The following is a 417251-nucleotide window of genomic DNA, read 5'->3' as shown; positions in this document are numbered from 1 at the left end:
ATTGTATTTGGCTATATGTAAAGAATTGGAAGCTTGACCTTCATCCTAAGATTTTGGGAAAGGGTGGATGCTAAATCTCCCCTACTCTATACTCTGGGCAATTCATGGTAGGTGGGGGCTCGCCTATGCTTTACTTGCATGTATCTGGTGACCGAGTCCTCCCCAGGCACACACACCCCCCCCAGTGCTGCTCCTGTTCTTGCTCTGACCATCCCACCTACTCACTCTTTCCTTGCCTCAGCCCTCAAGCCCTTTCCATAATATTGCAGATTACCCTGTCCCACCACTTGTCTTATATTGCACAATTAGCTTCAAATCAGGGCTGCCGCACACACAAACAATTCTGCTCACTTTCTCTTCTCTGTAAGTAGTCACCCTCTCCAAAATTAAAAAGTTATTAGAGAAACAATCTGGTCAATAATTCAGCTTAAAATCTATGAAAAATCCCCTCCCTGTCAGCTTTCTAAGTTGCCAGCTGGAAGGTGCCCAACAAGAAAATTACTGAAACAAAACCGTCTGTCATTCCCAAGGGACCAGAAAATATTTTTTCCCTTCTCCCTTTCCCCTTCTTGTTTGCTACATTTTAAAAATAAATATGAAGCATCAGGCAGATTGTTCTAAAGAGTCCTTCAAGTATTGGTTTCTCACACTGCGTTATGAAAGACTTTTGCCTTCAGGCACAGACTAATAAACAGATAATAACACAGGGGGCAAAGTCCCATGCTGCAGCTTATTTTCATAACTTTCATTTACTTTTCCTATAAATGTTTCATTTTTCAACCAGGAGGAAGAGAGGAGGACTGGCAGAGGTCTCACAACAGTGGTGCCAGTGGTGCAGACTTGCTCCTAATTAGAAATAGCAAGGGATTGGGCAGGCAGAGCAGTGTAGGAAATGCACAGCAAGCCCCTTCCTTAGAAACTTAGCTCCCTTCGAGTGGGGAAAGTGTTGGAATCAATGTATATAGGCATACTCCCCACCCCACCCCCACTTTCCTATTCTCTTTGAAATGAGAGTGAGAGTGGCTCATGCATTCACACATATTCCCATGGAAATCTTCAAAAACTGAAAGAAACTGCATTGTGTTGGACATACACAGAGAGGCCTTTGTGGGTTATAAGTGGAGGGTCATGCCTAGCCCCTACCTGGTATGCGGCGTGGGGTCCTCAGAGAATGAACAAGGTGCCCAACAGGTTGAGGACCTTTGAGAAGCAGGTGTGGTCCTCTGTAACTAGTACTGCGGATCCCCTAGAGCAGGCTTCCTCAACCTCGGCCCTCCAGATGTTTTTGGCCTACAACTCCCATGATCCCTAGCTAGCAGGACCAGTGGTCAGGGATGATGGGAATTGTAGTCTCAAAACATCTGGAGGGCCGAGGTTGAGGAAGCCTGCCCTAGAGGAGCGCTCCAGAGAAAGTTCCTTGGAGCTGTCAGGGGAAGACGTAGAGCCACCCCACAGTCCTTGGGCTTGCTAGTACCAAAAGGTTGTAGGTCCAGGCCAAAGAGCGACAACATAGCATGTGACAGTGGGCCCAGAGTTGTTGCACAGATAGTAAGTGATCTACTCATGAGTAAGAAATCACTAAATCTCTCTTCTAAGTACCAGCAGCTGCTGTTAGGGTGTGATCTAGGAAGCCAGGTCACACTCTTGAGCCTTCCATGTACTGGAAGCAACACAGGTCTTTGGTGCCTTTTTCTAATTTGAGTCCCCACTCCTTGCTGTAGAGTATGGTATCTTACTTGAAGTCCCTGTGAGGTTGACCTTGCACTGTTGCTTGACCTTGCCTGTGGATTACTGCGCTGCAGCTACAACCCTGTCCTTGTTGGTGAGTGTTTTGCTTAATAGGCTTATACCTTGTGAAATTTGGCCCCCAGCTCCCGAGGGCACCCACCTGAGTGTGGCAGCAAGGATAGGAAAAGAAAGACTATTGGAAAGACACTGATGTTTCTGGTTGAGAGTGACCCTACCATGCCACAGGTTTATTGGTTTCATTTTAAATGTGCTTAAATATCCCTCCTTACAAGGCAACTGTGAAGCACACAGATAACCACACCTAGCTTCAAAACACACACACTGCTTTGCTCCTGGGTTTAGACTTCTGCTGTATTTGTGTACTTTGGCTAGACCATACACTGATTACCCAAACCCAGTCAGTTTGCACCTTTTTGTATTCTGTGCTTTTTAGTTGTGATGATACTTGGTTCCTTTATAGTGTTTTTTTAATGTATGTATTATTTTTATTGTTTTGCTGTTTGCCTCCCTAGCCTTACTGGAGTAGGGGGAAGGGCTGGATAAAAATCCAGGTACTGTAATAATAATTATATACTGGTATTTATGTTTTCTGACCTAAGCATATACTTCGTTTCATGGCACTCTTTACAGTTGTCACTATGATCTGTGTATACTAAGTCTTAAGATACCACTAGTGTTACTCTAGAAATACACTCTGGTCTTCCTCTCAGGAACTCTCTGTAACAGGAGCCCAGGCACCATCTATGCGGGACTATGGAGCCCAGGCACCCACAGATTTTCAATGAAGGGGCTGGGCATCCCTAAAGTTCTACATGGTGGCACTCACACACTGTGGGACATACGCACACCATGCTCGCATACACGCCATGGGGCATCCGCACGACATGTCAGCACGCCCCTGCGACATGCGCAAGTAATGTCACCATGCCGTGGAGTGTGCTGATGTCCCGTGCACACGCTGCAGTGATGTCGGCATGCCCCAGCCCCCCTCTGTCACGGGGACAAGGTGGTGCGCCTGAACAGTAGCTTGCATTCATGTGGTTCTCAGGCCTTTCCCTCCAGAGCAGTCAATAGGCCCAGGTGGAGGCAAGGAAAACAGTGGGGTACCTTAAGTGGAACTGCCTTGCTCCATACTAAGCATCTAGGAAATTCAATGGCATCCTAAACCACTCTATGGCTGGTGTTATTGTTTGGAAGGGAAGTAACTTGCAGAGTTTATTTGGCCTTCTTATGTAGTAGATTTCATATTTCTTTTTCTTTTTCTTGTGGAATTTTGGACACTCTGTTCCTGGTTCAAGCTTTCCTTTCAAGCATTAGCCAAACGCCCAGGAGTGAAGCAGCTACATGCCACAAGCGTTAATTCTCAGCTGTGCTGTGTGATGGGAGCTTTACTGATTGCATGTGGCAGGTTTCAGGAGCCTTTTCAGGCTTCTGTCACTCTTGGTTTCCAAAAGGGAGCACCAGGTTGCGGCAGTAGCTCCCTGAGCCTGGGAAAGCAGAGGCATATTTACCAGTTAGGTAATTTGGACGGCTAGCATAGTCCTTAGCTGTGGGCCTCTTTCCATCACTCCTTTGATAACTCTGCAATACTGCTAATATCACATTATTTCAGTCTGAAGACCCTTGTGCAGGACAGATAAAGGTTGATGCCCCTAGAGCACATGTAGAAGGTACAAATGTATGGAACCAAATCCTGATGATTGTCTTGGGCTCCTTCCAAATAGCCCTGGGCTTGTTTGAAAGTGCAGACCAGCCATTAAGAGATGCCCTCTTTGCAGGACTTCCCAAAATATTTTGCAGCATTCATATGATGCCATTGTCTTCAAAATACCAGTCTGTATATTTCTAAATTTAATCTGGATTTACCTTTTCAGGGGAAATACAATTGTTCTCTCTCTCTTTCAATGTTTCCAATTGCCCATTTGTGATACCTCACTGTCCCTATTTACAATATTAAACCCCCACCTGGAAGCACCTAAGGTGAGCAGTGAGGACAAACTGGAGGCCTTTGCTTGAGTTGACCAAAAACCAGAAGTAGGAGCTGTACCAGGAGAAGGCCTTGGGTTGCATCAAAGATTCAGACATGAACTTTTGAAACACTGACATCGCTTACTTTCTAAAATTAAACATCCCAGGGCACAAGCTGGTCTTTAAATGCACACACTGGAAGACCTTTTTACCCTAATCTGTGGTGTGTGGGAGTTGGTTGTGGGTTTGGAGTAGGACTCTGCACATGTTTGGAGTCACTCTTCTCTTTCAGATAAAATTGCTTGTGTGTAAACATCCATAGTTGCAATCTCTGTTACTTGTCATAGAGGTACCACTCCTCTAGCTGAGGGAGGCGTAAGATCGGAGTGTGAAAGCAAGAGAGGTGGTTGTGAGTTGACTGAAAGCACCTTGGTGTGCCAGGCCTTTGGGCATCTGATGTGCAACAGCCGATTTCCTGCCTTGTAATATTGCTGTTTTACATTCGCTTATGCTCAGCTTTGTAAGAAAAACCAATGTTACAAAGACACCTTAAGTCCTCCAGTACGTGCATCCAAAGGAAGCTAAATTCAATCTTGCTGCCCCGAAACATTTCACTGTTCAGGAGAGTGGGCAGCATGCAACAGGGGCTTCGGCCACTTTCAGCAGGAGCAAAGGGAAAAGGAGACCACATGGGCAAACCACTTACCCTGCACGAGGCAACCATGATGACAAAGCATGCCTAGGGCTAATGCACATTTGTTTTCACACACATCTCTGTATTGTAATTAGCAGGGGCAATTGCCCCTTTTCAAAAGCTTGAGTCACATGATCGCAGCTTCCACCAGCGGAGAAAAGACTTGAGCCCTTTCCAGTTCCAGAGTTCATTCTGTCCCCCCTCTTCCTTTGCCTTTTGCTCCAATTAAGGGTTTGTTTGCCTTTGGAGCATGGCAGGGTACACTGAACCAGGAGCAGCTATTACATAAGGAGGCTGGGTCTGAAACACATTCAAAGCAAGGCATCACTCCCAATCTGTTCCTGGAGCTCTGCTGTTTTTTCTGTTTACTGCTGTTTGCCTTTGTAGCTTTCCTCTGATGTTCCAGTACAAAGCAATGTTCTAAATGCCCGCCAGCTCCACTGGGAGAGCAGGAGATGTGACCAATATTATCCTCCTCCAGCTGACCTCCCCACCACTTGGAATCCACCGCCTCCACTGCATTTTGGACACTGGCTCGCCTAATTTAGGAATGTGCAGCAGTTCCCCCACATCCCACAGAAAGTGGCCACTCTTCCTTCACCACCATCACTTTTTGTTTTTCTTGTCTTGCGCTTGTCAATAGTTGCATAGGGAGAAAAAAAATCTGGGGTGACCAGTTGAGTATTTCTTTGGAGTCCCAGCTGCTGAAATTGTAAGAATTACAGTCTGTTCTCATCTTTTTTCTGCTGATCCTGTAGCACTTGTCTAGTGGTTCCTTATGTAGGAAGCTGCCTTAAAACTGAGTCTGACCATTGGTCTGTCTAGTTCAGGGGTTGCCAACATGTTTAGGCCTGTGGGCACATTTTCAAATTGGTGAGACTGTCATGGGCACTCCACATTCACATAGACTACAACCTAGTCTATTAACTACATTATAATACTTAAAACCTGAATTTCAGTAGGTGGGGAGGGTACTCTTTTAGCCTCAGTGAAGGCCTCTGCTGGTACACATGTCTCCACAGGAGTGGCATTGGCAAACCCTGATCTAACTCATTACGACTGCCAGCTGTATCTGAAGATGCCAAGACTGCCAGCTGGATCTTTTGAGTGCAAACCATGTGCTCTACCACTGAGCCATGACCTTTCTTGTTCTTGAGTGTTGTAGCATAAAGTTCTAAAATATTTTCCATTTCACTTTTAACTGCTTTGGATGGCTGCTTGTCACTCCATGAAGCTGATAAAACAGGTTGTTTGCCATGAGGGTTCATGACACAGGAAAGCACTTGCGGTACATTTTCTCCTGTGGCAGCTCCACATGGCAGACACTATTGTGAGAGTGCCGTTTTTCTCTTGTACAGTTCCATTTCATTTCCACACTGTTGGTGCAGGAAAACTTCTCAGTGGATCATACCCTTAGTTTCAAAAGGTGTGATCCTATGCTTTAAGCTCCGTTGAAAGCAACAGAACTTACTTTTGAGTAGACATACCTTAAGAGTTCGTGTTCTGCTTCTGCTTCAGCTTGACAGAATTTTCTGAAAACTGCAATATAGTGCTATTTCTCAAAACTTAAAAATTACAAGATTTAGAGAGAGAGAACCTTTAGGCTCCCAGCTTTACTCCGAAAATAAAACAGTTCAGCTCCACTGTCTTTTACTAAGAAACTGAATAAAGTTGTCTTATAAGAACATAAAAAGAGCCCGGCTGGATCAGGCCACTTGTTCTCACAGTGACCAATCAGATGCCTATGGGAAGCTCACAGGCAGAAGCTGAGTGGAAAAGCATTCTCCCACACCAGCAACAATAATTCAGAATCTGTTCTGTTTAGGTTAGAGCGAATAACCATGTCTACTGGAGGCCTCTCTTTCTGAAATGCATCTCTGCCATTTGCTCTGAAAAAAAGCAGCTATTAAAGGACAACAGGCTCCTGAGTTTCAACAAAGCTTGCCATTAGCATACTGGAAGCAGTCTTCCCTCCCATACAGAGGCTCATGTGCCAATGGATTTGTCCTTTGGAATCCCCCTTCAATAGTTGCTGACCACTGTCAACAGTCACAACCGGAGCCTATTTCAGAATCTAGGCTATGGTTATTTATTATTATTATTATTAAAGATTTTCTTGTTTTACAGTAGTAAGTGTAATGTCTCTCATATTTTTTCCATGTAACATTTTTACAAATCCGTTTCATTTGTTGAGACATTACAAGAAAAGAGAGAGAGAGAGAGAGAGAGAGAGAGAGAGAGAGAGAGAGAGAGAAGGGGTGGAGGGAGGGAAGGTGGGTGGGGGTGGGGTAGCGTACACAGCCCAACAAGACAATGACAATAACCCACCAACAGCATACAAATCAATATGGCTAACCTGATCCAAAACACCCACCCACCCCACTCACACACAAAAACAAAGATCACCACAGCCAATCACAAACAAACAACCACACCCTAGGCCAACCCCAACCTCTCTCACCACCAAAGGAACACAAGTGAACAGCACAAGAAACGCTGACACTAGGCTATGGTTAATAAACCTAATGGCAGAAACGCTGCTTTGTTGAATCTCCTAGCTTCCCCTTAAGAAATAATGCTTTGTGAGCTTTTGTCCACCAAGGGATTGCATCCATATTTCTAAAATAATGTGGTTTTCCTTAAGCAATAAAATCCTTATAATGTGGGGCGGGGGAAATGCTAATAGTCCCAAATGTGTATGTTTCTCACCATCTTGGCATAAGGAAGTCCTAAGCAGAAGTACACTAGGTGGCACCCTCCTCCATGTCTTGAGGCATGACACCACCAAGAACAGAGATCTGAAGGTTTGACTGAAAATCTTCAGACCCCAGCATCTAACTAGGAGAGCAGTTGCATATAACAGGTAACAATGAGACAAACATACAGAGAATTGTTAATTTGTATAGAGTAGAATGGCTACAATAATGTCAATATTGAAACCATGCTGCCCCCCACCCCAATTTGATTTAATACTGTGACCTTATCTTTGCCTGAGAGGTTTGAAAAGTTTTAGGGCCTTGCCTAGACATATAGTTTGATACAATTATGTAAAATAATTGGATATTTACATGATTGAGATGTCTCCTTCATGTTGCAGTGTTTGATAAAACTATAATTATTTTAGAAAATAATAATTTTCAGGTTGTGCATTTTTAATAATGACATTATGGGAAGAATCTGACATTGTTACCTGGATGGGGGCAGAAGCAAAGAGCCTTGGTGTCAGTACCTAGGCTGGTATGGGCATGCCAGGGCCCACCAGAGGTGACACTGCTTGCCGTACTCCCTCCTCCTCCTCCTCCTCCTTCTACTATAGTCATGGATCTGGCAGCTGGATATGTACACATTTTCACTTAAAAGATATATTATCCTTTTGTGTAACACAATAGTGCTTATTCCTAAGTAAATGTGTTTTTAGTATCAGTCCAACTGGCAGATACAAACTCCATTTTATTCCTATAGTAATGATAGCGCTATGAATTAAGTTAGTTTAAACTTATGCTCAGAGTGTTTACTTTCAATTGGGTCTGGCAAAGTGTAACTCTTAAGAGTGTAGTAGCATTGGCTGGGTTGCCTCAGCCGCTATGGGCAGCTTCCAATAGAATATAAAGAATACATGCTATATCAGACAATAAAAGCTTCCCAATACAGGACGGCCTTCAGATGTCTATGGAAGGTTGTATAATTGTTTATCTCTGACATCTGACTGGAGAGCGTTTCACTGGATGGGTGCCACTGCCAAGAAGACCCTCTCCCTGGTTCCCTGCAACTTCACTTCTCACAATGAGGGAACTGGAGCTGGACCTAAACGATGGCAGTGGAGATGCTCCAGGTATACAGGGCTGAAGCCGTTTAGGGCTTTAAATGTCAGGCAATAGAGAAGAGGAATGTTAATTGTGTGCTTCACAACTGAAGTAATACAGTGTTCATTTCTCCACCCCTAAACAAGAGTACTGGCCCACCACATGCTGGCTAGTTTGACTAGTGGATGGGACTGCACAGCTACCAATTAGCTTGCTTTTGGCAGTCTCAGGAGGACCCCCATGCTTACTGAAGTACAATAGCATTTCAGAAGAAAATTTACAGAGGGACACACCCCCTCCCAAAAAAAACCCACTACATAGTTCTGAGCATACTCAGTAGGTAAGGACTTCTGGCTAACTATTGAAGGCAAGGTAGAATGGAAAATTGAGAAAAGAATTGGAATGGAGTATCCTGCAAAGAGGAATGGCTGCCTCCCTGGAACCCTGAACAAAAACGCTCCACATTTCATAGCACAGGTCTCTCTTGTACTGCCTGCTAGTCATTCTCAAAGGTTACTAGCTAACTGTGAGTAGAGAAAATAGCCCCTGCTGGTGTTAAACTTCATATAAAGGTTTCTGTTTCCTTTTGTAAGCACAGCCAAAGGTGCTCTGCAGCTGGCAAATATCCTTGCCTGCTAACCTGGACGATCAAAGGTCCAGGCTTTTGGGGCCCTGTGCCTGACACCAAAAACTCTCTTCTAGACCCAAACTATGCTTCTGTTCTTTGCTAATCCAAGCACTAGGATGTGGAGCTAAGCAAAACACCAAAGCGTTCCAAAATACAGATGTTGAAAAGCAAGAGCATTTGGTCTGGTTGCTGCTGCTGCTTTCCTCCAGGAGCACTCAAAATACTGGACTTCTGTTCCTTGATGTTTGAGCAGTTTAAATTAGACCCCAAGGAGGAGTGGGTGGGAGAGGATAACGCTATTCCTGCAAAGATGATGACTGCATTAAACATCAATTTCCTTGTATTTTTCTTTCACTTGGATCCAAGTGGATCTGGCATGCTTAAAAAAAAGTTCAGACATCCTTCAGTAATTTCAGCTCTTTGAAACTGGCCAAAGTTTCAAAAAGCTTGTCACTGGGCCTCTGCCTGCTTCCTGGAGGGCCTCCACCTCTCCTCAACTCTCGCTGCCAAGCCCTTGCATTTTTCACAGCAGGACCAAAAACCTCAAGATATTCACAAGTGGGCTCCTCCCCCATCCCTGGCATATTGATATTCATTTGGAAGCTGTAATTAATTAGGCTCTGTTACCCTTTCACCCCTCTAAGCCCCTGGTGCTGCTTTGGCCCTGCTGTTTGAAACTCTGCAATGTCAGCACATTCCAGCAAAAGCTGTTTTGAGTGAGGGCCTCTGGAAAAAGGGAAACCCCATTAAATTCCAGCACTTGTATATTCCTTGAGGGCCTTGGTCTGAAACACCTTTCAAAAGTTGCCCAGTGTATTAATTTAGGAAAAGAGAGGGATGTTAAATCCTTTCATTCTCCCACTTCTGCCTACTGCTGGCTGCACACTTTAACTCCAAAGTTTGTTTTTCATGTAAGTTACCAGTTTTAGAGGAAGTGTGCAGTGATGGAAATGACTTCTGTTTTAGGATTTAGACATTTTTCTTTTAGATACAGATATAACTATTAAAAACTATAAAACTTCAAAATAAAAAGAGTAATGATGTCAGAAACCAAATACAGTATGCAAAATTGCCTCCAACCAAATAAAACATATCTCTAAGATTCATACATGGACTGTGACACCAATTTCTGCAATGACTAATACTGGTGCAATTTTTCCTCTCCCAGTGCCTTGTATAAAGCTAGTGAGGGGAAATTTGTGCCAGACAGTTTAGAGGATTGGACTACCCATATATGTTAAAATTAAAAAGAGTTAGAACTTTCTGCTTGGAAAAAGCCTCAATTATTAACAACTCCATTAGCACCTGACTGAATATGAGGCAGTTTATGAAGACTATGTACACCAGAAGCAAAGGCACATATACAGTTGAAGCATATGTATTTAACTGGGTATACATAAAAAAGTTGACTGGATCTTCCAGACCTTTCAGCAATTTTGATTTAGGCTTTGAGTGGATATGAAATAGCAAAATTTACTGTGTTTGTCAAAGCGAAACAAATGCTATTAGACTGCTCAGGAAATACTTTGGGGTTGCTTTGGTTTGGCAATGCAAATAGGTGTAAGATTTCAATCTAGGATGGGCTGGGTTTATATTTCTTTTTCCACAGCTCTGTGTCAGCTCTCTGGCTCTGCCAGAACCCAGAGTAACCATACAAATACTTGCATATCCTGCTCTCAGTTTACAGGTACATTTAGTTGGAACTGAACTGCTAAGGAGGTACTTTCTTCTGGGAGGGCCATTTGGCAGAAGGATCAGATGTTCTGTCTAGGAACTATGGCTATATGCATATGACCCATGCACACCTTCGCACAAGTGGATTCTTGTTCTCTCTCTCTCTCTCTCTCTCTCTCTCTCTCTCTCTCTCACACACACACACACACACACAAACAACAAACACACATGCACACAAAAACAAACAAACACGGCACTTTCACAAATGTCATTTAAAGCACGCACACCAAAAATCCTGGTAACTAGTTTATTAAGGGTGCTGTGATTTGTAGGTATGTCAAGTGTGTGTTGCAATTTTTACTGGGGTTCAATATGCATCTGGAAAGGGTTAAATGCTCTGTTTCTCCTCTGTGCTTTTGTAATGTTAGTCCCCCTCCCCACTGGTTTTTGTTTTTTTAAACACATAAAGGCGATGTTATTTAGTAGGGAAGATTTGAAGCAATAGAGCTGAATCCTAGAGAAGCAGATCTCTAGTGGTGGTAACTGGCCAGAATAAACCACCTACACCTGGGGGAAATTGCTCATCAATTTCATTTGGTTTAAGAAGCTGGATTGTTTCAGCTCTAGAAAGAAAGCTGAAGAAGGAAAACGCAAGAGGGGGTACTTTGTGGATGATGTTGTGGATCTGCCCTCTAAAAAGTAAGTAAGCAGAGTGTGACTCTTCTGGTGTGGAAGCAGCCACAGACAATGGCTGAGAAATTGATTTAATCTTGATAGAGCCCTAAAACACTAGCTCTGTTGAGGACAGTGTGGTAGCTCTGGAGGAAAAGGGAAATACAGCAAGCTACCTCAATGCTATCCCGTTACTTTTGCCTGATTTTTCCCTGCTGCAGAGAAGCTGACCCCCGACCCTACCACAAAGGTCCTAAGCAGTGTCTCCCCCCCCCAATGTTTAGGGGTACTCTCATTTTGACAAAAGAAAATCACCATTTTACAGTTGAAATTGGGGAAAAATAAAGACAACTTTGGGCACTCCTCCCCCTCAAAAGCTGAAAAACTCTGGGCCATCACCCATTTTACTAAATTTGAGCCCCCCAAAATAGGGGGTGTCTAATACACAGGGGCGTGTTATACACAGAAAAATATGGTAAGTTTAATAATAATAAACAATAATAATAAACAATAATACATGGCTTCCCCCAAAGACTCCTGGGAACTGTAGTTTACTCACAGAGCAGCAATTTCCCACACCCCCTTCCTCCTCTATTATCCAGTGATAGTAAAAACCAGGAAAAACCTGGACTTTCTTGTGCGCGTACTTAATATTCTTTATAGCTCCTCTCAAAAATATTTTGAAGTTGGAGAAAACCTTGATGATATCATGCACAAACAAGCTATTGAAATGCTTTTACCCAATTGTATTTGTAAAGATTATCAAAGGACAAAATAGTAGTGTTAGGACTGATGCTTGCACTCAGTGACAACAGGAATATTACAGCCCTTAAAAACTGGCCCCCCGTTTCCTTGATTCTGTTTGAGGCCTGTATTTGGCCTAGTGTTTGCTTGTGTTGGAGGTAGGCTGTTAGTCTTCAGCCTGGAAGTAATATCAGCTGCTTTATCTGAGCTTGATGAGCCCCACCTGTGTTTTTAACCCTATGTTAGTTTGTTGTAGGGTCATCATGTCTGCCCAGTCTTCTCTGCCATACATATGATTCAGGCTCCCAGTAAAAGTGACTGAGTGTTATACTGGCCAAGTTAAGAGTATAACCATATAAGTGAAGACAAAATCAGACTATGCTTGATTCCCTGTCTGTGAGAGCGAAGGTGGTTATTATTTTTTTATGCTGACAGAAGAATGTGGAGAGGTTCAGCCAATCTTTTGGATTTTTTGCTGGCTTGTTGGTATGATGAGTTACTGACTTAGCTTGGAAGATGGACCCCATTATTTTTGGAGATATATCTCATAATCAGTGTTAATTCAGAGGCGGCAGCATTTATTCAGTATTTAGTTTTGTTTTAAAAATCATGTCCTGCCCTTCAAAAGAACCCCCAGTAATTTATAGTTTATAATGTTCAATTAAAATATTGTTGCACACCATCCGAACCTCAGAGCAGTATGAGATTCCAGGGAATTGGCATGGGAGACAGTGGAGACTATGGTATCTCTATGGTATATGATTTATTTACACGTATATACAACTGGAGCCTACAATGGAGGGCCTCACAGCATTAACACCCCAAGAAGGTCTTGCTTCTCCCATAGCCACAGCCTTGGATCCCAGCAGAAATCAGGCAGGGCTCTGTCTCTCAGCTGTCCAGTCTGCTGCTTTCCTTCTAGCTCACACACCTCAACTCTGATCTTTTGTCTTTCTAACTGACAGCAAGTTGAAGTGGGGGCTCACTCATTTGTCCTCAGGCCCAGAGCCATTTCATCTGTTACCTTAACTACCCATACTTCGGCCATTACTTCACCAGGAAGATGGCCTGACCGTTCCTGATATTTAATCCTTGTTGGATCAAGGAATTAGAATATACAGCCTAACTCGCCTAAACTCACAACAATTACATTAAAGTACTAAAAACACAACAGTAAAAAATGAAACAGTGCAGTTTCAGAGCCGAAAGATTTTTAAGAAGCCTGGAGGAAGGGGGGAAGTATTCACCTGGTGCAGAAAAGATAACCAAGTAGGCGCCAGGCAAGCTTCCCTAGGGAGAGAACTTTCCATCTGCAGGCACCATTGGGTAGATGATGTGCCAAAATAGGGAGGTTAGGATCAGATAGCTAAGAGCTTTTTCTTCTTCTAGGCTGTCTCCCAACCTTCTGCTCCTGTTGAATGCCAAGTCTAGTTCTTACCAAAACAAAAACAAAAAATCCAACCCCCAAAACTACAAACACCTGTGATTTAATTATGGATTAAAAGACTGATTTCTTGTTTTACGCACACCCATTGCTGTGGGAAGCATAGGACATGTTTGTAATATTTAATCTTTCTAGGTGGCTATGAGGTTTTGTGATTGATTTTTATTGCATGTTAATGTTTTGTTGCTCTGTTCCGTTGTATGTCGTGAGCTGCTTGGGGGGGGGGGGCGTAAAAAAACCCTGGATGTGAAATGTCAAGGAACAGTGAGTATGGCTACCTGGCAGAGGGAAGGCACTCTGCTTCCAGACATACCTTCCTCATGGTTGCATGTTTAGGAGCTGAACCCTGACATTTTGAATATGTTCTGCTGGAGCTGAGACTGGCTGATATTAACATCTGGAAATATAAATTAAAATGAGGTAGCCATCTCTACAGAATAAGTTAAATGCCTTTTATTAGGACCAACCAATGTTTGCAAAGCACTATATAAGCTTCTAGGTAATGCAGAACTCTTCCTCGGACTGGATGACCATGCAGGATTTTTAAAGAGCAAAATTGCATATTTTAAATGTTGGCTGGCTTAGTAGAATAAAATTCCCAGACACAATAACATAACATGTAAAAACCAATCAATTTTCACAAGCCAGCATGTAATACAGTAACTACTAGGTAATATTACCAAGTTTTCTTCATTCCAGCGTTCTCAGAGATAATAAGTAACTAAGTTCTAATTTAATGCAACACCAAAATCTTATGTATGTCTGTCTGCCTAAGGCTGCAATCCTGTATGCAATGTACACACTTAAACTTGAAGTAAGATCTAGTGAACATGTATAGACATGAATAGGATTGCACTCTAGCTTTGCAAGGACATCCATCCTGAGACTGGAATAATCCATAGACAAATATAAGCAAGTCCTACACTGACCAATTATCCTTAGAAGAGTTCTGTGTCACTTAAAAGCTTACGTACTGCGTTATGAAGACTGGTAGAGATTACTAAAAACATAAAATGTCTGTTATAAATGACTGCACAGTTAAGTGTGTTATGGCTCTTAAAAAAAAGGGCATCTAAGTTCCTAGAACATTCAGAAGTTGTGATATGAAAATGGGTTTATGGTTGTTGTGTACAAATAGAATGAAGCAAAATAAATGAATTAATAAAATAATAACAGTGGTTGCTGAAAACTGCAGATTCGTTTCTCCTTTCCTTCCCCCTCTCCTGCTCTTGCTTGGAAACAGGTTCTAATTAAGGCACCATTTGTTAGATGAGTTTATTTTCCAATTCCCGAGCCAAAAGACGAGAGAGAGAGAGAGAGAGAGAGAGAGAGAGAGAGAGAGAGAGAGAGATATGTTACTTCATGGAAAGTGAGGAGTAGAATAAATAAAATAAATAAATTTAAAAAAAGAAAGTGAGGAATAGCAAAAACTTTTCTGACTAGAATCCAATATCCCTCTCCTCCCTCCTCCTCTTCCAGTTTCTATAACCTCTTTGGCACTGGTTTTGGGGGCTGTTAATTTAACATGATGGAACAGATACACAAAGGAAACAGAAAGCCATCAGAAAGCCATAAATGTTCGAAGCAACTATGTAGTGTGCATAAAGGTTTGTGTTCCCTGACAGTGGTTCTGCCTCCATGTGGTAAGCAAACCTCAGATTGGAACCTAATCCCAGCTATGTAAAGCAAAGTGATTTGCTGAAGTGAGTTTATGACCTCAGTTCCTCCTTCAGCTAATTTCCTGAATTTTCCAAATGATCAGATTGGAAGCGGCACTCCTTAAACCACTTGTTTCTGGTTAGCCTGACACCCAGCATCTCTACATCAGCATCTCCACGACGTGGGGATCCAGGGCACAGTCCTCCAATGGCTGCGCTCGTTTCTCTCTGGTCGGGGACAGAGGGTGGCGCTTGGGGGGGAATTGTCATCGCGCCACTCCTTGGTGTGTGGAGTGCCTCAGGGTGCGATTCTCTCCCCGATGCTTTTTAACATCTTCATGCGCCCCCTCGCCCAGCTTGTTCGGAGTTTTGGGCTGGGTTGCCATCAGTATGCCGATGACACCCAACTCTATCTGTTGATGGATGGCCATCCTGACTCGGCCCCAGACACACTGACCAGATGCCTGGAGGCCGTGGCTGGATGGTTACGTGGGAGCCGGTTGAAGTTAAATCCTTCGAAGACAGAGGTCCTCTGGCTGGGACGGGACGATATGGGATTGAGGGGGCAACTCCCATCTCTTGCGGGGGTGCAGTTAGTGCCAGCACCGTCCGTTAAGAGTTTGGGTGTAATCTTCGATATCTCCCTCTCTATGGAGGCGCAGATTACAGCTATAACAAAGGTGGCATTTTTTCATCTCCGCCAAGCTAAGCAGTTGGCCCCTTATCTCTCTCGCCCTGACCTAGCCACTGTGATCCATGCGACGGTCACCTCCAGACTGGATTATTGTAACTCGCTCTACGTGGGGCTGCCCTTGAGACTGACCCAGAAACTCCAGCGGGTGCAGAATGCCGCAGCGAGACTCCTTATGGGGTCTTCGCTGCGAGACCACATTCATCCGGTGCTATATCAGCTGCACTGGCTCCCGGTGGAGTACAGGATCAGGTTTAAGGTGCTGGTTTTAACCTTTAAAGCCCTATACGGCCTAGGACCCTCGTACCTACGGGACCGCCTCTCCTGGTATGCCCCACAAAGAAACCTACGGTCTGCAAATAAAAACATCCTGAAGGTCCCAGGCCTCAGAGAGGTTAGGCTGGCCTCAACTAGAGCCAGGGCCTTCTCGGCTGCGGCTCCAATCTGGTGGAACGCTCTGTCACAAGAGACTAGGGCCCTGCGGGACCTGACATCTTTCCGCAGGGCCTGCAAGACAGAGTTGTTCCACCAGGCCTTTGGTCAGGGCGCAGCCTGACTCCCTCCTCTGGCAACCTGCACAGAGTTTTGCTTAATGGTTGCCATCAACTTGATTTTAATTAATTTTTATAATGAAATATTTTTAGAATGTTGGTTTATTTGATTGTTTGATTATTTGATTGTTGTTAGCCGCCCTGAGCCCGGCTTCGGCTGGGGAGGGCGGGATATAAATAAAATTTATTATTATTATTATTATTATTATTATTATTATTATTCACACCCTTGGGTGCTACCTCAAAACTGGGGCTTCACTCGTTTCAATAGCAACTAGCCTCCACCAGAGGGCACTATGTCGACTCAAGAAAATATCCTGTTTTGTTTCCACTCAAATTCTCCCTGCCAATGGTACCTTAAAGGCGATCCTTTGTCTGGCCTATCATATGAATGGGAAAGTGTGTACTGAAACAGCACAATGTGTTGCTGGTAGAAGGGTGAATTTTAGTGGAGTGTATTACAGTGGGAGCAGGGACAGAGTTGACATGGTCAGGCTGGACTTAGAGATGCCCAGGGCTGAACTGGTTTTGTCACTAACAAAATAAAGCCTTTGCCCTTCCATCCACCCAAAATACAGACTGGCATAGCTTTGACACAGCAGGCTACACCTGAACCATGGCAACTTTTCAGGCCTGCCTTGGCACAGAAGATGGGGAACTGGGCAATGCTTGACAGCCAACTGGAACGCAAACTGCTTATATTGCGATTTTTGCCTGGGGGAAAGGCCTGTGTTTTAACTAAATAGCAAATGGGGAGTTTGGTGGGAGGCAGTGCTGCAGATTAGTTCCAGATGTCCCCAGTGACGTATGGATATGTGTGTGCATCTCTTCTCTCGTTGCATTTGCTTAGCAGCTGTGGCTTGACATTGCTTTCAGTCCAAAGCCAACATCCGTCTGGAGGGGCTTTGGGTATCTCATTCCTTTGCCTGGTTACTTGCAGCACAGAAGTCCCATAGTAGTTCCTCTCCATCTTTCTCCTTTCTCTCTCCTCTCCTCCTGCTCTCTCTCTCACTCTCTCTCCCACCCCCACCTCTTGCTGCTGGCATCACTACAAGTCTCATTTCCTGCTTGCCAGAATGAAAGTCAAAACTATTCAGGATGCGAATGGAGGGTGTGTGTGTAGCTTTTACTGGCCCACCCTGAGGAGGCTCCCTGTCCACACCCACTGCGTGCCGGGCAGCTTTATATATACAGGTGCAAAGTCTTCCTAGAATGCCGAGTGGCTGCCAAGAGTGCTGTGGAAAATAGTACCAACAATTCTCCTTCTGTAAAGGAGGGAAGACAGAGAGGCTGGGAGCCCAAAGACCAGAAGATGGTGGGCCAGGTCTGGCTTGAAGCCCATAAGTCTCCATGGCTTTCTCTGGCCTCTAGTGCTTGGGGGCAAAGGGGAGAATCTTCATGTTTTATTATAGACTTGAAGGATCAACCTTCCATTATTTTGTGGGCTTCCACCCCACTGCCATCCCAAAGCATTATATTGTCACAGACCACGGTATAACCACAATAAACTGAGAATACCAGTGACTGAAATCTTACGAGGATACAGCAGTGTTGCTGTTTGTATGATACTGTATTGCCCTAGATTGAGGTGGCTGAATGAGCTGTTTGTAAATTATGCTTAATGCTGCCAGAGATTTTTTGTAGGCTGGATGTTTGCTTTGCAACAAATGGATAGCTGGGGATTAGTTGTGTTATCTGTATGGGTGGCGGGAATGTTTGAGAGTAAGGTTTGTGTGTGGAAGATGGCTAAGAATGCATTTGTAGCAGGGTATGGTGTGTGTGTGCGTGCGCGCGCTCAACTTCTATTTCATTTATTTTGTTTCTAATTATACTGTTTCTGTGAAGTTTTTTTAATTATTATTATCTATTTTTTATGTTTAAAATAACATTTTGTTATCCCATTAATCATTCTGCTTTAATAGAGTATTTCTATTTGACCTTAATTTTTTATGTTTTGATATCTTTAAATATTCTATTTGATGTTTTAAGATAGATTGGAAACTGCTTTGAGCTGTTTTTTGAATATAAAGTGAAATAGAAATGAATTAAATAAATAAAAATAATTTTGTTGAACAGGGACGGGGAGGGAGGAGACAGAGATTCCATATTTGTTGAAAGGATTCTATGCTAATGATTTATTCTCTCTGTAATAGAAAGACAGTCTTGCAGTCTGGGTGGACAGTGTTAGGTGCCAGTGGGCTTCCTCCTAAGGAAAATGGCCCCATCATTTCAAAATGGGGGAGGAGGGCATTGACAGGTATTTTTAAAACTTCAGGCACTGGTCTGTGACTTGCCTTAGTACAGCCTTCCCCAATCTGATGCCTTCTAGACATGCATCTGGGTGGGAGAAGGCTGAGGAAGTGCTGATTGAGGCTGATGGGAGCTGTAGTCCAAAATGTCTGGAATGCACCAGAAGACTGTCTTAGTACAGGCAGCATACATAGAAAAGCCAGGATCTGTGAATGCCTGGATCTGACACCTATGCAGCCCACCCACACTCCTCATTTGGCAGAGGATTCTTGGCTGCTGCAAGCAATGATTCTGGCTGGCTTGATGGTATGTTTCCACCATCTTCACTGAGCCAAGAAAGATTTATCTTTTCTAGGAATATGGGGCGGTGGGAGGCATGGAAGCTGTGGATGAATCACAGAAGGAATGAAAGGAGCTCAATTCCCCAGACACCATGGATTCAAAGGAAAGCAGAAGTAGAAAATTCTACATGGGAAGGAACAGGACATGTGGAATATTCTTCTCTTTGCCTGCCCCCCCCCCTGCAACAGTGTAGGACACTTGAGGAATATAGGAATATGGGGTTGGTTGGTTGGTGGCTTTCTAGACATTTTGCTTTCCTTCTTTTCCCTTCTTTTCCCTGCCATTGGAATCAACATTTGTTGCTCTTTGCTCAACTCCACAACCCAGAGGCAGCAGGGCTTTTCTTTTCTTTATTTTCTGGCTCTTTTAATAACTTTTGGATCAGAAAAATTGAGAGGGGAGAGAGGGTTTTTTTTTTAATTTTAAAAAAACCCTCATCCCACAGCACCATAAACAGATCCAAATTGAATCTCCAGTAAACCACCTGGCCTCTTAGTTGGCATAGCAGCTGTACTAGAGTGAGCCCTTATTTATCAATGGGTTTATAGTACATGCATAAATTCTATCCTGTGTAGTTACTTCCATCAGAATTCACAGTACAATGCTCATCTCAGATAAGTTAAAGCATCAGAGGCATTCTCCTGGTCTTGCTCATTGAGAATGCATTGTCATCCTTGTGTATATCAAAACAACCTTCAGTTTTGAACCTGTTGTGCAGAAACAGGGATGTTTTGAGATTGGGAGGATAAGTGTGTGTGTGTGTGTGTGTGTGTGTGTGTGTGTGTGTATCCCGCCCTTTTCCCAATCATTAAAACAACAAATCCAGCTCAAAGTTGGGAGTAGATTAAACAATAAAGCAATAAAGATTCGTAAAACATAAGTGACAGTGATTACAAAATTATATTGTGAGATTAGAATGACTAAAAGCTTGAGTAAATAACCAGGTTTTAACCTGATGGCTGCATGCCAATGAAGGTGATGCCAGGCGGATCTCAGAGGGGAGGGTGTGCCACAAGTGGGAGCTTTTCTTAGTTTTGCTGCTGTTTTATTGTGCCCTCTCAACAGGAGAAAAAACTATGTGAGTTTGGGACTGTGTTTACCTCAGTGCCCCTTCATTGCATTGTCTTTAATTTTTTGTAGAATGTCCATTTTACAGTTGGGAAAAAGAGGAAAGAAGCAGAGAGCTGTTGATTTGCCCTTGTCAGCATTGTTGCTTTGAGTATAGATAACCAGTGATGGCAAATATAAAGAAAAGTATTGATGTAGCTTTGGTAGTGAGTGAAGAAGCACATACATAACATCAGTTTCTTGTACTGAAAATATTACTGTACAGATTTCCTTGAGAAAGTGGTGTATGGGACCTGCTAACTTGGATGCTTTGTCTGACACCAGCCCCCAGATGAATCTCTCTTTCTGCAGAATTATTTCCAGCATTTCCTTGCACACTGTTTCTCCATAAGGAAGAAGACTGCCTGTGAAATGCTACCGCTGAACTTTGAGCTACAATACAAGTGAGTCTGGTTAATAATTGCAGCCCAAAATAGGCAAAGCACTTAAAATACTCAGAATACCCCTTAAGTGCCAATGGAGAGCTCAGTCACAATATCAGAAAAATATTGGAATGGCAATTCTTTTCTCGCCCCATATTTTACTTCCAAGGTGGAAACTGTTGGAGTATATTGCAACAGAGTGAAGAAATAGCCTGAGACTGCTGGTTAAAATAATAAAAAGTAAGGTTTATTTTTATATGCCTGTTGTATTTGTCCATGGAGTTTTTTTAGTCATGTTTAGTCAAAACTCTCCACTATAACCCACCCATCTTGGGTGGCATAGCTCATAGCTTCTCTGAGTTGTTCAAGCCCCTTCGCCACAACAAGGCCGAAGAATTGATGCTTTGGAATTATGGTGCTGGAGGAGACTCTTGACTGCAAGAAGATCAAATTTCTGAAGGAAATCAGCCCTGAATGTTCACTGGAAGGACAGATCCTGAAGCTGAGGCTCCAATACTTTGGCCACATCACGAGAAGAGAAGCCTCCCTGGAAAAGACCCTGATGCTGGGAAAGATTGAGGGCACAAGAAGAAGGGGATGACAGAGGACGAGATGGTTGGACAGTGTTCTCGAAGCTACCAACATGAGTTTGACCAAACTGCGGGAGGCAGTGGAAGACAGGAGTGCCTGGTGTGCTCTGGTCCATGGGGTCACAAAGAGTTGGACACAACTAAACGACTAAACAACAACAACAACAACAAGGTTTATTACTCTTGACAAATAAAGCTATTCTGAATTTAGGCTTACATGTAGTCATTGGGGAGTCATTGGGTTCAGAGAACCAGCACTAACACTGAAGGAGGAGAAGGAGGCAACTAAAGTTTGAGAAACAACCTACATATCAGCAAGTAATTACTGAACAAGAAATCAGCAAGGGAAGAATAGATTGCCTTTCTATCACGTACCCCACCCACCCACCCACTGGTACAGGTAACTTATTAGACACATTGTTGCTTTACTCCCAACAGAAACAACCTTGGTACTGTCCAAACTCCTGCAGTTAATTAATGGCAAGAACAAGCATCAGTTCTTGCTTGTTTGGGAATATGAGCATTGGGTGGAATTTGGCATCACACCAATACAATAGTTGTGTCAGTGCAAGCATTTCTACTTGCCAGATGAAATGATGGGCATTTCCATTTGCTGTTCTGGGAGTACTCAGAGTGGATTTGCTGGAGGTGCAGGGAGGAAAGCCCTGTTGCACTAGCAGCAGTCTTGCATTGGCTTCCAGTAGCGCACCAGGGTGGTTGAATGTGGACCACTGTGTGATGGGTGGGCAGTATAAGGGCGAGTGAGAAAGTTTTATTTGTATATAAAATGATGAGAAAGAATCTCTAAGGCTGCAATCCTGTACCCACTTACCTGGGAGTAAGTCCTTTTGAATTCAGTGGAGTTTATTTATGAGTAGTTGTATATTGGATTGGATTGTTAGTCAGGTGCTGGTAGGCTTCAGGCTTGTGGGATCTGCTGGAACACCAAGTTCTACCAAACAGAAACATGAAACACAAGCAAACTGGTGGCTTGGGTTGGAGCCACTTGCCTCACAAAATGTAGACTGGAATGACCCATTTATACAGGTACATATCTACATATCAGTTTATTTCTAATTTAGGGAGGAAAAGCCTTCTGTTAAACAACGGAGTCGGAAGTCCATGCTAATCTAACTACAGATCGACCAGCCTCCTGCCCGTTCCTGACGGTGCCACCTTTTGGCAGCCTTTGAGTTATGATAATGCATATTTTCCTCACCAGCTTCAGAAAAGGGAAGTTGTGTGAGAGCGCTTTACTGTGAGGTCAAAGCAATTTGCCTGTCTTTTCTTTTTTCACATTCAAGCTCAAAATCACAGAAAATGATGGGATTTTTGTTGTTGTCTTTAATAAATAAAAGCGAGTTATTCTCTCTGATGACGGATGAAAAGGTGACAGGCTGTCTCCCTGGATGCTATTGCAGCTTCCCAAAATAACTCCAATCCTCAGCTAAATGAATGCTGCTAGACAACTCATGGAAAGTGTGTTGGCATTGGCTGAACCTGCCACTCGCAAGAAGTGGCTGCTTCATCTCCCAAGTGTTGCTGCCCAGTTGTGCTATTTTTAAAACAGGGAAAGCTCCTATCTGCGAATGGGACAATAGATGCAGCTGAAGGAGATGAGGGTGAGGGCCTCTGTGTGGGTTTCACTTTCTTTTAATAACCTGTGAAACAAACCCCCCCCCCAATTGGTTACAAAGCCTGGATACCAGGCAGCCCTGCTGCATTATCCAGAATCAGAATGCTAACAGCAGCAACCCACAGCATCCTCCCTGGTTTCTTTGGAATCATGCCCATGTCAGTGCACAGAGGCTGCCCTGGGTGCCTTGCTTAATCAGAGCAAAAGATATTGATGGCAAAATGGAACAGAAATTTTAGGTAACAAATTCCAATAGCCCCGATAGGAGGGAGCAGGAAGTGTGTGTAGAGGAGATGAGTTGTAGAAAAGTTTGAAAATTAAAATAAATGAAATCAGCAAAATTGTGTATTAAGTGTGTGTGTGTGTGTGTGTGTGTGTGCTGAACTTGCAACTGAGCTGTACTATCACACAATCAAATTTGGACTTGTGGCTGAATGGAGAGCCTGCCTAAATGTGCGTTTATTAAACCTGCTATCCTGCTATATCTCACAGGCTGTGGGGATCATGAGAAACATATTTTTTCAATGAACAAGATACAAGTGTGTTATTGCTTAATGGGAAAGTTTAGGGATTACTTAAACTGAAAACATGTGACCTCCCCATGGCGGACAAGCTCTTCTTACTTCTTGCCAACTTCCCCTTGGCTCTTTGCTTCCTCCACCTCTGATGCTATTGGGTAACTTGCTCTGATGGCATGGATAGCGCTTGGCACATTGAGGTGTAATGGCTCAACAAGGAGCCAATACCAGCTGTGGCCTCTTAGGTCAACAATGAAGGCATGAGTTTAAATCCCAGGCCATAGGGAAAGACTAATTTTTGTTGGTGGGATTTAAACTCATGCCTCCATTTTTGGCCTAAGAAGTCACATCTGGCATTGGTTCCTTGATGACTCTCTTCTTAGAAAGGCTGATGGCCAGATCCTCGTCCCACTTTGAACAGCAGGTAGGGAGCAGCACTTTTGAATCTACGTATGTCCCTTCCTGCACTTATAGTGATAGCTGTGATGCTTTTGGGCTTCATGTACGGAAGAGCTGAGAGGAACTGTCAGGACAATTTGTGAAATTCTTTTCCTTCCTTGGAAGTTGCATGTAGGAGGGTTAAAGCACAATAAGATTTCCATGTGCCCTTAAGTGTATTTCTTAACCAATTATTTATTGATGAGCAGAAACATCTTTTGAAGCCGCATCTAGGGGTTACATAACACCATCAGCAGATCACTTGCTAAAGAATTGCTATCACGCAACAGACTTTGGCTCTGTCATCTCTAGAGTCTTTGTTTCTCTTATTTACCAGTTAGGCAGATTGGATAAAGGAGGTGCTATGTGTTAGAACGGGACACGGGTGGCGCTGTGGGTTAAACCACAGAGCCTAGGACTTGCCGATCAGAAGATCGGCGGTTCGAATCCCCGCAATGGGGTGAGCTCCCGTTGCTCGGTCCCAGCTCCTGCCAACCTAGCAGTTTGAAAGCATGTCAGAGTGCAAGTAGATAAATAGGTACCGCTCTGGTGGGAAGGTAAACGGTGTTTCCGTGTGCTGCTCTGGTTTGCCAGCGAGATGAGCGCCAGAACCCCAGAGTCGGCCACGGCTAAACCTAATGGTCAGGGGTTCCTTTACCTTTTACCTATGTGTTAGAAAAGCCACATCAGGCTTCATGGGCACTTCTAAGGAAGTGAAGGAGCTGTGTCCCTAATTCTTATAGAATCATTGATAAAGGTATTTCTAACACAAATATGTAAGAATGGTCAGAGGACCCACAACTCTCACAAGATTTTTTTTACTGTTGTGTTTTTGCAAATGAAGAAATGAATCTAAGAGAAAGTGACTTCTAAATTTTTCACAGTTGATTCAAGTTTCCATTTTAGAACAAGGACAGACAGTTCCACTCACAGTATACATACCCTATATGCTTATGGTATAAATAGCCCTTGAAATTGTGAATGAACTCAGTAAAACCAAGAGGAGCAAGAGCAACCTTTCATGTGCTGCTAACACTTGCCTGAAACAATAACAATGGGCTGTTTACAGTACTTGAAATAATCACATCTAACATGGGACAAAATAGTTGATAAAGGACCACAGGATGCCAGCTCTTTATCACAAGTCCAGTGAATTTTGCTTATCCTGGGTAATTGGGCAACATTTCCCCTGCAAGTATTGGGTTGCTAGTAGTGAACTGAGTAGAGGCATAGATGTATTTGTTTTGTAGTTATGGAGGTGGCTACAAGATGAGGCACTGGCCTGGCTTGTACATATTGCTAAGCCATGGTTTGTTTACCCCAACTATGGTTCATTTGACTGCACAAATGCAGCCCAGCAGACTAATCATGTTCCCCCCCTCCCGCTGCCAACAATCCACAATATTAAGACATGGCTAGCTGTTGACTTATAAACCATGGTTTGTTTGGTATTTTGGCTAAGCCCAACAACCTTGCTTAACTAAGTTGTTTTGGCATCCCACCCAGATACTTGCTAAGGTACAAAGGTACAAGGTACAAGGCAAGAGCAGATGGAAAGCAAACCAAGCTTTAAGGAAACAAGTCATTGCTAGTTTGCTTGTCTGTCAAACAACCTGTGATTTGTTGAACAAGCCATGTTTGCAACAAACCGTGGCTTAGCATTTTGTGTGAATGGAGCTCTCTGAACTAGTAGAGGCTGCTAGACCTGATGGATTAAGAGTCTTATTTACTGGCAAGATACCTCAGGAATTCTGCCAGTGATGTTTGACCACTGCAGGGACAGGATTAGGTTTCAGATGGGAATGGAAGTACAAGTGAGCAAACCCCAGGGTTTCATGCTCCTGCGTTATGTCCAAATAGGAATGGCCTGAATATAAACTCAATCAGAACTGGTTAGTTTTTCTTCCTTTAGAGGATTCTCTCGTGGTTCAGGTTCAAGGTAGCAGAGAGATTTTAATTTGGAGTTTTGGGGATGGGGTCAGGTTCAATTTAGTTTGACTTTTTGCATTTGTCGTCATAACATGTTAAAACTCCTTCAATTTTGCTTCTATCTGCCATAGTTAGTTTTTTAGAGATTTCAAGAAGCCAAAGTGGAAAAAGCGCCAGGTCTTTGCCCTTTCTGTGAGAAGACATCTGAAGCATGCGTCATTTTGGAGTGTGGCAGTATGCATGGAAATTTCCAAACACCACCCTCTCTTTGCCCCCCCTCCCCATTTCCCCTGCAGTGCTTTCATAACTCAGCTGTCAAAGCCCTGAATATTATTAGTCAATTAGTGACTGACACATTTCCTGTAATGCTACCTCATTAGTCAGTCCAGGGAACCAGTGCAAAGGACCCAGCTAAAAGTATACCAAAATGCCTATGTTTTTCTGAGGAAGTGGCATGAAGGCTCAAAGAGCATGGTGGACTCAATATTTTTTTTATCCATCCTAGTCAAGTGTGAAAACCTGTGTTCTAAACCTTAAGTTTAACTTGCTAGTGCTAAGGAGAATGTACTGTGGGGGACACTGACAATATTTTCTTGCCTAGCTTCCAGCAAGGTTAAAGCAGAAGGATATTTGTCAAGGGCCACCACAAAGGATACCTGATTTTGATCAGTGGAAGGCTATAAATTTAATGCAACCAAGCACCCATGTGAACACAAGTACCCCTATCCATTTTATGAAATGGATCCAAATAAATAAGGGGGAAGAGGGAAAAGCTTTGTGATGTGTGGAACATCCAAAAAATCCCCTCAGACAAGGGGAACAAGTGAACAAGTAATGGTAAATTGCATAAAATCAGTTTCCGAGACTGATCAATTTTTTGCACAGTTAAAAGTCGCATGTTGGTACCTCTTTAATATTCCCACAAAAATGAACTGGAAGTGTGAGCACTAAACTGGGACAATCCGTGACAGACCATGGAATTAGGGATGGATTGCACAAGCTCAGCCATTAGTCACCGTCTCTGTCATGGCAGGATTGGGTGACACAGTTTCAGGTGTGAAAAGAGTTTTGGAAAGGGCAGGGGTGGTGCTAAATGCAGTGATTTACTTGCTTCCATAGGAATTGGTGACAAGCATTCTCTTGCATGGGAGAAATTAAAGGGGTACACTCGGACCTAATGCTGGGTAAAGACCAAGCCTATCTCTGTTTTGTCCTCCCTCAAATTATAGATTCTGGACTTTATCACAGGGAACTCTCTGGGAGCCACTGAGGGAACTTCCAGATTGGCACTAGTTTTGATTTGGATTCAATCACTTAGCGGTAAATGCATTTTGCACAATTGTAGTGGATTTGGACATATTGTGGAACAAACTGCTTCCTCCAAAGATTGGAGTTTTTGCATTAAGGAAAGTGACAGGGACATGCGCTGAAAAGTGTGGAATAGCACTCACTTTGACACAACTTCATGTAACCTGCCTGCAAACAAATCAGGATGAACAGATTGTCTGGGTGTGTCTGGAGATGCTGATTCTGCCTTTGTTGTACAGATAGCCCATTCTATGTTCTACTTCTTGGTTATGCTAGGCTGTAATGTGATGAAACCCAAGGCCTGGAATATGGGGCATCAGCGAAGGGAGATGAAGAGAGGGACACCTAGCTTGAAGCAGCAGTGGGCTGAAGGTTGGAACTGAAAGACACTGCTGAAACGGACTCTTACTGCACTAGGACCACAATATAAACACCTCACTTAGGTTTGAGTGGGTCTTCAGAATGAGATCCTTTACTGCATCTCTCCCACTCACAGCATCTTGGCATGCAGAGGACAATGTCAACAGTGGTGGCAGCGCTCCTTCGCTGAGTGCCAACTTCCAAGCAGCTGCTATTGCAATTGTGCACAATGCTCCAAAGCAGTGAAGCGTCACTGTGGGACATTGTGGGCAATTATAATGGCAGCCACCCAGCATCCATCAGAACGCCAGGAAAGGTTCCCTGGGGTAGCAGTGTTGGCAATGATGAGCCTTTGGTACTTGTCCAAGGAAAGAATGTCACCTCCTGTTGCCAGGCATAACCAAACTTTTTTGTGTACAGAGACGCAGAAATGGAGGGACCTGGTCCTTCAAGGACTGTTACTGGCCCCATCCCGAGCATGCAGCTTCCACTTTTCTTTCCTTTTTTAAAAAGTCAAATATAAGGTAAAGTGTGCAAGCAGTGTTCTTCATGATTGCAGAAGGATAGCTGCTCTCCTGCCTGCCTGTGTTCTGGCCAATGAGTACAAATTTGCTGGGATAATAAGAAAACGACTAAGCATTGTTTTGAAAGTATAGCTTTACATTATCTACCATTCAACATACAACGTAACTTAATAATTTTAAACATATTGGGCTTTGTATGCAGGCTTTGGCTCTTTTGTATTGATAAAATCGCCAACATCATGTACTCATGGGACCCCTCTGTAGTGGAGCAGGAATGTAGACACTCACAGCTCTGGTCCTTTTTTGCAGCAGGAGCAGTAGTGTTGTCTGCAGCAGCTGCATTTGCCAGTGTTGCAAGTCTGAAGTGGGGTAGGTTGATTGTAATACAGTATAGGACATCCTGTATTCATTAATTTATCTGGCAACTGCCTTTCCTGTGCTAACACAATTATCCTGATATTGATTATAAACAGTCCATAAAGAGCCTTACTAGCATGTGTATTACACGGAACGTTAATTGTACTACTGCTACTACTCCTCCTCCTCATAATAATGTGGTTTACATTTATATTCCACCCTACTTCCATTCATGGCATACCTGGTTGTGGATTCCTCCATTTTATCACCACCATCATCATCATCATAACCCTGTGAGCAAGGTTGGGCCTAGGGCCGGCTGTGACTGACCAGTGAACTGACTGATCAGGGCTATAAACCAAAGTCTCCCCAGCCAAAGTCCAACAAGTGAACCACTACACTACTGTTTCCCAGCTCATAGCTGATACTAATAAACTGGGTACCGTATTTTTCGCTCTATAAGATGCACCAGACCGTAAGACGCACCTAGTTTTTGGAAGAGGAAAACAATAAAAAAAATATTCTAAATCTCAGAAGCCAGAACAACAAGAGGGATCGCTGCGTAGCAAAAGCAGCAATCCCTCTTGCTGTTCTGGCTTCTGGGATAGCTGTGCAGCCTGCATTCGCTCCATAAGACGCACACACATTTCCCCTTACTTTTTAGGAGGGAAAAAGTGAGTCTTATAGAGCAAAAAATACGGTATTTTCCTATGTTCTGCTGCTCTTTGGATTTATGTATTTGGATCATCACAGTTGCCTGCATATTTGGACTCTCATGATGACCTCACACACATCAAAATTTACCACTGCAAAATTGTCCTTCAGCACAACATTTCTGGTTATGGGCTTATTTTTGCCTATAAGTCACAGCTCCCCATTTCATTTATCTTTTCTTCTTATTGCCTCAATTAACGTTTTGCTTTGTCTATGCTATTTCCTTTATTAACAAATATATAGGTCCCTATGATACCCCTCCTATGTTTTCCATATGAAATACCTGCTCTGCATGGAAGTGACAACGGAAGTTGCTTGCTTATGGGAGGTGTCAGCAGTAAGGTACTCAAACCAAGACAGCTTTTGCACAAAGTTGAGTTCATTGAGTGTTGGATCAGCAAACAAGACTATGCTCTTAAGAGGATTATGGGTTGGCCTCATACATTTATTATTAAGCTCTGAGGTTGGTCAGCATAAGTTCAACCCCTTAGCATTACTACCATAGGAACACAGTCTCACACTGGAATGGAGAAATGGGCTTGTGAACAAATCTCTGTTGTGCCCATTTATGTCCACCTACTCCTCTCTGTTAAAAACACAGAGAGCAGATCCGGCACTCACACCCATCACAGCTTGAAAATTATCTGAGTCAATAGAAGCCATTGCCTCTCTCTTCGTTCCTTGTTACTACACAATTTGTGAGCAGCGTTAAACCACCTACTACAGCCTTGGGATATCCTCCTTGCCCTCTGAACTTTTCACCCCTGCTGTTCCCTCCATCTCTGTCTCCTCTGCCTTTCTTGCTGTGCAGGCAAAGCTATCACAGCCCCTCTGCTACCATGAGCTATAGGTCTCAACAAAAAAGCATTCAAGCAAGCAGTTTGCATGTACAGGGGACCAGTCTGGGCTGGGGACCCAGGCATATGTGGGTGGCGTGGGGTGCAGGGGTGGCTTTAGCTCTTTAACTGCGGTCCTGATGCCAAGTGGGGACCTCCACACTTTCATTTGTCCTGTTATTTCAAGTCATAGGTTCACTTAGGTAATTAGGATGCAGTAAAATTGGTGAGAGAAAGAGTGGAGTGTGGCAGGGGCAAAGGAAGGAGAACCGGCACCTGGTGCAGGGTGTCGGGGGTGGGACAAACTGCCTGGTGGCGCATGCGTGGCACTGCTACGTAGGGTGTATGCGTGTGTGCCGCTACGTATGATGCAGGCATGCACACCGCATGTAGCATGCATGCGCAGCACTGTATGTAGCACCGCCATGCATGTGCCGCCTGGTGGTTTGCCAACAGTGCCGCTCGAGCGCCATATGGATGGCGGCGAAAGGTGCAGCCACGAGCGGAGGATCCTCTGCACACAGCTGCAGGGCGATGGTGGCAGCTCACGCCGCCGTGCCTGGGGGAAGCGGGGCAAGCCCCCCGCGGGATGCCTTCTTGTCACCCCCCTCAGAGATGGCACCTGGGGCGAATCCCCCCCGCCCCTTCCTCCACCACTGGAGTGGGGGAAGGATGTTGACTGCAACTAAATGGTGGGTTGGGGAAAGATTTTGACTGAATGAGTGAAGGGAAATGGATCCTTGCAGGGAGGAAAGAGTTAGGTGGGATTAGTATCTGTCCTTATTTCTGTGATGTGCTGGAGGTATGGGTATGTCTTCAGCAACATCCACACCTAGCTTTTACCCTTCTTTCCAGGCACAGGTCCACACTTAAAAGGTCTGTTTGTTTCCTTATTTTTGTCATGGAGCTTTCCCCACGAAAACCTGTTCTTTATCACTCAGAGCAAACATCAATTTGGGTTTCCTCAGATTACCGTTTGCTCCGATTCAGCTTAAAAGGGCAAGTTTTCATGGAGGAAGCTCCAGAACAATGACAGAAAAGGGCGCTCAGACACAGAGCTTTTAAGTGCAGACCATGCCAGGAAAGAGCAGAGGGAAAGTAAGTGTGAATAAACCCTGGAGGAGGAGTTCACAGGACAGTTCCTGTGCAGGGAAAGGAGGTCTCTGGGTTGCATGTTCAGAAAGCAAGCATTTTTAAATGCCTGAAACAGGGCTTTAATGATTTAAATGATAGCAAAGGATAAAAACTCCATTTTCCTGTCTTAGTATATCTGTATAACTAGATTAAGAGGAGATGATTTAGCAAAAGACCCTTCCTGGTCCAATGATAGGAAGGTAGAAATTAGCAGTAACTGCTCCGTGTCTGTCAGTCACTTCTAAGTGGTGTGAGTTCATTTCTCAGTTTCATAAGTAATCCAAGGAGGGGAACAAGAGGCTGGGAATTAAGTTAGGGAACAATGGGCATGTGACAGGGATAGTGACTATGGAACATGTAGGCAACATTTCAGGGTACGTGCTTCATCTGCCTTTTGTTTACAGCACACTGCTTCTATGACTGGAAGCTCAGCCATCTGTTCTGTTCACAGACTATTTTGTATCTAAAGCAAATTGATCCAGTAAGAGGCCTGATATGATGCATATTCCTAAGAGAAATAACAGCACTTAATTTGCAGAACACCATATATCAGATCACCATTGCTGAGTGAAATCTTCTATCATGCCGTAGCCTTAGTATAAAAAACAACAACTTTAAGACCATGTTCCAGTGTACTTGTCAGCTACTAAACTCTGTAGCACTTCCCTTGGAACTTTTCACCGTGCTGAAAAGTGGGGTGAGCAAGTAACAATACATTTTGCAGCTGGTGCCTTTAAAATGTCAAGCTTGGAAGCATTGCTGAAGTTTTTTCTCAGAATCTCCTCTCCATGTGGGAAAGTTTGCTTTGTGTCTTTCTGGATGAGTGGGGCTTTTCCCCTCAGTTCTGCCACAGGGCTTCGCATATTTCTGAAATGGTGTCCTAGCCCTTTATTCTGGTTATCTGAAGGCATTCCTCATTGCTTTGCCCCCCCACCCCCAATGTACGTTCTGAATTTGCTCCAACATTTCCCGTCTCTGTGTGCCATAAAGCCTGTGTGCCCAGACTGGATGTGTATCATTTCAGCCATTGTTGGCACACAGAGGGAAAAATTATTCCCCTCATTCTGTTCTTGCCTCATGTCCTGAGTGAGTAAATTTTCAAAGCTGTCACACTTAATAACGTGGTCCTTGTAGGCTGTTGTCTTCCTCCCCCCCCCCCTTGCCGTTCTCTCCCTAGCACTTGCCTGAGCTGGGTTTCGCTCTGCTGTTGCCATGGCTTTCTGAGTGGTCACAGCAACAGCCACGCGGTGCTTTCGGATTTGTTACCATCTCCTCAGTCACCTATAGTTTTCCTTTCCTTTCAGCGTATAGAGAGGGAGAGGGGAGGTGGGGAGAGAGGCAATCCTGCCTTGTTCACACGGAAACTGTTCCAGTGCTGTCATTCAAAAGCCTCCTGCTTTCCAAGAAGGGGGATTAATTTGGCTAGATACAGGCGTGTCTGGCACGTAGGCTGAAACTAGTGTGGGGGGAGAAGGGGTTTCAGCGTGCTGAACAGTCACTGGCTAGGCTGGTTGCTAGGTGCTGGAGGCTATGGGCGTCAGGGATTCCTCTGTTCAGTGACTGGGGCCATGTGCAGCCAACAGGCCAGGTTGCTAAGCAGTTTTCACAGGATCTGATGAAAAAGCAGTTCTTTGTGCTGTGTCAGCTATTCCCCCCCACCCATGCTTCCCTCCCAGTTGCATTGTGTGGGGGTTGTGTATATGGAGGGGGGGTAAGTATGGTGAGGGGAAGGCTTCTTTTTTCCTTTCAGTTTAGTATCCAGATTCTTGGGCAAATGGCCAACAAATGCTCCTTGCTGGGGGACTATAAATATAACCTGTTGTTAGGCTTGCCAGATTAACCATTCAAAAACACATGGCTGCTTTTAGTCTCTTCTGCAGAGCTGTTTGGAATCTGGGTAAAGGGCAGACATTGTACTCTCTGTGGCTGATCTGTTTTTGAAATAAGGGACACTTTCTCAAAATAAGAGACATTTGGTAGGGTGCCCACCTTTGCAAACTGGAAATTCGGGCACCCTAATTTGTGTATTTAGTCTTATGCAAATTTATTCCTATTTTAAATAGCACACTGCCCCTTTGAGACTAGACATTTTAGAATGAAGTGTTTTCCTTCCAACTTGCCCAGTCTCTTGCACCATCTTTTGACTTAATAAAATTGGCAAATGCAACAGCAGAACAGGCAGGTATAGTGACAGCTTGCTAGGAGAAATTGCAGAATGAAATTGGCTGGTTGTTTAGCATTAGCAGATACTGAGTGGCTGCCTTGGGCTGTGTACTCCTATTTACTCTGCACCCTGGGCACTCCCACCACTGGCTTGGGAAGTGGTGTACGTACAACGGTAGCCACAATCCATATTTAATCTGTATCTGCTGTTTTGTTTCATACGGAATATATGTGCAAAGCCAGCTTCAATCAGAATTGAGGAAAAGAATGATCTAGCTGTGTTTTTAAGTTGGTAATATGTACACAACGGTGGTGTCTGTTGAAAGAGGGAGAGAGAAGGATGCAATAGATGCAGGCAAGGTTGGATTTTGGTTACAAAAGTGGTGTAGTGGAGCAGCATCAGGCAGGGACCATGCGTCACCATTCATTTCACAGTGGGGACAATGCTGTCATCTCTTGTAGGCACTGTTTGCCAGTTCTCGGCATACCAAATAAAGAAACATTTCTCAGAGAGAAACCCACCAAATCACCTAAGCAGAGGGATAGGTAGTTGGCATCAGCATGCACAGCTATGGATTAAACTGGATTTTTTATTTTGAAGAATTCCAGACTTTATAATGACCAACCAGAATGTCAGAATATAATGAACAAACTTTTGAGTCTATCAACACTCTTCATCAGTCTAGATGTTAATTAAAGCAGGATAGAAGGGGAAGCTGACATACTATTATTGAGGCCATAGTGTCTTCATTGGTCAAAAGTTCATTTTTGTTGTATAGGCTTAGCAGGGATATGGCTATGGGGGCGATCATCATGATCATCATGCAGAACTGACTACTACACTACTAGTTGCATCTGCACTCTGCATGCACTGCAGCATGACGATTCCAGATTCACTGCCCCCCTTACTGCCCTGATCTTGTAGACAACCACCATGTTGTGGATCTTTAGTCTCTTCCTCTTATGCTTGTCTTGGTGTACTTGGTCCTCAGGCCCCAAGAGGTCATGGTTGTTGCTTAGCATTTAGATCTTGCAGATGAGACTTTGTTCCGATAATCAGCCAGCTGCTCTCGTACACACCCACACACCGTTTCCATAAGCAGCCTACTTTTGTGAGCAGTATAACGAGAGCAGCAAACTCATTCAAGATCACCTGCTCCCTTCTGTAAGCTGGAAGATTGTCATGCGCTGATTTCTTGCCCAGTTCATGGAAAAGGAACTGCAGTCTCAGGGTTCAATGAACTTTGTTCTTCCGTCAGCTGCACTGTCATCCGGCTGTTATCCTAGGTGGTTCTGGTAGAATAAAAGCAAATACTGAAGCTTTGTGAAGCACCTTAAAGACTAATAAATTTATGAGGGCATGAACTTTTATGGAGTAGAGTCCACTTCATCAGATTCTTATGTCCTAGTAAAGAATCTGTTAGTCTACAAGACAGTGGTTTCTGTTGTAACAGTCCAACCCCTCTGGTAGACTACAGATTTACTAGATGAACTGTTAACTTGGGATGTGTAGACTGTGCAAGTCTGTCCAGTGGAAAGCTTTGCACAGTGATATTTTCCAAACCACACATCTGCAACTGTTTAAATTACAGTTTAATTATCTCCTTTGTGTACTGTTCACCTGTGTGAATGGCTTTATTGTGGCTTTCCCCATATTCTACTGAAAATCAGGATTCTGTGGAGTTCAAATAAGGGCAGGAGCAAAAGAAGCATCTGCCTAATAAAGAAGGTCATATTCTCTTGCAAAGGCAGGCACAGACCATTGCTCTTAATTATGTTATTATCTGATCTTCCCAAACTAACATACTTTGCTTGCCTTTGATGTACCATCCAGTTCTGCTCAGACCGCCTTTCCCTTTTTTGGTTTGTGCTCCAGTCATTTTAGTCAGAAGAAGCGATTAATGAAACTCAAAAGGTCAGTTTAGGTTTTTTTCTATTTCTGCAAAGTGACCCAATTGGATACATTGCTGCTTCCTCCTTTATTGATATTTTAAGTGATGCTAAAAATGCCTTTTAATGTCTAGTGTGCCCCTATAGTAAAGAGCTATTTTAAAACCAATTATTTGATTTGATCAATGTGCCTTTTTCATTTGATTTACAAATGTAAGAAGGTGAAACACCATTATTAATAGGTGCCATTTATGAAAAATGCTTTGTCTAACTTTTTGAGGTTCTGTGAATTCTAGCCCCTTTGCTAGAAGGAATAATTCTGTGTGATCCAGTATGACAGTTTTACTTTTCTTAATTTCACTATACATTTTTAAAAATTAATATCTAAGACCCATTGAGAGTAATTGACTTAAGTTAGTCATGCCCATTAAATTTCAGTGGGTTTACTCTTAGAAGGACTAGCATTGGCTACAGTCCCGAATGTTCTGTTGAAATGCGTCCCATCTTTTCAGGAAATTGCTAGGTGCTTGCCCTTCTTTTTCTTTTAGGTGAATTTAGTTTTTTTAAGCTGCTTCTCACTTTCTGTTATACCACTGGACTGTATCCAGTATTGTAGAAGATATTAGAAGGAACAGCTGTTTTTAATGTTTGTCTTTTTCACTGTCGTATTATATTTAGCACACCAGAACCAAAATAACTTGATGTATCCAACAAGTGTCCCCTCAGCTCTTAGTGGCACTGTTTTAAATTTGTATTCATCTATTAAAATTGTCCTCCGCCCATCACTGAGCAAAATGTTAAATCTCTTAATTAAAACCTGCAGTCATAATTTGTAACAGTGCATCTATGGATGGACCTTGGCGCCAGGGCCTACAGTCCAGGGACTCAGCTATTACAGCCGCAAATAAAATGTTTAAGTGTGTTGTAAGTGCAACACAGAATGTGACACTAGATGGCGATGGTGAGCCTTATGGAAAATTCAATGTTGTATTTTAAAAAAATTTTTTAAGTGTTTTCAGAACAATTTTTATATGTGTTTAGATTCTACCCAGGCCCACCTCCCTCGCTCCAGATGACTACTCAGAGAGCAGCAGATGAGGCAGGCAGTGGCAAAAAGTCCCCTGCCCCCCAATCAGCACAAGCAAATCAACCCTACTAGGGCTGCCACAGGTCACCCTAGCAGTCTTTCTTATTTTATGGCAGATGGCCAGGCATGTACATGATTACAGCTATTACCATTTCAAAAACTTACTATCCTTTTTTTTTTTTTGGTAACTAAATGATGCTTATTCAGTTTGCAGTAGGGTAGCAGAAGCAATGCTTGTTTTACTCCTGTAGTCACAATGGTGCTGTGATTTAAGTGAGTTTAAAATGCAAAACTGCACGAACTGTACATATTAGGAATGCAGAAGCAATTGAAAGGCTCAGAACGGCAGTGGGGGAGGGAAGAACAGAAATGTTTATTGTGTGCTTCTAATTTAATACGCGTGGCTGTCTAAAGTGCCTGCTCACCCCTGCAAGTTCAAGTCCAGGATCTAACATTACTTGGCTGCGCTGCTGAGTCTTGTGAGACACTGTGCACACAGGGTTGGCTCCAGGATTGAGGGAGTCCTGGGTGGGCAAAGTGCTCTCTGGTGGGTCCCTTCCTCTGTCACCGGGTCCTGAAAATCTTACGTGGCTGCCATGGTGATGGTATTCACTGGTACTCCTGTCAACTCTTCTTCTTCTTTTGCTGCCCACAGGAGCCATTTTGTGTCAGCACCCACAGCACATTTATTAAGATAGGAGTATTGGTATCTCATTCATTTATTTTACCAAAAGAAGCTCTGGCGGCAGCAGTGCTCAGAGCAGGGCCAGGTTGCTAGGAATAGCTACCATTTTAACTTCCCACAATACCCTGCTGTAGGCTCACTTGGGAACATTGTGGGAAATTTAAATGACAGGCAGCCGCAGCTGCCTGGGACTGTTTCGAGTGCCATTCTGGACGCTGGTGGCGCTGTGGGTTAAACCACAGAGCCTAGGGCTTGCCAACCAGAAGGTCAGCAGTTCAAATCCCCGTGACTGGGTGAGCTCCCGTTGCTCTGTCCCTGCTCCTGCCAACCTAGCAGTTTGAAAGCATGTCAAAGTGCAAGTAGATAAATAGGTACCGCTCCGGCGGGAAGGTAAACGGTGTTTCCGTGCACTGCTCTGGTTCGCCAGAAGCGGCTTAGTCATGCTGGCCACATGACCCGGAAGCTGTATGCCGGCTCCCTCAGCTATTCAAGTGAGATGAGCGCCGCAATCCCAGAGTCGGTCACGACTGGACCTAATGGTCAGGGGTCCCCATTACCTTTTTAGCAGCTGCCCAAGCATGCCAGGTGCCAACACTGGTCCTATGCACCCATCCTCCTGTTGCTAGGCTTGTGTGAAATGTTTCCTAGTCAACCTGATTTGCCACTTTCCTCAAATAAGGTGTAACCTTCTAAGGTAATAATTTTTATTACCCCCCCCCGGTAATTAAACTGTTCTTAAATATGGTATCCGAGTAGGCTAGCTAATATCAAATGGTATCATAAAGCAGCAGGTCATTACAAACCACAAATAAAGCAGCAACAGTGGGACCAGACCACCTTGTAAGTAGCGGCTTTCCTAATGGATATTCCTCTATATAACAGTGCACATAGAAATTACCATATTCATGAGAAGGATTTGGCCTGGAATTCTTCCTGACAACCATGTTTTCTATATGTAATTTTTTTTTGTCTGTAGGAAGATTAAATCATGTGAGCTGCACCTGTTATAAACTGTTCGTTAATCCAAACACAAGTTTACCACCTCATCTTCCATCATTTACGAATGGACTGTAGCTCAGTGGCAAAGCAATGGCTTTGCATGCAAAAGGTCCCAGTTTCAGTACTTGGCATCTCCAGGTAGGGCTGGGAGGGACCCCATCTGAAATATTTGAGAGCCGTCGCTGGTCATTGTAAAACAATACTGAGCTGTGGATTGACTTGGTGTAGGGGAAACCTACTGTGGGCGAATTTTGCATTTTGAGGAGATAGATATTGGTTTGCATGATACTTCCTCCCTTCTTATTGTGACCTTTGGAACTGGCACATAGGAGCCAACTCCTAGGGGCCAAGGCCACTTTGCCCCCCCTAAAATATTTGAGGGGGCTGGGCCCCCCAAAGTTGAAGGGAAATCTCATTCAAATTGTGTGTGCGCGCTTCATCATGTGACTGATTATGCAGCACAGGGCTTATCTTCCCTCCCTATTTTATTCAAGTTGGCACCCCTGGACTGCCAATGATTTTGGGTTTAATTAACGCTTTGGACTCCAGGGATCAGTAGCAGCAGGATGTGGGAAGACCCACTTGTGGGCCAACTGTAGGCTGAGTGCCTTAAGGCAGATAAATTATGCTGGCCCCAGTAAACTGGCCTACCTTACCAGGTGGGAGGAATTGAGATATAAGGCTGGCCAGCTTGTGGTCACCAAGGAGCTGGAATATCTAAATCTCTCAGATGGGTTCTGACTCCTGAACTTCAGCATAGGCCTGGACTGAGAGGCTGCTGTGTAATGGCCAGCTGGAGTCTGTTCTTTACTGTTTGCTGGAGCTCCCTATAACAGAATGGGGAAGTAGTTTATCTTGTTCTTGCTGTGCTATTTTGCTTAAATATTGTTTTTTGTGCAATCTATTTAATGAAAGCATCGAACTTCCCTCCACTTGTGGTATTATTGCCATTGAATCCAAAAGAACAAGGCAACTTCCATGGTTCTTATCTAGTGTTTCTGAGAACTTGGCTTCTGATGCTTGTTGGTTAGAAAAGATGCTGTCCCAACTTTTAACGTGTAGGTTAAGGAGTGCTTATAATGCCATTGAAAAGAGATAATAGTATCTATTATATAAATAATAGGGTTGACAGTAGTCCCTTTTATGCACTCTCTGGCCTGTGGCCATGACAGAAGCAAATCTCTCCCTCAACAAGTCACCCTATTGTGTGTTGCTTCTATTTGGGGACTGCGGGATGGGATGGCAGGAGCAGTGAGATTGGACTTGGGCCTTGGGTTGCCCAGTAGATGTATCTTTCTATTCAACCCATTCCTAGTCCTGTTGGCTCACAGGCCATAAAGGAAATTTTGACTAAATAATAGCTCTGTATAGCTTGTCTATCCCTATCAGTTTTCAAGAGGGAGGATGCAACCACTTCCCAGTAGCTGTGACCTCAGAAGTTATCTGCTTGTCATCTACAGAAGCCCCCACAGGGAAGGCGTCAGTGTGGAAAAGCTCATTTTGTGTATGCTAGGCCACTCTCTCTCATGCACTGTTTACCCAACAGACTTCAAGTTTGACAATTTCTCATTAAGCTGATTTCGATTCAGTATCACTAGAGCAAGCTCTTAATTACTTGCACTTTCATCTGTGCCCACTGACGGAATGGAGACGCCAGGAGGGGTCTTCATTTGCATATATTGATTAGAGCTAACCCAAACTCTATTGTGTCTGCCCATCATGTTTAGGAAATGTTAATTCACAGTCTGCTGTGGTTGCTGCCCAGCTTCTAATAAAAGAAGGATGGCAGCTTCTTCGGCACCAGCAGCTTCAACTTCTCACTAGCTAACATGTCTGCAGACTTCCTTTTCTGTGAGGGTGAAGAATGGCATTTTAAATCTGTGTTAGCTATGCACTCATAGGGCTTTGCAACATGCTCTTTTGTGTCTAATGCCAAAAGCTCAAAATAGTGTTCCTTTCCCATTTTAGACAGAGAAGCTATTTTTCCTCAGTCCAGATATATAGGAGCAGATTCAGCTGAGTCCCGGTAGCAGAAACCCAAGCAAGGACTTCTACTAGCGCATATGCCCTGCATTGGCTCAGTGTTTGTGTGTGTGTCAGGTGAATCCCCAGAAGAGTGCACGGGGGAGGAGTGGGGAGATCCCATCTGGCAAACTGAAATATTTGCATTGACAGAATGACTACCATAATGCTATGTTGAATTCCTCCCATTCTGTGTCTTGCAGTGTCCTGTCCTGAAGGATGCTGGGTTTTGCCACTAAGCATTTGCTCATGTAGAGTGCCTGCCAACCCATGAGTGAGGGGTGGTTAAGTGGGAAGGAGGAATAAGTGTACTCTGGTTGCAAGTGCATGACCAGCTTAAAGATTGTCACATTCCACAGTGGTTGTCTATGAGATTAAGGCATGTGGGATCACCAGGCACTCAACAGTACTCCAGTTAGATTGAGCTGGTATCTCACATTCCTGCACAGCCTATCTGAAGAGCCTCAGAAATTTACGCAATGGAAAGCATCAAAATTGAGAGATTGCATTTCTGCACTTTAGCTGAAAGGACTGCTGAACTATCTATTAATATCCTTAAACTTTATATGATTTTTGAATCCTTGCTTAGATTTTAACACTTGCTGGTTCCAGGAAATAGAAGGGTCTTGGCATGCAGCCCACCCCCTTCAAAGTCATAACACTATTATGCCCATACACAATGGCAAAATTTCAATGTAATTGTAAACTTTGGTTTAGCATTGCGCACATGAGACTTCTGCACTTTGCACTTTTCTTCTCCAGTGTGGTTGTGAGATCAGAAGCTTTCACTTTTATTTTCAAGTAACTGCAGTACAATGCTGCTGTAGTTAATCTAAACTACTGTATTATTTGAAACAAACCAAATCCATAAAACATGGCTTGAAGTTGGCTTGTTTCCCTGAGTAGGTGAACTGTGGCCCAAGGGCAACATGTAGCTCTCTGCCTAATTTTGTATGGCTGGAGGGAGATAAGGAGGGCAAGAGGGAAAATCCTGGGGGGACAGGGACGTATCAAACAATGGAATAGGAGGGGAAATTATTCTGTAACTGATCAATACAGACTTCTGGCAAGAGAGATCTGTCTCTCTTCCAACAGCCAGGTGGGCAGAAAGGAAAAAGGAGGTAGCAGAAAAGAGAGTAAGAAAAAGGGGCAGGCTTCACCCCCCTCTGGCACTGAGTCACTCAACAGCATGTGGCCCCTGTCAAAATAATGCAGACCTCAACAGAAAAAAAGGTTTAACAAGAGGCCTAAACCATAGTAAAGACAAACCACATTTTATCTGGGTTTGTGTTTACCACTGAACTGTAGTTGATAAAAAACAGGAAATGGAAGTTTCCAGTGCCCTTGCAGCTGCATTGGAGGCCAGCAGCATTTATGCAGAGTTGTCTCTCTAAAGATCACTTCTGGCAGTAGTTGGGCTTTTGGACAAGGAAGATAGAGCTGTTTAGGATACTGTCTGCTTTATATGTTATTCTTAGTGTTTTGCATATTGTTTGTCTTGTTAGTCCAGATCTTACAGCATGGTCGTCTCAGGAGGGACTTGTTCCCCACAGAAGTGCAGCACTGGAGCCCAAGGCATCTCTCCCAGCCTCCCTTCAGCCTGCCTGCTAAGATGGTTCTCCCTTTGTTCTCCCCATTCTTCCCAGCACACCTTGATAAAAATCACTCTCTTTCTGTCACCTCTCTCTCTCTTACCCCACCATCTTGGCAATTTCTGTCTGCCCAGGCCCAAGGATTCCTCCTACATAGGCCATCAACACATGTTGTCATGCTAACGACATGGCTTATCCCTAGCTAGCTATGTGAAGCTGCCTGGGTTTGTGTTCCTAAACTGTATTTAACAGTGCTTGACTTAGTTTTAACTAGCCAAATTGCTTACTTGGTGCATTGCTTACTTAATGAATTTAAGGGTTTGCTCAAATTCTAGCTCTTTACTGAATCCACAGATTATGGCGAGTCTGCCCCTCCCCCAAACTCATAACACTGCATAGCCACACCTCCCAGAATCTGCAGCAGAACCGTCATTGGGGATCTAAGGGCCTGGGTTCTTGGAACTAGACAGACCATAGCTTAGTGGCAGAGCACATGCTTTGCATTCAAAAAGTCCAAGATACAATCATTGGTAGTTCCACTTAAAAGGATAGCTAATAAGGAAGAACCTTTGCCCAAGAGCCCAGAGAGAGTTTCTGCTTGTCAGAGTAAAGTATGCTAGGCTTGATGGATGTATAATCACTACTGGGATAAGGAAGCTTCCTGTGAGCTTATATGGGAGAAGACTATTCCATACGTATATTGAGTACACTCCTACAATCTCATGTTTCTGTAAAGCAGGGAGAGTCAACATGGTGCCCTCTGCGTGTTGTGAATTCCCAACTCCTACCATCTCTTGTGTATTAGCTGTGTTGGCATGGCCAGATGGGAGTTGTAGTCCAAAGCATCTGGAGGGCTGCACATTGATTTCTCCTCCTATGAAAGTGTAATGCTACATACACTAACATATTCCCCCTTCTCCCTCCCATACCAGTGACCCAGAAATATACTGCAGTTCCTCAACACTTTGTGGCTGTAAGGGAAACTGGGAGAACTAGCCTAAAACAACAAGAGGAGTGGGGCCATAGAGGTGTTTGTGGCTCAGACCAGATCAAGGTTCAGGATGAGGTTTTTGTATATTTGGGAGCACGAAGGCCAAGTGTTATATGATGATAAAGCAAACGTGTCAGGTATTCATAAATGTGTTATAGGTTGGAATATTAAAGCAGATCTTTATGTGCTACCCACAGTTCAAATGTTGTAGAGGTTTTTGCAGCTGCTTTAATGCCAGAGGCTAAATCTTTGGCAGCTGCATAGTATTTTTGAATGTTTTTTCTTAGGGGGAGAGTTTAAAGAAAACTAATAAAGCATCGTTTGAACAAGACAGTCAGATTAGATGGTCATCCAAAATCTTAGGCATACAGAAGTATACTGCTTCAAATTTTGGACACTTCAGAAGCAAACAAGTCAGAGACTGCTATTGCAGAGATGGAAAACTAAGTTAAGGGTAATTTGAAGAAAAACTATTGAGTTTTCACTTGAGAAATTTTTGTGCCATTATGTCCTTTAGAAAGCATGGTCAGTGCGGACTGTGTTGCAGTTAAAGGAAAGGAAAGGAAAGAAGAAATTTTGATGATTTCCTTTGAATTGTTGCCTGAAAACCACTCATCCAGTGGTCTCCCAAAACAGGAACTAATGGTGAGGGCCTAGATCTGGAACTTTACTAATGCAGTCACAACACCTCCTGACAAGTTCTACTTGCCATTGGAGAAGAAGAAAAATGTGCAGGCTCAGAAATGAACTGAGTGTAAGTTCCACAGAGGAGTATTAAGGCAATAGGGTATTAAAAAGGGTAAAGGGACCCCTGACCATTAGGTCCAGTCGTGACCGACTCTGGGGTTGCGGCACTCATCTCACTTTATTAGCCGAGGGAGCCAGCATACAGCTTCCGGGTCATGTGGCCAGCATGACTAAGCCGCTTCTGGCGAACCAGAGCAGCGCACGGAAACACTGTTTACCTTCCCGCTGGAGCGGTACCTATTTATCTACTTGCACTTTGACGTGCTTTCGAACTGCTAGGTTGGCAGGAGCAGGGACTGAGCAATGGGAGCTCATCCCGTCGCAGGGATTCGAACTGCCAACCTTCTGATCGGCAAATCCTAGGCTCTGTGGTTTAACCCACAGTGCCACCCGCATCCCAATAGGGTATTAAGCATGCACAAATGACTTACAGGCATACCTTGCTTTATTACCACATGACTTCAGCCAAAACCAGAATGTGGAAACCTGTTTAAGTTTGGAAGGCAACCTCGGTTGTGTCTAAACTAGGACATGAATGTGTAGATATGCATGTCCATGTATGTTTTGCTGTTTCCTTGTGTTTGTGTCCCTTCATCCACACAAGCACTTTCAGTTTTATGCTTCTAAAATGTACCTGGATGTTTCCTGCCCACACTCCTGGCCAGTGCTTGATTTTTTGTGTTGTTGTCACATCCTTTCATGTGGATATTTGTTCAGCTTTCAACATTTTTGTTTTGAAATACAAGTTTTCCAAAAAAAAGAGCACAAAAGAGCAGTAAAAACATTTTTTTTAAATGTGTATTGCTTCACATCAGGCAAGATTGAGAGGTGCTGGAATGAAAGGCTGACACTTCCATTCCTCCCCTTTTCCTTTCCTGCATCCAGCAAAACATCATCACACATGTGTATAAACCTGCTCATATAATGTGCTTTAGTTCATTCACAGTCAAGTAACACGTGATTTTATACTGGATTATCCAGAGAACAGGAAAATCAGACTTTAGCAGGAGACGGTGTGGGTTGCCACTTGGATGAGGACATTGTGTGGAAGCTGCAAAAAGATAGAGAGGCACAAGCAGCTTCAAATCCACATTAGACTTTGGTCTGGATGAGACCCTAGTTTGTAAACATAAATAATTCTTCACCCTAAAAAGTCAAATCAGTGACACACTAAGGTTCTTAGGGAAGCTCTAATTGATGCTGGCTCTTCTTTCTCCAGCTATAAAAATGGGCAGACTCACATCGAGACCGTAAATAATACATTATGTTCCCTAAGATGACAGTTGTCTTGTTAAACGGGATCTTTTTAAAAGTAAAGAAGAAAATAAAAATGTCAGCAGTACCTTGTAGCAATAGTTTATTTAGCTCAGTACCGCCAAGCTGCAGCAGATACCTCTGGCCCATTCCTATGCCCCTGCCACGTTTTCTATTTTGGTAGTTACTATCTGCAAAAATAGGGATAGATACACTATTGAATACAAGTAGCATGAACTCAGGATTTGCCCCATTATAAATTGCATCAAAAATTAGTACTTAGTTGTACTGAACAGAAAAATCAGTTTAAGGATGTGCACCTTTTAAGGGTAGTCTTATTTCCCCAGGGATGGTAGAATGTTGCAATCTCCCTCTCTGCAGGTCTGCCCTCAGAAGCTTTCACTCTATATCACGTGTGTCAAACACAAGGCCCGCGGGCCGAATCCGGCCCGCCAGACCTCGTCATGTGGCCTGTGTAGCCGGCGGCGGCCGCCAGCCTTCACCTTTTATTCTCACTTTTTTTTTTACACAAAAAAGCTGCCTCTTCAGCGCATGCGCGGCAGCCTACAAGCCAGAGAACGCCTGCCCCCTAGCGGCGCCAGCCGTTCTACACAGGAAACCTCCACTTTACATGCATTCAGGAAACCTCCACTTGTTTTTATATTGAGCGCATGCCATCCTGTGATGTGACAGATCCAATGGCTGCCTGAACCCTTCTCTCCTGTACTGTAAGTACATATGATAATAAAGAGTGGACGCATAGTCCTACAGATACAACTGGCCCTTTGAGGGTGACCAAACTGCTGATGCGGCCCCCGATGAATTTGAGTTTGACACCCCTGCTCTATATGCTTCAATGGGAGGACAAAAAGTGTGTTTTCAGGGTGTGTGTGTGAATCGGGATGTGTTGGGATTCACAGGATCTAAAGCACTGCCAGAATTTTTTTTTTGGGGGGGGGAGTGCAGTGGCCCTGGGAAGTGGTGTACTTATTTATTTTAATTTTTTTTAGGCCTTAGAAAATGAGGAAAGAGATTATGCCCACCCTCCTTTGCCCTAAAGGCACAAGCCAGGTCAGATTCTGGATCTGGCAGTTCTCCCATCTCAAATTCTCCCTCCCCCAATGCTGTAGGTGCAATTCACACCCATTAAAATCAACAATAGTACAGGCATCCCTCAGAGATATTGTAGGTTTGGTTCCAGAATACCACAATAAAGCAAATATTGCAATAAAGCGAGTCACACATTTTTTTCTTGGTTTTCTAGTGCATGTAGTTATGTTTCTACTATACTGTGGTCTGTTTATACTATACTGTTAAGCCATGTCCCCTCTGGCTGCAGGGTTGGGAGGAGAAAAACTTGGTTCTTAGCCAGCTCCACTCCTGTGGCAGGAAGAGGGGCTGTAGGCATCTGCTTCTCCTGGAAGCAACTAGGCAGCCTGCAACTACACCCACAGGAGCAATATCTGTGAAGTGCAATAAAGTGAGGTATGCATGTAGATCATTTTGTTCATGCTTAATACCCTAACCCTATTGAATGGATGGGCTTGTGCCCCTTGGCATAATTTGAAAAGCAAGAGCAGTGAGTCCCTTTCTTACCAGCTTGATTGGCCGCGAAAGAAAGAGAGAGAGAATAGGTTGGCCATAGCTACTTTTGGCTCTGGCCCAGTCTACTGCTGGCTTAGAATCTGCTCTCAGTCAGCATATTGTCTGTCCCTTCTTCAGAATGTAAGCTGCAAAGCAATCAGTTATGAATGACATTTAAAAGATGGGTTCTTCTGACCAAAGTCTGAATGGAACACACTAGGTCCAGTGACTGTAACTGAAAATGAGATCATTGAGTGATGTAAATCAGTGTTCACTAACAGTTTATGATGAACTGAAGTAATTTTCCACCTGGGATTTTAAAGTAATAGTTGGGGATTTCAGCAATATTTTGACAAGCGAGGCTCCAATATTTATTTGATCTGGTATTTAAAATTTCAAAACAGAGTAAACACATTTTTATCACCACATCATACCAGCTAGGCTGTATTTCTCAATTTATTAGAAACAGCGGTCAGTACATCCTTCTAAAACATTACATGTAAATGTGCTTTATTGCAATCTTTTATTGCATTTTTATTCTAAAGCAAAGTAGGCCAGAATGCTTAGTGTCTGGGATTCCAAAGCTCAACCACTTATTTTAAAAAATAGAAACATACAGTAAGATCATAGCACATTTGGTGACAAGTACAATGTTGCATTACTTATCTAGAAACTACAATATGACTAACATACAATTGTTTTCCTCATGAAGCAGTTTCTTTTTTAAAGTTAAACTACATGAATTTGACTACACCATAAAATGACAGAAGAACAGGTTTTACATACCAACAAGACTACTCAAGTTACATGCTGGAATTTATATTTAAAAAATAACAAAACAAAAACAATCCCCTTTGCTCCATGAGAAGCAACCTTTGACAAATAGCATCCCTTAAAAGAAAAACCAAAATGGATTTCAAGAATGTAGTGTTCATGTGCGGGATGTACAGAAGGAGTGCACAGTCCTGGCATACCTCAATACAAAATGAAGCTACCTACTCATTGTTACACGTACTTGTAAAATGAGTCCATACACAGTGATTAATGCTATTATTCTCCTTTGCACATTAGTTCTAGATGGGGTTTTCCCATATTTAAGAACTGCAACTGTTACTGTCTCTCAAAAGGAAATGGGGTTTATATAAAATGCAACCACTTTGCTTTGAATAAACTACAATGCTTTATCTTGAAGCAAATAAGGAAAACACTTTTTAAAAATTGGAAATTTAAAAGCACATCGAGAATATTAGTGAGGAACCCCACTTTTTTTTGGGGGGGAGAGAACAAAATGATCCAAACTTTCAGATTGTGAGGTGGGTAAAGCAAGTGAAAATTGTGAATTTGGAGTTTCAGAGGGCCAGGGCTAGTTATGGCCAATGCATATTAGATATATGTATGTGAATTTATTTTCCATATATCTATATACATACAGTACACACATGCACACACACGTTGCAGACCAGTACAATCCCATGGTGCTGTAAACTGGCAAAAATTAACAGGTTGAGTTAAATTTCTTTGTAGTCAGTCACTGCAAATACCGAACACTCTACACTCCAAAAAAGACAACACACAGCTGGCTGGCATACAAGGGTGCAACACCACTGAACATACTAGGCCTATGATGGGGGAGGAGAAAGCATGTTGACCCTTGAAAATGTCTTTAAATAGCTTTTCTTTACACACTGCAAATGCCTGTCTGAAAATAAAAAAGTGTCCCAAGGGGCTGACTGGAGAAAAGTGCAAGGCTCTCGTGTGAAACAGAATAAACTTTTAACTATGAGCCATTGCTATATGCAATACTCAACCTCCATGAGCGATAAGACAGGAGTAAGGGATGTTGCTGAAGAATAGTGTATAGTATAAAGGTCTGCATTAAAATTATGGAGCCAGCCAAAAATGCTAGTGCTTGAAACCTAGAAAAGTTAGACTGATTTGCTAAACTTCCACTATTTGTTATTCAGTGTTCAGTCAAAACATACTCCAGCCAAGCAAAGCTCTTAGCTCAGGGCTGAGAGTAGATAGGATGTTGAGAGATCCTGTGTATTATTTATAGCGCAATCATACCAGAAGAATAGTGCTTGAGGGACAGTGGGTTTTTAACTCTTCTCCCTGCTGAAAATAAATCATCCCTCATATTTAATATCTGCCCCAAGGGGCTGGGGAGAAAACACAGGCAGCCCCCAGTTGTATGTGTTTCCCATAACACACCAAATAGCTTCAGAATGGTGATTTAGCTCATGAAGATGGCACAGGGAAAAAAGCTTCAACCACCACACCCAGAGCTATCTTGGCGTGTAGAAACATTGCAACTGTTTGTACAATTTGGCTTAAAAACAGCATTTAGCTTTTAGGCAACTGCCATCTTATGATGGCAAGCAGCAGAAGCAAAATGCCTCTTCCCACATCTCTTTACTGGGGGGTGGGGTGAGGTGTAAGAGCAGGTTGTAGGCTTCAGGGGAAAGAATGTGGGGTGCAGTGTCTCATGGACAGGAAGGAGAGGCCAGGGTTGGTCAATACATCTACAGCTAGCAAGGAGAAAGAACTACTAGGGCAGGTTAGGATGGAAAGCACTGCCTTGGTTAGTGCAAGTGTGTGGAGTCAATGACAGGTATTGCCTCCATTGCCTGTGTGACTTTCCCTGTCAACTTGGATGAAGCAAGGGTGCTGTGGTGACAGGGAATAGCTCTCCTGACTTAAGGGGAGTCATGAGACTGTGGTGCAGTGAACATCCTCACATCCCTGAGTCTCCTAAGCAGGCAGGGAAGAGTCGAGTGGTGAGGTGTCACTGAGAAAGAGAAGTGCAGCAGTTGGAGACTGGTTATGCGTCAGCTGCCTGGGTATGGGTCCCAAGACGTACCTGACCATGTCCACTGCTGATGCCAGCCCTCAGACACATCCTTATTCCATTTCTTTTAAGATTTTCTATCTCAAAATGCCTTAAAACACCTCAATTCTGGAAAATTATCATTTTCAGGAAATAAAGTAATTCTTATTATGGGGGGGGGGGGACAGAATTCATGTCTAAAAGTACAATTGCTGCATGTCAGAAAATGGAGTTTCAATAAGTTAAAACTCCAGGTCTGGCTGCTTTTAAGTGCAAGTATTTTAAAGGGTGAAACAAACTGGATGTAAATCTTTACTTCATGAGCATATTGAAACTTTTCAAGTCATGAAGTATATATTTATGAATTCACATTAAAAAGATAAAAATGGGTAGAAGAGAAACCTTGAGCATACATTATGCCCAGATCTGCATTTATACTCTGTCATCTCACAAAAATTGTCTTACATCTGCATACACACAATACATGTTACCACTTCAGATTTTTATTCCCTGTTAATGTGAATTAAACCAAAACCAAAAAACTACATATTCAAACAAATATTGTTCAAGTACCAAAGAGGGGGCTTTTGTAGACTTGGAAATATGATAGCCAAACAGGAAAATTGCTATGTGAAGAGAACCCATTAAGTCACTGTACATGTTGTCGTGGCTTTCCAAGTGACAACATAATTACAGAACCAAACCACCTCAAGCCCTTAATATGTGTCCTACATGTGTCCAGGTTGGCTTCTACAATCTATTGTGTGCCTGATCTTAAGAAAGACTGAAGAATTGCTGCTATCCCTGTTCCTGAGCTTGTGCAGACCGGGGGTTTGGATGAAAAATATATATATATGAGAACTGTGCTTATGTATGGGAAAACCAAAAACCTACAGTTATTGCGGGGGGGGGGAAGTACTGGAATAAGAGAGATTATGCATACTAATTTATAAGTGAATTCAGTGGCTGGAGGTAGATATAAACTTAAATTTGGGTTGTATGACTGCTTTATGTTGCTTGTGTTGGCTGATCCCCTGCTCCTTTTCTTTTAGGCCATGTATCCGGCTAACAACACCACACACCGCATCAGGTATAATTTCTGAACTCTCCCAAGTTTTAAAAGTGACTTGTTGAGCAAAGAACTGTTGTTTAGTGAAAGGTAATCAAGCAGCTCCAATGTGCACATAAAATCAATCTAGCTCACAGACTAGAAAAGTAACCCAGTGAGGCTGGATTTATTCCTACATTCATAAGTAGGATATTCAAGATACTGCTTAGTACAACATAGGTACAGAGGAAAAACTATGTTGTAACCTCCTTATGAATTCTTCCCAAAATTTCTCCTTAACAGTGCTGTATTTGTTCTTATGATATGTGACTGGCAAAGAAATTAGCCTCAGAAGTACTAGCAGTTCAATTACTTTTCAATCTTGGCTGATCTATTGTGCATTGCAGCTACTGCAACAGCTACAGAAAAATATGCAGTTTTCTACTTGTGAGAAAGGAAAATATTGAATCTTCCCCACTAAAGCACTTCAGATAAGCTGCATATTAAGAGCCTTTCTACCCAACCAGTTTACTGCTTAACAAAAAACATTTACATAGTTGGGTCATTGAAATCAGTATAACATCTAGCAGATAAAAAAAATGTTCTACTAAAACAAGCCTAGCTCATTGGCTTAAAAAAACCCACACATTCAGCTCTTCTCATCTTCCATTTTGCTATTCTCTAGTGCATTTGTAGAAAGACAGCAAGTTATGCTAGGGGGCTGATCTTAACAAAGGTGAAGTATGAGAATTTGGAATGCTGCCACTTGGGGTCAGCTACCTGTTTGAAAAATTAGGCATGAGAACATTAAATCAAGAAATGTTGATGGAAGCTGAATGGTGGTAGAAGAACATTTCTTCTACAAACTTTCATTTGTAAACTGCAAAATGATTTTTCACTTGCAAAGTCCATCCAAAAATGTTCAATGTGAGAGGCATTGCAAGCATGTGAACACCAGCTGGCTGTTATTTATTAAGCCAAAAGGAAGCCATGTATATATGTTTACTTTCCTCAAAATTCTAATCTAAATGTGTCAGAATGTGCCAATTTAAAGGGAAGTAAATCAAGGCACCTTGTGAGATGAAGTACACATAAAGTTAATTGTAAATTTTTAAAAAATGAACCTAAAGGAAGCATACGAATTTACTGATACTCTGAATGCAGTAACAGAAGCCAAAGGATTGTATCCCCAGGGCCATGTTAGTCCTGCTTAGGAGTAGACCCACTGAAGTCAATGGACATGACAAACTTGGGTTCATTTAATTTCAGTGGGTCTTTCTGAGACAGACTAGCACTGGACTCAGTGACTTCATAGGGGCAAACCCAAATGAAGTAAATGCAAAACAGTGGAAGCTGTGTGGTATGGCCTAAATTGCCAATTAGCTCATTGTTTGGTTATAACATTAAAATGTGAAGATTTATAATGGGAAAACATTCAACTGATTCTGAGTAAGTCAGAACAAGCCTCTGTGGTCTAGGCTAGATTTAATGACAGAGTAGTATTAAGCAATGTGTAGGTACCAAATTAGGATGTGCAAGCTGGTTAGGCTTCCAGAGGAGGTATAAAGTCTCAACCTGATGACTCTGAAAAGTGGCAGAATCCAGTGCCACACTTAATAAAAGTAGCATATTGCTGCTGGCTAAAGAGGATGTGGGAGTGGACAGGCCTGGGAAGAGAGGGACTGAAGAGATGGTGGCACATTAAGTTATTAACTATTGTCTCACAAATTTAAAGACTACAGGATGGGTTTGTTTGTTTTTTACAACCATGGTTCCATTTTTAGAAGATCATGTTCCAGCTGGTTAGCCAGCACTTAGCTTAAGTGGCAGTAGATTAGTGCAAAACAGAAGTGCTTTTGGGACATGTCAAGCAATCTAGTTTAGCCCCTCCAGTTGCTGATTAGTGCTCAAATTTTATCATTTTCCTGTTCAGCAATTTCATATTCTGCATAATACTTCTAAGCTCCCTTATAGTGCATTCTGCTTTGTGTAAACATTAGAATCTAACAGTCTGGGGGTTCAAGGTGGCACTGAAGGTAGGTTGGAGCCAGAAAAGATCCAAATGTCCCAACTCCCTGGCATGCACTTCAAATACTACACAGAAAAAGGAAAGACTTCATGCTGAATCTACCGATTTGTCCTTGTTGTGTAAGCAAGTGTTCTAGCTCAAATATAATCTTTAGAAATTACAATAAATCAACAAGGGCATACATGTAGTGACAAAAAAAGGTAAATACAGCATTGTCAGAGCACAAATTCTCACAGTCTAGTGGATCCAGTTCTCACTATTTGCTATAATTTCATTATTTGATGTTGCATATAATCCAGATGAATCTGATGGCAGAGGACCAAGCAAAGCTGTTTACATACTGATAGATTCTACCACTTTATATCTTTACTAGTCCCATTGAATTCAGCTACCCAAATATTTGTCTTATGGTAAGCCAGCAATGAATTCTAAGGTTATACAACCTGTACAATGGATTTCATGATTTAGGGTGCAATCCAAATGCATTATAAACACAGTTTTGTAGCCAGTTTCAACAGTATATAGACTGCACCCATAGGGGTTTTTTGTTTTGTTTTGTTTTTTGGTTTAGCAAGCCATTGAGAAGCAATCCATTGCACTTCTAAAGTTTTTTTAAAAACAACAACAACAACAAATGTTTTTAAAACAGAAAATTCATTGTTTAGCATCTTATAAACATGCCAGGTGCCAGCTTCATTCTGCTTAACATTCCAAAGCTTAGTATCTTTTAAAAACAAAATCTGACATCCTTGGAAGAAAGGAACCACATTTTGAAAATAATAAAGGGGGAAGTGGTGCAGTTACATCAGGTCAGGTTAGTTTTCAAAACAACAGAAGACTTTTTAGCTTTTATATTTCTCTCTTCAAGTTTTGGCAAGTGTGATTGCAAATGCAATCTACCCACCCCCCCAAATCCAGCAATGAAAGTAGTTTTGGTGGGTTCAATTTGGTTTCTTTTATTTGAAGACCGGTAAGTACTATTGAAACCAAAGTTTTGCTATGTTGGTAAAATATAAAGCAATATTTCCTTGAGGATATTCTTTTAAATAAGAACCTGAAACTCTCCCCATAATTCCTTTGGTCTCCTCTCACCAAATACCATGCTACATCAAGATGAGCCCTCATGTGTAAGTTTGTCTGACTTGCAGCCAAGCTGCTAAAATTAACAGGGAAGTTTCTGGAGTAGAGACTTTCCCTACATTTTCCTGGAGCTTAAGACTGAAAGACATTACTAATACCTCAGAAAAACAAAATCCAAGTAGAAGTTCCGCTGATGGTGCCTGGCAAAAGTTTTGCTTTTAGTTCTTTCTGTATGCATCTTTAAAGAGATAACTTGTTCCTTATAGGGAAAATGAGAGAGTCTCCTTATATAAAAACACAGCTGATCTTCAGGTAGCACCAGGGCACCAACCCCAAAGCTATTATTTTGTTGCTGTTAGGTCTCCAATTCACATTCATCAAATCATTTCTTGTGCAAAACAAGCAGTCTTAAGGAGAAAGAATGCCCTCTGGGTTTTAGTAAAAACTGTAGAAAAGAAATCCGAGAACCAACACTTCACCTATACTCCACCCTCCTAGAATTTATCTACAGAGGGAGGGCATCTGTGCGTTGACAGGATAAGCGAGCCGGACATTGAGGGAGTCATTGTGTTGGACAAGGGAGGTATGCTGGTAATGAAGGACTAATTCTTTTAGGGTAGTATAAAGGTTATATGGCTCTGCAAACCCATAACCTCTTGGAGTGCTGTAAATCACACAGTGTTTAACTTCACCATCAGCTCTGTTAAAAAAATAGAAAATTAAAAATTAACATGATAGTAATTTAGAAGGATTACAACAAGTGAGATACTGAAAAGTCATGATAAACATCAAGGAACCTTGGATACAACAGTATTCCTGTAATGATTTTCATGTTTAGAATGGCTTGCTGTCTCATGAATGCTTGTCACGATGCAGTGAAGGCTTTTTTAAAAAGCCTTTCAGGTTGTGACAGAGGTTCCTATTCTACCTGAATATCATCTTCCAAACCCTCTAGAGCTTAACTTTATACAATATATAACATATTTACAATAAATAGTTTTTTTGCCAGAGAACCTGCTTTTGGACTTAACTTTCAGTAAATCCATTTAAAAAAAATTAAAGCAGTTCAGGTAAGTGGCATTTAAGGTTCCAGTACTGTTCCTGGGCAGATCCTTATATATACTAAGGGGCTCATTGGACCAGAATACATAGGGCAAACATTCATTCAGTACTAAAGCACATATAATTCTATCACACATGTAAGCAGAATAAATGCCCAACCTACGAAGCATTTCAAGAACTACAAATTACCCATAATCTAGGGAAATGTACATCCTCTAGCTCTTGTAGAAACTTGTTTTGCTTATGTCACAAGAGCAGGAAGATACTAAACAATTTAACTTACTGACTGCACTAACATTATTGACAAAAGATATGATTGTGGACAATTCCCAACACATTATTTCCACAACATGGTGCCCTCTAGATGTAACTCCAATCATCCCTGACCATTGGCCATGTTGGGTGGAGCTGAATGGAGGTGGGGAAAGGCAATTAGCTCAGTGGTAGAGCGTCTGTTGGAAGATTAGAACAGTCAAAAGAAAGTTATTCACATAGTGCATAGTTAAACTATGGAATTTGCTCCACAACTAGTAGTGATAACCACTAACCTGGAGGGCTTTAAAAAAGAATTAGACACTAACCACAATGGCTGTGTTCTACCACCAAGGTTGGAGACACAGTATCCCCATAAATGCCAGGGAGAGTTCTGTTGCTGCTTTGTCCTGCTTTGGTATCTGTAAGAATAGGGTGATGAACTAGATGGGCCATTGGCCAATCCAGCAGGCTGCTCTTGTGTTTGTATGTGGAAGGTCCCAGGTTTGATCCCTGGCACTTTCAGGTAGGGCTGGGAGAGAACCCTGTCTGAAATCTTGGAAAGCTACTGCCAGCAGACAATACTGAGATAGATGGAGTATAAGACAGCTTCCTAAGTTCCTATACTGATCCAAACAACCAGAGGGCACCAGGTTGGGGAGGACTGGTTAAACTAATATGCCATGTTATAATCTAAATGCTAAGAAGAGACCACTGACCCATCTAAATGACTAATGATGAACAGAGACTGAATTAAATTTCTCTCACTCCTGCTACCAAAGCTATTTTAATTGCAGATGTTAAGACACCAGTCCTTTGCACTATTGTATCTATGAAGAGATCCCCTTTTTTTTTTTTTACTAAAATAGTGCATTTCTGAGCAAGATCTGGCTGCATGATTTGGAAGCAATAGCAAACCAGAAGAGTAGGCTCTAAGTAGCTGTTCACATGGGCAAATCAAGGCACTCAGTATTTTGACACTGAAAGCTTAAAAACACTTTAGAATACTTTTGTCAAGAGGACTAGGCAAAGAATGCAAATACAAAAGAGTCACAAACAGTATATAGATTATGGAACTGAGGTCTGGTTCTCTTAGTACTGGTTGTGCTGTGCCATTTAATTTACCATGTTTACTTGAATCTAATGCTCACCTTTTGGGGGCAAATTACACTGCGAAAATTGAGGTGCGCATTAGATTCAATGGCATGTTAGACTCAAATAAATACGGTAGAAAGCTAACCAAGTAAGCATTTAGTTATCTTTATGTTGCATTCTCCACAGTTTGTGTTAAACCCATTTTTAATTAAGAAAATATAAGGCAAAAAGCTATCCAAGTTATGCAGCCAAATTCTATACAGGGTTATTTTGATGCAAGTCCCACCAAATTTATTAGTCTAATGTGGCTGACTCCCCTGTAAATGCACAGAGGACTTGGCCTAAAATAAATCCAGGGAATCACTACTTACACCACAGAACAAGCATAACAGCCTTTCTTGCTACTTTCTCGAATTAAAAATGCTCCATCAGGTTTCCCACAAAGCAAATCTTCTGCTTGGATGCGATTGATATCTCCCACAAACCAAGATGTTTCATCATAATGTGGCAGATTTTCATCCTCCTCATTTGTAAAGTATGTACTAGGAAGAGACAACAAATCTTATTTCCTTAATGCAGGAATAATTTCTGTATTAGGATTACTTGTTCTTGCATGAAGCAATTCATGCAAACAACAACAGAGGCCTAACTCACATTATTTTTATACCACTGTTAATTCCTGTGTATATGGGACCAAGCCCTGGAAAAATCAGCAGTAGTTTTATGGTGCACAAGAAAACACTTTCATTGTCTCAGATGCTTACATTTCATCCATGCAAGATAACAGATACTAAGATTTTAAAAAATTAATTTGTACTAGTTATATATCACTAGTAGTAAATATGTTAGAGGGATGGATAGAGTTATTTTTTCTCTGAATGATTCTTCTGGAACTGTACACCACTAAGAGAAAAAATCCCTTGGTGTTATCTAAAAATCTATATGCATGACCAGATATTGTCACATGATTAAGAAAAAGTGTACATGGTCGTATGACAGCCACATGCATGTACACCAACACAGAGCTACACACTCCTGTCATGCACTATTTCTATGCACTTTAATCATCCATATTGCAAAATTCAGAGTGGTTGTACAAAAACACTTACTCAATATTTTCGTTTTTTATTCCAAGCCAGTCGTTTATTCGTTTCTGCCTCACTCCTTTATGATTAAGCCAGCTGCCAATGAGAGACAATATACTGTAATACGGTCTAATAGTTAATATAATCTACAAAAAGGACACTTAACAATTCATAACATTCTGAGGCCATAATTGGTCTTCCTATAGCAGTGTCGTTACTGAAGGAATATATCAAAACCTGAATTAGAAAAGGCATATACAGTTAGTTGTACTTACTGCATATGGCTGCACATTGTACAACATTTTGAGCCTTTTGGAAAATTGACCTCCTCTATGTAAGATTTTCACTCACATCCCTTCCTTCCCCCTCCTAGCAAGATATGGGATTTGCTCACTGGATATCCCAATTCCATTTAGTGGGTAAGCAGTTAATGCTCAGAAAAGCAGCTTATCTACGAGGGCGCTGGTTAGTTATCTGCTGACTTGGTACACCCAGTGTGGATTCAGTATAGGCTCTATTTCACTTCAAAGCTAACAAGAAAATTCAGCTGGAACCAGAAATGTTCCATACAAGACATGCTGTGGATTAGTTATTATTAAGCCAAGCACTTATTACATGAGTGCTGAAAAGGCTAACCAACTGTTAACATCCTTTCATGTTAAGTGCTCAGCTTCCTTTCCATTAATATATTTGGGCCAAATTAGATGAGACACCATTCACACAATTAATAGGAATTGTGTGAATGTTTTTTGTAAGTAAATTGAAAGAACATATCCCCCATCTGTGCTTTAAAGCCTGCTTGTAGCTCCAACAGTAGCTGAAGTCAGTTTTAAGAAGCAGGACCTTCTTTGTTTGGGCACCCTGAGTATGGAACTCGCTCCCGTTGGAGATGCTGTTGTCCCCCATGTTATCTATTCTCAAATGGCAAGTTAAGACATACATGTCATATCAAACATGAAGGACTTTTATTTTTAGCCATTGACTGTTTTATGATGCTTATGCATTTTAATGATTTTATGGTTGTTGAGTATATTTATTGACTAGTTTTTGTACTGTCCTAGAAAACCTTTGGGATGAAAGGCAGGTTTTAAATAAAACAAGTAAGTGAATAAGTACAGCAGACCTGATCTGCATCTGTACCAGAGTAGGGGTCTTTAATCATTAGGTGACATGAAGAGCCCAATCTGGATTGGGACACAAGTGGAGGGTTAAAGCTTCCACCCCCCCCCCACCAGGGTCTTAATCTAGCTCAGGGCCACTCTATTTACTTCTAAAATGACACCAACACAATTGCTAATTCTGTAAATGACCCTAACCAGAATACTGGAGACTCACAGACCGGCTATTACTTACACAAGGTACTGGTCTCTGATTTTGCGCAGCTGCATAAGATCAGGTTTGATACTGTTCATTTTCTTGTCAGTTTCCCGGTTGTCTAGAGCTTGCTTCTTCAAATCCTGTTCCAGTTGCAGCTTACTATCATGGATTTCACCCAGACGTGATTTTAATTTTTCATAATTCATCGCAATGCTGTAAAGAAGTGACTAGTTTTTAAAGGGTAAAAGTTACACACAAAAATAACCACTCTCATCTACAACTAAATAGTACATAGTGACTGTATTAGGCACTGTGGAAGACATTGGCTTCATTCATTCATTTCAGACTAAAAGTGTATCTACACAAGAGCTTCCTGATCCTTTTACAACTTAAGCACTAAACCACAGGTGCAGAAAGTCTACCTTGGAATAGCAGTTGTAAGCTGTAGAACAGAACATTCTAGCAAAAGCACCTGGACAATACTTCTTCCTCTCTATTATCTAAATATTATTTGGACGAAGACTTTCATGACTAAAATTATGCTAACAGAACATGATTCTTGATCTGAGCTTAACTGAAGAAAAAATGGAAAAGTTTGAGCAGTCTCAAAAGTAAGACCACATGCATCAGATATGATCCTAGCTGCATCTTATGCATCTTATGATCTTCCACTGATACTCTGCTGCATCTGTCTCCTTCTTCAGAGATAAAGTAGGTGGCCACAGCAGACAGGACCTTTTACATATTGGCAGAGAGGTTGCTGAATAAAACAGGGAGGGTGCTGCAGAGTCTGCTTTATTTGGGCATGACGGTTTTTAATTTGCCTTTCCTGTGTAGATTCTGCTGGTTTAATATAATATTGCTAGGTTGTTTTTTTATTCCATTTGTTGTTTTTATTATGAAAACACTTCTGAAAATTGCACTGTAAGCTGTATTAGAGGCTTTGTTAAGGAGAATAAAGATTTAAATTAATTTTAAAAATGAAGATAAGTTACCCTATTGTTTATTACAAGCTGCCCAACTACTACCATTTGAACTTCAGAAGTCATTTTGCCTGGATAAGATACCTCACACAGTTATTAGAAAAAGCATCCACACTATTGTTCATGTTGTTTCATTATCTAACAAATTATTTAATTGAGAATCTATGCTGTTAAGAACACTCTTAAGAATAGCCACCTAAGTCTAGCAAACTGTCTCCAACAGTGATCAACCAGATTTCCTTTTAGGTAGCTGCCCTTTCCTAAACCTTTTCCAGCTCTATTAAAATTCTGTCATTCCTTTTTCAGAAGAAGTTGATCTGGAGCTCTTTATCCTGCTTGGGATTGTGCTTCTTGAGTAATTTCAACTCAATCCATGATTTACTAAATTTTAAACATGGAAAAAGTTGCTATCTAAATTCAACAGAACATCAGGTAACATGCAGTCAGTTTCCTTGTAAATTTCATACAGTGCAGAAATTGCTTACAACAAAGGTGTCTGATCTATAGCACAGTAGTTATGTAACTAAATATGATGATATAGTGTACAGTGGAGGTCAATGGGAGAAATTATAATTATGGAGAACACAAATGCAGTTACTACCTGAGGCCAGGACTGGCAGCAGAAGTGGCATTTGGGCAGACCTACCGTTCAATTTCCTTCTCATTTCCTTCTCTTCTGAATTGTTCAATGTATTCTTTGCTATATCGCTCTTGGGTGTGACACTGCTCTTCAAATATTTTAATTGTTTCATTAAAAGCTTCTATTGCTGTTCTCTTCATTTGAATTTCCTGCACAGAAAAACCAATTTCAAAAATCACCATTACTCACCAGAAGCACAAAGCTGTAGAACTATTTTATTATTATTTTTACATAAATCAAAGCAGATAATTTATAGGTCTATATGATTTGATTCAGTATTGAAAAGTATATAATCCAAACACTGAGTGAATTACCAATTTAAAGTATCTAATCTACAAGACCCTCTTGGTTAGTCAGATACTCCTGCTTTGCCTTCTTTCACCTTGAGAAAAAAGTGACCATGTTGTCGTACAACTTTACTGAGCATTTCACAAAATAAAGCTATTAAAGCAGTTTACAAAACAAAACAAAACAAAACAACCCAAGTTCTAAGAACAATATCATTTCAACAAACTCTAAAGATATGCAATTGTTTCATAAATGACTGGTTACACACCTCAGGGAACGCCTTAAACAAAAATGTCTTCAATACATGCCTACACGGTGTGACACAAGGCACCTGTCTAATTTTGGCAGGTTACTTGAGAGACTGTCTTATGCCAAACACACCCAGCAGATTGCAGTTGTCTGGGGGAGGGTTCTGCAAGTTTCAGCATCTCAGAAGCCCACTATGCAGTAACTCGGAGAAGAGCTTTTAGTGTGGCTGCCCCTGTTCTGTGGAATAGCATTTCTACTGAGATATGACAGGTGCCCACAATCTGCAAACAGTTGAAGACATTTTTGTTCCAACAAGCTTTCCCAGTTGTATACACAAGTCTTTATCATGAGTCTCTACATGTTAGGGTTTTAATCTTGTTTTAAATGTATTTTTTTCTTTGTGTTTTTAACTGTTTTTAATTATGATATGTGTAAATCACCCTGAGATGGTGGTTTAAAAGGCTAAATTAAGTGCAATATTAATAACAGATTCTAAAGAGCTAGAGCTGCAACACTAAAAGTGCAGTTTCTAATACAAACTAAGTGCACCTCTAGGGCATATACACACATCATTTTTTTCTTATGCCACCTTTCCATAGATAAAACCATGCTTAAGGTAGCTTACAACTTGAAAAAAATTGTGTAATTGCAAATATAACAAAAATAGCCATTAACAATATCTAAAACTCATCAAAAAGTACACAACCTAATTAACAATTTCCACATTGAATCATAGTAAGATCCACAGTAAGCCCAAGGGAAGCCCCATAGAGTGTGTGTTGCAGGAATGCAGCCTTGAGGTTAGTAGAGTGGCCAAGCTATCTTGGTCCAGGAAAAGTCATAGGTGTCTTACTAACTGAAGCTGGTAGAAGACACTTCTAGCCTCCAAGGCCACCTATACCTTAAGTGACAAAGATGGATACAGGAGCACTTCCAGATAATATACCTGCTCTTTCAGAGGAGGTGCAACCCCATTCAGAACATGTAACTGACCTATATCCAAGACATAGGGACCACTCACCCACAAGACCTATGCCTTGTCAGAGTTTAAACTCAGTTTATCTGCTGCTATCCAACCCACCACTGCAGACGGATACTGGTCCAGCTTGCACAGCCACTCCATCAGATGTTACATAAAAACAGTGGTGTGTGTTATCAGCATACTAATAGCACTTTGCTCCAAATTCCTTAATGCCCACTCCGAAAGGCTTCATACAGATGTTAAAAAGAATTGGGGACATAGATAGGGACCCTGTGGCTATCCAGTTCCCATCACTCCTGTGGATTGGCTATGATAGCTAGGGGCTGATGGGAACCGGGAGTGCAACAACATGATTACAACTCTGAGTATACAGAATTGGGAGAAACTAGCTCCAATCCTGGTGATCAGCTACAGTGTCAGGATTGAAGCCAGGGCCTCATTTATACAAACCATCTACTCTATCTAATACAGTACCTGAGAGCACTCATGGATGGATTTCAAGTGCAAAGTTACACACATGCAAGTATATTTATAGGTATGAAGGGGAGACTTGTGGTGATTTTGCGAGTGACCTCTATTCACATGTCCTTTTTTGTTGCTCTGAATCTGCATAACCATGGCTTCAGACATAATTCCTAGCTAGCCAAAGCAGTTTGTACAAGTCACAGACTTGGATCCTGAGACCCATTAAATGCAACAAGACCTTGAGGTTACAGTGTTTCAGTAATGACTGCACAAGCAGAGACTCGGGAAGAAATATTCTGTGGTAGCATAAGCCTTACACAGTGTATTTACATCATCTTAGAATAATTTCATACAAACACCAAGGTCCATATTTTATATAACTCTTTGTGCTGACGTTAGAAAAAACCAACACAGAGACCCAGTACATTCAAAATATATTCCAAAGAGATGAATCAAATATTCTTACACACCATGCCAACTCTTGTCAATGGTGATGGGATACATGCCTCAAAGACTTTCTAGGGTGCATTTCAGTTTTTTCCTGTTAGTTTGCAGACTCATTTGTTTGCAATACTATTTGATTTAATATTTTAGTTTAATTAAAAATATATATATTAGCCAATGCACAGTGTGCAGTTCATTTGATGAAATAATCATTTGTGAGCACAGCTTTAGAAGCAGTAACTATGAGACAGACTGGCTCCTCAAAGTGTCAGCATAAAGAATCAAGCCAGTCTTGCACAAATTATTGTGCAATGCACACCAGCATAATGGCTTACACAAACAGTTCTTTACTCAGAATATTACCCAGTTTCTCAGTGCAAACACTTTCCATCAAGTTTCAACTTTGTTTCTATCAGTGCAAAATGCTTTGCTTTCATGGAAAATTTTGTTAGGAGGTAAGCTGTACTGTTTAAAGACCGGAGGTCCCCCCCCCCATTTCTCTGCTAGACTACCACTTAGCACATTCATGATGCTGTGCTGAAATGTTCCACAGCAGAGCATGATCTTCCTGATAGCTTGGCATCCAAGACTATACACTCAAGAATGCCATTCATTCAAAATCTGTAACAGTTCCCTTCTGCTGGACATTGCTCTAGCTATATGTTAGGTGGGAGCAGATTCCTTTTCCTATGCTGGCCTCTTAACATACAATGCAGGGGATAAAAAGTAGGTGGGAAGTGTGTATGTGTCTTTAGCTTTCCTCCCAGCTACTTTATCTGTGAAACCTCTCCTCCTAGCTGCTTTTGCTCCAGGCTGGCTCCAACACCAGGTTTCTCAGTACTGTGAGCAAAAGAGCACAGATCAAACACTGTTCACCCCAATTTGGATTGCTGTTAAACCCAAGTAACCATGAGAACACAATGCAGCAACACACCTGTGATGTTCTGGTGTATTCTTCATATAGTCTGTCATATTCCTTACTTTTCTCTTGATACTGGGTGTGGTACTCCTGAAGCTTTTTGCCCACGGCATCAATATTATCTTCTTTTACCAACTGATCCTGCATACATAAAAAAGAAAATAAGTATACTTCTCTCTGAAAGACATTCCAGTGCTGACCTATCTGCAGAACTACCCTTATGGAAACACAAGACAGTCTTAGCCTGAACAACAATGCCTCTCTATACATCTACCAAGACATTATCCTTAACTTCTGAACAATGACTATTCCTGTTACTCAGGAAATACGTATAAATGTTTGAGATTGTAGAATTAACAAATTAGTTTTGGGACCTTTTATTTGAGCAAGCACTTGCTTAATCAGCAATATTTCTTTTAGAGAGCATGGTAGGCTTTCAATACTCTAATGTTTCTTCTACAAAAAAAATATTTATACTATTTTGCCTTCGTAAACTTTATAGTTTGGAAGAGATACCAATAATGACAGGAAAAAATAGCGGGGAAAGTTCCAGATTTACTAAAAAGCAGAGAATCAGTTCATTTCTCTTGCAAGATCAAAGGTTTTATGCACATATAGCTATAGAGCCAATGAGAGACTACGGCAAGCATGAATTTAAAGGAGTGTATGCCAAATTAGGGACCAGCTACTTCCTAATATAGTGATGAATGCTAGTGTTCTCATACAAAACCCTGTCTTTAGAATTTATTTTTTTTATTAAAACTCAATAAAAACACACATTTAATGGTAATACAAATGGTAATACAGGGTTCTTTGAAAATCTCACCTGCTGGTATCTGGATACAGGATACATAAGCTTCACATCTAGTTTAGGGTTATATTGGGCAAGAGACTCATGGTGATAGTGGTTAATCAGTTCCACCACAGAAGTGAATGTCAGTGGATCAGAAAAACCGTATTTCCCATCCCGGTGATAAATTTTTATCAATTTATTGTTGCCACCCTTCCTGCAATAGACAGAATTAAAGAAAACAAGCATATCATTATGTCCATTCATGTTGCATACTATAAGCATGCTAAATCAAAAAGTCAAACAAACTCCTGCATAGTTACTTTGCACTACATGTTGTTGACTTGGTATGCAGCATCCCATGCAATACTGTAATTTGAGAGTAATATTCAGTCAAAAACATCTTAACTGTAGTTGTCACAGGCTTCACTAATTTGTAAAAAGGATTAACTAGAAGTTCAAGAATTACCGTTTTTCTAGTATTGAGGAATTGTATAAAGGAATAGTTGACCTTTTAGCACATCATATGGTCCAGTTACTTTGACAGTACTTGTTTCCTACAAAACTTCATGCCTAACAAGCTAGGTGGCCACTAATATACCTCACCAGTCTGTTTGCCATAGCTAGTCTTCTGGATTCAGTCTTGCATACATAAGTCTTGCCTACATGTACAAAGGGGCTACTCAGGGTTAGCGAATGAACTACAACCCCCATCCATCCCTCAGCACTGACCATGATGTTTGCACTGATGGGAGTCCAACAATATCTGAAAGGCAGCATGTTGACTATCTGTGGTTACTCAGGTAACAACAATGTTGGTACTTAACACTAAATCATGGTTAGTACTATGTGAATGAGCTGGAGTGAAATGCTGGGCCCCATATCTCCCCTATGAAGTTGAGGGAAGACTTCAGCAGTGTTTACATTCACTTTCAGGGAGTCCTGGCTTGTTATGTTTAAACCCAGAATCCTGATATAAAACAAACTCTGGTAAATTCCATAATCAGCCACCTTTAAGTAAAAACATGTGTTACAAAGCTAACTTGTACTAAGCAGAATTTCTTTTAAGCCAGGTTACCCAATTCAAATGTTATAACCAGCGAAGATTCCCTGTAAGTGAAATAAAACTCATAGTCTCCAGACTATGCATAAGTATGTGAGCCGAATGCATTACTTGGGCTCATTTACACATCACTAAACCAAACTTTTGCATTTGTGCAATGTGGTCACCATTTACCCTAAGTTTCTATGCAGAATGAGTCCAGGAACAAGCCTTGGGCTTGTGCACTCCCTCCATAGGCACTTTCACAGCAGAAATATGTATTAATAAAATGAGGCAGCCTACATTTACTTAATGATAAATGCCATTAATTTCTGCTGAGAAAAATAAAGCACTACGTTTGGGGACAACATTATAGGGAAGCTAAAACCTACCTATCACTCCCAATACCAAACGTATACAGCCATTAAGAATTCCATCAGAAAGCAAGACTAGGCTTGTTGGGGAGAGGAAAAGTTTATGATATCCCATCTCCCATCTGATTAGGAGGCAGGTACAAGTAGGACAACATTTTTAATCCTTCCAGTTTGGGATAAATGGAAAGTGTTCCTTACTTCTTTCTACCTATAATAACTTTGGGAAGAGGATTAAGATTTGACATGACAGAAGCAACAGTCTTAAGTGATGGGTAGCTTTGTGAGAGAAGTAAAGGGAGAAGAACTGGGGAAAGGGTTGAGATTCTTCATCCCTCCCTTTCCCATCTTTTAGCCATTGGTGAAATTACAGCATATGGGGAAGGCTATACAGTGGTGCCTCGCAAGACGAAATTAATCCGTTCCGCGAGTCTCTTCGTCTTGCGGTTTTTTCGTCTTGCGAAGCACGGCTATTAGCGGCTTAGCGGCTATTAACGGCTTAGCGGCTTTAAGAAAAAGGAAACAAACTCGCAAGAGTTTGCAAGCCCATAGGGAAATTCGTCTTGCAGAACGACTCAAAAAACGGAAAACTCTTTCATCTTGCGCGTTTTTCGTCTTGTGAGGCATTCGTCTTGCGAGGTACCACTGTATACACTTTGTACTAAGACATTCCAAATGTCCTGCAAAGGAAAGACAAATTCCTCAAAAAGAGGGGTTGAGATCCTTAGTTTGCTTATTTTATGCTGCCTTCAGAATTGAAATACTCAAGTTTTCTTTTAGCAAGAACTGGGGACAGGAGAGGAGAGAACAAGAAAAGAATGCGAAGAGCTACAGAGAAGTTGTAGGGTTCAACAAAGAGCTGTGCAAGGTCCTGAAGCCACATTACCCTTGCCCACTCTATTCTACCTTCACAGACGGAAGCCTCTGTAGTGTCAAAAAAGCTAGAACAAGAGTAGCCAACATGGTGCCTCCATATTTTGTGAACTACAAATTCCCAGCAGCCCCAACCAGCATAGCCAATGGTCGGGGAGATGGGAATTGTAGTCCCAAATATATGGAGAGCTACCCCTAAACACAAAATTGGTTTTAAACAGAAAAAGCTAATAATTCTCATGATGCCAAAGTCCACTACATTGAAAATTATTTGATGCAGCATAAAGCTGTTCATTCTGCGCTCTCTTTGTATAGCCTAGCAGAAAATGTAAACAAAGTTCCAAGATAATGAAAACATGTTGCTTGTATTTACACTAGCTACAAACACCTAGACAAATTTATCAGCAGGTACTACCTACAATTTGTGCAGGACAATAGAGAGGGCAAAGTCAAAATTATTTACCGCAATGTCAGTGTATAGTCTCCTTGTTTCTTTGTTGATGCATCCCGCACCAGGAATGTTCCATCCGGCATGTCTCGTAATTTGTCATTTACCTCTTCCCTGGAATAACAAAATGTAGATCAAAGTATTACTCATTCATAACAGCACCACTCATTGTTACAAGTGTGTGTGTGTGTGGGGGGGGTTCCTTTACTTTGGTTCTGAAATTATTTTTCTTTAAAACTGTCTCATTCCAGTTTTATATTGACCAATACATAATATCTGTAATCTGTTTTAAGAACTTTCAAAGGTAATTTGAACTTTTAGATTCTGGAAGCAGCTGCACCTGAAGCCTCATTCCTAAATGGAGGCCAATAGTTGAGCACCAACACTTAACTGTATCTGATTAAACAAACAAAGGGCTGTTTCATACTGCCCTAATGTCCTATAGAGAAGTTGTATTTCATTTATTTTATAACAAGATAGTAATTGTTTATTATAAACAATTAAAATTTATTGGTTTACAAGTAAATAGAAACTTTATACTGCCTAGGATGATATTCAAAATAAGACTAGAGGTTTATTATCTATCTAGAGACAGGAGAGCAACTGTGAAATTAAGGATTTCTGTTTGGCTCTCTGTACATATCCAAAGGCACCATGAAAGATCACTTATTCAAAGACTGATAACTTTCTAAAAGCAATGCTTGGCAGTTACTGGGCAGAAGAATTTCTTTCATGAGATAAAAAGAAGTTGCTGCTTGGCTAGCAGAGTCAAAATATTTGTAATTTGCACAATACATGCCCTGAGTATCATATTTATAATGTTTGTTCTCAAAAGTGCCATTTTTATCCCTGGTTTCTCCTTTTACATAGAAAAGAGGTTGTTAAACTGAAATGTGTTAGACAGATGGTCATGGATTCAATATGAAAAGATAATTTCATGGATTCAATATGAAAAGATAATTAAACTCAGGTTTCCTTTTATTTGTGACACTTAATATAAATGGTTTTATTTTAAAATTGCCAAATTGTTCAGGGTGGTTAAAACAAAAAGGGACAGTGAAGAGCTCCAAAAGGATCTCTCTGCAGTGAGTAAACAGGCAGTGAAATAGCAAATGCAGTTCATTATGAGCAAGTTTAAAATGGTGCACATTGGGACCATATTTTACATATATGCCAATGGGATATGAGCTACCAGTGACTGACGAGGAATGAGACCTTGGCATCATAGTGGACAATACTGACCCCAGTGTGAGGCAGCCGTGCTAGGGATCATTAGGAAAAGTAGTGAAAATAAAATTGCCAATATTGTAAAGCCATTATACAAATCTTTGGTGTGATCACAGTTGGAATGATGTGTACCAGTTCTGGTCACCTCATCTCAAAAAGGCTGTAGTAGAGCTGGAAAAGTTTGTGAAAAGGGCTACCAAATTGATGAAGCAGATGGAGCAGCTCTAGTATGAGGAAAGGTTACAACACTTGGGGCTTTTGGTTCAGATAAAAGACAAGTATGAGCAGACATGATAGAGGAGTGAAGAAAGTAGACGGGGGGGGGGATTTCTGTCTCTCATAAGACTAGAACTTGGGCACATCCAACAATTCTTAATGTTGGAAGATTCAGGACAGACAACAAAGTACATAGAAAAAAATCATATAGAAATCATTCTCATAAGTGGTGGTCAATTTAGATGGCTTAGAGGATGATTAGACAAATTCATGGAATATAACTCTATCAATGGCTACTAGTTATGATGGTTAGGGTCTGCCTCTACTGTTGTAGGCAGTATGCCTCTGAATAGCAGCTGGTGGTTGTCAGAGGTGAGCAGAGTGCTATTGTGCTCACATTCTGCTTGCAGGCTCCTCATGAGCATCTGGTTGGCCACCATGAGAACTGGATGTTGGCTATTATTTTGTCTGATCCAGCAGGCTCTTCCTATGTTCTTAACCCGGCCCCATAGTGAAAATTATTACAGATTTCTTAACTGTAATAAGATTTAACTGTTTTAAAATGGTGACAACACAGTCTAGAAAATGATATATGTGCACTAAATTTAAGATTAATCTGTTCATAATGTTACCCAAATAATAATAATACATTTTAATAAGTACAATCAAAGCAGGGGTATAGAAACATTGGCCCAGATGTGACTCCTAGGGCCTCTGGATCCTGCCTGCATTGCCCCCACCTCACTCTGTCCCTTTCCCGCTGCAATTATGTGTAAAATGGCTTTATTCAGGGACTTTTCCCTCCATGTGTGATGCAGCCCTCCACACATCACAATCAAGCTTCAAAAATGCCTTCTATTGGAGCAATTAAAAGTCTATTTTTGTCGAAAAGTGGTATGTAGAGGGCGTATGTGGGACATTCTTCCCAGAGAGTGCAGCTGAAGAAGAACCTTCCCTCTCTCTCCAATACCCCCCGCAAAAAAAAGGCTTCAATAAAGTTAAAATGATGCACATATAAGATTGTGGGTGGGGTATGCATGTGATTTGCATGTGGGGAAGGCATGCAGCCTCCAGAAGGCTGGCCAAGAGGATACACAGCCCTTGGGCTGAGAAATGTACCCAACCTATGATATAAAGGAAAGCTGCAAATAAGCCACATTCTCCTCCAGGGAAAAAAAAATCTTACCTTGAAATGTCTCCCCAGTACCATTCGGCATCCTGCAGTGATGAACTGCAATTCTCTTTTATCCCACTTGTATTTACTGGAGTTATTGGTTTGGAGGGCTTTGGAGGAAGAGCTGGAAGAGAGATTTCATTGGTTTACTTTTTTGGCTTTATAATGATATCTCAAAATATTAAATAAGGGATTCAATCAGGAAATAATACATTTTAGGTAAAGCATTGTATGGTACTAAAGACCTGAGAGAACTGAAGAGAAAGAAAAGGAAAGTGACAGAAATCCCTTTTCATCTGAGATTGTGGTACTAAATCAGAAATGTCTGGTTTTAATGATGTCTGGTTTAAATGAAAGATGATTTGGCAAGGAATAATCAATTACTCAAAATATTTTTCTATTTACTTCTACAATGCCTACCACACTAAAGTAGTTAAGATGATTCACTGACTTCTGTTTCAAAGGCTACTTTTAAGTGCCCTAAGTACAGTAGTTCACTGTTCTTGCACATGCTGAATCAAGCCAATTTAAATTATACTGAACTTTAACCTAGTCATTCAAACTCTGAGTTGCTGATCAAGCATCAGATTCAGTTGACAGCATACAAAACAGCCAGATTCCAGGATAGAGGTTTGGCTTTTTACTATATCCTCCTCAAATTGCGCACGTTCACATTTCTCACATCGATAGCCCACCTTTCTTCTGTAAGTTTGGGCACCAGTCACAGTTCTGCCTTCAGTGACAATACAATACTTGAGCCCAGCACCATGAGAGAGTGGGGCTGATGAAGAGTAACACATTTTGTTGCCTGGCAACAATTCTGAAGTTGACTGTGAAGTGCTTAGGGGACACATCCTACTTTTTTCAAACTACAGCAACATACTTCCATGTTCTGCATCCAGAGAAGACTGGCCCTCCAAATATATAAGGAGAATAGTACATAATCCAAATTCCAGCCCTTGACCCTAGGACTGGCCATCCTCTAATCTATTTTACTGAAAATTAGCCTAAGGCTATGCTTGCAAAGACCAGGGCATTTTTGGATTGGCTTTATATGTCTGTGTAGCCACCCTGGCAATTTATGTTGCACTGCAGTTTCATGCCATAAAAGCCGCTGGACTACTGACAAAGTGTCAGGACTTCATTTTGTGTCAAAGTACTATGATGCTAAATAACCAAATATTGTTTCTTCATTTGTAAAAAAGTATCAATCCACATTTTTTGTAACATACTGTTCAGTTTTCTAAAGGTCTATTCTTTCTCAACACTGTGGAAAAAAGTGTGCAGGAAGAATATTTTAATGAATTATCTACTGGACTTAGCAACATCCTCAAATTAAAACATTGCCTGTTAGTACACTACAGACTTGAGTGTGCAAGTGAAAAAAGTATCAAGATTAAGAATTATTCTTCAAGTTTACTTGAGATTTTTTAAGAACTTCAGAGATATCAGATTGCATCAACAAAAGGATAACAGGCTGCTTCACACATATAAAGAACATATACCACATTCATATAATTATGAATGAAGGTGCTATATATGCACATCTTGCTTGAAGAGGTTACACTCCTGAGAGGCTAGAGCAAATCTACAAATCCCTGTGTCTGAAACTGCTGCTATTACCCTGGTGGAGAACCTATGCTGGGAGCTACATGTAGAGACTAAAACCTTTTAATTCTCTTGGACCTATATAGTGTTTCTGATAATCAAGAAAGATGGTATGGATGATATCGTCTACCAAGGATGCATGATAGGAGTATTGCATCTTGGTTCCACTCTTGGTTGGGTAGACCTCAGAAGGTAGTGCTTGGGTCAGGACCCCTGCCCTTTAGTTGCGCTAGGCCAGGGCTAGCCAATATGGTGTCCTCCAGATGCAGTTGCACAGCAGATTGCATCATCCCTGATCCTGGACCTGTTGGCTGGGGCTGATTGTGGAGGTAGTCTAATAACATCTAGAGGACACCACATTGGCTAGACCTATGCTAGGGAGTGCTGTATGGTTTAGCCTTGTTCCCCATACCCTTTAAATATATATTCAGAACTACTGGAGATTTTATCAAAGGATTTGGAGTTGAGCTTATTAGTATGCCAATGTCACTCAGCTCTATTCCTCATTTTCCAGAAAAACAAGGTGAGGTGGTTGAGTGGATTCCTGGCATCTGTAATGGATTGAATAATGATTAATAAACTGAAGCCAAATCTAGACAAGACAGATGTTGAGAATGGGAGGTGTGACTGATCTAGAAGCTGGTGACTTTCCGGTGCTGGACAGTGGTCCTATGTGGGTGGGTGTGTCTCCCCAGTCACCAGTCAGGGCTTAGAAGGCACCCTAAGCCAGCACAAGATTGTTAAACACCAGGGGCCAAAGCTTACTCTCTCAGTGCTACTCTTTGGGCAAAACCCTGCAGATAGTAAGGAAGCCACCTTAACAAGAGTTCTAGCAAAAGCCAGAACATTCAACATATAGCAATCAACCAACCAGTACACAAAGAAAGAAAACTACATAGGGGAAGGCAGAAGAAAGGAGGGGAGAGAGAAAAGATCATGAGAGAAGGTAAATCTCAGGCAGCCTACTCTGCCTCTCACCTGGGGTACTATAACCCCAATACTACCTCTCATTTAGGGGTGATGATACCCACTAGATTGACTTATTCTGACAATACATGGGGGGGAACCATTCATATAGTGAGCGGGGGGGAGACAGAGAGAGTCATCCAACAGTCAGCACCAAATACAATCAACACCCTAACAGAGCACCCCTGAATCATGCAGTTCCACCCTGAGAGTCTTACACCCATTTTATCATCTGAGGGGCCAGTTCAGTTTTAGAGTAGTTAAATTTGTCAGTGAGATTTAGTCTTTGTTACATATAGGTCAGCTTGCAAATATTTATTTATTCACTATTAAAATAATTTATATATTGCTTTTCAGACTGTCTCGCCAGAGTGGTGCATGCTTTGGTTATCTCCCACTTGGACTATTGCAATGTGCTCTATGTGGGGCTACCTTTGAAGGTGACCCGGAAACTACAACTAATCCAGAATGCAGCAGCTAGACAGGTGACTGGGGGCGGCCGCCAAGACCACATAACACCAGTCTTGAAAGACCTACATTGGCTCCCAGTACGTTTCCAAGCTCAATTCGAAGTGTTGGTGTTGACCTTTAAAGCCCTAAATGGCCTGGGCACAGTATACGTGAAGGAGCGTCTCCACCCCCATCGTTCTGCCTGGAGGCTGAGGTCCAGCGCCAAGGGCCTTCTGGCAGTTCCCTACTGCGAGAAGCAAAGCTACAGGGAACCAGGCAGAGGGCCTTCTCGGTAGTGGTGCCCGCCCTGTGGAACGCCCTCCCATCAGATGTCAAAGAGATAAACAACTACCTGACATTTAGAAGACATCTGAAGGCAGCCCTGTTCAGGGAAGTTTTTAATGTGTGACATTTTAATGTATTTTTAATCTTTGTTGGAAGCCGCCCAGAGTGGCTGGGGAGGCCCAGCCAGATGGGCGGGGTACAAATAAATTATTAATTGTTATTATTATTATTCATTTCAAGAATAACAAAAGTGGACCCTCCATTGCACCTCAGGACAGAATGCCAGCATAGGAGCTGTGTGGCACCCAGCTCTGTCTTCCAGCACTTTGCTGCCATTTCCTGCCCCTGCCCCTGGGGGTAAGTATTTCATTCTCCCTGAGGATGAGACTGGCTGTGTATGGCCCATCCCCTTCACATGTTTGAGAGTCCTTCCCGAGTTCTCGGCAGTTTGTGAATAACTCAGGAATGGACCTGTGTGCAGCTGGGCATTTTCAGAAGGCCAGGTACACCTGCCAAACAGTTAATCTGTGGGTGCCTGAACACACACATATGGAGAGGAGAGTGCTAGACCTTTTGGAGGATCAATCCATGTTGCTCTTGCAATGCTGCATTTCCGTTAGATGCACAAGCTAAACAGAAGGCAACCTAAGGCTTTCTGCTCCACTTCACAGAGCACCTAGCAACTCAGGCTTATTTGTGCAGTTTATGCACACCCAGAAACTCGAATAAGATATTTGAGTACAAGCCTGATGTGCCAAGTACTCTATGTGGAAGAATGGAAAGATGGCCTAAATGACAAGGAGCACACAAATAAGGGTGTTAGTTCAGTCAATCTCCCTTACTCCACACTGTCTGACTTGGACATTACAGATATCTGGACTGTGACGCAAGTTATTTCTTAATTTAAAATATTTATATCTTACCTTTCTACAATTGCTTAAGGCCACTGACAACTTCAATTTAAAACCATTTCATTCAAAGTAAACATCAAAACCAAATCAAATTCCTCACCCCATCTAATATTCCCAAACAAATGGGACTTTCATCTAAAGGCAAGGAAGGAAGAAAAATGATATGTGGTGGTGGTGTGTTCATTCATTCCACAAAGCTGGTGCAGCCCAAATAACACTCTGCTTACCATTAACAAATAACCTCCCTGGTAGGAGAGCAACAGGGAAGTTCTCAATGAAGATCTTAAAAAGTTAGTGGGCTCTAATGGGGAGTGGTCTTTTTCAAGTCCAATTGCTGGAGGGTGAGCTTGAGGAGTTTGCAGCTGGGGAAGACAGAGTTAATCCTTCCCTTTCCAGGTGCACCTTTTAGGAAAATCACCCATGCAACAATTAGGCAGTTAACCCTTCTTTCTCCAGCTGCAACCAATAATGACAAATACATTTATAAATACATAAATTCAAAAATCAGCATATGAAATTGGGCCAAGAACTTCAACAGCAGCAGTGCAACTGGCAAAGTACAGTCAATTATGTTTCCATCTGCCATCCCCCACAAACAGGCAGGCATATGACATTCCACACTAACTGCAGTACAGTATTTGAATAGTCTTCAGCAACCCCACTTATGGCACACAGCAGTAGTGAATCCTGGAAATTATAAAAGTATAGATAACTTGGTGCAAGTTCTCTACTTCTACTAAAAAAGGATAACAACAGCATATCAGATGCAACTGGGGGTGGTTGGAAAAGACACTGCTTTTCCATGGGAAGAAATAGATTCAAGATGCATACTTGCTCCGATAAAGCAACAAATATACTACTGATAATAGGTACACTTCACACTCTCAGAGCCTCAAGCCTCCCAGTCAACATAATCTCCACCTTGTCTTGATTCAACTTCTGCTTGTTAATTGTCATCTACCTTAAGAGAGCTTCCACCAACCAATTCAGAGAAGTTGCTTAAAGAAAAATAAAGCTTGATGTAGTGACAGCAGTATATTGATTACACCTAACCACAAAGCTCTGCATTATCTCTCCTGGTGGCTTTATAGATATATTAAGTAATATAGGTGATAAAACTGATGTCAATGGAACCAACTATTACATCTCCCAGAGGATGGGCTGGCTTCTATACTAACCACCATCTGGGATTGTTCTAACAAAATGACACAGAGTGAAATCAGTGAGATGCCAACGTCTACTAGATGTTCCAGATGATGCAGTAAGATACTATGGTCCACAATAACAAATGCTGCTGACAATCAGAAGGGAAGCATCCCCTATATCTCCAAATTAAAATGTTCCACCAGGGCACCTAAAAGTACATCCCTATTTTGTTGAACAGAATACAAGCATATTGAACCAAAGTGTAAACTACACATCATGGGACTCTGAAATATTTCCTTATACTTAAAATAAAAATAAAAATCCCAAACAGACTGGGTAGTCTACATGGACAGTTGGTCACAAGGTCACTGCTTCACCCTCCTGCCCAAGACCTTTTCTAGCTCAGAATTACTTCCCCAAATTGCCATTTTACTGGAAGTAGGAAATACCACACATTTTTGCTTTGTCGTATTCCTATTTTTCTCTAAGCTCTACAGGATATTCTAGGATTATTTTAATTTAATGGTTTTAAATCCCCTCCCCACTGGCCATTGTTGCCATGCAGCAGTAGCACATTTCCCCAAGAAGCAAATTGAGATGAAGCTTCCTACCCAAACATTCTTCTATATTGCCAGACTGGTGCCTGTGGTTCCTGCCTTTGGATGCAGTGGAGGCTGAGGAATCCAGCTAGTCTCTATGGCACAAAAAGAGTGCCGGAGAGCAGCTTCCTGCAGTCCTCCTTGGTTTTTCTTACTGAACTGGCACAGAGGGAGTAAACCGCAGGGAGTGATAAAAGGCTCCAACAGTTCTGAGGCTAGAAGCCCTCTTTGCTCTTGCCTCTCTCTCTTTTCAGGACTCCATAAAAGCCTGCCCACTGTCCCAGGCTGGAAACAGCGGGGACTGGCAGGAAGTTTCTGCCTCTCAGAAAAAGCCTTTTACCCCTGGTGGTGGACCCAAACCAGTGCTGAATGCCTTCCTACCTACAAGGGCAGAAAGAAGACCAATCCTAAATATCAAGAACTTAAAGAGACATTAGACAAAATAAGGCAAAGTAAGACTTATTTTGTATATTGGGGGTGGGAGGAACCTCAAAACCTCCTCCTTGCGCACCACAAAGCAAGGAGGTGGGGAATACCACAGGGAAAGAATGAAAAATGATTCTGCACTTGAAAAATACTTGTTTATAAAGGAATGTATCTTGTTGAAAATGAGTGGGAAACTGCTCTAGGAACTGGTTGCAAAAGGCTTATATTTTCTTAACATTAAAATATCTTAATTTATTTGCTACATTGAAAGCTCTCTTAAAATCACTGGTACTATTCATGGAAAGATGGAACAGTCCCATGAAGGTACCTCAAGACTGGCAATAGGTCCTCACATTTATAAGGCATTTGTACCTTTTGATATTATTTGTACAGCGAATATAACACAATAGCTTCTATGGTCAATCAGCATCTGCTTGGTAAATTAGTATCCATTTGGAACGAAGCTGCAATATAAAAATACAAATCCTTCATTCTATAAAGCACAATTGGTGAAGTATTTAATTTTCTGATTTAACAAGTCACTTTGGTCACTTGCAGGAACTATCCACACCTGTTCCAGCAGTACTAGCGTAATAGTAAATTACAGAATTAAGTGACAGTATTAAAACAGTGCTAGAGATGCAGGAGCATAACGGTTGATTTTTTATTTAGTATTGGTTTTATAGGCTGCCTTTTGGGATATAATGCACACAAGGTGGTTTATAGTATAAATAAAATACAAAAAGGAAATTCAAACAATTCCAAAATAACATTATGTAAGGATGTACATAGGCACATGGACTTTAGAATAAGCTCCCAAATTTAATTTTACAGCCACCAAGCATAACATAATTTAATGTGTTACTGTGGAGAGGGGAATAAAATGATAAAGACTTAAAACAGTCCACTATGAAAATGAGGATTTTCCCATGTTTCACTGAAGCAATACAACAGCTACCAAATCACCTAGAAAACTTAGTGTTGAATTGCACTAACAAATTAAAGGGCACCTTTTACTCCTCTAAGTTATTTTCTGCCTCTTGTGTGCTCTTGATAGAATCCTAGAAAACCCAGCTTTCATTTTTCAAAATATTGCTTTTAGCCTTTTCCTCCATAAAATTATGTTTGATATTCAATATTTCATTGTCAAGCAAGTTGCACTTTCCCTGAATTACGCCAAACCATATTTATGCAAAAAGAAAAGAAAATCCTGATTTCGCAGAAGGCTCAGATTTTATTTGTTCACTGAAGCAGAAACAGCTACTAATGGCAGTTCAAAAAACTATGTTTAGCCATTTCCTCAAGATTAAAAAGTGAGTGAATCAACAAAACCTTTCTTCTGTATTTGTACATAAGCATGATCAGATCTAGACTTCAATAGCTAGCTGGTATGCACTGCTAAGTTACACAATTTCTCACAAAGGCAAAGATAAACACCATTTCTCACAGTGGAATGGTTTCTCGAAAGCCTGCTTATTAGTAACCCTACTCCCACTCTAAGCCAGCACCACCGACCAACCTGCATTCAGAATTCAGCTAACTCTGATTGGGATTTGAGAAACTGGACTCTGAAAGGAAATAGCACTTCAGCCAATGAAAGCACAGTACTGAGATCATACGTTGGTGACGTCAGTACATAGACTGTATCTGTGGAGTTTCTAGCAGGTACTTTCAGTATAGCTGCTCAGCTTTTGCAAATGATTTTCCTTTTCTGCTTTACAAAATTCCAAACCTCTCTGTGTGAAGACATTTTATGTCTCAAAATACACTACAAATTGAAGCTTCAGAGTCATGTGTAAGGCAATGAAAAGAAAAAGACACGACTCATCCATAACAAGACAGTGGAAGCAATTCAGTTACATTCTTTCTAATGCAATTTACATTATTTTCAACAGTTAAGACTCCAAAATCCACTGTTGGGCAATACTTTTTATTAGGACCAACAAAAATCTCACAGAATAATTTTCTAGAAGTTCTCTTATCTGTCAGGTTAGCTATTACATAAGGCAGGGGATGAGAAAGACCGGGGCAGGGGAATTTAAAAATAAATATGAAACTTAAGGTGGATATTTTAGCTCCAATATAACTCTACAATTCTATGATCCTATGATTTCGTAAAATGGCGATTACTTGCAGCTAGGTACCGCAGGTATCAGGTTGCACCTAGAATCCCGAGATACACAGGCAATGGCTGATCCCCATTTCTGGAAACATAAAGCCTGGCTGTTATTCAGATCTTTTTCATAGCATAAGCAAAACACACGGGAACTGAAAGCATTTGTGCAGTATTACATCAAATGACTATTTCTTGTTTAGCCAGCATGTCTGATTGTAGTATTTGATTACAATATAAAAAAAGGGTCCAGTTAATTTAACTTAATATATGCATTTTTATTGGAGCAGATTCTTAAAGCACTGGCACAGCAAGCCTCCTTAACTCAATAAATATCTATTTGGGCTTCTAACTGTACCAGGCATGGCTATGCTACATCTAAGAGCTTATCTCACTTAATGTGGTGTTATTGGTTGTGGATCTCTGGAAAACATTGTGCAACAATTCACAGTGGTGTTTTGTTACGTCCATTTCTGCCTCCTCCCACTTGTTTCCAAACTAACAGTATTAGTTTCAGATTTGAATTCATGCCCTGAGACCTTCGGGTATAGGGCGGTATAGAAATTAAATAAATAAATAAAAATTTTGAGGACTGCCCTAATACATTAGAATGGTACAAGAAGGCTCCCAAGGTGGTGAAAACTTTACTATCTCCCATATTACTTGTCAGTTTTGTGCCTAGATGGTTCTTTAAATGCAACGACAAGAGGTTCTGTAGTATCTGAAGTAGTAATTTATTACAGTACATTTCATAAGCTAGGGTCTGTATCACTAAATGCAATTATCTGCAGAAAAGAAATATGCTTGCAGCCTTGCTTTAGAACATCTGCAAGATGAAAAAACATTAGACCGTTTATTATGAAAACTATCAGCTTGGTTTCTCTTCTGATCATATCTGAGTACGGTAAGTACACAGGATTCAGTAGTACTAAAGCACTGACCAGCAACTGTTCACATGCCTTCTCAACCTTTATCAAGCAGCATAGTCTAAAAGCACCGTGACATCATGAAGCAGTCGTCACAGCAAGACCCAAGGATGATTTCCTGGGGTGCTGAATAGCTGAGGCTCCTTTAGAAGAAGATTTTGCATAATATAAAGGTTAGATGGACTGAGCAGATCAGATCAAATTTTTTTTTGAAGCAGGATGTAGCTTTAAGATGAATATGTGTGAACAGAAATATAATTTGCCCCTTGGAACAAGCGTATTCAAATCCCAGTTTAATTTTGTACATGCATCCAAACATGGCAACTTCAATGGTTTTATGTACAATGGTACCTCCAGTTGCGGACGGGATTACGGTAATTCTGGAGGTTCGGTCGGATCCCAAGGTTTCTGCAACCTGAGGACCGCTTCTGTGCATGCGTGTGGGGCGAAACCCGGTCAAATACTTCCGGGTTTGCCGTTTTCGCATCCTGAAGAACCCAACCAGAGGGTTACGTAACAGGAGGTACTACTGTAATTCCTTTTCTTGCACCCTAAATCCTGCACTCCAAAACCAAGACTCATGCCAGGTAGTAATGCTAAGTTGACGAAGACATCTCACCCTAAATGTCTACAGCTGTTTCAATAGGAAGTATTATCTAATAATAATTCTGTGTTAAAGATCCAAAAAATGGGGACTCAGACCACCACCCACATGTTCTTCCCATTCTAAGAGGGAGCAGTTCTTCTCTAGAAGAATCTAAAATGTAATGTTTAATTTGGGCTAACAATATGTGCTGTAGCTTTGTTAATCTCTAGTAATAAAACTCAACAAAACTGAATTGAAGGAATTATAGCTTTTTTTAAAAGGTGACAGGTCTTCTGTACTTCATCCCAGTAATTTAGCATTGGCTGTACCGGAAAAGCAATTCAAATCCTAAAGCTGATCAACAAGTGGCAGGCATTCTTTTACTAGTTCAAACACCAAGGCACAAAACTTGACAGATATCACCAACCACACAAAAGATGCCACTTTCATGGAAATTCCAGTTTGATGAGCCAAATAAGCATTAGGCAGAGTAAAAGCAGCACTAAGCTGTATCAGTGCTTTTACAAAGGAAATTTAAATATGGCTGTTTTTTAATTTCTCCATCTCTGTGTGAAGATATCAACTCATTAGTACCATACATGCTCAAGTGTTAATATTGTTACAGGCCACCCCAATCCCTGCAAGCCATGCACAGGATTCTAGGGGTCTTGGCCCTCAACCAGAGTCTTGTGTTCCTTTGGAGAACTGAAGATGTGGCAGAGGCTGTTATAGCTTTAATAAATATGATTTATTTACATATTTACACCTGAATTTAGATGGGGGGAATCCAGATCTATCTTACCACATGGTCATCTTAAGAGGGGCTTGCTTCCCACAGCAGTGCAGCCCTAGAGTCCAAGGAATCACTCCTTACCTGCCTTCAGCCAGCCAACCAAGATTGTTCTGTGCTTTTTTCAGCTATTCCAAAGCTTCATGCCAAAGACCCCACTCTTCCTATGACATCACGCCCACTTACCCTGGCAACTTTCCAAATCCCCTATGTCTGTTACACCTCAGGGCAGGAGGGAAGGACAGTTCTCTTGCATTGGCAATGGCCTTAACTTGGCCACATCATTTTGCACAGGCTTGCCAAGGAATTCCTATGCAGCTTGTATTTCCCCATCATATCCCAAATAGTCAAAATCTTACCATTTATTATTTTCTAGGGTTTAGGGGGGCTCCCCCCAACCTACAACAATATCTACAACATAAGTAGCCATGTTTCCAAGAGGGCCAAAGTGCTGTGTGCTTTATATGCTTTTAAAATGTGGGGGGGGGGGTATTGGGTTGTTGTTTTTATTCTGATTATGTATTTTGTGATTTTATATTTTGATTTTATTCTGTGAACTGACCTGAGACCTCTGGGTCTAGGGTGGTATATAAATTCTAATAATAATAATAAAATCAGCAGCAGCAGCAGCCCAAACCACTCAGGAAGTAAGACTCACAGGTACATTCTAGCTGTAATAATGTGCAACTAGCTTTGGTGTATCTCCCATCAAAAGACACAACCAACCAGTTCAATAAGAACAACACAAATCAGGCAAATCCCCTTGCTAGATCTGTTTTGAATGCATTAGGGGATGGGAACATTCTTACAGAGCAATTCTATACATGTCCGTCCCCTCACCCCAGCAAGAAGTTACAGTACGTTCACTTGAGCTTATTCCCAGCTCAATCCTATAAATATATAGGATTGCAGCAAAGGTCTGTCAGTTGTTTTCAATTTGTAGAATGCCATACAGTCTCATAGTTTTTCTCCCCTAAAGAAAAAATGTTAGAACACCAAGACCTGGCTCTCTTGATGCTCTTTGCATAATTTTGAAAGTCTTTGATGCTTTCTGGACTTTTGAGAATGAGAATGTGTCTGAGGAGAAAAGTTAACGCCCAGGATACAAGAAATTTAATAATAATAAAATAATAATAATAATAATAATAATAATAATAATAATAATAATAATAAACAATTTTATTATTTATACCCCACCTATCTGACTGGGTTTCCCCGGCTACTCTGGGCGGCTACCAACAGAACACTAAAAACAGAATAAAACTTAAAACATTAAAAACTTCCCTAAACAGGGCTGCCTTCAGAACAACATGAAGCCGGAGACAAAGTCCTCATATTAGTATTAAGCTGAAATAAAGAGATCAGATGGTTACAGGCAGACTAGCTGGATGGAATCCAGTTATCAGGTTGAACACTCATCTTAAAGTTAATTTTCCAGCAGGGAAGCACATTTTCTCCATTACATAAACAAAACCATTCCCTTTTATTTCTGTGTCCTTCTAAGATAGATCAAGCTGGGTTCTTTCCATTGCTTTGATTTTTTTATATTTTTTGCAACTGAAAGGAGCATTTGGTGGGGATGATTCAGTTCTGTTCTTACTGGTAGACTGTTACCCCATTCTTCTACAAGTGTCTGACCAGAACGGCAGCAAAGGTGATGAAGAATTTGATAATACTACATGTAGACTATGAACCCAAGACCTATAAAACTAACCAATTTTTACAGCAGCCGTAAGAAATAGCATCTTCTTTACATGTCAGTTAGAATCTACACTCTCTATCTCTATTGAACGATGCTGTAATTTGTTTTCATGTAAAGCGGAAAGTCCTTGGAGAATGAGGAAGAGGAGATACCGGAGTATCTAGAATAATACTAATTAGTCTCTACTGCCTTTTTTCCCCCTGAGGAAAGAAATAATCTGGATGCTAGATAGAGGCCTATATCTTTAGAATACCTATAAGGGCAAAACTGCATGTTACTTCATTTTCCTCTCTACCTCAGCAGGGGTGCTTGGGGAGGAGCAATCTAAATTGGGACATTCATTTTGGAAGGCTTAGTGGCATGCAGAATTGTTAAATGCACACACTACTATAATCAAATGGACAACCCATTATGGCATTTCATTTGTAAAGAAAACATTGGGAGAGCCAATGGTAGACCTCCTGAGTAATTTATAATTTGGTGCTTAGCTTGAATGGTAAGACTGCTGTAGATTCCACTCAGCCTCTTCCTCCAGATCTGCACCCTTATATGCATCCCATAGGCACCCTTAGTTTCCCAAAGATAAAGTATGGTAGCTATTTGAAGAGCTGTGCAGAAGACGTGTTTATTTAAAAATACAGTAATGCACCTTATGTCAAGAACAGTGGCGTAGCGTGGGTTGTCAGCACCCGGGGCAAGGCAAGTAATTTGCGCCCCCTAACCCGTGGATTTTAGCACTCGAGTACGAGCGCGCCCCCCCAGATGTTGCGGCTGGTGCGGCCGGCCCCCCTGCACCCCCCACGCTACGCCACTGGGGCTGGGGGCGAGCGAAGGAGCCAAGGACCCCCCCAAAGGCTCAGCAGGAATTTATTAAATTTATTATTTGCGGAGCCCCCGCGGGCCGAGGCAGCCGAAGCCCCCTCCCCTCGGGCGCCTCCCCGCCCCTCCTCTCCTTGGGCTGTAGGTGGAGCCCACGCTCCGAGGCGCTCCAGATCCGGGCTTAGCGAGCGCCTCTCCTCCTCCCGGCCGGGTCCGGGGGCTTCCAGCTGCGCTCCGTCCTCGCCCCCCCCCCGCAGCTGAGACTTGCGCTGAGAGCCGGAGCCAGTGGCGCCCCCTTCCGCCGGGAGACCCTCGGCCCTTCCGCCGGCTTCATCTCGGAGGGTTTTGGGGAGGGCAGGGCGCGTCGAGGCCCCTCGGAGCTCTCCTCCCTTCCAGTCGGCAGAAGCAGCCGCCGCCTGTGGCTGGGCCGAGGGGATGATGGCGGCGGCGGCGGGGTGCGGAGGCTGCCCGTGCCCGGCCAGGCGTCGGTGGCGGCGTCGGCGCTGCTGCAGCGGCTGCTCCTCCTGCGAGCAGTGAGTGGAGCGCAGCCGCAGCAGCGGCGGGGGGCGCGCGCGCTAGGGCGCAAGGCTGGCGGTGGGGAGCCCGGCGGAGGAAGGAACTTGTCCCTTCCCTCTGGACTCGTGCCCCCCCCCAGATGTTGCGGCCGGCACCCCTGGCACCCCCCACGCTACGCCACTGGTCAAGGAGATTCACCACCAACCATCATATACACAATCAATAATCCCATCAGATAAGTGTGCATGGAAGTGAAGCCTACAGCATTTAGTCACATGCATATAAATGAAAGTCTGCTATTTGCTGCACTGCTACACTTTTTAAAAAAGCAATTATTACAAGTTACAAAATAATATGTCATACGTACAAGCCATATTCCAGTTCTCTTAAGTGATAGCTCTATAAACATTTTCAGAATAAGAAGCAAAATGTTGCTACAGAAAGGCATAATAATGAGGCCAAAGAACTACAGTTGTTGTACCTCAAGAGAACAGTTTCAATGGTCTCATTAATTTGCAGTTACCCAGAATCCTTCTTTATTTCAGTTGACTCTGAAAATCTTTAATAAAACCACAATTTCTTCCTTTCTATATTGTGCATTTTATTTTGTTTTTCACATTATTCTATAATAACCTTACAAATAGTTTAGGAAAAATACACTTTCCTCCTATCTCCACAACACTTTTTGCAGCGATGGAATACTGGGGCATCAGTGCTGCAGTTTCATCTCTCAGTCTTTTGCCGCCAACATATGCTCCAATAGTACTTCATCACTCCTTCCAGCCAGGCCTCCTTTCCTTCTGCAGTACCTGGCCATCAGGAGTCAAGTTAGTATCATAGCAGAGTGCTGCGATATTAACTGCTACTGTACATACTGGCTCTTCCCTCTGCTCTGCTACCCCCCTCCCGTGACATAGGCAAAAATAACAGCACTGCAGCATTATTTTTCCCAGTGTGCAGGAAGAATGCTGCAGCACTATTGTAGCTACCTCTCCCTGCTTTACAGGGTTAAGGGGTGCAGGGAAGCTGACACTCACTAATCTACTTGCACCAACCAAGTAGGTGGCTGGCTAACCACACAGCTACCGTCTCCTCTGTTGTACCAAACATTTCAATAAGTAGCGTACTTTTCTATTGCACTCATGCACCAAAACTAACTACCTTAACGTAAGACTGCTACAGAAATCACAACCAGAATACACCTTATAGCAGGAAGTTCCCTGATATTTCTCAATCAGAAGGGCTTGCTATTATCAGAGAGGGTTGAAGGAGCTCTATGATGTCCATGTCACACTTGAGTAAGAATTTGTGCTCTCTGCCTGAGAAGCTGAAGCTTCAGGCCCAGCACTAGCAGCTGCCCAAACTCAGCTTAAGGAGTTCTAAACAGGATTTACATTCTTTTTAGCCAGAGAGAAAAACTCTCAATAACTTGATTTTTATTTAAGTTGTTTATATCCTGCTTTTCAAACTAGTTTGCCAACAATTTATGTCATTTAGACGTGTAGATAAGGGGTTGCATGTATTCAACAGCATTGCTCAACTGACAATAAAGCTTCCGTTGTAAGGAAAGGGATAGAAGCAATTTTTCACTATTTGTCCACCGCCCGCCCCCCCAATCTGTGCAACACACACAGATACAACCCATGATTTCCAGAATGTAATTATTTATTCTACATTTACAGCCCTTGTTAGTTTCTCTTATTTTCCCTCTAACAAAATGTAACTCTTCCTCCTGTAAGTTTGCATATACCAGGCAAGCTGTGCTACCACCCAAAAATGAAACCTCAAAGTAATGGTTTGGCCAACATCAGTTATAAAATATGTATACAAACATCACAGTAATGCAATAATAGCTAGGAAATCTTTATGATAGAATGGGCCAAGGACATGGGAAACCATATTGTTCTCAAAACTTGTCACTTTTCTGAAAAAAATGTAAGCCTATTTAAACAAGTTTAACCTTCTGAAGTCTTCACATATGAATGGGACCTGCTATACACTGTCACTGCTGGTTTGAGGTGCGTATGTAAAGGTATGGGGGCACGTATTTAGCAAATACTTGGAAAGGTACCTCCACATTTTGCTTCATAGCTTTCTTTCTAGAGGGCTAGAGACTTACGGTACTTTTTTTATGAAAGCTCAAAGTCTGGGGCCGTGCCAATGGAGGCCTTAGTGGTGGGCACTACATTGGCAACCCCTTACCTCATATATTTATATGTCCCCAAATAAAACTCCACAACTACTGTAGGTAGCTCAGTTTAACATTTTATGCAGATGAAGTCAGAAATCTGTTTCCAACATAAGACTTAACTCACCACAGACCTTTGCTATAACCTGCTACTTCTCATTTTATTTTAAAGCTTTACCACATGTAAAGTACCAAAGATGACTAGCTGCCTTAATGCAGGTATACCTGTTAGTGGTTTTGAATGTGTCACAAATGGTTAATTTCACTCAGTTAAGAAACTTATATTAAAGATTAGGAGTGTCACTAAAATAGCTAAACATACGGTACCTATCTCACCACACACACACACACAATTCTCTGCTGCCCAGGAGGATTCTTCTGAGTGAGTGCCTGAGGGCCCTGCTGCTTCCTGCCACTTACCACCTGGCCCAGGGCGGGGCCTGAAGCCTCACAAGGACTGCTGTGCTCTGCTGCCCGGGAGGATTCTCCTGAGTGTCTGAGGGCCCTGCTGCTTCCTGCCACTCACCATCTGGTCCAGGGCGGGGCCTAAGAGGCCTCACAAGGACTGCTCCTGCCACTTACTATCTGGCCCAGGGTGGGGCCTCACAAGGACGGTTGATGCCACTGATGCTGCTACTACCCAGGAGGACCCGAAGGGGTGCAGAGTTCTTTTTAACATGTTTTAATATGTTTTAAAATTTCCCTTTCCCTTTAGATTTTTATATATGGGGTGGGATGGATGTGTGGGGTGGGCTTGGGAATTTGTTAGATTTTGATGAATTTGTAATTTTTGTAGTTTTTATTTGTATTGTTTTATTGTTTTTCTGGGTTGTTTTTGTTTTTATTGTTTTAGGCTGTGAAAGAGTAACATTAATTGCCATCAATGGAGGCTACTATGAGGCTTGGGATTGCTACCGTGGAGGGGCGAGGGAGGTATGGCGGTAGGGGCAGATGTAACAGGCGAAGGGGATCGAGATATGGATATGCTCGTACCCCTTCCAATCTGCGCCCCATCCCGAGGGACGAGGGTAGGGTGAGCAAGGATTACTCACCTCCGTCACTGGTGCTGTGCAATGCCAGGTCTATAGGCAACAAAACCGCCACCCTGCGAGATTTCTTTACCTCGCAGGGGGTCGACCTGGCTTGTGTGACGGAGACCTGGGTGCGCGAAGGGGCAACAGTTACCTTACGAGAGATGGCGCCCCCGGGTTTCTCCGTCCTCCACCAGTCGCAGACTGTGGGCCGGGGTGGCATTATTAATCTGGGAAGATTGTCCTTTCAGGGCTCTACCATCGCCATCGATCCCCGGCATTGAATGTGTTGGCCTAGTGTGGGGCTTCGAGGAGAGCTTGGCTGTTTGGCTGGTGTACCGGCCACCTAGCGCACCAGCAGCCACCCTGTCAGGCCTATTGGAGGCGGTGGCTGGCTGGGCCTTGGAGTTCCCTAACCTATTGGTATTGGGGGACTTCAACATCCATGCTGATGCCACTCCCTCCTCACAGGCTCTGGACCTGGTGTCTTCCATGGCGACACTAGGGTTCTCCCAGTTTGTTTCGGGCCCCACACATCAAGCAGGCCACACGCTGGATTTGATCTTTGGCGTAGGTATAGATGTGATCATGTCTCCTCCGATGAAAGTGCCATGGTCTGATCACTACGCTCTGAAAGCCAGGATTGACTTTCCACCCCCACCCTGCTTAGGTGGCGAGCCGATTTGGGCTCGCCCGCAGAGGCTGATGGACCCTGATAGATTCCGTCAAGCCTTGCGGGACCTTGCTCCCCCTGGCGACTCATTGACTGAGCTAGTTGAGGGCTGGAATATCCAGCTCCTGGCAGCCATCGATGAGATCGCACCTAAGAGCCCTCTGTGACCCCGCAGAAACCGGGCTCCCTGGTTTACCGAGGAGCTCCGGAAAATGAAGCGGGACCTCAGACGGCTAGAACGAGTATGGCGGGGTGCCCGTGACGGAGCCTCAAGAACATCTTATAGGGCTTTTATGAAAACCTATGAGATGGCGGTGAAGGCTGCTAAGAAGTCTTACTTCTCGGCCTCCATTGCATCCGCGAGCTCTCGCCCGGCGCAATTATTTAGTATAATCAGGTCTTTAACGTCCCTTGAGGGACAGCCAAATTTAAATAACAATTTGGCACACAGCTGTGAGGCATTTACGAGCTTTTTTGCGGAGAAGGTCCTGTTGCTCCGCCATGACCTCCCTGCCAATTTGGATACAATAAAGGAACTGGAGGCCCCTCGACTGTCCTCGGGTCCAGTATTGGACCACTTCGACCGGATATCCCCAGCCGATGTGGACAGACTCCTCCGAGCTGAAAAGCCCACCACCTGTCCTCTCGACCCGTGCCCGTCTTGGCTGATTAGAGCGTGTCCAGACGAGGTGCGGGCCCTCCTGGGGGATATCATCAATTTGTCCCTGGCACGGGGACATTCCCTGCGGAACTGAAGGAGGCAGTGGTGCGCCCGCTCTTAAAGAAAACATCATTAGATCCTTTAGATCTATCCAATTACCGCCCGGTTTCGAATCTTCCGTTCCAGGGTAAGGTGATTGAGAGAGCGGTTGCTGAACAGCTTGGTAGGTTTCTGGATGAAACATCGGCTCTGGATCCATTCCAGTCTGGCTTCCGCGTGGGTCATGGGACCGAGACTGCTCTGGTTGCCCTAACAGATGATCTTCGTAGACAGCTGGATCGAGGCGGGTCGGGGCTGCTGATTCTTCTAGATCTGTCAGCAGCTTTCGACATGGTCGATCACGAACTCCTGGACCACCGCCTTGCCGACGTGGGGATCCAGGGCACAGTCCTTCAATGGCTGCGCTCGTTTCTCTCTGGTCGGGGACAGAGGGTGGCGCTTGGGGGGGAATTGTCATCGCGCCACTCCTTGGTGTGTGGAGTACCTCAGGGTGCGATACTCTCCCCAATGCTTTTCAACATCTTTATGCGCCCCCTCGCCCAGCTTGTCCGGAGTTTTGGGCTGGGTTGCCATCAGTATGCTGATGACACCCAACTCTATCTGTTGATGGATGGCCATCCTGACTCGGCCCCAGACACACTGACCAGATGTTGGGAAGCTGTGGCTGGATGGTTACGTGGGAGCCGGTTGAAGCTAAATCCTTCGAAGACAGAGGTCCTGTGGCTGTGACGGGACGATATGGGATTGGGGGGGGCAACTCCCATCTCTTGCGGGAGTGCAATTAGTGCCAGCACCGTCCGTTAAGAGTTTGGGTGTAATCTTCGACACCTCCCTTTCCATGGAGGCGCAGATTGCAGCTATAACAAAGGCGGCATTTTTCCATCTCCGCCAAGCTAAGCAGTTGGCTCCTTACCTCTCTCGCCCTGACCTAGCCACTGTGATCCACGCGACGGTCACCTCCAGACTGGATTATTGTAACTGGCTCTACGTGGGGCTGCCCTTGAGACTGACCCAGAAACTCCAGCAGGTGCAGAATGCTGCAGCGAGACTCCTTATGGGGTCTTCGCTGCGAGACCACATTCACCCGGTGCTATACCAGCTGCACTGGCTCCCAGTGGAGTACAGGATCAGGTTTAAGGTGCTGGTTTTAACCTTTAAAGCCCTATACGGCCTAGGACCCTCGTACCTACGGGACCGCCTCTCCTGGTATGCCCCACAGAGAAACTTACGGTCTTCAAATAAAAACATCTTGAAGGTCCCAGGCCACAGAGAAGTTAGGCTGGCCTCAACTAGAGCCAGGGCTTTTTCGGCTGTGGCTCCGATCTGGTGGAACGCTCTGTCACTAGAGACTAGGGCCCTGCGGGACTTGACATCTTTCCGCAGGGCCTGCAAGACAGAGCTGTTCCACCAGGCCTTTGGCCAGGGCACAGCCTGACTCCCTCCCTCGGCAATCTTCATGGAGCTCTGGCACAATGGTTGCCAGTGGCTTGATTTGAATCAATTTTATAATGAATGATTTTAGAGTGTTTTTTGTGCTGTACTTTTGTACTGTTCTATTGTTGTAGGCCGCCCTGAGCCCAGCTTCGGCTGGGGAGGGCGGGATATAAATAAAATTTATTATTATTATTATTATTATTATTATTATTACATGCAGATGACTGAAGAGATACTACAAACATAAGTGTACATATATTCATTTTGTGTCCCTAGTTGTAACCTAAATCTGTAACCACTGGCTATGGAATGCACTCTCTATCAATATGTATAGTCACTTCTTTATTAGTCTTCAGAAAAGGGATTTTCAGCGACTTAGCAATGCAAGGTATTTTTGTAGATATTTTCTACTCATTTTCATGTTCTGTTTACATTGTTTCGCTACTTCTAGAAAATATATTTTTAATCTTAATCTGGCCAACCAGGCCTGTCTGAGAAAGCCCCACCCACCTGCCAATCATCCCATGTCATTAGTCACCTTACCATGACTAATGGCTCAAATGGCACATCTATTATATCATGGGTCACCAATATGGATGCTCATAGATACACAAGTGCCCATGGAGGCTTTCTTTGATGCTCACAGGGCCCCATCCCCCAACTGAAATTAGGCTTCAAATAAAACAATGGAATGCTTTACTCCCAGGCTTAACTGTGGTACAGGACAAATTTTAGGGTTGCTACACCAGGGGAGGGGAGAGTTGTGACACATAATAATAATAATAATAATAATAATAATAATAATAATAATAATATTTTTTTATTTATACGTCACCCTCCCTGGCCAAGGCCGGGCTAAGGGCAGCTAACACCAAATATAAAATACAATAAAAACATTAAAACAAACAAACAAAGTAGATTAAAATACAGTTTAAAATATAGCTTAAAATGCAGCCTGGTTTTAGTGGTAGCCCATAAATCAAGATTGTAAGGGGAGAAAACATCAAATATTCGCCAGGGCCAAACTATCCATGCTGGTCCTATATGGGCCAGCAAAAAGAGTCGAGGGAAAATTTATATACAAAATCCCACATAAGGGATTCCATAAAAAAAGGGGGAAAGGGTGGAGAAAGGGGGGTCAGACTGAGTCCAGCTCAAAGGCCAGGCGCAACAGCTCCGTCTTGCAGGCCCTGCGGAAAGATGTCAAATCCCACATAGCCCTTATCTCCTACAGCAGGGCATTCCACCAGGCCGGGGCCAGAGCTGAAAAGGCCCTGGCCCTGGTTGAGGCCAATCTAACCTCCTTGGGGCTTGGGACTTCCAAAGTGTTGTTATTTATGGACCTTAAGGTCCTCCACGGGGCATACCAGGAGAGGTGGTCCCATAGGTACTAGAGTCCTAGGCCGCATAGGGCTTTAAAGGTCAAAACCAGCACATTGAACCTGACCCTGTACTCCACCAGGAGCCAGTGCAGCTGGTAAAGCACTGGATGAATGTGATCCTGTGACAAGGACCCCATAAGGAGTCTCACTGTGGCATTCTGCACCCACTGGAGTTTCTGAGTCAGCTTCAAGGGCAGCCCCGCATAGAGCGAATTATAGTAATGTGGAGGTGACCTGGAGGTGACCATCGCATGGATCACTGTGGCCAGATCAGGGTGAGAAAGGTAAGGGACCAACTGCTTAATACGGCAGAGATGGAAAAATGCCGCCTTTGCTGTAGCTGCAACCTGCGCCTCCATAGAGAGGGAGGCATTGAAGGTTACACCCAAACTCTTGACAGAAGGCACTGGCACTAATTGAGCCCCCGCAAGAGATGGGAGTTGGCCCCCCAACCCCATGTCCTCCCGACCCAGCCAGAGGACATCTGTTGTCGAAGGATTTAACTTCAACCAGCTCCCATGCAGCCATCCAGCCACAGCTTCCAAGCATCTAGTCAGTGTGTCCGGGGCTGAGTTAGGACGGCCATCCATAAACAGATAACGCTGGGTGTCATCAGCATATTGATGACAACCCAGCCCAAAGTTCTGGACAATCTGGGCAAGGGGGTGCATAAAGATATTAAAAGACATTGGGGAAAGGATTGCGCCCTGAGGCACTCCACACACCAACGAATGCCGCAATGACAACTCCTTCCCTAGCGCCACCCTCTGTCCCTGACCTGAGATAAAGGAGCGCAGTCATTGTCTGACTGTGCCCTGAATGCCCATGTCGGCAAGGGGGTGGTCCAAAAGTTCATGATTGACCACGCCAAAGGCTGCTGACAAATCTAGAAGAATCAGCAGTCCCAACCTGCCTTGATCCAGCTGTCTACGGAGATCGTCTGTTAGGGCAACCAGAGCCATCTCGGTCCCATAACCAGGGCGAAAGCCAGACTGAAATGGATCCAAAGCCGATGTTTCCTCCAGAAACCTACCAAGCTGTTCAACAATCGCTCTCTCAATTACCTTACCCAGGTACGAAAGATTCGAAACCGGGCGGTAACTGGATAGATCTAAAGGATCTAATGATGTTTTCTTTAACAGCGGACGCACCACTTCAACTTCCTTCACATGTGGTGCCAACAACAATTTATCTGATTTACAAATCTGCTCATGGGCCCAAAAAGGTTGGCGACCCCTGTACTATATTCTGATTATTAGAATCTATTAATTAGATCAGATATTGTAGGGCTTAACTTAAAAAACCCTTAACCCTTAAAAAGGAGTTATAGGGATGATCTTGGCATTAAACACAATAGCACTAAGATCAGAAATAAGCTTTCTGTCTCCTCCTTATAAATAAAAGGCAGTATTTCCCATTGCCCAACCCAACTTAGCACTGTGCTATTTAATGCTATAATTGGGAGATAAGATGCCTGTGCTTTAAAGATCCTCTTTAAAGGAAAGAAAGAGGGAGAGCTTTCCAGTCACCTTCACCCTAGCAATGGAGAGTAAGGGTTGGAAATGCTGAGTATGTGTGTGCACACACCCTGCCTGTGTGTCTATATGTCCAGTCTGCAAGACTAAGTGACTCTCTCTGTGTGTGGCTGACTGTTTGTTTGGTACGTACGGAATACTGTGTGTTGCATGCCTTGCGCAGTGTGTTTGGCAATGGAGGGAGGGAAAAGAGGTAGATACTTTTCTTTTTTTTCTTTCAGAGGTTGGAATGCAGACCCATGAAAGTTGGGCAGGGTCAAATCTGGCCCTCAGGCTGAAACAAGTTCTCCATCCCCGCTGTAAGCTTTGTAAGCTTAATTGATAGCAAGGTACAGTGAGGCAACACAAAACATTTTAAGTCAGACTCCACTAACCAGGTGCTCTCCGGATGTTTTGGACTATAAGTCCCATTAGCTCCAGTCAGCACTGCCATGGAGGGCACCAGGCTTGAGAAGACTGTTTTAAGTAAACATGTGAAGAGGTTCTTACTGCAACATTATTTTTTTCCGGAAACACATACACTTATGAGTGTTCTATTTAACAAACAGAATACACATAGCTATTACATTACTATGAGCTTAAGCCTGAAAAGTACAATGTACCAGCTTGGATTCTGCCATGTGAAACCTCAAAGATAAGGAAGTGGAACTATCAAACACATTAGTTTATCACATATCAAATGGAATATACCATTGCTAACATTTAAAGAACAAGCAGTTGAGAACTTAGTAAAAAAATAAATATTCACTTAGGCCAAGTTATACAAGTGCAGAAATACATATCCATTTTAAGAGCAACGGCACATTGATGTGCAACTGATCCATATGATCTTTTTTGCTGATGTGCAACTGAGCCAGGAGGCCCGCAATGCAGCACAGAGCTGTTACTGCAATTTCTACCCCAGCATGTGCATAATTTCAAAGCAGCATCAGAGATAGGGTGTCCCATCCTATAGCATCCCTGATTTGAGAGGTACAAAGTACTTAGTGACCCTTCCATTCATTTCTGCCGTATCAGAGGGGTTCTGGTGAAATGTGCAGACACTCCCCACTATACCCTCTTAAACCCCAACAGAAAGGAAAGATGAAGTACCAGAACTGATAGGCCTTCATGACCCGAATTAAGTTTCGTTAAGGAGCCCATGGCATTTAAAGTTCTGAAGTCTGTTGTTTTCTTCAGCATTCGATAGTTCCTTCCACAATATAAATATACTCTAGCACTCTTATTTTAAGTATTAAAGAGATAAAACAGCTAAGACTCAACTATTCCTCCTACAACTCATAGCATCAAGTACAAACAGAATATGAAAGTTGTCGCGTCTAACCCAAGGGGTTCCAGAGCAGAACCCTCTAAGTACTAATCGACACATCACATATTTCCTCTGCTTCCAGCTTTAATCAGATGGCTTCTAGATGATCAATTAGTAGTCCATGCACCAGATGTGGCACAAAGAACTGTTACTATGGCATTTGAAAATACTGAAAGGCAACCCCCCCCACAACATTTGCACTCCCCGGTCACTAGGATGCTCAATGGAAAAGCCCTACATTCAGACTTTTCACTTACATATGGGCAATGGCTCCAGGAGGGACTAGAGATGCGCTTGCAAGTCTCAACAGTAGCTGCCTCATCTAAGGAAATCTTCTTATACTACGGCCTGAAAGTAGCAAATAAAAAAAAAAATCTAACAAAATGACCCATGTGAGAAGCACTTGTTGACAAGAGAAAAATAATGAGCAAAATAATTCAGACACCTTATGCTAGACATGTGGGGGAGACGGGTGCAACAAGAAGGCAACAAGCCTTACAGGATCACAGCCCGTCTGAGAAAATAGTTCCTTTTTCCTTACCAATATGATATGACTCATAAGAATGAAGAAAATCCTACCTATGGCACCTCTAAGATTTTTCTTTTGACCTTGTACTACAAGTTGCCCATTCCTGCACTCTTGTGTCACTTCCTAAGTCTCCGATGCACCAGAGTAGATGCCCTTCTGTTGCGAGCATCTTAAGAAGGGGGGGGGGGGCTTTTTATGTTATGCCTTCAGGGACACGAGATAATCTAAATTAGTGCACGAAAGCTGCATATGTGCCTGCACTTTGTTTTGCTTCTTTTTCTCCTTGTGGTAATTATTTGTGTCACTTGCTTACTTACAAATCCATGTAAACTGCTCCACATTTAGTCCTTGGATAAACACTTTGCTATTAAGAGGGAAAATGACCCATGGAAGGGGAAAAGGAGAGGTCCTCGGCAGTAGAGATGCCTGGATTGCTCTGTAATAACATTGGTGCACATGCACATGCATAAGCACACATATATACAAATGGTTATGAAACAATTCAACATGTATCTTTTATACTGAGTGCACTCAGAAGCTGTGACCAAATGTGGTTTAGTGTGTGACCATTTAATCTTTATACATTAGAACACAGGTAGCTGAGTTACGACGAGTGAGACCAATGGTCTATCAAGCTCAGTACTGTATTCTCTACACTGACTCGCAGTGGCTCTTCAGGGTTTCACATAGCGGTATCTTCCAGCCCTACGCAGAGATACTAGAGATTAAACCTGGAACCTTTTGCATGCAAAGCAGATGCTCTATCACTGAGCTACAGCCCTTCCTCTTTGCGTAAGATTTCCAACAACAAACATTATCATTTGCATGTTGGAAATACTTTAAGCAGGCAACACCCTACAGAAATGAAGACAAGGAAAGCACATATTCTTTCAAATCCTTGCTAGTCAAGAAAAAGTGCAAGTCGTATAATTCAATGGACAGTCAAAAAGGAACTGATGTTAATGTACTTTAGAAGGACCCATTCCAAAATCAGATTCAACATAATATAATCCATTAATGCATAGTTTGTTACTGCAGCACTTCATGTTAAAAGCAATAGCTCACTGGGAATGTTTACAAAGTCTCAGATGTTGCAGGATCATATTTTAAAAAGCTAAACATTAACAATATTTTCAAGAATTTATAAACCTGCTCCTCTCCACTTTGGAATAACACTGTCAAGTGAGCTTACTTGACAACTAACTGCAAAGTAAGGGGGGGCGTGTTTGAGAATACAGACTATTGCTTCACAACTTATACCTTTGAAGCACAGTAAATTCAAAGGAGAAAAAAAACAACTTCAACAATGTCAATCTAATTGACTAACATCCAATTAATAAGTATTCAATAATTATGATGGATTTCATGACAATCCAACCTACATGACTATTTTTTTTCACCCTGGGAAGATACACTTTTGCATTCCTTCAATAATTGATTGAAGAGGTAATATAAAGTTTCATATTCATAAAGTTCTGTCACTAATGTATTTCTGAATTTATGTAGTCTATTTCTACTGCATCTTTAAAGAACTTACTTCAACAACTTGATATGAGCACAAGACACACGTATGAAATCTTACACTTTGGCTAGAAGTTAATTTTCTGCTAAGGCTGAACAGCTGGGGCAATGTAATCCATAAAATAATGTTCTAGCACTCCTAAGCAACACAAAAGTGCTGAAAATTGTTGCCATTAACAATTGAAAATGGTTTTTAAATTGTTATTAATGTGTTCTTGGCAAGTGTTTTAAACTTAGTTAAGAAAAAACATGATCTAAAAATTTGCAGGCCAACTTGCCTATTTATACATTCTCACATATAATAGGTAATAGGTTTCTAAGCTATTGAACATTCCACAACTGTGCTTCACTGCCACTGGAGATGATGTAATCTACTCACTCAACTAATGTGCACTGCCACAGACAACATTAACAATGCTGATACATTATGCCAGTGATCTCTTATTAAATGCTAGCAGAGCAAGAGGAGATATTCTTGACAATTTAGATAGCTTCCCTTTATCATACATGAAGACTGTACCTCAAAACACACACTTTGCATTCAAAAGGTCCTGGGTTTAAACCTAGCATCTCCAGACAAAGCTGGGAAAGCCTCCGGACTGAAACCCTGGAGAGCTGTTGCCAGTCACTGGTAGACCATTCTGAGCAAGACTGACCAGTGGCCTTACTTGATATAAAGCAGCTTCCTATGCTCCTACAAATATATACATACAGAGAGAGAGAGAGAAAGGGCCCTCAGTATGTACATGAGCTTTCCAGAGAAACCATGGTATGTACCTCTATTTAAATATACTCTGATAAGTGTAAGAGCTCATTGGTAAAGTACCCATATACAATTTTCAATTATGTCTAAATGAGTCATAATGGGGTAAAAATTATCTTCCCATTCTATTTTTTTATTTTCATTGTAAGATTTAGCTATATATATTTAATAATTTAAAAAGCATATTGTAGAAGTCTGGCTTTTGACCATCATAAGAAAAACAAACCTATTCCACTAAATATCCAACGCTTGCCCGTTGCTTAATATCGTTACTTCCAGATCCAAGTTCCTCATGAGGAAGACATGCAGATTTCACCCACCTGCCAAGCCAACTATGCCTTTAATCTATCAATATGAAATATTTAGACAACTGAAGACTAAGACTGACACCCATAAATTGCACTACAAAACTATGATTTAGTAAACTAGCAGCAATCTAGACTATTATTCTTAAATCATTTATGCTAGTAGCGGGCTACTGAAGTGAATGGAGATACTTGATCAACACTAGATGTAGTAGGTTACTCATACACCCCAAAAGTTATTCAAACAAAATCCTGGAAACAGCTATTAGGAGGCCTGCATCAATTCAGTGCTATACTGCATTAACATGGTTGTTCTGTAAAGGAACTCAATAATGACAATTATTATAATAAACATTTTGGTGAAAATAAAACAATGATCATCTAGTTTAGATATTAAAATTACAAGATTTATTGCATTGGCATTCTTTACATATGAAAATTCAATTTTTAGCAATAGCCAGACTTATCACTTCTGAACCGTTTTTCTTTCCTTACATTTGCTTCTGATATCTCTCTCACATCTAAGCACTCTGAAAGTTTGTGGTGAGGTAAGAGTCATGAAGGTCTTCCTTCCATATTCGTGAATTTGCCTGCACTATACTACCTAGGAAAGTCTCTTTAAAAATTGAGTGAACTCCAATGGTTTTCAAATACAGGGTGTAGAGTTCCTGGTTGGGTCAAGAGACATACTTGAAGTCTTGGAGAAAGCATTCCAACATAACCTATAAGCACTTTTCCTGGAAATACTGTGGAACATAATGAACAAGAATGGAAAATTCTGGGGTCCCACATCCCACAAATTTTCTTTGATAAATGTATCTAATGTAATTCAATCTATTGGAATAGGATGGCCAGTATCTACTGTAGCATTCTCCTGAATACAATCCAAAAACAACTCAAAATTTAAAAGGCTACATGGAACAGATATACCTAAACAGATACTGAAAACAGAAATGTGTAAGAAAAATAGAATTTAAAATATATTCTACAAGTTAAAAAGCTTAAAATGAGATAGATATGCACACGTGATCATATACATTTATTTATTTATTTATTATTTCAGCTAGCTAACCAAATAATAAAAGTACAAATAACTATGTATTAAGGACTGCATGCTATTTTATACATACATCAGATCCGCAGAGAAGGTCAGTTTTAATTTTTTTTTACACTGGATCAAGTTCCCAGCTTTCATGGTGGTTGATAAAAAGTTTAACTGTCTGATGAAGCATCAGAAATCTGAATGGATATGAGGAGAGGTCTAACGCTTTGCATATGCTCCCCCCCTTATAACTACTGTATAACTACTGTATTATTAACCTTATCATGTTCCTACTATCGTCTTATTACTAATTTTAATGTCACCCTCCACCTCCAGCTTCTATGTTCTCTCTCTTTAGCAAACATTATAAATCCTTGAAAGCCTTAGTGTTGGGTTCACAACTATGCAAAGTAGACCTATACCAGTTTGCTTCATTTGCATAGTTTATTCAAAGTACAGAATTTTCTTTTTTCTCTGTTGTGCACATAGCATATAGCCCTGATCAGATTTCAGTCTTCCTCACAGGAAATGTTCACAGTTTTCATTACCAATTTTTAATTTAACTTATGCTTCAGCAATTCAGAAAACAAATATGATAGCCATTAGAAGGTCATGACAACATAGGAGGTACTAAAAAAAACTGGACATGTTTTGCTTAGAGATTAGACAGCTCAATCCTTTCCCTACTTGGGAGTAAGTGCTATTGAGTTCAATGTGATTTACTTGCAGATAAGTGAGTAGAAGATTGCAGCCTAAGAGGAAATAAGATAGTTCTCTGGATTATTGAAAACTGCTATCATAAAGGAAACAGAGAATGCTTGCTACATGCACCAAGAGATAGGACTGAACTTTTTAAAAAAGTATTTAAACTGCAGTTTCACAGACTTCTGGTTGATGTTTGAAGCTGTTAATATCAATACGCATTCAGCAATAAGTTTTCTGAAGAATTTCCAGAGGAGTAGCCATATTAGTCTCTTGAAAAATAATCTTGTGGCACCTTACTAACAGATTTATTATGGCATAAGCTTTTGTGAACTCAAGCTGACAAAGTATGCCTGAGTCCATGAAAGCTTATGCCATAATAAATTTGTTAGTATTTCAAATGCGACAAGACTCTTGGATAATTTTTCTTAAGAAGTTATGGAACACTCTGGAGATTTAAGAGAAGCATGAATGAGCATCATTGGTGTGGATAAAGACCAAGAAACCATGCTATTGTATCTGGCTGAGCTGGATTATCTCTGAGGTTACTTTTACTTCTATTATTCAGCTGGCACAGCCTAAACACCTTAGGTCACAAAGAATCACATATCTGCATGACAACCAGAACTCTGAAATAATGGATGGTAGTGTATTTTCTGAACTTCTTAAAATAAAAAAACTCAACAATCTTAAATTAAATTTAACCAAAATGTAACGTAGCTTTTTTCCTTATTAAAACCATCACCAGCATAGTTTTAGGAATCACAAGCCTGCAGCAATTTCAAACACCAACCACTATAATTTCACTAGGAGTGATGTCAAATGGATCCAGCTTCCTTCTCTGATTCACCTAACTTCTGGCTCTTCTCACATCTCATTCCTCTCCAGAAACAAAAGAAGTCCTACGCCAGAACAAAGTAGGGACAATACCTCTCAGCACTGGAAATAATGCATAGTACTTAAGCTACAATCCTATGCATGCTTATTATGATAGGAAGCTGAAATGAAATCTGTGCAATTTTATTCCTGAGCACACAAGCAAAGGACTGGGCTGCAAGTTTTCTTACAGAAGCCAACATAGAATCAAAAGCTAAAAGAATCAGTTCAAAAACATCAGGACCAAAAACATTAACCAAACATTTTGTGTCAGAAAGTGATAGAGAAGATAACATTTTTAAATAGATGAGTTTAGGTGAGATTATGAATACAGATACACGGTACAAAGAACTTACAATAGGAGGAAAGGGAAAGGAAAACGTGTGTTCTGGATTCTGCAGCCTAATAGCAGGTAGCTCTCGATTCTTAACAAAAACGAGCCTTATAAAAACGACTCGCTTAATGGGCACAGCGGAACACAGTAAGAGCAAAAGTTTACACCCCTCCAAGTACAGTTCTTTGCTTCTCCAGGAGAGAAAACGAGAGAAGAACCAAAGCCTGTCCCATTGGAGGGAAGAACAATAAACTTTTAATACAGATGCCCGACACTTAAGAACCACTACGATTGTAAACCTAAACACAATTAAACTTTTTTTTTTAACCAAGTAGGTGTTGCTTCTTACCTGGTGGGTCCATTTCGATATAAAATATCAGCTCAGTTGAATATGGCATCATCACCTCCCTCCAGTCCGTGTCATCGCGATCCATATCCCACACTGTATTGTACATTGTGACAAACAGGCAGATGGGCGATCTCTGGGATCCCTCTTTGTGAGCTTCGTTTCTTTTAAATAAATAGAACAGCACACCACAAAATAAAGCTTAACCGCCCATAGCACGTACAAAAAAAGGGGGTGAGTGGGAGAGAAACTTTATTTAAGAATAACTCGATGGCTTCCTCTTCAGGAAAACCACTCCCCTCTCAGGAAGCGAGAGGAACCAAAAGAAATGTTCTCTCTCTCTCTTTTTTTTTTTTTTGAATTCCCTCCTTGCTTCGAGGATACTGAGGGTGGAAAGAAGCCACTTAGTCGAAATATGCAAAAAAAAGCGTGTGCGTGGAGGCAGAAGGAGAATTTTTGTTTTGTTTTGTGTTGGTTAAAAAGAAAAGTTTGAGGAAACTGAATGTCGCTCTCTCTAAAAAAAATATATTAAAATATTAACAATCCTTCTGCTCTTCCCCCAAAGCGAGTGTGCGCCAGTGAAGGGGAACGTCTCCCTTCTCTCTGTCGCCTCAGGGCAAAGCCCAGCGCCGCCAGTCCAAGAGCACCGCTGCCCCCTTCGAAGCCCAGCGCTCACTGCTGCAGGCAGCAGCAGCAGCAGCTCCCGACCCGCTTCCCGCCGCGCACAAGCCCAGCGTCGGCCCCCGCGCGCTTTCTGGTGCTCGGCTATTACCAACCCCACTCGGATTCATTTTAAAGAGGCTCTGAGGAGGCCCCAACCGCCGCCAACCGCCTCTATGCCGGGGATGAAGCTCCGCCTACCCGAGGGGGGGGAGAGAAGTGGGTGAGGGGCAGAGCGCGCGGGGGGGAGGAGAACCCCGCCCCCACTTCGGTTAACCCTTTCATGCTTGCGCTGAAAGAGTATTTCACCTACGTAGTCTGGACGTGCGTAGAAACCGAAGCCGGGAGCCGGGGAGTTTCTGCTTCCAACTTTACCTCCACCTCTCTTCTGAGAGTCCACACACATACTGAAAGTAGCAGAGGGTAGGGTGGGCAGTGTAGCGATATGAGGGAGATTGCCTCCCGCTGGAGCAGCAAAAGATGGATAGGTGCCCCCCCGGCCGCCCAATCGCTCGCCTGCACCCTGTGAATGTAGACCCCGGTGCACAGAGGTAAATCGCCAGCATCAGAGACCATTCAGAGATAGGATCGACTCCCCCCGCCCCGTCTATATCCCCCTTTCCCTCCCAAACGGCATACAGGAGACGATGCACAAGAAAGTATGTGCTTACTTGCTGACTGACATGGGTTAACGCACAGGAGAGTAAGCGGTATGTTACCGTTGACCACATACTTCCTACATTTTTTGTTGGTATGGTCCATCTTTGGATTTGCTTGCACTGGGACGGTGAACGTTTGTGGATAATGCGGTTGTGTTGTGCGAAAGGACTATATATTTTAATGTGTGATGCGTGTGAAACTGACACTGTCTGACTTAATGTGTGCATGGTGTTTCACTGTGCAGCCATATAATATGCTAAGTGTGTATGAACATAACTGAAGCCATAATCAGCAGCCCATCAACTACAGAGCAGTTCCAGTGTCTCCAATGGGATTACTCCAAATTTGGTGGGATGTGGAGACTCCAGTCATGTGTACATGATCTGGTTTATGGAGAGTTGTGAATGGGCACATATACAATGGTTGAACTTGTGGGGATGTGAAATGGCCAGCTTGGATATAAGAGTCATAACTGTTTTAGTATCTAATACATTATAAAAACTAAATTTGAATGGAAGCAAGGAATCAGTGCATGCATTCTTGGTCCTGCACAGCAAATTTTTCTACATGTGCATGAATTGGGTTGGCTACTGAAAGCAAAGGGAACAAAAATGTAGGGTGCTGCATGTACGGGGGGGAGGGAACCCTGAAAATAGGAGTGTGTGTGTGTGTGTGTGTGTGTGTGAGAGAGAGAGAGAGAGAGAGAGAGAGAGAACTGTACCAAGCCCAGTTTATCTGTGCCTTCTATATAGCAGTGGCTAAGCACATCTAATTCTGGTTGGTTGTGTACATTTGTTACATGCATAAGAAGCAATATGCTCCAGTCACTCTATTAAACTCAGTGAAATTTCTATTGGTGAATATTCCAACATCTGTGACAGAGTGTATGGGAAGTGTTTAATCATATTGGCATGGTGCATATAATGTGGTGTGGCTAATTATGTGCAACTGACTGAAAGTTTGTGACCATGCAATCCAATTGTGGCCATGTTTACTTAGGAGTCACAGGGGCTTACTTCTCCAAGTATGAAGTCATAGGACTGCAGCCAGATTTGTGTATGTGGCAGATTGTGGGTGATGCGGTGTTTGTGCCTCGGTGTGATGTAATATTTGGAAGAGTGCTTAATCAATGTTATTTTATATGCATTTCATGATGGAGGAACTGTTATTGTAAAATTCATGTTGTGTAGTTTGTTGGCAGGACACGTGAGACAATGACTCCCGTAGAATTAGCTGCTCATCTAATACTTTTAACATGTATGTTTTAACCTGTCTAGTTAGGATCAGTCTTACGTGTGAAGTCTGAAACAACCTGGGTCTGTTGCCCATCCTTGCCAAATACTGATTGTAAAATGCTAGGCTGCAGTACTATTTCTGCTCCCACCTCCCTAACTACGGTATTCAAAATCTAACATGTTCATGTGTGATAGTTATTCACAGAAACTGGTGTTCACACAGTCCTTAACATTTTGAAGGAGTTATCCCATAATATTCAGGATAGTCTAGATAATCTGGTTCCAAATGTTTGTAATCTACTATGCACATGTGGAATCAATGAATACTCTCAGAGAAAACTTGGTTTTAAGCAGCATCTACCTATGTGAATGGTAATTTTTGTGATTAAATATCCTAGCCATACAACATTGTTTGTTGTCCTTAGGGATAACATATTGGAAAAAACTGTACACTACCATATCTGATGACTGCACACATTCCTTATTGCTGCATGTTCATGTTGTGTACGTATATTGGGGAAGCTATAGCGAACCATTCCCTGATTTCACATCTGTGGAGAAGCCACTGCCTCCATCTAGCAACCATTGTTTTTAATTACAAACTGAGGTTTAATGTATAGACAAGACCATTACATTCACTTTCCTAGTTAAAACATGCTTTGTGCTTGGAGCTACCCATGTTATCTTGATGAGTCAGCTTAAGTTTTGCACATGTGAAAATGGTGAAGTAATTTTAGGATATTCTTCAATGTCTCTGTCTTCAAAGACAGAACTACCGTAACTGGTTTAGAGTTTTGGGAACAGGAGTTTGCGTATTTTGTTCAAAGGCTGAGCTTTACCCCGCCACAAATGAAGGCAAGTTATTGAAGCAGGTGACAAAGTGACAAGACAAATAAATGGTCTAGGTATGTTTCTGAACTTTGTGGCACGAGAGGTCCTGAGTGCTTTGATTAGGATAGCTGCAGAAACAGTGTTATTTGTTGCCAGTGTAAAATATAGGCATACAATTCTACCTTTCCTCTCCTTATTTAAGGCAAGAAGTCGCATATTACGTCTCTGGCTTGCTGCCAGGATACACGCCAGCTCGGCAGGCGGGTAGAAAGTGGCGGGGGTGGGGAGGAGAACGCGGATTAGTTAGCCCAGTTTGCGAGAGCCGCTTTGCTTGTCTTTTGTCTGAGAGGAAGCATCGAGCTTGAGGATTGGCTGAACGGCCCTCGGCAGAACTACCCAATAGGAAGGAAAGAAATCCAGCCGGCCGGATGGCGATTGGCTGGAAGCCCCAGTTACTAAGCGGGACAAAGAAAAGAGGGTAAAGGGAGGGGGGAGCTGGAGTGGAGAATGAAAGAGCTTGCAGTGCCCACCTCCGTTCTTCCCCATCAGACTCCACCCCCCCCCCCCGCTTCTTCCTTTCGCTAAATGGTGTTTTACTACTCACATGAACAATAGACACAAGTGATGCATTACGAATGCCACCGATGAAATCTGGGCACCTCCTGGGTCGGCTGAAGATGTCTCAAGATCTAGCCGTCCCATACAGAATATTCGAAAATAATTGAGAGGCAACACGCAGCATTAAGGAGAGCTATGGTTTCAAACGCACCATGGATAAAACTGCACACAACGTTCGCTGCTCTGCTCCCTCACCCGCTTTGCTTCCTTGTTTTGGCGTTCAGCCCAGTAACCCCGGTGCCCTTTCCAGCTGTTTGGAGAGATGGAAGCGAGCTGGAACTTAACACTTCAACGTACAACTCAAAAGATTTCGAGTGACTTTACAAATAATAGTAATAATGAGTTCAGTTCTAGTCAGATACTCTTAAGGCACTTTATAACTACATGCTCCTATTTAATCACTCCTTTTGAATGAACGTCAGGTCTAAAGAGATGCCTGGCCACAGCTGAGAAATAGTGTCTCTCAATTGTACAGATAGCGAGGTAATAAGAGCAACCTTCAGAAACTGAGAAACAAATATTAAAAGGGGACAGAGATTGTACTTTTCGCTGCATCTAAATCAGGAATAGCTAACCTTTGGCCTTGCAGATGCTTGACTACAACAACTCCCATTATACCTGACCATTGGCTACAGAGTTGGGGGGGGGGCAACATCTTGAGGGCCACAAGTTAGCTGTCTCTGTCTTAAATATATATTATACAGGTCCAGGTGATATGAACTGATATTTACTCCAATGACTGTCAGCATGATCCTAGTCATGTTCACTCAGAAGTAAAGCTTACTGCATTCTGTGGGATGGATGATTTCTTAGAAAGTCAAGAATTGCACACACACCTTTAAATTACATTGTTGTGCTTCCTCATAACCAGATGCTGAGTCTTTTTACACCAAAGTAAGTCCCCCTGAGTTCAATATAGCTTGCTTCTGAGGAAGTAGGCTCAGGACAATTTGCAGCTTATGCAGCACTACTGTATTTGTTGCAGCTGACCCAAAACGAGAGGTAATGTGATGCTGTAGTCAGGCTGCAAGCCAAGAAAACTAGAAACAGCACTTTGCAATCATTTTTCAATGAGATGTTTGAAACTACCTTTAGTCAGTGTAATAGATAGGCCTCAACAAAGTTCAGCTTTTGAGAGAAAAGGAGTATCTCTTTAAGGAAAGAAAGCAAGAGTCTTCTAGAAAATTTAAAACAATGGCAGGGTCACAGGAGCACGGCTTGGAAGGACACATTTACTTGAATGGTGATGGGTGGAATTAATTTGATGTCAAATGGTGATGTGGGGGAGCTCATAGATGCTTGAAGTTACACACAAAGTTGACATCAGAATTGTTATATACCTATCTATTTCACGGAAAAAGACATTTCTGCCTGTAAAATGTCACTGATTCTCTTCACAACTTTCACAGTTTTGATGAATGTTCATGATGTAACCCTTCCTCCGTGAACTCACCACACATTTTGAGACACAGAGCTTAATTAAACCACAGCTTCAAATGTAACATTGGAAGCAGTATTGAAAGAGACTGCTTTTCTTCTTTTAAAGGTGTTTTTCATTGCTCTGAAAACCAAGCAACTGATAATTTCTCAATCCATAGCAATACATATTATACATTCAGATGATACAATATCTGTGCCAGTTAACCAATCCCCCTGCTGATGGGGGTTTTGGTGAATACTAAAAATGAATAAAATGGTGTCGAATAATTAGAAGCCTACATTCACTTTACAGAAGTATGGCAATAGAGATTTTTAAGTTTACTGCTGCTGCTTGAATAATCTCTGTAGGAAGTAATTGAAAGAAAGCTGCTGCTACAGTAACCAGATTCCTTGAGGGAGAGAGCGTGCTGCATAAAAGCGTAGCTTTCATTCAAGTAATTCACTCTAGATAAATTAATTTTATATCCATATTCACTCTCTGATTAATCTATGATAGGAATATATGCCCCCTTTCTTTTAACATTTAAATAAAAAATATGAGAAATTATTTCAGTATGTTTCTGTTCAACACCCTCTAACAGAAACAGTGAATCCCAGAAGAATATTATGAGACACTGCGTGCGGGGGGGGGGGTGTTCCCTCCAGATCTTGCCAACTCCAACTTCCATCCAGTCCCGCTGCAAACATGACCAATGGTCAGGAATGATGGCCAGTCCAGCAATTCCAGTTGGGTGATAGGTTCCCCACCCCTGATTTAATGCAATGACATTGACATTCAGTGTAAATGTGTGTAGGAATAATGTGTCATCCTAACCATGTCTACTCAGAAATAGTTTTCAGAAGTACAAAAAAAACACCATTTAAAAACAAAACTTAAGGGAGGGTGGCAAAAAAGCCCACAGACTGAGCATGCTCTATTGGCAAATAATCTTGACTAATGGAGTGTGGGAGGAGGATGGAATAGAGCATCTGGAATTCTGAAAAGGGGCACTTCACACTACAAGATTTTGTTGCAGGTCCCACTTGTATGTATTAATTGCAACTAAATGCAGAAAGGTATACCCAAGTTTATTTTATTGTAATTAAACCCCCTCCATCAATTCCATTATATATAGATACTGTACAGAGATAGCTAGATAGCTAGGCCAGATAACTTTGCACAATGTTCAGATTAATAGAGGGTTTTCTCCATGTGTCCTACACACAGCCCAAACATGCCACATTCCCTCTTAGCCCAAGCAGTATTTCATGGGTCCCATGATCTTTGGTCCCATATAATAAAGGTGATAATATGATGACAATCTAAAAACACTAGAAAGTTTAGAAACCAACACTCTGCCCGCTCTCCAATGCAACAAAGGTTCACATTGTCAACTGCTATAAACTCTCTTTCATTTCCTTGCGTTTGACAATTTGTACTTTGAGGCAGGATTAAATATTAAAGACCCGAGTGTTTTCATGTGTTTTGGAAAAAGCCAGAAGAGCTTCCAGCTGAATATGCTGAACACAGAAAAGCCATTTGAGCCAATCTGCTGGGTTTCTTTTGGGCAATGCTATGAAAACGTGATAACCAGCGACCTGATTTAGGCTCCAACATGCTTCTACAGCTAAATAGGGAGAGAGTATATGGTGAATCACCACTTCCATGGAATCACCACTTCCATGCACCTAGCACTGGTGGAAGAATATCAAGACAGAGCCCATAGCAGAAGTACACATTTGATAGGAGAAGATATGGGTTGTGTAGCCCCTCTTGAGCACAAAAGAGAGCAAAAGTCCTTTCATTTCCAGATTGGGTTCCTTGGCATAAATGGCACAGCTTGCAGAACATGGGCTGTACCCTTTGCAACTTTGCAAAGGTGTAAGGTCGATCAAGCTTCATTCAACACTGCAACTCTGAATAGCCCTGAGTCCTACCCTGCTGAAACCCATTTAAAACCTCAGAGCTAGAATTGGGATAGCTGATCTCAGTGGGCAGCTCATTTAACCTCTTGGGGAGGTGGTGAGTAATGAAACATTATCTTTATATTGAATGCTGCTTTCTCCTTCCTCATTTGTGTCCATTTCCCCCCAAAGTGACATTTCCCACCATGGAAACAGTAGGATCCCTTTGGAGACTGAATGATAATAATAATATTTATACCCCACCCATCTGACCACTGTGGGTAGCTTCCAGAAAAATATAAAAAATAATAAAATGCCAGACATTAAAAATTTCTTTGAACAGGGCTGCCTTCAGATGTTTTCTAAAAGTTGTTTCATTCTTGATCTCCCTGATATCTCATGGGAGGGTGTTCCACAGAGGGGGCGTCACTGCTAAGAAGGCCCTATGCCTGGTTCCCTGTAACTTCACTTCTCACAGTGGGGGAACTGCCAGAAGACCCTTGGAAGTGGACCTCAGTGTCTAGGCTGAATGATGGAGGTGAATGATGGCTGAGGCCTTTTAGGGCTTTAAAGATCAGTACCAACACTTTGAATTGTGCTCAGAAATGTACTGGGAGCTAGTGAAGATCCTTTAGGATTGGTGTTATATGGTCTTGGTGGCCACTCCCAGCCACCAGTTATTTTGGATTAGTTGTAGTTTCCGAGTCACCTTCAAAGGTAGCCCCAAGTAGAGCGCACTGCAGTAAACCAAGTGGGAAATAACCACAGCATGTACCACTCTGATGAGAAAAATTGGAGAGAGATGTTAAAATTAATCTCCTTATGCAATTAATCAAAATGTGGTCAGCCTACATGTTTGCAGATATTATGCATTATTATGAGTGTGTGAATATGTATACATATATGCAATGTATTCACCATCTCTTTGATAGACATACACACACAGTCCAGTCATGATCTCCTCAACTCTCTCCCCTTCCTGTTCTCTGAAAAACTCCAGCACAATCTGCCTTACATTCACAGTGGTGCTGCAGTAAAAATACTCTAACTTTGACCCACCAAGTAGACAAACCATTTTACACGCCACAGAGGAAAGCAAGATTCCCTCAGGACCAGACCAAACTGATCTGATCTCAGATAAATTTCCTTCCTGTGTACAAATATGGCTATCAGACTCTGAATGTGAAAGTAAGCCTGGACTGTTAAGCATCCCCAGTGGAAATTTTCAAAGCAGTACAGCAACAATTGTCCAGATCTTCCAATACTGTATTATATTTCTGTTTGCAGTGGTGGCACTGCAAAGGAACACTGGGGAGAGAGGACGAAGCAGATTCTGTGGGAACAAGCTCTGTGTTGCATTTCTGAGCTGTTAAGGATATGTGGAAAAAGCTTTCTTTTTTATTCTCATTCAGCAACCGCAGTTCTGGCTACAGTCCCGAACAGTACCATCCATGGTCGTCTTGTCAGTGGTAGTGGTGAGGAGCACAAGCAAGTAATTTTTCTGAAGAGATAGCTGCCTGCCTTTGCCATGGCTTATCAACAGAATGGCAATAGCTAAGTTCTGGAGTGACTCTATTACTTCCCCTTTTTTTCCCTTTTGGCAGATTTAAATAAAGATGGCAGTCTTACTTATTCACTCTGCTCCAAGCTTCAAATGAAATGTTACCATGCCCTGTTAGCCACCCAGCACAGAGAGAACTGTATTTACATAGTGAAGTACCCATATATTTTGTGGCTGCAGATTGTATAATAAAATGAGAAACAGCCACACATTGTTCATAAAGGCAAATGAAATGGGAAAACAAACCCTTAGTCAAAACAGGTGCTAATAGTGCAAATCCTATACATGTCCACTTAGAAGTAACCCCTACTGAGTTCAATGGGACATATTCCTATCAAGTGATTTCAAGCCTGTTCGCTTAATTTGATTTGTGGCCCTCCTTGACATAGTTTCACTGGAATTTATCAGACTCCCAAATTGCCGCTGGCTGGTGTGCAGCAAAGTGGTAGAGTGTTCTTTTTCCAACAGTGAGTGTTGCCATCCCCTTTCCCAACAGATAGCAAACTCTCTCCATAATACATCAAGATGACTGGCCACCTTTAAAAGGAACAATATCACTTGCACAAGACTGTCACAACAGCAAAGTCAGCTATCTTGTATCAACCAATGTTGCAGTGAAACAGAGCCACCCAAGGTCAGGTGATGGTTCCTGCATCCTTGAGGGGACATCTTAGGTTTGCAGAAAAACTCCATTTAAAAAGAAACAAACTAAAAAAATGAGAAGATTGAGGATTGTTCACAGAACCCTGACAGCATGAGAGCAGAGTGCAGGAACAACCAGTTTCTGTGCTGGGTGACCATCAGACCTAGAGCTAATGCATCACTGAACCCTGATTCTCTTTATGTTCCTTTAATTTATTATGGAGCACACCCCATTTGCAGCTTAAAGGGTCTATTGGAAGTGATTAATTTGATTCGGAGGGAAATATTTCCTCTGATCCAAATTAACTCTTCCCCATATACACTCATACAAAGGACTATTTAAACTATAAAAGCTACATGCCTCCTAACAGTTTGAAGGGTTTGGGAGAGGGGAGATACTGAGGAAGCTACAGCATTATGCATCCCCTGAAGCCAATTTCCTCCTGAACTCTCCTATACAGTCAGGGCAAGCTAACTATTCCACCCCTCAAGTGCTGGATTGGAGAGTTCAGAGATAGTTGCCCAGCTCTGAACTTGGCTAATATTCTACTGTGTGAGGAGTTTCCTCATTATTTCTTCCCTCACCCCAGTTTCTTGAGGAGCCTGATCTTGTGTCTCATGAAAGCAGTCATGGTAATTTGTTTGGCTAAACTTCAAGAATCTAGCAGGATTTGGGCCATGCTACATGCATTATTTTATCTCCTCTATCTTCCATGGGGAAAATGTATTTATGTATATCTATTAAGTGGGCCTGATGAATAATGTAGCCAGATATCCCTTATTTCAAAAACCAAAAACACCAAGCATGTCTTCTTTTAGTATAGGATAAGTTTCTGAGCCACCACTTATTCTATGAGCTCAATTATACTATCAGTAAAATATGGAATTACAATCTATTTTGGAACAGGGTGGACTTTCATGGACCTTTCTTTAAAATCTGTGTTAATACTTGCAGTCCTTGGAAGAGTATGTCCATAGAGCTAGAGGGTATTAAGTATAGCTCTTGTCCTGTCCACAATTGCTCTATCCATACCTCATCTTGTGTACAGATTGTAACCAATTATGTTGTCTCTCATCCTTGATTGTACTTGCAAAGTCCCTGACTTTCGCCATATGTCTGTGAGTAACTTATTTAACAGGGAAGAGATCTTTGCTTAGCTATTTTTCTCAGTTCAATCTTACAGACCAGGACAAGCAGAAGCTGCAGCAGAAGTTAAAAAAAATTCTGACAGCATAATTTTGGTACATAGAGAAGGAAACCTTGCAGTCCTTCTGCTATTTTATAAGGAACAAGCAGTCATCTCTTTCCCAATGCTACAACTCCCATCTCATAAAAACGCCTAGTTTCTTCACTAAAGTTGCCTCCAGACTGTCAGTACCTTGTGGGAAGGATTCAATCTCATACTGTAAATTTTTGCAATTAAAATGGATTAAAGCGTTTTGGCGCAACAAATCCACTTTTACAAATGTGGACTTTCAGCAGTGAGGAAAGTGAAGAGGACATACACTAAAAAGTGTGGGATAAATGACAGATTAACAGGTAGGTGTGTAACCACCACGTAAGCAACCTGGGGTGAATGCAAGGTGAATGCTCATTGTTGTACAACCTCCCCCAAAACAAATCAGAACAAAGGCTCAATAAAGACTGGAAATCATATAATCTCCATGTAAGCTTTATGCAAACAATTCAGGATGAATACTCAATAAAAAGGTCATTGGAGGAACCCCAACTACTGCATGACCCCATCTCAATCACATGGTTTTAGGAAATCTTCCTTGTTTCAAAAACTCCCTGTTCTAGAATAAAAAATAGCCCCATTTGCGCGTTAAAGTTTATAGGCACTCTGACTTTTTCACATGCTCAGTTCTTCGAAAGGAGTTTGCAAATTCAGGGGTGCCAACTTGAGTAAAATATGTGGGGAGCAGTTAAACATAACTGATCACAAGATGTGGCACATGTACAACATTTGAATGGCAATGCCCACTTTGAGGGGAGACCCCTCAAATATTTTAGGGGGGGGTCGAAAGGACCTCAATCCCTAGGAGATGGCTTCTATGGTTGCAATATATGCAGAGATCTATACTTCTTTATAATATGCTGCTTCAATTCATTGTTTCCATAAAAAGTTCATTTTTGTGCTCTATAGTATAGTGTATTTTAAAATGGGGTTTTAGAGTTTTTAGGGATTTTTAAATGTTTTATGTAGTTTTGCAGTAGTTTTTATGTAGTTTTATGTAGTTTTGTGGTAGTTTTATGTAGTTTTATGTGGTTTTTCAATTTCATTGTTCCACATGGGACAATGACAATAAAGATATTGTTATTGTTATCGTTTGTCATTATCGTTAAATTCAAGGAGGGCTATTCTTGTTCATTCTACATCTGATGGTTCTTTCATCTGATTTTAGAGTCCAGGTTTGATGGGTGTGACCCTGTCTTTTAAATAGGATGATAGGGACTTCCTAAATAATAATGCATTTTGGATATTGTATTTAGGAAGCCATCACTGGGATCACATCTGTTTATACCAAGCTGGAGTGTGACTCCAGACATGTAATGTAGCCTGTGGTCTCTATAGTAAATGCCATTTTCAGTGAAAATTAGAAAGGTTTTTCTATGGCCTTGTTGGAGATTTTCAGGCTGGGGGCTTCCCTGCCCCAACTAGGAATGTTGTTGAGGCAGTTCTCATCTCCCTAGAGGTGTGGGAACGGAGGAGTGTCACGCAGATCCCACTGACAGATCTGTAATCTTGTTGTCTTCACCAGCAAAAAGGGTGCGTGACTGTGATCCAGGACTCAGAGCTGTGGAGGGGGATTGCAAAGATGAGAAAAGGAAGGAGAGGCCTTGAGGGCATGAAAAATTTAAAAAGGCCACATTATTTCTTAATAAGTTGAACTAAACATTCAGACGCAGACACCACAAACAAATCTTTGTTGGGGGTATCATTTCCCTCCAATAGCACACATGCAATTTGTGCCTTCAAAATGACCCATTTTACCATAATGCATGGTTGCTTGGCTACGTTCGCTCTCCTTGTACATTTTCTCAGATGGAAACATGGTTATGTTTGCTTGGAAGACGCTGCTTTTTCCTGGCTTCCCTTCCCTAAGGGACACACACGGGACAAGAGCAACCTCTTAGCATCAGGCAAAAATTGCAGCTGCTATATGAAAGTTTATTTATTTTTTTTTACTCTGAAGAGCAGCCATGAAAACATGACTCCACTTTAATGGTAAGACAGTGGTGGGACAGGAGAAAAGATAGAATGCAAGAGTTTGTTTATTTATTTATGCTATTTATATACTGCTTAGTTACTGTAGTTTTTAAGCCATGTTTAAAATTAATCCAAGACCCCAGAAAACTTATTTAAAATGCCTGCATAAATAGAAAGTTCTTTGTCAAGTGCCTCAAGTTCAGCAAGGAGGGGGCCTGTCTAATCTTAGCTGGGGGGGGGGGCAGAATTGGGTCCACTATGCTGAATGTAGGGTTTCTGCTGGATACAAGCTATGCATCTGAGCTATGGGGGACCACTAACAGAGACACCCCAGGGCACATGTGCCCTAATGCTAAAGAAAAGTAAGCAAATACTGGGTGCCTTTTCTCTACCAATGAGGCGCTACAACCAGCCTCCACTATTTGGGAATGGGGGGATGCACTACAATCTGTAGGAAGACTTGAGCTCCAGTACCTTTAATTTGAAAACTCAAACAGAAAAATTTCATTAGAAACTTTGCAAAGTTGTTATTAGTTGTCCAATTAAATTCCACATTTTCTACAAAGAAAAATTGCTCATTACAGGATGAAATCCACTGATAAGTTATTTCTTTTTGTCCCTCTCTCTCTCCCCGCCCCCAATTTCAGTTTATCCCTTGACTTTTCTAAAACATAAAATAAAATGTAGGAATCACACAGAAGCAGGTTGCATTTAGCTAGGTGTGACAAGCTTTCCTACACAGCTGTTTTAAAATATATGGTGTGTTTCCATTCAGTTTTTCCCTCCTTGCTCTTATTCTACTATATAAGTGATAATATATCCCAAAGACAACCTCAAATCTTATATAAATTGGATGATGGTATGGAAAGAGAATGACAGCCTCTCTTTTCTCTTCCTCTAAGGACCTGAAACATGTTAGAAGGGCAGGGGGCATATAGGAATGGGGTTTCTCATCAAATCAGTCACTGTTATCAGTGCAAGAAGCATGGTTAAGCTGATTACATTTAGACCCCAGAACCTGTTTCTAAGATCACATGAACGGTTTGTAAATTCTGCTACTGAATTAACCACAGCCAGTCCTCACATGTTTGGGACCCAGATTGTTTCCAGATTGCAGGGTGCTGCTTTGATACAGACTTGAAACCTTGCATTTTAGAAACTGGACACTATCCAGAATGGTTCAGAAGACAGAACGCTAGATTTAAATCTAGGCAATGCAAGCTCAAGGTCGAGATTCATTTGACCCTCTCAGATTAAATTGGTAATGATACAGACACATGCTAGCTCTTCCTATTGCAGCCACTAGCTCAACTCCCTAGCTTCTGGCACTTCCATGAGCATGGCAGATGACTCACCTGAACCATTTGCCATCAGCAGAGAGGCTGTAATTTTGCCCAATAGTGCAATCCTTCAAAATGTGGATTGGGTTCAGCCTGTGATAAACTATTCAGATGACCAATTCTCATCCTGGGCTACCAGATGGCTACTGGAAGAGCGAATGAGTGCATGTGATTAAGAGAGGACCTCACCTTGCTGGCACTTCCAGTAGGAAAGGCTACCTCGTGCTTTTAGACCTATGGTTTTAGAGGATTATGAAACCACAAAAAAGTTAGCTTTGGCTCTAGACTGCACTGAGTGATCATGAGATGTTTATTGTCTAGCGGGTAAAGGCAAGGTAAATACTGCAGCACTGATTAATGGACCAACATACCAGTGCAACATTTAATAACAACAGTTTCTAGGCCAAGAACCTGCCATAAAATGAAAACCTGAATTGTTCCTATGCAAATCACAGTGACTAGGTTAACACATAATTCTCCCCCTCCCCCTTTGAAACAGTAAGAGCTTTGTAAAAGCTGCCAGCTCCTGAAGAAGCAACTTTTATTACCCAGATCTCCCAAACTCTTACCTTTCCTAGTCAAACAGAAATCCAAACAATACAGGTTTTGCATTGATAGCACCTTGGAGGCAAGCAACCTGTGCTTTCTAGGGTTAATTTAACTACACAGGTTGTGTTTTTTTTAAATAACAATGGGGAAGGATGGGAGATGACAAAGGGCACATGGGATGGAGGTGATGACTACTAAATTGCAACACTAAAGAGGTGCTTTTTTCTAGAAACATAGGTGCCGGTACTCGGTACTCGCCATGAAGTCGTTACAGTAAGTGCCACACTTTTTAACAACAAAAGAGGTGCCAGTACTGCATACCCTTGAGTACCCCCTGGGGCACTTGTGTGCATGGTGAGGAACACAGGCATGCCTTTAAGTGCACACTTCCATGTAGTATGTGCACATGTGCAACAGCCTTCTAAAATTACACAAAATGCAGTAAAACCCAAGCTTTCAAGCCAAAGCAACAATCACAATATCCTTACTGATTTCAGCAGAACTGTATATTAATCAATGGAAATAGTAACAAGGTCAGAAGGCTGTTTCCACCCACCATTCTGAATTGTAAAAGACAGACTTCGCCTCCTTGCCTTGCTTGAGAGCTTCCCACAGTATTTGGATATCCTTTGTTGGACACAAAATTCTGAGATAGATGGAGATTTGGTTTAGCCATGTGCATTGGTTTAACCCTGAAGAACAGCAAGTAAGGCTATTGTCCTGAACATGCCAACTTACACAAATTCTGTGTTTCTATGACATATGAAACATTTTCCTGCATCATCCTGAATCACCTGAAAATGAGGTCCTCTGTGGGCTGATTTCATGCAGCATGCATTCAATGACCATGTGCCGTGTGTGTCTCAAAATTGGCAACGTAGTGCCAGTGGAAGAGTGTGTGCAATCTCGTCTTCATATCTGTGGAGAAACTTCCCCACATCCCTCAAAATGTCATTGCTACATCCATGAATTATTGGGCCTGTATGAAAGCATCCTTAGTTCTCCAACACCTTTGTTTGTATAGTAGCATGGCATTGGGCAATTCTTTTGACATTGTTGAAATAGGCAGTCAACATGAATTATGGGTGGCGAAGCCTGGCCTTAAAAGACTTCTGTCTGTCCTGGGCAGAGATTCAGCTTCATTATTTTGGTAAGGTGTCACTACACATCTCTGCAGCGTTACATAAAGTAAAACAATTATCAGCCAGGAAGTGCTATGTTTTCATTTGTGGTTTCTTGTGATGAGGAGGTGGTGAGGCAGTGCGGGGATGCAGGAAAACTGGTCCACATGCCAGGAAAGGCAGGAGAAGTGACAATCATCATGCACAACAGTGGTGGGATTGTTTGACGGGATAGAGAAGAACTTGCAATTCCTGGAGGCGTAGAAAGACAAGGGCTAGGAAACAGGCTGCAGCAAGTCCCCTGGGAGAGTCATTTTAGCTGGAAGGAAAAGGTTTTTACAATGGCACTGGAATAGTAGCATGAGAATGAACTGATGGTTTTCAAGTGACAACTAAAAAAGCCCACTTTCACTTTGGATGGATAAGCAATCTACAGCAGCATCAGCAGATTACTTAAAGAGGATTTTAAATACGACAGTAGACTGTTTCAAGCCTGTGGCATGCTCCACCTCAAATCAAAAACTCTTTAAATTTTAGATGTTGAGCCAATCATGGAAAATTAATTTTTAATATATAAATAAAATTGAATGGAGTAATGAATTGCACAGACTAAACCAAGATTCAAAATGAGGGTTCTGCTTGGATTTTAACTAGAACTTCTACCCGTGAAAAGATATGCATTAGCTTACTGCATAAAAGTTTTTTATTCATTATCTTACCGATGAAGTTTCTAAGGAGGCACATGCTTTGAATGCAAAAGGTCCCAGGTTCAATACTTGGCACCTCCAGTAAAAAGATCAGGTAACAGGTGATGTGAAATACCTTTCTTTGCCTAAGACTTGAGAGTTGCTATCAGTTTGAGTAGACAATACTAGGTTGAATAGCCTAATATTCTGACCTAACTGGTATAAGGCAGTTGCTGCTGATGTCCATCATTATACATCTCTTGACTAGGCACTATGAACAAAAATATATTGTTTGCAATGTCTATTTAGCTGAAACTTACTATTTGTAGAAAGTATTAAAACTATCACCTTATTAAGACACCATAAAATTAATTTTAAGTGGTTAAGCACTATAATACTTGGTTAAAAGAAAGTGGTCTTTGATCAAATTGACAGTCCTAATTGTGTTCTATGAGTGCTACACTTGCAATAAAAACAATGTCATCATCACCATCACTTTATTTGCTGCCTCTCTCTCTCTCTCTCTCTGTCTCTCAAAACAGCTTACAATAATGAGAACAAGACACCAAAAAACAATGTGTGACCATCTCTAGATAACCATCCCATTAAAAAACAGCAAGTGATCTTGAAAGCGAGAATAGGTTAAGATAGTAAATTACCCTTGCCTGCTTTCCTTTTTGGACTTTTCCCGAAACACAAACCTACCTACTGCCTTTATCCTCACTCGAAACAACACTTTTTAAAGCCCTTATCCAGCTAGTAACATTTTAACATGCTAGAGTTGAACTTTCCAAATCACTTGACCACTAGAAAACCAATATTCACCAAATATCACTCAAAAAACATGTTTGGGCCTGAATCTTTAAAGCCTGGACCTATGCCTAGAAACACAGCACAAAAGGAAGTGTGGATGAGTCCTACGAGTTAAGGCCTGGATCAGGTCATAACTGAACTGACCTGAACAGCCGAGAGACGGCGGGGTGGGGGGAAGGTAACAGGGATCTCTGCAGACTACGGGTTGTAATGCTGCCACACTGAACATAAGGCCTCCATTGTTGATATTCCTGTAAGGAGTGCTGTATCCTGTACTGGACCATGAATTCTCAGGGTTTCTTGTCTACATCTGCTGTTCTTGTGCAAAATAACATACAACATTGAACTGGCATACATATTTGATGTGATTGGTGCAGTTTGAATCTCTCTCTCCCCCCTTTAAATGTGTGCTAATTAATTTGCACCACTGATTCTGTGCACTTATTCAGCTAGAAACCTTGCCGGTTTCCCTCACAGCAGCTAGTCCACTGTCTCAGAAATCAGCTACTTTAGCCTCCTGGATCAAGGCCCATTTCTTTTTGAGCACAAAACGTAAGAGAGCTGGATGCAATTAGGGCAATCCAGCATTTCAGTAAAAATCAAAACCCTCAGCATGGAAATCTGGGAGGAGAACATATCTATGAAAAATGCACCATTATTATGTCAGACCAGCAAAAAAAGGAAAAGAGGTAAAATGGCACAAAATTTGACAGGTGCATTGAGATAGATACAGCCATATAATGTCTGAGGGGAACAGAATGAAAGTGTTGGAATCTCTATTAGGGCACATAGATCCCAAGCACGCCCACTTCTATTATTCCATCCATCATTGGTGCAAAACAGTTAACAAGCAACCAACAGCTAAGCAGGCTAACTTCTTAGCCAATCATCTGGGGAGACCTCTGCAATCCAAAGCCTTCAACATGTGATGATTGTGGTTATAGGACATCTAGAGGTCTGTCATTCTTCGGTGTTGCATGTTAAAGGAGGGTATGAGGGATCTCCTCATTCCTGTGCTGGATGTCTACTCACTGTAAAAGCTCAAGCCCTAGAAGTTAAAAACATGCATAACCTGCAAAGCATTCATCCAACAGCAATAGTTGGGAGGTGCCTGCTGTAGTTTAATCTGTGAAGCTAAACAGCTTGAAAGCTGGCCAGCACTTGGAGGGGAGGTCCTCTGGAAGTCTCATGTTAACCGCCTTGGGGTGCCTTGCAAAATCAGTAGGGTAGCAATGTAATAAAGATGCATGTGAGTCAGGACCCCAGTCACCAGGTCACAGCCTTCATGACAGCAACTAAAAAATGCCAATATAATATGTGTGGCAGGGAAAATATACATTAATTAACTAGATTAATGTTTGGCAACTCCAGACTTAATCCAGCTAATGAGGGTGTTAATGTCAGTGCTAGCACTAGAGTTAATTCCTCTGGAGCAGCTCAGATCAAAGTTTTCTTTGTTTCATAGAGGGATCAAGCAAAAGAAAGGGACAGGCAGCTTTTTGCTTGAAGCAAATGTCCCCAAAGCTGGTTGAGCAGATCTTTTAACCAGGTCTTATAATGAGTTTCCTGTGAGACCTCAGAGAAGTGGCTTCTTTGACCTCAGCACCCAAGTGGAGATACTGCTGCTTTCCAATCATGGCTGAAATCAGATTAGTTTATGCAGAAATTATACAAGGGCAGAGAGAAAGTTTGGAAGTCTATTTATTGTTTTAAAATGGCGGTACGTACAGTTTTTTGAAAGTTAATTTTGGAAAGGTAACATGCAGATGTTTCAGATATGTGCACACTATTTATGGAAGCTTTTAATGTTTGATGTATTAGAGGATTTTAATATTTTTTTGGAAGCCGCCCAGAGTGGCTGGGGAGGCCCAGCCAGATGGGCGGGGTACAAATAATAAATTATTATTATTATTATTATTATTATTATTATTATTATTATTATTATTCCACTTATGGATTTATTAGCATGTACTTAGCTCACACATTGTAAGTGTTATCTAGCAACAAGTAGCCAATACAGTGGTACCTCAGGTTACAGATGCTTCAGTTTACAGACTCCGCTAACCCAGAAATAGTACCTCGGGTTAAGAACTTTGCTTCAGGATGAGAACAGAAATCACGTGGCAGCAGAGCAGTGACAGTGGGAGGACCCATTAGCTAAAGTGGTACCTCAGGTTAAGAACAGTTTCAGGTTAAGAACGGACCTCCAGAAAGAATTAAGTTCTTAACCCGAGGTACCACTGTATTCTGCTATGTAAGAGTGCACCCAAGCTGGCAAAGCTGTCTACTTTCTGGCTACCATTAGTTTACCTGCTCTGAAGTCAGAGATGGCTTGGGCAGCGATAAGCTTGGAGCTGAATACTAAAGGTTGACTTTGAAAAGCTTAAAATTTGAACTACAAGGCCAATAAGCAAGTTTTGGTAAATCAGATTGCATAAGTATATTCTACCTGACATGAACTTCCAAATGACATATTGGCAGTGCAAAGTGACAAAGTGATTTCATAACTGTTCAGTGGAAATATCACTTTGGATATCTGATAAAAGTACACGGACACAGATATTCTTCTACTTTATGCAGAAACTCCAAACCTCCCAGCAGTGTGAGCTGAATACAACATGCAAATTCATTTAGATTTATATGTCCAGTATAATTTGTTGTGTGAAAAAATTATTTCTTTATATCCTACTCTTCCTCTGGGAAAATCAGAGCAATTTTATGTAGTTTTTCTATTAACTACAGTATATCCAGTTTACCCCACAGTCAACACAGTGGCAGAAGACATGCATTATAATACACTGCTTAAGATGGTAAAGGTAAAGGTAAAGGTACCCCTGCCCGTACGGGCCAGTCTTGACAGACTCTAGGGTTGTGCGCCCATCTCACTTAAGAGGCCGGGGGCCAGCGCTGTCCGAAGACACTTCCGGGTCACGTGGCCAGCGTGACAAAGCTGCATCTGGCGAGCCAGCGCAGCACTCGGAAACGCCGTTTACCTTCCCGCCAGTAAGCGGTCCCTATTTATCTACTTGCACCAGGGGGTGCTTTCGAACTGCTAGGTTGGCAGGCGCTGGGACAGAGCAACGGGAGCGCACCCCGCCGCGGGGATTTGAACCGCCGACCTTTCGATTGGCAAGCCCTAGGCGCTGAGGCTTTTACCCACAGCGCCACCCGCGTCCCTGCTTAAGATGGTAGCAGCGTCTTAAAATGGAGGTTCAAAGAATCAGAGTCCAGTAAAGGAAGACAATTGGGAGTCTTATCTATATTTCTTCCTCAGAAAGATTTTCTCTCTTAGCTACTGATTATGTATTATGTATTTCCTTTTTTGAAAGCTACCTTATGAGAGCTTGCCCATAAAAATATTATGTAAGTAAATACACTTTTTAAAAATGGTATTTCGTAGCCATTTGCACCTTATTCTTCTCCCAGAAAAAAAGGCTATTGTTGAGTAAGAATACAGCTTGGCAGGAAATTTCCAAGCAAGGCCTCTCTACCACCACCTCTTTCTGTTGTTTCCTTTCGTGGACAAACCCTGGTGAGGAGAGAGGATGCATGGCAACAGGGAGGTATCAAGGCAATGACCTCAAACTTCAGACCTGGAGGCTCCCATTGTTGCCTGGAAGCATGAGAAATAGATTGAACCAGATCTGATTTTCCATGATTCTGTCATGTCCAAGCCAGGGCTAAGCCAGCATGACCCCTTTAGATGAAGACCTCACTGACATGATGCATGACGTCTTTATGGAGCCTCCTGACCCCAGCGCTACGCTGGACACCTGCAGCATCTCTGGAGAAGTGATGCCAGGCCTACCTGCAGCAGAGGACCTGACGCGACCCATGAATGAGGTTCCTGCTTTGCCTATGGAATCAGAGAGGGAGGGTGAACCAACTCTCAGCCCCAGGGAATGCTGGCATCAGATACTGCAAGCACAGGCAGACACCCGTTGAGAGTTTGCATGCTTCCATGCCCAGAGATGCTAGGCTCCTCTGGAATAAGGGGCCTCCTTTGGAGTAAGGGAACCTTGAAAGCTGAGATAAACATTTGCAGCATGGTCTGCTTTTGAGTGCCCTGATATCTCCCTGCTATTGCTTAGAGAGTTTTCTTTTTTGATTAAGTGGTTTATACATTTTGTTAACTACAAATAAATACTGTAACCTTCTGGAGTTTGGCCAGCTCTTGTCCTGGGGCCTAGCTTCCCTCTCACCTCCAGCTCAAGGGTCAAGCCAGGACCAGACCAAGGCAGGACAAGTTTCCTAGTGGCACTGGGAATGTTCAGAGTTTAAACCTGAGACCTCTGCTGCTGTGATGCCTCCCAGTATTGACCACCCATCCTCCTAGCAAGACTAGGTTTGGGAATGGGAAATATGATAGCAGGAAGATTTGGCTCTGATTCAAGCCCATGACTAATTGGACCCAGTCCTCAGAGGACCCCAGGCTTAATTTGTAATATGCCTGAGGGAAGGGGTCAAATCCTTGTATTCCCTTTACAAATCCTCCAGTAACAAGACTAGGCACCATCTCAGCTACAATCTAGGCATTTCCTGCTGCAGCAGCTGTAAGCTTTCCTTTGTACAAATTAAAACAAAAATGGAATTGCCTAGTTCTTTTAACAGAGAAAACGGGGAGAAAGAACCAGAAGAAAGGGATTTAATTATATAGGGCTTCAAAGCAGTGCAGACATACAAAGGAGCATAATGAAATTAAAACGGCTGTAGAAATTTTAACTACAATCTTCATAGTCCAGGATAATATGCGTGTAACCTACTTGACCCACATATACAGATGCTGCCTTATAAAGAAGATTTCCCTTCAATTATGTCAATACATAAGGCAAATGCACACCTAATGCCCGAGCATGGAAAGCAGTGGCTGTGTAGCCTAATGTCAACCCTTCTTCAATGAAGATACAATGGGGATTCAAGCATGTCTCCCTGGTGCTATCCACACTTCTATTGATCTGCTATCTTAAAATCTAAATGGCATCTCCATGGCCTTTCTATCTGGCATTCGGTGTTCTCTGATATGTTAACTCCTGCCCCCCTGGACCCTTTTTCTGTTTAATTTTAACAATACAGTAATGTTGCTTCTAATCTAAGTAGCTCCTAAATTCTCTCACTCCTATTTGTGTCTCCTATGGATAATCTCATACAAAATGCTTAAGAGATACTTGATTTATAATTTTAATTGGTTCAACTTTAACCTCCAGCTACCGGTTCTTATTCAGCCATGGGCTATACAGCCTTTCTTCAGCTTAGTTTTCCTTCTGTTATAAGAAACTCAGGGTAGACCTTTGTGGTTCTTTCCTGTGCTCAAGGGACAGCTTACGATGAGGGTGCTCTCTTGCCCATTCTTGCGATGGGTGGAGGAGAGTAACTGCTTACACTTAATTCCTACAAAACCACACTAGGCAGGATTCACTCGATACATATACTCTACAAAGGATCTCAAGGGGAAAGCAGTATGAAAAATCGCCTCTCCAAATCATATGCATGGCAAGCAGTAAGCACTACTGTGTAACTGTTCAGTTTTCAGCTCCCACCATTTCTGCTCAAAAATCCCAACATCACATAATGATACTCACCTATTTTGCAATTAAAAGTAAACCAATAACCTTTATTAACCAAAATTCTAGAAAATATGGATGAGTTGGAAAGAACACACACCATTTGAAACAAATGCAAATAAATTGCTTTGCTTGACTGTCACCACCATATAACAGGAAATCTATGTTCCAATTTGCCTGCTACAAGGCGTCATCATAGATCCCAGATTGAATTCCAAGGACTCCTCATTTTATCCTCTGTTGCAATAGTGGCATCTCTCCCCGTCCCCCCCCCCACTTATTTCATGTGTCATCTCCTCCACCTGCTGTAGTAGGCAGGAATTCAGATATGCCACACAGGAGTTAGGAGAGAAAGGGGAGGGAAAATGGGGGGAGGGGCTGTTATTGCTGCTTCACCTTCAGATTAAGAGAAAAACTTCATTTTATGGAGGAAATCTCCAGGTTACAACATGGTAAGCCTAGCCACCTAGTTTCTCTGAGCTAAACATTGAAGTGTGGAGGAGAGAGAATGTGGAGATGAATTTCTGTGTTTCTTCTTGTGGTTTAATGGGCCCAACATTAATGAAAAGTGGGTAACAAAAAATAATTTTGTAAGTTTTTCATATCTCACACTAACTTTCCTGTGGTCTTCATTCCACGTAAACCCTTATTAAGCTTCGGATCTGTGGCTGTGATTTTGCAGAACAGAAAGACCAAGTCCAATGCTTTGGCATAGCTGGAGTCATTAGAAATCTTTAGACAATGCTTTCCTTTCATCTATAGCACGTGCAAACAGAACGGAATTTTGCCAGGCCCAATATATCAAATGCAGACAGCTGTTAAGAGAATTGTTTAAGTGACTGAACTGGTGCAGCTTTTTGTGTAGATACTCTTCTGATTGTTAAATGTGTTACATAGACTTGCTGGCAACTGGGAAAGGGGGACTTGATCTGCCATGTCAGAGGGGCAGCTTCTGAACATTGCTGAGTCTTCAAAATTAATCCATGACTTGGCTTCCACTGAAACAGCAGAAGTAGGCACGCAGCAAAAAAATCTGTTGGTATAATCAGCAATTCCCAGTGGGTCCTTCTGAGCAAAGTATGAGTTTGTGAAACAGAAGCTGGAGCCAAAGCTAAACAGATCAGTAGGTGACATAACAGTCTGATTTTCCAAAGAGACTGTCGAAGAAGGCAAGCCCTGATTGGTCAAGCAAATGCTCCCATACATCTGGCACATATTTTCTTGGCTGGTGCTCTACAGCCCACAGGGCCTAGAGTAAATGTGAGCAGCTCTCACATGCCCCAAAGCAATAAAAAATAAATTATTGCAAAATAATAATTATAATAATAATTGAGCACAGGAAAACAAAGTGTGAATGGGAAACCTAGCACCCCCCCCCTTTTCTGGGAATGAGCGAGGCAAAGTTCCCAAACTGTCTGGGCTGGCTGTTTCTGCCTTAGCTGGCAAACTTATTGTGCCACTGGAAAACTCTTAAAAATAAGATGAGCAATGGTTCAATAACTGCGTAGGAGCTTGTGTGGAGGTGGAACATGTTGAGCATTATGTAAATCTTGCTTGCTGGTTTTCTGGAATATCCAATATTTTCATTTATATATAATCTGGAAAGTGTCGCCAGTTTTGAATACTGTTAATGTTGCAAAAAGACTTCTGGCAATTCTAGGTGTGCTCTGACCAATATTGGATTCTGCATTAGTAGAGGTGATAACTCTCCTAAGAATGCAATGTGTATCCTACAAGGGCTAAGTGGTAAGAAGTGGCTCCCTCCCCTGAGGCAAGATACAGATGAGGAAGGCATTGCAACCTAGGAGGAGGAGGGAAGAGCTTGACTTCAATCTGGAAGACCTGTAATCTACCATGGACAAATAATGAAATAAGCAACTCTCAGCATCTGGGAATAAAGAGCAACAATACCTAGAAGAAACATGGGTTGCTATTAGATTCCTACAGTCACTGTCATGTGATAATTACACATGTGACTGAGAGGATCCACCTCTGGCCTGAGCTATCATGGGACAAGAAAGGTAACCTCAAAATAAGCACTTGAGAGGCATTCATGATGACACCATTGATCATGGTTACTTATATTACAGAACGTAACCCAATTGCCATACATCATTGGGAATACAGGATACAAGTTCTGAAATCAGCACAGTGTTAACAGTCCTTGAACTACAAAGGGCAAGGCAAGGCAGGCTTCAGGGAGATTTCACGGAGAGCACATGCAGGCACAGGAAGCAGAGTCCAATTGTTTCAGTGGGATATGGTTAGTTTTCCGCCTACAGTACTTCAAACAAGACTCGCGGATTTACAGTAAATTGCAGCTGTGCCCTCTATGTTTCTGCTGCCAACAGAAAAAAATACTTGTTCTGCCTTAACAATGGCTAAGTGAGTCATGTTGGCCTGGTTCCTAAATGGCACAGGGGGTTCAGGTTAAGAGGTGGGCCATCTAGACTCCGCCACATTACTTCTCATTAACGTGTCTTGCCTCTTTCTCAGGTGCCTCAGTAGAAAGAACAGAATACCTATAATGCCTTTTACAACATTTTAGCAGAATTGGACAGAATTAGTGGTTTATTGCCATTGTAAGAAAGGAAAAGAAACATTGTGTAATAGACAAAAGTTATTTGGGAATGAACATCACACCAGGAAAAAGAAAAGGACAAAAATGGCTTATATATGCTGCCCTCACAGTTGTTCCATATTTGTCTGTAACAACACAGAAAGCCATTGTTGCAGAATAGCAGAGACTATCCATGCACTCAGTTTGAATTACACTTTTATTTTTAAGTAGGTATACACAAAGTACTTAGGTTTAAATGGGACAATATACCAGAATTGTGAATAGTACCCAGGTATGTAAATGGTTGGGTTTCTCGTCATGAAATGTATTAGTGCCGATCAGGAAAGGGGCAAGCCATTGCTTCTGTGTTTACTGTATGAAATGCAAATACTACCATTTACAATGATACAATGCACAGATATCCTTAAAACTTGCTACTTTTTTGCACCCTAGATTGAAAAGCAAAGTGTGAACTGGCTTTAAGAGAACCACAGCACAGATCAGCCCAAAGCTTTGGAGTGCTAGAGTCTAAACCTTCTCCACTCCTGTTGGTGTACTCTCACATTGAATACATGATCTTTCAGGTTGTAATAGACAGAGCTTATAGATCTGATAAATGACTATCCCTTGGAACAGGTAGTCAAGGAGTTGACCAGAGAGGAGACAAACCCAGATTTAATCCCGAGAGGTGACCAGGATCTAGCGTGGGATGCAAGTATTGTCAAACTGCTCGGAAACAGCAAGAGAACAGCTTAAACAAGAATTTAGTGAAAAGGAACTTGGGAGGAAGAATCAAAAGAGCCAAAGCTTTTCAAGATGTTTGGTGGTTATTTAAAACCACAACCATCAAAGTTCAGATAGAACGTCCAGCAGAGATTAAGAAAAACAGAGACATATCCAAGACGATGCCATTATGGTTAACGTGCCATAAAAGGGAAGGTGAGTTTCTTGAAGAAGTGTCCATCTCGCCCAAATATGGAATATAAAAAGAAGCACAAACCTTGGCAATGCTTATCACTAGAAACATTAAAACAAACAAGAAGCATTTCTTTAGATACGCAAGGATCAGGAAACCAGTCGGGGAAGTGGTCATATTGTTAGATGACAACAATGCAAAAGGGTTACTGAAGGAGGATGTGGAGATTACAGAGAAGCTGAGTAAATTCTTTGCATCAGTCTTCATTGCTGTAGAAAATATTTCCATGTAGTAGGCCTAGGAATGGTGCAAAAGTGCACTGAACTTTGTATTTATATATTAATAGTAATTGTGAGAATTTGGTTGGGGAAATTCCCCTCAGCCTACATATTCAAATAGGAACAGTTGTCTGAGTGTGTTTTTAAGGAATAGCTATTACACATTACTGTCAATATCAACTCCCACCCCATCCCCCGCCATAAGGAATTTCAATTAGCTTCATCTTCTTTGTAAGTGGAATTAAGAAAGATATTATCCTGAGAAATAGTGAAGACAGCTGAAATCAGTACTTCTAATGCACTGTGAAAAGCTGGTTGTGACCAATCAAATGAAGGCATTCTTCTAACTTCCTGAAGTGTGTGTTCTGAAGGGGACAGAGAGGAGCTTTTACTGAGATGGAATTTGTGCTTTTTGTTGCTACTGTATTGAACCCAGAGCAATTACAGAGATGAACAAGGAAAGAGACATGTAACTGACTGGGCCAATGGCTATGGCTGAAATTTGGCCTTTCTGCACATTTATAATAATTGAACACAGTCAGCACATCTTCTCTTAAATCTTCAGTTGTGGAGATATAACATTTCTGGACACTGAAAGCACGGTATTTTGTACCTGGGAAAGTAGAAGGATTCCCCCAGATAATACATTAATTGCTATTGCGATTAGCAGTGAGACCTACTGGGTATTCCAGTGATGAAATTAATGATGAGCCATACAGCCCTCTGCTGTGCCTGCAACATTTTGTGAGGTCTTTTATTATTATTTTAATGTCAAAAAATAATTTGTTTAACCCTCAACTTCTCCACTGTGTCACCCCAGTGCGGAGTCCAGCAATATCTATCATCTATCTATCATCTATCAGCAGCAAAGCTACTAATACCTGCTATATTGTACTTCTTTAGTGATTAATTGTCAGCAACTCCTTTGAAAGCTATACTTTCCTCCTCTCTTGTGCTATATAGTTAGCCAATCAAAGAAAGCCTATTGGTCTCAATCCATCATGCCACAAATGCAACCTTCTGTCCATCTTCTTGGAAGCATGACCAAGAGCTAGAACCAACCAAGAGGTCCACACTTGCCACATGTTAGACCATCCCATACATCCTTTCCCCACAATCTAGATCATTACATGTCATAGTCAGGGAGCCAAATGTTCTACATAATAATGACAGCAGAGCCAATAAGCCCAGATAACTTTGGCAGTCTGTTGGACACCAGATGGTCTCAAGAGTCCCAGCAGTCCCACACCTTTTGCCCTTCCATTTCCACATTTCCAGTTTATCTCATGCTGTCTTATGCCCTGACCCACAAAGATGGCAGACACATGGGTTGCTCTACCACATGGGTAGGCAAACTAAGGCCCGGGGGCCAGATCCGGCCCAATCGCCTTCTAAATCTGGCCGGCAGACAGTCCAGGAATCAGCATGTTTTTACATGAGTAGAATGTGTCCATTTATTTAAAATGCATCTCTGGGTTATTTGTGGGGCATAGGAATTTGTTCAACCCCCCCCCAAATATAGTCCGGCCCCCCACAAGGTCTGAGGGACAGTGGACCAGCCCCCTGCTGAACAAGTTTGCTGACCCCTGCTCTACCAAAAGTCTTTATTCCTTGTGTACAAGCCTGGGCCTTGCAGAGACTGAATCACGGGTAATTAAAAAAAAAATTAAACAGAATTTGAGAGCAGCTATGTCTGCTTTTGAATTATGGTGCTGGAGGAGACTCTTGAGTTTCCCATGGACTGCAAGAAGATCAAACCTATCCATTCTTAAGGAAATCAGCCCTGAGTGCTCCCTGGAAGGATAGATCGTGAAGCTGAGGCTCCAATACTTTGGACACCTCATGAGAAGGGAAGACTCCCTGGAAAAGACCCTGATGTTGGGAAAGATGGAGGGCACAAGGAGAAGGGGACGACAGAGGACGAGATGGTTGGATAGTGTTCTTGAAGCTACTAGCATGAGTTTGACCAAATTGCGGGAGGCAGTGGAGGACAGGAGTGCCTGGCGTGCTCTGGTCCATGGGGTCACGAAGAGTCGGACACGACTAAACGACTAGACAACAACAACAACATGTCTCACAGAGCACAAACAGCCCATATAGAGAAACATGATGATGCAGATTAATAACACATTATAGAACTAGAAAGAGCAATGTCCCCTATCCTGTCATCATCTTGGGCTACTTCTGTGATGGAGGAGTAAGAAGAGGAGGAGGAGAAGAGCCATACAGAGGGGTGAAGAGGCCTGTTTCCAATGACACTATGCAGGGTGGGTGAGGTGGGGGGGAAATGAAGACAAGATTTTGACCACTGCAACAAGACTTTGTAAAGTGCAGATACGGTGCAGACTGTACCTGCTGAAGTGTTCCCTTCTATATAACTGAAAAGAGTGTGGAAGCCCTCTTACATCTGAACACCTTTGCTCTATATTTCCTCCATCTCTGCTGGGGCTTACTCTTTCATATGCAGCCCTTTTTAAAGTTCCATACATTATTTTAAATGCCAAGAGGGCCACAGCCTTCAGTCAAAGCTGGTTCTATTGGCTCTACATGAAGCAGTGTGGAGGTGGAAGGTGGAATATAAACTGTTGCATTTCTAGATGAAAAGTTGGGTCTACCTGTGATTGATTTCAAACCCGTGCAGCCATTGGGTTCCTGGCTAGTTGCCAGGGTGATGGCTAGATCCTGGGATGGAGATATCACTTATCTGCCACTCCATCTTCTCAAGGGCAACATAGCAGTTCAAGGTGATAGATAAGGAGACGCAGAACTAATTTTGCAGTAATAAGTTAATCAGCTGACAAAATGGGGTCAATGATGGGGTTACATAAATGTTTCCAGGAAACTGAGAGCTCAGAAGGTCCAAAGAACAAGGATTCAAAGACTAGTGTGATGAAAGGTCCACATTTTTATTAGGGTGAGGGCTTAATATTAGAATATTCTCAAAGTCTACCTCACTGGGGTCAGTTCAAACATGGCATGTCTTGTTGCAGTTTCACACGATGTGCAAAGTATGAAGCATTCTGATGCTGTGAATGTTTTTGGAAGTGCTTAGTTTGATATTCTGATCAGGCAGCTGCATTGCCACTTCCATACCCCACAATATTACCCCAACAGGCTTTGATGCTAGCTTTGAAATGCCAAGACACTGCATGAGGTATTGCTTGGCTGAAAAACACATTGACATGAGGAATGGAGAGGAATTTTTTTAGTTAACATTTAATGCAAACCTACAGTATCCAAACCAATACATGAGCCAAAACACAGCTCTCCTTTCGGATTCTCTGAATCTTTGCAAATTGGGGATTTTTTTTTACAAGGGCCAAATAAAGTGAAACTGAGAATCCCTGACAAAGCACAGAAATCTCCCACCTTTATCTAGCATTTATGTAAATGCTGAGGTTGGAACACCTGACAGTCTCATAGTGTGCTTTTTGAAAGGTAAGTAGGAAGCAGTTTTTGGCAAGGAAATGTTCTTTTTTAAATTTGTCGCAGGAATGTCTTTCTAATTGTGTTACATTTTTGGTACCCATAGCAACTCATCTATTTTGAACTGTGGAACAACGAATGTAGTCAATGGGAATAATGTGCATAAGAAAGGTGAACTTTATCTGATCTCATTCCTAGGCCGATCTGACCTGCCAATAGTACCAACGGAGCCAGAGAGCATGTGTCATTGTTGAGAGCGGGTTGGATGTGTCCATTCAGTCTTTGCAAGCAACTTGACATGCAAAGCATAGTCTGCTATCATTCAAAGAGGAGATGTAAAAGATGGAACAGTTACATGCAGTGGAGGCTGGTCCATTAGAGTCAATTGCCCCATCAACATCACTCTGCTCTAAGCCTTTTCCCACTTGTCTGCCCTCTTATTTATAACCAGCCCAAGGGGTGGCATTGGCTGACACCTTCCTCATCCTTAGCCTCAGTGTTGCCCTCATAGAACGCTGCAGAGAGGTGCACCTAATTCCTGGGTGCCAGAGACTGGATTTAGCATGTTAAAATGCAAGTCAGTTACCAACCTTGTGATGGCCCCCTAAAGACGGGTCATTAGCTGGAACAAAGGGAGTGGCTTTGTGCCAGAGGGCAAACTCAGAATCAGCTAGAAAGGCAAAGCCCTTGATGTTGAGTTAGAAGGAGAGTACAGTGGTACCTCTAGATACAAACTTAATTTGTTCCGGAGGTCCATTCTTAACCTGAAACTGTTCTTAACTAGAGGCGTGCTTTCACTAATGGGGCCTCTTGCTGCCGCCGTGCTGTCAGCACACAATTTCCATTCTCATCCTGGGGCAAAGTTCTCAACTCGAGGTAACTCTTTCAGGTTAGCGGCATTTGTAACCTGAGACGTTTGTAACTTGAGGTACCACTGTAGTTGTTAGGATTTTAGTTGGCTGTGGGAAAAAGGTGTCAGTCTGCTAAATGTAGCAAGAGGGCAGGGTCAGAGCACACTGTGGGCTAACAGTTGGAATCCAAGGCTGTAGGAATGGGAGAAACAGATTCCTCTTGGAGGGTAATGCTATAAGCCCCTCTTTTGTAGGCTACGGTTATATGTGTGTGTGTTTAAATAAACCAAAAATCATAAAGACACCACAGTCTCCACTGTGCCTCATTTGCAAAGGAAACACAAACCCGGGGTAAGCACTTAAACCCGTGGAATCTTACAGTGCTGTGGAGACTGGGGTGGGGTGTAACAGTACTCAACTTTTTAAAAGCCATGGTTAGGATAAAATAAATCCGTTCCTCAGATCAGAATTCTTTCATTTGTAAGATATTAATGAGTAATAGAAGAAGAAAGTATCTAGTCTGGTGTTCCAAGAACTCATTTCATTAGCTAGCACATCAGGAGGAAAACCTCACATGATCTTTAAGCTAAACATCAACTAAGAATACTGAATGCAGCTAAAATGTAACTCAGCTGATTTTCTGCTGTCACACACCTCATTGTATCCCCCTCCTGAAACAATGGACGGAAACTCAGCTCAATGCAAATGAACTCGGCCAAACAATGTGTCTCCGGATCAGCTGCCAGCACCAGTGGGTTTGACCGGCTGCTGCTGCCAGTCAGTCTGAGATCTCCATCTCTGGGTTGTTCTGAGTTCAGCTTTGGGAACAGAGAAAGATTAAAAGACCTTCATATTGTGTAGGTGGGTAACTGAATCGGCAGACTGTTATGGATTTTCCTGTCATCCTGCAAATTCCAGGACTTCTTTCTTTGAAAAAAGCTAGAGAAACCAAATGCTTGGTGTGTTCCCTGTCTTGCATATATGAATGAAACACGGAAGGAGATAATAACATTTTGCACTCATAGGTTCATTTTATAAAGTGGCTGTACATAGGTGTGTGCAGATAGATAATATAAATACAGAGTAATATAAGAGTTATGTTCTCTCTCTGAGTGCCTTGCATATGGTCACCGGATATTGTCCCAAACAGACACTGGTCATGGTTATCGCTTACTGAGCTACACACTTGCCTTCAGACCATTCTCTGGACAGGCCATATATATCTGTTCTTCTGCCCTGTTTACGATCACAGAGCCAGGGCAACAATCACAGAGCCAGGGCAACATCCGTGTAACACTAGACAAAGCTGCCTTGCATACTATTTAAGTACTAGCCTTGGAACAAGGAAAATCATGGTGGTGGTGTTAGTAGAATGGTTTTATGCAGTGCTATTTTTCTAGAAAAAGAGGTGCCGGAACTCACCATGAATGCCTCCCTTATTCTCTTATAATGGCAATGGTGCCCACCTGAGAGGTACTGGAACTGAGTTCCCGTGAGTTTGGGCTGGGCAAAAAGCCCTGGTTTTATATTGTACAGAAAGGTGCTAATCAGCAGGGGGCATCCAATTCCACCCACACCCCACGACCAAACAATAATGTTGAGGCTGATCTTGATGGGAAAGCAGACCAGGGACGTATCCAAGGGGAAAGTGTTGCAATAAATGGTTGGTTAATTCAGTAACCCTCACATAGACAGGGTAAATGCACAACAAAGAGACAAGAAGATCACTTCAACATCTGTGCCATATAACTGTTAGCAAGTGTGGGGCGGTGGGAAGGAAAAGCTTGCCTGATGTAGTCTGCACCCAGTCACAGTCTGAAGACAGGATGTGGGAGGAAGTAGCAAACACTCCAATATTTATTAAATTATATACGCAGCTGCGTAGCTAGGGGGCGGGGCACACTGGGCGGCACTTACCTTGGGGGCGGCATGCCAGAGCCCAAGGTGATGCCCCAGTCCAGGCACCTCAGAGCATGCTGCACTGCTCCCCAAAGCAGCACCGCCTCAGGGCTGTGCTCATAGGGCGTCAAGCTGCTGCACCCCCCCCCCCAGCCACCAGAGGGGAGTTGAGAAGGACACAAAAAAAGCAGCATGGGGCTGGCCTCTCGCCGCAGGCTCCCCCTCAGCTGAGGGGGAGGCAGTGGGTGGACTCCTTGCAGGCTCTGTGCTGCTTGAAAAAGCAATGCAGGCCTGCAGGGCGCCCAAGCAGAATGCAATGGCTTATCTCCCAGTCCTACCTGAAAATACTGGAGAATGAACCTGGGACCTTCCGCATGCATCTGCCCTATCTCTGAGCTACACCCCTTCCCCATATTAATTCATCACATTTTTGTTCCACTCTTCCTCCTAACAACCCAAGGTGGCTGCATTATATGCAAACTATGGTTTACCTCCAGAATTGTTTTAAAAATCTGTGTATTTGTTTTTAACTTTGTTACACTAGAAACATTTGCCACAGATTATCCCTACGGAAAAGACTGTGGTTTGCATGTTTTTAAAATACATCTTAACCTCAGTCGTAGAGAAAGTTAGTCCTGATAAAGTCTCATCCACTGAGCACACCTTACTTTATCTGTATTGTGCTTGAAACAACTGTGTACATGCTAATCTTCTACCTCAAGTTTCTGAATTATATTTCTGATGGCAAATAATTTTTTTTGATGTGTATATATATTCAGAGTCATTATTGTTTTGCATTCAAAACAGGCTAATTTTATAACCTGAAATTGTGTTTGTTTTTACATTTATTTATGAGTTTGATTTTTTTCTTAACATTTTGCCTGAATTGTCCTACGTATAGTTCTCCCCACTCCCAAAAACAAGGAGAGAATGACCTCAGAATGACCTCTCCCACTAGCAGAGTTGCCTTACACCAAGTCAAACTATTAGTCCACCTCTCCCCATTTTGTCTACTCAGACTGGCATCAGCTTGCCAGGGTCTCAAAAGAAGACTTTGCACATGACCTGCTACCTGAACCTTTCAACTGGAGGAGCCAGGAGTTGAACCTGGAATCTTCTGCATTTTAAGCATGTGTTCTGTCCTTGAGCTAGAATACAGTTCTAGGGGCAGAAGTACAGTTTCAGGAATTGAAGCTCTAGCTGAAATCCAAGTAGCATCCCCATTTCAAATCTTTCATCAGTACAATTCATTAACCCATTCAATTATATTTATATAGAAAAAATAGTTTTCTGTCATTGGGACAAGCTGCAGAGTAGTTTGGTGGAGCATGTATCATAGACTGGAAATAATCCGTTCTCCTGAAATGCTACTTAACCTTCAGGGTAATCAACTGAAGCTGCTGTAGGATTGCTTATCTAGCCCCAGTGATGTTCTGAAAGTGACACAAGTCTGGGATTTTGTTGTTGTTACCATGATAGGACTCCACCGAAACCCATCAGGTCACTCTCATGCTACTGTTCCAGTGCCTTTGTAAAACTGCTTCTTTTCCATCCAGTTAAAATGACTCTCCCAGAGGACCTGCTCCAGCCTGTTTCATAGCCCTTGTCTTTCTACGCCTCCAGGAATTGCAAGTTCTTCTCTATCCTGTCAAACAATCCCACCACTGTTGCTTGTGATGACAGTCACTTCTGCCTTTCCTGGCATGTGGACCAGTTTCCCTGCATCTCTGCACCTCCTCATCACTACAAACCACAAATGAAAACATAGCACTTCCTGGCTGATATTGTTTTACTTTATGTAACACTGCAGGGATGTGCAGTGACACCTTACCAAAATAATGAAGCTGATTCCCTGCTCAGGATAGACAGATGTATTTTAAGGCCAGGCTTTGCCACCATAACTACTGCCTGTTTCGAAAGAATTACTCAGTGCTGCCCTGTACAAACAAAGGGGGTGGAGAACTAAGGGTGCTTTCATACAGGCCAAATAATTCCTGATTTAGCAATGACGTTTTGAGGTATTGGGGGTGGGGAGCAGTTTCTCCATGGATATGAAGATGTGATCACACACACTTGTCCAACACTACATTGCCAATCGTGACACACATGTGGCATGTGGCTATTGAATGCATGCTGTATGGACTCACCCCCACGACCATAGCAGGCAAGGGGTTGTTTTGGAAATTCCTTTATGCAACATCTAGGAAGCAGGAGGGTAGGACTGAGGACAGCCATCTAACATGTCTATGAATACAAATTAAATCTGCTCAGATAATCTACAGTAGAGAGATTTCAAGAACAGTAGGTGCTTGTTTGGATGGGCACTCACCTACCAGCGAATATGATGCTTGTTCCCCATTGCTGCCCTAAAGAATTAGACAAATTAATGGAGGAGAGGGCTATCAAAGGCTACAAGCCATTATGGCTATGCTTTGCCCCCACAGCTGGAGGCAGTAATGCTTCTGAATACTGGTGGCTGGAAACCACCAGTATTTTGTGCTCAAATCTTCCTTGCAGGTTACCCACAGGCATCTGGTTGGCCACTGTGAGAACAGGGTGCTGGAATAGGTTGGCCACTGGCCTGATCCAGCAGGCTCTTCTTATGTCTCTATGTCTGCATGTTCCTGACATCAGTTCTCCAGGGTTTCAGATGACAATCATTTCCAGTCCTAACTGGAGACACCAGGGGTCAATCCTGGAATTTCTTACATGCAAATCAGTACACTTCCACTAAGCTGCATATTTGCTTCACTGCTATATCCCATCTAGCTTTAAAAGGCCAAAGGGAGGCATTTTGCTTGTAAGGTGGTGATTCCAGAGCACCATACTTTTCAGAGACAGATCCAGATTGCAGTGTTGCAATGTTCACCTTAAGTGGTGAACAAACATACTCACAGAGACACAGACACACTCCCTTGTCCCCATTTCATTCTTTTTAAAAAACTGATCTGACTAGCAGATGAATCTTAGTTCAATACTGGCAACAGCACAGTAACTTCCATTGCACCTGAGGGTGCAGTAATATAGGAGAGTCAGGACTGGCCATGTAACACACAGCTTTGTTCTTCAAGGTTATGGAAAAGCCAGTAGGCAATAGCTAGGAGGCTGCTGTCACTGCTCCCCCTACAGCATTGGATACCTGAGGCAGTTGCCTCACTTTACCTAATGGTAGAGCTGGTCCTGCACACACCAGCCAAGCAAAAAGGCTGTGGCTTCAGTGTGAAACTTGCTTTCAGCCCATTTCTTGTCTGACAAATCTCACAGTAGAACATAGGTCTCCTATCCATGCTTTGGATTTGTTTTAGAATAATCCACATTCTGGCAGGATCCGAATGCAAGCCTGGGTGCTGAAGGGTGAATGCGAAGCACTTCTGGTGGGAGCCCTTTATTCAGGGACAAGGCAAGCGTATTTATTTTCTCCTTACTTAATTTCAACCTTGAGAATGCACTGATCTTCTCCACACCGCCCCCCCCCCCGCTTCTCTGGGTTGAGGATGACGATTTCTCTTGACTCCATTCCAAGAATGCTGTCTTCTCTTTATTGATGGGGATTGCGCCGTTCATTCTTATCAGAGGAATAGGTTTCAGCTATGCTCTCGCTCCATTAGCTCCGATACACCGTGGGGAATAAAGCTGCCCATCTCCTTCACTGCGAATGCCGGCAATGGAGCGCTACCCTGGTTGCTGCCAACTCGGTGATGTCATCTTCAACTGCAATGCGACCTCCCCTCCTGGCCTTGTGCAAAACTCCCTTAATGAGGCGTCTGTGCTCCTGGCTGCTTCCCTGTTGGCACTCAGGAAAGCAAAGGGCGTGCTGCACAAATCCATCTTTGCAGGCATTCATCTTTATTGTTGCATACTGACCCAAAGTACCTCTCTCCCTCCGATGAGCCTGATTGAAATTCAATGGGAGAGAAAAAAAATGCCAGGAGAACAATTTGTCCTTAACTAAACACAGCCTTTTTCTTCCCCCTTCCCCCTCCCCCTCTGTGCAGGAGCTGCTGTTAGTTTGCTTCCAAGATTCTCCTTCGGGCAAGGATAAAAGATTGGGAGCCTGAATTTCTAAACATTAGCTAAATCTAGTGGATGGACCCGTCCCCACACCTCTTCACTATACAGCATTTACAGTCAGATGCAAAATACTATACACAAGATGCAGAAGCAACCCCCCAAGAAAGTAACGTGAGATTCCTCTTCTCTGTTACAGGAGCGTATTTCCTCCGGACAAAGCCTGCATACAAGGCAAGGCTGCACCTTTTTATTCTGATGAACTGCCCTGGTCATTTTATTTTAAATAAAATGAAGGTTAGTCTAAGGAATGATTTACCCAAGGTCATTCCGTGAGCTTCTTGCATGAGCAAGGAATTGAACCTGAGCTTCTTACAATCAAATCTGTGATAGAGCCACCTCTGAAAGACACAAATATATTTTTCTGGGAAGTTTGTGAAAATATTGCATAAGAATTATAACGTATGTCTGCCTTAGACAATGTCCATATGGCAAAACTCTTGAGAGAATGTTCACACTTTACTCTCTCTGGAATTCTAAAGTACATAGATTATGCTTCCAATATTACACCACCACAAATCTTGTTGTTTTCTGAGTGTACACCCAACATTCTAACCCAGTTTCCCTCAACCTGACGCCCTACAGATATTTAGGACTACAACTGCTATCATCTCTGACCACTGGCCATGCTGTCTGGGGGTGATGGGGCTTGTATTCCAGAACATCTGGTGGACACCAGGTTGTAGGAAGGCTGCTGTAGCATGCATGTTTTTGCTTATGCTTCAGGGAGTGCATTTGACAAATGCTGTCTCCGAAGGTTTGATGATGTCATCACTGCACTCTCAGTGGAAAGTTCCGTTGACTTTAGCCAAAACTGGACAAGGTCTCTAGCACTAGGAAATGTTGTATTTTCCTAAGGGTGGCCAACAGAGCATGAATAGCTTCATATTCACAGCAAACATGATGGTGATAGAGAATACCTATGTGAGATACAATATATATATATTTTCAATCAGTCACTGGTAATTCTATTCTGTGGCTCCCAAGGCCTGTTTGTAAAAATATAGTAATAACCTATTCTTGCAGTTAGATCATGAGTTGGTTGGACAGAAGGAGAAGAGGAGCAGAGCATGAGGAGGTAATGCAAGACAGTGTGAGGGCAGCAGCTGCCTAACAATACTAGCACACAGCTTCACCATTTCATTGCAGAGCTTGTGATTTGGGCCTCACATGATTGCAATAAAATCACAAGAGCAGCCATCTGGGTGTGTATGCATATATTTGGCAATCCACAATGGTACAGTATCTTCACAACACTGAGACCTTCTGATAGACTAATCAAAATGTAAAACATAGAGGACACTTGAAGTCTGCTAGTGCTTTCACTATACTTCTCCTCATTAACATCTCGTATCAGTGTTGTGCTAGGCACTGCACAGAACACAGAAATCATACAGAGCCTGCTGAGAGTTCTTGCAGCCTACAATAGCCAGGCATGACAGGGATGGACAGAGGCCATTGGGTAGTTGACAGTTAAGGTACAACAGAGGAGATGAGGGGCTGCTGTGGTCTGTATACTTATGGAAGTGAAGTGCTCTGAAGCAAGAGACACCTGTGATGGTCTCAGGAATAATCAAAATAAGAGATATTTGTCAACCAACTTCTTAACTATGGTAGGGTCAAATAGTGGCACCTTAATTCAGATGGAGTTGCAAAATGAGCCTTAAAAGCCATGTTTGATAGATAGATAGATATTCAGATCTATCTATCACCTATCTAATCTATCATCATCATCTATCTAACTTGATATACTGTATTGCAATAGGCCCCTCTGAATCTGTGTGTTCTCTGAATGTGTCTCATGCTCAGAACAGTTTGAGCAAAGAATTTATAGCCAGCTGGGTACACATAGAAATGCATAGGTGCATAGAACAACACTGTTACAAGTAACCATATTCTGTTTCTGACAGCAATGGCCGATAAGACCAGGTAGTATATTTTGTGACCAAAGACACTGGACGAGGGTGCTGGAAGCATGGTGGTAGGTGATGCACAGTTGATGACTCACCCAGTAATACCTCCAGCCACTTGCTAATGATATTAATGGAATGTACCTGTGTGAGGAGCTACTAGCCAGTCATCAGCTACACACCATGGCATTGATCAAGCCACCCCATGCCTCCAACAAGACTCCTGCCATTAAGAGAATGGGGCTCTATTCCCCACACACAATTTGGTTCCTGTTCTGCAGTGGCAGACATCCTGTATCTGCCACATCACCTCCTTGCTATTCCTGCCCTCCTACATTCTACATTCCTGTAACCTGATACCTGCACCAAATTCATTGAAAGAGAATAGAACGTAAGCAACTGCAATCTGGATATGGTGAGGCTGAAATTCTCTCCACCCGCCTCCCCACAACTCCCCGCTCTGTCTCCACACATACACCATCATCCATTTGCATAAACTATTAAGCAGCAAGCTAAATAGATGTGGCCTCTTTAGGCTGTAATCCAGCGCTGAGATGAGCTAAGCGCACAGCACTTACTGCTCCATGTAATCAATTCCAGTGCAGCACATTCATTATCGTTGCCTTTAGCATTAATATGTCTCATAAAGAAAATGCTCCCATGTGTTGCCCAAGGCCTCAGCAGCTTGTTCGCTGCCCCTAGTTCTCTCTGATTCCTCCTTTAAAAAAATAAGTAAATTAAAAAGCAGCTCTAATTATTGTCCCTGCTTCCATGGATTCCATTCAGCCACTGATCTCCATGTGTCAGCGTCGGGTTGTGGGCAGCTGTGTGAGGTGAGCTGGGGGCCAGGAACTATGGGATGAGCCAGAAGTCAGGAGCAAAGGACAAATCAGTAAGCAGGATCACGGAGCTAAGCCAGGTGTCAAGACTGAAGAGCAAGTCAGAACTGGAGGACACAGAAGACAGGATTGAGATGCAAGCCAGAGGTCAGAACCAAAGGACAATATATGAACACACCAGAGCTCAGAAATAGGTTCAAGCAAGACTCAACTGGCACAGCAAGGACTGCGCCTGCCTGTTCAGGAAGATCCAATGGCCAACCTGGGTGGGCAGAGTCAGTTCAGGGCCTGAGGGTACTCCACTGAGTAGCTATTCACATGCAGTTCAGTGGCTCACCACAAGGGGAGCCATCCTGATGGCTTCCACCACTGCTTTCTTATGTGGATATAAGTTTCTGAACAATGTCAACAGAAGCTTGGTGAGCTACACAATGGTACCTCGGGTTACATATGCTTCAGGTTACAGACTCCGCTAACCCAGAAATATTACCTTGGGTTAAGAACTTTGCTTCAGGATGAGAACAGAAATCGTGCAGCAGCGGCGCAGCAGCAGCAGGAGGCCCCATTAGCTAAAGTGGTGCTTCAGGTTAAGAACAGTTTCAAGTTAAGAATGGACTTCCGGAACGAATTAAGTTCTTAACCCGAGGTACCACTGTATATACACTAATGTTCTCTGCAGGATGCAGCAGGTGATTTTCCATGTCTGTCCCTTACAGATTTGAGGATCTGGTATGCTCTAATGTGCAGGTAACGTGCAATCTGCATTGTGCCATGCACCAGCTCAGTCTTCATCTGCTCTACAGACAGTTTCTGATTCAGGGTTGGCACATTGGGGAGTACTGAGGAACAGCATCAACTTATAGCTGCCACACACCATTCTGTTTAAGCAAGAGCCACACGTTCTATTTCCATTGCTGCTGCTTCAACCCAAGTGGAGGCATGATTAACTGCACTCCAGGCATGGCCAGAGTTGCAAGGCATTCATCTTAACATGTGAACCACTGCTTCGGTCAATTAACCAAGGAGGTAAATCATGGGTGTCTCTAAAGCCAGATCTCCTATAATAAGGGAGCAAAAATTTAGGTGGCCAGAAACAACTGGTGCCTAGAGCAGTTGGTCCTGGTGCCTGGGTTGGCGAAGAGCCGTTGCTGTTTTGTTTTATGGTTTTATTTCACAGTGGTACTTTTAAACCTTGTACAGTGAATTGAATGCTGGATGAGTGGCATAGAAATATTTAAGTCCAATAAGATTAGTAAACGTAGCAATATAAAGATAGTGATGATTTCCAGGTATGCATGCCCTCTGCCATCTCTGTGTTAGGTAGTGCCTGAATAGAAGCCAAAAGGACTGCACCACCATTACAACTGAGTGGATCAGTTCACAGGCTCCCAAGAGAGGCAGGGATGGGGTTCAGCAATGGAAGGAAGATGGACCAAAGCAAGAGGCAGGTTGTCACAGCCAGAGTGCAGAACAGCAAGGAATCATCATCATCCTGTCATGGGGGCACTGGGTTGCATCCCCTCATAATTCTGCACCTGGGGCCATGGCCACACACACACACACACACACACACACACACACACACACTATGCCACTGCCAGGGGGAGTCTCTGTAAGTTCTGCATTGTTTTAGCTGCTGACCTAGCTCTCATAAAAGAAATAAAAGTGCATTAGACAACAGCAACTAAGGTGTGCCATGCCAGGGATGTGTGCAAAGTAAGGAATGTGATCAGTAAAATAAATCCAAATGACTCAATTTTTAGCATATTCAGTATGAGAAAGCAGAAGTTGTCTCAAGCCACTAGCCACTCCATATCCCAAACAGAGTGGAGTTCAGTCATGGACTTTTCAGTAGCACGGAGTCCAAAGTTCCCTGTCGAGGTGAAATCTGGTGTCGGCAAAACTCATCCCTGCCCTCGGGCTGCCCACCCCCTCGAGCTCTGGGCCACTGCCTCCCCAACAAGAATCCCCTGGCAGAGTAATGTAGGAATTAAGGTATCAACTGGTAGTTGCTGTGAAGAGCTCAGGGAGGGGAGCTGTGAGGATAACATTGAGTCCCCCGCCTCCCAATTTCAATCCCCCTAAATTGCTTACTCTCCCATTAGGCTGCCTACAAATGTGGTTGCAAAATTGGGGGGCCATTTTTGCTCAGCTCTGCTTTTCAGCCTCTCTGTGATAACAGGCTTTTAGTCCTCTGATACAAGTAATTCCACACAATGGCTGGGATCCAAACTCCTTCAGATGCCTACAAAGAGTGTCTTTTAAGGTGCCTGTGTGTACACAGCAGCGCTTCCCACTTTCTTCTTCTTCCTGACAACAGGTCTTTGTGCCTCATAGCAGGATGTTTCTGAAGTTGCTTCAGTTTTGGAGGCAGCAACATGGTTTAGTTTAAAAACTAATGAGTCCCATGACTTTTTTTTTTTGAGAAAGACCATTTAAAATGTTTGACCTCACTAAGGTTTAGAAATCTTCTGATGTGCATTGGCCATTGTGACAAAACTCCAGGATAATGAACTTGATAGAATCAACACAGGCTCATGCCGGATTGTCAGAATATGTCTGACAGAGTGCATCAGAAGGCTGATAAATACACCACTCTCTGATTGTATGAATGGTTGGAATGTGTTATACTTCCAGCTAAACTAAATGTGAGTACAATTAACATGAAAGCTTTTAAAAATGCCTAATAGCAGCAAAGAACGAGTTCAAGCAGCATCAGGACTACAGGAAAAGAGGAGGGAGACATCAACTCTTCCTCTCCACTGTGATCATCCCGTTCAGACTTGCAAACAGCAGCAGGGGTGGCAATTTTTCCAGACTATGGCAGGGGAGGAAAGGGTTAAGCTCTTCTCTGCACTCTCTGAGCTCTTGATGTTAGGACTCGCCTACAGCTGCTATACCTTTTTTATTTTTTAGAAAAGTATTTAAATTGCATTCATGCAATTAATGTCATGCCTAGTTTAGCCCTTAATCAATGTTGATCAGCTTGAGCACCTACACTATAGCATGGAGTCTGGATTTCCCTTCCTGCTTTGATTCTGGTAACAGAATTAGGGTGGCACTGATTTTGGGTTTAGTGGTCTGTGTTAGTCTTTGTTGCTGCATATTAGCATGGATTTCTGCGTACCAGGAAGTTGGGCTTGAAGCAGACAATTAGTGGGCAGGAGTAGGAACAATGGTCAATTTAAGAATTCTAGGAAGTTTCCATTTAAAGGATCACAAAGGCACTACCTTCTTCCAAGATGGCAGGTTCCAAGGCCACTTACACTCTGGCACCAGTGCACTCCCACTGCTGGTGTTTGGAGCTGTGTATACGCAATATTACCAACAAACCTGTAGCTTATTGAGAAATACTGCTGTTTGATATGTTTTCCCCTCAAATTACCTTCCACCTGATTAGAAAGCCACATTCACTTCGCAGATGACAACTTCATAAATAGGAGTTGGGGAGCTGCAGGTGTGGGAAAACCAAATAATGTGCACCAAGTGAAGACATTTCTGCCTCATCTCTGGTGTACAGAAATGTGCAAATGTGACCTGAAATGCAGTCTGGGAAGGCGGCCGGGGTGGGGTTTGACCTCGCTGTGTTTTAAGCTGCTAATGTGTACATAGCCCAAGTCTCTTAAAGCCGGTGACTGATGACTTAATCCAAATGGTTTGTTTCTCAAATGCTTTTCTGAGTGTTTTTACTCCCCTGTTTCTAGCCAACGCTGCTATGCAAAATTGCCACAAGTTCTTTTCTTTTCCAATACCTGATGCGTTTGATGTCCATTTTCTCCCTCTGAAGAAATCAATGTCTGTATCAGTAGATGAATGTATTGGTTTTGCCTCTCCAAGACAAGCCTTTTCAAACAAGATGGTATATTCTGTAGCCACGTCATTTTAATTAAAAATATACCAGGGAGCTATTCATACTGGGGGCACATGAAAGGTTTCAGCAATATGCCCTGGAGCAGTTCAAACTTAATAAAGTCAAGGTGGGCCTTGGAGGACACCAGGCTTGCCTTTGATGGAGCCAAATAGATTTATAACATCTTCTAACAGCAAAGAGTTTTGTTCTTAGCAAAGAATATTTGATGGGGTATATGCAACGTAGTGGGAAAAGAGTCATGGGGTGGGGGAGAGAGAAAAGGAAGACTTTGTTGTTTTGTTCATTAGAGAACTCAGCTAGGAAAGTGCGGCTTAACCTCCTCTTTGCTTATACTGTAGCATGTTTAATTTCAAAACAAGACTGGACCAGAACACAAACTCCAGCCTGATTTATCTAGTCTTGCTTCCACCTGCGATGTCAATTTGATATCTTAGAAAGAAGGCAAATAATCTAGGATTGGTTAGAAGGAGGGAAGAAAACAATAACTGATAAGAATATTTACTTTTACAGCACATAAAAAGACCAAAGGGATGGCCAGTGAAATTTGTAGGCAACAGGCTTTGTGACATTACATGACCTTCCCTTTTTAACCTGCTTGGCTATAGCAGAGAGCACGAGAAAAGTGGCAAATTCAGTTATCAGTTGAGGATGTATGCTAGCCATGTTTACATCTTTGTCAGCTAATGAGGCCCAAGTACCTTTATACAATATCCACAGCTGCTGTGGCTTTTGCTTTCCTTTGACCGTGCCATACTGTCCCTTGCAAAAAGCTAGAGAAGTCTCTCCATTTCTGGCAAATGTCTCAGTTCATTCAATCAATAACTGTACAAGAAAAGGGTTGTTTGAAAGCCTTTTGATCAAAGATATCGTGTGACCACAGCACAGCACATGACTCCCTATGGCATCAGAGAAATTCAGCCAATGGCAGCCAGAGGATATGACAAGTGGGTAGATGACTCATTTGAAGGATGCTCATGGACCTGCTGTGAAACCTTGAGGTCTGTTGCAAGTGCCAGCTTCATTGAGACAGCAACTCAATCACATTTTATGGGATTTAGGGAATAACCTGGTAAGAGTAAGATAAGGAAGACTGAACTAACAGTAAAGTGATAGAGAAGAGAGGGAGGTGGACACTCCAGGAGATTTGACAGCGAATAATATTTGCTGTTCTGATGGGTCACCATTGTATGAAATTATATCATTCTACCAAATATATATTACGCACACATGCATTCAAAGAAAAAGAAAACAGTAAACATTGTACACTGTTATGGAGTTTTAAATTTTATATGTATATATTTATTTGGCATTTGCTATAGTAGTAAAAGCTTGGAGGGAGAACTGAGCATGAAGGTTGGCTCAGGTGGTCTGCATCTTAGCCAAAGCCTTGTCAACTAGGGCATGAGCGAGTGAGAAGAGGAGGTCCCTGCAGTTCACAATTCTCATGTCTCAACCCACAAGTTGCTGGTGGTATGGCAGCAAGCCAAGCAGTGTTTCTGCTATGTGTAGGGTGGGGCCGGAGATTGATATTAAAAGCTGCTATAAAGAAAAACTAAGCAGGTACTAGCAACCAAACCAATGAATATGGTAAGAAGCTGATTTGGATAGCATGAAAAAGGATGGACATACTGAAAAGCATATCAGAATATAATTGGGCCCAACTCTTATCTGAATGAAGCAACTGCATATTTGTACCGCTTCCCCTGATTGATAGACAGACTGCATTGACTTGGGGGTGTTTCTGAGCCAAACCATGGCTTAGCCCTGGGGAGTGCAGCAGGGCCGACAGTTTACCCCATACAGGGGCTAATGCAACAGGAATATTCTGATGACTGCCTTTGTGGGAGCACTGATATTGCATCAGGACTTGAAACCAATCTCACAGAGCAGTGGTTCCCAATTAGCTAAGTACTGTTTCCAAAAGCCAAGCCATGAATCCCCTACTTTTGAAAATGTTGATACCTCTGTGGTAGTTTTTGTTCTGTGAATGGTGCCATCATACCCTCCAACATGTCCCAGCGGAAAATTGGGCTGTGCTCTCACGTGAGTTACGTGACCCGCATGAGAGCACGGCACCCAAAAGATGCACATCTGGCTGCAATCTCACACGTTTTGGGGCTCTGTGTTCTCATGCGAGATGTCCCGGACAGTTGATAGATATGTGCCACGGACCTCCTGGAGGACCTCCAATTGGGACCACCCTAGAGGGCTTTGGAGTTGGCTGGGTGCTGTGCTAGCTTTTGTTTCTACAGCTATTGTTGTGGCATTTGCTGCTGAGAGTACACAGGACCACATTTATGCTATGCCAACATTAGCCCTAGCATAGAGGGACCATAGGATCATCCTGAAAGCAAAACTTTGCTCCACTGTAAGAATGCAGATGCTTAGAGCTCCGATTAGAATCACACAAACGCACACATATATATGGAAATAAATAAATCTGACATACTGTCAATGTTTAGATTATTTTTCTTTTCTTTTTTTACATTTTCACAAGAGCAGGAAATTAGAGGGAGCAGACAATCATTATTTAATGGCAGCAGAAGCTCAGTTTCAGATGCATATCTAGGCAAATTCTTCCAAGCATAGCATACACCCCCCCCCCAATATGAAGTGATTGCTGGCTTGGCATATACATCACCCCTGAGAGTCAAAGATAAGGGAAAGCCGTGCAGGTCAACCCGAACATGAATTGTTGATAAAATCTATATAGCACACAGCACTGTGGATTAGCATACATGTACAGAGGAGAGAGCAATGGCATTGTAACATTTATTACAGTGAGCCATGAATGAAAAACAAGCATCAAACAGAACATGCACACTGTATGAGAAGAACAGGTCAACAGGGATTGGGGGGCAAGGGGGCAGTTTTGCTACCAGACAGGTAGCATCATACTTTGATAAATGCATTTTCATGCCTGAAGTGAAGAACAAGATGGTGCCTCCCTTCCGTTCAATGCACGAAAGTCAACTGAACTGACAGATGAATCTTACTTCAACATTGATAACGGTATAAATCAGTATCCATATATATAAATCAGTATCCACACATATAAGGGAATGCTAATTAAAAATAGCACATATTTGGCATCACACACCAATACAGATTTCTAAAATAACATCTGGACACTTGCCATATTACTGGCGTGGGGGCAGAGGTACATTTTCTCTGGTTTATACTGGGATTGCCTGCTGATTTATATATTTGGATTAATGTTTAGAGGGAGATCTCCAGTATATGTAGAAATGATATTGTAATGACCTGCCCAATTTTCATTGTTAAATCTCTGCAATGGCTATGTGTGTAATTCATACTCAAAAGACCTCCTAAGATGGATGCTGGCTGCAGCCAAAACCTTGATAGTGGAACGGCGGAAAACACTGAAGGACTTGCAGTTAACACTTTGGTACAAAAATGTGTGGATACTAGTGATTTCAGACAAGGGTTCTCACTACATCACAGTGGCTCTCCCAAAGGCTGGACCGGTTCCATGCATTAAAGAGTGTGTGGAGGTGTGTATAGCTGCTCTTTACTAGGACTGTAAAAGAAGGATTCAGACAAACATCTGAGTGATGCAGTCACTGCGTGTGGGAACCAGCCATTTGACTTGGCTGGCGCTACCAAACAACACCTCCTGGAATTCCTTGCAAGGTGTGTGGTGTGGCAGGAAGAGGAAAGTTGTGTTCTTACACTTTGGCTATGGCATGTCACAGCTTGGCTATGAAGAGCTGAATCTCAGTGGCAGGGCATTTTCCTTGTGTACAGAAGGTCCCAGATTTAACCTTTGACATCTCCAGGTAGGCATGGGAGACACTTCTATCCAAAACCCTGGAGAGCCACTACCAGTCAGTGTAGACGATATTGGGCTAGATGGACTTGACTCAGTACAAGACAACTTCCTGTGTTCCTAGGAACTTCAATTACTTGATTGACCTCTGCCATCTTCCCTTTGGCTGCTCCTCAGGAGCCACCCAAAGGGAATGACAAGAAGTGGCTCAGTCAAGATTCGGTAGGAAAGATTCAGAATTGAGACCGGGGGGGGGGGGGATATTGTCAGGAGAGTTGTGGCACCTGTCACCAATGGAAGTGAGACCTTGCCATTACAGGTGGTTAGGATGCTGAGGCTGATGTAGCACAATGCTATTTGTTGTTGGTTGATTCTGTGCCACAGATGGTCATGATTCTGAGGGTGGCAGTGACTTTTGGAAGAAAAAGAGAGAGTAATTTCTCTTACAAATGGTACATAAAAACAAAAAACAAATAAACAAGTCATCACTGAAGGAAGCTTAATTATCTGGCATATTAGTCCCAGGAAGACTGATTAGGGAGCAGGTAGAAATAATTGATCATTAAGTTCAGTAACTGATTACTTTGTGCTGTAGTTTATCATACAGTTATCTCACTACTGCTGGCTTAATCACTGGACCCTCATCCCAGATATGGGGGAACTAGTTGTAGTGACTCAGTGGAGAGGTATAGGCACTCCAAACATGCTCAGAGGTATCCTACAATCAGCTTTCCAATAAAGTTGTCTCAGCTTAGGTATCGTATAGTACAGTGGGCTCATACTCCAGAACCCTATGAAACCAGGGGACCAACTTAACTAAATTTGTAGGATCTAGTCCATAAACTATATTATACTCAGTGTTCTCTAATTATAGATGGCTGGATATATAACCATGACTGGATGTGTGAGACACACTAATCTGCCAGGACAAAGGGTTCAAAACCAGTGGGAGCAACTGGGAACTAGCTGGGAAAGAGCTGTTTTGGATTGAGAGTCAGAACTACTGCTGCTCTGAGACTAGTATCATTTGCCCATATGCAATTCCTTCTGTGTCCATATAAGGCCTGCACAACCTGTACATTCCCTAAAACAGTGAAGTGACACTTACAAGGACATGATAAATCTCCAGTGCAGGTGGGTGTTTCGATGTACAGTTCTAGCAATGTCAGCTTGAATCAACATCACGACTTTGACTTCTGCATCAACCACAACTACTGCCTCCACAATGAAACCGAAAGGAAGGATAGCTGCTGGCATTTCCACCTCCAGCTAGCAGGGAATGTATGTAAATTAACCACTACCAGCACCATGCTCCTGTAAGGCTGATAAATGGAAAAAATAGGGCACTTGTCAGCCACCTAATAGGTGTCTGCAAGCTCAGATCACAAGGAAAGGGGCTGAATGACAGAATGGGTAGGAGACATGGCCAGATTATAATAGGGCAGTTGGAATGGTTACACAAGAGACCATACTTGCAGACTCTGAACTTTCTATCTTTTCTGCTTTTTGAAAGTAAGTCTCTAGATCTCCAGGAAGTAAAGTTATGAAGCAAAATGTGCAGCCAACTTTTTGAAGCCATTTCTGGAAGATGAGCCAGTCTGGCTGCTCATACTTTTCAGTGTTTTAAGCCAGTGAGTAAAGTCTGAATTATGTTTGATGAGTGTTTGAATGCCAGGCTACAGGAACCCCCAGGGTCCTAAAGAGCTGCTATTTCCCTTGCTCTTTAGTGCACTCTTCCTGCTTAGTTTGCCCTTCCTTTCTAGCAACCAAAATTCACATTTCTTATGGTGGGTTCATTTGATATCACATACACCCCATATTTTCAGCAAATACTATTGCACAATAGTGCAAATGGGTGTTAAATAATCCTCCTTCCCCACAAATGGCAAATGCAAAATGTGAAAATGTGGAAAGAGGCTTTGAGATGTCTCCTGCTGTGTAGGAGATGAACTCCAGGAACTCATTAAGAATTCACTATATAGTTAACTTACAATGCAATGGTAAACATGTCTGCTCCTAAGTACCTCTTAAGTAGAGCTTGACCTAGGGAAGGACAGGATTGCAAAATCAAACAATTCCAACACAACTGAATTATTATTAATAGAATAAAAATGAATCCATAACATTTAAAAATCCATTTTTCTTATCTCAGTGATTTTGCCATTGGGAAAGAACATTAGTAAGTGGAAACAGATTTTGTACTGAGAAGTTAGGAAAACTCTGACTGTGCTTTTTTTACTGTACTATTTTACCTATAAGAGTAAAATCATCACTAAAATGAAAGCAGTTCACACTGCTTTCCACAGTCCCCTATGCCCAGTGGCTACAGGCCTAAGTTAATCAATCCTAGGAATCAATCCTTTGTGCATACGTACTAACCTGGGAGTAAGCTCAACTGAGCACAAGTGAGACCTATGCATTTAAAATATACTGTAAACACGCCAATTTAATATTCCTTGAAGCCTTGAAGCTATACAAATTTGCAAGGAAGGAATGGCAAAAAACATGGTCCTTTATAGTACAAATATGCATTAATGGAACTGAAATTTGATGTCTGTGATTCATGCACTAAGTCCCCTTTTGCAGCCATTGATGCCTCTTACATCTTCACAACAGTGAAACTGTACTTGCTTAGAATATTTTTTTGGAATCCACAGAAATTTATGATTAAGACACACATGAAAAAAAAATGTTGAAATCATTTATATCAGGTTTCTTCTTCTGATTCCTTTGTTCAGGTATAGTGAAATAGTGCACTTCACCTGAATTTCCAGAAATTATGACATGAGATTTTGTGAACATTTCCTGTTTTGATCTAGTTCTGCCGCTTTAAGACCAAGCCTGTGTGGGCTTTGCCAAGGGGGATCGAACCCATGAATGAGTACCTTGGCACCCTGCATTCAGCTGGCACAGCACACGTCACTCACAGTTTCCACAGCTGATTGGAATGTTCAGAACTGTACCCAGCAAATTGCAGCTTGGTGAGGGTTTCGGAGAAGAGAATTTGACACTGAGCAGATTAAGAAAGCTATACTCACTGTATGCCTGGAGCACTGGTATGTTTCAGAGGGCTCTTCTTGCATCTCAGATTAAGAAAAGGCAGTGTAGATACTAATTTCACAGTGACGTGGTGGTTCATATTCTGCCTCAAAGAGCCTCTGAGACTTCGCCTTTATGGGTAGGATTCACCTAATAAGCCATGTCAGTGAAAGCCCTGTGCAAGGTCCATTGCACAAGTGGTAGGCCTTGCACACCCCCAAAACTGGCTTGAGGGGATGGTGGTGGTGGGAGAACTCCCAGAACAGTAAATGGGCAATGCCACTGCTATTTTTCTAGAAAAAGAGGTGCCAGAACTCACCATGAATGCCTCCCTTGTTCTCTTATAATGGCAATGGCACCCACCAGAGAGGTGCTGGAACTGAGTTCCTGTGAGTTCTGGCAGAATAAAGGCCCTGGGCCATGTCCTTTTGGCCGCACAAGAACTGGAGCTCACAGCCCTAACATAATAAAGAGAATGGATTATTATTTTTAAGGAAGAGCGTTCTGTTGTTTCAGCTGTCACCTGCCTTCTTAAGGAATACAACCCAGAAACAGGCCTATTCTCAGTGTGGGCTCAAGGTCAGCATCCTAGGGCAGCTACTGTGCCCCACACCGTGCCGCCAGCACTGTCACCTTCCCCATGCCTTCCACATAGGGTAGCTGGCTCTGTGAGCCTCCATTTTACTTTCTCACTATAGCACGGAATGACGCTGCATCTGGTGCTCTGGAGCACTGCCAGGGTTGGAGACTGGATTTAAATGGCAGTCTGGGGGTCCAAAGGCCCCCTCAAACCTGGAGCTGGCCCTGTTTGTCCTTCATATGTTGTTTAGCAAAACTAGGCCCATTTTGCAGCTTTTTTTTTGCAGAAGGAACTACTAAGGGAATTTTATAACCAGCAAATTCTCTTCCACAGAGTCAACTGTGCTACAGGCATGCGGCGTGTTCTCAATTCCCAATCCTCTGCTGTGTCGAATGTTTCCAAAACTCTTGCAGTAGGAACAAAGTGGGAACAGGACACAGCTGGGCTGGTCCGATCGTCCGCCAGCTGGGAAGGCATGAAAAGGGAGAGCTGGCAGGACTGTTTTTCACTCTGTTTCAGAGTCTGACGTTCATAATGTGAGGAATGGTTCTCTTTCAAAGGACATGAAATGGAAATATTCCCCTTCTCTTGGATGTTTTGGAAAGTGGATTTCTGTTTGAAAAACACCTTTTGGGGCAAAGAGGTTTTGCACCAAAATTCTTTGCCAGTTCCTGGAATTGCTAAAAAGCAGAAACAACTGGAGAAGGTCAGGAAATGAAAACAGCTCTGGGACAGCAGAACATTTCAACTTAAAAGCTGCCCGCTGGTAGAAAGATGAGTTACAGAAGCAGAACTTCACTTAGAAAATGTGGACTTGTGTAAATCCCATGAAAAAACACACAAACTGGACCTGTGATTTAAAAGTGGGAAAGCAGCAGGAGGGAAGAGGGTAGGGTGGCCATGTGGCCGACTTTAGGGAAGGTAGCCCACTATTTGAAAGGCTGTCCAGTCCAAGTTTAAATGAACCATTAGATGGGTCAGCAGGGAGGACCTTGAAATGCAGACTCAGCACGCACACAGGTCAACTGGTCACAATCTTTCCCACTGCAGTGATATGTACTGTATTTATATTACAAAGATAGGAATTACTTCTAAATTTGCACCTACACATATAAACCAGCATATGCAAATATAATGTAAACCAGTGTCCTCTTTTTACACTAACCTTTCCTCTCTCTCTCTCTTTTGGTAATGCATGTGACCACTCTAGAAGAGGATGCCAAGACCTAGGCCGGCCTGCACTCTCTCTACCCACAAAACTGCCTCACCCAAAGCTGCCTTTCTTCTGGCAGGCATTACTTTTGATCATAGAGCTTGAATGAAAGAAAAGCTTTCTGTGGAGGAGGGTTTTCTTTGCAGCAGAGGAAACTGGGAAGCAGGAGGGGAGGATTCAAAACTCACACCAACCTCTTATCCCCACACAATTGACAATATGTCTACTGGTCTGCCACCATTTTGTCTATGCTAGGCTCTTAGCAGACTGGTAATCAATGCCCAAAGTATGCCAACATTTTTTGGCTTCCTTCTGTTTATGGTGGGAAACCAGTTAAGTTACACACACACACACACACTTAGGCCATACACTGCGAAATTTCAGTCTGACCAAGTCATACTGGCCTGGAATCCACATACAGATCCAGGTATTCACAGTTTCAGGATTTATGTGGCCCATGTGGTCACTGTAAAAAGGCCTCTCAAAGTGTGTGTGTGTGGGGGGAATGTTTGTGGGAATGCAATTTAGCAAATGACAAGGAGATATAATTGCAGTTTTTTTTAATTAAACAAAAATTCTCATAGGACAAATGTGGTGGAGAGGTGTGCCTTTCTGTGGCTTAACGGTCAAGAAAAACTCAAATGTGCATGCTCAAGTATGTCTCAATGCTGTGTGTGGCCTGTGGCTCCCTCCTTTTGTAAGCTCTGCTGTTGCAGCTGATAGCCAATGCAGCATTTACTTGCTTATTGGGAAGCAACTGCTACTTGACTTGTCAACCGTCCTTCTCCCTTTGCTAAAGGAGGCTTACTGTGGGTTTATGTGTGCCACGGGTTCACCACCCCTGCTGACTGCTATCAGAAGTGGACTTCATGCTACAGAAGACTGGTGAGAAGAACCATGCAAGCTTTTGACTTTCATATAACCTTTCTTCCTGGTCAAGGTAAACTGCTTTCCCACTCCTACACTAACCCAAGTTAGAAAATGAAAGCGGGAAAAGAAACCCCAAACACACCCAAAATGTTTGATCTGATGTCTTAAGGGGTAATACCCACGCTTGACGGCTAAATATACCCGGTTGCTTCAGCCTTTCCTTGTATGTGTATTGCAAACTCTGTATCATTTTAGTTGCTCCCTACTGAATCCTTTCCAGTTTCCTTGCATTCTTAAAATATGCTGACCTAAACTGGCCACTTTCCAGCTAGCCAGTGCTGAGCCGAGGACCAATTTTTACCTCCTGTGCCTTGAATCACATTATAGGCAAGTTCGTCCGAGAGGTGCTTCTGAGGAATAGGCTGACTAATCAGACAAATGACTGGGGGATGTCATTTGCCCACTGATAATTTGCCCATTCTGCCAAATCAAATACAATTTTGACTCAGTAAGTTCTCTTGCAAGGATGATGTGTCATCAGAAGACTTTTGCTTCTTGTTGACAAATGCTAAAGTTTAATCTGTCTTGGATGGGTAGCGAGGGTGTATTATCGACAGAGCTTCTTCCTTAGGAATGTTGGAAATGTGTCGTTGTGGGTACTTTCTAACTCTTGAAGCAAGGGATGCGCTAAGACACTAAACCAAGCCATGGTGGTGTGCAGGCCTCAGGAAATGAGACTGAAGCCATTTTACTCCTTCCTGTTCATTCTGCTTTTGCACTGTGCTAAGCCATGGTTTGGCTTAGCTCTTCAACTGAGCCTGGGTTTGTGGTTTTGCTCTCTCCAGACTAACGACAACCTGTAATCAAGATTTGTCCTATGGTTTATGGCTTGTGGTTTATCCGGGAGAGCTACTTCACATGCCTCAGGCTTCCTCAAACTTGGCCCTCTAGATGTTTTTGGCCTAAAACTCACATGATCCCTAGCTAGCAGGATGAGTGGTCAGAGATGATGGGAACTGAAGTCTCAAAACATCTAGAGGGGCAAGTTTGAGGAAGCCTGGCTTAGCTCAACACAGAGCAGCATAGCGCAGAACAACTGGGGAGCCTGCACATTCACATGTTCGTGCTAAGGTCACAGTTTGGATTAATATTACACATAAATCTGGTTAGTCTCACATTTTCACAATGTGTTTCTGGATAACCATGGTTGACAAGGGCCACAAGTCAATGGAGATGAATGAGTAAAGAAGAAACATGATACAAGTTAGTATTACATGCAAATTTAGTTAGTCTTGCATTTTAGAATATTATTAGAATGTGGTCTTTCACACTTTAAGGCTGCAGTTCTAACCCCACTTACCTGGGAGTACATTTAATGGGACTTACTTCTGAGTAGTCATGGTTAGGATTGATGCCTTTCAGGGGAGTAAGGCTGAAATGAATCACATTGGTCTCAGTGATGCTGACTTCTGAGTAGACATGTAAAGGATTGCACTATAAAATGCATGTAGGATTGCTAACCATAAGCATGTAAGTGACTCAATATATTTATTTATTTGAGAATAGCACTGATCATTGCTATTTGTCTAAGGGAATTCTATCAGCTGTATCTTAATGTGAGCAGGATGACTGGACTAGCTTCTGTGTGGCCTATATCACTTTGGCATCCCTACATTCATTAGTCTAGTCTCCCATTTCCGCATTATTCTGTAACTCTTAAAAAATTCCACATGAAAATTTACATCTAAATACATATTTTTGAATATGGAGTCTCAAAAAATACGCATTTCTAAATGAACTTTTTCTAAAAATATGCATTTGAATACTTTTTCAGGTACGAACTATACAACAGAAAATTCAGAGAAGTGTGAAATCTTAAGGATAATTATGTTTCAATCTGCACATTACTCTGGGAGCTGCAGATCAGGTCAGTTTTGTATCAGAATTCACATAAACTGCATTCTCCCAGGATCCCACTTAACAACACACTTCATTCTGGCCAAATGTCCTACTTTTCTATATATTCTTTTATGATTCTTACCCTTTAAAAAGTTTTTATTTTTAAATCTGATCATGTGCACCTCCACCTATGCACCCATTCATTGTTTCCACTCCCCACCCCCACATTCTCAGCAAAGTTCTTGGCTAGTTCAGAATCTAATTTGCAGACTTTCTTCCCCACACCCCTGTGCAATTTACATCTCCCAAGAAAAATGTGCAGTGTCAGTGGGGCATACACAGCTGGTGATATGCAAATCTACAAGAAGTAGCAACCTGAGCCTTAAGCCCATTGTAGAAAATTAAAGAATAACCCACTAAACATGAGAGGAGGAGGAGGATCACATATGGATGGCAGAAATGCAAAACGATGGGCGAGAAAAGAGAACAGGAAAAACAGGTTAAGTTCTGCAACAATGGGGCATTGCTCTGTGTAAGGAGTTTTGGGGAAAGCATAATTTTGTGCTCCGAGAAAGATGACACAAAAGCACATTTGGATTTCTTTTAGCTAACCATTTTTAGTGCAACCCCCGCTCCAGCATTGTTTTCTGTGCTTTGTTTTTCTTTTCTTACTCACAGCCAGCCGTCAGACTATACCCCAAAGGTAAGGCATGCTGCTTTAAAACACATCCCATTATCTGGCTTAATTTGTGGTCTAAGTAGTTGGACTGTTCTCGGGACAATGTTTCCTCCCTCTCCCTCTCTCTGGCTCCTCTGGAGTGTTCATTATTATGTGGCTGCATGAAAAGCAGGCAATGAGGTGGGAGGCAAGGTCACAATAGTGGACCTAGGACTCTACAGCTTGCTCATTAAGGACAGGCATTTACAACAGCACACGCAGAGCCTCCCTTCCAGAGACAGACACTTTCAAAGCAGTAAGAGATGAATGACAAGGCCTCTTGAGCAATATGCACATCCAACAAAGGGGGCATCTTGAGCTCTGCAGGGAAAGCACTTTTTACTTTGGAGAAGTGTTATAGAAATAACCATCATAATGTTTAGCGATCGATTGTGTTTAGGATTTTTAAAAAACCTGCTCCATCCTAGTATCCACTAAAACGAAATCTGATACAAGATGAAAAGTACCCCACACTGACTTAACTCCCTATCCCAGTCACTAGAAAGCGGGCCGCATTTACAGCACGTCTGAAAGATGCTCAGGTTTTGATACTGGTAAGATTAAGGAGGGGTTTTCTTTATGGTGGAGCAGCAAGCTTCTGTACGTGCAAATCTGGTGAAAGGGTGGTACTATCAAGACTCTTCATTGTTTTTTCCTCTCAACAGGGCTACTAATCTTAGAGGTTGTATTAGAACAGTGCAAGTCTATACGTATCTATGCAAAAGTAATTCATTGTGCTCAATGGGGCTTGCTACCAAGCGAGTAGGAGCAAAATTGCAGCCTTATGGTCAGACCTTATGTGTAAGTACTCACAAGCAAGTCCTGCAGAATTCAATGGGACTTACTCTCAAGTAGACACACTTACTATCACAGACTTAGCAATGTTGAGGTTTTCAGTTACTAGCATGAAAGATGCAACATCAGATTCCCTGGATGTGGACTTTGGTGCAACAAGAAAAATGATCCTTTGAGCTTATACCTATTATGGCCACTCTCCATTTGTTCTCCAGCAAGCCAGGCATGGAGGGGGGCACATGTGACAGGCTGGGGTGCCAAGGCCATGCCAGCAACAGGGACAAGGTCCAGTTCTCTGCTGATGTGGGAAATCCACTGCTACAGCATCTCTGATAGCCGGCCATCCAGCCTTAAAAAGCTGTAATGAAGGAAAGTCCACTACCTTCCAAAACAGCCTGTCCCACTGTTAAACAGCTTACACCATCAGAACATTTTTTAAAAAGTTTAATCGGAATCTTCTTTATTATAATTTGAGCCTATTGGTTTGGATCCTATCCTTTGGAGAAACAGAAACCAAAACTGCTTCCTCGTCCATGCATGATGACCAAGAGTGAGCGCAAGTTCAGATAGTGACTTCAGAACTCCTGATCCATAGACATTCGTGCTAGGCTAGCCATCAGACCGTACAATCTTGCAAAGGCAAAAAGCTTCGTGCGAACAGGCTTTGCTTTGATCTCATTAATTTATTTACATCATTCCCATATATGAAGAGCAGCAACTTTTTTTTTTAATGTGCAACCTTCCAAATGCTACACTTTAGTTCAGAGCCCAAAGCCACAAACCTTCTCCACAACCAGAAATGATTCAATGGGGAAGGGTTCCCAGACAGCATCATTGTAAGGTCACTCTGCTTACTGACTTCAGGCTATTCAATACAAATAGCTTTTCCAAGTTTATCTAAGGCTCCATCTTCTGTGTATTCTTACCAAGCCTCTCATCTAGAAACATTCTACCCCCTCAAGAAAGAAATGCGAAAGACGTGAGGTGCTTGAAGCTGGAGAGAGAAGGGAGTGGGAAAAATCTTTCAATTAAGGCCTATTATCTTCCCAGAATGTTTGGAAGTATGCTTATTTTACCCATGGTTGGATAAGTGATTCCTATGGCTTCAGGCGCATTGTGAATTGCAGAAGATGACTGACAGAGACTGATAATTATAGTTAATGATGGCCTTAAAAGATATATATATGTATATATATTTGTGTGTGTGGCTGGGTTGGGGGTTGGAGGGTATAATAAAATGAACTCATAATAATTACATACAGTAGAGTCAGAGAGGAAAAAAGTGGAATCTGGGAGAGTACTGCAGAAAGCCTGGACACTGGGGAATACAACAACAAAAACAAGAAAACCAGCTAGACAACAAACGTGTTAAGCCAAAAGGCACTTTAATCATGGGAGAAGGGGATAATGACCACACGAGGAAGCTGATCTGCTCTGAGACTGAATTGGGTCTGTTCTGTTCAGCCTTCCTGGCTGAGCTGGTGTGAAGCTGGTTTTGGAGTGTGTGTGTTGAAGAACTCCTTCATCATGGTGTTTGGGGAGTTTAGCATTCACGCTGGAGCTTCCTGAGTTGTGGCAGTCATAGGGCTATCTCAATACATAAAAGCCTCAACTCATGTGGCAGGACGTATTCTTGATCTGCTTTTTTGCAACAAGGTTTAAAGGCCGCAGTATCCCACTGGTGAGTCTGCTGTCCTGGACAAACCATTTCCTGGTGAGGTATGGTTTGATAATGGCAGTATGCCCCTGCAGGGGTGGGAGAGCCATTAAGATGGTCCATCTTTGGAGACTTATGGCAGTTTCCTGAATGCTCTCAGAGATTTTCTGACTGACATGGTTGCCACTCCTGTTGATGCTCTGGTCTCACTATGGAATAGGAATATGGAAAGGACTCTTAACAGTATCACTCATTGGGGCCTCTTCTGATTTTGTACTCTGGTATTCTTGGGAGCTGCAGGTAATGAAGCAAGAAGGATGATGGCTAGAGCACAGCTGGCATAAATCTTAGGAGGAATTTAACCAAACTCCACCTTTTCTGGACAAGGATAGGCTGGCTACAGTTCTGCTCTCATATGCAACTTCCAAGTGCTAAATTCTGTGAAAATGTGTGCAAGTGCAGAATTTTAGAAGTTTTCACATGAATTATAGCAAGCATTGGGATATCTGGCCATTGACTATGTTTACTGGGGCTGATGGAAGTTGTAGTTCAACAACATCTGGAGAGCCCAAGGTTCCCCCACATCTGAACTATATCAATATTTGGTGCTCATCATTCCAAGTAAAAGAGTGGAACCCAACTCTATTTAAGGGACTTGAAGAGAAGTCAAACAGATGACTGTATCAATTTTGCATTTTTATCAGAACTCTTTGCTGGAACTCATAATCATCCTTTCCCCCATGTAAATATTCTGAATTTGCCCTCCATTCGAAGAGGAGACTGCAGGATATACAGCCTTGCAGTGTATTCCCAAGGCAGGCCAACAAGAGCTGCTGTTGTAGTATTAGGCCCTGCAGAACTTTCAACAGCTAAAGGGTTAACTTTCAGTTAACACCATGGAAAAGGTTTCAAGTCCTTAAAGTGCAGGCCGATCCATAACCTTGTTCCTTGCTTTCCTCCTGAATCAACCCAATCCTATTTGACAGGAGGAATCTGTGAGAGTTAATGAAGCAGCGAAAGGCTAGGAGGATCTCAGAACAAAACTTCATCACAGCCAATCATGGAACAGATTATCCTTCGCCTGACTGCATTATGATGACATCACCCCATCGCCTCACTGCAAGCAGATCAGTCACCCATCCCTGTTATTTCCATTTCTAGGCAGTCCCTGGCTGGATTATTCATCGGCTATCTTTTTAATCTTGACTCTGGTTGAAATGAACATCTGAAATGTCTTTAGAAGTGTCACTCATCATAGAGATCAGGTCTCTCAAAAAGGTGTGACTTCATCCCTTTTGTAAAGGTCCAAAGCATCTGGAAACAAAATTCAGACTGGCATGTTCACATGGGTCATTGCCTGCTAATCCAGAATGATTTTCTCATGATGGTCAAGGGGAACTGCTACAAAAAATATGAATGGGTAGCAGATGCAAACACCCCTGCTCATTTTAGATCTGTTTTTGCTGAGCTGTGTTTTGGTTTAAAGAGGGGCATTGTGTTGGCCAAGACAGGCAACAACTTCTTCCTCCAAAAGTGGAATAACCACCTCAACATTCACATATTGGTTTTGCAAAAGTGACACTACATTACGGCAACATGAAACATCCTGCAAAAATATTGCTTTCTATAGTTTTTTAGGGTTTGTTAGCTTGTGATCATTTGCCTCATCATTGCAGGTTATACGCTCAATCTGGTCTTCACTACAGAGTGGGCTGGGAGCCCTTCAAAAGGTGGGAATGGCCCTGTTGTTATGGGCAGGTGGTCTGTTCATGGACAGCACCTGGTTAAATTTGGACTGGCTGTGGTTGAGTCCCCTGCAATTGTAGGAGACCCATTAAGATAGTCCACCCTTGGCGACATATGGAACTCAAGGGATTCCTGAGTACTCTGGGAGATGTTATGGCTGACTTGGTTGTCAATGCCCTTGTCTTGCTGTGGAACAGTGAGATGTGTAGTGCTATCAGCATAATGATCCAGAAGACTCCTTGGCTTAAAGACATAATTGTGCCTACCATGTGGCAGTGGCAGCAGTCCTTGGTGAACCATCCAGTGGTTGCTGAGTGGTGAATGGGCTGTTGAGATCTAGCCCTGGAGAGGAAAAGCAGGTTACATTAATTCTGGAGGTGGATACAGCTAATTACTTAGAGGTGCACCACAATGGATATGTGAAACATTTTGAAGGTAAAGTTGCTCCCATCTTTCCATACTGGATGCCACAACTGAAGTGTTTAGAACACCATCTGAAATAGTTTACGGGAACAGTTTTGGTTATTGTGGCCTGAGAGTGGTTGCAGTGGTTAGGCTGACCATCTGTTCTCTTGATGGTCACCCATCTTGGCCTGTGACATATAGCAGGAAGCGATTCACTAGATACGTCCAGGGAGTAGCATGTGGCTCATTATGGGAGAGAGTGATCCCCACTGCTTTCAAAGAAGTGTTGGTGTGGTACCTCCTGAAGAAGATCAGTGCCTACCTCTTCTGTGCCAACCATAACACAGCTGTGCATCCCAGAGACACGAGCTAAGAGCTGATTCATTTATGTATGTATGTTACTAGATGACTGTTCCCATTGATAACTTGCAGCTGAATATATGAATGGCTTCCATTGAAAAATATCATCTTTGAGGTGTTATGAAAGTTCTGTGGTAACTGATCTGTGATGGCTGTTTCATACATACAAGGCATGACTATCTTATATTCACTGAACGATGAGAATGCATGTCTGAATTAACTCTTAGAACTGAAATTTCAAGGATGAGTGGCTTACATATGAAGGAACACCTTACACAAATTTAATAACAAATGGGATGTGCTTTCTGGATTGCTCTGAGTACTAAAGGGGTGGGGAACATTTTTCAGCCGGAAGGCAACATTCCCTTCCAGAAAACCATTTTTTTTGGGGGGGGCACAAAACCATGGTGGGTGGAGCCAGCAGTAAAATAAAGCAGAGCAACTGATGTTAGTTTTACCTTTGTACAGTAGGCTTGTTTCTACACAAAAATCATTTCCCCAGGCAAGCAAGAAGAATGATCAGAGCTCAAGGTCACATTCTAACTCAAGTTACGTGCAAACAGGGCCAGTGAGGGGGTGTAGCTGAGGAAGGTTCCTTGGGAGACTCCCGAGGGCCAAATGTGGAGGTGTGGAGGGCTGCTTTGGGTCTCTGGGCCATGGGTTTCCCACCCTACGAACTACATCAATATTGCCCCCAAACCAGCATGTTGTGAAATTATCATTTGACTCCTTGATGCCATCCCATCCCATCCTCCCACCTATCTTGGTTATTAACTTCCTACTTGCATATTAGAAGTATTAATTTGATCTAATAATTTGTGATGCATATTGTGAGTTAAAGTGGTAAGTTAGTTGAAGTCTCAAAATTAACAGAACATATTTGACACAACAATAGCACACAGCAAAGTTTATCAAAGTTATGAAGAAAATATGCAATTTAGGTATAAATTTGTAAGAGTTTGTCATCATCAGCAATTATTGATTGCTGATGTCTGTTTTTGTGCAGATATGTATTTGTAATAAATACACCAAACACAGAAACCCAAAATAGTTTTACAGAAACAATTTCAGCAGCAAAGCTTTTCTTGTTTCTACATGACAAGCTATTGTTGCAAAATCTCCTGTTTCTACAATACTCTTAAAAGGTACAGGAATCCTTCCCTCCTTTGCATCTTGTCACCCAACTTTAAATTACTACTAGGAGAGCCTAGCATTTTCAGCTCCTGTCTTGCTTAATGTCCTACTTTGACTCCCCAACAGGCTCTTTCAGCATAGTGCCAGCCCATGTGACGCACACCTCTCAGGGATTAAGCCCCTTTCCCAAACCTGCATGTACCTTCGTTGCAACAAACCAGACTCTACTTACCTAGTTGTGGACAGAGGGGAGGAAACCAACCTCTTTGTAGCCCTTAATCAGCTGAGCTGGTCACAGCAGCAAATGTCCTTGCAGAGCTTGGGGAGCTGAATAATGAGAGTTCCTTCCAAAGGGGAAATTAATCAATTTGCTTGAGGTCATACTTTGAGGCTGGTGGAAGAGGGGAGTCTAAATGCTACTCTTCCCCATCTACCCTCCATATCCAATGATTTGCTTCTAAGCGTTAGAAGCCTGAGCCTCACCCTGAAGAGCTGGTCTATCTCTTCCATTTGTTATTGCAGTGACTGCCTTATTCCATCTGATCTAATGGTTTATCTATTTGGAGGCAGCAATAATTCTGTTGGAAGTTGCTGCACCCTCCCTGAAGAATTTTCCCAAAGGGGGCCACATGCAAAAAACCCCATGATAGCCAACATTTGAAAATAGGCCCATTGCTTATTTGGGGGGGGGCAGGGGGCATAGGGCAGAGCTCCTGTGCCTTTAACTGCTGCAAAACTGTGTGCACTAGGAAAAACACGGGGGGTTGGATTTCACAATCCTTTGTCCTTACTTAAAGTAAAAGCAATATTCCAGCATTCCAACATAGTGCATTATTAAGTATATATTATCAGTAAAAGCATTTAGGGATGAACAGCAGGTTTACGATTCTAGTAAGTATTGCCTTAAGGTTATGTTTTCAGGCATTGGCTTTACAGTTAGTTCCTTGTTGAAATCTATTTTTAAGCTGTTTAGTCTGTCTTGGTTATTTTAACTTGCATGGGAGCAGACTTGTGCCTGGACTCTTGGTTGCACCAGACAATTCAGCTCTTGGCAAAACTGAGACTGGAATCTTAAGAACATTTAGTCTGGATAAAATGTTACTGAACTGAATGGAGCTTAATAAGCATAATTTGGATTGGGCTGCCATTTTACGTCAAGCTACCCTGGACAGAAGATGACTTTGCAAGGAGTTCTGTTTTGTCCCAGTAGTTCATCTCTTGCAAAGCTTACCTTAATTGCTCATACTTTGTTTAGGAAATTTGATGAACAAATACACATTTTGCAGAAGAAAAAATGAATGAGGAGAAAATATTAAAGTGAAATAAGATGGTAAGCCAGCATTAACAGAAAGAGAGAGATTTTCTCCATCTGGAATACGAAGCTAGTTTTCCATTAAGCAACCTTTAGGTGTCATTTTAGGTGGCAAATTCTAGATGTGGCTCCACTTTCCTGCTTGCAACCTGGCCCTTTGCATGTTATTAAAAAATGGAAGTCAATTCTGTGTTTGGGATTTTGATGTTCTGTTTCTTATGTGAAAATATCCTAGGCTAACACTATGCAGAAAGATACACGTGCCATTCATCAGAAAACTGGAGAAGGAGCACAGGGTTGGTGAGACATGTTAATAGCCCAGGAGACATTGCGGACGCCATCCCAGGTTTACGGAATGAAGTTGCATGGAGGAACCATTCCACAGCCCTATCCAAACAAACCAACTTAAGGAAGAGGACAGGGATGGCCCACAATCTGACACAATCCCTGTGGCTTTCCCGTTTTACCTCAATTTTCATGCTATATAGGTGAGATGGATTATCAAATATTGAGCAACCTTGTTCTCTCTACATCTGAAAATTAGGCTTCTTTTTTAGAATAAATGTTTAAAGAAAATAGTTTGACAATGAGTTATCAGTAGTTTTACTTAGAAACTCAAATAATTGCCACATTAACCTATCACATAGCATAGTCAAGTATTCTGTGTTAAATACATGAGCCCCCCAAACCAGCCACTCTCTCACACTATGAAGCAGTTATGTCTTTGATGTGTGACTTTTCCACTCTTACTCAGGATAGTTTTGTATGTACACTTATTGCATATATATTTTTTTGTATGTGTGATGTTCAACACATCCAGACAAATGTATATTTCAAGTAAATATATATTGTGATTTCTAATAGTGCACAAGACAGTAAAAGAAGAACTTTCAGGCTGCCCTGCTTGACTAAAAAAAAAAGAGTATTCTGAAACAGAGCTTGCTCCAATAGTCTGTGAGCACCTGGAAAGGAATGCTGTGATCACCAATAGTCAGCATGGATTTCTGATAAATAAGTCATGTCAGACTAACCTGATCTCGTTTTTTGACAGAATTACAAGCCTGGTAGATGAAGGGAACGCAGTGGATGTAGCCTACCTTGATTTCAGCAAGGCATTTGACAAGGTGCCCCATGATATGTGAAATGCAAACAGGGGACACAGAAAGGGCTGAACTCCTCAATGCCTTCTTTGCCTCAGTCTTCTCCGATAAAGAAAACAATGCCCGACCTGAAGAATTTGGAGCAAATGATTCAGCAGAGGAAACACAGCCCAGAATAACTAAGGAGATAGTACAAGAATACTTGGCTAGTCTAGATGTATTCAAGTCTCCAGGGCCAGATGAACTGCATCCAAGAGTATTAAAAGAACTGGCAGATGTGATTTCAGAACCACTGGCAGTCATCTTTGAGAATTCCTGGAGAACAGGCGAAGTCCCGGCAGACTGGAGGAGGGCAAATGTTGTCCCTATTTTCAAAAAGGGGAAAAGAGAGGACCCAAATAATTACCGCCCAGTCAGTCTGACATCAATACCAGGGAAGATTCTGGAGCAGATCATTAAGCAAACAGTCTGTGAGCACCTGGAAAGGAATGCTGTGATCACCAATAGTCAGCATGGATTTCTGAAAAATAAGTCATGTCAGACTAACCTGATCTCGTTTTTTGACAGAATTACAAGCCTGGTAGATGAAGGGAACGCAGTGGATGTAGCCTACCTTGATTTCAGCAAGGCATTTGACAAGGTGCCCCATGATATTCTTGTAAAGAAGCTGGTAAAATGCGGTCTTGACTATGCTACCACTCAGTGGATTTGTAACTGGCTGACTGACCGAACCCAAAGGGTGCTCATCAATGGTTCCTCTTCATCCTGGAGAAGAGTGACTAGTGGGGTGCCACAGGGTTCTGTCTTGGGCCCGGTCTTATTCAACATCTTTATCAACGACTTGGATGATGGACTCAAGGGCATCCTGATCAAATTTGCAGATGACACCAAACTGGGAGGGGTGGCTAACACCCCAGAGGACAGGAACACACTTCAAAACGACCTTGACAGATTAGAGAACTGGGCCAAAACAAACAAGATGAATTTTAACAGGGAGAAATGTAAAGTATTGCACTTGGGCAAAAAAAATGAGAGGCACAAATACAAGATGGGTGACACCTGGCTTGAGAGCACTACATGTGAAAAGGATCTAGGAGTCTTGGTTGACCACAAACTTGACATGAGCCAACAGTGTGACGCGGCAGCTAAAAAAGCCAATGCAATTCTGGGCTGCATCAATAGGAGTATAGCATCTAGATCAAGGGAAGTAATAGTGCCACTGTATTCTGCTCTGGTCAGACCTCACCTGGAGTACTGTGTCCAGTTCTGGGCACCACAGTTCAAGAAGGACATTGACAAACTGGAACGTGTCCAGAGGAGGGCAACCAAAATGGTCAAAGGCCTGGAAACGATGCCTTATGAGGAACGGCTAAGGGAGCTGGGCATGTTTAGCCTGGAGAAGAGGAGGTTAAGGGGTGATATGATAGCCATGTTCAAATATATAAAAGGATGTCACATAGAGGAGGGAGAAAGGTTGTTTTCTGCTGCTCCAGAGAAGCGGACACGGAGCAATGGATCCAAACTACAAGAAAGAAGATTCCACCTAAACATTAGGAAGAACTTCCTGACAGTAAGAGCTGTTCGACAGTGGAATTTGCTGCCAAGGAGTGTGGTGGAGTCTCCTTCTTTGGAGGTCTTTAAGCAGAGGCTTGACAACCATATGTCAGGAGTGCTCTGATGGTGTTTCCTGCTTGGCAGGGGGTTGGACTCGATGGCCCTTGTGGTCTCTTCCAACTCTATGATTCTATGATTCTATGATTCTATGATTCTATGATATTCTTGTAAAGAAGCTGGTAAAATGCGGTCTTGACTATGCTACCACTCAGTGGATTTGTAACTGGCTGACTGACCGAACCCAAAGGGTGCTCATCAATGGTTCCTCTTCATCCTGGAGAAGAGTGACTAGTGGGGTGCCACAGGGTTCTGTCTTGGGCCCGGTCTTATTCAACATCTTTATCAACGACTTGGATGATGGACTCAAGGGCATCCTGATCAAATTTGCAGATGACACCAAACTGGGAGGGGTGGCTAACACCCCAGAGGACAGGAACACACTTCAAAACGACCTTGACAGATTAGAGAACTGGGCCAAAACAAACAAGATGAATTTTAACAGGGAGAAATGTAAAGTATTGCACTTGGGCAAAAAAAATGAGAGGCACAAATACAAGATGGGTGACACCTGGCTTGAGAGCACTACATGTGAAAAGGATCTAGGAGTCTTGGTTGACCACAAACTTGACATGAGCCAACAGTGTGACGCGGCAGCTAAAAAAGCCAATGCAATAATGCAATTCTGGGCTGCATCAATAGGAGTATAGCATCTAGATCAAGGGAAGTAATAGTGCCACTGTATTCTGCTCTGGTCAGACCTCACCTGGAGTACTGTGTCCAGTTCTGGGCACCACAGTTCAAGAAGGACATTGACAAACTGGAACGTGTCCAGAGGAGGGCAACCAAAATGGTCAAAGGCCTGGAAATGATGCCTTATGAGGAACGGCTAAGGGAGCTGGGCATGTTTAGCCTGGAGAAGAGGAGGTTAAGGGGTGATATGATAGCCATGTTCAAATATATAAAAGGATGTCACATAGAGGAGGGAGAAAGGTTGTTTTCTGCTGCTCCAGAGAAGCGGACACGGAGCAATGGATCCAAACTACAAGAAAGAAGATTCCACCTAAACATTAGGAAGAACTTCCTGACAGTAAGAGCTGTTCGACAGTGGAATTTGCTGCCAAGGAGTGTGGTGGAGTCTCCTTCTTTGGAGGTCTTTAAGCAGAGGCTTGACAACCATATGTCAGGAGTGCTCTGATGGTGTTTCCTGCTTGGCAGGGGGTTGGACTCGATGGCCCTTGTGGTCTCTTCCAACTCTATGATTCTATGATTCTATGATTCTAGATGACATTTTTAAACTTGAGATTTCTTGTATTTCACACAGTATGAATGACCTCAACATGAATACTATAGGATCCATCTTAGTAAAGATAACTAACTGGAACACTCTTCAAAAATATGGCCATGCTGCTTTGATATGCCAGCATCTGCCTCCCTGAACAGCTAAATTACAAGATTCTAATGATCCAGAGTCATTTAATTAGCAGGCGGGAAAACTATCCAGCCCTCCATTAAAAGGCTGGCTGTGCATCTCTGAGATACTACTGTGCTCCCAGAAGGTTCTTGGGTTCTTCTGCAGTTGCAAACGTGCTTCCTTTATTTTGGGGTTCTCCAAGAAGCATTAAGGATTAGTGTGGGGATTAGTGTGACTTTGTTAAGAAGAGATTGCATAAAAAGCAATCACCTCCTTGCTCTTAAAGGAAGAGAGGGAGGAAGGGAGGAAGAGCATCCTCGTAGAATGGCTTTGTTCATTCAGTTGAACTTGTCACTTCTTTTGTCTGAGATATTAACTCCAAGGACTTAGCTAGATTGGTAAAGAAAAAGCGTTTTATATGCATTGTATAAGTATGAAAGCACTGTGTCACTAGATGGCGCTGTGAAGTTCCATTTTTGCCAACACGATTTCTCATACAGTCGTACCACTTGTTACATCAGTCTCCTGTTGCGTTTTTTCACATTTCGCCATGCGCACATGTGCAGAAGCGCTCTATCGTGCCACGTGTGTGCACAGAAGCGGCGCTCTAGTTGCGGACTTTCCAGGGTGTGAACAGCACCCTGGAACGGATTGAGTAAGTAACTAGAGGTACCACTGTATAAAGTTTACCACGTGTTTTCCAGAAACACTTCTTTGATATGTCTAGATCCAGCCCAAGTCTCAACCACAGTCTGTCTGCATGGCACTTTTCCCATAGGTTGGAGGTTATTAATCACATCCAAACTACACTATCATGAGCTGAGATGTGTTCCTTTACCATGGCAGACAAAGGTTGACCCAATGAAGGCCCCACTGCTTGCATGAGCCAATGTGAGCTTTCTGCATAGGGTTCCCATGTGCCACATGGTAAGACCTTTGGTTTGGTGCTGTCAAACCAGAAGGGCATGAGTGAGGATGGCTCCTGAGATGGTTGCCTCAGGCAGTCTGATTTGGGGTGTGATGAAAGGGCAGCTAACAGTTAGTTATTTCAATTTATTTTTATTTTAGTTTTCCTGCCAGAAAGGAGAGGTGAGGCACTTGTGGGATTTTCTGCCTCAGGTGCCAAGATAACTTGGCTGACCTTGGGAACTATGCATGTTGACTTTTTCGTTGGTGGCAGGGAGGCTCCATTTGTTGCTCCGCCTCAGGCGGAAAAATGTCTTGGGCTGGCCCAGAAATGGAAGAGCTGCATGTGCAGGCATATCCTTGGATTGTCCTCAGCTGAGCTCCCAGTTGAAAAGAAAAATACCATGGCAGATGAGACAGAAATTATTTATGGCATCCAATCTGTGGGCGGCTGTGCAAGTACCTAGGTAAGATAGGTGTTTCTGTGGTGTTCCAAGGGCACCCATAGCTCATGTCCTAGCCTTGTGATGCAACTTGTGCCCCCTGATAATGGAAGCTGAGACTATACAAAGCAAAGGGAGTGTTTTATGTTGAAGTCTCAGGAAGAAAAATATTGAACTCAGTTTTAGCCCACTTGCTTCAGAAACAAATGTATATTCTCTAAAGAATAGGTACGTATATGCTCTATAGAACTGCAAGCTGCTGCCTGTAGTTCCACTCTCTTCAAACGTGCTTTAGCTGGAAACCTATTTTCAAAGCTAAATAGGAATGACCAACACTCTACAATAGATTCCTAGCAAACATGTTTGGATTTTGCCATATCTCTTGAGATGCCCTACGGGATCATTTTACTGGAATGTCAATAAAGTCAGGAGTATAAACATAAATAACAAGAAAATTTAGGGAAGTCTGTTAGGACAAATGTAAGAGGGTCCATGAAACAGGCTTCCCCCATGAGAGAAATGGGGTGTGTGTGTGTGAAAGCTACGACAACTTTCTTTCAGGACTCTGATTTGCACAAGTGTTTACAGATACAACACACTTGCAGGCATCAGTTATCATTTACAGAATCTAGATTCTTATGCCCCTCAAAATCTTGAGAATATTTACTTTAATTTTAAAGCAAACAAGGTTTCTAATCCTCACTGCTGTTGAGAAAACCATAAAGGCAGTGCCTAGTCAATATTTTGAGGTCACATGTAGCTTCCCAGTGGCTAGCCTCTCCTTCCTTTACTTATTTCTATATCCTTCCATGTGAGCCTGCCTCTCAAAAAAGAATTTACCCACCCGTGTTCCCAGTCTAGCATTGTATGCAAAATTACATAGATTTATACATAATTTAATCAAATTTATGGATGCAGAATGAGTGGTGGTTAGTGGAGGATTCTGGAGCCAATGATCAGGCTGTCTCTTTGCTATGCACAACTCTCATGCATTCAAATCCCTTAATGCAAGACCGGGAGCCTGAGCAGGCAGCAAGGCGCTCTTGGCTTGTGCTAAAATCACTTCCTATTTAAAATGATCAGTTTAAAAAGACAAATATAGAAACATCCCGCAGCGTGGGAGCTCCTTTCCCTCAGTGTGCAGCTGCCTTTACATGCTTGCTGGGATCTCATTCCTATTTGCTTGCAGTAAAGGAGAGAATTTATAGGCAGGCGATTCTGCTTTTAAACTGTTCCTGGCAGCACTGCGTTCTTTTATCGTCTGTAAATACTTCTGATTTCCTTATGGAAACGCACCCCAGAGAGACCATGACGAGGTCCCTTGCTTTAGCACTGGCTCCTGCCCAGCCTTGTGTGACTGGCCTTGCACTCTGATACATACATCTGAGTCACTGTCCTTTTCCAGGGCTGCAGTAGAAGATTTTCAACTTCATCAGGGTCAGAACGGTGGAGGGATTTCCTGCACCCACATAACTTAATCAGGAGGGGTACTCTTGGGGAAAATAAGTTATTTATCCCCCCCCCCATATCAACATCTCCTCAATGTCCGGAAATGTTAAGGAAGTCTCTTTTGATACACTCAGCAGTTCTAAGAATCCAGGCCATTAGCAACAGTTCATGTCTTAAGCATGCTGCCTTTAAGACTCCCTGACCTTGGTTAAACAGGAAGGCCTCTGCCGTGAGAGATATGGGACCTGATTCAGCTAAAGCTATGACCAGCTTAAATTCCATTGCCTCCAGCAATACTAAGTCATGACAATGCCAGGATCAAGACCATGATTTTTAACCCAGGATATGCCACTCACTTCTTTCTATGCCCATGCTGGCTTTTTCCTGATCTAGGGGAAAAAAGACTTCTGTCCTCCAGAATGATGAAGATATTGAATGCCCAAACAGTCATACTGGATTGCAGACATGTTTTGTTATTCAATTAGTAGTAGTAATACACAGGATGAAACGGTTAAATCAGCTATGATTAAATGGGCACAGGACATTGGTCATGACATTATGTTTGCTGACTGGGAACAGTTATGGACCACCAGTATAAAGTTCACGGCATGTAATGCCTTAAGAGAGAATATTATGAAAATGATTTATAGGTGGTACATGACCCCAGTCAAGCTTGCAAAAATTTATCATTTGCCCAATAACAAATGTTGGAAATGTAATGAAACTGAAGGTACTTTCTATCACCTTTGGTGGACGTGCCCAAGGATTAAGGCCTTCTGGGAAACGATATATAATGAAATTAAGAAGGTGCTTAAGTGTACCTTTCACAAAAAACCAGAGGCTTTTCTCCTGGGCATAGTTGGCCAATTGGTGTCAAAGAAAGATAGGACGTTCTTTATGTATGCTACAACAGCAGCAAGAGTTCTACTAGCAAAGTATTGGAAGACACAAGAACTACCCACACTGGAAGAGTGGCAGACGAAGGTGATTGACTACATGGGACTAGCAGAGATGACGAGCAGAATCCGTGACCAAGGGAAAGAGACGGTGGAAGAAGACTGGAAGAAATTTAAATTGTATCTTAAAAATTCCTGTAAAATTATTGAGTGTTAAAATGTCATGGGTAAAGCATAGCAGATTTGCAGCGATAAATGATTAGACAAGAGGAAAGAAAAGGGTTAAAGAAAGGAATTAATAAGTAATTCAGACCAGGGGTTGCTGATAAAATTTAAAACAGGGATGCAGAAAAGGGAGGCATGGGGAAGTCGTTGAAATTGGGTATACGAAAAAATTTATGAAATTATACATGTTTATATGTTTGTTTGTGAGTGTTTGTTGTTTGTATTGTCTTATATTATATGTTGAAAAACCAATAAAAATTTTATAAAAAAAAAGTAGTAGTTAGTGTTCATTTATGAAAGTTCAATGTTTCTCACACATTGTGGGCTATACTACAGTTCTGATTGTAGATGATAGAGAGTCAGTTTTGATCACTTTTTCTGCAGAACACCACTGGAAAAATCAATTGGTCAGAATCCCTTGCACACACTATGCGTAAGTTGCATAGAGCGGAAGCAAATTCATGTAGCACTCTGACCAAACTTTCAGATCCTCTCCGTCCTCTGTCTATATCCAACTCTCCCCACCCCCCTTTGCACCCTCCCCAAATCTGCTCCAGAGGGTTGGGGTGAAACCCAGAGCAAATTTAGGGGGCGCATGGGGCAGAAAAAGGGGAGAAAGTCTCATTGCACAAGTGGAAATCCTTATGCTGATTGCAGGGCTGGCCCACCCATAAGGCACAGTGAGATGACTGCCTCAGGTGATGGCATTCACTGAGACAGCATATCCTAATGCTGTTATTTCCTCTACCCTAGTTCCTGATGTAGACCCTCCCTCACCCTTTCTTCCCTGGAGGGGAAGCAGATGCCATTTTGGGCAGTGACTGATGGGGCACTTACTTACAGCTTCATTGGATACAAGCCATGAATTCCAAATCTGACCTCAAGTTTCATTTCTGAAATTTGACTGTTGCATGCCAAGAAAGAGAAAAATATCCAAATTTTGGCTTCTGAAACATCACCAGATTTCACTATTTGTAAAATGCCATTTCAGCTCTAAGGTGGTTCAGTTCTTAGACAAAGAAAGCTTCTCTAGTGATAACTGTGATGTTTTAACTATGTGTAGTGGGCTGTAAGAGATGACACCGCCACTGTTATCTTTCTTGTCACCACCAGGGACACCTGTGTTAGGTTACAAACCTGTATTCATGCAGGCTCCCTGTCTATTTTAGAATCCTGGTTTTCCAGAGTTCTAAAATGTCCAGTAGAAGAGTGGTCACTGACTGTGCCCAGTACTTCATTAATAGTGACAGTGTGGGCATGCATGGTTACCCATCGTTCAGAGAAGCTAGCATGTTGGCTTGTTACATGTTTGTGCAGTGCTCTATTAGTACTGGACATGCATGCCATCCGTGTACAAACTTTAGAGAAATGTCAAAGCAGTAGCAGCAGTGGTTGAAGCAGCCAGATGCATACCTGTTAAGTAACATTTTCAGGTCTCCCCACTAGGACCATGACAGTGCATCCAAAGTGTGCAGAGTTCCTGCAGACCTTTGATTGCATGGGGACACACAAACACACACACACACACACACACACACAAGTATTGCAAATGTGGGTCATTCACATGACTATCTGAAGTCTCAAAACGGATTTGTTGCATTTTTAACTAAAGAAGCTTATGCAACCATTGCTCCTCCAAGCCAGTGTACTGTTAGATGCTGCTTAGGGAATACCCAGATTTGGCTGGCAAATATGCCAGCTAATGGAATTAGCTGCTCCTTCTCAGAACAGCCCTCATTCTGCATGGGAACAGCAGCAGAAAGATACACTCTTCCTTACAGAAGGGCTCATTTATCCTGACTGGCAGCCCTTGGGATTAGATGCATGTCATCATTGGCGGGATGAAAATAACTCCAGTCCCATAATGCCTGGAGTCAAACAGAAATAGTTACAATAAAAATAAAGTAATATGGACCCTGTTTTGTGTATTGTAATTGAGAAGCCTAGATCTATTAACTCATGAATGCTTGCAACATGTAACTAACTGGGCTCCTTAATGGCAAACTAACACTCTGCATGGCAAATCAGCCTCTTCCTTTAATTTGGGTAGGTAAAAACGGGTTACCATTCTCAAAATGGCAACATAAAATCATAGAATTGTAGAGTTGATAGGCACCCCTATCAACTTAAATCTTCAGGTTGCTACTTTCAATTGGGAAGGCTTAAGATGCCTTCTTATCACTTTACCTGCTGTACATTTTAATGATGAGATCATGCCACATAAAATGAATTGCTGACATTGTAAAGAGGGTTGCTTAGCCCTTAAACAACAGCCTGGATGCCTACTGTACTGCTATTTTATACAGCATGTGAGTTCGGTTTTCAACATGTTGTAGTGTCAATGATCCAAAACACAGTCTCTTCTGTGTGCCAAGAAGTGATGGGGAGCCTGGGTCTGAGAACAGGAACCAAATGTAACCATCCTGCTCTAGTGACCACTTCTAAAATTAGACTATGAGTTGCAAAACCCATTTCTGATTTGGTGAGAAGACCGTCACGAAACAGGAAATCCATGTGATCAAAGCTACTTTAGGCAGCTTGGACTGGAACAGTCATGGAAGACTACTGGACATGAAAGATATGCTGAGATTGACAATGTCTCCTGGGATTTTACCTTTAAAGTTTTGGAATATATGAGCTGTGGAGACACTTTTATAAAGGGAGTCTGGGCAATATATACTGAAGAGTCAGTTAAATTGATAGTAAATAATGTATTGACTGAGAATTAAAAAATAACTAAAGTAATGAGACAAGGCTGCCCATTGTCACCCTTGTTGTTTATATTAGTTTTAGAAGTATTGGCACAAAGAATAAGATGTAATCAAGAAATTAAAGGTATAAGAGTGAGAGAGAGACCATATAAATTAAAAGCATTTGCAGACGACGTGCTATCTGTAGAACCACCAATAGAGTCAATCCCAAAAGTATTACAAGAGATAAAAAAAATGGAGATGTAGCAGGTCTTAAGATTAATAAAGACAAAACCAAACTCTTGGTAAAAAAATATGAATGATGAGAGTAAAAACAAATTACAAGATGTGTCAGGTCTAAAGATTAAAGGAAAGTCAAGTATCTAGGTATATGGTTAACAGCAAATAATATAAATTTGTAGAAAGATAATTATTTAAAACCTGGGAAGATATTAAAAGAAATTTGCAAATTTGGGATAGAATGAAACTTTCACTGTTAGGTAGAGTGTCGACTATAAAAATGAATGTATTACCAAGAATGTTGTTTCAGTTTCTATCAATTCCGGTGATTGGCAACACAGATTGTTTCAATAAATAAATTAGCTGTGTTTATCGGAGGTACAAAGCTGACTGATGGATTTTTTTAAAAAACTAGACTCGCTCGCATAATGCCCAGAAGTAAAGATTATAAAGGGAGGATGCATGTATCAGAAACAAGTTACAACATGCAAAAACTCAAAAAGCACATTGCATTGGCATAATAATGCTTAAGGGGGGAAACCATTAAGGCAGTAGTTCCCAAACTCCCCCCCCCCATGAAAACTGTTGAGGGTCTTGGCAGACCACTTGATTATTATTTTTCTGCTTGTTGTGGCAATTGTAATGCCCTCTTTTACCTGATAGCTCTCAGCAAGCACTCATATTGAAAACGCCAAGGATTTTGAGAAGGAGACTTTTTTTCAGGAGTGGGGCATTATTACGACTGCTCAGCAGGTAAGAAGGCATAAAACCAATAAAGATTGGTCAGTAAGCTGATGTTTACTTGGAAGTAAGTGCCATATAGAACACAGGCTTCCTTTTGAATAAAGGCACATGGAACCAAGCTTCTAAGATGGCATTCTTATGCACATGTATCATTGATCTATGTGAGGCTTACCTCTGAGTAAATATGCATGGAATCAGCCGATATGTGCACAACTACGTGCGACAATAAAAAGCCTGCATTTCTCACGTTAATGCAAAAGCTATGTTGGACAGAATGAGCAAACAATTAAAAATTAGCTTTCTCTCTGTCCCTGTCCCTATCCCAATTAATATTCACACATCCATGCAAACAGTGTGTGGGAGGTTAAAAGGCACTTTTAATGTTATGTGAAAATGGCCTAAGACAAAAACAGAAAAGCCTAACTTTAAGGTGCCTTCATTTGTTGTCTGAGCGAAGTGAAGCCTTTGTTTCATTTGCTGATTTTGGCACTGCATTTGTTTCTAAGGCTGTGTACACACTTCAGCCTTTGAAGCTCTGTGGCTTGCGGGTTTTCTAAAAGCACTTTTGTAGACATCGCTTTGCAAGTGTCCATACCTGCACTCTGTGCAGACAGCATTTGTATTTGTTAAATCACTGCCATATGTGCACTCCCCAAGAGCAGGTTCCCAGAGAAGGCACTCTCAGTTTCCACATGAGGCAAGAGGAATGCATTGTGAAATGTAAGGAGGCTTTTAACTGTTCCATTGAATGGTGCTTTCAAAACACCAAAAGGAAGCGTGCAGAGAATTCCTATTTCTATTAACATATATGAAAATTCACAATGCAATATCTGCTTTGAAGATGGGAGTTATCAGAAGGAAAGCTGATGTTGCCAATCTGAACGTAATTCTTCGGGTCACATTGCACCCCCAGTGTCGACGGGCACATCTACTGCACCTCCAACCTCCCCACAATTACCGCAAAAGTCTGAAGGGGACTTGCAACACACTTACAAGCCTCCTTAAAATATTAGCAAAATACTGCTTTGGAGAAAGAGTGCTAGTGCTTTAACTATAATGCCAATAAATAACACCTTTCTGTTCACCATTGTTTTAGCAACATGTTTGTCTCCCCCAATTAAATACTTTCAGTCTACACTTCTGATCCATCTTACGTATTTTGGGTGGTATTCAACTGAACACCAACTTAACCCCTGCAGCTGTTTTATTGCGGGGATAAGAGATACAAAAAAACTTTGCCATTTGATATCTGAAGGGAGACCCCTTAAAACAGTGCTCATTTACTTTCTTTCAACCATGTATCCATCCCTCGATGGAAAGAAAGGGCTTGCTATCCCGTTATAGACAAAGAAAGGGCTTGCTATTCCATTATGGTCAAGGTGCAATGAGTGTTTCTTCCATACTGGAGGAAGACATGGAAATTACAGGTGCAACAGGCAGGAGGCTTTGGGACACCATTACATAGCCTCATAACTCCTGATTCTCTGACTCTGAACTAAGGTTGGGGGAAGATTTTGATTCACTCTGCAATTTGGAGCACATCTCCCCAGCCCACATCTGATGAACTTATAAGTATCAGATTGGGGGGAAGCAGGCACGTGGATCAGATTGAATGTCTATAGACCCTTCTGATCACAGTCCATTCCTTCCTACCTTAAAAAAATATCAAAGCACACCTTATGGAAAAAGCCATATTTTCCTCCATACAATTACCCAAGAACTGGCAGCACATTGTAACCCATGCCTTATATTAAAGATCTGCAGCAAGCACCTCACTTTCTAACTGGTCCAAGCAGGTTTTAAGAAAGAGAGAGAGAGAGAGAATCCACATACCACATCCTAAGTTGTTTTTAAATGTATTTATGAAAAATGTCTGCATTTATTTAAGGATTTCCCCTGGAAATGGACTTAGTCCTGTCCCCTCTTGGCACTGGGACTGACCAGACTTCAGTGGATCCATCCAATCCTACGCCGAATATATCTGTTGCAACACTCCACCCCATGCTTAAGTTACTGAACAAGTGGCAGTATGGATGGAGCATTCTATGAAGAGATAAGCTACTTCTCTGTATCGTTCCAATTTTTAGTGTATGTGCTGCCAGAGCAAGCACTCACAGATGAGCTATTTCTAACCTTACAAGAGACTAGTAGCACTTGCCCCTGCCCCACCTTACTGGATTTTCTTCCTTCACTGTACCTTCCTTTTCTACTGTGCCTTTGGGGAAAAGAATCAGCTGTCTAGCCAATGGGGTTAGCACAAATGACTCCAGTATAACTTACAAAGAACCACTCACATAAAGAGTTTGATAGAATGTTATCCTTTTCCCTGGAGGGCCTTCCACACCCTGGGCAGTGACACCCAGTTCTCACTTTCTTATTCATTAACTGCTCATAAAGCAGTCTGGAGATGAAAGTGCAATGTGGGTGCTAATCACTACTAACAACCAATAATTTAACCTCCCCAGGCTCCCTTGCAGCATTTTCCCAGGGGAGGGGAAGGCAGCCTAACAGTCACAGCAGGGGCTATTACCACCCACTGGTTGTGTAATAGGGAAACAATGAGATGGAAACAGAACTTTCACAGAAAGCTGCATACACAACAAAGTTATCTAGAAGTGCCAATCTAGAGTTCTCAGATTTAGTACATTTTGAACAGTTTTTTTTAAATGACAACTGTTCAGCTAGCAAAGGGTCACAGGCTGTTGTAATGGCTAAAAAAATTGAGGTCTGTATTCAGGGATTGTTCTGGTGTTTCACATTCATAGGCTGCAAATTTGTTGTGTTTCTGCACTGTATGTGGAATAAGTATTCCAGAATGGATGATCCCTGTAATTTGGAGATAAGAGAACTGTGGACAGATCTCCAGAAAGGTTACAGGATCATCTTAGGGTCAACTCTCCCACAACTATGCATTTGCAATATTGCTTTTCAAAATGCATTGCATGGGTGTTAAAACCAAATGCAACTTGCCATTTGCTTTCAGAATTTAACAGAGTTCCCAAGATACTTGTAAATAAATGAAAATATTACAAAATCCCACTAAGCTTCCAGTGAACTCTTTCCAAACTGGATCAAACTTGGGCAGATGCTACACCTCTGCAATGAAGTGAGATGAGCCTAACAATATATTTTTCTGAGAACCACTATGAAAATGATGGGGGTAGGACTGCCTTCTGAGTGTTGCATTTGGCATTACTGGTTTGCAAGATCTCCAGTAGCTCAGGGTATACTTGGCAGAATTAAATACATGCTGTCCACTGGCCTGTGTTTGAGGGTCACTCCCCAAGTTTCTCCTATTTGTATATTTGCAAGATGTTTCTTCTATTACCAAAGTCCACAGGGGTTCTGTGGCATGACAATCATTCCCACAGGTTCACAGCCCTCCATGTTATTCTTAGGAAGACATGCTGGTTCTCTCTCTCTCTCTCTCTCTCTCTCTCTCTCTCTCTCTCTCTCTGGAGTCAGAGCAATGGAAAGAGGGTTGTGGAGCAACCCAAAACAACTGTTCCTTTTGTGTGTTGTAGAGCCCAGTTCTTTGGAAAACACACATTTGTTTCTTGTTGGGCAAGCTTGACAGCTGCTGACCCTTAGCTCAAAGGGTTTCCCATGCAAATAAGCCGTGTTTGCAAACTCATGGGTATTAGCACTGCTTAGCTGATGGCTCAGAGGGCCTGTAATCCTAGCATCTATGACACAGAAGCCCCTAATTGAGCTTTGCTGAGTAGGGTGAGTTAAGGCAAAGAGATAACTAGAATCATCATAAATGCTCAAGCATCCCAACCAAACAATGGAGACAGCCAGGTGAAGCAGAAATGTTGGTTGCTGGAGCTGTCGTGCTGAGGGCAGCAGCTGCTGCTGTTTTCTATTTTGTTCCTGCCCAAGTCTGTACAAGTACTGCTCTTTAGGTGTGTGCATAGTTTGGAAATAGCACTGGTTAATTGTGCAATGGCGAAAACTACTCAAACTATGCTCAGATCCACCTGACAGAAGGGAAAGCAGGCTGTGGGATAAGTAAAGGGGAAGGAGCCATGCTGTCACAGTAGCCTTTCCAGATGCTTATTTTCCCATTTGGACACTTAAATTTTGCAATAAAAAACATTTAATATTATGCTAATATATACAACCCACTCCCAGTACTCCTGTTGTTTCACAACATAAAATGGTAGCTCTAAGAAGGAGAAGGAGGTAACAATGGGTTTCTGGCACCACAGTTTTACTTACCAAGTACGATGGTCAAGTCTTGGGGAAACACATACCAACACAAACACGCCCCCCCGTTCATTATCATTATCTTATAAAACACTAGGAATAGCTTATGTAACATGTCACTCATCTTGTGCCCTGATCCTAGTAATGCTTCCATTTCTGGGGTTTCCTAGGTTCTTAGGACATGCCATGCAGAGTTTTTAAAATTCTTCCCTCTGCTTTTATTTTTAACCAAATCAGTGAGGATAGACTGTGCCCCAGTGGCGGAAGGGCAGGTTGCTTGAGGGGAGGCTGCTTAATCCCCACAACTAGGCATTTTCCAGCTCATCTTTGTCATCCATATGTGTGTTTTAGGAGGTGGGGAGATGCAGGAAAGCTATGGAGATCATGTTTTTGCTTCCTGATCGGGGGGGGGGGGGGAATCCCAGGGGATTGGGAGCTGGGGTGGTGCTGCTGCTAATGATTACTAAGCTGAAAAATAGGACCAAAGAGGAAATATGAAGCAGCCACGCTCTCTTTTCACCCTTCTACTACATGATGCCCAATCCTCTGAATGAAGTTGCATGCAATTCAATGAGACTTTCTCCCAATGAATGTATAGAGGCTCGCAGAAAGGTTAGAGCTGGAGCCTGTTTCAACTATTCTTGCTGTTCCTCCCCCCCCCCAGGGCATTTCCAAGTGGTGACCACCCTACACTAAGCTTGGAAGGGGTTGGGGGGGGGAGGAAGCAGAATCTTAGGTAGGGGAAAGGCAACTATGGGCAGCCTGGATTTTATTTTATCTTTCCTAGGGTTGCCTGACGATACAGGACTGGCCCTTTTGTGCTTTTAATAGTTGTGTGGGAGAGGAGATGTTCAGCAGTTGGAACTTTTCCTTCCATGGCATTGTGGTGGGAGAAGATAGCCTCCTTGCTGGAAAGCTCCCCTCCTACACAACTATTAGGTTGTATCCAGACAGCTGCTTCCAGCAGTAACTGTAGCACTAAACTAGAAAGGTGGGGTGAGTGGGGAAGGAAAAATACCTCAAGGATGGAACAGGGACTAATTTGTGTGGGCAAACAGCTCACTGAGAGGAGGGCTGCAGAGGCTCCTGTCTTAGAGTCTGGGCACAGTTCTGAAGAGGCCACAGAACTGGAATGCTCTGAAATGGAAACAATCATCCTATTGCTGTTTTACATTGAATGTTATTGTTCCTAATTTTGTAAACTGCCCTGGAATCTTACAATGAATGTCAGCATATATATTTTACTTTTAAAAATAGACATACAAACACACAATACAAAATTTACTATGTACAACTATCCTATATGCCACCAATAGCATATAATATATCCATATTCTATTGAATTATTGCTATTTCAGTAGTGAGAACTCTAAATTAAAACTTTGCTTCATATAACCTATGAAGGAGAACCATAAACTTTCAAGCTGTTCATGTCTTTTTTCTCCCCTCCCTTATTTTTGTACGGTCAGACATTTTTGTGACATAATGTATCAAACAATGGAATAGGTTTATATGTGTAAATGTGTTTGAAAAGCTTTTTCCGCTGCATGAGCCTCAACAAGAGCCAGTGGGGTGTAATGGTTTGTGTGTTGGTCCATGACCTGAGAGACCAGGGTTCAAATCCCCACTTGGGCATGAGGGTCACTGGGTGACCTTGGGGCAGTCACTGCCTCTCAGTCTAACCTACCCCTCGCGGTTGCTGTGGGGATTAAATGAGGAGGGGGAGAGAACCATGTAGACCACCTTTAGCTCTTTGGAGAACAAAAGTGGGACATTTCTTGCACATGCTTAGCTGAATTTTGCATATTTCTCTCTTGCACACACAGTCAAAGAGTGATCTGGTCTTCACAAACCCAGTGGGGCTTCCTGGGGTACTAAAGCTGGGGGTTGTGCCTGGAAGGCAAAACCTGTGAGCTACAGCTGTGGCTTCAGCTCCACAGTCATAGAATAGCCCATCCATGATTACGTTGCTGGTTTGTTTGGACTAGCAGCAATCAGGACAGCTCATGGATATGTAGCTTGTGAGTTCCATCTGGAAGCACCCTGGAAAGGCCAGTCCTCTACTGAATCTGGCAACTCTTGTTTTGCACAGCATATGCCTTCCCTCACTTGGAATCTACCCCAGCATTGTCTATCGTATGGAGAGTTGGGAGGTCCACACTGGTTCATGGGCACTCAAAAAGCTCTCTGTGCAGCCATGACGTTTCTTCGCATTGCTCAGCTCAACCTAACGTTGGTTTGGACGCTTGGATCTTCACCTAATCCCGTGTTTCTACCTTTCCCTTCCCAATGAGATTCCGCAGTCTAGGTTGCCAGGTTCTTAACCAGGGTATATATCTTGCATGGTATATATGTTCCAGGGCACCAAGGTCACCTCCAGACTGTCACAATTTTGCAGGAGGGATTAGATTGCATACCAGAAATTCAGGTTTGCACAATTAAAGTGGATTAAAGACCTGTTGTTCTGGAGGAACAATACATTTTTTTTAATTGACCTTTTGGAGTTAAGAAAGTGAGGGGGGAAATGCAATAAAAAGTGTGGCTTTTTAGTGACTGGAAGATATATTAAAGGTAAAGGGGCCCCTGACCATTAGGTCCAGTCGTGACCGACTCTGGGGTTGTGGCGCGAATCTCGCTTTATTGGCCGAGGGAGCCGGCGTACAGCTTCTGGGTCATGTGGCCAGCATGACAAAGCCACTTCTGGCGAACCAGAGCAGCGCACGGAAATGCTGTTTACCTTCCCGCCGGAGCGGTACCTATTTATTTACTTGCACTTTGACGTGCTTTTTTTTATCTTTCTAGTATTTTATTATAAACATGTTTCCTTGAGAGATAAAACAAACACTCCATTTTATCTCTAAGTCAACCCCGATGAATAAAAGAAAATACCCACAGAACCCCCAAAAAATTATTCAAAGAAGACTTAAATGGTAAATACGAACCTTGGCACTACATGCTGAATATATTTAACTTTGAACTGCTAGTTTGGCAGGAGCTGGGACTGACCAACGGGAGCTCACCCCGTTGTGGGGATTCGAACCGCGACCTTCTGATCGGCAAGTCCTAGGCTCTGTGGTTTAACCCACAGCGCCACCTGCATCCCTGGAAGATATATTACTTTCCTGCAAATAAATCAGGATGGAAGCTCAATGAAGAGCAGGCATCGTATAACCTCTGCATAAGCTTTGCACATGCAAACCAGGATGAATGCTCAGTAAAAAAGAATGTCTGAAAGAGCCCCCAATGAAGCTGCAGCCGCTGCACCCTTCTGCATTGGTCCACTTGTTATCTCAACCCGCAAGGGCAAGTAGAGGAACGGAGGAAGAGGCACAGTGGCTGCAGCTTCACCAGAGCACTTAAAAACCTGAGCTCTGCTGTGTGTGGCATCTGAGTCGCATGCAAGGTGTACGTTTACACATAAAGGAAGAAATATTAAAAATGAATAATAATAATGTGTATGTACTAATATTTTATACCAGTTTTATGTAAGCTGCTTAGAGATTGGGCGCCTTCCAGACTGTCATCATTTTGTGGGAGGGACTGAAGCACACACACTGGCATTGTTTTGGTTTGCACGACCCTGGCACAAGAGTTTGGATTTGGATTTGATATCCTGCCTTTCACTCCCTTTAAGGAGTCTCAAAGTGGCTACCATTCTCCTTTCCCTTCCTCCCCCACAACAAACACTCTGTGAGGTGAGTGGGGCTGAGAGACTTCAAAGAAGTGTGACTGACCCAAGGTCACCCAGCAGCTGTATGTGGAGGAGCCGAGACGCGAACCCGGTTCCCCAGATTATGAGACTACTGCTCTTAACCACTACACCACACTGGCTCTCAACAAATCCACTTTAAGAAAGATACAGGAAAGCAACAAGGGAATGCACGGAAATGTGTGGGGTTCACACAACACCCTGCAAGCAAATTGGGATGGATGCTCATTATTGGTTTTGTTTGCAGGGAGGTTAAACAACAAAGACCAGGTGCAATCTAACCTCCATTAAAATCAGGATAAATGCTCAATAAATAGGTCACGAGGAGGAGCTCTTTTATCATCATCATCATCAAGTGGTATATAAATCTTGCTAAATAATTATAATGATAATAAAAAAAATCCCAAGGAGATGTTCTATCACTCGGTCTGTATTTCTCTCCAAAGAAAGCCCCTCCCCTCCCCTGCAGCACTCCTTCCATGTGGCTCATAGTGCACCACACAAGTCCCACTTTGAGGCCGAGGACTGAAACCTGGCATTGCTGCAAGACACCAGATCACAAGCCAAACTTCTAATCTTGCCAATTTCATGGCTTTGATGGGATCCTGGGAAAAGGGACGGGCTAGGATAAAATTCTAATCTGGGTGGCAGCAGGTCAATCGGGTAGCTCCGGTTTGGGTACTGCTCCAGTTTGTCAAAATATTGGCTCAGAATGTGGATCAGCTGTGTGTGTGTGTGTGTGTGTGTGTGTTTTGAGGTTGGAGGCCAATCTTATACAAAGCCTTGTGCAGAAACAAAAAATAATGTTAAAAAATTAAAAATTAATCTACCGTGCAACATTCCCTCCAGGCTGAATGTCACAATGGCTCTTCACAAACGCCAGAATTCTAGAAGCAGTGATTTGTGACTTATTGGGCTCATATCTGCACCAGCCACATGACCCAAGGAGGAAAGGGATTTTGCTGTCAGCTCAGCTGTAGCTCCTCAGTTATCTGTATGTTCCCCACCCGCCCCACGTTTGCAGTGTTCGGGAATGCAGTGCTCAGGGAGGATTTATTTCTCAGCAATGTGCAGTGTTTAAGTCCTAAGAAGAGAGGTGCTGAGGTTTGAGCCTGCAGGGGAGTTTGCCCTCTAAGCCCCGATTCACTAATTCCAGATGAGTTGCATCTACCGTATTTTTCGCTCTATAACACGCACCTGACCATAACACGCACATCGTTTTTAGAGGAGGAAAACAAGGGAAAAAACATTCTGAATGAAACAGTGGATGTATCATTTTTGTGCTTCATGCTGTGGCCACAGACATGTGATCTGATGGTGAATTTGGGGTGACCCAATGCAAAAATCCTGAGAATTCCTGTGGATCCATGCTTTGTAACCACGTTTTTGCACCATTGCAGCCCCAGGCAACAGTGGGTGCGCGATTTTTGGGGGGCAGGCTGTAGCCATGGACATGCTATGTGCTCTGATGGTGAATTTGGGGTGACCCAATGCAAAGATCCTGAGGATCCATGTGGACCCATGCTTTGTAACCACGTTTTTGCATCATTGCAGCCCCAGGCAACAGTGGGTGCGTGATTTTTGAGGTGCAGGCTGTAGCCATGGACATGCTATGTGATCTGATGGTGAATTTGGGGTGACCCAATGCAAAGATCCTGAGGATCCATGTGGATCCATGCTTTTTAACCACATTTTAAGTGGGGAGGGAAGGAAAAACACAGAAGGGACAAGGAGCAGGAGAGGGGTGTGCAGAGAAGCAGCTGGCTAAGAATGCAGGAGAGGGGTATAACGGGAGGGAGGAAAGGAAGGCAAAAGTTTTCCCTCACCTACCCACCCAAGCCAGCCAGCTCTCTCTCTCCCCTGCATGTTTTCAGCAGCACCGGAGCACAGAGACGACACTCTGCTTTCCCCTCTGCTTGCCTGGAGGGGAGAGGCTTTCCCTGCTCTTTGTTCTGTTTGAGCAAACACAGCAACGAAACAGAGGAGGGTGGGCAGTAAGACCCTGAGGCAGAATGCAGGAAAGCAGCCGCTTCCTCTTTTCAGGTTTCCCTTCTCCGAGACGCACAATTTGATTTTTGCCTGATTTTTTTTGCCTCCACTCGCGCCATTTGGCTCCAGGGACCACACATTCGCTCAATAACACGCACAGACATTTCCCCTTCCTTTTTAGGAGAAAAAATCTGCGTGTTATAGAGGGAAAAATACGGTAATTGTGGTTGTTATGAGGGCAAAGTTCTCTTTGGGAGTCATTTTGGACTCACAGCTGTCCATGGAGGCACAGGTCAAATCTGTGTCCAGGGCAGCTGTTTACCAGCTCCATCTGGTACATAGGCTGAGACCCTATCTGCCTGCGGACTGCCTCGCCAGAGTGGTGCATGCTCTGGTTATCTCCCGCTTGGACTACTGCAATGCGCTCTATGTGGGGCTACCTTTGAAGGTGACCCGGAAACTACAACTAATCCAGAATGTGGCAGCTAGACTGGTGACTGGGAGCGGCCGCTGGGACCATATAACACCGGTCTTGAAAGACCTACATTGGCTCCCAGTACGTTTCCGAGCACAATTCAAAGTGTTGGTGTTGACCTTTAAAGCCCTAAACGGCCTCAGCCCAGTGTACCTGAAGGAGTGTCTCCACCCCCATCATTCTGCCTGGATGCTGAGGTCCAGCACCAAGGGCCTTCTGGCGGTTTCCTCACTGCGAGAAGCAAAGCTACAGGGAACCAGGCAGAGGGCCTTCTCGGTAGTGGTGCCCGCCCTGTGGAACGCCCTCCCATCAGATGTCAAAGAGATAAACAACTACCTGACATTTAGAAGATATCTGAAGGCAGCCCTGTTCAGGGAAGTTTTTAATGTGTGACATTTTAATGTATTTTAATCTTTGTTGGAAGCCACCCAGAGTGGCTGGGGAAGCCCAGCCAGATGGGCGGGGTATAAATAATAAATTATTATTATTATTATTATTATTATTATTATTATTATTATTAACAGGCTCAAAAGCTTTCTTCTTTATATTACTTCTCCTATTCCCCTATTACAGGGCTAGACATGAGCATGGCAGCAAGGTTCTAGATCTTGAGCGCTGGTGAGCTCCGCCTATATATATAACCCATAATGAATGTTTCATGTGCCTAATTTTTGACAGTATTTATTTGCCTGTTACCTAAATTTATATCCTGCCTTCCCACACAGAAGTGCCCGAGGTGGCTAATAACTAAAAAATGAAATGAAAGCAATCCTGTAAAATATGTAACAGTATGGAGACAAATAGGGGTGCAGCCCCTACAAAACAGATCAATAACAGTGGCTGGGTAACCAGTTAAAGCAGAGAGAATAAAGTGAGTCCTAAAAACAGGCTTTGGACTTCTTGTCACAGGCATACATTTGGGTTGAAAATCACAAGACTTCTGGACCTTGCAGTTCTGGCTAGTTTTCAGGCAGGCTCAGTTCTTGGCTCAGTTTTGTCTTTTCCTTTGCTAAGTGCTATCTGCATCCTCCAGCACCCCAACATATGGGTATATTCCTTTTTTAAATGCATTTGTGCCCCCAAAATACTTTTGGAGGGGTGGAATTATTTTAATCTTTGCCCACTTTTAAAAACACATGCAGTGCTTTGCATTATTATTTTTTATATAATACTATTGCAATTTAATATCCTCTGGTTTTAGTGGGAACTACTCTTGAATAAATGGATACTAACTATTTTTATATTTATGCTGGTAAGTTGTTTTAAATTGTTTTCAATATGGTGTTTTGATACTGTAACCCACCCTGGGGCCTTAGGTTTAAGGGTGAGTAATAAACAAATAAACAAATAAACAAATAAACAAAAAGAGCCAGGACAAAGAGTTGAATCTGGCTTAATTCAATAGATTAAATGATCCTAAATATATCTTATCAGTGGCATTATGGTCTCTGCACATAAAAGAAAACAACAATCCCTGCAGGGCCAGGGCAGTCCTCAGGGAGCTCTTGGCACAGGGCCAACAATGCCCTCACCCCCCAAATGGAGCAGAGCCCAGCTCTGCTTATGGTGCCCATAGTGTCAGCTGCCCCACATTTTTTCTGCTGCCTCTGCTTTGGCAGTAGTGGTAGAGCCACTCAGCAGTCTCCATAGATCTATGACATCGTTTACATTTTGGGTAGCTTAAAAATGGTGGGTGGCCACTGTGGGTGGAAGCTGCTTGGCTCCCATTCAAAATGGGTCCCCACTGTTGAAAAGCACTGAGGGAGCTGGTAGGGATGGCAGTGAAGGGCAGTGTGGCTGGGTTGGGCTGGGGCCGGAGGGCTCTTTCATTATCCTGGTGCCCTCAACCAGTGCTCAACCTTGCTGACTGCTGGTACTGGGTCTGACTCCCTGCACCTCCATTTCTCATGCCATAAGTCTGCACCTGCACCAATTATTTTGGTGTAGAGCAATTTAACAGTTTCCTGAAGGATAAATATCTGCTTGCTCCCTCCAGCAGCTGCCCCACAGGTGTCAAATGCACCACCCGCTCACTTGCTTTCCACCACCCGATGCCCAAGCCAACCATGTATTTTACGGCATTATTCTCTTCTTTTATAAAGAAAATTCTTCGCCTTCCTTGCTGTGCAGAACAGATCAAATGTGACTGTTCAAGCACACATTCACCTGGTGCTAGAGTGTTCGCTGGCTTGAAAGGAATCCACAGCTAACGCCCAAATGTAAATAAAAGATCACTGGGAAAGATAAAAGAAACAGAGAAACAAAGAAGGTGCCAGTTGACTTGTTTAGCTCTCACTGCAGGTCTTGTTGTTGGCCTTTTTGCCAACCCGTTTGCATAACACGAGGTGCGGTCCAGATCTCAGCCGCTTTGAGATGAAGACTTAGAAGCACAGAGTTGCATCACGCAGTACATGCGTCTCGTATTCCTGCCTCACTTATCGTGACTGTATTAAATTCTCCCACCTGGCTATATAAGCAAGAGGTGTTGCTGTGACCTGACCCATACTACCCATATTTCTGTAGCTTGCATTTATGCTTCAGAAGGTGCTATTTTTAGCAAGTCCGTACATAGGTTTTCCACTATTAATTTGCTTGTTTGATATTATTACTTTAGGGTTTTAAGGAGTGTAAGCAGCCAAGGTTTCTGAAGAAGCTTTCAGGCACTTCCAAAGAAAAGACTTTGAGATGCCACGTTAATTAGGAAATTAGCAATCTTGTTCGTCATTCATGGGACAATGTACACTGTGTCACCCAACCACTGTGATGGGTGTGATGGTTCTGCAAATGTATAGAGATCTTCCAAAAAAACAGAGTGATCTACCAACAACTGCTCTGTGAGAAGGATTCCAATGGAGAGAGAGGGAGAGGCAGCTTCTCAACACCCACCACCACTCTACAATCAACCACCTTTTGGAAAGGATTTTAATTCTTGCAATTTAAAAATACAGAATTGAATATTACTTGTAAACCACCCTTGGTAGGATTTATATCTGGAAAAGTGGCATATAAATAACTGAAACAACAACAAACAACACTGGAGGGACCAACAATGCAAACCCCACTCAAAATATTCTGGTTGCTTAGCAAGTTGGATTGCCAGCTGCAGATGGAGATTCCCACTGAGAATGCCCACATTCCTATTCAACCCTTTCCTTCTCCTCAGCGCCTCCACTTGTCTCACCCTATCAGGTCTGAAGTCTGAGAAGTTCTCGGAGTGGTGGTATTTGTCAGGAACAATTTAGCAACAGATCGGCTGACCAGCAGATGAAGGAAGGTGCACAGGATGACTTAATTGAAACAGATGGTTCTGGATTTTCAAGAAGGGGGACTTGAGGGAGGCAGGGCCAAGGCTCACCTGCATTTGACAGGTTACAGAAAGGTGCTCGCCCACTGCAGCTGCTCCAGGAATTGACAGATTGGCTCAGTGAGGGGCATGGAATTGCCTTCCTGGTGACTTCAATGCCCAGGAAAGGGTGCTCACTTAGGGCCTGCTTGCGTTTTTGTTTAAGAAATACAGTCACCCTATAATGTTTTAAACTGAAACAATCAAAGCTATACTGGGTTTCAGTGCACAAGATTGTTAATGGCTATTTGAGGGAAGTTTCTACAGCCAGTTTTTGAAAATGAAAATGTAGCATTTCATACCAAAGGTTTATATTAAACTATATCAGAAAAACAATAGCCCCTGTCTTTTTGGTCAGAGGAATGAAGTTCTTCAGAAAACTAAACTCAGAAGCAAACGTCTCTTCTTGTTTCCAGCAGAAGCTGGCTGTACAGAGTGCCAACTAGCTGGCCCTTGTGACCATCACAGAGACACCTCCCTCCTCCCACTGTAGCCTGCTATTCACAATTATGATTGGCTGGCCCTTTGGGTAATCAAGAAGCTACTCCCCAATGTTACAAAGTAGAAACCACCTTGGATTGGTTTAAAAACAAAAAAGTGCCAAATAAATGTTTAACTTCATAAACATGTCAGGCCCCTAACATATACATACATATACACATACAGAGAGAGAGAGAGAGAGAGAGAGAGCCAGCCTAAAGCATGGGGAAAGACAGAAAATCAGTGTGTTTGGCACATGCATAATTGCAGGAGTTAAGGCAGAGATGTGTAGACCTTGCCTACAGCAGAAAAAAGCAATGTACTGGCTCCTGTAGGTAGGTACATCTGAATTTTCTCTATCTGCCTTTGCTCCCAAAATATGAGTCCTGGGAGCTAGAGGTTAGCCATTTAGATTACAGGATGTGGGGTTCTAATTGCCTGCTTGGAATTACATGGAAATTCTCCTACAGGCCAAACTACACATGCACCATCAGTCACATGTAGTCCCCCCCCCCCGATGTATTATTTTTATAAATTGCAGCTTTGGAACCTGTAATTTGTAGAGGAAGACTCACATGGGGGAGGTGCTTTCTGAGCTTTCTCCTTCCACTTCCAGTGGTTTTCCTACTAAAATTGCCCTCTGTGCTGTTCCTGTCACCAGCAGGGGAAGATATATGAATACTTGAGCTTCTCATATTTAGCAGAAAAACTGCCCGTCGGGAAAGGACTAAGAATTGCCAATAACCCCTTGCATGAGTTTTCTGCTGCAGACGGCAGCCTCTGTGTATGTATTTCTGTGAAGGGAAGGAAGGAAGCATCAAGTACATGCAACTGAGCATCACGTGTAGCTTGGTCCTAAAATAATATAAGCTTATGACTTCATCCTTGAGTACATGCCCAATATCCAATGGTGAAACCTCTTGCTACCAAATGAAGGACTTTATGATTTGCAATCTAGGGCTCTTGGTCATGATTGCTGGGTGGGTGGGGGCTGTTTGAAATGGTGTATGATCTGTTTTCTGGGTCTTCCTTGAAATGCATTAAAACTGATTACATGGGTGGTTTTCAACCAATGTGCCATGGCACCTAGGGGTTCCTTGAATCAGGGGTGCCATGGTCAACACTTTTCTTTGTCCCTCTTTCTTTCCCTCCCTCCCTCTGATGCCCTCTTGCATCTCTGCCTCCCAAAGGCTTGCAAAGCTGTTTATTATGCAGTTCTGGCTATAAGCTCCGCAGATGAATGGTGCCTCTAGGAGGCACCTCTCTTTGGGGTGGGGGGGTGGCATCTCAGAGACCAGGAGCGGCAGCAGGAGCTGCCAGAATGACTCCCAAGGAGAAAGGAGAGGAGAGGAGGCTGAGGGGAGGGTGTTTGAGAGGCTGTCAGCTCTGCAGACATAACTGGGCTCCTGAGCCCCACAGGGGTGCTGCAGAAAGAATGGAGTTGGTTAAGGGAGCCGTGGACTCAAAAAAGTTGAAAACCTCTGTATTACATAATTAGTTATGTAATTAATTGTGTTATCTTCACCCATAGCAGATGAGACAAACAATGGAAGGCGAACTGCAGCGGAATGGAAACAGCTCTGATTGTAATTAACACAGACAAGTGTGGAAATTGCTGTCGCCTTACACCCCTAACTGTAAGTCACTTGACATGCACATTTCTCTTTAGTGGTCAGAAGAATCATCTCACACACTTGGATACTAAATATGCCACATATAAATAGGTTGGCCAAATTCAGCTTATGCAACCATAGTTGATTGGGAGCTCCTGCACAATCAGCCCACTTCCCCAAATGATCAGACTTTTTGCAGCAGGTAAAAGTGATGGGCAAATGCTCTGGAAGGTGTGAGACATTACTTGTTTTGACACACAACGTCATCTAACTTCCTTGCAAACAAATCAGAATAAACGTTCATTAAACAGCCAGCATTGCCTAATCTCCCTGCAAACAAATCAAGATGAATGCTCAATAAAGAGGTGGTCTGGAAATGCTTTAAGAAAAGGGACAAGATGTCCCCCACCCTTCACCAAGGGTTTTTTTTGGGGGGGGCGTTAAGCCTTTTTTTCTGGTAAACTACTCTGTGACTATTTTTGGTCAAGGGCAGCAAATAAATCTCTTAACAAATAAAATGAATAAAGTGCATGTGTTGATAACAGATGGTGCCAATTCAAGATTATGGCCTCTTGTTCCTTCTGCATGCCTCTCTTGCCAATGCAAATGCTGAGTCATGAGATGCTGCTAGGCTGTGCTCCTACCCACTGTAACCAGAGCAAAGCAAAATGGAAATAAAGTAAGCAGTGACTTGATGGAGAAAATGAAGCCATGAGCACACACATTTGCCGCTGACCTTTCTCAGATCTAATTCAGTGTTTTTGGAACTTCAAGAAAGCTTTCCAAGTGGTTTAGTGTGCAGGCACGCACACATACACACACACGCACGCCTCAGTTCCATCTCTGGAGGATTAAAAGGTAAATGTTTCAGCATTAGCAGCTTCACTACTTTTGGGAGTAATAGCATGTTTATGTTTCCATCTCTTTCCCAAAACCTTACTGAGCACTTCCTGAGATCAGAGACAGGACAGTGGGTGAGGTGTGTGTATATTTCTCTTATGATCTCAGGCCAAGGTTTTGACCACTGCCCCCGGGAGATCAACGGAGGGCAGTTGGATAGCCTGATAAAGAGCATGGCAGCTGAGAAGGAAAGAAAGCATCAAAGCCTCTTGATGTTGTTACGTCCCACATCTGGTGACCCACAGTTTGGCTAAAAAAATAATTAAAAAATAGCAGCCTTTAACCAGGCCACCTTCTCAAAAAGGGAGGGATCAATGGAAAAGAAAACACACTTCTCTATCAACTACAGTGTTGTGCTTCCAGCCAGAGGTCATTGCTTTCTCTACTTTGCAAAATCTGAAAAAGCAAATATCAGCCGGGAGCACAAAAGTGGGGAAGGCCAGGAATCATGGGTCTCAATTTTAACCCTTAAATTATAATTATAAAACAAGGCAACTGTAGTCTATGAGTAGAGTTACTACCCAACTGCTTCTAAACTGGATTATTTCACCTCATTTCAGGCAGATAGGAACATACGGAGCTGCCTTATGCTATGTATAAGCCCACAACCCTACCTAGAGATGGCAAGGAATGGACTTGGGACCTTCTACATGAAAGCAGATGTTCTACCACTGAGCCATGCCAGAAGCCAGAGGTGCAAGATCAAGGGAAGTGAGTGGCCAAATTTGAAAGGAAATACATTTTAAGTGATACAGATGAGAAAATGCCATATTTTTTTTTGTTCTCTTGAAGGTAGTGGGACCAGGGGGTAAAACCTTTTTCTGCCCCGGAAACCTAACAGTGCTCATTCAGGGAAGTGGGGTGACTCAAGCTTACCCAACCTACCAGGTTCTGCCCTGACTCCACCTATCTTGGTCTCCGTCCCCTGGTCTTGTGAGAGGGACCAGGAGCATAATGCATGTGGGTCTATGTGTCTAGATAAGAAAGGAACCTGGCGCCACGATCCTAAGTACAATTATTCTCTAGACAAGGGCTGCTAGGTAGTTGTTTTGAAGGGCATTTATATTTGAAGGGTATTTGCATATCCGTTATAACACAGTAAACACAATTGATCAGGGCTTCTGGGCACATATTTACTGTGAGTTTTCAGGCTGATGAATGCCCTTCAAATGTTTTTTTTAAAGACCAAGTCAGAGGATGCCTAGGACTACATCCTTGATAAACAATGGATTACCGTATTTTTCGCACCATAGGACGCACCGGACAATAGGACGCACCTTGTTTTAGAGGGGGGAGAACAAGGGAAAAAAATTCTTCCGCTCTCTGCCCAGCGCCCCTTCAGCGAAGCGGCAGGAAGCGCTGCGCAGAGAGTGGGAGAATTTTCCCCCTCTTGTTTTCCCGCTCTAAAACAAGGTGCCGTTTAAGGTGCGTTGAGGCGGCTACCTTGGAAGCCTAGAGAGCTAGAGGGGTCAGTGCGCACCGACCCCTCTCGCTCTCCAGGCTTCAGGCTCCTGCCAGGCTCCAGCTGGGAGAGGGCCGCGGGGCTATGGTGTCTTCGCTCCATAGGACGCACACACATTTCCCCTTCATTTTTGAAGGGGAAAAAGTGTGTCCTATAGAGCGAAAAATACGGTACATCAGAGACACTGAAAACTAAATGCAGAAGCCCCTACACTCTGAGTGTCAGTGCTGGGCATTGTGGCTGGAGGCAAGAACCGTACAGTCACATTATGGACCCCAGGTCTATAAATCAGAAGGATTTCTCCATGGCTTTGGAATTACCGTAATTGCCTAATGGGCTCCACCAGACACAACACTACAGGCCTTTTCAAAAGACCCTAAGACTTTACCCCACCCCCGTCCCCCGGCAGCTTTACTTTGAAGATTTTTATCATAACTATTATTACAATTATTATTATGCTTTTGCTCTTGGATTTGACTCTATTGTTGTGATTGTGGGTGGGCTGCTTGTTTTATCTGTTGCTGGTATCCTCCCAATATTTTATTCACCAACATTTTAACCATTATTTCTGTGTTTTATTGTAAGCCACCCTGAAAGAGTTTACTGTCAAATGAGACACTTAAATATTTTTAAAGAAAGAGGAGTGTAACACACTGTAACCAGAAGGGTCAACTGAGAGTAGAGGGAGGAAAAAGTAGGGAAGGCTGGCAGAATATTGAGAATACGTATACTGTTGTCTGCATGGCTTATCAACGGAAGGGAAGCTATTTGTCTCTGACAGGAAATGGGCAGCAAAGCTTTGCTGCTGCACTGCATTGTGATCCAAAAAAGGGGGGAGGCACATTCTCTCACTTATTGTAGAACTTGGTTGTTTCCTCCCCTGAGTCTGGGAATCTGGAAGAAGAGAAGGTAGAGCTATTACTAGAAGTTGGGATGTAGAGGTGAATTGGACATAGCAGGGAAACACTTGAATCCAGGCCTTGTAGGCCGAAATAAATGGAGAATTTGGCATCTGCCCCTATGGGAGAGGCTGGCCAATGACAACATAAATCATACACAGCATGAATTCCCAACCAGTATCAAAGGGTATCATGAGAACTTGCTAAAGTTCTGATACGACACTCTGGAGGCATTAACAGTATCGCACTCGTTTCAGAATGGAACTTATTACAGCAACCAATCATAAACCTAGATCCGGAATTCTTTAGATCAGTCCCCTGCACTGCGTGGGGCAGGTTGCCTTGTGTGTATCACATAAGCATACATGATGCAGGTAGCGCTGTGGTCTAAACCACTGAGCCTCTTGGGCTTGCTGATCAGAAGGTTAGCGGTTTGAATCCGCACAACGGGGTGAGCTCCCATTGCTCTGTCCCAGCTCCTGCCTACCTAGTAGTTCGAAAGCACACCAGTGCAAGTAGATAAATAGGTACCGCTGTAGCGGGAAGGTAGACAGCGTTTCCGTACGCTCTGGTTTCCATCACAGTGTCCTGTTGCGCCAGAAGCGGTTTAGTCATGCTGGCCACATGACCCGGAAAGCTGTGGACAAACGCCGGCTCCCTCAGCCTGAAGCAAGATGAGCACTGCAACCCCATAGTCGCCTTTGACTGGACTTAACCGTCCACAGGTCCTTTACTTTTACCTTTACATAAGCATACATGATCATGTACAAATACAGAGCAGAAAGAGAGAAGACGAGAACTAGGTGGAACATGCCACAGATGCTTTTGGAGAAGAAGAAAAAATACAGATTAATAAAATGATACACTAAAAGAAACATGGAACTCATCCAAAATGAATGCACACTCAATTCTCCTATCACACCAGTGACACCATCATAAAACGTAGAGCAGACTTTGAAGGAGAATCTAGGTTGACATCTGTGACCAGAGTTCCCAATATGTTTTTGCCTTTTAAAAGCACCTCTGAGTGCCCCCAAATTTACATGGGAGTATATATGGATTCAGTGGGTATATTCCAGTGATCTCAATGAGACAAACATCCTCATGAGTACATATGCGTGTACACAAGGGCTCTGTTTGTATCAAAGAGAATTTCATTTGGGTTTCCGCAGACAGAAGTCAATGGAAGCCACTTAAATGTGAAGAAAACATGGGGTTTTCCTGCTATAATGAGGGATGTGTCATCCATAATGACCGAAAGCTGCCTGTTCAGAGAGCGGGAATCCACATCAGTCATGGTTCCCCTCCCCTTTCTTTCCTGGTTTTGCCGAATTAATTTTAATGTGCTATAGCAGCTGTTGTATGTTTGAAGCTAACGGGAAGCTGGTGCCCATGACCTCACAGGATCTCTTCTGGGAAGAGCCGTGCGCGCACATGGGTGCATGAATGGTGTGGGTGCAATTCAGCCAACTAGTTTCTCACGAATGTCTGCCATTGGGGGGAAGGAGTGGCATCCAGGACTGGTCACCTTCAACACACCCAGTTTTTCCTAGGACATAAATGTTGCTCCACTTCTATTCCAGCTAAAGAAATAAAAGAGCCTCTTAAATTTACAGGCAGCCTCTTTTTCACAGCAGCTGTTCCACCAATTCATACTGTGGTCTTCATGGCTCTAACAAATCACTTTATCCGTATTCCTGGCTGAAAGCAGTAGGGAGTTGCAAGAGGATGATGATTTGGGTACCTGGGTCTCAGAGAAAGCAGACCTGCATCCAATATATGAATTTATGTAGTCACCATTCCCTCTTCTAAGCATCCTCCCATACCCCAGACTGCATCATTGCAGAGCAAATACAAAACAACCTACTCTCTCCAAATCAGAGTTCCATACTGGTTAGTAGTTACCATTTCTGGCTGTATTTCTCTCCCCACTATAGGTCTTTTAATCATTCTGACCAGGTCCTTCTTGCCATTTGGCCTTTTTTGTTTTGTTTTTTAAAATCTTACTTTTCTTTGCAACCTTAAAATTGGGGTGGAAGGAGAAGGGAGAGATCTTAGAACAGGCATAGGCAAACTCGGCCCTCCAGATGTTTTGGGACTACAACTCCCATCATCCCTAGCTAACAGGACCAGTGGTCAGGGATGATGGGAGTTGTACTCCCAAAACATCTGGAGGGCCGAGTTTGCATTCTTGTATAGGAACTGGAATAAAAAGTAAGAGGCATTAGAATTTAGAAAATACTTAGTGTGGTGGGGCATAATAGTTGCACATAGAATCATAGAACTGTAGAATTGGGACTAAGAGGCTCATCTAGTCCAACCATCTAGTTTATCCAACGTGGGGCTCAAACCTATGACCCTGAGATTAAGAGCCTCATGCCCTACTGACTGAGCTACATCAAGAAGCTAAAAACACTGCGAAAAGTTCTGTGTTCTAATGGTGGCTTCGGACACATTTAATTTGCTCTGTCTTAGGTATCAAGCTGTATTAATGTAGGTATGATGTGTGTGTGTTTCCCTAGACCACTCAACATGTACTGTCTTCTCTATTTTGTCTGTGTTACTTTGGACTTATACTAGATCAAACCTTAGACAAGCCTTCAGAAGCAGGGCAAAGAGGCAGCTATATAGGACTGTATCAAAATTAATCAGCCGCAACTAGTACCCGTTAATCTAGACCTGCTCATTTTGCTTCCAGCTCCTGCTGTGCCAAACAGTTGCTCCCTTGGCCAGGGAGTTGCCCAACCCCTGATTACTATGACAGGGTCCCAAACTCCACCCCATCCCAGGACCCAACAGAACATACTCCCCACTAAGGAATACACAGGGAGAGGAGGAAACAAGCTTTCCTTCCCCCTTCTCCCTCATCTTCCTCCCTGTTTGCACCACACAGGCAGGCTGTGCTGCATCAGGAGAAAAAGCATCCTGCTGTATCATGCAGCTGGCTGCTGCTTGCCAATTGAGATGCTAAATGCTCGGGATAAAGAGCTTGTGGAAAGATAATAAAGCAAAGGGGAGTAAATTAAAGTAGCTATAAATAGCACCAGGAGAATGGAGAAGGGATGATGTCATCCACATTTACATAAGCTGGTATTTCTATCCATTCTTCCACACAGACTCACTTTTCCTCCTGCCCCAGCACTGGAAATGGAGTAAGCAGGAGTTGGGCCACCCCCTTACATGCAGCCACCCTTAATCCAGCATGTTGTCACGTGACCCCACTTTTTTGGTCATATTATCAAATCCACATGTGCAAACCCAGCATGTTGAAAACAGGGGCTGAGCATTTCCATGCAGAGCATGTGGGGTGAAGAAGTCATGTGGCTGCCCCAGGATATGCCCACTGCCCCTCCACCTGTTGCGATTGCGTGCTGGCATTCTGAAAGGTTCTTCTAGCAAAGTAACTGGGACAGATCAGCCAGGCCGGGATTGCCAGCACATCAGTGTGATTGTACAAATGGGAATAGGCAGAAAATTCTTGTTTATTACTTACATAATGTTGGCACACTCAGGAAGCCGCCTTATACCAAATCAGACTATTTGTTTCTCCAGCCCAATACTGTCTACTCCAGCTGGCAGCAGCGCTTCAGGGTCCCATTACCTGCCACTTTTGAGATGCAGGTGCCAAGCACTGACCCTGGAATCTCCAGTGTGCAAAACATATGTTCTAGCACTGGGCTGCTGTTATTGCCCAGGTAAATGACCTGTGCAATAACCCTCTTAATTGTAAGGACTAGAAATGGTCAAGGAATTTGATTCATTTTGCATTTAAATATGAGAACAAAACACAGCCATCCTTTGAATCTCACACTTATCTGAATTCTGTGGGGCAGTTCTGCGTACATTAGGTTAAAGTATGCATAAAAACGAATACATTCATGGAAATAACAAACAAAAATGGGTTATTCTAGGAGAAATGGCTTGCAAAAATGTGTACATTAGTCAAAACTGGATACAAAATTCACATTATACTGCTGAAGAAGTTTCATGAGGATTTCCTTCTTTGTTTAAAAATTTGCAAATGGCTGCTTAAATGTGGAGAACTGAATTTAAGATTGGAAAAAAGAGAGGCTGAGAGAACAAAAATTGTCAGATCCTTCTATGTCTAGTAAAGACTGGGCCATAAAGGAAGAATACAGGAAGAAGGCATGACCTCTGCCACTGAGTTATGGCCTCCTCACCTCATTCTTCCTTCCCACATACATACAGCCCTGTGACAAATGGCAGATCATTAGACTCGCCATTTTACAGCTAGTGCTCTGAGGCTGAAGAAGAGCCACTTGGTCATGGCCACAAACTGTATTCAAGGTTGAGCTGCACTACTACTGACTTTATCTGTTTATGTGAATGCACACAGCCAGAAGCAGTAGACACGTCAGCAATATGAACACAGAACAATGCTTCTCTTCCTGCCTTCCGAAAGGGGATACAAAAACTAAGCAAGAAGACTATTTTACTCTTGTGTCAAAGCAAGGTCATGTTCTCTTTTCCCCTGGTATCAACTACTGACTCCTATTTATATGGTTATTTGCACAGAGGTCTCTGTTATTGCAAGGCATTTATAGCTGTTTTATATAGGTGTAATTACAAGGCAAGACTGAATGTGGGACAAGGGTGTATGTGGGGAATAGGACAGCATATGGCAAAGTGGTTAGGGCATCCACTTCTCAGACTAATATTAACACCAGAAGCTTTATATAGCACTTCTACGGCCAAGCATGGTCTCCAAAGAACTTTAGAATTATGGAGTGAAACCTCACACCACTAAGGTGTGATGGAAATAATTTAGACATACAGAAGGTTAAAATGGCAAGCTAAGGTCACACAGACAGTCAGCAGCAATGCCAGCATCACCCCTATGAACCCAGGTAGCCCATACCTCTCTTGGCTTGCTGGGTATAAACACACACACACACACACACACACACACACACACACACACACACGTGTGTGTGTGTGTGTGTGTGTACATGCTGAGAAATGGGGAGTTAATAAACATTTCCCAAACTCATAACCTGAAACATTGGAATGAGTTAAGTTTTCATATTTGCATGGCCCATCCATTCACAGGAGCAAGTTTAAGATGTGTTCCTCAGCAGGGAGGTAGCCTAAGGCCTGGATGAACAAAGAACATATCTGCATTTTATAAATGCAGATTATTGACACAGGATTCTTCAAAAGGACCACAGCTCAGTGGAAGAGTGCATGCTTTCGATGCAGCTGTTCTCAGGTTCAATCAGTTCCGGGCAAATCCTAGGAGACTGCTGATGGTCAGCTCAGACAATACTGAGATGGACCAATGATTTGACTTGGCATAACAACTTCCTAAAAGTGCAGAATCTTATCAAAGTGAATACAAATTGACTGACTTGCCCCTGTGATTATCCACCCAGAGAAATGCCTATCTCACTTGCAATGAAATTTCATTTCAATTTACATTTCCACTGAAGTTTTGTGCAAATAACCTTCCATAGGAAATAAATGGACTTTCTCCTCCAGTTCTTCCATTTTACATGACCCTTTATCCTTGTTTCCCCAATATCTCTTATAAGCAAATTTATTAATCTGAGAGGTTTATAGTGGAGAATATGGCAATGCCTCTCAACCTGATTTGAAGCTTAATCATATACCAACCTGTAGTAAAAAAAAGAGGAGAGGGGGACCTATGATTTCCTAACACATGGCTGAACCAGAGAGAAAAGATGCATACCAACTTTGCTTAATTGATTGGTGAGAGCTCTGAGTAGAGCAATAAATGTGAGATAGAGGCTGGGAAGGTTGATTTATGAGGATTTACCAGAAGAAACACATGTGGATATTGCATGGCTATAGGATGACTAAGAGGGGAGGGAGGGAGAGAGGGAGAGAGGGAGAGAGAGAACAACTCTGGGCCTCTGAAGGCAATTAGCAAACTGTACTTTACTTTTAGTGCTATACTTGCCCTATCGTAAATGTGCGCTGGGACTGGCATCAGCAAAGAGATATTCTTTCACCACACTTTGGCAGTAGATGGTTCTTTATTGCAATTTGTTATGAGGGGCCACTTTTGAGATGTCTACTTATGGACAAAAAAAGGAGGGGCAGGAAATTGATTTTTAAAATGTAATAATGGACCTGGTGGGGTGTTCCCTGGGAAAGAATGCATAGCACACTTTTTTCCTTGGCACCAACAAATCCAGTTTTGTTCTGAAGTATGAAAATATGGGGAAGATGTCGGATGCACTTGGTTAGCACAGTTGTGATAATCTTTTCCACACTGCCATAGCATGCTTGGGTGTCGTATGTCCAACCTGCATCCACGGGAAGGTAAATAATCAGTGCTTGTAAATTCTGGATGGGACATGCAAGACTGTTGACTGGAAAGGTGTCATGCAACAAAGCCTGCTTTTGAAACAGAGAGGGGAACCAAATGGCTTCCCAGCCCCAGAGAGTTTAGATGCCAGAAAGTCCAGGTTCAGACAGCCACTCAGCAAAGGAGCATGTACCTGATCCCATAGAAAGAGCAGCTCACAAGTTAAGAGGCTCCCGGGGAGTAAAGGGCTCTTCAGAAGCAGTGTTGGAAACTCCCATTGTTCTAGGTGCATTTTGTGACGGGGAATTTCATTAGCAAAAGCAGTTTCTGAGGTCTGGGCGCAGTCCTGCATCTAAGATTTCAGATTAAAACTACAGAGTGGAAGAAAAGGAGGACCTTTTTCTGCCTCCCCACTTCCAGCTACTCTCTGAAGACTGGAGAAGAGACCTTCTAAAGAATGTTAGGGGGGTTTGCAGGGGAAGGACTAGACCATGTGAAAAATGAACTTAATATTTTAGCTGCAATTCATTCATTTTCAGCTTCATATTCTTGTTATAAAAAAGAGTGCCTAGACATTCCGTTGTTGCACCCATAACCTAGGTTTAAGGTGCCATTTAGCTCCTAGCTTTCATATCTCAGTTTCTAACACTGCTCAAGAGCAGGACTAAGTGCTTGCATCTGATTCTGTGCAGAAACTACACCAATACTTAGCTGAGGTTTCGTAGCTACTAAAACAATGTATGCGAGGGGTCAACAAACTTTTTCAGCAGGGGGCCGGTCCACTGTCCTTCAGACCTTGTGGCGGGCCGGACTATTTTTTTTTGGGGGGGGGGAATGAACAAATTCCTATGCCCCACAAATAACCCAGAGATGCATTTTAAATAAAAGGACACATTCTACTCATGTAAAAGCACACTGATTCCCGGACCATCCGTGTGCCGGATTCAGAAGGTGATTGGGCCTGATCCAGCCCCTGGGCCTTAACTTGCCTACCCATGATGTATGCCTTTCAGCTACCAGACTTTTGGCTAACCTGCCTTGCTCCACCTCTTGATTGACCTACACTGTCTACTCTCCTGCGCTGCCTACTCTCTGGACCGCTACTCAACAATTCTGCCTTTTGGACTGTGCTTAATCCTGGACTGCTTTATTTTATTTTGACCACAGCTTCATCTAAACACAACTTTTCAGGCTCTTCTTGTTCCTGACTTGATGCAGGAAGAGGAAACTGAGGGAAAATAGCTGAAGTAGAAGTTGGCTTGAGGAAAATGGAGACTGAGACAAGGAGGAGCTAACGAGAGAGGTAGATCAGAACTTAATTTCAGATATTAATATGAATCAACCTGCTAATTCCTTAGCTTCAAACTTTTAAAAGAGATCTTGAATGTTCTCGTAACACAAGAATGATAGAAGAAAAAGAAAACCAAATATAAATATATTATAAGCAATGTGAGCCAGCAACTTGAAGCAGGGATTTGGCCTGAATGATTTTGAAAGTACATACTTGTGGTCATTTCTGGATGCATTTACTGTTAATATAAGCATAAGCTGTATCTTTAGCAACAGAAAGTCAACGTCCAAAGTTTTTTCTTTGTCACAGAAGGATGAGTCTAACAGCTATAAAAAGCCAATTCTAATCAAGATGTACATGTCCAAAGTAAAACATGTCAGTGTAGCAGGAAAGCTGAAAGGAACTCTTAAATAAGTGAAGATCGAACCTAAAAATAACCCCCCAGGTCAATTTGCATATCGCATTAATCAACTTTTGTATAACCTCATGCAAACAAATGTCTAAACTCAATTGGTTAAACTGGACAAGCATCTCTGATTCAAGTCTTGCTTACGCTAATAACTTACCATTGGTCCATGCTGACTTCTACTTAATTTACAGTACAATCCTATCCATTTCTACTCAAAAGTACATCCTATTGATACAAACCTATATCCGCTTATCTGGGGGTAAGCCAAACTCAATGAGACTTGCTTGAGGAGACATGAGTAGCATTGTGCTGTTAGTCTTCAGTGGCATTGCAGAGAATCTACTAAAAACATCTGGAAGTAGATGGAATGGCTCATAAATTTTAGCTACTCTTGGCAGGGCAGGATTGAAAGCAAGGCAAGAAGGTCCCTATCTAGGATGAGCGTGTGTCCCAGAATTTTTCAGAGCATTCCTGAGCATACTTTGCAGATTGTTTTTACTGGAAAAGCCACATTTTAAATACACAAAGGAAATGAAAAACTCTTCAGTTCACCTAGGGAACAAATATGCCATAGTGGCAGCCAAGCTCATGCTTTACATTAGGCCTAGTTGTGCCTCTTGAATTCTGCCATCACAGGAGGCAGCCTAGTTCCACACTTCAGTCTCCTGTGGCGTTACTTCACAAAGTTTCTAGCAGCAAATATTACACCTACTGTTGATCTGACGGCCTGCCCACAGTGCAAACTCCTTCAGCCCCCAAATGACAAAATATTGATTGCATTCTTTTCTGCTACAACAGGTTAATAGTACTGAGACACAAGCAGAACAAAGAAGGATATGCCTCTGATAGGCATCATCGCCTCAACTAAATACTACCAGTAGTTAGTTTGTTGTTATTTAGCTACACAGAAGTCACCAGTGTTGGTAATTAATCCCTGCTGGACTGAGAAACCATCAAACAGGATGGTTTAGTCTAGCTAAATTCCCATCTTTAAGCAAATGGAAACAATCTCTGCATGTGGGGAAAAACCACTCATCAGAAATTCATAGGTTAAGCAAGTTTATTTGGTACATCTGAAAGTTATAACTCTATTGATAAATGTCTTCTCTAGCAAGACAGTGAATCAATAGGGCTTCAGGATATGGAGTAGTCATGAGGAAAGTCCTCAGTCCCGTCATATGCCTCAAGAATTACCTCTTCATAACCTTGCTGAACCTAGCTGGTCAGATGATAAATGCAAACAGGATCAGGAGCCATCGCTTCTGCCAATAAACTTCATGTGAGCAAACAGTGAGTTGGAAAATACAGCAAACACAACTTCCCTTCCCCTTCCCTTCCGTGTGCTGGACTCTTCCCAAAGTCAACCCTCACCAAAGGCGTTCCTGTAACATCACCTCAGCGATTCCCTGAAGAGCAATTAAACCGTCCCCAGCTGCCAGCTGTGCTGCCGATCAAACTAACGACCATGGACAAAGACAAGGAGGCGAGACAAACTTGGATCTTCCATTCCTGCCCCAGGCAGGGTGAACACCTTTTTGCCAGAAAGACAGAAGACACCAGGGCCATGAAAGTGACCATAGAACTGACAGTTGGGTGGTGAATTCCCTAGGGTTCCTCTGTTTCCTTCCTCTGTGATTATCAGAAGCAAGCCTGTGAGAGGAGCTTTAGCAAAGCCACATAATAATGTCTTAACTGGTCCGCCTCAGGGGACTTCAGTGAACCTCTGACCTGAAGGCTGTAGGGCAGGTGTCACTCTGGTGCGAAAAAAGAGTCTTCCTCCCTTCCTCCCAATAGGGGTCTACTGTTGATAACAGCCGGTAGAGACACAACAGACTCACGTGCTGCTACAGATCATTACATTAATAGTTGAAACAATAATTTTCCATGCATTTCCATTTTGGTTTTGCAATCTGACGGGGGAGAGATTTTCATCAGACAGTTAACAAATCAAACAAATATATTTTCCCCATGTCTGGAACACAAATTGCAATGCAGACTGTGCTATACAAAAGCCCAGAAATACTCATGTCTAAACTTTAGGCAACTGCAGTCCTTGAGTCAGCCCATAGGGCACAACTTGGGAATTGCTTCAAGCAATGCCTTAAAAATAAAAAATAAAAATCCATTTGCCTTGAGAGACAATGGAGTACACCTCTAGGGGTGAAGTCAGTCTGCTGGAGAATCACAGCTCCTGCTGTGGCTGCAGAGACTGGTAACTTGGGAGCAAGGGAATTGTGCCATTCTTGAGTTTGTCTAGCTAAGATTGGAAAAGCTCCCACATCCAGCTGAGCCCCACTCAGAGCTCATTTATGCTTCTTCCAAGACCTGTGTGTCTAGCCCATTCTCTACCCTGTCTGCATCTGGACCGTCTTGAGGGGCTGGGAGCTGGGGGCACTGTCATACAGTGGTTCTGCTCCTTCCTCCTGGGCCGTGTTCAGAAAGTGGTGGTGGGGGATGAGTGTTCAGACCCCTGGGCTCTCACTTGTGGGGTGCCTCAGGGTTCTGTCCTCTCCCCCATGCTTTTCAACATTTACATGCAGCCGCTGGGAGAGATCATCAGGAGGTTTGGGCTGGGTGTTCATCAGTATGCGGATGATACCCAGCTCTACCTCTCTTTTAAATCAGAACCAGTGAGGGCGGTGAAGGTCCTGTGTGAGTGTCTGGAGGCGGTTGGAGGATGGATGGCGGCTAACAGATTGAGGTTGAATCCTGACAAGACAGAAGTACTGTTTTTGGGGGACAGGAGGCGGGCAGGTGTGGAGGATTCCCTGGTCCTGAATGGGGTAACTGCGCCCCTGAAGGACCAGGTGTGCAGCCTGGGAGTCATTTTGGACTCACAGCTGTCCATGGAGGCACAGGTCAAATCTGTGTCCAGGGCAGCTGTTTACCAGCTCCATCTGGTACGTAGGCTGAGACCCTATCTGCCTGCGGACTGTCTCGCCAGAGTGGTGCATGCTCTGGTTATCTCCCGCTTGGACTACTGCAATGCGCTCTATGTGGGGCTACCTTTGAAGGTGACTCGGAAACTACAACTAATCCAGAATGCGGCAGCTAGACTGGTGACTGGGGGCGGCCGCCGAGACCATATAACACCGGTCTTGAAAGACCTACATTGGCTCCCAGTACGTTTCCGAGCACAATTCAAAGTGTTGGTGCTGACCTTTAAAGCCCTAAACGGCCTCGGCCCAGTATACCTGAAGGAGCGTCTCCACCCCCATCATTCTGCCCGGACGCTGAGGTCCAGCGCCGAGGGCCTTCTGGCGGTTCCCTCATTGCAAGAAGCAAAGCTACAGGGAACCAGGCAGAGGGCCTTCTCGGTAGTGGCGCCCGCCCTGTGGAACGCCCTTCCAGCAGATGTCAAAGAGATAAACAACTACCTGACATTCAGAAGACATCTTAAGGCAGCCCTGTTCAGGGAAGTTTTTAACGTGTGATATTTTACTGTATTTTTGGTTTTTATGGAAGCCGCCCAGAGTGGCTGGGGAGGCCCAGCCAGATGGGCGGGGTATAAATAATAAATTATTACTATTATTATTATTATTATTATTATTATTATTATTATTTACATGTTTGACCTACCACAGGGAATGCACAATCCCCTATAAGTTTAATAAAAGAACCTTTGGGGATTTTTCTGAATTCCTTTCCAGTATCAAAGACTCAGTCAAATAATAGACAAAATTTTAATGCAGCTGTCAGAAGTACATAGAAAATGGTGGGTTCCATAGAAAATGGTGGGTTCCTTTACCCCTGCCCATTAACAAAAACAAGTGGGAAACTCCCCAAGGCTATTTTGGTTCACCTTGAACCACAATATATTGGCACAGCCAGTTTGAAATGTAGTTCATCTCAGAGGGTGATATTCAACTAAGTTTTACTCAGAGTAGATCCACTGTATGTCCTACAACAGAAAAGCAAATCAGTCTGACATCAGCACTGAAGCTGTAGCACATCTAGCACATCAAGCTTTGAAGGGACAAGTATCTTGTTATTCCTGGAGGCTCTCTAAGAAGTTACTTTGCTTCCAATTTAGTAGCAAAGTGCTGAACTTCCAGCAGATAACAATTGGTGCAAAGCTTCCGGAAAGTATCATACTGCTAAGGGACAGTCACTCACTTCCCTCACCATTCTCTGTCACAATTGTAGAATAGGACTGCTCACAAATACCACTAATTTTGGTCACATACATTCCATATGTACAAACTGAAATAAAAGCACTCTAACCTAACCCAGCTGAACACAATACATGAAGCTAGTGAAACACAAGGAAACTCTTCACATCAAAAGGAATGTACACTCCAGACTTTCTCCATAAAGGCTCAGGGCCAGTTACATGTGCCCCAAATCCAGTCCTTAGGACCACAATGAATCAAATGCATCACACAGATAGCCTTGTAGCAAAGACCAGTTTTCAGATTCAGCATATTATTAGCCACACAATACAGTCAACCTGATCTCATTCCATAATGTTTCGTAAGCCAGTATATTCAATGAATTCCTACCTGGTGCTGCCTGGATCTCTGACACTCCACCAGCGATGATAAGAGCCTCAATAATCATCACATGGTGCTCTGGATTCAGTTCCATGCTAGGAAAACAAGGACAAAGAACTTAGTACAATGTTAGTCATGGCTTCTGCTTGCTTAGTTTGCCTGCAATAGAAGAGGGAATCAGACACTGAGACCAGTCAGAGAAATCCAAACCCATAATCCGCCATGCTGCAAGCAGTTTGGATGAGGTGGAGGTGTTTACCTACCCAGCCCTGCCAGTGATGAGTACCCCAATGCACCCACCCAGGCCACTGCCAGTAACAGTGAGCAGAACCAAAAGAACCAGGGTGCTTAGTGGAAAAGGTGAGCAGGCACTGGGATCACGGGATGGAAACAGGATCATGTGACTACAATGGACTTGATCCAGACCTCTTCACTGAGGCAGGTTGGCAGATGACCAAGTGAGGAGGCTACTTTTCCTGCCTTCACCTTCTACCTTAGCTGGCATGAGCAGTGGGGCTGTGGATTTGGTGGTGGCTATGTTGCTCCATTAAGCCCCACTGCTGAAGGGCAGAGGTTTGGAATGCCATGCCTTGGACATGCCAATCCAAGAATCTATGCAACTTGGGTCCTTGCACTGCAAGAGCTTCATGGGAAACAAAGATTTATGGTCTACAAATTTAAGAAAGTTAGATGGTGTTGGATTGAAATTGAGAGGTTTCTAGCTGCAATAATATATAAGAACATAGATGGGGAAAAGAAAGGGTTTGAAAAATAAGGTAATGTTATAAGCTGTAATGCTTTAAATGAAGGATTTGCTGAACAAATAATCTTAATTGGGATACAAGAAGGAGAAGTATGAGGAGGTCTGAGAAATTTGTTATTTAAAAGTATGGTTTATGAATTTTATGCCTGTGTTTAATGTTTCTGTTTGTTTTGTTTGTTTGTTTGTTTAAAAAATTGGAAAATTTAATAAATATTCCTTAAAAAAAAAAAGATTTATGGTCTACGAGTGCTGCTCCCAACTTCAGTGCCTGGTTTAAAAGTTACTTGAATAGCTGCCACAGTTTTAGGCTTGCCTTCATTACATTATGATTCCTTATTGATTTACATTTCTTTCTTTGTCTTTGTTTATATGTATGTATGTATTTATTTACTTCACTGATATGCCATCTTTCTGCCAAATATTCAAGGCAGCAGTTATATGTATGATGGTCCACTGAAAGCCATTGTCTAAAGCCCTTTGTCTTGGAGTCTTGGGAACTTCTCCAACTGAAATATAATTGGCTTCAACTTGGGGCGTTTCTGAAATTCAGGTGTAATTGGAACTCTTCTTGCTAGTGGGCAGGAACCAAATCTTATTTTTAACATTTTAGTTTTAAAATTGAATTCCAGATTAGTCACGCGAGGGATGAGGAGGAGCAGATGAAGATGCTTCTGGTAAATAGTCCAGCAGTTTCACCTTGATGGGGATGGTTTAAAAAGCACGTCACTAAAGGCCTCTCCAAGCATCCTGGGTGTGAAGTGATTCTTGCTGCCATTCTGGCACAGTTTACAGAAATGCCTGGTCAGGTGTTGCAGGAGGAGTCTGTGCCATTGAGGGAGACGTGGAGATTCTAGGATCAATTTTATCTGTTGACCACACTCCTCTGGGCTCTGAGTTTCTGCAGAAAAAAGACAGGAGAAAAGGAGATCGCTTTTATATACAGGTAAAAATTCAAGACAGGTAACTTCTGTCTTCATTCACAATCTCAACTCTCCATTCCTGTCTCCATATTGCACACAGGTTTTGCTTCCACAGCTCCCTGCTGGCATTTTCCTGGAGAAACCTCTAGAATGCAGAGTCCATCTTGGCCAAACAGCATCTGGCTAGTTTATTTCAGGTTTAGGAGGCACCTTGCTCATTGTTGACGTCTGCCATGGGAAAGTTCCAGTTTTATTTGCACACATACATATTGGGATAAGTGCTATCAGACAGTGGGGCTGGATCGTGAGTTTGCTACAGCTGGCATCACTTGAGTGTAAATATACTCAGGATACATCTGCCGGTGGAAAGGCAGTGGTGAGGAAAGCAATTCCCCTTCCTCCTGCAGCCCCCCAATACCCCCCATCTTGTTTTGGAATGCCCCCCCAGCCCACCAGAGCAGATTTTCAGGGGGCATAGACGGCTGCAGGGGAAGGGGGAATTGATGAAAATTTGCCTCCTCTCCCATTCTGCCAGTTGGAGCCCTTCAAGTAGTGGGAAGCAAAGTGCCAATCCAATCCAATATACACACACACTTAAAACCCAATAGGTTGTGAGGCTGCTACATGTCCTGACCCTCTGCCTTCTGGTGGGGCAGTCATGAGCACTCAGGTTTCAGGTGCAACAGTGGCTCAGTAAAAGTCAGCCAGGGGGTAGGGGGATAGATTATGCCATTAATTCTCATATGTCAAGGGTGATTGGTGTACCTACATCCTGACTTATTCACTCCTATTGTAATCTGAAAAGCTGCCCTAGTGCACACACTTCTTGTGTTGATGTACTTGGTAGTGCATGCTAATATACAATTGGTGCATATTTTGCACTCCTGTGGTATTTCCCTTTGGGAAACATCAAACCTGAAGGAAAAACAAACAAGAAAGCAAACCAAGTCCTACCTCTCAAAATCAGGAAATGGCCTTAGAAACTGAAAGCTGATTGCATTCTTTTTATGGCTTTCTGTTTGGTTTAGGAATATCCAGCACATATAGCTACCATTATGTTTTCAAGATTACGTGCACAAACCTACAGACTAGAAATTCTGCTAACCGATTGATGTATTTTGCTTACCAATCAATATTTTATTTGTAGATGCTGTTGCAAAGAGCAGATACATACTACTCTTTTAGTCATTGATCAGTTTGTGATATAGCCTTTGGTGGATTTCCGCACATATGAGCTAGTTAATCTAAATACGTGTCATTTGTTTTGGCCTTACAAGATTCCTAGATATCCTTTTAGTAGTTTCTATCTTGCTGGAGCAGCAGTTGGCTCCTCCATCCAGTTGCCCTGTTGTAATCATGGGAACAGCCAAATGAAATAGCAGACGGAAGTCTCTTCTCCTGGGACCCACAGACGCGACAAAGTCTAGAGACAACGATATGGGGAAACATCCAAGTTTGTCCCTGGAGTGGAACAGATGGCACTTCTTTGGTCTTCCCTGGGAACTTCTAAACAGACCTTGCAAGGTTTTAGGACGCAAATACAGTGATACCTCAGGTTAAGTACTTAATTCGTTCCGGAGGTCCGTTCTTAGCCTGAAACTATTCTTAACCTGAAGCACCACTTTAGCTAATGGGGCCTCCTGCTGCCGCCGTGCCACCGGAGCACGATTTCTGTTCCCATCCTGAAGCAAAGTTCTTAACCTGCGGTACTATTTCTGGGTTAGTGGAGTCGTATGTAACCTGAAGCGTATGTAACCCGAGGTACCACTGTATGTAAAAGACGGGTGGTAGCTACATTGACAGACAGAGAACCAGAATCTTCTCATATGGCCTCTAGTAATTGGATCTATAGAATAAACTAAAGTGGATTTAAATTCCACCAACACAGACTTTTAAAAACTGTTTTGCTCTGAGAGCAATGCCTCTGTGAACTGTAACAGTTCTTTTTGCAGTTGTTACTTCTTGGTATTAATCTAGAATGTAGTACGACATCTTGTGCTCTCTTTTGCACACACTATTTCTGTCTCACACACATACACCTGGCCAAAATGTCATTCTTGATCTAAAGCAGGCACAGCCAACTTCTGTGTCCTGGGGGTGGAGTGCTGTCATTCCATCCAGTGGCCCAGGACTGGGAATCCTACTTTGCTGCACAACATGACACTTTGCTAGTGCTAGTGGTTCTATAATAAAAGACATGCCAGCTAGCAGGGGGAAAACCCAACTTTTATGGAGTTATGGAGCCCAGATGCACAGGCATGATGAGGATAATATTATATACAAAACCCAAAAAGTTGTAAAAGTGAAATGAGAAACATCTGTATCTCACAACATTGTAAACATATGCATTTTCCTTACAAGCAAAACGATGGGGGAAATATTTATCGCAAGCTTGATTAAAATTTGCTGAGGCTGCTAAGGGCCAGATACAGTTGCTTAGCAAGCTGGATCTAGTCCCTGCACTGCCAGCTGGCCACTCCTGCTTTAAAGTGTTGAAGATCAGCTTTTTCCTTGGCAATCTCTGTCATCTTGAACAAGTCACAAGTTGTAGCTCTCATCCTATCCTGCTTTGCAAGGTGTGTGAAGAAGAAGAAGAGTTTGGATTTTATATCCCGCTTTATCACTACCTGAAGGAGTCTCAAAGTGGCTAACGCTCTCCTTTCCTTTCCTCCCCCACAACAAACACTCTGTGAGGTGAGTGGGGCTGAGAGACTTCAGAGAAGTTTAACTAGCCCAAGGTCACCCAGCAGCTGCATGTGGAGGAGCGGAGACATGAACCCGGTTCACCAGATTACGAGTCTACCGCTCTTAACACTACACCACACTGGCTCTCCATAGAACCTCTCATAGAATCATAGAGATGGAAGGGGCCATGAAGGTCATCTAATGTGGGAATCCTCCCCTCCCCAACATGCGGCCTGAATCCACAACTCTAGAAATAACATACCAGATATTGTGGTAAGCATTTGATCAGAGAAGAGAAATGGTTCTGGAGACATAAAATTAATCTCTTTTTGTGAGATTATCTATTTGCTCAGTGGACTTGGCATACCATGTTTTCAAGAACATAATATTAAACACAGAAATAAGTCCCACTAATTTCAATGGGACTTCCTCCCTGTTCAAGATTCCAGCCCAAAGCTTGTAGTCTGACTACTAATGTGGATGGTTATTGAGAACACCACTTTTGAGATAGGAAACTCTTTCTTTGTATGGGGTCTCTTCAGATGGGCCTTGGCACAAATTTGTCCAATTTCTTCCAGCCCTCTGAATGTAGCCTGTATGCTACTCTCATTAGGTTGTTGGCACCTGTTCCTTAAAAAAAAAAAAAGAGCTGATCTTGAGAAAGTTTACTCAGCAACCACTGGCTCTACCACATCTGCAACATGAACGGCTGATGATAATAATTAGCGAGCTGGATTTGATGGTGTGGTGCTGCAGCTCGTTAACGAGGCTGCTGGGATGTGAAATGGGCTGGGCTATGCATCGCTAATGAGGCAGTGGGGAAAGACTTCTGACCCAAGGGCCCATCAAACAAGACTGTTGGGAGAGGGTGGGAGGCAGCAGAACTACAGGAAACAGAGCTGCAATTAAGAGCAGGCAGACAAAGAGAGAATCAAATCAAAGACGAATGTGGTTACGGGCTGGGGAGTGCACTGGCTCCAGCCTCAGAAAATCTGGGTTATTATAGCTCCCTAAATGCCTATGGGGGAGGATGAAGTGTATATCTGCAATGTGTTGGTGGTGAAGGCTTGGAACCATATTGGGGACCAACAAAGGACCCCTTCCTCCCCCCACAGCTTAGCTTTTTGCTAATAAAATGGTAGCCACTGCCAATCTTGGATGTCACATCTTTTCTCAGCTTAAATTAAAAGGCAGATATGCAAACTTCCCTTGAACCAGCATATCTATACTAGAGCTTTTGTACAAAACAATTCAATGTGTAATAAATCCAAGCTGCAGTGTCTTCTCTATGTACACTTTTTTCTCTTTGTAGCATAAATCACTCTTATTGTTCATGTGGTGGTATGCCAAGGTGCAGGTTTGTTATGCTTTTGAGCCAGCAAAAAGATGTGCATGATGCTTCCCTCTGGTGGATATGAACAGAGTTGCTCCAGTATGTGTCACTGCCCTTCAGCTTCTGGTATGACAAACAATAACTCAAGGGGCCACCAGTAGTGAATGTAGAGCCTGCCTGGACTTCTATATAGGAGTCTTTAACACTTCAGCTAAACTTACTGACTTAGCAGAACTCCTTCCAACAGCTCATCTCAGTAGTAGCAAATTAGCCAACCCCTAGCTGGAGACGGCACTAGAAACTTAACATGACTTAGTCAAGAAAGTCAAATCATGTCGCACTGCCCATAGGTTGGTGGCACCACAGAAGGTGAAGTGTTGCCATAACCTTTGCATGGCCTAACACTTTGCATGGAAACTCGGTGCCCACCATTTTGATGCAGGCTGCATTACAAATCTTTTAAGTGTCCTGAGCTCCTGTGAGGAATTTCCCAAATTACTCGACAGGCTGCCCAGATTGGCATCAGGTTCTATGCTTCCTGGAATTTCCAACCCAAATGTGAACCAGCTTGTTACCCTGCAGGAGAATCTTGCCCTGGCAGAGATGCATAATAACATTCATGCTTTCCATTGCTCTGATGGACTTTTCACAAGCCCAGCCTTATGTAGTCTTATAAGATATTGCTTGGCTACTGTCCAGTGAGTCGGGGTTGGGAACCGAGAAGATCCTTTTGCTCAATCCTGAAGGATTTTCTGTGCTAAAATCCTTTATGCCATTGTGCCTGTGTGGCTCAGATTTCAAATTCAGATTGGTTAAGCCTCCTTTCTGATGCTTGCTTGAGGAAAACGTTCCTGTTCCCCATTTTTTTACTTGGGATAATGCACATTTTCCATGGAACTTGGCTTTGGGGAATGGACTCTTCCAACTCAAGCAATTATGTAGCTGCCCTCAACTGGGCAGAGAACATTTTAGAAACAACTTATTTTCTGTTATGCTTATGATATATGTTTCCGTGATTTGATTTCCTGATGCTGTAATTAATCTATGTTTGTCTACTGTATTAATATGGCTAAAGATCTGCACACCCTTATGTGCCAAATACTCTGCTGTTCTACACCCTCCTGATAATCAGATATTCTGGTTTTATATAAGAAATTGAGACATTCCTCAAATGGCTATAAGGCTGAAAGAAACCGTGGAGGTAGCAGATGATTGAGGTTTGGGGAATTTAAAAATCTGAAACAGAGAATCTACTGTGGGCACAAATTTAAGAGGTTATAAAAACACACGACTTGAGTCTGGGTCTCCCACAGGAAGCAGAGGCTGAGGGAGGCTATATGCACATTACTGGCCTAAAATGCAGCTAGGTTGGCTGGAAGCTGGCTTGGGGAAAACCACAGTATTTCATAAGACACAACAGAATAGTTATGTGTACACTGGTTCCCAAACCAGTGGTGGGAGCATACTGTAAGCTGAGCAAATGGGAGCATATACAGAACCAGAGAGTGATCTGCCTAAAGCTACCATGTTAAATTTGATCCAGAGATTCAAATTAAATAGCAACATTAGATTGGTCTTCTTGTCTCACCTGATTTTGTCACACTAAGAGGATTATGGGTTGAGGTGTGAATACATGAACTAGAACTATCTGTAATTCTCATCTCTAACCAGCACCCCTGGTTGTGTAGGGAACTAGAGTCAGATCAATATGCTTCAGCCTGGTGGTGCTGGTTTGTTAATAATCCGTCCACAGAAGAGAAATAATCCGTCCACAGAAAACTTGCTCTCAAGACTTTTACAACAAATGTTGCTAGTGGCAAGGCCATCTGGCAATTTATTTTTTAAATTATTAATGCTATAGTAAAAAGGTAAAGGTACCCCTGCCCGTACGGGCCAGTCTTGACAGACTCTGGGGTTGTGCGCCCATCTCACTCAAGAGGCCGGGGGCCAGCGCTGTCCGGAGACACTTCCGGGTCACGTGGCCAGCGTGACAAAGCTGCATCTGGCGAGCCAGCGCAGCACACGGAAACGCCGTTTACCTTCCCGCCAGTAAGCGGTCCCTATTTATCTACTTGCACCCGGGGGTGCTTTCGAACTGCTAGGTTGGCAGGCGCTGGGACCGAGCAGCGGGAGCGCACCCCGCCACGGGGATTCGAACCGCCGACCTTTCGATCGGCAAGCCCTAGGCGCTGAGGCTTTTACCCACAGCGCCACCCGCGTCCCAATGCTATAGTAAACAATAACATATAAATAGCATGAAACATGTTAACCACAGTCTTAACATAGTGGCTGCATGGCAGGTATACATAAAGGCTAATCTTTAATAAAACAAAAAAAATCACATTTCCCCCCCCCCAAATAAAGTTATATTGAATAGGAATATGATTGCTTTGGTCTGCTCTGTTCATATAAAAATGAAATCTTGCCACACCGCAAAAAAACCATTTTGTTATTTATATTTAATTAGAAGAATTTCATTTATAAGAAGATAGAGTGACAAACGGGGGGGGGGGAGTGTGAAAAAAGTGAGGGGGTAAAAAAAAGTGTAGGAAATACGTTATAATACAATAAGTATAAACAGATTTGATGTTCCTTGCAATATGGTCAACTGGTGCGTCAGCTTTTCAGATACTGCAATAACGAGAGGTTTTTTTATACCTAACAGCTATAGTAAGACTAATCACATCTTCTCACGTAGCAAGCGGCATAAATAATATCAATCCTTCTGAGAGGATTTCAGAATATCCCCAGCAGTCATCAGGAGAAGGCACAGACAAGGATCCCTCTCAATTTTATTTTTGGTAAGAATGCTTATCTATTTAATGACTACGTCCCAAAACTTTGCCAACACTGGGTACTTCCACCAAATGTGCCAATAAGTGCCTCTTTCCTGACAATTTTTCCATTCCATTCCATTGATGGTTTTGTTTTATTTCTGTATATGAGTTGGGGTCATGAGCATGTAATACCAGCTGTGGACCAGTTTTAGGATTTCCCCCCATAAAACTGGCTGAAACAGAAGTAAAAAGCTTGGTTTGGTTCTAATTTCTCCCCCAGCAACTTGCCCCATACAGCTTTTAATCCTGAGGAGGGAGGTAAACCTGTATCTTGCAAGACTGCATAATCTCTGACACCAGAGAGGGAAGGCAGACCCTGCAAGTGTCCCTATTTTCCAGGGACAGTTCCAGATTTTCAGAAGCCATCTGATTTGATCCCAGAATGTACTGTTTTTCCTTAGGACATTGCTATTTTCATCGGAGAAATGGGAAGGTTGTGCTACTGCAATATTTCAGACACACTTTGCCTCTTGTGCCCCAAGGGCTGAAAATCCTGCCGACATTCCATATAGGAATATGCAGATAGCTGCCTTATACTGAGCCAGACAATTGGCTCATCGAGCCCAGCATTGTCTATTGAGACTTGCAGCAGATCTCCAAGATCTCAGACATGGGGCCTTTTCATCACCAGCTGAACTTATCATTTCAGCTGGCTGTGCCAGGCATTGTTGAACCCAGTACCTTTTGCATGCAGATTGAAAAGGCTATTCCACCGTCGGCTCCCTATGTAATTTGCTTTGCCAGTATACCGGTCCAGTATACCTGAAGGAGGGTCTCCACCCCCATCATTCTGCCCGGACACTGAGGTCCAGTGCCGAGGGCCTTCTGGCGGTTCCCTCATTGCGAGAAGCAAAGCTACAGGGAACCAGGCAGAGGGCCTTCTCGGTAGTGGCGCCCGCCCTGTGGAACGCCCTTCCAGCAGATGTCAAAGAGATAAACAACTACCTGACATTCAGAAGACATCTTAAGGCAGCCCTGTTCAGGGAAGTTTTTAACGTGTGATATTTTACTGTATTTTTGGTTTTTATGGAAGCCGCCCAGAGTGGCTGGGGAGGCCCAGCCAGATGGGCGGGGTATAAATAATAAATTATTATTATTATTATTATTATTATTATTATATTGCCAAAATATTGCTCTCGATTGGACTCTTACAGCATATTCTGAGGCTTATTGGTTTTTGCTCGAAAACTCTTACCAAGATCTGGTGTCATCTGTGATAACTGACGAAGAGAACAGAACTTCTATAGGATTTATTCAAGAGCGTGTGCAGTACTCCAGCACTACTACTTCAAGGTGATGTGTTGGGATGGGCAACCTGAAATTATCTCCTGTTGCACTTATTATACTGGAAAGGAATGGTGGAAGACGCTCTTCTATGGCAACATTTTTGTGAACCAACAGTCCAGGAGCAGTGGGTTCATGATCCATGCTTTAAAAAATCTTGAATCTCCCGCTCCTTCTTTCGCTTTGTTAACCCTCACCTCCAGTGAGAACAGCTAGGAAAGCAAATCCCGTTAAGGTTTTGTTAAGCTATATAAGCCCTTGTGTGTGGATGTCGTGACCAGGGCAAGAGCAGCCTTTGCCACCCCTGCCATCCTGCCCCAGTTTGTGGTCTACACCATGCTGGGTAGTAATTAAACTCAGCAAAGCTGTTTCAATGAAATAAATAAATTCCAGCAGCACTCACAGGCAGCTCTCCTAAACGCCAGGGTAAAGCTGAGATCTGCTCAGCCACATTTCCCCAGCAAATAGGATCGAGACAAATCCACTTAGCAGCCGAGAAAGCAAAGCCTTCGGGCTGGCTGGGGTTTGTGTTGCCGTTGCAGCTATGCATTGCTCCGCACACACAGACCCTCCAGTACTGGCAAAGGCTCCTTTGATGTCTCACTGCCGCCGCCCCCCCCCCAGCTCTTCATTAGAGCATTAGCAACACTCTGTGTGCCTGACCTTTCCTCTAGCAAAGGATTCAAGGAGCTCATTTGATTTAAAGGGGCGAAGAAAAAGAAGCCCTAGCAACAAAGAACATTCCACCGTAGCACCTTTACGGTGCAGCATCTACCATTGTGGACAAACATGCTGAGAGTTGCCAGCTGTCTCTTGATTTTTTTTTTAACTTTTCAAAATGTCCCTTGCTGCAAAATGCTCACGACCTGGAGAGGAGGGGTGGGGGAGCACAGAGAAGGCGTCTGAATCATACGTTCCCTGGAGGCAGCTTGCAGGGATGGGGATCCATTAATGCCTTAAATAAAATACAATACGCAAAGTAAATTAAAATCTCAAATTCAGGCTCCAAAGACACGCACGTGCCGTTCAACTTACTACATCTCTTTTCTGTTCTACTAGCGTGTGACATGAAATTTTGATTGTTGTTGTTTGTTTCAGCATTTGGAAGGGGAGACTACTATTGTGTTGAGAACATCCTACAGAATACACCCGTAATAAAACACCAGTCTGAAGGGGGAACTCAGGTCAAAATATCACAAGAATGCAGAATTCTTAGTTCAAAAAAGAGAGAAAAAGACTGAAATATTATGAGATTGCTGGTGGCATAGCAATACATAAAACTTATTGGTGGAAACATGATTCCTTCAAAAACACGACTGTTTAAACTAGCCACCACGTTTAACTCAGTATTTTACTGGACTTTTGGTGCTTTCTTTTTCAGATTTCAGCACCGATGTCTATTTTCAGCACTATTTTCAGACTTTGATTTTGATGAGCATCTAAGGAAAGGGGGTTGCACAGGTGTGAGACAGGTAGCCACCAGAAACACCAGCCTAGGTGCAATCAGTGTTTGTGTTGATTTGGCATCTTGATAACATATATTTCTTCACGCAAGAGGCAGATGGCCACCAACCTGGATGGCTTTGAAAGAGGACTGGACAGAGCCATGGAGGATAAGGCTGCTAGCTGGGTGGCCCAAGACATTTTTGCACCTGAGGCAAACCACAAAATGGCACCTCCTCCACCAGGGAATGTGGGATGAGTAAAGATCTACCTCAGGAACAAGGCAGGGGTATCAAATCAGCCTTACCTGATGGTTGAGGTGGGAATCAAAGGCTGAGGGGTGGGGAAATGGGTCCACTCTGAATCACACCAGTTGAGTGCAGAACCCAGGAGACCCCAGAGGGCAGCCCCCACCATTTCCTCCCTAGGAGTGGGAGGAGAACAAGCAGTGCCTCCTATTCCCCAAAAGGCCATTGTAGAGGCAGGACTGGAGGGCTGCTGAGGAAAAGGCAGACCCAGCTTCCAAGGAATGTGCTGCAGTCGTTGTTGCCACTATGGCAGGAGCAGCAGTGGGAAATGCATTCCTTGGCAGCTGGATCTGCTGCCCCGTGGATCCTGCTACCTGCCTTGGTTGCCTCAACTTGCCTTGTGGGTGGGTCAACCCTGGCTGCTAGCCCTGGTGGCTATGCTCTGACTCCCAGAGGCAGTAATTCTTCTGAATACCAGTTGCCAGAAACTGTGGGAGGGCAGAGTGCTCTTATGCTCTGGTTGGCCCCTATGAGGAGAAGAAGAAGATGCTGGACTAGTGGGTCCATTGACCTGATACAGCAGGCACCTCTTCTGATCTTATGGAAGGGAACTTGCAAATGCTAAGGCTCCTAGGGACCTACAAAGAATTCACTGGTGTGACTTCTGCGGCTGTGTGTTAAGGCGTTGCTCTTTGGAACAGGGGTCCTAAGTTCTAGTTCCTTTCCCCTCCCAAATTACGGTTGCTGGCAGAAAAGCCAAAATATAAGTGCATTTCCCAGGCCTGGGACTCAATCTCACCTCCTATTTCCTATTCCACTGCTTGTCCCCACTGAGTTACCTAGGCTCTCTTGTGCCCTTAGCAAGGAGCTGTATCAGCGCGCGCGCGCACACACACACACACACGTCCCTTCTGTCCTTGGCAAGGAGATGTTGGCCACCCAGAGAAGTGGCCCAGGGAGCACGCTGATAGGCTCTTAGCCACTCTGAGCCAGAGTGGAAAGAGGCACAATTTTTGTGCGCCCAACCCCTCTTGGGCCTGCTTCAAAGAAGAGTTTGGATTTGATATCCCGCCTTTCACTCCCTTTAAGGAGTCTCAAAGCGGCTAACATTCTCCTTTCCCTTCCTCCCCCACAACAAACACTCTGTGAGGTGAGTGGGGCTGAGAGACTTAAGAGAAGTGTGACTGACCCAAGGTCACCCAGCAGCTGTATGTGGAGGAGCCGAGACGCGAACCCGGTTACCCAGATTACGAGACTACCGCTCTTAACCACTACACCACACTGGCTCTTCAAAGACATGCTTTAGCTTAAGGTGGCGTTGGAGCTGTAGCTCATACTTAGCAGTTCTCACATTTTGGGCTTGGGGATGAGATGAAGAAGTAAGAGTGAAAAGGAAAAGAAAAAAAAAGAGGAGTGTGCCCACACGGGTAAGAACATTAAATATGGCTCTGCCTGTCAGGGCACAGTGGGAGTGTTTCACAGAGTTCTCTCTAGCAAACATACAGGAAAACTCTGAGAGCTTCAGCTCCTATCATGTGCCTATCTAGCAAACATTGAATTTTTGGTTTGACTGCCCTTGAATATTCCACACCCTTGGCAGGGGCCAACCTGGATTTACCTGCTCCTGGATTTACCAGCCATATTTCAAAGCTGTTTGCTTTGCCCTTGCAACGTGGCACCACACCATCCCTCTCCCTTACTACCTTTGCACAGACACCCAGTGCAAAAGTGTTGTGTGCAGTAGCCTAAGCTCCGTCTGTACAGATTCCTTGCTACTACAGCAGGACTCCAACCTTTCTCCTGGGTCAACTATGGGTTCTACATACAAATCCTCCTGCCCATGACCAGGCACACGGACTGTTCCCAACAGCCTGACTATGTGTGGTGGAGGGGGCGTTGGGTGAATTCTCTAACATCATCCTGACCTTCTGGCCATAGCCACATGCTGGCTGGGTGGTGCCTTGCTTGCACGGCCAATATGGTGAAATTAAAGCAGCGAGTGCTACTGCAATTGGTGGGTGGCAGCAGAGTTGCCAGGGAGATAGTGAGAGTAACTGTCGGTTTTGCTAAGTGAGTTTTTGTTTCTCCTGTCCTCATGGTTTAGATTTTTTGCTGCTGGGAGAGCAGGTCACATGAGCGGACAGGAGAGGGTTAATGGAATTGGAAGAGCTGCTTGAAACTTCTTTAATAGTCAGAGGCAAAGTTGTCAAGTTCTTTTTTGGTTTTTGTAAGGAAAATTACAGGTAAACGGCCCAAAATGACAAAGAAGCAGCTGGAGATTCCTCCAGAAGGTGAGAGCTATCTTGGCAAAAAGCGTACAGCTTTCTCTCCCTCTGCACCCCCACTCCCAGATAAGGATGATGTAAGCAAGATCAGTGTCTGTGAGAGAAACAAAGACTGCAGTTTTGAAGAGGTCTGAGAAAGAGGCAAGAGGGCTAGATTTGAGCCTTGGTTTTCAAAGCTGTCTCTCTCTGGAGTTCTGATTTGGGACTGTGGATTGTGCTGCTGGGGTGTTTGCTACCATCTAAGCTCAATGTGGCATATTTGTAAATAAATATTACAAAACACCACCCCATAAATCTCCAGTGATCTTTTCATCCAAAGGAAACCAAACCTGTGTGTAAGTACTATATTGTACTGTACTGTACTGTACTGTAAGTACTGTGCCCCCTGAAATTGGGGAAAAGTGGGGGTGCATGTAACAATATACTGTTATGCTCGCCCTACTCCAATTCTCTGAGGCTGAGTGGTGAGAACATCAGGGGTGCTGTGTGAACTCAGGTTCTGTTTCCTTAGGAACTGGAGACTTCAGGAGTTTTGTAGCATTTGCACTGATTTACAAACAAACAAGATGATGATAGGTGGACGTTCACAGCATGAGACACCCCAACAGGTGCCCCTAAATTCACTGTTTGCCATCAAATTCCTGCCAGCACCATCACAATTTCCAACAGAGAGCAGCTCAGCCCTCTGCCGTTCGTTCCTCAGGATCCACTTGGTCTAACTCCAGAGCTGCAGATTTTGTATGCACGCACACACTCTCTCTCACACACACACTCTGGCCAGGAAAAGGACAAAGGGGTGAGTCATCTTCCCATCTTTCTGGCCCATACACAAATGTAGCAGACAAGCCACAGGCAAAGATCTTGCAAAACCAGTTCCTTATACTGTTAATCTTGGATCTTTTACAGCCAGAGCCACTAGTTTTGAAGGGATCCTGTGAGGACATTTAGACCAACCCCGTAACAATACTTCACTGGTGCAGTGCCAATACAGTGGGTGCCTGGAATTGGGGGGGGGGAGGGGTCATAGGATTGATCTAAATCAGAAGCAGAAAAGTGATGGTCCCCAACCACTTTCCTCAGAGATTTTTTTTTTTAACAATGGAAAGGCATTATTCATAAAATCTGGGTATTTGGCCAGATGTTCTAGGTCAGTTCCAAACCATTCTTTCTCAACTTTTATTTGTGGTTAAAAGTATAAGCACCAAAGCCTTTTCAGATTTTGCAAGGAAGACACTCTTCCAATTCCTCCCACTGGGGCTCGTACAGATAAGGGTCGTTGTTTACGGAAACATTAATATGCCCTGCGTGCTAAAATGATGTCTGCGTCCTGCTTGCATGTTTCCAATTTTGTGCAATCACATGGCTGCACAAACACTAATTATTGCTAGCTGAGCTACACTGGTACTGAACTGCTTCCTTATTTTACCGTATTTTATCTGATTACAGCAAATAGGAAAAGGCTTGATGGCCTAGCTTCGTCCTGCCCCTGGGGACAGCAGTTGTATAATAGCTGTTTGGCTCAGGAAACATGTTTGCAGGTGAACGTGAAATATTTCCCCACCAATGAAAATGGCGGCAGCTGCCAGCGAGGTACACTGGGCCATGCCTTATATCCTAGATGCAAGTCATTTAAGGAAAAATCAGCACCTTGAATTTAGGTCAAAATATCAGGATTGCTGCGATATGGTTTCTGTGGTCAAATGCAGCTATTTATTTATTTAGAAATTTCATAAACCAACTGATTAAGGAAAAAACTATCCAGGTGGTGCAGAGAGAGAAAAAAATATGGCTAAAATCAACAAACCAATCAAAAAGCAAGGATGCATAAATTCATCATCACTGAAAACAAAGATAAAATAAATAACTCTTTGAACCACTTGTGATCTATTGAATCTCCAACTGTTATCAAGGGCAGCCCCACATGCAAGGCACAACGCTAACCAGGCCAAGTGATTGTGGTTCGAGGACTCGTACCCCGCGCAGTGGAATGAAACACAAGGACATGTGATATAAGGTTAATGGGCAAGAAAAGGCCACAACTATAAGCTCTCCCCTGATGTCACCGAGGGTCGTGCCATGGCCTCCCGCCACGCAGGCATCGGACAGAATACACAACCGCCAGATTCCTTTAACGGAATAGCCAAAAATTGAAGGCGCAGGCAATGGCCACACCTAGCCCTTCGACACCACAACACATTATTCCAATGCCTAACCTACCCACCAATACCACGAAAGTTGTGACGATTGCTACGAGGTAGGCGAAAAAACCAAAAAGCCTAATGCCAAATGGAAAAATTCCTACCAGGCCCCCCAAACAACCAGGGCGACCAATCTAAGGTCCATAGCAAGGCCAAAAGAAAACTGGAACCCTGCTCTAAGGGAGTGGAGGGTGGGTGACTCGCGATGGGACGATGAAAAGTGAGGGCTGGAGGCTGGCGCCGCAGCAATTTAGGCTGCTGTACACGCCCCCCCTTGAAGGCACCTGGTTGGGTGCCTGGCCGAGGGTGTGGGCGCCCCCTGCCTGAGGCGGAGTCCAGCTCTCGGCCACAACCACTCCCCTCTCTTGCAGGGAGGAGAGTCTTTGTGGTTCGAGGACTCGTACCCCGCGCAGTGGAATGAAACACAAGGACATGTGATATAAGGTTAATGGGCAAGAAAAGGCCACAACTTTATTGGTTACAGCAAGTGAAAAGGTATTGGCTTAGGCATTGGATTACGTCAGCTGACTCCACCCACTCGGAGAGGGGTGAGTCTAAAAAACAAGGGGGGTTTATTCACCAGTAGGTGGAGCCTGTTGATGCTAATCCAACTATAATGTCTCCCCTGATGTCACCGAGGGTCGTGCCATGGCCTCCCGCCACGCAGGCATCGGACAGAATACACGACCGCCGGATTCCTTTAATGGAATACCCAAAAATTGAAGGCGCAGGCGATGGCCACACCTAGCCCTTCGACACCACAACACATTATTCCAATGCCTAACCGCCACCCGAGCCCAAAAGGGGCTCACCGCCAATACCCTCACAGCTGTAACCAATCCCTGATGCTGCTGATGATGCTAGTTAACCAAATGTCATTCGCTTGGTCTGAAAGATGAACCCCATCATTCGGGTACAAGGCTTGGTTGCCAATCCAGATACGGTCACGAGAGATGACTCGGCCATACATAAAGCGCACCCAATGGGCAATTGCACGATTTAAGAGTTTCCTGGATTTTTCAATGGCCATACATTTCTGTGCACCGTGCCACACAATTCTCTTCAGGAAGGAGGACCAGAAAACAAAGATAAAATAAATAACCCTTTGAACCACTTGTGATCTATTGAATCTCCAACTGTTATCAAGGGCAGCCCCACATGCAAGGCACAACGCTAGCCAGGCCAAGCGATTACCCAAGCATGCAAGGCAGCAGCCAAGTCCCGAGTCTCTGTGGCAGAAGATTAAAAAGACCAGTTTAATTTCAAATTCTCTCCCGAAAGGACACTTTTAAATGCCTCGCCTGGAAACACTTGTTTGACTCCCCTTTCTGCTGGCGCTGGCGTCCTTCCTGCGTTCCAAAAAGAACAGAGATCAGAGCCACCGTGGAATTTTAGGAACTCTTTGGCTGAGAGGTGTGGGGAAAGCAAGAAGGGGCAGGGGGAGATGGCTCTGCTTTGAAGTAATTTAATGAGCAAGGCCAACTAATTGCTTTCTAATTAAGTCCTTTTTTTCCTTTTCCTTTTTTGCTTGGGCAGAAGACACCCTTTGATTTCCTTTGGAGTAAGTAATGTGGGAGCAGAGATACACAATCCCAGTGCTGCACTTCCTTCAAGGGCAGGTCCGGGATGAAATGTAAAAAAATAATGGAGCAATTGACTCTGGAAAAGTTTGGGGCAGGGAAAAGACTTATTTCCAATGTGTATTGTGTGGGTGGGTGGGTTCTGGTGGAATAAAGCACGGCCCATGCTAATGTGGGAGGTTGAGGGAAGCTGACACCAGACATTTAAGTGCAGAAGGCCAAAACAATGCATTAAGCAAAAGCGATTGTGTAACTATGGCTAAAACAGGCATAGGACAAAATATGTTGATCTGGATAAAAAGGGACTGCACAAATTTGCAGACCTGCATAACGTACGGTGCACATGCTGTTCTTGGACTATTTGTGGCCCGCCAGGGGAATTCCAGATACTCAGTATTTGCAGTATTTTCTCACCTCATTGTGAGAACATCGCTGTGAGCCAACAAAGTCTATGAAAAGCAGGAATAAGGCTGGGAGGCTACTTGAAACACTATGTCCATGTTGCTCTGCGCCTCCTGGGTACCAGATTTTCCAGTCTCCTGCAACCAGCCACTCTGCACAACCTGCCTACATTTAAGACCTGCTGAGGGCCAAACTAGGTAATAAATTAGTTCCATATTTCTACCCTGACAGGTACTGTTTGTTTCTTAACACAAATTACCAGCTATCCCATTCTAGAAAGGGCAGGCCAAATGACATGTGCCAAGGCAAGTCATGTATGCTGAAACATATAGAACTGCCCCAATTACACAGAAATAGGTGGGGGTCTGAGCAGGGCCAGCCTCACTATTAGGTGGAATGAGGAAACCACCTCAGGTACCAAATTCTGGGAAGCAGCATCCCCTTCTATTGGAAGATGAAGCTTTCTGTGCCACACAAAGGGTCCTGCAGCCCCTGCTACCTTCAGGAACCTTGGGGGATGCCATCCTAGTGCCAATGCTGAAGTAACATTCAACGGTCAGACAAGTCAACTTCTGCATGTGGAATTGGGTGGGTGGCCGCCGTCTTGTCCTTTGCATTGGTCTGGCCCTGGGTTTGACTAGCAGAAGGTGTGCATGGATGAGAAACACAGAACCTTCTCCCTGCCTGTCACTTAATTCACCTTGTTTCTCATCCCAAGTGACTTGTTTTCTTCACTAAAATTCTGATACTAGAACTTTTGCAGGAGAGGGATTGTGGAGAATCAAGTTGCATGTGGAGCGCAGGGTTCAGTGCTGTCTCATCCACATGCCCCCTTTTTTGCTATTCAAATTGTACCCAACCTTTCTTTCCGCATGACTGGAGCAATTCCATGCTTGGATCACATGGAACTGCCATCATCGTGTCTAGTTTGGCCCTCAGGAGCTGTGTTAGGAACTCTCATGAGAGAGCTGTGATCACCCTGCCATAAACAACTTCCACTCCTGGGAAAGAGGTTTTGGTTACTTTTCCAGACCACAGTGGTTGGGCTCAGCCCTAGGCTAAAGGGTGAAACAATAGCCTATGGTGCCAGCTAATCCAACAGAAGGGAAATCCCTGACTTGTGTGCACTTCTTGTGTTACTCAAATTGGCTGAGCCAAAGAAGGGAGAGGGGGAGGGATAAGAATAACCCAAAGCTTGTCTGAGTTCAGTCTGGCCTCCAGTACTCCCATTGTGAAAGCTTCACTTGAGACATGCCATGGCATGAAGCTCTCAATTCTCCAGAATTACCAAAGAAAAGAACCCCATAGTTCTACGGAAGTTTCACAACTTCTCTGCGTCAAGTGGGTTGAGGGGTAGGGAGAAGTGCATGACTGCATAAGATAACAAGAACAAAAAATAAAATAAAATCTATAGCTAATCAACTTTGCTATCTTCTCTTTTAGAGAAATAACAGAACAGCAGCTCTGTTGTGGTGAAGTGCAGAAGCTTCTGTTCAGCATGTGGTCAAAAGGATGGCAGTACTTGGCTGAAAATGCACTTTCAGGGTTGGCTCCACATTTGAGAGGCTCTTAGGCAGTGAACTCTGGTAGTCACCCTCCTTTGTTGGTAGACCCCATTAGGTTTTCCTGGAGGTAGCAGGCAGCAGTGCTCTGGGAAGACCTACAACCAGAAGTTAGGCCCCTGCTCTCCAGTTAACATGGCAAACCCACAGTCTTCTTGGGTTGGCTAAAGAAACCAGGGGTTCCAACTATAGGCAGATTTGTCTGCTGGCTTGAATCATTGCCAGCTTTTCTTTCAGGAAACAAAAGTGGTACCACGTTGCAAATGCTTCACACAGCATTTCCCTGTGCTCATTTGCTTTCATCTGACTGGATCTTTAATGGATATTAGGAAGGAATAGTTTTTCATCTTCCTTGGGAAGAGGATGGAGCCTTGTTATTACAATAATTAAGACAATTTTAGCAGGAAAATTCTGGACAAGGAAAAAATTTGTATCCAAATGTTGGCTTAGGTGCATATAAATACATTTGGATGTTGGAACCACATTTTTAAAAGAATGTATTTTGGCTGGACCCAGCTGAAAGGATTCTGCCTTTGAAAGACCTTGGGAATGCAGGAAGAAAACTGCAGCTTTCGGTGGTATGGAACAAATTGTAACTACATAAGCCAGTCCTACTGCTGGTCTGTGAAGTGATGTTCTTCTCTTTCTCCTTCCACACAGGAATCGTATATTAGATTGGTGGTGCTCCACAAAGGAACAGAATAATGAGGCTGCTGAGATTAAGAAAGTTTGGTAGGAGGGGAAAGGGAGATGTGGGAAAATAATAATAATAATCCAGGACTGAATTTTTGTGTAACAGACCTGGAAACTCAGTTCTGGCACTGAAAGCAAATTTATGGGCTGAGCATATGCCTGAAACCTGCAACAGCAAGAGCACTAAACTCTTGCAACAGCTTCACATCACTAGATGTGTATTTGTCTTGACTCGGAGACACGTATTGCAACTTGGAAAATAATCAGAGTTCAGTACTCTGCATGCATGCACTTGTAGGGTTCCAGTTGGAATTCTCCTCCACCTTGCTGTAAGAACTTTAAGGAACTCTGTTTAGACACAGGCTGTGTACACACCATATATTTAAAGCACCCCCCCCCAATAATCCTGGGAACTGTAGATTGTTATGAGTGCTGGGAATTGTAACTGTGTGGTGTGCAAACAACAGTTCCCAGAATTATTGTGGTAGTGGGGGGGGTGAGTTTTAACTGTATGGTATGTATTCAGTTGATGAAATATACTTTATTACCAACCACAGTCAGCACAAGGTGTGAAGCTGAAGTGACATTGTCCATTTCTGACATCACTGACCCAAGGGCGCTCTGCAAAGATGTTGGCCTTAGCTTCTACTTTCTCAGCTTTATGGAGCTTGAGTCAACATGCCTAAGCTCTGGCAGAGTTTTTCCAAAATAAGTAATATATAAGGTACACCTTTAAAATTGCTGTGCACTTTAAAATGGCTGTGCACAGAACAAAGATGATATATGTCAAATTTGATTCTAATCTGTTGGCAGTAGTAATGATCACAAAATTACAACGGGTTGGAAGTGATACCTGTTTGCCCTTAACTGGTTCAGGGCAAGGAAATGATCCAAAATAAGCATTCAGTAGGCAAAAAGCAGGCGTCTGCATGCTTACCAGATTCTGGATCCATTCCTGTTGATTGCAAATGGATGCTGGCATAGCGCTCATGCTGTATTTCTGCATCCAGCACTTAGTATCATAAACAGAGTTCCTGTTTGCTGGATCAGGACCACAGGCCCAGCACAGAGTAAAAGTTCTTGGCTCTGTCAGTTTGGACCAGTAGCAATCACCTGTTTAGAAAATGGAAGGAAGGAAGGAATCCAGGCTCCCCCTCCAACAGTTGAATTGCTTTGACAAAAGTTACAGCAGCAACCTTCTTTGGTTTGGTGGGTTCATACATGTAGATTTTTATTCAGAGCAGTGTGAGCTAGAACTGTCTATATCAATGCTTGATGGACAATACAGATGCATTTTTAGGAGATGGTTACCAGTAATGCATACAAAGTAAGTGGCAAACTGTCTCTTCTCATCATATTTTATGTGGGGATGTCATTAATCATACTGGGTCTAAGTTCCCGGTTTGTAAATTGGAGAATTATTTTTGGCATCTCTCAGGAGGCAGAACACATAAGATAGATGAAGACGAGGGTTCTTAGGAGGCTTGCTGCTTATAGGTCTACAGTAATAGAAAGTATCATTAAGCATTATTATTAGCTATTATTTTTATAGCATTCTTTTAAAAATGCATGCATTTTACAGGGGCTTTGGAATCAAGTAGCTGAGATTCTTCTGCTGATCACCGAAAAGTCAAAGTCTCCTCTTCTGAGTTCTGCTTCTTTTAACTTTCACAGTTTCAAGTATTTGGCCTGATGCTTCCAACAAATAATTCCAGTAAAATCTAAATCTAAACACAGAAACTTATTTATATATAGGGCCAAGGAGAAGAAGAGGAGGAGGAAGAGGAGGAGAATAAAAAAACACCCCACAAGAACGAAGAGGGGCTTCCAACTTGTCAAACTAAAAAAGGCCCCAGAGATTTTTCTATGCCCATATAAAGCCAAAAAAGGACTCGTTTGCAGTTAAAACCCTACCAGGCAGCTCAGCCAAAAAATTACAATAACACTTTCTTTCTAGGCCAGTATCACAGGGACTTGGCAGCCACTTGGGCTTCTGGCCTGGAGTAACATACACGGTCTGAGCTTATATCCTTTTCAGTGCTTGAGGCAGCAGCACCATGTCTCCTGGTGTGTCCGGACTACTAAGAATAGGAAGAATGTGAACTGGAATTTGGACAGGGCTCTTTACAGTTTCCAGTCTCCTTCTTAATTTCTCCCAACGCTATAAACTCCTGGCTGTCTCCAGCACAACAACATTGATGTTCAGCTGGCCGTTGGCTGTCACCACCACCACCGCCACCACCACTTATCAACATGCTCATGCACTAAGTTGGAGCACGCAACATGTACACAGGCAAGCTGAAAAACACAACACTGGTCTGAAGCCAACAACTGCACAGCCCCGCACCCAGCACAGAAGCTTCAGGCAGGGGAGTTACATTTAATAAATTGATTTTGCCTTTATTGGTTCTTTGTAGCACAGGAATTCTATTAAACTCGAATGGAACTGGAACGAGAGACATGCCTAGCCTCCACCTTGTTACTTTACTTTTGCCATCTCATTTCTTTGAAAGGGCAGGGATGATGCAATAAATGGAAACTGAATCAGGGCAGGAAAGTGTGGTGCAAATCTAAATAATAGGTAAATCAGCCGTGAAAGCTTGCCAAGACCACCTCCTTTGTTCTTAGAACACACGCAAAAAGTTATCTAATCCACACCTGAAGGGAGCTATTTGGCACATTTTAAAAGAAATAATTGTCAATAGCGTCCAGTGCATTGGGACACGCTGCTTTTCCTGGTGGCGAAGGAAAATAAAGGGAATTTATGCACTGCCTCCTACAATGGAAAGCTCAGCACTTTCTTCTGCAGGGGGGAAATAAATGCCTTGTTGGGAGTTTGACCAGAGAAATGGCCAGAGGAGAAGTGGTGGAACAGCCCTCCTTCTCCTGCCATTATTCTGCTTAAACCTGCAACTTCCCAAGTTTGTTTTTCCCCTGCTTCTTTTTCTTTTACAAAGGTGGAAGAAGGATACATGTAATAGCATGTCCCAAGCTCCTCCATATACTAACCCACAACCACATCTTACGCATTAACTCCCGCTGTTCAGAATATATTTCCCTATGAGTAGACGAGAGGTGGACCTACCCAGGCAACCTGATAAACAGAACAACAAAACATTCTAGGAACAAACCTAGGAAGCTGCCTTATACCAAGCCAGACCATCTAGCTCAGTATTGTCTGCATTGAGGGGCAGTGGCTCTCCAGGACTTTAGGCAGGGCTCTCTTTCAACCCTACCTAGAGATGCTTTGGACGTGCAGCTTGCAATGCAGATGCTCTATCACTGAGCTATAATTGTTTAAGAACTGAGCCAAGCTATGTGCTGGAAGGAAGGGCAATCCAGTGTGGCGTAGTGGTTAAGAGCAGTGGACTCGTAATCTGGTGAACTGGGTTCGCTTCCCTGCTCCTCCACATGCAGCTGCTGGGTGACCTTGGGCCAGTCACACTTCTCTGAAGTCTCTCAGCCCCACTCACCTCACAGAGTGTTGTGGGGGAGGAAGGGAAAGGAGAATGTTAGCCGCTTTGAGACTCCTTAGGGTAGTGATAAAGCGGGATATCAAATCCAAACTCTTCTTCTTCTTCAATGCTCATTCCGCCCCCCCCACCCCCAAGAAAAACACAGCATTCCTACTACTGCATCTGTTAAAGCCCCTCCCCATCTCATTTCATTAGCAGCATGAACTGTGTACAGGACAGGCCTAGATCTCATTTTGATTTATCTGCCAAATCCACATTATCAGTTGGCTTGGGATGGGGTGACTTTAATACAAGTCAGCATTAGAGTTGCACGTTTTAACTGGCAGATCAATCATCTCAAGCTTTAGTTGATTGATCAGTGGGAGCTAACTTTAACTAGTGGTTCTGAAAACTAAAGCTCTTTGGTTTATTTTTTTATGTTACTTTTGTTTTGGTGTTTTATTGCAATTATGGGTTTAAAAACATTAAGACTGTATTTCCTTCTTAACAATGAGTGGTGATTTTTATTAGATTGTAAATTATCTTATGCTGTATTACATCAAGTAGATTGTAATTTATCTTACATTACATTAAGTAAAATATACCTATACTGTGTTTTATGCAGTTTTATTTAAATGCAACTGATTAATTAATAAGCTAATCCATTAAAAGGCAGGTGATCAATAAATTAAAACACCTTCATCAAACCACATCTTTACTGCAGCCAGAGACTAAAAACCACTAGTGAGAGTGTTGCTGCCTCAATCACAACAGCCCTCACTGATCCATGCATACAAGAGCACAACAGGCTTCCACACATTAATTCAAATTATCACAGCAATATTTAAAGAGAGAAACGTGTAAAGTTATAACACTACTATCCAACTGCAGCCCCTTTGAAAATAAAATAGGATTGAGTCCGATGCATCTAGTCAGGCAGCTTTCCCTTGATTTCCTGAAAAGTGTGACACAACAGAACTCTGGAATATGAAGCCTTTAAAATGGTAGAAAGGAAATAGCAGGCATTTACCTTGAACTATGTAAAGTAATTCACTGTAAGTTGCTGGGTGAATCACGGGGCAAGGGAGCTCCTGAAGGTAGTGCCTGAGCATTTCACCTAATGTCTGCCCATCAAACTGGTCCAGATCAACAGATCCCAAGTCTGGAAGAAGAAAAGCAGGGGAGGTTATCCTACAGAGTGCCCTCGCAACTGGGGGTAGGGAGGAAATTGAGTTGTTTGTACAAAAGGAACCTAGCTTTGGATTGCAAATGCTGATGTCGGAGAACAACATGAACCGTATACCAAGAATGCCTTTTTCTGCATTCATTTTGAATTTACTCATCAAGAGCTTCTGTACTGGGCTGCTTCTTGGATACTCAGAGATCTGAAAAGCACTGAAGGATGTGAAGGACTTCTAATATCCTGCACTTTCTGGAGAAAAATGCTGAAACAAGCATCCTATTCAATATACCACTAATTCATATAAAGGGACACAATATATCTCAATTTAAAAGGTGTGTGTGTGTGTGTGTGTGTCCCATTTTGAACACAGTACTTATTTTGACTTACCAGAATGGAAGGAAACAACAGTCTCCCCAACTAGTATAAAACTAGAAAAATATCAGTTTCCAGTCTACCATAACTCACAAAAGTAGAGGATTATTATGTGTAACAAAACATAATTCACCAACAACTGGGAAAAGTGTTCTTTTACAGCTGCACATATACTTTTTCTTGATATACACATAACACAGAGATGCAAATGTCATATAAATCACTGAATTTGCTCACTTTTTAAAAAAGCTTGACTTTAAACTCTATATTTGAGTTCTTGCAAACACAGAGTACAATCCATCTTGGATTGCCATGTTCTGGTCCTCAGACTTGGGATTGTAGCCTTAAAGACCAAGGATGGTTCCAGCAGGACCAAGGCTGTAGTCACCTGACAGGTGTGTGTGTGTGTGTGTGTGTGTGTGTGTGTGTTGTCTCAAGTATCTCTTTCTAGCTTCTCTCCGGTCCAAAATGCTAATTACCCTGCTTCCATTGTGCTTTCAAACAAATTTATGATGTTGATGTCTACCTCTCAGTTTATCACCCAAACAGAGAGAAAAAAGAAGAGCATAATGGGAAAAGGGGAGAGAGCTGAATTTTAGAATGAAGAGAATGGGAATGGGAAACAAAAAACAGAGTGTCCTCTTGATTCTGCCTCTCATCTGATATATAGAGATATGGGAAGCTGCTTTACACCAGCTCAGACCATTTCTCCATCCTGATCAGCATTGACTGAGCAGCTCACTGGGGTCTCTGGCAGAGGTTTAGAGATGCCAGCCAAACAACCTGGGTCCCTTTGCATGCAGAGCACGTGCTCTGCCACTGAGCCACGCCCCCACGCTACTTCTCCTGGAGATACTGCAAAGGAGAGTAAAATTGCAAAACTCAGGATCAAACCATAAGATGACCTGGCAACTCTAAATTCAGCAAACTAATGTTACTTTAAATCTAATAGGCACCATCCATAGAACGAAAAATATGCTTAAGTATCTACCATCAAAGATCGGTGGCATTTAAAAGTTGTTATCTTTGGCTGGGTTGTGCCCAGAACATTTTTGGCAAGGAGCGGGAGTGATGGTGTAAGTAAGGAAATAATACTAGAGGTGTGTGGAGAGCGGGATACATCATGGCAACCATGAAGAAGAAACAAGAAGCCATTCGGCAGCCTTCACTGGCCTGAGGCCTTCCAGACAGTGGCGTAGCGTGGGTTGTCAGCACCCGGGGCAAGGCAAGTAATTTGCGCCCCCTAACCCTGAGTGAGCCAGGTAGGGGCAGAGAGCTGCGAGTGCGAGCGCGCCCCCCCAGATGTTGCGCCCGGTGCGGCCGGCCCCCCTGCACCCCCACGCTACGCCACTGCTTCCAGATGTCCGCAGGGTGTGTGCAGAAGCTCTACCCACTGAAATCTTTTGTAGAGATGCTCGCTTGAGCAATATACCCATCTTATTTCTGCAACCATATATGCCTTAATAATGAGACGTGAGTTTTCATTTGGGAATCAACACCAGCTGTCAGACTGTATGCTGAGTCCATGCAATAAACAGCACAAGCAATTACAAAAGCACAAATGACTCCACCTATTTCCGATGATCGTAATATGCCCTTGTAAAATGATGGCTCACTTTTCAATACAAATTCATTCACTCTCAAATTTTATAGCAAATTTCAGGTGGTCGCTTGTAATTAGGTTGCTAATTATAATTAACCATCATTCATTAAAAAATAACGTTGCCTCCACTTATTTTTAGGTATTCACCGCAGAAACCATTTCTTACCTATCATATACAGTGGTACCTCGGGTTAAGTACTTAATTCGTTCCGGAGGTCCGTTCTTAACCTGAAACTATTCTTAACCTGAAGCACCACTTTAGCTAATGGGGCCTCCTGCTGCTGCCGCACTGCTGGAACACGATTTCTGTTCTCATCCTGAAGCAAAGTTCTTAACCCGAGGTACTATTTCTGGGTAGCGGAGTCTGTAACCTGAAGCGTATGTAACCTGAAGCGTATGTAACCCGAGGTACCACTGTATAACTGAAAACAGGAAGGGGCCATTTCCAAGATATCAAAATTTGTGAAAAGCAATTTTGGGATATATATATTAAAAGGATTGTATCAACAAAGACTGGCTCTTTTTCCTTAGAGAGGAACCTATAATTTGCCCAAAAATAAGAACTGACAATTAGAAATGGCAAGTGACCACAAACCATGGGGACACCTAATTATATCCCCTGTGTCCTACATGTCACCCCTTGGAAAAGGGGTGTGACGCAAAACTCAGCCTCAAGGCCACTAGTTCCGTGGAGCCATTTATGTGTCTAAGCCACTGCATACCGCCCATGCAGGGGGATTTCCATTCCAATGATCTCCACAGATGTTTAGAGCCTTTTGAAACAATCACCCTACCCCTCGAACGCCAGAAGCACATTTTAACCATTGCACAATAGTCCTGGGGAAGCAATGTGACCCACTTTGCTGTAACAGGCTTCCAATTTCTAAGAGTGCCCAGAACTTTACTTTGGGGTCACAATCTAAGCTTACAGATATTTCTCTTCTTCACGGCAAAAGATCATTCATCCCCACCCTAGTTTCTATTTGTTGCTGAAATCAGCCTAGAAAGTATTGTGAATATTAGACAAATTTCCTCGTTCCTGCCAAACGATCCCATGGAGGGTGTCAAGCAGCCACTGCCCTTTCTGGTTCTACCTGATCACTCCACAGTTTAGGGTAAGTTGATGTGGGCAGATGCTTCCATTAGAACCTCCCTGCTTCTTGCTAACTGGAGTCAAGGGAAAGTGGTGGTTTGAGGGGGAGGAGCCAGTTACTTACTGCACCCCATGAGGCATACACCAAGATAACTGCATAAAACCACACACAGCACCAAATCTCTGTGTGAGTTACCACAGACTAGGGTTTCTAATAGCATAATGTATCTGGGAAAGAGTTTTTGTTGTGTTGCTTCTAAAGTTATGCAACTGGAAGTCTGAAATTTTTGGTAGTCTGCTCAAAATCATCTAGCGATGTAACATCTTGGTTCAAAGTACACTTCATCTGCAGGGAAACAAAGGAATTCTTAAATTAGCATAGTTTCTCTGATGGGCTTTTCACAATTCCCCTCTCATAAAACTTATGGGAAGGCTTGTAGCTAACTTTTGGTCCAAATCACTGTGGGTGATGAACACCCTTTGCTGACCTACTCCTTAAAAAACCAGGACTCTGGCTTCTCATATGCTGACCCAGCTTGTGTCCTATGTGTTGCTATAATAATGGAATAGACTTTATTCTGCTTCATTTGTTCTCTCAGAGAACACGTACTGGCATATTTGCCTCTGCAAACTTTATAAAATGATGTCATAAGAATCTGGAACAAACAAACAAACTTCACTTAACACTGTGCAACCCTTAACTGCAACTGATCTCAACATGGTTGCTGCTGCCCTGCATTTCAGTTCCCTCCTGGTGTTCCCCAGAACTGCTTCCTTCTATGGACCTGCTCATGAAACAAGTTGGTTCCTAATATCAATAGAGCTGAAGCAGATGAGAGTTGCTGGCCTGCATTTGATGTCCCAAACATGGCTCTGAAAAATGGATGCTTAAAAAATTCTAGTACCCTATAATTACAGAAACACGTCCCTTGCTTCTTTCTACCGTTTGAAAACACAGTTGATCTCTTGGTTAGATTTTTAATATTCTTTGTTTATTTTTGTTTGCATCTCACATTATATTGATTTCCAAAACTAAACTTTTTATATTCAAAAAAATGTATTATTGTGCTGATGTTTTTAAGCCAAGGATAGAGAAGCTGTGGCCCTACAAGTATTATTGGACTCCCATGAACCCCAACCAGCACAGTCAGTCGTCGGGGATGATGATTGCAGTCTAGCAATATGTGGGGAACCCCAGGTTCTCTATCCCTCATTTAAGTCATTTGTGCCAACCTATGTTTAAATGCTCCATTATAAACACTTCTGGCACCCAGATTTTCATAGGAAAACTGAGGCACCTCCAAATGCTTAAAGGCAGCTAGTATTAATTTTAAAATAAGATGCCAGTATAACTGGTTCCTTATCTTTTGCTGTGCACACCTTTCAGCAAAAGGACCTGAGGGTTTTCTCTTGAGTTAGCATCAGTAGCTAATCTCTCATTATGACACCAATAGCATACAATGGATGATTGTGAAATATTAATAATAATAATCTGCAGTGGGAAATCTAGCAACCAAATTTCAAAACTCCTGTTTAAGAATGGCCAGCACTGCTTCACTTTCAAGATCTTGCATACAAATCACCTTATTTTGAATCTTCCCGGTTTGGGAATCAGAGGCTGCAGCTCAGCATTATTCTCGTCCCCCCCCCCCCCTTTTTCCTGGCCTAAAGATACTTCCCATGGAAAGGGACTGAAGGAAGAACTGTGGCTCTTACTGCTGATTTCTTTGGCCAAAGCCTGAATGTATTTAGAAAGGACTCTGTCCATTTCCTTGAGGCTGACTGTTTGGTTGTACTTTAATAAGCTGGATCACCTGCGTGGAAAGTACAGGGAAGCGCTGGGGTCAGAGGAAGGCTGAGGACAGCAAATCCTGACTTTGGTATAAATGAAGTCTTCTGACGGTGGAACTAATTTGCTCATGTTCCCCTGTGGGCTGCCAAAGTAAAATTTGGACAACAGCTTCAGTATTCCATTTTGAAAGGTAGCTGGTTAAATGCATTGGGGCTGAAGAAGAAAAAGTCAGCGTTTCTAAGTGCCTAAAAAGGTTTGCTGCCCCACCCCTTCAGACAATGCTGAACAAAAAGGGGGAAGGAAATATCCCGGACTAGGGATGGATCGAGCCACCAATTTCAGATACTTCTGTTTCTTATTTTTCCAATCTTAAATTCAGGTCTCCATATTTCTGAAGCAATCCGCAATTTTTAAAAAATCCTTATGAAGATTCACCAGCATTTTAGTATGAATTTTTGCTAGAAATATGTTTTCGTCTGCAGTTTTGACTAATGTACATATTTTTGCAAGCAATTTCTCCTAATAAAATCTATTTCTGTATGTTATTTCACCAATATATTCATTTTTATGCACACTTTTACCTTATAAAAGCATTGGTTCACAGAGAAATGCATTGCAAAATTTGAAATTGAAAGTCTGAATTTCGAAGGACGGCTGTGTTTCAGTTCTCATATTGCTTCGTTAAGTACAAATTTGATAGATTTGCCTTTAAATGTGAACTGAACCCATTTTCCTCCCATTCCTACCCCAGACTCAATCTGCAGCAGTAAAACCTCTAACCCAGCAGCTGGATACATCATCTTATAGTCTAGGGTTCCCGCAAGTGTGACCACGAACCTCATCGCAGTCTCCTTGGGAAAACAGCAAACTTTGGCAGCCTTTTTTTCTCTTCATAGACCGTGAGAAAGCTTGCAGCAGAGTCACGTCGGGGATACTGGCCTGCCCTGGCCAAGTATGGCACAGATTAAGCAATGTGGCTTTGCTTTTGAGCTGTTTTCCCAGAAGCAAAATACAGAAGTCTGGAAGTGGGTATGAAACAACAAAACAAGAAGCATGGTGTTTACGTGTTATACCAGACAAAAGGGCCAGAACAGTAGTTCACAGAGAAATTCTGTGTGTACATGAGGTGAAGTAATGTCTTTCACATTTTGTGAAGGCTAATCCCCTACTCTTCAACTTAAGTTAAGGGTTGCCACGGCTACTGCTACCTGCATACCTGACCAATAGAACTACAATCTCACTACAGTAGTACCTCTGGTTAAGAACTTAATCCATTCCAGAGGTCTGTTCTTAACCTGAAACTGTTCTTAACCTGAGGTAACACTTTAGCTAATGGGGCCTCCCGCTGCCACCATGCCATTTCTGTTCTCATCCTGAACTAAAGTTCTTAACCTGAGGTACTACTTCCGGGTTAGCAGAGTCTGTAACCTGAAGCATTTGTAACCCGAAGCATTTGTAACCCGAGGTACTGCTGTACAATGGTACCTCGGTTTAAGAACAGCCTTGCTTATGGACTATTCGGTTTACAAACTCCGCAAAACCGGAAGTAGTGTCCCAGTTTGCAAACTTTACCTCGGTCTAAGAATGGAAGCCAAACAGTGGAAGGGCACCAGTGGCTGGAGGCCTCATTAGGGAAAGTGCACCTTGGTTTAAGAACAATTTCAGTTTAAGAACAGACTTCCAGAATGGATTAAGTTCATAAACCGAGGTACCACTGTACTGAGATACAGAAACATGTCAACTCATCTATACTAGCAGTGATTCCTTGAGGTTAGCTGTTCATCTGAATCCACCCATGGTCTATCAAGGCTTCTAAAGAGAAAAGCCAAGATATAGCAGTGGTCCAAATGCCTCCCCTTCTCTGCCTTTGCTGGCGTTCAAACAAGTGCCACGAAACATTAGAATTTAATGCAGGAGGGGCAGAAACCCTGGCATGTGTAGCTTCCCAGCAAGGAATGAAAAATATTATTGATCCCATCTGGCGTGGTATTCCTAAGGCCCTTTCTGCATGATTCAATCAGCTTTTTGCACAAAAAAGTTGATACGTCTCCCAGCAAGGTAGTATTCTCCCCAAGATATATCCCAAAGTGTTATATGGGACAATGCAGTACCTCCCCTAGACAGCATCTTCATTGCCATCATGTTTGCCATGCAAATTGTTGTGTGATGTAGGTCACCATCATATATATTATTTAAGATCTATGATGACTTAGATGCTTAAACCAAGGGCCTGAGGATCAGACCAATGCACTGGAAATTACTGAGGTTTTGGAAGAATGAGGATTGTCTCTGTACGCCACATGATGGTCAAGGTGAAAATACCAATTTAGAAGCAGCCCTAGAGGGTCTTTCTTTCTTTCTTTCTTTCTTTCTTTCTTTCTTTATTACATTTATTTGTCAAAGACACCCAGTGTGAACCTCATGGCTGATGAGGGGAGGTTGAATCTGCATCTCCCCAGCCCTAGTATGACACTCTCTCTATAGCCACTACACCACAGTAGCCTCCTTGTTAGGTGAGACAGGTTTTAGTTTCAGAATCTTGCAGTTTTGAACTAGAGTTATAAGCCAACTGAATAAATGTTATGCAGTTAAATCTATTAAAGTTTGCATAAAGTTGTATCTGGTTAAAAAACAGTGGGTAGAACCCAAGATAGTGCTAAGGGGAACATTGCGTCAGCACAAGGATTTCTGCTTGCACAGTAGAATGTTCTCCCACTCTCGTCCCCAAACACCACACCTAAATCTCTTTAGGGGTTCCCTTTGGAGTAGATTTGAGGATGGTATGGGGCACACATGAGGGAAAGAGAGAGGGGAAACCCTGTTGTGCAAGTGGAAATCCATCTCTGATTTCTTAGCAGAATACCATCCAATATTTCTGAGGCAAAGAAGCATACTTTCTCCCCCTACCATTCTTTAGATAATACACACACGTATTGAAGGCAGCATCATTGCAGAAGAGGCATTCCCTCTTACGTGAGAGAAAAGGGACATGCCTTTTCCTTATCTGCAGCTTTCATAAGTATTTGTATGGGTGACATATTTTGAAAAGCCTGCTGTCTGATTAAACAGGGGACACCTTTTACTTGATTAAATGGTTTTAACAACTGAAAAAGTGGCAACCTTACATTGGGCCTGTGTGCCATGATTATCCACCCTTATGCCTCTATAAACACACCAGAATAAACACAACTTTCTAAAATGTTGCCCCGTCTCCACATATTGCTGCCAAGTTGGATGTTTCTCATTGCTCTGAGGCTGCAGGAACACAGGAAAGATATTAAAAGTCTAAGGGATGGAATTTTATATTATCAAATGTGGTGTGTAAGGATGGCAACAGTTGTCACTTTGGATTCCTTTTGGCTGCTTGTTGGGGAGAAAACGACACACTGCTCAGTACATCCATTAAAGCACCTTTAAATCCCGTTGATTTCAACAGATGAGTTAATTATGTGCATAATTCTCTTATGTGGCACAAAAGTGCTTAACATCGGCTGGATTGTGTCCAAAGTGTTTAACAATCCCAAGATTGTGCAGCTTTAAGATTATCAGATGTCTCTAAGGGCCAGCTCACATTATACAGCAGTAAATTAAGGTTTGCCACTCTATGATACATGCAGTAGGGAGCCATAGGCAATCCTGGGTCCCTGGCATGTCTATGATTTACACATTACTTTTTAAGATGTCCACATAAACATTTTACAGGTACTTCTTAAAAGGTAAAAAATTAGTGACTCTCATAATAAAATATCCAAGTTCTACTACACTATCACTGCTGTTGCCTGTTTCAGAATACTAAAGCTCTATAAAACTGTGGAACAGATGCCGCAACTCCACAGTACCCCTTATATTTGAAATTTTGCACTGGAAACTCTACATGGGCCCCTGATCTCTTGCATTCAGAACAGTGGACTCCCCGTTGGTCTAAACAACAGCTTTCAGATTTAAATATTTGATTTAGAGCCCTTCCTTTCCCTTTCCTCTAGCCAAAAAATGAGAAAACAAGTCCTGTTATTTTTCTCCTAATCCCCTTTCATGCACATCCCTCTGGTGGGAGGGGGGGCACCTTTAATTATGGGATCTCTATTTTTCTTTGTCTCTGGACAAGAGTGGGAGGAGGAAGAAATGTTGCCTTTCTTTGCTCTACACAGTAATTTTGACCAGGTCTCCCGATGTGGAAATAATGGGTGGCAATTATTTATCTTCCTCCCCTGGGTAGTCATTTTGTGCATAATTTCCCATTTTCTCATCTGAATTTACACTTGAAATAATTACTGTAGACTGCCTGAAACAACTGTGGATCAGTGATCATCAAGTTTCAAGTGATATGATGACCTGGAGCCAAATAATCTCTCAGTATCCCATCAGATAATATCAACAATATGAAGGACTTCTGTTTGCTTCACTATGTCTTTGTTAAGTCCCTTCCAAAGAACATTAGCAAGTGCATGAAATAAAGACCCAGAATATCTGCCTATTAGGTGTAATGGTGCAGAATGGAACATCAGATGAAGAACAACAGCAAAGCCCTTAACACCTCTGTGTTGACAGCTTTCTTTTTTACTACAATTGCTTCATTTCTGGACCAAAAGGTCTTCATCTCTGTTCCCCACAAGACACACTGTATTTTATGTGCTGCCTATAGACACCTGAACTCTTTCTTGAAGCAAGTTCTTAATGGAGGCACAGTTACGGTTATCCATTAGCATAAATGGCATCCATTGTGGGGAACTGAAAAGAGAATGATCAGCCTGGCCCTTGTGTTTGAAAGTACAAGATCGTAAAAATAAAGCAGCAGCTATTTCTAGCACTGTGCTGAAATCTGCCCTCCAGTTTCTCAAAAGTTTTCTTCCTCTGTGGAAAAAAAAAGCTTCAACTTCATTTCTTTATTTGCTCCATTCTTAGGGCATTTGAGAATTTCTTCAGAATTTTGGTCAGTGCGGGGCTTTGAGCTTACAATATTGTTGTGAGGTGGTTGAGGGCACGAAGCATACTTTTTTTCTTTCGAGTAAACATTTCTCTAGCTCTCTGCAATCTTCCTGGCTGCCCAAATTTCTGAGTGTTTTCCACTGGACTTTGATTGAAGCATTCCCAAAGACTGCAGAGTGCAGCTCACTGGTGTGGAAGGAAGGAACGCACAAACACCCATTGACCACTTTAAAAATAAGGTTAGCACATCCAAAACGCTGAATCTCACCTGATGAGAATTTCACCAATATTTTCTCTCCCCTTTGATAATTTCTGGATGCAATTTCTTTTCTCATTAATTGATAGAGAAAGGTTGGATAGATTTTCAGCATGTTGTTGTTGTTTAGTCATTTAGTTGTGTCCGACTCTTCATGACCCCATGGACCAGAGCACGCCAGGCACTCCTGTCTTCCACTGCCTCCCGCAGTTTGGTCAAACTCATGCTGGTAGCTTGGAGAACACTATCCAACCATCTCGTCCTCTATCGTCCCCTTCTCCTTCTGCTCTCCATCTTTCCCAACATCAGGGTCTTTTCCAGGGAGTCTTCTCTTCTCATGAGGTGGCCAAAGTATTGGAGCCTCAGCTTCAGGATCTGTCCTTCCAGTGAGCACTCAGGGCTGATTTCCTTAAGAATGGATAGGTTTGGTCTTCTTGCAGTCCATGGGACTCTCCCAGCACCATAATTCAAAAGCATCAATTCTTCGGCGATCAACCTTCTTTACGGTCCAGCTCTCACTTCCATACATCACTACTGGGAAAACCATAGCTTTTACTATACGGACCTTTGTTGGCAAGGTGATGTCCATTCCTTCCCAAATGGTGCAAGCTCTGAAAACACTAACCAAGGCACTTTTCAAAGGTTGTGGGATTTCAAATAAATCAAACCCATCTTTTTTCTGACATTCACAGAGCAGCTTTTCCCACAAACCTAATCCCTGATGTTCCAGTTCCCATCAGATGATGAGCAAGCTAAACAGAGACCATGGACACTATGACAGGGCCTTTGCCAGGGCCTACCTTTTAACTTCCAAGGTTGTGGAAGGTGAAAGGTTCAACCTCAACACTGTACTTTAATAATATAATTAAAAAGAAGGAATTATATGAAGACCAATCAGAAGCTAATCAAGCATCAACAAAGAAGAACTCCTCACTCTACATTGTCAAATGGCTGATATTCCTTACGTGTTAATAACTTAAATATGGTGGCATCAGAAATAACTACAGCTGTAGGTCAGGAGCTGCTAACATTAGAACAGCTGTCCACTTGTTCTATGCCTTTTCCTGTCTTCCTAATGATTAGCTGAAATCCCTTTTCTAGTAATTTGAACCTATTGGGTTTGGGTCCTTTGCTCCATCATTTTATGTAATTTAAATATGCATAAACTGCACATTTCATATAAAATATCAGGAGATGTTTTACAATCTAAAAGCACAGTAACTTACATGCTACTTTTAACTTATTCTCTAGTTTTGAAAACTGTACTGAAAACTTGACATTCTAAGTTTGCTCTTGTTTAAAATGGAACTAGGTTTTTAACAGGTTTTAAACTGAACTAAAAGCTGAAACATTTAATTTAAGCTGAGGCCAATGCTTTTTATTTATTTATTTTGTAAGAGAGAGATCATATATTAATAAAAGTGTTGTGGGTGCCAACACAAAATGGCTGTCCTGGGCAGCAGAGAAAGAGCTGCTGGTTCTCTGTATCAGCCCTGATTGAGGCCTGCTGTAACATGTAGTTTGTGTGCTGCCTTTTATGACCTAAAACTAAATCCTACACCAAGCTTATATTTTTTCAATTTTAAGGTGACTTTTCCCTTAGCTAGGTCTTTATTGTCTACATCTTAGTTTCTTTATCCTCTCTCCGAAGATGGCATTTAATCTGTTTCTGGATGTGATTTACTGTGTCCCAACCCCCCAAGGCTGCCCTACTAAGGTAACACAGTAAACTACATTTCTACATCAGCCTTTGCCAACCTAGTGCCCTCTGGATGCTTTGGACTGCAATGCCAAGGTATGAAACAGCTGCTTATTACTGCACTGCAGGGGGCTAGACTAGATGATCCTCAAGGTCCCTTCCAACTCTACAATTCTGTGTTTCAATGTGTGAATGAGTAGACTTTATTTGCGTAGCCGACAGGCCATAGCATCAAAGGACAAACACCAACAAAAATACATTACAAATATAGTTACCATAAAATCTTATGAGTTTCAATGTGTTATAAAACTCCTATTAGCATTCAGAGGGCACCAGATGGGTGAGGGCTAAAACTCCACAATTTTAGCCAACGCTTGAATAAATAAATTGACAATACCCTCTCCAAGCACAGTTGCCCAACTCCTTTGTTATATTGAGACTTTACTACTGGGACCAATACATTTCCTCACAGGTCAGTATTGTGGATGTGGTCTGTCCTTGGCCACATAACAGAATGACCTTTCTGCACTTTGGAATGGATTAACTTAGATCTCAAGCTGTCCCAAGCCAGATGGGTGGCATGGATCCCCTCCCTTCCCTGGAGATCTTGATCCAGTCCCTGACCTGAAGGTTGTGTTTGGCAGCAATCCCTGGTGTGTAGCAAGCAGAAGACAAAGGGCAGCATTCATGCTTTGCCAGCCAGCAAGGATGACCAATGAAGTCATATTGGTACAGAAAGTGTTTTGTTCTGCTGGCCTCTGCGCCGGTGTGACTCTGCGATCGGGTGACCTGACGCTGCCCTGGCCTCAGTGCTGCCAGCGCCAGACTTAGGGAGACAACGTGATGAGTCACACTTTCATCTGATTTTTAAACTGACATCTAGACTCAGAAGTCAAAACAAGGGAAGCCTCATGATATCATCCCTCTGTGCAAAGTGGCTTTGAGGGTTACTCTCATCTGTTTGAAGCCCACTTGGTTGCAGAACTGCGTGTTTCATCTGACAGGCCGAGTTCTCATTCCTTGCCAATGGTCACTGAACAAGCCTTTGCCCACAATCACACCACCAACTGCCACACTTGTTGGGATTAGGGAAACCTTCTCTATTTGCTGCCTGCCCATCCTTGGTTAAGGGATTTGGGGGGAGTGGCTTCTGTCCGACACCCACACAGGGGCTAGGGCCATACCACTCCTCAAACAGGAACCCCTCAGGGGGTACTCCTATTTGATGTAGGTCATAGGACTCCCCCTAATGGTAGCTTGCCCTTAGATGCACTCTCAGCAGATGGGCTGCAGTGCTATCATCTGATATTGGCTGGCTTCACCCAGTGCCTATGCCAAACCAATAAAAGTTGTGGCCTATTCGATCCCATAAAACCACATGCTGTTGTCTTGTCTGGTTATTCACCCTTAGGGAACTGCGGGGTCACGGGGTCTTGGCACGCAATGGTGGATTCCACATTAAGGGTCATTAGGAAAGGGACGCTTAGAATACAGTGTTCACTTCTGGTCGCTACACCTGACAAAGGAAATTGCAGGGCTGGAAAAGGTGCAGCAAGGGGAAACCCATATGTCCAAGCAACTGGAGAAACTCTGAGGAAGGACTACAGTGTTTGAGGCTTTTTTTAAGTTTAGACAAAAGGCAAGTAAGATAGAGTCTAGAAAACTATGCTTGCTGTGAAGAACTATGCTTTCAGGTTCATCCAATGAAGCTGAATGCTGGGAGAGCCAGGACGGACCAAAGGAGGCACTTCTTCATAAAGCACATGGTTAAGCTATGGAACTCCCTGCCACAAGATACAGCAATGACCCCCAACTTGGATGGCTTAAAAAGGGGATTATAAAATTCATAGAAGGTAAAATTAGCAATGCCTACTAGCAATGATGGCACCATTACCTCCAAGCAATGAGGCAGAATGCCTCTGAATACCATTTGCTGGGATCACAAGTGGAAGAAGGCAATTGTGCTCATGTCCTGCTTGTGGGCACCTGGTTGGCTACTGTGAGAAGGAGAGGAGGATGCGGGACTAGAAGGGTCTTTGGTGTGATCCAGAGCAGGAGAGAGGGATTTGCCCATCAGCCTTGACCTCAACATCAAGGCAAATAAGCCAGAAAATACCAACCAACCTCCAGACAGTAATGCTAACCAGTTCATGTAATGATGTTGTGGGTGGACGGTGCCAGGGTGAAAGGGTGTGTGTTTGGGTGTGGGAGTGTGACAGCATGAAAATGAAGTTCTATGCTATTTCAGAGAGTTCTTCTGGAAAGACAGCATAACTGAGCCTGCCCCTTCCGCTTCCTACATAACAACTTAATCCTCAGGCAGGAGCCACATGGAGGGGAAAATGGCAGGATGGTTCTTCATCCAGTATGTTGGTAGAGAGTTTGCCACTGGGCCCTGGGGCTTTAATGAGGATTGACTAGATGGTGCGAAACAGCAGCAATCTGCTTCTGAACTAGGGAAAGCTGTTCCTAATTGGTACAGGCCTTAGGCTATTAGCCCTAGGGACCCCCTCCCTCAACTAATTGGATCATTTGCATATTTCTTCATAACAAGGCTTTGGGGGAAGGATTTCAAAGGCAAAGACTTGTGTGTGTGTGTATACACACACAGACACACACACTTTCCAAAGTAAGGCCTCTCACACAAAGTGTCATCACTACCATTAGGTGGCAGGAAGCAGTCACAGCTTCAGCAATTTGGGGCTCATTCACATCTGACCCCAAGCATTAAGCATCCCCTATACAGGAAGCACATAGTTGTAGGCGAATGTGTGGAATGCATGTGCAGATTGCGGTTCGGATCCAGACTTAGTTCTATGTGCAATAGACTACTGCAATTAATGGCACTTAATTTCCTCTTAATTCAAGTCTCATTGATCTCACTGTGTTAAATCTAAGCACAACTAAAATCTGTGACATGTAACAACTGGGCACATATTGGGCCAAACACACTTCCCAATTATGTGTTCTGTCTGAAATAGACACAGGAATGCTCATCACTCAATATAAACAGCTTAGGACCTCAATACCTGAAGGACTGCCTCTCTCCATATGAACCTACCTAGACACGTAAGAGGATGGACGCCTCTGGGTACGTATTATACTTGAGGTGGGAAGCTACAAACGTGGGCTCAATTCAGATGGAACATCAAACCATGGTTTATCATAAGAGCAATATGCAGCAAGTCTTAGACTTGCATGTTCCCTCCTTCCCACCACTTTTAAATTAAAAGTTTCCACAAACCACAGGTTCTCAAACCTTGTCCTTGTCTGATCTAGGAATAACAAGCCATGGTTGGTTGTTACATCTGAATTGAGCTGTAGTATTCAGAAGGAGGTAAAAGTCAACATGTATATTTAGGAAGGCTGGAATCCCTCAAACTGGAATTCATCAAATTGCCCTACAGCTAGCCCAAAAGTAAAGACTTCAATATGGCCTCAAATGTAATCCCCACTAGTAGACCTCCTGCACTATTTCCAGCTGGAGCGGAATAGCTGACCTTGGAGGCCTTCCCTCCCTGCCCCACCCAGTTACTGGCCTAGGGTGTCCCCCTCCCCCCTGCAGACATCAGGTTAAGAATATACCTATCTCTAATAAGTTAATGATGTCACTTCTCTCCTATGACTATTCAGGTGTCACAGGGAGGCAACTCATTTCTGTAGATTTCCATTAAGGAGGCATTGTCTCTTCCCAAAATGACAAGAGGGACAAAATTTGTTCACTGTGTTATTTTTTTAAAGGCTGTTTTAGGTTACAATAAAACTTGACAGAAACTGAAATTAACTATACTCTGTTTTGATTATGCCTCTGTTCAAACCAACCCAAACACCCCAGCTGTCCTCTCTGCCTTGCAAGAGCTATCTCTTGTTGCAACCCAGGAATGAATACTCAGCCTTGAGGGGGATGGCTAAGTGCCACTATTTTTATTGCTGTTTTAAAGGGCAGAAGCAAGAGTTAAAAGTTTCCCATTCAAGTCTCAAAACTACCTCAGGTCACACAAAGAAGCCAGCTAAACACAACTGATGTTTCCTGAAGGAGAAAAGCTCTCTGAATTGACAACCTAGCATTTTTCTCTCCAAACCACACTGCGACAGCCTCTGAGCTCCATTCAGTCCTTGTGCTAGCGACAAAAATTGAACAGTCAAGTCAACATCATAAAAGTACTTATGTTCAATAGTGATTAGGATTTAGAAAAACAAAGCTTGCACCAGGGGGTCGTCCCATATAATATTCCAGCATAGCCACTCCATTTCTGACTTCTTGGCTCTGCCTATGAAAGAGGATTTGTGCAAACTTTTAAAATAAAATGCTAAATTCAGACCATGCTGGATTAGAAAAACAATGAACAGAACAGAACAGAGCTGGCTACCTTAGTGTGTGTGTGTGTTTTGCTATTTAAAGCGTCAAAAGCCCCTCTTTGATCTTCTAAATCCTCACTGTTAAGACACTGCAGCCAGGGACTGGGAACCTGTGGTCCTCCAGATGTGGTTGGACTCCAGTTCCCACCAGCCCCAGCCATCATGGCAAATGGTCAAGAACAATGGGATCTATAGTCCCAGCACCATCGAGAGAGCTACAGGTTCCCCTTCCCTGCATTACGGTCATGTTTGCTTGGTCTCTCAAAACGAGAAGCAACCGGGGGCAAGTCAGACAATTACCCTGACTCAGACAAACTGCTCTAAAATGTTGGAAGCAACTTTTCATGTCAGGGTTCAGTGAGAAATAAAGAAAACTGCTGCTGGTTTGTGGTTGCTGTCTTTGGCCAGTGCTATTGACAGCCCTTCCAGTACTAAGATGAGAAAGGAAGTCAGAGCATGGAGACTCCCAATACAGTGAAACCTCGGGTTACGAACTTAATTCGTTCTGGAGGTCCGTTCTTAACCCAAAACCGTTCTTAACTTGAGGCGTGCTTTCGCTAATGGGGCCTCCCACTGCTGCCGCTGCACAATTTCCATTCTCATCTTTGGGCAAAGTTCTCAGCCCAAGGTACTACTTCTGGGTTAGCGGAGTTTGTAACCCGAAGTGTTTGTAACCTGAAGTGTTTGTAACCAGTGTACTGGCTTTATCTATTGATGACAGTCTTTAAGCAAGGGACCAACAAATTGACATGTCTGCATGCTAGATGCTTACCAGCCAGACACCAGCTTTGCTAACCAGCCCTGGGGGAACAGAGCCAGTCATACAAAACCAGTGACAACAGCACAAAATCACATGGCAACAGGTTCCTTTTCTACCAAGCATGGCATATTTTCATTTCAAGGTTGTAGCTACCATTTGTAGAAGCATCCTTATTCAGATTAGAAATTGTCCATGAAAGCAAGATTTAAAGTTACACAATAACGTTCAAAATGTGATGGAGAGAAATAAATGAAACCTAACAACCAGGTGTCCAGGTTTTCATTGTTCTAGGTAAAGGTAAAGGTAAAGGACCCCTGGATGGTTAAATCCAGTCAAAGGTGACTATGGGGTGTGGAGCTGATCTCACTTTTCAGGCCGAGGGAGCCGGCGTTTGTTCACAGACAGCTTTCCAGGTCATGTGGCCAGTTTGACTAAACTGCTTCTGGCACAACAGGACACTGTGATGAGTGCCAGAGTGCACGGAAACGCCGTTTACCTTTCCGCTGCACTGGTACCTATTTATCTACTCGCACTGGCATGCTTTTCAACTGCTAGGTTGGCAGGAGCTGGGACAGAGCAACAGGAGCTAACCCCATCGTGTATTGTTCCAGCATATGCCCAACTCAGTACATAGTTGCATATTTGCATATGCCCAACTCAGTACATAGTTGCTCCTCCATGGCAAAGCTGCCAAATGTGGATCAAGTAATAGAGTTGGAGCAATCCCACAACCACTTTAGCGCATAAGAGTTTTGCTTGGCACTGTTCCATTCAACCCATATCCACAGTGTACTAACTCTGTCATTTGACTTTGGCCCACACTGTGATGGTGTGTTAAATGTGGGGTGAGCTGCTCTTGGAATGTGATGCAGCAGTTCTAGGGAAGCTTCAGCTCCTGCTGAATTTCACAGTGTAAATATACTAGTTAGGGTATGTGTACTGGCTTCTGTAATAGCCCCTTAGTAATTGTCCAGACAACAACTTCCCACCTGACTGATCATCCTACAGTGCAGTACAGTGGGGAGACACTGGAAGAAGAGATGGTGTCCACTAGCATAAATTGTTATTTTTGAGCCATATTCCTGTTAACCATAGCTGGAGCAACAATTAGGAAGAGTGAGGCAGCTGCCTCAAGCAGAAAATGCTGTAGGGCATGCAGTGTCAATGAAGTGTTGTGGGGCAAAATGGTGTGTCCCCTGCAGCTTGCCCTGCACCCCCTAAGCTAGTGGCCTGACCTTAGGTGCGGTGCAGGATGCTGCCCTGCCACCAACATTGAGGTAAGATCCATCTCTTAGTCCAGCCAGCCTCTGTATGTGAAAGGGGGAAGGCACCAACCACCTTATTCTCTGCCTCAGGTGGCAAAAAGTCTTAGGCCAGCCCTGCTGTTAGCCTGACTCCTGCTCTGCTATTTGACCTAGTGTGGAATGGATCAGTACAGTCCTTATATGACTTCAAAGTGGTCAGTCAGGACTGACCCTCCACACTCCCTTCTCGTAAAAGCAGCTTAAAGTTGCCGATTGTCCGGTCTCAGAATGAAAGGCAGCTTCTTGCATCATGCAACTTGGAAGGAGTGAGTCAAAAAATCCCCACTCACATATACAAAGAGATGAAAAGGGCAGCGCTGCTTCCTGAGCAGCTCAAAATAGCCAAGTGTAGTGGGAGGAGATAAGCCCTAAGCACAGATGAATTTGATTTGATTATGCTCTCCATGCTACGGATTCCAGGGAGCTGGCTTGGCCGTCTTGTTTGGGATTTAAGGGCGGCTTTGTTTAAAGCTGACTCCAGCTCTTTGGACATGACCTATGGTGAGGAAAATCAAACCAAACTGCCCCAGCCTTTCTCTGAGAAACATTTCAGGACCTTCAAAGGGAAAGACTGGACTGTGCTCCGCAGCACAGGGCAAGGAAGGGACAGATGGGCTTTGTTGCATAGCCTTAAACACGCATGGCTTCCCAAAAAAGATCTAAGGAACTTGGCACTGCCCAGCCCTGTACTATGGTTGGGTTTTTAAAGCTGAGCCTCAGTCCCAAGCTATTTTGAATTGTTTATGCGTAAATAAATGAACACATGCCAAGCTCTTCCCCCCATCTCCATCTGAACAAAGCAGCACGCTTGCCCTGAAGCCAGAACAAGGGTGAAGATAGCTGCTGCCTGCCTGGCTTACACTCAGGGGGCATCTATGGGACTCTTAGATGCACCAATGCTGGACTCGCAATCTCTGAGTTACATATTTCCCTCCTATGTAAACCATCCTGCCAATTTTTATTGAAGGAAGGTAGGAATAACAACAACAACAACATGAACAGGGCGATACAGTGGTCCTCCACACAACCCCTGCATGGCACATGTGCAGTCCATACTGTTCCTCCTTTGTACATAGTGCTGATAAACTGCTTTAGTAAAATGCCCAAGAGCTTTAGACACATTATTTGAGTAATCCTTTCAACAACCCTGCATGGTAGATCAGCATTATTATCTTACTACTGCAGGCAGGGGCTGGTGGGAAGCCAAATCAGAGAGTGGTTGGCCTGAACACACCTAGTAAGGTTATGACGAAAATGAAACTTGAACCAAGGATTTCACAGCTCACATTTTTAAACAATGGCACTACACCAGCTCTGTATGGCTAACAGAGGCATGTCCAGGGTGACCTGTATAGTCTGGGTTTCTGCTTTCAATCAGGGGTGTGTTATATGGCTGCCAGCGTGTGACATTCTCACCAGGCAGCTGCTAGGACCTAAGCAGGACCCACCACTGTTGCTGGATGGTTAGTGTTTTGTGTGGGAGTGACCTGCCATTTTAAATAATAAATGCTGCCTCTGGGGTACTGCAGAACTGTGGGAAATTTTTAAAAGTAGCAGCCCAGTGGGAGGCCCCAGCTTCCTGAGGTCCCCTCAGACACCGAGCCAGCCGTGTTATGAGAAAAAACACTTCATGCACTTTTAGTTGTGGCGAAACAGGCAATGCTGCCACTTCATAATATGCCACCCGCTTTTTACGCACATACCTGTGTACTTTGGGTTCAAAGAACAGGTGAGGGAGTGACCTAGAAATGACACAATGCTAAGCTACACTTTGAGAAAAGTGGGTTTGATTTTCATCTCACTGAATGGCCTCACCTACACTCCTCTCCCTGGCCACTTGTAGGCCTTGGCCCTCCATCTGTAAAATGAGGATTATGAGGTATAGTTGACACCCTTTTTTCTGGCAGAGTTCTTGTGCCTTTAACGGGTGCATGACTGGCAGAAATTCAACTGGCAATCTCCCCGTGCCTCAGAAAGCCACACTTAATTAATTTCTGTCTGAATTGCAGCTGTTAAAGGTACAGGATTCCTGCCAGCAGTAAACCAAAACCTATGAGGGGCCTTGGGATACCATACAAACATATAAAGATACTTCGAGCTGACTATAGGTGACTCATAGGAATACCAAAGCTTGTTACTTCCACACAACACAGAGACCTAAAACTTGATCACGTGGCATACAAGATACCCTGATTACCATTAAACACTTGGAAATACCATATTTATCTCCTCACAAAATAAGAAATTCAAAGTTTACCACAGAAAGATTAAGAAAGATTCTACTCCTGCAGAAATATTTGATTCTTCCCTGAAAACTCTAAGCTGAATTTGGTAGGCATATTACACCTGGATAACAAATAGGATATAGAAGTCTTAAGTTAACATTTTAGCTGAGCCATTGATTGAGGCTGCATACAAACCATACACTTAAAGTACTTTTGAAACATCCACCCAAGAATCATAGGAACTGTAGTTTGTTATGGGTGTTGGAATTGTAGCTCTGTAAGGGCTACAGTTCCCAGAATCTGTGCCCATGGTGGGTGGGTGGGTTCACACCCTCACTGGTTGGTGTTAGGCATGCCACACACTCACAGCCACAACTTGCCATCTGAGAAATGGGAACATCAAGAGCTCATTGCATAGGACTGCATGAGAAGGAATAAAGTACTGCAAAGCAGGCTATTACCAACGCATACACTTTGGCTGGGTGGATTTATTCTGAAGACCTGGTCATGGTTCTAAGATATGTAGATCAAAGTCAGATTGCAGAGACAGGTCTTACAAAATGGAGAAACAAGAACCAATGGAGGAATTATAAAAGTGTTAAATGGAAAAGTTCAGAGCAACCAATACAGGACAATTTGTTAACCTAGCAGGAAAAAGAAGGGTAACCAGATAACAGGCAGCAACTGGGCAAAGTCAGAACTGCCAGAGAGAATCCTCGTTTTGGGACCTGCATGACCCCCTTCACCCCTCCAAGTCTTGGTTGCCATGTCTGCCTGCAATGTTGGTCCTTCGGGAAGGCCAGCATCAGAGCTCGGGCTGAGCAAAGTCTGACAAATGGAACAGGAAAGCCAACCTCTCTAGTGCTATTTCCTTTGCCTCATGGGATGAATGGGGGCTGTGAGCCATGGAATTCAGCTGACTCAAGCCAGACAGGAAATGGTATTAAACCTTCACCATCAATTTGAAATAAAACAGGGGCTGAGGCAAGGAGGCTGCTGTGTGACTCACTCAAAAATAGGGGTAGCTATGCGAGCCCAGCATTACTTTCAGTAACCTGGGAGGATGTTTAGTTAGAGAAGGTGGTAGAGGAGCAGAACAGCTGCAGGGAGAATCTCTCGGAAGGCAACAGAGTGACAGGACGCCCACACTTGGATTTGAATCTTTCCAACTACACTCACCTTTATTAAATATACTTCTGATTTCCTTTCCAACACTCAAAGACAAGTTCTGTCTTCAAAACCCACTTTTTGGACGTCCTCATCTCTTACCCCAACTCTGTGTTAACAGAACACTCCTATTCACAGAATCACATAATTGTAGAGTTGGAAGGGACCACGAGGATCATCTAGTCCAACTCCCTGCAATGCAGGAATCTTTTGCATGTCGAGTTATGTCTGCTGGGTGGGACAGGGTTGCTCCTAAACAGCCTTGCACTGGCAGAACACCATGAAACATCGGCAGAATATATCTATAACTATTCAAATATGCTGGCCCTTTCCCTGGTGGAAGGCTACTATTGGTGCCATGAAAGAGGAAAGATCGGGGGGAGTTTGGGGTGTGGTGGGGGAGGAATAAAGATCAGTCAGAAACCTATGCCTTGTTGAGGGTCAATCATGACAGCATACCATTATGCTTGCAAAAGGGGTGACATAAGTGAATGCATTCCCACTGGAATTGAGGACTACAGACCATCATTGCTCCCTCCTCCCTCTCCACCTCCTCCCTCTCCAGCCCTAGTCAAAACAAATAATTCAATCCTAAAGCTGTGTACACACTATACTTTTAAAGTACTCCCCAAGTATCCCGGGGACTGTATTGTGTATTAAGTGTGCTGCTGGGAACTGTATCTCTGTGAGGGCTAAACTACAGTTCTCAGGATTCTTTGGGCAAGGGGGAAGAGAGTGTCACACCTCATCTTCAAAAGCTTGGTGGGTTGGCAATGGAAACTGTTGGATATCTTCATTGGATTCAGTCCAGCTCTGAATGTTGTGCCTGTTTCCTCAAATCCTGAATTGTGTCTCCTGAATGCAGCCAAGCCTGTACTGTTGCATGTGTGAATAAATATATCTTTATTACTTACAAGAAAGAGCCGCTGTCTGTGGGCGGTGAGCCTGAGGCAGGACAGAAAGCTTGAACAGGAACATTCCCACATGGCACCATTTTGTTGCAGTCGTCAGTTGTGGGAATGCATACACCGAATGTATTCAGTAGACAACTGGTTAAACTAGGAACTGGGGCACTTGGGTACAATGCCCCAATGAAAGAAATCTCACTCTGCAGTTCTATGGCCTCTCAGAGGGTATCTCAGCAACCACAGTGTATACTGGATCTTCCTCTCTAAGATGGAGAAAGAGCTTCAACTCTTTCAATTTCAATGTCACAATTCTCCCTCCTCACTGCCACTTCTCTCTGCAAGAGCTCTGATGTTGATAAGACTGGGAAGAGGGAGGGATGTGGAGATGGTTTGGGAACAGACTTCGGGAAAGTTATGGATCCAAAGGATCCATAGAGTTTGTGGTACCCCAACACTCCTCCCCACTCAAACCGGGGAATGAACTGGAGCTAGCAGGAGCACCAGTTTGGCTCAGCCAGTTCATTTGCACTGCGCCAACCTCGCCACCTCGTGGACTTGTCAGAATTTGATCCTCACCCCAGAGACACTGACTTGTTGAAGTGCAACCACTGCTCTTGGACAGCTTAAATGCTGATAGCAATGTTTAGAAAACATCAGCAAAGACAAAGCTAAACAGAACTGTCTAAAATTTAAGCACAGAAAATTAGCTTGAAAAATTGTGCCACCCACTCAAAGCCGGGAGTGAGATGAGGAGGTCTGGAGGTGTGTTTGATCTCAGATCTGAACATCATAGAGCCCTGTCACTGTGGAATCTGAAACTCAAGGCCAAGTTCTGCTTCTGTTCATGAGATTAAAATAAGAGGTTAGTGGGTGGGTGGGTGGGAAGGGACGAGGCGTCTGCTGATGTTACAGGGAAATCACACTTTCATGAAAAGTTGACTGACATAGGTAGGTTCTTTCCAGATGACATTCATGTTAGCACCTGGGGCTCAGGCTGATGTAATGCTCCTTAAACTGGGAGAAAGTAAATGCTTCCAAATGCCAGCTCTGTCTCAGGTACCTCAGTGGGGCTTTGTCTCCAGGAACGACAAGGAGAAAGCATGACTCATGAGTGGCGGCCTGGCCCCATTGTGTCTGTGAGATGAGTCCAAGGCGTTCCCATTTATTTACCCTTCTCTCATCACCACCAAATATAACAGATGAGCTCATGACTCTGACGGACTTGGGCTTTATTTACACGGCAGGTATAAATAAAAAAGCAGACAGCAAAGACACAGGGCCACCATGCATCCCATAGTGAGCTAAGTGACCCTGGCAGACAAACCTGAAGACTGAGTAAATAATCCAGGGACATGAAACCCAGGAGCCACACACAATTTCCACCACCAGGACACTAATGCAAATACCAGTTGCTACACAGACAAATTCTGGATTGTTTTGTTTGATGCTTTAATGTTTTGTAAGCCACTTTGAGATATTTTCTTTAAAATATGAAGCGGTATAAAAATGAAATGAATCATCATCATCATCACTTCTCTGTTACCTGAATGATTATGTAATTTCAGTCAAATCCCATCATCACAAAGGCAGACATCACTCCCTGAAAGTCTTTTCATTGAAAACATATTCTCCTTCCCCTGCCACCTCTACACACACCTGCGATCGTGTGTTTTGCATCCCAAAGTCTACCTGGACAGTAATTTCCTTTGTCATTCCTCCATCCCCACCAGTGGATAAATGCAGAACTGAAAATGGATAAGTGAGCAAAAGAGATACCTTGAAAATACAGGTATCCTTTTTTCCTATCCTGAAATTCTGAGAGATGTGGAAACAAAGTCTTTTGAGATGGTCGAAAGAGCTGGGTGAATTTAAAGGGCAGGTCCGCACCACATAAGAATTCCCATAATTAAAGCACATTCAACACATATTTAAAACACACGGCATCCCCTCAAAGAATCCTGGGAACTGTAGTTTGTTAAGGGTGCTTGGAGGGAGAACTACAGTTCTCAGGATTCTATGGGGGGGCCATGCGCTTTAAATGTGCATTGGCTGTTGTATGGCATGGATCTGCCTCCTGTTTGCTAAAGAAGACAAGATTAAACATCTTCAAGTATCTGAAAGGCTAACACAAAGAAGATGGAGAAGACTTGTTTTCTGTTACTCTGAAGCGCAGGGCAATTTCAATCAATGGGTGGAAACTGCAAGGAAGCATATTCCAACTAAACATTAGAAACAACTTCCTAGCAGCACAGACTGTTTGACAGTGGAACAGACTGCCTCAGGAGGTGGTAGGTTCTCTTTTGCTGGAGGTATTTTAACAGTCTTGGCAGCCATCTGTCAGGTTAAACCAGTTTGAAAAACCGCTAGGCTCCAGCTACACACTCTAATCTGAGGAGCTGTGCACTTCAGCGGCCAGTGTCAAACAAGCTTAAATTTGCAATTCAAACACCTCCCTAAATCATTCTAATCAGTTTAAGATCTTGCAAGAAGCAACCTAGCAGCTCAGGTTTCATACAGTGTTGGTTAACGATCTCTTATTTAGCTGCTTTTTTTTAGCTCAGAAGGTGGGGTTAACAAGGATGTGCCTGGAATACAATCTACAACCAAGGTAAGGTTGCGGTCCTCTGTCCAGCTTTAAAGCTTGGTGATATGAAGCGATTCAAATGTTTCTGGTTATAGCATACATTTAAGAATGTGAGCTTTATGAATGCAAATATTCAAAAGGGTGCACACTGGATTTCAAGCTATTAGTTTCATTATGGGGGGAGTAATGGAGAATGCAAGAACAGAATAAAGATAATGTTCATTTTTTTTCATTTTCATTTTTAATAACACTGGATATACTGAAAGATTACTGTGTGCTCTATCATACATATGGGCTGCTGCAGCAGTGCCATTGAGATTCTGCAAGGTCATTATAATGAATGCCCCAATGCCCAAACAAGAGAGAATCTTGTCTTTTGGTGAGGATGGCTGCATAGATAGAAAGGCAAATCTGTATTAAAATAAAATGCATTTATAGCAAAGGAGCAGCAATGACACAATGCCAAGGTGGAAGTCCTTAAAGCAGGGTTAGAGCACTTCCTCCAGCCCAGTGTTGTCTCCAGTCAGATTTCATCTGGCCCTGAAGTGCTGTGTGTGCACCAGGACCCTGTTCCTGTTCAGGCTAACATGATAACTCAGGAAGGTTAACAACATACTATTGTTACACACAGACATCCAGGCTAAGGTAGAGTGCCACTGAGTGAGCAGGTTGTGTGTGAGATTAACATTTATTTATTTTTTGAAGGATTCATTTCAGGTGAAAAACAGCTGGTGCTCTCATAACTCTACATTCATAATTCAGGAGAAAGTGAATTAGTGTTGGGCTGTGTACACACAACATTTTATTCTGGAATCAATAAGACTCAGTGCTTGTTTTTTCTATATAGTTGACACACAATCTAGATCCATTGCAAAATTTTCTTGAAAAACTGGTTTCATTCCAAAAATGAAAGCTCATTGATTCTGCATTACCCCACAGTGTGTCCACTGGTGGTCATGGTAATTATGTGTTTATATGTAGCCACACTTGCCGAAGGGCACTGTGGGTATGCGCATGCCAAGATCACAATCATCTTCCTTCTCCTGCGGCATGCACAGGGAGGATTTTCAAACACGTTGCAGGCAACCCCATCCTCCCTTGCAGGTGGGAGGATCTGGAATCAATCTAGATTGAACCAGCATGTTGAGGATGAGAATGATTCAGTATTGAGCAAGAACAGATTTTTGTGCTACATATGAGTTAGCGTGTACACAACTTTTATGTGAACAGAAACGTCTGTCAGATGAGTGTCAGCTACACAATGAGCTAGGAAGCCAGAGGGTCTCATTGTGCCAGAGTTCCCTCACAAAGAGGTAGAAACCAAGCACAAATGGGCTGGCTCTTCTTAGCCTATCACCATGGATCCATCACAGGCTTCTTCTGCCTGGCTATAGCCAATGGGAATATCCCCTTGCAGCTCAAAAGACAATGGCCTGCTAGAAAGCTTCCTAATCCTTAAAGAGCCATGACCTAATTCTTGCTCATACAGGTCTGTTCCTAGGCAGATTGCAAAGTATTGCAAAAAAAGAGGTCATTGTATGCACAGAGCAATAGCAGATCCACTGACCAGCCTGACAATTGCCCCAAGTGGCTGACGATTTGGTATTGACATTACAGGAGCCAGAATCTAGTACCAAAAGAGTACTGGAACTGATCCAAGAATTTGGACAAGTAGCGGGATTTAAGTTGAATAAGATGAAAACTAGGGTTTTAGAGAAAAATTTAACAGTGATGGAGAGAGAAAGGTTTCAGAAGGAGACAGGATTAACACTGGTTAAGAAAGTGAAATACCTAGGGGTTAACATGACTGTTAAGAATGTGAATTTATTTAAGGATAACTATGAAAAATGTTGGATGGAAGTGAAAAAGGATTTAGAAATATGGTCAAACCTGAAGCTATCATTGCTAGGCCGAATTGCTGCGATAAAAATGAATGTATTGCCAAGGATGCTGTTTTTGTTTCAAACATTGCAAATTTTGGATAAAATGGAGTGTTTCAAGAAGTGGCAGAGAGATATCTCTAGATTTGTCTGGCAGGGCAAGAAGCCTCGAATAAAATTCAAGATATTAACTGATGCTAAAGAAAGAGGTGGATTTGCCCTGCCAGACTTAAAACTTTATTATGAATCAGCCGCTTTTTGCTGGCTGAGAGAATGGATGCTTCTTGAGAACACTGACGTGCTGGATTTAGAAGGCTTCAACAATGTTTTTGGATGGCATGCATATTTGTGGTATGATAAGGTCAAAGCACATAAAGCGTTTAAAAACCATATTGTCAGAAAAGCACTGTTTAATGTTTGGATAAGATATAAGGACTTGCTTGAAAATAAAACCCCAAGGTGGTTGTCACCAATGGAAGCGAAGGCTCAGAAGCAGCTCAATATGGTGGCCAAATGGCCGAAATATTGGGAAATTTTGGAACAAGAGGGAGACAGATTAAAACTGCAGAGTTTTGAAAATTTAAAAAATAGAGTGCGAGATTGGCTTCATTATTACCAGATAATGGAGGCATATAACTTGGATAAAAAAATAGGCTTCCAGGTGGAAAAATCAAAATTGGAAACAGAACTGCTAGATCCTAAAATTAAGAATTTGTCAAGAATGTATAACTTGCTGTTGAAATGGAATACTCAGGATGAAATGGTGAAATCTGCTATGATAAAATGGGCACAAGATGTTGGACATAATATTATGATGGCTGACTGGGAACAGTTATATTCAACACAGTGGCGACTAACCATTCATAAATGCCCAGGTGGGTTTCAGTCTGGTAGTGGAATATCAATTAAGTTGGCACCGAGCACACTTCTTTGCATTGCTCTGTGTCTTACTTTTACAGAGACGGGCATCTATTTAGAAGGGTTGTCAGAAGACTGCCTCTGCTTGAAGGTGCCCTCTATTTTAGACAGTCCAGACCAGGTCTGGTTCAAGATAAGCAGCCATAAAATGGAAGAGGAGGAGACTTGAAGTTGCCCATCAACAATTAACAGCACCTTGTCAGGAGAAGAACAGGCACACAAGTCACCTAGTGTCTTCCCCACTATGGGGAGATAGATTGCATTGATATTTAAAGTATAGCATTTCCTCCCCCCTGAAATATTGTACATATAAATTATTGCACATACAAATTACAATACATATAAATTGCTTTAAGAAACATTGTGTCCTTTTTGTCCTTTTTTGCTGATGCATAACAGGCCACCCTACTTGGGGAAGGGCATTCTAAGGTTGGGGCACCACCATGGAGAAGGCCCTATCTTGTATCTAAAATAGGGAGCCTTAACCAATTAGGGGCAAAAACAGCCAATCAGGAATGCTATAGTGAAAACAACCTTCTATGGGTGCCCTTCTGATACTCTGTTGCTGTTGAAACCCTGAGGATTGCACCAGAATATTTGTGAAAAGCTGGATGTCGTACTCAAATTGTTGGAGTGAGTTAGATTCTCAGTTGCTTAATTGCTACTCTGAATTGACTCCCAGTCCCAGTGTTTTAGAGGGCAAGGCACTCTTTATATTTTCATTCATACTTCCTAAATGTACTGTTCTGACAATTAAAATGAGAGTCGCTAGACTGAAATACAGTTCAGCTCAAGATTTTGGCTCCTTTCAGATTGATTCTATCCTTGGGTTATATCAACAAGATGAGAGTGGAATCACTACTAAAGCCCTTGTACTGTTGGAGTAAAACTACAGATAGCTTGCATCTTGCATGAGGGTTTGGTTCCGGAGGTCCACACATATACACAAAAATGTGTAAAGCCAGGAGACCCTGGAACCAGCCCCCTTTCAAGGTATAGGGCTGCTTACCTGACTTTGGAAAGGCAGTATGAGGGCTCTGGGATACCGTCTGAGCCCCCACATTGCTTTCCTGAAGCCGGCGATCGCAACTTTGCACAGTTCGTTGGGGTGAAATAAATGGAAAGTGGGTTTCCTCTGCTCTCCATTTATTTATCCCCCCCCAAAAAAAGCTGTGATCATGTAAGTTAAATAAGTGTCGGATGCAAATTACTTGTATATTCTGGCAGTGTGAAATCTTGAACCACGTAGCCCCTGACACAGCTGTTGAGATCCAGCTACACATTGCTCCTCTATAACTCTATGAATGCATGGGTGGGTGGGTGGGAGGGAGGTCATCAAAGAAGCCATTCTAACATGCAAACATTATTATCCCACCCCAAGACAGAAGATTAAGTTTTGCAGATGTTTTCTAAGGGCGTCACCTTCAGTCAACAAGCACCACCAAGCGTTTGTCTACAAAATGCATTTGAACTTCCAAGTTGAAGTTACATTTCCTTTTCCATTCCTCTGCTTTGTTACGGCATGCTACTTTGCCAAGCACTCACATATGTGTGCTTGTATGCATCCGTACATAAGCTTACCTCTCTTGTGCTTTTCAATAGATAATAGCAGTCAAATTAGCTGCGGAATGTGCTCCATCAATTAATTCTCCTCTGGCCAATGTGCCACAGTTAGTGCAAATTATTCTTTCCATCTTTCGATACACCATCAGCAGCCACATTTCAGTGAGCGTCAAATAGGAGATAGTAAATTTAGCAATTTACCTCACCTGGCAGTTTGGTGCTCACAGAACTGTCTACACCCACAAGAGCCTTTTTGTATCCCTCCATCTCCCCCAGTGAATGGCAGAAATGTCTTACGGCGCCTGCCAGTATAAAGTGCTTTAGCTTAAACATTAAGATGCTAAAATGATAAGATCAGAAGTAGAAGACAAGCATAGACCCATGAAAAATAGTTACTGCTACCTTACTTTTTATTACAGGAGAAAGGCAAAAAAATTGTCGTCTTCTCCCCTTTTCACCACCCCATCTATACTTCCTTGCCTGTTTTGAGAAGATCCATGCAAAGACGCAGATTTTCACCTGTCTGACACTTGCAAGATGTGAAACAGAAGCCTAAATCAGATGCACATCAATGTTCAGGCAATGCACCAGAGTATTTGTGAATGCACACCCAGATGCCATTCAAATATCCTCCAGGTGCATGCATTATAATGGATTGTGGCCTGAGCTACCCACTAAGTAGTAATTGGTTGAAGCAGCTTTTAGAATCATATATAAATTTATGAAGATAGGTATGAGCAATTGACCTAGTCTAGATCCAGAAACTTCTCTGTTACCAGGGCTAGTGCTATCAGTACCACACAGCATGGTGAAGCAACCTGCACCAGGAGGGAGCGAAAGATGAAGGCCACGATTGGTGTCTGACTGGAGGACCAAGACTTTTCAAAGGATTGGCCCTAGTACAGGCTGGAGGCCATTTAAGCTTCGCTTCAGGCAAGGAAATTTATTGGGCCACCACTGCTGACATTGAGATTTGGGTTTTGGAATCCAAATATGCCCCTGCTTTATCAGAGCAGTAAAGCGAGAAACTGAACCCACAGAAGAGACTCTCTTTGCAAAGGGAAGCATAAAGACTAGAATAGACAATTCATAAACAGAGATGTTTATGAATTACTAGTATGGGCAGCCAGTAGCATTCAGCACACCCGGCAAATGCATTTCGCACAGGAACTGTGCAGCGGCATTGGAGACAAACAAGAGCTACCGGTCAGGAAATCAGTGAGAAGCAGATTATTTCACTATGGCTCCTACCTAGTGAAAAGTGGGTGCTGTCAGAGATTCTCAAAACATTTACCTTTCATGGGGATCAGGAGTAGGGAACCCCAGGCCCACCATACCCACATGACCTACACCTAACATTATGAAGCAAGACCTGGCTCAGCTGAAATGGGGTTTGCAGGCACCCACTGAAGGCTCTGCAAGACCCGACAATCAGCTGACTATCAGCGCTTTGTGGGCTACACTTTGCCTGCACACTTTGATTTCAAAACACATGGGGCAAAAAAAGGCTCACCTGACATCATTGTAACAGCAGGTGATTGACGAGTGGCTTGCTCCACCCACTGTTTAAACTTGGCCTATTGGGGATTAATGGCAGTGTGTGTGGGGGGGGGGCTTGATAGTCAGGAGGAGTACAGAGTTGATTTCAAGGTGTGTGCCCCTGATTAGAAGGGAGAAGGAGGGTGATGAAGGTGACAGTGTTCACATTAAGGCAGAAGGGAATAGTCAGGACTCTGGGAGCTGCCCTCATTTTGTATTATTGCTTTTTATCCCAGAATAGTTGCAAGAAGCTGATGCACGAGCCTCTCTGTGTAGTGTGGCTAATTAGCATGGGCAGTAATGGTGTGAAAATAAATGGAATCTGCAAAGCACTTTGAGATTCAGCAAAGTATCAAGGCACTAAAACAAAAACAAAAACTCCAAACAAAGCATCCTTTTATTTATCCCAATGAAATCAACAGGCTTCAATCTGAAAATTGTGTTCTCTTCTCAGATCCATCCACCAGCATTAGGATATTTATTCAGATCAAATCTGATGTAACATGCTTAGCACAAGTAAAAGAAGATTGTGCAGGGGAGTGGGTGGGTGGGTTAAAAAAAATAAAAATCTCAGCTTGGCATTCAGATGAGTTGTTCAATTCTCTGCACAGACAGAGCCCTGAGAGGCTGCTTAGGTAGTTCTGAGCCCTCATCCCAAAATATCATCTGTTGCCTAGCACTCTGATTGGCTGTGTGAAGAAGGAATTTATTGGTGGAAAATGTAGACGGAGAGGAGGGGCTTGGGAGAGCACTGTGAAGATTATGGGTGTGTGCTCTTGCAGTGCCTATGTACACTGTAGATACATGCTTGCATCTAGGCACTGGTGCGTAAATGAGTGCATTAGTGTGCAATGTTTCAAGTGTGTCTGCTGACTCACAAACACTCTACACTCACACACGTACTTACTGCCAAGCTGTAAGTTATTTATGTGGATTGGCAGTGCACATTTGCATATGCTAACTTATTAAAAAAAAAACCAAAAAACACCTTGCCACTTCCACATCAATTTCTGAACCTGCACACTGTACTCCTCTTTAGAGACACGCACTCCTAAGGAACACCACTGAACTATGCTGCATATTGCATCAGCTGGAAGAGACACTGAAGGAAAAAGGGTAACACAGAAAGGTCTTTTAAAAAGCTGCTAGATCAGTGGCCACAGCCCAGGTTTCCATGACTGAGGCTCTTCTTGGCAGCCAGTTTTGTGGGTGCTTGGAGGACAGCACAAAGAAGCAGCTACTCCATCATGAGGGCACGGATGTTCGGCCTGTGTGATGAACCCACAAAGCAATAAATCAGCACTAGAAGGGAAGCAAGCTGGAGTAGATGCGCCTTTCTCTGTTCGGTTCCTGGCATGGCAGCCAATGTTTGACTGAAAGTGAGGCTTGCAGCCCGAGTTAGCAAATATAAGTGCCAGCCTGTCACCCATGCATCCATCCATTAGATGACTTCCTTGCCCTCCCCAAATCATTTCACAAGCATGCTGCAACTTCCTTGGCTGTGGACTTAATAGTTCACTGTGTTCCTTGGCTGCTTAAGGACTGGTGGAACAAAGAAAGATTCCTTCCCTGTTCACAAAAAACCATTTTGCCCAAAGACTGATTACCTTTCTGTCGCGAGGCAGTTGGGCAACATGCAATTGCAGCAGTGGCCGGGGGGAGGGGGAGGGGGAGATTGTGTATTTTGTCATCAAGCTATAGAGTTTTCATACAGATCTGTTAGATTAGGATGGTTTTTTGTGGCTCTCAATGCAGGGCTTTTTCTTTTTTGGGGCGAGAGGAGGGGTCTGCCACAGCAGCCTGCATCAAGGTACCCCTCTTCTTCGGAGTCTTACAAGATTCCTCTCTGCTCTGATTGAGAAACAGCATCAGATGCCTGATAAATGGGTCTCTCTGTTGAAAGGGAGCTGAAGAGTAAATTACTGTAATAGAAAACGGCTTAAGTAGCAGTGTACGGTTCAACTCCTTTTACTGCAAAATCCATAGCACTAATTGCTTATTGACTCCCCAGCACGGTGACATCACCAGCAGCCAACCAACATCTCCTATGCAAATGAAATAAGAGGTAAAAAGATAGAAAGAAGCTGAGTGGCTTTACACAAGTCATGTATGGGTCTAAGATCAGTACTGCAGTGGGTGACAGACAGGAGGGGCTGATAGGGAGAGTATTAATTTTCTCTCTCTCAAATAGTCAAGATAACACAAGAAAATACTTGCTGAGGGCTTCCAGATCAAAGACCCCTAGCTTATTTTCTTAACTTTGGGGCCAGATGAATTCTAGAGCTTAATCTCAGCGAAATCAAAGGGGGGATTTCTAGGCTGGCACCAGTCTTTTGATCAGGGGCAGAATGTGGGTCTTGGGAATATAGGAGTTGAAGACACAAGTTAGACACCCAGCTTGAGAAATCCTATCTCATTGGGAAGCAGGAATTGTCCCAGATGTGCATAGAGGTTTTGCTGCAATGCTTCTCTGTAGTTACGATGGAAGGAAACAGGGAGGGGATGTTTGTGGTAGCAAAGTGGCACAGGTTGGTTCACTCTTCCTCTGCCCCCCTCTAGCAGTGGTGCCAGGCCACAGGTGCACAAACCATTCAGGAAGACACTTTTACACTGGTATCACTTCTGGGAGAGACACAACACTGTGCTAACTGCAGCGGGGGGGGGGGCTTTTTGTTGTTATCTTAACCCAAATGTTTCTTTTTAAAGCATTCTGATTTTTCTCTCTGCACCTCACAGTAGGATTTCTCTTCTGCAATACAGCTAGTCTTTCTTAAGGCCACCCTCTTTTTCTCTCTCCACTCCACAGCACTTTGTCTCTTGTTCTCTGCGCCCCTGCAGGATACATCCTCATCTGTATTACTCCACAATTTTTGTCACCCAGCCCCGACCAGGTATCTCAGCCCCTCTGTAACCACTACTTCTTCCTTCACTCTATTGGTATTTCTGTTTTGTGTGCCCCCCTCCAACCTCTAGTCCTCTCCAGTTCAGTGGCAATAGCACACAAGACAGTCATTCCCCCAGAAAGTCATACAGTGTGAAGGAGTCTCAGATGTAAGTGGCCAGTGCAACATGGCAGCAGTGGCGAACTCTAGTATCTCAAATTTCAGTTGCACTCTGTGCAACACCTACATCTGTTGCCCCCCCTTTCTCCTTCCATTGGACTTCATAGTTGCGGTGACTGCTGCAATGCCCTAGAAGTTCCATGCCTGGTATGACCAAAATGGTTGCGTTCTCCTAGATCCGCCTTTGAGGGCAGGTTGGCAAATACAGACTTCTGAAGACAAGAAAAGGGATAGCAATGCATACATGTAGATTTTGCTGAGCTTTGGGCAGGTTGCAGGTGTGCTTCTTATGCCATGTTCGTTATGGCATAGGAGCCACTTAAACATAGGTCTTTCCCTTAGCATTGAGGGAACGTGAAGAACTGTGACCCATGTGGGATAAGTTTATGCCTAGACTCTTAAACTGCTTCTTGTGGCAACACTGAGATGGTGATGAGGCTAATCAAGGGGTGACCGAAGCTGCAGTAACTCCTGCGCTGCCAATTTAAGGGTGTATGTGGGGGGGGGGGTGAGGGCCTTAATGCTCCCACAAAGAAGTGGGAAAGGACTATGTAAAATGGCTACTTTGGAATTTCCTGAGAGGGTAACCAAGTGCTCAAGGAGAAAGCCACCATTGGTCTTCAATCCTTATGTTAAAGGCTTGTTCTCTTTCAACTGTTGGCTTATTGGGCCAAGAACGAATAACCACCACTTGGGACCCTACCAGGGCTGACAGGTAGCTCTCAGTTGCAAAACACACCCACCCCAGTACTTTGTTTTGAAATCCTCACAAGAGCAGGAGATAGTAAGAGTGTATGCAGAATAAGTACAGAAGCTAGAAGGTCGCATTCCTGGTCAGACACAGACAGTTCAGACCCCACAAGCATATGTAAAACAATTGCTGAAGTGAGCTGGTTGAGAGCAGAACTGGAAAGTTTGTCTTTTAGTTGCGACAGTTCAGATAATTTCTTAGGGCTCCTGCCACCGCCTCTGGAGAAGCCGCCTCCTCGCAATCTTCTTCTGCAATTGACTGAGCATCTCCACTTACAGCAAAGACAATGAGGAATCACAAAGCAAACAGCATTTAAATGAAAACCAATTGCAGCAAGATTATCCCTTTTTAGGGAGCATATTTCAGGGTGGGGAAAAGTGTCACAAAGATAGATTCATTTAGCTGCTGGATGCCACCAAAGTAGAAATTAAGCACCAGAAGCAGGGGGGAAATGGGAACAGAGGAAATGTCTAAATAACACTATGCAGCTACCACATGGAAAGTGACTACCAAGCTGGATGAACAGTTCTCAGTACTCTGTACTCTGACAATAAATAAAATTAATTAATATACAATAATAACCTATTTTAATACAGCTCTTCCAGTAGAATTCCGCCCCCGCCCCAAAGCAAACATGACCGAAGCTAATTACCTCTTCATTTCACTGCAAGGATGAATCAGCGTCAGAGCCAAAAATAAATCAAGCAAGATCCCTAGCTCATTTGGCATCTCTCTCCAATAGTTCATTGGTCCACAACACTTCAGCCAGCAAAGTTAAGAGCTGGTTACCTTGTGCTAGCTTTGCTTCAGCCAGCATTGAGCATACAATAGTGACTCTATCGTCCCCTAGGGGTTTTATCTAACCAAACCTGAAGATCCTCTTTAGAGGCCCTGCTCTGAGCACCAGAGCTGAATGAAGTGAGGCAGGTAACCACCAGAAGGACAGCCTTTTTAGTAGGGACGCCTCAGTTATGGTCGGAACAGTCTTCCCAGATATATCTGCCTTTTCAGGACCAGGCCTTTTAAATAACTCCTACAGTCTGGGCTTTGCAGTTTGCAGACATCTGTGTTTTAACCTGAGGGTTGCAGAGAGTTTTGTTTCCTTGCTGTATTTATGTTGGTTTTACTTTGGAAGGACAGATCGTGAAGCTGAAGCTCCAGTACTTTGGCCACCTCATGAGAAGAGAAGACTCCCTGGAGAAGACACTGGTGCTGGGAAAGATGGAGGGCACAAGGAGAAGGGGGCGACAGCGGATGAGATGGTTGGATAGTGTTTTCGAGGTTACCAGCATGAGTTTGACCAAACTGCGGGAGGTAGTGGAGGACAGAGGTGCCTGGCGTGCTCTGGTCCATGGGGTCACGAAGAGTCGGACACGACTAAACGACTAAACAACAACAAATATGCTTATTTATGGTAAGCCATGCAGAGAACTGTATGTTATGAAGTGGCATTAAAATGTTGTAAACAAATAAATTGATCTTCTGGTTTGTGTTCTCCCCCCTGCGCCATTATCAAAATATTTGTGCAATAGTGAATAAAGTTTTGGTGCAAATTTAAAAATTGATTTAAATAAGTATCATAGAATCATAGAATCATAGAATCATAGAGTTGGAAGAGACCACAAGGGCCATCGAGTCCAACCCCCTGCCAAGCAGGAAACACCATCAGAGCACTCCTGACATATGGTTGTCAAGCCTCTGCTTAAAGACCTCCAAAGAAGGAGACTCCACCACACTCCTTGGCAGCAAATTCCACTGTCGAACAGCTCTTACTGTCAGGAAGTTCTTCCTAATGTTTAGGTGGAATCTTCTTTCTTGTAGTTTGGATCCATTGCTCCGTGTCCGCTTCTCTGGAGCAGCAGAAAACAACCTTTCTCCCTCCTCTATGTGACATCCTTTTATATATTTGAACATGGCTATCATATCACCCCTTAACCTCCTCTTCTCCAGGCTAAACATGCCCAGCTCCCTTAGCCGTTCCTCATAAGGCATCGTTTCCAGGCCTTTGACCATTTTGGTTGCCCTCCTCTGGACACGTTCCAGTTTGTCAATGTCCTTCTTGAACTGTGGTGCCCAGAACTGGACACAGTACTCCAGGTGAGGTCATGTTATCTTTCTGGTCAGTGCGATTTTAGCATTGCGCTAATCCCTGGTCCACACAACTTTTAAGAACCGAAACACTTTTTAGCTTACCTTTTTAAAAAAAAGATATGAAAGGAATTGTGCAGCAGCAGCACCCCTCTCTCTATATATATATTTATAAACACTACAGTGCAAATTTTTTAAAAATGATTTTTAAAAACAGATCTTTTTCTAAAATGGTGCATTCAGAGTTGTTGTCCTCCTGTCTGCCCAAACAGCTATGTCCCACCCAGTAGCATGGACAGAACTTCACAAGATGTACAAAGTGCTATACCCACTTTAGAGTGTAAAATCCATTGCAATTTTTCTTGTAGCCTACATGGAAAAAAGCAATAATACTGGGAGGAGCCACCAGTCTGGAACACTCCTGGATGTTTCAGAGGCAGTGCCCAAGATTGCCAATTAACATAGGGAGCTATCATTACCTATTATATATTACTGACTAAAAGCTGTGTGTGCTTTTGGGATTATAGTTACCCAGGGCGGGGGGGGGGGCAAAAAGTAAAGCAAGTCCATTACTAATGTGCAGGAGTAAAACCATTAGAAGCACTTTTCTACAACTTGCTATGCCCTCTAGAAAAGAAACCTAACACCTGCCTGGCAGTTCTCACCTGTCTTTTGAAAATTGCTCTTAGTAGTACTACAGGATTACAAACTACAATGTTGGGCTAATTTTTACGTTCCAATAGAACTTGAGAGCTTCTTCTTAAATGGCTTCTGAATGAACATTGGTCTGCTTATCTCGGGAAGAGAGGCAGCAGTATTTATAGACGACATGCAGGTGAAATCTGTCCTTGCAATGCCCCCCAAGAGGCAGAGATGAAGAAGCTGTGTTGGGCATGGTTTGATTTTCTGTCACTGCAAAGGATTTGAAACCAGCCCAGCCATTTCTACTCCTTTAGGTGCTCATGAGATACAGCTTCTATTTTATTTTAGCTGGTTGGTTCTCACAAGGATTGGTAACTTCCATCTTAGCATCTTATATGTAAATATCCTTGCTGGCAAATCACCTTCATATTACCACTGTAAGAAAAAGGTAACCTGGTCAGCTACGATGAATAAATGCCTGGTACTGGCTGTTTCACTGGACAAAAATAAAGGTGATGTCTGAAGGCACACACAGGTAGACACTTATTCACCGTGACCTCTCTCAAAACATTTGCTTATCCTTCAGCTGTAGGAGCTAAGCATACTCTCAAATAGTAGTTAAAAATATTAATTATTCAAAATCATAATTAAATGACTGAGCCAAAGAACAGTTCTCCCATTTTGCTTCCCATAGGATAGCCAAAATCTGTTCGTCTTCTAGTATCCTACATGATGTTTATCTGAAGTAGGGTTAAATTCTCAACATTATATGAGTATGTCATAGTATGTCCTTTTCAGCTTGTTCAGAAGTATGGTGAGTTATTAAGTTTCTTAATGGCAATCTATATCCTCCGCCCACAGAAATGGTTTTAGGCGCTCTACAATTTCAGGTTTACATCCTTACATTGGTAACATCTGTGAAGGTCAGCTTGCTTATCTGTTTAGCCTACTACCACCTACTCTGACTTAACGGTCGCTCTCCAGTGTCTCGGGGCGAGAGATGTCTTTCACATCACCTGCTAGCTGATTCTTCATTTAAACTGGAGATGCCAGAAATTGAATCCGAGACCTTCTGTTCATAAAGCATGTGTCGCACTACTAAGCCACGGTGGAGAGCCTGCAACTAAGAGAGAATTCATGTTCTGAAAGAAGAGCAGATTTTCTTCCTTAAGACTGAGTACTTGGGTCTATGTTGTTCAGTTTCCAAGCTGCAAAGTAATGGCTCAGTTGAAGTATAAAGGATCACAAGTTCTGGCATGCTATGAAAAAAAAAAATCAGTTATCTCTAGGGTTTGTTTTTGTTTTTTTGCTTCAAATGCAGTCTAAAGCAAATTCTCATAAACATTTCTAGGATGGATTATTTACCAGAAGGAAAATGGTTGGAACACCCATCAGGGGTGAAGCGTGTTGTGTACGGTATTCCTCTTTCCTCATCGTTCGATGGGGACGCAGAAAGAATGGTTCCACTGAAACGCTTGTCTTTCACATCTCTACGCTTGTTTTGCCTCTGTGTTAGTTCATACTAATAGGGCAAACAATCGATGGGGAGATTTTCATTGGGGAAATAATGCAGAGAAAAGGGCAAACCCCCTTCCCATTGCATTACAGTCACAGATTTGGCTGGGGAAAGGACAAGAGGGAAATTTTGCCTCATTGCTTGTGCCTGCTTATCAAAACCAGTCTCTCACGACAAGAACCATGGGTGGCTAAGCAGATCATTGTCCCTGGCCTGGCTGGCGGTTCTTACTTGAATTGCACTCACAGAGGTTACTACCGTATTATACTACACTGTGGGCTAACTTTTGCATCTAAATGGAACCTGAGAGCATCTTATTAAATTGCTTATGTCTGGAAAATTGGTCCGCTTATCTCCAAGTGGGGGAGAGAGACAGTATTTATAGACAACACGCTGATGAAGTCTGTCCTTGTTGTGCCCCCAAGAGGCAGAGATGAACAGGGCTTTCAACCTCCAGCATCCAATCTAATTTTATACTACATCTCTGCTTGCCAGCCTCTGGAAACCATTACTCACTCATTAAAACCTTCATTTCCTTCTGCAAGCTCCATCTGATATTCTGCTAGTTCCTCTACACCACTGCTCTGGCTTGAATGCCTCTGAAACCATGTCATAGGATGCTGAGCCTTTCATCCCTAGGATGCAAGGCCAGATGCCATCTGCTAGGTACCGACATGTACAAGCTCCCAAACTGTGCACTGGGGTGAGGGGCAGGGGGAAGGGAGAATGCAAGTATCTGGTTCTTGAATATGATATGCAATCTAGGAAATGGACACAAATGCATCTGGCCTTGCTACTGTTTTCAATTGCAAAATTTGTTTTTTTTATCCACCAGGTTGTAGGGATTTTTGTTGGTCTCTGCAGGTAGAACGGAACAATGGACAGAGTACATGGGACAGTGCAGAAATAAATAAGAGGAGAATGGGTGTTAAGAGAGATTCATTGGGAGTATTGTTTCATGAGCTCCATATCATGCTTCCTGGACATTTTAACGCCCTTATGCCAATCATGAGGTTTATAAATGTATCTTTTTTACTTAAAAAATAGTTAGCCAAGATTCAGAGGAACCCCCCCCCAAGCCACTAGATTGTGAGCCAGCAAGCCACTCTGCAATTTGCAAATATATTATGGACTTCAATCTTCTCCTTGTCTGATGACCCTAATTACAGTAGTATTTGAATGTTGGTATTAACTGATTTTTTCCGTTGTTCTCTGTCGTTTGAAACCATGTTCCTGTTATTCTTATCAGTTCAACACATCTCAAACCAGTTACAAGAAGAAAAAGTGGAAGGAGGAGGAGGAGGAGAGAGATACAACTAAATGGCAATAATAACAAGCAAAAGAAAAAGTAGAAAGGAAAAATAATGATAAAGAGGGCTCCCCCCCCCCAGATGCCTATATTGCCCTTCTGGTCAGTAATGCTAAGTGAACTAAGTGAAAATGAGCTTGACTGTTCCAATAATCCTTCCTTCCTCCTCTCCTGCTCTATTCTCCAGAATTAAACTTTCTAACCTGCCTCCAGGTTGTACCACAAAAGGCTGGGATGTTTTGGCAACTTGGGCCCTGGTTGTCTTAATGCTCCTCTCTTTCAACAGTAGTTACATGCCCTTCCTCCCAAAAGAAGTGACACTGGCAAGTTTTAAAACCATTTGCCTTGACTGACTGAGATTTCACCAAGTTGGGATGGAGAGCCATTGGTGGCACTAGATTTCCTGATCTTTGTGGCTCTCTTAAATCCCTGCAACATCTGCACTAACCAGTGGTGCAATGGAGAGGCAAGACAGTGAAGGCAGCTGCTGAACTGCACCTTTGACGGTGGACAGCAAGCATCTCTTTCAGAATTTGCACCATACACATCAGCTGCTGGGGAGGGATTACACAGGTGCAACAAACACACCTGTTTACTGGATGGTGGCATTTGATTTTGTATGTCTAGCATCACACCACTTGGATATGAAAATGTACTGCAATTACACACATATCATTATCAGCCACTAGTGTAAACATCTATTCTAGCTTCTTTTACAAGGAGGGTCCTAGGGAATCACAGCAACAGCCAACTGAGGACAGAGGAGACCTCAGTAATTACTATAATTCACATTCCAGAGAGACAGTAAGGCCGCCTCTCTCACACAAGAGCCCAGCAATGCACCCAAGGCAGCCTCTCTCACACAAGGGCCCAACTACGTAACATTAACTCGTCCTACTTTGATGGTATCAAGGGTTTAGGGTCAAATTAGAGTAACCAAAATTAGCAAGATGTCTCAGAAGCCAACCTCTTGCTGGTGGGGGAAGAAGAATTAAAATCATTATAGACACTACAGCACAGATAGTTTTTCTGCCAGATTACAGCTCAAAATCCCTCTGCTAGTTAGTTATGTTTGGGTAAGGCAGTTTCTGAGGGCTTTGGGGAGGAGTATGAAAAGTGATAGTGGAGTTAGAGAAGACCTTTCCACCCAACCCACTTTCAAATTGAAGGAGACAGTCGGCTCCATTTCCCCATTCCTTACATTGACTGCCTCGCCTCCTTTGTGTTGCAAAGAAGCAGGATGTGCCTTATTCAAAATGGCAGCCATATTAGATAGCACAACAAGGCTCCCACTTGGCTAGGGAAGGAGAACAGCTGAAAAATGATTGCTTCTACTATAGTGGTGCTTGTGGCGTATCATGTGTGGTTGGGGCAGGAGAGGCACATCTAATTTAAAGTATATTTAAAAAAACACTGTAAAATTAATGAATGTTAGAAAGATGCTGGAATGGATTTACATGGTCTTAGCAGAAAGGTTACAAAGAATTAAGTAAAAATGGATTGTTAATGGGTTAAAGTGTAAAATTCAAGGTTAAATTGCGTTAAGATAAATTAAGGAACAAAATTTGAGAAAGAGGGAAAGGACTTGCTGGAACAATTATGAAATAGAATACAAAAAGGGAGGCGTGAGGAAGTCAGGAAATAAGTAAATGAAAGATAATTATATGAAAATACTGGATGTTAATGTTGTTAAATGTTATTGTTTAGTTGTATTGTTTTGGGGTTTTCTCTCTTTTTCTTTTCTTTTTCTTTTTTCGCTTTAGTGTTGTATTTTTCTTTATTTTTGAAGTATTGTAATCTTTTTTATTATTATTGTCTGTTTTTCTTTTTTCTGTAATTGTTAAACTTCAATAAATAACTTTTTTTTAAAAAAAGAGAGGCACATCTATCCATTATTCTAGAGCAGTGGCAGGGGAACTTGTGGTACCATGGCCAGTGGTCAGAGATGTTAGGAATCTAGAGAGTGATAGGGCTCCCTACCTGCCTGTCCTAGAGAGATTAGAGGTTCTACAGGCAACTTGGCACATATCTCTGTTATGCATATGGATTATTACTTTTTCCCTTACAGGAGAAAACAACACATACACAGTTATCTCTGTGATAACCCAAGGGGGGAATTATTCTGCAAAAAAATGTATCTCATTTCATGGCTGATTCTAGCAATCTATATTAATGGCAACACAAAAAACAACCACCATACTTTTGCAAGGCAAACATCGTCTCCAGTACCTGAAGTATGTCAAGAGTGAAGTGAATTATAATCATGTTGCATCAAGATGGTGTCCATAATCTAACAAGGAACCTGTGCACATAGCATGAAAGTGCTAACTTTAAGATAGTCTGGACACACATGCTCTTGTTCTGGGTCTTAGATAAATAGTTTCATACGGATGCAAGTGTTTGTGTGTGGGCCTCAGCTTGGAATAAATATTGTGTCAGTGCAATGCACCCAGGCTGAACAAGAGTGAGGAGTGGATGTAAAGAAAATAACAACAGAAACCCTGACTTTCATAATTTGCAGCTGCAAATTCATTCACCAGACGTCTTAAGTCGACTTTCCATTGGAAAACTTGCATTGTCCCTGGGAATGTTCACACATAACTCAGCTTCACTGAGTACACTTAATTTCCTTATTTAACGAGGTCAAAATTCATTGAATTCATTCAAGTTGACTTTAATTAGCCGAGTTGCCTTGCATATCAAAGTGGAAATCAGCTGCACAAATTCAGCACAACTGAACTGAGACATTCAGCTTCAGCTTCATTAAAAAAAAAACTAACACAAGGCTTGTTCTAATGTAATATTTTGCAGCTGAAGCGATTTCTGTGGCTTCATAACTTTGAAGGCGTTTATAACTGGTCATCTAAGCAACTTGTTCATAGACAATCCCAAGACTGCCAACTGTCAGGAATGCTTTCACGGTTCATAGGACTATCTCCAAAAGCAGGTTGCAAGGATGGCTCATTTGCACAAAACACTTTCATAAGCATATAGCTACAGGAATGAATCCAGGATCTATTCCGTTGCTTCTAAACACTATATTGAGAGTGAACCATAATGGCTGGAACAAGATCTTTTGTTTCCACTTGAGGTCAGCATTGACAGCAGCCAGTCCATCACCCAAATGCTCAGATTTTGTTTAAAATAGTATTTCAAAGCCTGATACGAGCAAATTGTTTTTCTGTGGCTCCCGTGGAGATGTTTTGGAAAAAGGAAACAAACTGACACACAATGACAAGAAGCTTATATTTAATATTCACAATATTTAATTGGGGGGGCAATGGAATAAAGCTCTAACCTCTTATGTCCTAGTTCAGCAACTCTTGTGTGCATAAAGGGATTGTCCTTTGCCCTCAAGGGGTGGATCTGTACCACACGTGGACAAGCTTCAGGTCATTGGCTGCATGCAGCTTTCACAGGCCCTCAACTGTGGCATGCCATGGGTACCCACTCAAACCCTCTTGCCACCGAACTGTCCCCTGTGCCCATGTGTCTTCCTCCCTATGTAAGCTATGAATCCCTCGGCCCCACAGTTGTTTAGCAAGCTGGGGTGGGGAGTGCGATTGTGGTGATGAGGAAGGCAGGTGGGGACAGCACTCCCCAAGTGCCCATCACCTTTGTGTACAGGCATCAGTCTGCCTGTGTCTGGTCCCACACACCACCAGCTCTTACCATGGCCCACTGCTGCATGTGTTCCTCTATCATGTATGCAACCCATCATAATTTTCGCACCAGTTTAACTGTCATGGCTTCCCCTATTGAATTTTGGGAGTCACTGTTTGGCGAGGAATCCACAGGTTGAAGTGCGGGGGGAGGGTTTAAATACCAGCTGCAGGCCTTTAACCTGGGCTAGAAGGTTCTGAGATACAGATATAGCCTGAAAATTGTTTTTGCGGCTTGGCCTGCGGATGATAAGACACATTGCCCATGTTTCATTCTCCAGCTGAATGTGAGAACATTCGCAGCTGCTTCGAGTGTGCCTCGCTACAGACAATAAGGTACCTCGGGACTTGGCTTCTTAGTTCTGCTGAGGATGGATGAGCTCATGTTTCTTTATATAGATATCCCGTCAGATTCCTCTCCATAGCAACACGTCCTGGCGTGACAGCCTCTGGGCTTGTGCTGTCAGAGAGCCTGGCTGCTTGAGTCTGACACCGCATCCTCCCCATCATTGCAAACAGCACCCGCTCAAAGGCAACAGACCGGAGAGGAACCAGCACAGGTAACAGGAGGGTGGATCAGCAGGCTGCTACAAAGCATCACGCTGCCTCCTTCACAAACACGGTAAGCCAGGAACGGAGCTGTCTTCTCCACTGCCTGGTGCCACAGTGCCATCTTGTGGCCAAATTATTCAAAAACAGAATTTACTATGCAGCAAGAAGGTATGTACAGATTTTTAAAACCCCAAATCCTTCGGGAGGAAATGCAAGAGAGAAATCCAGCAAACAAGCAAACAGTGTATGTGTGTCAGCAGTTTCACATTTGAGTTCTTTGAGAACTCTCAGGCGGATACATCTGGACCCAGAGATTCATCAGTTTTTGTTTTCTCTATTAGGCCTAGAACTTCACCTCTTGCCACCGCTGTTTTCCTCTGTTCCCCAGACTCCCTTTCCTGCAAAGTTAGTTCAGATCCCTATCTGCCCTGTATCTTCTGCTGTGAAGACACATGCAAAAAAAATTCATTCAGCTTCTCTGCAATCTCCCCTTTAACACACCTTTAATTATAATAAAGAGGGCATCCTCTTGGTCTTGGCGGTACCTCTCCTGATCTGAACCATACACTCCAGTTGAGCTTCTGATATTGCATTTTTGAACCACTCCAAGCTCAGGAGTCAGGATTCAAGGGTTCAGGTACAGGACAAGAAGTCCAGAACTGGGTGGAAGTGACAAAGATGTCCCAATAAGCTTTCCCACCTCTGCCACCAAGTTTTAAAAGACAAGGCATGGTGCACTCCCCATGAGACTCTCTCCCCTTGTGGGAATGTTGAGCTTGCAAGTGCACGCTGCATCAGGGTAGGTGCGTCTGCTCCCATTTGTGAAGGCTTTATACTCCTATTCTATCTCTAGTCCTGTAGTCACCTCTTCCTTTTCAGCCTCCATCATGGGCTGATCAGAACCCACCCCAGAGTCCACTGAGTGGGTGGATAGGGCCCACTTCGCTTTCCAAAGTGGCTGAAATTGGGGCGGGAAGGGGAGGTTCTCCCTTCCTCCCACCCAGGTTCCCACAGCACAATCCTCCCCTCTGTTCCTTCTCCATCTGAGCCAGCAAATCCAAGCATGATTCCAACAGTGCTGCAGGCTCATGACAGTACATATGACAGACAGTGCAAGACACTGGAAAGCCCACAACACCTGCTAGCTTTTTAGGGGGGCCGGAATTTATTGAGTTACTTTATTAGAAGCTTAGGTCATGGAGAGGAAGGGCAGAGTAGTGTGCCCTGGCCTCCTTGCCCTGCTGCTAAACTCACCCAGCTACTTAACTTGCCTTGATGCTTTTTCAGCTGAAACAGAGGTGGTTCATCAGCTGGGGCTCCCCTTAGCTCCTGCAGTGGGCTCCCCTTGATACAAGAGTGACCCAAGAGGTTCTGCGTGATAGACAGAATCACCCTGATGATTGCACTGGCACCAAGAATAGAATTTAGTCCTTTAACCCAATGCAGAGGACTTCATAAGCACTACACAATTCAGATCTACATTCATTAACTCCTCGTGGTCCATGTTCATAAGTGGTCCCTATACAGTGGTACCTCGGGTTAAGTACTTAATTCATTCCAGAGGTCCGTTTTTAACCTGAAACTGTTCTTAACCTGAAGCACCACTTTAGCTAATGGGGCCTCCTGCTGCCGTCGCACTGCCGGAGTACAAGTTCTGTTCTCATCCAGAAGCAAAGTTCTTAACCCGAGTTACTATTATCTGGGTTAGCGGAGTCTGTAACCTGAAGCGTATGTAACCCGAGGTACCACTGTACTCAGAAGGCTTGTGTTCTTCGCAACAGGGAGAGAACTCCACTTTGTTTTTTGGTTTTTTTTGGAACCTTACTGCTTGAATGCTGCTTTCTGCATAGAACCCCCAAAGCCATGTCTTACCTGTCAGAAGATGCTGCTTGAACTGAGCGTCGCAAAAGGAACTGGGAGGTGATCGGTAAAGGGCTTCATTATCTAAGCCTGTAAATGCAATAGAAATGGGGGGGGGGAGAGACACACACACAGTAAGATTTTCTTATCATACAAAAATGGTGAACTAATCAAGGGGGCCTTGAAGAAGTTCCAGGCAGTGAAATTACACCACCAAGAGAAAGGCTCCAATTATATTTACACACACACCCTTTACAAACTGAATAATTTATTCCTTGAACAACTGCATTTCAGTCACAATATTCTGACCCCGTCCACTTTTGCCTCAAGCACTGCTCACTATCACGATGCGGCCCCTGGAAGGTTGGCCTGGGTTGGACCTGGCCCTTGGGCTGAAAGCAGGGAACCAACTGGGCACTGTCCAAAGGGGCAGAAATAATGAGCCAGCTGCCTCCTCTTTACAAAGGCCACTGCTTCTCTGGAATTTGCATATATACTAATAGCAAACATTATATACTGATCAGCAGTTTAGGATGTGGAATGTCAAACAACAGCAGCAATGAAATCTAGCAGCAACAGAGTTTTTTCTTATACCTTCTTTTTCCAATGCTTCAACAAGTCTCTTTACAACCAGCAGTGCTTGTTCAGGGAGATTTAACCAGTCAACAAACTCCATCTGCCCAGGAGGTCCTGTTAGGAAGAGAGAGGCAAACAAGACTGTTGAACTCATACACTCCTCATTCCAGCGTAATGAAAGCTAGGACTGTCAAGCAGCAAAATTGTCAAAGTCTCCTACAGGCTCAAATTTGCAGGATATGTTTGGTGCTAGCTGGCCAGGTACTGTCTTTAAAAAGAATAAAATTGATTTGATTGCTACTTCCAGCTACTAAACTGAATGCATGAAGGAAAGGTAGAGAACCTGTGACCCTCCTCCATGGTCTACAACTCCCAACATCCCTTGATAGTCACAATTCACTTGCATGCCATTGAGTTTAGAAGAACAGAAAATTATCATGTAAGTTTGAGCATTAAGTCATTTGAGTGTCTCACTTTTCCCCACCTTTGCTGGATCACTCTTTTTAAAAAATTAATAACAACTATTTTTATTATTATTTATAAAATGCCTAAAGTTTTTAAGTGCTGTACAAAAATTTAAAAGCAACAATGTCCCCATCCACAAGCTGATAATCTAATAGACATGATGCCAAGGAGGAAGCAGGAAAAAAGCAACTTCAGATAGTAATTCTTTACATTAAATGCCATTGTACCACCCAGACTCTTATTAATTTCCTAAGACGCTCATTACTTCACAATTGGTTCAGGAGGCATGTGCACTCTTAAACTATATTCTATCATCAAAAAATCTGTGTTCTCTGTATTTTCAAGCTATTGTTTATCATGGATTTTGTCTTATCTTAAAAGGCTCAATCTATGTACACTATATATTGTGGTTTTTTTCTTTGCTGTGGTTGTCAGGAAAACTCTACACTGTGTCTGAAGTTTTTTTGTCTGTAGATTTTTTTTAATGAACTTTTTTTTGGGGGGAATGCATGTGGATACAGATGGTCTCCCAATTCTAATCTGTATTTAAGCAAGCTAGAGAAAATCTGTTTCATAGCTCCAGATCTCCAAAATGTGGACCTGACTTTCCTGTGCAGGTTTCCCAAACTCTGACTACTGCACATTTACGAGCATGAATCCTGGCCAGCAGATGGCTCTAAAACCACAAAAATCAGAGTCCTGTTCCAGTCCCGAAGAAGCGGTAAAATGGACAGCATTGGAATCTCATCCGGTTTTTGAAGCTGGAATTACTGACATCAGAGCTTGGACAAGGGCTCCTTACATTATAAAAGCCAAAGTGAGCTCATCTCTGCAGCAGCTTTGCACAGCAGAGTCTGTCAGGTACACAAAAATACCCAAGTGTCTTATGATACCTTGAAGAGCAAATCACCATACTGTAATAAATTTTAAATGTGTAAATAATAAATCTTTAAGGTGCCACCAGACTAGTCTTTTGCTGCAACAGACTAACAAGGCTACCCCTCTAGAAATTGTTACAAAAATATTAACTATAATCAGAAGTAAACCCTGTACATTCATGTTTATATTTGTAACTCTCTTCAGTGCATCACCGTCTTGAGCTGGACTCTGTGGGTGTCAACAGCATGATGTATGGGAAGAGCAGACATTAGGAGTGAAGTGGGAATGGTCAGCAAAAACTAGAGTTGCCTCATTTTCTGCATCAGGAAATGCAGGAGTTGCAATTTGCAATCTTAGTGTTCATAGAGCAGCACTGAGTCACTCCAAATCCATTCCCGTGTATTTGATTGCTGTGGTGTATGATGCAAGAGATTGTAAAAGAAGCTCTTTCAGTGTCTACTCTAAACTAAGTCTAATTAGGTTCAGGTAAGTGTGCAAAGGATGTGGCCTACTGCACAATTCTCTACAACCCTGCAAAATGGGATGCTGCAATTCTTCCAACTTTGAAATGGGCAAAGAATCAGAAAAGCAATATAAGAGCTTAAACAAACATTTGCGCTTTGAATATACTTGAGCTGACTCCTATTGGCAAGGGCAAAAGCGAAAGCTACCTCTGAAAACCAGAAAACAATTCCAGCAGAAATAAAGGATAACAGAGTCAACCACTGCAAAGTAGCTGCTTGGCAAAGAGACGCTGCAGTTGCATACACACATATGTATTCATAAATGTATACATACATCCTTTTATTTGTATGCTGACTTTCCATGTTATATATATGGTGTATATATAAATATTTCAAGTAATAAAAATAAATGAACAAGGGTTTATTTCCCACAAAACTGGCACGTAGTAGGAAACTACTGTCTGGCAACCTGATACCTGACTATCATTTCTTACTCTACACACACTTTTGCTTCCTCTCTGTAGCATCTTCGGGGGTGGGGTGGAAACTACGCTAGGTCAGGCCAGGTAAAGGTAAAGAGACCCCTGACCATTAGGTCCAGTCGTGGACGACTCTGGGGTTGCAGCGCTCATCTCGCTTTATTGGCCGAGGGAGCCGGCGTACAGCTTCCGGGTCATGTGGCCAGCATGACTAAGCTGCTTCTGGCGAACCAGAGCAGCGCACGGAAACGCCGTTTACCTTCCTGCTGAAGCGGTACCTATTTATCTACTTGCACTTCGTGCTTTTGAACTGCTAGGTTGGCAGGAGCTGGGACCGAGGAATGCGAGCTCACCCTGTCGCGGGGATTCGAACCGCTGACCTTCTGATCGGCAAGCCCTAGGCTCTGTGGTTTAACCCATAGCGCCACCTGCCAAAGGACCATCTAATCCAGCATCCTGTTCTCACAGTAGCCAACCAGATGCCTGTGGGAAGCCTGAAAGCAGGATATGAGCGCAACAGCACTCTTCCTTCTTGTGATTTCCAGCAACTAGCGTTCAGAGGCATATGACATCTGACACTAGGAGATTGCTACTGCGGCTGGTAGACATTCACAGCCTTATCCTCCATGCATTTGTCTATCCCACCCTTTCAGGCCATCCAAGTTGTTGGCCATCACTCTGCCTTAGGGTAACAAATTCCACAGCCAAGTGATGGAATGTGCGAAGAGGACTTGAATCTTCTAACTTTCAGCTTCCCTTAATGACACCAGGTTTTAATATTTAAAAAGAAAAATAAAAACCTCTCTGCCACCGCTTCTGCAGCATAATACCTAATTTTATGCACCTATATAATGTCCCCTCTTTCCTAAACTAAAAACACCCAAATATTTGTTCCTTTTTCCTGAACCTTTTCCAGCACCACAATATCTCTTTTGAGGAGAGGCTCTCAGAAATGTACACAGCGTTCTAGATGTACGCCATGGATTTGTAATATGACATTAGGATATTGGCAGTTTTATTTTCCACCCCTTTCCTAATTATCCCTAACATGGAATTTGTATTTTCCACAGCTGCCACACACTGGGTTAACATTTTCATTAAATTATCCACCCCAAGCTCATTCACTGCCAGTTCAGGCTACACTAGCGTTTATGTGAATTACATTTTTCCTCACCAATGTCCATCACTTTACACTTGCAGTGTACTAAGATATCCCCCAATCAACTGCCTAGAGTTTCTATAATTCAACTGTTTCCATCATTTGATGTGAGGGACTGGCGGGCCCCTGACGAGTGTGCCCTGGAGCAAGGGGGGCTGAAGTCTAACGTGGGAGGGGGGGCAGTGGTTTGTGGGGATCTGCATGAGCCAGGAGGCAAGGATCAGAGGCAGGGGAAACTTCGGAGCTGGAGGAAGAGGTAGGTCAGGCAAGTGAAGGGCTTCCCCACCCATTCCTGCACCACTGTCTCCCAGAGCCAGGAGGGAATTGAAATGGGAGGCCCAGAGAAAGTTTCCATGCAGGCCCAATTTCTGGCTGTGTGCATCTGTCAGGGGAAGGTACATAAGCTGGTGGCATGAGAGTGGCCCCCTGTTGCTGCAAATGCTCCCTAGAGCACAGAGCTGGGAATAGCTGCCTAGCCATGAGATTGGTGTGGATAGATATCCAGAGCTATAGAGAATAAATACTTAATTATCTGCCTTGGCTGGGAAGCACCCTTGACATTTTATATATTAAATGTTTGTAATTACTTTTACTGTTGATGTTTTATTGTGCAACCAAATAAATGGAATGACTCTCCCTCCAGGAATGCCATAGGTGTTTTTTCTTATGTAGGTCTTCCTTTGTACACTCGTTATAATCCTGTTATAATCCTGTTAATTGCAGTGCCCTAAAATATCCAGTTTTGCCATTTGCCAACAAACTAATTTGCTGTCTGAAACAAATGCCACACAGTACTCCATGAAACCTTGATCCTGGCTCACCTTAGTGTTGATTCACAGTACCTCTGGTACCATGTTGAAATGCAGATTGGTAATGTGGTCCTAATCCATACACAGAGGAAAGTGTCACCAGTTTCTACACCAGCCACACATAGCCTGACAGCACTGGCTTTTTCATGCTGATCAGCAGTGAGAAGACACTGGAAAAGTGGACACTGTGTGCCCAGAAGAATAATGTGCAGAGTGTACTGCCAGCTCCTATGTGTCCAGGTTCTCATGAATTAGGCTTTGGCCAAGGCCCAAGGATTCAGCTTTGGTTGAATCTGGATTTCCATCAAAGCAATCCTAAAACTAAAGATCAAATGCTGAAATAAAAAAAATATATATATGGGTCAAACCTCAAGAGCTGGCAAGTTTTAGGGACAGTGGTAGGCACATTGGTGTGCAAGCAGCCCACTCAACACAAACTCAGCAATGGCATTTTTCCATGTGCCTAAAGCAATGGCCTTTTCACGAGTTAGGAGGAGTGTGTTCTGAAGGAAGGGGGAAATCTCTAATGATGGAATTTTAGTTGAACTAAAACCCCATTTTATTATGTGTTGGTTTGAAGCAACTCCTCTTGTAAAATCCTGCCTGTCAAAACTGGGTCAGGTTTGTTTGTACTCTTTGGTTTCATTGGCTCTTTTCTGACAGCTGGATGGGCGGAAGGAGATGCTTCTCTTCACACCTTTGCCATGAGCAGCTGGGCAGGGAGGGAAGGCTGCCGAGGACACCAGGCCCCAGGGAAAGGAGGGGGCAGAAAGGGAGCTCTAACTGGGCAGGATACAGCCGGATGCCCGGCCATGGTAGCTGAAATAGGCACGGGTCGTGAGCTATACAAGGCCAGTAAAAGAACCAGCGCTCCTTTTCCTGGGTGCAAGCCACACTGAAGCCCCTTTCATTTGCAAAGCAACACTGTACTGGTCCCCCCCCCAATGCAATTTAATGATCTTTCAGGGATCTTTCCCCCACCCCCAGGGCAATCCCGTGAATCTGAGAGTGTAAAGAAAGGACTACGAAAGAGGCCGAAATTGGTTAAATTCAGCCAGGCAAGCAGTTAAAATGTAAGCAGCTCAGTCAGATGGGTGTTTTTTTGTTGTTTTTTCTATGTGCAAGACTGTGTGATTTTGTTGCCTTGCTTTCTTTACAAGCTCTGACAATCTGGCTTCATTGGTTTAAAGGGATATTTCCTAGATTTTCTTGCTAACTTCTTCCGTATGTGCTGCACAGTTGTTAAGCTACCACATGAGTCCTGGGGAGAATTCACAAGGTTCTATAAGATTTGGTGTCCTCTGGACTTCGGGAAAGTAAAACTAAGGCTCCTTTCATTTTATTATTTCCTAGAGCTGCTCTGGATAGAGAGTTCCCTGGCAGGTAGCTGGACAGATAGTTTGTTAGGAGCTTCAGTCTGAGGGTAGCAACCTATTGTGATTATATGGGGGGGGATACCCTTCCACAAAATGGGGCTTTGCCAGGAAGACCCCCTCATCTGTCACATTGTTTGTTTTTTCTTTTAATTTTTTTGTTTCTTTTAAAATTTGCTGGCTATTCCCATGGGTGCCTTGCTGTGATGCCAAATGGTTTATGACCCCAGGCTACCAAATAAAAATATGATTTTTGAAATCACTTTTTAACTGAATACAGTAGGTGATGGGAAAGATTTTTTGAGTTCTCACCATGCCCACTTTTACACTTTAGCCACCTGCATTTTGATATGCAGTCACAAGCACCCATCTGAGGGTTGACTCTGGGTCAATGCAGCCCTTGGCCTGAGAATGGCTTGGCCACCCTGACTTAACAAACTGGTGTTCATTCTGGCCATTAGATTTTTTTTTATAAGATATTTATTGAGATTTTACAAAAAATAGACAAAAGTTTACAAAGAAAAATAAAAAGAAAAATACAGAAAAGAAAAATACAATAATCGAAAAAGTAAAAACACATAATTAAAAGAAAAGAAAAAAAATGAAAAAAATAGATCCATTTTTATGCCTTTTGCTTCATTTACTAGTTTCCTTGACTTCCACCCGCCTCCCCTTTTTGTATTCCCATTTACCTAATCAATTCAGCAAATCCTTGGCCTATTTCCTTTATCTTAACTCTTTATCTTGACATATTTATAAATGAATATTTTCATCCTTTGTCAATCTATTTTTAACATATTCTTTTTAACTTTGTTGCTAACACCTCTTATTTTCGATCCAACGTCAAATTAACATTCTATAATTTTACAATATTTCTGTAAATAGTCTTTAAATTTCTTCCAATCTTCCTCCACCGACTCTTCTCCCTGGTCTCGGATTCTGCCAGTCATTTCAGCCAGTTCCATGAAATCCATCAACTTCATCTGCCATTCTTCCAGAGTGGGTAACCCTTGCGCCTTCCAATACTTTGCAATAAGTATTCTTGCTGCTGTTGTCATATACATAAAGAAAGTTCTATCCTTCTTTGACACCAATTGGCCGACTATGCCCAGGAGAAAGGCCTCTGGTTTCTTCAGAAAGGTGTACCTAAGTACCTTTTTCATTTCATTATATATCATCTCCCAGAAAGCCTTAATCCTTGGGCACGTCCACCAAAGGTGAAAGAATGTACCTTCAGTCTCCTTACATTTCCAACACTTATTATCGGGCAAATGGTAGATTTTTGCAAGCTTGACTGGTGTCATGTACCACCTATATATCATTTTCATAATATTTTCTCTTATGGCATTACATGCCGTAAATTTCATACCAGTGGTCCACAACCGTTCCCAGTCAGCAAACATAATGTTATGTCCTATATCCTGTGCCCATTTAATCATAGCAGAGTTAACCGTCTCGTCCTGCGTGTTCCATTTTAACAGCAAGTTATACATTCTTGAAAGTATCTTAGTTTTGGGCTCTAACAGTTCTGTTTCCAATTTTGATTTCTCCACCTGGAATCCATTTTTTTATCCAAATTAAAAGCCTCTCTTATTTGATAATAATGAAGCCAATCTCGCACTTTGTCTTTTAGTTTCTCAAAGCTTTGCAATTTTAACTTATCTCCCTCTTGTTCCAAAATTTCCCAATATTTAGGCCATTTGGCCTCCATATTGGGTCTTCTCAGAGCCTTTGCTTCCATTGGTGACAACCACCTTGGAGTTTTGTTTTCCAATAAGTCTTTATGCCTTATCCAGACATTAAACAATGCTTTCCTGACAATATGGTTTTTGAATGCTTTATGTGCTTTAACCTTGTCGTACCACAAATATGCATGCCACCCAAAAACATTGTTAAAACCTTCTAAGTCTAAAATGTCTGTGTTCTCAAGAAGTAGCCACTCTTTCAGCCAGCAAAAAGCTGCTGATTCATAATAAAGTTTAAGGTCTGGCAGGGCAAATCCACCTCTTTCCTTTGCATCAGTTAGTATTTTAAATTTTATTCTGGGCTTCTTGCCCTGCCAGACAAATCTAGAAATGTCCTTCTGCCATTCTGGCCATTGGAAACCTTGAGTTCCTTCCGGGGATGGGGAACCTGTGGCCTTTCAGATGTTGGTGCACTCCCAATTCCCATAAGTCCCAGCCAGCATGGCTAATGACTGTTCTTCAACCTGGGGTCCTCGGATGTTGTTGGAGTACAACTCCCATCATCCCTGACCATTGGCTGAGGTGGCTGGGGATGACGGGAGCTGTAGTCCAGCACCATCTGGAGACGCCAGGTTGAAAACACTGATCTGGAGGACCATAGATTCCCCATCCCTGCTTTAGCAGAAGATGCAGCTTAATTCTCTACATTTGAGGTTGGTGGCAGTGTAAAGAAGGAGGGGCAAAGGGAACTTTGCCAGTCTGGAGGAAAGTTGTACACCCACCTTCAAAAGTCCCTCCTCATCTTACCTGAGGTGCATGGGGACCTTTTTATCCTGGTTTGCTTAAGAGCCTTGGAGCATAAGGTCTAATTCCCCAGCTGCCTAGTCACTGAAGCATTTTCTGTGCTAACATGACAGCTGCAAAAATCTAGAAATGTCAACCAAGGAGGTGACACTACGGGGAATAAGAGTTTCGCAGTAAATTGACGTCCCTTTTCCACTTGAATGGTGTGGAAGGCAGCAGGATTGCTCCTATTGGTCTTGGGCAAATAGCATATTAAACCATCGCAACTGCGTCCCCTTCCTCCTTTGCCCCCTGGTCCTTCCTAGGTCTTAACACTAAGGAGTTTTGACTTCAGCCACACATAGCCAGGAAATGGACCGTTAAGCCTGACATTTCAATCTGCCCTAACGTCAGTACAGGCCAAAGGAAACAGCTAGTACCGAAGCTGGCCAATGCATTAAACTGACCCAGATTTTGTGGTGGTTTTAAAAAAAAAAATCTGCAATGCAAATGAAAAACTACATGATCGTACATGGCTTTTTTTTTTTTTAGACAGAACGATGAAAGGAGCCCTGTGGAGAATAGGGATATCAACAGCAAGATCAGCACATCCATCTCTAACATCCCCTAAAAACTCATGTACCATTGCAGAGATCCTGCTGCACCAGCTGAAAGCAGCACAGCACAGGTTACCTCTGGCAGTGTTCCCAACAGCTGCAGTCCTCACAAGGCCCTATAGCGGAGTGTTGCAGGAGTGGAGGCAGATCCAAAGTCAGCCCATTCCCAGAGGGGGAGATGATTCAGACTCTTATGCTGAAACTGTGTGGAGTTGGTATGGCATATAAATAAAACATAACTGTGCCACCCCAATGCATCTTCTCACCTCGGCCAGAATGAGCAACAGGGCTTTGAAGGACAGCTTCTACCCAGTGCTTTGCTTGGCTCCCTTATTAAATTTATGTTAAACCAACCAAAAGGCCTCACTCCAAATTAAAATGATCTCTCTTCAAAATATTTTGTCTCTATAGTCTTTGGTCTCTCCATTTTTGCCATGCTCCACATTTCATCTAGCCATTCTATTATAGAAGGTAATTTATTTGGTGGCAATTAAGCATTCCGGCTGCTAATAATAGGTTGTTAACAAGGATCTGACTAGGTTTATTCACACCGACTCCTCTGTACACAAAATGAAGCCAGACTGGGGAATTCATGGTGGCGCCTTTAACTCCTGCACTTTGGAGGGGTGATAAAAAGTAAGAATTGCCCTAAGGCCAACATTTAATTTGAGGTGAGAGACTGTGGCGTCCAAAAGGGCTGTAAGCTTAGTAGCAGAACTTCTGTTTGCATACAGAAGGACCAAGGTTCAAGTCCCAATATCTCCAGGTAGGGCTGGGAAAGATCCCTGGCCAAATCCCTGAAGAACAGCTGTAAGTCAGGGTTGACAATACTGAGCTAGATGTATGGAGGTGTCTTGGTGGAAGGCTGCTCTCTGTGTTTCAGATGCTGTTGAAAGGCTAACTTTGATCATCCATTACCACTGGCAATGTTGACCAGGCCTGTGTGTCATGAGTTCTTCGGTTCTGTCAGGATCTGGCATGGTTTGGCAGCCCTGGATGGAGGAGGGGGAAATAGAGGGGTGTGTGGCCTGAAGGCTGCCACCCAGGGATGGAGGGGGCGGCAGCAGGGGCAGAGGCCGGGGACTCACAACAATTTTTTTGTGAGTGCCTGGGCACCCTGGAGTTGGCACCAGTGGGCCCATGCCTAGAAAGTGTGGGTCAAGCAGAAAAATGGCTCGGACCTGTAGTTTCCAGGCAAGGAAAGAGCGGAAGTGTGGATGAGCCTTACGTCTCTAGGGAGCCAACAAGAGCTCCTTGCAGCCTGTGGACTAAACCAAGTTTTCCTGAAATGTTATCCAAGTCAATTAAAACACAGCCCCAGAACTTTTCCTTCAATTTAATTAATCAGTACATTTTTAATGCTTCTCAGAGCAGAGGCTTTCAAGGCCACAGAAGAAATGAACAACGTTTGCTCCTGATTCATTAGGAATTATTTTTAGCCCTGCATCTGTGCAAGGGTGGCTGGGGATAATGAAGATGGTAAAACCATAAACCCAAGCAAGAATAGGGGAGAAATCCATTCGGTTCGCATTTTAATAGGAAGCTACAGTACTAGATTCAATACAGGAACCCAAACACTGCTATCCTTGAAATTCATTCCTCTGAATTTTGCAATGCTATTGGCCAGCTTAAAAAAAAGGGGGGGATGTGTACATTAAAGAAGAGCACACACAAAAATGTGTATATTAATTTTAAAAATGCATTATATTAAGAAGAAATTGCTTGCAAAAATGTATATATTAAGAGAAACAGACAGAAATGCGTATTTCAAAAGAAAACAAAAAGCAAACTGATGTGGGAATGTGGAACACGACCCATATCTCAGTCCCCTGAGAGATACTTTCTTTGTGGGACAGCACAGCTTCATAAATTGTTGGCAGTTATCGTCTGACTAGTTGGAAGGAATTCCAAACCTTTAGCTCAGGGAACAGGAGTCAGCCACAACTGCCAAATGACCTCCTTCCCACCCCTCAGCCTACCTGCATGTGCTGCTTTGGCAGGTAAGAAAAGTGACGTAGAGAGAAGATGCTACCTCTTTGGGAGGTGGTATGCCCCACCTCTTAAAGGTTATGGGTTGGATTCAAAGTAGACCCACTGAAAGGGATGGGCATGACTAACCTAGGCCCATTCCTTCCAGTCTACCCTGGCCCACTAAGTAGAACTCTGTTGGATACAACCCACAGGGTGGTATTCAACTACTGCATCCCATCAGTGCAAGGATTTTTGCTTGCACAAAATCACAAATCACTGCCCCTCTCTCTTCCCACTTGGTGTTCCCCATCGCCTCTCCAGATTTGCTCCAGAGGCATAAAGGAACCCATAGAACAGATTTAGGGGGCACATGCAAGCAGAAATCCTTGCATTGATGTGATGTTCACTTAGCACTACATTCCACCCACAATCTTTAGGAATCATACCACTTCCCAAATAGCAACTTCTGTATACATTACTATGTAAATAACAGAGGAATTAAGCGAGCCGAAGAAGCTGGGGAAGTTTACTGTGTGCACATAGGCACACTAAAAAGGAAGAGGTTACAAAAATCAGCCAAGGAAGGGCAGAGCAGAGGTGCCTTTATCAGCAACTAGCAACCTGGTAGCTGGTGTTGCTTGGGAATTCTAATAAAACAAAAAATCAGTGCAGTTTCAAATGGTTCATTCAGCCCACCATCTTGATTCCATATGGTGTCCAACTGTATTTAAACATAGAAGAAAATCTGCTCTTTGGTTTCAGGAACCAACATACAAAATTTGGTTGTGAACTCTTAAGAGGTGTACAAATGCAAAAGAATGTAAGGGGATGAAGAGAGCTACAGAATTAGAGGAACAGAAGTGGAGAAGAAAAAGAGGAGGAGTTTGGAGTTGATATCCCACTTAATCACTACCCGAAGAAGTCTCAAAGCGGCTAACGTTCTCCTTTCCATTCCTCCCCCACAACAAACACTCTGAGGTGAGTGAGGCTGAGAGACTTCAGAGAAGTGTGACTAGCCCAAGGTCACCCAGCAGCTGCATGTAGAGGAGCGGAGATGCAAACCCGGTTCCCCAGATTACAAGCCTACCACTCTTAACCGCTACACCACACTGGCTCTCACACTGGAGCAGATGCGGGGGGGGGGGGTACAGCCTATTTATCCACATATTTTAATATACTCAATGGCCCATCTGGCACCATACATCCTGCTGTCTATGGCAATAACTGTGTAGAACAGAAGAAACCTACATTTTTGGATGGCCCTCAAAAGAGGAACAGGGTCCCAAACTCAGCGATCCTTTTCTAGGGAGAAAAAAATCATGACGAGAGCTCCAGTTTGAGGTCAATTTGTGGCTGTCTCCACTTTGGCTGCAGTTAGGAACCACTTTTTTCACAGCTAGATTAACAACCTCTGTGACCAATGAAGCATTAGAATTCCTCCATATGTTCACAATAGCAAAGGTATGACTCAACCAGCACCACGGCCCAAGGCAGAAAGTATGTCAGACATATGCCGCCTTGAGCAAGGCACTGTGGGTGTGCACTGTGAGAGGGGAGCTGCTGGAGAAGTGCAATGATTCAGATGAATGGATGGCTTGAGAATTTCAATCTTTACACATTCTGATACAAGCTGACCTGATCCTCACCTTTGAAGGTTAAGGTGTGGATCAGAAAATAGCTGCACATTAAATGTTACACTTCTCTCAACACTGCAACACAGTTTTTAGCTCAGGAACAATATAAAATACAGTGGTACCTCGGGTTAAGTACTTAATTCGTTCCGGAGGTCCATACTTAACCTGAAACTGTTCTTAACCTGAAGCACCACTTTAGCTAATGGGGCCTCCTGCTGCCGCTGTGCCACCGGTGCGCGATTTCTGTTCTCATCCTGAAGCAAAGTTCTTAACCTGAAGCACTATTTCTGAGTCTGTAACCTGAAGCGTATGTAAACTGAAGCGTATGTAACCTGAAGCGTATGTAACCCGAGGTACCATTGTACATCTAAACCCGTGGATTTTGAGGTATAGTACGTTTAGAAATGCCTGTTTCTAGGGAAAAATTGTTCAGAAATGTGTGTTTTGAGAGAAGACACATTTAACAACATGTATTTAGATGCAAATTTTCATGTGATTTTTAAATTTTTTGTAAATTAGTGCAGAAATGCACTTATGAGAACGCATGTGAAAGTCACACAGACCAGAAATTAACTTATTTGTCCATTCCAATTCAGAGGCCCAGTCTCCTCTTTAAACTGGCAAGCAGCTCTTTAAAGGAAACAATCTGCTCTGAGTTCCGTGTGTGTGTGTGTGTGTGTGTGTGTGTGTGTGCGCGCGCAAATCAGTCAGCTCAAACAGTTAATAAGTACCAATGCTCAGAGTGGAGTATGGCAAAAGCATCCAAGAACTAAGAAAAATTAACAGAAACTTATATAAGTGTGTGTGGAGATGATATGGATATGGATATGGATATAGATATAGATATAGATATAGATAGATTAATGACACTTATATTCCACCTTTCGTCCCTGGGAAGCCTCCTGCTCCAAAACAGCTCATGGTAAAACAACTATAAATACAATAAAATCGATTTAAGTACAACAAAACCAAGTTCATGATAAAACAGCTGATGCATAATCAGCAAGAGAGTCAAAAGTTTGCAGAGAGAATGAGGTGATGAAAACAAAAAGCAGTTTCACACTTCCAGTTATCCTGTCTACCCCTTGGCCAAAACTCTTCATAAACCTCTGTTAACTACCTTTGATCAGACAAAGGCATTGTGCTTAGCAATAGGCAAGATATTAAAAATGCATTATAAAAATGAAACTGTTACGCACTCCACTCTTCCCAAGGAGGAATCCATAACCTTAAAGCAGTCCATCAATTCCTGTCACCTGTTTTAGACACTCCATATTGGGCTTAGGAACCCAGCAAATAAAACGTGCAATCAATTGAGCATTCTTAAATTCCCAGGCAACAACAGAGCCACTGGCCTTGTGCTGCAATTTAGTTCTGGACCAGATAATATCTAGCTGGAAGGGGAAACATCAGGCAGACTAAGATTTGTCAACTTTAAGGAGTAGCAGTCTGACATGCACAAATTAATTAAGCTTTCCCCTTCACTTTAGTTGCACCTAAAAGAAAGTTTAATTGGCTGAATTCCAATGTATGAAGTTACTGTTAAAAGCACTAGATGAGAACCAGTACATACTGTACATTGGCATCTACGGGCAATATTAAAATATTCACTTAATGCTACACTGAATACAACGTATCAGGTCAATATTCTGCTCTATTTAATTATTCACTACAATCCTGTCTCATTTAATACAGGGGTTTTTTTTACAAAGCAAAGTCTCTAACAATACAATATAGGTCTATTCAGAACTAAGCCCCACTGAATTCAATGGAGCTTCCTCCCCGGTATGTGTGTATATATAGAAGGACAGGGTTAGAAAAAGAAACAGAGCAAAAGTGTAGTCCTGTTTAACTACTGATATTCTAATAAGAGACTTCCTGAATCTTTTTACTGACTACCCAGTGCATCCTAAGTTTGTGGCATTGATTATTTAACAGAATTGCATACACATCAACACTTCATCTGAAAATAATTATATTAATGAATTCAGGTAAGTAGCCTGTGTTGGTCTGACGCGGGGGGGGGGGGGGATAAAAATAATTGTCCAGTAGCACCTTAGAGACCAACTAAGTTTGTTCATATTCCTGAAAGCAGCATATATTAAGGACCTAATCCTGCTCTTCCGCCACATCAACATGACTAGGAATAATCGGTTCAAGGCATCATACTTATTACAGGCAACAACTGATGTTTCATAAAATGACAAGGGAACTCAAACCTGCTGTCCACAGTACTCCTGGCCGGAAGTTGTTTAGAAAAGTCCCACCCCCAAAAAACCCTATAAGAACTCTAAAATAATTGAGCAGAAGTCAGCTTCCTCAGTAAGGAAGTGCAAAGAAGAAAAGCCTCGCCTTCCCCACTTGCAATTAAGCCCAGCTGAGCTGGCCATAGATTTAAGAACAGCAGAAACAGCTGGGGAAAGAAGAGTTCAGTGATTTTTTTTTTAAAAAGTTATCAGTTGTATGTCTTTGTTTCTCAATTTGATCCTTTTACATGGTTTTGTAAGCATTGTGGTATTTTATGCATTGTTATTTTTATTGATAATAGTTTAGTAATTATTTATTATAATTGTTAAGAGTGAAATTATGTTTAATTATTATTTGCTGATGTTCTGAGAGTTAATTTTACTGTGTACTATTATATTCTAATAGATGATTGAATATTTATTTGATATAAGTCATTCCATTTTAAAGTTATTTTGTTATGATTTTTTTTTATTGGATGGGATAAAGTGTGTGTTCTTTGTTGTATATTTTGTTGCTGTAAACTGCCTTGTGTTTAGTAATATAGAAAGGCGGTATACAAATTAAAAGGTAAAGGGAAGGAAATGGTTTACAGGTGTCCAAGCGACACCAAACACAGAAGTAGCCCCGAAACATCATAAATATGCAGCGCCGGATTTACGTATAAGCTAAACAAGCTATAGCTTAGGGCCCCACTCTCAAACAAACAAACAAACCAGTAACGCCCCCCCTCCCATTCAGAGTCCAAGGCCAAGCAATAAATTCTTTTTAAGATTCACATCCTCAGCAATAGGGTGATTTGCCATGTGGCTAGTATACGCACCACAAATTACATGCCCAGGATGAATTTACGGTTGCAGCCCTATATCCACTTACCTGGGAAGCCTCACTGAAATCAGTGCGACTTACCTATAAGTAAACAGGTATAAGATTGTGCCATAAACCAGGTGAAGATTTGCAAAACAAGGGACAGGAAAGTTTCCTCTCTTCTAAAGTTAAACATTCTATGCCTTTGTTTTCAACTCAACTCTAACGGGTTAACGTCAGCCTGGGAGTATAATGTTCATCTTTTATTCTTGTCTATATGCCTGCATAAGAAGAATAGGGCTGTGTTAACCTGAATGTGTTTCTTATATCGAGTTTTGCTTGGTCCAATAAAAGGTATTGCCTCACCGCTCTGAGTATTTTATTCCATGGGATCAACACAGCTGCTATTGCTCTGATTAAATACTGGAGCCACTTCAAAATCATTAGCTCCACCAAATACTCCTGCTTAGACAGTTTCTCTGCCCTTCTGCACACTCCCCGCATAGCAATACACACTGTACGTTTTTCATACAAAACCTAGCAGCCTGAAAGTCCATAGTCACTGCATACACACCACCACCCCTGTTCTAAAGGCTGTTTCATGTAAGATTTTAATGGGCACAAACACCTAATTTTATACACCTGCTAACATGTAGCTGAAGCACATCTATATCTACCATGGAAATTCTATGCAGGAAATAGGAGACTTTAGCTCATATTTATGTGGTGTACGTGAGTTGGGGAAGAAAAATGTGTGGGCCTTGAGTGGTTATGATGTTGCATTTTGTTGTACTATTGTTTTAACATATTGCTCTCCCACCCCTGGTTTGTAATCCTCTCTGGGTGTTCCGTGGGCGGAAGAGAAGGATAAATAAAATAAAAATGATACAAGCAATTCCAAAGGATTTGGTGGGCCTGGGCCAACTGCCCATCTGTCTGCTCTGCATTATGGAGTTCACATTGGCCACAGTGCGCAGCTTACTGCCAGCACATTTGCAGGAGTCTCCTAACCCTGGGTTAGACCTGGTTTACATGAGTGCAAAGAGCTAAGTGCTGAATTAACACAGACCATGCTGTCCACAAATGCCCTTAGGTAGTCCCAACTGTGTCTCTATCCGCTCACTCTCTCTTCAGATCCCTGCCACTGTGCAAGTAGCAAAAAAAATGACAATGAATCCACAAGTTAAAACACAGACTTAGCATTACCTGATATATTTTGCAATAACATCCCCCAGCTCCAACAAAGGTAAGCAACTTGTTGCTTAACACCGAAGGCCATCCCCCCCCCCGCTTTTTTTCTTTGCCACCAAACATACTCAATTTATTCCTACAGTCACAAAGGGTAAAGATGTCTGTATTGAAAAATTAAAATAAAAGCTATACCTGTCTGAAGAGAATTTACAGCTGCATGCAGCTTTTGGGGAACAACTTGTCAATCATAATTTGGACTATACACTGAAAAAATAAAAATAATTGTGGAAACGATTTTCTCTCATGCATGTGATCTTATAGATCATTATCAATCCCATGGCTGGAATACTGATTTGAAGAGTGAGAGAATACAGCTCTCCCACACTCACACAATGGGAGCACAGCTCCCCCAGGGTGAAATGCAAAGTCTGTACTGCCTTCAGCAACACTTGGGTCTGAAGTAGTCACCTTCCAGATTCTGTCTTCTCAAATGGCCCTCAAGATCCTCTGTAGATATTTCAAATAAAGATGCACTGCTGGCCCTTCCTTTAATTAACAGCAGACTTTTTTTTAATACAAGTCATCTGGACAATTCAAAGAGATGGAACATTTCTGAATGTCAGCCTCATTTCTCATAAAAACAAAAGCCAGAAGCGGCTTCCTAATCCCGCCCCCCCCATTCCCATCCCAGTATAAACACATTGTTCCCAACCATCAGCACAGGCATCCACATATCTGGCTAGCCATGTGACTTGCTGCTCACATGAAAATGATTACCCTGCACACAAAAAGAGACACGCCAGCTGGAAAACTGGCCTGCCCTGCTTCAAATTCCCGAGTGGTTCACACAAATCACGCTCTGGGAGAACGTGGCTCTCAAACCACATTGTCCATAAACTGTAAAATCATAGGGCTTTCAAGAAAGCCTCACTTCAGTAGCAAAGCCAACATTTCAACAGGGAAAGTTTCTTGGGAACGCACATTCCCCCTGCTCCCATTAATGGAGTGATGTGCACAGACAACCGAAGTCGAGCTTGAGAAAGTCCTATGAACTTCAGTGCATGGCTCAAGGCCAACTAGTTAGAGAGCACAGCCCTCTTCAGCTTGCTGCAGAAGGACACACGCTTAGGAAATACTGCCATAATTCTGGAAAACTATATTTCATGCCTCATACAGAAACACTTCGTTTGAAATATATATATATATGAACTCACCCCATATGTTACTGGAAGGTGCCCCAGTTGGCATTGGTGGCAGTGGTCTGGGCCTTGATTTAGGCGTGGCAGCCACAATCCTCACAGGACCCAAGTACTCTACGTAAGTGCCTGGGAAATCTCCCCATTCCTTGGTACGTTCATTGAAGCCATTAAGCCAACCTTGGGGGTTTCTCTCATCCCCTTCCTTATAGTCCACACAGGCGTGCCCTGCCCTGCTGACGGTGAGCAGGTCTCCGGGACAGAGAGACAGGTCTTCCTCCCGATCCTTCTTATATTCATAAAGAGCACGGTACTGCAATCCATCCACTGAGGCCATGGCTAGAAAGCTGGGAGGCTCCCGAGTTACATCAAAAACTTGACAGTCGTGTGCATCTTCACAGGCATTGGGAGAAGATGGAAGGAGGTAACTAGGGGCTGGGATAGAGAACTGCAGTTGCCTGGGTTTTTAAAAGCAAAAACTTGTAGCCCTTCCACTGGCTCCCCCTGGTTTCAACTCCCTGAACACAACTCCTTGTTTCACAAAGGAATGATGTCAGAAGCAAGCAAACCCTGAGGGCTCAACTGTCTGCAAAACTCAGGCCATCAATCTGCGGTCATCTTTACAAGTACCGCCAGTTCCCAGCTGAACAACTTAATGAGGCAGAGAACCAAAAAACAAAAAAACAAAAAAGGCAGGTCTCCTCCTCTCTCTGTTCAGGCAGTTGCAGATTCCAAGTCTGGTATCAACAGCAGATTCCCTGGCAGCGCCTTCTGCTGTAAGAGTAAGACAGTGACATTAATGATTTCATTAAAGACACCGAGTTGCCAGCTTTTCAGTCAGTCTCTGTAGCTGTGCCTTTTAAGGATGGCTTCATGAGGATCTCATGAAAAAGATTTTTCTCCACACCAGGCTGTGAAAAGCCAGATGAAGCTGCTGTTAAAGGCACATGAGAAAGATGGTCCCGTCTCTTAACACCTGTTTCGGGCCAGCTGGTAACCTTGTAAGGGTACAAATGCATTTTCCCACCTCTGACCCAACCCCAAAAAGCTCAGCGTGCTCGAGAGAAGACCCTACAATCACCGAAGAGCAAGCAGAGAATGTCTTTCGAAATAAACCCCAGAAAGAAGCTCCCCCACCCCAACCAACACCTCCACAGGTTTATTGGACCACAGCCCAAACAAGGGTCCCATAGAACAAACTCAAATGGTAACATCTCGCTGCATTTTGAAGCAGCGTTTTAACTGGGAGGCCAGAAAAAACCCCAAATCTATCCTGCGCAAATGAGGCTACTACGCGGAGCATGCAAACCTCAGTCCAGGGACTCATTCAACGAAAGTTTCCACCCTCCCAAATCGCCTGAGCGCAGCCTGTTTAAGCAACAGAAAGGAGCAAGATGCGGCGCGCGCGCGGGGGTGCATTTTAAAGCATACTCATCTACCCATCGACTTACAGGCAACTCTCCACTAAAGCCTCTGGGAACCGGAACCCCTCGAGTTCCATGCGTGTCACCTGTTACAACTTGGCCCGCTGCCGCAACCTGGAGGGAAGGGCAGAGGGGACAAAAAGCAGGCGCGCTTCCCGACCGCGGACTGCGCCCGGCGTCCCGCCCGCAATCTCTGGATGTCCCCTGCAAAAGGCAGCGGGGGAACGGGAGGGCGGAAGAAGGGTGGGGCCCAAAGTTGCCGGCGGCCAGCTCCTCTCTCTCCGCCCCCCCCCCCCCCGTTTCTATGCATAGTAATTCCGAGGCAGTTGTAGCAACCGGACGCTGTGCATCACCACCGCCATCCTCTGCCTGCCTGAAAACAATTTTACACCCCTGCACTGCTGAGCAGGATTTATTTGGTGATGTCAGCAGACACACCTCTCGGTTGCCTGAAATGTAGAGAGCCCAGGCAGCTCTGCAGTGGGGGAGAGAAGGGAGGAAGGAAAGAAAATGGGAGTAAGGAAAAAGGAGGTTTGTGTGGTGACATGAAGTCTCAAGCTGGGAAAGAGAATGGGAGAAAAGGGAAGGAAGGAAGGAAGGAAGGACGTGCATCGGACAGACGTTTTAATTCGCTGCCCCGCCAGCGTCGGCTGGGCGAGCGCAAGGGGATAGATACGAAGTGGACGTGGGGAGCGAATCGTCCGCATCCCGTGGAACAAAAGTGCTTTGCTCAGTGGCGCGGAAGAGGGCGCTCTAGGGGCAGGAAGCCACGCGGCAATGGGGGTTATTCTAGGCATAGTTGCTTGGGAGTAGAAGCAGCGATTCGGCTAACGCAGCGGCAGCCTGCACGCTCCGCAGCCCGGGGGCGATATTAGCTGCATTTGTGCACAGTCGCGTCTGGGAAACTTGACCCTTTCATTCCGGGAACTCGTGAACGGGTGTTAGAAGAGACATGTGCACGTGTGCATGCCGCACTGCTGTAGGAAGTGACGGCGAATATGAATGCAGCAGCAATAGAGTTTGCTATTTAAAAATGTATGGCTACTCCCTTAAGTCGGGCTTCAGTGCTTAACTCTCAAGGAAGCGTGCAGAGGATTGCCGCAACCCCAAGGGTTGCAACCTATTTGCATAAGATTGGGTATGTTTACCCCAGATAAGAAGCGGGAGCTGAACGGCTTCCCGGCAGCAGCCCTCCTGCATTGCAGATCCTGCACGGAGGAGCACGGGGTTGGGCTAGATGACCCTCCAAGATCCCTTCCACTTCTACGATTCTATGTTTGGGCTCCTGTAATACAATTCTCACTGGGCAGGTTTGTCACTTTCCTCGGAGGCTTTTAATGTTTGTTTGTCACGCCGCTGCATCTTAGCAGAAAATGCTGGGGGGACGGGGGACGGCACGACGATCGTGGAATCGCGCATGGTTGTGCTTTTGGAGAAATTCCCCGATGGGCAACAGTCCTGAACAAGCTGTAGGCACCGAGAGCACATCCCCAGCCACTTATTGGTCAGTGCCCCTTTTTATCTGAATGCAGGGATGGCTAACCTGTAGCTCCCTAGATACTTCTGGGCTTCATTTCCCATCAGCTCCACCCATCGTGGCTATTGGGCCGGGGATACTGGGCAACATCTGGAGGACCACAGGTTCCCCCCTCTGCAGATTTAGTGGGAAAGGAAAGAAGGCTGGATGAAACCAACAATACTTGCCCCATTTGCTGGCAGGGCTTTGCCCACATCACTGCCTGCACACACCCAGCCTTGTTGTTTAGTCGTTTAGTTGTGTCCGACTCTTCGTGACCCCATGGACCAGAGCACGCCAGACAGGAGTCTTCCACTGCCTCCCGCAGTTTGGTCAAACTCATGCTGGTAGCTTCGAGAACACTGTCCAACCATCTGGTCCTCTGTCGTCCCCTTCTTCTTGTGCCCTCCATCTTGCCCAACATCAGGGTCTTTTCCAGGGAGTCTTCTCTTCTCATGAGGTGGCCAAAGTATTGGAGCCTCAGCTTCACGATCTGTCCTTCCAGTGAGCACTCAGGGCTGATTTCCTTCAGAATGGAGAGGTTTGATCTTCTTGCAGTCCATGGGACTCTCAAGAGTCTCCTCCAGCACCATAATTCAAAAGCATCAATTCTTCGGCAATCAGCCTTCTTTATGGTCCAGCTCTCACCTCCATACATCACTACTGGGAAAACCATAGCTTTAACAATACGGACCTTTGTCAGCAAGGTGATGTCGACACCCAGCCTTGCTTTCTTATAATAAAAGTAAGACCTTGAAAATCAGTAACTTACAAAACTAAATTTAAAAGCATACTTCTCCACGGATTTAGATGACAGATTGCAGCTACTTCCCTGTTCCTCTTTAGCTGCACAATTTGATAGTGGGAATGGAATGAGTTCTTTTACATTTCAGCATATGAGTAAAATTAACAAAGTTGACTGCACTATTCTCATTCTGAAGGAGGCAACCATTCAGATCCAAGCAGCCTGCGCTTGTATTGCTGCCAGCCCAACCCTGCCATTATGCAACTGTTGAGCAAGCTTGAAAATAATACTAACTGGAATGAATTGGACCTGGGTGCTGGGGAGGTCTTCCTTTGGCCATTGATGTGGAATTTGTGACCCTTCAGATGGACTACATTTCCTCCCACTTTTGCTGATATTTGACATTGCAGCTTGAAACCTCTGAGCAGCTTTATTTATTGACATGTGGTTTTCCCCCCTGAATGGTTATTATAATGCAGGTGGTAGAGAAAGCAAGGATGAATGAGCACACATTTGCCACCCTCCAATCCCACCCCCTTTAGTCTTTTTACTGTCAGACCCTTGACAAGGACCTTTATTATTATTATTTTAAATTCTGGTTGAGAAAGAAAGACCTGAGCAAGAAGAGATTATGGTGTCAATTAATCCCAGGGGCTCCTTACAACTGAATAATGTTGGAACTGAAAGAGTAATTTTCAGTGCCAGCATGTCTTTTAGCAACTTAACATTTGGAATAACAAATGAGACATCCCTTGTATTTCCATACGTTATAGTTGGACAGAATGAACAAAGACTTACTGGATTTAAACTGCCATGAAAAAACAAAACAAAAGCCAACAACCCAATTTATTTTGCAACGTGTCAGCTAGAGAGAAAATTGCCCATGTCTCATTTTCACTGTGATGAATTTCCAGACTGATGGACAGTACAGAAAAGGTCTAACACCTAAGCCGCTTTCACTCGCTATATCTACACTGCACAGATAGGCTTTTCTTACTCGGATATCCACACTCAGCACGTGGATGTCAGAGGGAAGGGATGATTGGGGAGCCATGTAGTACTCCCACCCAATGGTCCCTGTGTTGTAAACTGGAAGAGTAAGGGCCTGCTGGAAGACGATTCCAGATTTTGAAGCAGTGATGAGGAATAGCAACATGGAGGACAAACTTCGCCTCCAGTTTAGTTTTCCGAACTCTGAAAAATCTGACAGCCTTTTTGGTTGGTTACACTCCTGCTGTCATTCTTTCGGTATTGTTGATTGTGTGCTCATCTTAAAAAAACAAAAACCCTTTCTGCTTTTCTCCACTTTCTTCTTTGCTCAGACTCCCAGTGCATGGTGGGTTTTTGCTCTTAAGAACAGAACCGCTTTGCCATCCTAGCTCATGTACATTTGACTTTAGGACACACTGGGCATCATGGAATTGGTAAAATGGCAGGATTATGGTGTGGCGTTACAGAAAAAGGGCAAAATACCGCACAAATGCAGCTGGTTTGGTACAAAGCGGTGACAGTATTGCAAGATTGCAGATGCTGAGAGTAATACAGCATTCTCATTAAATTTGAGGCAGCAACCAGTACTTCCTGGTCTAGATTAAACTCGTAGTAGATTCAGGAAAACAAGCATTTTGGAACACGCACAGTCATAACATGGTGGATTGGGGGGCGGCTTATTCAGGTGTCATTATTTGGGAGTACTTGCCAAGGTCCATTACTGTAGCAGTGGGCACTCCTAACCCCCAGAATCTCCACATGGGGCTGGGAATGGCTCCCATCTGAAACCCTGGAGACCCATAGCCAGCTAGTGTAGAGTCTAGACAATACAGACCTAGATAGAAGTATCTGACTCAGCACAGTGGTACCTCTAGTTACGAACTTAATTCGTTCTGGAGGTCCGTTCTTAACCTGAAACTGTTCTTAACCTGAGGTACCACTTTAGCTAATGGGGCCTCCCACTGCTGCCACGCCACCGGCACATTAGCGGAGTCTGTAACCTGAAGTGCCTGTAACCCGAGGTGTTTGTAACCCAAGGTACCACTGTAGAAAGCAGCTTCCTATATGCTTAACCTGCACACAGGTGATGTGCTACACTAGGTGGTGCACCAACTCCCTCCACCCACACCCTTTCCAGAAACCTGCAAGAGCTAACAACTTTTGGTAAAATTGTATTTGGGGCAATGGTTTATTAATCAAGAGGTGTCTGGTACAGTGGTACGTCAGGTTACAAACACTTCGGGTTACAGACTCCGCTAACCTGGAAGTAGGACCTCGGATTAAGAACTTTGCCCCAGGAAGAGAACAGAAATCTCATGGTGGCAGCACAGTGGTGGCAGTGGGAGGCCCTATTAGCTAACGTGGTACCTCAGGTTAGGAACGGTTTCAGGTTAAGAATGGACCTCTGGAACGAATTAAGTTCGTAACCAGAGGTACCACTGTAATTACGATTTTTATCTTAATATAGCTTTTGACAAGCCATTGCTCTTAAAACCAGCATTGGCCCAGAGAAGAAGGCCTCATTTATTTGTGTTCCATTTTCCTTCAGCCTTGAGTTAATTAGGTATATTCATCTTTACAGCTCCTTCACCTGGTGTGGAGGGCTTTTTTCCTCTTGAAAGCGAAGCGATGTTAAAGTTGCTACTTATTTATTAGCACTCCCGACCAGAGCAGAGTGTACCAGAATGGGATGAAATTACCCAGAGGTCTGGTTTGATAGTGAATCTTCTAAGGAACATTAAGTGTATCTTAGCAACCACATGCATCAAGGTTTGCAATCCTAGAGCAGGTATTAGCACCATATTAGATGTACCTATTACTGGAAAGCCCATCCTGTTGTAAGAGCAGCTCACTCCTTGACTGAGAGGAGTCAAGGAAGGGACAGTGAGTCCTTCCCCCGTGCCAAATTGCGCAACCAGTTTTTGTGAAGGGAACAAAAAAAATATAGTCCAAAGTCATTTCAACAGGTACTATGCACAGTGCAGGAGATTTTAATGTTGTATTTTAATATTTTAAAATACAATTTTAATATTGCATTGTATTTTATTATTTTGTTGGAAGCCGCCCAGAGTGGCTGGGGAAACCCAGCCAGATGGGTGGGGTATAAATAACAAATTATTATTATTATTATTTAGCTGCATGCATTGACATGCATCCTCTCTTTATTTATTTATTACTGGCTTTATTCTTCATTTCTATACGAAATGATATTCATCATTTGAGACTAGCAATTTATTTATCAAATATTCTGTTACTGGTGATCATCCATTCCTCGTGGTATCAAAATCCACAGTTGTTGTTTTTATTTTTATTTTTATTTTTATTTTTATTATTATGTGATTAGCTTGCCAAACAACTAGTGAGTAATTCTGTTTTCCTTTCTTTTCAAATTCATTATTTCATGCTTCCTGCTGGAGTTGAAATATATAATATTGTCTCAATCATGAATATGTGTGATGGGTTTTACAAAGCTACAGGGGTCAATAAGCCAATGAATGTAAAGGCATCTGTAGGGAAAAGAGTTGATTAGCCATGCCTACCACCATTATTTACTAGCCTTCTTATTACCACCTGTGGATATATATTTTTAATATTCCCATGTAGATAAATGTCATTTTGATGCCATTTAATACTAATTTTGAAGCTATTTGAAACCCAAGCACCCGTACTGATCCAAAAAATTGCAACATCTCTTCTGGCATATTTTGTTGCATATCTCTGCTGCACTTGATTTTGTATGGTTCCTCAAATTGTTATATATAACCTTTGACAACAGTATATTTTTCTTCTTAATATGCCAATCTTTGAAATTCAATTTCCCCTCCAATTAATGACATATTTTTTTGTTTAGCTCAGTATGAGCTAACCTTCAAATACGGCAAAAAATACATTCTTTCACCTTTGGTGGACGTGCCCAAAGATTAAGGCTTTCTGGGAGATGATCTATAATGAAATGAAAAAGGTATTTAAATATACCTTCCTGAAGAAACCAGAGGTCTTTCTCCTGGGCATAGTCGGCCAATTGGTGCCAAAGAAGGACAGAACTTTCTTCATGTATGCAACAGCAGCAGCAGGAATTCTCATTGCAAAGTATTGGAAGACACAAGATCTACCCACCTTGGAAGAATGGCAGATGAAAGTGATAGACTATATGGAACTGGCGGAAATGACTGGCAGAATCCGAGACCTGGGAGAAGAGTTGGTGGAAGAAGATTGGAAGAAATTTAAAGACTATCTTCAGAAACACTGTAAAATTAATGAATGTTAAAAATGATGTTGGATTGAAAATAAGAGGCACTAGCAACAAAGTTAATGAGAATATGCAAAAATGAGTTGATAATGGATGAAAATATAGAGCTATAATATGTTAAGATATAGAGTTAAGATAAACGAAAGAGGGTAAGGATTTGCTGATTTGATTATTCAAATGGGAATACAAAAAGGGGAGGTGTGAGGAAGTCAAGGAAACAAGCTAATGAGTTTAAAGTTACAAAAAATGGGTTTGTTTTTAACTCTTTTGTATCATTTGTTTTTTGGATTTTTATTTTTATTTTTTATTTTTTATGTATTTTTGTATGTTTTTTTCTTTTTCTTTTTGTATTTTGTAAATCTATGTTTTTGTAAAATTTCAATAAATATTTTATAAAAATAAAAAAAAACAAATACGGCAAAAAGGAGAGTTTTTCTCTCATTATATCTGAACAGTAGGAGTAGGCAACAGACAGATTGTGAAAGTGGGCTGCAAGTAATTCCTGTAACCCCATGAGTGGCTTAGTTGTCTATCAGAACTGATTTCAGAAACATTACTTTTCATCTCTTTCATTAGGAACAAATTAGGAAGCATCTGGACCGCGTAAGCTGCCTTAAGGCACCTGGCAGAGACGCCAACTTGAATAAAATATGGGCGGAAGGTAAGCCCCACCCCACATAATTGATCAAATGATGTGGTGCACACACAACATCTGAATGGCATGTGCCCATCAACTTGGGGGGGCAGCCCCCTTGGCCCTTGGCCCCTAGGAGTTGGCTCCTATAGCACCTGGAGGGAGTGTGAATATAAATGAATATACAGTGGTACCTCAGGTTTCATATGTTTCAGGTTACAGACGCTTCAGATTACAGACTCTGCTAACCCAGAAACAGTGCTTCAGGTTAAGAACTTTGCTTCAGGATGAGAGCAGAAATCGTGCTCCGGCGGTGCAGCAGCAGCAGGAGGCCCCATTAGCTAAAGTGGTGCTTCAGATTAAGAACAGTTTCAGGTTAAGAACAGACCTCCGGGACGAATTAAGTACTTAACCCGAGGTACCACTGTACTGATACTACACATCAAGTCTATTTCTATTATAATAAGAGCTAGGAACAAAAGTTCCAGGTTTCTGGTTTATTATGTGGCATCTGATTATGGCTGTTGGTTGTGATCAAGCTGCACATTTCAGCCTGGCACAAAATATTCCGATTTAAGTCGTTCCTGTGGCTTACATTAGTGGGTATTCAGAATCTGCAGAGAAAAATGGGAGAATAATCCTCTAGCCTCTTTAAAGAAGATTCATCTCTCCTTTTGCATTCATGTGGAGTTTCTCTTGTTCAGGCTGGTGCTTGGCTTGCAACTGATTAAGCTCTCAGGCATCCTGGGTAAGAGGAGCTGCTTTAATGCCATGGCAAATACAATTCTGTTGGCTTCGCCTTCGGAGCTTTTGTTCCCTTTTTCAGTTCAGAGATATGGCAGGTAGATTAAAGTGCTCTTTCAGAAATCATCTTCAGGCACTCAGAATGACAGGAGAGAACAGTGGCTCTTGGCAACAGTTTTCCCCAAAGTGTCCTGATATTGCCTATGATGACCATATGGGACACTTTGTTCCACACACGCCCTTGTCTCCTTGTATCTATGGATGCAGTTTAGACCAACAGAGCATGTAAATTAACCCGTAAGTTGTCACTTTAAAAACAAACGTAAAGGTACTTATTTTTAAATGGTCAAAATTAAATGTGACTTTTGCTATTATTTGTGTCGTCATAAATAACAAGCTGCATAGCTAAATGTTCAGAGACAAGAGCAGAATATGAACCTATTTGTACCACATGGATATCATGAAAGCTGTCAAAATGGCTGGCCCAAGACATTTTGCCACCTGAGGTGAAGAACAAAATGGTGTGCTCCTTCCCATTTCATGCACAAAAAGCTGACTGGACTGGCAACAACACACAGATAAAGATTTCTGAATATTTTGACAAAGTTGTGTCAAAGCATAGATACAAAATTATTACAGATATGAAATGTTGTATAGTGAAATGTATTGCTTAGATTGGTGGCCATAAATAAAAGGTATTTTACTTATTTAGAATTTATAGGAAGGAGGGGGAGGAAAGGACTGAAGAGAAAATAAAATAAAATATGTACTTCATGCATGCCAGGCCATGCTATAAACTATGTGTACTGTACTACCATATGCCTCATTATTTGTGTAATCAATAAAGTCACACCAGACTGCATGAAAATTGTTGCGCTCCTTTTGCCCTCTTGCTATTTTTAATTTTTGTGTCAGTTTTTCCAATAATGCTGTTTGCCAGATTGCATGATACCATTGGCCCATAGTTAATAATTGTAACGATTTCCATGTCCTAGCAATAGTTGTTCTTGCAGAGGCTAATAGATGTGTTATGAATTCTTTTTTTCTAATTTGCAACAGGCGAGCACACAGTTTCCTTATTTCATTCCTGTGACATGACTGGGATGAATTACTTGCTTTAAAAAAGAAAAGATATTTGCATTACAGTGGTACCTCGGGTTAAGTACTTAATTCGTTCCAGAGGTCCATTCTTAACCTGAAACTGTTCTTAACCTGAAGCACCACTTTAGTTAATGGGGCCTCCTGCTGCTGCTGCACCGCCAGAGCCTGATTTCTGTTCTTATCCTGAAGCAAAGTTCTTAACCTGAAGCACTATTTCTGGTTTAGCGGAGTGTGTAACTTGAAGTGTATGTAACCTGAAGCGAATGTAACCCGAGGTATCACTGTATAAGTAATATGTTAACAAGATATTTGGTCACTGCAATGTAGGTGTATGCTTCCTGAAATCCGTCTTTCAATTTAGCTCAGGGACACTAACATCCAAGAAGCCTAGCACACTGTAGGTGCTGAACAAATGTTTAGCTGTCGCAGTCAAAACACCTTGTCTGCTCAAGCTGTACTGCAAGCTATGTATTTCATTTTGGTGTTTTAATAATTAATAAAGTATTGCTTCTGCAACTGATTTACTTCTCAAGATGTTACAGATCCACAGCAAAGCTGTTCAAGGGAAAACCCATGGTTGTATAAATGCAGTTCATCTGGGACAAGATGGTAAGTGAATGGCTAAGTTGGCCCTGGAAAATGTGTAAAAGTAATCCTGCTGTAACACCTGTCACTCGCTCATTAGATTCACCCAGCCAAGAACCATTTATCACACCAATTGATTTTTCCATTTGGAAGGCTTAGTGTTTGAACACCATAAATGTTTCGCTGCAGCAGGGCACGTAAACCTGATGTAATGTATAGGGGAAGGTAGAAAACGAACCATCACATTACAGAGGTGAGAAAGCAAAGATCTTTATCTTTTCTTCCCTGCACACTCTTCACAGAAAGGGGAGAAAGAAGGAAACAGCAATTCTGTTTCAAATGAGATTGAGAGAACGACCAACACTGGATGCAACATCATTTTCTAAATTAATATGGGCTGTAACATGAACAGACTTGCTTTCCATCTGAGGAGAGAGAGCTAAACTAAAAAAGAAAGACTGTTTATCTCAAGTTGACACTTGTTGATCCCTGGGGTTCCCTGACCCCTGCAATATGCAACCTAGAATGTGTTTAAGTAACTCAGTACTTCATACACTGGCTTCTAGCCCAGGTTTGAAATGGAAATTGCCTTGGTCACTTTCCTGACACGTGCTAGCAGAGTGTGGAAGAGTTTAGGAAAGGAGCATGACTCTTCCTTCTGAGCCTCTCAGCGGCTTGCAGTACCATGACTCAACTTGCAGGAAGGGAGCAATCCCAGTTAGTTCATGGAATGTAAAAATAAAAATAAAATATTCATGCTTTTCCAGAACAGCTTGCCACAGCTACAACCATTACTATGGAGTAACCACACAATAAACACTTGCGTACATACAAGTAAAGGTTTCCAGGGTTGAGAGATGGGACTTCATCTGCCAGGTAGGTTTGAGACCCAGTGTATCATAGTTAAAAAATAGGAATTGCTTGATTCTGTAATGGTCCAGAAGGTGAGATTGGCATTCTCAAGAGCTGGACTTCAATACTGGGGCTGCAGAATACCTTTGTACTGGTGAGCCTAATTATATGAAGCTCAAAAACCCAAAATGTTCCAGTAATCATGGATTCATGGTTTGGACAAAACAGGAGACTATGCTTAGTGGAAGATGTCCTAGTTTATTTGCTCCCTCATGTAGGTTTGTCAGATCTCCAGCTTCATTTTCAGGGCTGCAAAAGTCATGCTAGCCTGTTGACATGTGTCAAAGTGGTCATGCACCAATGTGCACCAAAGTCAATGTGGATTCTTCTTTACAGAACACTGTGAGAATGGCTTGCTGAGCAGCCTGGTCTACAGTGGCTTGTGTGGGTAGTACTGTCAGTGTTCTCATGGCTGAAGCTGATGAAAAACCACACTTCCACACAGAGAGATATGGTCATGAAAAGGGGCCTTGCATCCCCCCCCCTTTACTCCCCAGAGCCAGTGTGGTGTAGTGGTTAACAGCAGTAGATTTGTAATCTGGTGAACCGGGTTCGCATCTCCGCTCCTCCACATGCAGTTACTGGGTGGGTGACCTTGGGCTAGTCACACTTCTCTGAAGTCTCTCAGCCTCACTCACCTCACAGAGTGTTTGTTGTTGGAGAGGAAGGGAAAAGGAGATTGTTAGCTGCTTTGAGACTCCTTTGGGTAGTGATAAAGCAGGATATCAAATCAAAACTCTTCTTCTTATTACTCATAATTAATGCTATTTCAATATATTTTCATACTCCACCCATAGGAGAGATGTTAAACAACTATTCCCCTTGCCTAATTTGTGCCCCAATCTGTGGAGCACAGTGCCTTACTTTGCTTATTAACCACCAAGTAGCAAAGTCTGGATTAATTTGGCTTAACTCGCCAGCAAAAGCAGCTGTGTGTTGTAAATCACAGTGAAACTGGCCATATTGCAAATAACTGGTGTGTGCTAGTTAAAGCACACACACACACACCCAGTGCCCGCAGCAGCTTCTCAGTATTCTTGCAGACATTACAAAAACAGCAGTCAGGCAAGCCACTGAATGCAGCGTGAGAATACCTGGAGTCATGAGGTTACAGAACAGCACAGAGGACCTCGGCTGCTGCAGTCAATGCTATGTTCACACTCCCGTTTACTATGCATTTCCAGTGCTGGGTTTTTAATCTGCGTTCATGCGACATTATCCAAAATGCTAAACTACCCTGTACTTTGTTATAAAATACGCACTGTTTCTCAAACGAGCTTCACACCAATATTGGAGTCCTTAGACCTCTAGCCAGGTGTGAACACATTTGCAAAGGTGTTCATACCTTTGTCAATGACCTGTCATTTCCTTCTGGTGTCTACACAAATAGAAACAAATCTGACACTAATGAAACTGCACAGATATGAACAGCTTGCGGGAGGGGGGAGAGTGTGCATGCTGTATCATCTTATTCCATGAAAGACCAAAGGGGTGGGGCTGCACAGGAAGAAACACCAAACATTCCTTCCTTCACAAAATTCTTAAGACTTAGAGTTCCTCCACTTCAATGCTTTTTTTTTTACATCAGCAGGGGGAAGGAAAGCTGTTATTAATTATTGAGCTGCTACTGATGTCCAGATGCAGCACATCAATCTTCAGTGGCTTAAGGGTCCATGCACAGTACTGATATATTTTTGAGAAACTGCATCTTCTGTAACATAATCAGTATGGCAACTACTCAAGAGGAGCTGCTGTTTACAGGGACCAGCTCTTTATCTTTTTGCTACAGATCGGTGGCAGAAGCTGCAGCTTTGACTGGGAAGGAGAATTGTGGCCAGTTTCATTTGCAAACTTCTAACTAGTTTTCATCAGTAGGAAGCCGTCTTATAATTACTTTGTGTTTGTATAAGATCGTGTTTTCATTGGTTGTAAAACTTGTTTTATGTATTTGAGCAAATTGGTTGTGAAGTAGTGGTACTTTTATTAAAGAAAGATGTAATCATGAGTATAATGTTTGGGTCATTGCCCTGCAGTGTTACCTGTCTGAACCAGAATATTGTATGTAACAGTTTAGACTGGACAGGTCAACAAACTGGACTGAAAGGTATTTAAACCCCTTCCTTGTTCTTGGCATGAGAAAGAGAGAGAAGTATGACCATGTTAGAGGGAAGCTGAGACCCTGTGGAGATCTGATCAGTCTCCCAGAAAGGACTGCTGATTTGGTGAGCTATTGTTTATTTGCTAATGCTAGATAGGGCTTAGGAGTGTATGTAGTGTTCAACTGTATGAGCAGGAGAAATTCAAACTTGCATACTGAAGCTGTCAGAGGCTGTCTGGTTGTCTCTGGGAGCAAGACATGAAGTGACCTCCTGTCTAGTTAATGCAGCAACCTAAGTAGAACCTGCTGAATCAGGCCAGTGGCCCGTCCAGTCAGCTTCCTGTTCTCACAGTGGCCCATCAGATGCCTGCAGGAAACCCACAAGCACAATAGCACTCTGCCCACTTGTGATTTCCAGCCACTGGTATTCATTCAAGAGGCATAGTGGAGGCACAGTGGATGGATAACGCAGCAATTGTGGCTAGTGACTATGGATAGCCTGTGTGAAGAACTCCTTTCTATTATGTGTCCTGAATCTTCCAGCATTCAGCTTCATTGGAAGTCCCCGAGTTCTAGTGCTATGAGAGAAGGTGAAAAACTTTTCTCTCTCCACTTTTCCATCCATGCATAATTTAACAAACTGCTACCCCCCCAACTCTTACTCATCTTTTCTCTAACAGTCCCAAATGCCATAACTTTTCCTGGTGTGGGAGTTGTTCCATCCCGAGCTGGTCATAGTGTGGCGGAGTGGTTAGAGTGCAGCACCAGGAGCTGGGAAACCAGGGTTCAAATTCCCCCTTAGCTCACCTTGGGCCAGTTCAGCCAAACCTATCTCACAGAGTTGTGGGAGTTGAAATAGGGAGAGGGAAAACTGTATATGCTACCTTGAGCTCCATGGAGGAAAGCTGAGATATAAATGTAATAATAGATAAAATAAAATAAAAGCGTCCTGGATAGAACAGACTACAAGGGGACTTCATGTTGTGGCCTAGCTTTGCTGGAGTCTTCCTGAGGTGATCCTGAACCCTGCAGTGTTCTGGTATAAGATTTCTTCAGTCCCAGCTTCATCGTACACCTCCTGCTTCCCTGTTCAGCTCAGACTACAGCTCCAACAGGAGGGAAAACAGAGAAAGGGCATTTTAAAAAAGAAAAGTAAAGCTGAATAAAATAAAGCTACCAGATACAAGAACTGCTTTGCAGATTATGGCACAGAACTTGCCAAATATGACCTTGGCTCTTGGGTGGTTCAAATATTCCACACTGCCTCTCTTTCTGGGCTAGCCTGGGTAGCAAGCGTGCCAGCACAGCTGCATCTGTCTGCTGTGGGTATCTTCTTGTTCCATCTCTCATCTGTTCCCAGACAACCCATTGTTTCCAAAATGCAATTGTTACTCTCTTTGGCTAAGCTCAGCTTTTATAATTTTCATCTTCCTCCGAATTGTTATAATTAACATTTGTGCCAGGTTCATTTTCCTTTGGCTGAATTCTCATCACAGAAATGCCGACATTCACAACAAGAGAGAGCATACAAGGACTATTCAGTCTGAGCCTGTGTTTTCAAAACAGTGTCTCCATTTCTGTCTGGAGTCGCTTTTGATTAATCCATTGTTCTTTCCCGCTTCTTAGAGGCTTATTGGAAAACAGAGCTCAACCTTTTTTGTTCAAGGAAAAGTGGTGGTTGCATGTGAAAGTAGAAATTATTAATCTTATCCATCCAGATCCTGTGTGTGTGTGTGTGTGTGAGAGAGAGAGAGAGAGAGAGAGATTTTGTTGGAAAAAATGCCTTTTCCAAATATCTTAGTTATTCATAGAACCTGAGAGTTAGAAGGAACCCTGAGGATCATCTGCTCCAATCCCCTGCAAGCCAAGAATTGTGCAATACAAGCATTTGATGCCAAATAGCTGAATGAAAATAACTATCCAGAGCCTTGTTAATTCAGGAGAATTAATAATTGCCATTAAATCATGTGAAATAAGGGGAATACATTTTGTTGCAAGAAAAGTTGGCATGTATCAATATGTCTGAAATATATTGTTATAGGATTGGGGGGGTCAGTCTGGATGATACCCCTGTACCCCTTCTCACACCTATGATCCTGTATCTGAGAGGTTAGAATCTATCAAAGGGAATTCTGTGAAGCAGTCAAACCAGTTCCTTTGTTAAGGTAATTGGTTTAGCTGCTCAGTTCAAAATAAGGACATTTCTTGAAGAGCAAAGCAGAGAGAGATTGAGAAGTGGGAAACTATTTTTTTTATTATAAAAAACAAAACACAGTTTAACTAGTTACCACTTACTTATCAGGAAACCAAAAAACAGAATACCTTCCATTTCAAACCATTTGGGTGAGACCCACCTAGGTTCCCATGGTTGCTGACCACAGCAGGAAGAAGGCAGAGAACAGGGCAACCTCCATGATTTTTATAGAGGGTGGGAAACTCTCAAAGAGAAGAAGAGAATTCAGATGTTCCAATCACAATTTGCACAGTCGTTGGGGTGGGGGAGAGGAGGGTGTGGTGCAGATTTTTGGCACCTGCAAATCTCTGGGTAGACCGACCCATATTTTGTGGTTAGAGGGTTGCTATTGGAAAGCAGGGTGAAGCTGACCTTTTGTCACACCCACTGTTTCCTCCTGCCTGCTGGCCAAACAAGGCTCTCATTTTCTCCCCAACAGAGGAGAGAAGGCCATGGCAACCTGAATTCTACCTGATCTGACAACAGTTCACATGCTAAGGGTAAGTGTGGTCCTGTGAGGCCTTCATAAATCTTGAAATGCCAGGGTCTCCATGCATTGTGCTTCAATCAAGCACAATAGTTTCAAGCCTGACAAGTTGTATCAGCTGGCATGAAACACACGTTCATTAAGCTGGAAGTGCAAATCTTCCAAAATCTGGACTGTTTGATGAAATAGTCAGCAAAGTGTCTTTCATTTAGTAGGTTGGCTATCCTTCCTGAAAGTACTACTTTCTCTTCATTTTACAGTTCCATTCTCCACCTCAGATGTCTTGCTCAGCAGGTTTTTTCCTCAAACTGTGGTCAGCAAATAAATACCACTTCCTTCCGCGTGTCCTCCTAAAATCCAGTGAGGCTCAATTCATCTCAAAGTTCTGCAAACCACATTTGGAGTCTTGCCTGCTGTCCAGCTATATGAAAGGGAAGCTAAAATAACACCAACACCACAGGAACATAAATGGGCTCTTTTTCCTATACATTTCGGTGCCATCTGCTGGAACTGGAAGAGTGAAAGGAAGAGCCCTCCCTCCCTCCCATCTCACTGGATGGTGACAGCCATAGGAAAGATTAATGATGATGTTTTTAGCTAGATAAATTTAGTTTAAACAGTCTTTGAAATGAAACGAAGTTAACTTTCAACTTGTTGACAGTGGAAACATTTAAGTTAGGAAGTTACCTAGTAAGTTCATTTGTGAGAAATGGGCTCAAAAATGATGGATTGCCTTTTGATGGTATTTTTCTTTTTCAAATGCAGTGAGTGGGTTTCTTGTGCGTTAATTTACCCACAACTTGTTCTGCTTCACCTGAAAGCAACACTTGCCATACAGTTTTCAGAATGGTTAAGAATGGGTTTTTATTGTTTTTTTTAACATGCTTGGAACATATTGAGAGATTCTGTGTGCCTAATAGACTATACTGCATCAGTGGCTATATTACACTTATTGGCTGATAAAGCACTTGTAGTTAGTTGACTTACTTTAGGTAAAAATGATCTCACAGTAAGAACAAAGGAAGCATTTTTTGGTCAGGACGGGGGTGGGTGGGACCTAGATCTTCATCCCAGAAAATAGTCATGGAAAACAAAACCACCCCCTTCCAGTAAAGTGAAACTGGATGTGTAAATGAATTTGAAACAGAAAGCAGAACTCGACAGCAGGCTGTAATTTAAAAGGCTGGAAGAATCAGAATTCCTAGTGAAACCCTTTCTCCTTATTAGCTGTGCAGGAGCCTTGCATCAGATGAAGACATGAGCTGGTTCGGTTGGGTAGGTGAGTAATGAGATTCTCACATAACTACAGCTTGACTGCCTTCATTTTGCAAAACCCCTCTGCACTTCTGAATTCTGTAACTAGCACTTTGTATACAGTAGTCCAGTAGCAATGGGATGTGTTGCAAAAGGAAGTCTGGCCAAAAGGGTGGGAGATGAACTGCCATAGGACTGGGGTATCTGTTCCAACCTCAGCTGGGGAATTACTTGATTGGGAAGCCCTAGAGGCAGAATATACAGGGCTTCCCACCTGCCTGAAAGTAATAGGAAAGGGAAGTCAGTGTGGTTTTGAATGAATGGACATGGACACAGTGTTAGAAGGGGTGTGTGTTAAGTTTGCATACAGTGTGGTCTACAGACATGCAGTGGCGTAGCATGGGGGGTGCAGGGGGGCCCGGTCGCACCGGTCGCAACATCTGGGGGTTAGGATTAGGGGGTGCAAATCCACGGGTTAGGGGGCGTAAATTACTTGCCTTGCCCCGGGTGCTGACAACCCACGCTACGCCACTGCAGAAATGTATCTGAGTCTGGTAAGGAATGAGTACAGATACAGAACAACTATGTAGAAGACCTGGGTCACCTTTCAGGAGCACCAGATTCATTACCTCCAATGGCCTTGTTCATGCTTACGAGACTCTTTGTGCACTAACTGCATGAAGGGGCTCCACGTGATTTAAGGTATTCCAGGGCTCTACTATTGCTCCACTCCTTGACATTCATGTGTTGAGCGTAGATACCCACAAAGGGTGGATAGCTCTCTAAGGGCAGTAGATCCCTGATCACCTTAGGCTCAGGTCTGGTCTTAATTAAGTTCAGTTACCAACATTTCTGTATCACTTTCTTTCTTTCTTTCTTTCTTTCTTTCTTTCTTTCTTTCTTTCTTTCTCACCCAAAATTGGCAGCATTTTAGTCACATTTCCTCTCAATATACACATTTTTGCGAGCTATTTCCCTTAATTAAATACACCTTTGTCATGTTCTCAAATGGATGCTTTTTTCTCATGCTTTCCCTAATATACACAAGTTATGCCCCTGTTTTGGCCATCCCCTAATAACAGCCCTGGTATTGTGACCACAGCTACTTGCAGACTTGGGCAAACCCTGAAGCAGGCTTCTAGAGATCTGAAATAGATCAACCATATGATCCTTCAAAGTTACATTGAGTAAAGCATCTCAAGCTCTGACCATGGCAGTGACCTGTTCTACACAATCTTGCTTCATTGTTCTCTCTGACATTTAAAGTAATTAGTCTCTGTCTTCCCTCAAAATGACTGTCCCCTTTCTGTAGAAATGGGATTTTTCTTAGGTTCGAAGAAAGCTGAGCATCTAGAGGAAGCTGCACCATTGGGGCAACTAGCTAACTGTCAGATGAAGTCACAACACGTCTGGGACATTTGGAAATGCAGTGAAGACCAACTGCATTTCACAAACCCAGGTAAATGGATTTGGTTCACTTTTATCTTATGCCATTGGCTGCCTGGTGTTTTCTGTTAAACAGGTTAGGTTTTTCAAGATTGCAGTACTACTTGGATAAATGCATATGGGACTGCCACACATTTGGCCTAGCTAGCTTCATCCTAACTATTCTGATAGGCAAGTCCCAGATCCTGAGATCTTTTGCATGCAAAGCACGTGGTCTCTTTGCAGGAGGCCCAGAAATGCCACCACAGGTGACTGTTGCTGCACTCTTTCTGTGACCTCTGTCCTTGTTCTTATGAGAAACAGGATGGCTGTGTACTATCTCTAAGATCAGAGGCAACATTAAATACCACTTACTGAGGAACAAAAGCGGAAGAAGGCTATGGACTTAATTCGGGGCCTGATCAAGTAATTTTAGTACCTGAGGCAAACCACAAAATGGTACCCGCTTCCCTGCAAGGAAAGAAGGGATGAATGAAGATCTGCATTGGGAATAAGGCAGGGAGTGAATATCTATATTGGAAGCAAGGAGGTGACTGAAAATATACGTTAGGAACTAGGAGGGGAATTAGATCAACCTCACCTGATGGTTGTACTGAGAATCAAAGGCTGCCATGGGGGCAAGGTGGAAGGGTCTGCTCTGAATCATGCTGGATAGGTGCAGAGCCCAGGAGACCCCAGAGACAAGTCCCTGCCATTTCATCCCTAGGGGTGGGAGGAGACCAGCAGCGCCTCCTATTTGCCAAGAGACCACTGTGGAGGACACCGTTGGGATTCCATTCCACTTTTTGCTGCAGACATGGGATTGTTGCGTGTCACATGTCTGTTTACATTCCAGCACAGATTGCTGGCGTAAGCAGAACTTCCGCTCTGTATAGCTATTGTTTTTGGCTCTCTTTCCGAGAAGACGGCAAGGATAGACGACATGTTTCTTTGTCCTGATTTATGTTTAATAAATGCATAGCTTAGTATGTATCTACAGCCTCAAGCCTCTTCTGCTGCGCAGTATACACTGCTGAGTAAAGTGTGCTCAAGTCTGTAAGCTTGAGTTGCTAATGTACGTTGGAGCAGAGGTCAAGGAAATCTTTGCAGTGGCAAGGCCCGAGTTGCTGTCAGACACCTGGGGGTGGGCTGCTGAGGAAGAGGCAGATCCAGCCTCCAAGGAGCACACTGCAGCCTTTGCATCAGCGGGCGATGCATTCCTTGGAGGTCGAATCTGCTGTCCCTGTGGATCCGGCGGTCATCTCATCTTGCTGTGTGGGTGGGTTGGCTCACAATTTGATTGTGGACATCCTGTAAGCATCTGGTTGCTCACTGTGGTTGAGAAATAAGATGCTGGAGCAGATGAGCTTCTGGTCTGATGCAGGAGAGCTGTTTTTGTTTATAGGAAGAGGCTGCTAAAAATCTGTATGCTCTAAATGTCCCTATATACTGGGATGGGAATGTCATTCTCCCAGTCTAGTCCCTATCGTTGCCTTTTGGGAATGCCTGTTTAAGGTTGTTTTAGTGTGAGTTGCCATTCTTCAGTCCCCAACATCAAAAGGCTACCAAAAATTTCTTGACTTGGGAGCAGAGCTGGCCCATTATGGCCAATGGAGACAATTGTCTCAGATGGCAGGGAATGAATTTAGTGAGGCTTAAATCTGACATGTAGATGGTTGCACTCCACGGCTTTTTATGCGATGACAGAGGTCCTCCTAGTGGCTCAGTGCAGGTACTGCTTTCATAGCTTTGAATTTATATTCTGCATACATTAATATTAAAGTCATAGAATCAGAGAACAGTAGAGTTGGAAGGGACCCCAAGGGTCATCTAAGGTCCTGCAGTGTGGGAATTCTGCCCCTGGGTGGGCTTGAACCACCAACCATCTGGATAACAGCCAGACACACTGACCTGTTGCGCCACAGGAGGGCACAGTCCATGTAGAGCAAATCACTTGAGAAAGTAAGTCTACCTAGCCACTGGCGGAGGAAGAGGAGTGCGGGGGGAGGGCACTGCCCCCCGGTAGTGCGATCCCGGTGGGGTGCCATTGCGGCCATTCCCCCCACCTGTGCTGGGTGCCATGCCCCCATGGGCGGCATGCCATGCCCCCAGGGTGCGTGCCAGCCCTGCCCCCGCCTGCTCTCCAGGTTTTGTGGACTTGTTGACAACAGTGGTTGACAAGCTCATGCAGGGTGTCAGGATGGGCAGCATGTCTGCTGGCATCAGTGGCAGCAGAATGAGTGGCTTGAGCAAGCCAGCATGTCTAGCACTGTGTATCTTCCTCTCATGGCTTGTTATGCTCCTCCTTTAATTCCACCGCCAGAGGCTGCCACTTGCAAAGGCAGAGAGGACCATGGCTGGGTGTGGAATGTACTGCTATGGCAGCAGTTTCCATTTCTGCTCTTGGCACTGCACTTGCATGCACAGAAACACTCTCTCTCTCTCTCTCTCTCTCTCTCTCTCTCTCTCTCACACACACACACACACACACACACACACACTCTTCCAGGTAGCAGGACTTTGCTGCCCTTGGTATACATGCATGTGCAAGAGCATTTAAAAATTCTTATGCATTAATAAATATTCACCTACAGCCATCAGAGGGCAGTAAAGAATAAAGAAAACTATTCTACTCCCTGTTGCTTAATTTTTTTAAAAAAAAATTTAAAGTGCTAGAGAGGTGTGGTTTTTGCCCTTAAAGAGATTTGATTGGCCTGAAAAAGGGATACATCTTATAGGCTGAAGGGATATTTATTATAGCCTGAAACAACAGCTGGTTCAGTTTACTTTAAAAGCTGACTGCTTTGCCTACTGGAAAGGTAGCTGGGAGTTGTCCAGGTCTTTTTCTCGAGTTGGTTGTTGCCTTTTAAGGTGAGTCTAGGGAACTTCTTTAGTCTGTAAAGGTTTTGTTGTTGAAGAAGGAGACTGATGTGTGTTTCATCTGTGTTTACTGGCATCAGTGTGCGAAGTAGATTCAAGTCTCTTCCTTTAAAGCAGAAACCTCGTTTAAGGGTGGCTTGTTTCAGTGTGGTTCCTCCTTGAAATCTTCCCACAAAAGTTACAGAGGAATGTGAAGAGGAGAAATTGCCTTTTATTAAAATTGACCGTACAAGGTTTGTAAAGCTGCTGCTTTAACTGACATGGTTCACAAAAGTAAACAACTAGGCTACTATTTTGATGGATCAGGAATACCAAGTACTATTGATGGTACCAAACGTCTTGTGGCTCCCTGTTTTGATTCCCTCCCAGGTGAAGATAGCAAAGTGAGGTTGAGGGGAAAGATCTTTTTCAAAGTCCTCTCCTCAGTTCACCAGGTGTTTGCTTCCCTCACTGCTGCCCTGGTAAAATGGCATTAACTGGTTCCCTCCCTTATGGCAAAAGGTGCTGTTGGCACCAGAGATGCTTAAAGTTCTGTTTCTGGTGTGCTTTCTTCTTCATTTACTAAAGTATCTTTCTAATGCTCTGTAGAATGTAGTGGGGAGGAAGTTTCCTAAAATATGTATCTAAAAGAGGATTTGATTCAAGATAGAAAGGTATTTTAATTTAGTTGAAGAAGAACATAGCAGTTTCTCTCTCTCTCTCTCTCTCTCTCTCTCTGTGTGTGTGTGTGTGTGTGTGTGTGTGTGTGTCTGTGTGCATGAGGGCCATGTTGGATTATGTGTACTCTTGCATAAGTTCCACCTGCTTCTGAAGGTGTAATTTGGAGCATGCTTACTACATTGAATCTTCCAATGAGAATTCCTAGTAAACCTTCTTTGCTTTGGACCATGTACTAACCCTGTGCCCAAATGTCTGGATCATGAGTTGGGATTAGACCTCTTTAAACTAAGAGGCTTTTGAGTTGGTGTTAGTTAACTTTCTCCTTAAATTTTTATAGCAATCAAGATGAGCTGCTTCACTTTCTTGAAGGTCATGATGGTCTTATTTAACCTGGCCATTGTGGTAAGTATTAACCCTTTTCTCCCTATGCATGAGGTAGCTGGTCTTGTAAAAGTATAACTTGGTGAGGCAAACCCTATAAAATGCCTAGTTTTTCTTTATAGGTAACTCTACTAAATAGGTAGTTTACCTACTATAGGTAAACTCTACTAAAGGCTTTCTAGGTAACTCTACTAAAGCCCCCACGTCTGTATTTTTAAAGATCTTGAGAGATATAGGCAATATACATACCATACATTTAAAGCACATAAATCACCCCCCCCCCGCCGCCACCCAAAAAAGAATCCAGGGAACTGTGGTTGGTTAAGGGTGCTGGGAATTACACCTCTGTGAGGAGTAAACCCATGATTTATTTATTATTTGCAGGGGCAGAAATGTGGTTTAAACATATGGTGTGTACACTGCCGAAATATAGTATAGGCAGCAATCCTAAGGACACCTACTTTTTAAGAAAATAGGGTTAGCACTGTACTGCATGCTGATCCCCAAACAGAAGGACTGGTAACAGGACAAATCTTACTTTAAGAAATATTAGGTTTTCTCTTTGGCAGCGTGCTTCCCGTATATAATTTGTTAACAAGATGCACGTCATTGTTGTAACAATTCTAGTGATCAGAACAATGGTCTTTACCTGTTGAACCCTGATGCTACTGAAGAGTTTTAACTACAAATACTGTGCCTGAGACATACCATAAGTACAACCTGTGAATAGTCTTAGGGCACAACCAGATAAAGCTGGAGATCAGTGATACCAAAGGGCTACCTTTATGTGTTTCCCCTACAGGCCAAGTAACTGTGTGAATCTCACCTAGGTGTGCCTTTTATCTCAGGATAAACATCTCAAGAGTCTGTATCACATGACCTGCTGGCCTTTTCTGATTCTGTGCTGGATCTGGTTTACTGCGCCTTTCAGTGTCCTGCACAGCACATTCAAGGAATCCAGAATCTGTCCACCTACACAAGTTACAGCTGTTTTGGTTCACACATAAACCTTGTACTGAACAACATGGAGCGGTTGCCTAATGCGGGGCTTGGCTTGTGGGGAACGTCCTCTGACTTTGGCTGCCTCTTCAGCTGCCACACCCATGGGGCAAACACATGCAGCACCGTGATATTCGGTTGTGGTTTATGATCCCAGATGACGGGTGTGCCTTCATGGAATGGCAGGCCAAGCCCACAAAACGGCAATGGGTAGCTTGAACACTATCATGACGCAAGCCAAAGTGCTCATTAAAATGTATTCTCAAGCCTCCTTCCTTGTCTCTGGACAGGCTGAGTGGGTTTTATGGTTTCTGTGGGTGTTGTGTTGGTTTCATGTTTGCCCTGTTAATAGGGTTTCTACAAGCTGTGCAGCCGCCCTCCTACATACTCCGCTGGTGCCTCAATGGCAATACTCTCAAGGAAGTCTCTTATGTTGGCTCAAGCCTATTCCTTTGGCATACTCTGCCTTTTTTCATCTACCTGCAAGCCCACAGGAATAGCTTCCAAGTGGCTCCCTAAATGCACTGGGGCTCTAGCTGAAGTGAGTTCTTGTGAGGTGATCTGCATTATGTTGAGTGCCCTATGTAGGCTGGAGGGGATCTAGGGCTTTAGAAATCTGTATGTATGTTCGGAGCAATAGCTCCATGGCGTGTTGCAAGATTCTGTAATAAGTTTGCGGTTGGACTAAATAGGTTTTCGGCTTTTTTGTTCTAGCTATAAGATTGGATTCTGCAGAAAGAGAGACTGTTGATGGCCAAACTACTCCTTTTGTTGGGTAAATAGCTTAGCCAGGTCTGTTAAGTATCTACTTTGTTAGTAAGTTTGGGCCAAACTGTTACCATAGAAACTAGCTGGAGACAGCTCTGGAAGTTGAATTGAAGAACTGTCTGTCTTCCCACTTCAACCAACTGGAAGTGATGATCTCAGGGTCTGAGTGGGTGGCGAGAGAGAACAATCCAGCAATCTTGGGACTAGTGTCTGTGTAGAGTCCAAAGCCCTGGACCCTTTCCCCTCTAAAACTTAATGGGGGAGAAAGATCTGTTGGTGTGTTAATTCTGTGAACCTTCCCTTTTATTATTAGCTAGTATGTAAGTATAAGCGGGTGGCGCTGTGGGTTAAACCACAGAGCCTAGGCTTGCCAATCAGAAGGTCCGCGGTTCAAATCCCCACAACGGGGTGAGCTCCCTTTGCTCAGTCCCTGCTCCTGCCAACTTAGCAGTTTGAAAGCACGTCAAAGTGAAAGTAGATAATAGGTACCGCTCTGGTGGGAAGGTAAATGGCATTTCCGTGCGCTGCTCTGGTTCTCCAGAAGCGGCTTAGTCATGCTGGCCACATGACCCGGAAGCTGTACGCCAGCTCCCTTGGCCAGTAAAACGAGATGAGCACTGCAACCTCAGAGTCATCCATGACTGGACCTAATGGTCATGGGTCCCTTTACCTTTAAGTGTAAGTAAATTTCACACCACAGATAACACCATTAGCTTCCAGTTACCTTTATTCCAAAAGAACCAAATCTGAGGGCTTGCATTTAACTAATTTTTACTTGGAGTTGACCTTGCTGAAATTAATGGCCATGCCTAACTTAGGTCTATTAATTTCCATGGGTTTGCTATAAATAAAAGTTAGTTAGTTGAATGCAACCCAAATCATCTCAAAAGTTTTGTCCTGAATTAGCTCCAATTTTAAATGAACTCCTTTGAGTTTCCCAAAGGAAGATTGTTTACTGCCCTGAGATCTGCAGATGAAGGGCAATATACAAATTTAATAAATAATATAAATAACAGGAAAATAATACACAGGGCAGGCCAGTCGGTAAGTGCTGACAAATGCTGGGTTTATAAACAGGAATATTAAAATATAATGAATACAATAGTAGACTATGGGGGTATATCTTCAGTGCTTTCTTACTACATTTGTGGGGTACTGCAGAAGAAGAGATTGGGCTATGGGCATCTAAGAAGATCTGTTTATAACCTGGGGGGCTGCTGTCTACATGGGGAACCATCATGTGTTGCATCTCTGCACATCCTCATGAAGACGACACACATTGTCTCTATTGCTTCATTGGTAGTTTGTGCCAGCTATGCCTTCCTGGCATCCATTTGTATGGTAATCATATGTGGTAGAGTATATGCCACTTCTCTTATCTGTATAGGGAAGATGTCTTCACATGAGAGAAGTGGTCCTTAATTCCTGCCCTCAGGATCCAAAATGGGCTTCTTCAACAGACTCTGGCAAGGGGACAGAGTTCTTGGAATGGAGCAACTTCCTCTTTAAAGGGAAGATTCATAAAGGGGGTTTGCTGATTCAGAGTCTTGAAAGCAGAGGAAACAATATCCCTTGTTGCTCTTATCTTTACCAAGCTTCTTGGTAAAGAATTACGTGGGAGAGGTTGACAATAGGAATTTGGTACATTCAGGCAGTGAGGTTGCATGCTCAGTGACTATGAATGGCATTTCCCCCTTTGCATGATCATGTGGTTTCTGAGCAGAACCCTTGTACATATAAGCATGGAGGGCTCTTTCCACATGAGCAGGAACCCTGCCACCTGTTGCTTCCTGATGATGTGGACAGAGTCCTCTGTGTATATATACACACAGCTGTATATATACAAGGGCTTCTGATGGTATGGGGTTGGGTTCATGTGTAAAGTAAGACCTGCTCTAGTAAAGTGCAGCTGTGGAGAATCTCAGGCACCATGGAGGGGGGCAAATACATCCCTATAAGCCTTCTGGCCCTCAGGTGATGCACTTTACTGGCCCTGCTTTGTATCCTCCTTGAGTGTTTTTGCCTGGCTGAAATGTGTCCTTGAATTCTGATAATGCATTTTGCTTGCCTGGATGGAGATGAATGGGTGTGTGTAGAAAGTAGCCCTCTGTGCACTGGCGGAGGAAGAGACGTGCAGGGGCAGTGTACCGCCCCCGGCAGCGCGATCCCGGTAGGGTGCCATTGCGGATGTTCCCTCCACCCACGCTGGGCACCACGCCCCTACAGGCGGTACGCCATGCCCCCAGGACACATGCCATGCCCTTACGGGCAGTGCGGCATGCCCCGTTCCCAGGACGCATGCCAGCCACGCCCCCCGCCTGCTCTCCGCTACCCCCCCGGTGCTGGAGCATGAAGATCCGCCACTGCCTCTGTGCAAGGGTGAATTTCGCATTCATTGCCTGCTCATTTTTGCCTCTGGCCCTGCCCCATCATTGCCCCACTGCCATAGTTGATCTTTGGCTCTTTCACCTTTGCCAAAGGACAAAGGTGGAACGCTGCTGTCTTGACTCTTCCTCCACTTCATGAACAAGGTCCTACCTGGAATCTGCTCTTCAGTGTGTACCGAATCAGTGTCCGCCCTGCCCTTTTATTTGAGGGCAAACAAAACTGGCAGCTCCGGCCAAGGATAATTGCTTTGAAAGGCTTGGGACTATTTCTGCATGGTGCCAAATGCATACTTCACTTTTTTAAATAAACAAAGGACTGGGACCAAGGCCTTGGGAGCGGGTTTTTGATATGACTTGCCTAGAGGGGGAATCAGGAAGTGGACAAAGACTCTTGTTGTGTTGGGACTCTTCAACCTCTTGGTTTGCTGTAATTCAAGAGACCTTGGAACGTTTGCAAATAATTCGCAAACCACTAATGATTAGGTAGAAGAGGGAGTTTTGGCAAAGCACACCTTGCCATACAGGTGTAAGAAGCTGCACCTGGAGAAACATCATCCACACAGCTCTTAGAAGTCCTGTCTGGTTTTGACACCCTTGTTCTAAACTTAGAATTAACCTGTCTCTCCTTAGCCAAGAGGAGAAGGCTGTGCTTCTTCAGCCACTAACAGTCCTATACATGTCTAGTCAGGAGTGACTCCTGCTCAGTTCAGTGGGGTTTATTCCCAATTAAATAGGATTGTGGCCTAATAGCATTGCCCTTCCAGTTGCTTATTTCAATATTCTATTCCTGACATAGGAGTCAACTAAAACTATTTGTTGTGTGAAAAAGGGTAGGTTCCTAGCTGTTATAGATATGATAGATGAAATTAAAACACAAAAGTGGTGCCTGTTGAACCTCTGTTCAACAAGGTGTGTGGGGCTTGTCTTTCCCATTAAGGTCCCAATCCCTTCAGAATACCTGCACCAGTATTTATTTGAGGGTTCGTTTATTAAGGGAAATCTATACTGCCCTTCCCCTAAAATGGTCACAGTGCATTTTACAAAATAAAAAAGGCATTACAAAACACAGGTATATACTGTACCTACCAAGAGTAAGGTAAAGGTAAAGGTACCCCTGCCGTGCGGGCCAGTCGTGACCGACTCTGGGGTTGCGCGCCCATCTCGCTTAAGAGGCCGGGGGCCAGCGCTGTCCGGAGACACTTCCAGGTCACGTGGCCAGCGTGACGAAGCTGTTTTGGCGAGCCAGCACCAGCGCAGCGCACGGAAACGCCGTTACCTTCCCGCTAGAAAGCGGTCCCTATTTATCTACTTGCACTTAGGGGTGCTTTCAAACTGCTAGGTGGGCAGGAGCTGGGACCGAACGACGGGAGCTCACCCCGCCGCGGGGATTCGAACCGCCGACCATATGATCTGCAAGTCCTAGGCGCTGAGGTTTTACCCACAGCGCCACCCGCGTCCCGCATCTACCAAGAGTACTGCATAAATAATGTGGACAAAACCAAGGATATGTTGTTGTTTTTTGTATCTCTCTCTCTGCTGCTTCTCTCTCCCCCAAAAGCAGTTTATTTGTTTGAACTCTAGAAACCAGTGAACAATGAGTGCCTACACATGTTGTCCCTCTGTACTTCATGAGATAGAAATGATATGGGAGAATTATGATCAGGATGTTCCATTAAAAAAAAAAGGCAAATAAACTGTCTTAACCCACAAATCATAATGGGATTGTGGTGGGGAGTAAGTTTTGCCTGTGCCACTTCTCCCAGTTTGCTATCTACTCCGCAGGGGAAACATAGAGACAGCCCACCCACCACTTCCAAGATCACGGTCCTAAACTGATCCAGGGCCTCTGTATTGGCAGTTTAATTCTTTTAAGGATATTCTGGTCACATGTCCCTAGCATAGCCTTAGGTTATGAAATAAGAGATTAACAACATTCTGGTACAATTGTATATGAAACAAAAGCCAAAATTCATGCACACTTGATCTGTGGACTCCTGACCCCCTGCATCTTCATGACTAGACATTTTTGTTGATGAGAACCGAGAAAAATTAGGAAATGCCCTGGAATTAATAGTTACTACTGATAGTCCCAATTGTTTCCCTAAGCACTCTCAACGTTGGGGTGGCTCTTTGTCTTATTAATAAAATGAATAGGAGAAGGCTTGCACTCTTGCCAATGATGGCTGGTGGGCAGAAGCCTACATTTCCTAATGTCTTGTGAGAAGTTTCATTCTTTTTTTAAAGAAAAAGCTTCAAAGGGCAGCTGTTGTTGTATAGAGTCTTTTATACGGCTAATAATAGTTGTAAAGGTTGTCTCCACTAACCTGTCTGGTTCAGGTACAGCAAACCTGCACACCTTGTGCCTTGCCAAGTTAAATGCTGCCCTTCAGCTATGTAGGATGACCTATGAAGGTCTCGTGAATCTCATTTTCTGTTGCCTGCCTGGGACTGCAAAAATCGGGTGGAGGGGAAGGTGTCTAGTGCTTCAACTTGACAGGCTACGTACAATATGTAGCCTAGTGAGCTGTTTGCAGCTAGGTGGGTGCCATCTGTTGCATAGGCTTCAAGTGTCATAATTATGGGTCACTGTGTGTGTTTCCAGTACCTACATTTTGAAATAACTCTATTTTCTTTCTTTCCTAGATTGGCGGAGGAGCACTCCTGGGCATTGGGATCTGGGTCAGTGTTGACAGTAGCAACTTTGTCAGCACGTTTGGCCCTTTGTCCTCCAGTGTCCTGCAGTTTGTGAATGTGGGCTACCTTCTCATTGCCATTGGAGCCGTCTTGTTTTTGTTGGGCTTCCTAGGATGCTGTGGCGCTCAGAAGGAGAGCAAGTGCCTCCTCATCATGGTAAAATGCAGACATTAAGCAATTTCCATCTCTTGCCTGCTGCAGATGCGTACAGTTGTGTTGCTTTTAGGAAACGTGCATGTTGATAAACTTGAGCATTGAAGACATTGGGGAAACCTGTCCTCTTATAGCAGGGTTGGCTAATATGTGGCCCTCCAGATGATGTTGGAGTCTCAGCTTCCATCAGCCCCAGGCAGCATAGCCAGGGGCCAGGAATGATGGGAGCTGTAGTCAACAACCAATCTGGAAGGTGCCAGGTTGGCTACCCCTGGGTCAGACAAGCTGTCTGAATGCTTGACTCAGGAAGGAAGGGATCCTAAGTCATCAAATCTGTTACCCATAGATAGAATAGTGGCACTTGGAGTTGCCTTCATGTTTCTTGATCCCCACTTCCTTCCTCTTCTTGCTAAGAGAAAACAGACATGTGAATATTAAGCCTTCTCATCTGATGAGGAAGTTGTGGCTATATATGTGTTCTAGAGTGATCTGAGAAAAGTCAGAACTGGTGCACTGAGATGAAAATGTGTTTCAGTATGCTGAAAGATCTAGGAAGCCAGGCTATGATTTGAAGAAGTGCTTGCGTCTCTTTCTTGTGGGAGATCCAGGTCTATGTCTCCTCATACTACATAAGGAAGTCCAGAGCAGTGGAAAATCCCCACTAGAACATGGTGTTGATAGTCCCTCTTTGTGCCATTTGCAAATTCTTGAAGACTTGTAGCTAGGTATCCTTGGAAAGGTAAGATAGCTGTATAGCACACTTGCCCAAGCGATCCAAACAGTCCTTGCCTTTTTCTTGTATTTGACACTTTATGGAGTGAACAATCTGACCCTATGCTCTCTTCCCTCCTAGTTCTTCTCAATTGTCCTGATCATCTTCATAATAGAAGTTGCTGCTGCAGTGGTGGCCCTGGTCTACACTTCTCTTGTAAGTAACATGGAGTAGAGGGATGAGTATGGAACAAGTGGCTTAGTCTTGAAGTAGCTGTCCTAGCCTGTAGATGTTTCAGCTTCTGGCTGCTTCAAAGCATTTGGTGTAAGTGCCTTTGTAAGTCTCAAAACACTCCCTCTTTGAGTGATAGGCTTTCAGTATTGGGGGAAAACAAAACAAAACAAAACAAAACAAAACAACACACACCTTATTTCCTAGCCTCTGCTGAAATAATGCTATGCTATTATTTATTTATTCACAATTACATTTAGAACCTCGCCTTTCCTCCAAGTAGCTCAGGGTTGCAGACATGGTCCTTTCCCTCCCCACTTTTCCCTCACAACAATCCTGTGAGGTAGGTTAGGCTGAGAGGCCATGACTGGCCCAGAGTCTCCTGCTGAGGTTCCTGGTGGAGTGGGTACAGCATTTTAACCCTGGTCTCCAAGTCCTTGAACAACACTCCAACCACTGTATCACATGGCTCTTTTAGGGGAAGGTGTGCAGTTGAGAAATGCTACAAAGAGTAGTTCAAGCCAAAGTTTATTGAAAGTAGCAAAATCCCTACATCAGTGTTTTGGACATTGACATATCTTAATGGTTTTTGTATGTTGCATTTGGGAACATTAAATACCTTCATTCAATGAATTGGTTTTGATTTACTTAATGGTTTGGAACTTCTAGGTTGGGGTGGTACACAAATCTCCAAATAAAGGCATATGTGGCAATACAAAGAGACTTTCCTATTTATTTATTTATTTATTTATTTATTTATTGAGAATTTAAATTTATACCAGGATGATTTTCTTGATCTATAAGAAGAGATGGCTGCTCCTAGTTTGGACTTTCATCTGTCTAGAAACAAACTGGGTTTTGTTTAAATTCATTTAAACTTTTGATTATTTTGCTGATACACACAGAATCATGGGTCTGGCTAATTTGCAAGAACTTCAGGGAGATCCTAATTGTTAACATCAAAAGGGAATTAAGGGTGAAGGAAACCTGAAACCTTCTCTTCCCCCCTCCTGCAAGGGTTCTTTAACTTAAATGTAAATAAGAGTCAAAGACCAGCTTTGTTTGTCACGGTTTAATATTTGCACTTCAACCTCCCATTTTCAGAACGATCTGTTTTCAGTTCCTGCTTTTCCTAGCAATATATCATGTTGTTGCTGTGTGTATCCCTGACAAAAAAAATTAGTTGTTATCCACAGGTAGCATAGCCTGAATTCCTTGCTGGGTTACTGGGAATTGTAACTCTGTGAGGGGTGAACTATAGTTCCTAGAATTATTTGAGGAGGAACAATGTGCTTCCAATGTGCTTTAAAATTATAGGATGTATGCAGCCTAAAAGTAACTGAACAGCCATGTTTGCTCATGTATAAAATGGAAGGTGACTGGGCCAAACTTTAATATCTTTTTTTATCTTGTGAACCACCCTGAGATCTTTGGATGAAGGGCGGTGTATAACAACAACAACTACTACTTCTACTACTACTAAATAATATAATGAGGGGAACTTCAGGCAGTTTTACCAAAAGCGAACCTGGCTATTCTAAAGGTGAATTGGGTGAGAGTATGGGGGGGGGGAATAAGGCAGGGAAGATCTGGGGCCCTTCTTACCCCACAGCCCCATATCATAAAAAGAATGGGGCAGACAGATAAAAAAAGATATTAAAGTTTGGCCTTTAAGGCATAGGGTTTAGACCAGGTTGGCATTTAAGGCTTAGGGGTTAATAGGGTTGCTATGTGTCCTCTCTTTCTAGGACATGCCCTCCTTTTCAGGGGTAAAATTTCTGTCTGGGTGGATTTTGTAATTTGCCAAAATGTCTCTGGCTATACTTTCTGGATGAGATATAGACATAACAGATGGCTGAAGACTTGCTTTCCTCTTCTCTTCTCCTGTCCCCCCTCAGCAATATATCACAGCTTCTATAGCCTACATATAGTAAGAGTATTTTAAGTGTGAGTCATCATAGTGCCCTCTTTTTTTGCTCTTCAAAATATGGCAACCCTAAATATATACAACCCTAAATATACAAAAGCTCCAAAAATGTTGCTCTTTAGAAAAGGAATTCAGGTTACCGATCCCAACAGATCTTGTTCGGGATGTGCACTGCCTGCAATTTGGGATTTGAGTTTACCAGTGTGTTCTGACATGCTGTTGTCCATTATCTCCCACCTCCTTCCAGGCCGAGACTATACTTCAAGGAACAGTGACACAGTTATTGAAAAAAGAGTATGGGAAGTCCCCTGACCTCACTACAGTATGGAACAAAACAATGGAAGATGTAAGTTGGCCCACAGAACAGCTTGGGACTATGAAGAATTGGTAAAGTGGCAGTGATGATTGATTGTCCTTGGTATTCTGCTTGACTTAGATGGAAACCCAAATGCGTTCCAGGGTTGTTTTTATAGTAGCCGGCACGATACCAAAGGGGACAATGGCATTCTTATTCTTGGACTCAGCCTGTCTTTTAAAACTACTGGATGTGGCTTTTATTTGCAAATGATGAAGTGCGTACAAAGAGAGCATTTAGAGAAGAGCAGCAAGAGGTTACAAGGGGTTTTAATACATGCCAGAAGCTGGAGAACCAATTTTGAAGGTGAATAGTAATTTTAGTTCCTGAATGTTCAGGATAGAACTGCCCACCAGGACAGCTGAGTTTATCATTGCAGTGGAGCAGGCCTTATTGGAGAATACATGGAGAATAGGGAGATACTATATATACGTAATAACTATTGGGAGCAAGCTGGGTTGTCTTACCCTGAAGGCTTAGTTGCCTAGAAGAAGCTTTGAGTCTAGGGTTGCTATGTTAGCTGAAAGGCCCATTCCAATGCCATGACAAGCATGGGAAGAATCTTGGTGAACTCTAAGTCCTAATGCTTGGGCTGCTGTCCTAGTCAGATAGCTGCAAGGGCTGCCTGTGTTAATATGTTGGAGGAATGGGTAACCCTAGGAGGCAAGGCTGTTGGATTGCTCTTTGTTTTTTTAAGCTGCAAAGTGATCCCTCTTTCAGTTATTCTCTTGGAATATTGAGTAGGTTTGTAAGTAAGCCTACTGAAGTGGCTTGGAAAGGGTTAACTCATGTTTTCACATATCTACAAGGAACACGTGATTATTGTCTTAAGTTGTTGTCCTCAGGACCAGAGGAACTAAAGTGTTTTGTAGACAGCGATTGGTCAAATTTACCAGGCAGAAAGTCAGTGCCTGGGTTGGTGTTTAAATCTGGCAATTCCCTAGTTGGGTAAAACTCCAGAAAACAAGGGAGTGTAACTAATTTTTCCACAGAGGCTGAATATAATGGCATATCAGATCTGTGTAATGAATTGGTATGTTACGTAAAAATTCTTACTGACATAGGAGTCAAGTGTGTACTTCCAATACAGGTAGCAGAAGACAATCAAGCAACCATTTCAATGGCAGAGTCTGATCAGTTTAAGGGTAGAACAAAACACGTGGACATAAAGTTCTGAAACATGAGAGAAAGTGTGAAACAAAATTTGATACAGTTGCAATACAGTGGTACCTCGGGTTAAGTACTTAATTCGTTCCGGAGGTCCGTACTTAACCTGAAACTGTTCTTAACCTGAAGCACCACTTTAGTTAATGGGACCTCCTGCTGCCGCCGCGCTGCCAGAGCACGATTTCTGTTCTCATCCTGAAGCAGAGTTCTTAACCTGAAGCACTATTTCTGGGTTAGCGGAGTCTGAAACCTGAAGCATATGTAACCTGAAGTGTATGTAACCTGAGGTACCACTGTATTGCAGCTTTGCACAGTGGCAGTATCATAGCCAATGAGGTTAATCTGAGGCGCGATGATTGCTAATTGAAAAATAAATAAATAAATAAATATGCAATAATGTGAAAGCAAAATGGTCGTTGCTGATGTATTCACAAAATCTCTTACTTTTCAGAGACATGCTCAATTGGTTGAAATGTTGGGTCTTGTAGTGCATGATGTGTAAGCACTCTGTATATGTACATTGTATTTACAGTTTAGAAAGAATGTGAGGGAGTGTTAGAGTAAGTGTGAGTCATTCATTTCCAGTTCTATGCAGATTCATGTCCCAGAGGGGTCATTGTTGTCTAAGTTACCACATAGTTCTTCTCCATCTTGAAGAAAAGGCTCTCCTAATGAGACACTGGGACAATTATTTGATTACCAGTTGCCATTTAGGACTCTAGGATGTAAAGGCTATACTGTGGTGAGTTACGCCCCCTTTTTTTCTCTCTCTTTACATTCTCCTCTTCAGTTGAAATGCTGTGGTCTAATGAATTACACAGACTTCACTGGTTCCTACTACTATGAGAAGAACAATGAGTATCCACCATTCTGCTGTGGAAGTGTGGCTCGTTGCACTGAAGTCAACGCCGAGAAAAAAAATATGCCAGTAAGAAAACAAATGAGTGGTGTTGTTTTTCTCACTACATTTTGATGTGAAGGACGGTGAATAGGCGGGAAATAACCTTTGCTGACTCTTGTGTGTTGAGGGAAGATGCTGCATATTTATGAAGCCTCTGTCTTGGGGAAGTGCATCTTGCCATGAGGGTAACAGTTCATCTTCTGACAAGCTGTCAATCTCACTGCTGAGACACAAAACTTTTGGTGAATTCCAGCTGAACAGGAATTTGCTGGCAGATTTGGGGGACTTCCCAGAGTCTCTGGGGATGAGATTTCTGGGGGACCACAACAAATTTTTAGTGGGTCTGTTGCATTTCCCCTCACCACCTTTGATGGTTAGTAGAGGACTGTACTGCTGCCCCCAATATGTGTATTAAAATGTGTGTTTTGTTTTTAAATGGTGGGGTGTAAACATTTTGAAATATATAATGATGGGTGGGTGTCCTTTGGCCTTGCTCCTGGGTGTCGTCTATGACGACTGGCCATCTAGTGCTACTACAGTCTAAAGTTGTTGCTGACTCTGGCTAGCACCTGGAAACCTCTGCAGCTTTGCATGTAGGTAATACTTTTCTCCCTCTTTGCTTCCCGTGGCCTTGGTCAGTGAGTTTTGCCAAATGATTGAACCCACCCTCTCCCCAAAAATCAAAGTCTTCTTGGAGCATCTGGGTAATTTCCCTATGAAATTCCTCTAAGGGGAACTATTACTCATTTCTGATTTGTGTCACTTGCTTGATCATGTCAAATGGCGTTGCAGTGGATTTGACTTACTTTTTATACTATTTTCTTTTTCAAAAAATTCCTAGGGCTGCTTCCCTCAGTTGCTGTCCGAAATACGCAAGAATGCTGGTGTAGTAGGTGGAGTTGCAGCTGGGATCTGTGCATTGGAGGTAGGTTGACTAAACGGATTTGTGCTGCTGCTGCCACCATTCAACTGTCGTGACCTGGTGGCCACGAAAGACGATGCTCTTTGTAGTGAAGCATTTGCCCCCAATGATGAGATGTAACGGTAGATGTTATTGCTGGTTATGGTTCCTAGTCATGTACCCGGTGACCACTTGATGATGAAAAGGTTACCACCATCATAATCCTGGCACCTTTTCTTGCTTGCATGCCACAGGATATTTGAAGCGTAGGCCTAAAGAGCCACCCGTGGCTGTTCATTCTAGAACCTATTTCACACTGGGCAGCATGTTACTACTTCACAGTTAGATATATAGTGATGTGAATAGTCCTGTAAGTTGTGAGAGCAGAAAGGAATAAGCAGTGCTAGGGTAGGGAGGAGTATGTGTGCTGTTGGATTCTTAAAGACTTGATCCCTTACCCAAGCTCCCACACCAGAAACCTCTTCCAGGAGACTATCATATTGCACAACAGATGTGCAAGTGCTACTGTACTGTGTGTGGAGGAGCCTGGCCTTGTCCTTGCTGGGCAGACTTCCTTGGCATGGTGTTGGCTTCTTTTGGCGCAGGGGGGGAAAAACCCCAAGAATTTTGGAGGAATATATTGCTCTCTCATATGGTGGAAACTAGTTGTTAATGTGTGGGCAGGAAGGGTAGCTCCTCTCATCCTGAATTGGATGGTTCTCTGATCTTAAATTGCAGGCTAGAAATTTGATCAATTCTTCTCTCTTTTTAAGGCTGTGCCAGGTCTTTGTTTACAGTGTTATCCTGCTTCCTCTTTCGATGTAATAAAGAGCACAAGGAGCTGCCTTCACTTTCTTTAATTCTACAATGCCTGTGTAAAGCACTTGGACGGGATGTGTAGAAACTCAAGCTTTTTCTCCTCTTTCCAGGTTGCAGCAATGGCTGTAGCGATGTACCTTTATTGTCGCCTGGATGAGAAATGACTGGGCTAGAAGGCTAGGAGGATCGCCCTGGCAGGGGGCAAGAGAACGGCACACATAGCAACCTTTCCTTAACCTGTGTCCACATCAATCAAACATTTCTCGGGCCTGAGGCATGCCGTGTGATTAATTCTTTGACTCTACCGAGCTGGAATCTGTAGTGTGAACATAAATGAAAAGTGGTTTGATATGAAGCTTCTGTAATAGCACAAGCAGCTTTTATATTGAAAGCTGGTAATAACTGAATCAAAGACTGGGGGTGGGGTGGGGTGGGGTGGGGAGAAAAACCATCAGCGTTTCTATCTTCTAAATACGGTCTCTGCCACAGTAGAGTTGAGGGGGCTTTCCACTGGCTTTGATACCTGCCATCCTGAAATACTCTCTAGGAGAGTAAATGGCCCAGAATGCTGCTGGTGGCTTTCAAAGGCTCCGGTTGCATTCATTTGCAAATAATAAGACTCCCATCTCCATGGAGTATAAATGGGAATCAACATGGCCTTTATTCCACAACACAAAATACCAGCACAACACAGGAGACTAGCAAAGACCCATACGCTGCTGTAAATGGCTGGGAAAAAAGGTGCGTGGCTATGGAGAATGGTGATATGATACTTCCAGTGCTTTTTTTCTATGGGGACAGAGGGGGACACATACCCCTAAACATTTTGCTTTGCCCTGACTGACCAACGGACAAATCGACATGCCAGCTGTCTCCACAGTAGCAGTGCGGACTGGAGCTCCATCATTCTCCCCACTGGTGCCCAGGGAGGGGAGTCTGGGGGTGGCTGCGGTGGAGGCGATGGCTCTGCTCCTCCTCCTCCTCTTGCCGGGTTAGAGCCAGCCTGCAAGCACTCGCCCCTCCTCGCTGAAGCGGACCCCACGTCGCCAGGGGCCTTCCAGTCCTCTCAGTGCCAGCGCTGCCTCGAGTCCCTTGTCTGGGGGTTGTTGGGAGGAAGGGGGTGAGTAGGAGGGGGAGCAGCCAAACAAGAGTACCCCTAAACATTTTTTTAGAAAAAAAGCACTGGATGCTTCAATCCCTCTCCGCAGGTTGGTGTATATGGGGAGTTGCCTGCCTTTTTCCTATTCCTCACCCCACCCCACTCCATGCTGACATGATCAGTGTGACTTACCAAAACCTGTATGGGTGTCTGGTTGAGCTGGCTCTACCTGAAGGGAGCCCCCCCATAGAACTTAGCTCTCTTGTATATTGACTTAGCCCTTTATTTTTGTACACTTTGTGGATACAATTTAATTTATAATCTACCTACAAAATCATTTTGTTTTGCATGTTTGACTATTGCAATAAAATCTACTATTTAATTATACATCGTGGTCATGGATGCTTTGCAGCACATTAGAGAATGAAAAAAATTATTCGGAACATCTGTAGAAACACAGCATTTCTCTCCATTGAAGACCTCTTTAGAAGGGGGAAATGGGGAGGGAGAGGATCTTGGTTTAAGGCCCTGCAGTTGATCTATTACTCCTGGTGCTTAAGAGCAGTCCAGCTGGTGGAAGGAAAGCAACTTTGAATAAACATCACTGGAAACAAAAAGTCAGCCTTGGGCAGGGTCGTAATAGATAACTGAGGATGCCAAATGAACTCAGGATTGATTTTAAAAGGTTTTATGATCTCGGGTAGCCAAAAATGGGATGTTCATTTCTCTTTTCATTCAGATTACTTTCCATTTGATTTTGTTCTTAGCATTACTCTTTTCTTTCTCTAGTGCACTAACGTTCAAAAGTGACACACTGGAGAATAAGATGGGTTCTTGGGACAGCTTCATAAGTAGTGCCATGGCTTACTATTGTGTCCTGTGTGTGGATCTTTTCAACATGAAATACTTGGCACAACAGAAATGGAACTTTGTGCTTATATTTAGGAGGTGTAAGGTACCCCTTGCATTGTAATAACACTGAGGACTTCATTTGCTTACGATTGCTGCTGGGGCAGGAAAGATCTCCGCTGAGGCAGGTGAGTCAGACCCTGCCAGTCATTGCACCTGAGTTATACCCATCTGCAGTGCTGTGCAGATGCCAATGAGTTTCACCCACTTGAAGGTACCATATTGACATGAGAACCTGGGGAAACTCCTTGTCTGATAAACATGGAATGCAATGCTATCGTATATGTGTAATGAAAACAAATATTTTAAAAATCATTCTTGGAAATGCACTGGAATGCTGATGGTGAAGTGTTGGACTTGGACCAAAGAGGCTCAGGTTCAATTAAAAATAACTCCAATTGGTCTGAAGTGCTGCGATAGCATTTGCTGCTTCGCACTGTGGTGTGGGACTTGAACTTCAGATGAAACCTGGAAAAGTGCCTTCCGGGTGATTGTAAAAGTGTTGCCCCAAAGTGCCTCTGCTCTGGCACGACCTTTTTTTGATCGCCAGGCACCTTCCTGGAAGGTGCTTTGGTGATCGTAAAAGGGTTGTGTCAAAGCACCTCCAAGATGCTGTGTCTGCTGCTGTGGAAGTGGCAGCAGGCCAAGGGGCAGTGCAGGGGGCGAAAGAGGTGCTGGTAAGGTGTACCAGCACATACCGCCTCAAAAAAAAAGCAAAAAAGCACTGGGCGTGAATATGGATTGTTGTAAGTCGTATCCAGGAGAAGGTGGTATTGTGTAAGGAAGCAAAGCTGCTGTGGTAAGTGGGTGAACATGAGACTGTGTCTCTGAAACTTTGATTATGATTGTGGAATGTCAAAAGGTGCTCCCAAGCTCATCGCATTTATTTTCTGGCTGCCTGCTAAATTCTATGTTGGAATGCTTACTCCACTCGCAACTTCATGTGAAAAGTTCTACTTTAATCAAGAAAACTATTTTCACAAGAAGCAGTGTCAGGTCATCCCAGCAGAGTTCTATGGAAGGGTGTGTATTTCTGCATGCTCTTTCACAATGGCTCAGCAGCACAAACATTAATCAATAGCAGCAGTTGCCTTTGGGTGAGGCCTGAAACCAGATCAGTCTCCCCTGATAATTCACAGGAAGTAATTGGCACTCGTGTGTGTGTGTGTGTGTGTGTGTGTGTGTGTGTGTGTGTGTTTGGTTCCTTATATGTTTAATATGTTATAGATATTTTTTAACAAGCATGGTTAGAAGAAATATACTTTCACTCTCCCCTCCTCACTCCCTAAACATGGGGTGCCTGTTTAACTGGGGTGCATGCAAGGTTCTGTGGATCAGGGCCAATATGTTTGCAACATCAGGTCATTTCTATCTGGCATGGCCCCTCTTGCACATTGGTTCTATTTATAAATATATATATTGTGTGTAAAAAAAGAAGTGGGGAGAATATTATGACATAGAATTATTCCTCAGAAACACAGCTGCTTTGAGTGTGCAGGGACTGGACCTCCTGACCTTCCTTGAGGAGGCAAAAGGGAAAGGGTTTTTCTTTTAATATTGTTACATGCCACCGCCATCTCTCTGGCTGTGCAAGATACTGGGGTCCCAGGTGCGCTAAACCCAGGGTCTGTGTTTGCTTTTGGAAAAAAGAGGCACAGCAGAGTCTGTGGTGCCTTTATGATACATGGATTATTTACACATATATGCAACCTGTGTCTAGATGGGGAGAGAGGAAAGCATTCGCATCTTAAGAGTTTTGTTCCTTCCACTGCTGCATCCTCCAATGTAAAGAGACCACAACCATTGGCTCTGACCCTCTCTGCAGCATAAAAAACTGCCTACCTCATGCTTTGGTCCCCTCACCTCTCCAGCTTGCAAAACTGACACTTTTATTCCTGTTCACTTACCTCATTGCCCACTAAAATTCTGCCCTTCCCTCCTGAAACTCTGACCTTTTGTCTCTACTATCTCTCACCTCAGGAAGTAGCTTTCCCCATTTTCTGCCCAGCCCAGAGAGTCTCTCTTAATGGCCTTTTTAATGAGTTCATGACGCTGCCATTTCAGTGATTACCTCTTGATGCTTCTTCTGCCAGGCAGTTTCCTGGATATGGCAAAACTGGTTTAAACTCCAGCCCCTACTAGACTCAAGAATGTAGAGGTTTGCTTAAACCAGGGGTCAGCAACCTTTTTCAGCTGTGGGCCGGTCCACAGTCCCTCAGACCATGTGGTGGGCCGGACTATATTTTTTGGGGGGAAATGAACAAATTGTTATGCCCCACAAATAACCCAGAGACGCTGCATTTTAAATAAAAGGACACATTCTACTCATGTAAAAACACACAGATTCCCGGGCCATCCGTGGGCTGGACTGAGAAGGTAATTGGGCTGCATCCGGCCCACGGGCCTTGGGTTGCCTACCCGTGGCTTAAACTCTAACCCTTAGGGGAGTCTTGCCCCCCCCAAACTTACAACACTACCCCCTCTCACTTAGCTGATTTGCGTTATCTGTTTGTTACTTAGATGCTTGTGTATGTAATGCTAAAATATTGCATTTAGCTGGGGGGGGGAGAGTTATTTTTCTCTTCTAAATACTATTAGAATTGTTCATTTTCTCTCTCTTGTTCTTGAGGTCACTAATTTTACTAGTGTTATTTTTTGCTCAGTTTTTAATTCTGTCTTTTTATTTGTTTGTAAGTTTGCTACAAACTATTTTTGTATTACACAACTAATTGTTGGCACTCAACTGTCTTGAGACACAATGGAGTGGGCCTCTGGGGGAGAAATCAAACCACTGCATTAGCAGCACTGAAGTGACCTCCTCGAGGCACAAGACCCCCTTCTCGGCTTCTCTGTTGTGGTCCAAGGCTAGCAGAGCATTATGTTTGGCACCAGCTTGGCTGCAGGAGTTGCCAGAAGGAGGCATACAAGGCACCGCCATCCAACCGTCTTAGGGAATCCACTCAGAATTTGTGTAGGGTTTACTCCTTAGCCTTTCCTTCTCCCAAAGATATCCCACAAGGCAGTGGAGGTTTCTTTCTCCTAGATGGGCTACTTTCCCAGGTTGATGAGCCCCATTTACTCCTTACTTCTCTCTATATAGCATATGCAGAAACTGCCTTCTTGACTGTTGCACCTGCTATTGGTCTCATCTGCTCAATCTGCCAGAGCCTGTCTTCACATGCAGGGGAAGTCCTTAACTCACTGAGGGTTGAAACCCATCAGCTACCCTCCCTTGGTTTAGCCAGCCAGTAAAAGCCGCTCCTGGAGTGTGAGCACTGTCGCATGCTGACAGCTTCTAGGAGCTTTGAACCTCCTATGCAATGACTAGGAGGTATTTGCAGCATTGATTTAGCAGGTGAGAGTAATGGTGTGAGATAGTTATCCATGGAAAAGAAATCTCACGGAGAACTTGTGTTTGCGGAATCATGTGGATATAATTACTGCTGCTGTTGTTCTCTTTTGCGTTGTGTAGTTACCGCTTGGGCAAGATGTCAATGTCAATAAGATTGCATCATGCCTTCCTCATCAGCTGGGTGCAATAATAATTTATTGCAGAATGTTGTTAGCCTAGGTTTCCTGTTACCTCCAAACTGTTATGACCTTCAGTCATGCACGATTTTTTTTAAGTTACAAAATTATTAAAGGCAACTTTGTCAATATTTTGGGCTGATCTGGTTTGCTCAACAAAGATGAGGATCTCTTCCCCCACTGTCACAGAGCCAGTTGATGAATACATCACCCAGTTCAAAGCTGGAATTAACTCTTCATTAGTGAAACATGATCTTCACAGACTGGACAGAGTTTCAGGCCTAATGAGCACAGCAGCTCATGTCCTGTAGATCTTACTCCATGAAACCAGTTGCTGAGATTGAAAGTCCCCACCTCCCCAAAGCCATCTATCTCCATGCCTCCTCTTCCCCAGGGCTTCTTCCAAGCAGTCACCCCTCAAAAAAGAATAATGAGAACTGTAGTTTATCCCTGACATAGCTACCCTTAACAAACTGCAGTTCTCAGGAGTCTTTGCAAGGTGTGGGATGTTGCTTTAAATGTATGGTGTGTATACAGCCAGACACATAACAGGGGGCACACACAACTCTGTCTTCCACTATCTCACTGCCACCTGAGGCAGCTTCCTCATCTACCTAATGGAAGGGCCAACTCTGAATGTTACCATGAGCCAGGCAATCCCCTGAGAAAACACCCACTCGCCCCAGCTATGTTCACATGAATATGTGCTGCTGTTCCTGTGTACCATCTGGTTCACACTGATATGCAATTGCTTTGAAAAAATTAAGCAGTGTTTACAGATGCAAATGAACTCAAAGTTTCTTCCATTCCAGAGAAGCTAATTTTGCATATGCCACAGAGGTTGTGAAATACGATATGATAATCTTTATTGTCGCTGTCCCATACAGAACAATGAAATTGAAAAATAAAGGTGGTGAGTAACTTTCTGCTGTAGATATAAGGAAGAAAGGAGAGTGGGGAAATGCCATCCCAGCTTATAAATTTGTCCCATACAAATGAATCTAAAAGAAAATGTTCCTGATCCTCTGACTGACTAGAAGTGACAATTAGGTTGTCATCCACCCTTCATTTACTATTATTATAAGCAAGTATCATATTTCTGGCCAACACTTCCTTCTCCAAAGAACTCAGGGTAATACATGGCGGGGAGGTGTTTCCCTCTTTATCCTGGCTGCAATCTTGCAAGGCAAATCAGTCTATCACATAGCAACCAGTCCAAGGTTATTCAAAGAGCTTTATGCTTGACAGAGTTTTGTTGGTCCACGTTATATCGTTGCCATGTGGGGTGATGGGTAGGGCGGTGTTGCATCAAAATCACAGATCATAAATTGAATGGGTTGACAAGACAAGACCCCACCTCATATGGGTCTGAACTCTTTCTGTGTGACGGAGATTCAATACTATCACAAACAGGCAGAGTAATGTTCCCTATTGTTATCCAATAACAACTTTACCTGATTGCCTCCAAAAGACAGCAGGGGAGCTGACACTGTAAAGCAATATCTGAGAAATGTAACTGCATGTTACAGACGTGCCCCCTCTTAAAACCTTTTGAGCTTCTTGTGTTCTATTTTTGTACCATTTTGTTAATGCAGGATGAATGGTGGAAGAGTAATCAATCAAACATACATGCTAGCCATGTACATGGATTGAATTGGCACTGTGGATTTTTATCACACTATATGTGCTAATTGTCTTAACGATAACAGGATTTCTGCGCTGTCAACAACTTTTGAGAATAGTCACTGTTAAATATGTAATTATCACTCTCTGTACTTTTCTGAATGCTGTTTTCTTCTGACTTCTCTTTTTACAGTCTCTCTCTCTCCCCCACACCTGTATATGTCTGCATCTCAGGATTCCATTTCATGCATCTGATGAAGTAGACAGTAGTTCATGAAAGTTTATGTCAGTGTAGATGTTTAACTTGCCACAAGACACTACCTTGCTGTTGTTGCAGCAGTCTAATTTGGAAAATGCTTCTCAGTGTAGCTTTTATACTTGCATTATAACTCAGATTAAGTACAACCCCATTTACATTTATTGTGGGGAAATGCCTTGACGGTTTTTGCTAATTAAAAAACTAGAATATTAAGCCTTGTGATATGTCGAAATATTGGTGGAGGAAGATTGGAAGAAATTCAAAGACTATTTACAGAAACATTGCAAGATTAATGAATGTTAGAATGATGTTGGAATGAATTTATGTGATTTTAGCAGAAATGTTACAAAGATTTAGGAAAAATAGACTGTTAACTGGTGAAAGGAGAGAAAGTAAAGTTATAATAATTTCAAGATAAATTTACAGGACAAAAATTTGAAAAGAGGGAAAGGATTTGCTGAAATGGATAATTGACTTAGAATACAAAAAAGGGAGGTGTGAGGAGGTCAGGGAAATAAGTTAATGAAAGATCAGTAATGGGAAGATTTGTTGTATTTTTTATTGATTTTTCTTTTTTACTTAATGGATTTCAATTCTCTGTTTTTTCTTTTTGATTTTTCTTTTTTCTTTTTTGTATTTTATCTTTTCTTGTTTAAAATGAGGTTTTTTTGACTTTTCTTGTTGTATTTCCAAAAACTTTAATAAATATCTTATAAAAAAAAAGATATGTCGAAATAGACAGCGTACAGAGCATTGCTGAATATGATGGCAGCTATCTACAGCAGCCTTCCCCTGAGTGTTTTGGACTACAACTCCCATTAGCCCTAGCTAGCATGGCTAATGGTCAGGGATGATGGGAGTTGTGGTCCAAAGAATCTGGAGGACACCATGTTGGGAAAGGCTGCTTTATGAAAAGCAAGTTGTACCTAAGTTTTCTTAAAACCAACAGGGCAAGCAATTTGTGACTAGCAAGTCCAATTGATTTCATAGACCTGACTAATTTACCCCGGATTGAGGTTCTGAGGACAGCAGCCGAGAAATGTGCCATATCACAGTAGCAACCATGGAGAAGTTAGAGCTCAGCTGACTTTAGTGTGGCACTGCTCTTGGAGTTATTCATTGACTCTGCTGCAATTAAACCAGCACAATATCAGCTGTGTCCTCATAGCTGGTGATTTGTTCTTTTACTGCCCTGCACCTACCACATTTGCAAAGCCATGCAAATGGTGCTGTGTTGACATGGAAATGCTGGTGTCTGTCTGCTTTGCTAGAGTCCACTGAGGATCAGTGGGAGGCCCGTTTTGTAAAGATCTTTGGACAAAACATCACATTGCACGCATGAGAGAAAGAAGGGACAGGATGTGGTTGCAGATAAATAACCCTGCACTTGATTTGCAAAAACATATTTATTCTACCACCATCACTTCTCAGGCATTGCCCTGTTTTGGCTTCCTCCCTGCAATGTATTGTCTTTGATACAATCAGGTAAGGATGGTTGCTGGATAATGAAAAGCCTGCAAAAACATGAGCATCAGTCCTGCCTCTCTATTATGACAAAAATAGGTAAATCCACTTTTTAATTGATTGGTTATGGGTGATGCTCCTGCTGCTTGGCAGGAGAGAAATGTTGACCATGTACACTTCATTAGACAATGTTCCAAGCTGATTTCATGCCACCTCTTGTGATGAGTCACCACTCCTTTCCTCTGGTTTCCCTGTGTGAGACACACACAGATTGATTTCAGATTGATGCAGATTTCTGTCCTTTTCTGATCGCTAGCTTGAGGTTATAACCTCCCCCTCCAAAAAAAAGACATGTTAGGGCCAATACAGAAAAGATGTGATGCATATACCTGTAATTTTGCTCCTGTGGAATAAACAGGAGTTTTGAAGGGGCAATAAATAGCCTGGTGACCGGTCGCAAGCCATGGAGTTGGCTTACATGGTAGATATTGTACCTTCTTAGATTGCCCCAATATTTCAAAGGAAGGCTGCCTTGGGAAATCTCCATAATGGCAGGCTTCTTTTCTATGAGCCTGTGTGGCCCTATTCCAATTCAACTCCTGCAGTGTTCTTTCTACCTCGTTCTCAACCCCACCCACAGAAAACAGGTTTCCAAGGGCACAGCAGTTATTAAAGACATCTTATTTCCTGGAGTGCTGAAGGTTGCTTGCTCACCCGGCAGTCACCTTGAACTGAAACAGGGTTTTGTTTGCCTTCTCAGGGCAAACACACAAAGTGCCTTGAACCCTGATTCTTCTTCCTTCTCCTTCCCTTCCTTTAAAGCTGACATCTTCCACCTGGTAGCCTCTGGTTGTGCTGGCTGGAGCTGATGGGAGCTGTAGTCCCAAACAACTGACACGAAACATTTTTTTACTCTCCCCTTCTGCTGGTGAAGGGGGGAAAAGACTCCCAGGGGGGTTTACAAATAAGATCAGGAGGGCACAATTCAAATCCCTGTATATTAATTTGTAGAGGGCCACACAATGTTAATACATTAACCATGGGGAAAGCTTTTTGTTAGAACTTTTAACAGTCCCCCCCCCCTTCTAACCTTCAGATGTTACTGGACTAGAACTCCCATTGTCCTTTATCACTGACCATGCTGGCAGGGGCTGATGGGAAATGTAGTCCAACATCTGAAGGACCACAGGTTCCCCATCCCTGTTCTAACCCATTTTCTGTTATCTACCCATTTCTCTCTCTCTCTCTCTCTCTCTCTCTCTCTCTCTCTCTCTGTGTGTGTGTGTGTGTGTGTGTGTGTGCTCTATGGCATGCTCTTTTTTCACCAGGCAAGAGGTATGTCGGTATGTCCACATTACTGCCAGTGAAATCCCCACCCCATGAAGTTTTCCCGCTATTTCACAACTCTATCCCACTGAGCACTTCATATCAGCACAGCTTCATTAGTGTTGTATTCATTTCTGTTTGTGTTCACACCAGGGGGTCTTGCTGGGACAGGGATATATTTACCCCACAGAAAGGTCTTAACACCTTGGCTAAAGATGAACTGGGAACATCTTTAGAACTCCAATCTGTGTGAAGCTCAGTTGAGAAACAGTGTCTTATAACAAATTACAGGATACACATGCATTTTTAACAACATCCTGTTTACACAGATTAAAAACCCAGCACTGGGTTGAACATGAGATTCTGGGCACCTCCTGGTGGTGCAGCAATAAAACTGCTAGCGCCTTTTCAAAGCTAAGCAGGGTCTGGTATGGTTTCTAATTGGATGGGAGACTGAGTGTTAAGACTCCTGCTTTGCAGGAGGTTGGACTAGATGACCCTTCCAGCTCTACAATCCTATGATGATATGTGCGTTGATCTATTTCACAGATGGAGAGGGGCTAGATGACCCTCAAGATGTTGTTGTATTCTAGCTCCTATCAGACAGGCAGCCCAACCAATGGTCAAAAATGTCAGGAGTTAGTCTTTACTTGGACTTGGTTATTTAAACCCATGTGCAATATCACCACTCAAATATAGAGTCATAGACTCATGGAGTTGGATGGGAACCAAATCTAGTCCAACCTCAAGACACGGTCCCCCATCCAATTTGAAACCGTACCAGACCGTGCTGAGCTTTTGCAAATATGCTAGCTGCACCACTTAGGAGTCCATGCCTATTTTATAGTTTTGTTTTTCGTCTTTTAATTTTCGTCTGTTGCTATAATTGTTCTCTCCATTTTATATACACTATAAAATGAAATGAAAACTTTACAGAATGAAAGGAAAGAAATGCCAGGAGCTGTAGTCCAGTAACCCCTGGAGGGCCACAGGTTTCTTGCCCCTGGTTTCCTTTTCCTACTTTACTGCAATGTTACGTTTCCTACAATGCTGCAATGCTTAGCAAACCCGGTCAATGCAGTAGTGACTGTAGCAATTAGGATTGCATTGGGACTGTTCCGACCCCTTGCCTCAGATGGAATGGCACACAGAGGTTAGAGGACAGGGCAGCCTTACTCTTTGTAATCCTTAAGAACAAAAAAATCTTGATCAAGAGGAAATCCAAACAGCAGCAACAAATGCTAGGACAACCTAGAGGTGTCATGAGATGGTATGAGGAAATGAAACTGGATATAGTCTGACTGGACTTTCCACGTATACAGCAGCTTGAACAGCATTAAAAAGGTCCCTTTCCAGGACACTTGCAATAGGAAATGAGTGTGATAAAAGGTTACTATAGTTAGCAAACTGGAGTTAGTGTGTCAGTGATGTCACTAGAGTTGTGAAACACCCTCGATCATGTGACCCTCACAATTTGCTGTGGGTGACAGGGAAAGCAATCCGTTGGTGTGGTTGACTTGGGGGTCAGGCTGTGGGTTTATTTTTGTATGCACACATTTTGCCTTTCTTTTATTTGGCTTGTGAGCTTGGAGACTAGGAACTCCAAAGGCTACAATGCCACATGTAAGCAGCTTGTTCTTCCTCTTGCTTTGAACACAGCCAAAGGAACATTTTAATATTATTTTTAGCCACTCTTGCAAGCCTGCACTCATTCTGAGTTTTGGGCTGCCTGATGACCTTCCTGCAACTGTTGGCTACTCATATATACTCTTCTTTGTGATTTCCCCTTTCTTCCATTTCTTATACATGCATGCCCTTCTTAAATCTTAGCTCATTTGTAAGCTTTTTACGGAGCCACACCAGTTTCTTTAGATGCCTCCCACTTTTCTTTCTTGTTGGAATTGGATACATACTTTTAGAGGCTACTATTATTAAATCCATTTACAGATGGATAACCCAGATTTGGGGAGAGAGTGGATTGTCAAAGGGGGGTGGCCACAAACAGAGTACATTGCTGAGGTGAGCTTTGAAGTAAGGACTGGCTTGACTACTGTAGTTCACTCTACGTGGGGCTGCCCTTGAAACTGTCCCACAAACTCCAGCAGGTGCAGAATGCTGCAGTGAGGCTCATCACGGGGTCCCTGCCATGGGAGCATATTCACCCAGTGCTTTACCAGTTGCACTGGCTCCCGGTGGAGTATAGGGTCAGGTTCAAGGTGCTGGTCTTGACCTTTAAAGCCCTTTGTATCTACAGGACTGCCTATCCTGGTATGCCCCACAGAGGACCTTAAGGTCCATGAACAACCATAGTTTAGAGGTCCTGGGCCCTAAGGAAGTCAGACTATCCTCCACCAGGACCAGGGCCTTTTCAGTGATGGCTCCGACTTGGTGGAATGCTCTGTCCCATGAGACTAGGGCCCTTCAGGATTTAACCTCCTTCCGTTGGGCCTGTAAGACAGAGCTATTCCGCCTGGCCTTTAATTTGAATTCAGCCTGATCTTTTATTTCCTTTCCTTTCCTTCCCCTTCCCTCCCCCTCCCCTTTTATGAAGATCACCCGCTCTGACACCCCACAGCTAATTCTCCCCTGGCCTCCTTGCTGGCCCAAGTAGGAGCAATTCAGCCAGCTAGCCCTGGGGGTTATCTAATGTTTATTTCCCCTAAATTGATTTTTGAATTTTATTGTTATTCATGTTTTTATACTGTATTTTATGCTGCTTTTATAATTGTTTTAAATTTGTTGTTAGCTGCCCTGAGCCCGGTTTTTGAACTGGGAAGGGCGGGGTATAAATAAAATATTATTATTATTATTATTATTATTATTATTCTGTTTACTACTATTGGGAAACCATCATGCAAGGATTTAGATGTCAAACTGCTGTTAACACTACCAGCAATATGGGAACTGAGGACAGGATAGGACACTTACTGGCCTCAGAGGAAGGAGCAAATATATACATTTAGAGATGAGCACAAAAAGTATTCCTTGTCAGTCTCTTTCAGAATACAGAAGGATTTATTTGGTGAATCAATCCATAATCCGTGTTCATTATAGTCCACTTGAAAAGTATTTGAGACTTTTCAAAGACTTGATCACCACACCCTGGATGCCATGAGCTTATCACAATTTAACTAGAGCAATAGTGAGTAGCATGTTCCCAGAGAGGGAAGATAAAAAGCCATGCAAATATTTGCTGTAAGATAAAACTGCTATTCAATAGCTCTGCAACACAAAGGAGGTTTAGAACAGCAGCAGGTAATGTGATCATGTGTTTAAACAACTTTACTTGCATGTTCTGCGATGATATACAGTAATACCCTGGGTCGAAAGACTGGAGTAAGATTTTGTGTGCTCTGTTGACTCACAAATTTACCTTGGGGTAGTCCTTTTCCTACAAAGTGTACCTGTGAACACACATGTGTGTCCACCTGTTCCCTATGCAACACCCTCCGAAAGGTTTAGGATGTGCAATAAGAAATTCACATGTCAGGAAATAAAAATTGTTGTGTAACATCAAATGAGAGAGACAAGAGTATATGGATGCTGCTTCAGACAGCAAGATTGCATACATGCAGGCAGAAGATCATACAGCACAGACATACTTTGAGTTTAAAAGTAAAAGAATCCCTAACTAGTGAGTGCAGCAATGGGCCACAGACTCACACTATCTATTTATTATTTATTGAATTTATATACCGCTGGAGGTCTCGGGGCAGTTCACAGAATAAAATAAGTAAAGAAAGAGGGGAAGGGTATACCTTGTCCTGAAGTTAGTGGAACCTAAGCCAGGGATCAGAGATATGTACCTTCCATGTGAGAGTTACCCTCTGCCCATTCATATCCTGCACCAGCAAGACTACAGCATCTCTCTTACCAGTTGCTTGGTCCGTAGTCCAGCAAAGCATGAAGCTGGTCCTTGAGAACGTAGGGTGAAAAGTGGGTCCTGCTGAAGCTTGTGAGCTACCCAGTCATTAAATTCTGGAGTTAAAGTACTGTTTTGGACCAAGGTATCTTTAAGGAGAGGGACGCTGGTGGCACTGTGGGTTAAACCACAGAGCCTAGGACTTGCCAATCAGAAGGTTGGCAGTTCGAATCCCCGGGACGGGGTGAGCTCCCATTGCTCGGTCCCTGCTCCTGCCAACCTAGCAGTTTGAAAGCACGTCAAAGTACAAGTAGATAAATAGGTATCGCTCCAGCGGGAAGGTAAACGGCGTTTCTGTGCGCTGCTCTGGTTCGCCAGAAGTGGCTTAGTCATGCTGGCCACATGAGCTGTACGCCGGCTCCCTCGGCCAATACAGCGAGATGAGCGCCGCAACTCCAGAGTCGGCCACGACTGGACCTAATGGTCAGGGGTACCTTTAACTTTATCTTTAAGGAGAGTGGAAAGGTCTTCCTGGATGAGAGTCAGAACACCTTTATTCCTTCATACGACTCTTTATTTCCTCCGAGTTCCTGTATGTTTGCTATTTTGTGTACCATGCCCAGTTTAAAGTGGGGAGGACCACGACCCTTGTGAGAAATAACTAGCAGGTTATCTTGTACCTTTCCCAAATTATGACTCCTTTTGGAGGGAAACTCAGTTGTCTAGACGGAACCTAATTCTTTCTTACAGGAGGTGATAAACTTTCCTAGCTACACAAAATTAGTGCGCTGAACTTTATATTAAGTATTAGGAGGTTGCTGAAGAGGAGCTAAGCAAGAACCCATAGTATGCAATTCAAATGACCACAGAGAAGGGCAACACCTAACAAGTGATGGAGGAGAAAATTGATTAATTAAAAGCAAACCTGCTTAATTTGCACTTTCTAAAACAATATGTGAACTGCTTTGGCTGGTATAGTTTCTGGAGTACAAACATCATTGTCACGGGGATCACATTTCGTTTCACACATATGGAGCTGAACGCCTAATAGAATTACAGAGTTCCTTATGCAAATATTCCAGCATAAATTTGAATAGCTATTGCCATGAAAATGGGTTCACTTTTCCTGTAAACCAAAGAGAACACATCACAAGATGCTGGGGGGGGAAAGGATTTTATTTTCAAAGCAAATTGCATTAAAGCAAATTGGAAAGCAATCTTTTTCTTCAATAGACACATTCTCTTTTGGTTTTTGGTTCATTTTGGAGGCTCTTTTTTTTTGCAATTCTTGTTTCAATTTCCCTTTAAATATATCATTCATTATTCATTTACTTTCTTGTTCACCTTGGTTTTAATGCTTGGTCGACTTGGATTTGTTAGGTAACCTTTGGCATATCACTTCCTGCCATATCCAATCTGTAAAATGAGAATAATTGTCATGTACTTATTTCTTAAATATCACTTAATTCTCTATTTTACTCAGGATTTGTTATTCATCAGTTTTTTCTGTTTATTATCTGTGCAATGTCAGATCCTTATGTGACAAGTGATTTGCTTGTTGTTACAGTTAACACACAGTCTGTTTCAACATGGTTTGACTGAACTTCATTTCATTAAACTCAGTTAAAAGTTTTCAGAAGTTCTCAGGGGATCTGAATGTAAATGAGGGAACTTACAAACTGCAAAACCCCCACAAAAAAATTCCCATTAACTTTCTTCAAAATCCCTGCTGGATTTTTTTCGATGATAACAGAATAGAACAAGCCCTTCAGAGTATATTAAGGCTCCATGACGCAGCCATTGACTATATTAGGTTTATCATTAAACCAGAAAAAGTTACCAATTAAAAGGATACGGTTGTGTGCTGCAAGAACGAGAAACACAACAATTAAAAAACAAAACACTTTGAGGCAGCAGGATCGGTTCAGTTTGATGTTAAAACTCATGCTTGCCTACAATTCCTCGCCATTTAGAAAACAAGCTGTTTCATGAAGAGGCCGAGAAGAAATATTATGGCAACAGGCAGGACTATAGAAAAACAACACTGTGGTTCCTGTGCCTTGTACCAGTCTGTGTGGGGAACCTATGGTCTTTCCCATGTTTCTGGACTACAGCTGCCATTATCCCTAATAATTAAGGAAAAGGACTGAAGCTTATTTGCAGAGCATCTGCTTTGCATTCAGATGGTTCGAAGTCTCCAGCATCTCCAGAAAGAGGTGGGAGAAACCCATGATGGAAATTATGGAGGGATGCTATCAGTCTGTGTAGACCAGACAGGTGTGGAATCCTGGGCCAACAGATCTAATCTGGCCCTTCAGACCTTGGTGATTTGCCCACCATTTTGGGCAAACCATGTCCGCTTTTTAAACAGGAGAATTGGGTGTGTGCTCTTCATTACACTCCCCAGAACTTTGCATCAAAAAGTTGGTGCTTTTTTGAATTTGGTGTTACAGAGCTACACTTTCTAGAGTTTCCCGGGAAGAGAGACTCTGTGAGGGGGAATAGGAGCCTCCTAACAACTCTCTGAACCCATCACAAACTACAGTTCACAGGATTCTTCAGGGGAAGCCATGCTTGTTGCTGCTCTAAATGGAGAGTGCAGATAGGTCCACATGTCCACAAAGCAAGTTCCAATAGTTCACAAAGGGGCTGACTTTGCTTGCCAAGTATTTACTGCTGTGTGTATGGAAACTGTTCTGCTAATGTATTTACATCCATTTGTTAAATTCTGCCATCCATTCATAGTGGTATTTATTTTATTAGATTTCGATTCTATTCTATTCTCTCTCTCTCTCTCTCTCTGAGGAGCTTAAGGTGGTCCATGTGGCTCCTTCCCTCTCTGTTTTATCCTCACAACCCTGAGAGGCAGGTTAGGTGGAGAGATCACTTGGTTCAAGGTCAGTGAGGGAACTTCATGGCTGAATGGAGACTTGACCCTGATACTCTCTGCAGCCTGATACTCTAACTGCTATGCCACACTGCTGGTACATCATTCCCGCAAATAAGCAGAGGGATAGTAGAAATGTATTCAAGCAGCATTTTAGTTGGCAGAATTACCTACTGGTAATTGGAAGGTTGGGGTGTAATGCTGGAAAACTGAGAGCTTGGCAGAAGGCCACATACTTGTGACATGCAGATTATCTTTGGAGACATTATGTAATAAAAAAAAATCAGATCATAACAGGAGTGGGAACCAAGAATGTAAATAAATCTTGGATGCACGAGAATGTTTCGTACAATATGCAGGTTGCCGTAACAATATCGATGGACCTCATGACACAACTCCTGCGGTATCTACACAGTGTGTCACTAACTTGTCAATCTGTGTTGATATGTAGGAAGGAAAACCCACAAAGCACATGGTTAACTGAAATCTTACAGCTGCTGGGGTTGAAGAGCAGTTTTCAAACAAGAAGCAGATGATCAAATCCAGGCATAGGCAAATTTGGCCCTCTAGATGTTTTGGGACTACAACTCCCATAATCCCTAGCTAACAGGACCAGTATTCAGGGATGATGCCTGATCTAATCCCACTCTCATCCCACGCGATGCTGTTGGTGGGATGTAACATGTGAGCCTAGCTGTGTTTGGATAAAAGATTGTGCTCTGCATGGATTAGTCTAAACCAGGAAATGTTGCTTCTTGCATAGAAATTCACTCCTGACTCTGTGACTTGGCTAGTTGCTGTTTCCACTACTCCTGTCTTCTTCTGCTACCACATTTCTAAGCGAGATGCAATGGAAATGAGGTACCTTTCTTCCCTTCCAGTCTTCAACCACATAATATTGTTGTGTCAGAAATATACAGAGGGCAAGCTTCACTGGGTGAATGGAAGCTCTATACAAGAGCCAATGAGGCATAGTTTGGACTAGGGCCTGTGAGACTAGGGTTTAAATCCCCATCAAGCTCACTGAGTGATCTTGGGCCGGCCACTCACTCTAAGCCTTCCTAACCTACCTCACAGGGTTGTTGTAAGGATAAAATGAAGAGAAACTATGCATACTACCTTGAGCTCCTTGGTGGAAAGATGGGATGGCAATGCAATGCAATGCAATGCAATGAATGAATGAATGAATGAATAAATAAATAAATAAAAATAAATAAATACAGCGTACAGCTCTTTGAATTCTGCCTTTAGTGTTCCCTTTCAAAAATAAGATTGATCATTATTCACTGTTTTTGCAAACAGAGAAGTACATAGCTATATAAAGATGTTATCGTGTAAAGGGAACTGTTCCTTATTGCCTGCTAAAGCCCAGGAGTAAAGACAAAATGTCTGGGAGTTATTTACTATAGAGAAGCTAATACATCACATTAATGTAGTTTGCTGACTTTTTTTTTAAAAGTTAAGTTTAAGTAAAGTTGAGTTTATAGATGTTTATATTCTCCTGAAAGGCTCCCCCAAGGTACAGTGCAATGGGCAAACTGATTTCCTCATAGTTCAAAAGTTGCTTCCTATGTTAGGGACACAATTGTATAAACTCAGAGAGGGCTGGAGCCAACCTTGCTTTTTAAATGAAAGCTCAAAATTTTGGGGTGCTTTGTATTCCCATGGAAGTTTCCAACACTTCCCCCCATCATCTCTCCTCCACCAACCCCCCAAAATGTAGTGGCCCAAAGCCCTACACATAATTTTCCAGACGTGATTAAGATTTCTCTATTTGTACTTGGATTAACCATAGATCGGACCTATTTTAGTTGCATTATGGTGTTGCTTCTAGTGTAGTTTTCCCCCTTCGTTTACAATGACATTACCTGCTTTGAGCCTATGATAAATTAACCTATGTATATTTATCATGGTTGCAAACCAGCTTGAATTACCTGCATCAGACCTAGCCAATTTGCAAAAGCAATTCACCATAGCAAAAGTTTGGGTTCCTGCTATAGATAGCAATTTATCCACCTATGCATCATACACCACAGGCTCTTGCAGCCTAGTAGAAAATGCCACCCAGTACCAAATCCAGCTGCTGTGCCCTTGAGCTACGTCACCCGTCAAAAGCCAATCTTATCCAGGCATCAGTTTTAAGTGCCCTTAGGTGTTTGCTCCTAGTGCCATTAGTTCACAATATATTGATTTTTCTACTCCTTATCACCTTTTTCACCCACAGTTCTTGCTTCTTAATGCTGCTCTGCACTGGTTAATGTAATAATGGTAGGAGAGAAAATACAACAGGAAAAATGGTATTGATAGTGTTTGTGGGAAAAAGAACACACCCTTGGACTGAGAAACTGAATGACATATGAAATGAAATGAATTGCCTAAACTAATTAACTACCCAACCAACTTGGTGAAGCCACAGTAAGTAGATATACCATATTTTTCCGTTTATAAGACACCTCCATGTATAAGATGCCCCCTTATTTTGGGGGACTCCGATTTAAGGAAATGGGGGGAGATCTATCCGTGTATAAGATGCCCCCAAATTTTGTACATTATTTTTTAGGGGGAAAACCTAGTCTTATACACGGAAAAATATGGTACTTTACCTACACAATCCTCTGCACCCACAAGTTGACTGCACACTACGGGACAGTTTGAGCATCACAACAAACAATGGCTTATCTTGACAGGAGCAAGGCACAGCGAATCTCAAATGCAGAAGGAGGGGAATCAAAGTTTGCTTTCATTTCTGTGTAACTGTGGTTTAGTATTATATCTGAATCCTAAAATGTGGGGCAATTTTGACTATGGTTTGTTGAAACAAGCCAGCTTTATAACCCATGGTTTTGTCCTGGCTAGTTTCAAACTGTGATTAATGACTGTACAGGCAAAAGGACAAGCTGCAGTTAATTATTATTTTTTTAAAGGAAACAAGCACTTTTACTCTCTTGCTTGTGGTCATGCAGAATTAGGAGAGTGAGGGGGGATTTGTCAAATCTGATATTGACATCAGGTACTAATTTCAACCCCTTTTCCAGACTGCATCTATAACGACAAGAGAAGTTACCGTATTACCATTTAAACACTTGATCTTATAGAAATATATGGAGGGCCACAAAAGGCACCTGAATACTTTTGTTAATTCAGCCTTTGTGGGATTGCAGCAGCAGGGACATCCATTACATGGGGATTTTTTCAGTAAATCACTGGTATACTTCCTTGATCTACAGGAATTTTCTGTCACTTTTTTACAAGTTTATTCTGGGCAGCGGCTGGAGAACTGTGTCAGTAGAAACTGCAACTCCCTTGTACAATAAGGAAGCTATAGCATTCGAGTGAGGGACAAGCAGAAACACAGGAAATTCATAATAAAATGTTCTAAAAGGAAACACGCAACCAAATGGGTGTTGGTTTCTCTGACCCCTTCAAGAATTTCCTGTAGATTGTTCCAGTTTCTAATTTACGTGGACTTTAAGACCATTGTCATAACCCTAAGAGCACAAAGGCTGCAATCCTATGCGCCTGGGAGTAAGTCCCATTAAACTAAGCAAGCCTTACTTCTGAGAAGGCACAAATAAGAGACACACATAAGAATGGGCACCTAGGCAGAATAATTGTTTGTCGTAGGCAAATTTTACCAGTCGCATCTAGTACAAACCCACAAAGGGGCAATATGCATGGTCAAGAAAGTGCTAAAGCAGGGATCACCAACCCAGTGCCCATGGGCACCATGGTGCCCCAGACTCTGAGCTGTCATTTTTTTAAAAAAGGTCTCTAGTCCTCTTATATTACACACACACACACACACACACAGAGAGAGAGAGAGAGAGAGAGAGAGAGAGAGAGAGAGAGAGAGAGAAAGAAAGAAAGAAAGAAAGAAAGAAAGAAAGAAAGAAAGAGAGTTAATGGAATATATGGTATATGAAAAATACAAACCGAAAACACCAACAAGTGAAGTCCCATTCCCACCCTCCCTTCCCTAAGTCCCTAATGGTGACTTGTCATATGATCAAAATAATATTTTCCTTATAATTGTCTTACATTGTGTCATGCAAGGCACTATGGCTGAGTCGTACCAAGATGTCAGATCAGTGGATAGAAGCAAAGGGATGCTATCCATTGTTGAAAGGGGTAGATAGCTTTCTAAGAGATTTATGTGAAATAAGCCAGTCTAGCTGCTCTTGCCCGTAGGTAGTTTTTTTTGCCAATGATTGAAGCCAGGAGCTGTGATTGATGAGCGAGTTTGGGCACCAGGCAATAGGAATCCCATGGGTCCTAAAGAGCTGCACTTCCTTGCTCCCTTTTAATGCACCTGACCTTTTGATTCTAATTTTCTTGGCAGAAATTCAACAGGTTAAGCCTCTTCTCAGATGGAACTACAACTAGGGGAAAAACTGGGAGTTGGACTAAATGAGCCTCGGGATCCCTTCCAACTCTGATTCCATGCTTCAGAGCTATTGTACTCTTAACTAATTTTGTGTTATGCCATGCCCCTCATGGCAGCCATGTTGTGGCTGGCACCCCAGACACTCTCTCAGAATTTAAAATGTGCCACCTGGACCAAAATATATGATCTCTGCACTAAATTATTCCAAAGCAAATCCCTTTGAAATCAACTTGAGCACAGCTGTGTTTGCTGACCGGATAAACAATGCAAAGGGGACCATGTTGCACCATAATATGAACATAAGCAACACTCATATCCTAATAGTTGTAGCTGCACTACAACACCCATCACTTCCAGCCAGCATGGCCAATGGCCAGGATTTGTAGTCCACAAGACTGATAGGAGAAAGAGAGACTTTTCACAGACACTTGGATAAATTTACTCTATCTACTTCCAAGAACTGCACTGAAGTATGCCATCAATCCATTTTGCCTTCAGCCAGACTCACAACACATATTCTTGGTGTATTGCAGGCAAGGATAGGAAAGCAGGAAGATCAAAGACCATACAGCTGATGCCATGATCACATCCCACTGATAAGCCTTTGACCATGATGCAGTATAGTGGTATTTCCTGGTAGTTAAAAAAGAAGTCAGTCTTTTAAAAGCAAGAGTTGCTTCCTTCTCCTGTTTACACAAATAGATGGTACTTTTTCAAGTTTATCTTTTGGACATTATGCAAGACTGAGTACCTCTAGTGGAGCCACACAGTAATTGCCTGATTTTGCATCACAGGGCAAAGTTGGAGGGACCAAAGGTTTTTTTGTTAGAAATGAGAAGATGGCAAAGATATAGGGCTGCATTTCTTTTATTTTTAGAAGTAAAGAGTGCTTGTGGTCCTGGGAAGGTTGCCTAGGAGGAAATGCAACCCTCAGGCTGAAAAGGGTTCCCCATGTTCTACTTTAAAGGATCTCCTTGTTTTAAGCTCATTTTTATCTATTAACCATGCAGAGAGTTCCAGGGACTTTATAAATCTTAAGTGTGTTCTTCCTTTGTAGAAGCCACCAAGTGAGACTGTGTGCAAGGTGAAATTGGAAGACGTTTCCCGTTTCAAGGCCAATGTTCTTGACGCTCAACTGCACTCTCAATACTAAAGGCCTTTTAATAAGGTAAAGGTAAAGGGACCCCTGACCATTAGGTCCAGTCATGGCCGACTCTGGGGTTGCGGTGCTCATCTCGCTTTATTGGCCAAGGGAGCTGGCGTACAGCTTCCGGGTCATGTGGCCAGCATGACTAAGCCGCTTCTGGTGAACCAGAGCAGCCCACGGAAACGCCGTTTACCTTCCCGCTGGAGCGGTACCTATTTATCTACTTGCACTTTGACGTGCTTTTGAACTGCTAGGTTGGCAGGAGCAGGGACCGAGCAACGGGAGCTCACCCCGCCACAGGGATTCGAACCGCGGACCTTCTGATTGGCAAGTCCTAGGCTCTGTGGTTAATGCAGGACTCTAAAAAGAAGTTAACCATGGTTTGTGTGTAACTGGCCTTTCTCTCCTCTCAAAATATGCTTACGGGCAGCTGCCATTAAACAGATGCACCTGGTCACACTTCAGAGTTTTGTCTTGAGATGATCAGCCAGGAAACCTTATATAACTGGGGAAGCATTTTATCATTTGTGCCCACTGGTTACAGGTGAAGGCAGCATTTTTCCTGAGCAACATTTAAAAATATACAGGCTTTTCTACGGTGCAAGATATGACCATCCATGGAAGTAGGGAAAAGAAAGGATAGGCTAGTAGTTCCGCCACCTTTATTTTCGGAAAACAAAAAAAACAACTAACACACACAAAACTGGATTCCCAAAAGCAGTCGGTCACCCTGCACACAGCAGCCTCTGTTCTTGCCTGTTGCTGCATGCAAATGAAATCCAAGTCTGTCCAGGGAATAAGGTGCACCCAGCCCAGGAAACTGCATTGACCTTTGCATTAAGTTAAAGACAACTACAGGAAAACAAGAGTGCTGGTGGTGGCAAGGAATAAAGAACGAGATAGAAGAGCAAGTGGAAACCAAATAGTGGCAAGAATGTCAAATTCAGTCCTAGATGGTATCATTTAAGAGGACAGTTACACCAGTTTGAAGCACCTGGCACCAAGCAGCCTAATATATGGTACCAACATCCACAGGGTGTGACAGCTTTACATTCTGATGTCGTCGTGCATTATCAATGGATAGTTTGGGGAACAGCGGAAACAAGAAAAACTGATGGCAAGTGATGGCATGTTACCTAGGCATCTGTTGGTCTGAAAAATGTTAGCTGCTTTGCAACAGAACCGTCTCCTCTCCAACTTCCCATCACCATCAAAATAACCCCCAAACCCTCCAGAAGCTACAAGAAAATAGTAATTTCCATGATAGATCAGACAAAGCATCAAGCATGCTGTTACTAACAACCAGAAAGATTCTGGCTGAAATAAACTGGAAGAGAGGAACAGTTGATGAACTTTTAGCTATCCTTTCCCGCATAGTTTGCAAAGAGCAAGGTCAGGGGTTATGATCCTTGGACTTGTTTGCAAAGTTTGACGAGAATAAGTCACTGCAATCAAAGGGATTAAATACTGTTTGTATTTAAATGGGAATTTGAAGCTGAATGTGAACACATTTTATTCCAGTTGTTTCACACTTGGGTCAATCCCAAGGAGGTTTACTCATAAGCAGTCCCTGGTTACCTAGAAGCCAAGAGGTTTTAGAACAAGCAAGCATAGGATTGCAGCTGCTGGGTGTAATCCAGAGAAAGGCATGCTTACCCCACTGAAATCCAATGCCAGCAAGATACACAACCCCCATATGGCCATTTAGCTTCCATTTCAGTCAAAAGTCTCATGTCCATGGTGCTGGACTATATTTTAAAGATTAAAATGCTTTAGATCAAACATTTCCCATCCCTAAACGGTTGTTTTAGAAGCAGCACTTGTAGTACAGGTAACCTTATGAAGACAAACTTTTGGCAAGGGGAAACTTGTTATTTTAAAAGTCACACACAGTGAAAACTGAATTACATTTATATCCTTGCTATTTTTCTTCCCGCTCCCACTGGCATATTGCCAGGGGCAAGTACAGTAGTACCTTGGTTTACAAACTTAATCCATTCCTGAAGTCCGTCCTTAAACCAAAGCATTCTTAAACCAAGGCGTGCTTTCCCACAGCAGCGGGGGACTCAATTTACAAATGGAACACACTCAACAGGAAGCGGAACATGTTCTGCTTCCAAGGCAAAGTTCACAAACCAAAACACCTACTTCCAGGTTTGCAGCGTTCTTAATCCAAGTTGTTCATAAACTAAGCTGTTCTTAAACCAAGGTACCACTGTAGTGGCTTAGAGCAACTGTTCCAGCTACCCTCTGACATATTCCAGTTGTTTCACAAGTGGAAACTTGCAAGGCTGAACAGGGGAAACCACCCCAACCCATCTCTGCTTTTCTTGCCTCCTCACAAAGTCACAAACTACAATCTTCTTGCAACGATGCTGTTACCGTGGTAACTTGGGATGTCCCCACCATAAAATATTTTGCACTTGGTCAGGTGGGGCAGGAGCTGTGTCTATTGCCAGTGCCAAGAGCAGAACACCATTCCTTTCAGAAGACACCTCATCAACACTTTTAAGGTAGATGTAGCCCCTTCGAAAGTGTGCTCTGAACTTTGATCATGACTACACAAAGTGACCTGATTTTACACACCTGATAGGTAGGAAATGCCTTTCTGCTGCAAAAAGCAACTAGCCCCTCCCTCTGCCCACAACTAAACACTCACGCCAAACATATAGATGAAGTCTGGAGAGGCCTGTGCTCTGCTCTCCATCAAGGACAAAGGTATTTGTAAATCCAGGCCACCTTTCCCCAACTTGGTGCCCCTCCAGGTGCTTTGAACTCCCATCAGCCACAGCCAGCACTGTTGTGATGGCTGCAGCTGACTGGAATTGTCATTCAAAACATCTGGAAGGCACCAGGTTGGAGAAGGCTGGTCTAGGCATTAGGCTTCCTGAGATCTCCACTTGCCATGCCCCTGAAATCCCATGACTGGTTCTGAAGGGGGGGAAATGGCTTCTCTAAATTAATAAGAAGCACATTAGCTAATTCAGCATTGCTGCAGTTAGCCATCACTAAAAAAGTCTTCAGGGTTGCTGCTGCTGCTGTGCATTTGCAGAAGCCCCAACTCTTTGCACTTTGTGCCAAGTGTAATAAGGCCTTGGAGATTTGGTGGCTTCAAAACATCCCCTATTCTGGTTACCAAATAAATAAGGAAAAGGAACGTAATGTGCTTCTGGAGGGCAAAGGTTGCTGAACTCTGCTTAGAAGTTGCTCCTTCCCCCTAATTAAGGGTGCTGTGCACCTTAAATAAAACCAAACAAAAAACCCAACAACATAAAAACCCATGCTCCATACCATGTTGCCACAAAAATGGCGAAAGTACTAGCTGCTTCACTATGAGGATCATTCCATATGTCATCAGTAGTAAGACTCCGCAGCAAAACTTGTATGTGTGTTTCTAAAAATGCAAACGCATGCTAAAGTTGTATCCAGGAACCTTCAGGTGCCTGTTTACAGGAACAGATTCCCTTTCTGCATCAATGCTTGCCAAGGAGAGACAAGGAAAGCATAACAGAAAAATTATCCTTTTGCAAAAATGCAGCACAGCTCTAACTTTTAGCTCTACCGTACCTGCAAAAGCTGTTGGGGGAAATAGCAGCTGTGTCCACATTTACCTCCAGTGAAACATGATGCACTGGCAATGTGATGGCAAGCGATGCAATCATGGAAAGCAGCAGCCAAAGCATTCCTTTTCATCTCTGGCAGGAACTGCTGCACTCTCAGCTCTGGGTTACGCTCACCTTGCAGCTGCAATATGCTGAGTGTATCTGCATCAAGGCCAACAGGCAGGGCCAAGAAAAGCCCACCTTCCAGAGGCAGACACACCCACCAGTTTCCCCTGAGATGGTATGGACTGAACTGACAAGATGTCTTGGTTCCCTGCAGTAAAGCATCACTAACCCATAAATCAGCGGCATCCATCCAAAATTCCCTATGGTCTCCCCTTAGTCACTAGACTTTAACGTGGATAGAAGCCAAAGGGTTTCTTTTTGGAAAATGTACAGACCAAGTGAGGTGAAGCAAGACACTCTTAGGTTCAGGAGTTGGCTGAAGATGGTACCTTATTGATGGAGGCCACAGTTGCCTTATGGACATCTTAAATGGTGTAATGCCACCTTTCCCCTTTTCTAGTCCTCTACACCCAATTCGTTTGTTTTCTTAAAGACCCGGGCAGCATCAACTATGTATGGTTAGCTTGGTGGTGTGGAGAAAGAAGAGGAAACGCAAAACAAAAAGACACCTCACCACCAAATGGAAGGGAAAGGATTACATTAAACTAGAACCTGGCCATCTGCTCGTAGGTGGTGCTCCCTTTCCTTTAGCTGTTCACTGAATCATTGTACAGAAAGTTACATTCTAGACCCCAAGGACTTTGCTCACCTCATAAGGCACCAGATGTGGAAGAGGAAAACCACTATTTCCTCTTTGTCCCTGAATTTCTGCCCTTTCCCTTCCCCGTCACCTCTGCCCAGCCAACACAGACTCCAGAAGAACCTACTTCCCCAAGAAGCCTCTTCAGAACTTCCTTGAGGTCCTATGAGCTCCTCCTTTGCAAGCAACGTGCTTCAGCAACCCAGGCCTCAAAAAGAGCAAGACTGGCTTGAACTGAGCAGGGTAGGACACAAAGCCTATCAGCTCCACAGGATGGAGGACAGGAATGAGCTTGACCTTGCTTAGCGGTACTAACGGTGGCCATTGCCACAGGTCATCCACACTGCAGACTAACAAGTGTTCCTGCATTTGGATCTTTGAGCTCACAGAAGCTTTGTTCCAATGGAGCAAACATAACTGAGGTTCGGCTTGATCCATTCACTTCAACTCTCCCTTTCTGAGCAGGCTTTCTAGGCCAGCACATACTCCCTCAAGGCACTTTTTGTACACACACACACACACCTTCACCACTTCTTGGCTCTTTTCTGTGGGTATTGTACAGAAGAGCAACTCCACCAAGCCTCGCAGCCTTGGGCCTCTACCTGTTGTTGCCAGTCTGGCTCTTATTGAGCATTTCAGTCAAGAAGAGGTGCCTCAGTTAGAGCCAGGAGAACTTGCTAGGTAGATAAACTTTGATGTTTCCCTTCTTGCATCACAATCCACTGGGAGCAGAGACAGGAGGAAAGGAATTCTGGGCCTGAGCATCCAGGTTGGGTTGCCCGCAGTACCGATACTTGCAGTTCCATTTGTGGTTTGTGTCCTTAAGTCCCGACGATGAAGGCCATGAAGGCCTATTTCTCCATCCTCCGGCACAAAAACCATTCTCCAAATTCAGGCGAACTGTCTGCTCTGTAGCCTTCAATCCAAGCCATGTGCAGGATGGTTCCTCTGCCTGGAGAATGAATGGCTCCACATGCTTTCCAGGGCTTAAGAGTCCCATCACAATCCCCCCCTAAACTGGAAACCACCAGAAACATAAGCAGGACAGCTGCCTTTTGAAGGATGTTGACCAACACACAGAGTTAATAAATAACAACAACAAATGTATATATCCTGAAGTAGTGGTCTGAGAAGAGCTCCCTAAAAAGGGAACCAATCACCTTTCCAAACAGCTCCCTCTGGCCTGACCCACAATTTGGGGGAGAGGGTGGCCACCGTTAGTAAAGCATCAGTGTTAAAAATGGGACCGACCAACCCCCTCCCCACCCCGCAAAATTGTATTGTTGCAGTGGCTTAGAAAAATATTAAAGGCTCCTGCTCCTGCCTTCCCAGTGCAATGTATGCACACTCAGCAGCTGCCTTGGGGCAGTGGGGAGCCGTCCCCCCTTTGTCTTTGCCCCCTTCCCAAGTCCTTCAGAGAAAGCGGCACACAAATCTCCCACGAAGCTCCATGGCGTCTTGAGCCCCTTTTCCCAGCAGGCTGTGAAGGCAACACGGACAACAATCCCCAGCCCTGCTTCAAGTTTGCTCTGCTCCTGCTCCCACGGCTCCCACCGCTTCATCCTTGGCTTGGGGCTCCATGTAAATGGGGGTCACTGAGGAGGGTTTCTTGGATCTAGGAGGAGAAGGAGAAAAAAGAGCTGGCTATGAAAAAGGGAAAGGGGGTGAGGAGCTAAAGAAGTGTCTCAGGCCAAAGAGGGCAGCGTGGAGAGGAAAATAAGAAGCTGCCTTGCCCCAGATAAGCCCATTTGTCCATCTAGGCCAGTGTTGTCCATCTGGAGGCAGTATTGCTAGGCTTCAGACATCCCCATTCCACTTAATCCAGGCTTCCTCAACCTCTGCCCTCCAGATGTTTTGACACTACAATTCCCATCATCTCTGACCACTGGTCCTGCTAGCTAGGGATCATGGGAATTGTAGGCCAAAAACATCTATAGATGGAGATGGAGGGCTGAGGTTGAGGAAGCCTGACTTAATCTTTTCTATAGATGGAGATGCTGGGGATTGTCTGTGAGCAAAGCATGTGCTCTGCCACTGAGTCAAGGCCTCTCCTCTTAATAACTGCCTGGAGAGGAATTCTGGCTTTTCATGGCTGCTTCATGACTACACACAATACACCCCCCCCCCATCTATCTCCACCTTTGGAAGCTGCCTCCCATCCCTTCTCAGTCACCTTGCTATGGTCTCCCAAGATGGCTCTCAGAGTCAGCTATTATCGCAGCCCTTCCTGCTGCAGCTACCTGGTGCACACGGCCACCTTTCCAGGGAGCGGAACAGCTAAGCAACCGTGGCAAAGAATGGTGTTGCCTCTGCTTCTTTCCAAGCTCCTTGCAATTTTTGTTCCAAGCACCAGGTGGCAGCAGCAGCAGTGAGTTATGAAGACACAGAATTATAGAATTGGAAGGGACCTTGAGGATCATCTAGTGCAACCCTTTGCAATGCAGGAATATGCAGCTGTCCCATACAGGGATTGAACCTGCAACCTTGGTGTTATCAGCACCACGCTCTAACCAACTGAGCTTTCTTAAAACATGTGAGACCGAACAGGCTCAACTAGCTTGCTTGGGGAGCAGGATCTGATTTGAGGGGTAAGCTGAGGAAATGCTGGGAGAAACATGCAGAGACTAAGCAGCCTGGGGACCAGGGGGAGTTTCCCCTGCCCACGAAGGAAACTTACGAATAAGGAGAGGCAGGCACTCCCACTACCAGGAAGTGGTTCTTCTTCCGGAAGAGGCGCCACAGTCCTTTATGGTTCCCACGGACATCCAGATCCCAGATGTGGAGGCACTAAGGACAGTTGAAAGAGGACATTGTACAAGCAACATGCCAACAAGGTTGAATCAGCCATGCGACGGAAGCTCCAGCATCTAAGTCGATGGGCTGCCTTCCAATTCCCGTTCTGCACTGGCTTTGGATTTAGAGGCCTACAGAAACCCCACCCTGTCCATCTTATGTCACAGGCTGGGCAGGCAAAAAAGTTGGAAGTTACCTTTGCAAGCTGAGTCCAGGTGGTGAAATCTGCCTCCTGCTCCATCTTAATGTACATAACATAGATCTTCCCTTCGGTGTCGGGTACAAAGGAATCCTCACAGGGGTTCTTGCTGTGATCCAGAACTTCTGCTTCACTGAAGGAGGAATTAAAATAAATCCGGGACCGTGAGGACAGACAAAAGAGTCAAGAGATAAAAGCCGTAAGACACACATGTATGAACACACACAGGGGTTTCCAGCATTTTTTTTTTTAAGTGCCAATTAGTCTGTGGGGAAAAGTAAAAAAGAAAAGGCCGCAAGTTTGTGGGAAGGGCTCACGTTGCTCCTATTGTTGAAGCATTGTAGTTATACGTCGGACAAAACATTCAAAGTGACTACATTGTTCTTTGGGACCCTTCCCCTTCGCGTATTAGATGGGACACTTCCAGCCCTTCACAATGACATTGGTTAAAATCCACCCACCCACTTCAGAGATTGACTGATAACATTGTGATCCAATTGTGCAAAATTCCTGGCTACCACTTATTGTTTTTCCTCTTGCAGTTGATGCTGCAGCACATACACAAGATGCCACACCTTCCACAAATGGGGACACTACAATACCTCTCTTGTAGGCATGGCATGCTAGCAAAATCAATCCACGCAACGACAGCAGACACAGCCTGCCGGTGATCCAAACAACTCTAAGAGCTGTATAGATGTATCAGCATAATTTTGATGCTTGCTTCTGTAAAACTGAATAAAAACACAATACCCTCCCCAACAACAGACAAACAAGTATTCATCTCCAACATGAAACAGTTCCCACACACACACTCTTTAAAACTTTGCAAAATATCATCATTTACCATCAACATGTGTCCGATTTCCTAGCATTCAAGTTACCTGAGCAGCCGGTGGATTTCAATTTCATATGCATCTTTCCTTAAGCTGGGTGATGGAAAGATAAAGACAGACAGTCGGGGGGGGGGAGAGAAATATTGATGCTTAACACCTTAGAGGCAATTTGTTGGGTGTCAGCATCCTGCTTAGTAAATCCACTGCAATAAAACCACTATTTAATTCCACAGTCTACCTTTGCTACTATGAAAGGCATTCTAGGATAGCCATCAGCTTTTTGACCCTATTGTAGGAACACCGACATGGGTTGGGGTAAAAACTAGAAAACAGGGAAGAAGATAGTATACCCCAGGAAACACAACTCATCAGCTGGAGAGGAAAATAAATGTATTTTTTTTCTATTTATGAAGAAACCACTTTCCTGCTAGTATTAATCTCCTAGAAGTAATCGTCAAGTAAGTTTTACTCAGAGTAGACCTATTGGAACTAATAGGCCTACCTTAGCAATCTTCATTGATTTCAATCCATCTACTCTGAGTAAAGCTTAGCTGACTACCACTCTATGATTTTTAAAGGCCACCCACAAAAGAGGCAACATGTTATTATCAACTTTTAGGGCATTCTGGTGCAGGTAAAGAAGTGAGGTGCATAAGCCAGGAAGCCCTAAGCCTGGCTCAGAAGGTCAGTCCCAGGTGCCCCAGGGTGTATTAGGGCTCATTCCGCAGAGGCTGGACATACTGCACTCACCTCTCCACATTTTTTATTTGGACGCTGGGGACAGTGTTGAACTTGTGCTTTTTGAAATAGGCTTCCTAGAAAAAACAAGAGGCAAACACATATTTAGGGGTCATCAGTCACCTTTCATGTACGTATAACCCCTTATTTCCACATATCCATGGAGCACACTCGGGAGGGAATCTAAGCTTGATGCACAGATACTGAGTCTCCACATCAAAAAACACACTGCCCCATGGCAGACAACTATCCATAAATGATTTGTTGCATGGGAATGGCCACAGGGAGTAGTCAAAGCCTGAAATGCAGCTGTGTTAAGTGAATAAACAGGAGGCATTGGTTTATTTTGGGTCACTGGACCAGCCTGGCAACTTGGGAGCTAGCATACAAATCGACATAAGAACACAGAGTTGTATCCAATGCTAGACCTACTCAGAGCAGAGTCACCACATTGACTAACTGAAGTTCCATTATTTTCCATGAATTGACTTTCAGGAAAAGTTATTTGGATACAAGCCATTTGCCCTATGTGGGCATTTAGGACACACAATTATCACAGAGCAGGGCCAGGCGCAGTCTCCCCTCCCTAGCATTGTCCACAGGCTTGGGAGGATGTTTGCAGCAGGGCAGCCTCCCAAAGCCAGGCAGCTGGTCCCCATGAGATGAAACCCCGAGCGCTGAGGGTTTCCGCTTGCTGGGATAGCCCCTGTGTACTGACAGGCAGTCCTGCTGCAGACATCCTTCCAAAGATGCAGAGAGTGCTGGGCAGAAGCCAACCTCCTCTCATGCCTCACGTGATGATAGCGCTGTGCTTTCAGTATCAGAACAGGATGGAACTGCTGTACTGGCTCAGATGAAAAATGATCTAGCCCTACACTCTGTTTCTTGAAAGTGGCAACCCCTGAGTTCTCTTGAGGCTGCCAAGCTAGGCATGAAGGCTCAGCCTTCTCCTATTGGTTCCAAGGATGGGAGTCATCGCTCAGTGGTAGAGCACATGGTTCAATCCTTGGCATTTCCAAGCAGGACTGGGAACACCCCTTGCCTGAAAGCTGCTGCCAATCAGTGTAGACAACACTGAGCTAGAGAGACCCATGGTCTGAATCAGCCCTATGTTCCTATGACAGACCTCCTCTGCTTTTGCTGAGTTCTCATGGCCTACAAATGTTTGCATAGGTGCATGGGAGGTCAATATGCACAGATGATGAAAAGAAGCAGCTTCTTTCTCCAAGGTTGAACTGCAGCTGGGGAAATGCAGACTGCTCCAACTGTCCTTCTCACTGAGTAACACACGTCACGACCTCTTTGAGAAGAACAAAGAAGTGGGAAGCTAGCAGAGACCACAACCAGTGGATGTGGAAGCAGAAGGCAGCCAGCAAGGGGGTTCCCTAGGCAGAAGCACACATTGCCTGATGCTTCTCTGTGCAGGCTGATACTCACATGGAAGTAGCCATTCATGTTGAGGCCAACGATGCCAAAATGGTAGGAGCGCGACACGTCCGGAATGAGGCATTCGCGGCCTTTCCGCTGCTCTGGCATCCGCATCCACATGTCCCAGTCCCAGAGCTGGAGGGAAGAGAGCACAAAGGAGTCGAGCCCATTGTGAGAAAGGGCTTCTCGGACAGTCCCTGGTTACATGATCAGGGGATGTGAAGGTTGTCTAGGTTCCAAAAATTCCAAACATCTCAGTACTGACCATTTCCTTACCTGCTCCATTTGTTCAACTTTACAAAATCTAACAGCTTTCGGGGGACATTCTACTTTATTTCCATACTAAAAGTTAGAAAGTGTGAACAATTATATCTTGCCCTTTAAAAATGCTGATAAAAACTGAAGGCCTGCAAAGGGTAGCCATTTGACAATAGAAAGAGCAGGCCTTGTTCTACAAGGTAAACCGAGAGGGCACTGACCTTCTCTGGTGTTGGCCATTTGGGCTCCAACTCATCCTTGTAGAGAGTCTTCCTCAACACCCAGCCCAGCCCAGGCATGGTCTCCACACGGTACAAGAGTGAGGGGTCCTCCGCTGTGTGCTCATATCCCTATTTTCCAAAAAGAGAAGCACCTAAGCAAACGTCCGTAACAAGAGCATATCATGAAGTCCTTCACCCTGATTTGAGGTGGCGGGAGGGAAGGGAGAAGTATGTTGATCACAGGAGGGTGATACAGAAAAAAATGGAAGAGGCAGGAAAGTGCAATGAAGAACCAAAAGCAAGACCCACCTGGTCATTCCAGGCAGAGATGCAGTACAAGCTGTCGTCTTCCTCCAGCAGATAGATGGACTGGCTTAGGAAGCTATACATCAAAAGACAACAATTCAAAAACAGTTAGAAGAAACATTGTTTAAGCCAACCTTAATCAGGTTGATGAAAGAGGTTTTTTGATCATTGATCAACCTAAGGTCAGTGGCATTCTTTTACAAAAGTATCACACATGGAGCAAAGTCATGATTTGCAAATCAGTCAAGGGGGTCAAATCCAGTGGTGCGAATGGATCGATCTGAGTAAATACTAAGTATGACCACAAGAGTTTTATTTATTTTATACCTTACCCTTTAATCTAATGCACACATTTCTGGAGAGGTTGACATAAAGGGTTGGTCTGAATTAGGGCTAGTTTCCAGCCCTTCAGAATCCTTCCTGATGGGCTGGCTTGTGAAACCAGTCTCATACTCCCTTTACAATGGTGTTGCGTTCTCTAAGTCATGCAGCAAGTTGACCCAAAGTGACTTTGGTCAGAATGAGCAAAGACATCAGGACGCAGCTAGGGCTCATTGATGGGTTCAGATAATACCTGAAGAAGTCAATGGAGATGTCCAAGTCCTCTTCTAGAACCACGGCAAATTTGGCATCCTACAGAAAAGGTGGAGCACAAAGAGAGAAAAGTGAAGGTGGTGAGCAAGGCCAATGAGATACAAAGTTCAGAAGCAACGTTCTTACCCAAGGGATGCAGGAATTTTGGGGGACCCAGTGCTCCTAGCAACAATTCAGTTTCAGAACTATGCCAACTTGATCAGTGCATGAAGGTACCACCCCCTCCACAAGCACTATATAAGAGACAGTTATGTCACTGTGCATGTTTGTTAACGGCATGCTGAACTAAAAAAGCCTCTGCTACATCATGTTCTATGACAGGTGATCATTAGAATCATTTATTCAGGACAGAATATCCTCCCCAGTGATTGCATACAAGGATATAATCAAAGGTAGAATTTTCTAAGTCACTCTCAGAAAGGGAAAGTGGGGAAATGTGGCGGAGATCACATACCGGGTGCAAGTTGAATGTTGCTGTCAAGCTGGCCTTGTAGTGCTGTGAGAGGAAAATGATGCCATCTGTTACACCACTATTCAGAACTCGACTGATTCAGATCAGTGACTCAGACTTGCTACTGAAATACTACTTTACAGAAGTCATATGTGTCTATCCCCGCCTGACAAGTGTGGTCCCTCTAGGGTGCTAACCTCAGCCAGAGAGCAGGTCACCTCTATTATACTTAGGCATAGAAGCAGGAGTTTCATGCAACTTTCATCTGGAGTCACACCAGGTTGGTTTTTTAAGCTCAGTCCCAGACACAGGCACACTGCTGGAGAACAAAGACTGGTACACTTGAGCTAAAAGTTCTGTGTGGTCCAGTTGCTTCACAGCTGCCAAGCATGGTTACTCAGGGCAATCATTTGTAATGGGGCTCCTAGGCAAGCAAGATGGCTGCCCCAATGCATGGGCATGGTTTCCAAGGGGAGAAGAGAAAAACGGGTCCCTCACCTGGGAGACTCGGGCATTTTTGATGCTGATGGGTGTGTGCTGGATTCCCTTCAGGCCAAATAGTTCCACCACATCCATTGGCTCCTGGAAAGGAAAGGAAACATATGAGATTCACACTCCCACAATCCTGGTTCCTTTTTATCAAGGCAAGGAAAGCATGGCTAGACATATTTTTGACTCTGTGAAGAGGAGTACAACAGACTTCAAAGATCGATCGATAAGGTATTGTTACCACAAAGGTACAGGAAGACAATTGGTGTTTATTGCCGCTGAAATGAAAGAAAGGTTCCCAAGTGCTTTTAGTAAGCCAGAGTCTATGGTCAGCATTCACGAGAAGCAGCAGGAAGAAGTTAAGGTGAAAGTTTACCTCAAGCTGTCTGATGTAAGTGCAGTAAAAGCTGCATTCTTCTGTCATTTACTCCCTAGTAAGTTCCAGTGAACTCCTAGCGCAGCTTATTCCCCAGGTAAAGTTGGCACCTCAAGTTATTTTCATTAGTTTTCTTACTCGTCTTTCACCATAAGGTCCCAGGGTGGGTTACAGCAAGAGGGTGGCAAAAGGACCAAAAGGGCCCCCCTCTGCTTATCTCAACATCCAAGAGGGTCTTTGGGGAGGGGGCGGTCTTTCAGATATTTGGGGCCTATGTCATTTAGGGCTTTAAAAACTAATGTGAGCACTGTGCATTGTGCCCAGAAATGAACCAGACGCTTCATATTTTAATTTGGCTGCTGCATTCCAGAGCAGCTGGGGTTTCAGAAGAAGCTTTAAAAAGCAGCCCAAACAACAACTTGATGCTCCACAGCTGCATTTTGCCTTTCTCATTGGGTGTGTGTATGCGGGGGGTGGGGTGAGGATAGAAGAGATGCTTGCTTGCTTCTCTCAAGTGGTAGGGCCTGAAGGGGAAAGGAAGATCTCAGCAAATCAGCAGTAGCACCTCAACAGAATGAGATGGGATATTTTGTCAATAGGTGGATGTAGAAGGTGCAAGCTCAATTCCTGGGTCAGCCCTGGGGGATTTTTTTAAAGCACATTATTCTGTGATCAGAAAGGATGCAAAGTTCTTGATGAAATGGAAGAAGGGACTCACCTCATAATATCCATCAATGAAGACTGTTATCATCTGAGGATTGACTCCTTGTGCTGACAGCAGCGATCGCAGCATCCTATGGGAAAGAGGGACCATTTTTGGTTGTTTAATTATCTTTCCTGCTATATAATTTAGAGAAACAAATGATTTAATAAAAACAAAAGTAAATGTTGCACAACAGGAGGGCACGTCTCCCCCTCTCCAAAGTCTTGCACATAGAAAGCTAGCTGGAATATTTCTCCCCATCTGCTAGTTTTCTGCCTGCAGGGAGACACTGAGGCAGAACCACTATTCTGAAGCAGGATCGCTGGTGAACATCAGGGTTCTGAACAGGAAAATGGAGGAATATGAACAGGGATCCTCCATGAGTACAGAAGTTTCCCTGTATCAGATAATCACCTTACACAGTGGCAGAGAGGGGATGGAGCTAGTTTGCTTGTCCCTGTTATCCTGCCTGCGCATTTACTCAACCCTAATTGCAACACTTGAAGAGGGCTAGAAGCCAAGGCTCCCACATTCCAAGCCCAACAAAGCTGTCCTAGGCGATACTCTGCAGTCAGCTCTGTGGCTCATTGTTTTGTGCTTGCTCTCTCCTTTCCGCCACCCAGCTAAAGGGTACATGGAGATGCATGCCAGGAATATGGGTCTTTATAAAGGAACCTGGAAACTTGAGGTTCCTACACTTATCAATAAATGTGCAAGGGCTGAAGCTGAATTTTCAATTTCCGACTGCTGTGCTTAGAAACCCCAGCCAAGTGCCCTGTCAATGGGCCCAAGGCAGTCTCAACTCACCTGTACAGGTAGTTAGGTCTGTTTCCTGCAATGACAGCAACAGGCACATCAAAAACTTTGTTGTCTTTGAGCTAAAAGTGGAAGAAAGATCCTTAAAGCAGATGTTTCAGAGGAAAAGCACAAGTTGTCCCCCAAACCCATTCCCTCTTCCTATTCACACCCATATAATTTCTTGCTCTGGAATATTTATAAGGGTAAACTATGTTAAGCACAGCACAGATTTTCTTATGACATGCCAAATAAAGCACTTCCATCAGCCAGGTACCCTTCAACTGTTTCCCATTTGCTCTTGAAATCCACCTTACAAATTAAGTAGCCTAGAACTGGGAAGAGACCCTCACAACTCGGATTAATTTTTGGCTCTCATTATTATTATTATTATTATTATTATTATTATTATTATTAATAATAATAATAATAATAATTTATACCCCACTCTGGGCAGCATACAGCACATAAAAAATTGTAAAACACTAGGCATTAAAAATTTCCTGATTCAATCTCAATTAGCCACCATCCATCCTCCAACTGCCTCCAGACACTCACACAGGAACTTCACTGCCCTCACTGGTTCTGATTTAAAAGAGAGGTAGAGCTGGGTGTCATCCGCATACTGAGGAACACCCAGCCCAAACCCCGATGATCTCTCCCAGTGGCTTCATATAGATGTTGAAAAGCATGGGGGAGAGGACAGAACCCTGAGGCACCCCACAAGTGAGAGCCCAGGGGTCTGAACACTCATCCCCCACCACCACTTTCTGGACATGGCCCAGGAGGAAGGAGCAGAACCACTGTATAACAGTGTCCCCAGCTCCTCCAGAAGGATGTCATGGTTGATGGTATCAAAGGCAGAGATCCAGCACAACTGGATTTAAGGCGCAGACATGCAAGCAAAAGGAACTGAGAGATATCGCTTTGAGAATTAGAAATAATGCGGAAGAAGTGGCTGAGAACTGGGCAGAGCATGATGGGCAGTAGGCCTTTACATATTTGAGAGTCTTCACAGGTCAGTTGGTGACTTCCATCCATAGTCTTACAGAGCTCTCAGCTGGCTGCTTAGTTAAGGAGATCCCAGGAAGGCCTTTGTGCTTCCTCATCAACTTCCATTTCTGGAAGAGGTTGAAGAAGAAGGGGGCTCTTGCTCAGCCCTACTCACTGGGTCCGGATTGAACTCTATAGGTGTGGGGTCCTTGCAGCTGCAGACACTGCCATACCCTTCCACCTTACTGCAGAACCGCTTCCTCCGCCGGTTGAGCTCTGTGTCAGGCCAGTGGCATTCGGCATCTGAGAGTACAACGAAGGAGGTTATTTTGAGACATGAAGACAATTCTGAGCTAGACAAGCCTCTATCAGGTTCTCACTACAGATGCTTTAGAGGAGGAGCAAAGAACCCTTTAAATGGATGGTGTCACTGGGTCATCACAACCCTTGTCTCTGCAACTCCACCCTTAAGAAGATGCTCAGGGAACGGCAATGAAGAACCAGCAGGCCATACCTTCCACAGAAGTTAGCTGGACTTCAGTCTTCAGCAAGACAGGCTCTCCCCAAGAGGAAAGCACTGGGGACTTGGCGTATTTTTCACCATAAACCTCACCTAGAGAGAAGAATGCATGTCAGGGTCTGCAGGATATACGATAATTACCTACCAGGATATACGATAATTACCACAGCCTGGCACTAGGCTGCCGCTGCTGCAACAACATGCATCTTGTAGAACAGGTAGGGAACCTTTGGGCCTCCACATGCTGTTCAACTCCCAGCTCCCCAAAGCCGTAGCTAGCATGCCCAATGGTCAGAGATGGTGGGACGGAGCCCAGCAAGGTCTGGAAGGACACACGTCCCCCATTTCTATGCAAGATCCATGACCCTCAGCAAGGAAATCAAGCCAAGCCTGCCCTCTTTCTGTGCCCCATTGGGACTGCTGCTCAAGGCAGGATTAGCTAAACACCCATCTAAGGTGACCAAGTGGCACTGGAGGAATTGAGACACCTCTGCTTTTATTGTGATGTAGAAGAAGGAACTCCTTTCCCACATTCTCCCATACAGATTTGGGTCAGGAAAAAAAACCAGATTCTGACCTCCTTTCTTCCCCACAAACGTCCACATGTCCCTCCAGTTGAGGGAAGCTGCAATCTGACTCCCTAAACTCTTCAGGAGATTCTTTGCTGTGTCTTTAAGGTGGAAGGAGCCCTCATCCTGAAAAATGGAAGAAAAGCTAGGCTGTAATTACATAGGATTTCCCCTCTATTTTTTGGATTAACAATCAATTTTTAGCCTGACACAACTCTTTTCCTTCTGAGTTGGTCACAGAGGCACAACTAATGTCACTTAAAAAAAAAAGTTAAGGTCAAAAATATGTGCTTGATAAATTTCCAGAGTTTTAGAGCCTTTTCTCAGCACCACTTTACCATTTTAGTTAAAAACAGTGTATTATTTATACAGAAAGATAAAAGCATAAAGAGCATCCATAAATGGGTGCTGCAAGAATAACAGCAGTACTTAGCTTTCTCCAGACAAGAATGTCAATAAGGATGGGTTCTACAATTGGAACTAATTAGTTCAGCCACCCAAGACAGATGCTGGCAGCTAGGCCAACCCTTTAGTGTTATCTCCTTTCCCCCTTTGTTGCCTCCTGATTTCTAAGGAGCAACAGGGATGCAACCATAAGGTGGAGTCAACTCCAGCAGCCCATTGCTCATGACAGAATTTGTTTTCTCGGCTGAGAACAAGTTAGCAGGTACCACCACAGTCACTTAATCGTTTGGCTCAAGAACATCTGCAGAGCACTATCTTGTGAATAAGAGGTTGCATCGAACATTAGTCCTGCTCAGAGAAGGCCCACTGAAATTAATGGGCACAACTATCTTAGGTCCATTATTTTCAGTGGGTGTATTCTGATTAGGATACAATCCTAATTATTTCATCAAGAAATATATTTAAGCCTTAGACTTTCTTTAGTTTTTTGCTGCTCTGGGTGAATCACCCAGCATATCATTCATTAAGTAAACAGAATACAAAACAATACCATTCACAAAAGTAAATATATAGCAACTGCATAAAATAGAACTCCATATTATGTTATAGCCACAGGAAAGTAAATAAATCAGTAGCTGCAAAGCTAAAGTTAGTCCAAGTCTGCCTACTCCAAATATTTTGAAGCGTTTCATTTTACATGACTTTGAAAGAAAATAAAAAGCTACTGAGCACATCTGCACTTTTTATCTCTATGGAGCAGAGAGAAAAAAGAAAGAACCAAAACTCCAGCCTCCCCACCTACCTTAATTGTGAAGATAAGAATGCGGCCTCTAGCTACCATGTTGAGGAAGAGGACCATGGCTTCGTCCTCATGTGGCGAATAGGTGTCGAAGACTCTCTTCGCCATCACATGACCCTATTAAGCATTCATACACAGAAGCAAATTAGATGGTTGCCTCAGTGGATGGATGAGTCCTGCTCAACTGCTGAGATCCACTAATGACAACAAGAGTTTTAAACACAACCAGCTGCTTCTTTGGAAACAGAGTCAGCCAAAAACTGAAGCCAATGTGCATCTTCCTCATGTTCTATATAAACACATGGTGAGACTTCTACGCACACTTTAAAGTATATTTTTTCACACACATTTCATCATAGGATTCCAGGGTGGGTTGCTATTCTGTTAAAATTATGTTGGTTAGAAAGAAAGAGCAAGTAGAACAAGTCCTCCACAGAGCCACTTGCAGCTTCCCATTGCAGCAGCAGACTAATGTTGGCATCCTCTAGTGTCTGAGCAAACAGGCTGGTCTTTATCTTACGCCAACATGAGTGCTGTATCTTCATGCACAATTTTATTTGTTTTAAAGCAAGCCACAAGAAGCAGCACCTGGCACAGTCAAGGGGCTAACAAGGGCTGGCCATCTGGGAAGGCTCCTTGGCAACTGAGCCTGGCTTTCCCAGCAACCGCTGCTTCTTGGCTTAAAGTATGCCAAGCAGCGGCAGAGGGTGGAGAGGAAGCTGCCATTTTGGATATCCCCATGGTGCCCAAATGTAGTGCCACGCAGGGCATTGTGGGGTTGTTAAAGAGACAGGTGGCTTGCAGGCCTCTGTTGCAGATTGCTGTCAAGCTGTTGCCTGCTAGGATGCCACCAGTGATAAGCAGAATGGGTGGGATTTGGGTCCCAACTCTAGACGAGCAGGCTTCAGAATCAATGATGCAATCAGAACTATTTCTAGTTTCAGCAACTTCCCTACAGTTAACCAGTCACTTCCGCACAATTGTAAATACATCTGGCTTCTGAGATGCAAAGTAGCTTCTTTCAGCAAGTCAATCTATGGCTTAATCACTTACTGTAGCCTGATTCAACACAATCACGTGGATGCCTCTGCCTTGCTCCCGGGCTTCATCTTCCAAAACCTGTACTATGATAAAAGAAACTATAATAATACTCCATCCCTCTAGCTGCCACCACACCCCTTTGATACAAATAAGCTTTCTTGCAGGAACATCCCCCACTAGTTGCCGAAGTCCTGTGGCCCCAAAGAGTTGACTGCTTACCACCACATTTCTTGCTTAAGGAAAACCACCCGAAGTGTAAACAAGAGATACAGTAAGCTTTACACCAGGCTTCCTCAAACTCAGCCCTCCAGATGTTTTTGGCCTACAACTCCCATGATCCCTAGCTAGCAGGACCAGTGGTCAGGGATGATGGGAACTGTAGTGTCAAAACATCTGGAGGGCCGAGTTTGAGGAAGCCTGCTTTACACTGAAGAACTTGAAAGCTGAGGTGCAAATGCCCCATCAGATGACAGTGGTTGGTGAAATACAGTTATAAAAACAGAGATGGTTAGCTTAATGCTGGACTGCACCTCCCATAATCCAGATGTTGCACTACAACTTCCACCATGCTTCACTATTGACCATGCTGGCTGGGGCTGAAGGATGTCTGAATCCAACATCAGCCATTAGTTCCCTGCCCCTGGTAGAAAGAAATACTAAGTAAGCACCATAATCTTAAATCCACCTACCAAGGAGTAAGCCCTCTTAAACACAGTGGCATTTACTTCCAAGTAAACACATATAGCAGGGATGGGGGAACATTCAGCTCTCCAGATGCTGTTGGATTCCGGCTCCCATCAGCTGCATCCACCATGGCCAATGGTTAGGGGTGATGGAATTTACAGTCCACCAACATCTGGAGGAGCACAGGTTCCCCATCTTCAACATGTGGGATTTTGCTGCAAAGCGTATCGAGCCTCTCTGTTTCAAAAGGTGCTGTGCTTTGCTCTGAAGCCATGCATATGAGAACTTCCAGTTTCCCCATTTATTGCATCTCCCCTTATAGCTGCAGCGGAGTCCCTCACCGTCGTCCCATCCACTGCCACGTAGACTTTGGAGCGGCTGGAGTACACCTCAATATCCAGAACCTTCCTGCTGTTGACAGGTCGTCGAGGGATCTCTGGGTTCTGCAAGCCTTCATCTAGGGAGGGGGAACAAACCATTTACTTCAAGCTACTTATAAACTCTGGTTTAAAAACCCCCACAATCAACTCACTCCCAGAAAATATAATCCAAAGATCTAGATTCCAAGAGGAGCATAATATAACATATGTTTTCACCCTCAAGTTCAGGGAAACTAGATATTTAGTGGCAGCCTCCCACTTGATGTCCCTTGAATATTTCTCTCCTTCCATTTAAAGGTCTCATTATCTAACAGAAATGCTCCAAAGTGTCTGCTTTGACCATGCGTTTGAGGTTCTTAGAGGTCTCCTTGGACGGATCTGAATAACTGGAAGGTGTAATTAAGTTCTTACATCCATACACCTTCCTCTAAGGAATTTCTTCTCTCTCTCCAAACCAGCTGAAGAATACACTTTAAAGGACTTTTCATGCAGAGCCGCAGCAGACCGTGAACAACACTATTGTAGCTAGGAATGTTGCATGCTACCCATTAGACAGGAGATTTAACATGCTGAGCAGGGGAGACACCAGCTTGACCTCTGCTGTAAAGGACATTCTACTGCTATCACCTAGACACAACACTCCATACACACCATAATCCTGAGAAGATTCCTCCTCTTCATTGGCTGCTCTTCTAGTGTCCAATATCAGCTTTATATTCACAATCACAGTCACTAGCAAAAAGAGAACAGCCCCCATCTGCAAAGCAATTAACATTAGACCATAAGTATTACTAATCTGATGCCTTAGAAGTCCTTCTGTCTTGAAAAGTATCCCCTGCATAGCATGAAGGCAAAGATGCAGTGTTGGCTAAAGAGCAGAACCATAGGTCTTGAATTATTCTGATGTACCTTTCACCTATACCTCTACTTGCTACTTCCGTTCACATCTAAAAGGAGTTGTTTTCCCCAGAAAAAATTTCCAGCGTCTTATATGGCAATGGGGGCCTCCTACCTTCTTAAAGCTTGCCACCCAACACCACACGTTCCTTTTCCCATGCATAAAGGTGCAAATATATTCAGTTTTCTCCTGAAAGTAACCAGACATTATTTAAATTCCTTAGAACCGAGTTGCTGGCATTTGGAGATGGAAATCAGTTTGGGGTCATGTGACAGATACTCCATGCCTTCCAACATTTGATAATGGCAATATCGTCAAGTGGCACACAATTCTTTAAATAAACTGCACTCGGCAGAGTCCAAGGCCAAGAGGCATGCCGCAAGGAGGATTTCAAATGTTACCTACAAAATACGTAGCAGAAAAACAAAACCCTGTTCTGACATTTTGATTGTTGCAGAAACATTTGTCTGCCAGCCTTGTATTCCAAACAGAAGCTTCCTTAGCAATTGCCGGTCTCTTCACTCTGATCCAAGAAAAATAGCTATTGTTACTACAATTCTCAATCCCGGTTTAGCCCACAGAACTAGGAAGATAAGCCAGAGGGCACCAAGTAACCATGAATTGCTAGATCATTATGAACGAACATTCTCTTTGCAAGGCATTCAAGCAGAATTAAAAAACAAACACTCCCAACCCCCATCTGGCACCTCTTAAATGGGTGTTGTTGAAAACTATCCATTGTTATTACAGGCAGTTTTTAGCTTTCTAGCACAGGGTGTAGCAGCACTGTGGTACAACAATCTGTAGTTAATATCAGATGACCATTCTCCAATATCAAGTTGACTTGCTGTTGACATTAGATTGACGTAAGTGACATCAGATTTCAGGTCAGTTAAAACCAGCTGCTTGGAAGGAATCTGGACCCACTGTGTCTCTACAAATTGTTGCAAAGCGGTTGCAATGCCAATGAATATGAATAAATGTGTAAAATAAAGGACCTACCGCTGTGATGATGACACAAATGCCTACACTAACACTATGCAACAGAATGAAAAAATAATGCCCCCATCTCCCCCTCTTCCTCTCCCCTTTCTTTTCCCCCAACTGCAAGATGTCTATAACATTAGTGTCTCATACTGAATGTAAATGAACTGTAAAAAATACTATGAATTGAAAGTGGAGATGCTATATGTAGTTTTCCTTTTTTATTTGTCTTGTAACTCAAGAAAATATTCAAGAAATACTAATTATTTTTTAAAAATAAAATGTGTAGCCCCTGCTCACCTATTGCCCCTGAAACAAAAGGCTGCACAACTTGGAAAGCTGATTTATGCAATAATATGGGATATATCCGTAAGAAATGGTTAACAATTATGCCACCCTATATTCACAAAGATAAAGCCCCAAATTAAGAATGGGGAACCTCCAGATGCTGTAGGACTCCAACTCTCCAAAGGGAGAGGACAGAAAAGAGAACCCCTTGGTCTGGAAAAGGTTCTCAGAGCTATGCAGCATTTGCCACACAAGTTTTTGCAAATAAACTTTGCTTCAATTTGCTGGGCCATATCCAGCTGAAGCAGCCTTCTTGTGCAACGGATGTTAGCTTGTATGAATGGGACCATTCCTCTCCCCTCTTCTACAGTGTCTGCACCACCACCCCAATCTGCTCCGGTGATCCTCTGGAGCACATGGTGGGCAGTAAGATTTAGGTGTATTCAGTACAGCCTCATTTGCAAATATTATTTACCGTATTTTTTGCTCTACAAGACGCACCCGACCATAAGACCCACCTAGTTTTTAGAGGAGGAAAGCAAGAAACAAGAAAGCAACGCAAAGCCTCTTGAGCGAAGAGGGAGGAGCACTCCCGTTGCGCTCAAGAGGCTTTGTGTGGCTATCCCTGAAGCCAAAAGAGCAAGATGGATCGCTGCGCACCGATCCCTCTTGCTCTTCTGGCTTCAGCGATAGCTGCGCAGCCTGCATTCGCTCCATAAGACGCACACATTTCCCCTTACTTACTAAGAGGGGAAAAGTGTGTCTTATAGAGCGAAAAATACGGTAGCTTATGAAAACTGAGGTTGTCATAGCTGCAAGTTTTAGTGTCTCTTAACAGAGCAGAATTTCAGCTATCTCTTTCCTTACAGGTGAAAACATCCCAGAAGACACACTAACCACAAGACCCATAATTCAGATGCTTACATAGCCTCCAACTCTGCTAATCTCATGTAGGACACAGCAAAAGGTTTTCAGAACACAGCAACTTTTCCATACCAAGACTCAGATTGTTCAACAGTCAGTGGCAGGTCCTTCAAGTTTTCGATATCCCTTTGGAACTGTGGTTGACAGAGTATTGCCTATTGCCACAGCGGGATGCAGGAATGATGCAGGAATACAGGGCAACATGGGTTTCTATGGGAACCCGAACCTGAAGAGCCCTGTCTGTGTGCAATTAAGGTGTCAGCTTTCCCCTCAACACTGACAGCTTTGTATTAAGCTTGCTGTTTGGAGACATGGGATCCAGACAAGATTTTGGAACACATTTGCTATGCCTCTCTGCCTATTGCAATGTCACGTTTCTTGAAGGCTGCTGGAAGGTTGCGCTATTCTTGAAACAAGAACACCTGAAAATTTCAGTAAGTGTTTTTGAGGTCATTGCTCTCCATTGCTGAACATGCATGCAGTGCTAACTCACTCTCTGCCTCCTCAAAGTCCACACTTCCCATGTGGCCCCCTTAATCCTCACCTCCAATTTTAGGATATTTTATGATGTGCATCTTCCAAAAATCAATTCCTCAGTGAATTATGTGTAGGATAATTTGGATTTGATAATTTTCTGATGCCCTAGAGGGTCATCTATTTTAGCATGCTTATTTTACTTGTATTTAGTAAACAAATGAATTCAGGAAACATTTTCTGAGGAAAAATAATAACACTGGAATTTTTTCCTGAAAATATGACCTCTATTTACCCATATTTATATCCCCCTCCACACTATTTTCTCCAGTCCTCTCCCCCCTTTTCAAGTTTAGATTGTAAGCTCCTTTGGGGCAAGCACCTCTCTCTTGCTTATGAAGCACTACAAGATGCCATAGACATTGATTATTATAAGCTTATAATACTGAGCTCATTCTCCAAGTGTGGATCTCTAGATATGAAAAACTGCACTCTCTGTGCACAAGAGGGGAGGTGTGAACAAGCTTGAGGACAGCCTATGTTTTGCAGAAGTTCAAAAATTATTTGGAAAGAAAAGTTAAGGGGGAGCCCTGCAAAAAAGTCCAGTTAGGATTGACCATGTTCAGTGGCTACAGAATGCTGACTGACTTCTGGGGTGGGGAATGGAGTGGAATACCATGGAAGCAACTATGGCTGGAGTATTCCATGCTGCAATATTTTGTTGCAGTTCTCACTCAGTATTTTGGAGACTTGACAGTTTCTTTCACCATTCAACCCCAACCCATCCTTAGTCACCTGCAACTAGGAAGCAAGGGCTATGCTTTCAATGCTTAACAACAACATATCAAGAAGTAGCACTGAAAAGGCTTTCAAAACTTCCATATGCACCACAAACCCCTTTCAGGTAGCCTTGAGCCTCAGCATCTCCCTAGAAGTTATCAGCTACTTTCCTTCAGGCTTATCCCCCCACCTTTGTTTACTGTCCTTGCTGTAACTCTTGCCACCTTTCACTTTGGCTTCTACGTCTCAGTATATAAAAATTTGCAAAAATATTTTCTCCCTCAAATTGTCACAAGATTGTCCCCTTGGGGGGGGGCAACTTAGTAGCAACCTTCTGTTGCATAAACAGATCTCTTGAAAAAGCTGCGCTACAGAGAACAGGGAGCAAATCAGTGCATCTAAAAAAATATGTGGGGGAAGAAATAAAATAGAAACATTGCAGAGAGACATGATCCAGTTTGAAGATCTGTCTCTGGAAGCTACTCTTTTCATTCCTCCTTCTGTTGCTGAAACCCATTTAGCTGAAACCCATTCAGTGCCGCTAGCAAAAAGGCAGAATTGACAGTCTGAAAAAAACTTTTATCTACATCACTATAAATCCACTGGTTTATAGGTAGAGATATAGCTAGATGGGGGAGGGAGGGAGAAAGCGCAACTCCCTTTCCATTTGCTGAAAGGTGGTCAAGGGTAATTGCACTCGTCTGCTACAAGCTAAGCAACAGAGATATCCCATGGCACCTTCTTGACCAATACTTATCGTAATATGAGCTTTCACAGGCCAGGGCTTTTGTAAGCAAGACCTCATGCTACAATAAAATCAGCTAGCTTTCAAAATGCCACAGGATCCTGCCCTTTTAATAGAAACAATGCAGAGATATCCTTTGGTACCTATAAAGAATCACTTTATCTTCTTCACTCCACTCGTAGGTTTCCTCAAGCGCAGACCGCATCACCCAAAAGCATTTAAAGTCAACAGTCTTCTATTAATAATAATGCCAACCCTAATTGCACATGATGCAGCACGTTACTCCAGCAAGCAGAGCACAACCAAGAGTCCAAGGGACCTGCTCTCTCACCTGACAGAGCCTCCTCAGAGCCCTCTGATTCATCAGCTTGTACTTCCAGGCCAGGTACCAGCTGCGCTTCTTCCGTGGATTGGCTAGTGGGTTGGGCTTCCACTCATCCATCATAGTAGGGCAAAACAGATGGAACTGGACACCTACATGAGGCAGCGCTCAGCATCTGGTCTCCCTAAGTTGCATTCTACCACCAACAAGACCTGGCAGAGCAAAAAAAGCAGAAGAAGTTGAAGGAGTGAAATCGGCTGAGTCAAATGCAATATTGCTCCAAAGGTCTGAAGGTCCAGCTCTATGTCAAGGCAGCACAATATCTGCTCCATTAATTAAAAGAAAATGCAAGTGTGCATTAAGTGTTTCATTGACATAATTTATTCTGTTACATCACTTGAAAGCTGTCAAAATGTCATAGTTTGGCAAGAAGCAGGATAGAAGGAAGTCTTCCTTTGTTAGGAAGCTGTGGGGTAGAGGAATGATGGGCCACTGGAAGGAATGGGCCAAGTGCAGGACCAGTGGTCCTATTCCAGGCCCAAGCCCCACTTAGATGGTCTTTAGAGCTGCAGTGAGCTGGTTCCCACTTAACACTAAGTCAAACTATGTTTAGCATTTGGGGGGGGGGGTCCCAGAGAGTATATTATTGCTGCTTTGCTCTTCCTCCCATCCTGTTGTTCTGCACTGGTGTGAGCCAAACTGTGGTTTGGCGTAGTGTGTTGTCCAAACCTGGGATCATGGTTTGTTTCACTTAAGACAAACCACAAGCCAAAGTTAGCCAGGAGCAAGATGATGCATGAACACAGGTGAGGGCAACACCCTAAGCTAAACCTTGGCTTTGTTTGCAGCAATCCCCTCTCCAGGGACCCTCCGAATTGTGCCAAGTCATGATTTGGCTTAGCGCTACATGTGAACCAGATCATGGGGCACAGTTTTAGTCATGGCAAGATAATAGGATGCAGGGGGAAAAAATTATCACCAGAGATCCTTAACACTTTCTGCAGGTGGACAGGACAGAGACTTGGATGGGACAACATCTAAGGATAGGAAGGGTGTGTGTTAGAGGTGACATAGTTTCTCACACTTGACCATCTTGACACCTCTAGTTCCTTGCAACATCTCCTCACTACATTGACCAGTGGATTAATCAAATACAGTGGTACCTCGGGTTAAGAACTTAATTCATTCTGGAGCTCCGTTCTTAACCTGAGGTACCACTCTAGCTAATGGGGCCTCCCGCTGCCACCACGCGATTTCTGTTCTCATCCTGAAGCAAAGTTCTTAACCCGAGGTCCTATTTCTGCATTAGTGGAGTCTGTAACCTGAAGCGTCTGTAACCCGAGGTACCACTGTACATGAAAGCTCTTACAGATAACTCATAAGCGGATTCTGACTCTTAGGGGAAACTTCCCAACTGCACAAGTTCCTCAGCACCAGAAGAGACCACCTAAGAAAGTGGCAGACTCTCCTTTGTTAGAGGCTGGAGAGCCACCCGTGAGCAGCAGATTTCCTGTATTAGCAGAAGGCCTGACTAGAAGAATTTTGAGGTCCTCTTCGAACTCTATGATATGCCTGAAACCAGAATCTGTGCACACAACCTTTCCCAACGCTAGCAAGGAGTGGGGAGGGGCTGTAGATCCCATGTGTTTTGCATTCAGAAGGTCCCAGGTTCTGTTCCTGGGGTCTCCAGATAGGGTTGCGAGAGACTCCACTCCGAAACCCTGGAAAGAAACTACTAGTGTGCTGATCTGGATGACCTGATTCCAGATAAGCCAGCTTCCTGTTCCTCTGGGAAGATGGAAGCCTGTCACTACTTGCCAAAAGCTGAACAGATTATATGCTTACTTATCTTTGCTTTCTTTAACGAAAGCTTGCTGTTGGAGTGGGAGCAGCGAGTAACCCTTTACCAGTATTTCAGTGGCAAAGGCTACATATGTTTGAAAATAAGTCAAAAACAGCAAGACCGGCTTCTAGGCAAGTATTAAAAGAATAAGGGAGGGCACTATTGACTACTCCTTTTCACACAGAGGGTATCGTTTATGGCACACTACATCAAAACAAAGGATATTTTTAGTTCGCTTTTATAACACCACGATCCATGTTCAGCTCCCTCAACGGAAAGCAAACCGGAATCGGCATTGCGTGTCCTGAAATGAACAGAGTGCAACACATTTGGAGGGGGCGGGGGCGGGGTGTCTGTGTTGGCTAGCCTGGGAAAGGGACTTAAAAATAAGCCTCAAGCAGTAAACTCTGGGAATACGGAGGTTCCCCCATATTTCGCCGCCACCATTACTAGGAAGGGCACCACGAGTAAACGTCGGAAGGGGGTCGACGGCAGGTTCTACAAAACAAGAAGCATACCGAAAGGCGGCGGGTGGATGGTGATGGTGCAAAATGGATCACAGCGCCTGGGGAAAAGCGGGGGTCAGCGGATTGCCAGAAGGGATCTCTCGTTTCAGCACGCTGCATGCAGTTCCAAGGAATGTGGATCTACTCACGGCCTTGTCAGCGGGTCGAGCCCGGCGCTCTGCCCATAACCAGGAGCCGCTCACAGTGTGCAGCAGCGGCGGCAGCTGCTGGTCTCCTCTTCCTTTTCCTCCCCGTCGCGAACCAGGCACAGGGACCTTCTCGGCGAGGATGAACCCGACGCGCTCCTCCGCTTCCGGCGCGGGATATATAGCTCGCAGGCTGCTCTTAAAGGAGACGGCGGCGGCGGTAGCTCCGGCAGAAGAAGGAGACGAGCCAGCGGGCGGAGAGAAGGGGCGGAGCAGCCGCAGAGGTCTCGGCTCGGCTGTCGATGGGCGGAAGAAGGCGCCGCATGGCAGGGACGCAGCAGTGCCATTGGCCCCCTTGGCCGCCGATCCAAGCGCCGGCCCCTCCTCGAAGGAGCGCAACAGGCGAGGAGGACGAGGAGTCTTCTTTCCAAGCCGCAGGCTGGAGCCCCGAGCAGGCGAGAGCAGGCAGGCGTGCCAAGATCTGTTCCCCCAAAGGTTGGCTAAAAAAGAGAAACCTCGATCCGAAGCCAAGCTGCTTTTTCTGCAGCACCTTCGCCGGGACACGTGTATAAAGAGAGAGGGGGGGGGCGGGCGCGCGCGCGCGCACACACACACGTGTAACAAGTCGCTACACTAAAGAGTTACCTAAAAGGCAGCGACAGATTTCCTGGAGTCGACTTCTGCTGGGTGGGTGCAAATCCCGACAAACACGACACGTTAGTTTCAGAGGCTCGTTAGTCGCCCCCAGCTAGAAGGGGAGCCTCAATTGCGCTACATTTCTGGATGAATGTGGCGCCGGGGGGTGGGGGAGAGAATAAAAGATGACGGTAGCCACAGCCTTTTCTGCTGGCCAGAAGGCTATCTACACCCTTAGAGCATTCTTCAAGAATGGGCAGACATGCGTAAGATGACACTTTTGGGTTCTCGGCTCGCTCTCTCTCTCTCTCTCTCTCTCTCTCTCACACACACACACACAAACCCATGACACTAAACTATCAGGCGAGTGTTTAGTATGTCATAGATTTATCCAGTGCTTAAAGGATGCCCTCTTCCAAGAGCTCCAAGAGAGGAATAAGGTTAGAGAGGGATTAAAAGTATGAGTGCCCTTGCCTCAAGGATAGAACTTTTAAAATAAGGTTACCAGATTTTTTTAAATGAATCTGGGGACACTTTTCAACTTCCTACTAAATATATGAGAACTGATTTGTAAATCCGGGGACTGTCCCCAGGAAACGGGGATGTCTGGTAACCTTGTTTTAAAACGACATTAGGAAAGGAGATGCAAAGGGGGGGGGGAATCCTACCCAATTTCCTCTCTCACACAGTGCCCCTCCTATTTCTTTTTTTTCATCTAGACAACACAAAAGTCCCACCCAATTTACGTAATCCAGGGATGTGGAACCCGTGGTCCTGTAACTGTTGTTAGACTTCACCAGCCCCAGCCAGCATGGCCAATAAGCAGGGATAATGGTTTTTTTAGTCTAGCAATATTTGGAGCACCACAGGCTCCCTTGCCTTGTTCCATCAAGGAGGAGTGATGGTTTAAACTTCTGCTCATTGGAGCCCTTTTCAGCTACAGGTGGTTCTCAGCACAGTCCTACAAGTGCCTGCTGAGAAGCAAGCCCCATTGAGGCTTCTGGGGAAGCGCAATATATAATCTCAGCTTTTAGAATTTCCTAAAATAAAAGATTGAACTCAACAGTTATTACCGTATTTTTCACCCTATAGGACGCACTTTTTCCCCTCCAAAAATGAAGGGGAAATGTGTGTGCGTCCTATGGGGCAAATGCAGACTTTCGCTGAAGCCTGGAGAGCGAGAGGGGTCGGTGCGCACCGACCCCTCTCGCTCTCCAGGCTTCGCGGACCTCTCCGCAAGCAGCGGGAGCGCTCCCGCTGCTTGCGGAGAGTTGCCTGCATGCTGAAGCCTGCCCTCACTGAGCTCAGCGCGTCCAGGCTTCGCGGACCTCTCAGCAAGCAGCGGGAGCCAGCGCTGGGCTCCCACGGCTTGCAGAGAGCTGCCTGTTTGGGGGCTGGGGTCGGGGGAAGCTCAGGCCTCCCCCGCCCCAGCCCCGCGCCTGGGGGGGGAATAATTTTTTCCCCTTTATTTCCCCCCCAAAAAACTAGGTGTGCCTTATGGGACAGTGCATCCTATAGGGCGAAAAATACGGTAAGTCATTATCTTTGAAATAAAAATGCTGACCCTGAGAATATGATAGTTGTACTGACATTTTTAGAGTGAAACCAATAACAGAAGAATTCCCATGTTGCAGCAGACAAAAAAACCACTACTGTCCAATCCTACGCAAGTTTACTTAGAGAAGTCCCATTAAGCAGGAGCTCCCATGCTGGGCTTTCCTTGCAGCTAATTGTGCACGTCTAGTTGTTGGAGAAGGAAGACCCAGCATTGGAAGTAGGTTGAAAGTGCAGCCCTGCTCCATTCTCTGTGCAGCTATACCCTGCACATAATGCATGCGTTGGGCTATAGGCTCTGTGCACCCAGGGCTACTGCAACTGGTGGAGGTGGGATGCAAGGAAAGCAGACACATTCCTTTTGCTTTCACATGTTGAGCCTATACGGATTCAGTCCTAATTTCAATTAGGGGAAGATTGCATTATTACACCACTGGGTGGCGGCATCATAACATGGACAGAAGCAAAGCAGCCTTGTTCAAGGAAAAAATCTTCAAAGGTAAAGTTAAATAGTTTCATTAGTTTTTGTTTTGGTGTCTTACAGCTTATTTACAGATGCATGGAAATCGTTTCCCCCTGTTAGGTTTTGAGTGTTTGTGTCTGTTCTTCTTCATCCAAGATACCAGAGAAAAAAGTTCAGCTGGCTCCTGACCAGCTAGCCAGAGAGAACTTTTGCTTGTTTTTATATTTAAAAATTGTGAATCACTTTTTGGTGCCATAGCAGAAAGGCAGTGCTGTAACTGAGTGCATGAATGAAGCACAATGACTCTCTGTTGAATTGTCCTCTGTAGTGCTTATCAAGACATGAAAATGAATTTGATCTTAGGTATAGTTTATTGGTGTGGCTAAACATTCAATCTGACCTTTACGTTAGTTCACAGAGAAGCTGCTTCATTATTTAGTTGTCTGTAACTAGAACGCTGCCCATGTACGAGAGTCTCTCTTACAGAGTGTGGGGTCAGAATACTTCATTCTGTTTCCAAGCAGTGTCAGAGAACAGGTAGGGTTCCTGAGCCCTTGAGAAGAGGGAAACAGTTAATACAAGGGTGGAGAAATTAAAAGTAGAGGCACCTTACCATCCTTTGCATCTGGCCAGGCTTGGCACAGGGTCATAGCTGCATTCTTTTTCAGGGTGAGCACATGCCAAGGCGCAGACTGGGGCTCTAATATCTTCTTCTTCTTCTTCTTCTTCTTCTTCTTCTTCTTCTTCTTCTTCTTCTTCTTCTTCTTCTTCTTCTTTATACCCTGCCCATTTGGGGCAGGAGATGGAATTTTGCTTGGTGCAGCTGCTCCTGCTGAAATTGCTGCCTCCACACAATTTCTAAACGCAGGAGATCCTTGGCCTCCTTTGCACCTTATCACCTTCCTCTGTCCTTTCTGACCCCCCTCCTCTGTGCATGGGTGGGCTGGAGTCTGCTAGGCCCCCTGAAGCAGATTAACAATTTAATGGTTGGCTGGCTCCTCCAGGCATCGCCCTGTAGTGTCTGGCTGTATTAAGCAGGGTGATTTCCCAGAAGGAAAGCCAGATCGCTCTGCTAATTACTAGCCATTCAGACTGGTATAATTGACAAATAGAAACTCCAGGACAAAGAAGAGGCCACAGCTGTCAAAAAGTATGAACAGGTTCACCAGGTCAAGCACGTCCTCTCATCCAACTCAGTATCCCATCTTGGTACTAGGTGCCTAGACACTTCTTAGGATTAGTAACCACCCATTCCTCTGGGGAGGAAATTGCATGCTTGATGCTTCTACAGCAATATATGATGAAAAAGGAGTAGGATGCAATGTGGCTGAGGGTCCCTCCAGACTGGTGGAGGCTGCATTTCTTTGTTTGCTTTTTGTATATTCTGCAACATGTCATTGATACAATAATAGTTGTTAGGGAAACAATTAATACAAGAGTGTCATTACAATGTCATTGATACAATAATAGTGCATTAGTGGTAGACTTATAGTGGACTGTTCACACATGCTGTGTTATTAGCTGCTTCTCCAACGTTATCACAGCATTGCAACAAAAGTGGGACACCTTGCAACATTTGTGCTATAAATGTTACAGGATTTGTTATAGGATTTCAGCAGGATGTTATGGGACATGCACTGGTTGGAAACGAAGCAGTACGTCTGCCCCAGAACTCTTGCAAACACTAACAGAATTAAAAGCAAGACAGTGTATAGCTGCCTCAATACAAGTCATCATGAGTGCACAGTATAAAGGATGTCTGAAAGGGTCCTAAGTAGTTGCTCATGTGATTCCAGGGCCATATCTCTCCTTTATTGGAACAGTTATATTGAAGAATGAAGGATCTCCATCTAGTGAACACCCACTTTCTCCAGTGCATGCAGGCTCTTTTGCTGTGCCTGGAGTGAGACCAGCCCAGGCTTTGAAGTCTGCACTACACAAGCAGCCCTGAAATAACACCTATCATGGCACCAGCATTTTGAAAGTGCCCACCATACTGTACAAACAAACAAATGAGAATGTCAAAACTTTGAATGCCCCTAGAGGCATTCCAGCAGAATATTAGGAGGTGACTTGAGACAACAGTCTGCCCATCTGTGATTCTCAGCAGTGGCATTCAGGGGGAAACTGCTTTGCTTTCTTCCAAAGAGAGAAATAACAAACTTAAAGCGCAATCCATCTATCATCTATCTATCTACTTACATGATACTACCCTTCATTGAAAGATCTCAGGGCGGTTCAGAAGATTACACACACACACACACACACACACAGAGAGAGAGAGAGAGAGAGAGAGAGAGAGAGAGAGAGAGAGCACACTATTTTTCCAGAAAAAGGTGCCAGATACAATTGGAGCCTTAAAAGGTGCTGGGATGTTTGCATGATAGAAGGCGATCCATGGCTGCTTAGATGTCTTCCCACAGAAATGGCATCAATGAGATATTGCAACCATGTGCTAGCGCTGCAGTGCCTTGCCATGTGCCAGCTGGTTTCATCAGAGCATGAAGCCACAGAGTGCAGCGAGCAGAAAGCGATCCATTATGGGAAAGCTGCCAATTTAATGCTTTATATTCTTCCTGTGTTGGGAGGCACAGAATTATGCAGAAGTAAGAACGCCTCCTTCCCCTACTCTCCACTTGATGGCTCAATCTTGTTATTTAACTTGTCAAAGGAGTTGGCTTAGGGATGATGAAAGGGGATAGCTGATAAGGTTCATTGATCTGAAATCCCCTGCTGGTCTAGATTCTAAACTGAATCAATTTCCCTGCAAGGGCAACGTTGATCATTCCCCAAAGGGGCCCCCAGTTTGGAGGGTCGTGTCACTAGAACAATCACAAAGAATCCAAAATGATGCAAAACAATGCTTATTGGGAAATATTCCAACAAGTTTCAAAGAAACCTCTTATTGTCCAAATAACCACCTTTATTCTATGTACATACAAGGGGCAAATGTACGCCAGTGACATTAAACACTATGCTTCCTTAATCATGAATAAAGCAGGGCTGAAATGCAATTTAATGCTCAAAAAGATGTGAGTCAGGGGAGTGTAACACTTCCCCAGCCACTGTTACCCCTGCCAGTCACTTTTCTCCTATTTAGGTTGACTTCTAGTATTCAAGTCCAGGTGGAAGAAAACTTAACTTGGGGGCACAGACTGCAGGGGCAGAGCAGGGTGGGGCAGGGAGAGGAAAGCAGTGGGGATGTCATCCATCTTGCCTTTTCACCCTTCAGATTTCACCTCCGTCTCCTTTATGGCACACCGTCTCCTTTATGGCAAGCCCTGCATTTAATGAGATGAGGCTGCTGTCATCATCACATGCAGTTTGGCCCCATGCAGATTCCATAAGATTCATTAGAGCAGGAGTGGGGTACATTCAGCAGCTGAATGTGGCCCTCCATGCTTCTCTGTTTGGCCATCGGGACTCTCCTGAGGCCACTTTGCTGCACTTGAGTGCTTCTGCCAGGGTGCAATATGTCCTTGAGTGGTGACGATGCCTCTGCCTTGCTAGGATGGAGGATAGGCAGGTACTTGTGAATAGGTGTGTGTACGGAAACCTATAACGTGTGTGCAGCCTACTGTACGAAGGGAAAAGGCATACCTGTTGCTTTGCCTACTTTTGCCTCATGCTCCACCCACCACATGAATGCAGCCCTCGGAAGGTTGACAATGAGGAAATGTGGCCCTTGAGCTGAAAAAAATTCCCTAGCACAGCTATGGTAAGCCAGAGGTTTTCAGCCTTTTTGAGTCTATGGCTCCCTTGACCAACTACATTCTTTCTGCAGCATCCCCTTGTGGGGCTCAAGAGCCCTGTTATTGAGAGCTGGCAGCCTCTCAAGCCTTTTTCGAACATCCTCCCTTGTGGAGTGTTCCCTCAGCCTCCACTATCCTTGGGGTTCCTCTGGGCAGCTGCTGCCACTCCTGGTCTCTGAGCTTCCTGCCCTGCCCCAAAGAGAGGTGCCTCCTCACACTGCCCCACAGAGGCCTGGGAAGAGGATGCCTCCAGCCTTAGTGGTCCAACAGACACTGGCCAAAGGTGAACATGAGGCCGGCACCTTACCTTGGGAGGCAGCAGTGGGTGCTGCCAGGCCTGCATGGCAGAAGGGCGCCCCTTCAGCACCTGGCACTCAGCTCCAAGGCAGGCATTGCACACAGCAGGCACAAGAAAGGCCAGCGATGTACCTGCCTACCTGCCTGTCCAGCCTCCCACTTGTCCATCCATTCCCAACAGCAAGGGTGGGGCTCCCTCGTCCACTTGCTTGCTTACTGCAAGGCCACCTCAGCTCCTGGCAACCAGCACCCCCTGGCCAGCCCCAGAGGCATCATTTGCCAAGGTAGCTTGTAGCCAGGGCTGCTGCAGCAAACAGCCTTGCATGCAGAGGCAGAGACACGAGCGGGCATCCAAGGAGGGAGAGAAGCAAAGAAAGAGGGAAGGAGGTCGGTGTTGCCTGCGGCACCCCTGATCATCATTCAAGGCACCCCAGGGTGCCACAGCACATTGGTTGAAAACCATTGGAGTAAGCCTATCTGCCTGGATTTATTATTAATGTCTCCAGCTGTCATGGTGAAAAGTAATATCACAAAGAGACCGCCAGCCTCGTCCCTTCAGGTCTCTTTCTTGCATATAAATCAGTGAGGCAGAATCTGCTGGTGGGCTTTGGATTGAGAATGACTAAGGCCCTCAGGACCATAGAATGGGCAGTGGTGTTCTGCCTCCTTGTAGCAACTGAGGATGGTGATAGTCATGCCAACAGAGAAGTGCAGTCTAGGCAGGGGCTTCTGTCTCCTGGGGTTGCCCTAATTAATAGAACACAGCAGAGAGAATGGTGTGGACAAAAGGAGAAGCTGACTCCGCTTGTCATTGGCTCCAGTTCCACTAGTCATTTGCTCTGGCTCCCCCTGCTGTTGGCCTCCCTGTCTCTTGCCCTACGGGCACCAGGCTCCACTGCCTCCCACTCAGCGCTCTTCCGTTTGCGCAAAGGATAGGATGGAAAGTGCACAACGCAACACAAAACTCCCTGTTAGAAACTGCTGTCTGTCTGCAGCCACGGTCTCTGTCCAAACCATGGTAGATGGGTTTTGTGGACGACATCTTGGACATAGCCCGACCAGCGCATGATGCAACAGCAACTTTGCGGACCCTAAGCAGGTTTGGTCAGTGCTTTTGGCAGGGAGATCAAGCCACCTTGCCTTCAACTTTGGAAGAAAGTCAGGCTATCAATGTAATAATAAAAGAAAGAAAGACCAGAGTGGAGAGCGAGCGCGCAACGGAGAAGCACGGAGAAGCGAGAAGGCTAAACGGGATGTTCAGCTTTTAAACCGTTCTGCCTACCAGTGTCATTTATTAGTATGGCTCCCCACGCGGGGAAATAAGGCAGCAGCGTCATGATGCGCTTATCCGAGGTGCATTACGGTAGCTGGGCTAGTAGCAGTTTGTTTCTCTGCATTGTGCTTTCCTATCCCTGCTCGGGCAGGTGGGAGAGGCTGAAACAGCAGCAGCAGGAGCCGCGTGGGACGTCACTGGGTGACCTGCCTTTGCCGGACGGCCCCGCGCGGGAGGAGACTCTCCAAAGGGACGAGGGATCTCTTTTGTCCTTCGGGGCTGCCTGGAAAAAATACAGCTTCGCAGCTCCGGCGGCAGCCCTTTCCCCGCTCTCCCTCTGCTGTTGCGTGGGGCGGCAACTTTTGCAGGGAGCCCCCTGTCAACTCCTGCCAGAAGTGGGTGTCCTCCTCTCCCGAAGGTCCTGGAAGGAGAAAGCAAGGGCGGCCGCTGCCCTCCGCCTTTCCTAGAGAAGGCGGGAGCGAAGCAAAGGGGGTTTCATAACTGGCCAAATCCCAGATGGGGAGCAGTGATAAAAGAGAGATCGGAAAGTGCGGAGAGTTGGGAGCCGAGAGGTTTGCAGAGTGAGGCCCACCCCGGATCCTTTAGGCTTTGCTGCCTGCTGAGCCACCCCAGCCCCGCCCCAGATCTTTGGGGTGCGCTGGGGTGCAGGCCGAGGCGCTGGCTGCCAATTTCTTGAATAAGCAGCGAGGCGCGTTGCTACTTGCGAGCGCATGTAGAGCCCGCCCGCTTTGACTTTGGGAAGGAGTTGGGGAGGGGGGTCCTTGGCTTCCTACTGCTCCAGGCAGAGCCCCTTTCCCCAGTCTGAAGGCGGCTCCAGTCTCCTGGGCATGGAGGTCCCGGGGAGTTGCGCCGAGCTCCCGCTGCCCCACGACCTGAAGGATCTGGAGAGCAAAGTAGGGCAGAAGGCCCCCGACGGGCTGCTCCGCTGGCTCAGGGAGGATCCCGCCGCTCATCTGCTCCGGAGCAGCCCCAGCCGGGGTCTGCGCCACGGTCTGGGAGAGAAGATCAAGGCACTGAAGCTGGAGCTGGTGAGTTCTGCTGCCCCCATTTTTTGGGTTACCTGTGGGGTGAAAGGGGAAAAGCACGACTCGAAACTCCCCCTCTTTTCTTTTTATCGATGGAGCTAGAAGGCCCTCCCTGCTCCCGTGGAACAGGGTAACGATTCATTCCCATCCTAACAGCTCAGTAGTATATAAAAAAGCCTTCCCATAAACTCAGACCATTGGTCCGTCCAGCCCTGCATGCCTGCCCTGATTGGCAGAGGTCTCCTCCCAGCTCTGGCAGAGATCCTGGGACCTTTTAAACGCATGCTGTACCCACTGTGTTACATGGCCTTTCGGGGGTGGGTGGACAGTGCCCATCCTCAATGCTAGATTTGTCACCATCCACTTCTTCATACATTCCTCCTTTCGAGTGCAATAGAAGTGCTGGGCAACTCTGTCTAAGTTCCGCCTCTGCTGTGCCTTCCAGTGTGGGATTGAGAATCTGCGTTTTCTAAACCCAAATGTTTGGAGACAATAAGTGTGCATCATTTCTTTGCTGGGGAGGGAGCTCCATTTATCCAGAGGATCTGTTACTTTACATTTGCATCACATTACATTTGCTAACTGCACCCCAACCATTTATACGTGCATCTTTTCAGTCCAATTCATGTAGTAGCTGATTATTAGAATCATAGGAAGGGGCTTCAGAGGTTATCCAGCTCAACCCCCTACTTATGCAGGAACTCCAGTACTGCAGCATCTGTGATAAGTGGCTGCTTCCACTTGAACCTCAGGTCACAGCAAACCAGTTCTAATGCACACAAACCATGTTTTGCCTGTCGTAAGTGACTCTGCTGGAACGGCGCTTCCGGCAATAATCAACCAGTCTTTCTCTTTCTATGTTTTTCCTGCCATCTCCTGACATGAGAGAGTGGCTGTGGGATTGTGGCCTTCCAGATGTTGTTGGTCTACAACTCCTATAATCCCCAACCACTGGCCATGCTGGTTGGAAGCGATGGGGTTTGAGCAACAAACTTCCCTGCATTTCAGATGCTGGAGGCAGGAAGGCGTTTCAAGTCCCAAGTCCCCGTTTCACAGACCAGCTGAGGGTCTTGGGACCCATTGTGTCAATTCAGCCAGTGTTTCAGTGGAAATGTCATTTCAGTTGGAATCTGGACTGATTAAGCACATCCTCTTTCTATAATGTCTGTCTTTGAGATATTGGCTAGAACGGGATATTTGATGATGGACTGATGCTGAAGAGCTAAGGATACATAGAGTAAGTAAAGCACCATTGGATGCAGTGGGACATACTCCCAAGTAAGCATGCGTAGGATTGCAGTTTGCACTATATACATATACACATATACAGACACATGCTATATAAATATGTGTGTGTAGAGGCTGGCAAAGTGTTGTTGCTGAGATTGTGAACTATGAACGGAGAAGCTCGTGGCTCAGATCTCATCTCAGTCATGGGCTTACTAAGGTCACTCAGTCTTAGCTTCAGCCTCTCTTCTGCAATTGGGGATCCTAACAGTGGCCTACCTTACAGGAATGTTTTAAGAATTGCTAAAAAATAATGACTATGAAATGCTTCAAACACTTTAAATGCACAGTACAAATGCTAAATGTTGTTGTCTGCAAACTTTTGATGCAATCCAATATACATGCCTACTGAGAAGTGAGTCTCATTGTCTTCAGTGGAGCTTACTTCCAGGTGAGTTCAAAAACTGAACCCAAACCACTGCCGGGAGCCTTTTCCTTTTTTTTTTTTTTTAGATGATATTTATTCAAAGTTTCATGAATACATAAGTATGAAAAAAGAAAAAACCCCAGAAAAATACAGCAAAAATAAGATAAAAAGAAAAACCAAAAAAGAAGAAAAAATACAAATCTCAAATTACATCTTTTCATTTGCTTATTTCTTGAACCTCCTCACACCTCCCTTTTTGTATTCTAATTTAATTCATTATTCCAGCAAATTCTTCCCATATTTCTCAATTTTAATTTAAATAATTTATCTTAACAATCTATCTTATTTATTAATTCAGCATATCTTTTCCATCTTTTAATATATTCTGTTATTCAATTTTCCTTAATTTCTTTAACCTTATCTTGTCTTAAAAACCTTAAAATTTCAAAATTTAAACCATATTCATACATAACTCCTTAAATCTTTTTTACTAAAGCCAATTTAGTTCCTTTCCAGCATGTTCCCTGATATTTAATTAATGTTGCACTAATTCCAAAAGTAAAAAGAAATTTTTCTTTATATCTCTAATTTTTATCCAACGTCCCTTCTTCCTGGTCTCGGGTTATGTCAGTCCTTTCTGACCATTACATCCAGTCCATCAATCTGGTGATCTTATGTCCGAGGCCCTTAAGTCTCTTCTAGGCCCCTTCTGCAGATTTTCTTGTTCTTGTTTGTGCTTGTGCACTTCTTTGTCTTTTGTTGGTTTCTTTCGTAATTTCTCCCCTTTCTCCTTGGGGAGTGGGTCTCTGGAGGATTCCATCCGGTAATAATTTCCATTTTCCTTCATCAGACTAGCCCATTCCCCACAGTCCCACTCCCCGTCATCATCTTTATAATCCAAAAAATAGTTATCCAGAAGATAATTGTCCACCTGTTTCATAGTCCCACTAGAGTTAAGAGCTTCCTTGACTCCAAGAACTTCCAGACACTCTCCAAGTTCAATCTTCCAGTGCAGTGGCTTTTGCTCCTGCAGGACTTTGGATCTCTCCATTTGTGTTGTTTGAGGTGTAATCGCAGCCTCTTCCTTCCTCATCTGCCCTTGGACTTGCCCTGTCAAACCAGATTCCTGAATTGGTCACTGTATAGCTTCTTTATCCTTATTTCCTGTTAAATCAGATTCACTGGCTACAGCATTCATCAGGTCCAACTTTTCATTCATCAAGTTCATTTTCTCATGCAGCTGCTCCAGCAAAGCATTTGTCATGCCAAGGGCAGATACCAAACCTTCCTTCCAACACATTTCTGTTCAAGGTCAAACGGCTGGTCCCACGATCCCAGTCTCGCAGCTGTAAGGTCTCCAAGTAAGCTGCAACAACAAACTGACAGGCTCCCTCTAGGGGACACAATTTCTATTTGTATCCATTTTTAAAATGTATCCAACAAAGGAGATTACTTTCGGTTTTCAAATACTTTGTTTCTTTAAAATGCAGAAATGCAGAAAGTAGCGTTGAAGTTAATTTGTTTCTCTCTCTCTTTTTTTAACTATCTGTCAAAATGCTCCACTTTCAATCAATAGACGTCTCAAACAATTTCTGTCCAGACACCCCGTCCCCAGGTTTGGGACGATGGAAACTTAAATTCCTTTACTCTCCTCCTGCAGGATTAAACAGTCAAATTCCCCCCCCCGCTTTCTCCTGCTTCCAAGGGGGTTTTATTGGTTGTGGATGCAGGAAATTTCCAACTTTAAAACAGTTTTCCAGGCTATTAGATTGCAAGGTCTTTGCTTCAGTCTATATACAAAAAGCGGAAGGCGGACTTCCTGTTTAAACCTTCCTGCTTCGTTGCCTAATTCACAAATTTTACAGGTTTCTTAATCCAATTTTCTGTTTTTACTCACGGGTACTTGATTTAGAGTCCAATTGTCATCAGGAAAAAGTCAGCGCTCTCCGGCGATGGCTGTGCGGCTTCCCTCCATGGAAATAGGAGTCGGTTCGCAGCACCGCGCTGCTCACCCCACTTCACTCCGGAGCCCCGAAAAGGGGTTTCCTCGCGAGTAGGGGAGGCGCTCCTGGTGCTCTGCTGAACCCCACGTTCCCAGGCTTCTCCGCTTGGGATTTCTAGCGGGTCCCCGTCTTCGCCGTGACGGGAAGACCCAATTTCCACAGAGCCCGTTCCTCCAGTCGGAGGAACTCCGCCATTCGTCATTGGCGCTAACCTGGAAGTCCTTTTCCAACTTGCCTGTTAATGTGACAAAAATGCAATAAAAGGCAAGAATATCAATCTAATCCATAGATATTGCTGATGAAATTATTCTGAGCCTTTTATTATCTTCCACTTAGATCTTGGCATGCAAGTGATCCTTTCCCAGACATCAGCATAAAAAAAGAGAACAATAAGAAATGTGGTTTATTGTTAGATTGCTTCCTCAGGGAGAAAATAGTACACAAGGGTACAGCCTCTTGTCCTCCACAGATTGGCTGGCTCTTTGCCTAAGGGATACATCTGCTCCACAGCATGAGAAAGATGCTCTTGAGGTCTCTGAACTGGTAGAAAGACTGCGAGGAGGAGGTTGAAGGCAGCATTCAGCTTCATTTATCATCCATTCAGTTTCAAATGCTGAGGTTTTTTTATTTGCAAGGATGCTGCGAAATGGGGGAAGAAAACGGTTGGGATACATTAGCTCAGAGCTAATGCTAACTTTGGAGACTGATTTCCAAATATGGTGAGTCCCACTGCCTTGGGAACACCCTTCCATATGAATGCAAATAAAATAAAATATCAGTGTAGCCTGCCTGTATCCATGTGCACATACCTAGAAGTTTCTTAGTGGAATGAGCAGTGGGTATGGCAAGCTACTTGCCCCAAAGGGCAATTACTAACCCCAGGAACGCGAGAGGGTAGCTAGCTGTAATTGCAGTAGTGAATTCAGCAAAGATTTGTGGATGGCCCAATGTCACTTTCCTCTAACTGAGATGGAGGTAGAGAATGACAGTAACCTGTGGCCATTTAGTGAGCTATTGCTGAGATATAACTTGCACTGGGAACTTTTTGCCTCATCAAAACTCCTGCTCTTCGCCCTTAAGTTAGACCAGTTGCTGGATTGGATCTAGTCTTTTTGAAACAAATGGGATATTTTTTATTTAGACTGAAGTCAGGGGTTTGTTGCACATACGCTGATGACGCTAAATTTTTCATTCATTCATTCATTTTATTAAATTTGTATACTGCCCTTCATCCACAGATCTCAGGGTGAGTCAAAACACAAAATTACAACATGAAAAGCACAAAATACATAATAAGTAGGAACCAAAGCAAACCAATAATCTCCCCTCCCTCAACACATTTAAAAGGGCATTGGATTCTAATCAGCCAAAGGTCTGTTTAAGAGGATTGTTTATTTTTTTTTGCCTAGTGCCTAAAGGTGTATAATGAAGGCTCCAACCAAACCTCCCTGGGGAAAGCATTCCACAAACAGGGAGCCACTGCAGAAAAGGCCCATTCTCATGTTGCCATCCTCCAGATCTCACGTAGAGGAGGCACATGAAGAAGAGCCTCAGATGATGATCGCAGGGTTTGGTCAGTTCATATGGGCAAAGGCAGTTCTTGTGGTCCTGAGCCATTTAAAGCTTTATAGGTCAAAACCAACACTTTGACTTGGGCTCAGAAACTAATTGGCAGTCAGTGCAGCTGGATTCTAATTGTACTTTGCACAACTGATTTCTCAATTTGGTTACAATCCTAAAAGACAGAGGGACCTGATTTTACTAGCGGCAAGCACAAAGAGGAAGTTTGTGTCTGTTCTTAATCCCTGGGAAAGTTGGGATTTAGATCAAACCAGAAAATGTGCTGCTTGATCCCCATTAATCACTAATTAATATTAATACCAAGTGCCTTTGGGGCGAACACTGTGCCGCTGCAGCAGCACTTGAGAGATATCAAGCAGGGAGGAATGAAATCCCAGTATCTTTTTTTTAAAAAAAACACCCAACCAATTCTTTGTACTACTCAACATTATTTGCAAATCATGGCCCATTTTGCTAAAGCTCTCCTTCGCATCTTGCTTTTGAACAGATAAGCAGGCAGATATGGTACTTGTCAGTGTAAGAGAACAGGGGAACTTAGCATGCCCATAAATATGACAGCTGAGAGGCCTTGGTGCACAGAACTCAGAATCACCACAGATTGTCTCAATTTCTGTATTCTTCCTTTCTTTCTCAGGCTAAGGTTAAGTGTAAACAGTTACACTGCGTTGCTTTAGATCTTGGGCCTATATATATAGGCCCAAGTTCTGAAGCAACACAATGTGTATTGTGTATCTGAAGCAATGTGTATCTGAAGCAACACACTATGGTACCTTTTGGGTATTCAATGGGTAGAGCAGGGATGGGAAACCTGTGTCCTCCACAAGTGGCTGGACTCCAACTTCCATCAGCCGTAGCTGTAGTCCAGCAATATTTGGAAGGCCACCATTTTCCCTCCCCTGCCTTACAGGAATGTTGTACGGTGTGTCCTACATTGAAATGTGAGGCTCAAAGCCAACTTGTAAGTTCATGGTTGTGCCGAGATATGAATCACACACACCCTACAGGCAGGAATTGGAAATGACCACAAGGGACAATGACTGGTGGGTGTTTGAGTGGAATAATAATAATAATAATAATAATAATAATAATAATAATAATATACTGGTGGAGGAGGGTTAGCCTCTTCCTTTTTACTGTTGCCCTGGTTTAATAGGTGGGGGGATAGACAGGTGCTTGTTTTTAGGACAAAAAATAATATGTCCTACATAACATGTCTCCTGCCAACCTAGCGGTTCGAAAGCACGTCGAAGTGCAAGTAGATAAATAGGTACCGCTCCGGCGGGAAGGTAAACGGCATTTCCGTGTGCTGCTCTGGTTTCACCAGAAACGGCTTAGTCATGCTGGCCACATGACCCGGAAAAACTGTCTGCGGATAAACATAGGCTCCCTCGGCCAGTAAAGCGAGATGAGCGCCGCAGTCCCAGAGTCGTTCATGACTGGACTTGACTGTCTGGGGTCCTTTACCTTTACATAACATGTGGTTCTGCATGTTTGGTGCCAGTGTGGTGTAGTGATTAGAGTGCAGGACCTGTGAGACCAGGGTTCAAATCCCCACTCAGCCTAAATTGTGTGCGTGTGTGTGTGTGTAAGAGAGAAAGCGGCAGAAGGGAATAATGTGTGAAGAACATGTTTTCACATGAGACTCCTTATCTGTCTTTGGATATGTGGGTGGAAGCTTGCTCAGGGCAATGGTATCCCCACCCATGTTGTGCTTGCCATGCAAATATGTTACACAGATGTACCCAAATGTGGATTAATGCAGTTCTTAGAGAGGGGGTGGGAGTTTGTCATCTGTACATGATTGGTACAAGAAGCTGCAGGTCCCAATGGTTTTAGCAATTTCAAGGAGCCACTTCGCGTTCGGTGGCTGGTTGTTAAAACTTGCTTTTTGTACAGCCCTGGCTCCACCACTATCAGATAACTTCACTGCAATCTTTCAGTCCAGACCTTACTCTGTTTATTCAAAAGTAAGTCACTTAAGAGTAAGGTATTTAGAATACTGGCCTTAGTGAATCCTGTACTTGCTGCAATGCCTAGCGTCCTTAATCCTGCAATGTCTCATTGTACTCCGAAGGCACGTGAGGCTACCTCCCTGCTGAAATGAAACAGGTCTGGGTCTGGTCCATGCCTAGATGGGTGACTAGCTGGGAATTGCATGCCTGCCTGCTTGGGTTCTAGATGAAGGATAGGTGTGTTATGAATGTAAACAAATAAGTTTAAGAAACATGCTGTGAGCTTATACTTTGACTTGGCAGTCATTAAGAGGCAGGTTTTTTTTAGTAATATACCACTGAAATGAATTGTGGCCTTAAACACCCTACACCAAAAATAAACAAGTGTTTTTTCTGTTTTGTGAATTGGTTTGACACAATCCTAGAAAGGGACTTCAAAGAACTCTTCTGCTGCACAGTTAAGACCCTGATGGCCCATCAAGTGGAACATCCTATACATTTCTGCCAGCATCAAACTGGGAGTGTTTACATAATTATTGGCCCACAAAGGAATTTGTCTTCCTTCTTAGTTTGTGGTGGTTTTCTCTCCCTTGTTAATCAATCAAATTGAATTCTTACATATTTTACCATCCCTGGGCATAGAAGATATGCCATGGAGATATGTTGCTAGCTCCTAGCACATTAGGGTAGCCATTGTGGTGCCCTCCAGATCATAGTGGACTCCACTTCCCATCATCCCTGACCCTGACTGTTGTCCATCCAGGCTGGGATTTCTGGGAAGTGTAGCCCAAGAACAACTGAAGGGCACTAGGTTGACAAAGGCTGCCCTATGGGAACATCAGCACAGAATTTTTTATAAGGTCCAGGGGGACATATCCAGAGTATCCATGTAGGATATTTAGTAGGATATTTAGACTGTTCCCCTAACAATCTGCACCACATTCAGAGCCATTTTTATTTAAGTGTGCAGCCCAGAGATGTAGGCCGTATCACCACTGTATTTTCTTTAAACCTATAGCAATTTAAGTCTTAACATGTTTTAAAAGATGCAATGGAAGCAGAGACTCTGGAAAACAATTCAGAAGTCTATGCTCACTGCCTGCATCCATCCAATTTCAGACTGAACACATTCATTCCGCCCACTGGGAATTGCCACTACAAAGCAGTCACATCTCTTTAAAGAACAGCTGCTGTTCTGTTTATTTGCCTTTATTCAAAAATAGAACTATACATTTGTGCAATAGGATCCATGTCCTGCAGACCTGCCATTTGTTCTCTGGTCTTTTCCTGGTTTTTAAAAAGCACTTCCTGGACATGTATTTCCTTAGTCATAGTTCCTCCATCTGTTCATTCAGACTTCCCCTTTCCAAAACCAGCTGCAATGGAAGTGCAAAACTGCTGGTATGTAAATATTATTTTGCCACCTCAAGCCCTTGTAAAATGGCTTGAAACCTGTAGCCCAAAACTAGTTATGGGGTATTATTGAAGGAAAAGTGGACACAATTAATGCTTCGCCATTCCCTGTTAAGTGCCCTACTGAGTGCCCTGGCCAACTACCGGTAACTCTGCTTTCCAAAAAAGGAGGATTTATTCCATGTCTGAACTCATGAGCAGAAACTGTGAGAATATATCTACATCTGTTCAAGTCATCTGTACCTGAAACAGATCTGGTCTAGTACTAATCATTCTCCACTGAATACATTGGAATCTGGCACTCTAATAGTCATCGCCAGTACTGATTTTTGGTATCAATTAGTTAGTTAAAGTTCTTTTTCTTTTAGAAGAAGAAAAGGGGGGTTTCAATGTTTATACATACATTTCAGAGCAGCTCTTCATGTTGGAGTTGCTGCAGGAAACACAAGTATCTCACCGGTGCTTCTTGCAGTAACTATGTACATTTCAAATGCTATGCACCCCGATTGGATTAGACGTCTGTACACAAAGATGCAGGTCAACATTATACCTGCACTTTTGACATCCACAGTGGGAAGCACTAGTGTAATGCTGGTGTTGCCTGCAGAAATCATCATGTGTCAAGCTGCCCTTAGTTGATGGCTTTCATGCTTTCTGTGGGTTGGTCTTCATTGGCCTTTGGTGGTACACTTGGTCTCTAGGTGAAGACAGGCCTGCTGTTTGTTTTCCCGTTTCGCTATGTGCTGTTGGAACTGTTTCTCCTCTGTCCATGGTGCTCACATGCCTCATCAGCTAGTTCAATGGCATCTTGTCCAGCTGGAATCATTTACCAATACCGCTGCCTTTGAATCTAGCCTAATAAATCAAAACTTCTCTAAACAAATCATTTGCTAGCTTTTCAAGATCCTTGCCTCTCTTCTGAGTTTTGTGACAGCATCGTGGAGTTTTGTGCTGGCTGCATTCAAGAGCAAATGCTGTGTACAACTGGGAGAACTTTGACGGAACTCAGCTTCTCCTTGTGAAACCTGGGGACTGATTCATAAACGGTGTTTTTTAAATCAAAGAATGCTTAATTATGCTTTTTATTAGGAGCTGTTTGCCACTGGTTTATATACAAAGGCCTCTGATCTTCACCATGCCACTGCTTTGGGAGGGGGAAAGGTTTGAGGTAGCTTGTGGAAATGAGGTAGCTACAAGAAAAAATGGTTTCTATAGAAAAACCCAACCACAAAACCAGGAAAGATGTAATGGCTGGGTTTTTTTGTTTTTTTTAAGGGGGATTCTAGGTAGCTTAAGTGAAATTTATTGCAGGCCCAACAGGGTTTTTTTGGGGAAATTGTCTTCCTGAGGGGCAGTAAATTCTCATGCAATACATGGGGCATTCTGGTGAGACCTCTGTTGTCACTGCATTTCATTTCAGCCACCTGGTGTTTTTTCCTCATTTTCATTGTTGCCTGCCACATGGAACACATGAGAAGCTCCTGACCCAACTGAGAGAAGTCCAGTGCCAAGAACCACCCCTTGCCAGTTGGCATTGTTACTGTATTTATTTATATTTGCATTGTCAGAACACTTTGGTGGTTCTTCATGGAAGCAGGGCTGTTGCACTGAGTGGCCAAGGGGAAGGGCCATAGCATGCAGAATGCCACAATTTCAGTTCCCAGCATCTCCATTTAGGATCATGCTAGGAGAAACCCCTTCCTGAATCTCACCACCAGTCAGTGCAGACAAGACTGAGCTAGATTCCCATGTTCCTGTGCTATACATATATACCTTCCAGAAGGCCCTCCATTCCATATCTCCTGCAGCTAATAGTTTCGTACTGCATTTTCTTTCCTATCCCACAGGCCTACCTGAGAGCAATAGACATCAAGATCCTACAGCAGCTAGTAGCAGTGCACGAGGGCATAGAGGCGGTGAAGTGGCTCCTGGAGGAGAAAGGGACGCTGACCAGCCGCTGCAGCAGCCTCACCAGCAGCCAGTACAGCCTGGTGGAGAGTCAGGAGACATCCCGGCGGGGCAGCTGGAACAGCCTTCAAGACCCCAATGACAAGTTGGACAGCATCTCCATTGGCAGCTATTTGGACACACTTGCTGATGATATGGACGAGTATGGGCAAAGCTCTTCCATGGAACCCATAATGTCCTCCACCCCGGGCAGGCCACTGGCCAGAGCTGAGCTGGAAAGATCAAAGACTGACCTAGATAGGGCTTTTCCTGCCAAGGGTGAGAAAGAGCCGGAGAAAAGCAAAATGTGCCTCGAGAGGGTCCCCGTTAAAAGCCAGTGTTCAAGTGAGCCAAACAGAGCTGCTGGGAAGTCACCACCAATGGCCAATGGGATATTGGGCAGAAATGTCCCAGGGCTGGAGCAAAGCACTGAGGTTAAGTTACCCTTGGCAGCTGCCGAGCAGTTGAGCAGCCCAGCAGCAAAGGCCTTGAGGAGCAGCAAAGTTGACATGGAGAACTGCAAGTTGAATAGCAGGAGGCACTTGGAGTATGATGCCCATTGGCAGTGGGTTCAGTCTCAAGACGATGTGACGTTCTTGTAGCATCCCAGACTTGCTGCCTGGGCTAGCAGGTTATGGGCTCAGGGCCTCATGCAGCTACAGTAGTTTGCACTTTGGATTGGACCATCTGTTTTCCTTGCCAAAATGGTTGCTTCTGTCTACTGCATTTGCTGGTGGACACAACATAGAGTTGCATGGTTCTCCCTTGTCATTAACTGCCTCTAAGAAGAGCTCTTGTGTCGAGCGATACCTGTTGGAGGGGTTCTTGGCCTTCCATCACGGCATCCTTCAATCTTGTGCAATAATGTTTCTAATCTCTGAGAGAGATGCTGCATTGTCATGTGTGTCACATCACTGCTTCCACACATCCATGAGGTTTGGAGAAACATCTTCATCTTAAGAGCAACGAGGCGCACATACCTTGATGCAACCCAATTGGCTTTCCTTGGGAGAACTCTGCCCCCTATTCTTCCAGTTCATGTTAATGGAGAGTTGCTTGTGGGTTTCAGAAGGGAAGCAGAGTCACGCCTTTGACACCACTTCCCCATCTCATCTGTTTCGTTATTATGCACTTTGATGGGGAAATTATCCCTCCTTTGCTCAATAGTTCAGCAAAGTCCCAGGTTTAAGAAAGGAATGGGGGAAACAAATTCCAGTTTGTTTGCAGCACTCACCATGATGAGCCTTCCTCTCTGTTCGTCGCTGCCTCCACCTGAGCTGGAGCAGAGGAAAATGGGGGGGGGGGTAGTAACCATTCCTACTGTCCTAGTGTGCATCAAAGGCACTTTGAGAAGGGCTAGAGCAGGAATGGGGACACTCAGATCCAGGGGACAAGCGCAGCCCTCCAGACTTCTCTGTCTGGCCTGTAGGGATCCCCTACAGACTGCTTTCCCCCAGCTATACTCCTCTGTGGCCACAGCCCTCACCAGTCCTACTTTGCATCCTCCTTGGGTCCTTTTGTCTGGAATGTGTTCTTGAACTCTGAAAACGCTTCTTGGTTGCTTGGATGGAGGATAAGGGTGTGTGTATTTGTGCCTACTCTGTACAATGGTAACATTTACATTTATTGCTCTGCCCACTTCTACCCCGGCTCTTTCCTCTACTGAGATGTGGCCCCCAGAAGTTTGTCTAGAAGTGCCTCTGTTGCACTGAAGGTGTAGCATGTCTCTGGGGATTATTTCCCCGTCCCTAGTTCCATGCTTTCAGGAAGCTCAAGTACCTTGGAGGTGCACAAACAAGCCCCAGATCTCTTTCCAAGCTTAAAAGGAGGCAGGAATCATGCTTGGAGACAGGACACTGCCTCTCTCTGGTGTTCACACATTTTACAAGGCCAGCCTTCACCAGCCTGGTACCCTTCAGATGTTTCTGAACTATAGCACCCATCATCCCTGATCCTTGCTACATGCTGGCTTGAGCAAACAGGGTTGTTGTTGTGGAAACATTTGAAGGGCACCAGATTGGGGAAAGTTGATCAATGAAAATCCTGGGGAGAAGAAGTGAGGGTGTGCTCAAATGTTCGGGAGCCAGCATATTTTCAGCTCCGCAGAGGGACACAAACACAGACAGATATGCTTTTGTCACTACCTTCAGGCTGATATCCAGGGACATGGGTTTTCCTCAACCCCATGTGCTTTGTTTCTGGTGTGGATTCAAAGAAGTTGAGTAGCTTTTCTCCCATGCAATTTACCCTGTAGTAAGAGGGAGATGGAATTACCTGATTTTGTGGGGATGTCATAAAGCCAACGTTTGACTCCTGCTAAAGCAAAAATCTAATCTTCCTCTTCTTTTAGAAAGGGAATAAAGGAGCAGGCTGAAGTAGTTTTGGCTTTGTTTAAATTAATGGTCCCTTTGTTTAAATTAATGGTCCCTTTAACCCACTTTGGCTAAGACTGAAACAGGACCAATTTTGGACTCTCTCTGATGCAAATCCTCCAGTCTCCTCCCTGTAAGGTTTGACAATTCATTTGCTATTCCTTCCTCCCTGCTGCACCATGCCCCACATTGCTGCAATTTTTGACCTGCCAGCATTGTAGACAATGTCAAATTCATAAAAGCAGGGTGGACAGGTGCTCTCAGTAACATCAGATATCTGTCAGCCTTACATAATTTTGCAGTGCTTCTGTTGAGCCACTGTGCACTTTCATCCTGCAAGTTTCAAAACCATTTTTCACAGCACAGCATGCTACATTCTGAATCCTTACGGTATTTTCTTTGAAATCCTTTTAAACATGGTTTTGTATTTGAGGAGCATCCATCTTCTCCCTAGATTTTCTTTCAGAACCTTACGTGCCAAAATGACACCGGCCAATCTGGTCTTACCATCTTTTCTGTGAAGGCTCACTTAAATTTTCCGTGTCTGTTATGCTCATCATTCTTAAAGGCGCCAGTTCCTCAGCTGCAATACAACGTTCAGCACTCAGTTATGCATGCCGTGTGATGAAGGTAGATGTGTCCAGCCATATGGCAGAGTTCACTGTGCATTTGAATTCTGGTTTTGACAACAAAGTCACAACGGTCCGCTCCTGAAGGTTTCAACGTAATTCTAAGGAGGAAAACACACACACACACAACACCACAAAGTGTTGCATCAACAACCTTAAGGACTTGTTCTTCTCTCAGGCTGCTAGGAAGACACACAGATTTCCCATGTAATGCTGAATTGTAAAGGGTGAAATTACACAGAACCCTTAATTGTGTAACAGCAACTGTCCCTCCCCTTTTTTAAAAAAGGATTCGACTTTGAATGATGGGGGGGTACTTTAATCCTTTCCTCCTATGTTATCACCCTGATACTATTCCTTCCCAAACTGCTACTTTTGGGGGTGGGGAGCAAAATTTAGAGAGGAAGGCATTTTTCATTCAAACTGTGACACGGGGCTGAAAAAGGGTTAGCCCCTTCCCCACATGCTTGAGTCCTGATCCTGATTGCACACTGTGTGTGTGTGTGTGTGTGTGTGCACGCTATTTAAACAGCATGTTTAAAGACAAACTACATGCATTTTAAGACACATTTATTTCAATCATGCGATTGATGATGGCCAATCTAATTTGACCCCCGATGCCTCCCCTCCCCCCATCCTCTTCTGAGCTGCTGTGGGTTGGTACAAACTATGTAGTCTTAAAAACCTGAAGAATCCAAACTCAGAAATGAGAGCAGCAGCAGCAGCAGTGGCTGCCCTCTGTGAAGAGACCTATATTGCTTCATCTGTCAGGTATATCCACCCTTAAAGCTTTTTGTATGCATGTCAGTATACCAACACCTTGGCTTGAAAGGACAAAAAGCCAGCTTTCAGCAGTAGTGTGGGTCAGTGAATGACATGAAGATTATGAATAGATTCCACAAGCAATGTTGTCTAATGCCTCTGCCCATGTTTCCAGCCCCAAGAACAATAAAATCCTTTATGCTTCTTTCCCCAAGTTTCAACAGTGGGTTGCTTGGAAATCAGGAATTGTTTTGGTTTGTTTAATTTGCTGCCATATTCATTTTACCATGGTGACACAACAACAAATATTGTACTACAAACAACCAATATGAACTTTCAAAGTTCATTGGATTCACCACTTTGGTTATGTGATAAGCACCTTGTTCTTTGTTCCACCTTTATCAGGCCATGTTGGTTAAACTTATAGGCAGCCTATGGCCAATTTCAGCTGTCACTTGAAACCAGAGCCCAGTATAAAGTCTACATCACGATTCATATCAGCAAACTTTGACTTCAGAGCCTGAGAATGACATTTCGAAAACAAATTCGTACATATTTGAGTTCATCCAAATAAATGTGCAATCAAAATCAGTGCACACCAATGTGGCAGATTAACATTTGCTTTCAAAGCAACTAAAGAACAAACAGATGCTTTCAATGTGAACCCTTCACATTTGGGATGAGTTTGCATAAAATATTTAGTTCACTCCTACTTGCTGCAAAACTTGGACAATATGCCCAGAAATTGACAATTAGAAAACTGGGTGGGAACAATGTTCATCTGGTCCAACTTCCTGCCCAGAGACTGGACAGCCCAAGCAGCTGCTTCAACATACCCAATCCAGATCACAGAATGTCCCAAGCAGGTGCACGGCTGGGAAAAACCAAACCCAGCACAGGAAAAGGCCTCAAATGATTCAGAACAGAGAACAAAGCCATATGCTGCAGAATAAGGCAAATAAAGAAATCCAGGTTCTCTAGGCAATATGACCAGAAGGAAGCTTCTCTCCAAATTGTTAGAATGCAGAGTAAATTGCCTTGGATATTAATGTATTGTTCATCTTGTTACAGCACACATCACTAGGTGGAGTTTAAGGATGTTGGCCCTTTTTGAAATATTTTCATTCCCATAACAAAATTGATGGGATTTTCCAGTGTTCTCACCTAGGAGAATTCATTGTGCTGTTTGCAGAGAGCAAAGCATTTTATAACTCATGAAAATTTCTCTTGCATAGCTGGGAATGATGGCCTCTTGAGGTTGATTCTTAAAACTACAATTGTGCATGAGAAAAACAAATCCCAGTGCATTCCAGTGGATAATGCAAATCATATTATCAAATAAAAATTTCCAGTCTTCCCTTCAGTGACGTCTCCTTGCTTTCTTATATAGACACAATCACTTGCAGATGGAGCCCAGCATATTAAATTTTGTGGAATTAGCTGAGATTTCCACTTCCTTTTGGATGCAAAGACAACTACTCCATAAAATGTTAAGTAAACTCTGAATTGCTAATGTATTTAATTGTGTTTTCACCCCTCCCTAATTCAGTTCCCACCAACTCTGAGCCGTGTGCCTTGGACTCCTCAACCTACCAGTGAGGAGTCCAGCACAGTAAGGAGCAATATTTCTACAACATCAGGGGAGCTGTCCAGCCATTGAGTCAGAGCTAGACCACAGGACTTAAGAACTGGGTAGGAGACAGTGTTGTAGTCAGCAAGGCAGAGAGAGGTTTTATAGCTGTGCCTGTTGCATTACCCCTTTCTCAAGCATCAGTGAGGGCTTGGCTCAGAGTACCCTTTTGGGTTCTTTCTCCCAAGCAGGGATCGGAGATGGAAGACTTTGTTTATTTTGTTAAATTTGTATTCCACCTTTCCAACAAATGGAGCTCAAGGTGGCTAACAGCTACCATGCAAATACAGCAACATATAATAAAATACAATAAAACAGCAACAAAATACAAAGTTAAAAGCAAGGCAGGCAAATATAAAAACAACCAGTTACCTCATATACAGTGGTACCTCAGGTTACAGACGCTTCAGGTTACAGACTCCGCTAACCCAGAAATAGTACCTCAGGTTAAGAACTTTGCTTCAGGATGAGAACAGAAATTGTGCTCCGGCAGTGCAGCGGCAGCAGGAGGCCCCATTAGCTAAAGTGGTGCTTCAGGTTAAGAACGGACCTCCAGAACGAATTAAGTTCTTAACCCGAGGTACCACTGTATACAAGTTAGCTTATGGGCCATAGACTTGCCCTTGTATGGAGAACTTGGGGTAATGTAATGATTTTAAAGAGACAGACAGTCTGAGTGCTCTGGGATTTCAGGAGAAACAAGGCATCCCTAAAGTTAAAGAGCCATTCAGTTTGGTGTGCAGGGCACATCAGAGGATACCCACCCTGCTGAATCTCTCTGAATCATAGAATTGTAGAGCTGAAAGCAACCCTAAGGATCATCTAGTCCAACCCCTGCAATGCAGGAATATGTAGCTGTCCCATACAGATGTGCCTGGTTTGGCTCAGGATTCCTCCAAAACAAATGCACACCCCTAGTAAGTAACCATAAGGAGACTATAGCAATTGACCTCATACTCCAGATCATTCATATGCTCCTAGCATGTGCACTATAATAACAGGGGCTGACCAGAAAAAGGAATGCCTTCAAGGTGCCTGGTGGAGATTCGCATTAACCACAGGCAAGCACATTCCTTGGATGTGTAGCCTTGTGGAATCTATTCTTCAAAAGCATAATATCCATTCAAGCAGTCAATTCCTCGCTCTATTTTTTCCTTTTTGGGGGGCCTTGCTTCACTATCTTTGGAGCTAAAAATAATTCCGCCCACATATCCTTGGGGAACTGAAATGTATTCATGGTTAAATGAACACTGAGGTAGCCTCAGATGTTTTTCTATACAGAACAGGGCAGGATATTCCTCTCAGAGCCCTGTTCCTAAACAGCTGGAGCCTCAGAGTAGAGGGAAATGTTCTCAGGGCTTAGCTGAGGGGAGCAAGATGCAATGTTTTTCTTTATTTTTGGAAATTTAATAAAAAGATTTTTTAAAAAATAATAAAAAAGAGGCAATGCTGCTTGTGGGCCTATGGTTGTCAGTTACATTACTGATGGGCTAAATTACTGCTGCAGCTGGACATGGGACCATAGATATGGGATGACTGGGAGACCACATAATGGTTTGCCAGCTGATCAGCATGGAGAGAAACAGCCCAGTTTCCTGAAAATAATGGCAAAGTTCAGGAGCATTGCTAGACTAGGAAGAATTCCTGCCTGAAACCCTAAAGAGCTGCTGTCAGTCAGTGTTGACAATACTGAGTTAGATGGGCCAATGGTTTGACTTGGTGTATGCCATCAGCCTATTACTAGGTACTTAGAAGTCTCAGGACACAGGCCCATGGCCCGAAAGGGTGAGTGTGGTGGATTGGATCTTGCTAGCACCGTGCTTTACAGCACAGCCATTCAATAAAGAAACCCCATCTGGACTTCTGCCTGTGCAATAGGACCTCCTCTCCTCTGTACCCCCAAATCTGTTCTGGAGTTCCCCAAACTCCACAGAGCAGGTTTGGTGGGTGTGCACATCAGGAGAGGAGAGGAGAGCTAGAAGTCCCGTTATGCAGGCAGAAGTCCTATCACTTTTACCTTCTGTAAAAAAAAGTTTATTTTTTAAAAAATCTTTTAAATAAGGAGAGGCCAGTAGAGCAAAAGGAGGAATATATCTGGCAGAGTGCAGTGCACAGCAGCTCATGCTTCCAGGGACATACTGTCATGGTGGTGGTGGCTGCAATATTGAACAAAAATAAAAGCATTCAAGCAATCTAAGATGTATTTCAACAAAATCTTACTTGCTGCTAAATTGTTTCATGTCCAAAGAGCCCAAGCAAATGAGAAGGTGCAAAGGCACAGAAACCTCAGAGTCACAAGCAGTCTGGGAGAAAGGACCTTCCTCGCAGTGATTGACTCTGAGGCTGTGTAAACGCACCTGTTACTCTGCAGCCACTGGGCTCCAATACTGGTTTGGGAAGAGCTGTGTACACGACATTAGCCACAATCCCTATCTATCCTGTATCTGTTGCTTCTTATGGTGTGTTTTCCTCCAAACCTGCTTTCATCCAAACTGAGAAAAAGAACAATTACCTGCGTTTTGAGCCAGCAAAGTGGGCACAGCCTGAGTGTTTCACATTCTGCTTCCATTTGTAGCCATCTCTGCCTCAGGGGAACATTAAGGGGTTTGTTCCTTGGCCAGGGAGGAAGGAAGAGACAAGACCCGGGCAGGGCAAGCAACCTCCGACCGTGACTCTCTTGAGCATGCAGTCTCCCCCTCCCATGAGACAAGGTCCCATTTGCATGATTGGGTCCAAGCTGGTGCCAGGGTGTATAAAAAGGGACAATTGTCTAGGATATTAATGGAGGGGGGCACATTTGGAAGCAAGTCTCTCCCTAATGTGCTGACAGTGTGGGCATTAGCCTAGCTGCTGTACAGAAGCCCCTTGTCTCTGGCTAATTGGATGAAAAGCAATTGAAAGAACTCTTTTCAGCAAAAGAAAAGCAGAGGCTGGCATGCTAAACACACCCACACTGTCCTCCCCCCTTCCTCCAATATTCCATCTAATCCACCCCTGCTCACTCAAATAGTTCAAATTTCTTTTTTTTCTTGCTAGGGATTGTCCAATCGGCATTTGCGATAAGCGGTGCTGTGCATTGCATTATATGTGGCCACCCACACGCCCGTGGATCTGTGCCACCCCTGCCTCGGCACCTGTCTCATGAGTTAACCAGTAAAAGAAAAAAAAGAGACAATTGTCTTGTGTTTGAATACATCCGTTCTCTTCTTGGCTGTGCTCCTGGGGCTTAGGTCAGTGGAGCAAGTGTGCTTATAAACAGAGCCCTAATAGAGGAAAGAGAGACTGTGAGGAAAGACACCCAGCCAGATAACTAGAAGACAGCAGGGGCTTGGGTGTGAGCAGTGGGAAAGCAGAGAGGCATATTCTGTAGCTGACCCACATTTGTAGGACTCTGTTTCCCCGAGGACTCACCAAAGCCTGAGGCTGAGCATGGCTCCAGGCTCTTCTCGGGGTCTTCTCTATTGGGCTGTGCAACATCCTTGGGGCTCCTCTCCTTGCCTTGCCACCCCATGAAATCTCAAGGCAATGGATGGATGCAGTTGCTCCTAGACTACCCAAAGAATTACTAACTGGCAGCATCTAGCAGGCCACAGCCAGGGTGCTTGGTGTGAGATATGTCTTAGTTACAACCAAAGTGCAACTCTGGCAGCTCCTAGTCTCTCCCTAGGCTCTAACACACTTTGCTTATCTGACAAGACATCAATATAGGGCAAAAGAGGCTGGCACAGCAGAGGCCTACAGCAGGGATGCCCGTGGCAACCAATGTAAACCAAACCTAGCATAACCCTGTTCCTTGCAGTTGCCTAGCAGCATTCCAGCCCATCACCTCTGCATTTGTTTGGCTTTCTGCCTTGCAGATTTATTATCCTTGATGCAGAGAATGGATTCCTAGGCTCCAGCAATCCAAGCCGGTATATAGACACACACACACACACACACACACACACACACACACCTGCACAGCCATGGGATATTGGGCAATTTATATCATGTTGGGAAGAGTGGGAGCAATTAGAAGGAATACACAATTAGAATTCAGATGTGGAATATGGTGGCCAGATTAGGGACTGGCACTAGCCAACTGTAAACAACAACCACCCCAAAGGGCATAACGCCCCCCCCCCCGTGCAATCCGAATAAGGCTGAGCATGCTCAGTAGCTGTGGAATGCTGAGAATCCATTGAAAATGAGCCCTGGTTGGAAGGAAAAGCTAGCTCAAACCCTGAACAGGAGCACTTGATTTAGAGGTGACAATACTTTGCGACATTTTGTTGCAGGTTCCACTTCTTCCTTTTATTTTAAATGTTGATCTAGCAGCACCAAGAGAGCTTATTGCTTGCATGCTGTGGTTAAAGTCCCCAGCTGCCTCATTATTTTTTAAGCGAGCAGAATCTTAATCCACTTTGAAATCCTTAAAATATAGTTGCAAGGAGCAACGATAGACCCTGCCCTCTGCAGATTATGATCTCCAGTTTCCTAGCCTCCACTGCCACCCCAACAGAAAACATAATTTTCTCATCCTAGTGCCTTAGCAGTTCTCATCTTTTCCAACAGCACCTATCAACTGAATATGTCTAAATGCTTAAATAAAAAGGACTACGAGGTTATTGTAGGCCTTATGCTCAGGGGACTTTCAAGGACAGAGCAATGTCCCAATGGTTACCTAGGAATCGGGTCCAGGATCGTTAAACTGTGTTTGTGACATTACCAATCCTTTATTACATCAATGAGAACATCAGGTCTCGTTTCTAAAACAAACACTCATCATTCTGCTTAATTAAAGAATACACAATCAAAACAACTCCCTGATCTTTGGCCTCTAAGTCTGGGAATCAGCTGCATAAATTCAGAGTTTGAGGAAACAATTCGGATTTGTCCCTTCATGTGGATTTTCTAGCATTCCTGTAAGAAGAGATGATAGCAGGGGTAGCCAATGCTGTGTCCTTCAGATGTTTCTGGACTACAACTTCCATCATGCTGGCTGGGGCTGATGTGAGTTGTAGTCCAACAACTGGAGGGCACAATGTTAGATACCCCTGCAGTAAAAACCTGAAGTGGGCTACTTTTACAATACTATCCCATTAATTCTTGCTCGGAGAAAAGTTTCCAATTGCAAGGGGATTCTTGTAAGTTCCTGTTCTGGGACTGCAATTTACAAGCCCCACTAAGGTTGGAAGTGGAGGGGGCATGCTTGGTGACGTTGGGAATGGGGCTCATGCACATACCGTATCCCTCTGCACATTTTCACCCTTGCATTTCCAAGCCGAACACCTGCAGAGGGCTAGAGTAAGCTGTGAACTAGAAGAATCCCAGCTGAAATCTCACCTCAGCCACAAGTTCATTAGGTCACTTTAGGCAAGCTACTATCACTCAGGTACAGCCTCAGATAACAGGATTACAACCAAGATTACTGAGTAAGGCTGGACAAATCTGTCAATTTTGGCTTATCATTTCCCCCCAACCTAAATTCAATGGTCCACTTTTGGGGATTAGTTTGCAGTTAGTATTATTATTTGTAAATCGTGAGAATTTGTCAGCATTTTACTGTGCATTTCTCCCAGTACGCACATCTTTGTATGCAATTTATCCCATTATACACATTTTTTTCAAGCAATTTCCTGAACGTAATGAGTTTCTCTGTTATATTTTCACTGTTATAACAAATGTTTATACACACTTTTCTTTAATATACCTATTTTTGGCACACATTACTTAACATTGCAAAATTCAGAGAGCTGTGTTTTGGGTCGCTCATTGTTTTGCGAACCACAGATTAGGCATCTTCACATAACAAAGTAACCTGAGCCAAATTTCTCCCCTACCCCTTTTATTGAGATGAAAGCACGATGTTTGAGTTGAAGACTAACATGTGTTTAATAAATGCTAGTTGTCAGGGACAGAATTCAGTGAGGTTGTTGGTTTTTTTAAACAGCTCACCATATGGGTCATATCTTTGCCACCTCACCCACTTCTCTAGTCCAGGGTGTGTGCATGAACCTTGGCAGCAGGAAAATGGAGCCCTCCCTGCAAGTCTCTTGATTTGAATTCCCTTCCAGTGAGCTCACAACTGCCTGTTCCGTTTAATCTTCCTGACCCACATAGATACTGTCCCTCCTTACTACGATGGGTTGAGATGAGGTCTCGTATAGCAATGAAGAATGCAGCGACTCTCAAAACAAGCAAATGCACCTCCTGCTCTCTGTGGTATGGGGGGAACTCAAGCAGTATATAGCAAGGGACCAGCCAACCCTTCCTAATTGTTCTATCAGAGTCAAGGCTGTTTTTTAAAAGCCTTGGGACAGTTCACAGGGCTGCTGGGATTATCTCCCCTTCCAAAGCATCCATCCCAGCACTGCATTTGTCTCAAGGCTCTCATACTCACATTATATTCAATTAAACATTTTGTTCAGTTAACCTTTCTCACGGTCTAGCACTGCAGCTGATTTTTCTTTAAAACTACTTTAATGCTTAGAATTAATGCATGGAAACTGCATAGAAGTATAGGCCCCTTGGCGCTATTAGCCACCATATCTAAATAGACCCACCATGCACATTTGAAAACCAGTTATTAGGGGAGGGCCCCTGGTTTCATGCCACCATTACAGACTAGACTAGATTGCACCTTTAGAACAGACCAACCTAGAGTTGGTTGACAGAATTACTCACTGGAAGGAATTAGTATTCCTTGGGATGTTCTGGAAATGTTCTGGGGTGTTGGAGAGACACATAGTAATTGGAGTGTCAGGTGTTCAGCATTCCTGGTCTCACAGGTAACCTGGCAGCAGGGCTGTCCCTCTGAAGAGCTGATTAGCACTGAGGTGGATGCTGTCATCAAGGGGCAGCACTATCTCAGTACCCCTAAGGTTAGCAGACACCTCTGTACAGGAGCCAGGTGGGTAACAACTCGATGGGTGCCTGGACTAGTGAAGCAAGCAAGCAGGGGGGTCAGGGGTGTTATACATTCCTACCCCCTTGAGGCTTCATCACAGAGCTGTCCTGGTGAACACCATAAAATGAAAATAATGGAAGTATTGATGGCTTACACATGTAATTTACTAGTTCTGCTTCTGGTGCTAGCATTAAGTAGCCTCAGTGCAGTTTCTAGGCCTCAAATCCATCTTGAATTGCTCCATTTCCTCCCTGCCTGTGTGATTAAGTGAGAGCAGGCTCTCAGTCTTTGTCTTGGTAAGCTTCCCAGAGTCAATATAATAATCTGTTTGAGCCACCTCACCTTTCTCCACAGGAGCCAATAAGATAAAAGCCTTGGCTAGCAATGCTCATTTTCTCCTCAACGCAGCAGCTTCTGTGCTACATCTCTGGCTACCCTCAGACTGCCCCTTTAAATACCATATTACTCACTCAGCTTCCATTTCCTTGAGGTGAACGGGCTACTGTTCATACACTATTCCTTTAAAGCACATTCAAAGCATTTCCCCCCTCAAATATTTATGGGCACTGTAGTTTGCTAAGGGTTGCTGTGAACTGTAAGTCTGTGAGGGTAAACTACAATATTCTGCCCAGAATTCTTTGAGGGGCAAAGTGTCCTTTAAAGCTGTGTACAGTCTTACACATACCCTGCAACCATCCCAATTTGAGCGGGAAACCGTGGAATTACAGAAACCATCCCTGTTTCTGATTGGATCCTGGAATGTCCCATTTTTTGGTCCCACACTCTCACATGAACCTAAAGATGCTCCTTGCCCAGGGATCTTTCACAAGCCGTTGCCAATGGCAACAAAGACTTTCCCCACCCTGCCCCCATCAACATGGCAGTGCCCGGGTGCTCGCCTGCCACTTTCCCTCTCTCTATGGTTACCATGGAAGTCTGTGGGTGGGGAATCCTGTGACAGGCTGCTCAGTGCACAGTGATGGTGAGGTGGATGGTGACAGCAGTTGTGAGGGGGACAGCAGAGGAGCCTGAGGACATGGGTGTGTGGGGTGGGGTGGGGGCTGCAGCTGGAATGCAGAGGGAGGGAACTGGGGGGCAAACGTCACCCAGGAGTAAGGGCAGCTGGGAGGTATACCAGTGTCAGAGGTGACACTGTTAGTTTTGCTATGTCAGTTTGCCCAAAACATGACTAGTTAGACCAATAATCTGGTTTTGTGTTTTATTTTCCTTCTGATTATGAATAATTCCTGTTTCCCCTCCCCCTCCCATTTTATACACCTCTTAAATGACTGTACTGATTTCTGTATACACTTGAGGGCTGTTTGTGCTATGCTCCTGGCTCCTGGCTTAAAGTACCTGGAAGATCAGGAGATTTGATAGGCTGAAGTTGCCAGTTAGGAGACTTGGACCTTGCTGGCAGCCCTGCTACACCTGAGCAGACCAGTGGCGTAGCGTGGGGGTGTAGGGGGGGCCCGGCCGCACCTGCCGCAACATCTGGGGGTTAGGTTTAGGGGGCGCAAATCCACGGGTTAGGGGGCGCAAATCCACGGGTTAGGGGGCGCAAATTACTTGCCTTGCCCCGGGTGCTGACAACCCACGCTACGCCACTGGAGCAGACCACTGAAAGGCAGTGGGGAATCCTGCACCCCTTTGCCCTTGGTCACAGATAAGCAAGTTGTGGCAAGAGGAGATAAGTAGGACAGGCCACCTATTGCTAGTGAGCTACTCTACTGGGTTGGAGCTGGGGTGAGATGTCATTGTCCTTCACAGCTTCAACATCTTCTTCCATCGCAGGAGCTTCACAAAAGCAGCCTGTTTCTGCTCACTGTCTCCCAGGAATTAATGAAGAATGAGCAGTTTATTGTCTACCTCCTTAGCTTCTCTTCAGCATGGTAGGTAGAAGTTTTCTTAGCAATCCCCAGTGGGCTTTATAAGCAGAGCAATGCAAAGTTCTGCCTGAGGCATGACTGGAAGGTGTTTTGGGACACAGGCACCAAAATATAACCGGAGCCTTCTCCTCCCTCCAAGTGTATAGAGTGCATGTACTCATCATTGGTGGAACAGACACTGGAAGTCCAATGTGGGAAATCTCAAGGGATCTTTCTGGGATCCCCGGCATCAGCCTCGGCTGCTCTCTTGGGTTTTTCTTTTTTCCCTTTCTTTTGCTGCTTTGTTGGCACAGCAGCTGCTTGCCTGCCCAACTTGGCACCGTCACCCAGGACTTTGGCAAAGGAGCAGGCAGCTGCTGAATGAGGCAGCAGAGACAGTTCAAAATCAACTAATTAGTCCATGAGTTTGCTTTTGTGTACAACATCCACAGCTCTTTGAAATACTTTGTGGCTTCAGGGTTTGGCCTGGGTAGGAAAAAGGGGAGTGGGTGGAAAAGGAAATGGTTAACAAAGCAAAGGAGGAAGGAGATGTGCATCACATAATCCGCTGTGTTAATGGGCTCAGCAGGATCTGTTGCCACACCAGCCACTGCTTCCCTGGATGGGTTTGAGCCTCTCTATTTTTCTTTCTGACTTTCCATCTCCTCCTTTTGCTCCATGTATTCAGATGGTGAGCTGCTGGGAAAAGGAGACTATGAAATGGGGAGGGTTCATCCTGGCAACAGCATGCCAAGAAAAATGGAGTTCCAAATTAATTTTGCGTGCTTATGGGATAACCGAGCACTGCAGTCTTCTCCATAGACAAATCCCTGCCAGAGAGAGATCTAGAAGAGCATGGGGCTTAATCCAAGC

The 417251-nt window shown here is 43.4% G+C and overlaps 4 protein-coding genes, 2 long non-coding RNA genes, 1 other non-coding gene and 1 pseudogene across 12 annotated transcripts; 5 read left to right on the top strand and 3 right to left on the bottom strand.

Moving 5' to 3' along the window:
• Window positions 1–52255: 52255 nt before the first annotated feature.
• On the bottom strand, window positions 52256–295625 carry PIK3R3 (phosphoinositide-3-kinase regulatory subunit 3). Of its 4 annotated transcripts, XM_053392565.1 has the most exons (15): window positions 294999–295625; window positions 277243–277338; window positions 276661–276738; window positions 230106–230237; window positions 206847–207048; window positions 205397–205482; window positions 68635–68746; window positions 66021–66119; window positions 63308–63488; window positions 62497–62622; window positions 59141–59283; window positions 57548–57724; window positions 56219–56290; window positions 55481–55651; window positions 52256–53400 (listed from the first exon to the last, which is right to left on the bottom strand). In XM_053392565.1, exons 1-15 carry the CDS (start codon window positions 295315–295317, stop codon window positions 53202–53204), a joined length of 2193 nt encoding a protein of 730 aa, XP_053248540.1. In that variant the 5' UTR covers window positions 295318–295625; the 3' UTR covers window positions 52256–53201. The 4 variants fall into 4 exon arrangements, with proteins under 4 accessions (XP_053248540.1, XP_053248541.1, XP_053248542.1 ...); XM_053392566.1 differs by lacking the exon at window positions 55481–55651 and having other exon boundaries at window positions 294999–295595; XM_053392567.1 differs by lacking the exons at window positions 205397–205482; window positions 206847–207048; window positions 230106–230237; ... (1 more) ...; window positions 277243–277338; window positions 294999–295625 and adding exons at window positions 99160–99320; window positions 100130–100221.
• LOC128415840 (uncharacterized) lies at window positions 100383–108118 on the top strand. The gene is made up of 2 exons (XR_008331082.1): window positions 100383–100526; window positions 107897–108118. It is a non-coding gene; the product is annotated as an uncharacterized LOC128415840 (long non-coding RNA).
• Window positions 136994–142620, top strand: LOC128415841 (uncharacterized). The gene is made up of 2 exons (XR_008331083.1): window positions 136994–137045; window positions 140037–142620. It is a non-coding gene; the product is annotated as an uncharacterized LOC128415841 (long non-coding RNA).
• A 20608-nt stretch (window positions 295626–316233) lies between the features above and the next one.
• Window positions 316234–316309, bottom strand: TRNAN-GUU (transfer RNA asparagine (anticodon GUU)). The gene has a single exon. It is a non-coding gene; the product is annotated as a tRNA-Asn (tRNA).
• An 839-nt stretch (window positions 316310–317148) lies between these two features.
• On the top strand, window positions 317149–333797 carry TSPAN1 (tetraspanin 1). The gene is made up of 8 exons (XM_053392574.1): window positions 317149–317249; window positions 318256–318320; window positions 325097–325303; window positions 326154–326228; window positions 328418–328516; window positions 330483–330620; window positions 331435–331518; window positions 332424–333797. The coding sequence occupies exons 2-8, from the start codon at window positions 318264–318266 to the stop codon at window positions 332475–332477; spliced, it is 714 nt and encodes a 237-aa protein (XP_053248549.1). The 5' UTR covers window positions 317149–317249; window positions 318256–318263; the 3' UTR covers window positions 332478–333797.
• LOC128416774 (uncharacterized) lies at window positions 329995–330145 on the top strand (annotated as a pseudogene).
• Window positions 333798–359050: 25253 nt separating the features above from the next.
• On the bottom strand, window positions 359051–382759 carry POMGNT1 (protein O-linked mannose N-acetylglucosaminyltransferase 1 (beta 1,2-)). Of its 2 annotated transcripts, none has more exons than XM_053392570.1 (22): window positions 382661–382759; window positions 380172–380374; window positions 375399–375504; window positions 374709–374824; window positions 373696–373761; window positions 372646–372759; window positions 371447–371564; window positions 370864–370962; window positions 370525–370652; window positions 369369–369439; window positions 368577–368652; window positions 367492–367575; window positions 366997–367038; window positions 366523–366581; window positions 365952–366024; window positions 365643–365771; window positions 365173–365298; window positions 363748–363812; window positions 363046–363090; window positions 362159–362294; window positions 361847–361956; window positions 359051–360784 (listed from the first exon to the last, which is right to left on the bottom strand). In XM_053392570.1, the coding sequence occupies exons 2-22, from the start codon at window positions 380283–380285 to the stop codon at window positions 360688–360690; spliced, it is 1974 nt and encodes a 657-aa protein (XP_053248545.1). In that variant the 5' UTR covers window positions 380286–380374; window positions 382661–382759; the 3' UTR covers window positions 359051–360687. The 2 variants fall into 2 exon arrangements, with proteins under 2 accessions (XP_053248545.1, XP_053248546.1); XM_053392571.1 differs by lacking the exon at window positions 382661–382759 and adding an exon at window positions 382524–382609.
• Window positions 382760–382959: 200 nt separating this feature from the next.
• On the top strand, window positions 382960–406200 carry LURAP1 (leucine rich adaptor protein 1). Of its 2 annotated transcripts, none has more exons than XM_053392573.1 (2): window positions 382960–383112; window positions 402129–406200. In XM_053392573.1, exons 1-2 carry the CDS (start codon window positions 382960–382962, stop codon window positions 402828–402830), a joined length of 855 nt encoding a protein of 284 aa, XP_053248548.1. In that variant the 3' UTR covers window positions 402831–406200. The 2 variants fall into 2 exon arrangements, with proteins under 2 accessions (XP_053248548.1, XP_053248547.1); XM_053392572.1 differs by lacking the exon at window positions 382960–383112 and adding an exon at window positions 389938–391681.
• Window positions 406201–417251: the final 11051 nt, after the last annotated feature.

The sequence above is a fragment of the Podarcis raffonei genome, chromosome 6 (genome assembly GCF_027172205.1).
Source record: "Podarcis raffonei isolate rPodRaf1 chromosome 6, rPodRaf1.pri, whole genome shotgun sequence".
Lineage (NCBI taxonomy): Eukaryota > Metazoa > Chordata > Lepidosauria > Squamata > Lacertidae > Podarcis > Podarcis raffonei.
Note: the sequence above shows the minus strand (reverse complement) of the source record. Positions and strands in the feature narration are given on the sequence as shown.

Coding starts and splice junctions, on each gene's coding strand:
- TSPAN1 (XM_053392574.1), top strand. CDS start 318,264: ATGAGCTGCTTCACTTTCTTGAAGGTCATGATGGTCTTATTTAACCTG. Junction 325,304..326,153: donor GCAAGTGCCTCCTCATCATG/GTAAAATGCAGA, acceptor CTTCCCTCCTAG/TTCTTCTCAATTGTCCTGAT. Junction 331,519..332,423: donor CTGGGATCTGTGCATTGGAG/GTAGGTTGACTA, acceptor TCCTCTTTCCAG/GTTGCAGCAATGGCTGTAGC.
- PIK3R3 (XM_053392565.1), bottom strand. CDS start 295,317: ATGGCCTCAGTGGATGGATTGCAGTACCGTGCTCTTTATGAATATAAG. Junction 66,120..68,634: donor TACTGGGGAGACATTTCAAG/GTAAGATTTTTT, acceptor TTGTTATTCCAG/GGAAGAGGTAAATGACAAAT. Junction 63,489..66,020: donor GACTATACACTGACATTGCG/GTAAATAATTTT, acceptor TGTCTATTGCAG/GAAGGGTGGCAACAATAAAT.
- POMGNT1 (XM_053392570.1), bottom strand. CDS start 380,285: ATGATGGATGAGTGGAAGCCCAACCCACTAGCCAATCCACGGAAGAAG. Junction 369,440..370,524: donor TAGAGTTCAATCCGGACCCA/GTGAGTAGGGCT, acceptor TTCCACTTTTAG/CTCAAAGACAACAAAGTTTT. Junction 365,299..365,642: donor AATGGCCAACACCAGAGAAG/GTCAGTGCCCTC, acceptor TCTTCCCTCCAG/CTCTGGGACTGGGACATGTG.
- LURAP1 (XM_053392572.1), top strand. CDS start 391,481: ATGGAGGTCCCGGGGAGTTGCGCCGAGCTCCCGCTGCCCCACGACCTG. Junction 391,682..402,128: donor AGGCACTGAAGCTGGAGCTG/GTGAGTTCTGCT, acceptor CCTATCCCACAG/GCCTACCTGAGAGCAATAGA.